This window comes from Atractosteus spatula, chromosome 9 (genome assembly GCF_055471065.1).
Source record: "Atractosteus spatula isolate fAtrSpa1 chromosome 9, fAtrSpa1.hap1, whole genome shotgun sequence".
In the NCBI taxonomy this organism is placed as follows: Eukaryota; Metazoa; Chordata; class Actinopteri; order Semionotiformes; family Lepisosteidae; genus Atractosteus; species Atractosteus spatula.
The window spans coordinates 23,214,048-23,790,763 of record NC_142714.1 but is presented as its reverse complement, the minus strand read 5'-3'; the positions used below and the strand labels follow the sequence as shown (position 1 = coordinate 23,790,763).

General features: G+C 38.8%; 6 protein-coding genes and 1 long non-coding RNA gene across 10 annotated transcripts; 1 reads left to right on the top strand and 6 right to left on the bottom strand.

The window, feature by feature from the left end:
• Positions 1-59,319: 59,319 nt before the first annotated feature.
• On the bottom strand, positions 59,320-70,738 carry mbip (MAP3K12 binding inhibitory protein 1). Its single transcript, XM_088925680.1, has 9 exons — positions 70,549-70,738; positions 67,874-67,993; positions 66,835-67,038; positions 64,912-65,008; positions 63,736-63,801; positions 63,146-63,298; positions 62,452-62,549; positions 59,818-59,856; positions 59,320-59,735 (listed from the first exon to the last, which is right to left on the bottom strand). The coding sequence occupies exons 1-9, from the start codon at positions 70,687-70,689 to the stop codon at positions 59,628-59,630; spliced, it is 1,026 nt and encodes a 341-aa protein (XP_088781806.1). The 5' UTR covers positions 70,690-70,738; the 3' UTR covers positions 59,320-59,627.
• A 44,134-nt stretch (positions 70,739-114,872) lies between these two features.
• On the bottom strand, positions 114,873-117,040 carry nkx2-1 (NK2 homeobox 1). The gene is made up of 2 exons (XM_088925399.1): positions 116,674-117,040; positions 114,873-115,546 (listed from the first exon to the last, which is right to left on the bottom strand). Exons 1-2 carry the CDS (start codon positions 117,038-117,040, stop codon positions 114,873-114,875), a joined length of 1,041 nt encoding a protein of 346 aa, XP_088781525.1.
• Positions 117,041-142,542: 25,502 nt separating this feature from the next.
• Positions 142,543-144,447, bottom strand: nkx2-9 (NK2 homeobox 9). Its single transcript, XM_088925763.1, has 2 exons — positions 144,168-144,447; positions 142,543-143,693 (listed from the first exon to the last, which is right to left on the bottom strand). The coding sequence occupies exons 1-2, from the start codon at positions 144,307-144,309 to the stop codon at positions 143,161-143,163; spliced, it is 675 nt and encodes a 224-aa protein (XP_088781889.1). The 5' UTR covers positions 144,310-144,447; the 3' UTR covers positions 142,543-143,160.
• A 13,956-nt stretch (positions 144,448-158,403) lies between these two features.
• On the bottom strand, positions 158,404-166,611 carry LOC148828435 (uncharacterized). Its single transcript, XR_016091652.1, has 3 exons — positions 166,481-166,611; positions 162,829-162,979; positions 158,404-162,506 (listed from the first exon to the last, which is right to left on the bottom strand). It is a non-coding gene; the product is annotated as an uncharacterized LOC148828435 (long non-coding RNA).
• An 86-nt stretch (positions 166,612-166,697) lies between these two features.
• Positions 166,698-179,267, top strand: pax9 (paired box 9). 2 transcript variants are annotated; one of them, XM_088925062.1, is made up of 4 exons: positions 166,698-166,898; positions 167,494-168,126; positions 170,615-170,754; positions 177,589-179,267. In XM_088925062.1, exons 1-4 carry the CDS (start codon positions 166,751-166,753, stop codon positions 177,841-177,843), a joined length of 1,176 nt encoding a protein of 391 aa, XP_088781188.1. In that variant the 5' UTR covers positions 166,698-166,750; the 3' UTR covers positions 177,844-179,267. The 2 variants fall into 2 exon arrangements, with proteins under 2 accessions (XP_088781188.1, XP_088781189.1); XM_088925063.1 differs by lacking the exon at positions 170,615-170,754 and having other exon boundaries at positions 166,702-166,898.
• A 14,403-nt stretch (positions 179,268-193,670) lies between these two features.
• slc25a21 (solute carrier family 25 member 21) lies at positions 193,671-393,347 on the bottom strand. 2 transcript variants are annotated; one of them, XR_016091634.1, is made up of 12 exons: positions 393,195-393,347; positions 392,886-392,971; positions 271,537-271,585; positions 243,802-243,885; positions 212,964-213,030; positions 211,480-211,539; positions 208,307-208,414; positions 207,419-207,583; positions 204,039-204,220; positions 198,760-198,812; positions 196,822-197,718; positions 193,671-194,400 (listed from the first exon to the last, which is right to left on the bottom strand). XR_016091634.1 is itself a non-coding variant. In XM_088925608.1 (11 exons), exons 2-11 carry the CDS (start codon positions 392,950-392,952, stop codon positions 197,657-197,659), a joined length of 897 nt encoding a protein of 298 aa, XP_088781734.1. In that variant the 5' UTR covers positions 392,953-392,971; positions 393,195-393,347; the 3' UTR covers positions 194,434-197,656. The 2 variants fall into 2 exon arrangements, 1 of the variants encoding a protein (XP_088781734.1); XM_088925608.1 differs by lacking the exon at positions 193,671-194,400 and having other exon boundaries at positions 194,434-197,718.
• Positions 393,348-396,777: 3,430 nt separating this feature from the next.
• On the bottom strand, positions 396,778-469,741 carry plekhh1 (pleckstrin homology, MyTH4 and FERM domain containing H1). Of its 2 annotated transcripts, none has more exons than XM_088925939.1 (30): positions 469,640-469,741; positions 454,985-455,158; positions 435,639-435,701; positions 430,849-430,998; positions 430,389-430,472; positions 429,979-430,060; positions 429,430-429,615; positions 427,592-428,505; positions 426,837-426,915; positions 425,123-425,214; positions 423,894-424,044; positions 423,246-423,382; positions 422,597-422,710; positions 421,432-421,518; positions 420,925-421,083; positions 420,673-420,753; positions 419,611-419,790; positions 418,768-418,879; positions 417,801-417,913; positions 414,457-414,633; positions 412,314-412,411; positions 411,092-411,269; positions 410,066-410,221; positions 409,235-409,332; positions 408,524-408,665; positions 406,707-406,849; positions 404,364-404,493; positions 401,545-401,631; positions 400,626-400,772; positions 396,778-400,009 (listed from the first exon to the last, which is right to left on the bottom strand). In XM_088925939.1, the coding sequence occupies exons 2-30, from the start codon at positions 455,105-455,107 to the stop codon at positions 399,827-399,829; spliced, it is 4,446 nt and encodes a 1,481-aa protein (XP_088782065.1). In that variant the 5' UTR covers positions 455,108-455,158; positions 469,640-469,741; the 3' UTR covers positions 396,778-399,826. The 2 variants fall into 2 exon arrangements, with proteins under 2 accessions (XP_088782065.1, XP_088782066.1); XM_088925940.1 differs by having other exon boundaries at positions 422,597-422,707.
• Positions 469,742-576,716: the final 106,975 nt, after the last annotated feature.

Below are 576,716 nucleotides of genomic sequence, written 5' to 3'. Positions count from 1 at the left end.
TGTTTAGTTAGTTTAACAGTGTTAGTAGATGCAAATGTTAGTCACTGTAGATCAGCAAAATATTATGCAAAAAAATATTAGCATACCAAGAGTTGTCATTTGTTGAGTTTTGCACACAATGTACATGTCTATATGCTGCAGAAATTAATAATAATAATAATTGCTTACACTTATATAGCGCTTTTCTGGACACTCCACTCAAAGCGCTTTACAGGTAATGAAGACTCCCCTCCACCACCACCAATGTGCAGCATCCACTTGGATGATGCGACGGCAGCCATAGTGTGCCAATGCTCTCACCACATACCAGCTATCAGTGGGGAGGAGAGCAGAGTAATGGAGCCAATTCATAGATGGGGATTATTAGGAGGCCATGATTGGTAAGGGCCCATGGGAAATTTGGCCAGGACACAGGGGTTACACCCCTTCTCTTTTTGAGAAACACCCTGGGATTTTTAATGACCACAGAGAGTCAGGACCTCGGTTTTACGTCTCATCCGAAGGATGGCACCTGTTTACAGTATAGTGTCCCCGTCACTATACTGGGGCATTAGGACCCACATGGACCACAGGGTGACCACCCCCTGCTGGCCCCACTAACACCTCTTCCAGCAGAAACCTTAGTTTTTCCCAGGAGGTCTCTCATCCAGGTACTGACCAGGCTCACACCTGCTTAGCTTCAGTGGGTTGCCAGTTGTGAGTTAATAAATAAGTTATTATTCCATTTAAGCTTCTTACAGAAATCCTGTTTTATACTTAAAGAAGGTTTGTATGATGGATTTAGAATATGAAGTTTTCATCAGTTGATTTTCTGCCGATATTGAAGTCCATATTGGCAACTACTGTCCATTTTGATAATGTTTATTTACAATAATAGTAGTTCGACCTGGTCTGCACAACAAATCAAAGTTACAGAAGGAATGGGTGCTCTCAGTGAGATGCAGCACTTAAATCTGATTAGAGAAATGCATTCTCATGTATAACTCAAATTTACAGAATTGTCTTTTAGTGATGTATATATCTTAATCTATGTTGGAGACTGATAAATTACTTTTTCAAATGGAGAAAAATGAGTTTTAAACACCAGAGGTTTGTAGAGAATATTAATAAAAAATAACAATGACACTATATAGAATAGCATGCTGTTTGGTAGTATCAGGTGTATTAAAATATTGTTTGCAATGTAGTAAGAATTTAAGTAAAATCGATAAAAAAAAACTAAATCCTGTGTTATGGCAAGTGAACAGCACATTGAAAATGTATTCATATTTTGTGAAAGGAAAAACATCCCCTGCCTGTGAAATGTATTTATTCATATGAGTGCGTCTTGATTTGTCTTTATAAAATAGTATATAAAACATCAGTAGCAGTGTAATGATAAGTCTGAATTTCTCATTGAAAAAGTATATAACCAGTTTAGGTTTTTCTTCTTCCATTCTATAAAATACAGCCATATTCGATTGCTAAATATTAAGATGTCACACAAACTACAATTAATGTAAATTCCTAAATTTAGGATTGCAATGTCCATCTTAAGGTTGTACATTATATGGATTTATATAACCGTACACTTTCTTAGCTCAATAATTATCCTCACATTGAGAGAATTTCTGAGATGGCCAAAGGTGAATACCTCTCTAACAAATACCTCTTAAATGTTCCTCTCATTGGCTTGGCTTAACATTAAGGATAACTAAGCCTGTCACACTGCTTTTAGCAGAATATAATCAGCAGTAGATGCCTGTCACCTGAACAGAGATGATTAACAAAGTATGAGGGCCCTGTGAATGAGGAAATCTCCTCCTTCACAGTGGTATAGTTTGTCCATTACCTTTTCCCAATTATTTGGAGTATTTCTGGTGGCATTGATATAAAGCAAACCTCCCATTCTAACTGTCTATGACTGTACCATAGCTTGTGGTGGGAGAACTTCTTGCTTAGTGTTCAAAAGCAGCTGTTGTAATCCGTGTCTTTTTCTTTCTTAACACTTAAATCTCCTTACATCTCTATTTTTGTGCATGTTGAGAATGTTCATAATGCCTGGCCAACGTGTTTCTTTTTGTAGAACTGAACAAATGAGCATTTTTTTTCCAAACCCCTTAATCTTGGTTAATTTTGTGGATTTTTCTTCGTGTGCTGCTTGAATCATATTTACAAAACAACAACAACAAAAAGGAACCGTGCTTGAAGAGCCAGGCTACTTCTCTGCTCTCAACTTAGAGGAGGGCTTGAGCTGCTGCTGACTGACAAAGCTGAGACTCTCTTTATATTCTCAGAGTTCAAGAGTGGGTCAGGTAAGTGTTCTTGTTGAAAATTGCATTAAAATGTTCAAATGCAAAATAGTAGGTTGTAGATCTTTGCCCTTTACAAACGGATGATTTTCAACACAGGTCAGTGGAGTCTGCTTTTATTTATTTATTGTATTAAAAAGTTCCCTTTCAGGGAAATGAGCAGAATTCATTTTTTCTTGTGCTGAAATCAAGTAAGACATACTTGGTTCTCTTGGAAGTACTATTTACAGTGTTGTGTTACAGTACCTAGCAGTCACAATTGCTGCAGATTAGATATTCCAGCATGTTCTAAAGTGAGGAAGATGCTAGTACTTAGAAAGTGGTAGAAGGAGATCACAAGGTATTACAAAGTTCAGGGACTCAAATCATCACCTCACTTCATTTCACCCCCAATGAAGAAGAAACTGTAAGAACTACACTCTGCTCTGCTAGCTGAAATGGCTGCTATACTCACACAGTCAATAGAGCAGCAGCCCTTAGTTGTCAAAACTGGGTTGGTGACAGTGTGCTCACAGGTTGCTGGGCTAGATTTTGACTCGAGCTGTCCAGTGGCTGCTGCTCACCAACTGATCTTGAAACTGATTTTGCTTTTGTGTGAACGTAAGGGAATAGGAAAAGGAGCTTAATGCTCAAACAACTGGAGAGTCTGGAATGCAGGGCTGTTGAGCAGGAAGGAACAGCATCTGCTCCAATGGGATTTTTGGAAGAAAAACTATTTCCTGTTTAGTTTCCAGGCGTTTACTTTGAGGCAGGAAATGGAGGTTTCATTAACTATGATAGTTCTTTTTATTGATGGTTGTTTTTGAGAGCTCAAATCGTGACCTTAGTATTGTTCTACATTTACTGATACTGTTCAGATACACATTTTTTACAGGGGCACTGTGTTTGTGATCATTATTATTTTTTTATCTGCTGAGCATACCCTTGATTGTGTGTCACATTTTCTATTTCTGTGGGCAAAGTGGGACTTTACTGTCTTTGCATTGCTTAATCTGGTCTACTAACTTCAAATAGAAGTTTATCTGCGTATGTGACGTTACCTTACTTGGTGGTACATTTTCTGCTTTGATGTTTTGTGACTGAATTGGAAGAGGGACTAACAGTGTTTTGACTTTACTGTATGTACAGTAATGATGGTGCACAATGTGTGACAGATTCTTCAAGAGGAGGGAACTGCATAAGGAAGCAGTAACGTATACTTCAGTCACTAAAGACATTTTTTACTCCTCTTTCACACTAGGTTCGGTCTCTGATACCCATGAATGCTTTTGATCATATGTAGACTAAATTTTCCAAGTGTGTTTAGCTCATTCCTACAGTGTAAAAAACACAAATGCTGCCATGTATTTCTGTATCCTCAGGATACAAGAGTCTGTACAAATATCTGAAAGAAGATATTTGGAGATTTACTCAAAAGTATTACTATTGAGCCGTTTCCTTGCCTGCAGAGAACTACACAAAAGGTGTCTTAATTGTATTACAAGGACATTTATAAATCTCTATATAGGGATTACGAAGTGAGGGACTGGGGAAGCTGGCATACTTGAAAACTAAAATGCCAAGAAAAAGTACCCTTTGCTTCAACCCCTGCAATAATTGTACTTGATTTTTTTTATCTCCTAACTAAATACCTGTGGGAATTTGCCAAAACCGACATGATTCAAATGATGATATAAAAGCTGGCATGGATAAAGTATTTGACAGATCGAAACTAGAGGAGATACTGTAAGTGCCCTGTTTCTAGTACAAGGGAGCCAAGGTATCGGCTTCAACAAGAATCCACCCAGTCATGTTGGTGAAGCCAATACACTGGTTTCTTTCAAGAAGCAGCTGGATGAGGGCCTGCGATCAATAAGCTACTAACTATTAAACGTGCTAGATGGACCTCCTCTTACTTGTAACCAGTTCCTATTTCATGTGTTTACCTGATCCTTCAGAGGTCCATAGTAAATTACATTGATTTAGATCAGGTAACATAGGTGGCCAGTCCATCTCTGTAGGCATCAGGGATCAACAGGTTTATCTTTCAGCACTGGTAAAAGTGTGGAATGGTTGTGCAGTGGTTAGCATTTTTGGAGTCTTTGGTTCAATTCTAGACCTGGGGTGCTCTCTGTGTGGAGTTTGCATGTTCACCATATGTTCGCATGGGCTTCCTCCCACAGTCCAAAGACATACTGGTGTGTTAATTGGCTTCTGGGAAAATGGGCCCAGGCATTAGTGTGTGTGTCACTCTGCCTTTGATGGTCTGGTGTCCCGTCATAGGTATATCCTGTCTTGTTCTTATTGCCTGGTGGGATAGGCTCTGGCTCCCCTGCAACCCTGGGTTGGGAGAAGTGGTTAGAAAATGGATGGATGGGCAGTCTATTGTCTTAATTTTTTCCCTAAAAGAGCAAGTGAAACAGAAAGTGAAACAGTAGAGTATTCTGATAAGTGAACTCTTTTGAATGCATTGCCCATTACTAATACATTATTTCTCTCTTTATGTTTGTTTAAACAAGTCAGAATCAAGAGTTTCTATTTAGAAAATAGAGCCTGAATAATAGGAAGCAGTGCTACAGATAACATTTACACTGTTTGCTGTAACTGAAGTGTTGCACCAGTTTCTCTACAGAATTAATGAGAAGGGTTAATTTGTAGCTTCTACCATCTGTCTTCCTGTCTGGTCGAAAAGCTCTCTGGCTTCAGACCCACAGCATTATATCAAACAATTAAACCAGTAGACTGATCTATATTCACTAATCACAATGAATATGGGTTGTGCTAGCAAAACGCCAGATTTCAAGGTAAAATGACATAGCCAGGCATCATTTGAAGAAATACATTTTAAAATAGTTCTAAATTACATAATCAATTCCAGACCTGGGGTGCTATCTGTATGGAGTTTGCATGTTCTCGTCCAGTTTGCATGGGTTTCCTCTGGGTGCTCTGGTTTCTTCCCGTAGTCAGAAAGACCTACTGGTAAGCTATTTGGCCTCTGGAAAAATTGGCCCTGGTGTTAGCATGTGTTTGCCCTGTGAGGAGTAGCATCCTGGCCAGGGTGTATCCTGCATTGTGCCTGTTGTTTGTCAGGATAGACTCCAGCTTCCCCATGACCCTGAATTGGATGAAGTGGTTAGAAAATTGGTAGATTTTTATTTATTATATATTATTTTCTTATTGATTTTATTATAGTTTTCACAGAATGTGTTCCCGAAATCATTTTTTCCTGACCTCTTTGTTGGTAATGGTTGTGATGTTGTATTGTTTTGTAATTTTGTAAATTTTTGTAAAAAAGTAAATTTTGACTTGAGTACATTTCTGTTGGTCTACAGACAGAAAGAGCTGTGCTAAACTGAAACACTGCCTAGTCAAAATAGCTTGAAAGAAAGTCTTAATAAAGACATAGTGACAGCTGAAGGCTACTCTTGAATTTATGACACACATTAATGTGTATACAGAAAAAGATACCGTAAAGTCTTTTCCTGTTTAACTACAGACACAGCAAATATTAAACCCAAAAAACAAAGCTAAAAAAAATTCAATAAGGGCAATAACATTCAAGAATTTGAATGCTTTGAGAATGTTTGAACTACTTGGTGAGATAAGTTTGACTTAACCCACTTAGTTAATATGCAGCCTCCTGGCATTAGGACAACAAGACTCAAACCCCATTCAGAGTAAGTGAACCAAGGGGTAGCAAGGCAGAGACTAGGCAGAGAAGGGACCCCTGAGACAAATGCGAAAGGAGGCGTTTGAGTTCGGTATATGTAACCAGTTTTGTAATGATGGTGATAAGTTACAGATGTGTGAGATTGACTTATCTTTGGTATTCTTTCAGAACTACAGTTAATAACTAACTGCTAGGTAGCAAAAAGGTAGGGGAAGAACTGTCTCTTAAGTCTTATAAGTATGATATTACATTTAAGAGAGAGTGATAAGACCATGACATGTGTAAAATAGTTGTTCTAAATAAAGAATATGGCCTGCACGCCTATAGACCTCTTAGTTTTTAAATGCATCCACCAATATGTTTTCAATACATTTATGAAAGCACTGGCTGGAGTTATATTACAGCTCCCAATTTACAAAAAGTATTATGTGAAGGAAAACTGGGGATTTGATAAAACATCATATAAAGCTATAAATTACTGGTGTCAAGGAAGCAAGTATCGGAAAATGCTTTTACTGTAAATGACACTGTTGTTCGTGCTCAAAATAAAAACTGTTTTTCGTGCTGCTCGTTTATTGTGTTAATTTAGTACCAGTCTACCTTACCTTTTAAGTTAATAAACCCAGTTTTCAACTACATTTCTCACCGCATCCATATTGAAAAATCGCCACCTTCGGGTTCGGGCTATTATGAAATTTGATTCAGTTTTTAAATTGTTAGTATTGCACACTACACACATCTTCGTTCTAATCAAAGGAATATCGTCTTTTTTATATTCTGATTCAAATCAACACGCAACAATAGAAAACTACCAGGTCTAAACAGAAAAATTGCAGAACTCCGAGTTAAAACGGGTTCTGGGACTGCTGGTCAACGGCACTCTCAAACTATTTTTGGGATATCGATAATCAATGAAAAGCAGTTAATGTTACTTCAAAATTAAATGACTTGTGATACATTTAACTGTGAAACGAAACCAGACCAAGGTTAGTTTGAGGCAGCGAAACGAGATAAATACCAAAAATGCAGAGCACTGTTACAGTTAAAATGGGTGTCAAAGTCTTTATCTTCTCTGTCGACCACATACAGTAGGAGTAAGAACTACAGTACGTAGAAAGTGGAATACTACGTAGAAAACAACGACCTAACATTGTTTATAACATGGCTTAAGTTGTGAATGCAAAATCTACTAAATGAGGTTAAAATTATTTTTGAATTTTAGAAAATGGTACGTACTGTATTTCCAGAAAAGATATCTTGTAACCATGTACTAGGTGGAAAAAAGTTTTTAACGGTACGTACGAATAGGAGAGCTAACGATTTAAAACGCGTCCTGTTTCTTTTATTAGGAACACGCTCTCTCCAGCTATTCTGTTATAAATCTGGGGCTTTTGTTACAAAAATTACTCTTTCATCTATTTTAACCATCTACCTTTGTCTCTCTGATGAGGGCCGGCTACTTGGGCAATTTGCCCTGATTGTGTGTCTACACGAGAGCTCAAGTGGAAAAACTAGTTTACATATCTGAGAATTTCACAAGCTCTCCGTTCATCTGCACACGCACAAGCACGAAGTGAATCTCGGTGAACACAACCTCAGGCCTCGCAATAGCGAGGGACTGTTTTTATTGTTATTAAGCTTTTCTGAAGAGTTATTGCATTTCAATGGTTTAAAAATACAGTACAAGCATTATATATATATATTGCATAAATCAGGTGTAACATTAATTATGAGTTCCTAAGTAGCAGGTTTTATGTGAACCCAATATGTGACATAAAGAATGTATACTAATGGCTTTAAATGTGTACGTGATTTATACTATATATATAAAAAAACTATTACATAAATTATATAAATTTGAATTTGTAATTTAGGCTTTTTAAATATCAATCGCTGATCACTTTCTTTTTCGGATTGATCAATGTGCCTTTAAAATCTTTAAGATATTATGCCGTTAACCAACTGCCATTTGTGTTAATTTAAACAATTAAGGCCATGCATGTCGAGTCCTATTTCCTTTCAGTTCTAGTCAACATTTGTGTGTTCTGTTAATATGTGGAGTGAAAACAAGCAAACAATTCCGACTGAATTATAATACAGACGCGCTGTGGAATATTTGAAAAATAATTTAAATAATTGAAAGACGTTTTTTGTAAGTACACAATACATTTTTAAACCAATCGGATATCGAGAAGCATTACTTAGCTTTCACGAGAAACTACTGTAGAAGCTGTAACAGCTTCCTGGTTTTATCAGATGAACTGTAACGTGCGGATGAGAAAGAGGAGGAAGATACAGAATACAATGTGCTTTTGGTTAGTTAGAACCCACATCAAAGATACACTGCCTGTCTGTTACATGGGTAATTTCATGTTTTAATGTTAGCATTAAGAAGCAAAAAATCGATTTCTAAGTGATTTGGGATGCCAATTAAGCCTGCACTGTACTGAGACACAGTAAATCTAATAAGTGTCAATAGGATGCAGAAATAATTAGCAACTTTCATTTTAATAGAACTGTGGAGCCTTTGGAAATGATTACAGATGGACATCATGATGATTTCATCCAAATCTAGTCTAGTCAAATTTTTGCATTTACCTCTTGGCCAGTGTCCAGATCTAAGGTTTGTATATAGAATGTCCTAGAAAATATAGCAGTAAACGTGTTGATTGATTTATAATTTTTCAATTCTGAAGTTGTTTACCATAGAAATATGTCCTCAATTCAACTTGTTAGACACCTAGGCTGCTTAATTATGGTTTCAAGTTTTTAAGATTATTTTACCCTTTTTAAAGTATGTTAAATTATGATATATTCATGTAAGTAATATACAGTAATTGAATTGTTCTTTATCAGGGGGACAACTTAACAAAGAATAATTTAAATAGTACCAGATATTATTATTTTGTGCACAAGGTCTTATTAACTTCATTGACAATAGTGAAATAAATATTTATAAAGTATAACCATGCATTTCTGTTATGCTCTGTATTTCTAAGGTAATGAGTGAATTTAAGAGATTGTGGTTAATTGGCTTCTGGGAGAACTGGCCCTGATGTGAGTGTGTGCATATCTGTGTTTGTGTGCCCTGCAATGGGCTGACCATGGTGTGTCCTGGTTTGTGCCCTGTGCTTGCCTGTATAGGCTCCAACTCCCATTAACTCTGTAATGGATAAAGTGGTTAGACAATGTTGAGACAAAGGATGGGTATTTGGTGAAAAGACTTGGCCATCTTTGTGTTGATGAGTTTTTAGCTTTGTACTGTACAGAGCTTTTTCATGTGATGTCAATCAATATGTTGAAAACAATAGATTAGTTTTTGATATTTTTATATAATCAGATTAGGATTGAGTACTAGTTTCCTTCCATCTCCCAAAGACAAGCCAATGAGATTAATTGGGGTCTCCTAATTGTTCCTGTGTGCTGTGCTGTGTTATTTTGTGTTGTGTATGAACCCTTGATGGACTGGAATTCCATCAAGGGTGTATGTTTGGTGTATGCTCTGTGCTTCTGAGTTTAGTATCACACTTATCAGAAATGATATTGGATTTACATGGACCACAAACTTACCTTATCTCCTTTGGAGTTCTAGAGCAGTTTTGTTTGCATAATTGATACATTCACAAATTGTAATATCTTTCTGTGTTTGTTTCCGGACATTTCCGGAAGTAGAGGTGTTAAATGCAAAGGAGTAAGTTGATACAAGGTGTCCCATTTATTTCGAATGCAATTATTTTTGTAATTAAACAAAAAAGGCTGTTAAAGAAAACCACATTTTTTAAAAATTACATTGAAGTACAAATATGGGAGTTTTGTTTTACTGTACGCTTAACACATCACATTTTACAGCACAAAACATTTTTGCATCATAATTCCTCTCTAAAATCTGTGAGTAGCAACAACACTACTACAGTATATTTAAAGTAGAGTTTAACCAGTTTAATTCTTGTTGACACATCGTAATGGTCCATCATTCAAATCTTTGTGGGCTCACCTGTAAAAGACAAAAAATAACATGAGTCAATGTTATAACTGTGCTCAAATATGTTAAGTATAAAAGTGTTACATATACATTGGATACCCTCGTACTTTGTCTCTATAGTGCATAAGGTGCATTTATCAGAGGAGATCCATTTTTAATGGGTTTATTGGACTTTGACATGTTAGAGAATTAACATTTCTTTCTTTTATTTGTATTGGTTATGCCACAGTTCTTATTAATTCCATTAACATATTTACTACTATGGTATCTGCAGGATTGTGCAGGAAAGTACCTGACAAAGTACCTGTCAACAAAGATTTCACTCAATCCAAGAAAAACAAAGTTTCAATAAAGTGTTTTTGATTTAAAACATCGTATATACAATATGTTTATTAAATAAGTGTTATGGTCATACATTCACTGAAAAAACCCACTGATTGGCTGTGGAGTGATTTTTGTGGGTATATACAGTAAACATTCTTGTTTATACTGCTCATGAAAACAATCAATGCAATAGATCACTAGTAATGACAGGTGATTGTTCTCTCCAGTGTGCCTCAACTGCTCATTACTTAAACTGGAGCTTGTAAGTGAATGTGATTAGATATTTCTACACTGATGCTGCATTGATCAGATTTTTCTGAGCATATTTAAAGGATCTGTTGTCCAGGAAATTCAAAACATCTTCTGGGCATTAAAACGCCTTTATAAAACACTGTTCAATAGAAAATATTAATATACAAAATAGGGAAAAGTACATAAATGACTTTCTTAGAAATTCATTGTGAATTCAGATTTGTCAGGAAATTTGTTTGTAATAATTATGCTAATAAGTACATCACTTTAAAAAGCATTCAATGCATTTTGGATTTTTTGCTGTTTTGTAAATAAATAACATTTTTCCTGTGAATATAGAAATTAATTAGGCTGGATTAACTAGGCATCTTGCCATTTCTGTTTTCATTTCCAATTCTCCCAAGAAATGATGGTGTATAAGACGTATATTTTGCCAGGTTGTGTCAGTCATTTTTCTATGACTTTGACTTATAAGTAACATGTAAAAGAATTCAAACCTATTATATGGTATTTTTATTGATTATGCTAGCAGTATTCTTATTGTCAGATGTTCAACAAAATGCCTATTTGTTCAATGAAGCCCTTGAGTAATTATTATAGAATGATATAATAACATATAAATCTGAATGGTGTAGAAATCCATGAGAACTTTACTGTAAAACTATGCCACAACTGTTGTTTTTTACTGTTTTAAAAGCAAACCTCCATCCCCTGTATTTAGGGGAATGACTAAGTGTTCCATTTGTACATCTTATATTTTAAGCAGTATAGCATTTTGTTTTTCATTCCAAACTATGCTCACATTTAATATGCATAATGTTAGCCTTTGTGTTAAATTTATTAATACTATTATAAGTAAAAAAAATTGTATTGTAAAACTGATTAGTTAAAAGACATCCATCCAATTGAAGAATCAGTGCTTATATGATATAATGTCATTCCTTTAAACCCTGCACTCATCAAGAAGAGTTTTATTCCCTTAATATAACATAAATTAAGTGTCTATTTGATCTTATTTCTGTTTTGGTTTCAGTGGCCATTTTGTCCACATGTGCAGAATTAATGAAAAAGAAATCTAGCTCTGGGTGGCGCAGTGTGGCCTCACAGCGCTGGGGCCCTGGGTTCAATTCCAGACCTGCAGTGCTGTCTGTGTGGAGTTTGTATGTTCTCTCCTGCGGGTTTCCTTCGGGTGCTTTGGTTTCCTCAGGGAGCTCCGGTTTACTCCCACAGTCCAAAGACATCCTGGTAGGTTAATTTGCTCCTGGGAAAATTGTCCCTGGTGTGAGTGTGTACTTGTCTGTGTTTGCCTGCGTCTACCCTGTGATGGACTGGTGTCCCATCCAGGGTGTATTCTGCCTTGCGCCCATTGCTTGCCAAGGAAGGCTCCGGCTCCCTTGCGACTCGGAATTGGTTAAGGCATTTAGAAGATGGATGAGCACTTAATTAGATGTATTTCAGGTATGTTGATACTTGAAAAATCTTAGTTGAGTGCTTTGTCTGATAAACCACACATACTCTGCTTGCACATTCTGCTTCTCTGCTTGTGCAAGACCAGTGTTCCAGAGACTTTGATATGAATTAATAGACCTTACTTAATTCCTGTGATTTTTTCCATTTCTTTCAATAGCAATTAATTTCCTCCTTAGAGTTGCATACTAACAATGTATTAATGCTCCATTGTATCCTTGTTTTTCAGGTACCTGTCTTGTCACACCTTCAGTGTGTTTCTTGCTGCTGGCTATAGTGACACATCTAACATGGATTTATTTGATCCAAGTTCACATAATGAGTCTGGGAATAATAAGTTTACACAGAGGGAAAAATGAGCTCATATCACTACAGCTCTGTCCTGTTACATAAATTAACTTAAGAGGCATTGATCGACTCATCTGCTATGCTGACATCTGTACAAAATACCAGTGATATATTGCTGTGTCAAGTCAGAGATTAAGACATATATATAGCATTAAAGAGCTAGGTACTGTGTGATATACTATGCTCATAAAAGTATCTGCTAGGAGGAAATTGCACGTACTGTACAAAACTTGGGATAACCACTATTGCTATTTCTGATGCAGGCTTTCTAAAGATAACATAAATGTAACAGAACTACTCTAGGAAACTTGGAAGGCAGCAGGCCTTCTTGGTGCATCGTATTGAAACTTTCATGGTTTTCCCACTCTCTTCTCTTTTACTTCTTGAAGAGATTCCTATTGAGATGCAATACCCTTCAGTTAGAGGGAAAAAAAAGAGGGCAGAAAAGACAATACAATTAAATAATTAGTGCACCATGGGACCGCAGACAATTAAAACAATTATCTAAATTAAAATGACATTATGTCACAGCTGAAAATGATGATACCGGTGTCGCCTTTTAAAGCAATTTTCATAATTCGAATAATTTAAATTACAGCATATTCATTCATTTACGGATGATGAGGGATGAGAGTGGCTACTAATGAAATACAATCATTAGCATCTAAACAAAGTAATTGAAAAGTCCTTTATCCTCCCAGCTAGGTGATAAGATGTCTGAAACATCATCACCCTCCCACATAAAAATGCAAAAACAAGTAATTAAACCATAGACAAAGATTAAACCAGCCCTACGTATCAAGTGATGTACACGTTTGAAAACACCACTGATTGCCTTGATTAGGCTGTGGTGGCTCAGCTGATTTGTTTATGTTGCATTTAGCAAGTTCTTTATAAGAACATGGCAGAATAAACTCAGATAAATGGCATGCTATGCAGGGAATCAAGATATGTAGTAATAATAATAATAATAATAGCAATAGTGCTAATAATACAAAACCTTAAAAAATCAGTGCTTTTGTTTTGGGAGTTGTTTTTTTAATTAATCACAAAAATTCTATGAATATGTATGCCTAATTCCAGGTTGTCTGATTGAATTTGACAAGTTCAGCGTTCATTTTGGGGTGGATTGTCTGGAAATCTACAGAGGGGAGTTCCACAGTGATGCGAAATGATTCCCAATTATGGCTCTTTGAGGGGGGAAAAAGGACTTGTCTCAGCGCAATAAACCATGTTTTTCAAATGTCTGACACATGATGAATTCAGTGGTGCCTAGATTTGACAGGGGATTCAGAGAGTTTCAGGATACCTCAGGAATGAAGTTGTGATAATTTGCTTTAAAAGAAGGCGGATGTACAAAAACTTTCCAACTGGTGTACTGCCAGTGAAGCATATTTTGTCATTTTCCTTCTTGGAGTCTAAGACCAGATTCAAATTAAAACTTTAGCCCTCCTACCAAACCAAATTACAGATCCCAGGTACTTGACAATGGTTTTGTGTTTGCTGCAGGCTTCTTATGTCTATGTGATGGAAGTACCACATGAAGTGCTGAGTTTGTAATTTGCAATTGGTGGGCGAGTTGAAGCCTTCATTGAACACAAGCCTCAGTGTGTTTCACTCTGTTACTTAACATAAAAATCATGGGAGGCATTATTCAGCCAAACAGCTGTGAATAATTCCTGCATATACCTCACTTGATTGAGAAATTATAGAAATATAGAAATTATAGACATGCACACTTTAAGGAAATAGGCCTAATCATCCTAGGAGACATGCAATTTGTTCAACAGAAACTGAGATTTTCAAAACGACTTTTCATTTAAGATTAAAACATTTTCATCCGGTATTGTAAAAGCCGCTAAAAAACGTGCAAAGCGGTGTAAGTTTGGAAAAGAAAAATATATTCCACTGAATTTAACAAAAATAGCAGACCTATTTGGAGTTAGAAGAAACAGGGCTAACTTTGCACTGCAGTGAACAGTTTTGAAAAGTCGATCGAATATTTTTTGGGGAACAAGCTAAACCCCACTGTTAGTTGCTGCCTGGAACTCCTTGGGCCATTAAAGAAGTGATTAAAAGCACATTTAAGCACATGTAATTAGTACCACTGACATTAATATTTCATTTGCCTTTGGACTTACCTGAATGAATTACATTTGTTATGCCAGAAGGGGCAGAAATATTTTATTTTTCATTTCAAATAATTTGGCAGAGTAAAAGGAAAACTGGAACACTGTCCTCATATTTTAGTCTACACTGTAAAAAATCATGGATGCAGTAGCTGTCGCTGTCTCTTAATTAGTAAAATGGTAGGTTGAGCTATTTTCTGTAATGAGATAATAATGGATTTTAAATTAATCTGACACAGAGCAAATCATTCTAGAAGCTATTCAAGTTTTTTTTTATATTGGGCGTCCTATAGTAATTAAAAACAAAATTGCCGTTGATTTTCAACAAGATGCATTTAATGAAAAACAGTGGTTTCGTCCGTGTGTTACTTTTTGGCTTAGTGCTATCTGAACAGACAAAAACCAAAGCAAACTAGCACAGTAGCTTGTTTTTCCTATTTAAGATGATTGTGCAAACACAAATGCTACATTATCTACCTTCCAATAGACCTGTCAGTACTGTAATCCAGTTCTAAATTATTATTTTGCAGCAAAGTAACTATTATTCATTTGTCATTCCTAATGGGAGATTTATTTATTTATTACAGATTTATACTGTAATACCACACCTCACTCACACAGTACATTACTCATGCTGTTGGTACTCTCCTACACTGTGTAATATATTACACTAGGATGTTTGTTTTTTTATTAATTAATTTGGCTGTCACTTTAATCCAAATGAATTTATGACAATTACAATGACCTGTTTGGGTGTCTATATATATATAGTTTGGCAGCCATTAATGCAGTTGTGTTTGCTGGAATAAGGGTCCAGAGGTGTCTCCACTTGGGGTCTGAGCCCAGAATTGTTTATGGAAAAGGGTTTAAGGCCCTAACCACACTGCTGTTGTAACCTTATTATATCGCACTGTAAAGCATTTGCACTCATCTGTGAGTCTTGTAATTCTTATAATTAACTATACAATGCACCAGCCAGATGAATAAATATCAATGACAATTACACACAAATACTTACACAATTATATACCTAAATTATACTGAGGTCTATACATATTAATATGAAATTGAAAGAGCTGTAAGAGATACTGTGTAGAGATCTGGGTGAATGAATTAACTCATGCTAAATGTTTCCCCCTCTTCCCCCTGTATACAGTGTTACTGTGGAGTTTAATTTGGCCATTTCCTAAAGTTGAAATTTCAGCCAAAGTTCTCTCAGGAAGGTGCACTAATGCCCCAGCATGAGGCACGCTTACAGTAGGTGCCAAGCTGATGAGATGTGAAAGCTCGGGATCCATCTGGTTTGCAGATGTTGTTGATTGCATGTTGGCATTGCCCTTCTTAAGTCTGAATTCTAATTCATTTCCCACTCCTTGCATTAAATAGTACCAGATCCCATTTTGAAAAGTGGTGGCGTATCCACTCCAGCAAGCACGCACCTATTTTGTTCGGCAACAGGATGAAGTGTATAAAAAGAAGGAATCCACAATCCCCGGAGAGCTGAATATGAAGTAGCGGTTAACGGTATGCTTTCTGAGTGGCTGCTCTTCAGAATGCTCCTCTCTTGCGCCTCAGCAGAAATCCCTTTTGTTTTTCACCTGTTCCGCGGGAGAAAACTTGCTAATATTCCATCACCCATCTTAACGTGAGGCCGTGTAGTGTGTGCCGGAGGAGGGGGCCAGGAGAGCGAGAGAGAGGCTTCAGACACGGAGAACCTCAAGTCATTACCCAGCCACGCTGACCTCAGCCCCCTTCACCTGGCACCTCTTCCTCCTCCCTGCAGGAGTACGTGGCAGTAATTTGGCACAAGGATGCCTCCTCTCTCTGTGTCACCCCGGCCTCCTCAAAGAAAAGTGTGCCAATCTATTAGAGGCTCCTGGAAGAGTCAAGAAGATAATGTGTGGAGAGCATGAAAAGAAGCTTTCTTCCCATTCATTAACAACCCACACCTAAAGGCTGTTCACTTATTTTATTTTCTGTTTTCCCCCTTTTCTCCCTCTCGGAGGAGGGGATTTGCTGAAAGACTACCCCTGACGTGAAGAAAGGTCTTTTCACTGCCTTGAGATAACAGCCTGGCCCTCTAAAGGTAAATGGGACCTGCAGATGAAACTGCAGAGAAAGTCACACATGCAACAAAAGAAAAGGTGAGAGACCTTCCTTCCTGAAGGAATAGAAAGTGCATCGCCTAGCAGCCCGGCACCCTTATTTTCCAATTCTATATGTACATTAAGTGTTGCCTGTCTTAGAGGTCGACATCTTTTTTTCTGTTTCTTTCATTCTCTTTTTTTTCCCTCCCTGTGGCAAATGGAAATGCTGTCCTTGGATTTCAAAAGCATGAATTCCCATTTGGTGTGCCCTTGATCTGACCCTGCAAAAGGCATTAAGTTTGGCTTATATTTAAGACAGCTGCATACATAGTGTATCCATGGCATAAGCCCTGTTGTTTTCACTGAACGGATTCTGGTACTGACAATGAGTGTGAGAAGAATGACTGCTGTTGTAAAAATATAGGGTCCCCCCCCCCCCAGCTTTATAAGAGAGGTTCTGGCTGAGGATCAAATGATACAGCTTGTAATGGTTTCTGATGAGCTGCATAGACGTTAGCTCTGTATTATGAAATGGAAACCATGCTCTGATTACTGAATCACTCTACAAGATGAGATTAGTAGATCAATAAACTTCTAGCAAACAAATGAACATTTTTCATTTGAACTTGTGCCTATTTCTTTGTGTTCTAACCTTATGTTGTAGGAACTTTGCTTTGTGATTTCACTGTATTTCTGCACACACTCAGCAGGGGTTTGAATCTCAGTTAAAAGGACTCGTTCTTCATCTGAGCCATTGTGATCTACTATTCTGTGTTATTATGTTACAAATGGTAAGTATTGGAAGCCCCTAATTAAAGTAATATCCTTTCAAAACATAACAGTGTTTCCATGTTTGCTGTTTACATTGTTTACTGAAAGTTATCAGTATACTTTGCTTGTGAGTTTATATGAAATTCTCATGGTGCTCATGTTTTAGAAATGCAGAAGTACTTGAATTATTCTAATGAAGCACTGACCTTTTAAAGTTTATGAGTGTGTTTAAAATAGCTGTTTCACTTGTTGATCAAATCATTTGTCAGGCCAGATGCTGGTCTATTTAATGTGAGAACCTTCAATTAAGAATAGCTCCAAATGACTGAAGGCCATTTAGTCCACCTATCTCCTTTGGTAGTTAGTACTGTAGTTAATGAATCTGATGATCCCATCCAGCAGACTGTTTAAAGAAACCTGGGTATCGGCTTCAACTACGTGGCTAGTCTTTTTGTTCCACACTTCCACAACCCTTTGGGTAAGGACATGCCTCCTGTTCTCAGTTTTAAAGTTTCTCACTTTTAAATGCACTTCCATGTAGTCTTCACTAGTGAAATTAGCCATTTATTTTCTCTATGGTGGTTTTAATCCTATCATTATTTTTTTCCCTTCAGAACTCCAGTTTCCTCCCACAGTCTGAGGTCATATTGGTAGGTTAATTGGCCTCTGGGAGAAATGGCCCTGGTGTGAGTGAGGGTCTTTGTGTCTATCTGTTGTCCCGTCCAGGGTGTATCCTTTCTTGTGAATGTTTCTTGCTGTGATAGGCTCCAGCACCACCCTAAATTGGAAGAAGTGTTAGATGGGCGGATTATCAGTGTCAATCATTTTCTGTCAAATTGGCAGACACAAACACTGATGTTGATTTCCTGATGAGCTCCAATGCAACAGTGTTGAAAGTTAATGTGCGATTTAGTGTAATCACATTAGTGTGATTACCAGAACATCAGAAAGGTTACAAATGAGTGGATGCCAGTCTGAGAGGATTCAGGCTGTCTAGCTCATGTGGTTGCTACTAGTTCAGATCAGAATTGATCTGAGGATCTCATCCAGCCATTTCCTGAAAGATTCCCAGGTTATCAGCTTTGACAATCTGGGTGGATAGACTGTTCCAGACTCCTACAACCCTTTGTGTATAGATGTGCCGTAATAATTTGACTGTTCCGTGTGTTGTGTGAATCGGCAATCAATATTTAGGTTTCTCGTGAATCTTATTCCTTAGAACACTTACACCCCAGTAACAGGTGACTGTACAGTGTTTAACAATCAAGGGTAGGAGCCCCAAGATGAAAGTTATGAATGTGGAATGTTGCTGTTTATTGATTTATGACATTTTTCCTGTCAGCCCCTGTGCTTCTACACAGATGTTTTAGTGTGTCCTCAGACACTATAATAGCTCTGCAGTGGGGAGCAGTGGTTAGAGTCCTGGACTTCAAACTGGAAGATTGTAAGGTCAAATCCCAGCTGAGACACTGCTGTTGTACCCTTGAACAAGTTGCTCCACCTGGATTGTCTCAGTAAAATAGCCGGCTGTGTAAATTGGTGCCAGTGTAAGTTGCTTTGAATACAAGCATCAGACAAAAAAGTCAGTAGTCTTAAGTGACAGCATGTGTCAATGTAATGACCTCCCCTTCTTATGCTGGCAGAAAACACCTTCTGTGTCACAGAAACCCATATTGAGAGGCAGTGTGGCATCATTTCTGCGTTGAACAATGTAATGTTTAAGGCGTAGCCCATGTCTTGAGCATGTCTTTTCCCCCCTTCTTAGTCTTTCACTGCTCTTACATGTTCCTGAAGTTTTCATGAATTCGAGAGTCATTCTTATGGGACTGCATGATGGCTGCATGAACACTGCAGGTTGTCACCACTGACTCAGTAGGCTGTCTCCAGCAGTAAAGCATGTATGCTCAGCATCCATCTATTAACCAGATAGTTAAAGGGAAATGAATAATAGTGTACTCACAAGACCTATCTTATGTCTCGCAGTACTGGTAATGTAGCGTTTCCTTCATTTGAAGGCAGACATTCATAAAGCTAACTCTTGGCTCCAGCCCCAGTTATCTATGACCCTTTGGACACACAGAGACCTATTATGCATCCCATATGCCCTAGTGCTGAGCAAACATTCTTACAGCTGCCTTTAACACTTCTTGTAAGCAAACAAACTCTACTCTAAGTATTTACCAATGGGCAGAAACAGTGACATCATCAGAGTTGTTTTTAATTGTGCAATTCATTGTAGAGTAAAACTTTATACGGAAGAAATTGGAATTGTAGATGGGAATTGATCTGAATAAAAATTAATCCAGGGGACCTTATTCCCCATTGCCGTATTTTAAGAATAAATAGCATTAGCATTTTTATGGTTGTTCCATACTTAACGCAAGTTTGTTTCTGTGTACAGCTTTCAAGTTAGGACATGTACAGTACGATGCCTGGCTAGGTTGTGCATTACTTTCTTTTCATGGATACTAGACATTATCGACCTCACATGATTCTGAAAAAATAAATTAATGAAATGAAAACTCTTCTGAATTGAAATAAGATGTTCACAGTCATTGCAGCGAAGAACACATCTTTTGTGGCTTTTGAGATGGCAGTGGGTTATTGTTTTAGAGCGCATAAGGTCGTTATTTAATTAATAAATTGATATGTTCCGAAGTGGAGTGTGCTATAGCGCCTGCCTGATTTATATACTGCTTTTCCCATTTAAAGCACAAGGAAGATACATGGGAGATAATTAACAGGGTCTGAAGCCGTTTACAATCAGTTCGTCGACTCGGTTGCTGGCCGCCTCTTGGACTGCATTGTATCAACTCGGTGTGGGGGGTTGAGGGGGGAGTATCAGAAAAGAAAGAAAATGGAAAAAAAAGTGACAAATGACATTTTTAATCAAACGCGGCAATCAGAACGCTACCAAACAACATTACAGACCATTTCCAGTTCTTTTAATTTATAATCAAAAGCCTCAAAACTACACAGGTCATTTCTTTTCTCCTTAATGTCCTGATGAGTGCAATAAAGAATTAATCAAAGGCCATTAGGCAGAATTTACTACAAGGTGCAAGGTTCTTTTCTTTCAGCCTGCAATTTCTGGTAAAGAGGCGAGCTGAAGACACAATAGCTGAATTTGATACACACATTTACCTTAAACCTTCTCTGAGGTAGGTGCTGCAGCATAGAAAGCCGGGAGGAGGGGAGTGAGGCTAACCATTCATAAATCGCAGCTGCTGAGAGCAGGAGAATAAATCTATTTTTATAGCTAAAAACTCGCAATCACGCTCAGTGAAGGTCGTGGGCATCCTTAGGCGCTGCATGGGGAAAAAGAAAGTCTTGCAAGAGAAAAATGCACAGTGAAAGCAAAATAAACAAAAACCCAACAAAGAAAACTAATCACACTAAGAAATTAAAGCTAGTTCATAACAGCAGGATTTCCACTGTAATTGCCGGCACTCAGAACGTAAACAGGGGCGCTAAACAGAAATTAGGCGATAAGAAGCATTGCTGCAGTCTGATGCCCGTTAGCTCATTTTTTACTGTTTCTTTTCTTATGAAAACTACTCGGACTTCGTGAGAAAGATTTGTAGGATCCACCCTTTTTTAAAGCGGTTGCTATTGTTACAGAAGCGTCCTTTAATCTTGGATTTATAGCCTCAATCTACACTCGAAGGTCTATTAAATAACATAATTAGTTTTAAATCATCACCCTAACAGCCAGTGCAAGTAAAAGATTCTGGTTTATGCATTGCCTTCAGTCTTACTTTAAAGGAAATTACCAGTGTGGTGGCTTTAAAGGAGAACATCATATTCTCAAAGTAGCATCAGAAGTAAAGCGCGTAATACAGTACGACGTTTTGCACGAATACGGTGTTCATTCTCCCCTCGGATCTATGGTGTTCAGTTGGGAACATTAGAGATTGATCCCACTAAATAAAATGAACTAAATGACTACATAGAGAAATAGTTTAGAGCTAATTAGCTGTGCATCAGCGTTCTGCTTTTAATCAGAAAGATACACATATCTGCCAGATGGCAGCATCTTGTGAATGGAAAGAGAGCATTTCTGTTCAAGACTTGGCCCAGAGCAGGTACAGCGGAGAGCAGTTCTGCATGTAATGAACAGACCTAATTAATCCTACACAAAGGCCAGACAAAATCCCCCATTGCATTATTAATGAACAAGAAGGTATTTTTAGCTCAAATGATGGAGAGCTCTTAATTTGCACTGTTACCTGCTTGTGTGTGTAGCTCCAGCTGATGGCTGAAGGTTAATATTTTCCAAAGCAGCTCAGCAACCTGTCCCATATTCATCTTTCTATTGGGTAAAATATGTGTTTTCCCCCCCAAAAAACACTTTAAATTTCTGATAAAGTATAACTTAGCAACAACAACAAAAATGTAGTATGTCTCAACAGTGTAATGTCAGGTTTGTTTTTGAATTTGAGTTCTTGGAGGATGTAGAATCAGGTGTTTGAGCAGGTTTCCATAGACCAACTATCTTGATTTTTGTCGAATGTCAGATTTGAGCCACACTTTTCAGTTCTCTCATTACTGCAAACGGGGTGAAAAATGAAATGTCTTATTTTTATGGCGTTCTGGAAGCTTCTATCTCAGATCATTTTTTCTAGTAGACATTTTTAAACACTGATTCAAAGCTGTAAGATTCAGAGCCGACAAAGCCTCATTGTTGGCAGTGTATTTGTTGGACAGTTTCCACTGCAATACTGCAGAAACAACAGATAAAGGAAGGACAGTATGAAAGATTCTTGAGGCCCGGTCTTAAATCTGTCTCGGACTAATCCCTCGCTGACTGTTCTGGGTGGAAATATTTACCCAGGGTTATAGGCACATCCGGCTTGTCCTCCACACTGTGAGTGTACCCCGTGAGCCTCTGTCAAATATTTCACCCACAAGTCAACAGCGCCTGCCCACTAACAGAGAATGATCCCTCTGGGCCATTTCAGAGAGCTGTCATTAGCCCACTGATTAATTCCCAGCTGTGGCTAATCCACTGTTTGTCTTAGACTGGGCTCCAGCTACTCAGCTGATAAACAGCAGGCTGTGGTCTGCTAACACTAGGAGGATTCTGTAAAACACCAACAGGTGAGCTGAGGTGTGCAAATAATTCTGTGCTGTTATTTCTGAAGGGAACTATACCAGACGAGGAACAATTAATATGAAACTGAAATATTTTGTTTTGGCCTAAAAAAGCATTTTACAGCAAACATTTCATTCTAATGCCACACTCATTGTACGTACAGAAACCTGGGCTTCCACAAAATGGTTTTCATTGGTGACTGAGAAAAAGATCAGTAATGGCCAGCTGTGACAGCTTGAGGACTAAATGATACAGATGGTTAGGAATGTAAGTGGACTTCATTTTGTAATGTGGTGTGTATAGCGAAGGCAATTAAAAAGTTTCTTTGCTACCGTTAGCTAGGTGATGAACACGGTATTCCTTGCTAGCAGGCTATATGCAGATTTCTCATTTTTCTCTTAATATGCAGTTCAGTTCATTTGTCATATGCACAAGAGCAATGAAATGCTTATTTGCGTGTTGATATTAACATGATTGTTAATATGATATAACAGACAATATTCCACTGGGAAATTCAACAGAGGCACGGTGGTGTACTAGTTAGCATTCCTGTTTCAGAGTGCTGGTTCCCTGATTGCTGTCCCTGAGTGCTGGTTCCCTCAATTCCAGACCGGGGGTGCTATCTGTGTGGAGTTTGTACTGTATGTTCTCTCTGTGCTTGCAGGGGTTTCCTCCGGATGCCCGGGTTTCCTCCCACAGTCCAAATACAAACTGGGAGGTGCATTGGATTCTCGGAAAATTGGCCCTGGTGTGAGTTTGTGTGAGTTTGTGTGTGTTTGTATCTGTCTGCCCCGTGATGGGCTGGCGTCTGGTCCTGGGTATGCCCTGCCTCGCGCCAGCTGCTTGTGAGCACAAGATTGCCAGCCCTTCACAAAATGTGGGAGTTATTTACTTCTTGATTAACTGTGGGTAAACTGAACTGAACAAACATTAGATGATTGCCTTCTCCATAGTAAATTGAATGAGAATGGCAGTATATCATGGCTTGATCTCTTTGGAGACTCAGTCTGGGGTATGCATAGTGCAGTCCCTCTCATAAAACACGGGTAAGAGTAGCATGACCTTGCAGATTGATCTTCAAAGATCTCAGCAGCTAGGCAATGTTGGGTATGATCAGTACTGAGATGGGAGATCTAGAAAAGGAGAACTGCTAACCTTGTCAAAATTCCACTTGAGGCTAAATTTACTTCTGAATTCCATAGGTGAAGTACTGTAATTTCTCCTTGGGGTTGCTGGTGCCTGATGGGTTCAGAAAGGGTGAACAATTCACTTCTCCATTGTGTCCTGGGGAAGAAGACAGTAAACAGAGGTCCTGGCTTCCTGTAGTCATTAAAGATTCCCCTGCACTGTTTGTGTCACCAGTGTTCTAGTTAATTTCTAGCTCTATATCTGGCCTGCTTCCATTTTGGCCTTGGGCTGAACTGTTGAAGTAAATTCTCAATGATCCACCCAATGTGGCTGTTGAGCTGCCAGTGCAGCATGGCTGCTGTCCATTCCCCAGGTGGGTGCTTTATTGAGACCTGAATAAAGTTAGACTCCCTTTGCAGGTACAGGAGTAGGGGAAGCTCTGGATGCAAACAACTAGATGAAATGAGATTAAAAACATTCACATCACTTAATTACGGCAGCTTCACTGCCAGAGATTCAGAAGGATCAGTCCCAAGTAACCAACCTAACAGCCCAGCACATCAAAGCTTTGGTAAAAGGGTCTAAGCAATTAAGGCACAATTAGACCCTGTAAACACTGATAAGTGAATGAAAGAAGTCCTTTTTGTGATACCAAATGCAAATAGTTAATGATGTTGACACAGTGTGTCAAGGCCTTTGCACAAGAGTGTTTAAAAGACAGGGAGAGACCTTCACTACAAGCATAACTCACAAAACTATAGTGTGTTTCCAATGGGATGTGGGTGAGAAAGCAGTGGTAGATGTTTTTCTCTTGAAGACAATGTGGATGTTTGTTTTCAGATCTCTCTTGAAAACAAACTATGGAGGACTTGAATTAAACAATCTGTATCATGTTTTTCAGCCTAGAGGGAGAATATTGTACTGTATATGTTTTCTTGAGTGGCATTAATGGTATTAGTTTTTTAATTATGCTATTTTGTAAGTGGAAAAATTGTTTTGTACCAGTGTACTGATAAGCATTAGAACCAGAGACACTTGAATTGATAAGCACGTCTAAAAACTGGCTTGATAAGATCAAAATATGCATCAGTCATTTAAGACATAAGGACACTTCTGACAATTAACCTTTGCAACTAATTAATTAGCAAACTTCAAAGTATGTCTGAGTTATTGTGTCAGTGTGACGTTAACCTCTTAACCCTACTCATTAGTTCTGTAATAATAAGAACAGCGTTAATGTTGGGGTGTTCTGTGGTGTTCTCTAAACTGTTTTGAAAAACGTTTGACGAGAAGGTTCCTTCAGATTCATTTTGTAAAATATTCTTTGCCTTTAAATTCCAACCTAGAGACCCATTTGCACCTGCACATTATTAGTTATACGGTTTACTATAGTGAATAGGTATATTTCTATATTTCATGTGTTGAATTCAAGATCTTCTTTTACACCATTGTTTACCACTATTGTGGGGCTGCTGTACTAAATGCATTGTTCCAGGTACATAGTTCCCACCTCAGTTTGTGACCATTTCTTTCATGTTCTTTCATGTTAGGTGTGGAATTGAGAGATGTGGTGAAGCAATGTACTGTCATGTCAAGCAGCTCTGCAGTAGAATAGTCATGTTCTTTACATTGAATTTAGTTTTTTTAAATACTTGTGTATTTCTGTGGGACATGCGCCCATCTCAGATTTGGTTTTGCACACAGAATAAACACTCCACAGCCATTGTATGCTCTTGTGTACGAAATAAATCAAAGGGGATCCTTCTATCAATAGGTAGGAGAGTAAATATTACCAATTAGGTTCTTAGCAATGGTACTGAAGGGCATTTCTGCCTATTAAGGGCAACACTTCATTTAATTATACTTGTTATAGGTTTGAGCACCCATGGGTGCATCTTGTGATGCTTAAACTTTCAACATTTTCAGAATATGCATTTGTCATGAAAGAGGCCTTTGCTTTGCACCTGTTGCTTGACAGGATAACCACGGCTCCACTGTGACCATGTATTGGATCAAGCGGTTAGAAAATGGGTGGATGTGATTCCTGCATCTTGTATTGTTTTCTTTACTGTACAACCTGAATAACTAATGTGTAATAGAATTAACAACGATAAAGGGCGCTTGAGAAATGATCTTCCACTGTGGGCAGTAGGAGATTATTGGTTGCAGGAGAGCTGGATTCTCATAAATGCAAGTGCTTAGTCAGGAATCAGAATAAATCTGTATGTTATAAAGATTTGTGCATTTACTTCTGTCATGTTTCTGTAAGCCAACATGTACACATTGTATAGTATTTAGGGCTGACCTACAGTTGGTCATTTCAGGATTTGTGAAGCTGTAGCTGTAGCTGAATTGTATTTTTTTGTTTATGTCCTCCTTTTCCTGGCGAAATGATTGCTGCCTAAGTTTCTTAAATCAAATCTGAAGAATATACACCCTAGGTAAGAATGTGTCTAGCTTCTAGCTCAGCCACTGTGACAACTCTGTCGAAGTACTCTTAAACACAGAGAGTAGGAAGAGGCAATTGAATGTGATTACAGGCTGCTTTTAAGAGACTAACATGCTCAACAAATAGCGATTGCACCAGTGAAATGTGTCCATTACAAACCTTTTTCTTTAAACGTTTTGTGTAATAAACTGTAAAGAGTGGCCACGTTAAATATTTACATCCAGTGCCTTTTACGTGAACAACAAGGACACAGGTGATTCCAGGAATGAATGACTACTGACTGCAGCAGAAATATTAATCTGAAACTCATTTCACACCTATTGCAATGCTTTCATAATGAACATTTTTTATCATTTTGAGCACATATACTGTACATGTACACACACTTACTCAATGGCCAGTATAATTAGAATACTCTCAGTCTCAACAGACAATCTATGGTGGGTGGGAGACCATCCTTCCTTCCTTAGACAATGACAGAACTGGGGTCAAAAGAGCAATTAAATTCCACAAATTTCCCGCCCTTTACTGTGGGCAATCCTGCTGGAGGCAGTGCTAAACTCCTGGTACCACGTATGTAAGCAGTCCTTGCTGCACACAAACCTAACATACAGTACTTGTTTGATTTGGTGGTGGGAATCAATGTTTCTGCCTGTGAGAGTGTGTGTATGTATTATGCACACAGACTTCATGACAGACTTCATGTGTGACTCAGTAATGCACATCTGCAACATTATGCAAAACTGATCCCTTCCCTCGCCGTTTTGATCTTGCCTCTCTGAAGGCAGCCCCACAAGAGCTGATTAACGTGGAGTTTCGGGCTCCAAGTGGCTTTTGCATAAGTAGCTCTCAGTTCAATGATCTGCTGTGCTGCAGTGCTGATTCTGTAATGCAGGATACTTTTCCTTCAAAACACTTACCTGTGTTCATGCAGTAAACGCACACTTGTGTATTTCCTCCAGCTGGCTATTTCCCTTTAGGACTAGAGGATACTTAATTGGGAAAGGGCATATTTGTAAAGGATAATCTGAATTGTGCCCACCTACTAAATTACCCAGGGCACATTCAGCAGAAACACTAAGCTGGGTTTGGAGATGTTGATGTAAAGCTGGAGTATGATTCTGTAAGTGGTATGGAAGCCATAGGAAGAAGAAAGGAAATGGTCTTTATACACAATGTAATTATAGCAATGTAACAGTCATGGTATATAAGGCAGAATGGTGGCGCAGTGGTTAGCCATGCAGTCCTGAGGCCCTGGGTTCAATTGCAGACCTGAGGAGCATTCTGCATGGATTTTTATTGTTTTCACTGTGTTCCCATGGGATTCCTCCCACAATCCAAAGTTGACCCTGGTGTGTGTGCATATAAGATCAGATCAAATACAATTTATTGTTTTAGGAATTTGTCTTTTCACATACCCTGCTCTCCATGAGACACATAGACAGGGAGAGAAGCTTGGGGTCAGAGTGCAGGGTCAGCAATTTATACAGTGCCCTTGGAGCAGTTGGGGTTAAGGGCCTTGCTCAAGGACCCAACAGAGTAGGATTCCTCTGCCAGCTGCGGGATACGAACCAGCAACCTTACAGCCAAAGGTGTAGATCCTTAGCCACAGAGCCACCTCTCCACCCCCACTGCTTGGTTCTCGCCATCTTCCTCACTGCTCTTCCGAATCAGCACTAAAAACAATCTGTGTGTGTCTGTCCACCTGCCCTGTGATGGACTGGCATCGTGTACCCTGCCCTGCAGCTGTTCCTTGCCAGGATTGCCTCAGTTTCCCCTGCGATCCTGTACTGCATAAAGCAGTTAGAAAATGGATGGCTTTCCTCATGTTATTCGACTGGGGGGTGGGCATCCGTAGTCAGATGGAAAGGTAGATGGTTTTCAGATAGATAGAAATATGATTTTAATGTTAAATCTGTTGGGTTTTCCCATGTGGTATTTTCGTAATACAGCCAGAAAAAAAGAAGTCTGTCATAAACACTTGGAGGCTTTTTAAGTATTCCAGAAATGAGTTGTGTTTATGAGTTGAGATCATGCCAAAGCAGGTGGAAACTGAGCATTAGTGAGCTATGGGGGAAAAGGCAGGCAATTAGGTATCCTGTAATTCATGCCAGCTCTTAAGTAAAAGGGTAAATATGTATCAGCCCCTTTTCTGAGATTATTTTCAATTAGTATTTTTTTTAAAGGCCAGTCTTGGGACCCTCAAGCAAACACAGAACTAGAATAGAGGTAAAACATATAAGCAAGTCTAGCAAGCTGTAATAGGATAAAAGTGTTCTATACATAGAGTAATGTTCTGCGAAATGACTTTTGGTGGCTTCTCCCCTCCCACCACTATTGTTAATACAGTAATACTTTCACAAGAGTGGGTTTTATGAAGAGGTTCCTAGTTAATGACAACCACAGAGATAGTTAACAAACTTGCTCTTAACATGGCTTCATTTTATTGTATTGCTCTGAAACAAAAGCAAAGGATTTCTCATCCATATGTCTTCCCGTATATGCCTCTGCAAAGGGAAAACTGAGAAAACATGGAGTAAGCATTACAGAACATACAAAAAGAGTTTGCAGAGCCTTGCTTTGTGATTGAATTACTTAGTTCAATTTTATCTTTTGGGTAGGGAAAGTTTATTTTTACTTGTTGCCCAGGTTAAATATGTAATTTTTGAAACTCTACCTTTCTACCCAGAAGACGACAGAAGATCTGGAGTATCCCCCTGATGAGGCAAAGCCTCGTGTTTTAGTTCAAAACACAGAGTGGAACAATGACAGACCACTGCGCTTTTCTCGGCTTCTTGGGAGCTATCGTCATAGCAACTAACAAGTGTAAGGCTCAGATGGTGGTGGCAACGAAGAGGGGGGTGGAGGTTGGGGGGGGGGGGGTTGGCAGGGCACCTTGAGATTGTGGCCAGGGCTAATCAGAAATGGAGCAACATGACAACAATTACACTGATGAGAGTACAGAGGAAGAAAGAGATGGAAACAGACCTCTGTAGTGTTCACAATCCAGCCCCCCCTCCCCCCCAGCCAATCCACCTGCTTTTACCACTTCGTTTGTTTCCTTTCTCTCTCCTCTGTACTGTTTGGGTGCATTCTTCCTTCATTGGTCTACTCTCTCTTCTGTCTGTGTTTGTGCCTTTTTATTCTTGCACTGAGAGAAGGTAAAGAGACAGGAAGAGACTGTGGGGACTGTATGCCGAGCACCGGTTGCATTGAACTCCCCTTTCTCTTGCTGCCTACTTCAGAAGGGTTGAAGAGGGTTCAGGGAAGATGAGTCTTTCATGAGTGAAATGTGTAATGCACACTGCAGAACAGGCTTTGGCAGGAAAGAAGAGAAACCATTAAGGCTCATTGCCAGTTCTTGTTATGTTAATGGTTTACCCATCTTTTCGGGGTTTTTTTTTGGGGGGGGGGGGGGGGAGGGGGGCTTTTGACCAAATATGTTGTTAAATGCCAAGGAGAGGCTAATTTTGTGGCACAGTTGGAAACAAGCATCCCTTTACAGTGTTGTCCATTAATTCAAAAGTTCACAAGTGGTCTCACAAACCCTCATTTTCTCTAATCGGGGACTACCTAATGTTAATTTAGATAAGTGTGTCTGAGATTGTGACTAATCAGGGTCTGTAAAACTACTCCTCACTCATGAAATGTATAGGTGACCTAAAAGTTGCAAGTTAATTGAAATTGTTTTGGCTACTTCAAAGTTTGCTGAATAGGTTGGCAGTTCATCCAAACCTCATTTCTAGAGGTCTTGTGCTGATGCATGAATTTTAAGTGTTAAAATAATTTAGTTAGTAAGCAACTTGAGATTTTCACATATGATATATAAGTGGCATGCATGTTTGCTTGCTAGGTATTTGCTATTTACTTTGGTACTCGCTTGTAGCTCACTGGGGAGCAGTGAGAAAACATGATTATAGTAATAAACATCACCAGCTGCTGTGGTACTACATCACACCATCAACATTCCCTACTGGAAGTGAACAATTTCAGGATCCCCAACTGTGGTCCTCAAGGGGTGTAATTCGGTAGGGTTTGTAGGTCTCTTTAAATAATCAGCAGTTGTAAGCTTTGTTTCCTCTTGATGTTATGTGCATGTCAACACTAGCTTATCTGGAGGAAAGTTTTATTCCGTCGCAGTTCTGCAGCTGAGGTAAACCTGTGGGAAGGAAGGGGCATTTAAAAAAAAATCACAAAATGCCATTGGACCATTAAGAGCTTCTAAAGAAGGAAAATCATTAGAAGGTGCTGTCTAATTCAGACCTTCAGGCTATCTCAACTGCCACATTTTTCTGCTACATGTAGTGCTAAGGAAGGAGAGCATTTGCAGATCATCTCTGAAGGCTGTACACAACATGATCGGAGTGAGGAGAATGCATCAGGTGTAGAATCTTAGTTTTTTTGCATCCCATAATCTAGTCTCAGTATTCCATTTAATATTAATTAGCACTGAGCTAAAGAAAGCAGTGCAGCTGTAGTCCTGGCATCAGGAATTTAAATGTGGAGATCTCTTCAAACTGTGGCTCTGAGATTACACACAGTGGTAGTTTAAGAATTCGCTTGGACAGACAGGAGCATTTTTCTAAAACTGTAGGAGAAAGAGAAAATGGTGTGGAAGGTGCTACATTGTCTGATCCCAGAGGCAAAGGGATTAGGTGCTGTCATGACAGATCCCAGCTGTGCAAATTGCAGTCTTCCTTTTCCTGGCAGAAAACAGAATGCAGATTAGTGCCGATCCAAGTTTGTGAAGCCATTAGTCGACAGCTAAGCTTATTGGAACTACGTAGGAAAAGCAAGAAGTTCTATAATGGAAAAAAAAATCCTGATTCATTGTGAGATTATAATGAACTTAACATACAAGAAATGTATGGTTATATTTTGAGAGTAGCCTCTGGTGCTTATTTATGTGACTAGCTCTAGTACTATGCCTCTTTCATTGTTTGAGTGAAACACCAAGCCCAAGCCATTAGTGTTATTCATGTATGCCTGCTTGCTCCCTGTTGTCATTACATTAGCCATTTGATTCATGGACATTTTTTTGATCAGAAAAGATAATGTGCAGAACACGCTACAGTGCTCTCCCATAGATTCTTTCTGATGCCTGAAAATGAAAAACAACCAGTTGTTGATGCTTATGCTGTTTGTATGTGATATGATTATGCCTCTGCACATCCTAGATCTTGACCTGAAAAAGTGCCAGATGCATGGCTTAGAGTTAAAGGGGCTGTTCTAATATACATGGAGAACAGAACCACAGTGGAAAACCACTAACTACATCATTTCTCATGCCTGTGGTCGCAAAGCCAGAGCTGCACACTACTGAACCTCTTTTCATATGCTTCTCTGATTCCTAAAAATTAGAGAATCAAAGTGTGACTGTAATTCAACAAAACACATTCCTTTTTAAGCATTTTTGTCCTACTGTCATATGATGTTATATCTACTGCCTTCTTAGACACACCCACAATTCACACGGTCAGTAGCACACCCAACCCGCTACACCTGAAACGATCTTTTTCTCCACATGAGGGCAAGTACATTACCCACTGGACATGTGGAATGGACCAGAGAGGAACTTACCACACAGATGATGCAGATTACAGGATTAGTCTATACCTGATTCCACTAAAGGGTCACTGCTGCCCAGGAAAGTGTCCAGCAAGTTGCAGGAGCTCTGTATTGTCAGAACACCAAGAGAACCCTGACTAACTAACACCACCCTACCCTTGACAGTTCTCAGCCAATAGTGCACTACTACTTGTGGAATCCCAGTCACAGTCGGCTGTAGCCATGACTTGAACCCACGATCATAGGGGACAGTCAACGGGGCAGAGCAGTGGCTAAGGATCTGCACCTGTGACTGGAGGGTTGCGGGTTCAAATCCTGTGGCCAGTAGAGGAATCCTACTCCGCTGGGCCCCTGAGCAAAGCCCTTAACCCCAACTGCTCCAGGGACACTGTATAAATGGCTGACCCTGTGCTCTGACCCCAAGCTTCTCTCCCTGCCTGTGTGTCTCATGGAGAGCAAGCTGGGGTATGTGAAAAGACAAATTCCTAATGCACGAAATTGTATATGGCTAATAAAGTGATCATATCTTATCTATAGTGCTCCACCTGCAGTCTGACACAGTGAGTGCCTTTACAGGTAGAGCCACTCAGCAAAGCCTCCTCATTTTGAGACCCATTCCACTTTTCCCATTTAACATACCACAGAAACTCTGTCATCATTCTGCTTGTTCCCAGTTGTGGCACCTGTTTAGTCTCGGCAGCTGCACTCTAGATTTGAACTGCAAAAAGACTCCTGAGCCGCACAATCTAGATAAATGTCCAACTGTCTTGGTCCCCTGACTTGACGTTTGACACTGACTTGACACACACAAAGGGCAAAGGGGATCAATTGAGCAGGGTTTTGGAATGTGACGGATCATCATCAGATTATTATGTCGGTTTTTGGCTCTAGCAAACTGGAATCTAGCTGTACTTGTTTCTATGAGAACAATTTCTGTGCATGAAGACAAAAATAGTGTAATCTAAGTCAATCTCTTAAAATAGATGTTTTTTAGATACAACTAGATCTGCCAGCAAAGGCCTTTGTTTCGGAGAATTGATAACAATTTGGAAGTTGTCCTTGCAAAAGGGCAGTAGAGGGCTCAGCAACTCAGTCACACACAGAAACCACATCCATGTTGCACATTAGCAACATATTTCCTAAAGTGCTCTATTACATGAGTTGTGCTAGGTATTCCAGTGAGCACACTGAGGTTTGTGCAACCCCCATAACATTGCACAGCAGAATTAAGGAGTAGAGTAGTTTATTGCCACATGTACATTGGAATTCTTAATCGCATTGATCTCTCTGGACATACACAGTACAATAGACAACACTACACAATGCAGACAGTTCAAACATAATAAAAAATAACAACAGGAACAATAAATATGTTGTGGAACAATAAATATGTAGTAGTGAGAAAAGAAAACATTGGTAGACCATGCAAAAAGTGTGTAGTGCAGATGTGTATTGAGTCTGAGGCATTGCGCTGTTGAGGATGTGTACTACAGTGGGATAGAAGCAGTTCTTGAGACTACTGGTCCTTGCTTTAATAGTGTGGTACTGTTCGCCAGAGCTCAGGGAGGAGAACAGTTTGTGGGCAGGATGGTTGGAATCCTGAATGATGGAAGAGCTTTATTGTAAATCACATCCTATAATCCTCTGTGCCGTTGCCACAACCCTTTGTAGTAGTTCTCTGTCGTGCATTGTAGTATTGCCGTACCACACAGTGATGCCGCTAGTGAAAACACTTTCTATTGTGCTGCGGTAAAAGTTAATGAGGAACTGATTCCCCATACCGTGTTTCTTTAAGCACCACAGAAAGTGCAAGCGCTGTTGTGCCTTTTTCAGACTAGCTACAGTGTTGGGACACCAAGCCGGGTGGGTGGATATCTGCAGACCGAGGAACATGATGCAGCTGACAGTTTCCACTGTTGTGCCATTGATACTGATTGGGGCGTGACTCCCTCTGGGTCTCCTGAAGTCCGCAATTAGTTCTTTTATCTCATTGACATTCAAGGCCAGATTGCTGTCAAAGCACCAGGGCGGATCCCTGAAGGAATACCTGAAGTAGAAATACCCAAACAAGACCTGAAGAAGGAAAGAGTGGGATGGATTGAGCAATCATGGAACTATCATGGAGAAAACGACCACCTAGAATTCAGAGAGACAGAAGAATGTTGTTGACATGCCCATCCCATGCTGAAGAGAGCCCAAGAAAAGAGAGCTGGCACAAGGTGACCATAAGCCATTGAAGATCACCAATACATGCTTTAGAGGATCATCAGCCCGTTACATGCATTGCTAAGAAGACGTTCTTCACCTTTCACGACAGCTTCTGAGTCATAGCTGCCCAGTCCTCTCCCTCTGCATCTGGCTATTTTTAAGCTCCAGCTGGGCTGTGAATTACTCAATAAAACCCTTTTATCACTTGAAATAATACTTCCCTTAATTAGACCAACCTTTCTTTTCCATTTTTAGCAGATGGAGATTTCAAGTTCAAAGTAGAATTTTAGGAGTTCAAATAAGCGACTTTTTGGGACCTGAAAATAAATTGCTCTTCACTGTGTATCCCCGTGCATTTTCCAGCTGCATGCTTTTGCTCTTTTTCTCCTTGTCACCTCCAGGGTTTTCACCTAAGTGTGCTGCATGGACGCTTTGCATTCCAACAGTGAACAAAGTGCTCATTAACACACCTCACAACAACAGTGTCATTGATGTTCATAAGCTAGTCCCTTCACAGTTTGGGGGTTTATGGTCTTGGACAATTATGGTATTTGTTACACAAGTAAACACTCCGGTTCTGATTCAAGACAAAATAAATCTAAACATCACACAGTATAATTCTTAACAGAGTTAGTTTTTTCTTCCTGAAGCACTGAGTTGTGATCACTTATGTTTTGGAATGTTTAAGGATTCTTCCCCATCCCATCTACTTCATTTACTACTTGATTTTTATAGAGCTTGAAGGCCTTAAAATGCACTTTGTAGAATATCTTGTAGTAACTTGGCAAAAACCCAAAGGAAGCGAGTGATTTCATATGGGCATATCCTAGATATTCAAAAACCCAGAAAATGTAAGAGAGAAGAGTGCCAAAGGCTTTAGACTGTGCTTCGATTGAACTGAACTAAAACCGCAATGGTGATTTTCTCCACAAGCATACATTTTGATTAATTTAGATCAGCTAAATGAGTCCTGTTTCCTCTAAAGGTGAACAGCAGGTAGACAAAATGATAGCAGGTGAATTGATGCTGCTGTTTGTTTATGCAATTATGTGCATATACTGTCTCTTAAATATCTCAAGTATTTACATTTTCTGCTGACACAGGTTCAAGTGAGTGGAAATGTTTTTTTATGGTTTTAATGCACTTTCACTTGCTCCGTCTTGAACTATAATGAACACAGTCACAAATGATTGCTAATGCTGTAAGGCAGGTATAGTTCCGGAGGAACAGTGTAGTATATGTAAAAAGAGATGGTTTTATTCATGACCATATAATTTTCTCATTTTTTTAATTAAAGCGTTGGCTCTTACTAATTAGTTGCTAGAGCATGACCTTAGCATTAATTGCGTAAAAAGATACATAAGGTGATCTTATGTAGAAGCATTCGCATAAGCCTGTAATTAAGGGTACAATTACACTCATCAGATCATTTAAACAGAGTTTATCAGAGTCCTAATACAAAATGACTAATATCTACTAAATTCAGAAACAAATCTGTGCAGATTCAATAAATATAGAATTAATATACATTATATTTTATATACCCCTACTAATGACAACAGTGTTCATACATCATTGATTAAAATGTCAATATATAGTTGCACCTACCAAGGGAAGTAGCATAGTTCTATAGTCAGAATGTCTTCATATGAGATGTTCAAACTCTTTCTTCAGAAGTCTTTGCTATTAAATGTTGTGTGTTGCAAAGAGGCTGAGCCTTTTCTCCAAAAATTAAGAGCTTGAGAGAAAGATTACAATATCAAAAACATGTTAACATGCTCCTTTGCTTATATCTGTTCATTGGAAACAATTTTTGGTGCCTGTGCTCAGTCATTTCTCAGTGTTCCTTCATGAAATGGTTATTTTCAATGTATTTTGAGTCCAAGTCTTTTAGTCCTGCAGCAAAATTGGAATGTTCTAATTGTTGAATATTATTAAAGGAAACAAAGGAAAGAGACAGAATATTCACAACAGAATAAGAGGTTTTGATTAGTCTTTTAACTCCCTTCTTCATCATAATATCATTAACCAAACAGCAAGCTATTGCACAGGATGGATTAAGAATGCTCTGTCAAATGCATACTGAAAACCATACTCAGAGCTGACCAGAGGGGGGCACAGTCATACAGGTCTGCAGCTCTCTGGAAACAGGCAGCACAGGACTTCAAGACATCTTAGAAATGCGCAGCTGCACTCTTGGGCATAAGATCCAGTGAGGACCTGAGACAGTGTCATCACACAATATAGGGAAGCAGCCATGCTTTTACAAAGACATTTAAAAAGCTGCCAATATCCTTTAACAGTGAAGAATCGAATATTTCTAAAAAAAAAAAGACGATGTGAGATGGTTATCCTGATTTGGGAAATAATGTAAAAGAACATGTGTTTGTGTAAGATCTTTAACCTTTTGAAATTAAAAGAAGGGCTTAGCCGAGAACCCCATCAGCAAAATATTGAGGACTGATTGGAATGCATGTTTACCTGATAGGACTTCAGGGCAGGGGAAAGAAGCATTGTGAGTTGCATGGAAATACCAGGAGGTCTAGATACAGAAAACATTTAATGCAATTAAATTAATGCAATTTAATTAATCTTTTTCTGCTGTCTTTGTTAGGCTAAAAATCTACAGGCTTCAAAGTATTGCTGAATATTTTCCAGCGAGGACTATGCAGGATGTTTGTTTTGTATAGTAGAACATTTGAGAGTTTGTGATTCCCTCTCCAAGAAATGAAATATCACTAAATCAAGCCAGGGAAATGAATAAAACTTCCATACCATAGCAGCATAAACCATTGCTTGTTCTCAGAGCAGGCCACTCACATGAGAAAACTTCTTGAATTTAGAAATAATGAGTTCGCTATCTTATCTTGAATCAATTTTTGAAGTCTGATCTGCAAAGTCATAATATATTTATTTTATCTGCTTCACCCTTTGAGTCGACCAGTAGTAAAATCAGCGTTTTATCAAACTGCAATGCAATGGGAATCCGATTTCTTTACAAGAACAAGATGAAGTTGAAAAACCACAGAATTCAACTGTACTGCCTTTAGAAAAAATTTAAACAATATTTAGTGCATTTAAAAATAAAAATTCATTTGCAAATGCTAGCTTAACAGAAGATTTACTGCATTGAGAAGCTGATGTTATTTTAGTATAAAAGACATTTCCACTGAGTATTTCAAAATGCTAGAGAATTGAATATTAGTAGAACATCCAAAAAAACCTGCCCCAAACCTACTCACCAATGAGCAGTAATATTTTTTCCTCACATTTTCAGGGTCACAGCTCTGCAGAGCTCTCTGATCCTGTGGTCTTTGTGGATTTTCCAAGGCTCACAAGTATACAGGTATACATGACCCTTTGGCTTGGTGAGGGTTAAAGGTCCAATGCATGAGAGTTGTATAAATAAAGATGCTTGTGACAGATTCAAAGTGCTGTAAAACTGCCACTTCCATGAGCATTTAACACCCTGAGAACTTTGGATTCCTCACATTTTTTATTTATTTAGTGAATGTAGTGAAATATAAACTCAAAGCCTTCCCTGTCTGAAGATTTAAATGCCTTATTGCGCCAGACAAAATAGAAAATCTCAGATTCTTCCTGCATTATTATCAATTATATTAAGAATGATTTGGTGATTTGCATGTCAGTACAGTATTTGGGTAAGGTATCATTTTGAAAAGGTAGTAAATTTTGTTTTTCCAAATACAAACATTTTATTCTCTGTCTGGCAAGAAAAGATTCACTTTGATCTTTTCAGAACCTGCACTTTTGACCAGGTTGGAGATAACAGCTTTTTTCATTTAATCTTCTTCACCTCAGATGTATCCTAGTTGCACTGGGATCAGCATTGTAGCACATCTACTCCAGGTGGGGCAGCTTAACGAGGGAAGGAGTCATACTTTTCCTGAATGGGGCAATTGCACCGTCAATCAGCCTATTGGACAACATGGTTGGGTGGCAGATAGCATCTGTGGTTGGGGACTGGGCTTGGAGACCTTTTGCGGGGAGCTTCCTTTTGTTTTTGTATACGTTTTTTTTTAAAAACTGAGCTGTGGATTATAGTCTCAATGCATTTAGGCTCTGTCCTGAGTAAGTAGGTCCACATGCAGCACTGCCATTGACTGGAGATGCTGAACACAGACTCCAAGATTGGAGGATACAAGACAGCTCTGCTGGTATAGACCAATAACTTCGGTGACCACTACAAATTGATAAACTACAGCCCACACAGGCCTCAGGAGCTCACACGCCACAGCTCACAAGCCTATAAAGCCTATTTTCAACTATGAAACTTGCCCTAAAATTAGACTGTTCCAGGTTCATTATTGGGTTATTTTAAATTCGGCTGATTTTCTCTAGCTGATGCCTTTATTTCATAAGGTCATAGCAGCAATTACAATAAGTATTGTGTGACGCTCATCTGATTTAGTTTTTAGACTTCATCTGTAATTTTGGCAAATAATTTGTAATTATTTTTTTTAAATTTGTTATTTAGATTTAATTTGGACATTTTGTAATTTTATTTTGTCCAGCGTTGAGAATCAGCTTTGAAGAGCCTGTTTTTGGAAGAGAAGGAATGTGTATTCAATGTATTGGGCATCAAAGTTCAAGGCCAGGAGTCTCCACAGTGTCTCACAGCATGGTGGCCAACTTCATAGACAGCCCAACTGGGCCTGTTGAAAAAAGCATGTTGACACGAATAACCCGCAAGGGCATGTAAAACCAAAAACAGGAGGCTCTTCTTTACACAAAGGGTAGTGGGTGTGGAAAAAGCTATCCAGCCATGTTGTTGAAGGTGATACTTTAGTTTCTTTCAAGAAATGTCTGGATGAGAATCCTAAGATCAATTAACTACTAACTACCACACAAGCTAGATGGGCTGAATGGCATCTTGTCATTTGTATCCCTTCTTATGTTTTTATGAATCACCACTGAATTAGTGGGCTGTTTTTTAATGAGCTCCTTCTGTTATAGTAAGCCACGCAGATTGTTTCCTCGTGGTTAGAAAGTAAAAAAACACAAAGACAGCAAAATAAAAAACAATCTAAAATGATTTATTTAATAAGGAAAGGTTTTTTCATATTAGGGCTGTTATTATTGTTCAGTGAAGTCTAGGCCTCATATTTCATAGTATCCTAAATAAAATATTTAATCTCAAAAGTTGTAACATTTTCTCAAATTAATTTCTAGCTTGGATAATTACTTCCTTTGTTACAACACAATAAAGAAAATATATTTTTGCACTTAAATTTTAAATATTTTAATGTCACAGTGAATTGTGTACAAAAGTAGTATTTTCCGTGATTTAAAGGTACATAGATAATTAGGACGTTGTTTTTTTTTAAAAAAAACATAATACTGAGATTGTGGTTTCTGTAATTTATGCAAAACTGTGCTGGATTCATTTGCTTAATAATATGGAGTGATAAAACCCATAAACAAATCTGTTTTTTAAAATGACCACAAGCATTCTTTGCTATCTGCTACAAGTTGTTACAAATTTGAAACCAAATCATACTAAAATAAAAATTGATTAGCTATACTGTATATTGCTGCAAGGCTTTTAATAAATATGATTACGTGACAAGAAATCCACAGGTTGTTTTAGATAGAATTCTGAAAAAGCCAAAAATACTTGATAGCTTTGTATGTGGTGTAAAAATGACATGGTAGCCCACAGATTTAATGGTTCCATATTCTATTGCCCTGATCACAACTCCAGACTAGTAAGTCCCTTCTTTTCTGTGTTGCACAAGGCAGCTTTTGGCCTCTCCACTTATTGCTAAGAAACCATTCTCTCCCAATAATCAGTCTTCAGCTGCCTATATTTGAGGCCAAGCCACTCATCTTGAGCCTGACTGAAGAGCTGCTTTAATTAACCATCATACCACAGATGTTATCGATTTTTCCCCCCCTTCTCTCCTTCCCTACCCTCTGTCTCTGAAATGCAGTAAGAACATCATTTCTCTGGAAAACAGCCAAGATACAGACTGGCTTGTTTTTTTTTTTGCTTTTTGCTTTCGTTAGCTTCAGACTTTACTCCTATTGCATACCTTATTAGTCTCAGGAACCGCTGAGTGCAATCCTGGATTAAGTCAGAAAATATGAAATTGATTTTTGCCTTGTTGACAGGAACTGGGGTTGACAGAGGGGTGGGTTATCTTGGGGTGGAGACTCCGAATCTGAAATGTAAAACCCATGCAGGCACACTCCTCTGTGTTTTCCAGAATGAATTTATTTGCTGTCACCTGGAATTTTGTGCTTATTAGGTGGCCCCTCGACTTTTGAGTCTCATACATTGTTGGGTTCAGAAGAAAGCTCTCTTGCAAAATCCTCAGCTACCACAACCTTTCATGCAATTGTGAAGAAATTACTGCTGAACAACATGTGTGCCTGCTATTAAATATAATAGCACAGCATTGATTATTCATGCATTCTGCAGCTTTAGAGCAGCATTATGAAGTGGCATTGGAAACATATCTAATTTTGTGAAAGGTCAATAGTTTGCCTTTATTTTCCTGTCCTAATACTTTTAGCAGCAATATAATATGATTCCTTCAAAGATATTTTTGGTTCTCTCTTTGAATTAGTTTTACATTTTAATGTTAAGGTTTTTTCTGTGTTTCTAAGCATCTAAGCATGGCCTGCAAAACTGTTAGGTACTGCGTGATGGCCCCAGGACTTGCTCATATGGTATGACTTGGTAGAAAGAAGGGATAATAATGGCAACATAAAAAAGAACATTTTTGGACAACTCTTTCATTAGACACAATATTTTCCCTTAAATGTTGAATTATTTAATTCTATTTCATTTGTTGGACTATGCTCTGTTTGAAACCTTGTTGTCCAGTGCAAAACTTTAGAAGAAACGTGAAAAAAATCATTAGAAATGTGTGACTCAAGATTTCGTCCACAGCATGCAAAGAAATAGCAGACAACATTTCTGTCTGTTTTAAAATGAGGTTAGCAGTGCATGACCTTAGTAATTTAATGGACATGTTGTTTTTCATTGTTTCCTCTGCCAGTGGCACTGTCTATGCCGTGCAGATGTGCAGTTTGGGTCCTAGGATGTGTGATATGCTTGCCTATAAAAGCAGTGAGAAAGTCATTATGTTGTGTGTGTGTGTGTGTTTTCCTGCTGGAGTGTTTTGTCAAAGTGTGGCTCTTTTGATTGCCTCTTCACTGTCTGTGTCAGGTGGGATGACGCCACGCTGCCCTCCGGAAGAAAGGAGATAGGCTGAACACCGCTCCATTTCTTTTCAAAACAAAAGTGGAATAATTCAACGGAGACGGCCATTATGGAGCTGGGTCCCATCCACTCTGCTGCTGCTAGACAAACTCGAACCAGCCATCTACGTTAATATTCTGAGTGGATTTGAACTCGGAATAGTCCACAGGAGACGGAGCGTGACGGACATAGGAGGGAGGTTGAATTTGGGATGGGATTTATGGCAAATTTTCCTAAATCAAAAGGTTACCATTGGAATTTCAGCAGGTATATACCCATTATAGGAAGAGCTGAAGGCCATTTAAGCTTTATTTCGGCTATTCAGGCCATATTTTGCAGAAAAGGTAAATTCTCATGTCTGTTACATCAGTGGGTATCTTATGGAACAAACTAAAGAACCTCTCTAAAATGTCTACAGATTCAGAGTGAATATCACAGCTCTCCCAAGATAAGATGCCAGTGAACTGCTCAGAGCACAGCTCAAAACAAAACACTATTCTCTTGCCTATGGGATTGGTCATTGTATAACAGCTCCTCTGTTGCAATAAATTGTCTGATACTGTTTATTAATATAGTCACAAGTGGTTTTATTAGAAGAATTTATGTGATATTTCCAAAAAGCAAGCAAGAAATGACACCATATACTGTACCTGTCAAGCTACTTCTCTGCAGAACTTGAAAATTCAACACCCACTTTCTTAATAATGGAGTTGATTGCGTGTGAGTGCTGAAGATGAGGGTTCTGCACATTGCCAATTAATCCTGTGGCTGTAATATAAAGGAAGATTAAATAAAAACCCTTTGTTTTTATTATGAAAGGAAAGATTTGAAAAATATGGTGAAATAAGGGAATTGCTGGGACTGTGATATAACCAATGAACTCCATGGCTTTCTAGTGCTTTTTTTTGTGTTCGTCTTAACATGGTCCTTGTTTGCAAGAGAAATTGGCGTGAGAACAGTATGAGAGTTTCAATGTGCATTTTCTCTGTTCAATTTGATCTGCACAGTAAAACAACGTGCAACTCCACTAGGGGTCAGCATAGAGCTAATGAGATCAGCTGATGTTGAAGCCTTGGAGAGTCCATTAGGCAATGAGCAGGTCACTCCTGGACAAATCAGGACAGTCATCTGAACATATTGAACATTCGACCCTCTCAGATGTGACTGACAAATGTGTAACGTTCTCAGTCTCAGTTCTCAGTTCTCAGTCAGAGGTTATATTTGACTCATTTAACTGATATATTGGGTTCAAAAACAGCAATTCTGTTTGCCTTGGGTACAAATATAAGGATTATATTTGACTGGGGTTCAGGAATTAAATAAACCAACCTGTTCATTTTTTGACATCTCCACCAGTCTTTGACATCTCAAGTAAAGCCAGGAATGATTGTCTATACTAGTCCTCAGTTACCTGATGTTTGTTTAAAGTCAATTAATTAATGATGTTTATTTAAACTATTTGATCATTTATTTAAAGTCATCATCATTCTGCTATTGCTTTTCATTTCAGATTTGAAACTACAACTGCCTAACATAACAGTTGTAGTCAACAAGCTTTGTCTCAGTTAAAAGATTTAATAGGATTTAATAGGAGAAAGAGAGGGATGATATAAATTATTTAGTTAATCGAATTATCTTTTTTATTTTGGTCTAAATGTATATAATTTGCTTTAGGGTCAAATTCTGCTTTTAATGTACTCAAAATTTAATTTTAATGTAATAACTTAGTTGATCTTAGCTGCCATATAACACCAATATTTACCTATATCTCAGATGGAGGCTGAACCACAAGATCAGAGAAGCTGAGACGTGAAATTTAACTACACAGCTGGGAATCAATTCTGTTATGTTGTGATTTTCCAAGGAATGACCCACAAATGAAAATCATCTTAAAACATGGCAAAACAGGGGGCATCATGGGATTGCCATGGCTGAGCTTTAATTACATTCAGCACTTTGCACTGAAAATACCATTTAATTCCTGCCAGCCAGTTTCAACTCTGCCCAATTAGCTCTCTTTGGCTTATTAAAAAACAAAGTTTTCTAATACTAATCCCCTCTACTTTGGCAATTAGGAGAGATTTTCATATTGTTGCTCACCATGTCTGCTACTCTCTGCATACAAGCTAGGTCTGATATTTAAAACAACATCCTGTTTTACACAATACTATGTTTATTGTTTTACATTGACTCTTTTTTTAAACCTCAACAGTGGTCACAGAAACTTTGCCTTTTTTAAATGTTTCTCTGAATTGCATTTGTGAAAAAAGACTTGACATTAGACTTGGTTTTCAAATCCCGTGTGTTCTGAGCTTTTTCACTCTTCCCAGTGTGCCAGATGGAATGGTGTCTGATATCTTTCGTATTGTGGAAGTTTTGTGTTATATAAAAAGCAATATAAGCCTTGCAAAATAGGTTAGGTTGCAATGTCAATACAGACCTGAAGAAACATGCTATCTGAAGAATGCTTGTAAGCTATAAATTCCATACCAGCATGAGGAATACGTCTGCAGTTTTCTTAAAAACCGATTAATTTGCAATGAGAATTGTATCTGGTCTCCTGACCACAAGCGCATTGCTTTGTTTTTTTTGATTTCCCATTAGTTACGTTTCCACAGAATCGCACTGCAAACGAAATTTCGTTCTCCAGCTGTGGAGAAATGCCAGCCCCCCTCTCCTGTGCAGAAATGTCAGGTGAGCAGATGAGAGCCTGTTTGCTTTGAGATGGTCTTAGCCTCTGCTTGTGCAGTGGACGTACTGTAGGGCCCCTTTGTGTGGGATATGTCATGCATGTCCCCCTTTCCATTTGCCCGTTAGGGTCCCAGACAGGGCTACTTGAACTAGATCAACAAAGGCCTACAGTCTGCAGCCCATGCATGTGAGAAAAACAACAAAGCATGCCTCTTGGAAAGGAAAAAAAAACCTCTGGCATTAAGTGCAGTTTTTCAAGCAGCTCTAAAGCAGAAAATAAAATCAGCCGCCAACCAGTTAATTATTAATCATCAGAACAGAGTCCCCCCTCCCCAGTCCCCCCTCTCTTTTCTCTACCCCAAATAGTTACAGTTTCAAGAGAAGGAAAGAAGAAGTAATTTTTGCAGATGGTGACATTCATTGGGAGGGCAATCAGATGCTGAAGAGCGACTTGAAGCCCCTCTGGCAGCACTCATAGTCTCTAGGGGTGAATGATGCCAAGATTAGACCCCAGCAGGAGGGCTGAGAGCTTCAGGTGTGAAGCCTAATGGCTGCGAGGAGCCGAGAAAGATGGCGTGCGTGTTTTTTTTTTAAATTAAAAAAAGGGAACTTGCTTCCAAAGCAGGTGCAGAAGCCTTGTTTAAAAAAAAAAATAAATAAAAAAGTGCCCAAGCTACTGGGTCTCGATGCGAGTGTGCTTCTTGACTTGTGTGCCGCAGTGTCGTGCCCTGTAACACATCCCGGGTCTCATCGATAAGAATCCACAGAGACCCGCACTGTTCTTGGTGGAGTTTATACTGGGATCTTAGTTCCTGTTCCAAGGGCTTAACTTGTCAACCATAAAACTGCTAGTTTGGTTTTTTGTGATGGATCAAATACAGGACTTGAGTATTGGCACCCTTAATCTCTAACACTCTTTTCTATTATAAGTGTAAAAAATCATGTATTAAACTATACATATTCAATGGTGATAAGTCTTGTAAGTTCATATTGACAGTCATTCATCTTAGCCAGTGGTATCTAGTGAAAAAACCTTTTTTGAGAGATCTTTACGTTAAAGCTTTTAACCAAAGTTCATTAGAACTGCCCTCTTAAAGATATCTACTTTTCATCAGTCTTCTTTTCTACAGCTTAGGCTGCTTCTATAACAAACAAATCCTGTCACTTTTTATATTCAGGTTTGTCCTAAAGTTATAGCCTGATAATCAGATGTCCATATGCTGTTGTTACTGTGGAAATGATCAAATATTTATATGGAAGAGTTTGGGATTAATCAGTAACAATGCTTGCTTATCAATAAAAATGTCACATTATAAACATCACATTTATAAATACAGTACTTTTGGTTGTTTCATTGTTCTACATTTGAATCATTTTTCTGTGGAAGAAAATGGGATTTGGTTCCAAGCACATCACTAAATGTGAACTATGTAAAAAACACAACATAAAAGTTAATAGATGTCTGTCTCTTCCTTCACCTAAGATTACGAATGATTTTTGTTTTCTGCTTTTACTTTCATGTAGGAGAGAGGTCAGCATCTGTGAGCTCCCAATGTATCCCTTATCCATCATCTCAGTTGCGGTTGTCCCTGGTGAGATGTTGTGTTTCTCTTCTTCATCTCCTCATAAAGCTCTGATCCTGCTTTGGAAAGAGTTCTTGATCAATGTGTCCTATCCCTTACTTCAGTGGCCGTGTGAATGAAAAGTCTGAAACACCCTTATGCAATACAGTATATGAATAAAATTGCATATAATTGCATATAATTATTAACTGGTTATGTATCTATTGCAGTTTGCATTCCATAACATCTCAGATCACTTTACACATAGGAGGGAGGGGACCCATTTCATTCACCACATATGTGTAATACGCACAAGAGCCATTCTGCAGCAGCAGCACAAAGACCACTTTCACCATACTGGGGTACTGGTTTGGAAATTCTGGACGAAAATAAAGAGCTCTACCTACTGGTCCACCAACACCACTTACAGCAGCTACCTGATTTCCCTTAGTTTTCCATCCTACAGTAATACTGACCAAACCCTACCTTTCTTAACTTCTAACATTTGATAAGAGTGGACTACAAGGTAATGATATTGTTACACCTTTATCTCTGCCAAACTGGCCTCTTATGGAGTGCTGTTTCACTTTGTGGATCACAATGTCACATATTTGACCCCTTAAACAATTTGGCTTCCTGATTTTAGGCTATATTAAACTTGTTCTTCCTGATGTGTGCTGGGGTCAACAACTGCGCCGGTACTTCTTGATAAATGATCTTGCATTGACAGATTTTGAAGCCTGTGTGTAACTTGCTTTCTCTGAGGATTTAGATTTATATCTAATAGTCTGCTCTGCAGTCCTACTAGCCCGCTGTAAAAACAATTGGCTTGGCATTTCTTAATTTGCAGGAAAAAAATCCTACATACTGTATATGCACAGAGTTATATCTTCCTGGTCAAGAGTATTGATGGTTTATGAAGGCTTTGCGGCTCCTGTGTCTCTCTGTGTCTCCACAGCTGACTCAAAACATTCAAAGTGCAAATGCAAAATGTTTAAATGTATTGGTGGGTGCTATTGTGCAAAATGTAAGGATTTTTCACAAAAAAAGCCACAGAGATGATCGGCGAATCCTTTGATACAATTATTCAAAGTTAGCAGTGAACAGCCTATGATTTTCCAGATTCCCACTTTGGTAAGCCTCTCTTAACAGGAGCTGGAATGTTCCTTTTCCTAGAGCTGTGATGTAACAGTTGTTGACAATCTGAAATGCACTAGAAAACTCTCCACTGAGTGGTTTCCTTCAGAGGAAGTCATTTGAATGACAACAGGGCGCTTTCGCCCCTTCCCGGCTTGTAAACATGTCCGGTAATGAGATTTACGAGTGGCTGCAGCATCGTGTCTCAGCAAAGAACATCAATCGTAACATGAAGTTCAGCCCCTGAGCTGAAAAGGCTCCAAGACATTGCGTCAGGCAAAAACGTAATTGAATAATAGGGAGTATTTCTGAGGGACTGGAGGCTGGGGAAGACTTATTTTAATAAGAAGTTTGCTCTTTGCTGACAAAACCAGTTGAGTGTTGCTCCCATTTCACACCAAGTATGTAAAAAACTTCCTTTTAACGGCTTAGATTTACACAGTATGACCATAATCTGCATTATGTCATTTCTACATAAAAATAAAACGAGAATTGTTTTTTTTTAAATTACAAATCATAACATGAAGATACACAAGGAACAGAGATCAAGGCTATAGAAACAATATAGATTTCAGAGCACAGGCAGAGAAAAATAGGAAGACTCCTATTGCCAAGCATGTCCTCGGTTTCAGAGGTGCAGGCTTTTCATAAAGAGATACAAACCATGCACAAAAGCCATAGTAACTTCTCAGATTTCCAAACTTCCAAATTGGAAATATCGGGGGCCTCCCGTTGATTTCTATTGGTCACGGCAGGCGCTGTCAAACTGCTGTGCAATGGGCGTCTTGTGAAAAAGCCTAGCTCTCCCACACTTTGATTCGGCTTTTGACTCGGGCCCAGTTTCAGAACCAAGCCTACTCTCGAGAACAGCGATCAGGGATCCTCTGAATCCCCCAGGGCCTCGCTGCAAGACCTGCTGCGACAACCGCCGGCACTCCCACGGAGGCAGGAGGGGCAGCAGGTCCTCCGAGCGCTCTGCTGCCTGGCGGAATGGGAGTGTGACCACAGGTCAGGGGGGTAGGGGACGGGGGAGGGGGCCTTGGGGAGAGGGGCAAACAGTGCGCAGCGAGCGCGCTGTCGAGGCGGCTAATGCCTCATCGCGGGCGACATGTTGTTGCTGATGAGCGTGGATGATGTGGGGTTTTCTCCTAAGTGCCTCATCAGTATCCTCCTCATGCTCACCCTGCTCCGGCTCGGCATGTGCCCTGACTTGATTGTAATTGCTTGAATCTGCTCCTGCTGTTTCAGGAGCACAGAGCAATCCAGGCAATAAAACAGCCAGGATAGGCAGCCGTGTTAACCCTCCAGGGTCCTGGCTGCTGAAAGGGGGGAGAACACACAGGCGTATTTTGTGATTTTTTTTTCTCCTTTTGGCGAGGGATAGATACGGGAGGGCACTGCCTTGGGGGAGCGGATGTGGAGAGGATTGTAATGGGCTGAACTCAATGTATTTGGGCATGCTTAACAGGCAAAAGGTCCTTGAGATTTCAATTGCATTTTGGGAGAAACTGGCTTGGAAGAATGACAGGGCCTTTTCAAATGTCACATTTGATGGGGGGAAAAAAAAAGAACCATACATGCTGATGAATACCTAAACACATTTAAAAATACCAAAAAAGAGAAATGCAGTTTAAAATAAAATGGAGATGAGTTACCGGTCCCACTTTTTGGTGTTTTTTTTCCTTACCTGTTTGCTTCACTATCTCATGCTGCTGTTCTCTGTCGTGCCATTTTAATGGCATAAAGGTATTTAATAGACTACATTTTGAACATGAACAGCAGTGCCTTTGTACATTTGTACATTTTTTATCTGTGAAGAACAGACTATTTTTAATGGAACAAAATACAATCCGAAAACCAAAATTGCTGCTGTATCTGACTAAAATGTATGGAAGAAACGCAATATGTTTCTTGTAAAAATGCAATATTATCTCGTATAAATGCAAAAATGTTTTTTTTCTCTGTGATGTTAATAAGCTTCCATGAAAATATCTGATATCTGTACTAAATATAAAGGGATGGTTTTCCAAAACTACAGAATCAATCATTTAATGATAATAAAATCAACTTATATGGGTTTAAAGTCATCCTAGCACAGCATATATCATTCCCTATATGAGGCTGAATGTACGCACAGTGTTTCGCTAATGTGCAGTGATATAGTGTCATTATTATGAAAGCTCAAGTGGTTTCTAATTTGAGTGGGTGCCTCACATTACAAAACATTTCTAACATCTAATGGTATACTTCCTTAAACCACAGCACCCTTGGTACAAATGATTGATCACACAATATAATATAACATAATAAATATAATTCTATAATGTAACATTCTATATATGCATGTTTGGTTTTAGCATGATAAAGTGAATGTGTTTCGGATATTGATCACTTGCTTGCGGTGACATTTTGATTACTTGATCACATCTCACCACACCATGTCTTATGTTGCCCATATTTTGAGACCCATTCTTCTTCAGCAGTTACCACAACAGCTGTTTCAGTGAAATTCCCCTGGCTTTCAAGGCGAAAAAGGACTTCTTCAAGTGACAAGAATCGCCAAGACCCTGAGACCTCCTGTGAGTGCTGGCCTCTTGCTTCAACAGGCTTTAACCCAGCCCCTGTGGGATGAGTTGGGAAGATACTGTATATGCAGTACAATAAACTACTACTAAATAATATCCTAATATACTAATCCAGTTGTAGCTTTAAAGACAGCATTTTGACTATGTATTGACATTTTTTATGCCTTAGTTCCAGCTAATGATGCACACAATGAATTGATCTCTTACCATGATGCCTGGTTCCAGTCAGTGCTTCAGCTATGAGAGCCACAGTATTACAGGTTTATTGGCCCTGTGTGATCAGACTCTGGAAAGAAACAGACAAGCAAAACATATATTCATCCATCCATTTTCTAACCAATTTAAACTAATTCAGGGTCAAGGGGAGCCGGAGCCTATCGTGAAAAGCAATGGGCGCACGTCAGGATACACCCTGGACCCAGGACAAGACACCAGTCCATTGCAGGACACAAACAGAAACACAGACTCACACAAAAGGCCAGTTTTCTTAGAAGCCAGTTAACCTACCAGTATAACTTTGGGAGGAAACCCACACAAACATGTGGAATACATACAAACTCCACACAGAAAACATATATCTATATATTAATTATGTCTGGACCAAGACAAATGATAATTATGGTAGAATTGAAAAAAACAATTGAAAAGTTAACATGTACCGCTATGTAAAATAAGTAGTACTGCAGACAAAGATCAAAAGATCTGAAAGCATGGCACTAAAGCAGTATGTATGTTAGTTAAGACGCTCTTTGTGGTAATACACATTCTCATTCAGAATTTCATAAAATGTTATTTGCTTATTGGATGCTTTATTTAAATAAAACTAGTAAAATACCTGCAATGTGTATTAATGGTACATAATGTGACCAGTAACGTCAAGATGAATGTCCCACAAAACAATCTTTAGCAGAGACCTGACGGAGGTTTCTGATCCTTAGGAATCAGAAAATGACAGAAAAAATCCCTTTTCCAAGTCAGACTTTCTTTTGGGACTGCAGAAGACTTTTTAAAGCTAGAAAGATTGGTTTGACATTCAAATCTGTGTGATGCACTACCTCTAATAGCAATAATAATAAGGAGGAACATAGCCTAGGTAACCAACAGGTGGTCTTTTTAGACCGTTGAGCAGTAACACTTGGGACAAAAAGGCCATGTTAAATGTGTCAGAATCTAATGTTCTTCAGAATCAAAAGGCTGTTTGCTTTCTTTTGTCCCTGTGGGAGATTCAGTCTTGTTCCTTATTGTTCAGGTACAAATGAGGAACAGTCTTTTTTGACATGGTGCCATAAATGAATAAGGACTGAGACTGACTAGTCAGCAAGCTTTTGAGGTTGAGCCTATTAAGAGCTCGTAATTATGAATGGATATGAATCTGTTCTCCAAAAAACAATACAGTTGTACAAGACGAAAGCCAGACAAGTAGAAAACTGCCCCATTCAGCACTTGCAAGTAACCTTCAAAGATTAGATGGAAGCTCAAGAATAATTGCAAGGTTCACAATGGACTAAGACCCAGCAGTTCGTGGGGATATATCCACTCTGGGCTTTTATCAAGTCAAGGTAAAGACCGCATTCTGAGCAGCAGTCAGAATCACTGTAAACATGAGACATATAATACTGTTCACGATGGGAGGAATGGGTCACTCAAAATGTAATTACGTTCCACCCTGTGGGAAACATTTCACACAAAAGATTTTTGGCAGCGAAATGGATTTTTTTCCCTTATTCTGGATCGGTCAATAACACAGAGTTTGAAAAGAATTTCGACGCTCCCCTAGCTGAAAGGCAAATGCCAATAGAGAGGTTATTTTTTATTTAAAATATATAAAAATATATAAAATATATATATATAAAAAAGACAAGTAAGGTGATCATTTCTGAAGGCGCACGCAAAATATTTTTCTCAAAAATCTTAATCCTCAGTGGAATGAGAGGTCAGCAGCATTCTAGAAATTCTGCTGGTTTAGCGTATCGATTCCACTTTTAACTGTTCAAAATAACAGTCAGATATTCTGGTTAAATGCATAACCTGTTGTTGTGCTTGCTGCTCAGACAGAATATACAAAGCGTGCTCCTGCAGTGGCTCCACTCTGAGAGAGGGCTTACAATCCTGTACTTCTCTATATATGAATGTACTTCTGCAGCTGATGGGTCACTTGAAATGCAAACTAATGCTTTAGCTGTGGCTGTTGGCTATGCCACTTTTTTCTTCATAAATACATATTATTAAAGAAATGCTGTGATGGACTGGCGTCCTGTCTGAGGTGTATCCTACCTTGTGCTTGTTGCTTGCTGGAATAGGCTTTGACTACGCTGCAAACTTGTATGGGACAAAGACGTTAGAAAATGGATGGATGGATTAAAGAAATGACCAACAACAGTCAATCCTGCTTCAGCAGTGATCTTCGCTCCTGGTGCTCGAGAGGCTCAGGAAAGGCTCCTGGCTTCCATTTCAGCATGAGTTTTTAAAGCCATCATTCACTTCATGGCCATTAATTACCACTGTTTAACAACTGACGGGTTTGGGTTATAAAGCGCGCAAGGCTGTTGCTCTTGAGGAGCAGGAGTGAGGATCACCGTACTGGAGTATGAAAGTTCCCCTCAATGAGGCAATTGACCATGACTCACCACGCTGGCCATGGATGCTTGGTGAATAGGGACAAATGGAGATGCTGTTGAGATTGGTGTTGCAGGGCAGTGTTCTAATTGCTCGTCTTTGTGCATGCATTAGCTTACAACCTTCACTTTTCCTCGATATGCTGATTTCAGAATGCTGTTGCCTTCTTGACAGAATATGTATCTTGTCCCTGAGTGGTGTTACAGCCTCTCCAGCTAATGATGAATGCCATTCTGCCCCTGCTGGGATTTGATCATGGCCACTGAATCACTCGGGTTATTCCCAGAGAGCAGAGAATTCCTCTACTTCCAAAGGCTGCGTCTCCTGTCGTGGGGGAAGTTAGTGTTATCCTTCCAAGGAGGTCTGTAATACTTTAGGCTTTATTATTGTTTTATGCAATTTTGGATAAGGAAGTTAATAATGTTGTCTTCTTTTTTATGTACTGTATAATAGGAGATAAAATAGGAGGTTTTTAATGCTAATTCTAAAGCTAATGAATTGTTTCATCCTTCGAAAGTCATGTAATAACCTCTGAAAGGCAACCTATGAGGGGTTTGTTCTTCAGTGCTATGTGCTATGGCCTTTTTGTACACAGAAACCCAAACCTAAATTAGAAAGAGAAAAAATTAGAAAGAAAAGTATAAATGCTTCGTAATGAAACAAAAAACGACAACATACAGTAGGAATGGGGCGAGTATTAAAGCCAGCTGCTGTATAACTTCAACATCTGTGAGGTCATTGGTGTGTCATTTGTCTTGTTTGAAAAGGATGTCTTCGCTCCTGAACTGACAGGGGACAACTCCAAATTCTCCCAGCGCCCACCCTGTCCTGGACCGGTGACTGCACTGGGATCCCTCCCCCAGACTGGGAGTGACTTTGCAGATAACTGAAACCTCCAGTTCCCCCTAAAAGAACCAAAGGTGACTTTGCTGGACGTTGCCGGTGTTCGTGTAACATTTGTGTGTTGTAGTCAATACCAGACAAAAAAACCCAAATTCATTGCCTGACAAGGGCAGCTGTTGCTGTTAAAGGTTAAGATCGATCTAGGGCTTACTTAGTTTTTGCAGTGTTAAGTGCACTGAGGATTCAAGACCTAAAATGCATGGAACACTTGCAGCCTGCATGGATTGAGATGTCCGTTCGGTATGTGTAAAAAGAAGCTATCATTCCTAACCCACAATGCGGGTTGCAACCACACTGTCCACACCAAGGGCTTGAACCCAGTACCATGCAGTGGCCAGTGGCTAGAATCCTCACTGTTGCTCCATCCTGCCTCCTTGCATCTGTTTGTTATTTAAACATTCACCTTTTTATAATTTAAGCCTTTAGCCTTGGGAACATAAAGTACCAATATTAGGCGAATCAAATGAAGCAAAAAAACGAGCCTGTGGTAAGCAGTACTTCACAGATCAATTAGTACACTGTCACACAAAACCTGGAGATCCAACAGATGTGAACATTAAACAGGCAAGCAAAGTGCTAGGCTGGGAAGCTGGAATGGGAGCATTGTTCACGTTAATAACCCATTTGGAAATTTTAAGCAGGACAATTTATACTCATTAACTGATATCATAGGGCGGTGTTCAGACAATGGGCCTTACAACAATGCTCCTTGTCTGCATTGTGTCTAGCACTGTGGACATATGCTTCTCGCAGTTTTGTGTAAGCAAATGTTTAAAAGGTATGTGAAAGAGAAAATCTCAAAGGGATTGTTTTACTCAATTACGAGAACTTAATTTACTTAATTATCCCAGTATGTCCTAGAAACTACTCCAGAGGACAATGCAGATACATGTAGTATAGTGCTTACAAATTTAAGAACGCTTACATGTCAAAATGTATTGTCTTTAACTGTTAATTTTAAATGAGCTGTTTTCACTCCGTTCGCAATGGGTTGTCTTCTGTACAGTTAAACTACATTTTATATATTAAACTTCAAAATATACTTTTCATGTCAGGTAGGAATCTTCGTCCAGGAGAGTGGCTTTCTCTATCAACCTCTTATTATCTTATTATCTGTCTGCAGGTTAGTTATGCAGCAGGAACCCTTTACTGAATTATTAATGAGTGAACATCAGTTCGATTACATTTCACTACATTACCTGAAATTATTGTCTAATTTTTGTATTTCCGTGCTCTTGGGAAACCACCATAAAGCTGTGTTTAATGTTTATTTCTTCTATCTAAATTATATGGAACAAAAAATGTTTTGTTTTGCTATTTTGCTATTTGTTATTTATTTCGCAGGGCTTTGCAGATACCTTAAACCTGTGGTTTGAACTGTATATAATATACTGTGATGAGTCAGTTGTTCATGTTATTTCCCAGAGTTTCATGCACTCCAGCCACCCCATTTTGTCTTTGGAAATGTGTGGAAGAAATACTTCCCCTCTGGTTTACAGTTTTATAGCAGTAAGAAGTGCATTGCTTATTGGCACCAGTGAAGCATTTTTTTCTTTACATTTATGATAAGAAGTTGATTATGTTTAATAAAATGATACAGGTATAAGAATAGCTTACAATTCCCATTAAATATTTTCTTTCACACAAATACAGCATTCACGGATATGAGCAAAACTGTCTATATTCAATGTTTTAATGTTTAAATGTGTTTTTATGCTGGGGTAGGTGTTCAGCAAGTCTAATAATATGTTGTTGTTCAATGTTCTTTGAGCATGTCTACTTGTAATCTAGACCAGGAGCATTCTTTGTATTGCTGTTTTCTCAAATGTCTAATTAAAAAAACAACAGATTTTTTTCCTCTTCTTCATATAGCATAATGACACCCACAGGGCATACATTTTTCAGCAGAATTAACTTTAACCTTTTCGTATGAGATGAGCTTGTATGGGTTTATCACGGGCAGATTTAGTACTGTATATAACAGTAATACAAATCAAGGAGGGGATGAAAAGTTGACTCTTAAACTATGAAGTAAACTTTTAATAGCCCTTTTCACTTTCTTCCAGGGTTTTATGTAGATGTCTTATGGGTTATAAATGAAAATTAGGAGCTGTACATTTAAAACAATAAAGACTTCAAACATAACTGATTAAATGCTGAATACACAAATGAATACATGAAACATAACTGCTTTATTAGTGGTTTAACAGACTATAAAGCAGAAGCAATGGAAAGCATTTGCATCTGTAATTTCTTGACAATAGCTGTAGTCTTAGAAAACAATTCAGTCTGGATCTGAAGGCCATGATGTGCTGTGATATTTTTACTAGTATTGTTATAATAACAATTTAGCAGATGCCAAAGTGACATCAATCACACCAATTTGTACACAATTTGTACAACGAAGCATTACAATGACTGATATTAAACGTTTCACACTGAGTACAAAATGTGATAAGTGAAGAGCAAGATTTGTCTAAAATGGCCTAAACTTTCACCGTAAAACGTCTGTCAATAATCTTTTTCAGTGCAGTGTGATGATAGATTCTAGGTTATAAGGAAACCAGGAAGTCGCAGATGCAGTTTAAAATGTTTGTAAAAGGTCATAACGGCACTGAATATTTGCCTTTCATAAAAGTCTGCTTGTCACTTTTTCTCGATGCTGCTGTGTTAGGTGGTAGTGATAATTGTATTATAGCATGAACTTCTAATGAAATGCCAGATTTTGTATGAACTGTGTTGCCAAATAGGCTTTCAAACATGTAGTGACCAGGATTCTAGATTACATGGCAGGGTTACTTCATAGTAATGTCTACTGTTTCTCTGAGATCCGTATTTATCATTATTCACACTCTTGTTGGCACAATCATATTTCTAACCTCAGTTCACAATGACAGCGGGGGCTGTTGCTTGCATCAAGAGATTCACAGTCATTCTACAGCTGTGCTTCAGTGAAGGTGGTTTAGGTCACTCTTTTCTAGTGAAAAGTCAGCACTAACATAGATACTATTGACCCCGTTTTTATTAAACTAAACTGTATAGGTCACATTGCATTCCCATCTTATCTGAGTGTGAGAGGTCTCTATCCTACAAAGTCAATTTAACCTTTATGCTCATCTGCCTTGAGAGAAAGCTAATGACTGTAGGCATTTTGTTATGCACACCACTCCTTCTGTGTATTGCATTCATTGAGAGATAACACAAGTCTTTTTTTCTCACAGGTTGTTCAACCGTAATGGCTCCATTGTATCATTCAAGACATCGTCTACAAGAACATCACAAGTGTTTGTCACAATATAGCTGTCTAGCTTTGCAATAAACAAAGAAGACGATCTTTATTTGCACAAACGTCTTGAAAAATTAATTGAAAATGATCCGTGTGAGAGATTAGTGGTACACACACTGAAACAATGCAGTGGGGGGTCTATAATGAAACCTAAGGTAAACAGTATAAGGTAAATACTATAGATATACAACACAATTAAATGCAAGGATTTCAACTGGGTTGTAATGTACTGAGCCTTTTTAAAATCTCAGAATTGCAATATTGTATAACTGTAGCTTATCTTTAGGGGTGGGTATGCAAACATCCATCGAAAAGTGGAGATAAGGTACACACTATTTCCATCTCAGACCACACACCTCACCAGCCATGCGATCATCCACACATTACCAGTCGAATATTTTGCCCTCTATAAAAGGTGTAATTTTCTTAAACTGAAAGTCTATTAGGGCCTTGTTTCAACCTCCAAAAAATCACACAATTGAGTCATTTTAAGTTCCAATAGACTTAACAGCACTCTCTCAAGGTCTCAAGCAGCCTTACCACATCATGTGTTTGGCAGTACCAATAGCAAAGCACAGCATCATTTAGTGTGTACAGTATATAAAATCTACTGAAAAATAGACATATTGCTAGGTGAGCAACACAGTGGTGCAGTAGTTAGCATTGCTGCTTTGCAGTGTTGGGGTCCTGGGGTCAGTTCCTGGAGTGCTATCTGCTTGGAGTTTGTCTGTTCCCCTGTGTTCACATGGGTTTCCTCCCTCAATCCAAAGACATCCTGATAGGCTCATTGGCTTCTGGGAAAACTGGCCCTGGTGCGAGTGTGTGCATATTTGTGTCGGTGTGTACTCTGCGACAGACTAGCATCCTGTTAGCCTTGCACCTTTTGCTCCCCTGCGACCCTGACTTGGATGAATTAGAAAATGGATGGATGGAAGAAGGAAGATCAACCAACCTTGTGAAAGCATTTCCTACAAAACAAAACCTTCAGAGCTGACACAAATCTGCTTTAAAAAGCTGACAAGAATTACACCACCTTCATCTTTTAGGGGGCAGTTGTATTATCCTTAAAATCAGCGTTCGTATTATTCTCCATTTCAATGATTTGGGCAGTTCCTGGTCCACCCTTCCTTCACATCTTAATGTGTTTCATTGATTTTTCTGTTGTTTTGGTCGTAAAACGCTGTTGGTCATATTTCAGTTCGGAGGTGGGAAATGTTGTTCAACTGCTAGCTCTCACAACATGTGCTTTCAGTGTCATTTTTCTGGACTGCAGGTAAAGCTTCATGGGAGAGATCCACACCTTTGTGGGAAGGGATTGCTTTGCTCAAGAGGGACTCTAGAACAATAACCTTGGTATAAGGTTTGCATATCTTTTAAATAAGCAACATCTTTGTACTTTGAACATGATCTGGATCACAGCCTTCTTGAGTCCATCATACCTGTGCTCATTATTACTTATTGAACTTATCATTTGGTAAGAAGTAAGTTCACCTGTGTTTTTAGGACTTAATCATCCACTAACTGGAAAAATACCTGTGAAGCCAATGAAGGGAATTGCTCATCCTTGTTTTAAATGCTAGTCTTTCCAGCTGCTCTGGTATATGGAATCTGCCTTCCTGTCTTTACATATAGTATTAGGCTACATTGAAATGCCAGATACAAAGTCTAAAATCCCAAGTTGCTTTACGTAAAGTGGCAATTAGCATTATGTGCCTCAGGTCAATGAATAAAATCTATAGCTTAAAACAGATACTTCATAGCAGATACTAGAAAAAAAAAACAGTTCTTATCCTTAAATGCAAAACACTATAAAGGTCTTTTTCATTGAGCACTATAGGTTTAACTGTGATATAAGACTGCAAGTCTTCCTGTGCCTTGTTATTGAAAGGTTTTTCACCTACATGCCTGAGGTACATACAGGCACTTTAAGTATTGGTTTCACGGATAAGTCATGTAATAAAATAACGTTCCTATAACAGCTCCCGTTCTGCCAAAAAATATCCTAGTGCCCTTTGAATTTGTAAAATCTAGTTGTAATTACTTCTATAATTTTGACAGTATACCCTAGCAGCATTTTAAATGTATAAAGTTCTTATTTTGCAGTTTGGAAGCTTTTGTTATAATGCCTGGAATTTAAAATACAGTACATTGAACATATTTTCACGTTTACTAATACAGTATAAGAGACCGGTTGCATGCTGTGTTTGGGCTGCTTCCATTGAATAAGAAACACCCTTCCATAAGAAAATAAAACTGAAAAGGGGAAATATCTATTTTTAGTCAGATCATTTTGGCATTCCTGTCAAAATAAGCCTTACCTCAGACATCTTTCACGTGTCACAGTCAGTTACTTACACAGAGCTCCCTTTTCCTCATCTGTGATGCCAGACAGAACACTAGGAACCATTTCAACATGTTGCAGACAAAGAGAAAATAAGGAAGCTCAATTCCATAGAGCAGAAACCAAGGCATGATTGCCTCAACGGTAGACCAGTGAGGTTTAACAATACATGAAAGAAACAGCATCCCACTTCTAAATTCTTCATTTGAAATGAAATAGGAAATCATTGATGTACAAAGATATGTTTTTGGGGTTAATTGAGTTAAAGTCACCACACAGTCAGTCTTCTGTTATACTTGTGAAAAGTATACATTGACAATAAATATGAAATAGATTAGATAACTTATATCCATAGCCTACTAAACATGTTAGTACTCTACAGATCAATGGGAAGAGATATCCTGATCAATTATCTGGGGTGACACAAATGATCATGCTTTTGATCATGCAGGGTGGAGCGGTGGCTCTGTGGCTAAGGATCTGTGTCTGTGGCTGGAAGGGTGCCGGTTCAAATCCCCTTTTAGGCCCCTGAGCAAGGCCCTTAATCCCAGCCGCATAAATGGCTGACCCTGCGCTCTGGCCCCAAGCTTCTCTCTCCCCGCCTGTGTGTCTCATGGAGAGCAAGCTGGGGTATGCAAAAAGACAAATTCCTAATGTAAGAAATTGTATACAGTTACCGATAACAAGGCTGGCAGCTCTACCAATTTGCTTTGAATTTTAACATGACTCTGATTAAGTACAAAACTCATGCCTATAGAGCTTTCTGTGATGTTTTTTTAGGTTATATTGTAATGTTACATAGTGTTGCTGCTTAGCCTTAAGGCATTTTCCTCTACATTGATTGATGTTAATCGCACATCAGAGAAAATTCTAAAAACAGGACACTGCACTCCTAGGTAACCGCTAGTTTAAACAGGATTTTACCACTTTCCTTAACCTATAGTTTTGTGTTTACTGTAAAACTGTATACTATTGTGTCCCAAGGATTCTTCTCTCTATCATTTCAATTATTTTTTTTTCAGGAATTACACTGTTATGATCCAAGGTAAATGGATAAACATTTGTCCCAGCTATGAAAGGTTACAGATGTAGTCACCCAACCTATCGTATAAAAAGGGGAATGAAAAAAAACAGATTTAATATTGACTACCCCTCTTCTGAAAAGCCTTGACCTTTCTATAGTGAAACCTTTGGTCAATAAATACCAGTCAACCATCCATGAACTTTCTAGCTAGAAGAGCTGCCTAAACCACCTTTCTTTGTTCTCCAGGGTCCTAGTCATTGTCCTCACCTCAGGCAGCCATTCCAGCATTTTATTATAACTGTTCTTGAATGTGTATCAAAATAGAGAACTTTCCTTTAACAGAACAGAATACATATGCGACAGCACAGATTGAAAAGAGAGAGAGGGAGAGAGGAAAAAAATCACATTCATTATTACAGTCTGTTCGTTTTTTTTCTCAAGTTATTTTGTTCGAGTGGAGGAGTCAAGCCGCGAAGGTTACAGCCTGTGAATTGGAAATGGCTTCACAAGGAGAACTCGTCAGTCTCCATCGGCAGAGACTCATTTACTTTCTTCAATAGCGTTGCCTTGAGCGCATTAATCTTCCCATCCAGCTCCATCAGGCTGTAGGGCTGGAATAAACACAAGCAATTTAGAGTCAATCACACAGACTGCTGAAGGCTGAAAAGTGAACAGAAGGAATCGCACACTCACCTGAGGTGCTGACACCTTCTGCCTTTTATGTAGATAGCCCTGTTGCAGCAGAACAAAAAAAAACAAGGAAGAGGTTGGTTAAAAAAGGAACTATAAAGCAACTGTTACACAGAAATAAAGATGCAATTAAAAGACATTTCATTTTTTTAATGAAAAAAAAAGTTTAACACCATTTCCTCTGCTATACTGCAACATAATGCGTCTTATTTACCATGTTGTATTTTAACACTTTTAAAAAAAATGTGAGAATAGTCTGGTTCAGTTAACATACACCAGAACTGCTCCAGTCAGTGAGAGCTCCTCTTCAAGCAGTCTGCATAGCAGCTGTATATAAAAGAATGGCAATGACTCTTGTTTTCGTCCTCCTCAGTGTCCTGAGTAGCCAGTGTTTTTCTATTTTATACAGGAATCAGGTGAAAAAAGGCAACAGAATTTGAAGATTGTTTTATTCGAGTAACTTTTTACACATGACAGAGTTACTCTTAATAAAAAAAGTTGTTTTCTGTGGCATTAGCTCTTTGTTCTTTCTTGGGTGTTTCACATTCTGCTGTAAACACCCACTAAGGATATGGCTATTTGGAGCATATTTGCAACTACTGAAAATTTCGAGTTATTAAAATGGCACTGTCTATCTGGAACAGAGTCTGTCAAGTTTTACGTAAAGCACATAAACAGGTCTGCTTTTACTATGCCATAAATATAACTATTAAAACCAACAGTCAAACAGAACAATCAAAAGCAAGCAGAATGTTATAAAACACAATGGAAAATGACTGCTTCTGATGTTTGTCCTACCACAAAATCACAAAACAGTTACAATGAACATTATAGGCATGGTGATTACAGGAGTATTTACAACAATACTAAAATTCCAATAGCCATTTTTAAACAACACAAATGTTGAAAGGGTAGTTTACGGTTTTTTTTTAAAGCTACCTATGTAAGGGAGCAACAGTGTTTTTAACCACGGGACCTGGAATACGATCCATAGAGATGTATTTAAATGAGATATACAGCTGCCTTGAAGAAAATAAAAGTCTGTTTGCTAATAGATTACGTTAACTTAAGACTTCAGGCATGTAAACTGAACTGATGAACTATTTTCCTGCCTGGCAGACTGACCACTTCAAAGTGATCCTTAACCAAACAGAAAAGGCAGCAGCCAGCTTCAACAAAAGAGCCTGCATTGAAAACATTTTTTTCTTCTACAGTAACTAACCTCCCAAAACAATTAAGCTGTACAAATTGAGTCTGACTCCCCAATCGTAGCCAAACTGTTTTAGGTAGGCTGCAAAGAATACAGCACCAGACTGGACAAGCATGCCTGACCACCTCCAACGTCACCTCCCCAGACCACAGAAAAAGTGCCACATATTTCTTGTTTATGCTCTTAATCACTACTCATTGTCAAGCTCATGAGAAGAGAATGTTCTCATTTAACATTGTATCGTGATTATCTTCAAACTCTTCACATGTTTTTTCTATCTGCATTAACAGGGAAATGAATTCAGTGGGCGCAAAACTGCTGTTTATTTAGAGATGCACTTAACTTTCTCGTGAAACATGGAGAAAATGAGAATCCTCTTAACTGTTCTAAAGTGAGGGCTTACCCTTAGCTGTACAAGAGGAGGCTGGAAACTCAAGTAGATTCACTTGCTAAGTTAGATAGCTGAATTCTAACACTGGTATTTTTTGGGGGGAGTCAATAAAAAAGGAAAAAGATAACCACAATTTATGACTAGCAGTTACTAAATATTTTGCAGTCAGGAGTTTACATTTTTAAGAGAGGTGGTACAGGGTATTGTACTGATTATATGCTAATGAAATCCTGTACGTGTGGTTATGATGTAGAAGAAACATTCATTTTATTGCTTTATGTCCTTGAATGCATTTATCTACTGGACTGTTTCACTATATGTGCTGGCTTCCTCAGTTAGAAGCTAGCAAATAAGCCCCGTCAGATAATTTGTATTGTTCCATTCTTTCTTCCTGAATAATTTCATTACTGATGCATACTGATGATTTGGTTAACAATTAGGAAAAAGACATTACATTCTACAAAGGTCATGATTTGTTCTCTTCTGCCTATTGTGAATAATTATTTCAAGGTCTTGCTTTTATTACTTTTACTTAACCACCTTTGCTTTCATATATGGACACATACAGCAGATAACAGTTTTCTGACAGGACTTCTACTGATAAAAAAATTCAACTTGCCGTGCAGTTAACTATCACTATGTCCTTCTCAGTTATTTCACTTTTGCGAATAGCAAAAGGAGTTGTGAAGGTCTACTTTGCCTGTTATGTAGGTCCAGTTTGATAACATATATGAAGTCATCACGGAGAGTCATATGCTTTTAAACAATCAAATGGCTAAAATAAAAAATGAGGGGACTGGCAAAACAATTAGAGAGAAATTATTTTAGATAACTACACAGCCTTATCTGAATTCTACTAGTGCAGGGCCTTTTCACATCATGAAGTGAAAATGATTAGATTTGGCTACAAATAGTGGGTTTCACTTATGATTAAGAAATCACATCGGCTCACGATCAAAGATAAAAAAATGAAGAAAATCTGCAAATCCTGAAGCTTTGTCATTCATTCTTACTCCTTGGAAATCCATGTACATACCATGGATTGAAAATACTCAGGAGAAAGCCCCTCCAGCTCCAGAACTCTGTCTTCCAGCCTCTTCAGTCTTTGATAAATACTTAAAGGGACTGGTCCACCTAAAATGAACACAAAAACTATTTCTCCCAGTTCAACCTGTAAGTTTTATATCAATGGCATACAGTATATGACACTACACAACATTAAGAACATTTTAAAACCGATGTGCTTAACAGCACAAGACATGCTAATGCTACATATTACAAGTGAGAACTAATCTACACTGGGATTGTCGAGGTGGATGCTGTACATTGGTGGTGGTGGAGGGGAGTCTCCGTTACCTGTAAAGCGCTTTGAGTGGAGTGTCCAGAATAGCGCTATATAAGTGTAAGCAATTATTACTTATTATTATTATCGTGATCCTATCGGCTGTATTATGTGCATTCTTCAATAGCTTGTAAATGTGCTCACTGTGTGTAGGTATGTGCACACTACTCACCTGACACTGGTGTTTTAAAAACACCTTATGCTCATGCAGAACTAAATAAAAAATAAATATAATGCAAAAATAAATAAAAAAGGCGTAAATATGGAAAAGCAAGATTAAAGCCACAGAGAGACTGAGCATTTGACAAAGGTGACTGGAAACTCAGAACAAGAAACAGAACACAGGGGGATCAGGCAGGATGAACAGAAGACCGAGTGGCAGATGTACCTGGTAGAAGCTTGAGGTGAGCCTCTATGTTCTGTAGCCTCTCCTCCACGGCAGGGTTTCCACAGTCTGTAAGAACACGGCGCGGTCCATCAGCGGCCTCCCCAGTCGATCCAGGCCTGGTCTGCGGCCCGTAGGTATTCACAACCCTCGTCACTACAACACAGCAACACTGAGTGCCCTGCACTCAAGAGAGCTCAACCAGACATCTCTGATCTTGTTGTACAAATCCAGTCCATTTCACTGAAACTTTTAATTAGCTGAGCTGATAAGGTAACTGTATATCAATCCCCAGATCTAAAATGGGCAAGGATTAGTGGACTGTGGTCTCTGAGGAACAGATTTGAAGAACACAGCTGTATAGGCTTGTTGTCAACCCCCACAGCTAGTTTACCCTAACCTGGTTTTTCATATAAACTGTCAGTATATTTGAATTGCACTAATTACTGTCAGTAACCTACGATACAGCTCTGTCTACGATACCCCTTGTTTTGGAAAGCTTGTGAGCCATAAACAAGCAACTGCATTAAAACAGTTTAAAATAAATGTAAAAGTAAACACAAGACTCTAAAAATTCAGGAAGAAGACATTACCTTTAACATGGCTTTTGAATCCTGGGTATGGCGTAAATACAGCGTCAGTTCTGGCGCAACTGTTTTCTATAAAACAGCAGACATCAAACCTCATAATAAATATATAATAGACTTTGAGTTGTGTTTTCATTAGAATCAGTCACCACCATTTCAATTCATTCTTGTAAAAAAAAAATCTAACTTTATGACCAAAGCTTACTGTAATGTACTGTACATGCAAAATTTGCCTTGTCAGCAAAACTACTGTTCTGAGATCACACAAAAGAGATGCGCCTCACAGAAAGCATCACACATGATCCAAACTGTTCAGGCCATGTCTCAGCACTAGCTGTGTTCTCCTCAAACCTCATTTGTTCACACCACAACTGGCAACTCATCTGCTCATACCTATTGACTGTTACACCGCTTGCTGTCACATATGATTTTCCTTTTTCAGTGTACAGCTGTTATATTTGAGTTACTCTGTATTTACAGCACTTCTGCACTATCTGAATTCCTGTACTGCACTACAGGGGGCAGCATTGAACAGTGGTTAAAGCACTGGACTCCATACCCTATAGCTCTCAGAGTTCAAGTGTCCACTGCAGACAGATCTGCAGTATTCTTGGGTCAGGGACTTTAGTCCAATTATTCCCACTTACTTAGCTATCCAAATTGGTGCCAGCAGTATGGAGGATATCCCTGTGATGGATATCATTTCTATCCAGTAGATAGTAGGCACAAACTACTGCATTACATAAGTACTGAACTCTAATTTTTTATATTGCAATGATTTGGAAGGTTTTCCTTGTATTTAACAGCTGCACCTTTCTCAATGTAATTCAAGCCAAATGTCCTTTGGCTTTAAGCGGTCATGAAAATAATTTCTAATTTCAAGATTAACCTTATTCTTTAACATTTTTCCTTATACTGTAATACATAGCAAAACTGATACATTTGAGGTATTGTAAATATATTTGAGAAATATTTATGGATTTTTTTACCTGTATTACTTTGGGGAAAAAAAACCCAATTTCCACACAATACTGGCAATTGAGGCTTACTCACATCGCAACTATGGTCAGCTATATGTGGTTTTGTGGAAGGCTTAGTTCGACCTGACATTTAAAGAAATTAGCACTCAGACAAACATTGGCAATCTCTGCTATCACAGGCACTTAAAACTACAATTCTTACCTTGATTACAGTCAATCACGTTGCAGAATTCTCGCACATTGTTTTCATTGATCTCCGCTTGCTTGCGTTCAATAAATGCAGATATTCGCCTATCAATCTGTGAAGTGAAATGAGTATAATATTAGCTATAGTTAAAGAAAAAAAATCAATCCAGTTTCAGACAACTGGCAGTTATGAAGATAATACACAATCAGAATCACAATGCCATGTTACCAAACTGCAACAAAAATATTTACTTTTTCGATCAAAGAATACCAAAGTACTGAAAATCTCTCTACGAAGTTTATCCCATTACAATTTTCAAAAGGCTTTCTTTACCACAGACTTGAGAACCATTCAGGATATAAGGACTTCTACTACAGAGAATAAATGTACATCAGTTACATCACTTTTTTTGCCTTCACACTGCACCTGTGAATCTTAAATACATTTATACCAGGTGTGTCCAGCTCTAGGCTCTCATTCCAATAATCTCTTACTCAAACTGAATTTAAACTCAATTACCATCTTAACTAGAGCTGTCTGATTATTTTTTCCTACTTCTTAGGGTGAAGCTTATATACAGAGACCCTTAAGAGAGTCTGGAATTGGGCATCCCTAGATTCTTGCAAACATGTTTCTCTGTAGCAAATTATTCTCATAATGTCCAAGACAAACAGATCCTTGTGTCATGTCTGACACTGCCCATGCAGCATTGAGCAAAATACCAGCAGCCCCACTCAAACAAAAAGGAGCTCTTCCACTCCAAGCCTTTATTCTTGATAATAAAGACAGATTGAAATTATCTTTACTAGATGGGATAATTAAGCAATTAAGGTTCAATTTATTTTCAATGCATTGAAATCATGAAAGTGCAGGACTGTAAAAGCCAAGGTTGATATTACCTGCTTTAAGGATACACACTGTTCTTCCTTAAGGCTGTATACAACATAAATCATGATGATGAATTCTCAAAAAGCTGGTAGATAGCTTCCCTTTTCTCTGTCCAAGATATAACTGCAAGCCCTAGTAGTGTGGTTTTCCCTGACATCTCTCTAGTAGCTTCCTGCTCTTTTCACAAAGTGAAAAGGTAAATGCTAAAAATGACAATATCTGAAAACAAGAATCTGCAAATAAGCAGTGTTTCATGTATTTGCTGATGGAAAGCAAGTGCACCACAAATCAAGCTCTACCTATTTATCTGCTGCAAGGGGTACTAACCACTTTGGTTAGTTAGCCTAAAGCAAGAAAATCTAAATCAATAATCCTAGCCTGCATCCACACACTGCTGTTCATACTATGGAAACAAATGGGAGATCTTAAAATATTCTCAGATGAGGCACAAACTGCTTTTTATATTTACAAGGAATAGCATTACTGTGGTATATTACCCTATATTGTGATCTTTCTTTTCCAATGCATTCAATATGTATGTGTGGAATTACATGTGTGGATTTCTTTTATATTTCAGCGTATTTATTCCAGGCTGGCACAGTGGCACAGTGGCTAGCAGTGTGGGTTCAAGTTCTGGGCTGCTATCTGTGTGGAGCTTGAATGATCTCCCCGGGTTCACATAAGTTTCCTCCAGGTGCTCTGGTTTCCTCCCACAGTCCACAGACATGCTGGTAGCTTCATTGGTTCCTGGGAAAATTGGCCCTGGTGTGAATGCATGCATGCGAGCGCGTCTGTGGTTGTTGGCCCTGCAATGGGCTGGCATCCCATCCAGGGTTTATTCTGCCTTGCGCTTGCCAGGATAGACTCAGCTCCCCTGTGACCCTGAATTTTAAGAGGTGGTTGGAAAATTGATGGATGAATGGATGAGGCAACGCTGTGGCCCCCAGGACTTGAGTTGCCCACCTCATCTCTGATCTACAGCATTTCTGGTAAATATTTACTAAGAAATCTTCCAAATTTCTACACAAGGGAAGAGTAGTGAAATCGTACTTCTGCCTTGCCAGCTTTGATCTGCACTACGCTCTCATCCACATGACCCTTGGCCTCCTCTGGCTCCTTATTCCCACTGTCTCCTGATGAGATGTCACTTGCACTGCGTCCATTGACTTCCGATTTACTGGCTGTACCTTCTGCTGCTGTTTTGCTTTCAGCTGACATCTTACACATTAGCCGCTGGAGTTTTTTGGAAACCAACTGAAAAAAAGGGGAAACAAAAAACAGCTAAATCTAAATAAAAAAATTTAATTATGGACACTTTACAACTATCTTTAACCAACATATAATGTTAAACATGTAACAGCACAGGGGGAAACAGCTGTATTTTGACTATTGAAATATATAACTGGAAGGTTGTAGGTTTAAATCCTAGTCAGTATAAATGGGTGCAAATGTAAGTCATCGGATATAAGCATATCAAAACTCAGTTAGGTTCCGAATAAACCCATCCAAACAAAAAACAGGGTGAATATACACCACAGTGAAATAAATTCATTTTTTAAATACTTTACTCAAATAAGCATGATACGCTTAAACTATAATGCTAACAAAAATAATCTGTAAAAAATTAATTATTCAATCTAATCGAATTCAAGAACTATGAGAAATATAATTTACAATTGAGAACCAGCGACACTTCTTAACCCAAAGGGTTGTATAGGTTTGGTTATGGGTTTTAAAGTCAATAACCAAGCTTCTTTGAAGAATTGGCTGAATAAGATCCTTGGAGCAATTAGCTACGAACTACCAAACTGGCCAGGGAATTGCCATCTATCATTATAACTATCTTTATTTTCTTACCTTCTAATTAAATTACAAATCAGAAGTTTCTTCCAAATACTTTTGAAATCTTTAAACACCCACATGTTTCAAAATGATGTAGTAAACAAAAAAAGACAAAATACAGTTTTAATCATTTGTAGAATGATTTACAAGCGGATGCCTCATTTTTGAGGGGAAAAAAACAGTTTTAAGAGAGTTTACATTATAATTTAACTAGCAACAAAAAATCTTAAATGTGTTGATTTCTTACCTGTAATTTGGAAATGTGACGCTGAATGGAATTGTATAGCTGTGCCGGCTGAGTAGCTGAAGAGAACTGCAGCTTGCTTTGGTCTGCGACAATTTGTAATACATCAGCTCCTAAATTAACCTTGAAAAAGACAGGGAAGTGCATGTGCATCAGTCAATATGCCAGATTGTTGTAGTACTACTCAATGCCTTAGTCCTGATGGAGTTCAGCCTTCTATTTTCCAATTAGCTTTTTTCCCCAAATATACAGAACTGGTGCACTTAGGTAATATATCCTATCATTACAAATATGCTTCCCACAAGTATTATGTGAAACCCATGAAGAAAGATGGGTTTATATCACCACCATGTCTGCCTCATCACCACAACACAAGACAGGATTTTGTTTTGGAAGCTGAAGATGTCTGTTAACTGTTGAAACACTGTTGCTTGTTATGAAGACTTTTAACTAAGACATGGTTTAACCATCCTTCCACCCATCCATTTCTGAATCACTTTATCTGGTACTTGTAAGCGGGTGTGCCAGAGCCGATCCCAATAAGTAACTGGCGCAAGGCAGGATACACCCTAGACGGGATGCTAGTCTATCGCTGGGCACACACAGACACAGACTGACACTAGAGAGAGATAAGATAAGATCACTTTATTAGCCATATACAACTTCTTGCATTAGGAATTAGTCTTTTCGCATACCCCAGCTTGCTCTCCATGAGATGCACAGACAAGGAGAGAGACACTTGGGGTCAGAGCGCAGGGTCAGCCATTGTACAGCGCCCCTGGAGCAGCTGGGGTTAGGGTCTTGCTCAGGGGCCCAACGGAGTAGGATTCCTCTGCCGGCCGTGAGATTTGAACCGGCAACCTTCCAACCACAGGCGCAGATCCTCAGCCACAGAGCCATCCCTCCGCCAGGGGCAATTTTCCCCAGAAGCCAATTAAGCTTATATTATGCCTCTGGACATTGGGAGGAAATCTGAGCGCTCAGAAGATACCCACGCAAACCAGGAGAACACACAAAACCCCAGGTCTGGAATTAAACCCAGGGCCCCAGTGCAGCAAAGCAGCAAGCTAACTATCGTGCCACTGCTGCCCCATTGTTTAGCCTATTTACTCTTTAATTAAAACCAAGAGGACAAAGCCAGTCTGCAGTGAAGCACCCATTAAAAAACATTCAAATTGGCTTGCCATATTACATCAAAGAATAATGAAGGGAAAAAAATCAAAATTGCAGGGAGGCAGATGCCAGAAGGGAGTTGCCTTTTCACGAAATAAACCCTAGCTCGATTATTTAATATAATTAATCTATCCATTATCGGAAAGCCACTTATTCGTGACAAGGGGCACGGCTGCACAGAGCCTATCCTGGAAGCACAGGGTGCAAGACAGAACGTTTCACAGGGCATACACAAGCATGTAGGGACAGCGAAGACACATAAATAGCCTTCCAGTCTCTGGAAGGTGGGAGGAAACCAGGACACCTGGAGAAAACCCACACAGACATTCAAACTCCAAACAGAAGGTGCCCCAGTCCAGAACCTAACCCAAGAGCCAAGACAGCCATGAGGTCTGTCCTGTACTGTCCAACTGTGCCACACTATTCCTTAATCGATTTACCTTCGATTAATTAGAATTAACTGCATATGCTTCCATTTTTGAACTGCTTTATCCAATAAAGGGTCATGGGGGAGCCAGAGCAACAGGAACAAGACACCCTTGACAGGATACTGATCCATCACAGAGCACATACAAGACATGTACACACTCACACCAGGCCCAATTTTTCCAAAAGCCAGTTTTTACTAGTATGTCTTTGGACTGTGGGAGGAAACCAGAGTACCTGGAGGAAAGTTACACGAAAAGAATAAACTCCACATGGACAGTATCACAGGAACGGAACCCAAGGCCACAACGCTGCGAGGCAGCAAAGCGTAGAAGTACACCACCGTGCCATCCCTTAACTGAATACGTGACATATAATTGCAGAAAAAACTAGTTCATTCACATTTTCATTCGAAGTACAGTACTCTTTCATTGATTCATTTTCATTAAAAAAAATAGTTAAGCTCAAAATGGGAGAGAATAGTACCATATAAAATTCGCATAACGAGGCGCTTCGTACTTTTCAGCAAGAGCTTCATATGAGTTCTAACGTTATTGCAAAATATTTTAAAGGCATATTGGATTTTCTAGAAACGGAATAGCAACCAACCTATGATCACGGACAATATATTTTTTTTAAATATTGAAGCAGTTGTACAGGCTTAGTGTGAGCAATTGATTAATGACAGCTGAAGTTTAAACAACGGAGACTTACACGTTATGGAGGCATTTACTGCGGGGCTGCAACTGTTATACACTCGTACGTAGTTCGTTTTACAATATGTACTCTACAGTTTATATGTGCGCACTCAAACTGTTAAAACATGTTTAAAATGAGTAAACAGCAAACTACGTTAAATGTGACACAGTTACAGTAACTGCAAACCTTAATTGTTCTTACTGACAAGATTCCTTCTTATGCAACATTTAAGATTACAGATACCTGTACCGAAGCACAAAACACCTCTTAAAACCCACATTTTATTTTTAACAGAAAGCTAGCTACAAGTCCCAACAATAATTAATAAGTGCAGTACATTTAACTCGTCACATATCTTGTACATATTCTTCTACACTAACCTCTGCGCTAAACTGGGTCAAGGCAGTGAAGATGTCACAAAGACATTCTGTAACAGTGCCTGTAGGAGATGTTCTCGCCTCGTTCGTCTCTTGGTCGCTTCCTTCATAACTCTCTGCACTGGTCTCCACCGAATCAGCCATGACACCCTTGGCTCAGGAGTTGAACGTTGTGCCTGATGATTGGTCGATTAAGTGAAGCGACGTCGCGCTCGAGTGACATCAATCCAGAGTCATCTGCTATTGGTGGAAAGACAGGGAGGGAAGGTTTGGAGGTGAATGCAAAAATAAGTATTACAACATTTATAACATTTACAATTGATTTATAAATCATATGCAAATTTTCATATATTAACTTTATATCCAACTTGCCCTGTAACCAATAATAATTTTGAAGCATATATGGGATTTCTATTCCTATTTGGATTTTCAGATTAGAACTCTTTATGTCCAAAAAAATGAAAAACCTGGCTCAACAGCTACAGCTAGGTAGATTACACACACAGATATCGAGACAAGGGAGTTCAGTATTTTTTAAAGAGTGCTAAAGTACTAATAAGTGAAGTGAAGCGAAGCGATCTACGTTATTTATATTTGTCTCAAGACTTTAGTGGTCAGTTGTTTTAGCATTTACACAAAAAAATCGTCGATTCGTTTTTCACTATTGAAATTCCGACTGTTTTCATCAGATTAATAATGCTTTTATTTTATACCAAGATTTCGATTCTGGATAATGGAATGTCCTAACTTACGTGTTCTTAACTCCAGTCGGCAATCTGACTCATTTTATGAGTGTTGAAGAACTGTTGGATCGATCCAATAAAGTGTTAAAGGAGCAACCCGTTAAATCCCCTGAGCCTTAAGCAGCTGTTAATAATAATAAAAAAGAAATCCTACTGGATTTCAAACCATGGAGTCTGAAAGTTAGGATGCCTTCATCTAGAGAACAATCTGTTTTTGCCTAAAATGTGTATATTCTTTACTTCTCTGAATGCAAACTATTGAAAATATCTAAAAGTCACTTTTGGCATTATGGCCCAATCACTATCTTTTTCTTCATACCCTGAGTTGAACTGCATGGGGTAATAGTCTGCAAAGAATACAGTGACCATAATTTTACCACCGTAAAAAAAAATCAGTTGGCAAAAATTTCATTTGATGTACACATGAAAATGGGGTAAGGAATAGGTCCACCTATTCAAAATGATACTTAGCTAAAAAATAGGAATTCAATATATTATTTTTGTGTAAATATACTGTTATTGAGTGAAACAGCTCACATCTGATCAGATATGAGCCATTTGATTGTAAAGTCCAGAGGTTTTTGGAATTCTTCAGTGGTTCTGTAAGAAAGGTCATATCAGAATGAACAGGCTGGAAGAATAACCAACAATGCAGGCTCCAGTTAGAAACATGAAAGGTTGTACAGCAACATGGCGAGAGGTATCACATAAGAACATAAAGTTTTACAAGGGGGATTCTGGTAGCACTCAACCATGGGGACCCAATGGTTTTTTGTGTGAAAAAAATATTTCCAAGCTTTCAACTTCTTTTCTTTTCCAAAGGTAATTGTATGGACGGCACTGAAAATACCATTAGGGGAGAGAATGGGGGAGAAAAGCTAGAAAAAAAGGAGCTATAATAGTCATTATTCTATTTTGACCATATTTATTAATTCCATGGATTCTTTAAGGCAAATAGTTCCCTAATCTTTACATGTGGGTTACATTTCTTTAAAAATGGGTTACATGATTATTTAAAAAAATGTTTTAGTCAAATATGTTCCTCCTGCTTATACAAGGGAGAGAATGACATTCTTTTATGAGGGTATCATTTGAAGGGCAAATCCACATATTAATGTTGTGTTCTGTTAAAAGGAAAATATGATTAAATTCACAATGTGTGAAAGTGAGTAATACCCCTTTTTCACAGTGTAGCACATTAGTACAGAAGGGAATCCCAGTTTTTGTGCAGCTGTATATGGGGTTAGAATACTTTAGTAAAGGAGGGGGAGCCTTTATTGTATCTGTACAAGAAGAAAAACAATTAGCTTTAATTCCGTTAAATAGCATACCTAATGTTGTGTGGCCTGATATTATAACAGGCTGTTATCACATAATACTCTATTTGGCTGAAGAGACAGACTTACCAGGAACATATTTTATTTAAAATGAAACATTAAACCCATAGTTTCTAAAACAAATTGATTTTAAAGATGAATTAATTTGACTGCTATGCATTTTTTGTAAAACAAATGTTTCCCAAGCTTTCAGTGTAAACGTACTACAAATTTTCCTCTTCAATGGAAAATATCTTCACTTGTGCCAGAAAAGACACAACAAAAGGGTTTTGGCAAGCAAAGGACAGTGCTTCTTCCAGAACACGCCATTACGGCACCAGTTCACAGCTAACAATGAAGAAATTAGGGGAAACGCACCACACTCGGTTCTGTTCCACTTAATTATTGGTGTGAATTTCCACATCTGGCTAAAACTCTGATGTGATGTTAGAACATGGCTCAGGCTGGTAATATGTGTGATGGGAACATTTGTTTGCACAACCAGCGTGGTCTAACGAGAAAGATATCCTAGTATTCTCCAATGAATATATAACAATGTTGCATTTCAAACAATTTGAAGTTATTTTAAGCACACTCATTTTCTTTACTTCAATATTTGAAGACATACATTTTTCAAATACCCGCTGGGGGATTTGTATTTTAAAATGTTATGTTATCGTAGTGGCGTTTTGCAACATTGATAGATCAGATGTCTGCTTTCGTGTTTTAGAAACAAAGAAAAAGGTCAGGATTGTTTTTTGCTTCGCCACCCCCCCCCCCACCCTTCCAGCCCTAATGTAAAGAAAAAAAGCTCAAATCCCAGTAATGTCAAAGCAAACAGAGGGGCTGGAAAAGAAGAAGGAGCAGTGAGTTAAGAAGTGCAGAAAACTACAGGAGCCCTGGGAAAATGTGATACAGTGTCAGTCGCTGAATACATTAAGAAGGCATACTTTTAAAAGGGGGCTTTAATGTTCTGCTGTCAGTACAGTCGAGCTTTGGTGTTCCGCGTCTAATGGTGTCATGCATTGTTTTTTTTATCATTTTGACTTATTGTTCTTGGGCTTTTGTGGAAACAGCTAATTAAAAAAGAGACACTGCTGAGGGCAAAGGGAGGAAAAGGCTTTCTGTTCCTCAGGTCCTTATCTGTGGAAGCCTGCATACAAAGAGAAACCTGGGACTTGGGGGTTCCATTTAATGGTTTTCAGGTTAATAGTAGCACAAGAAAGCTGCTGGCAAGGTTTATTAATGAAAGGCCTGTCAAGGTAGAGGAGTGAGAGAGCCAACTGAAGCACATTCTCTAGGAATATTACAGAATAAAGGAGAGACTTGAATCTGTCCTTCAAACAGCTTGTAGAAATAGAGAAGAATGGAATAAATTAAAAAAATACAGTGTTTTTTTTATGTGGGGGCACAGATGTTAGGTACTGAATTGTTGTACCAACCTCTTTAGCATGCTAGAAGATTATCACCAGACTTAGGCAATGTAGTAAAATTCTCCTCCAGCGCACCTCAGGATGCTGTTTTGGGCTGTAAAAAATGTCCGTTGAGTCATTTTACCAAAATCCTTTTTTTTTTCAAGAAGAATGAATGTAAGAAAAGAGAACAAAAATGAAGTAGTCATTACTGCTGTTTCCATGGTAATTAACTGTCAGTGAGTTTCTATGGCCAACGATGTCAGAAAAAGAGAAAAAGGAATAGATTCCTAATGACCATGGATGTATGCTCTTTGTTGTCCACAACCGAAACATTTTAGATGAAAACTGTGATACAAATTGGAGAAGCTGGAGAGTCAGCTTGTTCACTGAACTGCGACAGCACTACATCCAAAATGCAAATGATTTTGAACACTAAAAATGGGAAAGATGATATTGTCTTAGTAATTTACATGTGGTTATTGACTTAAAAGCCAAGCCGAAAAAGTAAACAGAAAATAATGACGCCATGCTGCTAACAACCTGGATAGAAAAAAAGACAATTCCTTTCATGTTAACTTAGCTGATTTCTGATGTTTAATACTATTCATCTCTTTTTCATCCTAAGGAAAGAAGACAGTCCTTCTTAAATAAGTGTTTATTATTATTCCTTTATTTGTTTGCCAAAAGTTTCCTTAAATGTTAAAATCTGGAAGTAGAAATATTTCCTTACTTGTCATAAAAGGGTTCCTGTTGTAAAAGGGGAATTTCAGACCTGCAGGTGATAAATCTAGTCCAGTTTCTTACTTGATTGAATCCTTACCTGAACTTTTTTTATGTTTATGTGATTGGAACCTCTGAATGTTTTTGTTTTCATTGCAAAAGCTAGAGACCTTCAATTCCTTATGAAACTGAATAAAATAATAATGTCATTTTTTAGATAACGAAACAGTAAAGCAGTCAATATCTAAAGGCATATTTAAAAGCCAGTTGACAATGTGTTTAGGCACATTGAAAACAATGAAAGATTCAAGTTAATCTAATTATTAGTCAATTAAGGGCTCAATTATCAAACTGTGAGCTCAGCTGGAAGGAAAGCCTGCAGGTGTGTGGGTCTCTAAGACCAGGATTGGGAACCCCTGCTGCAGGACATGTAAAATATTTATTATGCAGTTTTAAACTCCAACCAGGAAGCCAGTGTTAATACACTCGTCAAATGCTTCCAGCTGGTGATAAAATCAAGTTTTGTAAACATTACTGGCACACAAATCATATTGTTTTGAGCGGTGTTGTATTTCCATATTGAGTCTAGTTTCCTTTTTCTTGAATCGGGACGAACAAAAGAGTAGTTTGATTATTTTCAGCGCTGTGTATGGCTGGTTATGTCCTTACTGTTGTCCGCTGTGGTGTTTAGCAACCGACAGCAGGGATATAGGTATAAGACAGGCCTCATCGGTCTGTCTGGCATGCTCTTCCTCAGGTATTGCTGCACATGCTTTGCTTCAGTGGGAAAAATGGCTAACTTGGTAGAAGAAAAAAAAAACACCTGTGTTGTGAAGGTCTGAGAGACAGCTGCCAGTGTGAATGCCGAGACTTTTGTGTGTATGTGTGTGTGTTAACATGCATTGTCAGATATTGGCAGAATCTGTCTCTCCCTTTGCCTTTTCTGCAAGAATGCATTGACAGAACAGCTCCCCGTTTATAGAAATGTTGTCCATCAAGCTAGGGAGTACAGAAAACACAATGGTGTGCTTCTGTGGCCAGTGACTGTGGGAAACTTTTTCTTGGCTATTCAGATTTTTTCCCCCTTTTTCATAGAACGAGAAGAGGCTGATGAAGGCAACAACAAAAAAGAACAATTAGGAGAACAAAACCAAACCCTCTTACAATTGAACTCTGGAACGCACTCTGGTGACGTTAATAATTTTTGGAGGAATTAAGAAAAAAATGTGTTTTGTTTTGTTTTTTGAGGGGAGGGGGTAGTAATGTAACACTTGTCCTTTTTCTTCACACTCTGCCTAATTCCTCACCTCCTGGAAAGAATAAACTAGTGTGTCAACACCAACCTGGTGATTAAAGGAAAAAAAGGTAAACCTCTATATTCCCACGCCGTTTTCTGGAATCACTGCAGGTGCTGGGCTCTTTTTTTGGTTTGATTCCTTTCTGTTGCTTGATTCTAAAAGTTACATTTAAGATGCAGAAAAGAACAAAATGAACAGTTTTAAAGAAACGTCTGAAATATCCACATTATCAATAATGTCCATTTTTCCACTGCTCATACAGCGCAAAACATGGCTTTCTTGCGGACTGAGAAATTTCAGTGCTCACAAAGTCTCAAAAATCTTGTCATGCGTCCTTATTTTCTAGTCAAAGGGTGCCAATTTGTGAAACTTCACATTATAGACACGGACATTTTTTTTTCCTTTGCCATGGACGATTTTATTGAGCAAACAAGAAGTGTCAGACAATGTAAGGAGCTTTCCATGAAGTTATTCCAATCTACTCGAGTTATCAGAAATGAGTTCCTACAGATCCTCTCTGGGGAATACGCCTCTGGATTTCAGGAGACGAGTTGATATCTCGGTATGAGCGGAAGGAGATGTAAATGTACAGGCCCACCTCTGCATTTTGTTGTCAGAGCTGAGTACCTTCAGCTCTGGAGTGGATGAAGGGGTTAACTGATGGAGAGCTCACTCACATTTGGCAGATGTCACTGGCTGCTGTTGGCATCTCAGTGCCTGTGAATGCCCTAAAAGACCACCATTTTTCGATGGTCCTCTCACAAAAGCTAATGTAAACTCTGGGTGGGGGGGTGGGGGCAGTGGGATAAAGACTAACAGTGGCTCCCACTCACAGGGTTCAGATCAGCCACCTGCAGAAACCGAAAGGCCTCTCTCATTTCCCCTTCTGTTCTACAGGGTGAAGAAAGGAAACCTAAAAAACAGCACAAAAAAAAGGAAAAAGAACGAGAGACCTCCGGCGTTGAAGTCAATCATTTTGCCTGGATGTGATTGCCTTTTTTTTCCCCCCCATGTTCCTCTGTTACTTAAGGAAAAAAGTTTTCCTCTCCAGCGGTCAATGATTATATGAGTGATTGGTGTGTCTGTTTTTTTTTTCAATCCCTTTTCTCACAAGACGCCCAGCTCAAGCCCACCACCAAAGCTGTGATGAAAGCTGGCGCTTACTAGGGAAAGAAAGCAGGAGCCACCACTAACAGGCACTACCTGATCTGGGGGCATCGCAGCCTGCAGAGATCACAGCCTGTGACTGCTGGAGAGCTGCAGAAGCCCGGGAGAGGAGCAAGCAGTTCCACAGGCCAGATGGCCTCTTCTCGTGTGCAGCTTTTCTTATGTTCTTATGATGATGTACTAATCATAGATCAGATAACTAATTAATCTCCCTCTCTGTGTAAGTCATTTCTTGTGTTCTTATGTTTAATGATCAGCTCTTATGATTATGCGGTAATCACAAAACACATGACTAATTGATCTCCCTCCATTTATTAGTCATGGCCTTTCTTGTGTTCTTCTTCTTATTCAACAGTATTTGACCTCCCTCCATGGCTAAGTCATGTTTTACATGAAGCTGCCAAAGTTGTGCATATGTACTTTTTTAAAGTATGTTTTTTATTTTCATTCTTGATGCGGATTGTTTTTTTTACTGTACCATGGGTATACAAAATTAGTTTTTTTTAATACAATTTTGTCTGCTTGGGTTTTCTTGTGGATTTCTCATAAATTTAAAATAAGCATCCATTCTTTTCTGAGAAGTAGAAAGCCCCCCTTTTAAAACATAAATTTTCACATAAATTTTCTTTCTGTTCCTCGCTATTGTTTTTAATCAGTAAATGAACGCCCGGCTTTCTTTTTAATTCTCCTCAGGAACGTTGCTCAAAATAAAAGGAATGGATCCATGTTTTTTTTTACCAAACCTGGCTTGAAGGTGGAAATGCTGCATAAAAAAATAAGAGTGCTTTGAAATGATTTGGAAACCTAAAAGAAATCTTCCATATATTAAAATGGTAAAAATGCTCATCTGTATTGATGGGAATCCTGCAAAATTCTGAGTTTCCAATAAGGTTTCTAAACCATCTTACACTGCCTCAATTGGATTTCCTTGTATTTTAAGTTTTTGCGAAGACACTTTATGCCTATTTTATGTGTTGTGCACTCTCAGTGGGAATGAAGGTCAGTCATGATGACTGTCTAGTGTTAAAGCACTCTCTGGACACAGCAGGAAAGCTTTGTCAGTGGATAGAGACACCAATTTCCCAATGAGGTGGCAGATTTGAAATCCAATTAAGAAGCTCATTGTGTGTCCTGAAGCTATTTTCCGTGTTATCAGGCAACCGTTAATTACCTTTGCCATTGAGAGTGTTTTGTATCTCTGAATCTACAGAGATCTTTGAATCTCTGTAGATGTCTTTTTGTAATCTTCTGTGTTTCTGAAACCAGCCATTCTGTTGTTGGGGCCTGGTGGATATGTTGAAATGGATCTCCTCAAAAAGAAGCCTCAATGTCAAATGAGAAAGACGACTGAGGACTGTGGCCCTTTTGTCATTTGACCCAGGAGTGGAAAAAAGACTCCAGCTGGAAGGCATTATGGGTTAGATAAGTACGTCTGTAAATGCATCTTTGAATTTCTACTGCATCAGCACAATTCATACAAATGGGTTTACAAACCCAGACAATTACCGAAGTGCTGTGCTGTAGGAAGTCAGATGTCTACGTCTGTGAGACGAAGTAATAAAAATGAACTTTTGTCACATAATGATGAAAAATGGATACAAAATGGTGAACCAACATTTACAAAAGGGAAAGGAACATTCATTCAAAATTGAAAACTCTGGTTTCTGAGAGTCTGAGTGAGTTCAGCTAATAGTAGCAAAATATGCAAGTAGTGATAAATGGCCGCACCCTATCTTTTGTCTTTATGTTTCAATGGTTAAAATAAGAAAAAAGATTAAAAGCCATTCTTGAAATCCATACTTTCAATTAGCACCCTTACCCTATTTATTCACTGAGATTCTAACATTATGACAATTCAAATGAAATATGAAACAAAGACCTGCTTTTATGTCTCTTTCAAATAATCAGGTTCCTTGTTATTTTTTTTAAATCCAGGTGTATTGCCTACTTGTTGTGAGGAACTTGAAGATTATAAAAGCGGAGAAGCATATTTTGACACTGCACAGGCACAAGCACTTTTCCTAAGTGGCAGTAATGTCAATGTGAATTACAGCATTGTGCACTGAAAAGATTGGAGGGTGTCAAATGTTGGTCCATGACAGTAAAAAACCACAGGAGGAGAGCATCACAGGCAACGAGCCTCTTCACAGGGAAATTAGGATACAATGGCAGAGCAGAGCAGGGTTCTGGAGTTGAAGGAGCTGGGCACCACTTAGTAGTGAAAACAGAAATGATGATTTACACTGTGAACATTCGGGGTTCAAGGAAGCCAAAGATTTTCTTGTCAGGTGCACATTGCTGAAGAAATGTTTACCCAGCAGCTTTATAAACATGGAGGCTGAGACCATTTACTGTAGATTCCGCAGAACAGCCCTTCCAGTCAATAAAGGTGAAACACAGAAGCCCGCTTATATATGAGGAGCAGAACCAAGATATAAGGCTTTAGCTAAAGATCAAATAAAATTGTATCTTGTTATTATGAAGGTAAACAAAATGTTGTTGTCTCTTTAATGAAGAAAGAAAGTTGATGTCTGAGCCTGAACTTTATAATTTCTGTAGATTGTGTACCAGTTGAATAAGTCATAGATTCCTGGATATTGGGAAAATGAGTGGAAGGAATGTATTTACCATGGGTTGAACTTGAAGCTTGCAGCTCTATAACTCTGCTCCCTGCATTTTCATATAATAAGATTTTGTGTTACATTCATTCAGGGTGTGTTGACAGAGACCTTTTGTATATACATTTATAATCGCCAATTACTCTTTGTTATACACTTGATTTGGAATTATCAATTGTGTGTTTATTATGTCGGCTCGCAGCCACAGATCTTGAGACCATAACCATAGGAGAATGAAGAACTGTAGACAGACTCCTCTGACTCACCCACATTTGAGCTGCTCATGACACAGGCCTGTACTGAAGATATAGCACTGATTGGAGGGGGGAGTGCTTCCCTTATTGACAGCGGAAGGAAGCAGCAGGGGCACTATGTCAATGAGAGACAAGAGAGCCCTGGCCGGCTTATGCCTCCTTACGTTTGGTGTCAGTCAGTTGTGCACTTTCACTTGGGAAATCCTCACAGTCAGAGTCAGCTAGTGACATCATTTCAAGATTCAGGTTTGAACCTGTGATCATAGAGCAAAGCCTGTGCACCATCACCATTTGAGTCTCTCACAAAGGACAGACATTGTGATGGTAATGGAGACCATTACACTCTGTTATATATTATTTATTTCTATTGCTTTATGATGGGTTCCTTTTACCTGTATGTAAATATTATTCCTTTATTTGTAGCTTCAGTTTCCAGATGCTAACTTTTCAGTGTTAACTGAGTTTAAGCTGTTACTTTGGGTTCCAACAAGTAATCCATCCAACCATTTTCTAGTCCCATGAGAGATGGAGCCTATCCCAGCAAGCAACAGGCGCCGTGTGATTAGAAATGTCATTTTCAAAACAATAGATTACTCCCTCCCCCCCCAAGCCGTAAGTGCTTTTCCTTGCCTTAGCTCTGCTAGAGATTTTTACATCACATGGGACCTAAAAATCCCCTGGTGTCAGTGCACTAAAAGACAACGACTATCTCTAGACACGAGCCTGTTAATCTCCATGTTCTGTCACTCCTGTCAGAAGGGTAGCAGCTTGCAGGGAAAAAAATGTGCTTTGGCATATCGCAAATAGCCCCCTTTTTGGAATATCATTCAATAAGACCTCTTCATGATGCAAAAAGGCAAGCAGCAGATTTGTACAAGTACAACAGGGCTGTCAGTCTGTCCATTTTCACTCTCTCCTGTTAATTGCTTGTTAAAGTCCAGGGTTAGCGGTTGAAATACAAGAGACGTCTTTCTCCCTTTGCTCCTGTGTAATAACCTTGATACTTTTACAGGCTGCTCTACGCATTGATTCCCTCTTACCGCCAGGCTTTCTAATTATTTGTGCCTTTTTCTTCATTTCTCCATTTATTACAGTCCCCCGCTTTTCATGATGGATTAACCTTGTCTTTTTCACAGAACTAAATAAATGACAATAATCCTACAAGAGTTGATCAAAGGCAAAAAAAATCCATCATGTATGTGAACGGTTGTATATGCTTTCATATGCTCTCCATAGATGTATTACCTCGTGGAATACAGAGTTTCATTAAAGCATTAATGAAAACGGTAAGCACGTAATTAACTATGCCTTTATTGTACTTTTCTACAGTCTATTTTTTTTATTGCATACTCTCTGATCTTTCATAGACCTTGTAATGATTTCTGTCCATCTCATAAAGAAGGGTCTGTTTTGGAATACCTTTACGCCGATGATAAGAGAACACTTCCACTGCACACCATTTTCATCTCGTCATGGTTTTTCGTTTTAAGTTGCCGTCTTAAACGAGTCAATATCAGATGGAGGATATTTCCTGTACTTTTTAGATTTGGGAGTTCTCAATTCATTGTCTTATTTATATTCCCTTTTTTGGATCCCTTTGTGGAGTTTATATGTTATTCCTGTGTTTTTTTGTGGGTTTCGTCCAAGAGCTCCAGTTTTCTCCCACAGTTGAAAGACATGCTAGTAGGTTGATTGGCTTCTGGGAAAACTGGCCCTAATGAGAGTGTGTGTGTCTGTGTTTGTACCTGTGTATCCGCCCTGTGATGGACCAGCGACTCGTCCAGGGTGTACCCTGCCTGGTGCCTGTTGGTCCGTCTCCCCTGTGACCCAGAATTGGAAGTAGCGGTTAGAAAATGGATGGATGGATGATTCCGAACCATCAGTCCCTTTCCATCTCATATTCAACACTACACATCACCACAGCCCCTTGTAAAAATATGAGAGAGACGATCATTCACCTCGTGGGCCAACTGGGGAGTAAAGGAAGTCTCACTGACAACATGGCAAACTTGCACGTTCCTAGCAAATCATACATACTGTACACGAGCCTACTTTAACCCACTTCAACCTGGCAGCTCTCAAATAATCCTGTGCTGGTCCTTGCAGATTGCCAGCCACAGCTGATTCCAGGCTGTGGGTATTTCTCTGAGTAACATAGATAGATAAGGTTAGCCCAGGGAACTATTATACAATCAGTAGTTAAATTAGGACATGGGCTCCCAAATGGATACCAAAGGGGAACTCATTTAGGCAGGAGAAAATGAAATGTTTATTTACGCAAAGTGTTGTGGGTGCGTGGAACAGGCTTCCTAGCCAGGTACTTTGGAATCAAGCTTTTTGTTTCACCTAGCTGCTAAACTGCCCAATGAGCAAAGGAGGCCAAAAAGCTCCTCTTGTTTGCTACGTTTCTTATGTTCTGATTTCAAGGTTTTTCCTTTTGTTAGGAATGGTTTTGCATACATGACATGGCCAGAAAGAGTGAAATTGAGTCTGCAGCTTATAAAACCTCAAGCAGGTCAGACTGCCATTTTGTCTACTTGTGCTTGAGGTGATGTAATGTTTCTCAATTCCCTGTGTGAAGTACAACATTTATTAGGGGGGTGGCATGGTAGTGCAGTGGTTAACATTGCTGCCTCACAGAGCTGGAGCTTGATTCCTGGGGTGCTATCTGTGTGGAGTTTGTGTGCTCTCTCCGTGTTTTCCACTGGCAGCTCCAGTTTCCTCCCACAGTCCACAGACATACTGGTAGTTTAATTGGCCCTGGGGTGCGTGCCTGTGTGCCCTGTGAAGGACTAACATCCTGCCCAGCGTGTCTCCTGTCTTGCGCCTGTTGCTTCCGCTTCCCCCAGACCCCAAATTGGATAAACCAGAAAATGGATGGATGGATATATCTATGTCTAACTTTCTCTCTCTACATATAATCCTCTTTATTATTTTGCCTACATAATGTCCCCCCCACACACACATATGAACTCTGAAACCAATTAAAATGCTGACCTTTCATACAAAGTAATGTTTTTAGGATTTACTTCACTCAATTAGCTAAGATCTATTTAAATTCCTAACTGAGCCAACATTTTTTTCATCTCTCCATTTCGACAGTGGACCTTGGTGCCAATCAACTATTAATTGCCTTTTATATTATTAGCTGCGCTGTGCCATTACCGGTGCTTGTCTGGCTAGTCCATTACCCTGTGTTGTGCGAGTAGCAATAATCAGCACAGAACTGGAAGCCTGTAGATGTTCAATAACAGTACTTAATAAAAATCATTTAGTGCTGAAATACAAGTGAGCACTTAACCCTAAAGATATTAAAAACTGATTGTTTGATGTACTGCGACAAATATGCACAAACTTCAGGAATAAAGGGATTCAGCAGACACATCAAAGAGCAGTCTGGACCTACATAGCCCCCTGTGGCTGTGAAGTGACACTGCACTGCCGCAGTGAAGTAGTGAAGTAATACACTTTATGCTTTTAAACCATAAACATGGAGTACTTGAATCAGATCAGTGACAATGCTGAAGAGGGGGGATTTTGGTAGCACATTATTATTATCCTATCCTGCTAGTGTTACACTAATGGCTGCTCGAAACAAGCTGTTTGCCCAAGTTTGAATATCTAATCATGCCTGGTCCTGTTTTATTTAAATCCCGTAGCACTAAAATGTTTGGTTTTCCTGTATTTGTTTCTGTGCTCACCTCTCCAAGAAATTGCCTGTGTCGATCAAAGTCAGGAGGGATTCAGTGAGTGTTGTTGGCTGACAGGACTGAAGAGTTGACTACACTCTCGACCACTTCCATACAAGAGGACTGATGCAAGCAGTGAGGTTTGCATGCATTAAACTAAAAAAACAAGCAAACTCCCAAATGTGAAAGGCACAGTTAACGAGCCTTAAAAATGTGAGCAATACTAGTACTGCACCTGCTTCAGGCACATTTTTGGTCCTTTGGGTGGTACAATCAAATGATTTTACATTAATTTGGGATGAACTCCGGAATCGCTCCAGCCCTGGTGTGGGGTGGTGTGCTGGTGTATAGACATCCTCTGTCTGTGGTTGTGTGTGACATACAGTACATTGACCTGTATCACGCAAAGCAGTTACAGAAGAAATACAACTAAGTGGCAGGACACTACATTTCAGGCATCATCCTCAAATTGAAGTGACCATGAGCTGTATGGCCGCTAGCCAAAATGCAGTATAGCCCCTTACTGCCATGAGTGAGACATTGAAATGTTTTATGTGAGTACAGAACATATTTCTTTCAAGATTTTTGTCATTCTTCCTCTTGGCAGTGCTTATGGGTTTATGGCTAGACACATGAAACAGGTTGGTTTTCATCAAAATTGGAAATCATCAGTTATACCATTATCTTACATAAAGGACTTTTTGGCTTCTGAGCTGGTGCAGGAGCCAGGGTAGTAACATGAAGTTGTACAAATGAATAATTTGCCAGAAAAACAAGTGAGGAGTATGTTGTCCTAGACAGAAAGTAGGAGCAAGCGTTCTTTCTTAAGGCCAGGATTCTGTTATTAGTGACAGATGATTTCTGGTCTCCTTCCACTTCAGTCTTTAATTTCCCATTTGAGCTCAATGTTTGCTTAATTGGAAAGGTTAAATACTCTCCCTGTGCTTGAAAACCTGGAATTTTAAAGAAAGTAGAAAGTAACCTAGAACCTAGAACCTAGAACCTAGAACCTAGAAAGTAACTCTTGAGGACCTGAGTTGGGCTCCAGTGAATTAAAGCGATCAGACATCCATCCATCCAGTCTCTAGCTGCTTCATCCAATTCAGGGTTGCAGGGGAATCGGAGATTATCCTGGCAAGCAACAGGAATAAGGCAGGGTTCAATCCATCATAGGGAAAACACAGACATGCTCACACTAATGCCAGTTTTTCCCGAAGCCAATTAACCTACCACCATGTCTATGGACCATGAGCATCCAAAGGAAACCCACATGAACACAGGGAGAACATGCAAACTCCACACATATAGCATCCCAGGACAGAAATTGAACTTAGGGCCCCGGTGCTGCAAGGCATCGATGCTGATCACTTTGCCACTACTGTATGCCTCCCACAAACAGAAAATAAAATAAAGTCTTTATTTTATGTACGGGTGCGAGAGACACAATTAAACACAATTAAAAGTATACATTCAAAGTATACATTTTAGTCTCTACCAGCTTTGCACACTTGCTTGGTGCAATTCTTAAACATTCTTCTTGGCAAATTTGCTTAAGTTCTCTCAAGCTGCTTAGGAAATTGCATGCAGATAGTGGTCATGGTCATGGTCTTACCGAAAGATGAATTTCTGCTCTAGTTGTAGGTATTCAGCAGAATGCAGCAGATTTTCCTCTAGTATTTGTCTTTGTACTTTGCTCCATCAATTTATCCTTCTGACCTAACAAGCTTTCCAGGCCCTGCTGAGGAGAACCATTCCCACAGCATGATGCTGCCAACTCCATGCCTGACTGTAGGGATGCTGTTGACTGGGAGATGTGCTGTTTTGGGTCTTTGCCACACATAGCACTTGACATTTAGACCAAAATGTCCCAATTTGCTCTCATTTGACCACAAAACCTTTTACCACATTTTTACAGAATCACTTTAGTGATTTGTTGCAATTCTGAAATGGCTTATTTTTTAGTAATGCCTTCCTTTTTGCCGCCCTGCCACAAATGTTTTTTTGTCTGAAGTACCCTGCATCTTGTTGGATGATGCACATTTTTCCCCATCTCAGCCATTGAGGTGTGTAGCAGATCCCTTGACCGGTAGCTCAGATTGATCTAGGCAGTGTCTGGATGATACAATGTAGCTTTCATTTCATAATTATTTAGTAGACTGTGCTCACATGGATATTCAGAGACTCTGATATTTTTTATACTCTTCTTCTAATATGTGCCTCTAATGAGTTTTTCCCCAACTCAGTTTTATGGTTGAGTCTTTGCTTGACATTCAAAACCTGAACAGGTAACCTCAGAGAGACGAGTGTTTTTATTCGGAAATAATAAAACCCACTATTATTGCACACAGACAGAGGCCACACAACTAATTGTGTGGCTTGTTAAGGTAAATTTGTACAACTAAATTAATTTAGGTATGCCACAGCAAACTGTTATACTCATACAATCATAACTTTTTTTTACTTTTCTTTCATTTTAATTGCCTTTTTACTTCTTTCTTTTTGTTTTTTGCTTTAAATCTATGGAGCAGATTGTATTTCTAGCACATATTCATTGTTTCTTCAAAGTGTTATGACTGCAGGCATCAAAGGAACAAAGTGTGAAAATGTATAAGGCTCTGAGCACTTTTGAAAGGCTCTATGCTTCAGAGACATTGTGAAAAGGCTGCTCTAATCTTGAAAAGGGAAGCATGCAATGATCCATAATACATTACTACTGTAATTAATTTTTATTATTTGTAATTGTTGTTACCAATTTACTTGGCAACTTATAATTGTACCCATTTACACAACTGAACATTTTACTACAGAAATACATGAGAAGACCAGGGCTGTGGACTCTTATAGTACATCTTTCAAGGTGAACCCAATAGCCTTTCAGGAGGTTCCTGAGAGGGGGCCGGTCAGAGTTCAGCCACCAGTCGTGACAAATACCCTGCAGGTAAAACGCAAATGCTCCTGTAGAAAATGAAAATAAAATTGGGTCTAATTTGAGATGCACAGGAAGTAAAACCTGTGGGAGGGAAAACAACAGGGGAAACTGATTTACATAATTCATAATGCTTGATTAATAGGAACGCTTGATATAAACAGCTCCTGGCTGCTATTTACTTATTTATATTCACGCAAAATTTGCTTAATTTTCTTCTAGAAATATTATTACTGTCATCATGATAATTAATTATTGTTATTGCTATCAATGTTACTATTGTTATTATTTTATTACTGGCCCAATTAGTTGTACTATCATGTTCATCAAATTTTTATGGGACATTTATGACAGTCAGGGATAAAACATTGTATCTGATATAGAAAGAACACAAGAATATGTATTAATAAATACACTTAAATCTCTTGGGGTTGTCCTGAAAAAAAGTGTCATTAACATCTTCCCTTCCTTGTTCATTTAAACTCACCCATTTAAGGAGTGGGTGTTGATTGGATTTTGAAAGGTAATTTTTGAGTTTATTATAAATATACAGTTCAGGTTGGTCTCTTTCCAAACTTGCCTAGGAAACATTTGTGTTTGTGCTCACTCACTGTAATTGCAGTGCATTGGTAAGGGGCAAAATGTAGGACTGCAATCCCCAACTCATGTCCCAAGAGAGGTTAAGACAGGCACTCTTTTGCATATCTTCAAAACATGCTGAACTGAGTCCATCCATCCATTTTCTAAGTGCTTCCTCCAATTTAGGGTTGTGGGGAAGCTGGAGACTATCCCAGCAAGCAATAGGTGCAAGCTAGAGTGCACAGGACAGAATGGCAGGTCATCGCAGTGTACGGGCCATCTCCACCAGACTCCTCAACAGCTTTTTTCCACAGGCTGTCAGGCTCCTCAACACCCTGGTACCTACTGCACCTACTCCAAATCTGGAAACCTAGTTCTTTTTTGCCTAATGTCAGGCATACTATCTGATGTATTCTTTGCACAATTCTTTGCACAATCCTTTAAAGGAAATTGCACATTGCTCTTTATGTACCCTGTACCCTGTCAGAAATGTCTATGTCTACATTGTCAGTGTCTGTCTGTATTCGCACCGTAGATCTGGAGAATGATATCTCGCTCCTCTGTATACTTGTATAGGGCTGGACTGACAAATAAACTTGAACTTGAACCAGGGCCAATCTTCCCAGAAGCCAATTAACCCACCAGTATGTCTTTGAAGTGTTTGAGGAAAATTGAGGAAACCCACTGCACCTCAAGGAAAACATACAAACTCCATGCAGATAGCACCCCATGCCTGTAATTTAACACAGGACCCCAGAGCTGCTAAGCAGCAATGCTAGTCACTGTGCCACCATGCTGCTGAAATATATCTCAGCCACAAAATATGGGCAAGGTGCACCGTCAAAAATCAGTATTTTAAGAAATGAAAAAAATTAAACTGAAACATTAAATGTGGTACTTATTGCTGTGTTTTGAGGCTGTTTTTAAGGCTTAATTGTTATATAAAAAGGCTTGCCTCTTGTTCTTCCCCATAGTGTCCATAATTGATTTAATTGATTTGTTCCCAATTGAAGCTTTTCTGTGGATGTTCACTGGGTCAAAAAATGAAGAAAAAAAATTGACGCACATTGTTAGGAACATGTTTTTAAATCTTCTTTTTTGCATAACTGCTAGTGTCCCATAGTTGGTGATAACAGATTATTTTTAGAAAATGTAAATGTTTTCAGCTGACGTGGGCTTCTTGACTATACCTGTGCCCATCATGTTTAAACAAGAACCATTAAAATAACAAAAAAACATTAAATTGTTTCCTTCTACATCTGACACAGGACCTTTGGATCAACCCTTCCGCAGGAACATACAGTATTTTTTCATTTTTTCTTCCATCTTGTTCCTAAAGCCATTGACCAAGATGGCCGCCTAAACGAGATTGGTGCACTAGGGCCTGGTAGTTTTAGGACGGTTGCACCTGTCACCTGGGAGCCTGCGCTCTCGCACTCAGGATCAATTTACATAACCTCATTTAATGGTTCACAAATCAGGCCCATTAAGAGCAGCTAACAGGAACCGAGGGTTCTAATTTACTCTGCCTTTCACAGCAGAAAATTGGGAGGCTGGAGTCAGAAAATAAAGGAGCCAGGTCTTGGCTTTGATTGTTGATTGTGATGGTAAATGTATGGATGATTAGAACAGATTTCCCTTTATTGATTTCCTGCCAAAACACAGCATGTTGCAATGCAGAAAAGGGGAGGGGGCCCAGCGCCAGCAGTGGTAAAGTGCCCAAGCTGGAGGATTGCAGCCCCTTGTGTGACATCTGAAGCACTACAGAGTTATTAAATCAGGGAGACACGGCAGGGGGTGAGGATGTTTATTCCGGGTTAAAGGGCACCGTGCCCTCTCTCAGATCACATTGCAACGATGCACGGGCTGGGAGAAAAACAAACTGACAGCCCATCCAAAATCCATCACACAACATGATGGGCAAAAGGGAAGCATTTACCTCAGTGCTGTGCACCACCTTATAGGAAAGGAGATTCAAAGGCTGTAATAATCAAAGGGGGTTTGTTCCATCTATTGCTTGACACAGACTCAAGAAATAATGTTATTACGGAAATCCAGAGAATAAATATCCTGAAAAAGCCACGCTGTGAGAATAATTAGACGGGATCCCTTTTAGAGATAATTACAGCCGTTCATGATGAATTATCGTGGAATATCACAGGAGTCACACCTGAGTAACTCTTGCCGTTCCTTTCATTTAGGAAGGCATTCTCTTCTGTAATGAAGTTGATTAAATGAACAAAAATATCTACTAATTCATAACAAACATGATTTTAAAGTAGGACAAATGTCATATTATTTTAAGAACAATCCCACCCAGCACTATTTTTAAAAATGTCTACCTTATACCTGCAGTAGATACATATGCACGCAAGCTGTAAAAATTATGTTTTGTCCATAACCTCTTCATTAAGTGAGCTGATCTTGAAATAAACCTATGCCACCCATTTCAACACTGTTGCTGGTGCCACAGCGAAATGTCCAGCATGCATCTGGAAATTTCAAGCACAGGGTTGTGATGTACTCCAGAGGGAGAATAGACAACAGAGAATACTGAAGTGACTACAACGAGAAAACTAACATTCTACTGAAACGCAAGGACATATACTACTAATCCTAAACTAAATATTAAAATTTCCATGTGTGATTCATTATCATTTCTTTTTGTGATTCCATTTGCTAGTAAGTACTACTTTGCATTAATTAATAAATTTTTGCTGGTTGTTCCACATTCTCTTTACATTGATTCTTTAAATAGATTTAATAGTTCAGGGAAGCTTGTGAACCAGCAGTAGCTGAAGCAAGCTGGACAGCCAGATGTCAAGATACCAAAGAAACAGAAATATATCACATCACAGACAACCAATTTGCCCAAAATCTAGTAATGACTTGTTATAAAGTCTTGATCGTGACACGGAATATAGAACACAGCTTCGTTTTGTGGAACACACATGTGAGATCAAGAAAATGTGTCAAATTTGAATGCTGAATGTAAAAGCAATTTTAAAAAACTAAAATCACTGATAATGACTTTGAGCTGTGCTCTGGAATCAGAGAATTCAGGAAAACGGGAGGTGAACATTAATGAAATTATGCATCTGATTAACTCTGGTCTTTCTCATTTTAATGATGAATTACTAAGTAGTCTGCCTTTAAGATTCTCCGTATTGTATAAATTACACATGGCTATGAAATATTCCAACCTTTTTAAAAGTAATTCAATTAAAAAACTTTTATGTATGTATGGGATTTAGGATTCACATTGAAACCTTTGAAGTGCACAAGAGCTTTGCTAATTTTAATTTTGAAGTTGTATCTGGGCAGCTGAAGTACTGGAATGACTGACAAACACAGAAACCCGCTGTTCTCACTAAGCAATTTTGGAATACATGACTTGAATCAAAACTGTTCCTGACTTACTCTGTGCCATTATGCAACAGACATACAGTGTTAATTGTAAAAATTTTAAACAATTGATATTATAAATACTATTAAATACCTTACCCATATGCCACACTTCCACGGTACCTTATGGGCATTTTTGAGTGGTAAAATATAATCCCTTAGAATGAAAGAATGATGTTTAGTTACAGCAAAACATATTATTCCACAGTAATTGGATTACCTAAACTGAAGACACAGACATCTGCTAAGAAGTGAGTACCTTATCACAAACCAGTGGTTCCTGAAGCTTGCAATATGAATGCAATCTGATAAGAAACAGAGCATTTATCTACTTCATGCATCTAAACAAGCAAGGCAACTGGGCTACTTTTATGAAAAAAACCTTTCCCCAGAAAACAGCTCTCCTGAAGTCCAGAAAATGTAGTATAGACACAATTCAATCTTATGAATTGAATTGTTTCAATTATTAATTAATCTGCAAAGTTACCATTTTGACCCTTATGTATCTGACTGACATTCATTGATAACAGAAGTGGGATAATAACACACTATCTCTCTGAAGTCACACTGGCCCTGTTGAATGATGCATTAAGCTAGTTTCTCGTTATTGTAAGGTTTACAAATAGCTGTGAAATATTCTAACATTTTTAAAGTTAACTTATATTTTGTATGTTTGTAATGCATGGGTTTAACTTAAACTAACACAGAGAGAAATGCTTTGTAAACCTTACTACCCCTTTTTTCTACTGATATTGTCCTTCAGGTTAATGCATTCAAATAATAGCTTTTTTCATTTAACTCAGAAGAACTGGTTCTACAACAGTTGCGCAAAAACTTATATAAGCCATGCTCATTTAAAAATTACTGAAGGGTATCATTAGACTTTAAACACATTGGTTCATCGACTCTATCCTTAAGCTTGAAGTTGATCATATACAGTATATATAAGTATTATGGATAGATATATAATATTGTTCTACAAGTATAGATATATAATATTGCTCTAAAACAATATTTAATTTTTAAGGAAAACATTAATTGACTTTAAGATGCCATATCAATCTACTCTCATAAAGCAAAATATAGCATGCGATTTGTTTCTTTATTTACCATACTGTTGCATTGTAACACATGATGAATGATTGTTAGAATGTCATCACATAGAGGAAGTCAAGTGCCTTTAAATTATACTCAGTCAGAATTCAATTTGGCAAGGACGGGCTCATAAAATAAAGGGTGATTCAAGTTTCCACTTGCTTGCACTAAACTTGTCACTTGTAGGTGGTAAAGTGCTTGTTGTGTTTGGGCTTAATTAGTCAACAAATCAGGCCCTTCTTGATTGCTTGTCTGATCACATATGTTAACACTTCACGGCTTGATGGAGGTGCTGACAAACCATGGAAGCATCTCTTGGCCTGACAAATCTTGTGCATCACACTCATTGGGCTGTGCCAATATTTATTAGATCACTGAGACTATATACCGCCACACCGCCCTGATATAAAAAAAACTCCCGTGCACGCACACACATGCACACACAGATAACATAAACAAATAAGCACTGGTCTTTGTGAAGTTTCTTGCAAGGTTACAGTCGTCTGGGTCCTATCGGAGGGGTCATGGAGCAGTCGGTGTGAGAGGACTATAAATAAGATAAGTGCCTACTCCTACAGGATGCCTTGAAAATTCATTATTTGATCCAGTTGCTTCAGATACCCCCTTTGAGCTGTTTCACTCAAGGATAATTTATGACAAGAGCAGAGGGGTGCTTGAAAATGCTATAGCAACTGGAAGGGGTGGAAGCCTTTGGCAGCAACAATGTGCCAGAGCACAACCATGATCTGCATTAACGACACAGCACAGGATTGTGCCTTGAGATCAGGAACAACAGCGCACATACGGATGAGAAGAAAGACAGCAAAAAATCATCTTCCAGAGCCCCTGACAAGAATCCAGAGACAAAAGTGGCTTGACGTTCTCATGTGGATTGCTCATGTGGTACAAGACGCTTTTGGCATAGACACTATGTAGACTCACTTATGTCGGTTTGCAATTCACACAAAGCCCTTTTCCTTCCAAGAATGCTGGCCTTTATTTCTCGCCCCGATATTCGGTACATTTAGAAATGTAACAAAATGCACACTATTGGCCGACGATGCTTTTCAACGAGGCTCGGAGTCCAAGACTGTAATTTTAGGGTGGATCTTTAAATAACTTGTTTTTTAGAGAGTGACTCATATTAAGGAGATTCAGAAATGATAGACAGACCCACACATAGAATAGATAGAACGAGATACAATCAGAGAATGAACATCCACTGATAATAAAATATGACGTTGTATGCGAATATATTTTCACATGATAGTACAATATGTAGCATATTTATAAACAATATAAAACCAAAAATCAATATGCACTATATACACAGAAGAAATGGAATAAAACCTGGGTAAGCAAGTCAAAAGTTGAAAGCAGGCAAATATTTATATGCTTCATACCAACAAACAAGACAAACCTATTTGTTCATCATTTTGTCAAAGACAAACTCGCCATATTTGCAGGGACAATTTCAGTGCTGAGAGTTGTGTTTCTGAGCAAAATGTGCCCTCCGTTCTCTAAAAACTCTGATACAATCTTGATAACCAAAAGCCATGAAGAGCCCAGTAGAAACTAAGAAATGTGCAGAACTATTTCTAATTTGTACAAACCTCTAAAAACTTCATTTCTTGTGCAATAAAATCAGTTTGACGATTTTTACAGCCATAAAAATTGGAGAAAGCATTGTATCATAAGTAAAAGATGTCCAAATCCAAAAGACAATTTGACAGTATTCACATAGTAATGATTTAGGAAAACAAGGCTATATTTACAGAAAACTGTAGGTGGATCATGTCCGTGGGCTTGTTTTGGAGACTTCAAAAGGATTTCTGTTTCACTGGTTTAGTGTAGTGACTGAGAAACAAATTCTTCACATGAGTTCTCTTCCCTGAAGGACAATTTGTTCGAACAAGTAAAAAAGTAAAAATTAGCCCCTGATCCTAGGAGGCACAGAATGGCTGACATATTATTTAATTTAAGTCTTACCCAATAAGAAAATTCTTATTGTATAAGAATATTGCTAAAGAGGTTAGGAAACTATCTCCTTGATTGGGTCACTGGTCCACACAGTCATCTAAACCACATCTAGTAGGCACATTTCCCTGAGCTGGTTTTTCTTTAAGTATGTCTGCATGCCAATTAAGTGCATTTTATTCACACGCATACAAAGGGATTTTAAAGGCAATGGCTTTTCAAGCTGTATGGGTTTGTTTCTTTTTCAAAGGAACATGACAAATATGATACCCTTCAAATGCCTGTAACAGTGTGTCACTCTATATACATTTTGAACTAAGGGTCACATGATTTTTTTGTGTAATGTGAAAATCAGTTCTGGCTGTGCAATTGTTTCCTGTTTATCTCCTATTTTATATATCTTTAAATAATTTGGATAAGGAAGTACATTTGCATTTTTATGGATGTATACTGTATTTAGGTAATGAGTGAGCAAAGCTTTAAAAAATGTTTGACATGGACATACTGCGCACACATTGAACACTTAGGTTTTATGACATCTACTTGAAAAGCTAATTAATTAGAGCACAGCAGAATGGCAAATACGTGAAGGATCTTTTAAAACTATCTGAAGCATGTATGACACATAACTGAACATGACACTGAAAACTCTTAAGTCTGTCACACTGTATTAACAGGAGTTGTTTTCTTACCCTTTTTTATTGATTGCTGTGCTTAAAGAAAACCTTTGTGAGGACAAAAACTCTTCAGGTATAAGGGTCTCTAGTCACATTTGGAATGAAATATCCTGGATTCTCAATCCAATCAATGGATTGTTCATAAATCAATTAGATAATTGAGCAATTGGTCTATTTGCATATAACATTTTGATTTAATGAATAAAAATACAGATCATTTCGATGACTCTAAGGACAATGCACAGCATTCCCATGAACAATCCATATTATACAGTATGGACATCAGATTCCAGAGATAAACGGCCCTTTTCAAGAACTGCTAGTCCTTGGAACATTGGGCAGAAAACTCTGACAGAACCACTTTTAAGCAACATGAGACTCTCTACAAGCAGTTGACTGAAAACCTTTTATTTATGAATGTTGGCTTAAACAGCCCGGAAGGCAGGCTGCCAGAAATAACCTGTCAGTCTCAGCTTTTCTGGAACCTGTTCACCAGATACTGGCTGTTGTTGCTAGGGGTAGTGGCGCTGTTAAATTAGGTCTAATGAACTAGTAATTGCTGGAGATAGAGTGAACGGTTTCAAAGAAAACAAGGATTCTAATTGATTTGCAATTTGTTTTGCGCGTCGCATTGTCCAAACCACTATTGATTAGCCCCTCTGTGTTTCATGCCGCATGTGTTTCCCTTCATTAACAGAATAACAGGTTACTGATTACTTTCCTCCCTGGGTTTAATGTTGCAGTTAATGTCTACTTTGTTCTCATGTCATGTCGTGGGGCAGAGGGGAATAATATGCGAGTGGGTGGCCTGGGCGAGGGAAGTTCACTAATGCTCTGAAGCAGAGTGTTCGGGGACTCAGTGAAAGAGGGATCAGTGAAAGGGTTAGAATAGCAGAACCTCTGGATTATGGCCTACTCTCTGCTAGGGCCCAGCATGTGGTTCTCTCTCCACCTCCCCACCCCTGAAATCTCAGCATCTGCTGGGCCACTTTCCACGCATTGCAGCACTCTCGCTGTAAAAAGCCGTTGTTCACTTGCAGAATTGTTTCTTTAGCTTTCTTCCCACAACAAAAAAAACTTTCAAAATATCTACAGCAGGGAGAAAGCTGACCTTCCTCCAAGCCTTCTCCCCATCGTGAGGAGTTTTAATTCTTCCATATGGCACTTTGTTTTTATTGTTCCAGTTCCACAAGGCCTCTGTTACTCTCCCCTAAGCCACATACCTAGGTTATTTAGCAGGAATAGTAACTTTTCCCAAGGTTTGTTTTCCGCATGTATGTAATAGATGAATTTTTAACAGCCTGTCATAAACGTTTGACTGGCTTTTCAGTTCTAATTAAAAGCTGGTAATACAAGCTTGCTGAGGTATTTACGAGGAATTAATAGTGCGGTCTATTCTATAGGTCACTCGGTCTGGAGTTCAAAGACGGAATGAAGGTGGTTCATACACAGCTTTTAAAGCAAATAAGTGCTCCTGTCATGCTATAACAGATTTTTAATTGATTGATTATTTCATTTATTTTATTTCATTGATGAATTAAAAGTGCATCTTTCAGCACCTAGAAATAATGAACACATTGTATTAAGATTTCTAATGTTAAATCCTTATTCAATTCAAGCTTTATTGTCCCCTAGGGGAAATTTGTTTTCCCTATTTTTAGGGAAATTTCCCTATTTATTTGTTTTATACAGTAGCTAGGTGTCTTACACAGGTTTTTTTGGCATTTTTCACAGGACACAAAATCAGCCAGGTGCCATGCTAACAGTTTGATGATAAGAGGTATAGCTTCAGTCTTGGCACCTCTCAGGGCTTTGGTTTCTGCCATGCAGTTTTAAAAAGTGCCTTCCTAGGGAAGTCAGCAAGGTAAAGAATCAGAAGGGCATCCAATATGCTTTATTCGATATGTGATGAAGTCAAAACATAGCTTACAAACTGAATATTGTGAAACAAATTGTTGTCTTGAAATGTTTCTGAATTATAAAGCATGTGTGCTGCCTCTGCAGTGGCCTTAGTGATAAAGGCCTTAGAACTGAGGCTGATATGAACTTAAACTAGTGCTGTCGATGGAGAAAATTTTAAGTCGGATTCGTAAAGCACCAACAAAGTCACGTTGCTACGGCTGTAATACACAGGAAAAGTGGCTGCGCACATTTTCCTCATAAAAGTTAAAGCTGCTGAACAGGATACACAGAGAGCATTTTGCTTGTCGCTGACATGCGGACTGGAAAACAACCAAGAGTGCAAGCGTGACCACAAAGATTTTGTGAAGATTGCCTTTGGTTTAGGGAGCCTGGTGAAAACCGTACAGAAAGCCCTCTGAAAAGTTGCCATATTGGAGCAGAGCAGAGCATTGGCACTCAAGTGGTTAATAGCAACTGCCTGTTGAGTTTTTCTGGGAACTGGGTCCCCCTAAGTCCCCCGCCCCCATGAGAGCGCTGAATTGAATGGACCAAGGAAAATAAAAAATGATAAGCTGTGCCACATAATTGCTGGGGAAATACAAAGACTACACAAAGCAAACTGCTGTGTTGCAAAGGGAGAATTGCATGTTAGCTAATTGTTAATTTCAGCAAATCGCACTGGCTAATTACTGTGGCACACACTTGCTATTTGCATGATGGACCAGCCACCTGCTTCCCTTAGACTTGGTGACTGCCAGAGCAAACTATATAATTACTGACCAACAGTGGGGCAATTTTTTGACTACCGTCCTTTTGTGTCCTATGAATACTCCGTAATGACACATTTTATTAGGGGGCAAATAGCATTTTCTCCCCTCTTTTTTAATGCACCGGGTTTTACAAACTAAAGCATCACAACATAAGGCCTTAGCTATTGTTAGATTGCTATACCCACACACTGCAAGATTTTTTTTTTGGGGGGGTGGTGCTTTTCTGCTTAGATGCTTAGTCAAACATATATTTAGTGCACTTTCTTTAGGCTTTTAAGTTGTTAAAAGCTAAACACAACCAACAGACAGTGGACATTACAGAGGAATGCTAAGATAAAAGTAAATTAGGTTACTGATGGGTTGCTATTTTTGATCACAAAATCATTTTTAGCCTTTCATGTGTTTGATACTTACCCTTGTGGGGTTTGGTGCTACTATTTTGCGTGAACTAATAACAAACAGAAGTTTTTCCTTTTAGTCTTTTAGTTAACACTGCTATAACAGGCAATGGAAGAGCGGTGACTCTGTACATTCATTTCAGGCTGGAACTTCAAGACATCAAGCAGAAGAATGAACATAGTGACCACAATGCAATTCACTCCTGCCTGTACACATACTACTTACAGTACCAACGGGACCATTTAGAGAGTGCTTCTTTTGCTATGAAGTGCTGAACAACTCAAAATGTTGCTTGACGGGGAAGCACAATATTTGTTTGGTTGCTGGATGGGTCCCAAGAAATGTACTTTTCTTAAAACAGCTGGGAATGTGCCTAATCTTGGCCCACCTCATCTCAATGATAATCAGGTTTCGGAGGGTTAATTTCATGAAGAAGAGTAAACAAATCCCTCTTCCCCAGCAGAACTCTCAACCAGCCATACTGTCACATTCTTCACTGCAAGGCAGTAGTGGCATCTCCTTTCCTTGTTTGGTCTATTAATCTGGCATTGAGGTATAATTTGTTTTCTCTCGTAACAGTTGCCTGCCGAATGGGGTTTCATAGCAGTGAGTCTAAATAAATTTATCCAGTTCAGTAAGCCTGTTGTTAAAGCCCACTGAAACCCAGTAGGTGGCTTTAAAGTCCTATAATTAAGCCCATTATATTAAACATGTCATTTGAATTTATGCACGTTCGCCAATCTGGGCAATATGCACCATGCACAATCAATCACCTTTTAGAAAGTAAAGTTTATTAAGGATGTCAAGGGAGCAGGCGATTAACTGGAAGTTTTGAAGGAGACCTCGAGTTAACATGGTTAGTTATGGTTCAGAGCATGACAAAGAACCCCTGCTGGTACTGTACAGTCTCAGGGCTTACTTAAAATCCAACTGAAGCACTGCTCTTGTTTCTGGTACGCTACCCTTGGCTACGTGGGAATTATCTCTTGTGCGTTGCTTGTTTTTTTTACTCGTAAAGACAGGCAGCGAACAATTTTTCTGTCTAAAAGGTTTGTGGTGAAAAGACAAAAACAAAACAACGTCTCAAGCTATTGCTTTAGAACACATGCAGTCTGATGTACAGTAGAAATGTCTAAATAACAACTCAAAACACTTTGCAAAGCCTGTCCACCTGACAATCTTATCTCCACTCAGAATTCTTACCATTGAGAAACTTTGTCGAAGCAGATGACAAACGGTTTCGTTTAAAAAAAATCTGGTTGATTATTGTTCCTTTCTAAAAAAAACTGATTTCTTTTGCATTTACTTTTACGATATCTTAAAAATGATTGAATTCAGAATGTTATTATTGTTTTTTATTTATCAACAATACAGTGCCGCTGAGTGCTAATAGATGGCTGCGTTCATAGACATGTCATTTCAAATGGAAATGGCTATTATGAATTGTTATAATTGAGTAAGCATGACATGATACATGTTTGAATCAGACAAGATTCAAATAAATGTGAAATATAACAATTAATGTTTTAATGCTGACCAATCAATCATTGAGTCATTATTCAATAGAAGCTCTATGGTAGCAAATGTTAAAATATTTGTCTAATTATTTGTCTGTTACATGGGCAAAAACAGTACGTTGCAGAGATTCTGCCATTTGCCTTATTGTGTGGTCTTAAAATATTTATAATGTGCTACAATTTAAAATCTATCCATGCAATAGTGCAAGAATTTGAGTTTAAAGAATTTAAAGATGCATACTTAATATTCTGCATTTTTTAAAATATGATAAAATTTCCTTTCGTATTAAAAAGCTCAGATTCTACATTCTGATTGAAAAGAAAAGCCACATATTTAAAAAATGCACTGTACTGTACATTCCGCCTGTTAATTGACACTAGACTGTACAAATTCTACAGATGGTTGTAGTCTGAAGTATTAGAGAAAACTGCATCTATCTGCTCGCGAGTCTATTAAGCGAATTAAAAAGCAAACACAAATTCAAGTGCCGCAGAAAACCAATCATATCAACCACACACACCATAAAATAGGGCTCTAACAACCATCATCATGCAACGCATTGGCAAAACCTCACTGAAAATAAGAAATTGCAATTTTTGTGTATTTGTAAACCCGCCACCCCCCACCCCAGATGCAGACTAATTGCAGGCATGGCCATTAAAGAGAATAATTTTCGCTCAGGAAACAAAACCAAATAAAGAAATAGAAAGGTATGAAAAGGACATTTTCACGTTTTTGTTCCTTGGGGAAAGCTCTATTCAAGGCGCGCTGAATACACGGCGTTTCATTGCTACAATGATTATACTGAAAGGTCAAGTATTACACAGCATCTTGTATTCCACTTTGCATGTTAAGCATTGCACTTCGCCAATTGACCCTTGGGTGTGCACACCACACAATGGCTTCAAGAACTAGATAAAATGCAGGACAATTAGTGATACTTTTTTGCTACCAGTTGACAATAAGATTTACTAAAGGAGGTGATTGCAGTTACAGTATAATTGTCCTCTTTGTAATGCACATTAAGGTATGCTCACAGTACAGCAGGCTTTATGAGTATGCTGCTATGCACAAAAAAGAGACAGAAAAGGAAATTCACACCTTTCCCTCACTTGCACTGATGCACAAAAGAAACCCAATACTCTGGCCCAAAGAATTTAATCAAATATTTTAATTGTCGTTCACAAACTAAATCACAGAAGATGTGAGCCAAATAGAAATCAAGGAATCACGATGAGGTTTCAGTATGAAATGTGACACAATGGCCAAATTAAAGCATTGAGAAATGTTGTGAGTGTTGACATGATCAGCTTATAGGCAGGACGCTATGAGATGTTTCTCTACTCTTCGTCTCTCTGTAGCTGCAGCCAGCTGGCAATTGATGACATTGGCAGTTCTAAGCTAGCAGTATGGAGGAGTGTCAAGTGTTAGGACTTAGACCTGGGGGTTCCAGGTGAGTCCCTGTGGTTCCACACAAGTACATTGCTTCACTAAAAGCTTCTGTCTTAAGAAGTATATGTGAAAAGGGCTTTGGAGAAGAATCAGTCCAATAATTATCACAATCCTAGCAGTATTGGGCCTAGATGAGGAGAAAAGGCTGGACATGGCAAGACTGAAGCCATGCCACTGTAGTCTTGTAAGCACTGAGTGGTCTTGCATTGTCCTGCTGGAAAATTCACACTTTCAGATTGGCCTGCAGGAAGAGCAAAACTGAGCAGAAAGGTCACCCCCAATCAGAACTAGAGATGTGCTTGAATTAATGGAGATTCCTCCCCACATCATCACTGCCCTTCTAGTTGGGTTGAACAGCACAGCAGTAAGCATGACATCATGGTGAGTGTTTCCAGACCCATTGTCCCCATCAGGTCTGCGAAGGGCATAGTGCCATTATTACTGAATGGAACAGTCAACCTCTCCATCTGCCGCCACCTGAAATGCTCTCTGATCCATAGAAGAGGGTAACTTAATTTCTCTCAATGACCAATGTTGGATGATATCTGAGCATGCAAATCATCTTCCTGCACAAAAGTGAGCTACAGTCATTCTGATGATTTGCAGGTTATCTTTTCTTGGCATTTCTTGTGTGTTTGCCACTGCAGTCTGCAAAAAAATTAAATTTCCATGTTGTTTACAATATCCCTTTACACCACCTTCTGATTATATCATTGCAATAATGCTAACTCAACTCAACCACCAAATTCCAAGCACCTGACATTTTCGTGAAAACTCATATTTTATCTCAAGGAGTGGTACTAGACAAAACATGATGAATCCTGTCTGTTCACCGTATGGAAATATACATAACAGGTTGCATGTGTTCTTTAAAGTATTGAGACAAATCTAAACGGTTACATTTTCATTGGTCATCAGTGCCCTTACAAGAGGATATATTCAAGGCAATTGACAAAGTGAATTCACAGGGGAAAACCAATACTGTTTCATACAGAACTTTAAGTCCATTTGCAAACAAGACTTTACATGTAGTAGATGCAGAGAGTAACCAGAAACACGTGATCAGTGAACCAGTTCCCAGAACACAACAAAATTACATTTCCATACATTCCTATAGGTCTGATATATTAATCTATTCTGCATCATTATGTCCAGTGAGATCAGAAAGGAGAAGAACAGATCCTGATACTGAGTTATTGATCTGGCTGGAATTGAAAACCATGTGAAAAATGAAAACAATAGTGCACACACACCTCTCCCAGCCTTGCCCTCTACTTTCCCCTCTTGCTTAGTACAAACACTGGCGGGACTTGGATAATTAAATAAAGTATTTAGAATTCATCACTGGACAAGAGAAGTGATTAGACTTTATAGGTTTTACAGTAATGCCTTTTTATTATGACGAGGATGGCTGACAATACAAGCCTGGCAGAAACTGAGCAGCAAACGTCCCTCTGTTTTTCCCTGCGCAGTTGTTCATTCTGATGTGGTCAGGAAGGTTCAAGGTGCATTTAACCTCACAAGGACTCTTTCATTTCCTTTCTTTTACACAATTAGGTGTCTTCCCCCACTAAACTATTGTGATTTCATTTAAGATCTTCCAGCACACAGTGAAAGTGCTCATAGCAAATGGGGCATTCTGCTCCACTTCTTTCCAATTAAATTGACAAGAATCTTCAGAATATTGGCAGTCCACTGGGGACAGCTCACCTACGCATTCAACCTACTGCAAGTTGAATAAGTACCACAAGAACAAGCAGTGCTGTGACAATAAAGATCATCCATCACTGTATGTGGTTACAACTTCTTCCGTAACATCCCTATAATTTTCCTTTTTCCTTTTTTACACCATGACAATTATTATTATTAATGTAATTAAGTTATGTCTTCTTACCTCGAGCTGTCACTTCCATTTGGTGCAGCAGAGGTGCCCTTGAGTTTACTGTCAATTATGACATCAACAAGTAGTTGGCATTTCTTGATCTTGAAAGTGATGTCAGAGGAAGGAGCTTGGAGCACACTCTAGGAGCACTGAAAGGAAACTGGCATCTCAAGTGTAATAACACTGGATACATGTTTAAGCCAGTCACATTCACATTATTTAAACAGCTATAGTGTTATATAATGCTAAGTTGCTCTAGGATCAGATAACATCTATAAAAAACTAATAATTTCTTAAATGATGAAACTGAGAGGATGGCACAGTGACTAGCATTGCTGCCTTGCAACCCAGGAGCCCTAGGTTTAATTCCAGACTTGGGGCGGTATGTGTGTGGAGCTTGTATGTTCTCCCTGTGTTCAAGTGTGTTTCTTCCTGTTGCTCCAGTTTCCTCCTTTAGTCCAAAGGCATTCTGGTAGGTTCATTGGCTTCTGGGAAAATTGGCTCTGGTGTGAGAGGGTGTGTGCTTGTATCTGTCTGTGTCTGCCCTGTGATGGACTGGCATTCTGTGCAGGGTGTACAATGCCTTGTGCCTGGTGCTTGCCAAACTAATTGTTGCTTCCCAGTGACCCTGTATTGGATGAGGTGGTTAGAAAATGTATGACTGGATTAATAACTGAGATGAAACAGAAAACAGAAAAGACAGTCTTCTGGGAACATGTTTAGGCTAAAGCTGGAGTAAATGCCATTCACTGCAAGTTTGCATTATGCATGTATATTATATCTCTAGTAAACTCTAACTTGCATCATTCTTTTGCTTCCTCTTCTTATTCTGTGAGGAAAACGTTGGAGTAATTGAAACAAACAAAATACAATGGTTCAAATATGAATATTGGCAAGCAAATAGTTTCCAGGCAAAGAAAAACAAGTCATCATACCCTCACTAAAAACAGCCTAAAATTTACTTACTCTGTGTTGCCTATCACAGTCCCAAGATAAGGCAAAATTAGCAGAAATACATCAAACTACTTTCCCTTATATTAGTACTTTAATAAACATTTTCCTGCAATTTAACAGATAATTCAGTGAGGCTTTAAAAAACGGGGACTGAATGCATCACACATCTAGAAACCAAATGGTACAGTAGTTTTCTTTCCTTCTAGACCATGGCTGTAGATTTACAGTTTATACTGATAATAGGATTTACAAATACTTAGCTTTCTCTGGTAGATTTCATAATGTGGGACAATTGACTAATTCCTATATATGTGTTTATTCAGATTCCCACTGTTTCAGAGCCCTGGTTTGAAACAAAGTTAAACATCTAGCATAAACTGTTGAATCGGGGATTGCAATATTAAAAAATGGCTCTTTTGTAACAAAATGCATTCACTGGTCAGTTTTGATATACAGTAAGTTATTACCCAGAAGTGCCTGATTTTTATCTTGTGATTATCAGTGCATGCAGAGTCATGATATTCACAAGAAAGGCATACGGGTACGTTTATTTAAAAATTACACTGACATACTGGCTGCTCTCCATTCATTTCAGACAACTCTCACGATCTGCTTTCTGCTACACAGAAACAACTTCATGATTAAGTCTTGGAACTAAGAAAGTTTTCTCTGGTGATAAAGATTTCCCTCATCAAGTAAACATAACATTGAGCAGGGATGCCAAACACAGGTAGTAATCTATCTGGAACTGTTAGTTTTCATTGGTACTCCAGTTTTGTCCTTTTCTTCTATTCACATATGTCAGTAAAATTAATTGGTGCTTACCATGAGCCATTGGTAATCAATCACCAGTTCCATGTGAAGGACTCTACTGTCCTGTCAGGAAAAGCTGATGATGGCACTGTTAATGACTTCTTTCATGGCTCCCTGCTCACATCATCCTTGCAAGATGAAGAGTTTTAGACATGAGAGGACAGGTGTCTCTGAACTTTGTGTGAAACTGTTCACCGAGAACACAGTTCAAACCACCACCCTTATTTAATTCATATAAACAAGAGGTGAAAGATTAATTGTTGATCCAATTGAATATCTGATCAAGCTGACAGGCTATTATTCCTGGTTTCCTGGAATTAATTCCTGAGAGAAGGAGGTAATCCATGTATTGTACATGAACCTCCAGTTATAATTTATGATTTTCGTTAAATGGTGGCAAAAGACCAAAAGTCTACTATGACACACCCCCATATTGAAATGATGTCACAGTATTTTAGCTAACTTTTGGTCTTTACAACCACCTCTGAAACAATGTGGGAAACTAAAAATGTGTAGCTAGATTTCAGCACCTTGGACAGTTCTCTTACAGTATCTGTTCTCGAACACATCACAACCCCCTGACAACGTGGGAGACGTGGATTTTCACGAATACGGTAGTTTAGTCAATATATCACAGAAAACGAATTATATGTATTATATTTGTCCACTGTACACTACGTATTTGGGGGATTGAACGGTCATAATGTCTGCCCTGTTCTATTTTGTGTACAGTGCAACCCAGACACGTCTTTTCTGTAAGTATTCAGCTTTTCTTTGGTTTCAGTTATCAAAACCACGTTTGTGATTGTGCGAGGTTGCTCCTATGCATATCTTTGTTCAACACTGAAAATGCATATTTTACCAAATAAAGATAAAAAAATACACGTGTCTTCTCTCAGAAAGAATAGTTTGTCAATACCATTACTTGCATTAACTTCATATAGTCTGTTTTGAACAAGAACATGTCGTATTTAAGAGGTGATAGCTACAGTATTAAATATATACTTACATTTCTTTAAAAATACATGAGAAATGTATAGTATTTGAACATTTACAGACATGTATATACTTGTGTGAAGTACCTATGTTCCTAGGACGATTTGTTTCACTTAAATTACATGCCTCAAAATAAGTTTGACTCGGTCGGTACAAGTGACATTTCGTGATTACGATTTAAGCACATTTTCAACACAATTTCATGTAGAGTGTATTTAGACACGACTTGCCCTCTGATATGTTTTGATCTGTGCAGAGGAGGAATAATCTAACAAAAATAGTAGGAAGATCCACATAGACGAAATCTGGTGAGGGATACATCTCACATCAAGATAATTATTTAAGAAAAAAAAACAATAAACTGTAATCACAAACAGATTAGTTATCTAAAAGCAAAATCCTCAAGGCAACATAACATTAAAATGTTTCGATCCAGCTAGGTGGTCTCTACATTTGGTTTCAGAAATGATCAAGACTTAGTCACACAAATGATTATCCGGAACATATAAAGATTTTAAATCCTATACAGCGCTGGCAATATACCCGCTTTCTCCTTCCACAATAAAACATCGTGCTGCATTTTAAATGGAGATAAACAAAACGCGCAAACCCTAACTCAAATATGATTGCGCTGAGATTAGCCTCTAATTGCCTGGGGTTCATGTGGAATCCGCGGGATAAAGCCGGGAGAATCAGTCTGAGTTTTACAATGTTTCTGTCAAAGGAGAGAGATGAGAGCACACACGCTTCCAACAAGTCATTTTCAACAGTTACAAGCTTCTCACAAAGACCACACAGGGAGCCTAAGAGATGCAAATGTAATCTGCGGTCATTCAGTGGAGTCGAGAACAAAAACCGAGCTAAAACCTAATAGAAATAAAATCAGTTCTCAGTCGCCGGTGTATGTTAGACTACATTAGAAAATGACTGAATCTGTACTAAGTTTAAAGGTAAATGTCGAAGCTTTCCAAGGAGAATAACGAAAAACTAGGCCTGTTTTAACCTGCAGTGGCGGAGCATGTCCGCCCTGTTCCATCCGCAGCTGTAGAGGATGCAGGGGGTGTAGGCTAAAGACTGCGTTCTTCAAGGCGCAAACTCATTGACAGAGGGAGCACTCGACATATCTCGGTCACTGAAATGTAAGGACACGTTTGTTGGCGCTTAAACGTTTGAAGGATCATGCCATAATTATTTCAGATTTTATTTAGGAATGCATTTCTTTCGAAAAACAAATCTACACTGATAAGGCTTTAGTAGTTATGGCTTGTTAAGTACAACATCCATGCACTAAACGTAAGAGTAAGGAATTGTTATTGTATTCGGTTAAGATAAATGGTCCTTACAAATTCCCCAAGCATGTCAAATGAGTAAGAACTACTTCATTAAAATGCCTTCTTAAGTGTCCTGCTGAAACTATGCAAATAAATAATTTATCCTGCATGCTTCTCCTTTTTTAAACCGCTGGTCTATGTGTTTCACTTTGCTTCGTGATTAAAAGTGGAATTTAACATATATTTGCAAACTTAATCAGCCCAAGGTCACCCATACTATGCATCACTTTACTTTGTTAAAAAAAATTACTGTAGGAACACATTGCTTCTGCTGAGAAATCTGTTAGCAAAAAGGTTTATATTTTCAAAAAATTCTTATTTTTGTCGTCGACAATTATTAAAGCCCTAAAATAATAGAACGTAAGTTGACTGGTTACTCTAATTGAACTCTTGATTGTGATAAAGGACTGAATTTGTATTTAACACCGCTTATTATGATGCATAAACAACGGAAATAGATGGATGTTTTCTCCCTATTCCCATTGTATTCCTTAAAATTTTTAACATTGCTGAAGTACTTGGTCGACGAATTCAATTATTTAAAAATATTTACATTTAACGTGAAAATATGATGATATATTAAAATAAAATATATTGTGCAGATATTAATTTGAACTTCATGGCCAGCAAGTCAAAACAGAAGTCTTACGAGCACAAAGCATCGAAGTCGTTTTGAGTTATTAACTTTATCAGTCATTTGTCTTCCTAATGTGGTTAACATCCTTGTTTGTCAAGAGTAAGATATTTCATTAATGGATTTGATTAATTCTGAATATTCTTTGAATTAACGCGTATTGTCTGTTGCTCTGTTTAGATTGAGTTTATGATGTCGTATTTAACACATATTTAACACGTATTTAAAACATGAAAAACAGTTAACTAAAATGAAGCTTCATTTAAAAACATTAGGTTACTGGAATGAAAATAAAACACTTTCGGCTATTATTTTAGCCATCATTAGGGCGCCCTTTTATTTATTTTGAATATCGCTAAGGGACTTCAAGTTGTCAATATACTTTGCCAATCTATTTTGGGGTCTTTCATAGATAAACATAGCTTGAATTAGAAGAAAAACTCTAAAAACTATGTCTTTTGATCTATACCGTGTATCCGACCATAAAGAAGATTTGGAGCACCTCGTCTGTAGCATCGTATTTTGATACTGACATTGTATAACCCAATACATTGCAAGACCTGTGCTCCACAAACACAGGAATGTAAATCTAAATGCGTGTTTTTTTTAATCCTGATATCCTGATCAAAATCGTGACGCAAAGTCTTTACTAAATATTTTCGACTTCGTTTGAAAGGTTGAAGGTTTATGTTGTCTGTGCTTCGTCTTCTTTTCCAACCTGTTAATTCATTACAAACCCGTCACAGGTTTGTAATGAAATTATATTTCGAGCCTGTAAACAATTTTTTGACCTACCAAATTCAGAAATTAAAATATAAGCTCAAGAAAACGCCTTCAGTACAACATTGTATTTAGTTCTTCGAAATGCTGAAAAGGATTTTATGGATACATTCCGTAAATTTGATTTTATTTGGCGAATTATTTACTCAGATAGCGAAATATAGAATCATATGCTCGAACAATGTGTTAAGTAAAGTGAAAAGAATAAAGAGGCTGTTCTTGCCGAGAGCTTAATTTTTACCAATTCTGTAGCGTTTCAATTACAGTTGAATTCCCTCCTCTTCATACGTCATCTTGAGCATAGCTGCGTCTTATTCCACTTGTATCATACCTCAGCAGAGCTGTTTGTGGTGCGATCCAGTCTTTTGCAAAGGCTTCGGCAATAGTAATAACACGAACTTTATCGCTAGTGAGTGAAATCCACACCCCGTTCTCGAAGGTGAAAATCTCGCTGCTTTACGTTTCTGAAAGTGGTCACTGCAGGTAGACACACTAACTCGGTATTCTGGGTCATGGGGTCGTCCTCGGTAGTCAAATGCTTAAATTGCTATTTGTTAAAAAACGGATATAAAGCAAATAAAACTTCCAGTTTCCTAAAATATAAACCTGCATAGATAGATGTTGTTTTATATAAGCTTTTACTGTCTTGCAGAACTTAAAAGAAGCTTCAGACCGCTTTTATTTTTTTTATTCTTGTTATATAATAAAAACAGTTCCCTGAAACAGTTTGCTGCAATTCCAGAAGTTTGAGACACATTTTTGAAGGGAATGCGGTTTACAGATTTCGAAAGGATACACGAGAAAGCATTTCAGCCTTTAAGTTTCCATAAAAATGAATACGCTATGAAAGAAATGAAAAAATAAAAATAAAACAACAGCAATTTGTGTTTAAACGTAAAAACACAACACGGTTGCGTTACTGTGAACGTTGCCTAAAACTACTTGTTGCCTTCTCAGTTTAACACAATTTGTGCAGTTCTATTCCAACAAAGTGTTCTTTCGACATCATTTTGAATACTTAAAAAAACGTGCAAAACAAGGTATACAAATCGACCTTTTTGGGCTCAAATATACTACCGAGAAATGTCATTTGATGCTTTTTCAAAAATACAGTTGTGCATATGTGAAAACGTACCTTTTGTGAACTCCTTTAAGTTTACAGAAGTATATTCTCCAAGAGTCCTAAAGGAGTCTGCTGCATTAAAATATCGGAGAAGCGTATGAGAGTAGCACTACCCTGCTTGAGGTAATGGGAAGGAGATGTAATTATTAATTTAATTTTGATGTTCTCCAAATAACCTTTTTATTGATTTTATGTGTGTTTAATAACCGCTATGCATAGGCTATTTTTAATGTAACCCGGAACGCTTGGAATTTTGAAAATTCCACACTTCGTATTTCTGAAGATCCCTCCATATTGGGAAACAATGTTAACGCTTCGCTTAATTGCCAGATTTACCAGTCCTTACAGTCCCCGAAGTTTTAGTCATTTTCAAATAGTCTGTAACTCCACCTCACCAAAAGCAAGACAATCGCAAAATCAAAAAAATAAATGACTGGCTAATACAACCAGACGTCTGCTTAAAGCAGGATTTTAATAAGACGTCAAAATGGAGGAACACGTGAATTCTGAACTTGTAATTAGCTCTATATCATAATCATGTTATACATACTATATATACCTTACAGACCCATGTATACACACGCAAATACACGTATGTATATTCTTTTTCAATACTGAAACAAACGACGCAATGGCAATGTGCTTTTTAAAGAATAATTTGACAAAGGTAATACTGATTGAACAACTCTTAACCCTAAGACACAGCCATTATAATCAGGGCCCTTATTAAATTCACAGCACTTCACTGTAGGTTATATACCGGAGGAAAGCAACGAATAAGGAGTAGGACTTCAGATGCAGCTAATCGCCACATTTTAATCGTCGTATAAAGGCTGTGAAGGTTACTTCAACGGACACATGTTTTTAATTCAAGATCAAGGTATGTATGTATCTGGATATATGAGACTTTAGGTAAACACGGAAAGCAGTGCAACTCCAGAGCCCGCAGAAACATAATGGTGGGAATGGAAACGGGAGTCTACTTGTGTGCCCTCAATCCCAATGGAAGGCTGCCATGGAGTCACTGAAAAAGGACCGGAGTCTCTGACGTGACCAAGTCCAGTTCACTGGAGCCACTTTCCGATTTGGGACTTTCGTAATTTACATTGTTTGCTAGGTAATCATACCGAAGAAAACGCCAACCGATCGCACGATACCACGGTGACACAAAAGATAAATTAATGAAAAAGTAATTAGTGCCCCATCTCTTTTATCGTCGTTTATGTCTCGCCATTGACAGAATAAAAAAAAAAGAAATCTACTAACATCCAAAGCCATGACGTGCCTCTGTCACCATTACTTGGTATTTAATATACATTAATGTTATACAGTATATATAAACATGGCGTATCGCACTCGTAAATACATAGCAAGCCTTTAGTTATAATGTATTGGACATTTTAAACAAAAAGAGAGCAATTAATGTGGAGATAAAATATTTAGAAAATATTAATTAGTTTTACATCTTAATTACCACTGTTGTACAATGCAGCGCATAGTAACGACATTATCCATGAACAGTCATCTTTAATGATTAATCTTCTTCAGGTTTCTTTAATGTAGTTTGAACTTTAATATCAAAGGACATATGTGACTGGAAATAACACCGACAGGCTCCGTGGGATTAAATAATTACCTGCATTCTGTTGGACATTCTGGCAAAATTAGTTTTTCGACAGAGGACTAAGGACCACATATAATTCAGCGTCCTCATTTGTATCTCAAGTAACTATTTCAAACATCTTGATTTTCAATTCTATAGGAAAGAATTTACAAGACGTTTTATTGACTATTTCTGTACCAATGATAACGTCATGCCAATCCTATCCTGCTCTCTTCCAAAACTAAACATCTATTGAAATGTTCTTAAAATGTTCTTTGGTCTGGCCTGTAATAAGAACAATGATAATTTGGTATGCAATTTGCATCTATATATATATATAAACACATACACTTTTGATAAATCCGGAAAGGGCTGCGAATAATGTGAGCCAATTGAAATTGATACAGAAAGAAAACACTTAGGTCAATAACAACGGAAATGAACCTTAATCTTCATGAACACTTTTGATTCTTGTCTAACATTACCTAATCGGGTATTTCAATAGTTTTACTTTGCTCGGACTTATGACATGATATATGTGGCAGTATTTTAAAATATGTTTTTGTAAAACGAAAGGCTAAATATTACGTTTAAGGAAATACATTGTGTTTCAAATATTGCCTGACAGCTGCCTTATTGTTCTCCAGGTCTACTGCTGGAACAGAATTTTCATATGCGAACCGTAGATGATGCTCCCTGTTTCAAAACAGATGATTATTTATTAAAATACAGCCTAAAAGTAGATGCACGTTTCACAATTAAAATGGTGTATGTTCATAAAATAACTTGTGATAAAGATTTTCTAAACAGTGTTATGTACTTGTGTGTAAAATCATAATTATTTTCTGACAGTTAATCCTAAAAGGACCTTCGGTTGATACATTAAAAACCGTGTTATGAGTTATGGTTAACTTCCGTGATCAATAGTGCACACCGGCATCAGTTTGAACCTTTCCTAAGGTTTCATTTCTTAAACACGTATTGCCTTCTTCTGGAAGGTGCAAAAAAAACCTCAATAAAATCACAATCTAAAAATCATGAGCTACTGTATTTTCTTTAGGTAGATATCGATAAATTTCTACTAAATATGCAGAGTTTCTAGCTGATAAATCAGGCGCTCAACATAAACGACAGAATTTATGGAATTCGTTTCTCGTCTTACATAGAGTTGAGCAGTTAATTCCGCGGACTTGTAAGAACTGAGCTGCCGCACTAGTAACTACGTAGTTGTGTCAAGCAAATATCAGCGTGAAACCCAAATCATAACATTAATAATCTCTTTCACACTTAATTTTAAATGTGCGATTTAGTTTCTCAAGTAGCTCGAACCATTCTCGCATCAATTAAGCTTCGCAGAATTACGCCACACAGTAAGTAAATGATACTTTAACACCATTAGAGAGCTCAAGACCCTAGACACTTTCTAAATAATGCATCGCTGCTGCCTCCGTTTAAACGATTTTCAAGGGCGATTCATCCAGTTAATAATTCCGATTAGCTGAGCTTTTTTTCTCTACATCAAGACCACAAATACGAACTGCTCATATTAAATTAGGAATTGTTAGTACACTATAACGAAGAGGTCGCCTCTACCTTTAAATTTAAGAAATACTTTTTGATTATGATTAAAACCATGAAGATTATTAACAAATAAAAAAAAGTTTGTATTATTGTTAATTTCCAGTGTTTAAATCTTTCTTGGCAGTGGAAGAGTGAAAACGTCATAATTAAAACACAAATAAATGACGTACACAAAATCCATGCTGTACAATTTTACTAATGAATTAAATACATAAATAATTCACACCTATCAATTATAGCTCGTTAAACGCGCGTATACTGTTTGAAATAGTTACAAGCACATTTAAATATTGTTCCACTGCAAACCTGTAATTAAAATGCATTTTTATTACATTTTTTTCTGAAAGCAATACTCTCACTCTCTAAGCGTCAGGGCTTGACCACATAGAAACAGTTCAACCTCACGATCAAAATATCACTGACGGCTTCTTCAGAAATTCGTTTCAGGCAGCCCATTAAACTTCAGATTCTGTAAGTCGTTAGAGGGTTTTTCCTTCTCCTTATCCGTGTTTTGTGGTTTATATGTGCTTAGTTATTTTTGGTTGCTTTTAATCAATTCTTTAAAAACGCGCACACAAAACTGACTGCCCAGAATCGTTGAGCCGATTTAAAGATTATACTTATGCCTCTGTGGATTAGAGACCGAATTAATGTGCAATTATTTTTACAATATTCTCAACCTGCGTGTTGAGATTTAGACTTCTTTCAGTTTCTTAATATATTGAGTGTTTTACCCTTCCACATTTCCGCCAACAAGAGACAACCGATAGCGCACATAAAATAGTTTATGAGGTTGTTTAAGGGCTATACGGCTGTTTGGACAGGGATTTGATTGATATGTAAATGCCTTTTGAATAGTGTTTATTTGATCTCTTCTGCACCAAAGAGCGGTGAACTCACCTTAACTGATTCGCAGGTACGCACACTTAAAGAGATGCCGCCACCACGAAAAAGTCGAGAGAGGAGTTTACCTAACCTAATCTAAAAACTACAAAGATAAGACACTGTGTACACAATAACCTATTAATATTATTATACTGTAGAGGTGGTTTGTACTCGCAAAGAAAAACGGCCAACCTGTAGGAATGTTTCGCGGGTAAAACACGGCGTTCCGAGTCGTTCTGAAAAATAATTAATGATTGTTTTAATGACAGTAATGAGTGAATGATTCACTTTACTGCAGATGCGAAAACACGAAATAAAAGTAAAACCTGGTACTTGATCTCTAACGTCGCCACCAATTTGCATCGAGAAACAATTCAGATCAAGAATACATAATCCAGATGGAGAAAAAAAACCTAAACGTCGGATATATATATAAATAATACGTAGGAATAGCCAAAGAGTTCGTTACACGAGCTGGCACCGGCGGACCGAATTTTTTTCGAGCTAACGATAACCTTTCACAGAATCGAACAAAAGAGCAACTAAAACGCTGCATTCGCAAGAGAGACATTCCCATTGTCATTTACTCGAATCCTCATCATAACATCAACATATTAATAATATCTGAATTCGTGACGAGCCCTACAGCCTGATCCATAATCACTACTGTTTGTGGACTTTGAACAGCCCTAGACGGCAAGCTGTGATAGTAAACCTACGTCTAGCTCTGTTTAACTAACATGAGTATACACTTTTTTTTCTTTTTGCACGTGTACTACAGGGGGACTATTGCACTATTTATTAAATTCATTCCACGGCCGCATTGGGCCCTTTCAAATATTTAGTTTTCCCACACGCGAACACACCTTTGGCAAATGCGTTTTTAAGTCCTATCAGACCAAAGGCCAGTAATTTTATTCCAGAAGTCCACCAATAACCCACAGCTACGCAAAATTTTTTAGCTTTCAATGGTAAAGGCAGCAATTTTTGTATTTCAGCTTGCCAGTTATTATTCGATTTTTGTCACCTGTGCTGTCAAAATAAATGATTATGTTTGTCCAGGATTTTTATTTGAATGAACAGCCAATAAATTGCATTTAATAATAGTGTATTGATGCGGTATCTTTTCCCTGGTGCTCTTGTACGAAAACGGGCATTAATGACATCCATTTTACGCTCAAGTTCAATAAAGGAATATGAATTTTATTTTCATAATTTATTAATAGGTTTGTATGACTATATTTATGCCAAATATCTATATAAGTTACAAGAAAATAAAACGTACGCGGTCAAATAACAGTTAAACTCAAATATAATACAAGCAACCTTCCAATGGCGATAAAAACTTTATACAACATAATATACAGTTTACTAAAAACTATGTATCCAATCCAAACCTTTTACAGAAATATACAGCTACGTTTTACATTAAAATCTATTAGAAATCGGAGCCATGTTATATTACCCCTATAAAAGTCTTTGATAGCCCACACAAAGGACGCGTCTGATTTAGGAATGGACTCGCTCGTTATTTCCCCAACACAAAATTGTATTTAAATGACATCTTCCTCGGCCACGTTGGCTCTAATAGTTAAAACTGGTATAAAAGAATATGGGATTACTTTTCCCAATTCAACGCGATGTGAATACTTCCCAGCTCCACGGGACTTTCTAGTTTGCTGATTGACTCGTTACCCCCTTTTTTGACCCAGTTAGTCGTCTGCAAATCCAACTGAAAGTAAAGAGGATTTACTCTTTTTTAAAAGACTTTGGAACTGCAGCAATGGCTGTCCGAGTTTACACAACAGTCTGCGGCGGGGTTATGTCACCAGGTCCTGCCGTACAACAGAGCGGAGCAAGGCATAGCGGTGCCATATTCAGAACTAGCAGAGTTTAGGTGAGACAAACCGGACACCTGGCTCTGAAGAGACGAGGGGCTGGCGGAATGTTGAACTAAATCTGGAGAGTGGCCGGCGCTGCCTGCTTGTTGGCTCTGATGCTGTCCCATCGCCGTGGTGCTGGTGGAAACCGTCATAACGTTACTCCCTTGCTGATGATGACTCTGGATGGCAGTGGTCGGCGTATTTGTGCCTCCCTGGCAGGGCTTGCCGTCCTTGACTAACACTGGCACAGCTACTCTTCTGGGAGACTGCTGCTGCTGCTGGCACGAGCTGGAGTCTTGTTGCATCTGTTGTTGGCTCACCTTATCTTTGGCTTGTCGTTTCATCTTGTACCGGTGATTCTGGAACCAGATTTTGACCTGAGTCGGCGTGAGGTGGATCATGCTGGCCAAGTGTTCTCTTTCTGGGGCCGAGAGGTATTTCTGTTGCTTGAACCGTCTCTCTAGCTCGTAAACCTGGGCTTGAGAAAACAGCACCCTCCGCTTTCTCCTCGGAGTGCTCTGCAGTGGGCCCATGCTCTTGCCGACGTCTGCCAAAGAACCCAGGCTGCCCATGCCACTCATGTTCATTCCGGAAGATGACCCCATGAAGCGAGAAACTGGAGAGAAGAGAAAGGCGTTAGCAAATAAGAAAACAGAAAAAAAAACGCCATGCCTTTCTCCCAAGACGCCTCACAGTTCAGAAACGTTTTTGAGAATAAAAGTTCGCAACCACTACGGTAACGTTGGTTTCCATAATTAAAAACAAACTAGACCACACAAATAAATTGTTTCAGTCACCCCTTCTGCGTCTGCACTGTTTATATTTTGTGTTTGAAAAATTAGAAAAAAATGTTATGCTTTCTCCTTTGCTGTACTTTACAGAAAGTCCATTGTGCATGATAATAATAAAAAAAAACATTCACATACAAAGAGGTTGGTTATGATAAGTAAAAACGGAATTTGTCAGTAGGGTTATTGCAGCCGCTTTTTCGCTGTGGGCAATACAAAATCTTGTACGGAAGGAATACTTGGAAAATCGGATATAATACAATTATCATAATACAAATGTGAAAAAAACTAATCATTCAAATCAAATTAAGCAGAGTTGACACTGTTTATGTGTTACATATAAGCGTCCTACATATTACTGGCTGACAATTAAACTAAAATGGAAAAACAGTGTATAAGTTATTTTATATTGTGATTCAACGCTGCAATAGGCCTTAGTATACAGGGGAAAAAACTCCAGCAAAAATCTGAGGGATGAAAGCAAGAAAGACGACGGAAAGAACATGCAATAACAAAGAACACTGAAGTACATCAGTGACAGCTCTGTTAATTTAAGTACCTCGATGTAATTTCCATTTGTCGAAAAGACTCACAAACTATAAAATATTGAAATTCCTAAGAGTAACACTGATTCAGTCGTTATATGACTGATAACAAATCGTTCAGTGCTTATTCCTGAGATTCATTTTGAAAACCAAATCTATGTAAACAGCGCAAAATGGTCACATTCAAACCTCCCTGAGAGAAACCCACAATTCCATCTATTTTATTTAGGTCAATTTTTTCGGTTTTGCCATTCCACAGATACAACGAGTTTATCATTTTGATGTTATTATGAGTTGAAATAGTTTTCTTTATACTATTAGCGGTTCCTTCCCGAAAGTTTGACCGGGTGTGCGCTGGGTGCTCTCCATCATCTGCCCATATTAATTAGTCAGACTCGAGTTCCACTTACTTGTAGAAAAGCGCGGATCCGGATTGGCTCCGTACCACCCGGTGGCCGAGGTGCTGTTTCTCATGGTCTCCTGGTAAGGCGGAAGCTCGCTCATGTTGCCCAAGTTGCCGTTGCAGTAGCCCCCCATGGCAGTGTGAGAAAGCTGGGGCACCCCCGCGGCAGCCATGTGGTAGGTAGCGGGCACAGTCCCGTTGTGCCCCATGTGGTGTTGCTGCATAGCCGCCTGAGAGACCTGAGGCTGCCGGTAAGCTGTCAGGGGAGCCCCTAAATTGTTGCCCTCCATACTTACTTTCTTGTAGCTCTCCTCAAGGGGACTCAAGATATCGGAAACAGAGAAAGGAGTCGTATGCTTGGGACTCATCGACATTGTTCTGTGGCTGGAGGGGGAAAAATTAGAAGGCAAGGCAATCTTTTTTTTTGACAAAGCTCTGTTACTGCTGTCTCAGCGTCGATCTTGTTGGATGAACACGTAAGAGAGTGGCTGAAGTCCGCCTTAATTGGATTGAGTGGAGGCTCGGGGCTTTCTTTCGTTTGTTTTAGCTAGGCGCCAGGTTTAAGGCTGCCACCAGAGGCGGGGCGTAAGCAGCCAGGGCAACAATACAAAGAAGCCCTATCCACGTCGCTCCCCGGCATAATTAGCTTACGTGCTGATCACAAGGTAAACACCTTTAAGTTTTCCCCTTGTCAGAAATGTGGTTGTGTTTTCTGTAATGTTAAATGATACGGGCTGCCTAAATGCTCCGTTGCCGATCCTTTGTAAACTTTAGTTTGTGGTAAGTGAAAGTTTGTGCAAATGGCGTTCTTTTAAAACGCAGCTCGTGCATTCAGCACAGATCCGAACACGTGTGAATTGCATTGTCAAGAACATCCAAAACCTGCAGTGTGTTAGGCGAGGAAGACATCGATAGAGAAAAGGTGTCCTCTCTCACCAATTTCTCGGTTTAAGAATAAAATTCGCTTTAATGTATCTGTATACAGCACTATTATTTCCGCTATCTCCAGAACCCAGATTCATAGCCCAAGACTTTTGGTTAGGTATTCTCGTATCAATCTATCAAACTATCTGTTGTATCAATCTGCATACAAGTACACAAACACTATATATATAAATAAAAACAAGTAATGACTTAAGAGTTTAGGGAAACCACTTAATACTGGAAACAATTTCAAAAGCTTCGGTTGAACCCCTGACTTTTAATGGATCTGAGAGCCATCCAGTGATTGCACTTGTAAACCGTGTTTGCATTATGCTTGATCGTACTTAGAAATGCAAAAGTGCACTTGCGACTGTGGAGGAAAAAAAAACCCTAAATATCTCCTGGTAAAGTGGTTGCGTAAATGATTGACCGTATTGTGACTATGTTTGATATTAGGACATAAGGATCACTTTGCTTCAATTCAGAAGTCCTCATTCACCGGCCAAGAAACCCGCTCAGGAGAACGAAGGTTTCGGTATGAGAGTTAACATCAGCGAAGTAAAACCCTCCGGCGGTGATAGCACTTCAGTGCTCCGGGAGAGGTGAGCCTGGCCGCGAGCACACGAAGCGGGAAAAAAATAAAGACAGCTGCGCGGCTTTCTTTAAATCTTTCGGGTCTTGTCTGTGCATTGAAAATGAACAGCAACATTTGTTTCTGTTGGAATCTGAGATGTTTCGAAACCTGTTAATTTTGACGTTAAATCATAGGATACAACATGATTTATGGAAAGAGAGCAACGATCCAGTACATGATCAATTTCAATTACGCATCAGGTATTCCAGTATAAAGAAAATCAGAATTACCGTCATAAATTGGAGGTTGTTTCAACGATGTTTTGATATAGTTAACCACAACGTAGCCAAATGGTATTAAACTTCACCTGATGTGCGACCTGCGGAATCGTTTTAAACAGGTTTACTTTAATGCAGTCATTGTTTAAGAGAGTTTATTATTTTGTTGAAAAGCGCAAAATCGAATTATCCTGCATTTTGTTTTCGCCCGGTTTTACTAATTTATTGATAAGTTAATTGGTTGTCAGGTTCTCAGTTCAGGGAGGGGTAATTTTTATTCTATGGAGCAATCCCTGAAGCTTATGGAGCACGACTTTTACTAGTTCAATCAAGGAACCCCAGAGAGGATATACAGTACATCAGTCACCTGCTCGAGGAAGCTGAAAATGGAAATTTAAAGCGAGATATACAAGTTCCAACACTTCTGTGTAACTTTTCTCCTTTTGCAGGTGTTAAAATCAATACTAATTAAATTAGATACACATTTGAGGATGAACACATATACTGTGTATGGGTGTTTATAAAATACTGGATTATTTAGAATTGCTAGAAAAGAACACAGAGAACAGTACAGAGCAAACGCGATACCTAAACTCATAAACCTATTGAGATAAGTATAACAGTTTTGGGTTGAAATCAGCGAACACTAACCATTTTTATTTTTCTAGGACTTGAACGATTTCTTGAGGCATGGAAGATCTACGTTTAGGAAAAATATACATTACAGTGTTGATTTAACTCAATAGATTATTGTTCCTGTTGCTGTGCCGTTTTCAACACTTTTTGGGTGTATATAGGAAGGGGAATACATTGGTACATAAAAGGGAGTTTAAAATGCTTTAACCTAAACTCTAAACTCACATAGTCAACATGGTGTGTAAATATAGATCTTGGCAAACATTATATAACATAGGCATTTATATGTAATCATTTCAAAGCACTGACAGCTGGAACTACATTGTGTGCGAGCAAATTCAGCAAATTCAGACTCTGCCATTAAAGAAAAAGATTCGTGATAACTTCTGGAGGACCTTTAAAGAAAATATTCTATAAAACAAAAAAAATAACTTTGTATAGAAAATACTGCACCATTTTCATTCCGAATAATTAATTGAATGTTATACTATAAATATATATAAACTTTATATAACATTTAATACGATGCAAGTTATATGTCAGGGTTACCTGAATGACAGTTTTATTATCCAGTTAGTTTTGTCAAATTACACTGAACATTTTCTTCCAGGAAAGATTATTATCAATACCTTTGTGCTGAATTCTTTTCTCACAAAGGAGGGGGCTGGGTTGGAGTTAAGGAGGACCGATGACACCGCTACTGATGACTAGACTGAAATTCTCCAGTGTAACTAGTTATCTTTAAGGTCAACTGATACCCTCGGTCGTCTATGTTAAATGTTATTCGTGCTAGATTACCAAGCATCTCAAAATACAGACAGAAGGGGCTTCAATTGTTTTCGGGTGATTAATAATAGCAATGCTTCGGCTACACACGGGATACAGAAGAATGATTACAAAAACATGAAATCCTGTAAAGTTTTGCAGTAATATAAAATGTGAAACCCATGGCGACAGTGTTTCGCGTTTTTTTCTAGTAAAATAAATCTACACAGAAAATAACCAAGAGCAGCACTCGTGTCGAACTACCAGTGATTCCGCTACGACTACTACCACATTCATCAAAAAGTATAAAACATCTAGGGCTGCTTAAAAGGAAATAAAGGTATCTGCTTTATTACTGCTGGACATTTTGCATGCGCTATATTTAGTTGCTATAAACCTAATACTGGTCAACACTGAAATACGGTATGTGATTTTTGCTAACGAAACAATTTTCATGACTAGGAGAGTATTGTGAAGAAATGTAACTTTCCACAAAATAAGCTTAAGCAGAGAAAAGCATAACTAATTTAACATAAAATGGCCGGTACATCATTGGCTCTTTTTCACTTTGAAGAGAAATGGTGCAGATGAGAAGGAGAGTCTTTATTTAATGCCTGAAAACGCAAAGGGCCTAAGCATCCGAAATTCCCGAAACATATGCACATAAATTTGCATTGCGCTTGTCAGTCGCCAAATTCTAACTATACCAATGAATCTTATTTCTTGCTTGCGCAAACACTCATCACACAATTAAGAGTAATTAAAATATTGTCTTAATGGCTTACATTCATTAAATGCTATTATGCAATTCCTTGTTACCTTCGGGTTTTTTTTTTCCGAAGGCCTAAGACGTCCACATACTGTAAGCAGTAAAGGTGAAAAATTACTTAACACGTCATTCATGAGTCGAATCATACTGTTATACTCTAGAGCATCTTACTTTTCATTATAATCTTTATACATTTTGTAATAGTATCGGTAAGAACAAAATGTTTATGAATACCGGTCAATATTTCGTTATTTTAGTGGTCTTAATTGTATTAGAAGACACTGGTATAACTTTTAAAAGAATATTTAAATTGTAGTTGTTTTTCGTATTTACTGTACAACAGAGCGTATTACGCAAAAACGTCACAGCATTTAAAATTAAATTAATTTTTAATGTAGCTTGTGCATAGTTCCTATGGTGTAATTAACAGATGATAAAACCTCTACATAAGCTCGCAATAAGTAACGATTATGGAACAAGTTTATGTTTAACGGTATATCGGGTACTTAATACAAATGGCATAATGACACAGATCCAGTCTTTCCTATACGATATTTAGAGTATATCATGATTTTAAAAAAAGTAATTGGCTTTTCGATATTTAAACAAACCAAGACAGATATTTAATTGTACTCCATATATGTAACAAAAACGACAGGTAAGTACATACTGTACACAATTATCTCTGGGTAATGAACAAGAGGTGGACACGTGCTTTCATTAGTACTGGACTACTGTTTAGAATTCTGTAGTTTCAGATACTTCCAACAAGCCAGAGAATATCATTCTGAAACAGCAACAGAAAACAGCATTTATTTTATTTAAAATAAGTGGCTAGGCAATTAACCTGGGAAACTGAAGATAATATAAATCAATCTTCAATGTAAAAAAATAGTATTTTAAGAACAATGTTTCCCGCCTTATTTTTGAGGTACAGTTTCAATACTGTTTGTATTAAAAACCGGTATATCTCATATACGAGACCAGCCAATGATTGAAAAGATAGGCGCCGTGTAAAATAAAGATTATTACGAGCCCTGTCTTTAGAACCTTGCTACCTCGCAAGATTCGCAAAATTCTTTATTTAGAACTCCTTCTACTGAAAGAGGTCGTTTTTATTCAGAGTTAAGAATAAGTACGTATTCTAACATTGCAATAGCTAGTGGTTATTTCTGAGAAATCGCAATTGCCCTGCACAGACTGAACGTGGATGATAAATTCGATGGAGTTTAAAACACCGAACTCCAAAAACGGTTTCACTGAAACTATTCCAAACCTTGTGCTTTGGAGAACGTAGCCTTGATGTCGTTAAATTTGGCAGTAACTGGAGTATCTTAAGAATGCTCTTTGCTGCTCACTCTCCCATGCAAACACACAGTGTGTAGATACTATTGCATGAGACTAATGCAATAAAAAGTGATTCTAAGACTCCACTTCTTTGGAGGAGAGAGATTGCCTGATGTCCCTGTACGTAAGTTGTCCGTTCAGCCTCAGCCGCCCACAGCGCAGTTAGTACTGTTGCTAGAAGACGATGAGGTCATTCTGCTTCAACCAGCTTGCGAGATGGATGGAGGGAGGAATTTTTTCATTTTACTTTTTTGTTTAAAGCGTTCGTTTCTTGAACTAAAAAGACAAATGGTCCCGTGCCAGAGGGAAGATGATATTACGTGCGATTATGAAAAACATGCTTACGAACTTTGAAAAAGCATTATTATTGTTGCTGTATAAATTGTTGCCAAACAATTAAAATCCTTAATTAAAATCCAAAGGCTTGGACTATAACACAGAACGTGTCATTCTTACACAGTAACAAAAACATTACTCACGTTTATATAAACGTGTATAAACATTTAAATGATGATGTTTTTGCATACTTTGAAGGATAAATCTCTAATGTCGTTCTCCTCCAATGTGCAGAAGACGTTTAAACATAGCTGCAGAATCATAATCATGCCGCTAAGTTCTTTTCAAAGACATAACTAAGACAGCAAACAAGAAACAAAATTCTCCATAAGGTAACGGAATAGTCATTTATGACGTGACGTCTGGTCGAAGAATCTATCGCACCAAATGATCATGTTTAAAAACATAAAGAAAAAACAAAAAAGCAAGGTTTCATTGGAGGAATGGTTTATTTCAGGTCGATGGTGAATAAAACAATCATCGTTTGAGCAGGTGTTTGTCAATGAAATTGTGGGATTTACAGATATCGTTTATTATAGAAAGACACTTAAGATAATGTGGATCATTGCTTTAACAAAAATATGAAAATGTGTATTTTACTACGGCAGACTGGAATGCTGATCTTTCAATCGTTAACAAGAGCTTTACAGAAAAATAAGTTTTGTAAGTATGGATGATTTTGAAATCCGGGTAAATGGATGCCTAAAAGGATTTTTAAGCTACAGGACAAGGAGTTTAAACAGGGTGAGAGAACGGCTACTTTGATTTTTGGAACTTAAAAAGACCTATAACGACCTCTGCTGGGGACATTTTAATATGCTCTGCGCTGTTTTTTTGCGGAGATGATGATTTTGCGTTTCTGTCAGTGTATTGATAGAATAATGCAATTATTTGGTTCTCTTCAATTCACAAAGTCAACTCAAGTCTGTGCCGTTGTACTATCGTCCATACAATTTCTAACCGCTTCATCCAATTCAGGGTCGCGGAGCATCAGGGCGTATCTCGGCAAGCAAGGGAGGCAGGTTACAACCTGGACGGGACGACCACAGACACGCACAGACTCCCGCCAGGGACAATTTTCCCCGAAAATAGTACGTCGTTAAATTGTGTGTAGAAAACCGATCCGCTCCTGGAGGAAGCGGGCGGAGCGGTGGCTCTGTGGCTAAGGATTATGGAAATGCACGCGAACACGTGGAAAACACACAAATAGCACCCCAGGTCCAAAACTGAACCCAGTGTCGTAGACAGCAATAATAACCACCGTGCTATACAATATACTACCATTCTAGGCACAAATTCACATTTAGTCCTACCCTTTTGTCTCGTCCTTTTGTAATAACACGTATTCTATACATAATCAGAAATATACTTCCATATTAAGTAATAAACATTCTTCCTTATATCCTCCAGGGATCTGAAAGCACATATCTGGGAGTGGTCCACGGGGTCGTCAGTGTATGTACAGTAGCTTAACACAATGGGTCCCAACTTTGGTCCAGGTGTGGGTTTTGCTCAACAGTTAAGTTATTCATCACAGCCTAATCGATTTCAGTTTTCTATTTGGCTCCGATGTATAAAATTGCTTTCAGCTGTTAAAAGAAACGGTCAAATGTGATTTGCAATTGCCATCAGCCCTCTACCAATTTCTGAGTTAAGAGCTGCCCTCGTCCAGGTGTGAGGCCTGAAATATAACCAGCTGGAACTGCGGGAGGAAACTGGCTCACTATAGGTAGACGTCTCTGGTACAATCTCATTCCCGCCTGTGCCTGTCCATCACCTATTGATCATCTAGTAAGAGCTGTTTACAGATATGACACAAATAGAAAACTGAACTAAATTAGCCTGTGATTAACAACTCCGCTGGAGCAAAAACCTGCTGAAGCAGTGCTCGGTGTTGGAAATCTCTGGCCTACATGTCGAAGAAGCATTTGTGCCGTTTATTCGCGTTTTCTACTGTTAACTACTGAGGTTTTAAAGTAAATAGTAACTATAGTTATAATTTACTGTAACTACATTTTACTAATTGTATGTACCTACCGTTTCGACTATACCATTATAATATTGAATTAATACATTTGATCTACTACGGAGCAAGCAACGGTTAATTTACCGCTGAAAAGTATAGGAATACCAACATTTGACCATTGAGCTTTTCTTTACACTGCAGACGAACGACAGAATATGTATGTCTTTCTTTATACTTTTCATCGTGGAATTAAACTCTGCTTATTCCGTTAAATCAGTAGTTATTGTCTTAGGAGACGGTAAGAAGATTTAATATTGCAACGCGCTGATTTAAGCGAATTCATATTAGTCACACGTTACCAGACTACAACTGAGTAACACTCTCAAATAACCGAGATATAGAGCTTCTTCCCTTGGAATGAACATATTGAAGAAAATAATATAAATCTACAGACCAGCCCACTTGTAGTACGTACACTAACAGAGAGGGAAGGGTATATGCCAAATTAATTTCTCAGTGTTCGTTTGCTATAGGTGTGTACCATAGAGCAATAATCAAACCTAATTACAGCATGCAAGGTAAAGGTAATTAGAACTGTGACATGTTTTCGCGGGGATATATTACTCCACTAATTACCGAGTTTCAAAAGCATCTCCTAATTAGATAAATCAGGACCCTTTTCTGTACTGGTACACGGTTATTACGGTCAATTACCTTTAATTAGCGGCGATGTTTTCCGTTAATTCTTCAAAATGAAGCATTTTAAAGACAGACTTTAGGATAATCTAACTCCTAAGGTTATTAACCTTGGTTGTAACTTTCCGACCTAAGTGCCTGCTTTTTCTTTTCTCAGAAAGAAACATTACTATTCAGTTTTCTACCGTAGTCGTTTGCGAAAATGTGATTCAGAACAATAGTACTTTTTACAATGTTAAGCCAGCCTAAACGAACGGACGGCACTGTTCCGGAATGACGTACTAGACGCCGATATTTATGTCGGGCATTGCAGCACAGACTTTACTCCGTAATTCGCGTATTATGTCATTTCGTGAATAATTGTCGTCTCCAGAGCCAATTGACATGGTGCGCCTGCTCTTTAAACCATACGATGCCGTTCCTAACCGGTATTCTGTTTTGGGGAAAAAATACCCGGAAACAGGTAACTGAACTAAATTAGGAATTATATAGGACAAATAGACGGGTTTCATGAGTACGTTTTTATGCGAATTCTGTGCTGTGTTTAGAGTAATGGTAAACGGAGTGTGTAGTCCAGACCATGTTTCTGGGTCATTACTAGTCTTTCACAAACCCTTCATTAGACTGCACTAGCAACTCGACTCGTGGCACGTCATGTCAGCTGAATACGTTGAAGAACGCCCTCGATCTATCTTTTTTTGAACGTTTGATATTAAAACCATAAAAATACCGATTTACAGATTCTTTATTAACAGATAATTACTGGAAGATGGAATTATACTATTATGCGCACTAGGAGTGTTGAAAAAATTACTAAGAGGAAGATGATAATGGTACTGAAGATACTGTACTTCTGAATGATATACCCTACACAATTTCGCATTGAACTGCTGTGTAATATTGCCATCTAGTGGTGTTAATGACAAATTCGCCAGATCTTCAGTCTACTAATTGTATTGCAACATAAAACTGCAAATTGATGTACGTCAATAACAAAATTACTTACACTAGTCCAATGGGTATAGCTGTTACTTTTACTGACCGACTATAATCGGTCAGTTGATTAAATTGCACCATAATCTCCAAAGTTTTCCGAGAAAGAATGGAGTTTTAAAGTTCACCCTTTAAACTGAAACAAAAAACCATTGTCTCACCCGAGCTTAGCTGCCAACGTAAAGTTACTAATCTGTTTCGATTCGCCATATAGTTGAAAAAAGACTTGCCGCTTTTAAATTCAACAGTTATATTCAATTTTGCGGTTTTGACGCTGTAAAAAGACCCAGTTCCTGATAAAAAAAAATTCACATAACATCGATCAATCGGTCTAGTGACAATAGGAATAGTGAAGAGGTAATTAGATATTTCAACAGAGAGTCGGTGGAAATGAAATTACATCATAGGATATTAAATTAAACTGATATTTGTTCCGGTTTGTTCTGGAAGAGCAGTTCTACACGATGCCAAGATACCGGAAATCGTTACCCTCACACTGCAGTTCTTCATGATGCCTGTAGGTGGGGATAGTGGCGAAAGTAAGGGGGGAAATCCAATATGTCCGTGCTAATGTCATTTCACTCTTTGCCGCTTGGGGAAAAAACGTAGCTAAATTCTTAAATGTGCACTTTATTGGAATGTATTTGCTTCCTTATAAAATACAATTCACTAGTTCAAAGTAATAATTCAGGGTTTTTGCAAACAAAAAGGGACGCCATTTAAAGTCCATCCGTCCATTTTCAGTAGCTGCTTTGTTGACTTTGTTGAAACGTTTTCGTAAAGAAATGTTTGCTCTTACAATTACATATCAGGAAGTCTGCTCGAATCTTAGAATTCTGATTAGAACTACTGAGTCTTATTGCCAATGTAAAAAAAACATGAACGTTCTTCAACTTCGCAAACAACATAAAAGGTATATCTGCCAAGAAGCAAGTTATTTGTATTAAAGCACAAGGACAGGATTGTATTACAATGATCAGCTTTAAAGATGACCTGCTTCTTGATGGGGTTTGCCCGCAACTGGCTAAACTTGCTTAAACCATATTTAAGTCCTTTTATATTTTCAGAATAACAGAAAGTCTCGCATCAACGAGGAGCTGGCTATCCCTGCACATACTGTATCTATTACTAATATTTCCACATAAATTGTTGCTCCTGCTTGAAAACACTACAAAGATTTTTCGTTGCAGAAAAATTATCTTTGTAAAATAGTGAGCAAAACATCTCTCGGTATTTTTTGAAGAGCCAAATAATACTTACTGATAACTATTACATGCACACCATTATATGAACATCTGACGTTTAACTTTATTTGAATCAGTTATTTTATGTAGACCTATATTAGAGACATTAAAAATATAGCCATGAAATTGCAATGAAGTGCCTTGAAATTTACTGTCGCTTAAAAACCCATTCTGACACCCTAATTTCCTTTTTAATGCAATGTAACGTTTTGTATTTTTTATCACCACAACACTGTAAAGACGAGATGCTATTGTGTAAATAATTTAACTGAGGGAGACCCTTTTACAAGTCTTTCAATGGACACATTTCCTTTCTTTTCCCTAAAAAGACGTAAAACAGAGGCCTGCAGGTCGTCCGCATTAGGAAAGCGAAAGTATGAAACAGATGCTCACGCCACCGATTAAAACTCATAATTAAAACAATCTAATTTACTTACTTGAAAAACTACAACCGTTTCCATGTAACCGGTCAACAGTTCAAGACATAATAATGACTCTCCCCATATACTGTCAATTGCTATGATATATAGCAACAGTTTAACTCTCGTTTCTAACTGGATTATGTTAATTGACGCGTATTAACGTTTCACATGTGTTCCCAACAGCTGCTGTCTTTCTGTTTGTCAGTGGAACAGAGGCACACCAGAGAAAACGCTCTGGATATGTGGACTTCCAGGTTTCTCCTCAAAATGCCTTTGAAATCAAACCATTCATATGTATTGTTTACCCCGCATGACACGTTGAGATCCTACTGCAAGATTTTCCGGGACTCGTATACTGTGAACTTGGTTGAGTCTGCAACAGGTTTGAAAAAGTTTTTTTTTTCTTTATGCAAAATGTTTTTAACTTGAGCTAGGTGTTACTAATTTCACCATGGATAATGACTTTTTTTAACAACCCCCTTCCTCCATTTGCATTGCTTTTAAAGTCCAATGACTCTAGGAGGCATATCAGAGTAAATTACTCTTCATTGTGGACCTAAGAACAGAAAGACTACAAACGAGATGAGCACACTATCTAGCTTATTTGATTCCTAGTATGTAGTAATGTAATGCCAGGGTATAGGCTTCAATAACATGGCTGGATAGTTGTTTGACTTGCCTCAACTCTAATAGAAAGATCTGCGTAAGGCGGCGGAATGAAGAGGACTCTGGATTTTGAAGGACTTGTGCTTTATAACGTAGAGGAGGCATGTTCACGGAACGGGGATATTTAGCACGCAGGCTTAGTCAGACTGAAAATGGCATACTAGTACCCAGTGCACTGTAATCATAGTATGGAAGTGCCTTGCCAGTCTGATCTAGGAGGGCATCTGTTCTGATATTTTTGGAGGTCTCTTAACAACACAGTTAAAGTAGCTCAGTTAGGGTGTTGATGCTGTGAATCTTATATGGAACTCAAAAGCTACAGTTTGTGCTGCAATAGTTTTTCATCTTCACTTTTCTTCACCTGAGGCCCTGACCCACTTTCCTTCTCCCTGTATTTGTCACCGCAGTTTGGAAATTGTCAGTTGTTTCCTCGATGTTATGGTCGGGCGAATCAGCTCTTGTACTATACAAGGGAGAGTAGACAGACCTCTCTGATCCGTATCTGTCCACTCACTAAGCCAATCATCACTGTGGCACTGTGGTTCCATCACTCAAATCACAACACCATCTTGTGATGTATTGAGACAGGACCAGCAGCTATATCACCCTTCAACCTACAACTGGCATCCCACTGAGCCTGCCCAGTACCTTGATGGGAGACCTCCTGGGGAAGACAAAGGTTGCTGCTGGAAGAGTTATTAGTGGGGCCAGTAGGGGGTGCTCACCCTGCAATGTGTGTGGGTCCCAATTCTCCATATAGTGATGTCGATGCTATACTGTATAAATAGCTAATTTCTTCAGATGAGATGTAAAACCAAGGTCCTGACTCTGTGGTCATTAAAAACCCCAGAGTGTTTCTTGAAAACAGTAGGGGTGTTACCAAACATGGCCTTCTAATAATGCCTGTAGCCTATGACTTGGCTTCATCACTCTGTTCTCCTCCCTACTGATAGCTGGTGTGTGGTGAGTGTACTGGTGCACTATGGCTGCTGTTGCATCATCCAGGTGGGGCTTCACACTGAGGTAGCGGAAGGGAGCCCCCATTACCTGTAAAGCTCTTTGAGTGGAGTGCCCAGAGAAAGTGTATTATTATTGTTGTTATTATTTTATTATTATTATTATTATTATTATTATTATTATTATTATTATTATTATTGACAATTAGCATGAGGTACACTTGAGGTTTCCACAAACATGTCTTTTCCAGTGATTTCATAGATAAGCAGAGTACAGCAAAGACCACCGATCTGAATTTGTTTTGAATGATGAAGGATTTTAAAGTATTTTGGTGGCATTGGGAAATTCTGAAAAAGTTTTGGGAGAAATGTTACATTCCTGTTTCTCAGGACTTAGGGTACTTAGCACAATTTTACTGCTCTTCTGTTAAATTACATGCCCATGTTTTTACTCTGTGTTCGTCTATTTTAGACACTACTGAAAGGAGTTGCCCACTTAATTACTCCTGGATGTGATGCTGATGGCAGAGGAAGGCTGTACTTTGGTCAAACTATGCACTATGGCTGGTATTTGCTAACGTGCCAGGTAGATCACAAGCAGTTGGACCCAGCAATTCATTTCAGTTATCAGCAGTGGGACAGTGAACGGAGCTTCAAAGAAGTCAAGCTTTAACTTCATATACGATATGTTAAACTTTGGAGAACTTTGCCACAGAAAAGCAAAACAGAATAAAATCCACTTTAATTCGTATTAAATGGGGAACTATAAAATTGTCCACTGCATTTCTTTACACTCTTGATCCATCCACTTCCCACTGGTTTATTCAATACAGGGTCACGGGGGAACTGGAGCATAACCCAGCAAGTGTAATGAAAGCGTTCTTTCAGGACCCTATGCAGACAACACAATCCGAGGAAGAGTGAGGAAAACGCAAGGAAAAAAGCATGCAAGGGGGCTGGAAGGAAAACAGGGGGCGTGTCCATGGTGTGCTGGTGTTCTGGGGGGTGAGTCCAAGGCAAACAGTCCAAAGAGTGTCCATACGGAAATCCTTGACGAGGTAAATATCCAGAGCTGGGTGGTCCATCCAAGACGAAGACAAACGGAGCTAAAAACCGGAGCAGGTTCCAGCGGAGGGTCAGGGGGAAAAAAGGGGGAACGGGACCAGGCTCTTCAGGTCCCGGACACAGCTGGTACTGGAAACCAATGTAGAGCCCGGAACAGAGTGAGCGTCTGGCTTAACTAGGGAGGCAGGAACCAGGAGCAGGTGCACAAAATCAACTCAAATGTGAAAGAGCCGGAGCGCCCTTAAGGGGGAGGGGCTACAATCATGACGGCAAGCAATGGGAGCAAAGCAGGACACAACTTGGATGGGATGCCAGTCTATTATTGAGTATACACAGACACAAGCACACAGGGGCATGTGTACCAGCATGTACTGTGGGAGGAAACTGGAGCACTGGAAGAAAACCCATCGTACATGAGGAGAACATACAAACTCTACGCAGATAGCACCCTGAGATTTGAATCCAGACCTCTAGGCAGCAATGCTAAACACTGCACCACCCCTTACACTGTCCAGATGAAACCGAATGATTAAGCAGTTCAAGTAGGGAGCTGCGTCAGCATGTAAAGGCTGCAAAGGAACAAGTAAAGGTTTTTTCCATGCTGAAAAGAGAAGAAATGAAACACAATGGCTGTGGAGCCTTTTTTGGGTGTGACACCAGATGAAGGCTCCACAGCCGAAAACGTTGTGTTTCTTTTCTTCTCTTTTCAGCATGGAAATAAACCTTTACGTGTTCCAAATGATTAAGCCTTGATTAGGTCAAACCCTGGGCCCGCTGATATAAAGACTCTGGCAAACACAATTAACATAAAAGACCAGATTCATTGATAGTGGTTAGGATTACTCTTCATAACTTAAAATCTATTGTTGGCATGAGGTAGATCTTTAATTAAAACATGAACCCTGACTGGGATTCAGCAGAAATGTTCAACCATCTTGACTGCGATGATAATACTGTTGGATTCTTATTTAAACTGGCAGCTTTGGACACCACCAAGGCTGGAAATACCACACACACTGTAACACCATAACAGGCAAAGCTATTGTTTAGTTGAATTCCATGTTCCAACTTAACAACTGAATACAACCCTGCATAGGGAAATCTCCTGTTCTAAATGTAGGTTTTCTGCTGCAGAAATGTTTTTCCCTAGGATATCCAAGGTATGGAACTCTTTTAGATCCCAAAGAGTGGATCTGTTCGGTTGTCATTAATATGCATACAATGGGCCTGATGGAGATCAGTACTTACTGTAAAAAACAAACAAACAAAGGAAGGAACGTTAATTGCTTGCATGACTTAGTATTCCTTATATTTAAATGGAAAATGGACCTTATGTTTACCATACACTGCACCTTTTGCTACAGAAGTACCAACATGAAAGGTTATCTTTCAACACAATAATGCTCTTTCTCACAAAGGAGGGTTCACAGAAGACTTTCTGTATTAGTCTGGCTTCAGCATCATACTGACCATTATTTCATCAGATATTCACCCTATTGAAGACAGACAAGGAGAGACAAGCTGATTAGACTGTATTTTTGGGATGCTCACTTTCAATCTAATGGTGGACAGACCAAGTCTGGGTTAGTTACGTATAATTAGTGGTGCATAGCACAAATGCACAATAATGGGTTCAAATACAGAGCTGCATCAACATGTAGAATGTGATAGAACAAGCATGGGTTAATTTCCTAATGAAAAGTAGAAACAAGGAAGAAAACCCTTCAGTAGTGAAGCCTTTTCAAGGTGTGTGAATGCATTGTATCACATGTGGCTTTTGAACTTTCATGTAAATGTCACAAGTAATATAATTTTCACATGTAGCATAATTAATAATCGTAGTGCTGGAGTGTTATATGTGTGAAGTTTATATTAGCATGTGATTACTCCTGCATACTGGTATGTTGATTGGCCTCTGGGAAAATTGGTCCAGGTTATAGCACATCTTTGTGTTAAATAAAATAACACTTATTATTTCATAATATTAAAATAAACTTAAAATTGGCTGCTTTTTATTTGAAATAATATTTTTAGCATCAAAGGCACAGTGGCATCTTTCAATTCACTATTAAACACTACTGCCTGCAAAAATATTCAGTTACCATGCGCGTCTTAATATCTATCAAAGTAAACGTCATTGTTGCAAAGCAATAATATTTTTAGGCTATTTCTAGCTAGACAGCTTGTACTTTTTCAAAGAAAGGGCCAAAACAAATGTTGATGCAGAAACTGAAATGCAAGTACTTTAGACAGTGTGGGATCTAGCTGAAGAATACTGTTAAATGTGCAAACAAGATAAAAGATGCAATAGTCTATTTACTTCGGATGATGAAAAGACCTTTGGTATAGCTGTAAAGATTCATTTTTGCAGAAAAGATTTACCTTAATTGTATATATACAATACCAAACAACCCAGAATTGCATACTACAAAAACAAAGAAAGATCAATCACAAAGAAAATATACTTGGGGTACGAGACAAATAGAAAATATATTTAAATCTTCCCTCCACAGCTCATACAGCACAATAATTAAGATACTGCTATAAGCTCCCATTCCTCTAATAACAGAAAATTTAGGGAATACCTTGGCAAAATAACCAGTTAAAGCAGTCTTTACCCAGGACAGATTTCAAAGATTCACAGATGAGTGTGTCTTGGTTCTCCACGGAACTCTTCCCCCAGTGGCTGGAGGCCCAGATGGAATCACAAACATCTCAACCTGGTAAACCATCTTGTACTGCAGGAACCCCACCTGCGTTCTGAAGGACATCCACACATTGCAGTGAGCTATCTATCCCATTGAGCTTGTCTGTGCAGCTCTCTAACAACATGGTAAATATGGCCTGACCCAGGAGGAAATTCACAAGCTGCACTTTATTTTTCCTGTCCTCTGAGAATTTAACACCATTCAAAAGATTTAAATTAACGTTACCTATTTGAGGTTTCCTTTTCATTTATAAGATGTCCTTTTATCTCCTCAGTAACTGAGGAGATACTCCTTTTAAGAGTCGGTTGGCTAGGTTTCTCTGTGTCATTCATTTTCATCGGCTGGTTCAAGTCGCTTCTCTGACAAAACTGCTGTCTCATCTTGGAGGAAGGACAAGGCGAGGGGAGAAGGATGGGGGGAAACGGCGACAGGCCTGTTGGTAAACGTAGGGTTCTCGGGAGATTTCTGAGATGGCTAGATCTGTTGGAACAGCGCAAAAAAAAACAAACAATTTGGCCGCGTTTATCTGCTTTTGGGCCTTCGGTTGATTGGTTGATTTTTTTTGTGCATGGAACAACACGACGATTTAGGACTGAATTCTGTAGAAGAAACGTTTGGAATTCAAAATAAACAATCAGCCAAGAGGAGCTCTACAACAACCGAACTCTCTAGCCATCTGGGTCACGCTCATAGCAACACAGACTTTTACGCGGTTTTAGAGGATTTAGAAACCTCTCCTCTAGAGAAATTTTCTCGGGTCAGCTGTAAATCCCTATTGGCCAATTAGCTGTTAAACAATATACTACACAGTCTAGTCCCTTAGATCTCATTCTGAAGTTTTTTTTCCCCAGAAATCCTGGGTTCTTCCCTGTTCCATTGTTATAATTACAATTCCTTACACTTATATAGCGCTTTTCTAGACACTCCACTCAAAGCGCTTTAAAGGTAATGGGGACTCCCCTCCACCACCACCCATGGACAGCCCCCACCTGGATGTAACTATTTACAAGGCCAATGCTAACAACAATTCTAGAAATTAAAAGTGACAATTTTGCTTTCAGAATCTTGATTGATGTAAGTAGATTACTCTAAAAAGTTGATGCTCTAAAGACCTTTCCTAACCTAATTAGCTTCTTTTGTAAAAAAAAAATATAGAACAGAACAATCTAATTTGGGCTGGGATATTCATTAACAAAAATGAAATGTTTTTAGTTCAATGAAAGGAACTCTTTTTGGGTACAAAGAGTAATGTGACTGCATGGTGTGAGTTACGTGACTTGCCCATCACTGTTCACAGGTAAGGTACAGCAAGTCTGCTTGTCCCAGAGAAACCCATTAAAAAAACTACAGTAATGATATTTAAATCTCTGGCGTCTGAACTTGACAGGGATCTGCACAATTGAGTCTGTGTCATAAGACTGCTGTAAGGAGACCTGAGTCAGAACACTCAGTTCTGCCTTCAACAATCTCCTTGCCTGTGTGGAAGTACACTCAGGAGTCTGAGCACTTGATGAAGCCTGTCAAGCAAAGCCAGAGACTTTCTTTCTCATTTGCCCAAAGGGAAAGTGTCCTTATTTCAGTTTATCAAATAAAGCCCACCCAATGAACGGAAAATGCATAGACACCTTCTGCAGGAATGACTATACTGGCAAAGATATCATCAGAGACCACCACTTCAACAGGTTCAACTGACATGTGGAACAGGCAAGACCACTATTAGTGTTCTTGGCTTGTGGAACAGGGGCTGAGTTGGTACTGAGAAGAGAATACCTGAGAAGGAGATATCCTTACAAATCTCTGTCTCGGTGTGAAAGGGAGAGCTCAATCAACCACTGATCATAAGCATGATAAAAAATACTATAGAACAATTCTTATCTTTCAAATAAGAGGAACATAACAGAATGCTCTAACAGCACAAAACAATATTTGTGATCTACATGATCTAATGTTTTCTGTCGATCCAATTAAAATGAACCAAGGCTGTTGTTAAGCCCCAAATTAAGAATTTTACCAAATAGTGAATGTCACTGAAAATGGTATGCTTGCCTGAAGAACACAACACTGGCTGGAAAGTTATATAACCAATTTGCTTGCATTTTTCACAAGATCATATAATCCAAACCCCAGAAATGTTCTGGTTTACATTTTTGTGGGCTATAGAAATCACTCTTTTCGGCAGGAAGATTAACATGTCTACAGCCTCTTTTCCACATCGCTCTCCATGAAAACTTCAGACAAGCCCATACCAACCTGTCACAAGAGCATCTCCTATTATTCCATTGGCAATCCACCAATCCCTGCTGTTGTGAGATTCCCAAATTACTCCACAGACTCGACGAGGGCCTGAAAAGAATGCTGTCCTTCCAGCTGGTCCCTCTTCTCCAGAAACCAGGCTAGACCCTGAGGAAGCTGCTCAGCTCCCTGTCTGTCACCCATGGCTTCTGTCATAAACATGGTGGTGCAGCATCTCAACTCCCAGACCATTGCAGGCTGCCTACATGTGTCTCGCCCAGTACACCGAGAGGGCGCTCTACTTCTCTCCTGTTCCTAGTTCCCTGTGATTATTCATGTCTTTCTGGTGTGTCTTGTTGTGTAGCCTATTTACTTCCTGCTTCTGCTCTGCTCCTCGCTCAGCATTGAGGTTCAGATGTCCTGAGACCCGCGTAGCACCAGGTCACTCCTGTCCATGGCCTAAGGGCATAGGTTTCTATATGGCATTTCCTGAACAGCTGAGCCCGGGCTAACACCCATCTCGCCACTATGCATAGGGTCTATTTTCGCTCTCCTGCCATTCCACGGTTCGTCCTTTCTGACATCCGTGACAACATGCAGGGCCCAATTGGGCCAGCTTCCTCTAAGCAGTTTTTCACTCAAGGATGAAGAAATAGTGTTGGTGCACCCCTCTGAGACAAACAGAGAAACGTAGAGTGCACTAGTAACCTCTATACTTGTATGTCTAATGCATCAACTCTTTTAATGCTTCAGGCCCTGAAAGAGCCTATTTCCTTTGTTGGTTCCCAGAGTTCTGTTGAGCTTTGTAATGTCCTCCTCCAGCGGTGCAGGGACTACACTAATTACACCATGAAACATTCTGTTTACTGCTGACAAGATAATGTAATCTGAAATTCGCCAACATCCCCTCATTGTATTAGAGATACAAAAAGCTTTCCTCATCTTCGCCTTTCCCATAAGTTAGTATTACATTTTAGAGAAGATGAGCCTTCATATTAAATAAACCGTATATTTTACATTAATATCCTTGATTTAAAATACTCCCTCCATCTCATCCTTTGGTGAATATACGTTAATAATACAGTGTCTGTCTCCCTCCCCTCGACACACACCTGTCGGCTTAACAAAAGTCATTTTACCTCCACAAAGGAATTGGGATTTAAAGATTTAGGTAGAGAAAACACTTCTCCTGCACTAAAATAAAGGATAAACATTATTCTCTAGTTGGTGAGCCCAGTCTGATGATTTATTATTCTGATATGTTCATAACATAGCATCGCAGAACGTATTTTTGTATGCACGCGATAGTGAAAAGAACCGCTTTCTTCATCCTTTCCTCCTTTAACGTTTAAGAATAAGTATCTACTTTTCTTTCGATCTTTTCTTCTGACTGTAAGATGCAGTCCTTTAATGTTTTGACTAACAAAATATTTCTGTCTGAGAATGGCGCTTACTTTACCCATGATCAATCTGTATTCATTTTGCATTTCAGGCCCGGAATCAGTCATTTCCACTACCAAAGCTTTACTACAGATCGGAAGGGCCAGCTGTCTGGCTATCCGGCACCACTGCAATCTGATTCCAGCTACTCAAGGTTCAGCTTTCAAACAGCATCATAAAACAGAATTCTATCAATATCCTATAATAATAATTTATCCATACATTTACGTGGCCTCAAGCAAAGAGGAATAAAAAGACCACGGAGGGGAATCGAATACAAATCTATCAAGAGGTTCTAATTTAAACTATGATGCTACAATCAGCAGTTTAACTTGAGACGTAAACTCGGGGCTCCTAAACCTGTATTTTTTTCTAATCCGTTCCTTTACAGTACTTTGACATTATCATTCTGTAATTTGCCTTTTCTTCTACTTTCCTGTTATATAAATGAGGACAGTCAGACAACAAGCGGTGCAGTGTACGCCACGTCAAATTTCAACCAAGAAAAAAACCCCATGCTATACCTATATACTTAACTGGTCTGTCGGTTACGAGATGGGGATGAATTAATCTCGTTAAGTAAATTCAATTCGTGAGCGGAACGAATAGAGATTTACTAAGAATGTCAGCTGAGTTTGCGGGGGGATTCTACTTCGCTCACATCTATTAAAGCGAAGATAATTTTCGCTTTTTCGCCTTAAAAAGATATTTTAAAGACCAGCAAAGAGACTATCACGGAACAGCGACTGTGAAACACTAGTTAGATTCTCTGTTGGTGTCATTGAGGAGCCAGTTCAACTGTATCCGGAAAGAAACGACGTTTCGGATCAGGGGTCCCACTGCCTATACTTGCCAGTGCTTTGCACCAGCTAATCCTTAATTAATGAAGAAATCTTCAGCACCTGGATTAATTAAGAAATTAACAATCAATACAATAAATTACCCTAGTCGAGTGATGTAGGGCTTTGTTTTTTGTCCATGAAAACTCAACTCTGACTAGGAATTATTTTTCCTAAGAACCGAGACAATGGAATTCGGGTTAAAGGGGATCAGAAGGAGGAAACGCTGATACCTCTATCATTAAAACGTTCTTGTACAATTTCGTGTACTGTTTTGCACTTCAAAAGCACAACAGACATATTTCTTTAACTCGTTCAAAACGAACAAGCAAACATACATTTCTAAATAAATCGATCAAGTGGGATAATGATGGTCACGACTGGTGACAGCAGACTGAAATAAACACCTACAGTATAAGATCAAAATAAACTTAACTGTAAACTAACAAAAGGCATTAAAGACAATGTTTTAAAAACGATATAGATCGCGCTCTCGTAGTTCCCGACAAAAAGCTCTCCAAACATTTCTAATGAAAAAAAAGCGACAGACAATTTTTTACTTGGTTTTTTAAATTGCAAACGATCCCTGGTTGTCACCGAGGTTTCCCATCAGTTAGCAGTTCTAGTTTTGTTACTTTGGTTTAACTTCACTGAGGAGGAAATCCTTTTTGTATGGGCGGTGTGATCGTTATAGATAAGCAGCATCAGGGGATGTTGCAGCGGTTAACATTGCTGCTTCTCATTTGCGTCCCATCAAAGCTTAATATCAACGATTAAAAAAAATCCAAGAAAATAACAAATATAGAATTGTTTTGAGAGCTCTACGTATTACTCGACAATGAAATAGCATCAGAGCACAAAAGAGACGTTTAAATGAAGAACACAAAACAGAAATTTTATGTTTTCTTTGTTTTTAAACTAATATTTCACTATATTGTTTTCCTTAATCAACTGAAAATATTTATAAAAGCGAAGTGAAGAGACAGCGCCGACAATCGTAAAAGAGTTAACAGTTATGCATACCATGAGTGGTATTGGATATGTACAGTATTAAAGTTGTGATGTTTCAGTCATTTACAACATGTTATCCTGTATGTAAAAAGACCGAGTAGTTTTAAATTCTGAACCATGATATTAATCAAAAACAGTTACTTAACTTGACATTTATTCTTAAAATTAATAATAATTATGAAGCTATTATGAAACGAATTAGCTGTTAATACAGTAATAATGGAATTCGTTAAGCTAAGCGCTATAATGCAGGCCTGTTGTACACAAAGGTGCAGAGAAACAAGCGGAGCAGATTGGGTGTAGAAATTTACCTTCCATGTGTAAGTTTACTCACGTTTTTTGAGGAAGATTTGCTACCGGGCCTTCTCAAAATACTGAACCGACTCACATAAATCATCCCCACGTGCAGGCCTGCACAGATAAAGCTCTTTTGTGTCTAGTTTTCAAAGTTCCCAGGCTTATCCCTAACGAAATTCTGCAATACAGTTCCCAACACCTTCAACCTCATAGAGTCTTTTTATTTCTTATATAATTCAATTTATACACGTAAAAATGTGTTTTATTGATCATATTTATATTGTCCAAAACATTACGTTAATTAATATTATTTAAGTTTAATAATAGTGGCCTACTAAAAGCTTGCCGTGAAATATTGATGTTATTCCTGACTTTGTGCAGCGTAGCCAATTAACTAACTAAGCTGATTCATTATCACCCCGTCCGTTCCAAAATGTGACATTTAAAGCAAATACATTTGGTTACTAATATAGATTAGCTGTCATCTTTCTGATATTTCAGTATTAAAGGTCGTTAAAATCCATAAGCAAAAAGTACTAAATACAAACCAAGAAGTTGCCTTCTGCGTTTTAAACAGAGTCGCTTAATGGTATTTACAAACTTTAGATGATAAAGTTTAAAACTGTATCTAATAACCCGGTCCAAAAAGCTCAGGTTCATATAACGTTTGAAGACTTCTTTGGCGACAAAGAAATGTTACTCAATTCATCGATAGCGGGGCTCTATTACCACACTTAAGCATATTACGATATTAAAGATACCACAAATGAGTGGTTAAAGGTTTTGTCGTTGGAACGATGTACAACGTTTCTCCAACAAACAGCTTTTTGTGTTAGCGAAATCTGATGTCACTTGTTTACCTGTCCATAAAAAAGTCAGAAAATAACTCATAATTATGAGGAGAAAAGAGAAGCATTAAGCAATTACCATCCTTTTCATTAGACCCGTATTTCTCTCTCGAGTCTAAATAACGACTGGGAACACCCTTAAATGGCCGCTTTTGTCACCTTCAAGACTACAATGTTCTAATATACCATTGTGCTCTTAAAACCCATAAATTTGTCACTGGGGGCTGATTAAACACCAGAGAATTGAAACACTACGGATTTTGTCTTAGTCCCTTTGGGTCACACAATAGTCTTTTCAATACGCGACACAAAAAGGGAGTTTGAGAGGCGAAGCTCCAGGGAGACCATCCTAGTTATAGTCCCCTCCATATGGAATACAAGGTGGCCAGCAGGACAGAACAAAGGGCCAGGTGACAGCGAAGACTCACCACTCCGTCCGGTGGCAAGCAAGCATCGAATTAGGGGCGGAATCCCTGCTTGAAATATTTTCGCTTCTTCCTTTCGCTTTCGTACTCCCGACAGCTTTCTTCCATTAAAGTTTTTAATGCACGTTGCTTACAAATAAATTACTCAACCTCCAAGATTGGTTCAAACGAGAAATTCCGACTGGATAGCCATGCTGAGAAATCGTACCTGGTAACTACTTATATTATAATAATGAGAAGAAAAGAAAAAAATATGCTCCATTTACAGTTAAATACTCAAATAGATGAAAGCATTGTTAGCAGTTTCATCACTATTTCAAAAGGCAAAATATGAACTACCCCGCGAGGGAGTTTCAAAAATCGGCTTTTTAAACTGCGTCGTTTTCAAAATATTATATAAAATGTAATAGTTCAGGTGGGTAGCTGCGTCAGCATACGTAGGCTGCAAAGAAACAAGTAATAGGTTTATTCTGTGCTTTTTTTCAGCATGGAATAAACCTATTACTTATTATATAAAATATCAAGTTATCGACTGGTTGAAACATAAGTCAATATATTCGCTATAATGTGAAATTAGTATTTTTGATGTGTCAGCCGTAGAGACTGTTCGCTGTAAAAATATAAGGAATTATTAGGCAAAACAGCCATCTTCACAAATAACACACGACTTGGAGCTTGGTGCACCTTATTCTAATAAATGCATTTGACATTCTTGTGTCGGAGGATAACTTTTTTATAGAACAACGTCCTACAAATGTTTTTCTCACATGTGAACTTCTCCCATTAAAGAAAACCATTTATGAAAAAAAACTCGGTAAAAATGCCCGAACTACTAGAATTGTTTGGGACATTCCATGTCATAAAGTCATTTTTTTCTCTCTAAAGCATAGAGCGTAAGGTGGCTCTACACCCTGAAAATAACGTCGGAGCATCGCAGAGCGTACACACAGGGTCATTTCAGGAACACAACCTACTTAGCCAGCATGTGTCTGGAATAAGGAAGGAATATACAAAAGGAAGGAATGAGGAAAAGAATCACGTCACAAAGAAAACATGCGAACTCCACATAGACGTCGCCCCAGTCGGGAATTGGATCCAGGTGAAAAGATGAAGCAGAGACAGGGGCCAGTATATGTCCCTTCTAGCAATACGTTGTATACTAAACTAAAACATTTTGCCGATATGCTGTGTATAAGACTGTAAAAGGAATGAGGTTCTAACTTTTTCTCTGAACCATATTCTCGTAACTCTGAAACGCAGCTTTACCATGAAGTCTAAACGAAATGTATTCGTCAACCTCAATAACGATGTTTCAGTATACGTGTTTTGGTTTATTTTGACAAACGAAGGGATATTCATTTTAAACATTTGCTTGTTTTTCGGGTGTGAGGTTTAATTGACTGCACTTACAACTGCACTTAATACATGCTTAAAACTATCTGCTAATGATTTTGCTCTTGACAGTCATTGCTGCTGAGAATCAGAGCATCGAAGGGAGCGGCATCAGTGTGAGGTTGTGTGATTGGAATGGGACGGGTGATACCTGCTGCACCTCCCGGGCGATTGAATGACTCAGTAGTTACCATGCAGCAGGTACCACCCGGCCCATTGGTTGTCATTACATATACAAAACGTACCACCCTCTCCCATTCCATGGTCTGATCATAATCGGATCGGGTGTCATGTCAGGTACCCAGGAGTTTGCAATATTGCTGAGTCAGAAGACCAGTTTTTGTACGCAGTACTGATGCTATTGTCACAATTCCCCCCTTTTGTTGTGTGTTTTTAGCGTTTATCATCTTAATAAAGACACATTTGAAGAATCTCAGAAACTGATGGGTAACAGGCACTGCTAATTGTGTGCAAGTCCATAAAACCATCAACGAAAAGTAATCCAAGGAGGAAACAAATCGATCTGTTTTTTCTTCAAACGAAATGCAGCCATTTCTTTGTCGCTTTTATGTACTAGAAAATACTTAAATAAAAATTAGTTTAGACAATGAAAGTCATACATCTGTTACACAGACTACGACTTCAATTTCGGCTCGTAAACAAATAGCATTTTTTCTTAAAACAATGGTCAACCTGCTGCTATTATTTAGCATTGGTATACACAAAACTCTAAATACAAAATCACAGGCTGCAGACATAGATCTTATTTTCTGAACCTTCAGTAGCACAATGTTTTCTGCTACTGGGGTCTCCTTCGAAAACCGTTTTGATATATAGCTCTGAACGTCAGTGTCAGCTGCAGTCGATTTTGTTTTTTATTCGAAATAGCAAGCAAGAAATATTACAATTTATTCATTTACCCTTTTGAATGATTTATATATATATGACGGTGATGCACAATGATATTTACTGTAACCTAAAAGGTGTTAAAATAATGTTACCAAAGGATATACAATGAATGATACGAAAAAAAAAACTCTTTATTACATTTAACCGAAACATTAAAATGCGTTTAATTTTGGTTGCCATTTTGGTTGTAACTTCAAAGATGTTGTTGAGAATTTTTTTTATCTTACAGCGACATACAAGAAAGACACCGTGCAGCTGCAAAATACTCTATCAAAGATTTAGTGCTTTTCAGAACAATTTAAAAAAAGAAGACCAGGTCTTAGGAATCAGCAGTTATGATTGTACACTGGTGTAGTTTGTAACAGTAATGCTATTGAAATATTTTCATTCATACAGACTATAAAGCAAATGCATATGCAAAATTGTGCTTTTCTTAATGATTCCAAAATATCCAATGACACATTAAAATAAAATCTAACATTGCTATTGCTATTAAGAGTAACCGAACTCCTCGAAAAACATAGCTCTTCAGTAATAAATGAACCTGTGCAAAAAAGTTCATAAATGTCCACATATCAAGCTGAAGTCTTTGTTCCGAGAGGATTTTGCTAACGCGGGTAGTTTAATCCCAACAGACAGGCGACAGTGATTACTAGTTACTGTAAAATTAATCAAATGCAGTTCAAATGCTTTCTTGAGATTATTAGCTGCAATTCAAAAGCTGTACTGCAGTCCAAGACCCGACAGGTACCCCGGTTACCAAGCCCAGTGATGCCTGGACGCTGCAGGGCTAGTTAAGTGCTGATAGCCGGGAATCAATGTCAGGGGAGCGGCGTGATGAAGGGGCTGGTACCCATGGAGAGCAAAGGACGCGGTCGGTGCTGATGTGGAGATGCCGCAGCCAGGTTTGTCCTGAAACTGTGCCGAGTCGATGACGCAGGTGTGGCACGGTTTTCCGTCCCTAACCAGCACCGGTACGACCACCCTACGCAGAAGCGGGGTCTGGCTGAGGTCTGTAGATCCCTCGGTCCTGGCTCGTTTCATTTTGTATCGGTGGTTCTGAAACCAGATTTTCACTTGGGTCGGTGTCAAACTGAGAAGATGGGCGAGCTGCTCGCGTTCCGGGGCGGAGAGGTAACGTTGCTGCCGGAATCGCCTCTCCAGCTCAAAGGTTTGGGCTTTGGAGAAAAGAACCCGTCGCTTCTTCTTTTTTTCGGCTTCTGTCTCTGAACTGGGCTCTGCTTTCTGGGTTGAATCTGGAAATGTCTCTGGACAGCTCTCGTCAGATGCTAGAAGGACACAAAAAGTTTATACGACTCTCTGTAGGCAGTACTGTAAATGCATTTTAAAACAACTTAACCGCATTGGACGTGGTTAAGCGCATCTATTGGATGCACGTCTATTTAAAAAAAACGAATTATGCTAAAATGTCGACGACTAATCTCATTTAATAGAACTATGCTTTAAATGTTTGAGAGGTTTTTAATCTAATGGATTAAGTTACCTACGAAATGTCACCTTGAAGTCTCAGTATCTCCTCGCTTAAAAAAAGTGAACTTACAAATAAATATATCATTCACATAAAATAATCATTCCACAGAAACGTTGGCAAAGTAGAACATTTAATCGAGAAATATTCGTACACAATTGTGTAATAACAAGAAACCATTACAAATATCTAGATCTAATGAAGCTGTTGAATGATTATTCAGACTGGAAAGTGTGTTTTTTTGTGTAAAATTAAAATATCTCCAGATACTTACATAGGCAGTGACTTCGGTCACCTTCCGACCACTCAGAATATGAAGAGGCAGAACAGCTTTCTGGGGAATGACCTGCCTCATGCTCCGGTAAATCCAGAATACTACGAACAGTAAAACTGATTTTTGCAGAAACAGACATCATATAGCGATGCGTTGACGGTGCATACAATCCTTAAAAATAAAAAAACACACACCCAAAAACGATATCCGACGACTCCGCTAAAGGAGTAAACGAACGGAGAATAGGAGGTGTGAGCGCTGTCAAATCGCAAACTCGAATATTCGCGTGGTTTAAGCTGCGGTGTTTATATAAACAGCTCTCCGCACTCCAAACACTGGCGGCTTTCAGATCGTCCCTCTCCGTTGGACACTAAGCACCTGAATGACTCAAATGCTCAAGCCCCTGTGAGGGGAAGGTGTAAGAACCCAGAAGAATAATACAGACACTTCCCAATGGCAGCAGGAAACACGCTTTATCATTACATATTCAGCCTGATTAGCCAAAAGTGGGAAACAGATAATGGTAATTGTTGCGGCTGAACTACTTCTTGGGTGGTAAGTGACAACAACCAACCCCCCTCCCCAACTAACATTACAGCTATTTGCATACAAAGTGAACCATTAGCAGGCTGACTATATCTGATTTTACCAATTCATTACGGATGTTTCAGTTCTTGTTTGCACCAGGTGTATGTATGTATTCCACAGAAAGCCCGCGGAACGATCCAATTGGAATACACCCTAACCTAAAAAACATTCATATTTTACACATTCACATTTTTCAAAGGATATTTGTACAGGCCCTGTACGGTGTTGGGATTTTTAATCTGATTCGGAAAAACAAGTCAGAGTCTAGTGTTTTACTCGCGGGGCCCACAGTAGTTGAAATAATAAATCAATCGAAAGAACGGATTTTTTTAATAGACTCCCATGCAATCGGCTGTTTGAGCAACCAAGTCAAACTGAATTATTCCTAATTTTGGTCCCAAACCGTGTACGAATAAAGACGTTGAAGGTAGTTTCTAAGTAAAATACACGTTTTCTCGACATACAAACTCTTTATGAAATATGATTAATTTACCCGTGTTTTAAACAGCCCCCCCGCCATATTCTTCAAGGCCGGATGTCTATGATATTTCTTAGGGTAGGTATGACGCAGCAAGAATAATTTTTAAAATACATTTCGAGGTCGATATACAGGACTAAGAGGTCTTGGCCAATGTCCTGCATATTTCTTGAAAACGGACGGCCTGCTCTAAGGTTCCCAGGCAGCGCTTATTGCAACCACCTATCACGTGTGCCAGCCGAGAGTAGACTCGTTATCTTCCGTGCTCCGCGATCGGCCTCACAAACATCCTGGGTGGTCGAACTAAAGGGAACACAAATACACGCCAACTGCGAGGCCAGGAACAAAAGCGGGAAATGTAGCCCTAAGTCTTGGACCCGTTGGAAGCATTTGTTCCAGTCAAGATTTTGCATTTGTTCAGTGTCGGAATAATGCGTGATTGACGCCTCCTTACAATGTGCTTTAACTTTCTCGGATAAATCCGAGCTTGTTCCTTGTTGTCATGGTTTTCAATGGGATTCAATGGATTCGGGCCACTATCGACTGCTTCACGTCTACTGCAGCCAAGTCTATACACAGTTATTAGTTATGCGTTTCCAAACTGAATTAAAAGCCTTTTAATTTCTACTATCAAACGAAATCGTTGGCATCAAGGTTTTGACTTTGTGAATAGGAGGATTTAAAAAAATCATGACAACGTTTGAATAGTTTTTTTTATGACAACTGACTTTCACATCACGGGATTATAAATTAGATGTGCTTCACAACAGAAACATAATTCACCGAAATTTATGGTTTATTCATATGCACACGGTAGTTGATGTTTTCCCCTTTTTTTAACACAGATACTAACTTAAAAATGTAATGGTGAGAGTTTTCAAACGACTACAAAGAGAGGGAAAACATCTCCCTTTTTAAGGATGCACACAGTGACTTTATTCATTAGCTACTTAAATTCGTTGACACACAGATTACTGTATGCTAGGTAGGCCCGTCACAAGTGTTGTTAAGTTTACCAAGGACTCTCAATTTAAGTGTAAAACCTCGCAAGGGAAAGAAAAGTCATGTTCAGACGTTGAAATTCCTTACTTCAATGACCTCTCGTAGCCTCTTAATCTATTAAACACCCATAGACAAAAGTGCGCTTCGCGAAAAAAGTAAAGGGTACTTTTAAACTATTAAGGACTCTTCACCATCAAATATTTGCTTTGGTTATTAGAGACCTTTTTGATGTTTCGTGTAATTCAAAACGTAATAACATTCTTATATCAAGTGTCCAGACACACTCAGGGACTTTGAAGAATATCATATCTGATCTCACCAGCAATCAAAATGGCATTTTAGTGTAAAACAAACATGCAAACCTATATTACATTTTTACTAGTTATATTTACCAAGAGCACCCAAAAGGTTGAAACAGAATGCAGAGACAAAGCCAAAGCCCTTTCATTAATTCAATACACACTAAAAACAAACTACAGGACAAACAACAAACACAAAATAAGTTAGCAAACAAATAACATAGTTAATCGGATAGGCGTGTAACTACATTGTGAAATCTGTGACTTAATTTTTGACGTTTGGAAGAATTGTTGAACGAAATTAGAAAATAGACTTCGTTTGCTGTCCATTACAAGCTGTGAAAAGGTGTAAAAATGAGTATAATATAATATTTTCAATACAGCTTGCGCTACAAGATATTGATAATGGTCTAGGAGATAAAAACCACGAATCCAACTTGCTGTTATTAAACCCGAATATTTTGCTTCCATTATCATTTTTGTTCTAATCAAACAATATTTTAATTTTGTAATTAAGACTGAAGATTAAAAGTTTGAAAGACACCACGGTATTGAATCTACAAAGTGTGTGATCCGAAATTTACAAATTGGGCGGATTTAGGCAGATCTTAATACCTCGGACACATTCCTGTATTTTGTTTAAATACAAAGTCATTCTGAGTTATACGTTATTTAAATTTAAATTTATTTACAATATATACCTACACAGGTTATAAAGTGCTTTTTATTTCGAATTTAAATATTGTAGATATCTGGAACGAGAAAAAAAATAAGGTGAATATTTGTGCAATTTGTTTACTAATGATAGGTAGATTATTACAACGCGCTTTTACGTCATAACAATGAACAAGAGAATAGGTTAAAACAACATAATTTGGTATTAAAACAGTGACAATTATTTTATACATTCCATAGTGAAAAACACAGCACAACGAAAACTTGGTACAGTAACACGTTCCGCAAATATCTGTTCATTTTACCGCTAAATTGAGCTGTCCCCGATTATGTTTCCAACATATCTAAGAGCTACCAGTTTTTGAAGGAGGTACCAAATAAAAAAACTCGCTCCTGTCCGAATACAGATACTAAAGTTTAGTATTCCATCTTCATCTAATATCAACTTCATGGCAGGATTAAGCGGAATTGTTTTTAGACCTGGTTTAAATCTCTAACGTGCAAGCTTAGACTCGTGGCTACATCGCGTACTGATGTGTTACTCTGTGAAAATCAAAAGAAACTGACATTATTTTGATAGGACACAACAGAGTGTCACTGTTTTTAAAAGAAGTACTGTAGGCCTACTTCCTGTTATGGAGATTTAATGATCGTAGTATAACCGGGTTTCTGACCGCGCACCTGCATTTCTCCCAAAAAGAGACTGTTCTATTCAAAAGCATCACCTTGGTGACGAGAGAAAAATAGAAACTCCGGGGGCTCACCCCTGACCCCCAGTGGCATTTTTTAAACGAGAGTTGGAGGAGACCAGCAGAGGTCCTAGTGTTGATTTAGTTTGTCGTTAAATCCTTGGAGTGACAACGTACCCATTCACAGAGAACTACTGAGAAAAAAAACACGAATACCGAATGGAATAGTGCCAGATGCATTTATTTTCATTTATTTACTGCACTAGCTGCTGAGCTCTGCCATTATTGCTCTGTAAATTGCAGAGTATGTCGTGCTCATTGGGATCATATTTTTAGAGTTCTCATAGATGAAAAGGCTGTGGCATTGCTAAATGTTTATTCACTTGCTATGTATTGTTTATTGACATGAAACGGTTTCTTATTAAAAACACCTGTAATGCAGACGCCCGATTTTAATTCCTTTACAGCTAGTAAAAAGTGGTCACAGACATATCTAATTTAGCACTTACCCATTAAGAAAGAAACAGGTGACACAGCTCCTATCTGTTTTCATTTCAAATAATTTTCAAATAAGCCGTATTAAATAAAATAAAGATAGCGTACCTCTGCTTGTGTTTTTTCAATAAATCAGAAATGTACGATACTCTCAAAAGTATAATCTGGAAATCAAAAGAGAACAACATCAACACAAATGATTTTTGAAACACAGCGTATCATATCTTTGTTTTAACGAACTTCGGTGATGTGATCACAGACTTATATAGTATGTGTATAAACACGCGTCTTCATTTTAAGTTCATTTTGTTAGTCATGTTTAATTTGCCAACATCGAGAAAAAGGAAAAGGCGAAAGGAGGAGGGAGAGGAAAAGAGGGAGATTACGAGTTAAAATAACCGAAAGTTTATCATTAGGTGCATCTGGGGTGTTATTATTTTGTTAGTACACAATTCAAACAGATATTGTAACCTTGTTTATTTCTGTGGTCCAGAAAACCTAATATACAACGAATAATCTTAAAAATATACATTCCCATTACATCCTAATACTTAATTTTCCCATTGGCCAAAAATTAATCAATTTTATTATCGATATGACTATTTTATCTTAGATCCTACATTTTTTTAAGACAGTGAAATAAACTCTTTGGAGAAAATGAGTTTTTTTTTCAAAAAAAACCCCAAGCTCCTAACTCCGCTGAGAAAACCGCCCGGCGCTGGAACTGTAGACACAGAGCTCCCTCTAGAGGATACTCAGTGCTGCACTCTTCACTCAAAGTCGTTGTTTCAATAAGTAGGCCTACCAGAATATCAATCTTTAACAAGAACTCGGACCTCAATTTAGTCGGTAAAAGTTAACTAATATGTAAAAATAATATAAAAAACGTTTACCAGTTTTCACAGTTTTGCCATTTAAGATGTATAATTGATCTGTTTCTTTTCAAATAATCTATATTTAAGCATATCATTTATTCTTGTATTCTTAAACCCTGATTTTAATCTTAATACCCTTACTTATTAGCAAAGCCTGTGCTTGCTTGTGTGTCATAGTTTGTCACAGGGGAGTAGAATTAAGAATTAAAAGACATTTAAGTATGAATCTAACAAATGGCAAGCTTACACTTCATTCAAGCCCTGATGCCCGGCAGTAGTAGAACGACGTTTATGGGCAAATTGAAAAAATAGGGTGCCATTCAGTCCAACTTTCCTGTTCTTAGCATTTTATGAAACCAAGGATATCATCCCTCTACTTCTCAAACGATCCTAAGGCATGACCTTGAACGCCCACGATTCTTTGTTTAAATAAGATCTTTCTATTTCCAGTCATGGTTTTTTGCTGTCTTCCACTGTTCCTGTTTCATTGGTGAACTTGACGCTGTCCATTGTGTTCAGGACTAAAGAGATTCAGCACCTACATTACCAGAGATTAATGTTTTTTTTTTTTGTCTACAGCAAAGCCCCTCCTTTCTCTGGAATGTGCAGGGTTTTTTATGCCCGTTTTACTCATAACATTTTTAAGAGTCATGATCATGGGATAAATTTGGTTCAAGGTTATTTGTGTGTGTTCTTCACCTCCTCCAGATGTAAAGCAGTTTATAACTAAGAGAAAAACAAGTCTATTGACTTCTGCAGCACAGGGACCAGAATGTCACTGTTTATTCTATATATCATAGAATTGTGGTCCTGTTTTAGAGGACTTCCTTGAATTATCTAGAAGATAACAATGCCAAACGAACAAAAATACCTAAATCACATTTACAGGTTGCTTCTTCAAGGCTACAGCCATATAATATAGAGCATAGATCTCCAACCCTCATCTTGGTTACTCTTATAGGTCACTTGTTTTTAAAGGTTGTCACACCTGTAAGCTGTTGACGAATCAAGCAAGTAATATGTTCAATTAAGTGCTCTCTGGACCTTGAGAGCTGAAGAGCATTTAAATTTTACACCCACTGCACATGATCACTATATGGTGGCATGCTAGCACAGTACTTAGCATGATGCTTGCTGTGCTGGGTTTTTGTCTGGACCTGCATGGAGTATAGATGTTCTTCCTGTGTTTCCTGTGTTACTCTGGATGCTCCATTTTCCTCTCAAAAAATAGTTGTAGATGAATTGGCTTCTGGGAAAATTGACCCTGGTGGGAGTATATATGTGTCTGCATCTGTCTTCCCTGTGATGAACTGGCATCCTGGCCAGGGCGTACCCTGCCTTGTGTCCATTGCTTGCTGGGACAGGCTCCGGCTCCCCCGTGATCCTGAATTGGGAGAAGCAGTTAGAAAATGGATGGATGATCAATAAATTACTAGGTGTCACGATTGTAATCCCTCCCCTTTAAGGGCGCTCCAGCTCATTCACATTTTAGATGATTTTGTGCACCTGCTCCCTGTTCCAGCCTCCCTACAAAAGCCAGACGCTCACTCTGTTCGGTGCTCTGCATTGGAACTCGGATGCCTGGACGCCCGCCTACAACCGAGTCGCCCTACATCCGCGGCTCAGAGGGCATTCGCTTCCTATCAGCGTCCTGAACCAGCCAAGTCTGGGACTTGGAGCTCCTGGTCCCATTCCCCCTTTTTTCCCTGACCCTTCGCCGGATCCCGCTCCAGTTTTTAATTTTGTCTTGTTCGTCTTGGATTGATCACCGGTTCTGGACTTTTGCCTGTACTGGATTTCCCTTTGGACTGCCTTTGGACTGTTTGCCTGGACCATGCCCCCCCGAGCCCCTTCGTCACGCCCCCCCCTGTTTGTCTACCAGCCCAGTTCCTCATCTTCTCCCAGTGTCTGTTCACTCCCTTCCGGCTTGTGCTGTCCGCATAGGGTCCTGAAAGACGCATTGCAACACTAGGAACTGGGATGAAGAGATAGGATCCCAAAGGGGATTTGGTAGACCACTTAAAATGCGGAAAAACTCATATGTAATGCTGGCAGTGATGGGATCAGGGTTATGATGACCTACAAAACCTATTAGATTGGGACTCTAGAAGGATCAGGGTTGGTGACTCCTAATACAGTTTCTCACAAAAGTAACCTCTACTTTCTAATGATGACCCATTGTCTGCTGGATTACAAGTATTAAATACGCTTTTTAAAATAATCACGCTGAATGCTCTTAAGGTTGATAGAAGTGAAATATCAGCAAATGTTTAAAAGAAATCAAAAACACAAAGATGTCAATTGCATAAGTATTCACCCCCTGAGGCAAAAATATGGTGGAAGCACCTTTGGCAGCTCTTGCAACTGCAAGTCTTTTTGGGTTTCTGCATATCTGAGAACAGGTCACCTCTTCAGGCATCCAGCTTGACTTGAGTAGCAACAGTGCAATGTGGAAAACATTGTCTGCTATCCAGGCATAGCACCTCAAAGTATTCTCTGTACCTCTTGCTACTGTGACATCTATCAAGGCCAGAGATACAACACAGATATTGAGATGGGAAAAAAATTGGGTATAACTGAACACTCACATTCTTTGGGAAGTGTTTGCTTGTTAATAGTAAATTGGTGAGTCTTTCAACGCCTTCTTTCAACATAACTCTTGGTTTTAATAACATTGCACATAGATGTCTTCATGAATTTACGACTCTAAAATATTTAATTATGGACATTCTGAAAAATAAATATAGAGTTGTCAGTTGGCTAATATAGTGTCAGTTTGCTAAATTTTATTTTAAAATTACTTTGGCGTTTTGTATAGGATCTACTTTTTCATTGAAATTTGAGACTTGTAATTTGTCTCTCGGTGTTGCACACACTAAATGTAATACGTCGGACAGTCTGGTGCGTCTGTAATGATTTATTAAAAGAGGCAGGTCTTGTTTCTCAGGCCATTCAGCTGGAATCTATGTTCAGTACACACAATATTTAGAGCAAAGACTTTGCAGCTGCAAGCTAAAGTCTTTGTCCTTACTATAAGAAGCCAGTAATGAAACAGAGTTTTAAAACAGCCCACTCTCACAGTGATGATTTGATGGTGTGAGTAAACAGCATCTACCAAGTATTCTGAATCTCATTATAAAACAATAATTTTCTTTGCAGCCTCCTGCTCAAATGAGGGCTGATGAGCCCTATTCTTGGAGATTCACAATCCATTTGCTAAATGCATTATCACACTTAGAGATGTGCAGGAGCCACAGCCAATCACAGCAAGCAATGGGCACAAGGCAGGGTACACCCTGGACAGGATGCCAGTCCATTGCAGGGCAGGGCACACACACACTCACACTTATCTACCTACCAGTATGTCTTTGGACTTTGGGAGGAAACTGAGGCATGCAGAGAAAACATATCCAAACACATGGTTTTATTTTTAAAAACTTGAAACGTGAGTTTTTTTAAGAGATTTGAAGGATTATTTTTTTTTATCAGATTAGAAACTCAGATACAACAGGAAATGCCAACTATGGTTCAATGAGCTACATTGTGTCAGCATTTTCATTAAGTGTAATTTACACTTCTAAATTAATCAAATTAGGTGTCTACAGGACAATGATGAAAGGAAAATCCATAATTCCAGCTGAATTGTGGCTCTCCAAGACCTGGAATGGCAAAACATTCCCTTATATAGCCACACAGCCTCAAGATCTTGGTGAGCTTATCCTGAAGAGGGTAATAATAATAATAATAATAATAATAATAATAATAATAATAATAATTATGATGATGATGATGATATTTACAGTGAAGTGTTCAGTGTCCTGTTTTATTAAGAAAACTTTTTTAATGTTTAAATATTTATCCAAATCCTAGAATTCAGGCAGTTGAAATCTTTCCCAAAATCAGTAGGACAACAAATATGCAGGTCTAGAAATCTAAAATCTTAATTTTCCTCTAAAAACTTAATTTTAGAGGTCTAAAATCTTAATTTTCTACTCCTTTGCTATACTTGAATTGCGTGCGAATGAACCACATTTTAAATTAATCAACTAACCCCACCCAGCAATCGGTGAGAGAGCATATGTTTAAAATTATTCCATAACAAAATCAGAATGTATTGGTTTTAATTTCAAGATTCGCATAATATGCCAATCTCACAATAATTGAACAGCAATTTATGAACGTTCTTTTTCCTTTTTTTGCTCGATTTCTACGTTAATTTCTTTCTGTCCATTTTAGTTTTGGGACCACGTCAAACGTGTTCTGTTTTTGATTGCTGGGGCAATTGTTATTTGATGAAACTGTATGTGCACTGTACACCTCTGATGAACCAATACAAATAATGTAATTCAGCAATAATGGCTTTCAGGTAAAATGTGCAACGACATTTTTTTAAGTAATCCTTATGTCAACATTATAATTGATACTTACCATTTTGACCGAGACCTTCAGAGACAAATGCTTAGTTTTTGTATGTACTGTACCTGAAAACTCCGGAAGTCCGTACACCCCCCCAGAATGCACTGGAATGCAAACCAGTTGTAATTTTAATAGATTTTTAAAGAGCGGACAAAACCCCGAACACTTTGATTTTGATGTTAAATTCGGTTTTGAAAATTACTTACTTTGATTTCCCCTTCTGAAATCTAATTAAATTATTCCGAGGACGAATCACAGTGTTTATAGCTCGATTTTCTGAACGAGCACTGTCGGAGTACAGATACTACATGTATCCAATGGGAAATTTGGCCAGGACACCGGGGTTAAACTCCTGCTCTCATCCGAAGGACGGCTCTTTTTAACAGTATGGTGTCCCCGTCAAGCTACTGGTGCATTAGGACCCACAAAGACTGCAGGGTGAGGGCTCCCTACTGGTCCAACTAAGACCTCTTCCAGCAAGAACCTTAGCTTTCCCAGGAGGCCTCCCCTCCAGGTACTGCCCAGGCTCACACCTAATTAGCAGCAATGGGTTGCCAGTTGTGAGTTGCAACGTGATATACTGTAGCTGCTGGCTATAGCTACAGTATATGGCTAAACATATATATCTATATGTTTTTCTTCGTTAGTCTTCGCAAATCTTATTCTTATTTATATGTGCGTCATTTATGGCATATAGATCCGTTATGCGCGTTACTTCATTTTTACCACGTATGTAACTAGAAAGCAGAAAATGTTTGAAAGATTGGGTTAAAAATAATATTGTGAAATCATATGATGCATCATGTGGAAGGAGATCTCAGCCTTATATTAGTACTGTGTTGCTGTCAAACCCGAATTACCGAGTCAGTTACAAGAAACGGTTAATTCGAAAGGTGGAGTTCAGGCCCAGGTATTTTCAAGTTTAACGTGGATATGAGAAACATTTATTTTTATTTGCTTTGGCAACACTGATTGTACCCATCGGTCATGCTAAAAAACACCTTGAATTGAATTGAACTGAGTTGAACAGCGCTTATTGCCCAACAAATAAGTTCTGTTGTCTGCAAGGGGTATTTTATGAGGTGAGGCTGAACTTGGATGGTGCTTTTATACGGTCTTCACTGCCATTACAAGATTAGAGGACTAATACTACTGTAAAAGCTTATGTTAAACTAAAAATCAACAATTTATAAGAAAGACAACGGAAGAGTGGAGAGGGCTATTTTTCTCAATTGTCGTCTTTCAGAATGCATATTTTGGTTTCACACAGATAACCGTCTTTACTTGGAATTGACAACCATCTCTTCGGAACTAAACAATCCTTAACCGTAATTCCATATCATTTTAAATTAGATCTATATTCTACATGGGTGTTGGTTTTAAAACCTAAAATAAGTAAACGTTGTGTTGGTTTTTTTTTAGTTCAGATAAAAATAGTGAAGCACATCTTCAAAATCCAAAGGGAAGATCCTACAGTATGTGCTGTATATAAGAGGCAACACGTTTTAAACGTTGTTTTAATACTCGTTAACTCAGCAGGTGGCGCTACATTCTAGTACTGTACAGCATCTAAGCGAGTAATCCAATCTTTGCGGCATCGAGCTAGTCTGGGAACCCAACATTTTGCTTCAAAGCATTTTGCTACAAAGTGTTTTTTCTCCCTCTTTCTTCAAGGAGATGACTGGGTTTTTATCATATCAACAAATGCTGTGAATTAAAATCATGGTTAAGAAATCGTTAAGAAATCAAGACGCACAAGTTGGCTTATTAAAAACAGGTGATTCGGTTTGAAAAAAAGGTTCTTACTAACTCAGTGTATCAGTATTATTATTAGCACGTCATTTACATTTGTGTTACTAAGAGGAAACACAATTTCGGACTCACAATACAATAATAATGATTTACATTTCAACACGTTGTCTTTGGTATTAAAAGAAAAAAAATATCGTGTAGATATATTTTTTTAAAATTCTGGTTGCTTTTTCTATGCCCTTTAACCTGTAAGTATAGAACGAGAGCGACAAGGTCACAAAGTTGTGAAATCATACAATATGATTTTGAAGTTACTTAACACTGATACTTAGATTATTTGAAATACTGTAGGTGACAAAAAGTAAATTTCATCCTGGACTAGCAGGAAATGTAATATTTAATGATGATGAAAAACAGCCGACAAGACTCGCAGCTGTAAAAATGATAGATTATTAAAAACATCATAACCTTGTTTTTTGTCCTCTTAAGGAATTTACTCCATTCAACTGAATTTCAGAAAGCGTTTACGTTTATGTTGAAACTGGCAAAAATATTTATGTTAGCCAAAAATCAATTGGAACTTGGTAAGAATACACTGACGTGCTCTAACAGCGCGGTGTCGTTTTATGCTTTGGCGTTTTATATTGTTAACATATAAACATATTAGTAACTGAAGTCCCTGTACCAATGCTTTATAATATACGTGGTAAATATTGGCTCTATTGAAAAGAGAATGTATATCGTATGCGCTTCCCAAAATACGTTAAATATTTAATGCACAATTAAATATTTAATAACAAAATCCGTTGGAAAGAGAATAACATTCTTTTCTGTTTTTGAAGTCGCTTAGGGAAATTTTCGAACCATTCCAAATGACGCTTTTTTGCTGTCACTTCACACGCTGATAGTCTTGCTTCTTTGAAATAAGAATGTTCTATTAATGTAATTTCCTAATGAATTACGTTACGTCTCAGTGAATCATACACAATTAACCGTGCCGCTTTGCATGAAATATATTGAAGACGTGTTGAAAAGGTTCTTGCGCATCTATCACCTACACGACAATGGAATTTGGGATTCAGGTAATTTAGGAAACATTTGTTTAATGTATGTGGCATATGCGTTATATTAATATAAACTAGAGAAAGCATCACCTCTAGTGTTAGGTCCACTAATCCCGTTGCGACGGTAAAAGGGTCCTGAAACTAGCCTCAATTTTGAATGAATGAATTTATAGATGGAGGGTTCAATAAATAAAAAATGTTTGTAAACATGTTGTCAGCTAGTTCATCATTTCACCGATAAAACACCCATTCATTATTTAGTGTGCATTATCTGGTTTCGATAAGCACTTGCTTAAAGTCTGTATTCACTCGTAAACACTTACCTTCTGTCCATTGTGCCAAACCATAGTTTTTTTATTAGAAAAGAGAAATGTTAAATCGATTTCCACTTTCTCAGAAAATAATGCCACTTGAAAAGATATACGCAGTGTGTGCGTGAGTTAAGTCCGCCACCTTTCCTTTTCATTTATTCCTTCTTCTTGGGCAAAACAAAGGCAGCCTATAGAAAAGCGAAGTAATTCATATAAATTGAGAATGAAATGAACTGGTAATTAAAGTTCTTAAAGCAGTAGGTTATCTGAACTGCATGTAGAAATATCCACACTAGAGCTCAGTGGAATTCGTTTTTACTGTTGAATTTAGAATGATTGGAAAACAGGTAAAATAACCATTTTGAAGATTTCGTTGAAATAAGAAAATAGATACACCGTTAGATTAAATGGAACTAAACAACAAACTAAATTGACACAAAAAGAAAAGTTTCGAAAATTAGAAAATGACGGAATAGATAATGTGAACTCAAAGAAATATCTATTATACGATCATATCAACACTAACCTAAGCCTTATGTTAACATTCTTGTTAAGAAATCTCGTGTTAGTAAGTTTATTTCCAATTATTGTTGAATTTGTATAGAAAATGTGTTTAAATCAGCTTAGTGTCCAGACTGTATACTGTATAATCTTCCCATGTAACGTAATTCGAACAGAACAACATCGTTAATAACACATTTTTTCTTCTCAAGAGAAATTTGTTAATTAAACGACTTTATTATGTCTCTGTTCTATTTTTATATATGTGCGAATTTTAATGTTACTTCTAAATTCGCATAAAGGTGGTTTATTTTATTCTGGAAATCTGACATCTGACAAAAATTTGAACAATAGCACAGTTTTTGTTATAGAAGCTTTCTCATATAGCGTGTTTTTCAAAGTTATTCAGAATCACTGATGTATTGAGTTTAGGACTATGCTGTGTACCTAAACTGACGAATGATTCAGGTTACTGAGAAATGCCTTATCACACAAAAAAAATATTTTAGGGACTCTTGTATAACTGGATTCTCGATAAAACTGTTTTTCTGTAGCCTTATAATAGTAAGTTAAACGTGTAGCACGGTTCGTGGTAAATCACAGCAAACCTATATATATATATTTCTATATGTCGTCTTAGCAGTTAGACGCTTGTCAGAGAGATGTGCCATAGGTATTTTAGATAAAGATAAACCTCATTAACAATATTCAAACATAACAAAAACAACGCGGACGATGATGGATGACAGGCTTGACAGTCATTGGCAATGGGATGAAGATGGGATAAAGCATACCTTTAGTGTTCGGCGTCTTGACTTATTCTCCCCAACTGTCTGGTTGTCCAACTGCAGATTTTTTTCCGTTATTACTTTTGAAGGGATATCCTACCTCGGTCAGCAGTACAGACGTTGACTAATGGAAAAGGTACCACTGGCCTGATGGGTTAACATACAAAAGCAGTAACTCTTTAATATGTGCAAAAGGCCTTCAGACCCATGGCGTCCTTCTCGTAGTAAAATTTTATTGATGATCGTTGGAAAGTTATGGCGGCTCTAACGTTGTAAAATTCGTAATAAAACAGAAAGCAGTCATTAGTTCACCAGACATGTCTTTATTTATTTTTCAGCTGAACACTTGCTGCACAAAACAGAAATGGTAATACAATTAGGTTGTTATTGCTTTGTGACGCTTTACACAATTTTGTATTACAAATACGTCTCCAGACAAATTCTGAAATAAAGGAGGCAGACAAAGGAAGCGCGTGCACTGATTAAATTGTTCAGTCACCGAATACAGGAGCGAGGAAGGCTAAGCGTACCTGAGTAAACATATATACCCCTCTTAACTTATTCGTCAAATGAACACTCGCGCATTTCATTTTTTTAGAAGATTTTGGACAACCTGCAAAACTAAAATTCGAAAGCAAATTCCGCCAACGACGTTTGATATGTGGCATTTATGTGGTGCGTGTAAGACCGTGTAAGACCGTGTGTGCCAAACATCATGTTTTGCAATGAAAAGGAGGTTGTTTTAACCCATTAAGGTGAGTCTTTGATGGAAACATTATTTAGAAACAATGTGGAACTTCTTTACCCAAAGGGTTGTGGGAGTCTGGAACAAGCCACCAAGCCACATTGTTGAAGCATGTACTCTGGCTTCTTTCAAGATCAGACCCTCGAATAAAATAACTACTAACCTCCAAAATTCTAGAAATAGATACAGTAATTGTCCTGCGTTTTAATCTGTGTTCTTTTAAGGTGAAACACACCAATTTAAACTACTCCGTGATAATAGGTAAATACCACACGCTTACCGACTGAGATTATTGAAACGATTTTCATCTCAATAAATTGTAGAGGCACACTTTTTCAACTAATAATTCCAAGCACGTTTACAAATCACCTGGCTACAAGATTAATCTTCTTTTCTGAGACTGCGGACAGTTTTCAGTTAACTTCAAACAATACAAATACTGAGCCTAATTATGATGTTATACTATTCCGTATTTACGTAAGGTGGATATGTATAAAGCTTTAATTTGTTTTTGTGACTTTCGAGCTAAAAGGTAAATGTGTATGTAACGTATTCTGTAAACTTATTACGTATCTAAAACAAATTTCAGACCAGAAAACAAAAACTGTAAAATATATTACTTTGTGTTCTTAGAAATGGTTTTATAAATAAAAAAAACATTCCCCAGGAGAAAAAAAATGATTGTTCTAGTACCAATTAGTATAGTTACTAACTATACTATTTGTTCAGCTAATTAGCACCACAGCCTTGACATAAAATTAATTTAAGAAGAATTTCTTTTGAATATTCAACTACTGGACTTCGACTATCTTTATTTTTTTTGCTTACGACGACGGGACACGACGACGACGGGATTTTAAGTGAATATATGACAATTTTATTTCATCTCACTAAAAATCGAAATGCAAAATAAACAGTATTTACGTTTTAGAAGCATTGGGGATTCAACAGACTCAGCAAATGAAAATTCAATTAAATTCAAAATACTATGTATTAACTTGTCTTGGAAGGGCTAATGGCTTTCTATACTGTATATACTGTAGGCTTAGCTGAGCACATGTAAAAATTGCGCACTCTCTCCCTCAGATAAACTGGTTACCGTAATAATACACATTCTATGAAAAAACCCGGAAAATCGATATAGCTGAAAACCTTACTAATACCATTGTAATATAGTCCAACTTGTTCAATAAAATAAAATGACTAAAACAGATTATAAACACACGCATACACCAAGAAACAGCTGAATAATTGAACTTTGGGAAGTATAATGAAACACTTATCTTTATTTTCCTAATGTATATTGTACCTTTAAGCACCCACTTACCAGAATCTGACATTTTTCAATATTTATACATGCGGTCGGATAGCAAAATTCACTTTTTTATCTGGAAAATTTAGTCACTGCCAGAATCTCACATAGCACGGCTCCCTCGTGGGTATGAAAACCATTAATACTATCTTTGGTCAGTTGGCATTTATTCCGATATATTTACCCGTAAGGATTAATAATCAGCATGACAAGAGGCACGGTAATGAGACATTTCTAACTGGCCTTGCGCGACTACATTTGTCATTTATGTCGCTTTTTTCTTTATTTGATTTTGATAGTTATTGTTGTAAATAGTCTAATACAGCTAAAATAATATTCAGAATAACACGAAGGTCAATTTTACTGTGAATTTACAAGATACAAATGTATTGATGCATTTTAGATGAAGACAGTGCTTTGGTCATATATTTGCATAAGCCTATCGTTGAATGTAATTGTAAGGCGATGTAAAATGTATACCTACGTAGATGTACTATAGTATTTATGAACGAATAGTTTACAGGCTGCAGTACCTACATGTTATGACGAGGTCGCCATTTAGTTAAGAAATTATCCTCTCTACGGTAGAAAATAATACAAAAATGACATTTTTTAAATAATTATAAATTTCTTTATGAATGTAAACATTTCCCTTTTTAATATTACATCTGATCATAACTTTATTAATTAATTTTTTAAAAAAAATCTTATTTTATTCAAATGCTACTGGTATATACAACTGACATTTCGTATGTCTATTTAATGTTATTACACGTATTTTAAAGGGGCAGACTGGCAGAAAGAGTTTAGTGGTGTGGATACGATGTTACGTTACGTAGGCCTTACGCATGTGTGTGTCTGTCTTTCAGTTTATGGTGAAAATATAAACCTCCAATGTGCTCTAATCATCCTTATAATCTAAAAATATTATTTTCTTTGCAAAGAGAAAAGAGCAGGGACTTTTCATATGCAAACGCTTTTATAATCTTATGTAACATCAGACTAGTCTACAATGATATATTCATTGTATAATAGCGCAATGCACCATTTGCAAGTGACCTTGTAATATTGAAATATCAGTTCCAAGCTATTTGCCACAAACCACAAAACTGTGGCTTCAGATTAAACCGAACATGTTTTTTTGTTAAAAAAAACGCCTATCGGGAAATGTTAGAGAGGGAAATGCATTTTGTCTTTCAAAATGCATTTTGTAATTCGCATTGGAAACCATCCATTTTGGTTTAAGGTAGTTGTTTTTCCAAGGCAATTGTCTATTCATGCCGTGAACACTTCTTTTATAAGTAACAAGACAGTAAGACTTCTGCGTGCTGAGATAGCATTCATTTTTTATTGTAGGCGGTGGAAAGCCTTCAGAAGTTCACAAATAAGGTCACAAGGAACAAGGCGAATCCTGCCTTCAATTAAAAGAAATGTTATAGCTATGCTGTGTTTTTAAATTGCCTTTTAAAGTGTCTTTTGGCAGCTTGATGAAACCGATCGGACCTTTTTCTGAAACTACACTGATGTATTTTCTATCGACCTACATTTTTTAAAATTGTCAAACATTGTGTCATAGATGACACTCCATTTTTATTCGTGGTCTTATGTTTTTCAAGGCGATTTGCAGATGAAACGACGATAGATTTTCACCAGCTGAAATATATAGATACCTCGTGCCTGAACGAAGTGCCTATACTTTATATATATAACGATGAGGGTTTTAGCTAAATTCTTATTGAATTCTTTTAGAAGTCGAATTGCTGTTTCTAAAATTATTTCTTCTTCTTCTTTCCTTCTTAAAAAGACGACTGTGCTCTTTCACAATTTGTTGTAATCTCTTGTTGTCTCAAGGGAAACCAAGAGCGATTAATTTATTGTGGTTAAACAGAGTAACACCGTCTGGCTAGTTCGCGACTCTTCTGGATTTATCAAATATTTTAAGAGTGGAATATAATCACGGAAGTCTTTATTAAAATATTTCCCGTGTGGTGACTTACAGTATTAATTTAAGACTCGACATAATAAAAGAATACAAATAATATTGATTACAGTCACTCATCCTGTGGTAAAATATTATTTCTATTTAAGTCGAATTATGGTGTCATAGAAAAAAGGGATGTGTTGCTGAAGAATAATTATAGGCATATATAGACTAAATATAACTAATATATATTTTCTTGGGCTTGGGCAGCGTTAAGATTCCATATACATTCCATTGTACATAATTTGTTATTGTGTTCAGCAGACTTGTAGGCTGAATAATTCGATAATAAATCATTTTGCAGTCAGATTCCTTAGCTTTCTTAAACGGCCTTCATTTCAAATTGATAGCTGCGAATTGGTACCATCCTTGTAAATAAAAACAAGAAAGACAAGTATAAGTTAGTTCATTTGCATTGAGATGACAAGTGCAAACCCCCCTAAATCTACTTCAATGCTGAAAATGCCACTCATTTAACGTGGCTGAAAAGCAATGTCAATTTGTACAGAGGACGCCGCTGCTTAAGAGATCTCATTTAGCAAGTTTAAATTTGGTTAAGACATCAGTTTACCCGGCTGTATTTATAATCTTGGGATCATTTGGCTTCTGCGATATATCCCAGACATGCAACTTTTGCACCTAGAATGACACTTTCTTGCATCTGTTCACTGTAAAAGGAATGAAACGCACCTCTCTCTTCTTTCCAGCTACACCAGTAAAGGTGTCTGTGTACTGCTGTCTTTCGACTCCTCTCGAACAAGATCCCGCCCAAGGTAAATGTTTTGGTTGTTGATTCCCGGCAGTTCACACAGCTGTTTCTTTCACGAGTCCGCTTCTGTTGCTGAAAGACAAGGACGGTGGAGTTTCACAGCAAGCAGGACTTGCCCAGGAATATGTACTCGGCTGACAATGGTCCTGCGATAATTTCTGTCCAGACGATCAACCGTTAATATTGTATAGAATTAACTACATCTACCTAAGAAGTACATGAGAAGACCATCATCATCATCATCATTACCAAAACCTTTTTCACATTTTTTTATTCCGTTGTGAGCGAGCCTAATTAATAAGATTCGAATTAAATATTTCTAGATGCTTTCCCATAATTAAGCTTACTAAGTAAATACTTTATGTTATGATTAAAAAGAGAATGGATTCAATAAAATAAGTCACAGAAGTAGAAATGGTCCATTAAATCGCTTTACTTTAGAAATAAATACAAAACATAAGAAAAACAATACTTCTCCACTACTATAAGAACACCTCACGCATAGATTGGCAACATCTTGTTATTTGTTATCTCATACTATTGATACTTAAGGAATGCATGCTTCTTTCTCATTACTAAATAAAGATGGTGTAAATTGTATATATCGCTGACGTGCTGTTTTCTTGCATTTTTTAAAAAAGGTTTTCAATGTATTTCTCATTTTAATCTTGGCATGGATGGAAAGCGATCTTAAGTATATAACCCACAGACGTAAAAACAAAATGACGTGCGAAAACGCATTTTATGACATTAACGGAATCTGTCTATGTTTTATGCCTTGCTTGTATGTAACCAACAAGACAGCCTTATTGTCTTATTCATAATATTAAACCGTAGGCTTTATGGCCAGAGACACTAGATGTTTTGATCCCAGCTGACATACACGTAATGCTGCAGATTTTAAGAATTTAAATATTTCTTAATAATTGCTTTATAATCTATTTTATTTTTTCATTTATTATTTTTGAAGTTAACTGACGTTTATTCATCAATACGTAACTTTTTGTAACAAAAGCCTAATTTCAGCCAAACCAGTTTGGGAAAATGTTAATTGCTCTGTGGTTAAATTGGTATCTCCTGCCTACCCCCTATTCTTAATTTATATAGGGGTTCCCTTGTTTTGTGATGCTCAATTACTCTCCCATATTTATACTCTTCCTTGAAAACATCTCGTAGAAGAAAAAAAAGGAGTGAAAGTGAAAGTAGAATTTGACCTATTAGAATTATAATCGATTCAAAGTATCCCAGGACAGTGCATGCAGTTTTTTTCATGAATCAGCAAACCTGTCTCTCCAACCTCCCGTCGCCACAAGACGAAGGATACGTTCAGTCCAAAAGCGTGGACGAATTAATTGCTCACAACCGCGACCACCAGGAAGACATGAATTAAATAATGTCAAATAAGTCATCCTTGATATCAAACCCTGAGTGTCCGGAATCGTCCGGCTGAGACCCTTACTCTCCTCTGGCTGAAAGTGGATGTGACCTTTGTTATTTCAGCCCACACTAAGCACCTTAATGGAAACAAGTTGAGCACGTTCACTCCTGACAAACATTATCCTTGAGCCACTGGAGACCCAGACACAGAAAACGAGCTCTTCCGACAAGGATACATCAGGAACACACATTGAGAAAGAAAGCGAGAGGGATAACAGAGAAACAGAAATCAGGACTGCAGTCATGTCAAGAGATCAGGTTAGGGAGTCACTAGAATCAAAACATAAGGGGTGAAAGGGTTTGGATGAAAAGACACATTTATAATTGTAAAAATAAAAACTCGGAAGTCACTGCAAGACATTGCTCAGAAATTAAAGCTAGCTACTCAGAAATATATAATATAGAACTAAACGTCATATATGTGTGTATTGTAACTTAACATATAATGTATATAACAGGCCAATATATCGAAACTGCGAAAGATCAGAGAAATATAAACGTCTTCTGTATCCAGACCTAGAAAATGAAAGAAAAATTATATATTCAAGAAATAAAAAAGAAATGTGTTACATTAATCCATGAAGCAAGCGTAAATGTATATTCATATCCAGGCGTACGTTTATTCATATAAATAGCAATCGATGGTGCGTAAAAGGACTGAAGGCAGTTAAAATTCCGAAATTAAAAATTCGACAAAGCTGAGTATTGATTCGTAGTGTGCACAGGAGTCAAACCAGTCCATTAAATTTGGGCTTTTACACTGTTCAAACCAAGGTTTATCGAAAATAGACAGAAAGCCCCTGCAAGATGCATTTTGGAATCTTTCACCTCATTCCTCCAAGCTCCAATTCTTTCTAACCTACACGCCCAGTGGCAGAGAGACAACATACAAAGGTAGTTGTACAATTGACAAAGAGTGTTTAGTTCGGTCAAGTAATGCATAAACGTACACAAATATATCTTACATGCACGATTTAAATAGACCACAATTATCAGGAAAATGTTGCACACATTTCTACCACATTTGTTTTTGATCCCCAAAATGCCTCCTTTTGACCCTCTGTACTGTACCACTTTAACTCACTTTTGTAACTTAAAAGTCCTACATTTTATTTCAAATGAGAAAATATTTCGTTACTTAGAGGCCAGACAGTAAATGTTTCAGTCTGGATCAGGAACGAATATGCAACTCAGTAATCGACGACTATTGAGAAAAAACCAAACGAATATAAACAAAAAAACACGCCATCAAGAGTTAAACAGGTATCTTGACATGAAATTGTATTGCTCACAATATGAAACTGTATTCATCAGATGCATATACCAGCACAAATAAGTTTCCGAATTACTGCACTATTTAAAATATTGCTATTCTATATTTCTGTATTTCACACACGCACCACGAATCTCAACAAGAAAAACAAATAAGACGAAAGCCAAATCTTTATTGCATCTCTTGAGGTGTTTACATAATGGAAATTATATTTTAAAAGTATTCATGCAAAATCTGTTTTTATTCCTTTTCATAGTAAGTACAAGCTCTTTTCTAGCACTGTTAATACTCAGTACTAACTGAAGCATTAGACTAATGCCCACTTTTTAATTAAAATTATGAAACAAAATAATTAAACAGACAAGAAGAAATATGCAGTGCTAATTTTTCAAACGGTCCAATTGCACATTATTTGGCAATAAATCTTTTCGGTTGCCTGCATCTTTGAATTCACCTAACTCAGCTTAGTTTACATTTTATTTTATGACTGCAAACACTGGAGTCTGATGGGTGCCTAGTGTAGCACCGAAAGCACAGTTACCCGCTTTGAAAAATAAAAAAGATCTACTTTAAAATAAATGTAGACGACTCCATAATACAGGCTCACTGTCGTATAAAAGAGCCGAGTCAATACCACATAAGGACATATTGAATTGTTTTGATTTTTCTCAATAAAAATGTATGACACATTTCTCTAGAACGTTTCGTTGAAAATAAACTTTCTCTGACTTTTGCATAAATGAAATACGTCGCCGATGGCTTACGTATCTCCACGATCCAGTATTTTTACGATTTGTTTAGCCAACATGGAATGACAGTTTAAAACAACATTATAACGCGTTTCGTTGTTTGAGTAAACTTACCATCCCTACGTTGTAAAATATGGATTTGAATAGAGGTGGGAGATCTGGCCTGCCAGGTCGAAAAAGATCGAGGAACTCTTGCCACAGAGCTGCGTGTCATGTCAACTTCCCTGGCCAATAGTAACTCGATTGGTGTCGGACTCCGGCTTTTATTGGCTGTCTAGCAATGCCAGGGAAAAAAGTTTTAAAAGTCCGGCCCATCTTTGTATTAGATTGAAATGTAAGCCAGTCGCCTCTCTCGTCAGGAAACAGATTCCGATTTTACCCCTCATGCTACAATCTTTATTGCTCTTCCAGTGGAAAAGCGACTTTGCTCTCTTATCACCAGCGTCCAGGAGAAAGGGATTCCTGGCCCCCTGTCCCATTGAAAAGCGTAATTTACAGAACTCTGTAGTTATTGGTGGACGAAACGCAATGGGTAAGTAAATTCACCGGGAAAGCTTAGCTGTCAAATGGGATCAGAGACGGATTCCAGCTTGCTTCGAACCAGGGGCATTTACAAAATCTCGTGAACCGTGCGCCAATGGTCGTCAACGCCAAGACCGAAATACCTTTCATGAAAGTAACATAATATAGAGGAACTGTATCTGAAATATTTTTTTGTGTTTTTGTATTCCCGTACGACAGATAAAAACGTGCACAATTTTGTTCTGTGATATCACTGTCCATTTTCTCCTATACATATTTGCTTTCGCAGTATGGACACTGTAACTTTGCTTTTTTCCTTTTGTTGTTGTTGTTTTCATCATTTTTTTCCACAGAATAATATCATATATCGCTGAACATTCAATGCAATAATCTGCTTTGAAGACGCTTGCTACATTTTTACATTAAACTAATAACACGTTGTGATGCTAGTTGTGGAATTAAACGTTTTCGAACTGAAAAATGAAATTTCTTTAAGTGCAGTATCTTCACAAGTTTAAATCGTAGCTTTCAGAATACCTAGTAACGGTTGATTTGTTGATTCTAAATGTGGTTTTCTCTTTTTTTGTCTCTCTCCCACAATCCAGAACCTGCCTTTGGGGAGGTAAATCAGTTAGGAGGCGTTTTTGTCAATGGCAGACCACTGCCTAATGCCATCCGCTTGAGAATCGTGGAACTTGCACAGCTGGGTATCAGGCCTTGTGACATCAGTAGACAGCTCCGGGTTTCTCACGGTTGTGTCAGCAAGATTCTGGCCCGATACAACGAAACTGGCTCCATATTACCGGGAGCCATCGGAGGAAGTAAGCCGCGAGTCACTACCCCTACTGTGGTCAAACACATAAGGACCTACAAGCAAAGGGACCCTGGTATTTTCGCATGGGAAATTCGAGACAGACTTCTGGCAGATGGGGTGTGTGACAAATTCAATCTCCCTTCTGTTAGCTCGATCAGCCGGATCCTCCGCAACAAGATTGGGAATCTGTCTCAACAGAACCAGTACGAGTCCAATAAGCAGGCGCCGCACCCTCCTCCACAGCCGACTCTGCCCTATAACCACATCTACTCGTACCCTACTCCAATTGCTGCAACCGGGGCTAAAGTGCCTACTCCGCCCGGAGTTCCAGCCATCCCCGGACACATGGCTATGCACAGGATATGGCCCTCCTCGCATTCCGTCACCGATATTCTGGGCATCAGATCAATCACAGAGCAACAAAGTAAGCCATTCATTGTGTGGTCTAGCATAAACTGCATGCTAAGTACTATCACAATACAAGATAGCCTTGAGTTCTTGGATTCTTCTTATCTCGTATCAGTGAAATGTGTAGTCCAAGTTTTAGTCTTCTGTTTTGGGTTTCTATTTTAGCTACACGAAAGCTTCTAAATTAATTCAGAATTTGTCGTCAACGAACTAATAAATATCCTTAGCAGCTTCTGTAGCAGCTAGAAAATTATGCTGCATAAAATACACGGCTATACAGTACCTTGCACTATTACAAGTACTGGTGCTGTTGTGATGTTACGGGATCCTGAATGGAACAAATTGTGGAAATTAATAGTTTTTACGCTGCGTGTTATTTCAAAGCTAAGCGCTCAAGTAACATAACTATAGTTCAAGCAGTTACATTAAAACAGATGGTTTAGGGCTTGACGTTATAATTAAGGAGCGGATGTAGAATATTAGTACCGGTACAAGGAAGGATAGGCGCATAGAGTAGATTCTCTTTACATTGAAATAAGGTGTTCAAATGTCGCTTGTAGTTGTAGCTGAGATGCAGTTCAAAGTAAACTTAGCCTTCCATTTTTACCCTCCTGAACGCGTGCCTGTTCAGTTATAACAATTATTTTCGTTGTATTATGTGTTTACTAGATTTCTCACGCATTCATCGATGTGTGTGTAGCTGCCTGTGCTTCCCTTTTCCATTTTCTTGCTCATAAAAAGGGAGCACATTTGTTTGGAATTAGGAATGAAAGTATTTTAGACTTTGGCACGCGCTTATGGTCACAGCCATTTCCATAATTTTAAAAATAACCTAAATAAAATAAAACGCCGTAATAGCAGATGGACACTTTTTTGTTGAGGCAGAAGACATTTACAGAAGCAGCAAAACATAAACGCCACGACAACTTTGTTTTTACAGACGAACCAAAATTAAATTCAGGGGGATTTGATAAAGCTGACTTGCCTATGATGTGTATTTCACGTATTCTTTAAGTTGTCATGTATACCTATTGATTGGTAATACTTCTGTTTTAAATGCTGTATGTTGTCAGAAAACATTGACTACATAGTGCTGATAGCTGCCCCATTTTTTAAAGTAATATGAGGCCTCGACTTCAGACTATCTAGCCTAGGCATAGCTGTACTAATTTATTTAAAAGCGACGCAGAGATTCGAACTGAACAAGATATGCGGGAAAATACGTTCTCAAAGGGTGTTTTTACAAACAACTCTTGCATTTCCAAATGATTTGCAGATGTTTGTGGCAGATTTTGAAAGCCGAAATAAACTATACTCTACCTTCAACAAAGCGAACCATTTTTAGCACTTCCGTGAAAGTTCTACGATAGATATGTTTTGATTTTCTAATAAAATTTCAATCTAAATAATAACGATAATTTTTAATGTAGAGATTTCTTATATATCAATTTCTCTATTGATATATAGGGCATTACATTCGTTGATCCAAAATGTCAAGCTTCAGTGCTGTAATGGGCTTTTTAACACTTTTTGATAACACGCCTACATAATTTATAGCTTCAAAATGCATTACTGCTACAGAGGTCTACTGCTTTGTATCAGTTTTAAAATTCCTCATTTATACTAATCTAAGAGGACATACAAAATAAGCCTAACGTCTTAGTACTCTTTTTTGAAGGAAAGCTAATGTAGGCCTTACCTAGGCGACCTTTTTAGAATGAACGAGGAATTCTGTTTTTTTTACACATAGACTAATTTGTGTGTACATATGATGAGACTACCTTGCTCTGTAAATTCATAATTAAGCAATATTTTCCAGTTTCAAACAGGGATACATGAAACTCCAGGTGCTTCCATTTTTACAAAGTTAATTAGAGTTCTAAGAAATATTTTACTGTATACACGCAGGCTAATATAATTTAATGGAATGAAGATGTTCACTGCATGACCATATCCTTTTGACCTGTTGTTTTAAAGCATGTTAGGTGTTTATTTTTATTTTAACCGTTTTAATTCTAGCAGTTCATGTTCGAAATTTGTATCAATAAAATCTCAAATCACTCCTATTTCTGTTATCTCCTTAAAAAATAATTTTGTATATTTTCGTAATTCAAGATAGTCTAAAATAGAAACAGTTTATCTGTTTGTTCAAATAGACGAGTCAAGCGGGTGTCCATTTTTCGTAAACCTATGGCATTAGGAATATATATATCTGCAGGACCTCTCCTGTTGAATTCTCATTGTGAGCGATAATTTTAAATTAAATTGCCAAAGGTACGCGTCTGTTTTTGTAAGACTGAAACTAATTGAAACATTTGTTTAATTGTTACATATGGAAATTAAAACTTAAAAAAGTGTCCTTTTTAGAATATAGACATACATGGACTAAGAATCATACTACTAATCCCTAAATTTGCTGTGTTCAGATTTGATGTGCAAATCTCCTCGGTTCTGGTATTTTACTGATACCCTCTCCTATGTCTCTCCGTGTGCTTTGCCTTCAGTTAGTGACAGTTCCTCCTATCCCAGTGCCAAAGTAGAAGATTGGAACACACTAAACAGGACAAATTTTCAGCCGCCAACCTCGCCTGTACTCAATGGCCTGGATAAAGCTCACTTAGAACAAGAAGCAAAATACACGCAGGTAAAAGCCCACAACTACTCCATTTATATATAAATTACTCTGTATTTATCATCTAGTGAAGTAGCTCCAGAACTCGGATTTGCAGATTCACTTCAGACCAAAGCTTCAAATGTGTGCGTGAAACTGATGAAACTTAAGTTTTTCTTGATAGTCTGTTAAAATGTTTTCAGCTAATACTCAATTTAAAGTAGCACTTGTGTGGTTATATGGTAATCTTATCTATAATGTGAATGTTCATTACGTGAGTACGTTTGTGTGAGTTTGTATGTGTGTAGGCCTCGAAGATAAGTTTTGTTGTCTTGGTGTTTATTTTTTGCTCACAAAAAAGTTAGTAACACAAAAAATAAAGTTACAAATGAGATAGTGATTAGACTCGGATAATTAATTGTTTATATATCTTAAACTATTCATTGTGATCCCAAAATGTCTCGCTCGCTCCGTTAAGGATTACTGAACATTTACTGTATGGAACATGCCAGCTAATAACCTGTCACAGAGGAGTCGTGATTAGTCGAAATGTTTTTTTCCCCCTCAGTATAGGACGGGAAATAACCACTAAAAAACGAGTGTAGCCAACAGGTAAGTGTAAAAGCAGTGGAGCGGTTTTCGAGTGTAGTGAGGTGGTGTAGTGAGGCCTCTAACCTGTTCTGACGATTCTCAGCAACTCAAGAGGAACTGTATCTTACTGCCTTAATAGTGCCGCCGTGTGTAGTCAATCAATAAGAAGGTGAATTTCTGAATCCACATGAAACGCAACGAGATCGCAGTAACAATTGTCTGTGACAAACTGTATTGTCGGTGTGTATGCGTTAATAGCCTAACAGCAGTTCGAGATACCGAGATCCATGCATTTTGTTTGTGGGCGATTAGATTAGAAAATAAAAATAAAATAACATAGTGTGGGCAATACTCCAATTATCACAGAAACGCACACCTTAGCCCACTAAGAGAAAAAAAAAAGAGGATTAAAAAAAACCTTCTGTTTGGAAACACGAAATCACGTAACATTCGATTTTAATTACATTAATATAAGGTAGTTATGGTATTGAACTATTTGTATAATACAGAAAATGTTTATCATAAATAATTAAAAAACAAGTAAAGAAAATATAGACGACTTGAAATCACACATAATTACTCTTGAAACTACTGTATTTACGACGGATGCCATTTTAAGTTCGGAGTGATGAAATTAAAGCTTCCTTTAAATGAGTTTCCTAAAGGATATTGCTTAAATAAAGATCTACACTGCAATTTATGTTATTTAAACAGGTAACAGTAGCAATCAACGGATTAATTCATTCATCAATTACCTTAGCCTACATGTTTATTTGTTTCTAAGATTTTAATAAGATCTTCATTTATTTCGTTAAATGTGTACTACCCTATATTTTTTTAAACTCATAAAATAAACAGTAGGTCATAGTTTCGAAGACGATTCTAAAAAAATAAATTAATAACAAAATCACAATAATACCAATTAAGAATCACTTAACCATTTTTTTTATAGAAATACATTAATCTGATACTCAGTCTTTATTAAAAGGAGACAACGTAAACCTTATATACGCACACTAGGACTGTGAAAGCAATGGAAGACAAATGCGTATATATTTTTAAACATAAAAAGTGTCTTGACATTTAGATATGATTATGGTAAACCAATTAACGGACTTGTTTAAATCCTGTTTTGTGTATTAGGCAAATGCGTCTCTACAAAGACGTTCATAAGATAAGAATCTTTTCAAACAAGGGCAAACTAATGTGCTAAAACACAATAAGGTATTCTTTCGACCTAAGCGTGTTTCAAAAATGAAATGTTTTAGCTACAGAATTGCATATAACACATTTTTTAACTATGACATGTAGTATGTCGTCTAGCCTATATCAACATTAAAACTATCACAGAACAATACACACAATACTCGTGTGTATTACGCACAATACTCGTACGAGGGCTGGTCGTACAACCATTAAAGTCTTTTTAATACAATAATAGACCTTTACTGTTCTAGAATTAGTACATGTCTTTGATGTACCTTATTGATATAAAGTTACAATTGACTGAATAAGAAAAAGCTCATTTTAGGGTATAACCGGGATACCCCAAAATAACGTTCTTTTTATTATCTGCTACTGGTCTATTTGCTGTCCCTCCTGTACTGTGTACAACCTTTAATGTAATTAAAGTTTATTTGATAAAGGTTTTTAGATATCAGGCGTCAGAAATATTCCGTAGCGCATGTACTGACATCTATAATTGGATTGTTTACCCAAATATGTGGTATTCGAGGAAACAGGGTTTGTGTAATCTCGAGAGTTATTAGTTTAAGGTGAAGGAACGTGTTTCGTAGGTGTTACTGAGGACCATGAAGTCTAGACTTAGACTAGGAGGAAATCATCCTGACACCGAACGCAATTGGTTTTTTATCCTTTCAGTTTTGTTCAGCTTTTCCATTGTTTTTAACCGATTCACTTTTGTAGTAAAGTATTATTCTATGTTCCTGTCTGAATTCAGTGTTATGCACAGAAATTGCAATAATCAAAAACACATAATAACAGCGTTTTTTGTAGTGTTTTGAGGCAGAGACATCCATACTTACTGTAAATGTACGGATTCCTGTTAGTTTCTACAATGCAACCATAAATGCGTTACTGTAATATTTCAGTTTTCAATTTATCTACCGTTTAGTTACTTGTTCGTCTATCATAAATGATCAAATGCTAAATATGGCAAATCTCATTAAAAGTTGTCATTTACTATTTACAGACCAATATAGAATTCCCGTGTTGTCGTATTTCAGCCACAGCCACGGTTTAACTCCTTCTCATCTAACTTTCGCGTTATTAGCGTTATTATCTCCCTCACATTACTTAAAAGATTAGGATATAATCATGCACTAACTTCAGTTTTAATGTGTAACACTACCACTTTAAAGTCCTACAATTAAGGTCAATTTACTTCACGTGCTGCAGTTGAATTTCACTGCCAAATGTTTATACATTGTTTGAAATAATAATAACGCTACTTTTCTAATACAATAAAACAATAAACCACTGTAAATCGCAGTACTGAAACCATAGCTCGGAACGTGTCTTTCAACTCCTCAGTTACATTGACAGCTGAGTCACAGTTCTTACTGAAGTGGCATAACTTCCGATACGCAGCAACTGAGATTGATAACATACATGATGGCCAGACTTATCTATACCTTTTGCTCGTTAGTAGACCTTTGGCAGGACTTTGCGAAATCTCCGTTTTTTAACCTTGAAAAATAACAGGAGGGAGACACTAAACATAATAAAACTACATTCACTCTGCTTCAGCTAAATTGAGCTAAAATCCAGTTGATGCATAGGGCCTGGTTTGGCGGTGACGAGGTTTCATTTTTTTCCCTGTTGATGTTTTTTAGGATATCAGCTTCATTCTAATGGCATTTTCTATTAAATTTGTTTTGGAAAATAAATGTATATGCCAGGGACCGAGTAGCTATCGCACAGTCCAAAATTCATACTGCAGACATAAAGCAAGTCGGCTTTTACTTCAATTGTCAATTACATGCTTTTCCAATTCGTGCCTGGTGCTGGTTTCTCATTCAACATGTAGATTACTTATCCCAAGAGACTCCATATGCTTCAGTGATTTATGGGTCCCATTCTGAATTCACAATTAAATCATGGCTGTTAATGAGTTTCCTACCTGGAGTTCACAGTGAGTTGCTTATGTTGCTGGGAGACGCTTTAATTATTTTGCTGTTTTGTTTTTGTTGAAGGCTTCCTGAGCCGGTTCTGAAAAACGAAAATCCAACATGGACAGGAGCATTAGTTATTTTTTTTTCTGAAGCATGTAAGCTATATTGTAAAAGCTGAAGGCATGATGAACAAACCCAGCGCTGTACACAGATTCAAAGCTAAACGCCGGCACTAAAACGCATATTGCTTGCCGTTACGTTAAATGTTTATGAAATTCCAAAACGCGCTAGCTTTTTAAAAAACGTTTTAGGGGCGGTTCAGAGGGTACAAGTTCGCTTTTCTTCGGATGACGAATAGACTAAATAAATCAGCCTGAAACAGGTCAATCTTTCTCTTCAAACCGAACTCAGTAATAATGATACACGGCCCATTAGTTAACATAACATATTAGATTTTAGATACATTTACGGGCGCTTTCGCAACGGTTGGATATTGTTATACCAATAGGGAGTAAGCTAGTGGATAAAGTAAACTATAAAACTGGGTGATGCGCTCGGGTGGACAGTATACCCCCTCCTGTTGCGACTCCAGTACTACCGAAGCTATGCTGAGCGCTTTTTATAAATCAATGAATAGTCACTTGCTGAATACCGTAAACTACACTTTCAAAGTAATCTTAATATTTAAAATTAAGGCACAAACTCAGAAGGGGAAGTAGGCCTAATGTCTACATGGCGTGCAGTTAAACAAGTCTCGAATAAACAACTGCAAGTCATTACGAATAGTTGTACTGATAATAATTGTAATGCCCATGTTTAAACATCTAGATGTAAGTTATTTTTCATCCTTTGTACGACAAATGGTTTAAGGTTTAATCTAATCGAAAACAGGCTTTCAGAAAGATAAAGCCGCGAATGACAAATGACTGAAAACACCTTATTCATAATTTGAGGCAATAAGCAAATCATACAGCAATTCCACATATTTAACGTATTGTAATAGGTAAACACATTTAAATGCCTTTATATATTACATTAGGAAAATACACCAACTATTGTTCAGCTCGTCATTCACCATTATTTACGATACAAATAGGTTTATGGACTATATTTCCCAGAAGATAACGAGGTAATAGTCTAAACATTAAGTCTGACCTTCCATGTCATAGCTGAAAGTCTGGAGCCGGTGATAAACCATCCGTGAGAGTGCACAATTTTAAAGTGTACACAAGGAGTTATACTTCGGATATACAAATATATATATAGCGCAACACACTGCCCTTTTTTAAATATAATCCACTCCAGCGAAAACAGCTTGATCAGTTAATAACAAATATAAAATAAAATAACCGTCAAGATGGCCCAGAACGAATGTCTCGTCAAGAACAATTGCCTGACTTAAACAGAAACTGGGAGCTGTTAGCCAGCTAAGGTCAAATTTTAATTTCACTAAGCAGCAGTGTTACTGTCCGCCAAAAGCGGAAGACTAGGCAAATATCACCAAAGTCTGTAAGACACAAGATGTGTTTTTTTTTTGCTCAAGCTTGGGGCAATTGTAATACTGTTACAATTTTCTAATTATCACGCAAGCAAGCAAAGATTCTTTCATTTAAGTTAATTTAATTTAATTCAATTTCCGACATGATTTGAATACCGCCTACATCTAAAGTTAATAGATTTCCGGTATTGTCTTAGAAGAAGAAAAAGCATAAGAAAAAGATGACTTTGTATAGCCTATGTACAGTATGTGTCTTTAGCAGGTTATCTGATACATAAAAAATCCCAGTCGGTCTTTCATGTTTTAGCAACCTACACATTATAATCAAGTTAACATATGTAGTGAAACGAATGACCATAAAGTGTCTCTTTATTCAAGATAAGCCTACTTCCTATCTGCTTCCTATGGAGTGTTCAATTACATTTATAACAATTGAGAAATACAAAAAGATAATTTAGGAGGGCTTATCAATAGGCCCACATTTTACACAACGGCTCTTCGAGTATAAACAACACCATAGATTTGCCAAAATAAAATACACTAATATATGCAGCATTGTTACTTGTGAAACAAAGTAACATTTACGTCACTAAATTTCAAAGAATGTATTTTAAAAAAAACAGCAATGTAATTTTAATTTGAAGAACTTCAACGATTTGTAAGCTTTTCGGGACTCATAAAACTCTTTTCTGAAAGCCTGTTCTCCTACACTTGAACGCCCTCAAAGTGAAAATAAAAAATGCAGGAATAGGATGGGTTACGATTGTTATCGTAACAGTACAAATCTGTAAATCGATATTATATTTCTGGTGCTCTGAATTATGTTACGCTTCATAAGAAAACAAAGTACTGCGGAGTACTGGGGGGTGCATCTAATCTCTTTTCACAGAATCGAATTAGTATGGAAAAGGAAATTAAAACGAACTTGCAATAAAATTGAATTAAAGAATTGTTTTTATTATTTTTGATTTGTCATACGTAGAAGGGGGCGACGTGGAAGAGATTCAATGCAAATATGGATTAATAGAAATTTGTTTATGGAATTTTTTTCTGCCTCACCATGGAACAGGGCAGTTGGTATCCTGTTCAATCACCAAAAGATGTCTGAGGAAATTGACAAAATGACACTAGATTTTGCATGTTAGTTCCTAATAATAGGACAAATTATTGATTAATCTTCTATTCTAAAAATATAATAATTATAACAGCCAAATTATCTTTTATGTCATTATTGCTTAACTAAACCAGACATATATATGTTAAACATTAGCATGTATTATGTCAAATGTGTATAAATGCTTCTATATTACTGAAAGGGTGCTGGCCTAGCATAATATGGCACAAAGCATTTGGTTTTGCTCCATAAAGTAAAATAAGACTCCATACTTTGATCAATGGAAAACAAAATACAGGCATTATGCCAAAACAGAAGCAACATCCATCCCTTGGAGTATCTATTCCCCAGAAACTGAAGAGTGTCTCTAATAGAAACTATCTTCAATAGCTTCGCTAAGTCATAGGCCACCCAAGATATTTTTTTTGCAGGCAATGTTAAGTTCTTATGCATTGTCACTCTGCCAGAAGTCAGTCTGCACGTCTCACAAGCCCTCTCTCTCTGTCTCTCTCTCTCTCCTTTTCTGTCAGGCGCCGAATGGATTGCCCACAGCGAACAGCTTTGTCTCAGCACCCAGCATGGCTCCCTACCACCCGCCCACCCAAGTGTCACCTTACATGGCGTACAGCGCCACCACGTCGGGCTATGTGACAGGCCACACATGGCAGCACCCCAGTGGCAGTGCCCTCTCTCCCCACAACTGTGACATCCCCGCACCCCTGCCCTTCAAGAGCATGCCCAGTGCCAGGGAGAGCAGCCACCCGGTCACAGCCTCTGTGCTCTAACGCAACGCCCGGCCCGAAAGGCAGAGCTCGGAGTGCACAGGGTGCAGAGAGCGCACAGAAGAGCACACTGCAAGCCCAGTGCTTCCCTTCTCTGCTCTCCGACTGCTCACCCCATGGAACATTTTGGGGGAACTTCCAGAAGCTTCTCATATCTTACATATACCCCATCCAGCTGCATAAGGAACTGCCAAAGGCCAATATCTTTTTTTTTTTAGAAAAGATTTCTGCTCCTCCATTCCTCCCCTTCCTTTCCACAAGAAGGAGAAGCGTGCAGTTTAACATCCTGTGCATTCTAGCACTGACCATTACTGAGCACCTAATGGAACGTGCTAACTCTAGAAGACATGACCCAGGTGGCCAAACAACCCTGCTGTTTTAAAGCATTAATTTATACAAAACACAGCCCATGGGGCTGAAGGCAAAGACATAATTTCCTTCTAATCTAGTTGTTAAGTCATTCAGTATATCTAGGAAAATGCAAGTCCTTTTTTTTTTACTTGTTCATGTGCACTTCTGCCAATTTTGTCAAATGGCCTTCTGCAACCTAAAATAAATAAAACATTTTTATATATTATGGTAATTTCAGTTTGCATACAAACTATTTCAGGGTCTTATTTTTTAACATTATCATTATTGTTTTTTTTTTAATCTTATTCTCCTTGACTATGAAAGCGATTTTCTCCCCACTAAATAATCTTAAGAACGTCTAAAAGAAGATTCTTCAAAGTGGGTTATCAGTTAACATTAATCAATAACAAAATAAGATTTTTTGTAACTTTGGCCAGATCACCTTTATTTATTACAGACAGGAGAGTACGTTGAGCAAAAAGTGTAATTAGGGTTAAGTAACATGAAATGTGTTTTAACTACAGTATGGAAATTCTCTCCATTAAAATGGAAGCAGACCAAATGTTTTTTTCATGATGTGTGTATAATGAATTTTAAAGATTAGCTGTGCAAACTCAAACTTTGCACAAGAAATCTGAATGCATCACAGATAAACAAAGCAGCTCTTTAAGGTAATACGGCCCAATTTTAAGTGTACATGGGTGTCACATATTAATAACACTTCAAAAGTGTGACAAAACCTGTGCCTGAAAGTGAATAATGCATGTTTGATTATAAACACCACTAAAAATGCCATTCTACTGCAATTGTTATCCATACTGTTTTAGAACAACTACTTAAAATTGACCTTGATCAAAAATGTCAGGATATACAGAATTAATCAAAAGTCAAAAACATGTTCTATTTATGTCTGAAAGGAGTGGTGTAATTGTGAAGACTGTTGAGTGGAAGAAACTACAATGGTCCTTTCTGAAATCAAAGCTGTACTTGACTGACGATAAAGCTTTATTATTAGATATATTATTATGTATCTTGTGTTTTTTGTAAATACAAAGAACCAGATTTATTTTTCTAAACTGCTGTTGCGTGTTTGCTTTTGTTTCTCATGCCTTCTCCTTCACCTTTAATTTCTGACACAATGGTGGGCTGACAGGTGGGCTCTCCACCCAACCTTGGCACGTCCGTTTAGATCTTGATCTTCAAAGAAAGTTTTTTTTTTTCACGAGGGCAGGGCAATCAGCAATGGGGCAATTCACTCTCTGTAAAAGAAAGAAGCTTCACATACCCAACATTTCACATCGATTTACACTTATGTCTATATATGTCTGTACGATGAATAAACAAAGCACAACACCCAGGTCTAAAAAAAAAATCAAATATCCTAAGCATAGAAATTAAAACAAAATCAGAGTAGAGAATCAAGATGGATTTTTTAGTATGGAAAGTGCCATACCTGTCCTTAGCACTAACACAATCCTGCGAACACTGATGCAAAGACTTCATCAGATTCATAGGCTGGCCAGATGGGGTTGTCTTATGTTAATGGCGTTGGTGAGGTGGTTTGACAGATGTTCTACTCAGCTGAGATCAGGAGAAAATGCTGCCCGTGGCACAATCTCAACATTGCTTTTGTTAAAGTCTTGCTATTGTGATCCATATTGTGGCACTGTATGGCCTTCTCTTCCTGGAAAAATGGTGTTTCCAGGGTGGCTTGCTTGAACTGAAAAGCGTTGGCTGAAGAAGTTCTGCTAAATAATAAGACTGCCCTCAACGTGCAGCGAAGGAGTTAAAGGAGATTAGAGCTGTTGACTTAAACAGTTCTTCAAGATTTAAGGTTCTGGGTTTGATTTGGACCTTGTGCCTCTCTCTGTATGGAGATAACTTGTATAGAGTGCTCCCTGTGTTCATGTGGGTTTTCACCTAGTGCTTCCATTTCCTCCCACTTCCCCAAAGACATACTGGATAAGTTTGATGGTTTATTCTAAATGCATAATCTGTCATCCATCATATGACATGCATTCAAAGGGCAGAGGAATTCTGTGCTTTCAGTACCACTTGTGCCCTATACGTCTGGGATAAAGCCCCAAATGGCTGTAGTCCTCATCAGGTTAAGCAGCCTTCTGATGATAGATGGCGACTGTGCGTAGGGATTTTTACAAGATTTTAAAATGAGAACACAGGACTCTGACTGATCCCCACAACTTCTACATCCATAATTATCAAGATTTCTCATAGGCTCCTGTGCTCTTTGTTCAGACATGCAGGCTTGATTTTCTGCTGTATATTCTGTGCTTGGTGTTGTGTCCGGTGTAGCTCTGTAAAATCTGAAAAGACTTCACATTTTGATGTGGCAGGGCATGGTCTCTACTGAATTTACAAAAATCTAATGCAGATAAACCAATTAAATTAAATTTCAAGCAAGAACAATCAATTACAAATACATTAAGTCAGTTTAGTTCTTTAAGACATCACTACAGACATTTACTATATACAGTATATATAGTAGATTACTTAATACCACAAAAATGTGTTGCCTAGCGTAAAATTAACCTTGTTACTAATGCTTTTCTGGGTTGTACAAAATACTGAGTCTAAAGGGAATGCAGACAAGTTGATACTCCTCCAACAGCTTACCAGACTATTTTTTTTTCCTTAAAGCACTTAAAGTCTGTGCAGTGCTTAAAATATTTGGTCTCACAAAATGTTTCATAATGTAAAAAGACAATGGGGAACTGCTTTCAGCTTTCCACAGCTCATCATTCTCCCAATAGGACAAAACAGATCCATGACTCAAGATACGCAAAAAAGTTTTGTCACTTCTGTCTTACTTGCTAGTCATTTGATACTTTGTATTCACTGTGGTGATATATGCACACCTTTTGTCTTCTCTGTTCCTCCTTGCAGGTGATTCCTTGTTTTAAAATTGATGTACTTTTGCTGAAGGTTAAATCACATTTAAAAAACAAAAATGTTGGATTACCTGGTGTACATATGCTGAAATATGTTTGGTCCTTTTTTCATAAAGTGAGGTACTTGTACATTCCTGTCTGGGTGTCCATGTACAGTCCAGATGTGCAAGATGTCTATGTGATAGCCTAGGCTAAACATTAGATGTTATAACCAAATAAATATATTCTAGGTGGCTTTTAAAATAACCTACAAAGAAAAAATGATTAAACAATTTGCTTTACATAGAATTTAAACAGGAAACACCTTTCTAATGTTTTGATACTTATGCAAATGCAGATGTTGGGCGTGTGGGACATAACATTATTTAATTGGGCACTATTTTGATATTCCTCACAGGAAACATTTGATAGCTCGATTAGAACCAACTTCTATTATTAAAGGACCAAAAGCAAGCAATATAATTTAAAATGATAAAAGAGGCCCTTCACAATCACTTGATAATCTGAGCTATGGATAAACATTATTATTTCTTTCAGTGAAGCACAATCTGAAGTATATATGCATGGGGATTTGACGTATGTGCTTGGAGTAACTGTATACTCCTAAAATATGTCAGAAATTTAGATTAACTTGAGCATGTAGACAACCTTCACAAATTCATCAAAAGAGAATGAGCAAAACACAACATATATTGACTGTTTCCCATGACTATTTGCCAAAATATGATGCTTGTGAAGACAAAATAGCTTTTCAAATATTAATATTGACACTCAGCTGTATACTTTGTGTAATCTACAAGCTAGAACCTAATCTAACATCTAGTTTATTTTTTATATTGCACTGCATGAAATATTCCTCAGATGCCCAAGTGTCAGGCCTTATAATTTGTGCATGGACAGAAAAACAAAATTTCCTCTGTCTATAGCTTATTTCATTCATTTTTTTAGGCATCTGCTTTTGAGAGAATGATGAAAAAAGGCTTCTGGGACAATCCTCATGAATCTCAAGTAACCGTTTAGTAAAAAACTCTTCAAACCTTTCTTGTGCTTCTTTATCATCTGTTTTGATGATAATAATGTTAAAAAGATTGTACTGAAGTTTATGCTGTTGGTAAAAATGTTATTTTGTATCTAAATAAGCATGATTCCAGTAATAATGGTTGAATCAGTGTTTAAAGATAGTATTTCCTTTGGACTGCATTTCTGAGCTAGATCAGTGTGTCTGTTCTCCTGTTCTCTTTTTCTTTTAACAAAGTAAGGCTTCCACATGACAACTTTGATTGCACCTCAGTCGCATTCTGTGAAAAAAAACAAAACATTTAAAATAAGAGCATTTCTCAACGTTTATTTCCAAAAAAGGAAGCAAACAGTATACTTTCAGCCTGGTTAAAAATACTGTTCCATTTGTGTTTTTAGACCAAACATTTCCATTAATATGATATTCAAAGTCAGCAAAAAGCTGCAGATCTCATGAGTAATCAATTTAACATTTACTTTTTTTGCACTAAACAGTCGGATTTCCTTTTTACAAATTTAGATCCAGAACTTACTGAAATCTGTCTGTAGGGATCATAGAAGGCATACAGACATATAGGCACAGATAAATTAAAACTGATTGCGTCATTACACTGGATGTTAGCTGTAAGGATGTTTTGAACCCCAAAGCAATTCTGAACGTGTGATTTCAACTAGAAGCTAAATCTTCTGTTGTCCATTGGCTTTAATGGTGGGCTTTATTATTTCTGCCAGCTGCAATAATAAAAAACAAAGAGGGTTTCTCAAGACAGAACAGATACAACTAGTGGCAAAATGTATAGCTCTGGAAACTACAATGCAATTCTGAAGGGATAAAACTGTAGTGCAGTATTGTGCAAAGTCTGCTTGACTGTAATGGGATATTGAACTGGACTTGAATCCAAATGTTATTTAACAACTGTGACATCTTTGTAAATGTTACTGAGAGACAGTGTACATGAGAAATCGTTAAGAAGATAATACCAATGTGCCACATCTGATAAATGTACCAGAATGCTACTCTATCATTAATCTCTACAATAGCAGCAAATGGTCAATCAAAGAACAAATATTGCTGTAACTTCAACATAAGAATGTGCATAGGAATTAAACTTATGGTTGACAGACTTTATGAGTGCAGGAAAAATGTGTTGCTGAGGTCATGTTTCTATAGTAAAGACATTTGGCACAGCAGTAATAAGCTTCAGGCGATCTTAATAGAGTCTTAACTGCAGTTTGGGAGGGATGATGACAACCAAGTCAATTTCACTCCAGCTGTTCCTAATCATAATCTTTCTCCATACTTTTTCTTAAAGCTACTCATATCATACACAAACCCCTCTCTTTCCCATCATTCCTCGCACATCCTTGCCCAGCCCACCTGTGCCGCTGTCCCTTGGTTCACTCCTCACTCTGCATGGGGGTCCCCGCCTCCTCGTCCTCTGGCCAGGGGGCTGGCCCTCAGACACCAAAATGAAACCAAACCTCTTTATAGCTAAACACTTAATACACATCCTCAAATGCATCTATTTCTTGAGTGTTGTGCCTCGTGAAATATGTTGAGGATTATTAACATCTTATATCAAAATGATGTCAACTGCTATTGTCTATCAACCGGTTCACAACTCACTGGAGCTGTAAATTCAGATGCTGAAAACGTATCTTAAAAGTCACAAAACAATGGCTGTACTCCATTGCTGTTAATCTAAAAACAGTATAATTAGCAGCTGTAGATATAAAATTAGGATTCATATTCTGTAAGCGATATGTTAACAGAAACCTATTTATTTTCTGATCATAAATGGTGTAATTTAATAGACATTTGGGAGGAACTTTAATGATAATCTTGAACTTCTACTCTCCTACATTCTACATTCCACTTCTATGCTCTCCTGCAACTTACGCACTCTCAACTTAAGAGGTTGGCTCTGGAAAATAAAAAATATTGAAAAAATTGCTGAAAAACACATCAAGCAAGCCTATGAGAGCGAGTTAGAGAGCCTATCCATTTGTCTTATTTACTTTTATTTAATGTTTTCATACCTGTATTTAATATATTGTATTACCATAAAAGGTTAGTAGGGGGTTTTATAAGGGTTATAGGGTAAAATTTGACTACACACAAATTTGGCTTTATGTGCTACTCAAAATCCCTAACCCTTGCATAAGTTGTGAGTCAGCTGTACTCACCAACTGCCCACAACTCTGTGCACATCTTTTCTAGCTCTCTTCCCTCCATCCCAACTTCACTTAAGCAGCGGCCTCCCTGTTTCATTCTTCATAAGCAAGGGAGGCTGTGACAGCTCTTTTTTCCTCAACCAGGCACATTAACACCAGATTATTAAGTATGTTATATTTATATTTGTTTGTTTATATGTGTTGATTCATTCCGTATTAGAATTTGACCAAACTATTTGACCTTAAACTATTAAGTTTAAGGAACTCAAACCCCATTTTGTTATGCCTGGCATACAATTCATGATATAGGGACAGTTATCTGTGTTTTCTTCTTATTATTATTATGTGAGAACACTTGCCTGGATTCTGGGGAAAACAAGACCAAAAGTTACATTCCAGATGAAATGAAGAAAGAAAGGCCTCATTGAGATATTGTGCCCTGTGCCAATTCTAGCAGCACTGTACAGGTTGGTAGCATTACTCCAATGTCTTTTTATTCCATCTTGCTTGTCAGTGTCACCAGAAGACTGCAGAACAAAATTGAAGAAAAGAAAACATCTCAAATGGCCTTCCTGGTTAATTTGAACTAGGTGCTTTGCATTTAAGACAGCTCTTAAAATAAGAAGCATCCATCCATCATCCATTTAACTGCTTTAGGCAATACAGGGTTTTTGGGGACCAGAAGTCTATCCTGGCAAGCAATGGATACGAGGCAGCTACAACCTGGATGGGACACCAGGGCACATGCAGACACAGACACTCATACCTGGGCCAGTTTATCAGAAGCCAATTAACCTACCAGTATGTCTTTGGACTGTGGAAGGAAATCAAAGCACATGGTTAAACCCACCTAAACAAGACGACAACATACTAACTCCATGCAGACAGCACCCCAGGAATTGAACCCAGGGCCCCAGCACTGAGAGGAAGCAATGCTAACAACTGCACTTGTAGTGGAGCTAGTGCTGTGACGTCAGCGCCCTCACTGCACGTAGCAGGGTCCTCAGCTGCCTGGGCTGAGGGAGGTCTCCTTTAGCTCACGCGGTTGGTGCCCTCTTGCGTTACGCTGAAGACCCGGGTTCGCGGCCCAGGTTTGGGGGCCAGAATGGGCGGCGAGGGGCACGACCTCGCGCGGAACTGTGACTATCACATTGGTGCCGTGACCCAGGCGGGAGTGTGGAGTGTCCTTTGTCGAGCCGAAGTTCAGCAGGGGAGGGTGTAGCGGAGCTAGTGCGGTGACGTCAGTGCCCTCACTGCGCGTAGCAGGGTCCTCAGCTGCCTGGGCTGGGGGAGGTCTCCTTTAGCTCATGCGGTTGGTGCCCTGTTGCGTTACGCCGGAGACCTGGGTTCGAGCCCCAGGTATTGGGGACAGAATGGGTGGCGGGGGGGCACGACCCCGTGCGGAACCGTGACTATCACACACTACTGTGCTGCCTGATAAGAAACATAATTAATTAAAAGCAAAAGAAGAAAAGTCAGAAAATAATGATAATATTGAAGCACAGATCATAAATATTCAATATTAGACATTTAAAAAAGTATATCCTTATAGTTTTTAAAACAATAATAAAGTAAAAGCAAAACAGTTATCACAGCTTCAGAAAATTTAGACAATCGTAACACTTACCCTGTCTAGAATTAACTAGAGTATTTAGCAGAAAAGACACACCTATCTATGTGTGTCCCTGATTTGGTCCCTGATTGTCAAATTAACTGGAATAGCAGGTTAAGTCAGTGGTTTCATTTCAGCTGCTGGGATAGTCTATCAGAACAGCAGAGCATACTTTCCTTCATGTCAGTTAACCCTCTGGACCTGAGCCAGGAACTAGCCTCTGCTACAACAGACGTGCATCGCTCTGTGCTGTGGTTAATCCAGTAACAACAGCTGAAAGGGCAGAAACACTTGGCTGTTGTTCTCAACAGCAGGATATGTCCAGCCAGTAGCTGTAGTTTTTCAACCCCAGCCTAGCTCTTCATACATTCTGGTGCTAGGCAAGGTGCTATTGCATTTGTAAACCAGATCAGTGAGATGTGCTTACAGATTTTTGTGCTTTTTGAATACAAACACAAGTACTTTATTCTCTTTTTGCTGATGTGCGTGTTAGCAGTTTAAAGATCCAAGAAAGTCATCATGACTCTTCGTGAATGCTATCAGTTTTGCTGTATTCACAGCCTTGTCTGAGCACGTTTCAACACCCACACACCTTTGTCTCATGTTATAATACTTCTTTTATTAATACAATTTCTAGAATGGAACACAAATTGTGCAGCAGGATGGTGTAGTAGTTAGCATTGCTGTCTCGCAGAGCTGGGGCCCTGGATTCAATTCCAGACCTGGGGTGCTATCTGTGTGGACTTTGTATGTTCTGTCTGTACTCCTCAGGTTTCCTCCAGGTGCCCTGGTTTTCTCCCATAGTCCAAAAATATTCTTGTAGGTTAACTGGCTTCTAAGAAAACTGTCCCTAGGTGTGATTGTGTGTGTCTGTGTGTGCCCTGTTATGGACTGGTGTCCCGTCCATGGTGTACCCTGCCTTGCCTCCATTGCTTGTTGGGATAGACCCCAGATCCCCCCTGAATTAGAAGAAGAGCTTAAAAATGGAAGGCTGGAACACAAATTGAATGTACTTTATAAATGACAATACACCATTTATAGGAATTAAATCAGATAAAATAGCCAAACATGGATGTTGGCTGTATATATGGGTTTGGCATCTATATGGGTTAGCTCAGCCAGATTTCAGATATTCTAAACTGAAAGAATAGTGATTCAGTTAACTATGTTGCTTACCCAGGACAACATTTCATATTAAACCATGTTTTCACTGCAAAATACTTTAAGATAATCAAATCATTAAAACTAAATAACTGTTTTTGCAACATTACTAGTTACATTAAAGTAGAAACAATGGAGAAAATACAGTAAAATATGAACTGAGTATTTGTAAGTACAATAATACAGCAATAAGAATTACTTTTGAAAAATCAGTAAAACCCCCAAACTATCAAGACTTTTTAAGACATTCTTCAGTGTTTACATTTATGCCGACCATGTTGTTAATTATTATAGTGTATTTTGCAGGAAATAAAGTAATCAAATCATTTACTGTATAAAATCTAATTTCTAGGTAAAACCTCAAGAAATTGAACTATTAAAAAAAATCTTCAAGTCTTTGAACACTGCAACCACAGAAATCAAGATTTCAATTTTAAAACTCTTTAAATAAATTTCAAAGATGCTTCATTCCAAAACTCTTTATGAATAGCTCCTCCATTGTGAGGAATGTACTGTAGCTATGTAATTAAAATATTCATATATTTTAAATATACTGTATATATATATTAATATTTTTAATTTAAACATTTTAGGGCAAATTCTCATTGTTCTCAGGACACAAAGTCTTCCTTGAACTCTTAAAACCTTGAGGAAGGGGAGATTTTTGTGGCACACAACTATTAACCAAGGCTTTTACAGAAATCTTGATCTTTTCTGTCCGGTTGTGCCTTTAATTAAATGGTCAAATCATGGTTCAAATGGATGTACACAATAAGACTGTTTTTGGAAGTATGCATAAAGCCTTTCTTATTTTTATAAGCCTTCTTAAATTAAAAGTAATGAAATGTTTTTTAAGCATCTTGTTTTTGTTGTTCTGCTGAAGAGGGACAAAATTCGTTCATATTTTTTTAATATGTGGTACATCTAAATGTCATCTGGCTTTTGTACTTAGTTCATTATTCCTTTCAAGAAGAGTGTCATTCATGCTACAATTGGCAAAGACTGTGAACTTTAAGATACTTGCAGATCATAATTAATCAAGGTCAAGTTTAGCATGTGTTGAATGTCACGTGGCTGTGCTTCATATGACTTCACGAGGAATTGGATCATATATTGACATTATGTGGACAGTTTACCACAACCATTTTCTAATCTTGAGGTATAGGAAAAAAATGACAGACTGTAGCTGGCAACATTACTCCAATATATGGTTTGCATACTACAATAAAATGATACTTTTAAGTCAAAAAATCATATACGTATTTTGGCATTTGCAGCACAGAAGATAGCCTACTAAGACACTAAACTACATTTACATTGAAGCCTAGCGAAAAGCAATGTAGCTAATATGACTGTACCTATTCTAAAAACATAGTTTTACAACCATTAGTTAACTGATGCTTTTAAAAAATGTTATCACATGACAACCTTAAAGGAACTGTTATGCAGTACTATGTTATTGAAATTCTTATATGTCTTTATCAATGCATTGCAGAAAAATCATAAACTATAGTAGAAAGCATACACTTTAAAATATTGGAGATTATGCTAACACAATACAATGCACTAGTCAGAATACATTTTGAATATTGAGTTCAATTTTGGTTAAAAATAGTTTCAGAGACTATCACATTCTATTGAGTGTCAAATATCATTTGTTAAATAATCAACAAGAATGGTGATCTGCTAAGTTATGAAGTGGAGAAAGGAAGGCGATGAGATAATCGTAAATTATAACATTTAATAATTTAATAAGACCAAAGAAATGCAAGATAAAAACATTTGGTTAAATGTATGAGTACACCCAGTCCTCATTAAGGCACACTCATTTGACTGAAATATGTGCAAGTGACCCTCTTGGACAGTTCATAATTCTGCAGTGTGTGGCTCATCACCTCTTACTGTAAGTATGTGTGGAAACAAAGGAACTTTGCACAATCTATAGGATTTTATGAGGTGCCTGGTGTTCTCATAAAGGGAATTTACAATAATAAAACATATTCGTGCTTTTGAGTACATAATGTGTGGAGTTTGCATGTTCTCCTCCATCCACATGGACTTTGTCCCACGTCATGCAGTCCTGGTTAACTGACATCTCTGTGTGCATGCGAGCAAGTACACCCTGCATGGACTGGAAGCCCATCAGGCCTGTAGCCCCACTTTTCTGGCTGTGCTTCCTGGACAGGGTGCACAACTCTAACCAGGAATAAGAGACCTTCTGATAATGAGAAAATCTTCTATTGTTACTATTTAATAATAAAAAAAATAACACACACATAATTGTCAGAACTAGAAGTAACTGTAAATTATTTGAACAAACCCATAAATTCTTCACTGCTGCAAAATAAGAAATGAGTGTGCAATAAACGTAAGCATGTGACTGACGTCTGTCATCAGCAGAGGAAAATCGCTGGTCTATCAAGCCAGTTTTAAGAATGCTGAGTGATGGAATGAACTGAAAACGCAGTTACGTAATAGGAGGGGTTTACTCTCTGATAACAGCACTTGACATTTGCGGAAACACGGCTTCTCGAAAGATTAACCCCTGAAACAACCAGCTCCCACATTCTGAAGCAACTTGTGCCAGAAAAAAAGAACACAAACAGAATTTCTTGCATTTCTGCCACTGTGTCAACCTATTAACGCCGTCACTGATAAACAAAGCTCAATTCCGAAAGCCCCACGGTGAAAGACAATGCTTCCTTTAAATCTTCAAGCAGATATAATAATACCGCTTGGGTTATTTCTATGCATTGCATTGTTGGTGCATGGGTGATGACAGCACAGACCTGTGAATTCATGGAATATGGCAACATCGCACAGTGAACGAACAGCATTCTGACTCACAGTGAAAGTGTGCAAGGAAATAAGTGCGCAGCCAAGGGTGTAGAGGATGTACTCTGTGATTATGCTCCAACTAAAACATATTCAGATCCTTAAATCAGGGAAGCTTTGATCAGTGCATGTAGTGAAAAGGGCTCATATAACACTTTCTTAGAGTAGCTCATTTTTACACTTTAAAGGCCAAATATCAGTACAGAGAGTTTCTCCATGTGGGAAGCTCATTGTGCCTCGTGAAGTCTATGGCACACACCACCAAAAAGGAAACAGATTGATGCTTTTCCCCCCCAAGTTCCTCTTCTCATCAGATTCCCAGTGAGAACTTTGGGATCAAAATACCTGCAGGCACTTAATAGAAGGATTTGGTTAAATCTGCTTCAACTAGGCAGAAGCAGGAAAACTAAAGCCTGCAGAAAGCTTTAGAAGGGATGTCCTACATGGATCACTCTGAAAACACAAGTGAAAGGAGGACAGAGTGGGATCTCAAATAATAACTTCTTATTATTGTCAAATGACTCCTTCTGCTTGGGAAAGATGTTCCGCTCAAGCTTCAGGATTTCTAAAGAATGTCCGCATTGTACTGGACTACCTCTCATTCACTTCTTTGCTTTGTCTCTGTTTTACACAAAGGTCTATTCCACATGATGGAAGCTACAGAGAGCCTTTCAGGGTCATTTGATTTAATCACACAGCTTGTTGTTTCATTTTAGTCCAAATGAAAAAGTTTTAAAGAAGGATAAAGTAATTTACCAGTGTTGTTTAAGCAAGAAATACAGTTGCACTAGCAAATATATATTCTGTACCACATACCCCACAAGTCCATTAATCCATTGAACTCTGCAAAATGATTTACACTTTCAAACCATAATGCAAACCATTATGCTATCAGCATGGTATTCAAGGTTATGAGTAGTTTTTGGCAGAAGAGAAAACCTGATTAGTGATCCCTTGGTATTTTGTGAATTTGAAACATGAGGCTGCGGATTCTTTTGTCTTTAAATAACAAAGAAGGTGACGGTTGCCTAAAAAAAACAGACAACTTCATTCTTAATTCCCATAAGATACCAGAAGTTAAATGTATTGGAAACTCTGACTTAGGAGAAAAAAATGCCTTTCCTTAGAATCAGAAGAAAGAAATCTCAACTACTCTGTAAAATGGCAGGCATTTGATGCCACCTAACTTTAGCTCTTTGGGTATTTGTATTTCTTAGCATTGTTATTTTAGCATTTGCTGAGCTATTTGATACATGAATGACTTTGAGCACAAAAAGGATAAAGGGAGATCATTTTGGCTAAGGCTTTCTTGATAGCAGTTTATTATTTAAAAAACAACTGGTTTAAAATGAGGTATATTAACAGAGAAAGAACTCCTTAAAATACTTATTTTTGTGTAGACAACATTATTTCCCATAATTAGTGAAGGCAAAAGTAATTAGGTTCAAGATTGTTAAGGAAATAGTACCTGCTGTAAATAGACTAGTACTTTGACTGCAGTATAATGCAAGTAACAGAAAATTAATTACTACAGAAAAAAATGCAATTATCATTGTCATATTATTCAACACCCTGAATCTTACGCATGATCTAATTTTCTTGTAGTCAGGAGCAAGAAAATGGTTTAGGCAAGTTATATATAGACAGCATTACAAAGCAGCAATGACAAAAGGACAAACTGCAGTCACAGTCGTGTAGACTGCAATCTCTATCATAATGCACTCAGCTCTCACTACAGGGAGGAGATACTTGTCAATAATATCAGGCAAAACATATTACCCCTATTTCAGAATTCCTAGGAGAGATTTACTCCAATTTTTTGAAAGACAAATGAGGTTATGGCAAATTTGACAGACATTTTGACAAATATTTTACAACTGTGCCAAACAAATACACCGCATAACATGATTTTTTTTTTGCTGCTGTAAGGGAATATCGTGTAAAAAACAGACATCTTATAAATTCCGGGACAGCGTTTTCATTTGCAGGCATTATTTTTATCTAATGTATTACTCACATATCTGTCACCAGACCCTCGCTTGTATGCCTCTTCCATTTGGACCGAGTCAAGCACATCCAAGATGCAGACTTCATCAATTGTAACCTTCTTAGGGACTTGCACATTATATGGTATATTTTACCGCAATACAATTGTAATATTTATTTCTAAGTGCGCACTGTCCTTCACACAAACTTTCCCAAACAGAATTCCACTTCATTAATAAGAAATTATATTTACAGTAAAATAATACTTTATACAGGCCATCATCGACTTATTTTAGAGTTCGAGAGAGTCGCGAATTTACCCGTGTAGTGCTTGCATTTCGAATACCCTCTCATAAATACGTTTTTGACTTGTGTCGTGTTTGGTTTACACACAAATGCAGAGTTGAAATGAGAATTTGTCTGCGGCACAATATTACTTTGAATAATATACTTCTATACCGAAGAAAGGCATGAGGAAAGAGATTTCCGAAGAAACAACGACCAGGTAAAACACCCTGTGGTTCCCAAGTAAACAACTAGGAAAGGAGATGAGCAAAACAATCTCTAGATTTTTAAGTTGTACATTCTCTTCGGCTTTAATTTACTTGACAGTTCTTAAGAGTGAACTCTTAGAAAGACAAAACTCACGAAGGTGTCGAAAGTTCGATTTCGTTTTTCTCTACAACACTACGCTATACACCCTTTAAAATAACGATATAAACTGATTCACTGAAGAAACGTCGATCTTTAATGATGATTTGGTTTACCGTTCAATAACCAGTTACATTGTACACGTTTCTTACCCAGTTGTTTCTTGTGTATCTATAAGGAAATTCTCTTTTCTTAATTGACGCGTTTCTTCATTGCTTATATTTAGTCACAAGTTTCACAAACATAAATACTTGGTTACATTTTTGAACTGTCTGTGATCTACAGGAAGAAATGGGAGAAGTGCTTATAGAAGCTATTGTCCATGCATTTTTTTAAATGCACACGCTCATTAAGTTTACAGGGTGTTAAACACACACAGTTCAGTTGAAAGACTGAGAAGAGAAACTTGAAATATCCCGGCTGGCAGAAAGACTCTTGTCTCTACCCAAATGCAGATCTGCAGTCTGAGAGAAAACGAACAAAAGCAGGTAATGAGCTGCGTCAGCATGCGTAGGCTGCAAAGGAACAAGTAATAGGTTTATTCCATGCTGAAAAACGTTTCGGCTGTGGAGCCTTCTTCCACGGCCGAAACGTTGTATTTTCTTTCTTCTTTTTTTCAGCTTGGAATAAACCTATTACTTGTTCCATAACATTATATAGCCACCTTCTCCCTTCAGGTCATGCCTTTGCCCATTTCTCACGCACGTGACTTGCACCCTTGCAGCAGTTTCCTAGCGAAAGCGAGGAGGGTGAAAGTGGTTGGTTAGACTGCTGTTTAGACTGTTGGTTAGACTGCGCTTCTCTCAGCTAATGGAGTTCCGCAAACTTCTAATACATCTGCCCGTCTTTCGCATTCATTAGGATCTCACAGCACATCTCAAATAACGAATTCATGCTCTCAGGCCAGTTTACCTGCCTGCTGCTCATTGAGCCCTACATAACTTGTGTTTTCCCAGAGAGCTGCTCTTCCTGAGGCCAGTGAGAGGGAGATGATACGAATGATGGAGGTTTTAATGGGAGATCGCTCCAATACTTCCGCCCTACAGTCTAAAGATAGTCTCCACATAATACAGGGCTGTCAAAGTCAATCCATTTCTCCCGAAGACAATTAATCACCAAACGGACTTTGACATTAAATAAAACGAAACGAGACAATGTCTTTTATTTGACAGACTAAATGAAATTGCTGCCAAGCACATCACTGTAATCAGACGTGAAAAGTAAGGAAAAGGCATAAATTGCAAATCATAGAGAGATACATGGTTTGAAGATGGTATTGTCTGTTATTAAAAAACAAAACTAAAGAGCCAAATCAGGCTTCACTGAAATTAACATTATGTTTGAACAAGACTAGGGAATAATTGTTCTATTGACAAAAAATAACGTGATCAGAACAACATTTTTTCAACAACACAAGTTTCCTGAGTTGAACTGGATGTATAACAGTGGAATTAAGACTCAAAGGAATAGACATTATCCATAGGCAGGCCTTTCCTAAAAGTACATTGTTACTCACTGTGAGACATAGTGTACTGGAAATAATTCTGGAAAGAGAGGACAAAGCGGGTATATAATTCAAGCTACATTAAGTAATTATGTGTTAACATAAGTACAAATCATTATTACAGAAAGTATGACAAGGACAAATGAACATCAACATTTGGCTTGTGAGCTTGACATCTTGTTCTCGTATTCTCATACAGTTTATGAATGAACGACTGTGGAATGATGTTCTTAATGTCCTGTAACACTTTCTGCAATTCTTCCACATTGTTTGGTTGCCTTCTGACTTTCTCGGCATTCATGTAACCCAATATGGCTTTGATGGTGTTCATATCAGGTTTTTGGTACAGGCCCCAGCATCTGTAAATAGTGAATAGTTCAGAACAAGTTCAATTCAATTTCAATTCAAGCTTTATTGTCCCCTAGGGGGTATTTGTTTTACGGCACAGTCGAACACAACACAATGACAAATACACATCATCAAAAGGGAAGAGAATACAGAAGTGTTACAGGAGAAAAGAAACAAGAGACAAGGTAGCTACTTTGCACTGTTTAAGAGTGTGATTGCAGTGGGAATGAAAGATTTCCTGAGTCTGTTGGTTTTACACCTGGGGGCACAGAGGCATCTCCCAGATGGGAGAAGTGTGAATATTTACAATGGAGGGGGTGAGACACACACACTCTGTGATGCTTTTGGCTTTTTAGTCATCCTCTGTTTGTAAAGAATGCTTAAGTTGATTTGATTATTCCAGATTATTTTGCCAGTTATATTCACTAATTTACCCAGCCGATTACAATTACCAGTACTTATGTTGCCAAACCAACAACATAACAACAACACAGGCGCTCACCCTGTGGTCCATGTGGGTCCTAATGCCCCAGTATAGAGACGGGGACACTATACTGTAAACAGACGCCATCCTTATGGATTATACGTAAAACTGTGGTCCTGACTCTCTGTGGTCATTAAAAATTCCAGGGCATTTCTCGAAAAGAGTAGGGGTGTAACCCCGGCGTCCTGGCCAAATTTCCCATTGGCCCTTACCAGTCATGGCCTCCTAATAATTCCCATCTATGAATTGGCTTCATTACTCTGCTCTCCTCCCCACTGATAACTGATGCATGGTGAGCGTTCTGGCGCACTATGGCTGCCGTCGCATCATCCAGGTGGATGCTGCAAATTGGTGGTGGTGGAGGGTCCCCGTTACCTGTAAAGCTCTTTGAGTGGAGTGTCCAGAAAAGTGCTATATAAGTATAAGCAATAATTTTATTATTATAAGGTTTGTCACCACAGTGGCAGTATGTGGAAGCTCAGTGAGACACATTAATGGGGGATCAGATTATATCGTTTTTTGGCAGTTTGGGTGCATCCAGTTTCATGCACTCTGGCTTAGATAATGCCCCAACATGTGATTTTCTGCAGTTTGTATGTTCTCCCTGTTTGTGTGAGTTTCCTTTAGGTGCTCTGGTTTCCTCCACCAGTCCAAAGACATACTGGTAGGTTGACTGGCTCTAGGTGTGAGTGTGTGTGTGTCTGTCTGCCCTGTGATGGATTGTTCTCCAGTTCAGGGTGTCCCCTGCCTTGTGCCCATTACTTACCAGGACAGGCTCTGGCTCCACTGTGATCCTGAATTTGTAAAAGTTGTTACAAAATGCGTAGATGGATAGACAATATTATTCTATTGTGCACTTTGCATTATATATCCACTTTGTCCCCTCTTACAAACCTTAATTCCAAAACTGTATAGACATGAGAAAGTGTATGCGTAAATACACATTCATATATCAAGCTTCAATTATTTTTTTAGCAATAAAGTGTTTTCAGTCTTGCTTAAAAAGACATTTAGAACTTTTAATACATTTCTAACAGTACAACTGAACCTTTTAGTTTTATTTTGTACAGCATGAGTAATTCAGGAATTTGTAAATATACTACTCACAAAATGTTCAGGATTTTAACTCATTCACTGCATTTTCAAAAATCTCTCATAAGAGCCAATCACATAAATGTAAAAGATCATTCCCTTGTTACTGCCAACAAAACACAGAAGATGACAATTGTGGAATTTTAAAGTAAAAATAGTGTCTAAAATCATAAACTTCCCCCATAATCATAAAATTCCAGAATGTCAGTATCAGGAAATACCCTTACAAATGTCAATAACAGACTGGCAATGATGTTGTATACTGTTCAGTAGCCTACAAATCTCCTGTTTTTTTGTGGAGAAATATTTACATTCCAAAAATAAAAATAATGATTCTGTGCCCCACATGAACCCCACTTACCCATCCCCATAAGTGGTTTCTCCTACAGGTCTCAACCCTCAAATAGAGTCAACAGCTACAGTGGAACCCCCATGAAACAAGGCTTTGACTGCATTCAGGCCTCCACTATCTCCTCACTGGACCCATGGATCCCAGCACTGATCCCAGTCAAAAGATTCCACATGTAAATGGAATTCCACATACAAAATGTCACCCCATCCAGTCCCAGGCAATCACGTGGTTGAGGGTTGAGATCAGACATTTAAGCCAATTAAACCCTAAACCCAATCAGTCAACGGAAGTGCTAGCTGTCATTTCAGTGCAAGGTGAACTGACCTTCATCACGAAACAGAACAGGTGCCTTGATGATGACAATGACAGATTTGTGATCACCAAATAGGTTATTATAACTAATCATGGCTTGATCTGTCAACAGCAAAGTGTGTTATCTAATGAGGTCTTTTTCTCATCCTTTTGGAAAGATTTTTTATTTTACCAAGACCCAAAATTCCCTACCTTTTTGTGAATAGCATATATATATAGTGGAGGATTCTTGCACGTTGTACTCCTGTTGTAGTTACACTCATATCATTACATCAATCAGCAATTGTCTCCTCTTTTATAACAGACCAGACATTGATGAGGAAGTCGTTTTATTAGCATGATGATGGCCAAAAGTGTTCTGGGAAAATAGGAGTTTATTTGAAATGAGAAAACTTGGGCAGTTCTGGGTATTATCGTGAAAATGTACATATTTCAGGTGCTGCTTAGAATTTGGAAAGAATTACATTTTTACTAGCAGAAAGTAACTATGTTCAGAGAAACCAATATAATCAACATTCTTGTAATTATATTAAATTATATTATACTATATTAATCAAAATTAATCAATTTAAAAACCTGCAGCAACTCAGAAATTTGATTATATTTATTAAATTAATTCAAATGCTTGCGTTCAATATGGTGTTGTACATTGAGAATAGCAATATAACAGGAATTCTGCCGTGACTGTGCAAAGAAAATGGACCAATTCTGTATAAAACCTTCAACATAACTCTCATTATGCAAGAGGTTTATCCACTTTCACCCAAGATGCATCAGGATTTATTGCAGAATGTATTTTCGAATGCAGAGATCAGATTGAAGATGTCATGAAATCTGGCATGACATTTCTTTGTGTAAAGATAATGTGTGTCCAGATGTAGCGCATGTTACTTAGATTACGAAAGACAATGTGAGAATGTGTGAGGGCCAAAAAAAAAACATGCTGTACAAAATTTGGTATCTTCTTAAGTTAAAAGAAATCACTGGTCAGATGGTCTCAGATTCTTCCAAATGGGAGGAGAGTCCTTCACCAATTCTTCTGTAGCCACCCATATGTATACTCATACACTAGAAGCATCACTGCTCCCCCTAGACAAAAAAGAGAAGCTTGTTAAAGTACACCTAAACTAATGAAATGCTTTAATGCTACTGTGATTTGTCAACAGTATAAGAAACCCTTTAAATAGCTTTGCAGCCTAGTGTAAAGCTTCATCAGAAGGTACTCTTAAATCTATAATCCATTGTCTGGGATTCTCCATGTGGCAAAATGGGCATTGAATGAAACTGGTGATGTAGAGACTGGCGATCAAACCCAGAAATAGTTTACTCCAACAAGAAAGCAAATTGCATGGCAGAATTCTTAGAGAAATGGAAAAACATCTATTGTGTGATATTTACACTTTCACCAATGCTCCCTTATAAGACGTGATGTCTGGGTCTTTCTTGATCCAAAAGGACCCTTTAACATCAACCCATACATGGAGCACAATATTAGAAAGAGCATCTTCTTCCACTTTTAGAGTACGTACAAACCATTTAATCCTCAAATGGTTACAAAGAACCATACAGCAACTCAGAAATGAAAGACTTGGTTTAAAGGATTAAAGGATAGTCTTACACCTCTAGGAGTCTGGAATTAAAGCTGGATGCTCCAAAATACACATTAATGTTGTATTATGAAGCCACACTGAATTTTTCTATTTAATCATAAAAGCCACTCACTGTACATGCTCAGTGCACTGAATAATGAGGATGGTCAGAGAGACATAAATGTGCATTTGCAGAGCAAATGAAAAAGTACCTTCATAGTTTGTCCTACAAGTATGCCCAACAGGGTCCTGTGGCACTATTCCTCGCCAAGCAGAAACTACACACTTCCAAGATAAATACATGTGATTGAGCAAACAGATTTCACAGTCAGGACAGACAGTGGCTCAATGAGGGACACTTTTTAAAAGGAATAATCTATCCAGAGAAAATGCCTATGCATATAGACATCTAGCAGTCTTAAAGACACGAGCATTCCAACAGTCTGGTATTAAAAAATGTAAAAAAACTAACCCTGGAGATGCTGTCTCTAGACAGCAACACAACATTAAAGAACAGCATTATACTAAAAGTAAGTATTACCTGGTCCAAGTCGCATTATTTTAGGTATCAAGCCTTTGTATAAAGCTAAATACCTGCAACAGAAAAATAAAGCTTTGTTAGACAGCTGTTTCTTTGGTGAAGTCTGCATTTTAACAAAAACGAGGAGGGAGATCTGAAAAACAGACGGTGCTCTGATACTATTAGGATAATATAAAAACTTTAAGCAGCTTCAGGTCGACTTCAGCATTTTACAGCTATACAAAGAGATTATAATGTTTGCATTTTAACATTAAGATTAGGTTAACATTTGTGTTTAAAAAATTGCGATTGAAAAACGCCATGACAAACAACCCTCAAAATAGCTTAATTCAAGAAAAGACATGAAAAATCAGCTGCAGACAATTCAGGACATTTGTATATACTAGCACTATATATGAACAGGTAGCTATGAATGACAATGTCTTGCAATGCATCACTGATATAAAAAACACCAATAGTATGTCTGATTTTTTCCCATTCTTCATTTCTTCCAGTATTTCCGCAGCTTTTGCTTTTGTCTTTTGCTTGGAAATCAATAGTTAAATTCGCTCAACAAAAGAGCAGGTATGCAGTTATTTGACAACCATGTAGTTTCCTAATGTGTTCAAGCTGATATCATTTCAAGCCATATTGAAAAGCAAAGCTCAGCTCCCTTCCATCTCCGGCTGCTACATAATTTCCCTTCTGATCGTGAGGGCCCTTTAATAAGGCTACCGTCCGGCTTATTAAAAAAAACTGAAATTGAACTGTGCAGCTCATTATGACTTGCAAAATGCTGAGCTCCTATAGGGCACACTAATTAGCTCGGACTGCATTATATTAAACAAGCTCAACTTTTTGATGCTTGGAGATGGTTACCACTAAACCAAATCCAGGCCTAGTGCATTTGATGTCAGAAAACAGCTCATGCATAGAATGAGCCAAAGTTGCTTTTCCACAAATGAGAATAGGAAGAACAATATTTGCTCATGCAGTTAAACATTATGTCTTTAAACACATCAGAAACCTTATAGGAAAGTTGAGTTGTGCAGGAAAGAATTAGTCTCTACACTACAATTTTTTAAATTGTATATTTTCTCACTTTTATTTATATCCCATGTCACTTTTGCAAAATACTATGTGCTGAACCACGATTCAGGATAATTTCTGATTCAACTAGCATCACTTCTGCCAGGCACAGCACATGTAATGGTAATTTCATAACCACAGTTTTATTGAATTTTCAAAACAGAATCTAAAACAAACATGCATATAAAACAAATGGGATGAGGGGTAAAATCTATAGTTTACTACATAGAATTGAATACTGATGTATTGTATGAACTCTAAACAAAGAGTAAAAAGGGTTAATTAAGCCAATTGGTCAAAACCTTAATATTCTTCCCACTTCCTCTTCCACAAATATCTACAGAGCCCACCCCTTTGCGGTCATCATTCTCAACCCTCCTTCCACCCCAACCTCACCCTTGCAGCAGCTCCCTGGTTCATTCCTCGAAGCAAGGAGGGGTTCTGATTGCCTGGTCCCTGTGGTCAGGGTGTTGTTCCGTCAGCTAAGCGAATTAAACCAACAAAGCAGCTGATTCAAATCATGCCCCTCCTTCCTCCTAGACTAGTGTTGGGGCCGAACTGCTGAACACAATGTTAACATGGTTGTACATCTTGCCAGGAGAGAAATATATACAGTATATAAAATACTATAGCCAAGTGTGACTCTAGAGTCCAGGGTATCCGAATCTGCCCAGTCTGGCAAAATAGATGATTAGTGTGTAGTATAGCTTGTCAACACATTGCATGTGGTAAGTGGCAGCAAAGTGAGAATCATCTTTGAGCAGGAGAACTCTGGGACTCACTGGCACAAACCAGTCCAATTTGAAAGTACACCAGTAACATTCCCAAAAGCACCCTATTACAGGGCATTCTCAAACCATTTTCTGGCAAGTCACTCATTCACTGAGTATGTTTAAGATATAGACTACTAAGAAAATTGTAATTTTGAGACAGATACGTTTACATGTTAAGGAAAAAGTAAAAGGTTTATTCCATGCTGAAAGGAGAAGAAGGCTCCACAGCTGAAACATTGTGTTTCCTTTCTTCTCTTTTCAGCATGGATAAAACCTTTTTTTTTCCTTTGCAACCTATGCATGCTGACGCAGCTACCTACTTGAACTACATCGACATGTACAGTATGTACATTTTTCAATATTTGTGATGCAGAAAGCAAGGTTTTTCAGCTTGAACAAATAAGGAATCTTTATTGTTTGTGGGCAGAGCATTTATGTTTATGTCCACACACACTACACTACAACCCCCAGGCTTGGTTTGTGTCCCATCTCATCACAAAATTAGCAGTTCAGCCTCTATCCATTATGCAGCAGATACATTCATAGACTATGACTAGCTTTCAACTCTTTCAGTGTAATGGGTGTCATAGTGTAAGAAGACGCTTGTGGTAATGTCATGGTGGTGGGAGTGGGAATTGTGGGGGCTGGCCTTTTGGCATAGCGGGGTTGCCTGCTGATTTTGAGGGCTATGCATGTGCTAGGAGGTGCCTGACAGACATGGATGATTGAATCTGAAGTCCAATTGCACATGCTAAATCAGCCATATTCTTGCAAAGCAGATCTGGGCAGTAACATCTGTCACTGTGCTGAGCTAAGATCTGCACTTACAGTATCAGGCAGTGGTTTTACAAATAGCCTCTCATCACTGGAATTGAGTCAGCTGAGGAACAGCTCAGTCTGCCAACCAACAGTTTGAACTGCTTTCTCCTATGTCTCCTGCAGGAGAGACACACCTTTTTAGAGCCTAGTTGAGGAGCAACTTTTTTTTTTAACTGGGAATCCAAGGATCACTGAGGACGTTCAAACTCTATACCAGGAGTGCTTTGCACACTGAATCTAGTTGAAAACTGACATTCTCCCTCAGGGGATCTGTTTTGATAGTTCTTATGGTGGATCTACAATAATTTGATAACTAATCAGCATCATTTATAATAATATACACTGTATTCTGACCACAAATCAGGGGTCTTAATTAAGAGTAAATTCTTGAAAACAGGAACCCCGTTTGCCAGTAAAGTTTAAATCTTCCTGACTTATAAGATGAGTGTGTTTCTAGTTCTCCTTGGTCTGTTCAGAGGTCAGTGAGGAACTGGGTTCAACAGCCATTGGAAATACCACAACAAGAGTCAGAACTAGCAATTCCCATTTTTTAAAACAGTCAATGTGGCTGATGATGCCAGTTACATTGTTTTCCAGGGTGATATTGTCCACAGAAACACATGTGTCAAAGGCTTAATGTGTTTTCAGTTATTACTGACTGTGCCAAGAACACCTCACCAGTGAAGGCTTCACTGGAGATGAATACCAGCTCACCAGATTGCAAGCTTGCCATGATGCATGGGGCTTTACAGTTGGAGAGTTTTATGATCTTGTTTGTTTTCCAAAATCAACAAAGCAGACACCTATCAATTATAAAAGAAAGAGTGGGTGGTAAAACACAGACAGCAACAAAATGGCCTGAGGGCCAGGAATTTACTTAACAATGTCTGAAACAGAATGGGAAATATTACTGAATTGAGGTGGAGGTAGGAAAACATTATATTATTTTGGATTTTGGTCAGAAGGATACCAGCAGGTTTAAGATAAGTTTATTAGATCTGAAAGGACTTTTTAGCCAATACTTATAGTTAGTGAGACTATTTAGCTAAATTGTGGCAGAAGCCTGATCTTTGCTGCCCTACACCAGTCATTTGAATAAGCAGCACAGCAGTTAAAGACACTGACTCACCCAATGTCTTTCCATCCATCCATTTTCTAAAGGCTGTATCCAATGCAGGGTTGAGGGGAAGCCAGAGATTATACTGGCAAACAAAGGTCTCCAGGCAGGATATATCCTGGATGGGACACCAGTCCACCACAGGGCACACACAGACACAAACACTCTCAAACTCAAACCAGGGCCAATTTTCCCAGAAGCCAATTAACCTATCAGTATGTTTTGGACTGTGGGAAGAAACTGGAGAACCCAGAGGAAACCCATGCAAACACGGGTAGAACACACAAACTCCACGCAGAGAGCACCCCAAGTCTAGGACAGATACCAATGCTAAGCACTACGCCACCATGTTGCCCCTCACCCAATGTATTTTAGTCAATTTGTTGTCAGTATACCAAGACTAAGGAAAAAGCTTTACTTTCCAAAAACTACACATTGAAAGCAGTATGAATGAGTGGGAAAACACAAATGTACACTTGTGTCTCAGAAGAAAAAGGGTCTAAATCTAGGTCTAAATTCTCTTTTGGAGAAACCACATTGTGTGACCGAAAGAACCCTGCTATAAATTGAGTGAAAAACATTAAATGCATATTATTAATGCAAAAGGAACCATGTCTACTGTTTAATCAGTCTACATGAAAATGCTCTCCTCATGATGCCTGCCTTCCGGGCTTGCAATAAAATAAATTCAATATGCCACAAAATATTCAATTACGTTTCAGATGATTATAAACATGGTTATCAGATCACAGAGCTTTGCCTCTTGGGGCTATGAATGTAATTCAGTCCAGATATTTAAACAGCATCGTGGTATTTCGTTTCCATGCATACTCTCTAGATGAACCTCTGAAAAATGTAAGGACCTGATAAGGCTCACATGTGCTCTTGGAGGCACAGTGCGACATTGGTCCTGCATTTCAGGAACCTATTATTAATCCATTAGGGTCATTTCTGATTAATTTCTGTGATTTCTTAAGCATTGGTTAAGCACTGTTACAGCAAGCGCCTTCTATGAGTGTCCTATGAACTTTAAGCTATTATCATATATCACAAAAATACACCGTATTATTTTTTGCGTACATTAAACAACCACTGATCTATAAAGGGGGGTTTGGAAATAATATTTCATTCTCAATTGTCATTATATATATATGATGCATATTGAAAGCTTTAGGCCAGCTGCTTCATGTAATTTGTGCAGAATAACAGACTTATATGGCAAAACTATAGTGAGAAGGACAGCGGTTAGGTTGTTAAAAAGAATCAGTGCACTGTGAATTGGTTATGGGTGTGGGGATAACACATGTGTTTAGCCCAACATGACAAGATCTGAGCAATAGATAGTAAGTCTGAACCTGGCCCAGGGAAGGGAGTGAGCCAGTCACATTCAAGAAGGGATAGGACTTTTTATGTGCCTAGATGGCCCGATGTCTAAATCCATTCTCAGCTCCGAGACAAGGACAGTGACAAATTTCAACCTGATCTCAGAATACAGTACTCACCCCTCCTCTCTGTAGACAAGAGCCATGGTTTGAAAACAGCTCCGGTATTTGATCTCGCCAGGGACAGGCTGGGGACCCTGGATGCGACTCTTGGCCACGTCGAAGGGAATGTTGACACACGAAGAGATGGTTCCAGAAGCCAGTCCGATTGCAAACTTCCGCAAAAATTCCCAGGTTGGATCCTGTAAGGTGGAGGAGAGGTTGGTGTGATGTGGTTGAATTGAGCTCATTTTCTTTAGTGATTGTCTTGGGCCGACAAGGGAAAACTGCTCAGCTGAAGCAATGAAATTTCAACTTTCAGTGGGGTTTTTGGGCACCTGAGAAAAAAAAAGGGGAATCACATATTGTTAGGAACTGGTTTCTGCGAAGAAAAATCAGAGCCTTTTGAAACATTTTACACTTTAGTTTCCTTAATCCAAAAGAGGGAAGATGTTTAAATGAATTAAATACCCTGGGTGACTTCTGAATGAAAACTTTGCAAATTATCAGCAAAAGTAAACTAAAGGATACTAACCAGTCTTCAACAAACAAAACTTAAGCCACAAAATTGATAAGGTGTGAGTACCACAGACGGTGGGTTCTCTTCTCAGAAGAGCAGATTTCTGATTAGGAGAAGTAATTACACTGAAAGAACAGGAATCAATGCATACAGTTGTCGGGAGGTCAATAAATTAGAGGGTTAGTTTGCCCTTTTAGACTACACTCCTGGCTGCGAGTAATTAACTCAAAGCAGAAATTATTACAAAAGAGGTGGTGTAGCCGACTACTGCACACTGCAATTCTTCACCGTTGGAAAAACCCGGACAAGACGTGTGCAGCTGTGCAAGCTCTCTCCGATGGTGCAGTTTCAATGAAAATGGCCATTTCACTTCCACGCCACCCAGTGCCACGGTAAAAAGAGAGAGAATTAATGGAAAAGCCTGCATGAAAGCCCAGCCATTTTATGGTAGCGAAGCATATTAGTGTTTCCTTCTCTCTTTGACTATCTGATTGGCCTCCTTTTCACACATGGTCTAAATTGCTGAAGTTCACATTTCCTCATGGAGGATTTATAAACACAGTTCATACAGGCAGACTGGCGAGGCATATGGGGATAATTTGTATAATTGGGCTCCACATCGTATAGGGGTATTACTGTATCAAAACAGTTGAGATCCAAAGCACTCTATTAGCTAATTGGCCAGAATATTTTACAAATGACAGGAGCTTCCACCTTGCTGCCTTCCTGAAATGCCTGTTTGTGTACAAGACCCCCAAATGGTAAAATAAATGGAAAGCTAATCCCAGACTGCTGTGTTTTTTGCAGTCCCCCAACACCCTGCCCCCAACCTCTCCCTCCCCCTTCTTTGTAAATTATAGGTCGCTTGCTGCTCTAGTTCAGATCTGCAAGAAATTCCTAGCTTTGCCTTCTTAATGACTGGAACACTGGAACGGCTACAAAACAGACCTTTTCATATCTGGAGATGGGGGTCAGCCAACCTTGAAATTGTCAGAAGATTTTATCAGCACTGTAGCTCCCGACCTCAGATACACTATGCTCCTGCCACCACTGTAATGTCAGTGACAACTTGAGTCACTGTTACGTGCCTCCATACGCAATTGAAGGTTCTCGTCAGGTTTAACTGCAGTTTCTTCACGTTAAAGCGAAGCCCCGTACGGTCAAAATGCAACCTAATATTTTAATGAAATCTGTATGGATTTATACAGAAGCATATGTATACGTTGTCTTTGGAACTTTATAGCCCCCCAAAAATAATTTTCACTCAGCTTTTGACAGGTCTTAACTATAGTGTGCATTATTCATACCTTTGTTACGGACATGATTGTATAAACACATCACTGAATGGTACATTCTTCTGTCAGAGGAGAGAGGCAGTGGTACTAAAATCAATCTGCCAGGTTGAGGGGTTACAGGCATGATTCTCTACTGGTTGATTATTTTGTTTCTTTCATTCTTTTCAATATGCTCTTTAAGCATTCCTTCATATTGAATATAATTCATTATTTCAGTAGAGACAGAAGCTGCTTTTTGATCAAAATTTCTAAACTAATATACTCTAAACCATTGTTTCCTCTGTCAAGATTTTTTCAGTTGCATTAGTGGCAATTAGTTTAGAATAGTATTGCTTGTAGTATTAGTCAAATGTTTGCTTGAGCACTTAATTTTACCAAGTTTTTCAAGAAAGCTAGCTTGAGGGGACATGAGGTTTTGGGCCTGCTTAGTAGATGACAAGTTTGTTAAAGAAAGAAAAAAAAGCAACAGTCTTAGCCATGCCTAAACTGTAATCCCCCTAAACAAAATCGCAGTCTGTTTCCAATTAGTTTATTTAAGTCAATTTAATGCTCTGGTTTATACATATAGAAAAGCGGATGGTAACTTTTCCATTAAACAAAATTAACGTCTGTTTAGAAGTCAGGCTCCTTCAAATCTGTAATGTGAGCCTTTGGTGATATATATAAAGAGCACACAGGAAGGTATTACTGAGCCTTGTGCTTTTATACACTTACGTTGGTTATTTTTCTATAGGAATGTGCTATTTATATTGTCTCCATGATCTGACAACTTACGTCAATAAAGGAGCTTTGTTTGAAGCCAATTTATATATATATATATTCATATATTCACAAACATACTATTAATGGATATTGACATAATTAATAAAGCTTTTTAAAACACTCAGAAATGTGTTCTTTAAAACTTGAATATGCACTTGAAAATACATGTATGCACTTTTATTGTTATGTATGTCCTTATTTTTCATAGTGAAAAGTCAGTTTGTGGTGTTTTTTTAACCAATCACCTAATTTCTACATGGAACCTGCTGTATCTCCACTCAACCTTTCTATATTACAGAGCATGCTCAATTGCCCATTAGAACAAAATGAACAGCTCACATTAGACATTGACATTAGAAATACAAGCCAAGCCATTAACATGAGAAATATTACATATGAAGCCTGTGATACTGGACTGATCTGTACTACTTTAGCAACACATAACCTCTCAACTGATCAGGTAATGCATCATAAGGCTTTCAGACTACAGCCTATTCTGTACTGTGGCTCAGCTCTCTCTCTCTTGCAGAATGGACACTCTACCTGGGTTATTAATAGGCTATCCATGAAGGTGTTCCCATTTGTATTCAATAGGAGCTATTCTGATGATTTTCAGGAGGGTAGATCCCTCAGGATAAATGCTGGATCCTTTTTACTGGTTCCAGGAAATTGTTCAGATGTTCTAGCAGGGTACAAAGTAATATATGTAAACACAGTGTCCCTGCAACTATAATTCTCCTGCTTCAGCAGCGCAGCACAGACCCAGAAATGGGGAACAACAGGACAACTAAAGGGGAAAAAAAGGAAGTCTGGGTGCATGTTACCTGGCTGGCAGGGATCATATCCTTGACGTTGAAGTAGAACCCAAAGTAGATCATGTTAAAGACCCCGTGGCGGCCCAGAGTAGACGTCAGCCCCTTGTTGAGGCCTTTCAACCCAAACCCATTAGCGCTGATGATGTACCGAGCCTGAGCAAAGGTGGATGGTTGCTGCAAAGAGAATGCCGTATTAAATGGACGGCGCCGTCGCTGGCGCTCAGGACAGCGAGTACTGCCACAGGGCAGTATTCAACAGATAAAGGTTCAGTTTCACAGCAAAGACATTCAGATTATCTGACAATTGGACAGAGATCTGAAATGAACTACTACATTATAATAATTTAATAACATTAGGTCCACCATCTTCAGTTATATCGGCATTACAGTTTGCAGGGAGAAAGTAATGATTGCCTTTAAATGAAAAGTAAAATGCTTTTTTTAAGCATATAAACTTTATATACTTATACTTTAGCATAAAAACCACAAACACAAGTAGAAGAAAGCAGTGAAGGTTAAGATACGACTACTAATAATAATAAGTCAAACTACAGTTATTTATAGATGTGTAAAGTAATTTACTCATTTCATTTAATGTAATAGTAAATTATAACAGCATTAAACATAAAATGTAATCATCTTTGCTGAATAAAGTGTGTTACAGTATTTGCAGAATGATTATTATAAATCTTGTACTAATAACCACTGCTTAGGGGTTCTAGAATGAAAGCATTCTCAATGTTAAAAACACAGGATTTTGGAATAGCCTAAACATGATACAGAAATCCAATTGAAGCCTGATGTGTTACAATTCACAGGAACCCGTGTTGCCAGACACTATAAGAGCCCTGTACAGGGGTAAAACCATACGCTCGCACAACAGATCTGGTTAATTACCACTGCGAATGCATCCCGGTTGGCCTGCAGGCTCACTTTGACCACCTCAAAGGGATTGACCACTATAGCCTCAGTCAGGCCCGATCCCAGTCCGGCCACCGACAGGGCCTGAAACAGAACACAGAGCACAGACGCCTTTCACACAGTGCAGACAGTGGAGTGAGTACACTGAGGCAAACTGGAGCTGTATGGAAAGAGACATCTTGCCCGGTATTTCTCCTCTCTGCAAGAGCTAACACTGAATGAGTAAGCAACTGTGGGCTTGAATTCTGACAGTATCAGGTCAGGGTTTTCCACCTGCCACCTCATCCAGCTAAGCTATCAATGTCGTAATTGAACCATTAATTCAAATAATGGAAGCGTGAGCATATGTGAAGCAGGCGCTGTTGTTCAGAAGATAATTCTCTCTGGCACTGCTGTTAGTAATAAACAGCAACCGATTCTCCCGGAAAACAGTTTGTTTTTCTTTACAATGAGGATTTGTATGTTTACTGAACTGAGACCAGGAAAAACCTCACAGGGAACAATATCACAGTTTAATCAAGTTCCCAAGAAACTGTGTTTTAACAGTCATCCTCATTTACAAACAGAAGGCTATTCTGTTTTGTGATCTTTGATAAAGAACAGGGATTATTCTTGTTCTCATCAGGAAGAAGACGAAAAAGGGAAGCAAGGCCAAAAGAAGAAGTAGGAGAAGAAGAAGCAGGAACAACTGGAATGAAGAAGTTGGAACATGAAAGCCAGTTTCCTTAGAAACCATTAATAAAAGTAAATGCTGCTGGCATTTGGCAAAGAAGAGAATACTTTTTCCAAGCAGGAGTGAATTTGTTTAAATCAACTAGATAGGCCTTAAATCAACAAGACAGAGCAGGTTACACTGGAAATTTAAAACAGGCCATCTCACCAGATCTGCTTGGTAAGTATTTGCAATGCACCATATTTGTCATTGTTTTATTTGTAACATTCAGAATACCCTTAATAAACCAGTACCATCCCAAACACGAGCTGTGAAAGGCCGCATCACACCTTATGGGTGGTGAGCCCTTTGGCAAATGAAAAAATTATACTTTTTGGCAACATGTTGAGTATCAAACTGAAGAGATGACAGGGTGCAGACCCAGTGAAAAATAAAAAAGATATATATTTTCAGAAATCGGTGAAATCTATAATTAATAATGTCACAGGTAATGTCACAGTCAGCTGAAGATTCATTGTAATTGAACAATGTTTCAGAACACCACATGGCTGTGCCACACACAGAGCAAACCTGGAAATTATTATCTCTATTTTGTTTTCTCACATAATTTGCTTTGGGAATGGGATGTCAGGAAGCTTTTTTCAGGTCTTTTTCAAGTGCATCGAATGGGCTATATCACAGTCAGAACAGAAAAGGTATTGAGTAGAATGAGAGAAGACATGATAATGTAAGAGGCTGAGTTAAAGTGGGTCTGTTGAACGTCCTACAAAGCAGGATACAGCTGAAAGGCATATACGTAGTTCTCCTATGGTAATTATTTCTAATCCATTTTCTCTGTGCCTTTGTTTTTTGGAGAACTGTAACTTAAGAGCACACTGTGGGGACACAGGTGGAAGGGATCTCTGAGAGGTTGGGCTGGGCCTGTCATTACTAACTTGAGGAAAACTGAGAACTTACAGTTCTCACTAGATCTTTAGTAAATATTTGAAGGCACTTACCATCTCACTGATCCTCTCTTATCTGTTATATTTAAAATATCAACAGCAGATTTAAGCTTCTCTTTAGTTTTTTGTGGTTTAAAACGTATCATACCTTCTTAGTTCAGAGGTGGCTGTAAAACTAGGGGCATTTAAAAAATTTCAGGGAGGTTGTGTCAAATGCAAACTATTTAGATATTTTTCCTCATCCACATAACAAAGGGGAGACTGTCCTGGACTGCAGTGCACTGTGGAAGGATGCTGAATCGTCTTGGGGAAAAAAACATGTATCAAACGGGACTGTTTAAAAAGGAGAGAAAATGCTTATAATCAGGACTTGTTCTCAAATGTACACCTGTCTTTGATAAGAGACCTTCTCTTCATATGTTTCATAGAAGATGAATACTTTCTGTATTTCTGGATGAGGGCAGTTAATATAATGAGATTGTGATAGGTCAGTCGTACTCATTCAGAGCACACTGTTATACTAAATGGCAAACTTTATTATGAGGCACATAACTGTTTACATTGCTTTGTTTTTAATGTCATACCTACTGAGTTCCCTCTGAAATATGCAGCACAGTATTTATAGAGCGATTATTAACTTCTTCTGTTGTTATAAATCATCCTTGTTCTGCCAGTCTACAAACATTGCACACAATACAAACGTCAGGTTATGTGCTTATTAAACATTTTTTCTACTGAACATATATAATGTTGCATAAGAGTAGTATTTCATGCTGAATACTCCACAGGGGGTACAAACATGAATCTTCATTGTTTTATAGAGAAGAAGATGGATATGAAAGGAAAGCATTGCAGCTGGAACAGCATTTCTTACTTGGGAGTATCAACATACTGTAAATATTTGGGAGATCCATAGTTACGTTAAATTATTGTGTCATGTAAACTGAAATAATACAGTTCATCTTTTATTGGAAATTAAGACACGTCCCCAGTTCCCTTTGCTTCCCGAGTCATATGGTGCAACTTTTGCCTTCGAGTTTTAGAAACTGAAATCATACTGTGGCATGCAAAATCTAAACAAATATTTTCTTTTATGTGGTAAATTAAATAAACATCAAGGTCAAAATGCCAATCCAACAATGGTTCTTTGGAGAACAGAGAAATTAAAGCCTCACTGTTTCATTATATATGGAGCTTGATTTGTTATTATGAGAAAATGAGAAAACTGCAATTTTTAGAATGTGAAAAAAAGAAGTTTTAAGCTCTTAGTTTTAAATCCCGGCAGCTGTACAATTGTTTTTTTTGTACAAGATAGCATAGTGTTTAGTGCCTGTGTGTCCATTCTTTTAAAAAGTAAAAAAAACAACCCAGCCAAACCTGGGTCAAGACCTTAGCAGTTAAATACATTCTACTTTGTGCCTCCTGAAACCCCCAGTTGCTGCATTTGAAACTTGCTACTGGACACACACACACAAAACGTCTTGTTTGTGAAGTAAAGAAAAGACAGGGCACCAAGAGTATTTATTACTTACCAATCCAGAGGACAATGGGGTGAAACTCAATAACTTCTTATACTGTTCAAAGGTGAAGAACTGGAAGAGGAAACCAGAATGTGTGATCTGTCAGTTACGGGAAGTGTACTCAGTATCCTATTCTTGCCAACTCCTTCTGCAAACAGGCTTCTCTTAGCCCTGCCGGGTGAGTCCCCAGGATAAAAGTGGCCATCATCTATCAAGAGTGGGGTTTGCCAAATCCTGACCTGGGAGAAGTGGGAATCTGGACAAATTCTTGGAAACCTGCTTCTCGAAGAAACATAATACGCCCTGACAAAAAAAATCACTCCTAGGGAGGCAAATGATATTTGTATTTAGAATCCAACTGTGGTGAATAGTGTATGTTCAGCAGTTGTTGAAACTATAGGGGTTCTGTTCACTCCGCGCATATATAACAAGTATATAATGAAAAATGAAAAGTATATATAAAGGTCTAATCTTATTACACTACTTTTTTTTACACCCAATGTAATATAAAGGAGCAATTCAAGTCTCTTCTTTTTATAAGAATATTTGAATAGCTCTTTTAAAAGTAACCACTGCAAAGTGTTTTGCAAGAAAAAACATTTCACAATAAATATAAATGCACAGCAAAGTATAACAGGTTGGTTCAAAAGTGTTGGGCTCTAAATATTACTTCTGAAATGCTTGAACAAGAAATTAACACCAGGAAATGTATTTAGATTAATGAGCTCCTTTTATATGTAGAGCAGTAGCACATTTGATATTTATTTATTAAAGTTATTTTCATGTTTTAAATTCAAACACAGATGAAATATAGCAGAAATATCAGGCCTGGGAATCTACACTGTCCCTTTCCTCACTCAAAGAGAATATTCAACAATGTGGTTCCCAGCTCTCAATGAAATACTGTACATCTTTCAATCATACTATATGGGAAAATGCATGTGCTCCATGCTCTCAAAACTTTTAAAAAAAAAAACTTAAATACAAAAAAACTTTAACCAGGCCTGAGAGAAATTCTTAGCCACTTCTACTCTCTTCGATTTCTCAAAAAGCACTAAACCTCAAGAAACTGTTATGTCTTTTGATGAAAATTTAGCACTAGCACGACCAGATAGACCAGTCAGAAGTCACTCAGAGTGGGTGCTAAAAAGTTACAGAATCGTTTTAAAATAATTGGCACTCAACTTGCCAAAACTGCAAATTGCTCAATTTTATCCTCATATTAAAGATAATGCCCAGAAGTAATGGTGTAATTTTTTGGGTATTGTTATCCATTATTTCAAGTGTTTGGTTTCAATAAGGTAGATAGAAAATAGTCATTTTGTTTGTGAAAAGGATGTTAGCAAAACGAACACCTTTACTTTAAACGTTTTCTTGTTGGTTTGAAATTATACATGCAATGTAAATGGAACAACTCGCTTTGAAATGCATCACTGAAGAATAGTGTGCTCATCTGTGACGTCATTCTCAAACTATGTAGAAAAAGCAGGTTTTACCTTTACAGCTCTTTTCGGAGTCTCTGCTAGGATCGGAGGCAATATCCCTTTGTAAAATCCCAACAGCCTGTAGAAATAAAGGAAAAAAAACTTTTGTAACTATCTAACACTTTTAGCTCAGGCTGGCATTATAGTTTGTTAAGGACCATCTTCCTCATTCTTTCTTAACTCCAACATATTACAATACTAAATTACATATTACAATAGCTAAAATGAACAAGGCCTGCAATCAATCCACAATCCTTGATGATTATGACAGTTCATGGTCAGTTTATGTTTCTGTGAAAACCCTTGAGTGAACTTAATAACCTCAAAATTAGAACTAATATTGATCCCTAAAGAAATGGTAGATTAATCAACTTTTTCTTTATTACCCAAATATGTGAAAAGGGCAATAAATAGCAACCGAAGTACAACTGTACGATGCTCAAGGAAACAGAGTTTAATTTGAAGGACTGTTGGTTATTTTATAGGAAATGCACGTTAAAGACTAGATGACTTTTCATGTTTAGAGGAGGTTTCAGGGGTTTTGGGGTATGAATGATTCTAACACACAACTCTTTAGTCCAGCCAAACTCTACAGCAGAGAATAAGTATTATTCCTACAGAGAGCTTTATTTATAACACGCCTGGGTAAGGAGAATGACAACCCACTCATAAAGACAGGACTGTCAGACCCCCCTCCTCCCCTCTAATGAAGACTGAGCCAGGAAACTGCAGCGAAGGTGAAGATGAGGGGGAGGAAGGGATATGAAAACATAATGCGTGTGTGAGTCAACAAGAAGCATGAGTGGGTGAGATTAGAGGCTGACCTCCTCCTAATTTTTTTTTAAACTCCATATAGGGTATGTATTATTTATCACTACCAATAAGTAATATTTACCTAGCCAGGCTTCAGATGGAGGCTTCCAATCATTTGCAACATGTTAGTCTGTCATTTGTGAAGAACTAAAATGTGGCTTAGAGGTGATTCCTGAAATAAACTGCTACTGAAGGATCAGGTTGGTGAAAATGTACAAGAAGATGCTATCAATGAAAGCTGGCTATGTGTCTAGCATGAAACCCGAAAAATGCTGCTGCTCAGTTCACTTTCTTCCATTATTTGGAAATTATAAATACATTTATTATAGTAACAGAAACCAACCTTTTTTTTACACCATTTTTTACAGTTGTCAAAACATGAAAAAGAGTTTTTTTCTACCATGTAACAGGCATTATTTCTGAATGTTAATGGTAATTTGCTCACAAAACACAGTAAGAGACATGCACTTAGTTCTGAAATTACAAATAAACAATCTATTCACAGTGAAAACTAAGCATTCACATTGTCATAACTAATTAATTTGTGTATTAGGTGTATTAGGCTGGTACTAATAAAAATATTTGAAAACAAAAAATACATAAAAACAAAATCTATTGTATCATTCCTAAGACCACCCACAGATTTAAAAAATGCTAAAGATTATATTTTGGTGAGTCAAGAAATTCTTTAGAGTAGGACAGAAAACAGTAAACATACAGTATTTATTTCCCTTCTTTAACAAATCTTGCAACTAACAGAACAGGAATAACAGGTAGCTTAGTTTAAACAAACACTACACCCACCTTCTGCAGATAAAACAAACAAAAAGAAAAAAGAAAGCTACTCTATCTTTTTTTTTCCTAGGGATCAAGCTCAAAGATACCAGGTCTTCACAGAGATCAGTATGTCTCTCACAAACAAGAAAAGGAATTTATTTAGGCTTAAGGTACTCTTTTCCTTCTCATTTTCTCACGCCTTTCTCTCAGTCCCTGCATTTTTTGTTTCATATCATTTTGTATAATCACTATCATTCACTACACATTATATCATACCTTTTCAGTAATTATTTTTTTTTGGAACTTCCATTTCATCTATTAATTGTAACAATGTCTGCACTTCGCTGAAGCACCAACCTGGGTGACTTGTGGCTAGATATTTAAGCAAGTGTAGAAACCTTGGATTTCTGTTCAAACCCAATGTACAAAGCCAGGGTTGAGCACAGGGAAATTGTGTTTGCCTTTTGTTGGCAGCAGTTCATATATGACTATTTTAGTGTCAATAGCTTGAATTCCATGTCTATTCTGTGTGATTATGCACCTCTTACAGACCTCAAGCTGTTCCCTCAACTAAATAATATGATTTTGCCCAGCCCCGTTCTGCAGAAACTCTAGGTGAAAGCAAATACCATTCTGACACAAATATGTGACAGCCAGAATCTCTAATAGCTCCTTCTCAGCTTCTTCAATGAGCAAATATCACTAGGACTTGGCTTTTTAAATTTGCTTCTCGAGAGCTTTGAGGAGATATCCTTCATATACATGCTTGCACTTTATCCCACACTGTTCTTATGTAACGGGCGTCATGGGACCGCAGTGGCAGCACTTGGGCCCTGAGTTCAGTTCCTGGGGTGCTATCTGAATGGAGTTTGCATGTTCTCCCCATGTTCATATGGGTGCTTCGGTTTCCTCCCATAGTCCAAACACATACTGGGAGGTTAATTGGCTTCTGTAAAAGTCTGTGTGAGCATCTCTGTCTGTGTGTGCCCTGCAATGGCGATGGAGTGGCATTCCATCTAGGATTTCCTGCCTTGGACCTGTTGCTTACAGGGTTGGGCTCCAGATCCCCCACGACCCAGTTTAGAAAATGGAATGATAGACATTCTCACACAAATTTAAGCTGCATTACCAGTTTTCATTCACCTGCTTTAAAATGAAGACTTTACTGTATCATCTATGTTTCTAGGTACTGTAGGTAACTTCCCTTTTCTTTTTGTTACTATGCAAACTCTTATTTTGTTAAAACAGAAGCCATTCATGAGTAATGGTGGCACACTAGTAAAAGAAACACATTGAATATTATTCAGAAGCAATTTTCTGTAACATTAAATGTCTTTTCATCTTGCAGCATTCCTTAATTTTTTACCAGTGTACAGAACAGGAATTCGATTAGAAAAGCTAACAAAACTTGGGCACAGCAACACAGACGGGACTGATATGCATGGTTTGCATACTGCATGGATGGAGGTGGTAAATGAGGCATGTCAAAATGCAAACACACCTGAAGGGGCATCATGTCAGCCGGCATTACAAATCACGTGCAGGCCATGAGGCCTATGAGACCGGCCTGCTGCAAGGAAACCAAGCTCATAACCACCTGGTGGAAAAACTGTGATGGTAGCGTGATGAAGGTGGCAGCACAGGGTACTGGCCACTAACAACTACACACACACACAGCTTTAATGCACTATTTCCAAGTATGTGCATGCCATTGTTTTGTGTCTGTGCCTGTCAGTCAATGAAACGCGTGGAGACTGTTTTCCTTTCTGCTTTTCACAACCCCAGAGCATGGTTCATGCCATCAGGAAGGCAGAGTTTTGTTTCTGCAGGTGCATATGTAGTATGTGTTGTGGAAATCCATTTAACATCATTGCAAGCACTAGTTAGTTCAGTAGTTCAGCTAGACACTAATTAGGAAAGAGACGTGGTTCAAACAGGGAGTTTTACTGGGGTAACTCGCTTGGCTGAGGTGGTCCACAAAAAGGAGCCAGTCAACAAGAAGTGTGATATTTAAACGTACTGTAGGTGGTTGGAATTGGGCGAGTTTTGGGTATTGTTTTGTTTAAAACTCCATATCATTTGTCTGACATGCTGGAACGGAGTGATTTACTATAACCACATGGAAGCAAGAAGCCCCAAGACACAAAAATATGAAACAATCACAAACACAAAATTGTAGAAATTAATCTATATGTGGTAGTCAGGGTATATACAACATGCTGGCCTAGTGCATACAGTTAGTAACCGATACTTAATTTTACAAGATTTTCAACATGTTGTGCATGCTTTTATATTACTTACATTCACATACACAGTTATTATCATTTTCACGTATTGCCAGTAAGAGTACACATGAAGCTAAGTAAGAGTGTACCTTTCTTTTTCTTCATTGGTAAATAAGGCTATCCTTAAGTCAGTTCTTCCCAAAGACAGACACTGAGAAGCGGCAGCTTGCTGACATCCTTAAAAAGCTAGAAAAAGACTCATTTTCTAAGCTAATAAATCCAAAAATCACAGACTCAAGACTACAGACTACAGCACAGCAATGGAGAAATACAGCACCTTGTCCTGTTTTGTTGTCACAAATAATGAATATACATATATTTAAAGAAAAAAAAAACAAATTAAACCATGAATGCACAAACTGAAACTTTATGGATGATAGACTATAACTGTTAACAAAAGCTGTAAAGACAAATACAAAACAAAAATACGCTGATTTCATCATTATTCACCTTCCCAGTCAATACTGGGTAGAAGCATGTTTGGCAGCAATTACAGCTGTGAGTCTTTCTCTTCCAACTCTGCACACCAGGATGGTGCAGTTTACCTGAATGACTCATTTCCAACCAACCGCATCTTCTAATTCAGGGATGCAGGGAAACCGGAGTCTGTCCAGGCAGGCAAAAGGCACAAGGGGGGTTACACCAGTCCGATGCAGAGCAGACACGCCAACCTGGCACTCACACCTGGGGCCAGTTTACCCAGAAGCCAATCAACCTACCGGTTTGTCTTTGGATTGTGTGAGGAAACTGGAGTACCCAGAGAAAACCCATGCAGTCATGGAGAGAACATACAAACTCCACACAGATAGCACTCCAGGTCCAGAATTGAACCCAGGGTTCTGGGACCTACTGGGACATCATGCAGCTTGAATGGCTCATTTCATCCCAGTTAATACTTGGACAAGATGCTGAAAGGAGGCCAAGTTGCCGACCAGTCAGGATTATACTGGAAACCATATACTGGAGTGTAAGCTCTTTGAGCTGACAGAGCTCAGAGTGAAGCATAAAAGGCCAATACAGGCAAGCAAACAACAAGCTGGTTACTAAAATTAGTTTTTTGTGGGCAGAAGAAAGGAAAACGATAAAAAGTTGGCAATGAATCTTGTCCAAAAAACTGAATCACATGCAATTTTTATATCCATAAAGCTTAAATTTAATGTTTGGCATAAATTCACTATCAGAGGATGCTAGTTCAACACAAAAAATATCACCAGCACTAAGTGCCCAGTTGCAACATTGTGGTAAAGCACGAGTATAAGTGGCTTTTTGAATTGCAGTTTGCTTGCTGATGAATAAGCAAGTTTTATTCTTTATTTCTCTTTTCTAAAACAAGCAAAAAGAAGCAGTTCTCCAGGGATATCCATTTCTTCTGCAAAATTCACTATTGCTTGAGATTGTTCAACAGACAATAATTAAATACAACGTTTTGAAAGAAAAATCATTGGTCACTGGCTTTGTATTCTAATTTTCAAAGTACTGTGTAAGCCACATAAATACAGTATATTCATTTTGTTAGTATAAGAAGTATTGACATAACCATTATTGGCAAATACAATATTAGAAGTAGTTGTCACTCATACGACCCAACATGTTAATTTCTTTTAGCTCACACGAAGTTGTATGGAATGTGTAATTGACATCAACCCTGTTCCAGTTTCTGAATTTCCCTCATTCAGATGTACAATGCGAGCCGAAATGTAGCCAACTGGACCTCAAGGAGAAGGAAAAAAAAAGAAAACACTCATTGTGTAAGTGTTTGATACATTATCATTCCCACCTATGTTTGTTCATCATCTGTTGGTCATCTATGGAAAGCTTTTCAATCAGAAATAAGGGGACAATTTCTTAGTTAAGACACTGCGGAGAGACTTCTTAGAGGTCTGTGTGCTGAAGGTGTTGGAAATAATATAACTTAACTTGGACTTTCATAGGACTATGAAACTAAGGACTAAGTGCAGAAAAAGTCTCAACCAGCAGGGAGATCAATTACATGCATGAATTGCACTGGCGATTTAGAACAAGCAACCAGAAAACACAGGCTTCTTCTGGACTGAGAAACAGTGTCTTATGTTCTTGTAATAGTTGAGCTTTGAAATGGAAAGTAAAATAGTAAAATGGGATAAATATCTTCAAATGTGTAGCTGTGCCTGAGGCTAAACAGGGATATTTGTAACACCTTGACCTACACAGCTAACAGATGTCTCTCAGATGAGTTTATTCAAATGCACCTGTAAATATTCACACAACAGCTGTCTGACTGGAACAAACAGGAACATGTTTTTCAAAGCAAAGCAGAAGAAAAAAGTGATTCAGTGTTTGGTCTTATTTTTTTTCAGTTTAAAGTCCCTATTTAGATTGATGCATTTCACGTTTACCTGTATAATCATACTCCCTGTTTCTACTCTTTAAAATCTGCAATAGAATCAATTTGCAAGCACAATACAACCAACTGGATAAAGCATTCTAAGAATTATTCTAGAAATACCTCCTCTTTCCATTCTGTAGAACACACAGCTGAGTGCATTTAAGAGGCCTGATAAGCAGACCCATTTCAAAACTGCTGTACAGAGTTGAAAATGAGACCTAACGATTGATGTTGCCCTATTTGCAAATTACCAGCCTCCCACAAAACCAGTGTGTTATCTTTCTAAACCTTCCAAAGTAAACACTAAATAGTACATCATACAGGTATTAGAGTACTGTAGGTTTGACATACCTACCATTTTTTGCTTATCAAAACAGGTTTAGACTGAGCAGTAACCAAAGATGTTTTTGTTTCATGCATCAAGTGAAGTAATTGCTTAAGTTACAGTGAAATTAAAATTCTTTAAGTAAATTTTCAATTACCATTGCCGTATGGCAAAAAACAAAATCCATTGTGAATCGAACACACACCTATGCAGCTACAGTAGCTAAATGTTTGTGTTTATGGTGGGGCTGGAACAATCCCATCAGAGTCGAACTTCTGAACTAGGATGTCAGGACTATGATTTTCATAGCTGTCACTGTATTTGGTGCAGCTGATAATCTTGCATCTTAGTTCTTAATGTGGTACTGAGTGTTTTTCCTTTGCATTCATTTTCCGTTAATTCTGAGCAGCAAACAATGTGAATTCCAGATTCTAGAAACTGCTGGAAACTACCAGATGACTAAAAAATTGGATAATTAAATAAACTGCATACATTTTCAATATATTTAGAGGGTACAAATACAATTGCTAAACACCTTGGGGGTTGAAAATGACATTTTATAGATGCACAACAAACAAGTTATTAAAACTAAAAAAATAAAACCTTTCTCTAGGAGAGTAATCATAGTTTTGTTACTCTGTGTTATTAATCATTAGCAGAGGTCATTTATACTTGGTTAACACACTATTCTTGCTCTGATAATGTATTACAGGTGATAAAGAATTTATATCTTATTAATAATGTGTTTTTGCAACCCATAATGTTAAGTGTAAACTACATTTTCACATTGTTTACAGATATATGTGTTTTTCAGGTAAATAATATTGTTTCTCCTATATTTTAGAAAATTCCTGTTAGCCAATTATATTGGTTATCTGTACTTTCCGAAACATTTTTAAGAAGTACCACATTACCTGTTAAAGGTTATTTAAGAAGGTTTATGTCAGCAACACCAGTCTAGTATATTACTTTTGACTGGTACCCCAAATTTTGTATCCAAATAAACAATTGGCTAATTGTGGCTTCTACTGTCATTTGGGAACTTGTTTGTAATTAAGTTTCAAGGTCCTATGCTATGGCTAAAATGGCTTCTGCTTTCAACAGTGTAGTCTCTTTCTCATATGCTGATATTTAACACCATTACAATGTATACAGTGCTGACACTGGTGCATGGCCGTCATCAGTAAACCTTCCCAGTGTTTTTGTGAAAACACACACTGAAGTCAATTCGGGTATTCCAGTCTGATCGGAGTTAGGGGTAAATATTTTGTTTTCAGTGCTGCAAATGACAGAAACAGCAATATGATGATTATGTGTGGTCAGGTTTTACTCTGTTCATCATTTTTCATTTCCTGCATACAGGCTCAGGCATTTGATTCCTTCACAAAATAAACAGAAAAATTAACAAACAGGGCAGCCTTCACACTCAGCAGTGCTATTGTAGGCTGAAATCAATTTAAACGTGTATACACTTTCTCTTTTGAAAATAAAACTTAAAGAGCTCTTTTATTTTCAGCAGCAGCTGTGATGGAAGGACAAAGCACAATACCCAGAGAGTATAACTTTCTCTTCTTGCTTCCTGTGTCAAACATGTAACATTTATTCTAAAATACATCAATATTATATTTAATGTTATAAAATTATTATAATATATTTTATACGATATATGATATTTTAATTCTATGTAAATTAGAAATAACATTATGAAAAATTGTATATTATAATATTATTTCTGATATTGCTTCACATTCTATGCTTACTTCCCAAAATAATGTCTCAAGACTTAACACATTCTAATAACTCCTTTAAAAACAATTAGTACTGAAAATGAACATACATTACCAATGTTTAAACATTAACAAGAGCCGCAGATATTCTCATGTCGATGAGACATCAGTCTCCCTTTTAATACAATAAATTTGTCTTTAAACAAATAATTCCTTTCACCCTCATATTCCTTTGTTTATAAATTCTCCAGATTTCAGCCAGAAACAGGAGTTCCAGGAAATACATATTTAAAAACAAAATAAAACTGAAACCATTCAAGATTGTTCATCTGCGGGGCTACCGAAAAGAAAACATATAATCTTTTTTCTTGGATTCAATTTTCATTTAAAAAATATATAGATATATATGAATGAAGCGATATGTTCTTGAACAGCTGTTTATAGCTGGAATGTATACATTTATAGTATTTTTAGGTTAATCATTTTCATCCTTAGGCTCTCCAATGAGAATGCTTGGTACTAACCAAATTAGGGGTCATTACCATTCTTCATGCTCTTTTGCATTTTATTAATTTGGTTCTTTTGATTACTCTGTTAGCTTTGCTCTCAGATTAACTATCAATAAACTAGGTGTTAAACTGATTTGGTGATTTCTTGCTTCTGAGAAAGACGTTCACAGAATATGAACATATTATTCCTATAAATGAACGCAGATCTTCTGAGGCTATTCCTTTGCATCTTAAAAACAATACAGATGTTGGGATATGTTTCAGTATTCTATTCTTGTCGCTCTGCTTTCAACACTTTCCACTGGGACGTCTTGCTCTATTAGGATGTCCAGAACTTCACAAACACATTGTGATTGTTCAAGTGCATTTTGCAAGTTTACCATTCTATTCACAGGATGGATGACATGGGGATCATTTTTCAATATCATCATCTTCAGCTCATCATGTTACTTTTGTTGCATTTGGAGTGGGTTTATCATTCCATCCAGTCATTTTAGAACTGCTTCTTCCAATTCAGGGCTGCAGGGGAGACACAACCCATCCTGGCAAGCCACGCAGATGTGCTCACAATCACACGTAGGTCTAAATGTCACAAAAGTCAGTTAACCCTGTCTTTTCATCCAGATCGCCCAGAGGAAACCCACGCAAACACAGGGAGAACATACAAACTCCATGCAGATAGCCCCTCTGGTCCAGCATTGAAACCAGTGCCTCAGCTCTGTGAGGCAGTAATGCTAACTACTGTGCCACCATGCAATGGATTTATACCAATGAATATCAGAATATCCCAGTGCCTCACTAGTGGACTTTGTCAAGTGAGACAAGGCATGTGAGGGACAAATGAGGATGTTGACTGTAAACCAATCCACTGCAAATGGGTCTTCGGTGTCAGGCTCTTCTTGTTAAGTGGTGGAACTTGTCAGAAAGGAAAACCCCTTGGTCCCTGATATTCAGACATTTACCTGCTTGAATGTCATAGCAGATCACATACAGTATTTCTGATCTGGAGCAGAGCCTGTTGCTTTATGACTTTACTGTACTTAAAAATTACAGCCTTGTCCAGTTCTATCATTGGTTTCAAAGAACTGAATTTTCAAAGGCAATTAAGCATTTAAAAAAAAAAAAATTAAAAGTGCTCAGGTAACACTGTAGGTGGACTATCTCTAGGGTGTTATCGTTTGTTATTTTTTTAGAGCATTAATCCTGTTCTCATGCTGTACTAATCCCCTTGGGATTAATTCACCCTGGCAATGATAGCCCAAATTCTCTAAATGCAAGAGCTGTTCAAGTCTGAAGCTGTACTACTGCTTAAACACAGGAGCTTCAATCATGACTGGAAAATGTATCCCATATTATAGTAGGCAGCCATCAGGATGCTCACTCTCTCTAGGAAAATGGGAGGCTTACAAAATCACCTGCTTGATTAGTAAACAATCTCTACTTTCCATTGTAAGTCTCTTGATGAAACAGTCCACACTCACATCAAGTGAAATCAATGTCTGACTCCAAAACCCATGACATTCCCTATTAATAGACTGTGAAAGTGACAGCAGTGCATGGTGATGTAAAATCCTATTTAGGAAAAAAGGCTAACACAGATCCAGCTAGAGCAGTATTTACCATCTTTACCGACTGTCTTGTTATGGATTTCACCGGTTTATTTTTCTGCCTGCCTCCCTACCCAGTGCTTTCCTTACTCTGCCATCTCCAATATTTACCACACTGAATGCCTCAGTGGAAGTGACAGGGCACGCTCAATAGCAATTGCAATTAGCCATACAAACAAGCATTTCCTGTTGCAGCCAAGCACAGCTAGTGGTCCTGCGCCCCCAGCAGGTGGAACCGAAAGAGACTGAGATATGGGGGAGAGAGAAGGGTGCCTTCTTCTTGTTTCTGCCTTCACCCAGTTTTAGAATTTCTATCTTGAGCTTCACCCCATCTCTGTTGCTGACTTGCAAACACACTGAAACAAGAGAAATAAAATCTAACCAGCTCCACCTTGCCCGGTATCACACTAAACAGGAAACTGTATGTGAATTAATTAGATATACTTTGATGTCACATACTCTACAGCTTTATCCTGATGTGAGTTCGGCACAGGTAGGATACTTTCTATACACTTTGCTTTTCCACCTAACTTTAAATGGAGTATCTAGTACTGGATGTTAATGTTTTCCTTTATGACTTGTATTTCTGCTACTCAGAATTAAAAAAAAATAAACCAGAATAGACAGTCCAATTCAAAGCATCAACAAGTTTTTACAATGCAAATATTTGTTTTTAATTATTTTTAATGTGTCCCAAATATTTTGAAAACTGGAAAGAGCTTCATATTGACTTTAGGAACAGGTGCACAAACACCCCATAAAGTGTTACACATAAGCACTAGGAAACTCTACACTAATCGATGGCGAACAATTTGAATATATTGAATTTGAATCCTGGTTTGATTTAAATGTAAACTATACACAGATCCACCCAGATTTACAAACCAAATGGGATTAAACCTGATTACAGAAGCTCAGACCCAGCTGTGAGATGAAGGTGTAGCTTAGGTCTTGGATGTTTTGCGTAGTTTGTTTCTTATTTAAATAAAATGATACAGGATTTCATCACAGCAGATACATTTGAACTTGGTTTATCTATTCATTTTTTTCCAAATAGCTGAATAGTGGAAAAAATAGTGAAAATGGCAAAATTTTAATAGTACACAAAAACAACAGCAAAATTTGATTCTTTATCTAAAACACAGAGATCAGGGCACATATTCTTACAGATGAGTTTAATTTCAAAGTTGCAGTGTCTCTGACTATGTTTTATGGATTTTTATGGAAGCGAGAGACAATCCATTTACAAAATAATTTGAATTAATTTTCCTAAAGTTTTTATTAAGGTGAAATGCAAGAATTTTTAGGTAGAGAACTCGAACCAATGCAAAACAATATTTCAGCTATACCATTATATCAAACCCTGTCTTTCGCATGAGACGTTAAACCGAGTTCCTGACTTTCAGTGGTCATTAAAAATCCCTGAGCATTTCTCGATAAGAGTAGGGAGTTATCCCGGTGTCCAGGCCAAATTTCCCCGTGGCCTCCAAATTGTCCCCATGTCTGATTGGTTTGCACTTGCCCTGTGATGGACTGGCACCCCATCCAGGGTGTACCCTGCCTTGTGCTTGTTGCTTGCCGGGCAGGCTCCTGATGTATGGTACTGTATATACCGTATGTTATAAAGCGGTTTGGAAAATGACATGACATGACATTATATCGAACAGTATAACATTTTAGGGCCACATATTCATCAGTCTTCAGTGCTTTGAGTTTCTTGAAAAATGTTCATAAATAAAATTGTAATTATTATTAATAATATTTTTAGAATTATTATAAATGAAATAGTCCAGCCTTTTGATGAACTGTACCCTGCCTGGTGCCTATTGCTCTGGCTCCCTGTGACCCTGAGTTGGAAGAAGTGGTTGGAAAACAGACAGATGGATTATTAGAAACACTAGTGTGAGGCTGCCCAACGAAGTCCAGGCCCTGAGAGCTACAGAAACATAGGTTTTGTTAGTTTACTTAAATCACTACCCAATTTAGACCCACGTGTAAGGTTTAAAGTGATCTAGTTTACCCTTAATTGAGCTATTATAAATCTTCCTTCCTAAAACTGAGCCACTGAAAATGTAAAGAGACCAACTGTTCAAAATAGTTTCTTAGATGTGTTTTCACTAATTCTGAAGTTTTTTAAATGCAATGCTAGCTTTTCTTTTCGAGAAATCCTGCACAGCCAGAGAGCATCATCAACAAAATATGTTTAGTTCAAAGGTAAAATAACTGTCAGTTCATCCAGGAATAATTAATTTCTATCACAATACATAAAAGCTTTTAACAGTTTGGGAACTGTATATTTAGGAAACAAACACAATATATTAAATATCAATGCAGATATACAGTACGGTGGTTTTACTGAAGAATATCTCTTTGATAAAACAGAAAAAAAAAATTAAATACTACTACCAGCAGGACAACACTCAGTTCTGGTTTGACATTGAATTATGTCTTAAGATGCCATTCAGGAAATGGTCTACAATGACAACAAAAGCTCATGTTGCAGATACTACCGCAATTTTATGAAAGCATGATAATTTAAATGTTGTAAATATAACGAATTAGGAAGGTCACTTAGTCATTTCATCCACAGCAACACAACCTCCTCTACAGCTTTCTAACAAATCACAATGGCTTTCTCTTCAGTTGTATAAACTGACACTGAAACGATATGGAGCAACACAGAGGAGTATTATCTGTTATATCAGTAATGCAGGACATAATTTTAAAGAAGTCTTCACCACATTGATCAGGGTAGCATGATCCCATCTCACACTGAACTTCCCTGTTACAAAATACGTCACATGATCTTGCCTAGTTTTACTTGTGGTTTTTGCTTAATACATTTCAAATTCCAGGATGTGTGTATTTCAGCTCAGAAGCATTTTTCATGTTTCTGAGAGATCTCGGTTCATTTTCATTTGCACATGTAATACAGTTTTTTTAACATCGTCTTTGGGAATGTGCGTAAAGTTCTGCCTCCATGCCATTTCATTTACGAGTCGAGACAACTGAAGGGAGGACAGTCACCAGCCTTGAAGCCTAAATCACATGCTCATGTTTTTTTTTTCTTCCAACAATTTGAGACAGCTGCCTTCCTCTCTAAATAGTCTAGATAGGTTTAGGCCCAGTAAAGGCCAGTGAAATGTCATTACATATAATGAACATCCAGTGGCTTGGCTTGGATTAAAGAAGACCTTTTAGGAGACTTCAAAAAGGGATGTAGTTACCCCTGTATAATATTATAGCCTTCCAAATTGGGATCCACACTGAGAACATTTATGACCAGATGTCTATTTGCTTTATTTGAGTTAACAACACACCGCACTCTAGAGTTCACTGGCCTCTTCTGATAAAACAACTTAAATCTATTCACTTTTAAAAGACCATGAAGAAGCAACTGAAAGAGGAATCTAAGTTTAAAGGTCATTAAAAAGGGAAAGGAATGAGTTTGTGGGGAGAAAATGCTTTTAAAATACATGACTAGGAGGGCTTTCTTTTCCTAGAGGCTCTTGGGTAGAAGGAATGACAGGTAGGGCATTTTAAGTTAACATTTCATCTTCATTAGTTCACATAGTCTATCAAGAACAGAAATTCCAATTCATTTCAAAGTTCTGGAAATACCCTTTTTGTATATTACATTTTTGGCTTCACATTTTATGCCAATTTGTCAAACAAGTTTTTGGAATTAAATACACTCAGCTGTCTGTGGGGTTGAATGATGAGAGATTCGCATGTCAGAAATGCATTTAGTCTAGTGATGAGCAACATAAAACGAACAACTGAGGTTTCCCAATTAAAATAACTCAAGTTATCAACAGCAAGAATCAAGAACTGACAAGTGATACATCTCTCGCAATTTATCATAAATAGCCCCGTCTGGCACTGGGTTTTTGCAATGCGTTGTGCCTGAAGGAGAAATGCCTCGAATCAGTTTCAGTACTCCAAAAAACTGTTTTGCAAACCTTTAACGCTCAACAACATACCTTGCTGGAATTTGCCATTGGTTTTCTTGTTGACAGTATCGAGGGATATTTAAACAGTAATATTAAGGTGACTATTAAGGCTACCAAAAAAATGGATAGTCCACAAATGACACAAATGCTACTAGTATTACTTTCCATTCAGTCCTATTCCTTTTTTGCAGGCACATGTACTGTATATGACATCTTACTATAAAAACGTAATAACCACATTGGAGAGCTCTTCTACCATAAAAAAAATATTATTTTTGTCATTATTTTTGAAATAATTTATCCCTGGTGTATATTATCATATTATGCCTCCTGCATAAATTGAAGAAACCTTTAGATGTTTTAAAGTTACTTTAAATAAAAAAAATAAAAGGAAGCTGTCTGTGATCCACCAAAGATTTAGTGAGCAATAAAAAACTGCTACCAAGAAGACTGTAGTCACACGTACAACTAAGTTGTGTGCTGAGTACAGATGTCAAAGTTTGGACTTTTTCAACACTAATTACAATGCTGAAACAAACTCTACATTTTCCCTCTAAGGCCTGGTGCATATCAACTGAGCCCCGGGCCCTACCACTGAAGGCCGTTTATTTTTAATAATAATTTAACAAAAAAGTCCAAATATTATTTGTGTAATATACGGTTAAGTGGTTCAATCTGGTTCTTGTTCATCATGTAGATGCCAGAGGGTGATAATAGTCTTAGCAAAAATATACTATATATGATAATTGTTATGTAAGAATTTGGAGCTTTGCGAAAAAGAAACAATTCCTGTGTGCAATAACAGACAGCTGCACCTTGGTGTGCTGAAAAACATAAGTAAACCCTGTCAGACCAGGATTAACAGCCCCAAATCCAGTTTTTTCTGAGTGGGAAGTTCATATTCTTTCTAAGTAAGAATGAAAGTTTGACAAAGCATGGATTCATTCTATTAAAAAATAGCCTAATTATTCAAAAAATAAACATGATTAAATTAGCATATGCCACAACTGAACAGTAATTTGAATGATTTTCCCATATTTGCACTATATATACAGTATAGAAATGTGATAACTACATTTAAGAATTCTCTGTTACATTTACATTTACATTACATTTAAAATTAAAAACCCTTTAGACTTAGAGAATCAGAGAAGCAGTGCTAAAATTCAATAAAAGCTAAGTGGGTAATCACTGTTATTTGTCTACACTCAATTTCACACAATGTAGCTGAACACAGTTGGGATGCCATGTTGTCCTCAAATCTGCTCGTTAAATTAATGTTGTTGGAATTAAGTGAATAAAGTGATCCATCATATTCATATTTCAGAATTTGTTCAGAAGTACAAAGATGAGGAAACATTTGGAACAAACTGTGGTGGTCAGATGAGATGAAGGTAGACCTTTACCAAGCCATAGAAAGGTTAAAGTGTGATGAAGGAAATTAAATTGCAGATGCTTCAGATAACACCATCTCTCCTGTGAAGACTGGTGGAGGTAGTGTGATGGCTTGGGCTGCATGGCTGCCTCTTGAACTGGCTCACTGGTCTTTATTAATGATGTAACTCATGATGGCAGCAGAATTATTAATTCACAAGTTTACAGAAACATCTTGTCTGCTCAGGTAGAAGAAAAGGCTCAATATTTATTGGGCTGTGATTCACCAGACTGCATGAAAGTGACCCAGAACATACGGCCAGTGCAACCATGGAGGTCAACAGCAGAAAAAAGGGAAAATCCTACCCTGGCCAAGTCAATCTCCAGACCTGAACCCCAGCGTGTGGGTACTTTACATGCTGAAAACTGAAGTTTGAATAAGCAAGAACTCACAGTGGCTGCAGCACAGCACATCAAATGATTCCAAAAAAAGGTTTAAAGGGATATTCACCCATGTACAGACATTTATACTCTGTAATTTACTTTATGTCAATATATCCCAATATGTATGATCATTTAAAAATCAGTGGTATCAACACAAAGTATCTGTTAGAATATGGTCAATCAAACACATACATAGAATTACCTAAAAAGATATAATATACTTGTTTCATTCATATTAATATTAACCAATACCAACAACATGAAACAACAACAGTTTTGACTTTGCTGTTTGTGTACATTTAGAGGGTAATAAAGTATAATGTTTGATCAAAAGATGTGTTGGGTCTTAGCCCTTGGGTGTAAGTAAGTGGTACCACGTCTTCATTATGTATCAATTTATACAAAGCCGACTGTTGTCTATACTTCTGTGACACAACTTTAATTATAATATATCCAAAATAATACATTTAATGAAACAGAATTCAAAGTGACTTTTAAGACTGGATTTGAAAATGCTAAAAGGTCTTATATGGATGACAGAGAGCTTGGTCTTTCAGTGTTTGGAGTCTCTTTTCAGAAACTGAAAGGTCAGAGTGTGAAGAGTGCAAACAAAAAGTAGTTATACAGGGATTAACAGAGGACTGAACTGTCCACGCCCTTAAAAGTGAGCAGAAGTATTTTCATTTAACTTGAATTTAAGGCTAAAACAGGCAATATTTAATCCTGAATTTAAGGTTTGTTTATGATCTGAGCACCTGAGTTCTGAATAGGCTGTAACCTATTTAAGAACGTGTTTGGTAAAACATCCTAAAATGACATTTAAGTAGTGTAATACATCTGTCTGCTGGAGGACATTAATTGAAAATGTTTCATTAATCCAAAAAGTATTACTTTATTTCAAAGTAACGTACACAATATTCTCTTTTCGAATGTAATTATTATGATGCAGTTATTAAGAATCTGAGAAATTGCAAATGCATGCTTGTGGCAAACAGCAGTATGGTAAATTAGTTCAATATCGCTTGTTCTGATCTTATAGCAACAGTATGTGGAATAACTGGCATATAATCTGCTGATCTGGAGACCTGGTGTGAACTAAGCAATTTAGTTGCGAGACCTCCCCTTCATCACGCAGCTAGGCCATTCCTGTTCTGCACAAAGCCATTTATTATCTCTTTATCATGGAAGCTGTCAAACTCGGCAGAGCTAGCCTCAGACAGTTAGGGTAAAAACACAAATAGCACACCAGCAGGTCATACCTATGTTTCTCGTAAACAGATGCACTTCATGATAAGTATGGCTCCATTAACGAACAATACAATTTCTTCAAACTTTCCATGCTCAGAAACAAAAAAAGGTCATGGCACTTTAGAGACAGACGTCCTGACAGTTCACAGCCATCAGAGTACTATCTACATGTACTTATCAGATGTGAAATAAGTAAGATGAGTTTATAACCACCATCCTAAATGTTCAAAGTTGACTGCTGGTATCCAACTGTTCCAAAAACATCAGTGAGACTTTGCATTTTGAGTTAGATTTGGAGCTCAGATTTGGAGTTTGAGGCACATGGATTTTTTTTTAAAAAGAAAAGATTCACAAGCCATTTTCCCAACGTCCCTTTAGTCACTTACTAATTTTGCACTTGACGTTCATTCGGCAATTTGCAGTGAAGAAGCTCACAAATGTAAAAAAGAGAATCATTGTCAGAAAGCCTTTTATTCCTAATAAGGGGCGCCACAGCCTGGAACCTACTGTATCTGAGGGGCATGAGGTGCATTTGGTTGCACATCCCTTTGAGGTGTTAACTTCTGCGACCCATTCAGCTCATCAAACTCTTAATGTGATAATTTGTGCTATTTTGCCTTTACTGCAGCCAGAGGTAGTTCTTATCTGGGAGAAGGTGTGGGTAAATTATTAAATTATACCCGTCATTCATATAAATCTATGAATAAACAAACACAAATTGCAAAAATAACTTTTGTCTTGGCTGTCACAAGACTTTTTGGAGGGGCCTGTATGTCTGCAATGTAGACATTACATCTTGACATTTATACCACATCCAAAAATAGAGAATAATTGCAGCATCTTCATTAGCATGTTAAAATCTGTATATATAATACGTAAGATAAACAGGGTGGCACGGAGGTTAGCATGACTGTTTTGCAGTGCTGGGGCCTTGGGTTCAATTCCAGGCCCATGGTGCTATTGGTGTGGAGTTTGTATGTTCCTACTGTGCTCACATGAGTTTCCTCTTTGTGCTCCGGTTTCCTCCCAAAATACACACTTTTGCTTCTGGTCCCCCACGACCCTGAATTAGACAAAGCCGTTAGAAAATGGATGGATGGATGGATGGATAACATTCTTATGTATTTCATTATTAATATGTCTACTCTGGATCACCCTACATTTGATGGTTTCTTTTTTCTCTCAACTTTCGTTGGCGCCGAAAAACCCTTCTTGTTAATGCTACAGCGAATTAGAGCTCCGCTTCTCATCAGCACCTCCTCTCAACTTTCCTGAGAACTGAAGTCAACACTCCAATATGACATTTAAAAAAAAAGACAAAGGTGTAACAGAAAACCTGGCAAGCAGAACCCATATTCATCACCTTTCAGAAACCTGATACAAGTCAGGCCATACCGGCTTTTAATGGCTGAAGCCCATTAGTGATGGGACCTGCTGACTGCAGATAGGGAGCCTGCCATTGAAGGATTGCTGAGTAAACAGCAACTGAAAAACTTGCACGCAACCTCCTTTCAACAGGCATGTGTGTGTGAGAGAAAGAGAACTGAGCTCACTTCTCACTACCTGGGAAGCCCTTGCTCCTTGCCATTTCGCAGGCCTTGTCATTGCTAGTTAGGCCTCACAATCTCCTTTCCCACCCCCCCACCCCCTCGCTGTGAGCTGCCACTACCCGCCCGTCATGGAAGGCTGACTTGAAGACAGGCCGATGCTGGTCTAACCTCTGTAACTGCCTACTCTTCATGGTTCAGATCAGAGCAGAAGACAAAGCTCTCTGCAGTGGCTGAAAACACGCTGTCTCTCTTTCTCATGACTTCTGAAAACCACCCTCATCTAGTCTTTTAGATTTTACCATCATAATCCCAATTTATGGCAGTGTGACACTTCCTTTACTTTCTCACTTGGTTGCTGTTTTTAGAGCTGTTTTCCGGTTACTCCTCTGGCTCTCAGTGCACGTGTACAGTTCCCAGTGTTCACCTCTCTGTGTGAGAATCAGTTTTTGTTTCGGGTCAAAGAAAGTGAGCTCTCAATCCAGTACCTTCATTTCTGGACGATGGGTACACATAAGTTTCATTTTCAAAACATGCTAACTTGACATTTACACAAATTTAACTGCAGTGCTGTGGTTAGCATTACTGTCCTGCAGTGCTGGAGCGCTGTGTTTGATTCCTGGGGTGCTATCTGCATTTAAAAAAAAATGTTGCTATTTGATGCATGATTTCTTGGATAATCGGTTTTAGTTCAGGCATGTGGTATGGTAATATTTCAGCCTAACCCTGCCTATTCCAGTTTACTATTCAGGAGTTTGTGGTTTTTATTATAAAGTTTAAATGGGATCCAGTCAAAGGTTGTAAGGGACAGATGTGCCTGTAGCTTTTGATACATCAGTCACAGTGTTTCACTACTTCAACCCCTCCAGCTGCTTATTTAGTATTGGAAATAGTGTTTTTTAATGCTGCAGTAACTGGCACAGTAGCACAGTGGTTAGCATTGCTCTATTGCAGTGTTGGGACCCCAGGTTCAGTTCCTGGGGGGCTCTCTGTGTGGTTTTTTTTACTGTATGTTCTTCCTGTGATTACATGGTTTTCCTCCAGGTTCTCCAGTTTCCACCCACAATTAAAAAATGTACTTCTGGGGTAACTGGCTTCTGGGAAAAAGTATACTGTCCCCTGCAAGTGCGGAGGCTGGAGCTCAGTAACGCCAAGGTCCGTCACACATGTCAGCCGTGATTTGAGCCTATTTCTCTAGGCCAGCAGCCAGTGTGCGTTGTCAGACTCAGGTCATTGTTCTCACACCAGGGAGACAGGCTCTCTGTAACTTCCCATACTCCAGCAGACTTGTCTGACAGGTTAGTCCCTCATGAAGAAAAACACTCTTGGTAAAGCAACTCTTACCTAAACGTCACTCCTAAATGATAAATTAACTGTCTACATGAAGTCACCTGGGAGGCCAGGGTAAACAGGTGAATACTGGACGCGTTTTTAATGAGAAGGGACTTTTTTCAACTTGAGTCAGCTCTCACAGTGGTGTCCAGTTCAGAGTGTGCACCTTCAACATGTGTTCTCACTGTGACGGGAAACAGAGAGGGCACAATGAATGTAAATGAATCCTAGCAGGCATGTAAAATCACATCGGCGGTTAACTTTCACATCTGAAAATGTCTGACACGACCATTTGCTAAGGAAATTGAACATTTTGTGTTTGCCATTGCTCATGTTCGTTCCCACCAGACAGAGACTTTGGGTGCTGATGTGCAGTGAAGCAGGCATATAATTCTTGTGCAAGTAATTAATCAAATGTACTAGATTCTGCCAAATTCAGCCAGCAAGGAGACAAGCGACCATGGCAAAGGTGGAAAGCATTATTCAACGGTACAGTGCAGATTAATTTCATTGTACCGGCATAAGCCTGGTCTCAGGATAGATGAATAGCTCCACCGCTTAAGTGGATTTATTTAATGGCTTAATTTAAAGAACCAAAGGGCTAGCTACAGAATCCAGTACATGTATAATGCACTGAAAATAAATAAGGAAAAAGCAAACATGTAATAGTCAACTACCAGATCACAAAGAGAAAAGAAGATCTTAAAAAGGACCTCAACCCATGCAGGTCGTAAACAGTGATGCATTCCATGAGTGCAAAGGTAAATGTTATGATGCTGCAGATGATAAAATCTGAGGTTTTTGGATGAAGCACCACAAATCTCCATCTTTTGTGCACTTAATTCTGTTGTTGAAAAGTGACTGCGTGCTGTCAAGTACTGTATAACCCTTTGAGCTGACAAAAAAGAGTCTTTCTCATACACATGCTGGCCGTTTTATCAGGGCTGGTGCTTCAATAAGCATGTTTACCTGCAGTAACAGCAAAACCCAAGTGACAGCTCTGAGAAATTAATTGCTTTTTAACTGACACCAAGGCAAAAGAGAACACTGACTTAAAACGCTGATTCGAGAAAGTTTCTCACTTAAAGCCATCCCTCCTGTCCTTGACATACCCTTAGGACAGCCATTCTGACAGCCCGTGTCTGAGAGACTTTTCCAACATCTGATGTGTTAGTTGTTATGAATTACTCTTTATCGACCAATCTTGCCTCCAGCCCATTCACACTCATTGGCGTGTGTGTCTCTCAGTATGCGTTTGTAGAGTCTGCAATGTAATTACTGGGCTGTAACATATATTGTATGTCCCCATATTAGATACCCAGAAACTGAATATTATAGAACGTCAGCCATAATTTACGAAAGGATCAGATGTACCAAGACACACTACAGACAAATGAACAGGCTTGGCATAGTAAAAAAATCTATGTAGCCACACCGAGCACAAACTGGGAAAGGCACACACCCAGCAGCAGAGCTACATTCATAGTCAAAGCGATACACACGGAAGACCAGCCAGGAACTGATCAATTCAAATGTTTTCATAAATGTTAATAAATAGCATGATTAAATAAATTACAAAAATGACAGAATCAACAAAAATAAAAAATAAAATGAACTCTCGTGATGATATGTACAGTATACGAATAGATGCTTTCAAACATATCAGAAGTATTTGGAAATTCCGACAGTCTTAGAGACAAGAGTGGAAAATATTGGAGTGAAAAGGAGTGTAGTAGTGTGGATATTAGCTATGCATCAGAAGCTCTCTGTGTTCAGGCAGTGTTCTGCCTGGCTGAGTGCACTCACGAGCATGTCATTTTTCCACTGCTTTGAATCAACACCCCCGTCGAACAGCCAGCAGCTAGAAAAACACCATACAGAAAAGCCCATCTTCACTTTGCATAAAAAAATATTGACAAAATACTGGAGGACTTAACTATTTTTCACCTGTTCAATGAACCGAGAACAAGTGGATGCATATCTGAAGGAGGGAATCTGCTTTCAGGTCGGCAGGTTTTTGTAAGATGAACATTTAAGTAAGCCCCCTAAATCTCTTCAAAGCCTGATTGTCACAGTGGCATTAAAGAACGAGAGCTAAGGGTCTGAAGTGACGTACTTTTACCCTGCAAAAAATTCTGCTGGAAGACAGAGTTAGAAACAGTTTCAATGTGATGTGGAGCACCAGTCCTCTCTCTGCACTTCTGGTGTCCCAGTGAGAGACATAGGCTCAGTTTTTCCAAAAGAGTCAGCAAAAACTAAAAGAGTGTACTGTAGATGTGAAATTTAGTGCTAAACCATTGTCTGATACCAGACTATTCCGTGAACTTTCTGTGTGCAATTTGCCGACACGTGACTTCTGGAACATTACGTATGTCAGTTTGCATGCACTTATATACAGTTGTAGGCATACTTATTGACACTCCTCTTCTTAACAATGCTATGCATGATTTATATAAGGGGGATATATGTTGCTTTTTAAACTGTAGATATTTGAAAATGATCCATCTTTTCTATGAAGATCTATTGTGTATTTATTTATGCTAGGGAGTGATAGTTCAGATGATCTCCAGGCACTGGATATGAATACAAAAGACTATTTTTGCATTTAAGACAAAAAGACATCTAAAATGGTAAATGAATGATTAGATTCCATTGTTAGAATTCTCTAACTCTCTCATTTCCCTTGACAGTTATTTATCTTCCATTAAAAGAGGCCCATTACTCCTGAATGTACTCCACTGTACTGACAAGTGCAGGGTTTAATAAAAGTTTTATTACATGCCCTTAAAACCTAAAAGAGCTTTTCAAGAGGGAGCAGAGACGGACGCGTTTCAAATGTGAGGTGATGTGAGGGGGAGTAAAATGTGGAAGTGGGCCTTCCTCAGACAGCAGCACCTTCCCTGATGAAGGACTCAGGTAAGTGTAATTCGATTTTGGCTGTACAATTCCAATTACCCCAAGAAAAACATCAAAGCAAACATCTGTCAAATGAAAACAATTCCCGATACTTTTCTTTGCTTATATATAGATCATATAACTACTCCTTTCTCTTTGGCTTGTTTGTGTCATTAAAATATTGGTCTAATTCCTTTTTACCTTAATGTTTAGTTAATTTTCTAGAATTCCTCAGCAGACATGTTAATTGCTCAATTATTCTTGAGCAATTAGCTTCACTGGATGGGGTCTCTTTGATAACTTGGCATTCCTAAAGTAAAGGTAGGAAAGTCAGTTCTTTCTTATAACTTCTGAAGGATGGGCTAACAGGTGTGGTGCGATATTTGTTAGCTTTTGAAACAAGCCAAGGGATATCTTTTTTAGAAGCTGTATATGCAGGAACATTTGGTTTGCATGGCAAATAAGAATCTAAGCAGACAGAATATAGCAAAATAACACACACACTGTTAGAAATAAAACAGCAACAAACTGCTGATGGTATTAACCACTTAATTATATATTTTAAGTGTACTTTTATTGGGTGATTTTTCAGACCGGCTACATAGTCTCTCCCAAACACAGTAAAACACATTCTTAATTCAATATAGACTCATCAGATTTCTTCTGCAATTCTGTGTTTTTTTATAGGAAAACACCTCTGTGTGTGATATTGTCTTTCAGTGGAATTTTTGTTGTCAGTTAAATGTGTCAATCAATTAGATTTCCAAAGTGTCTCTGGATTGATAGATAGGGTTTAATCAGAGTTAGAAAGGTCAGATAAGAGGGGAAATAATTTGTAACTGTTGGGTTATTAATCTGGATGAACCACACTCCAAAACATGTTCAGGCAGGATCCAGATTTTCTGGAAAGCTTGATGCTTTCACGGTATTTATTTCAGCACTGTTCCAGTGTTTATGTATTGTTTTAAAAGAAATTCATATTTACCTGACAATACTCTGTTTCTGTTTCTGAGATGGATAAATGGCGTTACAAGCTGTCTTGTGGTCAAGCGTAATTTCCCTTTATAGCTGGGAAAACTATGGGAGTTCTTCCAGCAGTGAGGAAGTGCGGACTGAGAGTTGGAAACTCGCATTGCAACAGGGTGCTGGATAATACACTGAACTGCAATGAGCACTATCTTAAGATGTCACTCTACACATCAGAGCAACATCAGTGTGAGTGAACTACAGCAGACATCACAGTACAATTCAGTTAAGTGAAAGGTGAGCAAACAAAATGCAGCATTTTTAAAACTGAAAAATTAGCTGTTTATTTGCAGAAAAAGGAGATGAGTTTCTGATATGTTATCAGGATTATTTTGTCACCACCAATAACTGTTTTACCCACCACTTTCACATTCTGGAGAATCTGCTTTGGATAGTAAAAAAGGGATCATTCAAAATATTAGAACAATGAAAGTTTTCAACTAGATTAAATACAGTTTCACAATTAGGTCTGTTTAGCAGACTTACAGACTCAGATACAAGGACTTGATGACTTACATACAAGGACTGTTTTTTTACAATGATGAATTTGCTGTTGGACAACAAGGTTGTATTAAGATGTTAATACTAATAAATAAAGTTCGAACAGGACCGATATTAATAGTAACTATGACACATGGACTGCTCTGAGTAGAGCTATGCAAAGGGGAGTTGAGAGGGTGAAAACTAGATATAAACCAATAAATGGATGTTACATTACTTCTTTAAAGAGTGAAATTGAAATATCTCTTTGCACTAAATTTTGGCCCCATAATACAAACATAGCTTTTACGAAGAAGGTAGATAATTTCCACATCCAAGCCACAGAAACTCGTAGCAGGAACGCTGAAGAGCAGGAATAGCTGTTGAGATTTCAATGTTCAGACTTCTTCGGGTGCCAGAACAACAGCTCAAGCTTTTCTTTCTGTTTTTTAGTGTGGGATTAACCTCTGCTTGTTGCTTTTATTGTTGGTCTGCTACTTCTTGTAAGAAGCGACAGAAGCCTCTTTGGGTTCTGCTCAAGAATGGTTCCTTTTCTTTGCTATCTTTTTGCATTTTTTGTTCTTTTGGTACATCCTTGTGCTTGTGTTTTCATTTGCCTTGCCAGACAGACTGCCACACACAATCCCTACAATAATGACATCCATCCACCCCTGTTCTAAACGCTTTATCTAATAAAAGGTCACGGAAGAGCCAAGATGTCAGTTCATTGTACAACACACACAGACACTAATATGCATCGACTCACACCAGGTCAAATTTTCTCAGAAACCATTTAACATACCAGTATGTCTTTGGAGTGTGGGAAGAAACTAAAGCATCTGGAGGAAACCCATGCAAACACGGGGACAACGTACAAACTCCATGCAGAGAGCACCCCAGGAACTGAACCTAGGGCACCAACACTGCAATGGAGCAATGCTAACCACTGTGCTACTGTGCCAATTACTGCAACATTAAAAAAAAACACTACAAAAGCTACAGGGGCATCTGTCCCTTACAACCGAGAAGTCTCTTCGTACATATCAGAAGAGAACCAAAGTTAGACAGGATCCCATTAAAGTTTATAAAAAAACCACAAAGTGCCAAGCTCCTGAAAAGTAAACTGGAATAGGTGGGGTTAGGCTGAAATATTACCAGATGAACTTTGTCAGATGATCACAATACATGCCTGAACCTGGACAGATTATGCAAGACAACATTTAAAAAAAAAATCAACATTTAAAAAAAATCATTTGAGGACTGATTAAGGGATGGCAGGCCATTATGATAAAAAAATATTTGATTGTTCATCTGGGTATGAAAATATGAACTGTGTCACAACTGCTCAGGTTCAGTTTGGACTTCCACCCCTTAAAGTATGGATCACTCTTCAGATCTCGTGAGATTAAAGTGCTTGGCTTAGCAATTACATTGTTGACAGTTAATAACTGTGATAACCTGCTGCCTGTTTTGATGACACAAAATGATAACAGTGTTTCACCTAAGGCCAACAAGACCTGGCCCTTTTCACCATTTACGCCCAATTAATTGTGACAGATTACACATTTTCATATCCAGATGTATCATTTAAGTTTATTTATTACAATGACCTGCAGCACCTTAGCAATTACTCATCTCTGATTGTTTCTTCATCCTGGTATTTTACATGTCAACTTCTGACAAAAAAAAGATTTGTGTTAATTCATCTTCCCAGGTTACTACATGCAGTTTTAAAAGCTGAAAAGCTTCTTCCGTTAGTGATTTCTCATAGCTGTCTTATGTGATCATGTCTTATGTGATCAACGCGTATTGATGAGAGCTATAAAACTGATGAAGCTTACATGCCTGTTTGATTTATGTTTATTATAGTAAATAAAGGAAAAGATAAGTGGACTTGCTTTAATTTGGTGTTTTCAATCTATGAAGATTAAAGATTGCCTGGGCTTTCAGTTTAAAACATTACATGTAATTTTCTGCAGACTCTTTTTCCCTGCATATCAAATTCCTCCCATGAAACAGCTCATCCAGACTGATAGCCTGTATGTCAATGAGTATATTAGGCACATAAGTATGCACAGCAGTTTACTGGTGTGAATTTAAATGAGATTAACATACTCTTGAATGGTGAAAAAATATGATCAATCCAGTATGATTTAAGACACACTTTAGCCACAATATGATGAACAATAAATGCAAGCTTATTTATCATTAGGCCCACTGTATGTTAGTTATTAGCCTGAAAATCTGAAAATTGCAACGCTTACAACTTCGGTTCTACATATTCATAAGGAAACAAGATTCAGCAAAGTAGCATTGAGTCCACAGCATCGAAAGTATGTCAGGTCAGACACTTCGTAGAAGCGAAGCCATCTGTGTTTTACCTGTTCTATTTAATGCACAGGCCCTGCCTTTTTACAGCATAAAAGACATGAGCAGTGAGGCCCATCGATAGTCATGTGCCCCTTGAAATAGTGCATGTGTGAAAGAGAAATTAAAGTTCAGTAAGAATTCCCTACTGTCACGAGCCAGAGTTAACCTGCACTCTTGCCCACTTCACACCAGATCAGTTTTATGTACACTATAAAGCTGTCAGCTCTCAATAAACAGATGTACTCCCAAGTGGTTTAGCTCAGGTCTGCAAACTGTCAATGAAAACAGGGTAAGCTTTCCAGTACAATGTGCTGCTTCCCAAAAAATTTCCTTGCATCCAGATTTTGTACAACTAGAAATCAAAGGACCTAGTTCCATATTCCAGGGTTAACCCTATACTTTGATTATCACTATACTTTAGTAGTTTGCTTTCAGCACATGCAAGAGTTAATGTCAATTAATCAAAATGTTGTTGGCAGCAGAAACCCCAAGGAAAAAAAATCCATATACTGGAAAAGTTTAAAAAGGCAAACAGCAGTCTCTGAGCATAACCATAAAATAAATAAGAGAGAACTTTTTTTCTTCTTTTTCCAAATATGCCTTGGTTTGTATACTGTGCACTGCCCCTGCTGAAATGCCAAGGTCAGCTAAAAAATGCAGCTTTCATGGTTTTACTGCGCACTGATAAATCTTTTGCGGATCCCAACAGACTTGAGGTCTCTAGAAGGAATATTCCATCTATTGTTTGCCAGATACATTGCTAGCATAGATGAAAACAAAATTAACAAGACCAATTGACTTTACTGATTGATATACTGACCAAGAGTTCCTCTGTGGAGACCAAGGCTCCAGTTTACAAGAGCTTCCTGAAACTTGGTACCGTGCATTGCAAATGATCGGCGCAATACTGAGACTTCACAAACAGAAGAACAGTCCAAAGGCCTGGGCATGGAGGATACAGTACTTCTTTGACATAGGAGAATGATATTCTGGGACTTGAAATACAAAAATCAGAAATGGTAGTAGTTTAATTTTATGATTTAACTATCCTTAAAATACTTATTCATCTGTAGGAATACTTTTTTCTGTGTGACTTCAAACTCTTGAGAGAGTGAAGAGTTGTGCAAGGAGTTTGTACTTAATAAGTTGCAAATATTGCGGTATTGCTAGCACACAGCACATAAGAGTATGTGATTGAAATGATATACATTATTTAATCTATACTGTACACTTGTATGTCTATAAACATTATTCATCCAATGTTACTACATTTCTGAACTAAATCAAAAGCATTTCTTAAAAGTAACACTCAATTTACATAATGTAAATTACAGTGCCAGTAACAATAGTAACAGTTGCACTTAATAAGCATTAGATCGTAGAACTAGGAACAAGACATTACTGGAAAGCTGCAATACTTCTTAAGCTGGGGAACACATATACACCTAGGGGACATGATTCAATGCACATGGTAAATGCAAATTAAGAAATACAATTGACATAAAAATTCAATGACTAACAACACAATGCACATGTTGTTTTCGTGATGGAAATGTTCTGTGTTGTATAAACACAGCCCTGTGGCTTCTCTGAATTTCAATTCTTCAAACATTATAGAAATCAAATCCCATACAAGGCAGTCAGCTGTTGCTGGTTTTATGGCCTGCACAGCAATTATAACAGTACAGGTCTACAAAAGCACAGAAAAAGATGCGATATCTAAACTTTCAATGGCAAGTTGCAGTAATATACCTTATGATATAGTATACTATATGCTTTAAATGTTTCAAATTTGTACAGTCTAAATCAGAGAGAAAGACTACTCAAGTCCCATTCTGGTATAATCTGGAGAACTAGTAGTAAAGCACGGATCATTTAAAGTACAGCCAAAGTGCTATCTCTCTTGAATTCGCAGCCAGTGGACTTGTGTGCTGTCACAGTTGTCTTATAATGTAAGAGGAACATTATATCAGGGTGGTGATGCAATAGCTAAGATTTTCCTATAACTACTACTCCTAGTGTCCACATCACTCTCAAGATCTGACACTTTGTGGCAAGAAAACTTTGCAAAGGGTAATCCCTTCAATATTCTACTACACTCACCACAGAAACAGTAGTGATGTTCAAACAAAACCCCTCTGAAACATAATGAAGGCCATAGATACCAGCTTGATGAGAAACAGTTTACAAAAAGGTCTATCAGTTCACTGGCGATTGAGAGCTTGTGCTTATGGTAACAGAGGAAGTGTTGTTATAATGGAACCTTCGATCCATTTCTGTCTGACATGCTAAACAGCTGTCATGGCTGCTGTTGCTCAGGGCATTGACACGTTATAGCCTGACCCTATCCACAAACAGGCAACACAGCCCAGCAGGTGATTTGGAACAAGACGTATGTTGTTTCTTTTGGAAAAAATAAGAAGCCGGTGGTTTTCCAGTGCTGAGTAAACAAGACATTGGGAAAAACAAAAACAAGGATGCTGAAGGGCAGTGATAAGGATCTGAAGGGTAATAACTTTCCCCTCTCACTCCCAAAACTGAGCATGCACTGAGAGATGCATAATGTCAGTTGTTCTCTGTACATAGGAATATCTAAACTACCTGAGCACATTTTACATTTGTCACACCATAGTCATGTGCAATCACCACACTAGCTCTTCAAGGTTTTAGTACTAACCACTAAATGGGCTTGACAGGCCTCCCTGTATGTAACCTTTCTCATGTTCTTACATTTGTCTGTGGCATGATAAACACGACTCAAAGCAATCAGCACTTTCCCCAGCCCTTTTAGATCATTCTAAATAAGAAATGTATTCCCAAGTAATAGAACACCACTTTGGTTTTGATTGAAGTATGCTAGACACCTGTTTATTTATATTGAGAATCTGTAAAAAACAGAAAATAGCCCCAATAAGCACATGACCACATTTTGTGAATTTGAATTTAGTGGTGACATATAAGTGCAAAAAATGAGAATGAGCAGAATACATAACAAGAACAGGAATATAAGATACTGGGAACTGGATCCCAAGAAACCAATACAATCCTGAAGAGCTCCTATAAGGTAACACTATGTTATGTTTAGAGAATGTTTATAAGAGCCAGCTGGATGAGAACACCCAAAGACACAGGCGGGAGAATCTTTGGAAGCTCTTCATCCAGCAGTGGATCGACAGACTCATGACGATATGATTGAAAAGACCTAAATCACAGCAGTCCAGCCCTGGTCCCTGGTTTTGGAGAGCTGGTGTGTCTACAGGTTTTCATTCCACCTCTGCTCTGAATGAGCTAAACTGGCTGGTTACTAGTTTAACTGGACCAGTTTGACAGCTTCTCCCAGTACTTCTGGCACTGCTGGTTTACAGAGACCATGAATACCTGTGGACACACTCCAGGTCCAAAATTGGACACCTCTGATCTGAACTTTTCGAAAAGATCCAAACAAGCAATAATTTCAGGATCCATAATGTTAATGTTCAGCAAATTTAATCTTATTAGCTTTCATTTATTTGGCATGACCTTACATTTGAATTTACTCATCATCAACAATTCTGAAGTGACAATGTGCACCAATCCATTCCCTTCTCTCTCCATAAAAGTGCTTTGCATTTAGAACTGCAATTTCTATTGTTGTCATAATAAAGCCCAAGTAACCTACACTACACAGTGAAATTACAGTTGAATGTTGACTGACTTCACTTTAGGCCGTAACTTAGGCCGTAAATATAAAGTTCATTTCATGATTTAAATCAGACATAAGGTAAAAAGTGTACCCTTCATTCCGGAATATGGTCCTGAAGCAGTCACCAAGACTCTTGTAACTGTTTGGGTCACTTCTCCCTCTCTGGATTTGAAACCTGGAAAAATATGAGACAATAATGAGTGATTACGACAGCATAACAATTCCTCAGTAGGACTGATGAGTGAGAATGTTCTAAGAAAGGATATAAAGAGCTTTTCAGTCCCTAAAATGAGAAAGCAATTTCAAAAGTATAAAAATTAAACAGATTTTTGCTTTCCCCCTTAATTCAGTGGGGGTGGCCTAATGTGGCAGGTAATCTGTCGGTTTTATGATTCCGTTCCCATGCGAATGCTGCTGTAATACCCTTGGATGAGGTTCCCCAGTAGCTACGGCCAGCCCAGCTATAAAAGAGGGGACTAGCGTTGCACCTTGCAATAGACTGGTATCCCCTCCATGGTGGGGGGAGTCACAAGCCCCCTAGTGCGCTTAACTTCACAAAAACTAGGATGGTTTGGCCTGATGATTTGCTATGGTTCCAATGTGGACTTAATTTTCACCTCTTGATTCATTTACCAACAAGCAAGGACTCTTGCCGCAAGTGTAACTGTTTTTTTTATTCAGTGATCATCAAATGACATTTGATAACCACGCCAATTCAATACTGACCGAACAAGAACAAGGCACATGTAAATAAGCTCATTTTTTTTCTTTCTTTCTTTTTTTTAGAGAGCATCCACTCGGCCTGTGCATTAACCGCAGTTGGAAATAATAAATAAGCCAGTATTCCCTGGCTTTCTTTTTATGAAGAAGACCAATGGGGCTCTCCCCCAGTCTAAAACCATACGATGTCAATTACAGCCATGTTATGAAGGCAAAACCTGCTTAAGGCTGGAATTCGGTAACATTGTAACAACCTGCATGCCTTTATGTAAATTTTTACAGGACTCTCTTACAACACATCCCCTGCATTGGAGAACTTGAAACATTTACTTAACCCAAGGTGACCAATTAGTTTAACTTTTTTTACAGCAGGGTTTTGTTGCTGGCTGGTACTAGCGAACACGCTAGTAACACTTCTATGGTTACGTGTAAATTTTTAATATGAAATAGTCCTTCGCAAACCCAGTTAGAGTAGCAGCAGAGCAGGATAGGCCTGGCTAGTTAACAGAAGCTGCTTCACGGTGTTTTACAATGCTGCCTCTGGCATCGGGTCGCTGTCCCGATCATGGCAGTGGGGAGCTGCAAGAAAACTACATAAAACCACATTAAAGACTGACCTCAACCCCTTATAAAGCTCTCTGAGGTTCTACTGAAAAGAAAGAAGTGACAGCTTTGCTACAAAATCAATTAAGAAGACAACAGGCTTTTCATTTACTGTGCTGTAGGACAGAGTCACAGAAACAGTAAACGAGCTAAAATCTCTGGAACACCTTCAGGAAAAGTTCACAACCGATCACACACTGCAGTGAAATATTGTTTTTTACAGTCTTTACCTTAACATGGAGATTGCAATAATGTATTTTATATGATTATTGATATGACATTTATTTATGTGCAAGGTATTTACACATTTGATACTCAATACACCTATCAAAAAATATAATTTCAGATTTTATATCAGATTTTTTAGAGACACTAAACTGATGGTTTGCAATTTTACACATTGTTAAAAGAAAAAGCAGAGACCTCCTGGCAAAACTGGAAGTAAACAATGTATTGTTTTTGTTTTCATTGTTTTGTACTAAGGGTATGTTTGTTTGATTTGCTTGTTTCTCATTAAATTTGTTTCTGAGTGCCAAATGAGCATTAATGATGTGTATGATGTAATGGTAAACAGTTAACACCTATATTTGCCACTTTTTGGACTTACATTAAACTCTATACCAGGTAGCTCTTTTAAAAGGTAATGTAAAAAGTATAATCATTTCTGTTCACCTCTCTCACACACACTCTTTCCTTGGCATATGAAAGCCTGGACTGATTGCGTTTCAGAACGTGGCTAATTAGGAATGCCAGTGAGGGATACAATTAAACCCCAGTCACTTGAATTTCTGTCAGCAGCTTTTTTAAACTGGATTTGTTTTCTGCACTGTTGCACTGATGTGCATAATCTGTGGAGAATGTTCGTTCATTACAGAACCACATTCTGGACCTGAATTAAAGTATGCTTGAAAAGGAAAGAGGAGAAACAAGGTTTTGATTAAAGAAGAACAAGAAATAACTTTTGAAAGTAAATGATAGACCTCCTCCAGCAAAGCAGAGGGTTTTTGGCACTCAGAAGGGAGGAAGGACTACTCTCTTCATGAGGCCACTTCATGGCCGCTGTCTGGTCAAAAGGTCACAAGGTAGCCATCTGACCGGGTCTCAGAGTGCACCATAAAGACGACTGGGTCCGATGTGGAGGCACCTCGCTGGATTTTATAACAAAAAAGATTAACATCCTGGAGGGGCGTCTCATGGAATCCAATTTTGTGGATTCCCAAATAGCTTGTAACCTCTGCTCAAGAAAATAGTTAAAACAGTGTCATAAACGGACTACCAACATGTATAAAGACAGAGCTTGAGAAGATTTAAGACCAGTGGGGCTTGTAAACAAATTTAAATCAGCCTTAATTAAACGCATATGACATCTGGTCAAAGACCGAATCTTTTTTCTGCTTTTTTGGCCCTGTGTTCTCTGCCCTGTTATCCAGAAGACCAGCTTACTTCTCTATTAGCCCTTAGAGCAGGAGACTCTATTTGCACGGTCCCACAACAGCTATTGAGCCCTGCCTTGACCTCCAGGTCAGCTCATTTCCTTGCACCTCTTTCTTACCCTGCCGTAAAATTTGGTTGGGATACAACAGTCAAAGGGAAAGAGATAAGTTACAATGTTCTGATGAATGAAAAAATAGATCATCTGCTGATGCTGTGCTCTCCTTGTACACTGTCTCACAGCCCCAGCAGTGAGGGATTCAGATCCAGAAAGTGAAAAGGGAAGCAAGAAGGTCCAGTCAGCTAAGCGTGAGTAACACTATAGTTTCATGTCAAGGTTTGTTTGAAAGCATCCCTCCACCAACAACACGGCAATCCAAACAAAGCTAATGTATTCGTGTTATTTGACCATTATTTCCATTTGTGTATATATCTCAGCCATACGCAAATCTACTGCCGAATTCAGAGATTATTTGATTCATCTCACCCTCCACATAAGCTACCGCAAATATTTTAAGAAAAATATATTTAAAGATGTGCATGTCTTGAAAGCAAGAATTTGAAACCCAAAATGTTTAATTGAAAATGTTTCTACAAGGCTTAATCTGATATTGTGATACAGTGTGTGTATTCAACACACACAAATGATAATTTTAGTTTTTTTTTAAAACTTATTTTCAAAGCAATGGCAAGGGCTTCAAGGTGCAAATTAAAGAGAGGACACTTGATGCAAAAGATGTACATTTTTATTTTTACTTTAACATTGCATCTGAATTTGTCAGTTACTGAAAAGCAAAGGCATCTATTCCCTCAAGCTGATGTATTCATGGTGACCAAGAAAAGGGGAATACATGACATTGTAAAACGATAGTGTCAGAGACAAATGAAAGATTTCTGAAGCTGGCTGAACAAAACCTATTCTTGTATAGTATCTTGTTGGTTTGTTTCCAGTATTAAGACATTCTCCTGGAATCGCTTTAAGAGTTATGTACATTACCTTCACAATTTACACAGACAATCAAAAGTTGTTATTTTTTCATTAGTATTAATCTTTTGTGATATTTTTACATGAACAGAGAAAACCTACAGCAGACCAATAATTTCAGAAGATTAAATTAATCCTAGAAATTGTGTTCACTGCATCTTCTGTTGAAACACATTTATAACACAATATCACAAATGATACAGTGCAAAACTGAGGACCCCAGTGAAAGCACCACATCCCAAAACCCTCAGAATACACTAAAATATTCCGCAGAACTAGAAGTACTTGAAGGTTAAGTTTGAATGGTATTATTCCAAACCACCAAATGTCACTGCAAAGCAAAGCGCATATTCATCTGACTATCCCCTTCTTTAATTTAAAATATTGGAATATTTAGTTTTATTTCTAATATAAATGTTTCATTTTTTAAAATCTAGAGCTCTGCAGTTCACACTAAATCTAGAGCTTTGATATTTTGCAACCCTTAACTCTTGATTTATAGAAGGAGACGGACACTTGAGTTTTTAAAAAGATGTAGCGCTCCAACCAATCCTGCTGTCTCCTGTGGGTGGATTGAGCAGTAAATCCTGATGGAGAAAGAAAGGCCCTGGAATTTCTTATCACTTCCAACTCTTCCATCGGAAAGTGCACAGACATTCCACATTCTTTAATAAACACAATAAAAAGCACAACCTCTCAACTCCAGATCGCTCTGTATTTAACACTTTACCCTCCCATTGGTACAGCATGAGTGGGCAGAGGTGAGGGCAGAGTGGCAGAGGTGCTTCTGGGGTGAGTGCAGCGCTCTGGGCTAATAAGCTTGGAATCTCGTATAAAGGTCGAACAGTTAGAAGTCTGTAGTGCAGCCTAAATGAGCAGGGACTGCCCCTTTCACACTTTTATAGACACTGCACGGAGTTTAAGAGCAGAAGCAGGGCCCTGTCCTTTGGAGACCTTTAAGGATAATTAGTTTTCACAGGTTTGATAGGGATTTGCCACCAATACGTAATTTTAAGCAGACAGAATAACACACCTATAAAAGCGAAGTACAAAGTGAGTTCTGTGCGTTCTGAGAAAGGCACAGCCAATTCACGTCTAAGAGACAGATACAGTACTTGCTTTCCACATGAGAAAAGATGGTCCAGTTGTTTCAAACTTCATTTGTCTTCTGAAGTCAATGAATGTCTTTCACTACAGAAACATACTATAGTATCACTTCCTCTAAAACTGAGATTGCTCCTGCAACCCAATCCATCACGTTTGGTGATCACATTTACTAACATCATTTGTTGCCGTCTGCACATCCATGAAGCTAAAAATGGTACTTTAATACCAAATACCAAATCTTTCACTGTTAGGTTTTGCCTTAAAATGAAGGGGTTCATTCATTAACTGTTTTTCCATAACAGTAATGGCTGTTACTATTTAATTGTTCTTTTTTCCCCTAATTCATAAACAGGCATGGTAGCTGCATTATGACCAGCAATGCAGGGAGAATGACCATTTTTCTCGTTTGCACAGACAGTTCATTGAGACGTTCAGCGAGGCCAAATGGCTTTGTCTGGCATGGAAAATAACATATACTCAACTGTCAGCGGTAACAGAATAGGATTTCAATGGGACAAGATTAATGCAGTTTTATTGGATTTTAAAGTGAATGATATGTTCCAGTGTTTGCAAAAATGTCCTGTATTTTCTTGCTACAAGAACATTTCAGAGATTCTGTTGCTTTGCATAACTGTGCTTTTCACTACAATTTATCAACCTACTGTATTATTCATCTAGCTGTTAAACTTTGATGTTTCTTCCATATTAAGGATCGATTTCATTATACTGCCTTTACCTTTCATGATAGCAAGTGTCGTGCTTTCTCAAAAGCACACATCTTATTTTTTTCTCTTATTTTGCCCTTTTTTCTATCCTGGTTTATAAAGATTCTGCTGCAGAGATGTATTGGTGAACTATACCCAACCACCTTGCTTACTTCCAGATGTAGTTCTTATGTTGTTGTAAGACTTCCTGAGAATATCCATGTTTGAATGTGGATATTTAACTTATTCTTTCAATTCATTTGAATTGCATAAGCCTTTATGAAAAGATAAACCTTTAATATACCAATAGATTATTAATCATCATTTTGTTTGCGGTGGTTTTATTGAACATAAATATATATGGAATTCCAAATGGCAGCATAAAATAAAATCTTTTTATCCTTCTCTTAATTTCAAAGATTTACAAAAAAACAGGAACACTGCTGGAACTCTGCAATTGGCAGTAACAACATAGCAGAATCCTCAAATAATCAGTAGGCCAAAAGAGTTGAAGAAAGTATTAATTTAATAATAATAATAAGCCTAACCATGGGTTTCATGATTTCTTAGTTTCTTACAAAACTTAAATGGGTGACCATCTTTGTGATTTGGGAGCTTTACATTTTTTCATTTGTTACAGCACTGCCGTTTAAAATTTTCAGTAATTCTGTATGACACCTGGGCCACAAACCTGGATGTTAAAATACAGTAAATATAGTACAGCAGAGATTTCCACTGCAGGTTTGTGGAAACCATGCCAAACCTTCAATCTACAACTACATTTTTATCAGTTCAGCAGAGAACCGATGAAGACTCATGCTTAGATCGAACAGTAGAATAATTTTAATAGTCAACAGATGCCTCTTTTCTTAGGGTTTGTGAAGAGATGTGCATCTTTCTGCAATGCCCTTAGCTGTGTCTTCCAGAACCTGCAGTGCCTCTTGACCAACACATACAGTGCCTTGCAAATGTATTGGACTTTTTCACATTGTATTGTGTTACAACATGGAACCATGATGTATTTAACTGAGAATTTTTGGCACTCATCAACACAAAAGTACTCTATAATGTCAAAGTGAAAAACAAATCCAGACATTTTACTAAATTAATTAAAAATAAAAAAAAACAGAAAATAATTTAATGCACATGTTTTCACCCCCCAGAGGTAATACTTGGTAGGACCACCTTTGGCAGCAATTACAGCTGTGAGTCTCTTTGGGTAAGTCTCTATCAGCGTTGCACATCTTGACACTGGAATTTCTGCCCCAAACTCCCTCTGAACAGGGGTACCAGGACCCACCCCTAGAGCCAGTCTTAGAGATTGAGTTCACTGGTGAGCACCTGAAGGCCAAGTCACCAGTCTTACCTGGCTGACTCAAAAGACGGCTGCCTGGAGCCACCTTAAGAAGGCTCAATACCCACAAAACAAAGGGTGAGGGTCAGGTGCAATCCTGACAGATCATGATAATGATGGACATGACCTTGACAATAGAGACTGTCAAGACTACTGGGCTACTGGGACCTAATAAAGTACTTTCCTGGCTGGGGGAAGAGGCAGAATGCTGTTGATCTCACCCCCACAGATAGCATTGGCTCTGGAACCAAACTTCTCAAATGAGAGAAGGTTGATTCCTATTGTGGAGTAATCCAGAATCACTGCACAGGACCAGAGCTGCCCAGAGAGTATTTCTTCTTCTTGGAGATGTTGGGTTCCATGCTTGAGAGGGAGCCACCTAACAACTGTATAGTTCTACTGGGGACTTACTGTACATGTGCATTATGTGACGCCGGTGGCGCTGTGGGTTAGGTTCCTGACTCCCATGTCACACGGTCTGTGATCGAATCCCACTGGAACTATGACTTCTTTTCATCAATTTCCCTACGGGATTAATAAAGTATTATCTATCTATCTATTATTGCAACAGAACAATGAAGATATCCAGAGGGAGGTGACTGGGCTGAACCTGAGTGGTGATCTGTTTTTGGACTCCTCTGCTAGTCATGGATTATTCATAATAAAAACAATGTTCAAACACGGTCCATAACTGAAACTGGTTCCACTGGAGCTCTACTGGGCACACTCAAATGCATGGAGACCTTGTGGGTGACCCATACTGGAGAGACTATTTCTCTTGGCAGGCATGGAAAAGCTTGTGAATTCCCCAGAAGGAGATGGAATCTCCTGGAATGCACTTGAAAGAAAGTTATGATTCTCTGTACTCTGCATTCTTCTACCACAGTCCTCTCCAGAAGAGGACTGCAATTGGGTGATAATGTTGATTTTACCTGGATGATTGCTATTAAAAATATAATGCATATGTGATTAGTTGGAAATGTAATCTTTCATTAATAGCTATAGTCAATAGTTAAATTACATATTCCCTTTCTTTTCAGAATTTGTCTAAAATACTGTAGAAAAACTTTTTTTCAGTTTTTTACTGTCAAAAACCACATATACTGTAAGCTTTCAGACAGAACAAATTCTTACAGAGGTGAATGTTTTAGAATTAGCTCTGAAAATATAAGGCAGCACAAATGCTGATATTCAGTTATACAAAGACACTTCCTTTTTTCTAATTTCCTGTTGATGTTCTGTGAGCTGTGTTTTTTAAAGCACAGGCATTTCAACTCAATTGTAGCCAAACAACTGACTGAATTCAGGTGGAGGGGAAAGGGGAAATATCAGAACAAAATACACAGACAGAAACGTAGCAGAGGTAGAGGCAGAGGAAGGAGATAACAAAATAAGTGGGCAAAAGAGAAGAGATGAGGAGCAAGGAGAGGCGGGAAGATGATGTGATTGTTAGTATCAGCACCGCCGTGCAGTCTGTAGACTTTGAGGCTTTGGCTCAAGCAACGGGTTGAATTTCACTCTCACCACAGGCTGACTGCTGCCTTGGGGCTCTGCAGATAATGAACCTGCCAAGGGATTAGCAAGGAAACACTTGTGTTTTTATAAAGTTTGTCCACTTCCCTTAAGAACCAAGTTCATCCTACATGACATTTACAAATGACTTTCCCTAGCTCAGCCTAATGGGAGTTTTGCATTTGACCCTGAACCAATAAGACATCAGATACCATCACCCATATGACTAAAATATGACCTCAGATATTGAGGAAAGGGCTTGGCTTGCAAACCCTCATACTAACAGTCAAACTAGCCGAGCGTTGTTCTGACAAGCAAGGTTGGTGCAGCATGGAGCAGTTTAAATGCAAGTTATTGTTTACAAAATAAGCTCCTTAAATATACAGCGACAAATGTACACATTAAACCTGCTGTTACTGTGGACTGCCTATAGAACAACATTGTGATTGGGGAGGGGGTCAGTTATTTTCAAGATCTATTCCAACAAAAAACACTTGCCTTCAATTCTGCCTTGTGTCAGGTCTGTGTAAGGAAACAGCAACAAATCAACTGACTTTAACAAATCAGTTTCAATCCAACGAAGACTGAACAGTTTAATGCCCCAACAGGTTGGTTGCTTGGCATTACCAGCCAGCTGTAAATAACACAAGATTAACCCTCCTTGCTGTTTCAGCTGTTTTATTCTTTGCTGATTTTATAAAGCGATGCATGCAGGAAATGATTATACTCTCGCAGTGAGGGTACTTCATCAATAAGCTTTAGGTGATACCTACAAACAAAGGAGTCTGACCTTGTGGTGGCTTTGTCAGATGTTACTTGTTGTATAAAAAGAACAAGACCAGTACTAATAAGAAATGTTAAAGTGGGTAAAAAGAAAGCAAATTAAGATGAAAAGCAAAAGAAAAGTTTGGGGAATGTCAGTTCCTGGCTGTACTCAAGTGGTAGTAGAAGGTGAGGATGGAATTAACCAGCAAACAGCTACTCCTGGACCCTTGATGGCACCTGCAGGCCTTCAGCAATGTCAGTGAGACTTGTGATGCTACTCCAGGTGGCGCTAGCTCACCCGTCAGTCACTTTGGAGCTGCCAGCAGCAATGATAAATGGCTCTGCCGATGGGCGTGTCAGCATGTCTTCCAGGTTGCTACTGGAGAGCAGTCTTATGTCCACTGGTGATCACAAAGTGGGTGGGTATATAATTAATAAAAGACACCCCAATTGGTCAGTGTGGTGGCTGTCTCACAGGACTGTCTTGGGTCCTGGGTTCAAATCCAAATGGGCACCTTCTGTCTAGAGTTTGCAAGTTCTCCCTGTATTTTCAATTATATTTTTCAGGCTCTCCATTTCCTCCCACTTCCCAAAGACATGTTGGCTAGGTGGATTGGGCTCTCTAAATTGCTCCCGTCTGTTTACCCCACAATGGAGTGGCACTGTGCCCAGGCTGTAGTCCCACTTTACACCGTATGCTTCTGGGATGAGCTCCCAGATTCACTGTCACCCACCAGAAAAAAAAAAAATTGTCTCGCTGATGATGGGTGGATGCACTTTTGTCTTCTAAGTAGATTCAGTTCTTGCTTTCCTTTTTCATTAAATGGTTCCAAAATCTATGTTAATCTATTTCTTCCCCAGAACTTTAAGTGGGTGAGGAACAGTGTTTAAGGTTCTGAACTTATATCTGGAAGGTTGTGTTCAAATCCCCAGTCTTCCTTAAATAGGATATTTTGCTTTAAGTGTGCTAGTGTCATAAAACAAACTGAAACATTTGGTAAGTAGCATGCTGTAAACCAAAAAGGTTTAAAGTCTCTGGACAATCTTCATTTTTAGATGCACAAGAGGGTTAACAAAAATATGGCAACTGTCCCGGTCAGAACATTACAGAGCGCACAGCCCGTTTGATTTCCTGCTCGAATGTGAGAGCTATCACTCACTCTCTGCCCCCTGCCCTGTCGTCTGTTAAAGAAGAGGTGAAAAAATATTGCAGAGAGTGCATGGGCTCAGGCAGAAGAACAAAACAAATGAAGCTTTATCGGGTTCTTAATATGTTTAAAATGGCAGATTTTAACTCCACGGGTTTTTTGTACCATTTCTCTCAACCTTGTAATAAAATCATTTTCCTAGGGCTGCCTTTACTATGCCCTTTATAATACCTGCAAAGGAACAAGTAAAGGTTTATTCTATGCTGAAAAGAGAAGAAAAGAAACACAACGTTTCAGCTTTGGAGCCTGAAGGCTCCACAGCCAAAACTACGCATGCTGACGCAGCTACCTACTTGAACTACTTTATAATACCTGCCCTTAATGTCCCTAATAGGGCAATCTCTCCAGAATTGCCCTATTAGGGCAACCGTTTCATTCAGAATAAAACTAGACCCCACAAAAAACACAAACTCCACCAACAGCTATTGCTTTGAATCCAGGCCACAACTAGATGGATCAGTATATCCTGCTTGCAAAACTGCTGTCGGTCTGGGTTTGATTTTAAATTTCCACACAAACATCATGGGTGATGCTTTAAAAACTAAAAAGTCACCAAAAGGATACTTTGCTTTGTGTTAACAGGTCATGTCACGGCAGTCAGTAAAGATGTAGTATTAAAGGTTACACTTAATGAAAGGAACATGAGTTTCACTCATTTTTACTCAAAATGTATCAACATATATTTAGTCTTTGAGCAAAATGCACTATACTGTAGGTACCTGTCAGACTTCAACAAGAATGCTACCATATTGTCAATATCCACTGTTTTTTTCTATTTTCACTGGGAAAAAAATCATTTTGAATAAAAACAATCTGAGGAAAAAAAATGTTGTGCAACTAATGGGAAGAAGAAAACAAAAAATAGATGAAATACCTATTTAAAATACACTTCACTTCAAATATGTTGATGATTTTATATAAAAAACAAGCTGGAACAGATTTTGTAGGGAAAACAACATTGTTTAACACAAGCATGTTTAATTTGGTACTTACATTGAACTTTACAAAATAAAACTGCGTAGTTCACACAACCTGTAACAGGCTTACATTTTGGTGACGCACATTTTGACTGAAAAGCAGTGACCGTTTAGAAGAGGAATTCAGTAGTTCAGTCTAATTCTCTTCAAACATGCTGTCGCCGTTTAAAGGCATAGTGTATTTAATAGTTTAATACTTAGCATTAACTCGCCTGGCTGAGAAATCCTCCCCCCTCACTTGTAAGGAATGAACTAGGGAGGCTTCTGTAAGAGTGAGGGTGAGGGTGAGGTGGAGGGAGGGGTGCGAGAGAAAAGATAAGCGCACAGGGATTCAGCAAGAAAAAGGGCCCTGGATCAACAAAGTGACAAAAGCTAGTATTCAGGTTTACAGTGACCAATAGAGTTCTGCCCAGAAACATCATGTCATGACTTCTGGAACATTTCTTCCAGGTTTTGGAAACACTGTTCAACATTTTTTTTTGCTTTGATGTAATCCTCTAAATTTAACGTACTGTAGCTAATTCATTGGTGGTTAGGAATAGGTCAAGTTGTTTCTTGACCTGTCCCAGAGAGTCAACTTCAGCAACATAGGTGGGTAGTTTTTATGTCATTACCTACTAGGTTTTGCTTAAAGAACAGATACCTATTTTCAGTTATATGTGCTTTGATAACTGAGTGTTTAAATTAACAGAAGAGAATTTCATCCTCTTTCAATACGGTTTTACAGCACAGCTGAGTTAATATACTCGTTACAGTGGTGATTCTCCTCTTGTTTGTCTCTATTATTCCTTATGAACCATATTCAATAACAGTCCAATAAAATTTGTGATTTGTGTCCTCCCAACTGGTCACAATCATATTACAATCCCTAACCAAAGAATCCCGCTACAGAACAGAAAACTGTGATTTTTCATGGAAAAAAACATTCAAAAAACACTCAATTCCTAGGTTCTATATCTTCAATGGGGTTTTGCATTCCTGCTTCTCAGGATGAAGAGGAGGAGGCTACAGTGCTTGAACTCAGTGTGGTTCTATGGAGGGAGTCAATACTGAGTGCCTGCACTGTTACTAATTACTGTAATGGAATGTTCACTTATGCTGATAATGACTAGACACACACACACAAAATAACTAGAGAGCTTGAAATAATGTGCATAGAACACCTCAGGCAATGAGCAGAGCCGTTGTTTTCTTAACGATGCAAAATGATCTAAACTTAACAAGCTGAAATAATAAAAGACTAAAAAAATAGCTTAATGCAACAAATACACAGCCTGTTCCGCTCTAATCCAAGTCAAGAACAAAACGTCTTTAACTCATAAGGGCTTAATAGCTAAAGTGAAACAAACGGGCCTTTTAGTACAGTACCGCATAATATGAAAAGTATTTTATTTGGCAAAACTCAGAACAAGAAAAGGTCATGCAGTGTTTAAAAGGAAGCAAACAAAAAGTACAGTCTAGTCGTCAACTAAGCAACAAAACAGGTATGAAAGGTTGAATAAAAAACCCTGAGATATTGTGGCAAACAACATAGCAAAAAGCACAAATTGTCTTGTATTTCATCTGTCCTGCTGTTTCTTTTCATAAGCTTCCCTTGAAAACTACAGGGCACACCTGGGGGTAACAGGAATGTGCGCAAGTGATGTGGGAAGATGAAGTTGTCCCGATTGTCTCTCCCACTGTACAGTGAGGATGTCATCAGTCAAAGTCAAGCCTTCATCAAAGTGATTTTCCAAAAGATCGCTTTCAGACAGAATTACCTACTTTCATGCTTGCTGTGATCAAATAGAGCTCATGTTCTCATAGTTACCTTATGGCAGCACCAGATTTTTTTAATCATCAGCTGGTTCAAACAATAGTCCTTTCTCAGCTAAATCAACGTGACCTGGTGCGCCATTTACAATCTCCTACTTGAGACACTAATTTCTAAATGCCCTTAACACAGAGTACAGATTGTTCTGTATCCTATGCTTTATTTATGCTGCTACTTTCCCCCTCTCCCTCACACCTCAAGAAGACACCATAGTTGAAATGTTGTGCTTTTCTTTTCCTTTCAGATTGGAATAAACCTTTCCTGTTCCTTTCCAGATTAATCAGTATGGTTTTTCATGCACAAGCTCTGCTGCACACTGAAATTAAATAAAACCCTAATCTGCCGAGACTTAACCTCTCCTGATTTAAATTTCTTTTATATTTTTATTTACATGTCTTGGGTCATTGACTGTTTGCAAAAAACAATTTAAGCATATTTGCATGGCAAGGGAGAATGCCGAGTCTGTACTTTAGAATATAACATAGTCTACAACTGCAGTACAACAATAAAATGTTGCTGTCTTTCCCCAGCTTTTTTGGAATTTGATAACACTACAGCTCATAAAAACACTGAAAATCTAAAGAGGGTTGCAATGCTGAAATTCCTGTTCAATCCTTCGATGAAGGTCAGTCTGACAGGTAATAAAAATTGTATATAAGAATATCATCAGTTTAGCTCAGCATAATACAAGCACTGAAATCTCCTTTAATCCATGACATTAGTGTCAGTCAAACCCTAATGCAGAATTATTGCAATTATTTCAGTTCAGTATCAGTTCTTATAATGCAGAATCTCTGCCACATGCCCATTCACCTGTCCCTCTTCATAGTCAGTGATGCAGGGAGTGTTGTGCTGTCTATAGACCATGGAGCAGCAGAAAAAAGCCACCCACACTGTTTTAACATACACACAGCACGTGGTCGGTTCTGAGTTGAGTTCTCTCAAAGACACTTAAGATTGTGGGAAAGGAACAAATATGGGGGGAAGTCACCAGGGAAAGGCACACTGATCCCCTTGTCGGCCATACAGAATGTAACAGCTCTCTCAGAAACAGAGGGCATGCTTCTTCAACTCCTTGCAGAAGCTGTTGGACCCAGACAAACAGTCATCATCAGCCACCACAGAAGAATCCTTTGGACAGACTGGCACATATGGTCATCTGGTCCCAAACCCACTCAACTTGTAAAGCTCTTAAAAGATGTGCTGTGCCCCTGATAACACCCTCCTGGTCACTGGGGAGGTGTATCTTGTAGGAATGTACTCTTGTTTGGGAATGATTACTGGGTTTGTGCTAAACATTTGAGACAGAGGTACAGCAATATTATATTGAGTCTTACCGTCGTAAATGACACCGAGAACCTGGTTTTAAAAGGCTGCAAAGAGTTCTTAGAGTAAGATAGAGTAGAGTAAGTGAATGCATTCTGAATAATTTTATTCAGTTTTATCTTTTCAGTAATTACAACAGGTTGAAATTTCTGACATTTCTATAAACTTTGCTGACCATATATACTCTCATCACGCACTGCAATATTGCATGCATTGTGACTCCCTTATTAATATGTATCATAGAACCAACTGTATGTATTGAAAAAGATAACATATCTTCCTTTTTTTAATTCACTCCTAGGTGTCCTAAGGCTCCTCAGTTATTTTATATCTCTTGCTAAATTGCATGTTTTTCCAAATGTAAAGGACTTTTATCAAGTAGGGCAAATCTGTATCTGGCCTCCTTGTAATGTGCCTTTCATCTCCCTGGCATGTGTTACTCTCGCTTGCTGCCGATTTAGTGTGCGCTAAAATTGATCTGTTTATTGGTAGCATTCGGGATTAATGTTGCTGTTATTATGATTTGAGCAGTTCCCTTTTACAGAAAGAGACTGAATTCTTCACAAAATGTTGTGAATTCTTCACAAAATCACCTGGCTAAATAAAAGTAAACAGATAAATTATCTCAATCAGGAACAAAGGCTGGAAGAATTGCCATGTGATGATCTACAAATCTGGTCGCAGGAAAAACTAGCAAAAGTGAAAGTGTTTTTGGAGTTTTTCCAGGTGCTAAACTGGGACCATAATAATCAATTTTCTTGTTTCCTAATTCAGTTTTGAACTCAGCACTTAGAGGTGAAAGACTAGTTTAAAATCCCACTTAGAAGAAAACAAGTTTAGATCAAAGAAACTACATTGTTTATGAACTCACACAAGTAAACAGCATGACAGCTACTTGCACAAACCTAACACCAAGCAGAACAGCATCTCAATTTCTGCAAGCCAAGTAATGAGAAAAAGATCTACCAGGACCCACTGTGATCCAATTAAAACCTCCAGTTACGGGAAGAAAAAAAAGAAAGGAAAAACTTTCACTTTTTAAGAAAAGAAAGGAGACATAAGTGGGATGGAGGAAGCTGCAAAGTATCATGTAAAGGCTAGAAATCAGCCATCAGTGTCTAGCCAGGGGATGCCAATCCTCTGTAATACGATCCCTACATAAACCATAATCTCCTTTTTATTTCCCCTAATGAGGCAGGAGTTAAAACAGTTGACCTGATCAGACTCAGATGGTAGCCCTGGAGGACTGAGCCCCCTGCTGCAAGCTTGGCCCGACACCCTTTGTTACCTCCAAGTGAGCTGCAACCAGCCTGTGAACCATGTAACTAGGTGGTTTCCAGGTTAATGAAAAGCTGTAACTCCATCCCTGGTGTCTCTGTGGAAGTCCAGGGCCCAGAGCACATGTGACAGACAGCCGCATTCCTGCCTCTGTCCACTAACTAGGCTTAATGGATTCTGGTGGTAGCATTGTGGGGGGGGGACGGGGGGACGGGCATAATTCAGGTCTCAATGCAGGACGAGAAAAAGCTGCCTAATTGTTTGGAGCTTGTTTTTGCTTGGACACACTGTAATGCAGTTAAAGACCTTGTACATTACAGAAGTGACAGAAAGTCAGCCATTCTCTGATTCCGAGGGGACATTCAATGATAATACAAGGCAGCCAGTTTAAGCCAAAAAAATGTCCACACCAACAATAACTGTCAAACACTCAAACTTTTTTTTTCATTTTAGTCTGTTAGCTGTTTTCATTTGTTGAAACATAATTATTGATATCCTACAAGCACTATACACAAGACAAATGCTACTTCCTGTGCACATCCTGAGCTTTAGTGTTTCCGATCACCCATATTTGATAACAAGGCATAAAGACTTTTTTTTTATTAGTTCAAAAATGTTTTCACTACAGTTCCATTAAGGGAAAGACTGCTCTGATGATTCCCCTAAATTCCCCTCTAGAGGGGTAAACGTTTAATAAATCTTCCCCACTTCTGCAAGCTAGCTAATATCTCATAATCACTCACTTGATTACTGGGTTCCTGTTAGCTACAGGGCTTTTCTTCCAGCTGTGAAGCCTTCGCTTGAATGATTATAGAGACATTCTTTAAGATCAATGATAAGTATTTGATATTTGTGCACCAACCACCATTGTCATTGTCTGCAAAAATCACAAAAACAATGGCAGAGTTGAGCATTAATTCAACAGGAGCCACAGTAACAGTACACTCGTGATTTGCATGAAATACTTTGGTCTTTTCACCTGCAAAAATAATATTCTTTGAAAAAAGTGCATAATAAAAAGATGGGGAAGCTACAGAGCAGGTGACAGAGGAAATTGTGGGAGAATTGTTTGTTTACCATATGCCCAAGGATGCAAAGCTAAGCTTGTAGTTTTATGTTTGTGAATGAAATCAGTTTCTGTTTATACAAGTAATGTTTCAAAGACAAACAAAACAATAACTAGCTGCAGTGGAAAAATAAAATTGTCCATTTTCCATACGAGCACATTTGTTTTTGGAAGAACTTGAGAAAACATGTGGTTAACTTGGTTAATTGTGCAGTTTGCCTCTCCTTGGTTTTCTAGACTGCCTTACAAATTGTCATGTTAAAATTGAATATCTTTGGAAAACAAGATCTTTTTCCATGACTTTAGTGAAAAAGACAATACAAGATTTTCTCAAATTGTCAGGGATAATAAGATGTGATATCTTGACATACACAACCAGAGAAAATCTGAAAGTTTTACTTTGAAAATGTAATACACATTTCAAAAACATAGAAGTCAAGCAACCTATTGTCTCATTGTCCATTTTTAGGCTAGTGCACATAATGTTGATACATCTTTAATAGTCACTTGAAATTCAAATCACATCATTAAAAAAAATATCTAATGAAAATTACCCAAAAGTCTTTTTATTTGTATTACAAGCCTGGTTGAGATTAGTTACCTTTTTTAAATAAAATCCTACATTCATGTAAAAAGGTCAAGACTGCAAAATGAAGTAAACAACCCAAGCTGCAGTAAAAACAAATCTGAAAAACAGAATAAAACAAAAAAAAAATGTGAGAAGGCTGCCAGCGGTTTGGTATTTCTTCAATTTACCACAATGGAGGAGAGCAGCGTTGACCTTTTGAGAGAAATTCTTTTCTCTTCTTCCAGACAAGGAGAGTTCTAATTGACAAAAGTAGCAAATGTTACAATACTTTGATGGCTTCCCTTCATAAAAAAGGTTCAGATGCTGCTGAAATTCTCTCACTTTTGTGGGAGTCAACCTTAGTCCAGGACATTTACAGTTCATAGCCGTTATAAGAGCCTTTGCTGAATATACTGTACATCCATCGAGTTGTCCTATCAGACCCATACACCAGCCTCCAAACATTTCCTCGCTAGACATCAGCTCCATCCAGTGCATTCCAATTAGTTCTAGTAGCAGTGTGTCTGCAGCTACGGCAGCTTTCTGCTTAGGTTTTGACAAAAAGAGGTAATGGAGTTAGATAACAGTTGAAGTATTTTTTTCAGAAAAGGGACTTTGTAAATACAACATCACTTTCTGAATTCATACTTATTCAACACTCTGGGTTGCAAAGGAGCCGGTTAATCATATTTTACCATACAGGTATGCATGTTTTTAATATGGACTCCTGATATTTGACTGAATTAAGAACAGATTCCTGTACTGCTGTAAGGGAAATACGGTAATGCTTAATTCATTATGCTGAATCAAAAGTACTGCCTTCTGACCTTTCAGAACTTGTAGCTTTTTCTGCACCTAGAAACAGGCAGCTATTTAAGGTGTAAAGAAAGACTATGGTGGCTGCGGTTGATAAACACTGTAGTGGGCTGGCCCTTCAAGCACATTTTATAACGCTGCTGAACATTATACTGGATTTACAAGGACAGTGAACAAATGGTAACTGCTTTCTTGTCCCTCACTGTTCTTGTGTGTATCTTCACATGGGCTATTCCTCTTTGTTCTAGGCACTCAAACCAAAAGGTATTTAAAGCACATTTAAAACCTCCTATTATTGGAAAACCAATAGTCTAGCTTCACTGTGTCAGAATAAAATCACATTAAATTAAAACTTCATGTTTTAACTTTGTATAATGAAGGGAAATGAATTTTGCTCTAGATTTAATGCTTATGAGTGGATGAGTATTTTGTTTCACAAGTTCACTAATTTATGAGTGTATACGGGGAGCACTGCATGACCACAGTACCAAGTTGCCCTGTTGTGGGCAATTGCACAGTGTCAAATTGAATAATTTAACCTTAAAAAACAAAACAATAAGGCTGCTTCGCATTAAGGGAGTATTACAAAGAAAACAGAAAGTGTACTTTTAACCCCCCCGATATGTGGTGAGATTCAGATTTAGGGGTTGTGATCTTATACTGCCCTCACTGTGCGAACTGAATGGACTTCACCTGTAATAAACGTTTACCTTCAGAGCCAGGTCATAAATCCCACTTACATATATGGGTATATGATATCTACTCATGTATATCCCCAGCATCCTGCTTCTTCCTTTTTTTCTTAGCGGGCTCTTTCAAAGAGCTGCTTGCTGACTTTAAAAGGCACGCCAAGAAGTTTATTTACCAAGAAACTGCTGCCGTAAATGACAGACAAGCAGCAAAATTTATTGACATATCCAGGATTTATGGAGGAGGTCAATCCTGAGTCGTGCCCGTGGTCCCCTAGTGGCCTGCCAGAGATCATAAAGCTTTAGTACTGGGCCATGATCTGTTTACTGCACACCGTATGGGTGGGGTGTAAAGTTTTTAATCATTTTTGTTCCACAGCGCCAGTGGAGACACATCCGGCGTTTGCACAAGCCGAGCAGACGGACCAAAGTTCTCAGACTCGAAGTGGCAAGGCTGGTTTGATTTGGAAAAAGAAATGGTTACATAACAGATACAGAGTTTTGTGGCAACACTGAAGAGACAGACTTGAGATTCCAAAGAACTTTACGTTCTTGCGAAGCTGACAGAAAAGTGGAGGTTTTATTTTTTTCCAATTTTATACACCATGTGCAATCACCAAGCTTGTTCCATCTTAGATTTTAGATTTGACTTTTCCCAGCTAATTACAAGTGTGCTGGGTAGGTACTGTAACTCAGTTTAGGATCTTTTTAAGACATTACAAATCCTATAGACAGATGATGTTCAATACTGCTGCCAGTTGTTGCAGAACATTGGAAGGAATAATAATAGTATAGTAATTTACTTTGTGCAGAGATCTTTTATAGACCCTGGCAGGTATATATAGATTATATTTAGTTGCTGTTTGGTATGGGAAGCAAACACCTTCTAAAGCCTGTCTGTGAAGCCCTGTTCAATGCTGAAATATGTCCTCTTCCATTTGCTTCCCATTAAATCTTTTCTCAAATTGTTTTTGTTGGAAGAGTTATTAACACAATAGAATAACACTGACAGAAAGAAAATGCCACAGAAAATCATTAAGATCACTCACAAAAAGACCACAACAATTGAGATATTAAGCTGCCAATGCAAATGTTGTTAAGTAAACAGCCCCGTAAAAAGAAGAATATAACCATAAAAACAGGATTCTTTGTCTCCAAGTCTTTTTTTCTAAAGCCAATACACAAATGGAGAAGCACAGTGGCTGAGGGACTTTCTGTACGGAATTTGATTCCACAGACATGTTGTTCACTTGCTTGTATGATTTGATGTTCGTGTGATCTGCGAGGGACTGGTGCCCCATCCAAGTTATATTCCCACCTTCCTCCCTGTGCTTCTAGGATGAGCTCCATTTTGCTATGGGTCTTTCCTGGCATTAGCAATTTTCCCATAATGGATCCATGGGAATCTATGAATCTATGAATAATCTGGTTTAACATGTGGAGAAGCCTACAGATCCACTCTGTTAATGACTGCTTTGTTTTAATTGTCTGTCTAAAAGCTGTTTCCTTTAACATTCTTCCCCCTGTTTCGGATTATGATGGTGGAACTTCCACAGCTGTTTTTCTTACTGAAAACCAGAAGGACAAACCGGAGTAGCTAAAGGTTTTATATTAGGGAGGAAAATGACCTCACACCTCTGTATCGCAGGATGGAATGAGAATATAAAAATAACTATTTGTTTTCTTTTGCTAATCTGCTGTTGTCACAACGATCATAAGCCATGTGGTCAGAGGTTTATGACAAATGAGGGACAGGAATTCCACTGAAACACAATACAGCGCACAGAATGCTTGAGTGAAAGCAGAGTCTACAAACACTCTTCTTCATCATATAGTTATATGGCATAATCCATCTAAGCTTTTAACATTATTTAAAAAGATACATGGACAGCATGTAGTTATGACTGTCATGAGTTATGACAGTTAGTATTACTTCCATGCTTGAGTCCTGGGCTCAATTTCAGACCAGCACATCTCCACTGTGTGGAGTTCTGTGTGGAGTTTGCATGTTCCCCTGAGAGTGAGTAGGTTCCCTGGTGTCTCTAAATTGTCTCTGTGCGTAGGTTCCCTGGTGTCTCTAAATTGTCTCTGTGTGTGTCAGTGTGTGTGGACTGTGAACTGGCGTTCCACTCCCCTCCCCCTCAATCTGCCCCCAAAACATGGTTCTAAAGAAGGCTGGTATCCTTCTGACTGTGCTGTTCGCTTATTTACAGAAAGCATTTTTTGTTTTCCATTTCTTTTGTGTTATTTGATTTGATTGGACATCAGGTGGAGAAAGCAGGTAGATTCTTGGTAATTTCATACTTTTTCTTAACTCAAGTAAAAACTTACACCCTAATCTAAAATCTATAAAGAAAAAAAAAGTTTTATAAAACACTAAAACTACGAATAGTTATTACTGACACTTATGTACTTTTGCAAATTAAACAGAAATTGCAATGCTTTAGCATACCATTGCTGTGCCCATTTTCAAAGGCAGGCTACTGCACACGTACCAGTTTCACTGACGGCTGCAGTAAGTGGGCTTGGGGGATAAATATAATTGCATAACATGGTTGGAGTGTTGAAAGAAATCGAAACGAAATCTGATGAGAGGGAGGGGGGACTAATCAGCTGTTCATGTGACTAGCCAATACAGAAACAGCTCTCAGTGAGTGAGTGTGTGGGCAGACGTATCCTCACTGGACCATGGAAGAAATTGCTGTTCTGACCTTTCTCAGCAGATGTATGCTTGATTATAGTTGTTCTAGTCAGAGGGATTTGCCTAATTACAAAATAACTTTCAAAACTGCATACTAAAACAGAAATTGTATAAAGGCACCTGAGAAACGGAAATTCAATGTTTAATTATTGAACTTTCCAAGATCACCCTTTGACTTATCACCCTTGCCGTTTCAGCAGCAGCTCAAATTCATTCAAACATCATAGCTTTGGGAGGTGGAAGGAAACACATTTAGAGACAACGCATGTGACCTTGTGTGGGGACATACAAACTCCACACAGAAGGTGCCCTGGGTCAGATTTGAACTCAGTCCCCAAGAGTATTTAGGTAGCTGAACTAATCCCAATGCCATTGTACTGCACATATTCAAAGACTATTTAATGACATTTTAAAAGAATGGCAGTAAAATGTTAACTGCTCCTTTTGAAGATGAGCAATGCTTTCCCAGAAGGGGTATGTTTTTCGAATCGAATTATCATTGCCTGCATTTCTCACAAAGCCGGTTTAAGGAGAACAACAGTTATTCTAGATATTTACAGACATAAATTATACTCCTTCCACAAAAGCTTCTGAGACACCGACTCTGTGGCTGCAGCCACTTATACTGTACAAGATTCCAGAATAAAGAAAATAAAAAATAATAGGTGAAATAAAAGTTTTTGCTCACTGCCAATCTTCAAAAACACTGCTTTCAAATATTCAAATATTTTAAATTATTTGAAAAAATAAATTTGAAGCTGACTTAGGTATCTTTTACCATATTTGTGATTCAAGCATTTTTTCTGTTGAAATGTGTGACGAATGATAATAAATAAATATTTGAAATGTCTATGTGTTTCTCGCATGAAGAAACATGAATCCGTAAAATAACAATTCCCAGGTCCTTAAAATACTCTCTCACTCACGTACACCCACTGAAGGATGAGCAATTCCATTTAACTCAAATCATGAAGACCTATGACCTTCATACCCTAAACCTTCCACTGACGTACAGGAGACTCACACACTCAGTCTTGCATTAATGTGTTTGAGATAAACACCCAAGAGAGTAACAAGACCCGAGTGCATGGATACACAAAGCAAAACCCAGCTCAACTTCTGTTTGGCTAAAGGAAGGAAATGTTCACAGCTGGAGCCAATTCTACACAAATTGATCAGAGTTCCTTTCACCTTTCTTGAAGAGGAACACTGCTCCACACAGGATCTGTTTGGGACACACATTTAATCAGCTCTATTCTTGGCATAAGAGAAAAGAGTAAAGTAAAAAAAAATGTCTCCACTGATTGTGGATCTATCAAAAGGAAAGCTATATGGGGATACAAAGTGCACAGGAATATACCAGGAATATGCAGACCTTTAAACAAAGCTGGCTTCACTTCTCAAAATGGATGGTATATCCAAAAAATTTTGACACACAAACAAAGAAAAATAAATCAAGATGTTGCACAAGTTACAATGTGATTAAAGCCATTGTGCATTAAAGGCACATGAAAAGTAACAGAGAAATGCTGATCATTTTGTTTTGTGGTCATGTACATAAGAAACAACATTATACAGACAAATCCACTGTATGGTAACAAACAGTACTGAGAATACGGAGCTTATAATAAACGAACAGGCAAGCAATCGTACTTTAGTGTGACTCCAAATGAAGATTTGGCAATTTAACAGTAAGAGGAGTAAGCTATTCTCTCTGTACCCCAATTCCAACTGGATCTGATGATATCATATATGTGAAGCTGCAGTGAATATTTTTTCCATCTAGTTTTACTGTTTTGGTACAGTTTGGTACACAGATTGCACAGTTAAGCTAAAATTCACTTAGGAAGCTAATATATTTTTAATTTGTGAATGTTAACATTTGAGTGCATTACTTCTAGGCAAAGCATTTTAATGGTCAAAATATCTTTAACAAAAAACAGAATGCTATTTCTCACATAAAAACATTCATAAGAATAGCCAACAATGTTATTCATATTGTTTTTTGTTTGTGTTGCTGTCTTTTCAAAATTCCCAGAAAAAGCCCAGAATGTTTACTGTCTTTTCTGCAGGAAATCAGGGGAATGCACTGACATGCATGCCAACAAAGACTCTGCAGAATGACCTACTCCTAATCTCCTCCAATCCCTCAGCAAACCCAGGATACTCAAAGGCAGAACCTAGTCCAATCACAAGGCCTACCACAGCTCCAACAAGGAAGAACCATGGAGCACCAGCAGCTCCATAATATCCGTGGTCAAGCTAAATAGGGTCGCCAGCACCCATATCACCCTGCTACTGACAACTGGCATCCCACTGAAGCTAAGCAGGTGTGAGCCTGGTCAGTACCTGGATGGGAGCACCTGGGAAAAACTAAGGTTGCTGCTGGAAGAGGTGTTAGTGGGGCCAGCAGGGGGTGCTCACCCTGTGGTCCGTGTGGGTCTTAATGCCCCAGTATAGTGACGGGGACACTATACTGTAAAATAGGTGCCGTCCTTCAGATGAGACGTAAAACCGAGGTCCTGACTCTCTGTGGTCATTCAAAATCCCAGGGTGTTTCTCAAAATAGTAGGGGTGTTACCCCGGTGTCCTGGCCAAATTTCCCATTGGCCCTTACCAATCATAGCCTCCAGATAATCCCCATCTATGAATTGGCCTCATTACTCTGCTCTCCTCCCCACTAATAGCTGATGTGTGGTGAGCGTTCTGGCACAGTATGGCTGCTGTCGCATCATCTAGGTGGATGCTGCACAATGGTGGTGGTGGAGGGGATCCCCATTACCTGTAAAGTGCTTTGAGTGGAGTGTCCAGAAAAATGCTATATAAGTGTACGCAGTTATTAATTATTATTATAAATGCTTCTCTGTCACAACATGCTGCATATTCCAGCGTACTTTGTGTTCAACAGCTTGGGGCTAACCCAAGTAATGAGAGGTTCAGTATGTGAGCAGTTTGAGACACAGGCATATCATGGTGACTGGAGGATGCCAGAGACACCCTCGCACCTACAAAGACAAATGAGCCAAGAAGTTGCTACAAAGGAGATAATGGAGTGAACGGAGGGAAAGCAAAGCGATAAACACTGGGAAACAGGTGGTCAATAGCAATATCGATGCCAATATACTTATATATCCAATTATATGTTTTACAGTTGGGTTGGCCCTTTGCTCTTAAACTTTGGTTTACAAACTCCACCAAATACAATTTACATGAACATAATACATACAACTCCGAGTGCTTTTCATGAAGGATGATGGATTTTACTGGACATTTATTCAGACATTAGGCATCAACATTTCCATGAATCCAAAACCACACATTGCACAGCTGAGCAATGCTATGCTTTTCACTCAGCACCATGCCTTCATGTCTTATTAGCTGTTCGCTGTCTTGGCATTGGTTGCTGTCTCTGAATTCACTCAGCATTGTCATCAACATACTAAGTCTATCATTCCTCCTTTGGGTAATGCTGAGGGAAAAGCATGAGCAGACTTGCACTGGCAAGAGGTTTATAGGGAGCTAATAATGCACTATCAAAACAGAGCATTTTACAAGTAGATTGCATTACACCAATACAAATTAGACACACCAATAAAACGTATTAGAAAGAATTGAATCCGGCTGTGGATTCCGGTAGAACCTAACAGTATGTCTATGAACAGTACTTGCTGTGCTTTTTGAAGGGGTAAGTGTCTATGTTAGAAACCAATGGACCATACAACCTGCACAGTCACAATGCTCTCCGTTATTTTCAGGAATTCTAACAAGGTTTATTGGAAAAAGCTGAAAATGTAGTTGAGGAAGGTTGAGGATCAGACAGTACAAGCCCCCTCCCCACCTCCAGGGACTCTCTCATATGGATTCAATATCAAGAATAAGCTTTAATGCCAAGGACTACAGAACTGTAAGACACAGACAATGTTATTAATTCACCTTGAAGAATTAGCTGGGGCTTTTAAGAAAAAAAACCCATTAAGGAGGGTTTCTGTAATTCGTTCTTCATCATTCATTTCCCAGCAGATCATATAACTCAGTCAAGCACAATCAAATTCAAGATGTCAGCTTGGATTCCTTGCAGCATGGATGTGCGTTAGGGGTCGCTTCCCATTGGATATCCCACACAGCTCATGGAGAAATGCAATCTACTTCAGGCACATAATGATTAGGCCCTGTGAGGACATAACAGAGAGAAATACCCTTCTTGCACTGAATGCAAGGTGCTATCCCGAAAGAGACTGCTTTCATCTGTTGCAGGGTGGGTGGCATGGTGGCACAGTGCTTAGCATGGCGGCCCTGGGTTCAATGCTAGACCTGAAGTGCTATCTGTGTGGAGTTTGTGTGGTCACCCCATGTTCCCGTGGATTTCCTCTGGGGGCTCTGGTTTCCTCCCATAGTCCAAAGACTGATAGGTTAAACTGGCTCTGATGTGAGTTTGTGTGTCCGTGTGTGTGTGTTTTTGCCTGTGTGTTCTGTGATGGGCTGGCGGCCTATGCAAAGTGTGTCCTGTCTTGTGCCTGTTGCTTGCTAGCATAACTTCAGGCTCCCCCACAGCCCTGAAGAAGTGGTTATAAAATGGATGGCTGAATGAATCATGCAAAACTATGCCAGTACTTGGACAATGAACAAGAAAATCAAGGATATGTTACTTAATTGTATTTGCCTAATTCTTGTAGGTAACATTATTTCAATGTTGTTTTAATTTGCTAGTATAACACCTTCATAGGGGGTACATAATATTATCTTCATTTATTACTATTTATCAGAACTGCTCAGTCCCTGATCACCTTTTACCTTCTCCTCCAGATTTATCTGTAGAAGATAAATCCTCTTTCACTCAAGACAATATCAGTGGACATTTATCTTCAACTGATCATCATTCTTTACTGTACTGAATGGCTCTTACCTACATGTAGCTTACTGCTGGGTGGACATGCACAAGCCTTGCACTTGTAAGAAATACCTGCTTCTTAATTTTGACATTTGTATTTTTTACAATTTGAAAGTAGCCCTGGATAAGGGAGTGTTTTAAGCAAATAATAATAACATTACTGAAGTTCGGAATCTTCTATAATTTTCTTTAGACAAATTTAGACATACGGGATACATTACTATTTATGTTGAGCCAAACATTATGTTAAACCCCAACTCTGAACCTAAACCACACATGTTTTATAGCCTCTGCTATGATTTATATTTGATATCATTAGGAATACTTAAGTACATGTATTGTTTCCTCCTAAATTCAACACAGAAGGAACATGACATCACAACCCTGCTGCAGTTAATAGCTAAAGGGAGTAAACTCTGTCGATAACATTAAAGTTTAAAACTGTATCCATTTTAAAACTTGAAACCTCACCTTATTTTTTTTACATTTGGAGCATCCCACCATAGAGCTTCTGTATCTTTCTAAAGTGAATTTTGTTGCAGGAGCCACCAGTATTGATATCAAAGACATTGTGCCGGGGGGGGGGGGGGTCTGTCAAATTCAGCATTTGAAACTTTGATACTTGGTACTCTAGTATTGTTAATGATATACAGCTCACACTGTAGCACAGTAACACACTGCCATGTCTCCCTCTTGGTTGTATGTTACCAGTCTATGGGATATGATGACATACAGTATAGAGCCAGTGGAATGGCTTACTGTGCAACCAGCGTTAAGCAGGCCTGAGGTCACCGTCACCAACAGGCCAACACAGTGCTGCATTGCTGTTTTGTAAAGTCTATTGATCCAGAACACTGAATACTGTAAGTTCTGTAAAATGTACAGCTATGTCCTTATGTTGCGTCTCTGTGTATTAACTATACAGAAGTCTACGTACTGTATTCTTACAGACAGGCATGATCGTAAGGTTACAGAAAACATCAGGCAAATCTGTTCTGTGTCTATGACGGTGTATCGGAAAGTGCTTATTCTCAGAGCTGGGCTTTGAAAGGAGACAGACCTCAGGGTGAAAATATCCTGATGCTATGATCCCTCATCCAGGACCTTCACTTTAGGAATGTCGAGGGAAGACTGACATTGTTGATTATGGCAAACACAATGACTCAACTCTAAAACTTCAGCACTTCTTATCTTTCAAGCGCTTGATGAATTCCAAAAGTGGCAAGCTCTGACACTGCAAATGGTGAGAAATCAGCTTCTGATTCGGAAGTGTCCCAGGACCAAGAGAGTGTGGCTCCAAAGCACAGAAACTCACCTGGTTTTCACCACATCTAGCGGGTGCATCAGACAGATCTCCACCAGACCTGCAGAAGAGACAGAGAGTGTTACAGTATCTGTAAGGGCCCTGTCATTTTTAAAATGTACAGACTTGACACAGAAATAATCCATCCATCTTCTAACCACAGGGAAGCAGGGAAGCCAGAGCCTATCCCGGAAAGGCAGGATACACCCTGGATGGGATGCCAGTCCACCAAAGGGCACACACAGACATTAACACAGACAAGCACGGGCTGTAGGAGGAAACTGGAGCACCTGACGAAAACTCATGCAAACACAGGGAGAACAAACAAACTCCACACATACAGTGGTGTGAAAAAGTGTTTGCCCCCTTCCTGATCTCTTATTTTTTTGCATGTTTGTCACACTGAAATGTTTCAGATCATCAAACAAATTGAAATATTAGACAAAGATAACACAAGTAAACACAAAACGCAGTTTTTAAATGAAGGTTTTTATTATTAAGAGAAAAAAAAATCCAAACCTACATGGCCCTGTGTGAAAAAGTGATTGCCCCCTAAACCTAATAACTGGTTGGGCCACCCTTAGCAGCAACAACAGCAATCAAGCGTTTGCGATAACTGGCAATGAGTCTTTTACAGCTGTGGAGGAATTTTGGCCCACTCATCTTTGCAGAATTGTTGTAATTCAGCCACATTGGAGGGTTTTCGAGCCTTAACCGCTTTTTTAAGGTCATGCCACAACATCTCTGGCCATGGACTGGATTCAGGTCAGGACTTTGACTAGGCCACTCCAAAGTCTTCATTTTGTTTTTTTTAAGCCATTCAGAGGTGGACTTGCTGGTGTGTTTTGGATCATTGTCCTGCTGCAGAACCCAAGTGCGCTTCAGCTTGAGGTCACGTACAGATTGCCGGACATTCTCCTTCAGGATTTTTTGGTAGACAGCAGAATTCATGGTTCCATTTACCACAGCAAGTCTTCCAGGTCCTGAAGCAGCAAAACAGCCCCAGACCATCACACTACCACCACCATATTTTACTGTTGGTATGATGTTCCTTTTCTGAAATGCTGTGTTACTTTTACGCCAGATGTAATGGGACACACACCTTCCAAAAAGTTCAACTTTTGTCTCGTCAGTCCACAGAGTATTTTCCCAAAAGTCTTGGGGATCATCAAGATGTTTTCTGGCAAAACTGAGACAAGCCTTTATGTTCTTTTTGCTCAGCAGTGGTTTTCGTCTTGGAACTCTGCCATGCAGGCCATTTTTGCCCAGTCTCTTTCTTATGGTGAAGTCATGAACACTGACCTTAACTGAGGCAAGTGAAGCCTGCAGTTCTTTGGATGTTGTTATGGGGCTTTTTCTGACCTCTTGGATGAGTCGTCGCTGTGCTCTTGGGGTAATTTTGGTCGGCCGGCCACTCCTGGGAAGGTTCATCACTGTTCCATGTTTTCGCCATTTGTGGATAATGGCTCTCACTGTGGTTCGCTGGAGTACCAAAGCTTTATAAATGGCTTTATAACCTTTTCCAGACTGATAAATCTCAATTACTCTGTTTCTCATTTGTTCCTGAATTTCTTTGGATCGCAGCATGATGTCTAGCTTTTGAGGATCTTTAGGTCTACTTCACTTTGTCAGGCAGGTCCTATTTAAGTGATTTCTTGATTGAGAACAAGTGTGGCAGTAATCAGGCCTGGGTGTGGCTAGAGAAATTGAACTCAGCTTTCCAAAGATGTGATAAACCACAGTTGATTTATGTTTTAACAGGGGGGGCAATCACTTTTTCACACAGGGCCATGTAGGTTTGGATTTTTTTTTCCCTTAATAATAAAAACCTTCATTTAAAAACTGCATTTTGTATTTACTTGTGTTATCTTTGTCTAATATTTCAATTTGTTTGATGATCTGGAACATTTCAGTGTGACAAACATGCAAAAAAATAAGAAATCAGGAAGGGGGCAAACACTTTTTTACACCACTGTATATTACCTTTAGAATTGCACTGTAACCCAGCAATACTAACCACTGTGTCACCATTAGTTCCCATGGGACTAATATTTTAACTTAATTCTTAAACCAATGACCTTTTGAGATAAAGTTTTACATAGTAAGTACAGCCTTGCAATGCAAAAGTCATCAGCTTTGATAGAGACATGACTGGTCTGATGCGAAACACTAAGCACAAGATGGAGCAGGCACAAACACATCCACGGCTGGTTGCTTGCAATGATACTGATGCTCAGGCTCAACATGTGTACTTATGGCAGAAACGGGCAACTCCCGTCCTCAAGGACAGCCCTTACAGATTCTTTTCAATTAGCAAAACAGATGAAGAACACCTGAGAAAACAGGTCATTTGACTTCTAACCCAAAGAATTACTGTACAACTGAAGAAGTGCTGTGGAAGAACTGAATGATTCCCTCATATTTGACAGTGTCTGTTTAAAAAAAACGTAGCAAAGGATGTGACACACTGAAGAACACTAACCATTTTTAACAATGAACCTTAACAAATCGTTTCAGTCACAAGGCAGCATCAAACTGGCCAGCTACAGATTGAAACCAGTTAGAGTGTGAGAGTCCAGGAATATTCCCCAACCCCTATGGCTCTGCAGTTTGATTTGTGAGTGTTGCAAAGTATTTCTAGTTTAAAAGCAATCTTGTACTTATAGACTGTTGTACTGCTCTGCACTGCAGCCCTTTTCCATATCTATTGTATTGTATTTGTCCTGCACTTTATTGTTTGTATTTGTACAGTTTCCTGTATTGTGTAAATGATACAGAAACTAACCCCTGTACTGAACACGCTTAAGACATGTCTGATTTTTTTTTCTATCAAGCATTTGTAAAGCACTGTATGTTTGTAATGCAAGCCTTATAAAATGGCTTGGATAAAGGCTCCACCCAAAATCCACAATTTACAGAAGCTGCTCCCAAACAAATCTTGCCTCCTTGCATTCACCCAAGATGGATTACGGAGAGCAGAGTTTTCCTTCAGCAGCAGAATGTGCATTAGGAAGTAATCTGCTGTCATAAAGCAGCTCAGAAGCAATGTGGTGACGTGGCCCGGAAGTGTCGTGGTGAGGAACAGGGGCTGGGGAGAGCCAGAAGTGGTTTACCAAGACATGCTTTCTAAGTAAACAGATTACAAATGTACTCTTTGAGGTAAAATAAATTAAATTTAGCACCCTTTCCTGTCATGGAGTTTTCTTTTATCTAGATTTACAGCTCTACTAATTGGGTAGTGGATGGAATGGTATTTGTGACATTGTAACTTGATTATATGTATGTGCACCATGTTATTTTTTAATATAAAAATACCACAAGGTCAGTGGAATTTGGTGCCTGGCGTATGCAGTGTGGACAATCTGGTCTAACCTGCCATCCTTTCAGGCCCCTCTGACCCCCCACCCTGTGTTGCCCCCACAAGCATCAGTCCAGCATAGTGACAAACCCATAGCAGTCTCATCTGAGAGCGCATGCCGTGTCAAATACTGATTCTGTCACATCCACTACTGAAACTCGAAACTCGGCAGTAATCCCTTCCATCGAGCCAGGAGATTTAGCAAGGAAGCAATATTGACTATTACACACTGGCCTCTAATACCACTAATACTAATACCTGGTGCCAGATTTCAACACCTCAGAGTGCCCAATTCACATCCCAACACAAGGATCAGACCCAGTTCAGTGTTGAAGTTCATTCAACAATAACTGCTAGGCATAATCAATCTGACTCATGGGACCAGTGCAGCACATTGTGGTCTCGAGGACTCTAACCACCCTCTCAGGCACACCTTCAAGACCAACCAAGTTGTAGGGTTGCAAGTTCTCCAGACTCCTCCTCTTTCTGAGGCAGCTCTCTCTCTTTCCTAGTGTTAATCCCCCATCAGCAGGGTCCGCTTATCGGCACACCAGTCTCCATTTGGTGGTTTGAACCAAATCTTTGAGCTGACGTTGCCATTAACTGCGACCGAGAAATACTCCAACCGGCGTGTCGCTCCGCTTGCCGTTGGAGTGGGAGGGGGGGAGGGAGAACAAAGTAATGTAGCCAATTCATAAAAAGGGATTATTAGGAGGCATGGGAAATTTGGCCAGGATGCCAGGGTTACACCCCTACTCTTTTTGAGAAACACCCTGGGATTTTTAATGACCACAGAGAGTCAGGACCTCGGTTTTATGTCTCATCCAAAGGATGGCGCTTATTTACAGTATAGTGTCCCCGTCACTATACTGGGGCATTAGGACCCACCTGGACCGCAGGGTGAGCACCCCCTGCTGGCCTCACTAACACCTCTTCCAGCAGCAACCTTAGTTTTTCCCAGGAGGTCTCCCATCCAGGTACTGACCAGGCTCACACCTGCTTAGCTTCAGTGGGTTGCCAGTTGTGAGTTGCAGGGTAATATGGCTGCTGGCTCTTTCTGAGGCAACTGTCTCAGGAAATCTTTAACACCTCTGATACAATTTGATTACATGATTGCAAGGGGTAACCCTATAACCCTACCAGCCTGCACAGGGTATATGACTCACCAATACTCTCCTTGCATATTGCATGTAGATATTTTCAAGATACATACTGAGTGACTGTCACGGTTTCATTGTATACCATTTTGTTTTCTTGAAGCAGTCCCTTTGCTAACTGACTTTCAATCTTCCAGTGCATGTCCACAGGCAGTTCCTAATGCCAGTAGCGGAAGAGTAATCTGCTTGATTTCAGAATTTTCCTACAATCTTAAAGTGGGGGATTTAACATTTTTGCCTTGCATTTCAGTATTGCCCTTAACCACGGCCTCCTCTTGTATTGTTTGACCCTTTAAGAGACATTTTGCGGTAAAAATGAAAATTATTTTAGTTATACTCTACCCTTTTATGATACATTTCTCTTTTCCAGGGCCATAAGAGAGAACAGAGGACCAAACTGAAAAGAGTAAAACTTTCTTTTAATTACTACAGAAGGATTAATACTACAAAGAAAATGTGATAGTAAAAACATTAAGGAACTGTTTGCCTACAGGAGGGAATATCAACCGGTGTCTCTGTAGAGCAGAAGAGATCTGTTTCCCTTGTCTTCTCTCTCAGGCTCAGTGCACAGAAGGGGTTATAAACCCCTGGCTATATGGGAGTCTTATTTGAGGACCCCAATATCTAAACTACTCTTCAGAGTTTTCAAAGATGGGGAATTAAAAAGGGTTTAGTTCTGTCTGGCTTGAAAAGAGGACTACAAAAGCAGAAACAGACCATGGAGACTGAAGCCATAACCATTTAAGAATCCACAATTATTGTTAATATTCCAAAGGTTGTTGTTTTGAAAAAAGCCAAAGCAATATCTTAGGGAGTAGCAGAGGTTAATGCTGAAAGTGTGAAGAAGAGCTGTCATACCTGAAGACAGCTCCACAGAAGAAGCCTTGCAATTTTTTTCTTCTGTTTTACCATTTAATGTGAAATTAGACCTTCTATTTCCTTTGAAGCTTGTTTGCTAGTGTAACGCCCTATCCCTATACAATAGCTTATCTGAAATGTACAAGTTTCAATCATCTGAAAAATAATGAATTCATGATGGGAAAATCAATTTTTACTCACGTGAAGAGTAGTTTTGTTATAATCCTCATAGATACTATTATATGAGCTTTATATATAAACTAAATATTATTAAACATTTCCATGATATGAAAGGCTATTTATAGACAAATAGAGTTCTGTATTTAAATGATGATCTAAAGACCAGACCAAAAGATGATCTAAAGACCAATCACATAAAAATCCTGACTGTGAAAATGAGACTTAATATAATATATATGAATAGTAATGACATTTTATTTTACTTTCAGTGTCAGATAATATCACCTGATACTAGAAAAAGCATCTTGTAAAAAATATCTTCCTTAGAACAGGTTTTGTATTTTAAAGGCCTGGAAAAAGACATCTTTTCTTCCTCATATTTTAAAGTACTGTACAACAAGGGATAGGGTTTTTTCATTGTAGTTTGAGCTTTTTATATATATATAAGAATTTATATATACTGTAAACACACGCATCCAGCACATCCAGATCATCTGGAAAGCCCTTTATAATTCACAAAATGAATGCAGCATTATGTTTTTGTCATCTGACCACGAATACATCACACACTTACCACAGAACGTGGTACACTTATCACAAAATGAGCTAGAATAACTTATTTTCCATTAGCAGATTATTTTGTTTCAATTATTTGTTGAACTGCTTTTTTCTTTTAATATTTAAAGAGCTGTTTTTTTTGCAGAAGTTTAAAAATGCAGGAACACATAAAAAATCATGTTATTTAAGAGACATTTGGGAGGAGGTTTAATAGTAATCTTGCACTTGTACTCTCCTACATACTGTATAAATACTGCCTGGCTGCCCAAAACTCTGTAAACATTTTTTCTATCACTCCTCTCCCCACCCCAACATCACCATTGGAGCTGCCTCCCTGATTCATTCCTCTCAAGTGAGGGGGGCTGTGAGCGGGGTTTCCTCAGCCAGGCGAGTTAACACCAAAGTATTAAGTACACTTTTCCTTTATATTCTTTGTCCCATGTACAGAAGATATTAGAATTAGAATGAAATACTGAAACACAAAACAGAGAAACACAAATGTAGTTCTGTATATGTCGGCCTGGTGTCCAGGCTTCACACACCATAGTGCAGAACGTCATGCAAATGCTTGATGTCTGTACTGCCAGCACAGGATTACTGTGGTTTTGGTTGGTGCTCATTTTAATGTGGCAGGGCTGTGTAGCACACCAGTGGTGCCTTCAGCAGGCAGCGTACCCCCAGGAGTAATTCAGAGCATGCTAAATTAAGACGCATGTGAAGGAAGCCGCAGAAATCTGCCCAGCATCTGCATCAGTTACTGTATGACAGACTGAGCTCCTTCGGTGTTTACTGCCATTCCAGCAGATGCGCGTCACTGACGTTCCATGTGCCTTGACTTTTCATGCTTTAACTGGAATATACAAATGACTTCAAATCATACAGCACATGCTAGTCTTTTCATATAAAGATGCCACCAAAATTAAATTAGGCAAATTAAAACAACAAAGCTTCAAGATTACTGGTGCTGACGGAATATGGCCACATGAATGAAGCTCAAAGACTGAGGATGGCAAATTGACTCCATGTTGCCTCTCAATTGAGAAGAGAGCGCCCTGAGATCCACATTCTGTGGTAAGTGCTTGATGTATTCGTGGTCAGATGACAAGAAATTAATGGTGCATGCATTTTGTGAATTATAAAGGGCTTTCCAGATGATCTGGATGTGCTGGATGTATGTGTTTATATATAAAATTCTTTGCTCAAACTGTGAAGAATTACAATGAGTAAAACCCTCTCCCTTGCTGTACTGTTGTGTTGTCAAGCATAGTACCCTGCTATCCATTAGCAGAGTGTAACAATGACAAATGCCTTCTTAAAGCTTCTGAAATCATGTGCAGCTTACTGACAACTAATGATAGTTGTTGAGGAGATCTGTTTTTGGATCTCCTTGTTTTTCTTGAATGGGCAAGAAGCTCAGTTGTATTTTTAAAATGTAACAGAAATTACTGCTGAACACAGTTCATCCTGGACTTGTTATTTCATTACTACACAGTAAGTACTGCCTCTCCTGTCCTCTTGTTTATTTGGGACCTACAAGTCTACTTATGTTAAGACTTGTTATGTTTCTCTTGCGATTACTTCTTGATTGTTGTAGTTTAGGGCACAATTACCTTTGAGAGTCGTGTCATGTTGTGTTTAACTGTCCCATGACTTTCTTGTGGAAGAGGCTCTAATCTTAGAAGGGTGAATATCCTAGATAGGAGCAAAAATATGAAACCAGGGTTTCTTTTTGTCTGTTGTGTCTTCCTAATCTCCTGGGCTTCACTATTTTGTCTATGTCCTCAAAGACAAATAAATCTACAACTATTTTCTAGAGCCATGTTGAACTAAAATATAAAAATAAAATCTTGTGTACAATTATTTTTACATACCTCTCAAAGAGTTAAATTTGCACAAACTTATCATATCTGTCCTTCGCTGAATAAATTAACATGGACGGACTGCATTATCAAACTACTGATGTCATTAGCAGTTTCATAATTGTCAAAATATACATACTGCATAAAAATAAAAAAATAAAGTGCCATTGTGTTTGTTTATTAAGCCAGATTATATTTAAAAAATGTGGATGGAAACATACACTCCACGGATTGGTAAAATTGATTAATAAGTTCTAAACAATCAAGTTTATCAAGGCTATCATGCTAAACATTCTGACTTGAAGCCTGTCAGTGTTTTACAAATCCCAGTAAACACTCTCTGACTCCAAACATTTAAACCCCCTGACCAAAACTATTTTATTCCAATTCTCAGTGCAGACCTGCTATTTACTTTAATGATTTCCTTCACAAATTCACGATTGTATATACAGCTGTTCCCCAATATGTTTTCATTTTAATTTGGCTTTTTTAAATATATTGACTATAAACAGAATGGCAGGTCCCAGAGGCTTATTCAGGAAAATTCTTTAAAAAAAAAGTTTTTTTGTACATTGTGATAACCAGGGAACTGGAGGGTTAATCTTAGTCCAGAAATCAAGATTTAACATCGCTTACAATGAAGCTTAGAAATTTTGATACCTCAGTTCACCATGTTTGCTTAAAAAACAGTAGGTATATTTGCAGAGGCTTGACGAAGAATAACTTTGTGAAGAAGGGGGTGACATTTTCTAGGTTCACTTCTTCTTTAGCAGGCATTAATTCTAAACCATCTCCCAGGCCGGGATTATGGCCGTGTTTCACTGAAAGCTATCTTTAGTCAAAGCACACAATCTGAAAACAATGTGTTCTGTCAGGCACTTTCTGCCAGCTTTTGTACATTATTTAATTCGCACAACCATCACCATTTCCTCCAGCGAAGTAAAAATGTCATGTTGGCATGCTTAAGACCAGTGCAAAAAATACATCAGAAAAATGAAGGCAACGCATATTTAGAGAAAAATATTTGAAACAGACATTATACTTTAAAGTCTAAGGTGTGCCAGTGGATTGAGGCCCAGAAAAAAATGGGGGATTGGGGTTGAGTTTTGTGCTCCAAAAGTACCTGTACAGAAAATTTGTAGACAAAATGAATAAAGATAAACAAAATATTTTCTTAATCAAAGACCTACAGTATGAGTAATAGATGATTATTTCAATGCAAACATGTAATATGCAAGCTACACTAGGGCATATTTTTGATTGAACAACAGCTGTTCAAATGCAAATTCCACAACAATTTTCTCTCATCTCAGTTTATTGTAATTAAAGACTATGAATACAAGTACTTATGATCCAGTGATTCAAATATATTCTAACATATATAAATACCTCATGTGTTTAAGGTGCACAGGAAATACAGAATGACTCAATGCCAAGTCTTCACAATCTTAAGAAAAGAACACTGATAATAAGCTGCTAGTAAGTTAAGATTTGTCCCTGCTCCTCTGCTTCAGTATATAGTTCAGCATATAGCCTTCAACTATGCTGAAATACTCTGGAGAGGTATGCTGGTAAAAAGGAAAAAATAAAAGGTAAAAAATGTAGCCAGAGCTATCTGCAAACAAGACATCTAGAGATTTGGAATAAATCCAAGAGCAATACATCCATTAATTTTCCGAGCAGTACATTAGGACAATTTGTTAAAATGACATTTCTGAGCACAATCTATTCTCTGGCTTTCACGCGTAAGTCAAGTCACCATAACATTTGCAAAAGGCCGATTAATTAATCATCACCGCCAGCCCTATTCTAAAATTAATCACGCTTTAGTAAAACGTGTTTTCCTTTCTCAGCCTCTGACACAGTGCAGAGGCGAATGATAGTGCAGCAGATGTCTCCACATTACGAGGAGACCCCTCTCCTCATGCCTCAGTCTGGAGGAGGCTTAAGCAACCTGGGCACTCAGTTTCTATTTGGGAACAGCATTTATCCTTTTGAAAGGTACAAAACTGGCTGTGGCGCAAGTAGCAGAAAAAACTTTGTTTGGTAGAGTATGTGTGTTTTGCGCAAACAGGGTCCAGCTCTTGTCCCTGACTGTTACAAACAGGTTTTTCTGGGGGCAACTGGACATTTTCCAGGGAAAACCACCAGGAAATTCTAATCAATAAAACTTAAACATGAACCTTTAACAGGAAAAGACAAAATGTTGTAATTTATATGTTTTAAATAGCATGAAATATGTTTTAAATAGCCCATAGCCTGTGGTCTGGCACATAACACTGAATAAATGGTGGGTTGCAAATTAAAGCTGCTGCATACACTTAAGCAGTACTTAAGGAAGAAAAATAACAAACAAAACATCCTGATTACATGCTCATTTCGTCCTGATATTATCAATGCACATACTCTTATTGCATCGATTCTTGTCTGACATATTTTTATAATATACTGTTTGTGGTTTTCTCTTTGTGTTTTTATGTAGATTCTGTATTTGCATAGATCTCAGTTTTGAAAGAAATTGTTTCGTCTAAGGCTTCGTAAAAACGACTGGGGAGGAAGTGTGCTGAGGAGAAGCAAACTAGTGTTGCCACTGATGAATCATCAGGTGCGACGCTGCAATATTTCTTGTCATTTCATTTCACTCATGCTTAAGAAACCTTTTCAGATTTTTCTCTTCTCAAACAGTTGCCATTTAGGGAAGGTCATTTAGGTACAAACAGTGGCATTCAGTTGCCCAAGAGATATGTAACAGGAAACAGAACATAATGGCTGAACAAAGTTGATTTATTCTTTAAAAGTTGCTACATAAAATCACAGAGACACTAGGCCCACCAAGAGTTTGAGAACGTTGCCTGGAAACTACCAGTAACTGGTTGTCAAATTAAAATTTAATATTTTTAAATCAATACTACATCTGTAACAGGGCTAATCAGCACCAGGAATGAACATTACTAACCGTATAACAATCACTGTGTTATGCCTCCGAGTTATTACAAACCACCACTTGTGTTCTGTGTATCTGTACATCATTTAAGTACGTACTAGGTGACTTATGAGTTTGTCTTCAATCTCAAAAACAATCTTATAAATAATGGAACAACTCCAAACATTTTTAAAAAGCAATAATATGAGCCAGATTAATTATACGCACACACCTTTTTTTGACCCTGTAACAGCAGCCTTCCTGGTTTAAAAGAACACTTCTTGTGAAAGTACTGTATGGATTCTCTTGGATCATTAGAGATTCTTCCACCAGAGGCAAGTGGACAAACCGGTAATTGAATGCAGGACATAAGAATGACAAGGAAGGGTCTATTATTTTTTATTGAAAATTTTGGAAAAACACGTCAGGATGTTTGTAAAGCAGAAATGCAACAAGAGTTGTTCAGCAGGTGGTAAAACATGCCATGATATTACACTAATTTGGAATTTATAGTGACAAGCGATTCAGAGCTGAGATGGCGATGTGTGTCGAATTGGGTACAATCTCGTCCAAGAAACTGATGAAACCCTTCAGGCTCAAGACATTCAAACACTAAACACCATGTATGCGTCTGAAAATAGAAGGAATAATTTGAAAGGAAGTGTGACCAGCTTCACATTGAACACAATAAAATAACTCTGCTCAGAACACTCTGCAAGAGAAGGCCCGTTAAATTGTGTCTGTCCATATCACTCTTAGGTGGAAAGTGTAAAGTATTGGACATGAGCTGATTATACTGAGTACTATGGGTGTGTGCTGAGACTTATTGAGAGAAGTGACTACAAAGAAAATTCAGACCTCTGCTTTCAAATGAAATCATGAAATGAAAAAATGATATGAGGGATATGATGGCATTGAAAATTAGCTTTTAAAATAAAATTTAACAAAAAATACCCTGGACAAAACTACTGATGTTTGCAGCACAGCTATAATATCAGTTTTTGTGACGTGTACTGATGGAATGGGACACTGCTCAAAAAGGTACTTTGTTGCAATGATCCCACAGCAGCACAAAGGCAGACAAGTGGTTCCACTGCCTGGGTGACAACATGATTGAAGAGAGAGAAAACAAGCTGGCGTGCTTACAGAACTTTGTTGTGAAAATGGTCAGCCCCATGAAACCATGAAAAACAACTGTCTGGCTTCCAGGCATTTTGCTGCTTTGTGCGAGAGTAGAGATTCTGATCACTTGCACCATCAGTTTCACAGTAAGGACAGGGGCAGGTGAAAGAGTCAACCTGTTGGACTTCCTTTGTGAAGTAAGGACGGAGGTGCATGCACTTCCTGATCAGAAAAGGTCTCCCTTGGCAGTTAGTTACACAGGCACTGAATTGTTTTGCCAAACATGGCCGACATCTGACTAACTGAGCCAGCCAAATCTTTCAATTTAAACAGCACGAGATGTTTGGTTGCTGACAGAACTGAAGGGTTCTGTAAACTGTTCCCTGATCCAGCTGAAGAAGCCATTGACCAGTATACAGCTTTGGCAACCCAGCTTATGGAACGATCAGATGATGCTTCAGTTTACAAAATGTGACCTTCTTTCTTTTTGGATTTCAGTGGCCAAGGATTACTATATACTGACAGACTGAGCAATGAACATTTCTTTCACCTTTAACTACTATACTTAAGTTCCAATCTTGACTAAGAGTAAAAATAAAATGCAAACAACTTTGAATTCCACTCTTCATTCTATATTTCACTAGGTAGAGAGAGCTAGATGTTTGGACAAAACGTCCTAGTATGTCTTGGAGTCTATGATTTCTCTTAACATAGGCTCCAGATCCAAAGCGACTCCAAAACATAACAGACAGATACAGTATTTCACCTTGAGCATGAGTATTATCACAACATGAGCTTTATCTTTTTTTTATTGCAAACATAACATTCATGAGCCTGTCCAAAAAGCCTTTCATTCCTTCATAAGACAAGGTCCCAATTGTCATACTGATCTAGTCTGGCAAATATGAGTCACTTTTGTGGTTCACTCTCTGAAAAGGTTTCTTCTTTGCAATCTGGCAATGAATGCCACAGGCAGTGTCAACTGGTAATTTCCATGGACATTGTGTCCATGTGTTGGAGATCCTCTGCTGTTTCTTATCGATTTACAGATGCCATACAAACTACTTATCTGACAAGATACTTTTCAGTCTTCTTTCTGACACAGTTGCCTCCATACCAACAATCTTTTAATAATGGATACTACAGTGCAAAATGGAAGATTCAGCTTTTTCCACATTCTTTTATAGCCAGGATGGAGGATGTTCGGTATCGGGCAAGAGCTGATTATACCAAGCGCTGTGGGTGCGTATTGAGAATTATTGGGAGAAGCATTTGATTGCAGTCTATGGAGCACAGCGTCAGCCAAACTTTGACTTGCCAGCATGACAATGATATAAAACATGCATCCAAACTGACAAAGAAAAGGCTTAGTGCACACAATGGGTTGGATTGGCCATCTCTTACTCCAGATGTCCATCTAATCAAACATTTGTGCTTTGAAATAAAAAAGGCAGTTCACAAACTCATCTAGAGCAATTCTGTTTGGAGTACGGATCAGAAATCCTCCCTCTGAAGTGCCATAGGCTCACAGCACATTAGAGGAGTCATCTTGTTAGTGTTGTCTATGCCAGAGGAGGATTTACAAAATATTAACTACAAGGATGTGAATAAATATGATCCTTATAGTTCCTGGAATATACGATTTTGCTCTGTGCAGCACTATAAACATTTTTAGAATTGTTTTAAACAAAGTGGGCACTGTATATTGTAATTATATTTATCTAATGTACCTACCTGCCTTGTGAAGTTTTGCACTAAATGAAACCACTTGCTCTTGGTTGATTAGTACACAACACTGCAGGCATAATCAACCTTTTAGACTACTCTGATAAAGTGTTTTCTCTTATCACTGCAAAAGCTGAGTTATATTTCACATTGATAAGTTCATGTTAAATAACTTTTAAGGTCAAAGCTCTCAGACATCTTGTGCTGGCTGATCTTTTTTGGACTTTCTCCGAGGCTTCTATAAAATGTTTATGATATGGAATACTAAAACTGCGTGAACTTTGCCAGATGCAGTCAAACTAAGGTATTGTCAAGTTTTAGCATAACCTCTCTTGGCTTGTATTTTCTGCTCCCTACTATAAACATTCTATTTGTGTTTTTTATTGCTTCTTTACTCTGCCAAGTAACTGAATCTCTCCACCCATCCATTTAGCCACTCACCCTGGAGAGCCCATTACAGTAAGATGGAGCCCATCCTGGAAAGGAAGGGTGTGAGGTACTGTAGAATGCAGGACACAGGACAAGGGGAATGGGACAATTCAGAACACAAAACCAAATTCAAGCAGCATGTCTGTTAGAGGTGGGAGGAACCCAGACAAAATCCCCACAAATGTGACAAGACCATGCAAACTCCCCACAGACAGGATCAGACTCAAACTCAGGACCCAGGCTGAAACTAGAGAGGAATTCATTGCATCACCCAAATCTCCACATGCACTAACTCTGCACTACCAATGACGTCTGACTTACATGTTGTGTTTTCTTTCTTATCTTTTCAGCATAGAATAAACCTTTACTTGTTCCTTTGCAGTCTACGCATGCTGACGCAGCTACCTACTTGAACTACAATTATTTTCCTTCTGTTCATAACTTGACAGTTCTAAATTTCTTTTCCCATGTCTATTTCTGAGTATTATCTATCACAATTTATACAGTTCTACCTGTATCCCAGGTACAGATATTCTGCATTAGCTGCAGGTGCAGGTATGTAAAATAATTTGGTAATTGCACCTTGCTTTGTTCATTCCTGCATTATTTGTCCAAGAAATTGATTCCCCCAGTTTTAACTTTGTGTCTTTATATTTGAGGCACTAATCATTAATGGAATCAAAATTCATTTCCATCATGTTTTTAGCTTAACCATTTTCAAAAAGGCAGTGATTGCATAAAAACTAGAACACAGCATGGCTTGGAATAAATGTTTGTCCCTAAAAGTTGGCGCAGAGTCCATGCAAATGAAACTACAAATAAAAGGAGGCATGTGGCTCTAAGCCACTTATAGTCTTTTAAAATAATGCAAAACATGACAAACGCAATAAATTAGAACAATAGACCTGTAGGGTCAAGGATGTTAGTTAGGGCACTGAAGCAATTTTAGTTGGAGTCTCCTGCTTCATCTCTACCCACAAGGATGTTAACTGCAAGATACAGAGTGGATTAATTTCATTCAGGACCAAAGCATTTGCATGGGTTACTAAAGCTTTTCCAAGCAGCTTTTAATAAACACAAATACAGATCTTAGAGCTACGGAAGGCTACTTTGCATGAAGTGCTAGCAGATCATTTTACAATCCACAATGACGGCAGAATGCAGTGCAGCTTTTGATGACAGAAATCCAATAAACACAATTTGAAATGATCCATCATTAGTGAGCGCAAGGCTTTCAAAAGACTGCATGTTTAGCTGGGTAAGATCTATCATGAACCTGCAGTCACTGTGCTTTGTGTACTGTCACTCATGGGACTTAACAGCTGTCCTAAATGAAGCCATAGAGCAAACATTTCAAAATTATTTTAGACTAATATAGTGATAACTTTAAATTAAGCCGGGAAGTGGCTGCCATGTAACTGCTTGTGAAGTGTGATAAAAACATAATGAATATTTGAAGGTTCAAAAGACCTCACAAAATTTGAATGCTTCTAATGTCTGAAACACGTTGCCAGTACCCTTCAGTCCTGTTTTGTCAGCCTGCTGCATATCCTGAAGACTGGAAAAAGCCAATTGCTCTCATTTCCCTACAAATGGTATTTTTCCTTAAAGCATCATCATGAACAGTGACAGCCAAGCCATCAGTCTAAGGAAGGCCAATTTCATCATTTAATATAAACATGCTACAACTGAAATTAACATCAGTGTCTAATAAAAAGGTCTTTTGGAAATATGATACACAGGCCTTTAAGTTCTGCTATTTTGCCCGAAAGAAGATGTACTACAATGAAACAGGTATTGCCCTTGCGACAGCCTCCTTAGTATAAATGCTTAAGACTAGAAAATGGCTTTATATCACTGAAACGTGCTCACATTGTCCAATGGCACTAGACTTTGCCTACAGTACATGTAGAACTTGAAACTGCCTCAGTAACAGCAAGTAGACCATGGAGGTCAAATCTAGGTTACTTTGTGAATATGCCATGGCAGCTGCTCCCCATTCATTGCATATTGAACCAATCTCCATTCTAGAAAAATATGTAGACAATGCTCCCTCCCACACATTCTCACACACACATAGGTTGCGATTTCCCTGTACATTCAGAACACACTTTCTCCAAATTAAGAACCAAGCCTACTAAACCATGGACACTGTGTTTCTATAACTCTCTGTGGCTGGTGCTGCTGGAAAGGGACAGACATTGCTCTCCTGCTTTGACATCGTTAACGCTCATCTAATGAATCAGGAGGTAGCGGGGGCCTGCATTTTCCAAGACTGTCACTTCTCGGCTCTCTCTATCCCTCATTTCCCCCAGAGGGCCCTAACAGTTTTAAAACCAGGCCTCCTGGCCCGTATTTAACGGCCTTGTCCGAAAGGGGTCTGAGGTTGGAGCAGATCAAAGGTGTGCCACAGACATAAAGAACAGCTGTCATTCATTTGCCTCTAATTAACCACATCTGACCAATGGCGCTCCAGAGAGGCTCTCCTCACCTATTAGAAGTGACCTGTCTCTGAAAGGTAAGAGCGAGCTTGCTTTTTGTTTACACCTCCAAAAAGCGCTTTCTTTTAATGAAAAGCACATACAGTAGCTCGGATTCTGTTTGATGACTGGCCCGAGAAAACAGTAAAGTCTGGGGAAAATCCCAGCAAAAAAAACAGTAAAATCAATTAAATACACCGGCCTCTGCACGAAAGGTTTAGCTTTCACTCTTCATTAATTTTCTGATACCTCAAGAAGTTTTATAGCAGAGTAAGACTCAATAAAGCTTTTTCTGCAGCATTTTCAGCACTGACTTTTAATTGGCTTTAAATTTCATATGACCTGGGAGTTTTAAACAGCAATGTTGATGCTGATACATAAATAACAAGAACCAAAAACAACATTTTTCAAACAACCTTACAGCAGTCTAAAGCTGAGACAAAACATTTTTTCTTTTTCCAATAATCCATCGTCTTTTAACAACTGCTTAGTAAAATACAGGATTGCAGTGAACGGGAGCTTAATCCGGCAGCAAAAACACAGTACACAGTGGACAGGATGACTTACGCTCCATCACTGAGTACTCCCATGCTTACATATGGGGACAATTTAGAGATGTCAATTAACCTAGACAGCATGTCTTTCAAGTGTGGAAGGAAATAAGAGCACTTGACAAAAAATCCACACTGCCACTGGCAGAACATGCAAACTCCACACAAAAGGAGTCCAGGGCTGGAATTGAATTCGGGAACAAGGAGCTAAGAGGCTGCAGTAGTAGCCTGTAGCAACCACACCCCTGTGCCACCTTTAACAATAATTAATGGAAAATTAAGAAATTATGAATTTGAGGCATTACAGCATTAAACACCACATTGTGTACCAACTGGCTTTAGCAACGAAATGGCACTGTCAGTTTCAATACCTGAAAGAGTGCCTGAACCTGCTTACATGGTATGTTTAATTTAACACTTTAAACACAAATGTGATCTCTAAGTTTATCTACTTAAGATAAGGTAAAATTAACACTTTGCTTCCTCAATTTCATGATCTTCCCATTATGTATGTGCTATGTCAATGGTTTATTTATATAACCTTCAGTTTATAAAGGCAGCCTAATCCTGTTCGCATTTGTCTACAAAAAGCTGGGATGAATAGCACCACATTTCTTCTAGGTGATTAAGCAAGAGAATGCAGTCTCTTTTGTTCTAGTACAAAATGAAAATGCATGTGATCACAAAAACTTGAACAGACATTATTACCCTTAATAATACCACATACCAAAAGAAACAAAAAATATATACACTATTAAACATTGTGGCCATTTTGTACAGACTCCTCAGTGTAGACACATTAGCGTTCAGTGTGTACCTACTATCTGAAAAATCGTTAAGTGTTAAGTGTTTTAGTATTGTGTTGCATTGATGTCACAATTCCTCTAGCCCCAGAAAACCCAAACAGGACTCAAACTGGTTCATCTTACCCAGTCTGACCAAGTGCAATAAAGATGTCGGACAGGGAAATTAGAACATTTACAGTTTTGGCCTTAAAAAGATTTGTGGCTAGACTTTTGGCAGGGCTTTTTCGTAACACAACGATAACTTCAAGAAGCCATTACTTCTAGTCCACTTTACCTAGCTTTTTCCCCACAGAGAGACAAGCCTGCATGGGATGATTATAGTTGTTTAAAAGATCTCATGCTTTCATCAGATTATATTACAACCACAATAAGCCATTCTGTTCCTCATTTTGCGGCACACACATGAAATAAAGACATTGTCACACCATAAATGGCTAATACATTTTCACTTCATATTTTTTAAGGTAACAAGGAAAGGTATTCATGTGATTTTGCAGCATCATAGTTCGTCTCATGTCTCCCAAGTCATCATCTGACAATTCAGAGAATAAAGAAAGAAATTGCTAGTGCCAACATATTGTTTAGGAGGCTAAAATGCCTTATTAAGAGCCTTCTTCTTAAAGCTATTGGGAAGAGCAGATAACCACAGAAAAGCTGAGAGGGAGATTTAGGGGTAAAGCTGACACTGACTAATGAGATGAAAAGGTGATTAGCACATTAATCTTTCAGTCAAACAACTGTCAGAAGTTCCTCTCACACAACTCATTCTTTTATTGTCATCACAGACCTGGTCTCGTGCCTCATTTCTCAGTTTTCTGAATTGTAGTTTCACTATTCTTTACCCTATTTCACAGAACCTCAATCTCCCAAATCTCCCAGAACCTTTTCCAGTAAATCCATCAAAGTATTTTCCACTTCCTGCTGGCCCGCCTAATTATGTTCAGGTCTGTGCTCATTTCGGCTTCACAACACAGCTCATGTTTCTCTGATCTTCAAGAGCCAGATAATAAACCTATTGGCAGCAACAGGCAAGGACAAGAAAAACACAATTGGTCATCAAAACCAGTTTTCATGAAATATATTGCTGTATCTTCTTTTGCTCTCTCATAAAGCACCTTTGTTAATATACCATATTTATTTTCATTTTCTCTAAATGACCAGCGCATGAACTATAACTGCCCAAAGGACAATGTTAACCCTTGCTTCATTCTTTCCTCTTTAAATTTAATTATAGCTAGTGTTAGTTTTACCATTTATGCCAAGAATTTATCAAGTGCAGATACTGGTTTTCCATTTTTTTTGCAGTCTAAGAATAGCTGTTATATAACTCATACAAACCACTTTTAACTGTAGTTGATGAAATACCAGCTCTGTTTGAGAATGCCTCACCTAGTAGCTCAATCACGTATATCTGCAAATAAAAGCAATTTTCAATTGATATTTTTTTTTATTCGGAGAGAATCCATGCAAATGACCTTGTTTTTAGGTTCAGCATACTCAGAAAAAAAAACAAGTTTTACAAAACAAAATAGTTTATATTTTTTAATAAAACAAGAAACCTGGTATGCTTAGATATACAGTATAAAATACCTTTCTGAAATATACCTGATAATATCCCCACAAAACCTGTAACAGAATCCTGAAAAAATACAAAATAACCAACAACTGCTGGTCACATAAATGAAATTACTAAATACTTCAGCTTATACGCTTTGGGCAAATTGTAATGTGAGAGGAATGGTCAAAGCTGGCTGCCTATCCACCACACAGGAAATCAAACACTCCTGTGTGATATCTATTGGGGTTGTAGGCTGAACACACAGAAACAGGGAGATAGACATAAGGACGTATGGGCCTCTTGAAGCACTACAGTGTATGAATTGAAAAGCAAAAACCTGAAAAAGAACTAGCTGGCAGAGCAAAACCTTAAGCTCTTGGTAAACAGAAGGCACTACACAGAATCCACTGCAGCTAAACGAAATGGCAAACATGTCAGGAAAGCAGCTTTATCCTTCCAGCTCCCCTTCTCTCATAAAAATGTTGACAGATTGCACTAAGCACACGGCAGCCCTTACTCGATAATGGGCTCTGACTGTCTGTCAATGACATGGGGTGCCTGAAGAAACCCCCCCCCCTCCCCTTCCCACCCCACCCTTTTCCAAAGGAAGACTAGCAGCCTGTGAAACAGCAGCACTTCTGCACAGTCAACACCGCAGCCAGCTCCAGACACCCCCTTCTTCTGCGCTAATCCATGCACTTGTTGCCGAGTGCTCGTGTAGAAAAAAAGTCATTTATTGAGAAATCTGAATTTTCTGACTTTCATTGTGCACAGCAGGAGCACTGCAGTTATTTGGCTAAGATACCTTATAATTGTCAATTATTTTTCTTTCAATACTCCCCACCCCCCTTCACACCACTACTACTCTCACACTGTGCAAAACTACGACTTCCCTTCTGTCTTATGAGAGAACAACGAGCACACATCCACCGAATTACACACTGATGGCTCATGTCACAAACTGTGAGCCCCACAAAGCCTATAGGGGAGGTACAGTAGCAGCTGACAGAGGACTGGTGCAGCACTCGTGTGTTCATGACTTGTGTGTATGTGTGCCCTGTGCTTAACCATCATCCTGTCCAGGGCACACCCTGCCTTGCACACTTGGCTTGCCGAGATCCCGACTCCCCCATGACTCTGATTTCAATGAAGCAGTTAGAAAATGGATGGTTGGCAGCTGCATACCTGAAACAGTGCGCAGAGGCCAGTGTTCACTCTATAATGGTCTGAGGCTCTATATTGTACTGCTGAGTAATTAACAACTAGTGGGGAGGAGAAAGGGCAGTGAAGACAGCAGTGGCTTACAGCACACTCTGTTGAGCAGTAGCTAATTTACCTGCAGCAATCAATAGCACGACTCTATTCTGTAAGTCATTCTGAAGACAATGGCAAGCCTATCATGACACTATGGAATAATAGATGGATTACAGAGACAGGAGTTCCCTCAGGGTTTGTAGGAGATTAGAACCACTACAGTGACTCTAATTCACAGACAAATGTCACTGAACAGTAAAAAGGGATCTCTATGCCACAACACAGCCTTATCTTTTGATATGAAACAATATTATGAGGGGAGGCAGGGCTGCCATCTGGACCAGCGTCTGTAGCTCGTTCCGCTCTGCCACAGAAAATATTTTACTTTCCATTGTTTCAAAAGGTTACTCGCAAATCGCAGTCATATCGAGCATGTGTCAGGCAGGAGTTTGTCCCAACAGCAGGGCAGCTCGAGAGTGGCACTGGCATGAGGTCTTCCACTAGATCCGCCAAATAAGCCAGGACGAAAACTAGAGAAAATCTTAAGTAAGAGATTGCTGATTACACACACAAAAAGCAACTTAAAGCAAAAAAAGAAAATGAATTTAAAAAGAAATACCTTTCAAGACAATGGAGAAAGTAGTAAAAAATACAGTGTGTGTTATTGGTATAAAATTATTTAGTGTGCAGAATTTCAAACATATATTAACTTAACAAATAATCTATTTTCTGTTCTTATTTTGAAATGGGAATAAATTATATTCCACGTACACAGATTTTTTTGTTTCTAATTTATTTACCTATGACAGATAGTTTCACCCTCTTGCAGTCCATCAGTGTGAAGAAATGCCCTGTTCAATTTTTACTGGAACAGTATATTTCATGGCTTTTTCATTACATAAAAATACGCATCAATGCTTGCGGTACTCCTATTTTAATTAACCAAAGAACATAAAAAGTGTAAGGGGAAGCAAGTTTGTCATGCACAAATCTACAGTGGGTTAGGAGCTTTGGGGCAGTATATTTTCAGTCATGTGTAACACTCAAATACGTCCCCTGTTACCTCATCATAGAGGAACGAGAATTCATTTGAATTTTTTTCCCTATGAGAATAACGAGTTAAAATTTTAAAACATCCATTATCTCTTAATCATTTACTTAATAACAAATAGTAAACTTGACAGAACTGAAAATCATTAATTTATATTTAGATATAATCTGACGTACAGTATATTCACTTGAATTGGATGTTTTTTTAAATTATTTAAACTTGTAACTTCTGTCACTGTCTTCTTAGCCTCACAGTATAATCGCACATTCATAGCACAGTTTGTGATATAAAAATCAATGTTGCTGCTTTATGATATGAATATGAAAATGGTATTTTGATGGCCTTCACCAGACTCCTTGGAAATTGACTTCATATCGGACTGTTTTCTAAAGAATTTAATGTAAACATGAAACATTTACAATGCTTGAAAAAGAAGATGATAAAGAATGAAATATTTTATCCCTATGTTTGAAATCATTTAATCAGTTTCCCGAGCTTTGCTGTTGCAGTTCACGATAGCTCAGAATCTTTAAAATCAGGATATCCCCACACAAGCAACTCATAATACTGAGCCTGACAACCAGAATGGAAATTGTTAGTAATAGAACAGTCTGTAATCATTCTCTACTGGTTCCCTGCTGAATGTGCCTTACAACTTTATTTTAGTGGGATTACAGTGCCAAACTACCACAGTTACATTCACTGTGCTCTTGTGAGATTTCCATCTTCACATTGCCCTCCAGTACTACAGTATGTAATGCTGTAGTAGATATTAAACTTAAGTAGATAAAAATAACGAGACACTGACATACTTTTTCAACTGACAATGTGATCTGAATTGCCTGTTCCTGGTTGCATAAGGGAACTGAAAAAGAGGTGCCTTTCTTTGTTTGCCACATCATTTTCAACTATAACTTATTATTCATGAGTGCAAACAATGACATTTCCTTTCAGATTTCCATACTGTTTAGCACCTGAGGTTCTCCAGTCAGGCATAGTGTCTTATATACTATCACTTGATCATTGAAAATAATTTCTGTGTTTAATACAGACAAGATTCGACTGGAGAACAAATATATCCTATCCCACAGTACACTGCATCCCTGGTATTTCTAACTTTACTTCTAGGATTTAGAAAAATGTGGACATTTTCATACAACATTTTAAAGTGGACTGCTTTTCAGGAGATTAATGAAGGGACAATAGATTATGTATCCTGAGAGCACACGATGCTGAATGCCTAAGCGAACAAATTCTTCTTCAGAATTGTTGGCAAGAATCAATGATCCTAGCTACACTGAACATCCACACATTCTTGTGGAACAACAAGAAAGCTATCTGCATAATTCCTCATGGTTTCTGTAAATACACACAGGGGTTATACTGTACTGGCCTCATCAAGAAAAAATACTCTTGTTTACTCATGTTGCAAAAGGGCATTCCAACAGCGGCTGTTCTTGTTTGATTTTAAACTATTTCAATCTCAATCAAAATCCCGTGATTGAAGATCTATATAAATGGTATATAAATGTGTTTAAATATATGACATGCTGCCATTAGGAGATCACCCCTGATAAGGGTCTGACAGCTGAAACAGAATGAAAAGCTCAGAAGAACAGACACAAACACCTCCACATCTGGTAGCTTGCAAGGCCTTGTGCAGCTTGGAGGAGAAATTGCTGATGGCCACTATAAGTTATAGCACAGGTTTAGAGGTACTGTTGGCAAACTTGATAAGTCTGCTTATTAATGCGCTGTAATGTGTATGCATATACAGTACATACAAAGAGTCATGGTCAGTATTTAAAGATATGAATATACAGTATAGATTTAATTGTTCATTTTGTGTGCTAACAAAAAAAGTAAAAAAAAAACAATAAGACATGGCATATACAGTATTAACATTATTTGTTGTTATGGAAGGCCCTAGATAAAATATTATTAAGGGGGAAAAGGTTTATGTTAGCAGTATTCTTTTTCGATTTTGGAAACTCTTTTCTAAATGACATTAGGAGCAGTTTAAGTTTTTCAAATCTAAAGTAAAAACATACCTGTTTAAACCGACGACGTTTTCTGAGCTGGGCTGAATGACCGGCAACTGTCCGAGTTTATCTGAGTACAAATCATGCCTTACGCCACACTGGCTAGAAAGCAGAATAAACATACTTTTCACAGTTTGTGAGCTCAGGATATGGGATATGGGAACTATCACTGTTAGCACTTATCATTATTGTAGACAGCCACATCATGGTCATTACTGCCCAGACTTGTTTGGAAAATGGAATACTGAGAAGCTGTTACTTTATTTTTAACTTTGAGAAAACATTCACTTTCCAGAAAATGTGTAAGACTTTTACATTTTTCTGGGCGTATTACAGAAAGGCCATGGGCAAGTGAGGTTTTTAACAAACAGATCTAAATTGAATTATGTGGAAGATCCATCCATTTGATTTTCTAAAAAAAAGTGTCGCAAGCCATTTTGCCTTCTAGAAAAAGTAATACTGTACCTGTACTTCATGTGCCCAAACTTTAGCCAAATGAATTGAGGACATTTGTTAGGTTTCCCATTTATACAGCAATTTTTAGATACTGAATACAGTATTCATGTGCCACTAGTTTCTAAAGGACTTTGGCTCTATTTACAACAAAAAAGTAAATAAACTGTACACTCACTTTCAAACAAGGAAATTGTATTTCATAAGAGCTGGAAACATATACTTTTACAGAAAATTCTGTCCTGAAACAACAGGATAATATCACCAAACTGCCCTGGAGCACCTAAGTTTTGCTGAAAACATACAGTACACCTTCAGAAGAATTTGAAACTGAATTGACTGGATGTACATGATATCTCTTTTGCTCTTCACAGAAATACAGAGGCAAAGTCATTTGGCATTCCACTGACACCAAGTGTTGAACAGCATCGAACCGTGCAACTCGGAAATACATGATATTTTATTTAAAGGTAAAACAGCAAAGAAACTACAATACACAGGATACCACTTGTGCAGATATAAAAACTGTTAGATTAATCAATATTTTCACTAAGCATAACAGAAGATGTTTTCTCTATTTTATTTTCTGTATTTGTATGTGAAACTAATTTTGAAGGTGCAAAAACTGTCGTTAATGCATTTAATGGGAATGCACTGAAAATAATAAAGCTAGTCTTCTGCAGGCTGTGAAGAATAAAAGCTTCACCCAAGCCCACAGACTTGTTCATTCTCTAACCCTGGTTGATAAGACCTAGGCCTCTTTTTAGCAATTCATTTGTTTACTCAGTTTTGCCCACAGTTCTCATTAAGAAAGAAGTGGCTGAAACCTGAGTGATGGGAAACGATATCAGGATATAACCTTGCATTTTGTTTATTGCTATTTTTCTTCTCCCCCACCCACCCCTGCCAAAGAAAACACAGCCGGGTTCAGCATGAGGTTGGTTAACACCTGCGCAAGGTATTATGGAAATAAAGCTGACATACGTCAAAACAGAAATGTGCCTGCTCGATATCCAGCTGTGCCAGGCATTGCAGGCTGGTGTAGCTTTAGCTGCAAGTGAATGAGCTTCAAAAATAAACAAGGCGACCTGTGTGCTCTTTTAGACATTAAACATCCGCCAGAAATGTCCATGACACTCTTGGCACAGTAGTGCCTCTGTACTGAAATCCCCCTCTTCAGAATGAATCTCCCCGCCATATCTGCTTCAAAGGGGGCAGGTAGCCTTTTCAGCATTTATTCCCTCTGAAAACTCTTATTTTTAATCAGTTCGCTAATTAACTTCTGTATGTCTTGACGTCTGCTTTGAAATAGTGCATTCTCCAATGTAATGTAGCACAAACAAGAAGCAAACTCCATTGTCTTCTTTTATAAATGGAAACTCAAATCAAGGCTCATGCACTGTAAACCAACTATCAGAAGTTATCCCGCAAAACCCCAGAATCTATTGTTTGCACTCTGTAGGAATGCTTTGTGGCCAAGGGGACCTGTAGGGTTCAATGATTAATCATGTACTGTGTTTTCTATTTCTATATTGTAATTTGAAATATATGATACTTGTAATTTGGAATAAATAAACTGTAGATGTGTAGCATGCCTCATCATAACAAAAAATGCAAGGTTAACTTAAATTATTGATCTCACGGATAAGGTGGTTTTGGACTCCTGCACTACACTATTTAACAGAACCTCTGAAGCTTTATTGGAAAACATTTGTACTATATCATTCAGAAGTGAGTTAAGGATTTGTCATCTCTAAAGAAAAAATTAATATTGTATTGGCAGTTTTGCTCCCAATAGTATTCACTTGTGGGAAATCTTCTTAGGGCTAAGGTGAAAGAAAAATCATTAGATTACCTTACAGGACATAAGACATCAGTGTCACACAACCTCCTGTAATTGGTTTTATTAATCACCAATTTTTAAACACGTGGAACAAGCTGTTTTGAGCACTTACACAGGCAATTTCTTTAATCAAGGCATTGAGAGACTGGTATTGGAAAATACCAACATAATTTAGTTCTTTTGATAGAACTATTGTACAGCTGATCATTCCTGCCTGACAGGAATCCAATCAACTTGGTACCTTCATCAAAACTCACATGAAATAATTCATCATTGTAGGTCAGGAGATTCGGATAACGCTTCTACAATTGAATCCATTTGAGCAACCATGCAAAGGTGTTCCAGCATTCCTTGGTTGAAAGTGATAACCTGAGCGTGAGGGTGAGCTGGTCAGACCCCCAGTATGATACAAGCCCAGGGGTTAGTTTCAACAACATGGCTGTGTCCATCTTGCTCATCTTGTGTGGTGGTGCTGCCTTCTTGCCCAGAGGATATTTTAAACATCGCTGCAGTCTACATCAGGCCTTGAAAAGTAGGCGTTCAAGAACAGCACAGAGCTACAGAAAGCAGTGCTAAGGTTTTACTGTAGTTGTAGTTTAAGGGCAGGGACACTACACTTCAAATAGAGAACTAAGATATGAGAGTCATATGGGAAGCCAGGATCAGAGAATGAGGACAGTTCCCCTATTGGAAAAGTGTCCTAAGGGCAACATTATTCCAGATCCAAACAAGCTGTATGCCTCTCAAAAAAAAAAGAAGTGAATTCATGTATGTGACATCTGTACAGCAAGAAAATAGCATATATGGATCATGCAGCACTGGCTTAACTACTTCCTCCTTCTTCAAAGGCTGTTCTCATTTACATTGAGAGATAATATTTAACCACAGTTCTAGAGCTGCCTTTGGCAGTCACACCTACCATGCAGACACTTCCTATTCTGAAGAACTTTTATTAATCATTTTAACTATGGATTTTTGTCCAGCTATTTTGTTTCATACAGTATTTGTTCCAATGCACAGTCTGAGCGGTCAGCACCTAATGTGTACGGTATATGTCACTTCCTTCCGACTAGCTCTGTTGGTAGAGCATGAGACTCATAATCTCAGGGTAGTGGGTTCATGTCCCACGTCGGGCACCAGGTCCTCCATGTTGGAGGTTGAGCACAAGTCTAACAACCCTGTCCCATAAAAAGCATAACCCGGAAGGCATAATGGGCACACATCCATAATACATTATAGTACTGTATTGGGTTTTGATTGGTGGAATTGGATCACATGATCTGGGGTTTAGAACTCCACTGTGTCTCAGGCATGAGAGAGAAGACAAGGGAAACAGCAGAAGACAACACTACAGCCAGGCATCAATGACAGCAAACCTTGGTAGAAACTCCATGAACCCCTCTTCTGCTCTACAGGGAGAAAGGGCAACAAGACACTAAATGCTTTTTACTTTAACATTTTCCATGTTGCATTAATCCTTCTCAAGTCTGTAGTAATTTAAAGATTCTTTTTCTCATTCCAGTTTGGACTTCAGTTCTCTTGTGAATCAAGAGAAGAGAACTTAATCTTAAAAGGGTAAAGTATAATTAAAACAGTTCAATTTTAACATTACCACAGAGTATGTGGGGACTTGTCAAACCTTTCAGGAGCCTCCATGTATAATGGTAATGAAATTATTTAAGTGACAAAAAAAGAAATCATAACAACTGTATTTTTTTAAAAAGGGTCTGCACCACACAGATTCAGTCATCTCAAACTGTGCACTCTCCAATTCAGCGGTCTTCTTTAAAAATCAATTTCCATCTTTAGAAAATCATTCATATGTTCATATGACCAATACCACTTATAATTATAATACTTCTATCCATTTTCTAACTGCTTTATCCAATACAGGGTTATGGGGAGCTGGAGCCTATCCCACAAGCAACAGAGATGAGGCAGGGACAGTTCTCCCAGAAGCCAATTAACCTACTGGTATGTCTTTGGGCTGTGGAAGGAAACTGGAGTACCTGGACCCATGTGAACACATGGACAACATACAAACTCCTCAAAGGCTTTGAACCCAGGACACCTGTGATGCAAGGCTAACCACTGTGACACCATACATATAATACAAGGCATGCAGAGCACAGCTATCCCCTGTCTTCACTGTAATATTTAACATGTCACTATCCCTGTCTACTGTTCCACTGTGCTTCAAGAGGACTACTGTCGTGTCACTGCCTAAAGCAACCAAGGTGCCATGTCTGAATGATTATCACCCATTGGCACTCACCTCAGTAGTCACGAAGTGCATGGAGAAACTGGTGATGGGACACATCAACAGTATTGTCCTGGACTCCCTGGATGCCCTGCAGTTTGCTAATAGGAATAATAGGTCAGTGAACAATGCTGTCTCACTGGCCCTTCTTACCACTCTTGAGCACCTGGATAAGAGGAACACCTATGCCAGGATATAATTTATTGACTTCAGCTCAGCCTTCAACACAATTGTGCCAGGCAGGCTGGTGGTCACACTCAGGGGTCTGGGCCTCAGCAACTCCATCTGCAACTGGGTCCTGGACTTCCTGACAGGCAGACCCCAAGTGGTGAGGATTGGAAACAAAATCTCATCCCCTCTGATCCTCAACACAGGGGCCCCCCAGGGCTGCTGCCTGAGCCCACGGCTGTGTTCTCTATTTACACATGAGTGTGTGACTAGATTTATCAAGTTTGCTGATGACACCACAGTAATCGATCTTATCAGCAACAATGATGAAACCACCTACAGGAGTGAGGTAGCAGAGCTGGTAGAGTGGTGCCACAACAACAACCTCACACTTAACATCAGCAAAACAAAAGAGATTATTGTGGACTTCAGGAGGCACGGAGGACGTCACACACCATCATTATTCACGGGGCTCCAGTCGAAACTGTCAGCACCTTCAGGTCCCTCTGCCTCCATATCACTGAGAGGCTGAGCTGGTCAGAGAACACTGCTGCCATCCTCACTAAAGCCCACCAGCGCCTTCACTTCCTGAGACAGTTAAGGAAGTGGGGTATGAGCAAGACAACACTCACCAATTTTTACCGTAATCCCATTGAGAGTGTCCTGACCGGTGGTATTACGGTGTGGTATGGTGGAGCCACAGTGCAGGACAGAAAAGCCATACAGAGGGTTGTGAGGTCTGCGCACAAAATCATTGGAACCGAGCTACCCTCCATCGACCGGATATATCTTAACCACTGCCACTACCGGGCTCGAGCTACACTTCGGGACCCAATTTATCCTGGACACAATCTGTTTTCATCCCTGGGTTTCTGGTAGGAGGTATCACATAGACACACTCACACATGGGACAGTTTTCCCAGAGTAATCTAACAGTATGTCTTTGGATGGTGGAAGTAAACCAGAGCCACTTTGTATTCATCAACATTAAATTTAATTTTCAAATTGTTTCCCTAAACTAAGAATTTTTAAAATCCCCTTCCTGCTTCCTCTTTTTGAAGTTACCCATATTTTTACATCATCTGCAAATCTAACTTGCTAACTACAGTATATCCGAATCTAAATGATTAAAATAGATCTTAAAGAGACAGAGCCAAAAATGGATCCCTGTGGCACACCACTGCTTACATCTGCCCAATTAAAAGTTTTAGCCCTTAAAATGACAATGTTTCCACTCCATTATCTGATTCTTAATCCATGTACAGTACATTACCTTGGATTCCCATAACGTTTAATTTGAGAATTTACCTTTCATGAGGGTCCTTACCAAAAGCTTTCAGTAACTCTACATATCATGTATTATGCTTTATTGTTATGAAATGTACTTTTTACTTGTTCAGATAATTCTGATACATTCAACAAAATCTTCCCTTTCCAAATCCTTTCTAAATTCCATCACTCTTATAGAAGTATTCTTCTAGGGCCACTTGCACTATCTGTCCCCCCATCTGCCATTTTCCAATCTGTGGGTACAGTTCTCATTCTTAATGAGAGCTGCAATAGTCTAGTTAGGGGCCATTAAATAACATCCCTCATTTCCTTATGTATGACTGGAAAATACCATCAGACTGCAGCAAATTATTGTTTTTTACTAAGTTTTAGTTCTAGTGAACTAGCTCCTGCAGAACCTCAGTGTGAGTTATGCTAAATATACCCTATACTGTTCTGTTTGAACTCCTTACCGTGGGGCATGTTAATGATCTGTTTTTTATTGTTAAAACATGTGAAATATTATTTTAGCATGTTTATCATTTTTTCATCTTCTGTTATTAATTCCCTATTATAACAATTTTGCAGTTTTTAGTGATTTCATTGTTTATTTTTAATTTATTTGTTTACGAGTTGTTTTATTTACTCATTTCACTGCAATGAGTATTTGACTTTTTTGCCTCTGCTGCAATGTTCTTTTCTGCCATTCTCTCTTGGCAATACACTTCTTTTTTCCTTTTTTAAAATGGACCCTTTAAAAATGAAGTTTTTAATAAACACAATTTAAACAGATTTTACAAAATCACTCTGGCAATACTGAAATTAGAAACGTTCTGAAGCTTTCAATTTTTTTTAGCATCACAACACGAGTTCATCAGAGCTAGTTGGCATTGCTTTCTTTGATTAATACCACCTGTTGGGCCTTTTAATTCCAAATCCAGATGTATTTCATTTCTGTGCTGGTGATTCGGAGGAGACAAAAAATCTAACTTTAAAACCTTAAAACACACATATATTATACAAACAAAGCTCTGGACCTAGGAAGGAACTGACATTAGAAAAGAAGGAGTAGAAACACCCAGATTATGTGACAAGCAGCCGTGAAGAAGCATGTTTTTCAACCAAAAGGCTATGTATCATTCTGATAGGCATGCACATGAACAAACCAATAAATCACTCTCCTCTACAATCAAGCTTCCTGTCTTAAGAGAAACATCCAAGTAACCTCCAAACAGTCTTAATTCTTTTCCGAAAAGCTCAGAGAGCGCTTAGAAAAACATTGGGGGCCAGCTTTGATGACAACAGGATTTTATTACAGCCCCATCAAGTGTGCACTATCTACTTGCTCTGCAAACAAGAAGCATTCCAAAGCTGGCCAAGCTACTGGTATTGTAGCTTTATCTGTTATCACCTCTGTGGTGTCGGTTTCCAGACCGTATTTTCCCTGTTCTCAGGTCACAAGCAATGAATCACAAGAGATGAAAGGAAAGTTTTAGGGTGACCATGGTGGGGAGGAGTGAGGGGGTGTATGGAGGCTAATAAGACAGCAGGAGCACTCAGAAAAAAACAGTCTTTTTTAACTCTTCTTGTAAGCAGAAAGCTGTACACACCAAGATGAGTTACACAAAGCCTCCCATGTTTCTTTTGAATCCTTTTTTAACAGCTTTTCTCTTGGGTATAGCACACTTCCTGGAGAGACACCCAAGTTCTTCACCTGACAGCCTCAGTCTCAGGCAGACCTGCCAGGGAAATAGAAAGGGTTTCTGTCCTTCACCGCCCATCATACATAACCTTCACCTCTCTTATGCTCATTTACAGCCAACCAAAACAGAAAAATGCTAACATTCTCTGTTCTTTGTAAAGAGAAAACTCCCTCATGTCATTTTTGGTGGGAAGAAGATAAAAGCCTAATGACAGTACTTCAGCAGGAAGAGCAAAGTGCACTGGCTACAGCTGAAAATGAGCATGTTCTCGCTGAATGTGCACGCTAACCCTGTGGAAACTCAACCACTGTTAGTAATGTCCCACGGGTCACTTTAGGTAACAGAAAATCTTGTCAGTATAAGATAAATGCACATTGTTAAAAATTTAAAAAATAATTTAATACAAGTTTACTTAGACAGAAAGACAAAAGCAGCTGAGTGCTGGTAAGCTGAACCAAATAGACATTTTGCAATTAGCAATGCAGCAGTTTTAAAGAACAGCTTTTTTATTTACACTCCTTCCACTGAGATCTCTTAGGAAATAGCTGGGAAAAATCCTTGGATTTAGAATCTACTAGCAATGAGATGTGAAAGGTAACCTAAATGGTCTTCTCACATTGTAACCTTTCTTAATTTCTTACTCTGTGAAAATGCAATGGTAAGCTTCCATTTGTAACCAGGAAGGTTATCAGGTTAAAGTGCTTAAACCCGGTGAATTGTACAGACACAAATATTGTACAATACTATTTGAACTGGCTGATGTAAGTATCTTTCTTTCATACAAGCATTTTGCAATTCAGGTGGACAATTCAGAATGTCAAATCAGAAAAGGGTTAATTCTCTGTGTTGGTTTAGTTCATTTTCTAGTCAACCTGAAAAACCCAGCTCAAGTGTCCAGGCCATTTCTGTGGCAACTGATTTTGGCCTAAAAACGTGCTGACTGATAACAAAGCAAATAAAAAACGTCTTTCTGCCTTTTTTTTGATGGGTACAGATAAAATCTCCTGTGATTGCTCAAGGGCATATCACTAGAATCACATACAAGCACACAACATTACAAGGAAGAAAGACTAAGTAACAATAATAGAGAAGAAATACAGGTAAATATAAATTAAGTATGTGTGTAAGAGTGTGTGTATAAACATGTGTGTGTATTTAAGCGTGTGTTTGTATTAACGTATGTGGGTGTTTGTGTGTAAGGTTGCGTGTGTAAACATGTATGTGTGTCAACATGTGTAAGCGTGTGTATACAAATGTGTATGTGGGTTTATGTGTGAAAGATGTATGTGTGTGTAAACATGTACTGTATGTGTGTTGCCTATCTATCCCAGACCTCAGAAGAGGTCGTAAGACAAAGATACAGGGGTAGTCTTCCTCTAGGGGTATGTGATATTTTCCATAAGATTTGTCATCTGAATTCATTGCCATCGATACATTATGTATTAGAGAAGACAGGGTTAATACCATTTGTTTTTATTTTCCTGCCCAGCAGAAACCTCACACCACGATGGCGACGGTTTTTTTAGAGCTTTCCACTTGTTTCCGAATCTCCCAGCCCTTATTTGCATTCTGAAATTTCATTGACTTTCTCGTCCAAAGGGCCTGCCAACTCATTGTCAAGTCAGATGCAAATCACCCAAGGGTCGCCCAATCTTTTACATCTGAGTGGAAGAAAAAAAAAGGATAAAATTATGCAAATTTTGGTGCCAACTATGTAAACAGGATGCATCTCTGCTCAATGTCTTCTGAATCACACTTTCCATATACATAGAAAACTATTATACAAATAGAAAACTATGACAAACAAAGCCAAGTATGAGAGAGAAAAACAGACACGGGGAAGATAAGGCTGCAGACACTGGGCTTAGATATGATTGTGACAACATGGCAGTAGACCTGGGCTCTGAACAGGGGGTCCCAGGTTCGAAGGCCATACTGTACGTGCCACTAAGCACTCAAGCTCATCCAGATTGCTCAGTAAACCCACTGTAGAAATAGGCACCAAAATGAGTTTACAAAATAAAGGAATTGCAATCACAATAGGTTCCTTCTGATAACAACACAGACTACGTATCATAAATTACTGGTAGTGAGAACCGAAAGATATGCAGTATGTATTAAGAATCAAGTCAGTAAGTCAATAAAGGAGATGAAAAGGGCACTGCAGAATGAGATGTAGAAAGCATTCTACTTTGATACTAGCTCTAGTATAGGTGAAAGAGCAGGCAATCACCTGCAGTCACATGCAGAGAATTTATCAAACTGTATTAAGGGTTCGATGTAATTTCTTATTCTTTTAAATTGCATTATGTTCATATTTAAAAAGAAATCTTGTGGCCACTCTAAATCAAAACCTCCCTGAAGTACGGCACAATTTAACTCTAAAGTATACCTCCCACTGAGAGAACTCAATGGGTTCCTCTGAGCAAAGTTGATAGATACGGTACAGACACACACATGGTGATCTGAAAAAGTTACAAAAAAGTTGAGGAAACCACACAGAAGAGGACATTTAAAAAAAACTGATGCTCTAGCATGTTACTGACTGCAATGAAAGTATGCGAAGACATCCATTTTCACATAGACCAAGTTTACAAGAAGCAAATAACATCAAAACCTAATTCTCACTGGATTCCTAGCATGGCAGGCCTAATATTTTTTCTCTTTATGGGACAAGTTAATGAGAAAAAATGATTTAGGAATTCAAAATCCACAAAGGCACTGACAGAGTCAACTCAATAGACTTCTGCAGAACACTGAAATATCAACACCAACTTTCAGAGGGCACATGTGAAAACTAAAGGAAAGTTCTTTTAAAACTGAAAGACGGCATGCTTCCTACACAAAGGACTGGAACAAGCCACAAGTGAACCCAAAACCAATTGGATCAATTAGCAACAAACAACCAAATGAGCTTGATGGGCCAGGATCTTTCCTTTTCACGAAACTCTTTGTATTCCCAAAAAAGCCCCTCTTTTCTCTTCTTTTACCTCTTCCAGATCTCAGAATTTCCAGATTCTGTGTGCCACATTCTTTTATAAGTGAAGCACCTCTAAAGCAGTGCATGGGTGTGTGCCATTAAAACTCTAGATAAGATATTAAAATCCCAGGGTTTGCTGGTAAAAGTAATTCCAGCCCCCTTCTGGAACACCCATGACCTGCTGTACGATTTGAAAAAAAAAAAAGACATTTAGGCTGGAAATAACCTGTTCCAAACACAGGGTCTTAAATGCATTCAACAACACTGCCCTACATTTTGTCACCATGTGATTAATTGATTTTGTCAATTCTTGTCTGGTCAAGCATACTAAATATAGTTGAAGAAAAACAATGATCTTGCAGCTGTAAGATCAGGTGCTGCTTCCAGGCCTCTTGGTGCACATTAAGAACAGTGTCCCTTAGGATGTGCTTTAACTTGCCACCTGCAGATTTCAAATACTGAGCATCACGAGATCTTATCACTTATAATTGCAACTATTTTGCAAAATTATTAGGAGAATTACAAACATTTTATTGAATCATCCCAACACAGGTAAATTAATTATGCTGATTAAAATAGGTTACAAATAGGGCTGATCCATAGGGGATCTACTGTGAAAGCCACATAAGTAGTAAGCAGTTGTGTGGCCACTGCTGGAAACAATACAAACTCTACTGTGACACATGCATTGTGCCAGATTGCTGATGGGAGTCTGTTCCATTCCTGGACAAGCATGTGTATGTTCACTGGTCTCTGAGTCCTAGATGCCATTTGTCATCCTAGCTCATCTCACAACAGTTGAATGGGGCTCAAATCCGGCAATTAGGACATCCATGGCACAACCGTCACATCCTCATCTCACAAGAAAGACATCTTCCAGTTGGATGCAGCACATTGGTGGCAGTGGAGGAGAGTCCCCATTACCTGTAAAGCTCTTTGAGTGGAGTGTCCGGAAAAGCACTATATAAGTGTAAGCAATTATTATTATTATTATTATTATTATTATAATAATTATTATTATTATCATCTTCCACAAGCAGTATGAGGGTGTATGTTGTCCAGCTGGGATGTTGTCATGTCAGGATGAGCCCACAGGAAGGGCAGCAGGTGAGGTTCTGGGATCTGATCAACACAATGCTGTGCAGTCAGGTCATCACACTTGGACCACCCCATCAATCTTGGTCGTGACTTTTTGGCTGCCAGATTGTAGAATCAAATGCTCAGATATTCTGAAAAGTACTTACAGATGAAAACCCTAACAAAATAGTTGGAATAATTGTAAACACCCCTGAATTAGTGCTTGGTGGAAGCACATTTCGATTGAATTACTGTACAGCCAGGCTACTCAAAGCCACCACTAGTGAAAAACATGAAGAAGGCTTAACACATGGCATTTTTCTTTTTTTGCTCATCAAGCAATTAAAATCAGCTTGTTAAATATCAGCTGAACATCTCTACAGAATTGTGTTTCTTTATAAAGAAGGAAAATAACCTTGAGTGAAAAGAGCTGAACAATACAAATACGTTGTATTGTACTTGACACAGGGTTCATATTTTTCCAACAGACAAAACATTACAAAACATAATTCGAATAGAAGAACACGTGAGACGATTTTCCAGCTCCCTATTTTAAAAATCTATCCTCCACATAAAAAGCTGCTCATCAGCAATAGAACATTCATTTTTCTAGCACCATGGTTATATTTATGACAATAGTGTTTATCTTAATTTAATGGCACATTTTACATACAAGAAAAGAAAAAATCAGTAGAAAGCATGCAATTTGGAGTACAAACTGGATTAGGTTAGTGTATCATCAGGCACAGTGGCCAAGATCTTTCAGAAGCTTTTTAATCTGTAGTTGTTTAAATACCCTACTGTAATTACTCACTGTGGCACAGAAATAATTGTTTTTTAAAAGACCGATTTTGTTGTGTGAATCTGACATCCTTATATTTGCTATATTCTAAGTAGGACTAAAAATGACTGCCCAAACAGAACATCAAATTTGTACTTGGGAACTTTATAACTATTAGATTAACCATAAAGAAAACATTCATAATTATGTACATTCCACAGAGAGCACATCAACATGTTTAAAGGAGAGTGATAAAAACAAAAAGCAATGGCCAAAGCATTAATAAACAAAACAGTAACTTGCTGATATGCTCACATTTGTCCTAGTTGTCTTTCTTTCTGATTGCCTATAGATCATCTGGGATTCAGAGAGAAACATTTTACTGAGCCTGGGGTATCTATAATCTGGGACAGTTCATCAAGTTTGTGTCCAGTTACATAAATGTCAAAACTTCAGTCTCAGACTAGCAGAGTCATTTTATGTTACGGCATGATATTATCACATTTACCTTTGGGAATAGTACAGGTTTTTAAAAGATACTTTTAAAACTCTCAGAATTTATCTACCAGTCCTAAACATTTGCAAATGTGGTATTTTCTGTCTGCAGAGATGGAAAATCTAATCTGGCACGTACAGTAGCAAAGATGAACTCTCCTGGTGTGCTTAGAAGTCTAGTGTTTTGTCTTCATGATTTGTGCAATGGAGAGTTCTTAAAGCAGCAGGAAAAGGAAACATTCCTTGTTGCTTCGGTGTATTTGTATTTTTTTCTGTCTCTTTCTCTATGGAAAGTGATTGCAGCTTATGTCCACATTCATACACTCCTGCACTCTGGTCAGGATTAACCTTGCTAACTGAAGACTTCTACAAGTCCTTGTGAAATGGAGGCATTTACTAAGGATAAGCAGTTGTTGTGTTTTAAAATACATAAGTGAAATGGCATCAGCGCCACGCTACAATGGTAAGCTAAACAGATCCGTCTCTGATAAAGAAAAGTGTTCTGAAACCTTTAGCCCGGCTACAGTCCCCCCAGGGGAGACTTCCCTATCCAGAGTGTTTAGAAGACGCACACACTTTCCCCACCAAAGAGCCATTTTAGCTCCTCGCTTAACCACCTTCACTTGAAAAGACCTGCTTTGTGGACTGAAAAGAACCTATCGTGCAAAACTGCAGGCTTGGCAACGACTTCGCAGATGAACCGTGCCACAGCCCCTGACGTCAGCTCCGCTTGTAGGAGGGGTGTGTGCAGCAGCCTGAACGCTCTGGACTTTTTCCACCTCCTTTTGGCTGCACATCTGGGTGGCGGATCAAGGAGGGATATTTAAAGCGTTCAAGCTTCGTCGCCATTCTCTCTTATCAGGGTGAAAAGATTTCCATCAACTCTTATCAAGCTCCCTTATCTGAGGGATCGCACAACAAAGGGAAGAAGAGTTGTGCTGTCACCTAGTGGACAGTGGGAGAGAGAGGAAGAGGCCTATCTGGCATCTAGCAGGATTGCTGCTGTAAACAGCAAAAGGTCCCTTACTCCACAGGAGTCCACAAATCAAAAGGACATAAATTTTCCATCACTTCTATATACAACAACCGATTCAGAGTACATTACACTCAAAGCATGAGTGAGGTGTTTTTGGACAATACTGCATAACACTAACTTTCCTGTTACGAAACTGGACCAATAACTTTCCTAAAAAAGCTGCATACATGCTTCTCAACTATTTATATTTTGAATGGCACGGGTTCCAGTACTCTTTAAGGCTTTGAAATGACTTTAATTCAAAAAGGCTGAAATTAAAAAGGCAAAACACATATTTTCTGCTTCATCCTCCAAAGCTGATCCAATAAAACAAATGTCCTTGGTAGCTCTGATTGACCTTGTGCTAAATTTAATGAAATTATTCAGAATAAAATCGTCAGATGAAAAAATGTTTTACCATCTGCTACAGGGAAAAGGGCTGCACACAAAAGCTTTTTGTTTCAGAAGTAAAAAATATTTTCCTATCGCCTTACCTCAGTTTCCATTTCGAATTTAATTTCTCTATTCCAAGAATTTCTCAAGCATTTTTAAAATAAGATCTGCACCTATCTATATGTACACAAATTGTAAGTTGTTAAAAAAGTAAAAAAAGACAGCAAAATGCGCATTTTAACAAATAGTGAAACACAAACATTTACATATACTGAAGTACAATGATCTTTTCACCACAAAGTTATTCACTATGTCAGTTCAGTTGCAGTCACGTTATACAACTGTCTGTACAGTTATTGCTTACTTACATACTAGAGAAATACCAGTTAACTTAGATTTTTTTGGAAGAAATAAACTCACAAAAAGTGTCTGTACTGTATAGTAGCCAATGTATTAACCAATAATTTTCATAGGCTTTAGGTTTTTTTAACTTCTCACTAATCAAGATTAAAATATCAAGAGAAATGAAATAAGGACAGTTCTGCCAGGGGCACTAAGACTTTAAAGGACTCAGAGTAACAGAATTACCACGTGTTCTTTGTCTAACTTTAATACCATTAGCCATCCAACTACTGTACCTTAGTAGGCAATGTTACAGACATACATTATAACCAAGATATAGACATTTCACATTAAAGCATGTGATTTAATCTGAAATTAAAATGATCTTTTTAAACAATTTGAATTCCAGAAGTCTTTCAAAAAGGAATTCCATATTTTCTAAGCACTTGTCAGCATTTGTCATTGTTTTAGACTACAGCAGTTTCAGGAAAACGTGCTTCGTTATTAGATGATGAAATCTGAAATCGGCACAAACCCTGCCATCCAGCCCCAGTTTAAAGATTCAATTAAACTGAATCTCAACTGCAGGCTGTTGAGTGAGGAAGCCCAGCACACAGTTAAACAGGTACCTGAGTCCATAAAAGGTGATAATGGACTCAATTATTGGCAGGGAACAGCAATAATGAAGTTTTAGTGGGGCAGTAAATGCTTTAATTACTTGTTAACACCAAGTGTCTTTCTGGAGCTTAAGAAGCACTGGTAGCTCCCATGTGGCTCATCCAGGAGAAGGAGCATGAGATTATGTCCTATAGGCTAGAGCTTTCTAGTGCCAAACCCAGTGGTGGGGCAGAACTCACCAAGCAGCATTTCAGTCAGCAACAATGTGAAAGTCAAGTGTACTGACAGTGCCTATTAAAGCACAATATCAGTGAGTTACAAGACTTGTGGGAGCGTCTACTGAGAAATTTCTAGGACCAGCCAACAGCATGCATGAGACAGCAACTGGCAATAGAGTAGATCTTGCATTCTTAACCCATAGTCTCTCAACCTCCACTCTGTCATTTCTCTAGCAGTGCGAAAACAGGTCACTCAAACGTGGCCTAGTATTGCATAGCGACTCAGTCACTCACTGTGGTTGAATCAGTCATGATGCAAAACAATATCACACAAATACTGCTTTTGTACAAAGAAACATCCATATTTAAAGATATCATACATATCAACATGGTTGTTTTTGTGGGTCTGTAATTTTTTTTAAGCAATCAGATATATCAATCTAGATAGCTGTGTCAGTGGATAAGGTCTAAACCTAAATATGAAAGTATGATACTCTTCATTTAGTTTTATGCACTAATTGTTAAGTAAAGTAAGATACAGTAGTTGGTATTGCAGACATGGTAGAAAGAAATAGGCAGTCCTTAATAAGCGATATGTACTGTAGCAATGGTTGAAACTGAGTTGATTAGCACTTAAAAGCACTTAGAAGTTGAATAGCACATACAGTAGAAGGTGATTTCATATTGCAGCGGAATGAGATGAAAGTAGATTCTAGATTTAAGTTCATGAAAGAAACACTCTTCAGAAAAATCACAGTTATACACTCGTGTTGCAATAAGCACGATGTGCTCATAGATCAATCATTATACCCTTGATTGCTGCTTTTTGGAACCTCTGTGGTGACAAAGGCTCTTACATTTTACACTGTTTCACAGTTCATCACTCTCCAGTTACCAAAGCAGTAAAGCTACATTTTCTTTTCTGCCATTACAAAACAACAGCACTGCTGACTGTAATGGAATTCAACATTGCACACGAAAATTAGTTACATAATTACTTCCTAATTTAAGGAGGTCAGTGGATTTAAAAAAAAAACCTGGCAGCACTCCCATGGAATCATTGAATATTTTTAAAAGGCAATTTCCCCCAAAACTCAATGTCAGATGTAAATTATACAACAGTGTTATCCGCAAGACAGAAACAAACAGGAGTAATTGTGCCCTTGTTTAAAAGACAGGACTGATTGAGGAAGACCAATAAAAGAACACACACACTGCCGTAGAGGTTCAGTATGCATTGTGCAGACATTACATCATTTACCAAATACTATCAAATGAATTAATGTACAAATATCAATAATACAGCTCCGGTTGATCCAAGGGAAAAGTGCTGTGTTTGTGCAGGACAAGGAGGCCTGCAGTGCATGGGGGTAAATACCAGCCATGCAGAGAAGGTGTTATTGTTTTGGGCACTGGCTTTGCTATGACAGATGTTTCTTAGTGAACTATTGACACTGAATAGCCCGGTGAGAGGACTTTTCTGTTCAGCATGTGTGTCTGTTAGTGTCTGTTCTCTCCAAGAAAGTGTCTGCCTCAGAATGACTCAATTAAAAAATGATGCCCAGGTGATGAATGTTTTAAACGGACAAAAACGAACAGATAAAAAATGAACTACACTCAATTTAATTTGGATGTCCAAAAGGAATGCAGAGTGTGCATTTATTAAGGAAAAACCATGATAATTTTAACATAATATAATTTAAAGAATTTTTTAAAGAAAAATGACAAAATTAATTATATTAAGACAAGAATAAAAAGGTTATATTAAGACAAGAAAACAAATTATATTTGTACAATATAATGCAAACATAATATAAATAACACAATTTTGTTAAGCTAGTAGTTTCAGATATTGATAAAAAAAAACCCAAACAGAATTTCAAAAACCAAAGTACATTTTATGCTATCCTGCTTTTCGAGATAGACAATCACAGCCACCCAATGTTACTGTCATAGCTTAGGAAGCATAGGAAGGTATGAACTAAAAAGCAATAATTCTATATTTTTACTTAAAGAAAATAGATTTAATAATTAAATAGCTAGGACAAAAAGTATTGATAGGGGAACCAAGTCAGAGCTGTTCACATGAATTAAGTATTTATCTAATATGAAAGCAAGATGTAATGAAAATTGCCTTCAGAAGACAGCTTTGTGTTTGTAACGTTCCTTATGCTGCAGAAGAAAAGCTTTGTTCTTACTACTAGACCCATAATTGCATTCATGGATCACTGAACAAACCTTGCCTATTTTGCACTGTACATTCGACTCATGAAACCCGATTAAGGAATATCGATTATGAGAGCAAAGGCCACACAATCAGATACTGTACATCCTGTCTGTTTTTGAAAGATCTCAGCACTAAAGAACAGCAGTAACCAACATCTGGGCAAAGAGAAAATGTAACAAGCAGTACAGTACACTTCCAAGCTGGGAGGTCTCTTTAATGACACACTGGGGACACTACCACTTTCCTGGCCTTTCGCCGTTTCATCAATGGAAGATCCTGATTTATGGTTCCTCCACTGAATACACATCTGTGACAAGGCTGAGAAACTCCTGTCCCTGTGGAACAGCCATCCACAAGCTGAACAGCAGGCTGTCCACAGACCTTGATTTGTGCAAGGCACTGTTTCAGCTGTGTAGGTAAGCCAGGTTTATATTGGAAAATATAAACACTGCTAACAATGTGGAACCCATGGCCTTTTAAACGGCTTTAAAATATAGATTTAAGAGTCAGGGAAGCTTCTAGTAGAGCCTCAGTGGACATTACATCACATTCCACCATGCCTGTCTAGGTTGATAGGCTGGGATATTCCAGTAAATGCCTTTTTCAACAAAGTAGGGGGTGGTGTTAAGAGTTAGGTATCTTAGCAGACAGCTTTTCTCTACATCTTAAATAATTTTGTGCCTGGATGTATGGCTATTAATACAACATAAGAAAAGAAGCTAATAAAAGGAAACCATTGAGCCCATGTTACTCTTTTGGTAGGTTAGTAGCTGGATGAAATTAAAATTGTGTTCAGTTATTTTATACAAATGCCCAGAGTAAATATTTGTGCAAAGTAACCTTTGTAAGTCATTCTCCATCCTTCAGTTTCTAATTGTGATATGTTGCACTAGTCGCCCTTTGTGTCAGCATTGTCTATTCCTCCTAGGACATCTTACCTTAATTCAATCTCCTCTCAATCTCCTTCTAGGCTCTAAAAGACAACCGCTATATTGAACTTTTACTTTAACTCTCTTACCCTGTCCTTCTATGATTATCCCCTAAGACTTATCTTGTTGAATGTTTGAAATCTAACGTTTTAATATTATTTTTGTGGTATGATGATCAAAATGCAACACACTATGCAATACTGGAAGTCAAATCTTACCTGTGCATTGTAAAGATTATGTCCTGCTCACCCTAGACTCTGCTCTGTGGGTTGAGCTAGCTGTGTTGTGGCTTCCAGCTTCATCATTGTCAACCTGTCTCCCTTTGCTGGCTGCTGAAGAATCCAATCAGCTGGGTACTTGGAGCACCTGGAAGTTAGTTTACAACCACACCCGTTCCAGATGCTCTCCAGTATAAATACTCGGACCTGATGGGCTTGGTCACTGAGCCTGAACACCGAGCTTTGTCAGTCTTTGTTGCTGTATTTCTCGTGCTAGTTTCTCTTGCTTTGCTTACTGTGTGTCTCTCGGCTTTGAACTTGGACTGAACCTCGACCAATCTCCCAGACATTTCCTAGCTCTTTCCTACAGTGCCTGCCTAGTTACAACCCTTGCTTGTTTCAGATTTCAACCCTGGCTGTGTTTAGCTACATCATGCTCTGATGAGCCATGCCACTCTTACCTTGGTGAGGAATACTCAATTCATGTGCATAGATTTCCGTGGACTCCTACTGCTTTTAATTTGAGAATCAACCTTTTATAAAGTAAGTTACTTTCCAAAAAGTTTAGATTAAGCTCAAAGTCATTCCAAATCTATGTTGGTTATTCTATAAAAATTCCCATATCCAAACCTTTTTGCTGTAACAGAAATAAATCTGAGTGTTCTGTAGTTTCTTGGTTCAATTCAATTATAGTTTTTTTTACAAAAGTGAAAGTCACATCTAGAATAACATACACTGAAATACTGACATAACTCAATTTCTTTAGCCTAAACTGGAGCTAACTTTGTAAAACAATTGACAGTAGAAACCCTGAAAATAACTGTGTTCATCTAGACAGGAACTCAAGACACAAAGAGATGTCCTTGCTGCAAGAAAGACTCCATTGCAGCAGCGCAAAATAGTGGTGGTGGTGGTTCTGGACCTCTAACAAGACAATTTGTGGGTTCAAATCCCAGATGAGACACTCTTGTACCCTTAAGCAAGGTACTGAATTGCTCCAGTAAAATACCAAGCTGTATAAATGGGTCTAAATTGAAGCTGCTTTGGATAAAAGCATCACATACTGTAAATAATTGAGTAATTCCATCATCTCTGCTTTTCTGTGAACCAGAAATTTTTAAAAACAAGATTTCAACTTTTTCAGTCCCTTAAAGAAGCACCTGTGCAGCAGTCATTTTGCATCAAATGGAGAGAGACAGCAAAAAGAGAATTTAAGATTTCAGATGTGACTCCGGATTTGATGTGCTAGTGCCACATCTTACAAACTTGCTTAGGAAGTGAAGTACTTGGGCAGCAGTGTGATCATAAGAACACAAGAACAAGCAAAGATCAAAGGCATTTGGCCTATCAAGTGCAGTCTGCCAGATGTTTGCGCAGTCTTGAATTGTTCTTACTTCTCTTTTTTAAATTAATTTGCTGATTCCACAGGTCCAATCCTTTTATTTTGCCATATTAGGAACAGGTAAAGGTTTATTCTATGCTGAATAGAGAAGAAAAGAAACACAACATTTTGGCTGTGGAGCCTTCTTCTTCTTCAAAACATTATGATCGTTTTCTTCTCTTTTCAGCATGGAATAAGCCTTTACTTGTTCCTTTGCAGCCTATGTATGCTGACGCAGCTACCTACTTGAACTACATTTATTGTGCAAACTTTATTACAAGTATTCAACATTTAGATCATTAATATAAATTAGGAAGAACTGTGATCCTAGTACAGACACCTGTGATACCTGATTAACTATATCACCCCATAGTGCCTTCACCCCTTATCTGTACTGTTTTCTATCCCTAAACCACTTCACAATCCACATGCATTTCCCCAGACGTCTACTGCCTATAATTTGAGAATTAATATTTTATAATGAAATTTATCAGATGCTTACTGAAACATCTAAATATACCATATTGTATGCTCACCATGTGTCCATTAAAGTTGTGGCTTGTTCCAAGTCATTTAACAAGTTAGGTAAGCAAGTCTTGCATTTTCTAAGTCTTATTGACTATCGATTCTTTAGGATCCAGTTCCCATAAAGGTGATCATCTACAGTATATTAGTTCATAATTGTTGTTTCCATAACAATCTGAAAAATTACTACAGGTGTATACAGTATTTTGGATCATCAGTTGTGACTACCACACCAATTATTGCATCCATGTAACAAACTTGGGTACAATTACTTTCAGTTTTGTTACTCTTGGAAATTAGCAATTCTCTATTCATGGGTACTACAGTTGTTGTGAGCAACTGTTGGAAGAGTTGTGTGTATTATTATACAGTACATTATACATAATATGTCTTCTTTCCTTAGGTACAATTGGTAGGATATAATCAGGCACCGGACATTTGTCAATCTTGTGTGCTACAGGTAGTCTTCTGTGCTAATGCTGTTTAACACGGAACATTGTGTTTCCACTGTGTGTGGCATGCTGTCAATTTCATCCTTGGCAAACACTTTAGTGAACAGAGTACACTGGCAATTTCCAGCCATTGCATAGATGTTATTTACCTGGATACATTTTATTTTACATTTATTCTCTTGTTGTTGTATTATTTATTTTATTCTCCATTACAATATTATTTTCTATCTCTCTTGGCCATTCTTTTGCACCTGTTTCTGCAATCTGTTACTCCTTTTCTTTACCTACATCCTCTTCTTTTAAAAAATCATTTTAGAAAGTGCATTGTCCCCCCTTATAATTTTTGTAATTGATTTACTAAACCATTTTAGCTACAGCTTTTCAGCCGTTGACTTGATCTTGGGATAAATCTGTTCTGTGCTTCAAACACAATCTTTTAAATCTGTTTTCATCCACTCTCCACTGACTCCATATCTATCCTGTCTCAGTCTTCTTCTTTTCAGCTCTGTCACAATCTTTCAAACTCTGCTTTCCTAACATTGCAAACTCATCTCACAAGCTCCACATCACTGCAGCATAAGACTACTGGAGTCAAACCTTAAACCCTTTTGTAACATAAATCATTTAATACAATTTGGGTGTCTAGTGGTTATTCTTTTTTCTTGTGTTGTGCATACTGTGTTCATTGTATTGCGGCCTAATTTCCATCTGGTCTATCTGCCTTTAAAGTGGAGATCTAGAGACCTTAAACCATTGCTGTGTTTTATTAAATAGCACTGATATGTGCTTACTGCAAAATCAGTTCAATTTGTATTGCTGTATGACAAACATTTGAAATCAATTTCTGCTTTTCTCTGCTGTGTTTGTGTTTCACTGAGGGCATATTGCCAGTTTTATACAATAAAGAAACTTCCTCGTGTTGAAATGATGGAAGACAAGACCCGTAAACAAAATTGGATGTTAGTAGCATTGTTGAATTGGAAAAGAAATCCTGGAAGTACAGTATATCAGTAAGCTTTAATGGGTGGTCATTTAGAATAAACTCAGTCATTCTGGTCAGCCCAAAGTTGCGTCAGTGGTATGTGGAAGAAAGTAGGCCACACAGTTTTAGCAGCTTTTTATTTTGTGTTCATTCAGCCTAGTTATAACTACACTTGAAAAGCAACCATTCTGATGAATATGTTTCTGTAATATGCAACATGGACAACACAGTACCTACACCAAGCATAAAAACAGAGCCTAAACCAAAAACACACTAAGAAGTAAGCAAAGACATTAACAGCCCTAACAAGAGCCCCGAATTCCCACTACTGTGCCAGGTTTCAAGGTATTTGGCGGAAAAATGCAATTTTTCCAAAAAATCACATTAGAACTGTCCAATTTTAAAGAAATAACAGGGGGCCAGGAATTCATTAAACACCTGCTAGAGTCATTAAAAAGTAGAATAAAAAACAAAAACATTATACAGTATGTTAAGTTATAATGTTATCAAGAACACACACATATCCGATGTTTCTGGCAAAACTGTAATGATAAAATTATACCCATCTGAAGCAAGAAAGCTGTGGAGTAAAGTCAGTAAAATAAAGCTGCGGGTTCTCTTTTGGCTCGGTCCAGTTGTTGAATACAGAGGTGCTGAAGCACCAGCTTTTGCATATTTGACAGCCGAGTATGAGAATAAATATTGCGGCAGACAGAAAGAGGAAAAAAAGTATTGTATTTCTAGAAAAAAATCATTACCAAGCAAATAAGTGATTGTAACGAGGTAATGATTAAGAGTTAAGGTAAATAGACTGGAGTTCTTGGCACAACTACAGTGGAGGACCACCTCAGGGGTGCCTGTTTACCCGGGAGACAGATGAGAGAAGTTAAACAATACTGCTGGGCTGGCCAGGGAAGACAGGATTCTGACTGCTGCTGTTCTAGAGATTTCCAGAATCGGGAGCACCTCTTCACTCAAACCAGTTGAGATTCTTACCTATTGGTGCCTTATTGGTGCTCCTGTCCCCCAGATCAGAGGGGGTAACACAACAGAATCCCTGGGCAGTTTTGGGGATGGGCATTCATTCCATTTTTCATGCAGGAGGTGAGAAAAGACACCTTCTATACTGTACACAACTATAAGCAAAGTAAAGGGAGGTCACTGGCATTCCACCTGATTAAGTACTGTAGTTTGCAGGATTCTCGTGGTTTTTCCCTTAATAAAATTAAACTTTATCAATCTGAAACCTGATTACCTTACTTTTGTACTATGCAATTCCAGGACCCTGCTGCATTCTGATAGTGTAAAACAATCTGAGGTGATCATCAACATGAGACATCCAAAATCAAAACTGGCCCTGGCTGTAACGACCGAGGAATTTCTGGCATTAAACAAATACACCTCACATTTTCAGGTCTAACACTGAAGATCCTTTATTGAGGCTGCCTGTGCTCTCTGGGCCAGCTGCTGCAATTGAAAAAGGCAGAAGTGACAACGCAAACTCTCCAATTAAAATGGTACAATTCTTCACTGATATTTCGTGGCAGGAGCCTAGTCTGAAGGGAACGCTAAGTTCCAGGGTCATGAATGAATGCCTGCAGTATGCATACAGCTCAAGCAGATGATGTCATCCCACAAACACAGAAAGTTGTATCTCTATGTCATAGAGAACATTTTGTTTAGATGTAAAGAACTAGTGTAATTTCTAGGAAAGTGTTATTTAAATCAGCACTGCAACAAGTAATTATTTGGAATTGGAGCAAGATTAATTCATTGCGGTTTATTTTCCTCATGCACTTTATTTTCTGCTTTAAACATTCTCATTCATCATGCTCCTCCATCCATTTTCTAACTGCTTTATCCAGTGCAGGGATGTGTGGGATGCCGAGGCCGAACCCAGCAAGTTTCAAAAAGCTCTTATAAATAGAAAATATGGTCAGTTACAGTACTTGAACTGCACGGCTCTCGATGGCTGTTCCACCCAACCATTGAGCTTTTTGTGCTTGGATGATCTAATGAGCACTGATAGGCAGAGGGACTGGTCACAGAGTAATGAAACATGATGTGTAGACGACAGCGTGGGGGGGGGTGAGGGGGAGGCCCACATTGATCCTAACGATTGCCAAGCGGCTGTGCTTCCCCAGGCTGAAAACAGAGAGGAAATGGACAGATCCATTTAACAACATGTCAGCCCATAACAAAACAGCGATTAATCACCGCTAAATTGTAAGCACCTGTAGAAGTGACGGGACCCCACTTGCAGCGTCCTGTTGCAGCAACGTGCTTCGGCGTTCTGGACGGCAGCCGTTGCCATGGAGGTTATCATGCGCTATCCTGACACCCAGACGCCGGCCACAGACCCCTGGGGGCCGTTTCCGCAAAACAAGCTGTCCACACTCCAGGCTTTGTGTTGAGTGGAAAAGGCAAGTGAGGGTGATGGAGGGTGTGCGTGCTTGGGGGGGCACAAGATTTGGGAAACAAAAAAGGTTTGACTCTGCCTAACAGTTCTCTGGAAATTGGTTATTGCTTCTCTCAATCGGCAAAAATTGTGCTTTTTCTCTGCTCTTCTCCATTCTCCATTCTTGTTTAGTGATGCACTAAACTGCCCGTATTCTGAGTTAAATCAGATGCTTTTTACACCCTGTGTAGGACACACTCTGTTTACTATTAAACTGCTGCCGTACTTAAGCCTCAACAATGAGGGATTGTTGAAAGATTTGTAATTCCTTCTATGATGAGCACTGGAGATCCTAAAGTGTTCTGTCTCCATTGCAACTACTTCATTAAATCCAGGCAGAACCACAGAAACATAACCTTTCAGCAGGTCTTAATCAAGGAAGGACAGACTTTATTTCGAATAGAAACATTTTGTGGTGACCATGATGGCTAACACAGGATCCTTAAAGGAAGCACTGATCATTTTACCACATTCACAGAGCTGGGCTAAGAAGTGTGGAGTTGATATCACTGCAACAGTAAAAGGTACATTTTTCTTAGGCTTGGCCATTGTAAGTTTTGATTTTGCAGTGGAGGGTGTATGATAAGAGCACCAAGTGTTAAGGTGAGAAGTTTTACAAATGTTTTTAGTTACTGCTCCCAATACGTGTATGCAGATAGAAAGAAATTATTTTCTTGGATATTTTCTGGCTAACTATCTCACTCACTGACTGACGGACTAAAACCATTACTCAGGAATCTTTTACCACTCTATCTTACAGAACTGCCTTCTTTTACATAGTGGTCCTCAATGATCAAATTCCAGCGACTCATGTCTTGATCCCAGTTCAAGTTTTCCCTAAGTTGCAAAAGGTTAAAACGGCTATTGTAGAGCAGTGTGATCTACAGTATTTCAAGCTTCGCAAGATGCTTAGGAAGGCATGAACTTGAGGCAAGAGAAAAGCAATTCAATTTAGACAATTTAAAGTTCACATACCTGAAAACATTTGAACCTAAACTTAAAATATCCCAGCATTCTGGAAAGCCTGGAGTTTGCAAAACCCGAAATGGATCAGACAGCTACTGTACATAATGGTATCTATTTTCTGGAATCCCTAATACTTATTAGCAGCTAATTTGCCACGCTGTGCCTTCGGGCTTTCTCTCTGCAGGTGAAAATGAATGGAAAGAAAAAACAAACAAAGGAAAGCCAACAGGAAAAATGGCTCGAGGCCAGTGAAAGTTATTCAGAGCTTCTAGGAAATCCACCCGGCAGAAGCTGTGAGCATGAAGGGCAGAGAGCCAGCAGCAGTGAGCGGTGACTATTAATTGCCTATTGGACTTTGAGATGCACCACTTTCCTTTTAAGCAAGAAGGTTTGCTCTGGAAAACAGCAGTCAAATTCAGATCTTGTGCCACCACCTTTTTCTCAATTCCCAGAGCTGAAAATAAATTGTACTAATCTAGGGATCAACTATTTAACCTTTACTGTCTTTGAACACAAAGAGAAAATGTGTTCAATGTCTTACCAAAACACCAGAAGGTAAACAGTATTAACTTTTCCTACCACAGGACAGGGGTTTCTCCTTTCACCTCTTAACCTCCTACTGTAACTAGTCATTACTAGTCGCCTGTGAACCCCTGAGATATATGAAACTCATCTTGAGTTTCGGTGTCTATTTCATCACTTTTATAAGCTGGTGAGTCTTACTGTAAGTCAATCACTTTTTGGTGAGTATGTACGCACTCAGTAGACAAAAACAGCTGAACAGCTGCAAAATATATTTTAACACGGTAACCGGTTACCTTACTGTATTTCCCATTTTCAGTTTCTTTTTGATTGCAAATACATGCTGTTAATCTCCTCCTCCCTGTGTTTTACAGTACACAGCTCTCGACGGTCCGGGTGTCGTCCATGCGAAGTCTCACCTTTATGCACTGAATGATTTCCTCAGGCCCTCTATGGAAGATGCCCACTTCATGTGTGTGAATGAGGGGTGACGACAAAGATTTACAACTGGAGAAGATCAGAAGGCAGATCTTAAGCTATGTTCCCTTAAATTACTTAAAAGACACCATTCGAGCAAACATAATACTATTTCTAAAATAAGACTCTCAGCTACTTGCCTATCAAGCCACTTCAGTTACAAATATGCTAAGAAACCACCTTTGACTTAAATCAATATTGGTGAGCTCATTACTATGGATACAGAAAAAGAAGACACTGCCCTTAAACAATCAATAATTAAATAAAAAATTCCAGTGATTTTACAAATGTTCAAAAAAGAAATATTCCTGTTAAAACAAACTGCCTCTATCCCTCCATCTAGTTTCGCTTTGCCTTATTCAAATGTTCCACAGCTCTGTTTCAGTTTTCCAGTGTGAAATCAGATACAGCAGACTTAGAATAACTGAAAAGCGCTGGGCGATATCTGCTTCTCCATAAGATGAACATAATACTTACAAGGACGCCTTTGTTTGTACTTGTAAAAAGTTTGAAAACACTATCTATATCAAATTCTTTGACAATGTCAACTTATCAGGACTTATTTGCATTCAAAATGCCAACTATGAAAAACATTTTCTGTCTTTGCCTGCACAATTTAGAAGAATTGTGTACATCTAATCAACCACTACTCTCTTCATAGACCTCATAATACATTGATTAGCTGAGGTGGCTGCCTCACCTTTAGAGGAAGTACAGTATGCAACCCACCTGATGAAATAATGTTGCTTTCAAGTATTTTAAATTAACCAAAGAATTCCAGAGTGCAGGATGCTTTCTGTAGCAAATGTAAGAGTGCTTTTTTATTGCTAAGTCAATACAGTCTTTAGCTATTTCATTTGAAAAAAAAAGGTTATTTTCGTGTGCTCTTTCTTTAATCACAAAAACGTTGTTCGTTTTGCAGTGCATGCTCAACTGAAATCATCGCATATTTTTGGAATAATTTAGTTCTGAATAAAACTACTGTTTCTGCATTTACCACAGATCAGTTTGCACTTTTTCCATCCATAAGTATGGTGTGTTAGTGTAGGTGGGACTTACAGAAAAAAAAATTCTTTATAGTTCTATCCTTCTGACTGGAAGTCCAACAGTGGGTTTTACCGGGGATAAACGCCAATAACCATCAATTTGCTTCTTCACAATCTCCTTCCGCTAAATGAAGCGGAGCAATTGACCCCAGAGAGGAATGACTTTGTGCCAGTTTCACACACCCCTCCAACCATTTTAGGTGGAAATGAGCTCACCTTTCATGCCGAACTTCTCTTTTGTGAAGAAATACACACAAAAACACCTTCCTTACTTGTCCCAGACATCTCCCACTAGCCATTAAGATGGTGGCTCTTGACCTGGTGGACAAGAGGCTTCACAATTTTTTTGTCAGATAAAAAAGGGTCAAGGCTTGAACAGCCAACAGCAATATGCCAGTTATGAGAGTGTTCCTTAGTGCCATCTCAAAGCATCTCTACATTTATCAACAAGGAGCTGCCGTATTAAAACAAAGAGCTCTGATGAGCATGTTAGTAACACAAATGTGGCACAAAACATCAAGCACAAAACAGAGCAGACACAAACACATCTGAGGAGCTTTGCCTTGTGAACCACGCATGGCCTGATGCAGAAGCTCTAGCAGAAGACCAGCATTTATCAGGCAAGTGTGAAGAATTATAAACTACACAGTGTTTTGGATGTTCTTTTCACCAACCCAAGCCAACACTGGGAGGTGCAGGGAATATAAAACAGGCTATGTGGGAGAAAAAATAAAAAAGAGAAATGGGCAGGGGAATGGAAATTACCGGTGGAACTGTCGATGTTGTAGGATGTTCTCTCCCCTCACTGCGGAGGGGCTGCCAGGGTTCTGGGCCCCTTCCACCTTGACGAGCTTTAAAGCAAATAGGCGGGCTTTGAAGAGACAGCTGGCCACTGTAAATTTCGCTGACCCTCGGTGGCGCTCAGCGCGATCCCCCCTTCGCCCCCGCTAGCTGCTCGTCTCTGCAGAACTCATAGCACAACCTCGGAATCCAGAGACCAGCGCCTGACCAAATGAAGCGGTCTCGACTATGTGCGAATTTAGAGCCGTCGCTGCTGTTGTCTTTTCCCTACTGCACTGGCAGAGAGGCCTGCCGCCCCACTGCGAGGAAGACATAAAGTGAGTTTCATGTGGTCCCAGGGAGAAAATCAGCGAGACGATTGTTATCCATCCCCGCTGCAAAATCACTTACAGCTACCACACTTGAAACAGGCAGAGGGAGAAATGGGTCTGTAACTCCATGTGGTTTACCCATAGTTTTAAACACTTTCAAAACATATACAGTTCATGTTGACCTTTTTAAGTCAACTGCTTTTTAACAATGCCATGAATAAAACAATAAAAGTGGGCAACAATCTTATTTGCCACTGATTAATATTCCTAGAACTGAATTGTCAAAAACAATCCTATTGTAAGTTAACAAAGTCAATTTCAATGAAATAAAATAAAAGGTTAGCAACAATATATGCTGATCATTACCAGGTGAAGTTTAAACAACTGGGCTTGGTAGATTAAAAAAAAAGCTAAGAATGCTGTCCCGAATGACTAATGCGTTTTTAACGCGCTGCCTTTCATAATTTCTTTGAAAAAGCCCTGCTTTACAGCTTGAGCTAAGTGAGTTATGACCCTTTTTTCTTAGTCTATATATAATATCAATTTAGCGAGGCTGGCCTTGTTTTTAATCACCTAGCCCTCATAAACAACCCAAACCACTGAAGGCCCTCATGCAGGGACCCATCCAGGAAAATACCTAATCCTATAGAAATGCCGGCACTGGTTTATTGATGCATTTTGGATCATCTTAAGAAAACCTTGGCAGTTCCTTGCCTGTAGGGCAGTGTGTCGGCAAGTTTGACACGGAGAGCGAAGGAGAGAGAGAGTGAAAAAAAGAAAAGCATGTCCGACACTGCAAGCAGAGGCCCAGGGTACCTGCCCATGCAATTCCCTCTCTCCAAATGTTTATTTTGGACTAGACTGTCGGCCAACTGGTTGCAATTGACCCTCTACAGGGACGAGTTAGGATATGAACATGAGACTTTTCCTTTTTAAAAAAAAAAAGCATGCACACACACACTTGCACACATTCACCCCTCACCCCCACGCTCCCTCAAAACACACACACCCACACATTATCAGCCTTTAGATCCAGCCTTCCTTTCATTTCCAGCCTCTATGGTTTGGGGCCAAGCAGCTTCTGTCAAAGGGGGCTCAAGGAAAATAACAGGGTGTGGAGAATCGGGTTCAGGGCTGATGCAACACAGAGTGAGAAGAGGTCACACAACTTTCATTTGTGGTCTATAACACAGACCCTTTCTAGACGACGTGACTGTTAAACATAAAATTGTAGTGCCTGCCATGAGTCTCTTGGAATTAAGTGATGAAATGTCATTATGTAATACAGTACATACATCTCAAGCATTTGTCTAATTACAGTCTAGAATGTCAATGCAAAATTAAGGGGGGTCCTTGTGCATATTTTCAAAGCAATACAACAAAAGTGAGAAAGCACAGTAGTACAGATGAAACGGAACTTCCTAATCCCCATAAACTACTCCATATGAGAACACCACACGCATCTGAAATGTTCCACAAATGGAAAAGCATTTTTCTCTTCAAATGTAAGCGATGTGTAGTCTCTCACCAGCGTTAAAGTACAAAATTTGACATTTTCAGATCTCCTGCCTGCTGCTGTACAGCCGCTGCAAGACCAAAGAATTTTATTGACCCTGGCAAGCAATTAAGATACACAAAGACAGTGCTAGTGGCAGTAGTGAAACGAGCAATACAAGTAGGCTTTTGCATAAAAACAAATATGGTGTGCTCAACATGTTAGAAAGGAAGTGCAAACTATTTCATCCAAGAAATCCCAAAATACATTTTGGAAAATACGCTGAGTATCTCTCTAGCCAGCCAAGTAGAGATTTTTGTTCATGTACTGCTTTTTAGTTTTTCATTCTCAAAGCACGCACACACACACATCCTTCTTAAATTATGCTCATTACTAGACAGAGGGTACACCTGAGTCTTAGCATAACAGTTTAGAGCACATGGAATGCCAAGTTGGCATTTTACTGCAGGGCAGTCATTAGTCAATTTGTCATATGGCGCACAAACACAAATTGCTAAATTATAACTACGGATGTGCAAACCTCCAATGGTTCTCTACCTCAGGCAAACAAAGTATTTCCAGGCTCAATAAATTTGCCAACAGAATCTAAGTTGCTGCAGTCTCCATAACTCACAGCGATGTGTTGTGTCAACAGGAGTTAGCGTTTTATTGCAGACTCCTAGCATTAATAAAGATTGATCCACAGTCGCGAAGATAGGAATTTCTGTATCTGCTTTTGGAAAAAAAAAAAGTTGTTGTTTTTTCCCCATGAGGAGAAAGATTTCTGTCACGGAGCACAAACTTTCATTTCAGACCAGCAGTGAAGAAAATTCTGGGCTGGTTTTTGTAACGTTGTGCAGTGACGGATTTGTGAATGATGACGTGGACGTGTACAATTGACCGCATTTATTCATTCTAAAAATGTATTTTCGACCTTATTTTCTAGTCGCTTCATCCTATGGAGGGTTGCAGCAAGCTAAAGCCTTCACATGGGACACATACACACAGAGGAAATTCAGTAATGTCAATATTTTTTGTTATGAACGAATGTCACTATGATCAGTTGTTGCAAAAATCCAATGATGTCGGCACCAAACATTGAATCATTGAATGTCTAAATGCTGTTAAATCTGAAGACAGAATAACAACTCTTCATCCAAACTACTGGATAAAGTTTCGTTAACACCCATCAACAGGGAATCAAGGTATCGCCAGCAGATACTCCTAAGTTACACTCTTCAATAAATACTGGTTCAACATGACAATAACTTGCGTTAAAAGTATGAAATATGACTTACTTCTTACTTCTCTTCAAAGTAAACATCTAACACAATAATGACTGCTGTCCATGAAAAGGTGCTTCTGTTCAACATCAGATAAAAGTAAGAAAGAAGCTTTACTCAAGACAACTCCACACAGCAAAGAACCATTTCTTCTCTATCAAGAAAAATCATGACTTTACTTAACAATATTTATTCTGTTACATCATATAAATACACAACCATCCCACAACCTTTTTTTAAGAACTAAGAGGAATCAAGAGACTGTGGCAAATGGAACAGAATCCCTAGAGGCTCATCTGGGAAAATACCCCATCTCTAATAAAGGACAAACCCTCCCAGAGTTGGGATCAACAGGTCCAGCCACGTTGTGCTGCTCTCCGATTTTTTTAGGGACTAGCACCTGACCCAGACTCTCCTTGGGTAGGAGGTGAACGGTATGGAAGGTGTCTGTCCTCTTAGTAACAGGTAGACCTCTCTTGGATTTTTAAACCAATGTTTGTTTTCAAGTATACTGTAAGTCAACTCTCGGCTCATTCATTATGAATGTTAAGATACCGATGTCAGATATCAAAATATTGGTTTTCATAGGATGTTTTGGCATTGATGCAGATGGTTTTGTTTTTGAGGTGAGTTTGAAGTTTGAGATATGTGCCTTGGACATGGTTTGTCATCAAAGAGGAATTATTGAGCAACTAAACGCAGGGTTATGCCTCACAACTGGCACAAAGCTGGTACAACACATTGCAGATTTACATCATGCTACAGTATTTTGTTAAACTTTACTCATTATAAGGAGCCCGGATTACAATCATTTGACGGTGTTTTGTTACCTCTGTGTCCTGCTATGTAACAAATAAATCCATTATGAATAAATCAATAGTGCCTGTAAGCTGTGCTGCAGTATAGTTTTCACTTATTTGGGAATTGCCAGGACCCTCTTCCAGCCTCTGTTAGTAATAAGCAACAATACAACAGATGTTCATGGACCAGAAAGTAAGGCAATTACTGTAGCAACAGGAATGATCAATTCAGCAAACACTCTTTTAAAGCTATCAGATACTGTTATCCTCCTAGAACTCCAAATACACCAAACCCCTCTGGAAACAGGCAGCGGCTGAATCAGTCTAGATAGATTAAGAGCAAGGCCTGCCATGCAGTGAGTTGATTTGGAAGGCAGCGGTAAAGTCCTCAATTTCATGGTCAATGTAGTGAAGCCTCCCAGAACAGCAGGGCAGGAAGTCACAGTCGCAGAGCAGTGCTACCATACAAACGTACGGTTTTTGCTGCTGTTTGGGATCTACCAGCGAATCTTCCGTAAAGGGGATGTGGTAAAAGCATTGAAAGGGGCCCTATCAAGAGACGCAGGCATTGTGTATTGTACTGAACAAGGAAGACATCTGGGCAAATAAAGCCTGTTGTGACTCTGACGAGAGGTTAGCTCTGTCTGCTGTTCATGACATTTCTTCCAGACAGACCTGCAGCATTCTCTTTAACAAACTGCTTGACAAGCATCGGGGATTCGCAAACACGGGAAAAACAGCAAATGAAATTTGAAATAAAAATGTAAATAAAAAGACGACTACCCAAACACCCGATGGCGTTTAATAATATTTAATGTAGACAAGTGCAGAGATTTGCGTGCAGATAGTAACATTTAAAATTACAAACACAAAATGGGAAATGCTGAGGAAGAAGAAGAAGCTACATCACTTAGGGAAAACTTAAAATTGTAAAATGTACTTGTAAGACCATGTTTAGAATGTTCTGTACACTTGTGGTCACAACATTATAGAAAAGATGTTTTGGAATAAATCCAGAGAAGAGCAACCAGGGCTCTCCATTCCTAGGCTAAAGGAAAGGTCCTACACTGATCAGGACTGATCGTGTATTACAGGACTGAACCTGTATAGCCTTGAACTTAGAATGTTACAAAGGGACCTGATACAAGTATTCAAAATCCTCAAAGGCACTGACAAAATCAACCCAGTGGACTGAAACATGAACTAGAGAACACGTGGCAGTGAATTTCAAAACCAGGAACAGGAACCCAAAGGGTCCTTACCCAAAGGGTTGCGGGAGCATAGAACAAGTTACCCATGTTGCTGAAGCCAATGCTCTGGTTTCTTTTAGCTACTAATTAGCTACTAATTACCAAACAAGCAAGATAGGCTGAATGCTCTTTGTTTGCAATTTTACTTAAGTTCTAATTCATGACAGGACAGTGCTTTTTATTTAAACAACATTTTATTTTTTCCTGTTATTATATGAAAAGACAATATGTTCAATATCCAATATACTGTAGTTTAATTGATCAATGGGAACCTATGACCAGTTAGTTTTCATTTGTAAACCAGCTACCAAAGGCTTTTAAAAACTAAGTTAAAAAATGTTTTCACCTTGCAGCCAACATAGCCCAGTAATTACATTTGACACAGTATTATTTGTTTTTGTAAAAGCTGTGGTATGTTAAATCAAATTAGAAATACAGACAAACAAAAATCCTAAAATATTAACAGTTTTCTGTCTTTAAGAGTGATAAAATGTATTTTGCATTTCTTTTCCAATAAATGAATATCAAATGAATGTACAGGTTTTTTAAAGCACAGTGATTCTCCTTTTTGGAATTAAAAGCCTATTTTGCCATCACAATAAACAAACATGCAGATTTCACATTTTCACCTTGGATTTTGAGTTAAATAATTCAAGGAAATAATTTTGTTGTATTTTTATTTTTTTTTCCATCAGCGGCAGATCACCCTACTTGGCAATCCCAAAACAGTAGTAAAAGTCAAGTGTTTGATTGCCTCACAGAATCAACATGTTACAACTCACTAGCAAGAGAAAATGGCTAAATGACTCTACAATTACAATAACTATGATCTCTGACCCTTGACCCCACCTCGCTATCCCTCTGTTTGTGGTGGGACAGCCCATTTATGAGGCATTAAGCATTTACCAGACATCTGAAGCTCAGTGATGTGCTCTGGGTGTTTACATTCACTGAAAGAATCCTAACCCAATGTATACCATTTAAGAGATTTTTAATAATACTTTTTAAAACCTTCCCCCAGCTCTCGCTCGGCTGTGAAAAAGGTTCTGTTGTTAAATGTCTTTTTTCCAGGAACCAAACCTCTTCCATGGCTAGAAGGCAGTAATTTGTTACAGGCATGAGGGCTGAAAGGCCTGTGTTATCTGGACTGGGATCATGACCAAATCATATCAGAAGAGGCAATGTTTAAATATAGACATAATTACCGCAATCATTTCTTGCTGTCTTTTTTTACCTTTTTTTTAGCCTTTCCTTTTCATATATCCACTTAATCCCATCTCTTAGTGTGGGCAAAAGCCTGACAGTTGCATGACAAGGAATGTTTCCCTTTGTAAAAGCCTACTTCCTCCTTGTGTAGTTTTAGACTAATTGAAATGTTTCCTATTGAGCTCAATCAAGGAGGCAATTGCCTAATTATTCGCTTATGCCTCACCAGCCCCTGAAAAAAGGGAGAAAGGAGAAAAAAAAGAGAACAGGCCAGTAGAGTCAAAGTCCTTCCCTCTACTTTTACTTTTCATTACACAATCATTTTTTTTTGCTGTACTTTTAAAGAGGAGAGTCCACTTCACTGCAAACGTACCAAATCGCAAAAGGTTTTATATTCCTGAAAACCGTTTTCTGTGCTGTTTCTTAGAGTTGGGAGTTTATGTAAAATAAAATCTGTTTTTCTTACAGTAATAGTTATGTGAGTTGAAATCTTAGAAGTGAACCACATCACTCAAATGTTTTTCTATAAAGAGTATTGATACAATCTGACTTTAATACAGTATAATGTAAATCCAGACACTAAAAAGACTTTTGCAGTGAATTTCTACAAAAATCAGAATGCATTAATGCTGTAAACTCCAGACTGAATAAGAACGCCCATCTTCTCTGCAAAGTCTTTAAAACAGCTCCAAGCTTTTAATTTGTTTGGTAAAATGAAATCTGAGAAAGCTCTGTTTCCAAATCTAATTTTTTTTACATTTCTTTTCACACTATTCGCACAAAGTCTCAATAAAAAATTCAAAGCTCTGTTAAAAAGCTGTGGAAATAGCAGAAACAGAAACAAAGCTATGGAGCTAAAAATTTCTGTATCGCCTGCCATATAATCTGAATATATTTTTCTTAGTCACCGAAGTAATGGTGCTGCTGATAAAACCATAGAACATCACCAAGGTGACAGACTGCATTTTCATGGGAAACAAATACATTTTGTGGATCGACAACAGAATTAGTCATGAGCAGCGATGTTGTAGTTTAGCTCAATGTTCAATAGCATAAGCGTGTATTACTGCACATCCAAGGTTAATTTAAGTAAAATTAACTCACTTTATATGGTATTTTAAGCTTATTACATGCTTTGATTATTTATTTCAGAAAGTGATTAATTTTTTGTAACAAATGTACATCTGCAATACAATATAAGAATTGGAGCTTTCTAAGATGATGTTTGAAAAAGCAGTGCACTGCAAATTCAAATCCTCTATTTCACCTAATTTGTTTTAAAAGTTGGACAGATAAATATATCATATGCAAAAAAGATAATAAAATTGCCAGGAAAGCCAGTGGCTCCATGCCTGCTCTGTTCTGGAATCACTCAAGAGAAGAGCAATTCTGGGAGTTATGGAACGTCCTACACTGACAGGCTGAAGGAACTGAACCTTTTTATTCTTGAAGAGAGAAGACTACGCAGGGATCTTGAATATTTGAATACAAGTATTCAAAGCCCTCAAAATGATTTACAAAGTCAACCAAGTGGATTTCCTCTAAATGAACAGTGAAACACAAACCAGAAAAACCTAAATGGAAACTACACAGAACTGCATTTACAACCGAAAACATAAGGTAGTTTTCTACCCCGCGGACTGTAGAAGTGTGGAACTGGATGAGATCGTTGGATCAATTTACTACTAACTGCCAAATGGGCTAGGTGGGCCCTGTTTACTAAAAAATAAAATTCACGTGACAACATAAAGGAAGAGGACAAATGTCTAACATCTCTCAAATTAAATCTAAAATTTGAAGAAAAAAAATACCGGAAACAGAATATTTGTTTTCACAAAAATAAAACTTTACCTTCCTATGCATCAATGCAAGAGATAGCCCTGACAGGTGGGTAGAACATCAGACTGGACAGTCCAGCTCAGGTTAAGTTAACAGACCCACAGCGCTCCCAAATAGAAAAGCTTGTTGTAAAATATTTCAGTCCCCCCAGAAAAAGTAAATAACCTGCGACATGGCTGTTTATTTTCTAATTTCAGCTTTGAACTGGATGTAGTGTTGCTACAGCATTAAATCAATCATTTAAATATATGAATAAATCAGGCCCTGTCTATTCTTAAGAACACATACCATAGCTCTATTCACCCAAGCAAGCGAGGGGGCCATATTTCAAGAAACATGTGCACCACTGTTGTCTAAACAACTCCTGCAAGATACTGGCCACCGCAAGGCCCACAGCTCTGACTTGAGGTCATGGAAAGCAGCAATAATGCTCTCTTTCACAGCGCTGAAAACCGAGGTGCTTCAGGCCCATACACGCCATCCTTTATGACCCTCGGAGGGAGGAAACATGGCGCAGTCCATTCACACGAACTGGGTGGCCAGTCAGCTGAGCGCTAATGGGCCGCTTACCATGGAGGGAATTCTCACTGCATTCTCTTAGCAGATGGTGGATGAATGAAAGTGCAGCAATATAGATTTTTATGAACACACGCAAACCTGAGCAAAAGATGGCTCAGAACAAATGTAAAAGTAATAAAATACTGTAGGTTTGAATGTTTGTTTATGCGGAAGCTCTCTGAATGCTTTGGGGGCCAATCAATCTTTCAGCACAATGAAAGATTTTTGGCATGCTTTTCTGTTTTAAAGCACCATACATACCATTTTAACTATTTTTTACTGCACTTCTTGGGTCAAAATCTTTTGTTTTATTCCTAACTTAACAAACAGAGTCTCGGTCAATACTGTTGACATGTTTTGTTGATGTGATGCAATTACACAATGAGCATTATTGCCTGTTTAGTGCTTTTAAAACTAAGACACTTCTTTACACAAATTGTTGTGAGAGTAGTGAACAAGCTACTTAGCCATGTTGCTGAAATGTATACTCTAGCTGCTTTTAGGAAATGGCTTGCTGCAATTACTTGATCATAACTAATAGCAAACAAACAAGCTAGGTACATCAAATGATCTCTTCTCTTTTGTCATGTTCTTATGCCTTTGTCATACTGTACTGTACCAAGCATTCATTGAAAGAAAGGCTAGAGAAAGTCTGCCAGTTTGGCAAAAGCATGTGTCTCAGAATGCCAGAAAAATAAGACTCTCTACCCTAGTCCTCTTCTCTCGTGAGAGAGGAAAAAGAGAACAAGTAGGAGAAAGAGTAAAGAAAGCACTAACTTCAACCTTTTAACTCAGTCTAGATCACCCAGGTGGCCAGGGTCTCTGCAGCCTGTACAGATTACTCAGCAATAATGTAACACATTGTGGAAAAATTGAAACAAACGCAAATGTGATCAGCCGAGCTATCCCTGATTGGTACCACGCTGTATGATTAAATATAATTACAAAAACTTTTTCCAAATGCTCTAGCGGTTTGAAGGGGAAGGAAGGATTTGCAACTGGCTCTTCTTAGCAAGAGAGAACAAAAAGACAACTTAAAAATAAAATGTGTCTGCATGCTGCGTTCCTCGATGAAGAGTACATCTACGAAGAGAATTCTTCGTAGCCACAGTGCTTTGTTTTCTCCTGTTTAAAACAAAGCACAAGTGGATTTGCCATAAACCTGTGGCCTTCTGCTATGATTATAGGCAGGGGAGGCCCTAGAATACCTGCCGGTCGCTTGTGTCATAGGTGAACCCCCCTTCCATTAGCCAAACTGGTCAGTAAAACTTTATTTATTTACTTTTTTATAAGTCATTTTAAAACCAAGGTTGAATAATTCAGTTAGTTCAACGAATGTTTCTAAGATAAATTAAAATAGAGAACATTTTCAGAAGAGATTTTTACACACCAGCTAGATAACATTACAGGCCTATTTCATGTAAAAAACTTAACATTAAGAATGTTAATTATAAATTTATTACAAATCTAAAGTCATCACAAACTAGTTTGCTTAAACTGCCATTATCATGAAAGTAAAATATATAGAAAGAAATAAGGAACCTCTTCAATGCACTTTAAATGAGTATTTACCAAATACAAAAAATATTCTGTCCTCTTAAAACAATTTTTGTCCCTTATGTTTTGCAAATTTTGCAGATTTGTCTGTTCTTTTAGATACAGTTTTCCAGTGATGTTCAATTGTGTGTTCAAATTGTTCAACACTGTGACAAGTCCGACAATTATGTCTTATACCAAAGCAAGTATATTTTTATTAATTTTAGGTTTGAGAAGCTATGCACCCCAGTATCTACAGAAAGTAGCAAAGTTAAAAGGTTACAAGAACTATGAAAATGTTTTCACAAATATACTTCAGTACTTCTCCAGAAGTGGAATGTCTGAAGACTTCTTGAAACTGTATGAAGCTTACCCACAAATCTGCAGTATCAGCCTTTCCAAGAGTCAGTGTTGACTCCAGTTTTTACACAATTCCCTTATCTGTTTTGTTGTTTTCTTTCACAAGCTGTGGATATCATATAGAAAGTGAAATACTGACAGACAGCAACTTAGGAATTTACTGTAAAACTGTTTTTGATTTTTTGCGGGATTTGAACTGGCAACCTTCCAGCCACAGGTGCAGATCCTTAGCCACAGTGCCACCGCTCCGCAGTTTTAATCCTGAATGTCCAAAAGTGAAAGGGAGCCTGTTCTATAAATCCATCACCTAACCCAAGACCAGAACAAGGTCCACACAGTCCACCCTCGGCTAGGTAAAGAGCTCAGATTCTACCTATTGTTTGTTTTTAATTTTATGACCTCTTAAGCTCAATGTTATCCAATGTATCCTAACAATTAATAATAATAAACCATATTTTATATAGAGCATTTAAAAGCGGCTCCTCAAAGTGCTTTACAATAAGAGAAAAAGAACACAATGAAAGGAGATAACAGAATTACACAATTACTTCGGAATACAGAATGAAAGCAAAGGAAGACACAGGACCAATTACATAAAAGCCCTTCTAAAAACGAGGTTTTAAGTCTTGATTTGAAGGAAAGGTTACTCTCTGATACCCTTAAAGATAGAATTCCAGAGCTTAGGGGCATAGCATGAGAAGGTCCTGTCACCCATAGTATGTAGACAGGTTAGGGGGATAGACAGGAGACCCAAATTTAACAAAGGAAGGTTATGAGGTGAGGAAGGATGACAATAAGTCAGACAGGTACTGAGGTGCCAAGCTATTTAGAGCCTTATAAGTGAGCATGAGGATTTTGAAGATGACATGAAAGCTGACAGGAAGCCAGTGCAGGAGTAATGTGATCATTTGCAATGGTCAGGATTCTGGCTGCTGAATTCTGAACATATTGAAGTTTGTTCAATGTGGATTTAGATTCCCCAGTAAGTGGGGTATTTAAGTTATCAATTTCTGAGAAGACAAAAGTGTGGAACTGGCTTTTTAGACACAGCTAGCGGCAACATAGGATGTGTCAATATTTCTGCGGTAAAAGAATCGTGTTCATTAAATAACAAAAGCATCTTTTAGAGTCTTACATATAAGCCAGTTATTAACTATACAGCATTGTATAGCTAAGATTTAATTAAGCTTAAAAATACCCACATTCTGGATTTATAAATCTGGGAGACGCTAACTTACGATATCACTTGTCTGTGGTAATGACACACAGGGGTGTACCCAGAGAGGTGTCAGTTGCCACCGCTAAATAAGTCTTTGCCACCCCAGCTGCCACCCCATTTTAGGCATCAGCTAAAATGCCATATTGTCTAACAACTACCAACAAAAGAAAATGCAAACATAAGAAACTACAATGCATCTTAACTGTTTTTAAAGAGTGTATACATAGCCTATATTGTAAATGGTTGGTGTTGGCAAAATCACTCCCATGCAGCACGGTGAAAGCTGTTCTGTTACTTTAAATTATAAATACATTATGATGCAGAGAAGAATAGTAGCATACCTTTAAGTTGTACATCCTATTTTAGAAGGCAAATAATGTCATTTTAAAAATGCCACACTATAGGTGTCCCTGTCACCCAAACATGAAATCCTGGCTACACCACTGATAACACAGTAGCACTGCAAAGAACAATGGCAGTGTACCCTTGCAGAGTGCAGTGACGACACAGTGAGACTGAAGTTCAGATTTTACAGACTTGTAAGCATGTTTTATGTATGATAAAATTCTTAGAAATGTACAGAAATGGATTATAATTCATATTCCCTCCTTACACACACATGAATTGAAATAATCACATCTTTTTTCATATTTTAAAATAATTTTAAATACATATTTTAAACTATTTTTTCTATTCAAATTTGGCACCCTGTTTAATTTGGCAACCTAGAGGACTGCCTAGTTGGCTTGAATATATCAGACGGCCCCGATTACAGGAAAAACACATTTCTAAAGACAGAACCGAATCTTATCGAATAAATCTGACCCTCAAGAAAATAGGTGTATTAGAGAACAGAAATGAGACCTTTCTTGTTTGCAGTCCTTGTGTTTATTTTCTCAAATGGCGCATATCAACATGGCCGTATGTGAAGACCTGGTGGTGCTCACCAAAGGCTAGTGTGGGATACAAAGACTGTGACCTCAAGGTCTTCAATCCTAATCCCACACTTCCTGGACTTTACCGATCAATTAGTTTCCCATTAGCAAACTGTGAGGAAGGATTTGGATGGTTAGAGGTCAGTTCACAGCAAGCAGGTGTCCATACTGCAAAACCCCCTGTGTAATAAAACTCCCAAAACTCCACTGTTGCTGAGACTGATCCACATCTTAGCTAGTGTCTTTCTTTCCACTTGCCCATGAGAAGTTTACAGTGTTCATTGACTTAGGAATTCCAAGCCATTAACTTAATCAACTGACTGAATTCTTTTTTGCCACATTGGAGGAACAGGCATTGGAGGAACAGGCATTCTGCACTAGCCAATGATCATTCTCAACTTTACCAAGAACAGGCAGCACTGGTATGGAGATCTGAACTGAAAATCAGAAATTAATCTGTACAGCAATTCAGCAGCAGGCTGAACAGGCTCCAGCACAGGACGGCTTTTAAACTGTTTGAACAAGTTTACAGTTTTGCACTTCAATGTGGGGTTAATTAGGGAAATAGAAACACTATTTTTCATAATGCTATGTACTGTAAATAAAACGATGACAGCATTTGATTATTAAAATCTTGGAAGTGTGTATGTATTCAAGTGCAATTTCATCTTAAATATTCTGCAATCAAGCTATGTGTGTGGAAGGAGAAAGAATGCTTTCTGAAGGGCTTGTCACTGAAGGGGCTTTTCAGATTAGAATCGGGTCGATTTTTTTTTCGTTCTCACAAAGCAATGTAGCAATGGAGGACAATTTGTACTCTGTCCCAGAATGTTTGTGATATTAATAAAGACAGCTTTAAAAATAGGGGGCACTGTGGTGCAGTGGTCCGCATTGCTGCCTCGCAGTGCTGGGGTTCAATTCTGGACCTGGGGTGCTACAGTATCTGTGTAGAGTTTGGACATTTTCCTGTTTTCAAAAGGGTTTCCTCCTACAGTGCAAAAAAAATACTGGTAGGTTAATTGGCTTCTACTGTAGGTGTGAGTGTGTGTTTACGTCTCTGTGTATGCCCTGCAAAGCACTGGTGCCCAATCCAGCTCAATCCAGTTTGAGCTAATGAATTAGAGATCCTGAATTAGAACAAGAGGTTAGAAAATGAATAGATGGACATTAATATTGAAAGAACTGCTATTTACCACTAACTTTTGTCTTTCAATAAATTTAATGAATTCAAAGGAATGTGGACAAAACGTTCAACAATGACAATGGCAAAATTATGCCATTACTTAAGCAATATGTAAGTGATGCTTTTACAATCCATTTAAATATTGCTCTATATACATAAGTGAAACCCAGCTCACTCCAAAACAGGATGATAAAAGCTGTTTAAACCATTTAACAGTCCCTTCTCTGACAGTGACACACAAAAAAACTGTAAGGTCGATATTCCCAGAGAAAAATGCTGGCAGGAACGAGACTAAACTATACATTCTTCCCATGGAGTTCTTGTTTACATAATATAAAATTCAATTTTCTATTTAATTCTTAAATTTGGCCCATCTGCACAGCAACATATAATGTTCTAAATATATACAAAAGCATGGAAATGCCTCACTCAGTCCAAGACTGTATCCTGCGGTACAGGCATTTTCATCAGTGTGTTTGTCTTCCACACAAAATGAATATCAGATGCTCAATTCAGGGAAAGGGCAAGCATAGCACAAGGCCATTTGTGTTCTGAAAAAAAAAGTGTATAAAAGATCTTTATCCCAGATAAATTAGTGCTACAATGTCTAGTTGATTAAGAACATGCTGTATGCCATATCACAGGTTGTTAAGATAAAGTAAAAGACGGAAGAAGTATAATACAGAAATTAAGTGGAACTGAGCACTGGAGGTCTCTACAGTGCAAAACCTAGACACATAATTTGATTTCTAACGTAAAAGTTGCCCGGTTTGTTGTTGGGAGACGGACGTTTACTCGGCTGTTTCCCGTCGACACCGCAACTCAGGGAGACCATATTAAACGGGAAATGTAACGACGCTAACGAAAGGTACCCATTAGAATCCCAGCGCTGAATAATTTGTTCGTCTCATTAAGCATGTAATGTTAATACCACATTCGCCATTAATCTGAAAAGAGGGAGGCAAATGCGTGCATGCGCAGATCATAGTAAACCTGGAAAACAAATGATAATTACGTGCAGCGCAGATACGCAAGGGCAGTGGTGAAATCCGAAGAAGACGGGGGGAAAAAAACTTGATTAGGATGCTAATTAAAACCATGACATCGATTTAAAGAACGGACTGAAATGGAAGTCCTCTGAGACTGATGAGCATAATTTCAAGATCTGGGATGATTTGCTTTGAGGGTCAGGCTTTTGTATTACCATACTTGAGTGGGAGACAAACATGTCCACAAACATTTAGTATTTCTCGTCAAGTGAATGAGATCAGTATCATTACAAGGACTTTGATTCAGTTTTAACTTTTCCAGTTCAGGATTTATTTTCATCATCATCATTCTGCGGGGTCTCCTTAGGGGAACAATTAGTGCAAGCAGAAAAAAATCCAGTCTACTACTCTGAATGTTTTCCCTTAGCACTATTCATCTTATTATTATGACATTAGTTTTTTTGAGTGAGTAATGCCTGCAAGAAAATGTACTGTATAGTGTATGTACTTTCAATATAAGATTTCTTCATCTGCTAAATTTGGGTAATAATGTGTTCCTTCCCTTTGTAAAACAAACTTTAGAAGCTTGCTTCCTGAATTATACAAGCACTCGGAAATATTTATGACATTATATTTGTACTGCAGTGTATTACTCTTTCATGTTCTGTTGTGAATTAAACAATGATATTACTTAATTTATAGACATTCAAACCTTTTTGCTGCAGTAGAAATGGGTAAATAACTCACTGTTTAACCTTAAATGGGCCCCAATGACCCTCATAATCGCATCATAACTGTGCTATAAGAAGTATTTCCTATAACAGAGCCACTGAATTGAAATGACACTCTCACCCATAGTACAGAATGTCTCTGGTAAGGAGCGAAGGCATCTTGCTGGGAGGATCAGCTACATATGTACTATACATATCTGAGCTATCCTGAATTAGTTATTAAACAGAAATCTGCCATTGACCTGCCTTGTGAAAGATCCTGATAGGCCTGAGGCAGGTGCACAAGACAGGTTTATAATCACACGGGTGGAAGCACTGCAGTACCACTGGACAGCGATGCTACTCCTGGAGGTGCTCACTCTAATACTGCTGGATTCTGCTGATATCATTTATCAGATTTGTATAATTTTTTCCATCCTTCAATTTTCTAACAGATTTACCTTAGACAGGGTCACAGGAGTGCTGGAGCCTATCCTGGCAAACAATGTGCGTAAGGCAGAGTACACCCTGGATGGGACGCCAGTCCATCTCAGTGCTAACACACACACACCAGGGCTAATTTGCCCAGAAGCTAATCAACCTTTGAACTGTAGGAGAAACCTGGAGCACACAGAGGAACCCACACAAACGTGACAAAAACATACAGACTAAAACCCAGGGCCTCAACACTGTGAAACAGCAGTGTTAACTACTACACCATAGTGCCACCCGTTGTATCATTTTTATCCCGAAATAATTCCAACTACAAATTCACCTAGAAAGAGGCATGTGATGCTAAATTTGCCTTGAATGGCAGGATGGTGCAGAAGCAGTTAGCAGGTTTTTGGCAGTGCTTAACCTTTGACCTCTGCTGTCATCTGAGTGACATTGCCTAGGAACGGGCACAGCTCGCACACATCCCTGCTGCATTAAGATGACTTAAGTTATTGCAAGGAACAACAGTTTTTGATAAGCCAGGATATTTACTTCAAAGATGGGAGTCAAGTGCAGCAGTGAGTCACAACAGTGGCTTCCGTAGCTAAGCTTTTTAAATGGGACTTAATTCTAGAGAAAAAATGTTTGGAAAATGTTTGCATTCAAAGTTTTGCGCTATTCGCCACATTCTGTACTTCCAAGAGGAATGAAATTTTATCGAAATTGGGTTAAATATAAAATTCCTTAAATTTGGTTCTCACTTGTGTTAATCGCCTCACTTTACTCTCTGAGGATCTTGAAATACGACAGAGCATTGCCGATTCACAGTGATGATTCAAAGCGTGCTAAAGACAGCTTTATTTTACCGGCTCAATACTGTAAATATTCAATAAATGAATAAAGGCTAAAGACCAGTCAGGAACAGCGACAATGAATTTTGTACAGCTCAGGTCAGTAAGGAAAGCACTGGCTGATGTTACGAAACTTCAGTGAAGCTGCTCTTTCCCCGGTAATGAAAGCTGACGAGAGAGTAAATCAAAAGGATTGCAGAAACAAATGAAAGCAGCTGCCTGTCCTCAGTCTGATTGCCCTTGATTTAGGTTAAGTGATTATTGCCCCAGTGTGGTTTGAAGGTTTCTCTGTGTTGCTGAAACAAGATAGCAGACAAAACAGCAACCAACTGCTCCAGCTTCCTCAAATTTACTACCCAACAATACCACTGCAAAGCACTCACTCCAGACACATAATCAACTTTAGAAAAAAACATTTATGATATTGTGCCAGGTTACTTCAACTTGCATGTCATATTTCCTTACAGGTTGGTGAGCAGACTACATGTCCTGTGTGTTTCACAGAGTTGTCGCTTAACTGAATTCAAGTTAATCAATGGCGTTTAGACTTGGAATGAAAAGGCCCTTTTCTGTAAAGTAATGAAATTCATACATGAAGGACTAAATCAGGCATCTGCATGAGAAGACTGGGAACATAACAGATTAAGACCTTATGGGATTTTAGTCAAGACCAGATTGTCACATTAGAGAAGCATTGTCTGACAAATTAGGTAATTGGAAAGGTAAATGAGTCCCAAGATGTGCAGCATTGTGCAGATTAAAGTATAATTTCCAACAGAATAACGATTGCGTTGATATATTAAATGCATTGAATCCGAAAATGCTATAAATTCCAAACCACCTTCACGAGTTGAACTGCAGAATAAGACAACCTAATATTCAAATGTAGTCTTTGCATTTTTTACAAGGTATTCATGCAAAAAAAAAATTAATTCATCCTTTCCACATGTATGTGATTCAGAGTGTGGTATGCAAAAAAACTAAACCTAGGAGCATAAGATACTGCTTAATCACTAACTCCACATTTGACTAACTCCATTTTGGATGGCTCTATTTTAAAATCTTCTCAATAAAAATTATGCTATCATAAATTTGCATTTTTGCAGTGAAATTACAAACTGTCATTGTACGATCCTCTATTAGGTAAAATTCAAATGCCCATATGATACCATATGAATTCTACAAAGGAGCCCTCATGACAGAAAGAACAGAATAACATTGTTATGCTTGTATCTACCATAAGGAATGGCTCTGGAGAGACATCCAAACAGGTCTTTCTTTGCGGGGGATAAAAAGCACCAAAGTAGCAAAACTGTGTATATTCTCCAATGTATATACAAGTTCAAAGTTGTGCTTACAAACTGCAGAGGAACAGCTGGATTACAGTATAAACCATAGAATCATTGCACATCATTGTACTGTATATTGAGGCAAATGTAATGTAGGTTCAAATGCATAATCTCTACCGTTCCTAATTTATAAAGCCCATAGAACTGTGGAGCTTGTCTACTGTTTCTGAATCATGGCATGTAATACATGGCCTATGTAGCACCATTGTGAAGAACAGAGAGAGATAATATTATTGTCATCTCTTTTTCCATTACATGATTTGTAAAACAAGGTAGCAACAACATTATTTGCTACCCAAGTCATGATCACCCATAACACTTGTGAAACAATTTCGAAGTAAAACAAAACTAAAATCAGGTCCTTACTGCAGTGCTGTGTTGGCTTTTTTATGTAACTCAAACATAGTGTCAGCCTTCAATAACAGTATGCATTCCCTGGAGCAACCATCTCAAGTAAATGTTTTCTATAGATGGAAAAGTAAAGAAAACTTCAGCACATGGGAACTTTTTTCTTCTTCATAGTGATGCAGAGAGAAATGTGAATGTCGCCCCTTTAATTTCCTTTTTTTTCTTATAGATTTTTTTTCCCAACCTTGCTTAAGACAAGCTTAAGTAATGGTAAAACACGTTGAAACTAAGAATCAAAAGACTATTCCCTCAAAAAATGAACTAAGGAATTAAGGAATAATGAGCTTCCAGAAAGCTACAGATACTGAAATATTATTCAATGAATGACTGGCAAATGGAAAGTAATAGATCAGGACAGAAGGTGGGTGTTATCACCTGTAGTATGTGGCTCAGAAACATACAAAAGCACCACTGTTTTTATTCGGGATACAGTACATGATCTCTGAGAAACTCACAATGTGATAATTAAGTATCAGTGAAGTCAACTAGTTACCGAGCCAGAGGATTTGACATATGGTATTTTTGCTAGTAATAATAAACACCCTAGACTTTGCTGTCTAAGAAAATAAAAAATCTCATAATATCTGGCCTGTTTTTCCACCATATAAATATACTGTTTGACTAATTTTGCTGAGCAAAGTTAAGAGACTTTTTGGGACATTAACCTTTATTTTGTAGGAATACAACACAATGTCCCGTGTTGTTTTAAGCCAGAAGATCTATTCTTTTGTAGCACATTAATTCTGGGATACAGTCCTGGGATACTATCTTCGGATACAGTCCTGGGATACTATTTTAGGATGTGGGCCAGTTTCCTGGCGTGTGGCTGTGTGTTCACAGCTGCACCTCGTGCTTGAGCGCTTGGCACCAGCCCATCAGGTGTCCTGAGTGTGGCAACAGACGCGTCACAGAACGGTTCCACATGATTCAGCTCACAACATCCCCACCATCGGCACCCTGGTCTGCGGCCTCGTGCCTACCCAATTCAAAACAGATCGGGTTTCGGAAATTATTATTAGCTCTCGGCTTTATGCAGGTTCCTCTTCGGTCCCCGGAGGAAGGTTTTCATTGTTCCCTTGGTGAGATAGAATCACGAGGGCACCCTCTTTTCAGGTCTGAAAGGAATTCAGGCAAGATGACTTTCATACCTGCATTTAGTCCATCTTCCCATTTGGACATGAGCCAAGGAAGGGGAAACACACAAATCTTGCATTTCGATTTCAGGGGTGTTTGTCTGGGTGTCCTGTTGTCGGGCCAAAAAAAATCGGTGTCCATATTTTTAATTCCTTCATGACTCAGACTTAAAACGTGCTTAAGAGAAATTTAAAAAATGGAAACTTTTATTATAATCATTTCCTTTAGACTTAAATGTTTGTGAGTCTCTAGCTTTGGCAAAGCAGTTCCTTTGGGCAAACCACTTTGAGGCCTTACCCTGGTGATGTGCCACAGAAACCGTTTTTGTATTGCATAATAATCCTTACCTAATGTAAGATCACTTTATTAGCCATACACAATTTCTTTCACTAGGAATTTGTCTTTTCGCATACCCCAGCTTGCTCTCCATGAGACACACAGGCACATAGACAGGGGGAGAGAAGCTTGGGGTCAGAGTGCAGGGTCAGCTATTTATATGGCACCCCTGGAGCAGCTGGGGTTAAGGGCCTTGCCCAGGGGCCCAACAGAGTAGGATTCCTCTGCCGGCTGTGGGATTTGAACCAGCAATCTTCCAGCCACAGGCGCAGATCTTTAGCCACAGTGCCACCACTCCGCCCATAGTGTTAACCCAACATAAAGTGAAAATTTTGTCAATATGTGTAGGCGGCAAAGGAACACGTTTTAGCTGTGGCGCCACACCTGAAGAATGCTCCACAGCTAAAACATTGTGTCTCTTTTCTATCCTTTTGAGCATGGAATAAACCTTTACTTGTTTCATATTCAGTACATCTACGTATTAAAGCTTCTCCTGTTGACACATACTTAGTTTAGGTGGAATTTTAACTTCTACTTCTACTTGTTGGTAGGAACCCCTATTTAGTACAATTTGAAAATATGTCCTTAATATAAAAATAATAATAAACATAAACATTAATTAACATTAAATTAATTAATCAGTAACTTTCCAATGAAGAGTGTAATTGCAAAAGTAACAATCTATAGAATTTTACAGTATTAGTAACACCGCAATTATGTAATTACTATAGATTGTACCAACTTACTAACTTAATCTTTTCTCTGACATTCACATTAAATCTATATAACATAAACATTAACTGAATTGAGTGTGATGAAGTAGATAGATTTACAGTGCCAAAACATATATTAACTGCATAATGCAACTGTGACTTTCATAAAGCAAACAATTATCACAATTAATTAAGTGAGCACAGCTTTTTATTCATTCATTTTGTTCACTCTCTGGCTGTTTTCTTGTTTGTATGTTTTTGGTTTGTTAAAAAAATTCAAAACATCATGAATAAAAAGCTTAACAAAAGCCTCCTGTTAAACCGATTCTCCATTTCTTATTTCTGATGCACTTTCCCCATAGTTTAAACACAAAGATCTTATTCACAGGTACAGTAGCTTCTTCAAGATCACAGTTCCTATTTTATATGCGTACTTTGTTTTTTACTACATGCTTGATACACTCTTTACTTGTCTACAAAATCTACAAAATCTCTGCAAGATATTTGCCCGATTAATTTTCTTTTGCTGTGTTTGATGATTCTCCTTTTTACCAGTTTAATAATTATACCATAATCTAGATCACTGATTTAATTAAATGGAGTAGTAGTCCATACACATCCATGTGATACTCCACTGTATCACTGTACATCATCCCTTATTTAAGTGTTGCCTATTAACCATTAACCAGTTCTCCTTCCAAATATATTCCCTGAATGCCTAGCAAACCTTCTATTTAAGGATTAATATTTTATAAGGAACTTTACAAAAAAATAATCTAAGAATTTCTAAAAAAATCCCATCGTACATTTTGCTTGGCAGCACAGTGGTGTGGCGGTTAGCACTGCTGCCTCATTGCTCTGGGGTTCTGGGTTTAATTCTGGCCTGGGGTACCTTGCATATGGCGTTTGCATGGTCTGTTTATGACCAGATGGATGCTGTGCAGGTTAATTGGCAACTAAATTTAAATCCATATGGACTTACATACGATCCCCTATTACAGAACTAATAATTTTTTTCCATAGCCGTGTAATAGACTTAAACAGTATGTAAGAGTTATTGGCCTGTAATTGCTTGGTTCAGTTTTGCCAGTCAATGGGCATTACCTCTGTTTTTAGCCGGTAATTACTTAATCAACATCACTTGTTTAAGCACAACTGGTATGAATGAATACCATCAGACCTGGGAGATTTAAAGTGCTTTTAATATATATTATTCTTCTCCCTCTTCTATCTACGATCACCTGCCTCTTGTATCATCCATGTTAATATTTAGTATATAACATTGAGTGAGAGTCATGGGATACACAAGCCACTTTACTTTCATCATCTAAAACTTTTTCATTATTATTTGAGACACTTCATCCTTTTATGTTCTTTTGCTCTTGTAATAGTGTTGTAGTGCAATCACTCACAGTAAAAACTAAGGAGAGGTCATATCTCAGTTTTAACTTAAATGCATTGTTGTTCCCTGAAACGGTTGAGCAAATCTATAGTCTGTTTTTTACTATTGGAAAACCAGCCTTTAGCAACAGATGGCATATATAAGGCGTCTGGTATTCTTCTGTGGTTACTGCTCACAGTATATTCCACTCTCCAACTGGAATAAAGCAGCACTGTAGCACTGGCTCTTACATCCACTCCAGAAGGAGCAAATAACACTTGAAGATTCAAAACTCAAATTTATAATTACCACTCACCACATTCTCAGACAATAAAATGTCTTGGAGAAAAAAAAAATCCTCAGCATAACATAGACATCATCATCATCATCATCATCATCATCCATGGTCCAACTGCACTTTGAATTTGTTTTTCAAAGGAAAAATTAACTTGGGAATCCACAGCCCACCAACATTACTGTTGGATTATTATTTCTTCAAGGTTTATTTTAAACTTGCAACGGTTTGGGTCTTTTTTTTATCCAGGACTCATCTTTCACTTTTGTCTTCCCCCCTCACACCCCAAAAATGCAGGCGGAAGGGGTTTCCCACAGTCACCCTGGTCAAGCTTCTGGTTGACCTTCTGAGCCTCCCTGTGGCCCCTCAAACTCCCATCCAGCCTGACCCCAGACAATAGGCTGCTTTATAGTTCTGGTCTGGCTCGGCCCCACCTCTGCAGGAAGACCTCAAGCTGGAAAGCACACAGCTTTGACAACTGTGGTCAAGGTGCCTGTGTTCCCGGCACTTAAAGACACTGGGAAATGGATGAGAAAGCTAACTGGGCTCGCATCTGGTCTCCTAATGGGCCACCGATGGTTCCCAGCCTTCAGAGGAATTAGCACTGTTGTTTTATCATCCCCTGTGTTACTTGTGCTGTTTATGTACAGCAATAAATGATTTTTTAAAAACATATTTGGGTCATGATGTCATGTACCACCAGCACTGAGACTCATTTTATAGTGCTTGGAGTCAAAATATACCCTTAAACCCAGATGTGTGAGGTAAGATCACACTCACTCTCTCTCCCTTTCCAGTCTCTGGAGGTTCTCTATTTAGCAAATGGCAGGGGGACGGGACACGTACGTTTTTAAAGGGAAAACGGAGAAATATTTTATGGCCCGTGCTCCCTGCTCTCCAGTAAAATTCACACCCGGATTTTCCTATGCGGCATCTCCGACACCTCAGCCAATGATAACACCAAAAGCTGAAGCAGCAATCCAAACAAATGGTGCTTTTCAGGAAATGCCAGAATTCTACTTTATACATCATCTCCTCCCCCCCCCCCTTGCCAAGAGAGAGGCCTGGATGGTCTACCGCACTCTGCAAAACAAAAAAAGACATTTCTCCAAGACTGCTAAAGGGATCAGCCTGCTGCGAGTGCTGCTTAACATGGAGGGGCTGAGTGATGACAAGGCTTGCTGTGTTGCTCTTGCCTTGTTTAAACGATATTTGCGTTGCATGTTGCTGACCCCCTGTTCACATTGCCTGTCTGATTTCATGAACCATACTTGAAAAGTCTAGTGCCAAGAACCCCACGCTGATATACCTGCTCGTATACGGGCACAAATGTAGACTCACGCTATTGAAAATGTTTGGTTATCATTGGACTGGACACTGGAATTTACTGCCACATATGGTTTGGACTACAGCCCTGTAAATATGGAGCTAATACAGATGGAAGATGTACCGCTTATGGCTTTATTCCTTAAATCACAGCGTACTAGCAATGGAGAAAACAGTAATGGTCTCAGCATATGTGAAGTTTGCATAGAATCCATGCATAGGCCATACATATGCTTGTTTAGGCTAGGGCTATATGTAATCCTATTACAAAATGCAAACAGAAATTATATTCACTGTTCATGATGATCTCGTTAGGCACCTGTTATTAATAAAATTAAAAACATAATATACTGTAAATATTAGTCTAAGTTATTACGTGACACCACGTGACATTTTAAGACATTTTGAATCTCAGCAAGCTCCTTTGCAGGAGATAGCACCAAGAGTAGGACTGATGTGACTGCAAGCCCACAGGCACCCAGGAGGCTACAAGACTTTCTGTTTCACAGAAGGATCCCTGGTGTTGCGCAATCAATTGTACACTACTGAACGAGGAATCCTAGACCGCTGGTGACATGACACAGACTTCTTCTAGCAACATCTGGGTCATTATAGAGTTCTACAGTACAGTAGGTGCTTCTACTGGCGAACAGCTCAGGAACCCTACAAAAAGGCACCTTAGAACTTACTGGCACAGTGGTTAATATTGCAGCCTTGCAGCACTGAGGCCCTGGGTTCAATTCCTGGGATGCTTTCTGCTTGGAGTTTGTATGTTCTCCCCATGTTCAAGTGGGTTTCCTCTGGGTGCTCTGGTCCCATAGTCCAAAAATATACTGGTAGGTTCATTGGATTCTAGAAAAATTGGTCCTGGTGTGACCATGTGCATGTCTGTGTTTGTGTTCGTGTGTGTCCTGTGATGGACTGGCATCCCATCCAGTGTGTATCCGGCCTTGCACCTGTTTCTTGCTGGGATAGGCTCTGGCTCTGCCTTGACCCTAAACTGGAAGAAGCAGTTAGAAAATGGATGGATGGAGCTCACTTAAGCTTAAAAACCTGATGCTAACTGGAAACAAAACAGACATTAACCCTATGAGTTACACTAATACGGGCTAACCAGTAACTTTCTCTTATACAAAAAAACTAAAACACTGACCGCAATGCAATGCTTTATATGCGAAGGAGGAACCTAAGCAAATGTCTGATTTGATAGATTACTTCCAATTGGTCACATGATTATTATTTACTTCTGCCAACTCCTTTGATCAGGATACATCACATGTGCGATCATCATTAGAGTACTCTTAAACCTACAGTAACTCAAAAACATCACTGTTTTACAGCAAAAAATGATTCAGCGTCTTAAGCAGAGAATGGTTTTTCATTGTTATACTTTGTTTTCAAGAAATTATATATTATGACAAATTTACTAAATAGATATGTGGTGTCAAAGCAACATCAAGCAACAGTGGATCTTGAAATTCTACCTTTTTATGAACTTGTGGTCAACTTCTAAAGCAACAAGCTTACTATTACCATTATTGTTATTATCACCATTACTGTAGCAGCAGAATAAAATATTGTCCTATAACATAATGTATTATTATATTGTTATACTGAATATATACTGTATATATTATGGAGTCCCAGTGCAGTACACAAGTCTCCTCTCATTTGTAACCTGAAACCTTTGTGTTCAATGCCTGAAAGGTGCTGTTTCCCTCGATTTTAAAGCAGACAATATCTGCTTTGTGAACTTCAAGCACAGAGAGTTGGAAAGAGCACACATTAACAAAATCACTGGAAAAATTTTTCCTTTTTTACATTTCTAATTTGTTTTAACCCCTCGATGTTCACATGTTTAATTCCAAAAAGAACAGTGTTTTTTTTTTTAGTTTTTTGGGTGCGCAGAGTTGCTTTGTGGTAACAAACCACCATAGAAATGGCCAAACAATGTCTTTGTCATTTTGTTAAGGTGTTAGTAATTCAGAATATTCTCTATCTCTCTCTCTCATCCTAGCGTTAATCCTGCATCAGCAGGGAAGGAGAACAAAGTAATGTAGCCAATTCGTAGAGGGGGATTATTAGGAGGCATGGGAAATTTGGTCAGGACGCCAGGGTTACACCCCTACTCTTTTCGAGAAACACCCTGGGATTTTTAATGACCACAGAGAGTCAGGATCTTAGTTTTACGTCTCATCCGAAAGACGGCGCCTGTTTACAGTATAGTGTCAGTAATTCAGAATATTGTTTTTTGAAAATAATTATTTAATGCAATGCAGAAAATCAAATTCATTCAATCAATCAAAACTAATTAACTTTTCAAAACTGTTCATTTGTTCCATACAGTAGTGTAAAGATTTCTAATATGGTGCTCCAAGGTGTCCCTTATGGATTTTGTTTTTAAATGGACAATTGTAAGTCACAATAAGAAATGAAACAAGGTTTTCACCATGCAGGCAACAGAGTGTTAATTAAACAATCATAGCCACAAGTGGGAAGGTATAGCACAGAATTTTTAAAATCCCTATCTCTCAATATTCACTGGTCATCTCAGCACATGTAGTACAGAAGATTAATCATTTCTATTAAGCAGAAGTGCTCAGAAAGACCTTCTCTCCTCACAATTAAGGCGGCAGTAAAAGTGGAAGAAAGACAGAACCATACTAAGGGCTGCCTTTTAGCTGAATCAATACTTACAAACCCCCCAAAAGTATGCTCTAATTTTCTTCATAAATCTTCATACATCTTTGGTCATGAACATTAATGTAACAGTAGCTAGTCCAACATCCTTATTCAAAGAGTCTATAATGCTTTTGGTAAGGAAGTGTTGAAAGATGGGGAAAGCAAAACTGAGCACTGCTATTACAGCAGAATTTAACCTATGTGTTTCAAAAAGCAGCAGAGAAAGTAGGCAAGACTCGGTTCCCAGTAGAACTGCTTTGTGTGCATTTTTTTCATAGCTCATTGCAGACATTTACACATTGAGTTTTACTGTACAGCCAAATTAAAAACGGAAGTCTGTTATATGTAAGTCTGAGGAAAAAAAAATGTTTTACCAAGCAGAAACGGCGATTAGTTTTTAGTACTATGTAGCTGAAGCAGAGTTTGTAGGATATGCAACAGTGTAAAATGTAAGAGTCCTTCTTATTTAAAATCTGAAATTCGGTTCTTACATTACAGCAAAGAACACTTTTCTCATTCTCCAGACAGAACAACATAGTACAAGTCAAATTCTCTCCCTTTTCAAACAGCAAACTGTATTTTGTACTGAACTTTTTATTGTGAGTCACTGAGCTTCACTGTGTCCATAACTATTTTGGGACTACCCCTGGGTCACTGTATGAACTAACAGAATGCTGGCTTTATTCTGACATTTTATCTGTAGAAAAATTATCTTTGCAGGGCCGATTACACAAATATCAGACTGTAGTGCATTTAATCTCTCCCAGTGAGGCCAGGGAAGATACAATCAAGCAGACAAGCTGCCCGATTCTGACTGTGTGAGCAATTTTAAAGTTTGAGAGCCTCACTGATTTAGTGGAAAAGCTAAACCACACTGAGATATCATTTAGTCTGAAAGTAAAACAAGCATTGATAACTTTTTTGCTCCCCCCTTCGTTTGAAAAGATCCTATCAACCAAACCGACTGGATTTCTTGGATGACTTCAAAGCTTATTTACAAAGTGTTTAGAAAAATGCAATGGAAACAGGAAAATAATGTTCTGATTTTGTAAACTTTACAACATCTGCTTTTACTTAGTGCCATGATACAGCGCAGTTTCCTGATGCTGCCTTTTTTTTTCAAACTGAACTAAAACACTATTCACTGTACATTTTCCCACAGTTTCTAACACTAGAATATACTTCAGGCATCAAAATAATGGAGTACTATAGCCAGCAGCATTTTGTTTATACTGTAAGTGCAAAATGAGAAAACAAATATGTTCAAGACCTCCTGTGATTTTGATATTTTTTCAAAGTTGTCTGACAGCAAACTGATGTAATGAAGCTGACTGTTAAGTCAGATGGCTAGTGGATCAGAAATAGTTTCTAAGTATTTTATAACGTGCCACTTCTGTGTGTTTCACTCTGTGTGATTTATAAATATGCTAAAGAGTCTGTCTTGAGAACAACAGTGATACATGTCATTGCTAAGAGAGAGCCTTAGGCAAATGGTGTCATTGATTAGAATGGGAGTTCTGATCTTATTACATGAAGGCATGTTAAAAGATTAAAGGATCATAATAAACTTGACCCAGAAATGAACTTGCAATATAAACAGACAAAATAACCACATCACCAAAGGATTTATAACTACTGTATAATTTTCAAGATCAACCTAATATTAAAGCAACAATTGTCAACTGATGATGATGAGGGTTATGGAAGCTAGAGACATGGAATCCTTTCCTTTCTTAAAATCAATTGCCAGCACAGAGCAAGAGAGAGTCAATTCTCTCTGCAAGGTCTACCCTAGAGCAGCCTGCGTTCTAATGGTAATACTAACAACCTGACGTTGCCCCTGTGGGCAAGCTGTACCGCTTTGCCACTTAGAACTCAGTTTCAGGATGTACAAATTCCTGTCCAGTTTGTATTCATAGTAATGGAGCTGGAAAGCAAAGAGCAATACAAAGACATGGAGGCTGTCAGTGCTATTATACAATGGGATCATTACAAATCGCTGAGGTACACAGCATCTCATTTCAGCCCGAAAGCTCCCATTTTCACTCCCTAGGTCAATCGCACTCGCATTTCATACTTGACAGCTCTAATTAGAATTCAGACTATGTTCTTCAACTGCCATTCTGACATTGGTACAGTATGATGAAGGATATTGGGAACTGTTTTAGCATATATGCATCTGATATAGGAGTATGGGCTAGATAGGCTGCTAGTATCCCTGGCTTGACAGCTTCTTTGATAGTTAAAAGGAGTATATTGGATGAATCAATGGTGTTTTGGCAGCAAAAATACATGCACAGGTGTGTAAAAAAGGCTAGCAGCTGGTACAGTAGGAGAACACAGTAGACAGAGGTTGCAGAAAGTTTCTTACAGCACACAGAAAATTGGGGATGAAATAATGCTGGCTTGCACCAAAAGTATTTTTCTCCTAGGAGAGAAATGCGATGCAGATCAGGAATTAGCCCGACCTCTGAATCATACAGTAAAGAAGACTTTGATATCAAGCTGTACATTCAACATCAGCTCAGCTCAAAATCAGAACAAACTCTGAATGGGGTTTCCATGGCTGCCGTTTGTTAAATGGGCTCTTTTCAACATTTGTAATGATTTCACGTCTTTAAAGGAGAGGTAATGTAGCCCCATTTGTCTTAGTGAAGTACAAAACTTACTGTATGTTTATCCTATTACAATATTGTAAACTATGACGTTAACGCAATACAGATGAAGTGTTTGCCATTGGGTCCTGTAAAAAAGGTTTAGTAGAGCAGTTGGGTAAGTTTGCCTTGTTTTCAGGTTCAGTGCAATGTTCTAAGCAACAGGTTTAAAAATGAATTTGCTGTTTACTGTATGGCCAAATGTCACATTACTTCAAAATAGCTTAAAGGCATTAACACCTCTTTGTGGTTCATTGCAATGGACTGGTTAATGTCTTGTGATACTTTTTTTAAATGACACTTTTTCTTTCACTGCATCTCAGATTATGTTCACAAAATCATAAGCTAATGATAATTAATAATGATAAGACCTAAGGTATAGTGGCTGGTAAAACCCATATTAGACCCTGAAAGAATGAAAAACTATCAAAACACAGCATCTTATTTTTACTATGCAGGAGTGACACAGCCCATTACCCTGGGCCACATTCTCAAGATAGAAATTTCAGAGCTAGCAGAACCGAAAAATGTAATAAACATACCACAGAAAGGACTAGAGATAAGATAATGGACAGGAACATGTGAAGTTTAGTAGCAATATTGGATGGGTTACAAAGTTTTTATGGTACATTAATTCTGACTCAAACAGACAAAACCAAAAGTATTTGGGAAGTATTTAACTATTTAAACGACAGAAACAGCAATTCTTGGCTTGCATTTTATATAAGGCCTTCTTCAATTCGAATTACAAGTAACAGAATGTAGTTCTAGAAATATTAGGAATAAAAATCTGAAAAACATTTATAAGTGATCCGAGTGCTGCAGAACTTTTCACTGCTATGAATAATACCAAATATATCCTTCATTTAGATTGACTATAAGTATTTGCTTGGGGTTTATGTATATAATTTCTTTCTCTATTATGTTAATGTGGCCTCTAACTTGATGCAGAATTGAGGATACGACAAAGGTACTAAGACACATTACAGTATTAATTTCACAAGACGAACTGTGAAAATAAGACTATTGTAAGACTGATGATGTGTTGTTGCAATAGTAATCCTGCTCAGTACAAGAGTACCCAAGGCATTCGGTGTCAATTCAATCCTTTCCGAAGTCACACAATTAAACTACAAACAAGTGCTTTCTGAAAGGATTCCATTTCGTCCATTTGGGTAGGTTAGTAAAGAACAGAAGAATAAAATATTTGTTTGAATTCAGCTAGACTTGGAAGAAAAAACACAACATGTCGGTTGCTGAAATGGGGGCAAGTAGCCTAATACAACTACTTCAACCAAAAACAGATCTAATCAATAAGAGGGATTTAAAAATTTAAGAGATGTCATTATCTTGCTGTCTTGTTTACAAACAGTAGCAGGGCATAGGCAGCAGGAAGGATGTATCCCAAAATTACTAGTTTCAAACAATTAGATGTACAGTAAATCAGTAAGCATGACAAAGTTATTACCACACAAGACAAATATCCCAACCTCTATAAACTTTGAAAATGCCTCATCACACCAAATCAATGAGCCTAATGAACTAGCTATAGATAACTTTAAACTTTCCATTCAGGCAAATATGACCCTCCTGATTCCCAAAGCAGTCTGAATGTAAGCACGCCTCAAACAGAAGCTCTCTGGCCATCTTACTACTGTTTTTACAAGGTACCAGGAGGAGAAACTGACTGAAAACTGCTTCAATAGCACTGTAAAAACTCCAGAAAAGCTGCAGGGAGTGATGTTTAAATCATAACACCATTGAATAAGTTCCATCTTTCTTTCCTTTTCATTAGGTCTGGCATTTGCAGTTTGTCCAGTACATTTATATAAAATGTCTAATGGATCAACCACATCTTATGAATAAATGAAGCTTGTTAAATGGCCAATACCTGTAACTAAGCTGCCTATTGCTTCAACCTATGTGTATAATAAAGCCATTTGGCTAGACTAAGTAACATCAAGATGTCCATTTCCTCTCTACATGGTACATGCCCTCTCTAGATCAAATTTTAAAATGTTTTGATGCAGACAGATATATGTCTGGTACAGTTTATGGGCTAAATGTTCCAAACTCATTTCCTCAAGTTTTCCAGAGGTTCCTGCGACAGGAAAAATAGCAGACGAAGAAAACAAATCGAAAGACGTTGAAGCCGAAACAAATTAACATGAGTGACACACAACAGAAGGGGAGCTGCCGCGATGCTTTGTTTCTAGATAAACCTCTTCTGGAAATAACTTCATCTGAAATGTGTTTTACAGAACAACAAAAAAGCACACCATACACTTGTATAGTTTACAGTGAATTTCGGAAGTCCTCAAAATGCTATAATTACTCTCAGCAAGAACAAGGCTTTAGTAAAAACAATGCGGTAACAAAATAGCGTGCTAGAATCACTGCAAAAATCAGATGTTTGTTCAAAACTTTGCTTAATTGGGACGACACAAATTAGCTGCATTATAACAGAGAGGCAAGTGGCACAAGTAGCACATTCCTTTGGTCTTTCAGGATTGCATGTTAATTTCTTTAAGCTTTCCGACCAATAAGGCATTATAAAGCGATGGAACCACAATGTTATTTTCAGCGTAGGACTGGGTGATTTTGCTTTCCTGAAATCCAAAGGGATGTGTTTTTAGGAACAGCACTTCCACTTACGAATTTACATCAAATCTTTTCTCTGAAGATCCTAGTCTGTCCCATTTCAGGCATTTCAGACCAGGATTATGGACAGCGAAAAGGACCATATGCCTGTTTTGGGGGTGTTGGTGGTGGTAAGCAGATCAGAGGGTTAAAAGTTGCTAATCTTTAGTTTGCTGGTCTCTGAATAAACACTAATTTCATGCCCCACTGGACTCAGGTTGTGTCTTTCCTAATTGTCCAGTAAAGTGACATCTTCCATCACCCAGACCCCAGCCAGACCAGCCCCCCCCCTCCCCCTACTACCTACCCCCTACCCCTAACCCCTTTCCTCTAGCTTCACCAGTTTATTTCCGCCTTGCCCGAAATGATGATGAATGGTCCAAGCTCCATTCAATTACTGCAAATGTGCAAAGAAACAGAAACAATGCAAACTGGCCGAGTGCGCCGCATTCTTCGGAACAATTTAGGCTAATTAGCATCAACTTCTCCCCCATTCATCATGCTCCTTAAGAAATATAAACAAACTGTCAGCTCTAACGTAACAAACAGATCACCCAGCTACTTAACACAAATTATTCTTACATGAAAAGCTCCTTCTCAGGCAATATTCTCCTTCAGGGCATCTGGGGAACTAAAAGCTATTAAAATTGAAGACATATGTTCCAGTCAACTTCAACTCCCCAGATTGCAAGGGCTGCTGTTGTGACAGTTTTCAGTCAGACTACATGTTGCGAGTGGGCTGACCAAGGGTAGCTCTGCAGGCACAGTGTGCAGCTTCACAAAACCAAGCGGATTTCAAAGCAGACAGCCTCTCATAAAACCCAAGGCCGCTAATTTCAAAGGTGACAAATTCCATGATGCTTTCAGCTATAGATATGTTTGTAAACACATTGGTTCCCCTAACAACCTCACTGAAAGTGCATGTGTGTGAAACGTGCTTTGAAGCAAAAAGTCTTGTATAGCCGTGGACTATGTAGGGAACTTTAGGAGCTGCTGTTTCAAAGGTTAATGCATGGTACAACACAACAAAAACAAAGGGGGAAAATGACTCAAATGGGCAGCTTAAAACACAGATATCAAAGAGTATGTCAGAGTCACTTGTGTTTAATCAATCAAAAATGGGCTTTACTAGTCCATGTGAAAACCATATCTGCATACTGTATAACGATTAGCGTTTGTGATTAATCAAAACATAATAGAATACATTTTTATATTATATTTACAGACATAATTGGCACAACAGATAATTCACTGACTCTACTTAATTCAATAATAATTTAAATTACTTCAACCTTTAACCTGTTTTCTTAATCAAAATAATTCAGATTTGTTTTGATATATTTTAAAATACTCCAGAGAATCTCTAACAGATGCCAGAAAACCTCAGGTAGCAGTGCCCTCAAAAAAAAAACACACACACACACCTTGTGTTCACCTTGAATTCATGGCTAATTTCTACTTTTTCCATTTCCTTTTTGGAAGTTCTGCGCTGAGTGAAACACTCAGCTAATTAACTTAGTGTTTGAACAGGCAACTGTCGTTATTGCAGTTTGACTGCAACACTTTACCCACTGTGCCAAAGAAAAGGTGACGCCATTCAATACCAAGGGGTAAACTAGTGAGGAATGTCACGGTGTACTGGAAACTTTACCTAAATATGCAATATGAAAAAAGACAAAAGGAATGAAGAGATTAATTAAGTTAGCCTGTTTTAATTAAACGGGTTAAATAATCTCAACCTTTCTCATGAGCTGTTCTTGCTGAACAATGCTTGTTCAGGATCACAACTCTGATGTTTTAGGGCCAACGTAAAATAGTGAAAAGGGGAAAATATTAAGCTATTTTCTTGGTTTACACAAACAAAACATTTTTTTCTGCTTAAATTTCAGATCACAGATGACTTTTTTATTTTACTGGTTTTACTGTGTAGGTACTGTATAGTATCCGTACATACAATACCAATTTCGCTCTATTATACCATTCTATGTTCTACTTTATCATAACAAACAAAACAATGTAAAAACATAACAGGGATATGTTGTGAAACAGTACTTTTTTAAGGACTGTTTTTTTGGCAATAAAATGAGTGCCATGACATTGCAGGTAGCCCTCCTGGAATAAGTGTAAGTTACACTGGAAAATGAGGACTGGCGGTTTGAGGCCCTGAATTACATAAGCTCTAGTGACATAGTTACAGTTATAAGGTAATCTAATCAACATACATTTCCATGATATTTCACATTGGCAGTCCAGCAACGGAACAAAAATAACTCTCCCCTGGCAGTCTTTTCCAGGTAGACACAAAAACTGCACTATTCAGCACCACCATTTTTAATGCTAGGCCTCATTCTGCTTAAACAAAATAACCACTGAATGCATCCAGCATGGCATTATGGGGGTTAGCACTGTGACCTCACAATCCTGGTTTGATTCCAGACTTGGGCACCTTCTATGTTGAGTCTGCATGCTCTCCCAGCACTCACATGGGATTTTGCCAGGTGCTCCAGTTTCCTCCCATCTTCCAAAGACATGCTGGCTGGGTAAACTAGTGTTTCTAAACTGTTCTTGTATTAGAACCAGTACACACTGCTGTAGTCCTGGGAGCTTTGGGATTACAGCAGTGCTACTGGGTAACCCCTGTGTCTGCTGCATTTTGCTCTAAACGAGTTCTTAAACAGAAGCTAATTTATTTTCTTTTTGAGGCCTTGTTTTCAAGGAATTAAAAGCTGGACAAGATTTGGAACTACAAGATTTGGAAAAACACTGACTCCCTGCTGAAATTGTCCGATACACTCCTACCTGTGATCACCTATTTAGAACTGTTCAGTCAGAAATGAGGAAACAAGTTCAAGTGGAAGTGTGACTGCATAGGAGTTCTGAGGGTTTTGAAAATAATACACATTGACTAGGATATGTTTGAAACCAGGGACTGCAGAAAAAAGCACCTAACTGTGACCCTAAATTAGCACTAGTGATTAAGGGCTCAGCTGGAACAAAATGCAGCAGACACAGGGGTACGCCAGGACATGGACTGAGAGCCACTGGCTGACAGAAAAGAAGGTGTATTTAAAAATGCAGTAGGTACTGTACATACTGTAGTGTATGTATTGTATGCTTAAAAGATCATATTCTGCCCAGTGATCTAGCAAAAAAGCAGATTTCAAAGTCTGTTGCATACACAGTAGCACTGGTAAGCAAAAGCTTACTGTCATGTACCTGAATAAGGAAAAAAATCTCCTAAAAAGTAATATCAAAGAAGCTCAGCTGCAATGGTGTTTTAGAATGGCACTTGGTGAATATAATTTCTTCTGTCTTTTCCCTTTCATCAGAAATGATTAATCAGTTTCCTGGATTTTTCATTACAAACAGAGGAAAATCTGCTTTGAAAAATAGCCTCTTATCTAAGTGGCAGAAGCTGATCAACTGGAACCCTTAAAGAAGTCATTTGATGAAAGTCTCGAATCAATAGGGTCGACCTAGCAAAGAAGTAAAGTGGGCTGGTTGGTCACCAGTCTGTAGTCTTTCTGCGATCACACTCTTACAACTTGTGGTAGATCATTATGATCTACCTGCCACCAATTTATTCCGCTTCTGTTTGTCAGTTGTGGAATGGACAATCTCATCAGACACAACAAAGGAGTGTTAGAGAAGAATGCAAAAAGACAAAAATGGGAACTGGGGGGAAAAAAATGACAGAAACTAGATGCTATCGAAAGAATTTCTAAAAGTCTCAGGCAATTTATGCACATCTTTGTTTAAGCCTAATTCAATTTTCATAATCAGATTAAAAGAGCTCTTAGATTTAATTCAATTTGTTCGGTGAGACTGTTGCTCTTAATTTTCCTATCCCAGCCTCCTCCCAGGACAACTGGATGGGTTCTGCTCTCTTTTTCTTTACCCCAGGTGAAGAAGAAGCCACAGGTGAAAGGTCCACGCAGGTAAGATAAGTGATGGAAAGAAGGCAGGCTATCCCCCCTCGCTGAATCATTTAATGTGCTTTTCTTTTATTCTCAGTCTTCTCCCACAAACTGTTTGCTTTTTCCTCCACAAACAGTAATGAGCCCTAGGCCTACAATCCCAGTGTGATGACAAGCTCTCCCCCAAGTTTGCATTCCTTTCCTTCCATTGGCATTTGTAAACCAAAGAGATAGATGTAATCAGCCACCCTCATACAAGAGGAGAGTCAAAAAAACTGGCAGAATGTTCTGGCATAAGTCTCAGACCACATTAGGCAGTTCTCAAATGCAGTAATACAAGGAGAGGGAGTGTGTGTGAATTTGTGTGTTAGGGAGTGAGGGGGGCGAGATGAGATTAGGTCTCAGCAGCAGAGAGCTACAGTACAACAAAGCTGAAAATACTAGAGTCCACACCGTAGCTTTGAAAATATATATATATATTTACAGATTAGCTTGATATTTTAACACCCTTCTCCTCCTCACACGTTGTTTTTTTTTAATTTAGGGGATTTACATTGTTGAACTAAGTTTGGTTCGCATTTGCATCAAAAAGAAAAAGTTAACACCACACAAAAATAAAGCAAACTAAGACACTACAAGTCTCCTTGCAGTGTAAAGGACATTGTATGTGGCGTTTGTATAACATTTCAGAAGCATATGATGTCTTACAGTTCTTCAAGCTGTACTCTGCATCTGAAATTATTTTGAGCCAGATTTTTGAATGCCTAAGTGTTTCAATGTATTTCAAGTCTGCACCACAGGCTGCAATTATACCTTTCAAAGGGCAGATTAGAATTAATTATACTGAATTAAGGACTATTACAGTACATGTTACTTGTGGTTTCAGAAATATCTTGTAGACGTAAATTAAGCAGCATTTTTTTTTATTTTCAACTATTTAGGGCAAATGCATGTGTGTACAACAGTATCAGCAGATAAAAAAGATAAAATATTGAAGAAATTTCATACTGCAAGTGTAACTGTATTTAATCCATCTTGCATAACTTAGTCTATACTGCATTTGACAGCATTATAAAATATCTACATTTGCATGACTGTAGTTCGTAACAAAATCGGACAAAATTTCGTTAAGAAGCCATGATACTTCCTTAGTTATGAATGTACCCTGCAGAATTAGTTATAATTAATGACCAAAGGTACATTTGGGAATTCTGATGGCATATTGAGAAAAATCATAAAATTATCCAGCCAAGGAGACAAAAAAAATGCCAGCAGAAAGCTAATTCAAACTCACTGTACTGTTGAGGACCAGCAATGGGACTCATTAAATCTTGGGATTGGATTCAGATGCTTCTAATCTGGGAGTTTTCAGATGCTCTATTTCCAGAATAAAAAAACGACCCTATTCTGCATCCTTGGAACAACTCTACAGGCTATCCTAAACAAACCATTTGCTGAGGACGAGAGTATTTGTGTCAGGGAAGAGTTAGCTGCCTTCCGCTGTTAATTGCCTGCTAATTATCATGCATGTTCAATTCTTCAGGATCGAAAGGTGTTATTATAGTCTTAAATTTAAAAAAAATAAGCTGCCACTGCTGAGAAACACAAAGCACAGCAACAGTTGAAGATAAGATCAAGTCAGGTGATGCCGAGCAAAAGAGAAGAGGCTTTGGCCTCAGTGCCTTTTTTTTGTCATCCGAACTTAAAGCAATCAAAAAGGATGTAATAGAGAATGTACTGTAATACACTGCCATGCTGGATCAAGAGGCACCTTCTGTGAGGCACCATGAAATACGCAGCTGTTCATTAATTTACGTTAAAAAAACAAAGTTAACGGGGTTTGCAAGCGCATATGCTTAAAGACTTCAAACCTTCTGGGAAGGGATCAAAGATGTTGAAATGTCACAACTTACTGGCTCTAGGCTTCGCTGTTTCTGATTAGCCTGGTAGACGTTATCAGGACGCTTTGACTTTTTAAAAATATTAAATTAAATGTGAGGAATTTAAACAATCTGAAGGAGAAAAGGTGAAATCTTTATTAGGAGCAACTTAAAAAGTGCATTAAAAAGTAAACACTTCACAGCTGATTAATGATGAATCAGGATCTGGACTTATTTCAGCTTTAATTAGTTTGGTTAAAACATCATGCATTTAGGAAATTAGGTCATTGGGGACAGTGGTTTTATTCCATAGGTTTGATACCAAAGAGAATAAAAGGAACTAGAGTAAAGCCATGTGACCGGTCTGCATGAAAACCACAAGGTCTGAACATCAGCGTTCCTGCTGCATTCGCGATTCCCTGCTGATGAGCAATCAGGCTCATTAGGGGAGCTCTGTGATGTTCACGAAGATGCTAAGGGAACTTCCTCCCCACATGTGCAGCGGGCAGCGCACATGTCAGAACCGTTTTCCTTCTCTGCAGAGCTTCTGCAGGAACAGATGCAGACAAGACAAGAGAAGGAAACGCAACGAGATCCTTCCCTGAGAGAGGCACTTCTTTCCTTTCATCCCTGCCTGATCAATTTCAAGACGATATTTACAGTACATACCCAGGCTCAGCCACCCACAAATACGCACTCATGTACCGGTAATTGTAAATTGCCTTCCTTCGTCCAACGACCTGTTTATACTCACACACATGGAACATCCAAATATAGGGGGGAGTTATAGTGCGTTCTCGTACAACAGGTGATTAAAAACAAAATTGAAGGAAGGAAGTGATTGCAATCCAGAAGCCACAAAATCCCTCACCAGTGGTTTTTCTTTCCTCCTCAATTCTCTGAGCAGAAAGTACAACACGCATTCGTACATTGTTCTGCAGCCACCGAGCAGGCAGGACTAACACACTGCAAATTGGAGCCAGGATTGTCTTCACAATTTCAGTGTGTTATGGAGAGCATTGAGAGGGTTGGGGAGAATGGACATTTCTCATGAAGATGTTTTATTAAACAAATGACTTGTTTGTATGATCTTGTTTTATAACCCAAATATTAGTGTATTACCACTGTTCTTACCTGTATTGGATTTCCGATGTACTCAGATTGATGTATTGTATTATTATGGTACTTAGCGGGGTTGTAGTCTGGCAGTCTGGGGATAATTAATAATAATTGGTATCATTTCTGTGCATTTCTGTTAATGTGGCAAAAGGTGCTTTATGAATTAGGCCCAAAGCATCTGACAGCCACAGGTACCCATTTACCCTCACATGCATCAGTTGCATTCTGATGTTACAGTACCTTGTGATACTACACAATTGTATCTTTCCATTTAAATTACTAAACCACTCCCTATTCCTAAGCCTACTGTACAGTACCTACTGTATTAATGCCTGCTAAAAAAAGGCTCCTAAAGCGGAACCTGTCACTGAAAAAATGTTAGGGATGAATGTTTCTGATCTTGGGATACAAATAACTTGACCTTGTTTTTGTCTAAAGACACATGACTTGGGTGGGGGGGGGGGTAAAAACTAGTATAATTATCTCTAGAAGGAAAACATGGCAACATTCATGTCAGGTTTTAAAGTAACAGGTTGCAAACTGGGCCTGAATAGAAGACTTTTTTATCAATTCATTTTTTTTTAAAAAGGTGGCAGAATAGGTAAAAAAATAAATAAACGGATTATGCATGAAGCAAAAAGGGGGTCATCTAGAGCTATATTATTAATTTTGACCTCTGTGTCTGTTCACCCGACGGTTCTATAAAATGTACAGACATTATAGGTTTATGTTGCCTTACTCCACAGGAGCTGGGCTACGTTTCTCAACATTTCACTTGAAAAATAAAAATAAGTAGTTGGCTACATGTTATCACCGTGACCCATTCAGCAGCTAAATTTAGCATGCAGTGCATTTTGTGTCTGGCTCACTCTTTAAGCATTGTAATTGAACCTGAATCTGCAAAACACCCAGGCGTTCTGGGAAGACTCACACGGAGATGAGACGTTTTAGCCAAGACGAGGGCTCTCTGGGAAGGCCGAAACAGTGATGGCTGAGGTTTCAAAACAGGCTGTGGCTGCGTTGCCGGCAGTGGCAACGCTGGCCCAGCGGTATTCCTCCTCCCCCACCCCCAAAACAAAATCTTTCGGCATAAAACTGCCATGGCTGCAAATGGCCCAAATCGCTCCCGCTCCTCCAGACTGTAATTTTGCTTCTTCTGTGGGATCTGCTGCCTTATCTAGTAAGCATCTGGACCAAGGGCCTGTCATGTTGTGCCAATGAGAGGTCCTCTGTCAGTGTGCTCATTAGTCAGCCTCAGCAGACCCACCCCTCTCCCCCTGGATACACATCAAAAAAGCAGCCAACTGCCTCAGTCCCTCACTGGGTGGTCTGAGCAAGGCCCAGTGCGGCCCGTGGAGCATGACATTTCGTGCAGATGATTCGTCACAAATACTAGGTATAATTTATTCAAATAATGTGGCAGGACAGCAACTAATGTGGCAGGACAGCAACTTTTTCCGTCATGTCCTTCCAGAAATATACTGTACCAATGGCAGCTTTCTTAAGCTTAAAACCCAAACGTGTGGCTCCAACAACAGTTTTTACACAAAATGCACAGAGAACGTGCTAGAGCTGTTCTGTGTGTACACTTATTTACAAGACATACTATTATACTGATCCATCGATCCAAAAACATTGGTAATTTTGTGCTAGAGCGTTTTTTGTTTTATTTTCATCCTCAACCAAGTTGCTCCAATCACTAGTTATGCTCTAGGCATACAAACATTTACAGAAAATATTGAGTAACTCACTGCACGCTCTATATGTTTTTGAAAACTTTTAGTGGTTTGAGAAGTATAAAGTCTGTGTTTAAATCCAAAATCCAGCAGATTAATTAAAAAATAATACATACCTTTGAAATATGGCAGATACTGTAGGACAGGCCAGCTAACCTTGTTTATAAATAATGGTCATTTGGCCACTTTATTAAGAAACTTAATATTAGAAGTATTAGTCTTAAGATTTTGGATTATATGTAGTGCATTCCTTTACAATTAAGTGCTGATTTGGGTGGTGTACGTTTTGTGAAAACTAGATCACTTCAACCTTGGTGTTAAGTACACTCCATGTCACTGATGCCAATCTGTGATCTGCACCAGAAACTGGTAATTTGTACAAAGCTCTTTATTTTTATAAAATACAACAGCAGTGATGATGACAAGTACTGTATCAATAGACTATTTTAGAATGATTTTGCAAGCCTTTTGCAATTTATACAGTTTTAATTGAACTGCTTGATTCTTTTAACTGGGTGGCATGGTGACACAGTGGTTAGGACAGTTCTGGGGTCCCGGGTTCGATTCTGGACCTGGGGTGCTATCTTTGTGGTGTTTGTATGTTCTTCCAGTATTTGCATGGGCTTCCGTTTCCTCCCACAGTCCAAAGACCTACTGTGCTATAGGTTCATAAGCTCCGGGGGAAATTGGTCCTCGTGTGAAAGCGTGCATCTTTGTATCTACTGTATGTGGGCTTTGCGATGGACTGGCATCCAGTCCAGGGTTTACCCTGCCTTGCACTCGTTGCTTGCTGGGCTAGGTTCCAGCTCCCCGTCACCTGTATTGGATTTAATGGTTAGAAATTGGATGGATAGACTGATCAGAGAAATCTCATGAAAGAAAGAAAAATCTGTTGCACGGACCTCCCAGTCATGTTTAATACTCTACCTGGACAAAAGATGAGGGGAACACAAGTATCACTGCAGACAAAATTATCTCAGTGAAGATGATTAGAAACAGCAGAGCAGTGTGCTGCCTCTACAATAAGGTTTCTTCTTGTTTTAACTTAGTTGTGGTCTCAGGTTGAATGACCTACTCTGTCATTTACTAGCTATGGTGTCACAGGCAGCACAACATTGGACGTCTAGCAACTGCCGGGATGACATAACCTTTTAAAATCACGCTGAGGTTCGGAATGTGAAAAAACCCCTTAAGAACAGAAATACTAAATTAGATAACAAGATGCATTAAAATAAAGTTCAAAATAATTTAATAAGTGACTGTGACCGTTTCAAGGGTTCAAGGTCCATGTCAAGGTTACTTGAATGCCTCCTCTGCAGTGACTCAGCAGCCACAACATGACTGGGGTATTTCTTCCTGACACTTGCAGCCTCTTTGTGTAAAAAAAGCTCTCCTGTCCTCAGTCCTGTAACGAATACACTAAATCTTCACGCTCTAATTAATCAAGGGTAAGGCTATGCAAAATTCATAGATAAATGCAAATGACTAGCTGCACGTTCACTGCAGAACCTGAAGATGTTAATTAATTGAATTTAGCTCAACTAAAGACTTTTTAGAACAAAATATTCTTTGAATGTGGTATTGTCAAAGATCGACTACGATACACATAGAAAATAACATTTTGCATATGTAAATAGTTATATAAGTAAATAATGTTTGCAAATATAACAAATTAAGTCCAGAAAGTGAGGAGTAATTTGACAGACAATTATGTGTATGGGTAAGCATATCCACAAGACCTCCACAGAAAACAGGAAAAAAAACACAAACATTTCTTCAAGACATCAGAGAACAGCAGCATCATAAAATAGTTAACAGTGGAATACAAATAGCGGAGCTCTGGATGCTTTTTCTAGTGTAAAAAAACAACTTCTGGTTTACCCGTCTCTGACAGAGGTATTAACACTGTTGCCCACATACAAGACACTCTTCTGTTCAATCCAGCAGCTGTGTTGGTCCAAAGTCTATTGGATTTAAGGAAAGTAATGGTCAATCTCTCTAGCCAATGTCTTCCTCAGAGATAATGGAATATAAATGAAAGATCAGTCAACAAGAATACCTGATCTCATCCTACTGAATCTTCCGAAGTTGCCATTGGAAGAGGGAAGAGTGGAAGACAATCACCGAGCAATACATTAGCTCCTTCATTGTGAGCGGTTGTTAATGTCATGGGGTTTGGTATTGACCCTTGCCATACAGTTTCATCCTTTTTTGTCCTGATTGCATGTGGGCTCATAATGTAGAAAGACCTCTCCTGTGCTTCCTAAACAGAAGCTGAGAAGAGAAGAAAAAACCCTAAACCATACCTGTCTAATATATAGAAGCCATATACTGTACACAGATGACAACCACGCCTTTCCCAGCATTCATTGCTTCCCTAGCTTCCCAGCATTCATTTCAATCCCTCCTCCCTGGTCACCAATCATGCAATGGCTTCTTACTTCATTCCACCTAATGGGAATTTTTCTTTTCTAGCCTCACACTCAAGGCCAAGCTCTTACTCAAGTAGGTCAAGAACTTTGTGACCCAGCTATAGCAAAGATTCACCAAGAGGGGGAATGCAGTTGGCTAAACATCACCGGGCTCCAATGACCTTGAAGTTCTGTCAGTGAGAGACGCATAGTGACAACTGCATAGTAACAACTAGCTCTGTTGTTAGTGCTATAGACATACACTGTGAACACAAAGGTGTGGTCTGGGAATGCATTAAAATATTAATTTCTCACATGAGGTGTAAGAGATTTCATGGTGGGCCTATGTTCATTAAAAATCAGTGATACCAAGTTGTGGATGGGGCGGTATAAAAAGAACACAGTTATTGCACTACGTTTTAAGAAGAACTAACAACTTTGCATTTCAGAAACTGTGATTTATAGGGCATTTTTTCTCTCCTGTTTCATACATGCAGATCAGCTTTGCAATGAAGGTATTGCCAGAATAACTTCAGATTCAAAATATTGTATTATGCTAAACTGACTTCTTACAGTCAATGAACCTTAAATTATTCTTCTTCCCAGAAGGGCAGATTACACAAAGTGAGTCATTCATGCTGCATGAGGGGCTTTGTTTTGTGGTTTACCATGCTGTAATTTGGGACTGAAGCATGCAGGCCCTTCTTCATTTTCCCTCTGTGCAATATGTGGTCATTATAATCCTGTCCTTCTTTATAAGCCAATGACTCAATGCTTTTCAGTTGTGCTGGTTGTTGGGAGGATGGAGCTGTGGGTCGGTCCCATCGCACACAAATGCGCTTACCTTTCACCTTGAATACGCCGAGCACAAACATTCAAGTGAGAGAGTAAATGAGTTTGACAAGTACTTTATCGCAATCAGGCACGGACAGTAAGAACAGATGACATAGATTGACTCACTCCTTTAACTTGAGAGGGCAGGCTTCAGTTTGGAGCTGTTGCATTGTCTAGTTTTTCATATGTGGCCACCCCTGTTGCTGCCCATCCAATCCTCTCCTTATCATGCTTTGCATCTTGGATTCTACCCAGCACCACCATGCAGCATTCATTCTGCATTATTCACTGTTTTCTGCTCTCAGATTCCCTTCACTGCCTGCCTTTATCCAAACTGCTTGTGCCATTCCTGCACCCTGGGTGCTGACTGATGTGTATGCTGGCGCACACACTATACAAATTCCCAGTCTCTGCTGCTTTTCTTTGTGCACCACCTGGAAGGCTGAGTTCTTGCATGCAAGTCCCTGCGTACTTCACATTTTCATTAAGATTAATCTCGGCCTAATTTCCATTATATCTAAAAAAAGAGCTTAGAGTTTCATCCATCCTTTTTCTAACCGCTTTTCTAACTTCCGGGTCATGGCTGTCGGGTGAGCCGGAGCCTGTCCTGGCAAGCAATGGGAGCAAGGTGGGATATACCCTGGATGAGATGCTAGTCCATCGTGGGGCAGAAAAACACAGACACGAACACATTCACACCAGGGCCGATTCTCCCACAAGCCAATTAACCTGCTCATTTATTTTTGGACTGTGGGAGGAAACTGGAGCACCTGGAGAAATCCCACGCAAACACAGGGAGAACATACAAACTCCACATAGACAGCACCCTAGGTCCGGAATTGAACCCAGAGACCCAGGGCTCCGAGACAGCAATGCTAGCCACTGCACCACCCAGGGCTTGGAGTGGTCAACTTTGATTTTTGATGACGTGACACTACTTTAAAGGGAGTCAATTCAATCTGAAGCTGGAAGCACAGAAATTAGATGATTGTGAAGTGAGCCTGTTTATCCGTGACTAAAACATGTCTAACAGGACACAATGACCATTCATCCCCAAGCTTATGTCTCGCATTTCATCCATACAATAACTTAATTTAGCCTCTTGAAGCTTTGAGTTGTTTCTATCACGTGTTGTATGAAGCATAGATCTGCCAACAAATGCTAGGTAAAAAATATTTGTGCACATTACCGTATTACACACTTTCCTCTTAAATAAGGACAAAGTAGTAATAATCTTCAAAGTAGTAATAAAGAGAGTTTAAAAAGAGGGTAGACGCTTAATAGACACCCTAAAATGAAGCAACAGTGTTAAATAGAAAAGATGCATTGTGACCATGAGCACACTCTGAACTTTGCATTTATCTGTTCGGATCAGTGAAAACAACTCAAATGCAAAACGTTGCACTGTACATTTCACACTGGTCTCAGAGACCCCTACAATCATTGTCCCTAAACAACATGGTTGTTAACTGACCATTCTTTCTTGTTAAGGCCCCTTTACTTCAAGAATTAAGTTTGTGGAACAAATTCCCATTAAAACAGCAACTTCTTTTTCACTATTGTGCTGAAGTATTTGTAGCCAAGAACTGTATAATACATTGGAAAGGATTAGTATTGGCTTTTTAGTGATGTATTGTCTGTGTCCTCATTGATCACGCAAACATATATGTCAGCAACCGGCTTCGAGGCAACAAGAATAATATCCAGTGGAATAAAAATACATAAAAAATAAGAATGACATTTCAAAGCACTTTATATTATTAAAACTGATAAATCCTTGTTTCTTATCATAGCCACTACTACTATTTTTGCAATAGTTTAATTCAAGTGGGTAATGAGACCATTAAAATAGTAATGTGTTTGTAGAAACCTACAGTAATTCCCATGATAAGGCTGATTGTTAAGAAACATCTAAAAGCAGCTCTTTGCTTCCCCCTTGTAGTAAATAGTTGGTACTACATCTTTTGGCACCACTGCCCTGCATCCAGGGGCCAGAACAGCAGAATGAAGTAAACCACAGCATCACTCCTCAATTGATTGACAGCTTGCACACGTTGGCTCTGAGACAGGAGGAGGCAAACACAAGACCTGAGATGAAAGTTGATTCTTCCATAACACAAACTTGGGGTGTCAAAGGTACAAAAACAAATGAATGCACAGACATGCAGTTTTTAGCAGTAATATATGAATTGGACCTGGGGTTAAAGAACACAAGCATGAAGCACTGCGGTAGAAGTCTTTTTGGTATTCAATGCCATCTTCTTTTATAGTCCTACTGACCTTAACCAACACTAAATGCTGATTATTTTGAAATCCCCCACCCCAAGTGAGCAGGAATCATCAAAAGGGAGCTGCAGTGCTAACGTTCCTGTCAGTGCAGAGATATGTGTGCTGCTGACATAGGAAAGGTACTTTTTATAATAAGCTGTGATCATGCAAGTGTAACCACACACAACCTTCTGTCTTGACACCTGCATAGCTCCTTTTTATACTGTGCTCCTGTGCTCCATCTATAAAAGAGGTCATCTTAACACAATTCAATTTGGCAGAGATCTCAGAGTATTTTCCCCAGAAAGTAACAGGCTGATATTTTATACACGTACACTTGTTTTTATTCAAGTTGACTCTTCAATAAGCTTTCTTTTTAGGACACAATCGTTTTGATTCGTTTATTTCACCAGACTAGGTTGAATACTGTTTATGCTCTTACAAAGGCATTTTAAAAATGAAAAAATTCAGAGCACATTTTTACCCAGTTCTCTCCTTTTTATTTGGAGCAGTCTGGTTCCAACAACACATTAACAGAAAACCGTTTTCTGAATCCCATTTCAGTTCTGGATTTCTAAACTTTTGTAACTCGGATTCTGTCCAGAAAGTGACTTTAGTTAGACTTTAGTGTGGTTTGGAAATGGTGCCTTTGAATACATGATCAAATCTCTATAATGGCTCAGTCTAAAATAAACCGATACAAATGGTCTTAAAGAAGCACTGAATGTTCATTTTTTATTCTCTTGTCAACTTTCATAAATTATATCTATAATGTTTTAATCATATTTTTACTTGCCTTTCTTTTCACTAGGAAACCTGCTGTAATAGTCCATCCTTAAAACATTTTTAAAAAATCAAAGCACTTTTAAAAACACTAAAAATTGAGCAGATTATTACCCATGGTTTGGCTGTTCTGTGTTACTGTGATGGACAGGCAGGTAATAACTTCAGCCAAGCAGCTCATCAGACCAGTGTTTATCCAATCTGGCACAGCGCTGAGCAGACAAGAACTCTGAACTCCTTAATTTGGGAGGGATACCAGTCCATCCCAGTGTTACCCCCAAGCAAAGCTACTAACATCTATACAGCTGAGTGGAGCTGAACCTGGACTCTGGAATGTGGGAGTCTGGAACCGAAACCACCTGCCCACTCTGCCTCCTCAGCTGTCCCCCCATTAAATAAAGTTCCTGTAGAGCACTGATGTGCTTATTGATATTACATATTATATATTATGGAACAAGTAATAGGTTTATTCCATGCTGAAAAGAGAAGAAAGAAAGCACAACGTTTCGGCTGTGGAGCCTTCTTCGGGTGTCTTCTTCTTTGGCACCCGAAGAAGGCTCCACAGCCGAAACGTTGCGTCTTCTTTCTTCTCTTTTCAGCATGGAATAAACCTATTACTTGTTCCGTTGCAGCCTATGCATACTGACGCAGCTACCCACCCAAACTATTATATATTATGACTTGTAAGCTTTGAGCAGGAGGTCTCAGTGTGTTTCATTCCGATAAGCTATTTCATAACTCTGCAGTGTTAAAATGTTTACTAATTATACGCTTACAAGCATAACATTTTGAATTTCTGGTAAAATCATATATTTTTTCAGATTGTTCTTCAACATTTGTTTACATACTGTATATGTTTTGGGAGAAATGTGAGCTGCAATGTGTGTGGATTAGAGTATTACGGACCTCTAAAATACTACTTTCCTTCACTTACTGTCTGCAATAGCCCTTTCACAGTACACAAGGGCCAAGATACTTAAATACAGTAAGCATTCAGACCATTGCACAGTTTTTACATTTATTTGTTTTACAATTTGCAAGTCATGTAAGTAGCAATTACTGTGTTATACAGTATATACACTGTACTTCACATATTCAAAGTAAGAATCATAAAAAAATAAACAGAATATGAATGAAAAATTGAAAACTCATGACTGCATAAATATTCAAGTCGTTTGGTGTGGAAAATTAATTGAGGTGTGAAAAATTATCATTATGAGCCACAGAATTAGCTAAGTGGCCTCAAGTCCTTGTGTCCTTGTTTGTGTCTGACATGATTTCCGAATAAATATACTGAGGGATAAAGCTGTATAAAGGCATAACTCAGGTCAAGAGCAAACATTTCGGCAACTCTTAATATCTCTTTGAGCACGGTAAAGTTCATTAAGAAATGGAAGGCACACAGACACTGCCTAGATCAGACTATTCCTCCAAACTGAGCAACAAGGCAAGGAGAACACTGGTTAGGGAAGCCACTGTGAGACTAACAGGGACCTTGAGCTGTGACTTTGAGAATCAGTGGCTGAGATGGGAGAAACCGATGCATCAGTCGACAAAATGCTCTGGTCGCTCTACAAAGGGGAACTGAAAAAAAAACCCATCTCAAATCCTACCAACACCAAAGCACCTAAGTGAGGCTGCGAACATGTGACAAAAGACATGTGAAAATTGTAAATTTCTGGTCTGAATGAAAAGCGTTACATCTGACACAAAGCCATCACAGTGCATCACTTAGCCAGCACCATCCCTACTGTCAAGCATTATGGCTCCAGCATTACATTATAGTTCTGCTTCAGATTTAATGCCGGGACAGAAAATCACCTTTCAGCTGAACAGTAACCCAAAGAACAGGGCCACAGTTACAATGCACTGGTATAACAATAAGAAAGTGAAAGTTTTTGATTGAACTAGTCCAAGTCCTGATTAAAATCCTATTGCGCATCTGTGGAAAGACGTGAACATTGCTGTCCCCAAGGCATCTCCAAGCAACTCGGGAAAGCTTGTGCAAATGTTCCAAGACAAATGGGTAGAAATTACAGCACATCAGTGTGCAAAGTTGGTACAGTAGATACCCAAAAAGGTTTGTGGTTGTAATAGCTGCCAAAGGTGATCTGACCAAATATTGAGTTCACCGGCATGCAGGGCTCCTGCTGTAGCTCTACGTTTCTGGGGGCCCTATGCAAGATCTTGCAAAGGAGGTAATCCAGATAACCATCTCCACATACACTACTGTTATCAGCTCCCAATACAACCTTATTTTACTACTTAGAACAAATAAATAACTAGAAAAATTATTAACCAGTTTTGAAGAACATCTAATAAATACGTTACAAACAAGAACAAGAAGCACAAATTTCACAAAGATAATGTACTTTAATATTGAAAGTAATAAATAGGAACTTTACTAACAATAAACACAGGATCTCGGTTACGTCAAAATTCTAGTAAATCATAACAAGTTACTGCCCTGAAACCTTTGTAGAAAGGAATTGCAGAAATAAATATGTAAATAATAAATAAGTGCACTCAATAACAAGGAAGGCGAGATCAGTAAGGCTGAGCAAATGGGAAACGTTTATAAAAATGTATAAAAATTCCATAATTAAATCGCCTGGATTTTCTGGAGGCAAAACCATTACATCTTCATTCAATAGTAATTGACCAATTGTGTGATTCATGCTCATGATGGCCAGTCCACTGAGACTGTCTTGTGCCAGGGCTGACCTCAAGTATGTTTTAATCAACTTGAGCTCTGAAAAATCTCTCTGCTCCTGCCTCTGGGAGAGTGACTGCAATCCCAAAGGGCTACAGGTTGGGTTTACAAATCCCCCATTTAATGAAATACAGGAGAAACTGCAAGGAAAACATTGTGTTGTGTTGATGAAGTGTAATCAATGAACAGTATTTTGTACTGCACATCTGCTTTACACACTTTTGTTTGGCTGGGCAGTACCAATATTTAGCCAGGAGACCCACACGGCAGGTGTGCAATTGCGGGAAACATGAACCGGTCAACTTCTTGTAAAACACCTGAAAAGATCTATGTGTCTAGCTTGAAAGTGTGGCTTGTCTACCATTCATTAGTTGCGTGGCTCAGACAGACTCAAAAGCAGGTGAAATACAAACACATTACAGCAGTGACTTTATTTGACATACCTGTTTTTCAGATTGCTTGTCCTGCTCTTCTGCGCTTCAGATACAGACTTGCAGTACGTACTCGATTCTGATTGGTCATTTTTTGACAGGGCTTCCATTGGGATAATCCACAGCAGCAATAGAAAGAGCTACTACAGGGAATGTTTTGCTCACATTTGAATGAATTGGAAATATGTTGTGTTGCAAATTGAGGGGTCCCCTGGCAGCCTCGGGACCCTAGGCAGTCACCTAATTCGCCTAGGCCAAAGTCCTGTCATTTCCTGCGACTCATTATAGAAGTGGTTCAGTTTGAGCATTCAGGTACAAAATAAAATATTAAACTTAAAAATGTGTATGCATCATTTTGTAATTTCACAAAATTGGACATCATAGGAAGGCCTGCATACAGTATTTTTGCAAGTCACTGTATTTCTTAACTGACACACACCAGGTCAATATACATAGTGTGAAAAGAAGAAGACCAATCTAGTAACGTTCTCCCTTTTTCCATGAGTCAACATTTATCTTTATTTCTTTCCACTTGTATAATTGTTCTAATTTCAAACATTATTAAGAAACCCACTCTTTTTCTCTTTAAATATGGAATTTGTGGCTTTCCTGATGTTACTGCCAGGCCTTCCTTTGAAGGGATAATAATGTTGTAAACAATTTCAAAACAAGTCTTTCTTTTGGTTTTCTTCACATTATTGAATTCAGTTTTATCCTGCCAGGTTTTTTTCAAATGTCATCTTCTCCTACATTTGAAATAATCAAAGTGACTATAAATCTGATCCCTCAAATTAGGCTCTGTCTTAAACCACACTAACTCCAAGACTGCGCTAAAGATTTTTCCCTCCATAAAGTCAGAATTGGCCCTGATGCTCAACAAATCACATTATGATTACTGTAGTGGCATAACAATATGGATCTTGATACAGTTAACAACAGAAAATGCTTGCTTCCCAGATACTAGATTGTGGTTTGATTGGGGGGAAAAGACACAATTACAGTCTGGCAACATTACAGTGCACTCCTGCATTCTGTCATTTGGTTATTCTGTAAATTGTGCAGCAAGGACAAATTTACCATCTTAATTTTGAAGAAACTGTTTATTCTTTTAAACTTTTTGAACATGTGGTGGTGAACAATTAAGATGCAATTAACCCTGGTTTGCACACATTTATTTTATAGCTCATGCTCTCTGGCAAATTCTCATATCAGAACCTGGGATCTTTCTCTGCAGTCATTAAAATTACCATCTAATACTACTTTTAATTTGGCTCATTATTAAGATAATGTATCCCATATGAAATGGCTTACTAATCTTTAACAGTCATAACAATCTAATAAGGATAGGGAGTTAGGGAAAACCAGTCTCACTCTTCTTACTGGAGAAAATCTTCAGCTTTAAGAAATACTATGTAATAATTTAATAATTGCAATGGAGTAACAATTAATTCATAAAGAATAGGTGAAAGGTATGCTTTTAAAATGAGTTTAGAATATTTGATTAGAATAAAATAAAGCAAGTGCAAAATAAGTGGTGGTATTACAGTGTAATACTGTAGGTTGTACTACTGCCTTGTAGCACTGAGGCCATGAGTTCTGGACCTGGGGCGCTATCTGTGTGGAGTCTGTATGCTCTCCCAGTGTGTTTATGCGTTTCCTCTGGGCACTCCGGTTTTCTGCCACAGTCCAAAGACATGCTGGCTCCCTTGCAACCCTGATTTAGATCAAGTGTTTAGAAAACAGATGGATGAAAATGCAAAATAATTTGAAAACAAAAAAGAGCCAGCATTATTTAGCCCCTCCTAATAGATCCACATGCTTTCATTGCATTTTTCTTAAATGGAGAATTAAAAGCCAGTTGGAGTGAGGAAATTCATATTTCTAAATGGCTTGAACTCTTTAGGACATTTTTTCTAGATGCCGAGCTGTTGCTTTGATCCACAAGGCAGAAACCCTCAGAGGCTTCATGTCCTGTTTGAAAGCAGACATCGGTAATTTCTCTGTGCATTCTGTAACATGGTGAGCCAGGGTGTAAGTTAAACTAGGATATTTGTGAGGGATCCTTTGGTGCTTGCGATGTCAGCATTGTAGTTTGGTAGGGTCAGTCTGGTTTTTTTAATGCCCTGATCTTCAGTACAGGGTGAGTCAACATGTACTGGTGGCGGTTTTTACAAACACCTTCTTTAATTTTCAAGCCTTATTTAAATGCTGTAAACAACTACTTTGGCTGAATTTAAGTATGAAGTGCTGTTTGTCAGTTTTGCCTTTCCCAGATGTTAGCTTTATTCACCATATATGTGTGTGTCTGAAGCAGCAATACAAGTCAAGAGGTAAAGTAAAAGGTTTCGAGGCTTGTAATGTGAAATTATTAATTCAAAGGGTTTTCCCAAATGATGAGAAAAAAGTTAACCTGATTATATTTCCAAATTGCATCAATGAATTTGGTTAATGAAACAATTGTTTTTTAAATACTGCTTTGCATATTCTCAAGTTCTCTAGCCATGTACAGTAACATTTTTCAAGGGGCCATAATCACAATGCAGGATTCACCCCACATCATTCTTGGTTCCATTTATTCCACGTGAAATAACAGCATGAGAGAAGGCACACTTGGGGAAATCGGATCAAATTATGGGGGACACCCCACCTATCCCCTGTTCTTGACAATGTGTGGGTTTCCATCCTGTTTCTTTTTTCCACAGTTACAACCATGCTTTCAAACGTTTGGCTTCTTTCTCATAAAACATTTAACAAAGAAGTGCTTTGTGAGTTTAGACATGTTGTTTTCATGTGGTTACACAAACTATATACAGTAAATCTGCACTGGTTCATTAGAATACTCTGCTTAACTGCTCGCAAAAAACATGTTGACTGTATTTTTATTGCTTTCAGTATGGAACAAAAAAAGTAATTCAATTGTTTTTTTTTTTCTCCCAGAATAATTTCCTCTAAATCAGCTGTCTTGTCAGTGCTAACCCACACATTAGCTAGGAGGGCAGAATCCCTGTGGTTATCCCCAAGATCCTGCAATTATGCCAGTCAGGTGTTTGCTCCAGAGGATAAATGGTGAATGGAAATGTTTGCAATCAAAGCTAGTAGAATATTTCTCTTTTCTTCTCCTTACACTCAGATTAGTAGGAGGAGATCAGCTTTATAGGAAATGACTCCTGTACAGACAACCCTATGTTACCACAGTCACCCAGTCCTTAATTTTACCCTTATGGGTTCCAAACAAACCAGGCAAGCAAACGGCATCTTATTTTTAGAGATGAATCCAATCCAAATGCCAGTCGATTCAAAGCTTTGCGGGAAACAAATCGGAAAATTACGGATTACTCTAGCCGGTGACTGCTCTCCACTGCAATGGAATTAGGGAGAAGGGCACAGAACACGAAGTCCCACAAAACTAACACACTGCATGAAAACATCCAACTGTACACTTGTGTTTGCTGACAGGGTCATTCAGATTTTGCCCCCGACTACTTAGTCTAAGTGCTCAATTAAGCGTGGCTTGTTTAGCTGATTTCCACGTCCCAAGTCTTATTGCTGCCATGTGGAGCATGTTTTTTTTTTTTCGGGAATGCTGAAAGGGTCCTGAAACGCTCCTGGGTTTCGGGTAGGCTTGTTTATCTTGCCCAAGTGCCCCGATTCTCTCTTGTGCCTTTCAAAGCCACAAAAGTCCACCTCTTCCCTTTTGACGCGCCTGATGTTGATAAATTTAATATCCGAGCCTGGCCCCTAGGACTGGTAAGAATATTGTTGGGATTTTGTACAATGGAACTATCATGTGCGTGGTACTGTGTGTTATATCTTACTACAACAAAGAAAATAAACCTTTGGTCATAAAATAGTAGAAATCACACTGACAGATAAATGCTGCACTGCAAAAGCAGGCATATTCCACATCATATCACTCTGGGTTTGTGACATTTGCAGCAGTAAAAGTATGGTACCTTGCTACTAGTACTTTTCTAATAATAATTGTTATTTCAATAGCTGCACACAGTGAAATGTGCTGTATACAGCACAAATACTATACTGCTGCCTTACTGGAACTTGAATGATGAAGGCTCTGAAAACATTTAATTTTTATTTTATCTAACCAACCTTCAAACTCTATTTTGTACATTTTCTTGGGGTTATTATTTAAGAATTAAGCACAAGTACCCCTGATGTAATTTGACTAACAGAATCAGCCTCTAATTCATTCTTATAGTGTATAAAAGAATACTGAGAAATTTAAGGTTTTTTTCCAAATCTGAAAAACACATTTGCTGACATCATCAAATGTTATGATGGCATCAATCTTTATACCAATATCCCCTCCAGCTCTAGACAAAGATAACTACATTGTATTAAGCCTAGGAAAATTGTAATAAGCAAAATGAAAACATACTATTAAAGTATTCATATGGGAAGCAGCAGTCATGACTGATGTTTTTCATGCAGTCATAAATAATAAAAAAAATAATTTCTTATTAAATATAAAACGATGCACGCTTTCAGGGGCTCCAGAAATCTTACTGTGTGCCTTGAAGAACATTCACCTAATTAGAGTTACAGCTGAGTAACAACCATATGAATACTTTAATAATATGTTTTCATTTTGCTTACTTCTTTCTTGACCAAAAGAATACAGCATCATCTTCTTAATGTGCTGCTGAGCCCCAGCTGTAAAAATTTCCTATGATACTCAAAAATTGCGCTCTAGGGAATTCGACTGTGCTCTTTTCCGAAACTTGCTCATTCCAGTGGAGTGGCCTTTAATAAATCTGTCTGCACACCGGCATTGTGTGTCACTAACTAGCATTTTAGCATAAAGCGCTTATGACATCACCTGAATTTAAATGATGGTATTGTTACGCAAAGTGTATATACAGATGATACCTAGATACTGTACAAATCAGATGGCCAAGTAGCTTACACTACTAGAAAACGTCCTTTACTTATCAATTTCTGTTCAGTAGTACTGATGAGAGAGACAAGGGCCAAATACATGTGACTAACTGTAATGTAACCAAGAAGGACTTTAATTCATCACATCCTGGATCTGTCCCAAATTCAGAAACAACAAAGATCTGTTTATCAAGGCCAATTCGGATCCACTGTGCCACTTTTTTTAATGCTACAATTGACTAATTTTAATAATTGCCCCACGAAAATGAAAGATTGCCATGGACCATCGAATAGCCTCCCATGTTGAACAATCATAATTATCCAGTAATTCTGCTCTTATGGTAACAGGATAATTATCGTTATTGCTTACAGCAACCAAACATAGATGATAAATGGCCTTTTCTTATGGGAAGGTTTTTTTCTTTTCGTCCTTAAATAAAAGCAGCCGATGTTCTGTTTAAAGCCTCCCTCAAGTACGTTTTAAAAGTTCCTGGGAAAACTGCGCACTTTTTAATTTCCTTTGAATACCTTTCGCTTTTTGTTTCGAGGTCGCTCAGTCAATTAATTGATCGGCATGGTTATAAATCACTGATTAAGATAATGTCACCAGCCCGCTTTTGAGCAATACATTAAGACCTACCAGAATAAATCTTTCTGAAAGCTTGTATAGGGATATAACAAACAATGTCATGCAGTCGTTTTGCTACAGCATTGGATGGGTGCAATCTGGACTTCCACTTCAAGTGTGCAATGCATTGCTTATTATTACGTTATTGTTTTAAACAAGTACAATTATTCATTCTCAGAGAGCAGGAGACTAAGTTGTATGGGATGTGAATGGTGCAAATTTCTTCAATACAAATCAAGCTAAAGCAAACAAAGGCTTAACTCAGGTTCTGTTGTGACCAAGAACATGAGCCGTTTAATTAACTATTAAGTTAGAAGACAGGCCCCGGCCTCAACTCTATACAGGTTTGTCTTCCTTTTCACTGCAAAGCTGCAAAGTAAATCCTAAATCAGGGCTTTCATTAATCTTTTAGGAAGGTGCTCACGATGACATCCAAACAACTGGATTGTTTGTTCTCTTTGCTTGAAAAGGTTGTATGGAAGGAGAGTTTTCAAAAGAGAAGACACAGAGCTCCTAACTTTGCAAAAATTATTAACAGACAGGCCCTTTTGCGTAGAAATACCAATACATGTCTAAGCCATTAAATCCAGGTCTGAACCAACAAGTAAAACTCAAAACCTTCCTTAAAACCAAGCACATTCAATAATCATCAAAAGGCATCTGCCGACTAGTTTACGTAGAACTCTGTTATTTCTCCATCAAGACATTACAGATTAGTTATGGGGAAGAATGAGTCTACAGTTCACTTGATAACAGGTACCCACATCAATACCTGTATGCATTGTCTCCAAAAACACCTGGGCGTTACTGTACGTGTCAAATTTGCTGCATCTATTCACTCCTACATGAGACGCAAAGTCTAGCATATAAGGAAAGATTTAAAGAAACGCTAGAGCACCCTTCCAAAAACAACATTACTTCAAACATGAGGTCATCTAAACATCTGTCTACAACATGTCCACCGGGAGTTCAATCAAAGCCTACTAAACCAGTACAATTGTTTCTGGAAATAAATATTAGGACACAGTCTGGCTCGACTGTGGAGGCCGATCAGACATTTGAAAGGAAACATTTATTGCACACATCTATGTCAGTGAATAATCTTAATAAAATTCTTAGTTTATTTTAAACAATCTATATTCATTTATTTAAGTTTGAGGAATTATTTATTCACAGCAGCCTAATCTTAGGCTCAGGGTCCTAGTGCATTATATTAAGGAAGGCTGCAAACTCACTTTAAATAAACTTTAGTCTTTTGGTGCATGGAGAGAAGTCATTTAAATAACAGGAGAATAATGCTCGCCATCTCTGAAGACTGCACTTAATACAGTGCTTAGCTGAACCTGGTAATCAGTTTCAGCTTTCCAAACAGCTATGTCTGCTCACAGTTTATGAAATCTCATTTCATCATGAGTAATGATGAAACGTGTCTGTAGGAAAAAAATGGGTAAAATTCTCCTCTGGTTGAATTTTATTGGATACAGAGAACAGCAAAACTGCTAATGACAGTACTCCATGTTAGTGTGTCCCTAACGTTACACAGATTACAGGGGTTCAGGTTGCAGATTGGGTGTCTCAGTGTCACAATCAAATTTTGACATTTCTAATCTAACAGAACTGGGCTTTCCTTTTTTACTGCTTCAATCAAGTACATAAAAGTTTCCACGTTTTATAAGTAGAGGCTGTGTGGGGCTATTTGAACTAGTATCAAAAGGACAATTTCGCCAACCATAAATCTGCCGTGGTAAACGGATATCAAAATCAAATTCGCCTTAAAGCTTAAGTCAACACAGAAAATGAGCTTGATACAGCAGATGTAAAGGAAGAACCTTTATCTTTATTCACCAAAGAGACAGGGAGATACAGCGCCAAAGATTCCCTTCATGACTGTGTGCCTAGCAAGACTGTACAAGTTAAGCCGGTGTACCTCAGTCTAATCTAATGTTTACTACCAAGCTGCAATTCATCATCAATACCCTGTTTAAATATTATTCTTTCATTCTGTTTGTCTTTTCTAAAAGTTTGTACATTTTCTCTTGACAGTTGCGGCTTCGACTTGAAAGACGTAGTTGGCTCAAAAATCCCAAACGATAAAATGGAAAACCCCCTTTTTCCCCCCATTTTCACTGTCCTTACAACTCGGATATAAGGAAATTCTACTGTTCAATGGGAATATGATGATAAAAAGCGGGATTTAGGCCTTCATTGATACATGAGTTTTGAGTGTGCTTTTCCTTTTTCCAGAGCCAGCTTTTCTTCAAGAAAAATAAAGCATTCTGTCTTGATATGAGTCAATGTGGTTTAAATATTGTAAACACACTGAATACTAACCCACTAGCCCAACCAGTATGGGAAACATGCTTATTCCTGGTAAGGGTCATGGCCACCCAGACTCTATTTGGGAAACACGGGGCACCAGGCAGGACTGCACCCTGGACAGGATGAACAGCCCATCATGGCGTGCACACGGACATACACAAGCACACTGGGACAAGGCCGACACCAACCGAGCAAGCAAGTCGCTGAAGGAAATTAGAAAGAAATAGCACCTGGAAAGAGACCACTCAAAACACAGAGCAAACCCACTAACACCACCCAGAATCGAACCAAGGACCCAAGAACTGTGAGGCTGCACCTTTAACAGCCAGGATACTATCACACCTGTAGACGTATTTTAATCATATTTTGTTTCCTACGTTTTGCATTACCACGGGTTTGGAAGGCTCCAGCTTTCCCACCGCACTGCGAGTCTGTTAAACCGTTACTAGATTTCCATGTCTTTAAGATGTGGTTAGCATTCCTGCCTGACAGATCCAGTATTCCAGGTTCGAACCCGGCCTTGGGCGTCTGTCTGCGTAGTGTTTATTTTTCCTCCTCATGCTTGTGCGGGTTTTTTGCCAGGTGCTTCAGCTTCCTCCTCTATTAAATTAAATTGCCCCCTCCACTCCCCAGGAGGAATGCAGCAGGTCTCCTCACTTCAGTACCTGACCATGAGAAAAGTAGCTTTGCTTCCAAATAAATCAATACATATAGTCCTCATAATTAATATTATTTGTGCAGTGGGCGATACAGAGGGTAGTTGCCTCACAGCCTTGGGACCTTTGGTTCAATTGCAGACCTGGGGTGCTATCAGAATGTGTTTGGGTGAGTTTCCTCCAGGTGCACTGGATTCCTCCCACAGTACAAAGACATACTGGCAGATTAAATGGCTTCTAGGAAAAATGGCCCTGGTGAGTATGTGTGTGTTTGTGTCCATGTGCAGTACAATGGACTGACATCCCATCCAGGGTGTACCCTGCCTTGCATCCGTTGCTTGCCGAGATCAGCTCCAGCTCCACAGCAACCCTGTATTGGATAAAGCAGTTAGAAAATGGACAGAAGTACATTTTCCTAATAAATATATTCTTGTTTGATCCCTGAAGAATATAGTCTGAATAAGAAATATTTCCCCACATGCTTCCTAATAATCCATGTCATTAAAGTCAGAAATAATACACAAACACAGCATGTATATTTACAGTACATCCAGACATCAAACACGGCGGACCAGGCAAACATAGACTAGACACATATACTGTATGCATTTCCAAAGGGCAATGTTTTCACATACGGACAAGTGAAATGATCTGCGGTTTAATTTGTGAAGTCTCTGCTTCAACCACAGAATGAAGAGTAATGTCAGACAAGACACAACATAACATCTTCACCGTGGCAAACACAACTATACATTAACACAAACTGATACCCATTCTGACAGGCTCTGGATTCCTGAAATCACTGGTAATGACGTTTCTAACAGTGCAAGAACAAACAAGAGAACAAGCGAAAATTAGGGAGTTTTTTTTTTTCTACAAGGGTAAAAGTGTAGCAATTACAGCTATTTCAAAAACATACCAAGTAATTGTCACGCTTCCTAGTGTTAACTCTTTCAAGCCGGGCAAAGCATCGAAAAATAACCTTCAATTCTGAACTTTGGGGAACACTTAATTTGAAGATTATATGTACGCCCCATCACATCACCATGCACAGGTGGTTAAAGAAAAACAAAAATTAAAAAAAATAATAAAGTTATATGGGCGTATTTAATATGTCATCTGAAAAAGCTGAAAATGTTTAAAATTCTCTACTGACTGTAGACCGTATGGATCAAAAATGCTTTTTGAGTAAGTTTAAGTTATCTATTTTGTACATTAGTGTTTTAATCAGTTTCTTCTTACTAAAGCAAAACGGGGAGCAATGTAGCAGGTAAGGCTCTGGAAACTCCTAGGGTTGTAGGTTCGAGCCCCTGCTGCTGACACTGCTGTTGTTCCCTTGAACGAGATACTCTACCCCAGTTGGTCCAGTTCACCCAGTTGTATACTGTAAGTGGGGACCACCAACGCTGGGAGTTGGCTCTGTGATAGACTGGCGTCCAGTTTGAGTGTTACGATAGGCTCTTGCTCCCTCATCCTCCTAACACGGAAACCAGGATAAGACCTGGCCCGATGAGTCGCTAGGGAAATTACCTCATCGTTATATGAAACTACACAGACAGGCAGGATTCTGTCGTTTTGCTTAGTAGTATCAAAACTGATTTTTAAAAATCACTTTCATGTATAGATTCACTGAACGAAACAGAGCCACTCAGTGTTGCACTAGTTAAGCACATCACCTCAGTGTCAGGCAGTTAACAGAATATTGTCATCTACTGTATCACGGAACCCAGCAGCAGTTTCTTTAGCTTGGGCAAGAATATACTGTAGCAGTGAAGTAAAAGACAAATATACTGCTGCTACCTGCCAGCTGTGGACTAGACCTCTACTAGAATTATCCGTCTGTAGCTGAGAAAAGGGTGTTCCTTTTTTCTTCTCTCTTTATTCATTTTAACTTATGTTAAAATACGAGTCCTGAGATTTTCTTTGTAATTCATTTTAGGTAGTTGTGCCGACAGGAAAAATAAGGACCTTATTAAATGCAAATTAATTTCTATCGGCGCAACTTTCCGTTGTAAGCAAATTAAAATATCTGACATTCGTTCCAAATGTGCTTGACTGCATTTGAAATGTTTCAGTTCCTGATTCTTTTATTCATTTGTATTCAAAAGAGAGTTAATTTTTAATTCAAGGAGAACTTTTGTTCTTTCCAGTGTTTGAAGTTTAACCTACTTTTAGAAGGGATAAAGAACAACAGCGCCACCTTCTGGGTCACCTGGGATTTAAGGATAACTTGGGGAACAAAAGTTACAAATAACTTCAACTAAAGAAAATAGTAATTATTCTATTAGCATGAAAATAGTAATGATTTCATTTGTAAACGCACATTCTTCATTATACATATCTACAGCTGACTTGCCTGCCTATTCTTGGGTTATGAAAATGTGTGAGCTCATTGTAAATGTTGCAAATACAGTACTTCCGAGAACACCATTAAGCTCCAGGGAATTCTGTCCACTATCTTTAATAATAACAACTAAACTTTGCTAGTCATCTAATTAAAATTTAAGTTCCCTTTCCCTGCTGCTAATCAAATGAGTAAACAGTTGATTACTGTTACTGATTTCAAAGTATGTAAAGTAGAACAATGAATAAAGAAAAAATATTAAAACATTTTATTTCTTCAGTTTTAATATGGACTACACAATTATGAAGCCTGCTAGCAATAGACACAACCAATATTATTTTGACAAATTTAAAGGCTTTAAGTTAAATTATTTTACTTTTTAGGAGGATCGTTCAGTCGCTATGCCATCACAGCGACACACAGGGTGTGCTACAATTACAGCTCTCGGTGCCAGTCCCAGTGCCACACACAGTACGAATACTGGCAGAATGGAGTGATGAATGGGGCATTGAACTTGTAACTGACAGGTTGTGGATTCAAACCAAGGAGGAACACTGGTGCTGTACCCTTTACTCAGACTGTTCCAATAAAACATGCTTCTGTATAAGAAAGCATTCTACTGTACATGGACTGTAAATGAAAATTTATTTTCAATTCACCTACTTAAAGGAGAATTCCTATTAGAGTCATTACCATGTGATGATGATTACTATGAGGTGTTAGCCATGTGCAGTAGGCCACTCTTAGCACCAGTCACTTAATGCAGGTGTGTCCAATGTTGGTCCTGGAGGGCTCCTGTGTCTCTGGGTTCTCTGGATTAGCTGGTCTCATTTTGTAGCTTCTCCCAGATCTTCGGGTGCTGCTGCTTTAGAGAGATCTAGAAAACCTGTAGTCACACCAAATCGTCAGGTTTGCCCACATCTGATTTAAAAGTGACATCAGCAAATGTAAACTGATATAAAAATAAATCTGCAACAGATGTGCCTTGTAATAGAATAAATCTTCAGACTGCATTCTACCCTAAGCTACCAAGCTCTGGACCCAACAATGAAAAGCAGTTTTTACTGGACAAACCATTAGGGGACACCGATTTATTTTCGATTTTCTCTTTTGGCTCAGAGGGGGCTCTTGAGACATGAGCATATTGACAAACCACGATGGAAAGAAGATATTGTGCAAGGAGTCTATTTTGCCAAAGTTCTTCCAGATACACAAAAGAAAACCTACTCTCGACAAACCAACACCAGTTTTCCCCATAGATTCCTTTATAATTCAAACTATTGTAAATCAAACCCATGTGAGAATGTGAGTCTCAGGTCTTCCCAAATTATCTGATCAACCAGTTCACCACATGTGAACCTATTTACAAATAGAGGCCTGAGTGCGCTCTAGTGGCAGATTAGATGAAACTAAGGAAAGTGAACATTACTCTACTCTCCATGTGTCAGTAGTAGAGATAAGAGATAAGACCACTTTATTAGCCATATACAGTTTCTTGCATTAGGAATTTTTCTTTTCGCATACCCCAGTTTGCTCTCCATTAGACACACAGGCACATAGACGGGGAGAGAGAAGCTTGGGGTCAGCCATCTACACAGCGCCCCTGGAGCAGCTGGGGTTAAGGGCCTTGCTCAGGGGCCCAACACAGTACGATTCCTCTGCCGGCCACAGGATTTGAACCGGCAACCTTCCAGCCACAGAATCAGATCCTTAGCCATAGAGCCACCGCTCCGCCCCTAAAGTATACAGTATATCCTATTGACTGATTGCTCATAAATGCTAGTTTATTAATATCAGAAAGAAGCCGTTTTAACAATTCAGCCTTGCCAATGGTGAAATGGCACAGAATGCCAACACCAGAACCTCGGTAAGATGTGGTGTTGGACAACTGATTTTGGAAAATGCTTACAGTGGCCTCACTGTATCTGGCCGGTTTCTGTTAGACAGGGAAACAAATAAATCTTCCATTTCATAGAAGCATATTTACTTTCATTTTTTAATGTCCCATCTTTTTTAGGTCAACAAAAGAAGTGGGATATTTCAAGCTTATCTTATTTTTAACTTATTTGTTTGGAGACCAACATTATTTTAAAATAGATCGTTTATTTAGCCTATTCAGCCTAATTACTGCTTGCCTGCCACAACCATATTTCAGGGGTTCAAAAATCTACGGTGACCAATCACACTTTGATAGCACATTACCCAAATCTCACCCCATTCAATTTACACCTCTGGCACTTGGTCACCTACTGTACCTGCTTATTTACTTTTTGGAACACTACTATAGAAACAGGGTATCACATAGTCCAAGTGCAAAAACTAAGACAGAAGTGCAACAGAAGCACAGAGTGTTCAGCTTTGAGAAAATCACTTGAGCAAAGCCAAAAGCCCTCCTAATTAAACTGCATCTGAACAAATGTCTCCTTGAGCATCCGAAATCCCTCCCCCCATTGTTCCTCCATGAAAAGAAATTTAGAACCAGTCTGTTCTGTAGTTTTCAACAAACAAGCAGGAATACACCTGTCGGCTTGGTCCACCAACAAAACCAGTTTTACTTGCGGATCAAGAAAATAACCATGTCCTGCAAGAATAGAAAAAAAGCCTTCTGTAATGTAATCTGTAGGTTACTCTAAATACAGTTTTAATCACAGACAAAATAATGATGTGCTGGCATGCAAGACACTGTCCTTCCAATGGAAGCACAGGATAGCTAAGGCAAATTAAAGTCCTCTCCACTCTTGCCTCCCGCCTTTAAACATGATCTTATGAAAGCTCTACCGCACGATTAAGGCCTGCTGAAGGAGCATGGTGCTAGATTCCAGCTGCTTCACGATTCTCAGCAGTTTGGGCCTGTCCTGGTTTAAACTAAGACAAGCTTAAGAATGTAAATGAACAAGAACAACCACTGATAAAGACCTCTCAGCAAGGATGAAGGAAAAGAAGGAGGAGAAAGTCAACAGCCTAGTGCTCTTTTTTCCACGATCAACACAAATGACCTAAAACGCTTACAAAAGCTCAATACCCCATTCTGTTTAGGATTTGCTGAAAACATTCAAAGGACAATTCTAGCTGTTATGTTAGGGTTTAAAATAACCTTACTTTTCCAGAAAGAAAGCAGCAGTGATATTTAGTGTTACACACTGCAGAAATATTTTTGGGGAGACTGAAGATCTTCTGCAGACTCACACTTTATATATTTGTTGACTAAATGTCTTATTAAAGCTTGTCTTCACTTTCACCTCACCTTTATAATTGGTTTGAAGAAATCAATAATATAATAAACACCATCACCCACCACCCCAGAAAAACATGTTAACCACCATGAAAATGTAAGATAAATGTGCTTCCTTCCTTGGTGTTGATGTAGTTTGAGAGCTTCACAGAATATCCCTTTCTAACTGCTTCCCCACAAGACTTGTGAACAGCCTGGCGTTGCTATAGTCACACACTTTGTGGATCAGGTGTTAATGATTTCCCCAAAATTGAACTAGCATTTGACAAGAGGACATTCTTGCTCCTGTCAGGATACTTTTTCTATTAAATGAATGCAGTGTAAAAAGGAGCAAAAAACAACTGCAGTGCTCATTGTAATTTGTTTCTTTTTACTAAGGCTGAAATTGATTTTTATCTGCAGAAAGATTTTAAACCCACAGTATCCATTAATTTCCATTTGTTTCACAGTTTGATTTAAACCTGTCAACAACGTCTCAGGATTTTTAACACTTGCGTAACCCCACACCTGTAGCATTCCTTGTTTGAGACCTGTGTACAACATACCTATTAGACCGGGAATCAATCCAGTTAATCGCAGTGAGGATGGTACAGGTTCAGCAATAAGCAGCCAATACACTCTGAACACATGAACACTTCAGCTTCTGTTCACAGTGCAGCTCAATCCCCCAGACAGTACTTCTTAGAAACATACTGTAGGTCACGATGAACCAACAGAGATTAACCCTCCACTGCCTGCTAAAGGTGATGAAGCACTAATGCAGGAACAATCACACAAGACCAAACATCTCATCTTCTGGCCTGTAAAGAAACAGACAGACAGCCAGGTCCTTGTTCTGGGCTTTTGGAATAAATCTGAGAACTTGCTATGAATTTTAAATCTGTGGTAGATCAAACCCATTGTCTAGCAACTACCATCTACCTGTCTTGCATGGAAAGACACTTCTTAGGTCTCTGTGAACCTCGAGGTTTAAGTGTTTATTGTTGCAATGAAGAGGGCATCACGGTGGCACAGTAGTTAGCATTGCTGGCTTGCAGTGTTGGGGCCCTGGGTTGAGTTCTGGAGCTGGGGTGCTATTTGTGTGGAGTTTTTTTTATGTTCTGCCTGTGTTCGGTTTCCTCTGGGTGCCCCATTTTCCATCCACAGTACAAATACATATAGTATTGGCAGTAATTGGCTTCTGCAAAAAATGGCTCTGGTGTGAGAGCATTGTGAGTGCAAGCATGTCTGTACTGTAGATGTGTGTCTGCCTTGTGATGGATTGGAATCCCGTCCAGGGTGTACCCCCATCTTGTACCTGTTGTCCAGCCAGCTGCTTGCTGGGATAGACTCCAGTTCCCTCGTAACCCCCAATTCAGGATGAAGCAGTTAGAAAATGGATGGGTGGAAGTTGGAATGATAACAGCCAGAAAGGCCACAAAATATTTAGCATACTTTCATAGTTTCAGAGTGCACCAATAAGATTCCACTGCACACTGTATGTTCCAACAGCAGTAATTCTTCTTGATTCTTTTTTATTTATAAAAGGTCTCAGCTCCAGTCCTTAGTCCATCTAAATTTCATTCCTGATCCAATTTCTGTGGAAAGTTATTTTGTAAGGCACAATACTCATTAACTATTGACGTTATCACCATTTGCAAACATTTTAGTTTTGGAAAAAAAACATTTTTTCCCTGCCTTAAGCATTTTAAACTTTAGCTGTGCAAAGCAAACTATGAGACAGCATTGTTATGGAAAATATTTTAAATCGAATTTCATTTTCTGAAGTCTGAAGCTGGCATTTAACTAGAGTTACAATAACAATACTGGAAGGAGATGATTGCACTACAGCAAAAAGTCACAAAAAGTCCAACATCATCTTATAAATGAATATAGGAAACAGTCACTCATTGACTTAGTAACTCTCCAAAAGAAGCATCTAGATAATTCACTTGGAAATGTCTGCCTGCAACTAACATCTAGTCACCACTTGTTTTAACATGTACATTGTGCATGTAACACTTGCACATCATGCTTTTAGAACTGAGTCCCCTGTTGTTTTCTGAAACACTCTAAAAAGCTACATAACTCCTGAGAAAAATCCAAGATTAATGGAGAACATTTAAAAATAAGAAGGTGACTTAAAACCCCCACTGGCTTGCTGGTTTGTCAAGGAGTTTTCTCTTAACATGTAGTTCTATTACATTTCTGTTTTCAATCTTCAAAATGCTTTGGAAATGGGATTCATACAAGTTCTATGTTTTTAACTTCATGTGAAATATCTGTGGGAAAAAATAGTTTTATACTACTTTATTCCTGCAGCCCACACGTCTCCTTCTATAGTTATTCATACTGTAGCTACCTACTGTGTCTACAGTATAAAACAGTCTACCTGCCTAACACTAAAAGCTATACCTTAGTCCTTTTAAGATTGTGTAGTGGTAGCACTCTATATAAGGGTCAAGCAAACGTTGAAAGGGGACTGCTTGTGCTTTCTGGACTTTAAACAACTACATTTTGTTTCATGACGCTGACCTGTGTCCCCTGACGTGGAGTGTTTACAGTAATGACCTTGACTCTTCACCGTAGGACAGTATTTCTCCAATTTGTGTCCAAAGGGACCTTGTTTATCCAGGTGCCTTTCCCAAGCCTGAAACCTCTGTCAAAGTCCCTCTATGTCATTCGGTACAAAGAGAGGACAACAACAAACAGCACATTTCGAAATGTTCTAGTCAAGCCCTCTTCTATCACTAATGTTAGCTCTTAATAATACAGCTCTGAAGTTTATATAGTCCTTAATATTTGGCTAAGGTAACTCATCCATCCATCAATTTTGTTACTGTTTCATCCAATTCTGGGTAACCAGGCTTTCTGGAGCCTATCCCAGCAATCAACAGGAGCAGGGCAGGGTACACCCTGGATGGGATACCAATGTATCGCAGAGAACACACATACAGTACACAAACACAGACACGGACTCACACCCATCAATTTTCCCAAAAGACAATTAACCTACCAGTATGTCTTTGGACTGTGGGAGGAAACCGGAGCACCCAGAGGAAACCCACACTAACACAGGGAGAGCATACAAACTCCACACAGATAGCACCCAAGGTCCAGAATTGAACCCAGGGCCTCAGTAGCACGAGGCAGCAATGCTAACCACTGTGCCACCATGCTGTCCAGGCAACTTATGTTCAAGACAATCCATTAACTATAAAAATAATATCGTTTTTGCAGTGTAGAACAAGGTGAATAAAAACACTTAAACTCCAAAACTAGAATATTAAATGGATAATTATTTATATTCCTTACTATGGCAAAAGTTCAAGTGCACAAAATTACTTTCACAAGTCACAAGTACTTGTACTGTGTGCAATAATAGTGGTCCACGTATGATTTCAACAATAAATCCACAGGTTTCTCAGTCAGGCAGTGAATTTAAACCTGATTCCACTATGAAAATCAAGAAGCTTTCAAAACAACTTTTAAGAGTGCACATTGTCATGTCTCATTCAACAAAACAGGACATTAATGGAAAGAACTGACTGCTTTCGCAAGGCAGTGTGAGTCTAGATTTACTGCAAAGAGTTACACTTCCCACCCTTGCAAAGCATCATTGCCACATTTCCTCAAAGAAAATGGCATGCAAATATTGCTCTCAGGGATCTCTTAAAACAGGAAGGGCGATTTTGGTAATAGATATTGATAATCATACCTTCAAAGTTCGTACCGAGATTGTAAAGTACGGACACAAAATCCCTTTAACACTTTAAGAAACTGAAAACAAACCTCTAGTAATGTAAAAAGAAAATGCTAGTTAAATTTAGCAGCTCACATTAGCGCTTAACATTTTTGTCTTTAATTAGAAAGACTTTTTTTGGCTTTCTAGGTTAAATCATCAGGGTTATTAGAAAACTTTATTTGTGGTTTTACACATCAAAGCAATCTACATTATTTTAGAAGCGTCAGTGGTCTCCGATCACTGTACTGAATTTTGGTACAATAAATTTTGTATTTGAAGGGAAAAAATGAAATTCTACACTTTACACACAAATATGCCCCGTAAATATGCGGGGAAAAAATCAGCCAGGCGCCCGTGCATTGTTTCTACCCAAAGCAGACCAATTCAGTTGACAAAATATCTACCTGTTACAGTTACACAATTCCTGTTGGAACCTATAGCCGAAGGCTGTATTAGTTCAGTCCATTAGAGTACTCTACACATTACTCGATGACACACATAATAAGAATTAGCATATGCTAAAAGCATTTAAAAACTTTGAGAACCGTCATTTTACATCTCAACAACATAATGTGCATGGTAGACCAAGCAAACACATTCTTGGCTTCAGAGTTATCTTACGTTTTGTCATCATATACCACATAATATTTTTTTTTTTGCGTGAGAAACACTATCACTGTGTTATTTTCTTGACTTTACATATATACTAATGATAAAACGTTTTTTAGTTTCTAGGCTTATTTTTCAAACGCTCCGCCTTCCGCCCAACAAGCGAAGGAACTGAAATGTTACGCGGAACCCAAATGTTGAAGCTGTAGTGCTAAGAAGTCTCCAGTTTGTCAACACGTCCATCCGGTAGTCTACTGGATTGCTTTTGTTATGAATTAAATCGTTGTGTCATATTCAGACACATTACGTGTTTCTTTTTTTTTGCTCGAGTTCGGAAAATGCTTTGGACTATCGCCGGAGTCGAAGAAACAGACACATATAACGAAGCTACAATGCTCTGTCATTTCTATTACAAAAGCATTTCAGGCTAAAGTCACAGTATTAAGTAAAAGTAGTTTTTTTTAAAGACTTACCCGCAGAACCGCCAGCCATGATTTGGTGAGACGCTTCCCTTAATAAAGTCTGCTTCTTACCAGACATTTTTCCAACGTTGTCAAAACTGCAGGAGGGAAAATAAAGGTCCGTGTAAAAAAGCCAGCCACCATAAAACTTTGAAAGGAGCCGGACTTCAAACCTTGCCAACCACGTTAACGCCTAGTGGATTGTAGTCACGGGGGAAATTTAATGTAATAATTGTGATATATAACAACGTGTTTGTTGTAACACATGCAAAGGCGGGATGACAGCGAGTTTCTAGAGATCCGTGTGTGAATTTTCGTTACCTGTGCGTCTTCGCTGTTGGAAATAAAAAAAGTTTCAAGTGAGACGGAAGACCTCTGTTAAGTATAATAGTTTGAGATGGACACACTGCAGTGTTACGTCTTCGCTACTTTCGAGCTGTTGAGTGTAGTGGTGGCCTTTTAAGCGTGCAATAAACAGCTTAAGCAACAAAAGTTACTTATAGCCCTCTGCTGTCAAAGAACAGTACAGCCTCGGAGCACGAATTTCCCACTGCTGCTGTAGATAGCTAAAGCAATGAAATAGGATATTAGCAATTTGATTTCATACAAGAACTATCTCCGTGTATGTACACATTTCATATCTCAGTGAATTGTAAAGGACTTCCAAAATACCTAAAGTAGAACATTTTGCATTGTGAAGAGTTCTAGAGTTTCCCTTTTCTTTGTTCTGACATATTCTGCTACACGAATAAACAGTCACAGTCTGCTGATTTGATGGTTTTATTTTGTTTTATGGCTTCTACAGAAAGCTTCTAGATATACAGTGGGACAAATGATATTAATAATTCTTTATTGCCCAAGAACATAAAAAATCTCATAAATGATGTGATGTAATTTGGCCCATCTAGCTCTGTTGTTTTCGCTAGTAGAAAAATGATCTAAGGATGTCAAACAGCCCATTCTTGAAGAAAGTTAGGGTACCAGCTTAGGCAACATGACTGGACAGCTTGTTCCAGACTCCCACAACCCTTTGTGTAAAGCAGGTCTCTGTTTTGTAAACACTTCCTCTTATTGTTTGGTTTGTGTTTCACCATTGATTCTGGATAACACATGGAACTGACTTGGGAAGAAAAAAATAGCTAATATTGTAGATCGATTAAGCATTGAGATCTGGATTTAAGGGTCACTATCCTAACTGACCAATGTTAGAGAGTGGAGTGGAAACCATATGGAACGTATGGAAACCACAACTCCTGTGACTTTTGAGGATAAGATCTTGGTAAAGTCACAGGGGTTTAGGTTTCTATATCTTGTGTTTTTTCAGAACCAACTGATGGATTTGTGTTTTTGTAAATCTATCTAGCTACACACAACTAGAAAACCAGCAGGAGTGGAGCTCCAGGACTGGGCTAAACCACCAGCGATCACTTAAAGTATTGGTAGAAAATTTGTAATAACACAAATATATTGGCTTTTTACCATCTTTTGGCTGATGGCCAGAGGAATACTATGTAATTCCCCTCACATCTCAGTTTTTCTTTCTGCAGGAAAAAGAGCTCTCCATGGTCTCCAGGACTCTGAGCAGGCCATGAAAATCTTTTCAATGCTGTTCTCCACAAAGCGCTGTGTTACGCTCCCTGCAGAGAGAAGTTTTTCCAAATGCACTGGTAATTCAGTCTGTGCGTTTCAAGAAGGAAAGCAGGTCTTGAAATGTTTGAAAAGATTTTTAAAGTTGGAATTGCTTATGGGCGGGCGGCACGATGCAGCAGTGCTTAGCTTTGCTGCCTTGCAGCGCTGGGGCCCTGGGTTGTCTCTGTTTCTCCCCGTGTTAGTGTGGGTTTGCTCTGTGTGCTCCGATTTCCTCCCACAGTCCACAGACATACTGGTAGATTAACTGGCTTCTGGGAGATTTGGCCCTGCTGTGAGTGTCGGTGTGCCCTCTGTCCCATCCATGGTGTATCCTGTCTTGCACCTGTTGCTTGCAGTGTTAGGCTCCATGTACCCTCTGACACAGTATTGGATAAAACAGTTAGAAAATGGAAGAATGGATAGATTTATTGTGGTCAATAAAACAGAAGCTGATTTACAGCTTTAAAAACTTGGTTACAGCACCAAACATGCTGCAAGGCATTGGCTTTCCTTTAACAGAAGTGTACCACCTTTGTTTCAAGTTTGAAATGGATGTATATCAGATGAGCAGTGAATTAAATAAGAGCTACAGTAATTGTTCATTTGGGACTTAAGGTTGTTAATTTTATTTTTAAATAAATCTAATTTACAGCTTGCTATTGGCAGGAAAATATCATTATTACTGTGACCTGCTTATACTCTTGAGTGCTCAGGGAATGACTCAGCCTGTCATTTGGTCCCAGTTCCTGCGCTATGCAGCAGATGTACATTAATGGATTGACTTGGCTAATAAAAGTCCATTAATCACAAAAATCATGTTTTGCTCATTAACAATTTCGTGATTTTCCCTTTGGTTTGAAGTCCAACGTACACATGGTATTTCAGACCGATTTCTTTATAAACCAGTGTGCACTGTACTACTTTTTAAAATAATTTTGTAAAATGATTCTCATTTACAACGGTACAAGAACATTGTTTTGAAACACAAAATACAAGTCTGAAAAAGCAGCTTACTATGCCAAAAAAAATCTCCACTTTTAATTACATCTAAAAATTAAATCTGTACAAAATGAGCAATTGTTCAAAAAGATGTAAGGAAAACACTCAAAAACTCTATGCCTGTTTTAGTCCTGATTATAAGAATTACTTTGCATTTATATGGTATTTTAATATCCCAGAGGATACAAAACGTGTTTTACGTAAGGGGGAACTCACCATTATCCACTACTCAAGTGTACCTGGGTGACACATGGCACCCATTATGCACCAGTAGCCCCATTATACTGTGGATCAGATGTTGAAGTGAGAAATTGCTCCTCTAATAAAAAGGATGCCAGGAATTTAGCTAGTGGACCAGGGATAACACCACTACTCTTTCAAATAGCGTCAAAGGAATCTTCAAAGACCAAGTAGATCATGATCTCAATTTCTCACCCCTGAAGTACAGCACCTCTTATAGGACAGAGATCCCTGTCACCATAGTGGCATGGGAATCCTGCTCCCGTGGCAAGAGCTCCTCCTACTAGTCCATCAACTTCACTGCAACAACCTGGGTTTTTCTGAATGTCTCCAACCCCAGTACTGACCAGGCTCAGCTTTCCTTAGCATCTAAGATCTGACAAGATCCAGCTACAAGATGGTAATACTGCTGCTATGCTATTGTCTGTCACCAGGATTCTTCAAGAGAAGGTGCGTTTCTGGTATTGCATGGGCTTGATCTGGCTGCAAACTACTCATCCTGAGAGCTCCCACTCTTCCAGTTGAAGCAGGTCCTATGTGCTTGCCATATACAAATTGACAGACGATCCTGTGAAAGGTGTGTTTTGGAAGAAAGCATGCCCTCTCCTACCCATGCTATCTTGCAATGTACGACTCTGTAAACCTGAGCCAATTAACTCCTGCTTCCATCCATTTTCTAACCGATTTATTCAATTCAGGGTTCCAGGGAAGTCGGAGCCTATCCCAGCAAGCAATGGGAGCAAAGCAGGACACACTCTGTGATGGACAGGTGTCCCATCCAGAACATACATAAACACACAGACTTTTCCAGGCAGCAATACTAACCACTGTGCCACTATGCCGCCCCCAGTTGGCACATCACAGTGGCAAACTGGATTGGAGAAGCATACGGTAACTAAAACCAAACCTCTACATCACATGGCCATTTTTGACATGATCTGAAGACTTAATAATTATAATTACTGTTTGTGACTTTGTGTGATGATCAGTGCTTTCTGTACACAGGTAAACAGAAAAATTGTCAACACAAAGAAAATGGTGCACAAAATCATTTATTCCATCACATTCAGTTGCATGCACAGCATCTATTGCATCCCTGACTTAACACGTCCTCATTTTACAGAATATGATACAGCTGTTTTTAGCGTCAAGTCATGTTAATAAATTCTATTGCTATATTAAAAAAATCCAGCACCTCATGAGACCAAAATGCTCTAGTAAACTTACACTAATTATTACATTGTGCAACAGAACTAAACATTTTCACTACAACACAGCAAAACAATAATTAAAAATTGCAAATAAATAGGGCCATTTGCCACATTACAAAAGACAGTGGTTTGATCCAAACAAGATTCAAGTATTCCACACAAATAGGATTTGGACAGACCTTGGAGCTTCTTTATAGGTAGGAAACTAAACTAATTTGAATTTTAGTAAGCATCTGCATTAAGGAGATGAGATCCTTATTTCTTCCATTAATTCAGGTCACAGCACAGCCATTACAGATTTTCTCTGTTAAAGAGATGAGATCCTATTCAACCTATTTTTCAGAAAAGCCTTGGTGCATTATTGCAGGTATTTTAATAGAACTATAGTCTATTTTATCTAATCATGTACAGTACATGGCCGACTGTTAATGCATTTTCATTGTAGACAACATACTGATGCTCCACACGGTCTACAGAAAAATATATAATTCTACATCTGAAAAATCATATTTCTATTTTACTGCTGCTAAAACACCAGAACTGTTTTATTAATTTCTGTAGGAATTGTTCTCATGTTATGAGACGTCACAGGTGGCCAGGATGAATTGACAAGAGTATAGCCAGTCTAAGCTGTGCATAGTAGATAAACATCCACATCTTTACTGTGTGGCTATACAGTATAACATTACAGTATAACTGGGACTATCTGAAATAAAAGATGCCCTTCTGGCAACTGCAAAACAAAATACAATATAAAACCTTTCTGTTTGGGAAGAACTCAAGCATGTCTGTAAAATAATAGCCTTAAGCTATCAATACTGTCTAGTAACTAAAGGATCTGCAGTTAGTTTTACTTCAAGTTTGAACCAGAGTCGTGTGAAATGAGCAACCTGGTTTTTAAATTTTGATTTGTACCATATAGAAAAAAAAACCTGTTCATTATATTTAGAACATGGAAATTATTTTGTGCAAACAGCATGAACGCACTATAAATTTAAGGTCTTAAAAGGTGAATGTCTTTTTGCAATATGTTTTTCAGCGTAACACCAGATTTGGCTCAGGCACATAGCAATTTTAACATAACTGTGATAAATAAAAACTATCATATCAGAAGAGTGACAAGAATGTAGTCTTCTCAAAATCACTCTTTTACAAATGTACACATTAAACAATTTTGTGGATAACATCATCACTACCTGATACCTGTGCAAAGTGGAGAGCACTGCAATGATGGACAGGTGTCCCAACCAGGACCGACATAAACACACAGACTTTTCCAGGCAGCAATGATCGCACTTAGTTAAATCTCGCATAACAAATCTTTTAGTTGGTTACAGTAACAGCCACAAATCTCCCCAAGGCTTTTACATCAAACCTAGTGGTTTTTCATGTGACCACAAAGATGAAAATTAACTGCAAAGTAAAGGCCTCTGCTTTCATTGGCTGAGGTCAGCACTAATGTCAAAGCGCCTTAAACTCACACAAGGAATTCCTTCTCTGTTACTTTTATATATGAAGGCGGTTTTATATATCTTTAAAAGTTCCACTGCAGAACTTGCTTACCTAAACAAGACCTTCCGCTAATACAGCAATGGTCACCTTATGATGCATATTTCCACACTATACAGGTTGAACTCGCAGAAATGTCATAACAGAAGTTTACCCCAGGTGTGGAGCGTCTCTAGTGGTTAAACAATTTGGTGTTCGAGGTGCTTGGCAGTCACCTGAGATGACTGAAGTCAGTGGTTTTAAACAGTCAGTGGTTTTTCAGCGAACGCTGACGTTTCGGTTGTCCACGTTTGAGAATCCCCAGCAAAGTCACTCCAGTGTAACAGAATTTCAAGCAAAAAATATATACAGAACATGCAACCAATTAATGATGATTTATCAGCTTGTCTTCTACACTGGTTGTACTTCAAAATGAACTGTTTTTCTATCAGGCAGGTCTACAACTTTTGTTTTACAAAACAAAAAGAATGAAGAAAAAAGAAACAGACCCCAATAAAGACTCCAGTCTGGGATTTGCTCAGAAGCAAGTGGGTTCAATGGAGTAAATGTACTGGATAGTGTCTAGCGATGCAGCTACTACAGAACCTATTCATCTCAATGGCATTGATGGAAATTCTCCATAAGTCTTTATTTCAGGAAGACAAAGTGATTCAATACAAGGACCTTGTAACAAACTAGGATTGCTCCCTTTCTACATTTTACATTTATTCCCTACAAACAAATATCAGTGATGGGCATGTGACAGTGGACAACTGTCGTTCAGACCCTTTCAGCTTAATTTTTCAGGAAATGCAGGTATCAAGGTAGTATTAGAAGTCACAGTATTAAAGGTCATTTGGTCATGGCTTCTCATGTTGATGCCCCACAACAAGTCTCCTGATTAACACTGTTGATGTTAATAGACTGGTAGAACCCCCTATCTTTGTAGGTGTGAATCCTCCCCCCTAAACCCCCCAAATTAGAAACAAGGCAGAGGAATTGATCTCTAGATTTGCCCAGAAGTGACAAACATACAATTCTCCTTCCCCCCAAAAAAAATTATCCAAAAAACACCCCACTAAATGCAAAACATGTCAAGAGAGTGGGGTCAATCTTGTTACGACCTTTAATGTAACAAGATTGTTAGGGCCCATGTAAACATAGCACTGGCTCCGATTAGAAATCTATTCGAAGAATCACTTCTCAACAACTGCAAACCTTCAAGAGCCCTCCCTTCTTGGTCCTGACATGTCTCGTGTGGCCCACTACATCTTGAGTTCCTTTGGCTGCACGACATAGATGAAATTTGCTCTCCCTATGTTGTTACCACTGAATCATAACTGACTTCCTGCTATGTCAGACGTGGTTGCTCTGGCAACCAGCTCTTTACAACAGCGTGGGTCCCTTGGTAGTGCGAGGCACAGAGGGGAAGTGTCTGTTGTCAATGTCCCAGAGCCTCTTCTCTGCTTTGGTCCCGTGGGCAGGAGTGGGAGAATGAGGGGAGGAGGACAGCAGATTGGAGGTCCAGTAGTTGATGTAACTGGCGATCAGAAGAGTTAACTCCAGGATCTGAAGGAAGACAAAAAAGTTTCTCAAAGAGGAACTTGCAACACCCTTTCTGCTGATAACTGACTCTCGTGAAATAAATACAAAACGAAAGCCTATAGACTAAATGCCTAATTGTCATTAAAACATTAAGAAAAAAATGAACAGAACACGCCAGTAAAAGTTAAAAACATTAATAGTTGTTAATAGCTAAGGATTCTTAACTAATTTTAAAGTTAATCAACAAATGGAATTAAGAAAAGATTCCCTCTGTGGTTTACAGAACGTCTACCTGAAATTGTTTTAGCCGAGTTTTATGCTCTCTTGCAAAATAAGATTGGAAGGAACCGTTAATGTAATGGCAGCACGAACACCAGTACAAGTCTAAAAATATAAAATAAGAAGGTTCAGAATATGTTTATTTTATAGCTCCAGTACAGGTAACTTAGAACAGCTATGGGAAAAATCTACATGTTCAATAAAGTACATTGATATGTGTAATTAATGAAAACTGATCTAGATTTAAAACAGAACAAAAACATGGACTATTTGAGGAACAATAACAATAACAATGTATTTTGTAGAGATTCTGAGACTTCTGCTAAATGTTTTCTTTGCTCTAGTGGTGAACCACACTTACCTTAGGCTTTGCCATTGCAAACACTAGTTTCTCAAGGGTCTTCTTTCCAGAGTTTCGGTCTTTAGCTTGGCTGACCACTATCATAAAATCGTCATGGCAACCTCCAAAGGTGACCACAGACTGATATGAATAGGTCACCACCAGGTGCTGGAGCAGAAAGAGAAGGATTGTTTTAAAGATGCATTGCAGTGAAGAAGTTCAGATGTGTAAGCACTAACTTAAATGTCATTCTGGTGAACTAATTAAGATTTAATTAAGACCTATTAAAATAATAACTTCTTTTTTCAAGTTCAGCTTATTAAAATAAACTTTGTTACTGATTCAGATTTTGTATTCTGGTTATTTTTTTAAAAGCATGCAATGCCAAACCTATGTAACTCAAAAGTTCACAGCTCCTGCAGTTGTGGTGCAAGACTTAATATTTATTATTCCTCAGCTATTTAAATTCTCTTTAAGGAAGCATCAATCAAATCCAAGTCTGTCAGTTCCTTCTTCTGTTTTTGCTTGTTTTAGGAAAAGAGGTCCAATTTTTTTAAACCCACATGGATAAAAACAAACTCAGTTGCTCAAAATGTCATGCCAAGATTTTATTCCTACAACAAACAGTGGCTGTGGTCTAATTCATCTGCCTATGATGAGATACATGGATGTGTAAAGCATAAAAGTGGAAAATAAAAAAAGTCTAAACATTTCTGAACGTTTTACAATTGACTAAAAGGTTGAGACTGGCTGTACCCAGACTCACCTGACGAAACCGAAAGGTGCTTAAAGTAAATTAAGTATGAAGACTATTAGTAAAGAGAAGCTGCTGGATTTAAACTATGTTGTTTCGCTACTTTAATGACACCTAAGCTGCCCAGTCAGAAACAAATAAGACAAAATGTAAAAAGCAGCTTATAAATAGACGTCTTTCCCACACCATGGTGTTATACTCCAGCACGCTGAGTCCGTCCTCACTCACGGCCAGCCAGAGTGGAGCCTCCTCTAAGGGGGACGGGGGGACAGGCTGTGGAGGCAAGGACAGGCTTAATTAGAGAGAATCATTCATTCTGTGTGTTCAGCTGGGCCTTGTGAGGATTAAAGAGGGACAATCTGAGCGTGGGGGACCCAGGGATGAGGTCATTGTGAGGTCCAGTTTTGTTGCTGTGGGTTACATCTGGGAAAGGTTTTCTCACACAGCTTTCTTAGCTGTGATAGATGCTAGCCTGCTGCAAATAAAGGAACATACAAACCCAGAGTGGTTGATTAATACTTCCAGTTTACTGAAGAAGTGGAAATTGTAGCCCCATGTGAGATTGTAATAATAAAGAGTTATCTGACAGTATGTATGAAATAGGTTTATGTTCTAAAATGTTATGTACTATTACTGCATGTGTGTTAATAGTGAATCTAAGCTAAAATACTCTAAGAGTCGGACAAGAATTTGTGGGTTAAAACATTGTGGTAGAAAACATTGCTGCCCCTTAAATGGACTACTTAACTTTTGATATTTGTTGCAAAGAACACAAGGAATCTTACAAATAAGAGGAGGCCATTTGAACCTCTGTCAAGCCCTCTGCAGCCAGTGGGCGCTCCTACTCTGTCCTGTCCCTAGTTTCCTGTGCTTTGCTGTCCTTGAGGTGTCTCTCTCTCTGGGGCTATATATTTCCAGGTCTCTCATACACCTTCACTCAGCATTGACATTCGGATGTCCTGAGACCTGCCTAGCATCCAGGTCGCCCCACGTCCGCTGCTTGAGGGCATTGGTTTCTATACGACTCCTGAACTGCTGAGCCCGGGCTAATCCCTAGTTCCGCCGCTACGCATATGGGTCTTTTTCCACTCTCCTGCCTCTCCACGGTTCGTCCCTTCCGACATCCGTGACAGAATACTGAGCCTCCTACTGACCCCGCGAGCGGCGCTTTTTGTTTTTCCGCAGTATTTTTTCTCTGGGCTTTTTTTTCTCCTCTCAGCTCTCCTATGCTAATCGCGGGATGCTTTTTCCGACTCCTGTGCCTGTGAGCGGGCTGCGGCCTGGCTTTCCTCGGGTTGTCATTCCGGTATCCGTGATTGAATGTTGAGCTGGCCCTCCTGTCCTCATCGCTGGATATCACTCCGGTCATCCGTGCCTGTGAGCGGGCCGTGTGCCTGGCTTTCCTCGGGTTGTCCACTCCGATATCAGCGATAGGGTGGTGAGCCTTTTTTCCCTCTCCTATTCTAATTGCTGCATATCACCTTCCTGACATCTGTGACTATGAACGGGCTGCGGCCTGGCTTTCCTCGGGTTGTCTTCTGCCGATATCAGCATTAGTCTGGTGAGCCTTTTTTGCCATTCCTCCATTCTTATTGCTGGATATCACTCCGGTCATCCATGTCTGTGAGCGGGCCGTGTGCCTGGCTTTCCTCGGGTAGTCCACTCCAATATCAGTGATAGAATGTGAACGTGCCCTTTGCCCAGTCTGTGGTATTTTTTCCCGGGTTTCTGTGTTTTTATTCTTGTGTTTTGATTTTTCACTTCCTGGTTTCCCCTTCTCTATGGTCCCTCTGTCCCGTGTGTCTTGGAACTTTTGGTTCCTATCTGTTTTTTGTGGTTTGTTTCCCTGGTCTCCCAGGTTAAGTTTGTGCTTGTGTACTTGTCTTTTTTGTTTTAAGCCTCCAGAGCTCTACCTGACCCCCCTTCCTCTACCCAATAAAGGTTTATACCCTGGAGGAGGGGGCAGCTCTCAGTCGTGGACTCCCGGAGGTTTCCTTTCAGTTAAATGAGGTTTTTCCTCCCCCCAGTGCTGTGCAGCTCACTTATTTGTATGGGCGTCAGGAGCCACCCATGAAGGGGGGGGTACTGTCATGCACTCTGCAGCCAAAGGGCATTCCTACTCTGTCCTGTCCCTAGTTTCCTGTGCTTTGCTGTCCTTGAGGTGTCTCTCTCTCTGGGGCTATATATTTCCGGGTCTCTCATTCACCTTTACTCAGCATTGATATTCCGATGTCCTGAGACCTGCCTAGCATCCAGGTCGTCCCACGTCCGCTGCCTGAGGGCATTGGTTTCTATACGACTCCTGAACTGCTGAGCCCAGGCTAATCCCCCGTTCCACCGCTACGCATATGGGTCTTTTTCCACTCTCCTGCCTCTCCACGGTTCGTCCCTTCTGACATACGTGACAACCTCTAGCTCATTTGGTTGCTCTTAGCTAAATGACCCAAGAATATCATCTAGCTGTTTCTTCCAAGAAGCCAGGGTATCGGCTTCAACAACATGGGTGGATAACATCTTCCAGATTCCCATACCCCTTTGGGTAAAGTACAGTAGGACCTTTTGTTCTCTGTTTTAAATGAACTTCCCTGTAGTTTCCACTTGTGTACGTAAAATCCAGTGCCAGAATTCTGTGTGGTGTTTTCAGTCTAGCTTCAGCCTGGAATTGACATGCCATTTCACATTGCCTCTGCATAAGGACTCAACTGATCAAAGCAGGTGATAACACACTCCTCTCGTTCCTTAATAACCAGCGATAATAACCACACAACAGAAAGAAATGAAAAGAAAGCACTGTTTTTTATGTAACTTGCATTCACTACAAATTTGCCTTGTCTGTCTGAGGCTGTGAGAAAACAGGATCCTGGCAGGAGTAAAAACAGGAGTGCACAGGGCCGCATTCTCAACAGCCACATTAACGACCTTTTGTCCTAATTGATAAGGCTAGGAAATTAAAAGTGGGGAAAATGAAACTGATTTCTGTCTTTTCTGTCTGTGCTGGCATTTACCTTTGCAGTGAAGAGCTTGGCTCCAAACAGAGACCACTTGCGGGCCACCGTCAGGTAGATCCGCACGCATTCCGACGCACTGCAGCCCCGCAGGACCATCCACTTGGTGGCCAGTCTGTCAGCCAGCCGCCTACCAACCAAATCCAAAAGCACATTCCCTCAGCTCCAAACTTTTCAAAGCTAAAAGCACATTTAACATAGTGTTCACACCCACCCACTGCAAACCTGATCTGCACCTATTTCTTTAACAGTTCTCACTGGTGTTCCCCACGATACGTGATTTATCACCGTCTGCTGCTGCCTAAAGAGGATCTACCCAAAAAACAACTCCCCTGTGAAGATGACACACTGTTTCCATCGCGGGAACAAGCAACTGTCTGGCAGGCTGCAGTGATGTTAACAAGCACTGTGCAGCTAACGCCAATCTGTCTCAAACTCAGTACAATAACAGAGGCTCGGGCCAGGTGTGCAATGGCACTGTGTTCCTTCAGATTTCCAGGGCACTTTGGAAACTGATCCTTGTTCTGCATGATCTCACTATTCCCGATTGTCTTGTAGGGCTAATCTCCCCTCTGGCTGAACCTGCTGTTTCACACATGTCTTCCCCTCCAGCTGGCTGCACTGACATCGCTTCCAAGCAGAACCTGTCTGCCAAAACTCAGATATTTAAACATTTTAAACTATCATTTTAAAGGCTTCTTTTCTGTTTTGTCATTAATCATCTACAAGACACAGCCTCCGGCCCCTGCTTTTCACACCAGTAGCATCACGGTTTTACAATGTGTGTAAAGAGAGTGCACAGTGAAGTGTCCGTCTACAAAACCAATTCCACAGCAAAGCGGTCAATGCAAAAAAAAAAAAGAAAAGAAACAAACTACTGCCAACTCTAAAGAAAAACATGTGATTCCGCTGAGGATGCACCTCGCTCAAATTACTTTTTCTCTCTTAACTGGAAGTATAAATACTGTGGGATGCCAAGACACATTTATGCTCCTAATCCTGGATTAACAGGAACACAGTGTCTACTGATTTTCATTCAAGCTGAGCTCTACATCTCCAGTACTAGCTGATAACTTATGTTAACCTCTTGCAGATTTAGACTGTCATTGCACTTATTTCCGTAACCAGTCAGTGTCAGATACTGTATATCCTACTTCAAGGGCGCTGTTTCTAAGACCTTCAGCACACAAAGCTTTACACAGCCTCTCCTTAACTTACTGAGACTTCTGACTGATCTGACACAGGTGGGAATGACACTGGGACATAAGTAAGCAGCTATATCACCTTGCAGCTCACAAGTGGCAACCCATTAAAACTAAGGGGGTGTGAGCCTGGCCAGTACTTGGATGGGAGACCTTCTGGGAAAGCTAAGGTTGCTGCTGGAAGAGGTGTTAGTGGGGCCAGTAGGGGATACTCACCCTGCGGTCTGTGTGGGTCCTAATGCCCCAGTATAGTGATGGGGACACTATACTGTAAAAGTTGATGTTGTTATTATTATGTGCACTAGCCAAGTTCTCAACCTCTGCATGAAAAGTTTTCTTTGTGCAATTGCAGAACAATTCCCACTCTGTTCATTTTTCACAATGAAAAGTTTTTTAATGATAATAATAATTGCACTTTTCTGGACACTCTACTCAAAGCGCTACACAGGTAATGGGGACTCCCCTTCATCACCACCAATGTGCAGTATGCACCTAGATGATGCGACGGCAGCCATAGTGCACCAGTACGCTCACCACACACCAGCTATCAGTGGGGAGGAGAGCAGAGTAAAGAAGCCAATTCATAGATGAGGATTATTAGGAGGCCATGATTGGTAAAGGCAAAAGGGAAATTTGGCCAGGATGCCAGGGTTACACCCCTACTGTTTTTGAGAAATGCCCTGGGATTTTTAATGACCACAGAGAGTCAGGACCTCGGTTTTACATCTCATCCGAAGGATGGTGCCTTTTTACAGTATAGTGTCCCCTTCACTATACTGGGGCATAAGGACCCACAGGGACCACAGGGAGAATGCCTCCTGCTGGCCCAACTAACACCACTTCCAGCAGCAACATTAGTTTTTCCCAGGAGTTCTTCCATCCAGGTACCGACCAGGCTCCCACCTGCTTAGCTTCAGTGGGCTGCCAGCTGTGAGTTGCACGGTGATTTTAGCATCTGTTACACAGGTTGCTACAGACCTTTGAAGACTTCATTTTTCATCTATTTTTTTTTAGCTTCAAAAAAGAAAAGTGCTCACTCCTCTGTAGACACCAATGTTTTGAGTGCTTATGATGACTGGGTAGACATCTAGAATTCTCCTGAAAATCAGACAGATCCACTGTGGGTTCTGAGCTTGGGTACCTGAGCTGTTCTGGGGTGCAGTCCTGTCTATAGCGCCGGGGATAGAACCGGTCCAGAACCTGCAGAAGGAGCTGCTGCATCTTGGCCTGTGAGGAACCCCCAGGGCTAGAAGGTACAGGCCGGTCCAGGTCTCCATGTTCCACCTGGGGAGAGATATGGCCACCCCTTTAATGAACTTGGAAGAATCTTAATAGAGAAGCCCAGTGAAAGAATGGACAAACCCATTCAAGCAAAAACACTAACACAGTGAAACCCAGCAGAGCATTATGACAGTAAGCCAACAGTTTGAGAAAAATGTCAAATGTACTGAAACTATCCTAGATAGACAAGTTCCTCAGAGAAACATCTGTAAGCGATATTTACATGTAATTCATGATCAACTACAGTCAGTGTCACTTTTAAAAGGTTTGTTTCATTCTAAACACAGGTGCAACTTTGCCAGCACATGCAGAGTACCACCATAAAACCTGAGCTTTAGATCTCTGGTCTGTTATGCAGCCAGTGATGATGGTGTGCCACTTGGCAGTATGCTTCCCTTTGAACTGACATTCCAAACTAACGCCGATGGGAAACGTTTGTAGAAGGTGTTATATTTCAGATGAGGACTTAACTGGAGTTCCCGTCCATGCTGTGGACTTCTTTTGAAGGTGTAAACCCTATTGCCAAACTCTGTTTGGCCTAATCCCAAAAAGGCTGGTCATTAGATCCGTAAAAGGGCTCGATGCTCACAGCATGTTACAAAAGTGACATTACACCCCTTGAAGTCATTGTTCAATTCCCCGAAGTTAGATGTCTTTTGGTACAGTGGCAACTTTCAACTTTCTTGGGAGCTGCATTGTGTGTGCTCAGACTGTCGTCATTGAATCACAGCAGGGCCAGACCAGAGCTGCACGCAGTACATATAGTGCCACTATCTTAACTATCAAGACAAATCTAAGCTGATGGGGTAGAAAAGATGCAAACATAGCTGGTCTTTTTGGTGAAATGGTGGCCTTATTTTAGTGTGAAACTGTTGGTTCAATTAAGCTTGCAGTGTAAAACACACCAGGGATTCTGATTGCAATGCAAGGCATTATGGTAGCACAATAATTGTTGCAGTGCTAGTGTACTATTGATTTCTCATATTTATAAACCAATCCAAACCAAAACCAACCCATTTGAGCTTTCTAATGAAACTGAAAATCATCTAATGTCAAAATATTAAATCATAATCTTTGATGGCTTAAACATACCAAGAATGCAATCAAGTACAAGCAGTAAACTTTTTTTACAGAGGATTAATTGCTGTTCTGTTTAAAACAGAAAACAAATCAAAGATCACAATGAGTACTACAGCATCTTAACAAATTTAGATGTTCCTTCCTAGAAAAAAAAAACTAGACTGAGGTTAATTTTTCACAAAACATGTCTCAATATCCTTGAAAGAAACATCACATTATACTGTAGCAAGTCATAACAGAGGATCTCACAAGAAGAGTGGACAAAAATTTAGAATGCCTACAGTAAGTTAATATATTTTAATATTTACAAAGCTTACTCCTGTATCACAAGTTGCGTTGCATATGAATTGCACACTACTGTATATCAGGTTATTTTTAAACTACACATCCATATTCCTGGATCTTGAAGGCCCAGTGTGGCTGCAGGTTTTTATTTCTTCTCAGTTCTTAATGAACTGAAACAGATAGTTACTGGCTTAATTGGAGCTTCGCCCTTTTCTTTGGTTGCTGTTTTAAAGGGCCCCAAAAAGCCTGCAGACATAGCAGTTCTCCAGGACCAGGACTGGGCAGTCCTGTCATACACAAACCACCCCACACCTGGGACATGAGGGCAGCCATTTCCAGAGCCAGCTCCTTGTTGACAGGGAACCTGCCGTGCACCACTTCATCATTGACCTGATACGCCAGCAGGAGGCGCTCTCGCTCCATCTCCCCTTTGGCCTGGGCACGGAAACACATCCTGTGCAGAGCAAATGAATCACACTCAATAGTGTGCTGTCTTGTCCCAGTAAACAATACAGTGAGAGCTTTCTTCAAGTTCATCCCGATTTTCCCTCTTATGTAAAATATAACAATCTAAAATGGAAATATGAGTATTGAAATAATAATAATGCAGTATTGTACAAAGCAGTGTGTCATTTCTCAACATAATGTACAATTAAATAAACAAAAACAGCTAAGACAACATATGACTCTTAATAAGCTTTTGATCTTTTTTACATTTTGATATATCCTACCTATACATTATGATAATGTACATGAACAGCAAAATGCTGTTTTTTTTCTTATTGGAAATCCATTTTTGCTATGTAGTTTTAAACCAAAGTGGAATGATGTCTTTCAGCATTCCAAAATAGCAGTTTCAAACTGGCATTGATCAGATTTATAATATATTATAAATATATTAATTTATTTAAATAAAGTTCTTCACAATTATTTTTTCACTAACATTCTGCTTAGTAGAAACAGGCAATGCATTATTAAGGCAAACAAGACGGTCTGTGAATGAGAACCACCAAATAAGTGTACCTGCTCTTATAGGTCAGCCGAACAATCCTGGTTCCTTCATATTTTCCTGGGTGAAGTTCCTTCAATGCCTGCTCCCACTTTGAAATCACATCACAGATCTACAGCATGGATCAAAAGAAAATCTAACCACTTTGGCATAACACACAATGTACGGACACACCAACGAACTGAGCCAGCAGGTTTGCAGAAGGAAGGACAAAACCCAGTAAACACCCATGTGAACACGCACAAGAGCTGCGAGGCAGCAGTACTAACTGCCACACTGTCTGTTTAGAGTATTTGGTCAAACATTATTAATTATAAGGATATAATAATAATTGCTTACACTTATATAACGCTTTTCTGGACACTCCACTCAAAGCGCTTTACATGTAATGGGGATCCCCTCCACCACCACAAGTGTGCAGCATCCACCTGGATGATGCAGCCATAGTGTGCCAGAACGCTCACCACACATCAGCTATCAGTGAGGAGGAGAGTAGAGTGATGAAGCCAACTCATAGATGGGGATTATTAGGAGGCCATGATTGGTAAGGGCCAATGGGAAATTTGGCCAGGACGCCGGGGTTACACCCCTACTCTTTTCGAGAAACGCCATTTCGAGATATAATATACAAAATAAATTTGACCATTGACCATTGTGTTTTATAACTCAGGCCGAACATCTGCCATTGATCAATGCCTTTTAGTTGTAAACCCAGGGTTTCACACTGGGTTTGTGCAGATTACAGCCACAGCAAACCCGTGTTGTTGAAGGAGGCTTGGTGGGAAGCACGGGGGTTCCTGCCTGCAGTGGTCAGATGAGGAGACGGAGAGGCGCCGTGTCTGTACCTTGACGTTCCCTTGCAGGCAGTGCTCCAGGTCCTTCCCGGAGGGGTCGTCCGTGAACAGCGCGAATCCCGAGAGTGCCGGCTTCCTCATCCCTGCCTCCTGGTTCAGAGTGTTCAGGAACTCATCTACTGTGGTGGAGCCGTCAAAGCCCACAACCTGAAGAGACATGGTGGGGTTGCAGGGGAATCATTGTACAACCTCCGCCCATCAATTTTCTAACTTCGTCATCCAACTCCGGGTCGAGGGGGAGCTGTAGCGCCTATCCCGGGAAGCCATGATTGTAAGGCAGGATACACCCTGGATGGGACGCAATCCATCGCAGGACACACAGAAATGCAAACACACACACTCAAACTACGGCCAATTTTCCCAGAAGGCAATTAACTTATCAACATTTCTTTGGACTGTGGGAGAAAACAGGAGCACCCACTGGAAACCCACGTGCTCATGGGGAGAACATACAAACTCCACACACATAGTGCCTCAGACCCAGAACTGAACTCAAGGCGCTGGTGCTAAGAGGCTGTGCCACCATACCATATGTTTTTTTGCTCAACAGAGGACAGCAAAAGACATTTTGATCTTGAGATCAAAGCTGGTGGTTTTCATTTATGGAACTTTAATACAATGATTTCTGACAAGAAAAGGCCCTCCAACCTAACAAATTTCCATTACTGTGTGCATTCCAGTCCTGGCACTTGTGCTGAGTTTTGTGGGTAACTTTTTAAATTCCTCATAAAATTTGAAAGGTTTCTATGAAGTCTTTTGTAGCCTAGTCTAAAAAAAATATTTTATTCTTCAGTCTTATCTGATAAATCAAAATCCTCAAAGGCACTGACAAAGTCAACCCACTGGGTTTCTTCTGAAAGAACCGTGAAACATGAGACAGGGGGCACAAGAAGAAACTACATGGAGGTGCATTTAAAACTGAAAGCAGAAGACACATCTGTACACAAAGGGTTGTGGGAGTACAGAACAAACCGATGCTAGCTCTTGCTCTACTGCCTTCTGCCAACTGTACTGTACCTGGTAGGTGGAGTTCATGAAGTGGACAGGGATGCTGAAAGGCAGCGAGTGGTGATAAGGGTTCCTCAGAAGGATGGACATGATCTCCAAGCGGGACGGCTTGGCTTCACGGTCTCCGTTCTGAAGCGTACGTTCCACAGACCTCTGACAGTAGATGGCGTACTTGCCAACTTCATTCCTAACATGGCAGAAGAGCAAAGAGAGACTGCTTGTCACCAGGAGCTGCCAGTCAGACAGTTCATACAACTGTTTTCAACTCAGCTTGGTCACTAGTTATTCTTTGTTATTGGGCTGACACTAAAGTGTGGATATGCAATTGTACTCAGAAGGTCAGAAGGCTTTGGAAAACAGGTTGCTGTGGCTTTTGGTCCTGACATTTTGTTTAAAATTAAAATGCATTCTACAAACACACAACTCTTCGATTTCCATTTTAATTTTGATTCCTCTTTCCGCAGCAAACCATCCTCAGGCAATACCTTTTTTTCTCCTGTTACTGCCTCAATGAAATCCCCAATGTTAAAAGCACAAAAGGAAAACATTCACTCAATATATATTTCAAGTGTTTTAATAAAAATGTGTAAGAGGAATATAGAACAAAAAAACTTAAAGTACTTGTCCTACACAAACAGGCTGAAGGATCTGAACCTTTTTAATCTTGAACAAAAAAGACTATGAAGTGACATGATGCAAATATTCAAAATCCTCAAAGGCACTGACATAGTCAACCCAGTGGATGTCTTCAGAATCAATAGTGAAACATTAACCAGAGGACATAAGTGGAAGTGCATTTAAAAGTGAGACATGAGGTACGTCTTTACCCAAAGGGTTGTGGGAGTCTGGAACAAGCTACACAACCATGTTGTTGAAACCGATACCCTGGCTTACTTCAAGAAAAGGCTACATGAGATCTCTGAATCAGTTACTGACTTCCAAAGGGGTTAGATGAGCCAAACTGCCTTTTGTTTTGCCTTTTGTTTTCCTTAGTTCTAAAGGAAATTGGGTTTTCAAAATCCAGATCTGACAACCCGAAAAAAATATTTTCTTCTGCACAATAATTCGAATCCTGAGACCCTTTAGGAAAATTGAATTAAGGAGTCCTACTGCCCCTGACAAAGTAGCTGTATTTGTGAATTTCCAGTGCTGTGTATCCTGAGCTCCCTAGAATTGTTCTCATAGCAAAAAAACAGGCGGGAGAGAGTCTGCCACCCCCTTGTCAGCGCACCTTGGGTCAGCGTGGCGTTGCAGATACACTCTCAAATACCAGAGGAAGTGATGCTGAGGCAGAAAGAGAGCAACACACACAGACAGCAGCTGCCAAACCTGGAAAAATAACACACAGTGTGGGCATGATAAACAAGAGAAGGCTTTGGTATCAAATCACGACACAGTAAAATGCAACAGTACTGAATGCCCTGCTTGTACAAGGACATACTAATGAGGCAGCTGTGTGTGGCCTCCATGGAGACATTGACTGGTGGGCCAGCACAAGAATAAAGAGATGCCCCTGTGTCCTCAATATCTGGTCAATCAGTCAAGCAGACACCACCTGCCTGGTGGCTGCTTGACTGTCAGTCTGTTTTTATTCCAGCCCAGCTCACAGTTAGATAGATACTTTACTGTCCACTGCTGTGGAAATTTGTCTTTGGCTGCTCTCACAGAAGAACAAAACACACAATCAAAACATAAGAGTCCCATAAAATCACACAAAATCACAATAACAGTATGTGACATAAATAGATGGATAAAAAAATACAGAAGGTGGTGGGGAGAATACATTTCCATACCTTCATTGAGTAGTTTTATTGCAGAGGGGACAAAGGACTTCATATAAATGTTTTTATTCGAATTTGGTATCCTTACCATCTTCCTGATGCGAGTATTATGAACTGAGAATGGAGTGGGTGTGTGGAGTCAGCTGTAATGTTCTTTGCTGTACTATGATATAAGTCACAGAGCTGAGGCTGCTGTTTCCCAATTATTTTTCCTGCCATTTTCACAATCCTGCACAGTTTGGTTTTGCTTTTCAACCCCAGGTTTCCATGCCAAACTGTCTTGTTAAATGCCAGGATGCTCTCAACAAGGCGATTACACAATTGAACTTAATAATAGGATTAAATCAAACTGTTTTTTCAACAGTTGTCAGCGCTTAAACACATTTGGAGGTCAACTTTAAAGCTATTGCTTAACAGCTAAAATATCATCGCAAACCTCTGGGTAGAAACATACTTACAAACATTTCAATAAAACAGCTTGTTAGCTCAGTTAAGGTTTTAATTAGGTAATTAAGCTCAGCTGGATTGAAAGCCAGCAGGTGTCTGGGCCTCCAGCACCAGGATTTGGAACTCTTGTTCTAGAAATTATCATTTTCTTTCGTAAAGATTCTTTTATAAAAAATAACAACAAAATGCTAGAAGTATGAACCCAAACTGACCCTCCCGGAACCCGCTCAGGACCAACCCTGTTCATGGCATCTACTTTGATGTTCCAAAAACACATGCAAACCTATATTCAAACAGATCGCCACTTCCCACATTACCCATCGGTCATTAAGAAGCATGTTTGCATTCACTGTTGTAGCGTTTTGAGATGCAAAACAGAAAACAGCAGCATATTTTTAGCGGCGTATTATCTTTTTATCCAAATCAAGTATTTTTTTACTTTACCCCCCACTTTGAAATCATCAATTGCTAATCAACTTTGCTTTACTGCTACAGTACATCCGCAGCAGTGCGGTGGGTCAGCTTGGTCCTGCTGCTTTGGGGAAATCCCGATTAAAGTTGGCTTGTGACAGAGCTCAGGCCACAACTGCCAACTTCTAGACTATTGGGCTCAATCTGCAGGTAGCGATAGGTTTTAATGGAAGAGGTGCTAAAGGGAATTCACAAAGCTCGCAGCCAAAGAAAGATTTGTTAAGTTACGTAAAGTAGGGATCACAACTCGAGCCCTGGAGGACTAGAGGGTTTGTGGTTTTCCTTTCACTTAAGCCCATAATTGCCTAATTGAGCTCATTATTTGTTTAAGTGGAGAAACTGCAGCTTTTCCTTGTTCTTGAGAAACTGGAGATATAAATAGAATTAGACAACCTGCTGGACAGAGCCCTTGCATTGGACTCTGCTTACGTACAGTATATTATAATAACTTTAAATTTAAATAATTTTCTATTGAATTACACTCCAATATTATTTCATTTATCAGTGTGGGAAAATGCCTTTGTCTTTGACTGCATACAGTATGCCTCTTGGCTCAATTTACATTTAAGAAAATTCCTTCTTCTAAAGCAGCCATTTACAGCAAGTTTCCGGAAAGAAAGGGAGGATGCTGGTTTCGAGAGGAGCTTCTACTCTTCCAGTTAATCCTGTACCCACCTGGATGAGAGAGTAGTTCTGGGGCTGCCGGTGGCTGGTCTGTTTGATGAGCTGACAGTAGATCTCATTCTGTAACTCTGGGTGTGTCAGGCATACTTGCAAAGCATTCTGGGCCAGGGACATGTGATAGTCAATGGAGGGTGACTCCACTAGCACGTTGATGAAGAGCTGACAAGACTGTAAGAGAAAAGGTCATTTTTGCTATTGGCAAATGAGTATTCCACAATGGAGGAACCTATGCAACTTTTATTCTTCCCTGCATCTGTCTCTGAATGGGGAGAGAGACTAGTATTTGTTTGAAACTGGATTCCGGAGGTCCTTGAGAAAAAGCTGGATATGACATTTGGAATGATCAATACGGTATGGTATTAAAAACAAAATGGCAAAGAAAAAGAAAACAACCTCTACCCTTCTTGTAGATTCTCTTGAAATTTGAATCTCTCACTCTTAGAGTGCTTTAACAGTTTGGGACAGCAGGGGTCAGCCCATCCTCACTGACACTTCATATTTCGAACATTACCCTGTCTTTCCTAGCATAAAGCAGATTTTAATAGCACAAAGACATGTGAAGACTGAGCGATGTATTTAGATATCCATGTTTTGGCATAAAGTTTAATTCAATTCTGGATTACAAACATTAGTAAAAAATGTATCCTTTAATAATTTCTCTTGCCCTTTAAAAGAGTTTCAGAAATCCCTGAAATTCAAAACAATACCTCATGTTAAGTTTTTAAAAGTAAATGTTTGGCTAAATCAAAAGATTGAGAGGCAAATTAATCTCTGAGGCTTTGCAATACTATTTCCATGCAATATTTTCCACTGAAAAACAATAAACTCACTTTCTTCCCCAGCATTCATGCGCTGGTAAGAAAATCTGGTTAGATTTTTTTTTTTAGCACATTGGTCCAATATTGCATAAAGCCAGCAGCCATATCACCCTGCAACTCACAACTGGCAACCCACTGAAGCCAAGCAGGTGTGAGCCTGGTCAGTACCTGGATGGGAGACCTCCTGGGAAAAACTAAGGTTGCTGCTGGAAGAGGTGATTGTGAGGCCAGCAGGGGGCGCTCACCCTGCGGTCCAGGTGGGTCCTAATGCCCCAGTATAGTGACGGGGACACTATACTGTAAATAAGTGCCATCCTTCAGATGAGATGCAAAACCGAGGTCCTGACTCTCTGTGGTCATTAAAAATCCCAGGGTGTTTCCTCCTCCCCAACCCCCCCCCCCCCCACTGACACGCCGGTTGGAGTATTTCTCGGTCGCAGTTAATGGCAACGTCAGCTCAAAGATTTGGTTCAAACCAACAAATGGAGACTAGGGTGCCGACAAGCAGACCCTGCTGATGCGGGATTAACGCTAGGAAAGAGAGAGGTCCAATATTGCATAACTGAACAATCTTGCAAACACACAACTCTAACCACTGTAGGTTTAACACTACTACACTATAGGAAATGCACTGAATTGCAAACATAATCACAACGAACAGCAATCGCATTATGCAGTGGCTGAGAACATGAAGAAAAGCACAACTCATTGGAGTAACAGACACTGCTGTAATCTCCTGCTGCCTGGCTGACTGTCAACACTGTCTGTGAATGATATCTGTGGGGTGGTTTCTGGGACAAGTTCAAGGTTCTGAGATACCCATTCAAGTTTTTGGTCTGTCAGATGTCTCAGGAAGGAGGAAAAAAGGCACCCTTTACCCATCTTTTCCCATCCAACAGTTAGGACTTAAGGCCCGGACTCACAGCCACAAAAGTGCCCTGCCCTGAACAAATAATACGAATACATTCATGTGGCGTAAGAAACAGAACAGAACCATTTTCAGAAGAAAAGATAGTGGAAACATTTGTAATGCAGGTAAATTGGACTGCCAAAATCAGGCATGTTTTTTTTCATATTTTTTATACAACATGAACATAAGACTGAAACAGTGCATTTATAGAGCAGACAAGACAACTGCTTTCTTGAAATACAGTTACCTTCAATAAAGGGCAATTGTAAACCACATCTGAACAGCATGTTTATAGATCATTGGCCTTTTTGAGAGAGAGGAGTTTATTTGCCAAATGTACATGTACATTGAGGTTCTAATTCATGCTGTTCTCTCAGAGCATGCACAGTACAACAGACAATACAACAAAATGCAGAATACATTACAAAACAGTAAATAAGAAACAATTCCAGTCGTAGCCAACTATCATGCACACCAGAGCACAACAATATACAATGGTAGTACAGAACAGAGTGCAGAGGTGCAGTGAATTCTGAGGCATTGCGCAGTTAGCTGTTAATCATGCACACTGCCGTATGGTAGAACTTATGCTTAAGCCAGTCCATGCTTTAATGGTGCGGCACCATTGTCAATGCGTACAGGGGAGAACAGTTTGCAGGCATCTTGAATAATGACTTGGGCTTTATTGCAACAACAGGTGGGGTGGATCTAGCACGGTAGCCACAGCGCGCCAGTGCGCTCACCACACACTATCAGTGGGGAGGAGAGCAGAGTGATGAAGCCAGTTCACAAATGAAGATTATTAGGAGGCCATGATTAGTAAAGGTCAGGGGGAAATTTGGCAAGGACTCCCGGGTAACACCCCTACTCTTTTCGAGAAACGTCCTGGGATTTTTATTGACCTAAGAGAGTTAGGACTCTCATCTGAAGAATGGTGCCTTTTTACAGTACAATGTCCCTGCCACCATACTGGGGCATTAGGATCCACACAGACTGCAGAGTAAGCACCTCCTACTGGTCCCTCTAATACCTCTTCCAGCAGCAACCTTTGCCTTCCCAGGAGGTCTCCCATTGATGTACTGACCAAGCTCACACCTGCTTAACTTCAGTGGTCTACAGTTTTGAGATGCACAGTGATATGGCTGCTGGCTACTAGTGATACCACTACTTAGGACTCTTTTTATGGTTGTTCTATAATGCAGTAAAGGAACCTGACTAACATGCTGGGATTCGTTCAGCAAGTTCTGAAAACCAGTTATGTTTCGAATGTGACATCCTTCCAGAACCTGCTGTCATTTTTGCCTTCCTAATTCATTTTATATTAGTAATAAAAATAAATGTGAAATAAATAAAAAAAGGTTTAGTACCCGATGTCCTCCACACAGACTAAGGAAACGGATTCTTCTCTGTGGGAAGAAACGGCATGCATGTAAATCGGTAATGACAACGTACATGACCTTCCCTCAAGCACTGTGGAGGGAAATTGGGGTAAGCTTGTAAACTTGTCCAGATAAGTGCCTGCCCTACTGTTTCTACATGCCCTGAAGGAGTTTTCCCAAGTCTCAGTCAAAACAGAGAGCAGGACTGTTGTGAGAAAGCGACCTCACCTTGAACAGCTTCAGGGCCTCTGTCTGCAGCGCCTCTGAGGGCAGTGTGGTGAGTGGGGACAGCAGACCCTCCTTACTGTAGCACAACACAGGGTGCTTCCACATTGGGGAGTCTGGGGGGCACACAGAACAGTATTACACTCTTCACAGGGCCTGAGCTGGATAAGAAATCACTGAACCTCTTACCACAGTTTATCCACCACACAACACATTTCCCCTGCTCTGGCACGTATAGAGTTACACTGATCTAATGTCACACCAGACTAAATGTGATCTACAGACACGCAACCATGTTTATTGTTTATTTGGTGAAGTTAAAACATTTTAAAATTGCAAACTTCAGCATCAAATTAAGGAAAACAGACAGATGGGGCTGTCATATTATTGGGTATAATGTATCTACTGCGATTCATCTCTATCAGGTCAATTGCTTCTTAAGTTTTATCACACAAATCAGACCATTTCTGGACTTTTCAGAACCGATTTTTACTCCTGGTCTTGTAAGGCTGCTGTGTCACCTGGGTTTCATTCCACACTGGAAGTTTAATGACTTTTTTGAATCACCTGCTCACTTACAATGTTCATGATAACCTTACAATATCGCCATGTCTTTACTCACTCGGGGTCACAGGTTTATTTTTATATTTCAAGTCACTATACTGGAGCTTTGGGTTAGAAATTCTGGTCCAGAAGGAAAGAGCTACCAACAGGACCATCAATAACCCTCACCAGGCCCAGCCTTGCTTAGCATCTGAGAGCTCACCCAGTCAGGCTACAGGACGGTGGAGCTACACCTGACGGTTCAGGCACACAAGACGATCACAGACAGTCAATCACATCAGAAAGTGGCCCATATGGGCCATGGGCTTGTGTTCCAGTCAAGCCCCTTTAATGACTGAGTCACACAAAAAGTATTAGGCCTTTTGTCAGAGGACGAAGACCGAAGTACAAAAGGCGGTTTGCTTACCAGGGTCCCCATCTCGGTCGAGCAGTTTCCCAATAAGCTGCTCATATTCGGTGCCAACCTTCAAGTTGCCACTGCTTCCTGCCGCCACAGTCAGGTGGTAGAGCCAGGCATCCTGGACGAGAGGAGAGAAACACCTTGAACACCCATCTGTTCACCGTGTGTACATATTGTATGACCTAAAGAGGAGCCATTTTGTCCACTTCTGGGTGATATATTGGAACATAAGAACAGTTATAAATGAGTGGAACCCATCCAACCCCTTTGGTACTGTAGTTAGTAATTACTCTAATCAATCCCAAGATCTTGAAAGAAGCCAGGGCATCAGCTTCAGCAACATGGCTGAGCAGCTTGAAAAGAAGTATGTTTGTAGTGTTCTAATCTTCGTTAGGCTTCCATTCAGATAATGATTCAAATCAGTCACTATTATGCGCTTTGAGAGGTCAAGGTCAATTTCAAGTAAATAACAAAATTGCATGAAATATAAGGGATGTTATTGTTAAAAAACATTTGTACAGGTTGTATTAATTAGTATTGTTATTTTTTTTTGTTAAGGCACCAATAAAATCTACCCATTTTACTTCTTCAGAATGGACAGTGAAACATAAATCTGGGGATGCAATTGAAGACTACTGAGATGAGCATTTAAAACCAACAGCAGAAGAAGCACTTTAGTTGAGTTCAATTAAGTAAAGATCTTTCAGAGCAATAATCAGAATAACCTTCAGCCCTAAAGATTCCAACTTAACTTAGTTGATCCATAACTCCTATCTCCACAGGGGCTCCCCCAGCCCATGGCAGGAGACCCCTACTCCAACAGAAAGGAACAGTTGCTGGGGCACCCACCTTCTCCTGCTTGGTGCCGATCAGCAGGTAGGTGGGGCTTTGCTCCTTGGGGTAAATGACCAGGGTGTAGTGAGAGGAGAGGAACCCCCGCCCCCCCGCCTCATAGTCCTCGTCAGAGTCACAGGATCGATCCACTTCCTCCACCCGCGCCTCCCTCACGCGCAGCTTTCCCAGGGGGAACTGATCCAGGACACACGGGGGACGTTAGAGCACAGGGCGCAAATCAAAGACTAGACTGCAGGTCGGATTTGGAGTGAGGTGCAGTTAACACGAAGTCTGCAAGCTCAGAAGGAAAGTAAATGAAGACTAATGTATAAGAGTTTATTCAGGACAAAAAACAATAGGCAGTACGTGCCTCTTTACACACAGAGATGCAGATGTTTGGAACAAATTACCTAGGTACTGTATGTTTCGCAAGCTGATTCTTGCTCTTTTTTTCTGCAAGACTGTACTGAGCTTTGAGTTTCATGATAAATGATCTGGAACACAATTTTATTGGAGTCTTTCAGATGCTATGAAGACATATGTTTGGATGTTATCCAGTTTGGAGTGTTTAATAAAATGAGCACTAAATAATTAGCGATTTTGTTCCAATCACATTCTTTGTGAAGCCATTTTCACAACATTGATGGGATTTTCATGATGAACTGCCTCCCCTGCAGAATTAACATCACAGTTTGGCTGTTTTTCGGGTAACAAATATTTGTTTTTTCAAAATCCAACTCAAATCAATAGGGATTGAATCACATAACTAATTGAGAAATCTTGAAATATCAAACAGGCAAATAATTAGTCATGGCGTGATACAAATGGTTGCAAAGAACCTAAACGAAGCAAAGCAATTAAAATTCCAATAATCATGCTAAAAAAATGAAAGTAGCTCATAACAAATTCTACAGGAGACAGTTTGGATCCAGGGAACAAACAGAAAAGGTAATGGCACAGGTGATCACAGAAAAACATGATCACAGATTATGCCTTTGTCTTTGGACAAACTTTAGTAGTGCACGTCAAACTAATTTATCCAATTCAATAACTGTAGCCAGTAAAGAGACCTCCCACCTTATCATCCTGATTGCGGTAGTAGTAAAACACTTTCCCAATCAGAGAACACCACACTAGTTTAGAGTGGCCATGTTTCACCTGGTGAAGAACAATAAACAATAACAGATTTTTTAGAACAGTTCAGAGTTTTGTCACATCATCAACTCTACATTCAAGCAAAGAAAAGCAGAGCTCATTATATGGCCAGATGAAACTAGTGAGATTCTTGATTTCGTAAATCTACAAAAAAGACTTTTTGAAATCTCTTACCTTGGTGAGCCAGCCTCTGACAGTGGGCTTGGCGGTAGTCTCCATGACGACAGGACTAGCGGCCTGCACCTTGAGGATGTTCTGTAGAACCCGAATCCACTCCTCCAAAATATTGGGAGAATCTGCTGTCAGGTAGTATGTCTTCTTCTCAGTGATGAGCTTAGGAGAAAACAAAGGAGTGTAACAAAAAGAAGAATAGTTCCCGTTTTTCCCATTTCTGTTTTTTTGTTGATCTTTTCAACCTTATTGTAAATTGTTCATACGATATGCCCACTTTAAAGTTGATAAACATTGGCATGCTGACAGCTCCAATGTGCCTTACTGGAGAGTTAGCAATGACTGGAGGAGTGATGTATCTCTCTCAGAGAGCACAGTTAGATCTAGGCAATAAAGCAAAGAAGAAAGCAAATGGCTCATCCTGTGACAATTCTTTAGATTTAAATTCATTCATTACAGTCATTAAGATTCCATTTTTCTTGGGCACCGTACGGTCAGAACAGATCTCACCTGGAATGTCTGTGCCCCCTCCCCTCGAGCAATCCTGCACGAAGAATTCAGTTCAATCTGCCCCTGAGGTTTCCGGATGACATCGCTCTGAAAACATTAACACAAACAGAGAAAAATGAACATGCCCTCCTGAGCAGCCATCTTAAACTTCATCCTTATCTGGACACTCATTGCTAAAGTATAGCCCTCACCTTGGCAAAGAGTGGCAACCAGATCTAGCACATTCCCCTCATACATACTCCACATCAGGTGGAGAAGTGAAAACTTGCTTCACCCGTTGAATTCTTGGGAAATTTAGACCAGATTTCTCTAGCCCGGAGTGGAATTTAACAGGACTCCAGGATTAACGCCTCTAGTCTTAGGGGTCAGTGCCTTGGGATTGTAGTGATTTGGTTAGGGCCTTCATTTAACTTCCCAACCAAATGATATTTTATGCACTTCTGTAATGCTCTCTGTAGCTTTTAAGAAGTTATTGGATAAAACCAGGAAAAAAATACAGAAAGCCTTAAGTTCTAAAATCAAAACAAACAAATTTCCAGCTTTCCCAGAGCAAAATTATACTGCTGTGTTTTGAAAGCATAAGATGTAAATGTAGCTTTATGAAAAAACAACTTTGCTTTTTACATTTAGGCAGTTTTAGGAAATCATCCATCCATCAATTTTCTAACCACTTTATCCAATTCGGTGTTGTGGTGGAGCCAGAGACCACCTCAGCAAGCAACAGGTGCAAGGCAGGGTACGTCCTGGACACAACACCACTCCATCACTGGGCAGACACAAACACAGACAAGTACACACTCACACCAGGGCCAATTTTCCCAGAAGCCAATTAACCCACCAGTATGTCTTTGGACTGTGGGATGACACATGGAGAACATGCAAACTCCATGCAGATAGCACCACCCAGGACCCCAGCACTGCGAGATAGCAATGCTAACCACTGCACCACCGTGCAGCCCATAGTTTTAGAAAATCATCTGGTATTTTTTTTCAGTCAAAAATCCAAAGCAAATAATAACCCAGAGCAAAAACTTTTGTAAGTTTCCTTTCATAACTTTAACCTGGTAATAAACTGTTTGCAATTTATTTTTCATGCATAACAATAATTTCCAGACTTGGAAATTAAAAAAATGTAATGTAAAACACAAATTGCTGGTTTACTCACAGGGGACTTGTAATATAAGATTTCACCATTCCTCAAAACAAACCAGCGTCGTTTCCATGCTTTCACCTGGCTCCCCATTTTCAGTAAGTACCCGGACTTCTCCAAAGGCTCCTGCTGGATACGGAAAGGGATGCAGGTCAGAAATCCTCACAACAGTGTTCTTATAATCCTGTTTTATAGCAGTACAAGACATGTTAAAATTGTGTAACACACTAGTTAGGCTTCATTTAGAAGTTTGGTCCCCATGATAAATAAAAAGATAACTGTTCTGGACATAACCAGCTACATTCTGGGGCTTAAGGGAATGTCCTACACTGACAGGCTGGAGGAAATGAGTCTTTTCAGTCTACAAGGGCACCTGATAGAACTTTTCAAAATCTTAAACGTTATCAGAAACGCGAAACACGAACCGGTGGGCACAATTGGAAACGACATAAGAGCATATATAAGTGTGAACCAGAGGAATTTCTTTGCCCAGAGAGTGTAGAAGAAGCTGCCTGGCTGAAGCGATAACCTAGTTTCTTTCACAAAACAGCTGGATGAGATCCTTGGATCAACTAGTTACGAACTAACAAACAGGCCAGATGGACTGGATGGATTATTTTCTCTCTTAAACAGAGGGAAACAGTGCTCAGCTCAGCACACTCACAGCACAAGCACTCTCGCAGGAGTAGGTGGACGTCCGCAGTAGCTTGTGCTCTGGCTCGGAGCAGTCGCTGTCGATGGAATAGGCATCTGGCGGGATGGCGTAGTCACTCTCCGAGCTCACCGACGACATTGACACACCTAAACGAAGTACAGTACGCAGAGAGTCTGTCTGGCTCCTTTCCTCTGTTTTGTCACACTTTCGCAACGAGTCACAAGACTTATTTTTTGAGTTTTAAAACTGCTTGCTGAATGTTTTTTGATCATGTAAGGAATCTTTAAAGATATGAAAAATGGAAAAGGTGCAACAGTGTCTAAAACCAGCCAAATCATTATTTTATCTATACTGTTGTAGCGGCAACATGCATCTTAATTGATGAGACGAAAGAGTGTTCAATCAACCAAAAGGTAGAACTGCTAGCAAACAAGATCAGCTCATTCATAATTTATTACATTTAATAAATATGCACATAACTGCTTCAGAAACAGTATATCTTCAATTACTATATATACGGAACTATTTTCTACTTGTAAAGTGGATTTTCCTGAAGTGCTCTCTTCTCAGAATCTTAAGTTTTTGCAGCTTTCTTCCGACGCGTGTCTGAAATGAAAACGGAGTTGTGTCGGGACAGTGGCCTCGGGAGACACGCACCCCTCTTAACGGCGCGCGGGCTGCCCGGAGCGCTGTTTTTCTTGGCCTCGGGGCCCAGGGCCGATGTGCGGAGGCTGGCGAGCGAGCTGGTGTCGTCCTCCGATCCGGAGGACTCATCCAGGAAGGGGATGCTGCTGATCTGAGTGGCTGTCTGGAAAAGAACGTAGCTAGAGTCAGGCACACAGGCACTCCCACCTGCAGGAATGCTTTTTTAAAAAGCCAGGCTGCAGGAGAAACCAAACAGATGCAAATGTTTCTGCTTCACTGACGTGGATCCAGAAGCAAGTGAATCCACAGAAACTATTTATCTTAGAGCTGTTTCACCAAAACTAAGGCTCTGCTTCCAAACTATTGCTCTTTAAATGCAGATACAACCTTGCTATTGCCTGGTAAAGAACCAGACAGCACAAGCAGAAATGATACGGAAGTGCATTTAAACTGAGAAAAGGAGACATTTCTTTACCCCAAGGGCTGCGAAACTGAATATGAACCAAGCTATCAAACCTTGCTGTTGAAGACGATACCCTGCTTCTTTCAAAAAACTCCTGGATAAGATCTTTGGATCAATTAACTACTAACTACCACACAAGCTAGATGGGCCAAATGTCCTCCTCTCATTTGTAACCTTTCTTGTGTTCTTATACATGCAGTAATAAAGACCTGTGATATCCCTTGTCAGAAGAACTAATACAAGTCTACTTTATAATTTCACTTTGACTAACTACTTCTGGAGCAGGTCTAAAAAATCAATGTCAGTTTCTGATTACCAGTCTTAAAACTGGAGTGCCACAAGTCTTCCCTTTATTCCTCCTTTGGCTTGTTGCACAGCCTAGAATACACCTTCTACAGTATATTGCTCTTTCTGTTCATAAGGTCATCATTCTAACACTTTTGTCAGAAAGCTCTTGAAATCCTGGCAAAATCCAGGATCTGTCTTCTGAGAAGACTTCACAGATCACAGTGGGTTCAAAAAGTCCTGTTGCCCAAATTTTCTATCCTGGGAAGGAAGAAGTTTCTAAGGAAGAATGAGGATGATCTGCCAGGGATGCATTTAATTCCTGTCAAGCAAACCCACGTTACAGAGAATGTTACAAAGATCAGTAGTGATAGGTTTGTGAAAGAAATAGCAGAAGATGAATTATCATTGTTCTGTGTTTCAGCTGGTGGTAATTGCATTTCCTAAACCACTGTTGTTTTCCCACTGCCCCCACATTGCCCCCCGGTCTTACCCCTTTGAGAGTGGTATACACCGGCACACTGATGTTCTTGTAAATGAGGTGTGTGAACGGGCCAGCAGCTGCATACAACGGCAAATGGGAAACTAAAACAATTAAGGGAGAAAAACACTCACATTCTCATCTTAACCAGGCTGTGTCCAGGGATATAGAGGTGCAGTTTACGTCTATTAAGGCATTTAAAACACCACATACAGTATATAAAAGATACTTGCACATGAAGCAATTGCACTGTGCCTACTCTCCAGACGTGCCTCTACTTTTAAACAACACAATAATTATAAAAAGGCCTCCAACTGGCAAAACGGGATTCTGAAAGAATAAAGGTCAACCCCCATCCTGTGTGAGCAGAGGCGTCTTTTGCAGTTAGCCTGCGTTTACAGATTCCACCCCCCTCCTTTTGGAAACCAATTTAAAGCAGCTGAGAGATAATAGCACAGTTCTGCCCCTAATTACAACTCTGGCACATCCTTTCATCAGCCACAGATTAAAAGGCTAAGCCACCACCCCCCATACACACACACAAACACACACACTCCACCCCCCATCTTGTAGTTTTAAAGCTCTAAGGGTTCGTAAAGCCCTGTGACTGGGAAGGGCCTCTGTGAACGGATCACACCTGCTCAGGTGCCCACCCACCTGGGGAGTGGAAACTTAAACAAAGCCTCCTGTCATCAGAGCTGCTGCAGCTCCTGCCTTCAGGCTAGGAAAACTGCCTGTGCAGAATGAGAGATCGCTGACAAACACCCCAGTCAGAAGGAAATGGCCTGAGGCCTTTCTCCCCTCATATCCTCAACACCGTACTTAAGCCTTTGCCTAACGCTGTGGGAAGAACTCCCACAGCTTTGTAGACGGTGGCATTTCTAACAAACACCGTTTTTATTTTTCACCTTCTGCAAAACCCTGTTGAAACAAATTGCTTTCTAAAGCTATCCCCGAGTCTAAACAGCTGAAGGACACTTTGGTTATTTAGGTCTTTATTTTGCATTTTATATAACTCTAATAAAAATGCATTATATATGAAGCTGAATTATTTTTGGTGAGAAGAAGTGCTTTGGCGAAAATAAGTCTTAAACTGCCCTGATTACTACAGTACTTTAACGGTCTTTAAAAGCTTTGGAAAACAGTACTGATAATATTTGGAGCACAAAATTGAAACTACTTCCAGTCCTCACAACACTTGTTACCTGATGTCAAGTAACATTATTATTCTTTAGAAATAAAATCTTGTTTTGCTTTAAAACCATGTACATATAAAATGAGTTTAAATGATAACACAAATCCAGGTACCAAAGAACAAATTCACCAGCACGGCTGAAGAAAGCAGAAATCTAAAATCTAAAAATTAGAATGCATAAATCAATGAAAAGATTGTATTTTCATTTTATTGTGATTCAAACTCATACATATTTAGTTATTAAAAATGTGTTAACTTTTATATCCATCCTCCATAACAGACAGTGTGCAAAACAGTACACAGCTCTTTGTACAGGCAATAAGTGTAAAAAAACTGTCCAGAACTCTTACAGCAGCTTCCATTGTACTTTCAACTGCCTTTTGCTTAAAATGCTCTTTGGTAGCACTTTTACTTATAGCTTCAAAGCTTTCACACTACAAAGTTATGTACTGTACATGTGTCTGGAATAATCGGAATGGTTTCCTTTCGTTTGTTACCTCTCTTATTGTAAGCCAGAAGTAATATAGTTACCTCGGCTAGGGGACCAGTTTCCCAGAGTCACCTCTGACAGCCGCATCCCTGATTTGGCCACAGCATAGATCCGACCTTCCTACAAGAAACACAGGAATCATGTTTCTCCAGATCCCATCCTCTAGCTTCCTCTGCAAATTTCCGGTGTTTAGTGGGTTAAATAATCATTCTACAATTCCTGAAAATGGGAAGTCATATACCAGACTTTCGAACCATTCCAAAGCAAACATCAAGCTTCATCGTGATGCTTACCATGTCACATAATGAAAAACATACACTAGGATCTCAATTCAACTTCTTGATGAAACTTATTTCACTGCAAGATACTGGATATACCACATCCTCAGTCTTAACAGTCTTGGTGTTGTTATTATTAGTCAGTTGGTTAATAATCAGAAGAATTATTCAGCAGTTTTTGTGATGAAGACATACAACAGATCTGATTCCATTGCTTAGGTAGATATTTTACAGATTTGAGCCTAATGAGCCAGAACTCATCCTGGTTTCTAGTAAGAAAAAGAAATATCCTGGTGTTCTTGCTTGTTACTAAAAGCATGACAGTTTTGTATGGTCTCCAAAGTTTCTCACACCAAAAAACAAGCATGTGGACTAGAGAGATTTCTAAACTGCTACCTCTGTCCTCACTCTTCATTTAAACAGATCTGTGTACACATCTGTACCACATTCAAAAACCGAAACCAGGATAAAGTACGGAGCCAGCATGCACATCCCCGGACATCATCTCCAACACTCACCCAAGATGGGAACCTGTGCAGGGGAGGAGTGGGAGGCTTCAGAGAGTCAGTATCAAAGAGCTCCAGCTCCTCCGAGAGAGGAATGAAGGAGACCCTCTCCTCAGCTGGTTCACTTTCGTGCTCCTCAATGTCCATCTTGTCAGGAACCTCATCGATGTCAGTTTCCTCTGGGCCCTGAGCAGCTGGAGCCACAGGCTTAAAGCAGCTGATGTCAATGCTCACGTTGATGTGATGTAGCTTATCAGTCCCTGGCTGAGGCTGGCTGTAGTGTTTCTTGGCCAGCTGGATGCTATCTCTGGGCGTCAGGGGAGTTCGCACCTTAGGCAGAGTCATGCTGGTCCCAAATGGGGCTGCGGGGCAGAAGGAGACGAGCTGGAGGGAAGAGGCCAAGGAAGGGGTGGAATGTTTAGGGGAGTGGACTGGGGTGTTGAGGGGGCTTGGGACGTTGGTTTCACCAGATGAGGAGGAGGAGTGCAGGCGCTGGGAACGGAACTTGCTGTTCAGCTCATCGGAAGAATGGTCCCTCTCCGAGCCCCGCGACGGCCCTCTCTTCTCCACTGGGCTGTGGGCTTCCTTTCCGACCTCCAAGGGATGCTGTTTCTCAGTCAATGACCCTTCCGGCAGCTCTGGCCCACAGATTCCAGCAGCTGTGTCAATAGGAGTGTGCGGGCTGCATGTGCATGGAGGCTGTGGGCAAGGGCTGGCTGGAGGATTCGTTGTGACCTGGCTGTCAGTCTTGACCAAGGCAAAGGGACTGTGGACCCTCTCTCCTACTTCCTGGGTAGTCTGCTTCCGCGCAGAGCAGGGAGAGCGGGGCAGGAGATCAGCTTTCTCATGGGAGCCCAGCAGGGGAGGAGAAGGAGAGGAGCAGTTCTGAAGGGATTCAAGCCCATCAAGCCCCTTCTTTTTTAAATCTGTATAACCAGCAAACAAAAAAAGCATCTTCTTTTAGCGCTGGACTACATGCCCATACTTTTCATGCGATTTATTTTGAGCACAAAGAATGAGACAGTGAAACAAGCTTTATTTTAATGAAACTCCTGCTCTAAATTCTGCAGAAGTAGAGTCTTTGTGCCATCCTGAAAATGGGCAAATCTCAACCAGATGGTTGGATCAAAATTCAAAGGCCCATTCTAAATGATTTTGCCAAATGGACAGATCAGTTCTGTTTATGCTTTGAAAAAAAGAACTAATCATTGATTCTTGGAAAAATGCAACACCCCAAATCACAGGGGATATCAGATCAATCGAAATGCCCTCAATAAACAGACGATGGTAAAGAATGCTAAGAACATTACGCAGTGTGAGGCTCACCCTCTCCACTGTGGATTTAAACTACTCCCATCTGGGAGACGTCTCTGTGTCCCCAGGTGTAATGGTTATAGACTCAGGAAATCATCCATCTCCTCTGCAATCACACTCTCAGACAACGTAAAACAACTCTTAACTCCTGAAACACCGCTATATTGTCTTCTTTCTGGGTGATGTCTGTCTGTTTTTATTTTATTGTTGTGCTGGATTCTCCAGTAAAACAAATTTTCCCCTGGAGGATAATGAAAAACGTGAAATTACTGAATTTCTTTGTCACACCTTAAACATCAGGCTTTCCAATATTTCCCCTTTGATCAAGCAATTAATGAAAATCCCTACTCTGGGTGCAAATGTTTTGACAAGAGCAGATTATATTTCAAATTGTAAAGCTCCCAAGATGCAGTTACGGATTACGGAAGAAAGTGTTCTCAAACTGTTTGAGAGACATGAAGGCACCCCACTTGTTCCATAGCAAGGTGGCTTAATTGTCTCAGTCTTTTCGAATGGGACTCTGTACAGTACTGTACCTTGTGTATTGAGCGTTGGAGAAGGCAGGAAATGAGAGGGTGAATGTTTTCGACCTTCCTCGAATGCCAGGGGACTAGAAGGGCTGCTGGATGCAAAGAGGGGGCTGGAGTGGCTGAGGAGCCCAGACTGAGTCTCTGGAGTTGGGGAGCCAGGACCAACAGGGGACCCCGGACCTTCTAAAAGTGCTGTGCAGAAAGAAGCAGAGGTATTTTCTAATCCATATTCATAAAACTACACATTACCACAAGCTATTACAATTTTTTTTAATGCAATGAAAATGCCACAGAGATTTAAGATATTAGAAGCCCCATATAAACAGTTCTGACATTGTAAAACTAAGAGCTTGTTTTTCCTTTGTAAAGAAAGTGTAACAGAAACAACAGTATGCATCAGATGACAACTACACACTAAAAGAAAAGTCTCTATATAAGCTAAAGGCTATGATTAGTTTTTGCTCACCTTAAAACAGTACAAATCCTTGTTTGTACTGGTAGCTTGAACTTAAAATAAAAAAAACAATAAAAGATTTTCTTAAACAATTTATTTACCCTGAAGCTTGTCTTGAAGAACCAAAATCTGCTCGGCCTGCTTTAGGTTCGCAATCCTTAACTGGTGATTGTCAATTTCCAGCTGTAAGGACACATGTAATCTCAATTTAATGAAAGTAAAACACAAATCTTAACAAAATGATGCATTTGGATCATTTTCATCAAAGTGCCAAATGACACTTCATCCAGAACGACTTGTATTTGTACCTATACAAATACAACAGGATATTTAACTCGAACAATTCCAGTGAAGTAGTTTGTCCAAGGGTACAACAGCAGTGTGTCACCTGGGATTTGAATCCACAACCTTCCAGTTACAAGCAAAGGACCCTAGCCTTATTTAGGAAGGGAATTTGATATTTCCACTCACAGTATTTCCTTTGTGTAACTGATCAGGATAAGTCCCTTACCTCACGCAATTTGAATGTCACCCATTCCTTAATTTTTGCTGCCTTTTCCTCAATGATCTTCGCCTCTTGAGCTCTCAGCACATTCTGAAATAAAAACAAAACATAAATCAGTGTGTGTTTTTCTCATTACAGCAGCTCTTGATTACTTCGGACAAAGAAAAACATATAAATAAAGTTAAACAGATGAAAAAGTCAATAAGTATAAATCACAGCATTTAAAAGGAATTGGGATAGCAACATTAAGATTGTAAGCACCAAAACTGAAACTTTCAAAAAGCTTTAAAAATGTAAATGTACAGTACATAATATTTCTTCACTTGCCTTTGGGGTTTTAAACATTAATACAGTCTCATTTTTTTTTAATATTTAACATAGTTGTTAAAAGTCACATAGAAAACAACTCCTAGTTTTCCACTATCCTCAAAATTAGCAAAAACAATTCAGATAGAATTGTTCTTACCTGCTTCTCCAACTGTAACTCCAGTCTCTTGATCATCGTGTCCTTTTCTTGAATTTGATTAGTCAGTTCTTGGCATCTCCTGTACAAGGAGTTCTCTGATTCGCTGGGCTGTACATTTGCCAATTTGAGCTTTTCTTCCATTACTTGAACCTACAACAGTAAGCCACATCTTCACTTTAGGAGCTTTGCTAAAGCTGAAAAGTGATTTATTAAGCGTTCAGAGAGGTTTCCATTTAACACAGGGTAGTGTAAAAGAACATTGGAGCAGTACAGTACAGTACCATATCACTACAAACTGCACCAACAACAAAATTCTTATTCTATATAACCTCAGGATATTGCATTTGATCTGTGAAGACTTGATTACCCTCTTCAGATTTTGTTTTATGCTGAACACTACACATCACATCACTTTCAATAACGGCTTATCCAATTCAGTGTCAATGTCGCACAGAGCCTATCCCAGGAAGCACTGGGCGCAAGGGATACATTCTGGTTGGGACAGCAGTCCATCACAGGACACACATACTGTATAGGTAGGGATCCGCTTCATCCACCACTGGGTGCACATACAGTACAATATGCATCAACGGCCCTGTGACACATCAAATCGGGTACAGAAAGAAAAAAAAATGCTTCACCAAATGAATTTGGGGGGGAATTGTAAGGATACCAAATTGAGAAAACTCAAAAGTGGAGCTCAGTCGGGTTTAGCTTGTGTTTTATTATCCGTGTCACGTGATCTTTTATTACCAAGCGGTGAGGAGCTCATTTTAAGGCATCATGCAAAGGAAGGCACATCAGCCATGTGTAGCTGATGAGATCAAACTACAAAGATTTAACACTGGTGATGAATGAGGGTTACCAAAAGACAGGTAATACTAGGAGCGTTCCTTCTCTGTTCAGCAAGGAGTGCCTACTACAAAACACAGCTACAACAAAACACTGCAGAAACTGAGCTCTTTCAGGAGTTGTGAATGTTGCCTCATCCAGCAGCAGGCATGGCAGAAAACCTCTCCCTTTGCCTTCAAGATATTTGCATAAACAAGGAGTTGCAAGTGTTCACCATTAGCTGTGAATTTAATTCTCCAGCTGGGATCAGGTGCTTTACTGTAATTAACTGTTCACCCTATACTCCTGTAGAAGAAATTAACACGATGCCTCAAAGGGGGGGAATAAAGTGTTGAGTTTTAAAAGCTGGCAAATTCCACAAATTATGTTGTTCTAATTTTTTTATAGGCAACAGTTGACCACGTTTCTGTGCCAGTTCTTCACTTGCAGATTTTTTTCCCCCCCAGTAATAGTTTAAATATGTTAGAAATATTTGACTAGGCCTCTGAAATGCAGCCACTCCCTCCTGGAATATGTAAGAAAAAGATTAAACCCCTTGGGTTGTTTCTTCTCGCCATCAGGACAAGGCTGGAGGCACGCCCCTCAAAGGCACTCAAACTGTTCCATCCAAAACCAAGAACAATGAAGCATTTCAAAGAAACTTCTTTCCCCCAATCTTGTCCACTTTGCAGGGGACTGTATATTTCTAAACTTAAAAACAAGAAAAACATTACATGGACTAAAGTCAGTTTTAATCTTCAAATTCTGGCTGCAAAATGGTTTCATCACAAGATAAAATGCCATTCTTGGCATGTGTTGCATGAGAATTTACAGTCATACAGATCTTTGTGATCCAAATTCATGGCCCCCTGTATAAGTGATCACTGCGGTGTCCCTTATTCGCTTGCACATTAACATTCAAATGGTGAGGTGCAGACAGGCAGGGATGTCAGGCAGCTGCTGTATGGTTTTGGAGGAACCATCCTTCTGCTCCAAGTATCAATTCGTACTTACAATAGGGGTGCACAGTTATGAACCTGGGGGGCCTGTGTTTCTACAGGTTTTTATTCCTTCTTAGATCTTAACAACTTAAATCAGCTCACTATTGTCTTAATGGGAGCAATTGAACAGCTTCTTCCAGCTCATCAGATGCTGGTGCTTCAAAGAGACCTAGAAAAGCTCCAGACACCCTGGCCCTCCGGAACTAAGATAAGATAAGATTCACTTTATTAGCCATATACAATTTCTTGCATTAGGAATTTGTCTTTTCGCATACCCCAGCTTGCTTTCCATGAGACACACAAGCACACAGACAGGGAGAGAAGCTTGGGGTCAGAGCACAGGGTCAGCCATTTATATGGCGCCCCTGGAGCAGCTGGAGTTAAGGGCCTTGCTCAGGGGCCCAACGGAATAGGATTCTTCTGCCGGCCGCAGGATTTGAACTGGCAACCTTCCAGCTACAGATCTTTAGCCACAGTGCCAGAAACTCCTAGAAACTAGGATTGCCCACTCCTGCGTTCAAGCAATTGGTGGTCCCATTGGATGTCAATCTGACTGGGACGTACCGTGTGACTCACACCGTACATAAAGCTAAAAACATCCGGTCTTAAACACATTTACAACCACAGACTTTATTTCTCAGCCAGCATTTCCAAGAATACAGCTAACGTTTTCCCAATTTAAGGCAGGCCTAAAAATGTAAATTGCAGGTCTAAAACTCCACAGCTTGCAAATCTCTCACTCCACCCAATTTTTCAAAGAGCTGAAAATGTTTTTTTTTAAGTGTAAATAGGACAGTAGTTACAGGTTTGTATGCAATCAAGAGATCGGTTATAGCAGGGGTTTCCAAGAGAGCACTAGAGAGCACCAATCCAGCTGGTCTCACAGGTCATCTGTTCGTCAAGACTGGTAACAACTATAAGCTACAGTACTGATGAATCAAGTAAGTTATCTATTCAATTGAGAGAATTATGGTCATTGAGGACTGAAGAGTATATTTTAGTCCTAAATGATCCCTCAATTACTTAATTTGACATACAGTATCACCTGTTTAATTAATCAGAATAGAATTGCTCCATATCTTTAGAAACCAGTATATTATATAGTTATTGGTCAAACAAAGCCTTCTGGACTGGGGCTCTCCAAGACCAGAGGTGAAGACCTCCCATTTAGAGCTAAAAGTCATACAGAACATTTCTCAGGATAGAGTTAGATAATGCACAGTTCAGGAAATCTTCATGAATTAAAGCCATTGTTCTGCATTTGAGGCTATGCATTTCTGTTATCAAAACAGCATCTCAAAACTTTTCTCTACAGTTATTTCCCAACTTTTAGCCTTCAGGCATTAAAAAAACTTTGTGAATACAAATCTAGCAACAAACAATGCAGAAAATGTAGTTGGATGTCATCGAAAGATCAAAATATGCAAGAAAAATATAGTTAATGAATGTCCCAGCACTTGTTCTTCATCAAATGTGAAATTGGATTAAGATGCAAAGTTTAGCTTTTTCATCTCACCTCATTTAGATAACAAAAAAGGGTCAGCTGAAAAACAGTATCTCGCACTCAAATCAAAACCAAGGGGCTTTTTCCAGATTTGTAAAAACACAAACGTACTGTATGAATCAAGACTGACAGCTGGAAAGATGATCTTAAACGCGATTTGCAAGCAGCAAGGTTGTTATTTTTTCTAATTTACACCATCTGGTTCTGAAGAGGAGGGAGGACGTCAAACCCAAAAGTCTGCTGTCGCCACTGTGAAAGCTGTAGTCGGCACAAGATCAGACCCTTAAACAGATGACTGCTTGTAAATAATATATAATATGCTGTTGCTTACAACAGACAGAAACATGTACAAACAGATATCAGCCTTCTCAAGACCAAATTAGATCCTTTTTTTTCAGTGTATTTGAAGCATCAAGGCTTTACGTTCAGCTTCAAACGACACAGCTCTTTAACTGCCAAAGGCCTCCACTGCAGAAATAGAGATCCTTGATCCACTTCCAGGTCATGGTTTCAGGCAAATTAAGAGTCTATATTCTATTATACCTTGTGGACCTTCTTATTACAGTACTTCTTATTATTATCCATGTTTTATTATTATTTTCCATCCATTTCCTAACCACTTTATCCAATTCAGGGTCCCGGAGCCTATGCCAGCAAGTAACAGGCGCTAGGACTGGATGCCAGTCCATTGAATGGCACGCACTAACACCTGGGCCAATTTTCCCAGAAGCCAATTAGACTACCAGTGTGTTTCTGGGCTGTGGAAGGAAACTGGAGCTCCTGGAGGACAACCTGTGGAACCTGTGAACATGTGGAGAACATACAAATTCCACATAGATAGCACCCACCGTCCTGAATTGAACCCATGACCCCAATGATGTGTGAGGAAGCACTTCTAACCACTGCGCCAACATGCTGTTCTCTCATTCTTAGTCTTATACTTAGTATTAGCCTTAGTCTTAGTCTTATTCTTATTCTTATAGTGCTGAATACCATTCCCTAGAAATAAAAACTCATTATACTTGGAAACAATCAAATGAAAATGCGGCCGCTAGACGTCATTGTGAACGATAATGTTTTGCCTGGGCTTTTGGGCTTTTGAGCTGTATACAGAGGCACCAAACCTGTGTGTTACACAAACTGTGAAACAAGCTTTGTAGGACCTGGGTGCATAAGAAGGATGACTTTTCCAGTTTTCAGATATTATTTGGATTTTTTGCATCCTGCAATTAAGTTTTCCACAGCAGCTATGTTCTTTGGGACCACTATATAATGTATCAAAATAAACAAATGATGAAGGTGTTTAAAGTTTAGTTTGCCGGGGGACATGTTTGACGGCTTAGATTTAAATACGCGTTTTCTAATTCAGGTACAAATGGTGGCTCTGAAATGAGTTCTAATACAGTCATACAAAGTTTGGACAGGGCCCTTGTGGCCTGGGGACGAAAATCTACCTGTTTCTCTGCACTCTCTGCACGCTGGTCCGCCTCCGTAACTCTCTGCTCCAGCTCCTGCATCTGTGGAGAGAGGACAAAGCAGAGCTCAGAGGAGCAGCGAGACAAGCAGAAAAGCAGAGGATGCCTTCCTTTATCTTCGCATATCCAGCATTGTGAGGTTTGCTCTCAAGATGACTCAATCATAGACTGTACAGTTTTGTGTGGGGGGCTGTCAGCATGCGTTGGCTGCAAGGGAACAAGAAAAACTTAAAAAGCAGAAAGAAGAAACACATTAGCTGTTGCGCTTTCTTCAGGTGTGAGGGAGAGAGAGGAAGGTATACTGCAGTAGCAGGACAGAGAAGGTGCAAATGGGCAGAAGGGTGAGAAAGAGTCTCCACCTGAAGATGGATCTGGGAGAGAGGTGCAAAAAAAGCTGAAATCTTCAAATGAATGCAAAGTTTCTAAAAAATAATTTGTCATTGAGAGAAGGGGGATAGTGTAATCCAAGTTTAAGGAGAATCTCGGCTCCTGATGTCTTCCTGGAATAAGAGTCCTCAAATCCTTGCGAAATGAAAGGTCAGTGCGATCAAGGCCAGGCGAGAAATGATCATACTGACTACACTACACTGAGTCTGCCAAATCTCATTTACTATCTCTAGTAACTATCAAGATATTCTGTTCTAATACATAAATTGTATACAAATATCAATGTAAATACAGGATTTTTATAACCCCCTGCTTATGTAGGACAGAATACCTGCTCAGAATATGGGGCATTCCAAACACAAGTGAAATCCTATCGCACTTGTATGCAAATAAAGCGACTCACTTGGAATGTAGGTCAGAAGAAAGGTGTCAGTAGGTGTATTGCAGTTACTGCAGCAAATCCGTCATTAGCTGGGACTTCTCCTGGTTGGGCCATGTAAGACTTGACATATGTAAATGTGACTTTATATGAAAACCTCCCATAGTGACCTTCAGGCTTCAGGGAGGTTTTGGGGTTAGATACAAAACAAGCGAGTAGCAGATGAACAACGCAGAGTGAGCATAATGTGGACACCACCAGTTTTACACTTCAGTCTCACTTTGCTTTCACACATGTGTTGTAACCTCTGTATGTCATCTCACACCTTTTCTGTGAAAATTGTAAATAGCTCTTACTGCAGTCAAATACCATGTGTTTAATTACTGAGCATTACACTGTAAGATAATGAAATGTATAGTACAGTATTTATAAATTCATTAAAAGGTACTGCCTCACCATATGAACAATCACCATATGAGTTTTAGGTTAAACAAGATGTAGTATTTCCAATCTGTTTTTTTCATGTAATGTTTTTCCAATCTTAGGAGCTAGGCTCTCATAAATCATTGAATAGAATCTTCTTTACTCTCATCCTCTGAAATGAAGAACTGACTTTATATTTTATTATTACATTTAAATTTTAAGTTTTTTATAATAAAGGCTTTACATTTTTAGTGCATATAGTACAGGATAGTACCTAATGTTTATGCATTGCCTAACACCTGTTACAATGTACAGTAACTACTGTAACTGTACTGTAAATGAGCAGGAGTATAATGGTTAATCCTCTTCTTTATGCAGTTGCTAATGACTTGAAGCATGTTACTTGAATAATTAACCAGGAATGTAATTTTTCTCATACTTCCTTACTATTCTGTGCTGTATTAAGGGGAGGTATGGGTGTTTGATGGACATTTCGAGGTCTGGAACCAGTTGAAGATTGCATGACACATAATGGGAATAATTTCCGTTATATGAGTATTCACTTTATGAGCAGTTTACAGGGAATGGATGAAGCTTGTATAAAGTTTGCTGTAATTCTCTTTCTCTCCAAAGTTCCATTTATTACTTACTATAAAAAAAACGTATATTTTGTCACGTATGCTATATTTGTTTTTTAATTCTTCAAATTAAAGAGTTTTAAAACATTTTTTCTTTAAGCAAAATATTTTCATTTATATAGAAAAAATCATGAATAGTAATACTCTATGGTATTAAGGCAATGGCTGAAAGTGTGTCACTTCCGACTTAGGTAAAATTCAGGCTACGTAAAAACCTGCGAAATGGAACCTTGATGTACAGTAGGTCAGGAGTGGGTGTACCTGCAAGCCAAAGCACGTCATTAACAAGTCACAAACATCTGGCTGGAAGGAAGTGAGGCTCTCTTTTCCAAAAGAGACAGCCTGACAGCCTGTTTCAGAGTGATCTGTGCACAATGAAAAGAATACTCAAGGTAAATGTGGTTAAAAAGATACTCTTTGTAGAGACAAAATGCCGGCAAGTAGGCAAACATAAGAAAAAAATCCTCCCCTGCTTCCATAGTTTCTGGTTACCAAGCATTCCTGACGATTTCACAGGTCACCGGGCAGATGCCCATATGCCCGCACTCTGAAAGTGGGATAAGCAAACACGATCCTCCTCCTCTGTCTCTGACCCCTGCCCTGGTTCTATGCCCACATCCAAGAATAGCTGACCTCTGAGAATCTCCCAAAATACACAGTGATTTCTGTAAGGTATTGTCTCCCTCTCTCTCAGCAGAAGTCCTTGGATTCAAATGTCTAGTCACTGATGAGTCTTATACATAAGTTAAACATAAGTTCTGTTAAACATATCAGTTCTGTTGTATTTTGCAAGCCATTCTACTACAGTGCATTTGCTCCTTTTATTTACTCAGTACAACCACATTACCAGTTACAGTGTCAGAAATCTTCCGTTCAAGTGCAATCGCATGAATCTCTTGGTTTACAGAATATTTTAGGCATACCTGTGGGCAGGTACTGTATAGTTGGAAAGTGCTTCAGATAATTCAAAGCTCCAGAGCACATTGTGACACTGTATTGTGTCCTTCCTGACCATACCTCCAGTCTAGGGTGCTGAAATGGTGGTTCTGTGTAAAATTAGAGAAGAAATCCTCCATACACCATACAGTGAGTGTTACAGCAAAACACGACTGTGACTAAAAAAATCTAATTCACTCAGTTTCACTAATGAGGGACCATGGTTCCAGAAGGTGCAATGTTATTAATCCTTTATTAGAAGATTAATGATCTTTATGGAATGTTCAATGCAAAATGTTTAAGCACTGCTGGTTGGCAGTTAGCAAAATTTGCCATTAAATAGTTTAGATCTAGTCAAGGATGCACTGAGGTGCATGGAAAAGGGTCAATGGAAATTGTAGCTTACTGCTAATTTTAGTTTGTTTTCATTTTATTGTGCCTTAGTCTAGTTTTACTGGTTAAGTACCTTGAGATGATGCATCATGAAACCTAGTTTATGAAATGGTTCTTATTATTATCAAGGTGATATAAAGAGCAGAGCTTTGATCGATTCAAGTTTTGAGAGCCATGGGCTCTTCTACAAATCACACTCATGACGCAATTGAATTTACATTCTCTTTTTTCTTCATTCACATTGAGGAATATAAAAAACCGGCAGAGGTGTTGTTCTGGTGATCTGCACAGTTCGGGAGATGGCAGAGCTCATATTCCTCCAGTAGGAGGGAGTAGTAGTGGTTTCTTCACTACTGGCGAGAGGATGGGGAAATAAAAACTAAAGGAAATGTGCCGGCTCTATAATATGTAAAGTGGTTCCCAGCCTAAGTACCAGTCTGCGGTGAGATGGCTTTTCCTCTCAAGCCAGCCACAGGTATCTCTCCACAGTTCTCCTGCTTTTATTTGAAACAGATGCAGAGCTGAGTCTCCAATGTGAAACTACTGAACCTGTTTTGAGTTAAATTCCCATATGTGGAGGACTGGTTTCAGCACTTCAGTAATGACAGTCAACTGCGCTTTGTGTTCCATTTAAACCATTTACAACATTTACACAGAAGAAAATGCTAATTGTCTTGCATGTAGGCATTGACAACTTCCTATTGCCATTTAATACAGTCGGGTTACAAGAGCCAGCGGCCATATCACCCTGCAGCTCTCAACTGGCTACCCACTGAAGCTAAGCAGGGTTGAGCCTGGTCAGTTTCTCAATTTCCCTTCGGGATCAATAAAGTCTTATCTATCTAACTGGATGAGAGACCTCCTGAGGAGCTATGGTTGCTTCTGGAAATGGTGTTAGTGAGACCAGCAAGGTCGCCCACCTTGCGGTCTGTGTGGGTCCTAATGCTCCAGTATAGTGGCGGGGACACTATACTGTAGTGGGCACCGTCTTTCGGATGCGACGTTAAACCAAGGTCCTGACTCTCAGTTGTCATTAAGGATCCCTGGGCATTTTCTCGATAAGAGTAGGGAGTTATTATGGGCCAAATTTCCCCCCTCGGCCTTTATCGTGACCTCCAAATTATCCCCATGTACGATTGGCTTGCACTTGCCCTGCGATGGACTGGTGCCTCGTCCAGGGTGTATCCTGCCTTGTGCTCGTTGCTTGACGGGTAGGCTCCGGCTTCCCGCAACACCGTATGGTATAAAGCAGTTTGGCGAATGATATGACATGACATTCATGTACAGAAGAATAAGTAGATAGGGATTTTGAAGAAGGAGTCTAAATGAATTGTCATTCCATTCATTTGAGGCATTTTAATTTATGATTAGCCGTCTGGGACACTGCTATTAGAATACCATTCTGTAAAAATGCCTAACAGGATTTCAGAACCCCCTGCTTATGCCAAACAGAATACCTGTTCAGAATATGGGGTATTCCAAACGCAAGTGAAATCCTATCATACTTGAATACAAATGTAGTGACTCACTTGGAATGTAGGTCTGAACAAACATGTCACTAGGTGTATTGCATGATTTGAAGTACTTTAAAATGGTTGTTAAAAATTACTTTACACTAACAAGGGATGAAAAAACACTCGTAAAACAGAACAGGACCAGAGTTGGGCAGCCCTGTTTTACAGATTGTATGAGCCCATCTCCCAAGTGTTAGATATCATTGTTAGTGTGAAAAATAAATATGGAGGCAGACGTCAGGACTAAGGTATCACAAAGTCAAATACTGAATAATCCTGAACAAATAAAAACAAAAAAATAACTTCTGGTCTAAAGCTCCTTAGAGCCCTCCCACTCCACCATCCTGAAGCAGATAAAAACCGGTTCACTAAAAGTCACTCTCAACGAATAACCTGAAACCAGTAAGGATGTATTAAGAACTTGGTATTACCCAGACAAATTTCTTAGGGAGGAAAGAGTATTACCAGCTAGGTAATGAACCCACTCTCCCAGCAGAAGGGCTAATAAACCACCAGGGCTATTAGCAAAAATGTAAATTTAAACAAAAACAAAAAAAAAATTATATAAACCATAAAACACACATAATCTTTACATACAGATGTTATGTACAGTAACAGGACAGCAGGTGCCTTTAGCTTATTTCATCTTGTGTTGCCGTCTTCAACAAAACTCTTGAAACAATTTGAAAACAGCAGTATCTTTCTTGGATACAGTCTAAAGTTTATTTCCCCTTTCACTTATAGGAACATATTCAAGAACACAAAAACATTTGCTTTGGTGTTTCCTGGCTTGAAATGCAGCCCATTTTAAATATCCAAATTATTTTTACGTGACTAACATCTTCGTACTTGTTCAATAACCTTCAGAAAACTGAGAAAGAAAATGTGATCTGGAGCAAAAATGAAAAAAAAAAGCTTTGAAAGTCTTCCTGGCCTGGCCAAAAGCTTATGCTTAACAAGCAAAATCTACCTCCCATTTCCTTCATTCCAGCTCCCAAGTTTTGCAATAAAACCACACTGGACCACCGTGTATGAGTCCAGCTCACGTTATTATATAATCTTGAACATATATCTTTAAAGTCTTCAGTAACAGCCACCCCCCCAAAAAAAGAACAGAAAGAAAGGGGGCCTGTTTTAAAGTGGAGGACAGCCCTGTATTCTCCAAAGGAATAGGACTGTGCTTCCCCACTTTCCAGGAGTTTTTCCTTCTCTTTCAATGGAATTCTGCCTGCAGGCCAAGATTTTTAACTTCCTTCACCTCAGAGGCTGTCTGTCAAGGGCTCTGCGTTCTGTCATAAGAACTTAAAGAAAGGTTACAAAAGAGCTTGTTTGATCGCTGGTAGCTAGTTGATCCAAGGAGTTTATTCAGCCCTTTCTTGAAAGAAGCCCAGGATATCAGCTTTGATCTACTTCCTACCATTGGGTATATAGTTCTAGAATAATTTTTTTATTTAAAAAAGTGCCTCCTGATCATCTAAATGTGTTATGTTATTTTGCTGTGTCTATCTGCTAATACATGAGAAAGGAAAGACTTTGTCTTCCTTCTGGATGCTTAAAGTATGTGTTCCTCCTTTTATAGACAACAAGTTTGTGTCACACACAGAACCAGAAATATCCATAACCAGTCAATAGTCATGGCAGAGGGAATGAAAGACACCCTATTTAGAGTCCAAAAAGACATTGACAAGTGCTAAGCTCCACACAATTAAAGAACACCTTTATACACACACAGTGGAGCAGTGATCTTCCATATGTGCTCCATTTTTATACACTGCTTGTTCAGGTTCAAGTTTTTGAGAAGGGAATATGCTCTTTCCAGAAACTCTATACTGGGTTGACGTAGGTATGAAGCATATCAGAGGACTGACATTTAGTGTCAGTACTGCACAAATAACAGTCATTCTTACAGAACTCAAAAGGAAAAGAAATAAGCCCGCCCAATGCTATCAGAACACTTTTCATCTGTATGGTTCTGTATCTTTCACCAATGACCCTCAGCAAGCACTGCATAAGCCAATACTTCAATTGAAAATACTATATGTGAACACACTGAGAGACATTGTGTATTTTGATTTATTGGGCAAAGCAAAAAATGACCATGGGCTAAGTAAAACTAGATTGATTAAGGTTTTCCCTGTATACTAAAACATAGAAGCAATCATACAAACACTTTGATCTGATAATTAAACTTCCAAACAACAATTTTAATACAAATACCCACTTTACAATAAAAGCTTTTCCCAATTCAAAAAAGTGTTTTTTTATAAAGAACAGCTAATATGCATTTTTTATTCTGGGGAGAACAATATTGAATAATTTTTGTTTGCAATAATATTCTGTCAGAAAAAAAAACTGACCAGTAATTATGGTAAAAAAATATAATATTGACATGTTCAGTGACTGACTTCACATTTTAACAAGATCACTTTGTTCATGTTTTGATGTATTAATAAATTAATTTTAATTATTAATTTATTAATTAATTTTTAATGCCACTAATTGTATAATTCCATTACCAGGCTTGTAATGTGTTTACAACTGATATCTTTGTTTCACCAGCACAGAAATCTTCCAACTCAGATAAATAATAGGATTTATTAATTTGTTACTGTTTACAGAAAAACAATATTAAAAATTCATAGAATCATAGATATTTTCAAGAAGTCACAGATCTTAACCATTAGCTAAACCACCATAGAAATGTTACTACTATGCATCATTTTCTATATACAATATTTTATAAAATAAACAATATCTTCAAAGGTCAACTTATATGTAATCCCCACTACAAGACCATAAAATGATGAAGGATCTTATCTTTTCCTGTAAAATGCTACATGTTTTATTATGTTCTACATACAGTATTTACAGCTTTACAAGGGCAGTGACTTTTCCACAGTAAAGTGTGGTGAGTTACTAGCTCCCCTCCAAACATGGCTCATGTTTGCTGCCAGGTTAATAATAGGAAACAGTATAGCTACTAGGCAGTTTATAGTTAACTCATTAATAATACAACTTTTATTTTCCCTCATTTATGAGTGGTTTAAAAGAAAACTTCCAGCTAGAAAGTCACCACCGCTTCTTTTGAAGACCACAGTTTCTGAACCCAAAAGGTCTTTAGGGCTCAGCTGTCCTGAATACAACTTCAGGCCTACAAGCAGGCCTGCTTTTACCCCAATGCTGGAACTGGGGGCCACACACCTGCTGTTTGTGATCCAGCCAAGCTCTCAGCTCCACAACTGAATCGTCAATTGACTTAATAAGATTAATATGACCATTTCAACTTTTCAGAGTAACTTAAATATGTCAGAGGTCATCTATTAACTTCTGAATTTCATAAGTTAAATAAAATCTCAGGTTTTGAAGTTGAACAAAAACACTGGCAAATATTTCAATCAACCAGCTAGTTAATTCATTTAATGCTTCCATGAAGTAATTTATGCAGCAGGAATGAAAAGCAGCAGGTGTGTGGTCACTTAGGATTGAGAACCCCTGGTCGAGAGGTCAGGATCTGACTTCAATGTGAGAAAGGACAGAGCAGCTGGAATCAGGAGCTGTAAAGATTACCTCTTTGTCCAGTACCGCTCCAGGCCATACTCTTCATCTGCCTTACAGCAGCAGATCCCCGTGGGGACTGGTTTATTGACGTTTCCATTTCTGTGGTGATACATAAAGGCTGCCAATAGCTGCATGCTTAAAGGTAAAATAAACAACTAAACGGATAACATAGTAGTTCAGGTGGGTAGCTGCGTCAGCATGCGTAGGCTGCAAAGGAACAAGTAATAGGTTTATTCCATGCTGAAAAAAAGAAAGAGAACACAACGTTTCGGCCGTGGAGCCTTCTTCAGGTGTAACGGATAACTACAGGACAAGCTCACCTAGGAAAGTACAACTCAACAGCATATTATCCTACAGAAGAATAGGTTAATTTCTAAAAACTGTAAGAGGATATACGACTAATTCTTGAGAGTTAAAGCTGAAGTGAATGTCCAGATTGCAGCCATGCGGTTAATTATTTGGATTCACTTGAGTGGAACTCAAGGAAAATAATAGATTGGGTTTATGCATTGGTTACCCTGTGTAGAACAACTCAGGTTCTTCCACTAAAAGCAGTTCAGTGAAATTGAGTTTTTCAATTAAAAATATTGACAGAGGAGGTGTGGAAAGAGGTCTAGGAGAATGCTAAAAATAACTTTCTATATCAGGATGAAAGCTATTCAATGTAAGATAACACATATAGTACATACAGTTTATTTCCCAGTACTCAAAGCATATTCTGAACAGGTTTATTTGCACTCTGTCCCAAGTGCAAAAAGGACTCAGTATGGCTGTATTAGGCTACTAAAATACTGGTGGGATATCTCTCAAGAAGTCCAGAAAATTTTAGGTATTGAGGTCAGAAAGGATTCAGTGTCTGTCTTACTTAGCCTTCCAAGTAGCCATAACTAATAACATTAAGAAATGCTCTACAATATGTTAACATTCTGTGCATTCTGTGCTGTGGATCTCAGATGAGATACTATAGCAAGTTGGCATAGGAGCATAACAGAGTATGTCCCTTTAGATCGCTTAACTTGTGCCTTACACTCAAACCTTCATATCTTTTATAACGTGTAGGAGCCCTTCTTGGCACACATTGATCTAGACCTCACAGCCATACTGACAAGAGAAGTTACATAATGTAATAAAGCTCGCCAATTTATGACACGTACTGTATGTCCTGAGGCCATGTATACTGTATCTGTAAAATAAACACATCTACTTAAGATGAGCCCCCTTTTCTCTTTTTCTCTGTTCCTTTTCATCTCTTTTTATTTTATATATCTGTAGTCATGGAAGAAGAAAAGTTAATAAACATAGTTTCAATAAATTTTCAATCAAAGATAATAATGGGAACCTTTTAGATGACAATGGGGAATAAATAAATATATAATTCAGATGCTTACCTAGAAAAAAAATCATATTATTTCCCAGGAAAAGTTTATAGTAAAAATATCAGCATAGAAGAAGCAGACATATTGCTGGTAAGGTATTAACAGAATTTATTATAAACAAACTCCAAGGCCTCTAAACTCCAAGAACAAGAAATGTCATTCATAGACCATTAACAAACCTTTTCCTGAGGTTGAATTGACTGAGAAAGTACTGATGCAACACTTATGAATAATTGCCAGCTTGTAAATGAGTTTTTTTAAAACATTTTATTCATCAACTTTATTTTACTCATTATAAATTTATATGCTTACATTCCTCTTGTTAAATGTGCTGTATACGTACAGTACTTAACAATCAAGGACAGGAGGCGCAAGATGAAAGTTATGAATGTGGAATATTACTGCCTATTGATCTATGACGTTTTTCCTGTCAGTCCCTGTGCTTCTACACAGATGTGTTAGTGTGTCCTCAGACACTATAATAGCTCTGCAGTGGGGAGCAGTGGTTAGAGTCCTGGACTTCAAACTGGAAGATCGTAAGGTCAAATCCCAGCTAAGACACTGCTGTTGTACCTTTGAGCAAGGTATTTCACCTGAATTGTCTCAGTAAAATAGCTGGCTGTATAAATGGGTACCAGTATAATTTGCTTTGGATAAAAGTATCAGACAAATAAGTCAGTAGTCTGAAGTGACAGAATGTATCATTGCAATGGCCTCTCCTTCTTCCACTGGCAGAAGACTGTGTTAAGAGACAGTGTGGCATGATAGAGACATTATGGAGTTTATGTCCATTATACAATGACATACTGTAATGTGTTCAGTACAGCAGTTTGGTATGGTTAATGTCGGATTTTTGTGTAATATCATTTGTGGAGTTAGTTAACTGTTCAATGTCCTGAAAAAACAATATTTCTAGCTAGTGTACCCTGAATTATTTAAAACTGAACATAAGAAGACCCTGAAAAATAACAAATATATCTAGCTGAGGCAATAATTGCATCTATTAAGTTAATTAAGAGCTAGAGTTCTGGTTAGGCAGGAAACCAGAAGCCTCTACATCTGACCAAGACCTCAGTTTGATTTCCCTAGTGTAACAGATCAGGCAAAGGGGATGCCCTAGAATAATAATAGTCATCTATAGTCATAATAGAATAATAACTGTCATTTTATACCACTGCACGTTTGCTTAACTTAAAAATAAAGTCAAGTTGTTTTAAGGCTAATGAAGTCTATCCCCCCTAAAATACACTACGTGCACATTTTTTATAAAAGATATTTTGAATAAGATCTAATGTGCCATGTTTTAATGACTGTAAAGCAAAGCTTCTGATATAGCTTTTGCGAAAAGAAATATTGAAAAATAGCAATTAATATGAACTGAGTGTTGTACTGTGTAATGTCCATTAAGCTGCTATTTTTTAATGAAGAGAATGTCTTATACTGACAGGCTGAAGGAACATTTGAGTCTTGAAAAGAGAAGACTGCAAGGGACCCAGTTCGAGTTTTCAAAATGACAAAGCAAACCCAGCGGATCTCTTCAGAATGAGATAAAAGACGAGCCAGAGAGAACAAGTGGAAACTAAGTGAAAGAGCATTTTAAACCAAGAAGAGGAGGCACTTCTTTACCCAAAGGATTGTGGAAGTCTAGAACAAACTAAAACTTTGGCTACTTTCAAGAAACAGCTGGATTAGATTCTTGGATCAATACGCTATTAACAACCAAACAGGCTAAAAGTGCCAAATGTCCACTTCTTGTTGGTAAACTTTCTAATCTTCTTATTCTTCTTAGATAGGTCAAAAAAGTCTCCTCTCATTACCAATAGTTTTTACATTCTTAAATAAATACAAAGGCTTTGCATCAGAAGTGAACCAAACTGTCATTAACAGTGAACCACTGGCAGTTGAGGGTTTATGTGTATAAATACTCTCTCAGTAGTAAAGGATTAGTGTATATTTATGAGTCCATGGATTTTTTCCAAGGCTCTGTTACTTCATTGCTAAACCTATAAAACACCCATAGGCCTAATCACACCACACTGTAGTACGGTAGTAATAATAAACAATGTGTCCTTTTAGAATGTCACCGCAATTGAGTGAATAATTTTTCGAGGAAGAATGATTTCCTTTTCCACTTATGAAACAGGTTTTAATGAAAACAAGTTCACACCATGGTGTGTAAAAGTTAATGTTTGTTCCCAAAAGACATTTTACCATTTCCATTCAGATGACAGGAATGTGTGCCACCGTTAAGATTTGTGCATTCTTCATAAATGAGAAAATCAATTATTTAGATACACAATTGGGTGTTTGTGAAAGCAAAGAGATTTAATTTAAAAATATTCTGTAACATTTAAAATGTTTAAATTTTATAGTATATGCTTATGAGACCACAGGATATATCCTAGACTCTGTTATTTCACTGCAAAGCTTATAAAAGTTTCATAAGCCTAATAACACTATACCACTGCAGTAATAATAAACAATGCGTCCCATTATAATGTTACCACAATAAAGCAAAAGATTCTTTGAGGAAGATTGACTTCCTTTTCCATTTATGAAATTAAAAAGTAAACAGTCGGACCCTCAACTTGAACATTATGCAACAGCGTATTCTCCAGGCTCCTGTCTGTCTGACATTACTCAAAGCCCTAGAGAAGAACTGTTTTCTCCAAATCTTGATGTGATGCAAGAGTGTGTAACTGGTGTTTCTCCAGTAGCAAAAGAGACATCAGACAGACAGCAGTCTCCATAAGAGTCCTGCAGATCACCTTTAGTCTTGAGTCTTGAAAATGAGCCTGGTGGCATTAATGTTTAAAAATGTGACTGGTCTAATGCGGATGACATTTCTCTGCCACTAAAAACCAAGCACAACAGCTAATCTTCTTTACATTGACACCTAGGCTACTTGCTGCAACATCATACAGGCTGTTGCAGATAAGGTTTGCTTCCAGTCCTCTGTCAAATAATTATTCAGACTAGTTAGTGGCTAACTACAGTACATGTTTAAGGAGCCCAGAACACATTAGAAAATGTGTGTATAATATGCAAGGGCCTCCAACTGTCTTTCTCAAAAACCATTAGCAAATTGCTGTCCATATTCACCCAGAAACAGGCTGAGATTTAAAAAAAATTAAGATTACCCTTAATTTTTACTTGATTGCCTTCACACAAATTGTGCTTATGGAAAGAAATGTAGTAATTGTGACATCTTGGGCAGTAATTGTGACAGCACATTCCGATTCTTTGTTCTTTTTTCAATGTTTAACGTACTGTATGAGCTCCTGATGTCACTGTAGTATTGTGAAGAATAATTGTTCAAAATAAACTTGACCAGTATGTGAACAATGAAAAAGACACTTTAGATATTGAAAACAACTGTAATGATATGGAAACAACTGTAATGTACTGATACACTAATATATTTTGGAGTTCTGCTACAATACTTTCTTTTTCAAACTTACAATTCAGTAACAAAATTGGTGCTGGTATGCTTTTTCAAATTTTCTGCTTCTTCACCTTTATAGAAGTGTAAGGCATGAACAACATAATGTAACTTTTCCTTTAACTGGTACAGCGTGATTGTCACCTGCAGTAAAAACAAATTGCACTATTGGACATACAGTATACAGAACATAACAGGCATTAAAAAATGTCTTCACCAAAAAACCTCCCGTGAGCAATACTGTCAAAATTAGCCAAGACGCAAACACACAAACAGTTTTCCAGCGCACTGTACTGTAGTTAACATCAGTCACTCACCTACACAGACTTACAGCAGACAAACATAACACCATCTCATCAAATTACACTATACATGGCAAAGCACATGTTTATTATGGATTACCAGAGCTGGTGCTGGAGACTGAAATATACAGTGGCTGTGATCAAGTTTTCTTGTGGGAAATCCCTACTTGTTTGGAAACGGACATCTGAATGAGGGCATGTGCTCGCTACCCTTCTTTTGTGGGAGAACCTTATATGTTATTTATTAAAATACAAGATAAACTTCGAAACTGAGATATGCTGCATTTTATCTGTGGCCTGAATCACCCACTTCGAAGACCAACGTTTTGTTAAATTCAAACACAAAATCATCTGTGCCTCAACTGTTTAAGCTACCCAAAAGAGGGTGGGAAAAGGTTTTATTTATCACAATCTTGGTTTATAAAAAGAATTAAGGTTTCACAGCTGAAAGCCAGTACCCCCTTAAGTGCAGTAATTATGTACAGCATAAAAAGGACCAAATGTCAAAAGTATATGAATGTTTCTGCATGAAAACCAGAAAATGTATTTAATACTTTTGGTGCCAACTAAAATGTGGCCCAGGTGTAGTCTCTAAGGCATATTTCCAGCTGTCAATACATTGTAAGAATGCTTTTAAATCTTTCTGCTAACATCAGGCATTATGGAAAATTGCTTTATTTTTTTTTAACCTATTGCTAGTTATTTTTGACAGAACAGGTATTCTGTATTTAAAATATATGCAGTCACACTAAGGAGGTGTTAATTAATTTGGCTAGTTTGGCTAACAAACCTTCTTTGCATATTTGAGAGATAGAATAGATAGTTTGAAGAACTCTTCCTCTCTCTGCATACACTGAAGGCCCATATTTGTCACATTCGCTCGCTGGGATATTCTCCAAGAGCCCGACAGAAATGGACATCGCTCTGCGCAGGTCAGGAGCTGTAGTGGGGGGTTGGGATTGCACTTTTCACACATGTTTTACAGGCAGCAAATGTGGAAGAAGGGCTCCTCTTGGAATTACTGCTGACAAAAGGAAACTACAAGGAAACAAAACATAGCAAACATACCGAGATACCACAGGGCAAGGGGGAAGAAACAAAGTGTGTGGAAAGTTAAGTACAGAAATCTTTAAAAGCTTCTGTAATTAGAGTACTGGGCTTGAAATACACAAATAGGAGATATGCAGCTATCTAGGGCATGATAAGATGTCTTGGCAAGTGTTCGCAATTCTCCTTATTGTTCAAAACTGGAAAAAGGTTGCACCAACCTCTCTGAGGCACACTGGGTAAGAAAAACATGGTGCGCTTTCTGTGCAATGAAAAACAAGGAGGCTCCAGTGACAAATGCCATGCAACCTGGAAACCTGTCTAAAACCACCTCTGGCCAGCTGAAATTCTCATCAGCTTCCTGAATCTCCTTCACCTGCATTAAGGATCTCATTAGAGGAATCTCCATTCTTTTTATAAGAATTCCCTATCCTGATCCTGGAGGCCCACACATCCTCTGGTTTCCACAAGTTGTTTGATGAGAACATTTGCAAGTTGTTTTTTTCTTACTAAAACGTTTTAGGTTATAGAATTCATGGCATTTTGTGGTACTTATGAATTCAATTTATCCTATTTTTTAGGTTGATTAAGGGTTGAATTTGGTCATCGAGAGCCTGGCTGGAACAAAACCCAGAAGCGGTTTGGGCCAGGACTAGGACTGTGAACTCCTGGGTTAGATGACACCACAGGGAGGCTAGCTGGTACCTGACACTGGGTGTTCCTTGGAAAACAGCAGTCAAGTGGCTGAAAGTGAAAAACAGCCAGGTCTGATCACTAGTTGTGTGATGGAAAAGTGAGGTGACCACTTACACAAAGGGAGACCCCATGGTTTTCTCAAGGTTCAAGAAGCCTTCTGAGTGTGCTATTACTCACTGCCAAAAATCATCAATACAATCTGTAGCAAAGGCCGCAGCTCATAATGTCCATAAAGTTAATGGTCTTCCTATTTAGGGAGGTACAGTATACTCATTCTTTAGTATAAACTATGAGAAAGCTGATTATTTCTGCTCATTGCCTTGTGTGATATAGTGTTAGAAATCTCAAAAATGTTGTTAGGCTAAGCACATACCCCAGGGTAATCCAACTATGGTCCTTAAATTCCCCTGTCAAGGTTTTATAGGTCTCTTAAAAACTTCAGCTACTAAACAACAAGAAAAAGTGTCAACTTGTTCAATTAACCAAATAATGAAGTCTGCGTGGTGAAGGTACCCTTGAAATTGGGTGTACTTGACACTCAAGACTGCCTTAAGAAATGAGTCAAATAAAAGTATAAACAAGCTAAAAGATCAATTAAATCCTTAATTAGCACTTGAGATGTTCAGCACAGAAAAAAAAACAGCTGGAGTTCAGCTGGGAAAAAAATAACAGACAGCTTCCAGGATCAGCATTGAGAACCACTGTTCTAACCAACAGCAGAACCACTTGAATAACAAGCAACTCTGCCAGATTACCTCTGAAAGTGTTGCTTAATCTTTCTGGTCTGCAAAACTAACATCACTGCCCCCACTCCCATGCCACGACCTGCTTCTCCCCATAATTATTAACAGCCCCTCATCTGCCTACTAATGGTAACCTGAGGCAGGAGTTGAATCATTAATTGGCAACTGCAAAGGCTGAGATAAAGAAAAGACATTGGTATGTAAAAAAAATCACTGTGTATATTAGATTAACAGGACAAATGCCTTTTAATTTTAAGAAGACTCAATCATCCAAACACCTTGCAGAACGATACAGATATTCAAACAAAATATTTAGGGTTGAGTTTGCACCATAGATATATTTTTTTTTCTAGAAGAAACATTTGACAAAGTGAAACTAAAACACTTAAGTTGAAAAATGAAAGGAGAAAAATATCCAATGGCCAAAAGCAAACCAGAAAAGAACGCATAAAACTGGTTGTGGAGATCTGAATCGATGCACTCCAGGCTGTGAGCTCAAACCTTCAACGACTAGGAACGCAAACTATTCCAGTACATCATCCCAAGAAGCAGTTTCTCAATAGTCCTGTATATAGCCAGTCCAGAAGAATATATTCTAACATTCAGAAGGATTCAACTATAGTGTGAAAGAGTGAGTGGCTTCCTGAGACACAGGTGTAGAGATGATTCTCTAAGTAGTAGCAGTTTTCTCTTTCAGCGGTGGCTTAAAGATATGGTTGATGTTGTGCCGAATGATGAACCTGATACCTCTTCCCACTAAATTCCTCCCTTGAAAGCATGCAGGAAGAGGCCTCCCAATGGAAACCCATACCACAAAAGAACAGCCAAACATGAACCCAACCCTCCTACACCCAGTTGACGAGTCACTCCAGTCCAGGCCTGGCTAACGACTTTTCGGTCTGTATGGTTTAAAAACCCGACTAGACCACAGCCTGTTCAGCCACAGTGCTCTTCAAAAGCATGGAATTCCTTCTCTGAGCCACCAAATCGAGACACAGGCAAGGACAAGACAGAAACTGAAATCTGCAGTCAAATGGACAGTGGTAGAGCTCTCTCAAAATAAACACGATACACACTTCCTCCTCCACATTCTCCACAAAATCTCAAATTCATCTTCTGGGGAAATGAACCATCATTCGTCATCATATGAAAGTTGCTTTTCTTTTAAATCTGTTTTTTTTAACTTTTAGTAGTATTAATGTGCTCTCAGATTCATCTTCTGGGGAAATGAACCATCATTCGTCATCATATGAAAGTTGCTTTTCTTTAAAATCTTAAAATACGTTTTCTTAATTTATGTAGAATTAAATGATTGTGTATTGTGCAAGTTGGAGTAGCAAAATAAAATCTCAATTTAAAAAAAAATGCCAGCTCAAGTGATTTCTCTACCAAATTTCATCGGTTTTGTGCTCTGCTGATCTCTGTTCTATAAACTGTGCAAGAAGAAGTGGCAGTCAGAACAGATTTCAAGAACCAATCCACTGCAGTAACAGCTATTTGCAGTTTTACCATCTTTTAACTACTGCCATGACAGGGCGTTCAACTAAAACATAACAACAGATCAGAGAAAGTGCACAAAAGCATTGAAATGGATGTCTCTAGGCTTTCTTTATGATCAGGGTCAGTTTGGGTGAGCGTAACACATCTGGACATGCAACAGCTAGCTTTCACAAACTGTGTTAAAGAGGAAAAAAAACCTCAGCATATCATTGCCTCTTAAGTGCAAAGCCCAGTAATTATTCTCCCAACCAGTCAAAGGTTCTGAGTTTTCTTCCTCCCTCTGCTTGACTAAAGGTGGTTAATGTGTACGTTACTCAAACCCTAGCAACCAAATCTTAACCTGCCTGAGCAAAATAAAAAAAAAGGTTTGTAATCCTTAATCTTCCAAACCTGGCTCAAACCCGGCTCAGAACAGATCCCCTGGCTATAGTTTAATCTCAAAATGCAGTTTTCTGTCAGGGCAAAAAAAAAGTCAATGATCCTGAGAAGGGAAAATCCAAGGCAGGCTTGGATCCGCTGCAATTGACAGGAGAAACAAGCAAAATAAATGCTTTCTGCATCCATCACCAGACACCAGTATTATCTAGGACTTATATTTAGACTGTAAACATCCTGCTAACAAGACAAGAGTCTGCATTTCTTGTTTAGAATGGACTGCAGAACACCTCTTTAAAAAAGGGCAGCACTTGCCTGCTGTATTTTTTTACCACTTTGTCCTTCATGGTGAAATGCACAGTTAGCACAAGCAGACTGCTTCTCCCAGTCACGCTTGCAATCTTAGCTTGGCCTGGCTGGTATTTTGTTTCAGTTTCATTTCACGTCAAACTTTATTATCCCTCTGGGAGACACTTGTTATACAGCAGGGACCAAAAAAAAACAATCCAACAAGAAATAGATAAATATCACTGACAAAAGGATGCAATACAACAGTGTTTCAGGAGATAAGAGAGTTGCTTTACTTTGTTTGAGAGTGAGATTGCAGCAGGGATTCCCTGGGTCTATTACCATTACACCTGGAGTCACAGAGGCGTGTACCAAATGGGAGTAGTTTAGCTATACAAGTTTAATATTTATAAAGACTTTATATAAAAACTGCAGTCTTGACCTGCAAAAAATAGTGCAGCCTTTATCCTGATGTCAGGTCTTACACATATCTCAGCTTGTATCTCAACTACAGGACAAGGAACCACGTCTGAGGAATGTGAAGGAAAAAAAAGACAGGAAACTACAAAGGCTATCTGACTCTCCAGCCACTCCAATGTGAATCCAGGAGGAAAACAAAGCTGATGATCAGAAAGGGAGGATTACAGGCAAATCGCTCATGTTCTGTTCCACTGTCTTTCAGCTGCTCAAAGGCCAGAGTTTCCAGATCTTTTTTTTTTGCTTCCGAAGACAAAGCTGCATACATTTCATGACTATTCTTTTCCTCACATTTGTGAGTATCTATATATGTAATAAGATTACAGTTGGCTCAGAACCTAAAAACAGATGATGTAATCACCCATCCATCCGTTTTCGATCCGTTTTATCAAATTCAGGGTTGTGGGGCAGCCGGAGCGTGTGCCAGCAAGCAACGGGAACAAGGCAGGGCACACCCTGGAGGAGACGCTACTCCATGACAGGACAGACACACACATGCACACGCTCACACCAGGGCCAGTTTTCCCAGAAGCCAACTAACCTACCAGTAGGTCTTTGGGCTGTGGGAGGAAACCCACACAAACATGCGGAGAACATCCAAACTCCAAACAGATAGCACCCCAGGAACTGGACTCAGGGCTCCAGTGCAGCAAGGCAGTGATGCTATCCACTGTGCCACCTGGCCGCCCATGATGTAATCAAACAATTAGAATTCTTCTTGCTCACACTAGAAGAACGAAACCTGGAGGATACAGCTGGCTTATTGTAAAAGCACTAACTTCCAAGCATCTAGAAAGGAACAGCTTTCTGACACTGTGCAACGGATGTCAGCAGACAGCAGATCACCTCACCTTCTCTGCCAGCAGCTCGCGGATCTTGCCAGCCTGCAGCCGGAACTTGAGCAGCTGGGTCTCCAGGGCAACGCAGCGCTTCTGCCAGTCCACAGGGCCGCCGTTCTCCAGAACATCCGCCATCCTGCCTCGCCTTCTCAGCTCGCCACCAGCTAGGCTCCCTGTCCTGCAGCCCTGGGAAAGAGACTCTCCATTACATAACGTACAGCTGTTCCCCGACGTGTCTGGGAGGCAAGGCCAGTGAGGAAACCCCAACAAAGACAGATTTCAATTCTTACCACTTGCCTCACCTCTCTCTCCTTCTAAACATCACTTTCCATTTCCTCACTTATTCGTTTCATGTATTTGTTTGCTTTAACGAACAAAGGGTTGTGTGTTTAAATAAATACTTACATATCTAAACATTTTCAACAACTATACAGACACAGCAGCAAGGTTGCCTGATAAACTGTAGTAGGCTGTTCAGCGTCACTAATCTGTTCAAGTAGGGAGCTGTGTCAGCATGCAGAGGAAGCAAAGAAACAGGTAAAGGTTTATTCCCTGCTGAAAAGAGACACAACGTTTCAGAAATGAAGCCTTCTTCACACACCTGAAGAAGGCTCCACAGCCAAAATATTGTGTCTCCTTTCCTTTCGTCATGGAATAAACCTTTAACTGTCACTCCTCTGTTCCTTGCTGAGCCAGTGCAGCACAGGAGTGATTTCATCAGATACACAGCTGAGATACTTTATGCCCTTTGAGTTTTCCCATTGTTATGGCTTTTGTAGCGTCTGGAACTGAAATCCAGGACATCCATTTTTCAAAAGAGAGAGTTTTTCTTTTTTTGACAGACTTAACACTCTAGTCTAGAAGATCTCCACATCTTACTTAACCTCTGGATTCTCCATTTTCTAACCTCTTTATCCAACACAGAGTAGCAGGAGAGCTTGGGTCTATTCCTGTAAGAAACAGGCACAAGGCAGGATACACCCTGGACAGGACGCCAGTCCATCACAGACAAAGACACACACACACTCAACCAGGGACAATTTTCCCAGAAGTCAATTAACTTAACAGCATGTCTTTATTCTGTGGGAGGAAACCCACGGGCATATGGGGAGAACATACAAAGTCCACACAGACTACACCCCAAGAATAGAACCCAGAGCCCCAGCACTACAAGGCAGCAATGACAATCACTATGCCATCATGCTGCCCGCTATTTAATAAGGTGTTTATAAGAGGTGATCATGTGAGTGAAACAACCTGCAAGTTGACACGTAGACACTGTGGGACTTGGCCCTGCAGACAGCCCACATTGCATTGATACTATAGACTGGAAAAGAAATGCAGGCCTAAGAGATACAGTGGTGTGAAAAAGTGTTTGCCCCCTTCCTGATTTCTTATTTTTTTGCATGTTTGTCACACTGAAATGTTTCAGATCAAACAAATTGGAATTTTGGCCCACTCATCTTTGCAGAATTGTTGTAATTCAGCCACATTGGAGGGTTTTCGAGCCTTAACTGCTTTTTTAAGGTCATGCCACAACATCTCAATCAGATTCAGGTCAGGACTTTGACTAGGCCACTCCAAAGTCTTCATTTTGTTTTTCTTAAGCCATTCAGAGGTGGACTTGCTGGTGTGTTTTGGATCATTGTCCTGCTGCAGAACCCAAGTGCGCTTCAGCTTGAGGTCATGTACAGATGGCCGGACATTCTCCTTCAGGATTTTTTGGTAGACAGCAGAATTCATGGTTCCATTTACCACAGCAAGTCTTCCAGGTCCTGAAGCAGCAAAACAGCCATAGACCATCACACTACCACCACCATATTTTACTGTTGGTATGATGTTCCTTTTCTGAAATGCTGTGTTACTTTTACGCCAGATGTAATGGGACACACACCTTCCAAAAAGTTCAACTTTTGTCTCGTCAGTCCACAGAGTATTTTCCCAAAAGTCTTGGGGATCATCAAGATGTTTTCTGGCAAAACTGAGATAAGCCTTTATGTTCTTTTTGCTCAGCAGTGGTTTTCGTCTTGGAACTCTGCCATGCAGGCCATTTTTGCCCAGTCTCTTTCTTATGGTGGAGTCATGAACACTGACCTTAACTGAGGCAAGTGAAGCCTGCAGTTCTTTGGATGTTGTTGTGGGGTTTTTTCTGACCTCTTGGATGAGTCGTCGCCGCGCTCTTGGGGTAATTTTGGTCGGCCGGCCACTCCTGGGAAGGTTCACCACTGTTCCATGTTTTCGCCATTTGTGGATAATGGCTCTCACTGTGGTTCGCTGGAGTCCCAAAGCTTTATAAATGGCTTTATAACCTTTTCCAGACTGATAAATCTCAATTACTCTGTTTCTCATTTGTACCTGAATTTCTTTGGATCGCAGCAAGATGTCTAGCTTTTGAGGATCTTTTGGTCTACTTCACTTTGTCAGGCAGGTCCTATTTAAGTGATTTCTTGATTGAGAACAGGTGTGGCAGTAATCAGGCCTGGGTGTGGCTAGAGAAATTGAACTCAGCTTTCCAAAGATGTGATAAACCACAGTTGATTTATGTTTTAACAGGGGGGGCAATCACTTTTTCACACAGGGCCATGTAGGTTTGGATTTTTTTTTTCCCTTAATAATAAAAACCTTCATTTAAAAACTGCGTTTTGTGTTTACTTGTGTTATCTTTGTCTAATATTTCAATTTGTTTGATGATCTGAAACATTTCAGTGTGACAAACATGCAAAAAAATAAGAAATCAGGAAGGGGGAAAATACTTTTTCACACCAATGTATATGGAAAACCTGTGTTCTAAAGTATCTATAAAACCTTTGACAATGGTAGACAAAATTAGTCGAAACAAAACTTGAACTTCATTTTTTCAATGGGACTAAAACCTAGGGGCTTATTCTTAAATCACTTTAAGCTAACATTTGCTGTAGGCCCACTTTTAATCTCCGTGGTAACCTTCTACTGTATCAGGCAGCTACTCTCTGAAAAGAAAACCTTGCCACTTTCCAAATAATTCTCCAGCCTTCAGGCATGGAAGTCTGGGAATTTGTTACCTGCATGATCCAAAGTAAGCGCTTTCTGGGAGCTTGGTTATTTTTTTATGCAAACTTTCCACCTGACCTGAAAGACACTGGTGTGAATTAGCACCGTCAGGCAGCAAAAACTAGCTGAGTTATGCGAGCACAGGGATTAAGCAAAGGCTAACAGAGAGAGAGAAAAAAGTGAAAAGCTAAGCTCCTTTTTTATAGGGGATATGGCTTTGAGGTATGGTTGAGCCAGGAAGCTCTCGTTATGCTCCATCTTCACACAATAAGCCCTCCTAGCGCTTCCTAATTACAGGGCATGAGTAAATTGAAGTGAGCAGGCCACAATAGGCCGAGTGTCCTTCTGCATGACAGTCTCATTACAGTGGAAACAAAAGCAAAGTGATCCAAAAGAACGAGTGTTTGGAAAAGGTGGGTGGCGTCTGGGGCCTCGTTACCTGTGAATGACTGAGCAGCAACTATTTGACGAAGTGAAAACACACATCGAATGGGGATCTTAGACAGTCTTATTGGGTTTCCAGGATGCAGAAGGCAATTCAAAAGCCAGGCCCAGAGGTTGACAACCAACAGGATGTCTTGTCTTTGCTTTCTTGTTCCCAGTTTGAGGACACAAACTCATCTGTGGTCAGTAAAAGCCTTGCACGATCTTTCCACCCTTCTGAGAGAAAACAAGTCAGCGGTGCCCAGTGAGCAGTAATAAATACGTTACGGCAGCAAAAAGATGACGCAAACCCAGGACTTCCATAGTCTATAATCACTTCTCCCTGGGACTTACAAGCAATTTGTGGTAGTGTGAGAGAGCTCTAGTAAAATGGTCATCATTATAGCCCTTTTAGACAAGTCCCACTTGAGATATTTTTAGAATAACTCTGACAGAAAAAAATGTAAGAACCAAAGCACTGACTTTGGGCAAGTCATTAATGGTTGTGGTGATATAAAGGTTAAAGGGTCTTTAAATTGTGTTAAAAACAGATAAGGGCATTATACTGAGAACTACAAACAATATAAACGTAATGCATATTATGTACTATAATGTACAATAGAAAAACAAACTGTGACAAGATTTTAGCGTGATTTGGCAATCGGTGAAATCAGATGTCCATAAGCCAAATACTCTTGAAAGGGGGAGTTTATCCTGGCACGTGCAAACAAATAATGTCAACCACGGTTCCACACCCCTTTAAGACTCCCCTTCTGATCTGACTGGGGAATACAGGGAGGGAAGAGAAAAATTAAACAGCAGGCAATCCTGTTTGAAGACTGGACTAATCTGTAACTGAACTTTACAACAAGAAACCGCAAAGCGCAAACACAGATTTGTGAATCCACAGCATTCAGAATTCATTTAATGCAAGAGTCATGAAGACAGACGATTTTTTGTTGAATCAAAAGTTGTCTTCTGATCCAAAAACAGTCAATTAATTTCTGAAAGTTTAAGGAATCAAAAACAGTACAAGATGACATAAGTATGGTGATCCAATTTTTTATATTTGAAAATAAAGATATCTGAATAACATTTGCAGTTTCAATACTCTTATATATTTTAAAGAATAAACTGTTTTTTTATTTTTATTTGAATTTGAAGAAAGTAGAGCACACTTAAGAAGTCAGTAAAATTTTAAAAGTCAGCTTCTTAACTGCAGCATATACTGCATGCTTTGTATAAAATTAGCTAAAAGACTTCAGAAAGTTTAAATGAAATTTAAAAGCTACATTCAGGGGACATGTCTATTCAGGCCTTGTTTTTTTCTTTATGTTATAATTACAGCCCATTATCCCCTTGTTAAGCTCAATTCCACCACTGTGATAATTAAAAACCAGGCTTTAGACACGCAGTCAGAACAACAGTTCACAGCTAAAAGAACTCTTACATTTAAACTCCAAATGACTTTCAACTAATTTCATAAAACTTAATCTATGGGAGGAAAACAGAAACAGCTTTTTCTTGGTTGTCACTTATTAAACATAGACTTATTTCTTTACAAAACTGGGAAGCAAAACTGGCTCCTAACAAAATACTCAAAATGGGAGATGTGGATGCTGGAAACCACAAGATTACCTTGGGTTCGTTAAGCATATCGATTGCGGTAGGCTTTAACTGTGATATCGGGGCATGACTAAAGAAAGATAAGAAAAGGAAAAAAGACTCAGTCAAAGATTATTATTGTTTTTCTAGAGCAAAAGTGACCCGAGGCACTGATTCTGCCAGAGGGGGCAGAAACAGAGGTGCAGAGCAGCAGAGACAGGCTACAGAAGACAGACCTCTGAACAGTCTCTGACAGCTGAGCACAAACAGACCATTTGCTAGTTAAACACAGTTTGCAGGGATGTGCTAATTCCAACTCCTCCAGTTCCCGTAAGCTTTGTAACACCAGGGAATGAACTGCATCTCATCACAAACTCCAATTCCCCCACCCCCCTCCTATGGTATACTAGCCCAGGACTTAACAGAGCTTGCTTTAGAGTGCATGGAAACGACCTGATTCAAAATCCACGAACAGCATGACTCACAGCCTGTGGCAGCGAAACAAAATGAGCTCCGCTTTCTCTCAAACATCACAGTTTAAAGCCATGTTTAAGTGGCAACACATTCTCTTCCGTCTCTTTTTTTTTCCAGGACTGTTGCATTTTCCCACTAGATTTGCGGCATCACATATTCACGATCTCATTTCAGCTGACATGAAGAGAAATTCTGATGTCACTGTTCTTATTATGAAGTGGCACAGACGTGCCTTTAAAAGTAAAGATACAAAAATAAATTAGTTTAGTCATAAAATGTCAGCATTTTGTAAAGAAACTGAACAAAACAATGTAAATTACCATGCAATTGTTTTACTTCAGTTAATCTATACACCATCTTACTTTGCTTTTTGTGAGGATCACCATTCAAATTACTTGCATCACCTTTTATAGGTTTTAGTGTGGATCTGATCCTGTATTTAATAATCTCATGAAAGGTAAAAGACCAAATTATTGTACTGCATTACCAGTGAGTGAGGTAAGAAATTGCTGTTCGAGCTGTGGGGATTCAAGCATGAGTCCTTAAGTACATGAAAGATGATTTTTTACAGACAAATACTGCAATTGATACAATTAAGTAACAGACAGCTGAGATGGAGAGGAAAACAGTCTGTTCTGCTCAAGGCCAGAGTTGGCCATAACTCTGTGCTATTTATTCATTTGACTAAATTTCAGTACTTTTACTCTGATCTTTATTTTGCCTTTTTGTCCTGATTTGAGACAACAACCCTCTTGAAGCATTTTACAGCATTTTGCCAATACTGGGCTACGAAGTCGCACAATGCACAGTCGAAAGAATCTGTTTTTCCAAAACACTATTCACTTGTAAAGCACTTCAAAAGTAGCAGCAGGTCAAAAGAAAACAGTCAAAAGGCTAAACCTCACTCCACAGCACAAAGTCAATTGCATCCTGCACAACCCTACATTTACATTGAGAGGAAGGCTGTGCCGACTTAGATTGCTAGTTGAAAAACCAAGCTGGCATGAAGTCCTTTCATCTCCAGAAGTGGCTAAACGTCTGCCACTCACTGTGCCAGCAAAACAGCCCATGAGCTCCACACTATCCTCACAAAACAGTAGCACAATCTTATCCTATCATTATAATAATTTGCCAGCCTGACAGCTAACTTGGTATACTTAAAATGTCTAAAATTAAAAAAGCACACAACTAGGGTGCTCAAAGAGGACTTGTCTGTTTTGGAAGCTTAAAGCTCTATGGAAAAATTAACTTTGATACAAGTTGTTTGCCCTCACTACTTTAAGACGAAGTGTCTCTAAGTAACAGGGACTTGGCCACAATGCCAAAACTCATTTGCCTTGTAAAGAGAGCCGTGGATGTTTTAGTCCTTTTACTTTCTGAAGTTGACCTCAATAAACACCTTCTAATGTCAGTCACCCCAAAGGAGGAGTCGACTCATTATCATAAGAGACGGGACTTGTTTGTCTTTTCAACAGCTGAAACCTGTAAGTCACTGCAGAGATGGCAGCATCCACCCACAGGATTGTTTGTTACAAAGAGGGCAATTTAGAAATCCCCCTGAAATGACCTCAGCTGCAATCAGTTCTGGACTTGGTCAGGAAACCTGTGAGACAAAAACAGAAATAGCACACAAATCCTCCTGATGCTAAAATTTACAGTGATTTAAAATAATAGCAGAGGTCAATAAGAAAATATAACACTAATTTGTTAATATAATACTTTTTGTCTATGCAACCCTCACAGATAGGACATATCATCACTATTCACCTCTCTTGTCCATTGGACAAATGTCCATTGGAGCCTGCTTAAGAATGCAAGTAGATTTTGGGTTAAAACAATAAAACTACCATGTGGGTTATATCTGAAGTGGGAATTGACACTTCCAAGCCCAGATATTGGTACAGCTGACCCAGCAGGTCTTAAATGCCTTTCATGCCCCAGAGAGCTGGAGAGAGATGCTTGAGGTACACAGACTAAGCTCTGCTAAACCGTTTACTTCCCAAGACTAACTCTGTGTCTGGAGAGAATCATTTGCAAAAATGTACTTTTTCCCCAAATCAGCTGGATTCGAACCCTGGATATGAAAATATATGAGATACCCGTTACTTCAGGAAGGATAACTACTGGGAACAGGTAATGGTTGATTCCATGCTGAAAAGAAAAAAGACACAACGTTTCGGCTGTGGAGTGGGCTTCAGGTGTCACTTTAAGTGCCATATGATAACTACTGCACTATTATATTTGGACCTCCAGAATGTACAGAGCATGCCGAGAGTGAAAGAAAGCATTTCAGGCTAGATCCAGGGGTATATTTTGGCGAAGTTAAGGTGACTAGAGGGGAGTGCAGAAGTTGATAACTGAATCTAAAAACAAGAAATTCCCATTCACTATGTCCAACTGGCTACAGCATGACATTACAGGTTTTGAAGATCTCCCACCTTTGAGCTACACAGTGTCTCCTCAGACTGTGGTGAATTCTGAGGAGTCACTGTGGTAAACTCCTGTTACATCCTAATATCAGGCTGAAAGATTGAGAGAAGTTATTACACAGCCAGCCCAAATAATTATTCTTCACTGGAGTAGTTAGACCAAAACTAACATGAACCAAGCCACAGATATGTGGGATTTAGAATCACTCTTTGAAATTAGAACTGTACCTGATAATTAAGTACCTTAGGAAGCTATGTATATATGTTTTAAACTTTAAATCCAAATTAAAGCTTCTGGCTTTCCAGGTTTTAACTTATAAAGACAAGAGGCTGCTCATTATACAATGAGCATTTTGCACAAAAGTTGAATTCTTAATCTTCCCAAAGTATTTTGGAAGATGCACACCAGACACTAAGGCACAGTTCCTCTGGCCAAAGATTTGTTTCAAAAAGGTCACATCATACAAAATGCTTCCATGTGTATTACCTCATCATTAAAGTGTTTCACAGGCAATAAGAATTTTATTTCACTTTCACATGCAACATAGGAAAAACTTTGCCTTCTCAAGCATACCAGACCTGCCATTTCTATGTTTCATGTGGACAAACATCTCTGGAAACAGCCACTGAAAAATAAAACTATCCGATGACTAAATTCACTCAATTAAACATTGACAATTATTTACACTAGCTGTCCTACTGCCACGTACAAAGGGGGAATTCTGCATCAACCAATGGAATAAATGTAGAACAACAACATTATCCTAATAAAAAACAAACCTTAGTACAATAAAAATGTCACCTTCAAGCTCCAAAATATTTTGGAGATTTTGCTAGTTGAACAATTAACTAAAATCAAAATGAGCACTATTGCTGAAGCCCTATTGCTGAGCACAAAAATGAGCAATATTGCAGAAGAAGCAGGAGCTATGGATATTTAACCATGTGCATTTTCTAACATCAAGTATTGCTTTCGCTAAAATGTCTTAAAAATATTGCTTTGTCAAAATAATTGAATATTCATGAAAACACTAGCAGCAGACATGCACTGGCAATAAACTTAAAAATATATAGACTATAAACATGGAAGTTGAGACTATGTATTAGAAATACTGAAATGTGTATAAACATGGAAATGCATGGCTGGTAATAACTAAAGGCCAGCACTGCTTTCAACAACAGTCAAGTGCAAACTGGCCCCTATCTGCTGCGAATTTTCACTTGGCAGGTAACCTTTATATCCAAGAACATCTTGAAAATAAAACATAAATACCATCTTGTGTGTGATGTGGGTGTCAGAGAGAGTAGAACAGATTAGCATGCAGGAGGTTAATTACATAAACTTACATTAGAAAAGAATTTTGCACTCCCTCAACTTCCATCCATCACATTGCAGATCCCTGTACCTGACACAGTGACCAGTGCTTTACAGATTTTCACAACTACTACAACATCAAAATCAAAATTTTACACTCCAAAAGTAACAGAACATTCTAAAAGAGGACCTTTGTATTTTTAAAGTTTCAAACTAATTTAAATTAAAAACATTTTTAAAGGTTTAAGGAAATTTTTATTTTAGACAATGTTGAACTGAGCATGGACTCCTATGAAAAAGTTGTTTTTTTTAATCCATGGTTTGCGAGCTAAAAAAAGTGGAGAGCTGTTGAAACCAAAGGAGCTGTTACTTATTAACTCCCATTCTCCTGCCCTTTCTAAAGCGACAGCAAGTACACAACACTAAAGAGCTGAAGCAAATGCTGTACTTTTGCACAGACATTTCAGTATGAAGCTGTTCTGACAACCTGTTCAGCTCACCCCCTAGGCGTGAGCCCTGTTTTTGGAGATGCATTGACCCACAGGGAGAGCAGAGCTATCTCATCGACTCATCAGCTCACTCGACTAATGCCCAGAGAGTCTTTCGTGGGATTTCTGAGCACAGAGCTGTAAGCGGTGATGTCAGGGATTAGAGCTGCTATGATGTCACCCCGCGAGACATTTCAATTTTATGTTGCTATGTTGCTGTTTTTCTCTGCAAGATCCGGATCAGCTTCCTGAGGATTTGGCTTTCATGGCAGAAATCAGCAGTCTGGATCTCAAGCTAATGCGTGTTAAATCTGCTTCAGTTATAGAGCATGCTGGGGATTGTGTTTTAATCATCCAGGATCAATATTCAGCTCGCAGGCACATGGTCCTCATCTTGATTAGATGTTTTTCTTTACTTCCTTTAGTGGTTATTGCAAAAAGGACCATACAGTACCTTTATAAAGTCTCAGAGTGATAAAGCCAGAGTTATTATAGCGCAGCACAGTGAAATCACAGCAATAGCTAGTCCAATCATCAAGAGCCTTGTTTAAGTCTGATGCAAGCTGTGGAGAAGAAGGTAAAGAAAAGCACCTGCTAAGCAGAAAGTTCTAAAATTATTTTGTAAAATTTAACTTGGGAATCTTTCATGGGGCCCTGTGTGTTGAAGTTTCTAGTGGTCAAGAAGCTCAGAAGGTACAGAGGTACCTTTCTGGAGCACATCCAGCTGAGTAGCACTAGAATCAGGTGAGTCCTGGCTTCCTACAGAAAGGTTTGGTTTCCAGTTAGGGCTCTGGACTCTGAACTAGAAGGTTGTGGGTTCAAATCCTGTGCAGGGGGGCTCTAGAGTACTCCTCTCTGATATCTTCAGTGAAATGCCCAACTGTACAAATGGAAGCTGTTTTGGATAAAAACATCAGCCGAATAATAACAGCAGCCTTCGGATTTGTAGACATTTAATTCCATGTTGAAAAGTCAAAAGACAGAAGTAAAAAAACAATGTTTTGGTTGTTGAGTTTTCTTCGGAGTACGTGAAAAGTCTCCCAGGCATTGGTCAATGAAAGCCTGAAGTATTCAATATAGCACACAGCTAGGCAGTGATCAGCTGGGGTAAGGGGTGATTGACTTATCAACTGGAATCACCAAAGGAACCAAACTTTTCCTTTCTTCTCATTCACGTACACAAACATAACTCTTTAAATAACTCTAGTTATTTAAATCCAGCATTGCAGCATCAGCACTGAATGCTTTCTATAATCACGTAACCCTAACAATAAACTAAAAACAGAAACCTGTACATCTTTAAATGGCTGAATGCATAACCTGTTTGAGCAGGACATCAACTGTGCATGTTTTCCATCAACAGAAATGCGAAAGCAATAGAAATTGGGGGGATTGGCACAAGATATACTCTTTGAATGTGAATTACAAGCAATTCCAGATGCACACAAAACTCTCTGAATAGATTAACTAGATAATAGAAAACAGATAAAATAGATAAACTTTTATCTATTAGGTAAAGTGTTTTCAAAGAGTTTAGAAATTGCAAGCCCTCTGTTTAGGTGATCATCAAACAACAACAACCACCACAGAAGGATTAAGGATTATAACTTTTAAAAATATTGCTGAAGTCTCTCTGAAATCCAAACCCTTATCTAGAATTGTGACTCAATATGAACTAAAGAAAAAGAAACTGATGTTCAGGTAACAAGAATATTAAATTGTGAGATATTTTCCTTAATAACTAAGAAATTTGATTTTTAAGTTTCTGTAAAAAGGACAAATTTGAAAAAATTATGATGCTAGATCTTTGCCAAAACTATACTGGTTTGTGTGCCACAAGTAAAAAAAAAAAACAGTATTCTCAGATTATTACAAAGTTGACTAAGATTTAGTTAGAAAGTAAGTGAAGACCAGACAGATAAGTTTGGCCAAGTGAATCAAACGTCAGTCTACGTATTTTAATATCCAACAAAAGACTGAACTCTTTTGAACGCTACAATGCCTCCTCCATTAGAGGTGAATTATCCAATTTTTCAATACTAGCTCTACACCAATCTTCTGGAGGACTGTTTGTCACAATGCACAATGATGCACAGTCCTAGTACAGTAGTGTGAAGCAGCCCGGCAGAGGCCAGCACTATCTACAGAAGGATGAGACAGCAGACTGCACCACACACTCCACTTAATCAACAACCTCCAGGGGCTGTGAGGATTGGAAGCCCAGTCTGGTGATCAATGCACCAGCACAGCAAACACTTTGCATTGTTTAATGTAAAGAAAACAACAGCCATCACCTGGTTCATGTCACATGCCGCATTAGTCTTAGAAATGTAGTCAGCACTTAAAAATGTACTGTAATCTTCTTCTCTCAACCACCCCTTCAAAATGATTATTTTGAACAGAACCTGAGAAATCCGACTAATGGTGGGAAAACGTCCTAAACTTTTGTCTTCTCCTTCCCTGTTTCAGTATCTTGCTAATGCATTCAGAAACTCTGGCCAAACACCTTTTTACACTGTATGCATACTGTTATACGACCCTACAAAAAGGTAACTGTCCCACATATCTCATGCAATAAATATGAACATGACGTCTAATCGTAATGCCCCATATGACATACAAAAGATGGATGCCGGTGCAGCTGGGTGTTGCAGTGGCTCTGTGGCTAGGGATCTGCACATTTGGCTGGAAGGTTGCTGGTTTGTATCCAGCAGCTGGCAGTGGAATCCTACTCTGTTGGGCCCCGGAGAAAGGCCCTTAACCCCAACTGCTCCAGGGCCACCGTATAAATGGCTGACCCCAAGCTTCTCTCCCTGTCTGTGTGTCTCATGGAGAGCAAGTTGGGGTACGCAAAAAGACAAATTCCTAATACAAGAAATTGTATATGGCCAATAAAGTGATCTTATCTGATGTCTGTAACATTGTGGCTGTCACAGTTCCCTGATCAGACAGTCCATCAGGGCAGCTTAACTTTATTATTCCTTGCTGTGTACCATCATAGTCCTTAAAATGACAACAGAAAAATAGGCAGGCCAAACACGTTCAACATGCACCTGGTGAGAAACAAAATAATGAGCAAGTACAAACCATACTCCTTTAAATCTGTTTCTTTCATCTCAATTACAAATGCTGTCTCTTAACAGTTGTATTGTTAGACCTGCTGGTAATGAAATTCCTGTCAATGAGTCTCCCACCTTTCTGAGGAAGCAGAGTACAGTAATAACAGGCTTTCTGTAAACTGCCCACAGTTATTATCAGTGTCAGAACCAGCCTGCAGCAAATATAGCTCAAGACATTCCACAGCACTGAGGTGTAAACATCTTCAGCACCAGCTCTCAAAAAGCAGTCAAGAGAAAACACTGATTCACACATACTTGTAACTAAAAATATGAAGAAAGCATCAATGTATTTGTTCAAAACCCATGGGCAGGAAATTATAGTGTGCTATTGTTTGAGCTACTACAATAACACAATTACAACTTCCATTTAATATAAGCTTTATCAGAGACAAAGATGTAGCTGTGTGTGTTTGTCAATAATTGAAATGGTTATTACAGTGTCATAACATCCAGGCTTCAGTCTTCGATTTTCTCATAAAAGCTCTTCGGCACTCTGACAATCTGTCCAGCCAAGGAAAAGTCTCTAATGAATCCTACAAGTAAAGGAACACTATTTTGGGGAGGTGGTTACTGACCTTAACTTGGATCGTTGACCTACTCAGTAAATAAACAGAACAAAATAATAGAACTAGCTGAGCTTGGTAAATATAATTAAATTAGACCATACTGCATGATGTTAAATTAGTACTGTGTAATTAAATGTTGAAGGAAAGGAAAATACTTTGTATTAAGGAAAGAGAACAAATCTTATTGTGAATAGTAGCCTGTACACCTGATACAGAGGCTAAACCATTGTCCCAAGAGCTGATAAAGAAATCTTGTACTGTGACTATACAGGAATTGCAGATCAGTCAATCAGTTGACTGATATTGGATGTAGCTGTTTTATCTGGGTAAAAAACGCAACGGAGGCAATCACTATATTCTCAAAAGGGCGGACTGACAAAATTAATTTTAGAAAATGTCATGGATCAGACCCAAAGCACAAAGCTATTTAACATGCAAATTAGATAATGTAATATACATTCCTGCGATAATTTAAAAGCAGAATTTAATCTTAATGGCGATACGAACCAATTAGGCTACTTAAAACCAGGTTCTAAGCAAACAAGACAAAAATATCGAACAGGCACCTGTATGTATATTTTAAATGGCTATCTATATTTTTATGTTTTTTAAATATTATTAATGATTTGGTCTAAAAACAAAAATATAATCCCATTTTAAAACTACTGTACCTATTTATATTACAGGATTAAAAGTAGTAAACATAAATACCAACAGATAAGAATAGAAGAAAGTTTTGTTCAGGTAGAGATTTACATGGAGACATGAACACCACGAGTCTCTTTTTTACAACTTTGTAAAACAAAGTGTTGGCAAATTGTAATTCGTGTACTCCCCGAACACAGGAGAATTAATGGTCATTTACAAGCTTCTAACAATGAGCAGGTGAATCAGAAAAATGTACCATCTCAAGTACATAAAATTGCTTACTGTTCCTTTTAAAATCGTCCAGATTTGCGAATTAGCTCAATTCACCACTAGAAATCTGAACGGGGATTTGGCTCGATCAGCACTCATCTCAAAACTCGACGTCTATAGTTTCATTGGATTTGCTGCAAAAACAGAGTTCACAATGTAATCCCAGTTCCCCAGCCTCTCACGTACGAGTACAAACCACGACACTCCGTGCACCTCCCCAGCATAACAAAACTTTTAGGATCCGCATTCTGCTATGCAACAGTATGAAACCTCAGCAGTTTATGAGAACAATTGTATTACCTTGAGGTTGTTTTTTATCCGCCGGATTGTCACATCAACACCTTCATGCAATCACATCACTGTACCCCCAGTCCCTTCGCCAGCTGGGACTCGCTCTGGTGTGAGTGTCGCTCACCGGCGTGTAGACTTCAGAGCAAGGTACCGCAGCGCCGCTGTCCTCATTCAACAGAATCATCCCCGATCCTTAAAAGGGGGAGATGTGGTATCAAGTTACTCTCAAACCCAACCCCTCACTTTGTATAAACACCACAGGAAGTTGCATCATAGCTCAGGTTTATTCAGTATTTACTACAGTGAGATGTTTTGCGCTTGTACATCCCACTTCCACATATACCTCCTTAATAAAAACTAAAACAAACCCATAAATGATGTTACCGCTGAGTATACAATACCAAACTGCGTCTCCCAAAACGTCAAGTAATCTATTGTTTAAACCAGGGAATGAACGGTGATGCGTTTCCATCATGTTAAGTTTCTTGCGAACCCCCACTCACCTCACACGGAATTTGTATTTTCCTCTTCACGAGTTGATTGATTTTTATCCTCATTGCTAAATATTTTATCTTCATCCCGGTAAGATCTGTGTCGCAGCCACTTAGCAGTAAGATCTTCAATTTCTGTGAAGTCCGTTATAATGTACCGCACTTGCCACTAATACAGATGGTAAATCTGGGGTTAACATAAAACTGTTTTGGGAAATACATTTAATTTAACATATGCATACCCACAAGTATCACACAGGCACTAATTAAAGGAAATTAAAAAAGACCAAAAAAAAGATCTTTGTGGCTGAAGAAGAAATTTCTAAAAATGGTTGAATATTAATGTGTTTTTTAAAACCTTATAAACCTTATTAATGAGCTAGCAATACTTTTTGAATATTTGCTAGACATAGATTAGTGACAGAAAAGAACTCAGTGGGACTGAGTGAAACATTTCCTGATCTCCCACAACCAGAGCACTGATGGGTCTCTCCTACACTGCAAGGCATCTGATTGATGGTAATGTCTGCCACACATGACACTTGATTGCTGTCTTTCAAAACAGAGATTTCGTACGGAACAGCCTACCTGATCTCCTGAAAACCACAGACTTAGGATCCAGTAAACCAGTACCAGGACTTATATAGTCTCTAAATCTGTGACATCAAAGAAACAAATGCGTTATGCATTTATTGAATATTTAAGTATACTGTAATTATTAAGTATTACGTTTTGGTTTAACCCACTTGTCTGAGGCCCAGCCCCCCGGCCAGAGGACGAGGAGGCTGGGACCCCAATGCAGAACAAGTAGTGAACCAAGGGACAGCGGCGCTGGCAGAGACAGAGTAGAGGCGGGATGCTGGAGGCAAAATTTGAAAAAGCGGTGTTTTGCGTGAGATATGTATATATAGCAAATATCAGAAATGCTTATGATTGAAACAGCAGGGTGAAATTGTCTTGCTTGTCCTCATCCCTCCTGAACTGCAGGGAAGGACTTCCATTTTGTGAAAACAGGTGCCTTTTTCAGCAGGTAGTGTAACAGGTGGGACAAACTGCTCGGTTTATAGAACAACCAGTTCAGCGTTCAATCAAATCTAGATTTACAGACAACTGCAGACATGAACCCTATTAAAATGTGCCTTCATGCTGTTAGCATCCATCCACTTTCTAAGCTGCATTATTCGACAGAGGGATACACAAGAAGCCGGGGCCAAACTTGGCTGGTAAAGGGCATTAAGAAATCTGGACACTCTGGACGTGGCTCCAGTCCTTTGCAGGGCACATATAGACACAAACATGCATTCAGACCAGGACCACTTTTACAGCAGTCACTTAACCTACCAGTCTGTCTTTGGACTGTGGGAGGAAACTGGAGCACCAGGAGGAAACGTGCTCACGTGAACACAGGAAGAACATACAAACTCAACACAGATAGCACCCCAGGCACTAATCCCATGGCACCAGCCCTGCGAGGCAGCAACTCTAACAACTGTTTCACTGAGCTACTCCACGCTTTTAACATTTAGAATGTATGCATTCTCAGTGATTGTTGAGCAGAAAGGCCTTTGAATTTTTATCCAAGGTCGTTTCTGAGCAAAGCCCAAATGTGGTAGCTGAATCAATAAGTGAAACCAAATCTTTGTCATAAACGTGGTCATATAATCTAGGATTAGACTGGTGATCAAGTAGAGCAGAGATCAAACAGCTGCGTATTAATTGTGCTCCAAATACATATTTTATGTGCATTTTGTACTTTCTATTTGCTTATATACTGTATACATGTCTGGGTTTGATCAACTGTACTGACTACAAAACAGGTTTCTGAGAGATTTATAACTGTGTGCCCAATTTAAATACACAACTGTTATGCACAGTTTGACTTGTTCTCTCCTGCCTCCTGTAGTCTGTCAGAACGTTACACTTAGTGTGGCACTATATAATCTTTTTTAGGGGACATTTTATTTCCATTGTATGCGAACATTAATTGTCGATGAGATTATATGCGCATCAGTTCCTAAAAAATGGAACCCTGTTTATTTTTTCTTGGAGAGCTGAAGATAAAACTACAGGAATACCAAAAGAAACTACAATCACACCATAATTGACTGAGCCACAACCAAAACATTTGAACTGTTTTACTGCCCCCTGCTCCTGAAATCAGAGATCTTACAGCTGCAGTTTACAGGGTGTACCCAAAATCAAACCCAAGACTCTAAAGCTGTGAGGCAGTCATGGTAACTACCCTGCAACTGATTCCTGAACTGTATGCTGCAATTGCACAGTTACGCATTTCTGTTTTTTAACTTGTTTGGATTTGCCGTTTTTAAACTTTAAAGTCGTTTGTAGCAGCTTGAAGAAGTGAATACTTTTAAACGGCACAAACATCATCTGGAACTTCTTATGGTATTTGTGTATTTATGCTACAATCTTCATGGTGTGTAAATAAATACATAAAAAGGTTTTTATGGCTTTTATGCCATAACTGAAAAAGAACACAGAAGTTTTATGGCTTGCAAACATTTAATTAAAAACGAAGCCTTTTTTTCTGCTGTGACAATTCCCTGACAATTTTATGACTCTGCTCTACTGTGTACAGCTCAAGCGGTCAGTTGAGTTCCTACCACACCCTCTGCAGAGACAATTTTAAAGGCCTGTACACCAGCCAGCAGACGTCTGGGGTTCTGCGCCTGGGCTTTCTGCAAAACGTTCCAAAGACTAATGGTCTGAGGGACAGTTAAGAAGCAAAACACGCATTTGCTGTTTTCCCCTTGTAAACTTTCTCCACAGAAAAGGGGACATTTTCTTTTAAATGCCTTTAAAATTCTCCCCTGTGACTTACCATTACTGGAATATATATATTTTTAAAATACAGTATATAAATATAAAAAAATGCTCCTCCCTATATAAAAGGAGTTTACAACAGATTAATCTCATCTCACCCACTTCCTTTCTTCTACATTCATATATCTATCTTTCCTTCTGAACACACTCCTCCAGCCACCCCATCTACACCCTTGCAGCAGCTCCCTGACTCATTCCTCGCAAAAGTGTGTGTGTGTCTGTGTGGGGTAGGGGGGTTCCTTCACCATCTGCAGGACAAGTAAATTGAAAATGGTTGTATGAATGGGTTTGTTCCACACACCAGCTTCTTTGTCCTAAAAGCAATGGAACATCTTAATCCCTCCGACATAAGAGGCAGAAAATTTTTTTCTTTTGTTTTGGGACTCCAATTACATTCCCTCCCATATTTGTTAGGATGTGCTTTCCTCTGTGAAGCCTAGCAGATTCTTCTCTCCAAGTTCTTCCTGGCTCAGTTTTTTACAACACGCTACAGTTTATAATGCTGACCTTGAACTCAAAGCTTGTGGTGTGAGCTGTTCGCTGAAGTTGCGTTTCTGCCTCAAACTTCGGAGTCGGTTTGAGCTCATGCAAGGTAAGCAGGGACTGTTGAGGAATGAGTCAGTGCTCTCAGTCAAAACAGTCTGTAAGGTCAGAGTGCTGTTTACAATCTGTGTGCGCTGTTGCAGTATCCGCTTGCTTGAAAATATCCTTTCTTTAACAGCTTTCTGATACCCTCTACAGGAACATTTCCTCAATGGGATATCATAGCCGAATTGAATATAGTAAGGCCTCAGGTATAACATTGTGTAGACATTTGGTCATCATGTTCTAGAACAGATGTTGCTGCTCTGGGTTCAGTCTAGAGAAGAGGAGTCAGATATATTATGGGACTTAAGGGGCATCTTTACACTCACAGATCAAAGCAACTGAACCTTTTTAGAGCAGAACAGAGAGGAATAAGAAGAAATCCCATAACGAAGTATTCTGAAGTATTCAAAATCCTCAAAGGCACTGACAAAGACATTCCAGAAAATTTATTCAGAATGAACAGTGAAATACTGGGGCACCAGTGAATGTTATGTGAAAGTGCATTTCAAGTGAGAGCAGCAGGCACCTTTTTACCTAAAAGGTTGTAAGAGTCTGTTAACCCAGTCATGTTGTTTTAGACTGGATGGCTAAAAAATGGCTGGATGAGGTCTTTAGATCAAGTAACTACAACTATCAAATAGGTTAGACAGGCTGAATGGCCTCCTCTTAGTTGTTACCATTAGTATGCCTTTTTTATGCCTAAACTTTTCATGGTTTGGTTGTATACTCTTGGTACAGCTCAATCCTAGTTCAGTGCTTTCTCAAATAACTTCTCTGTCCTCATTGGTGGATTAAGTATTTCTCTCACATGTTATTTCTGTAATTAAATATTAAAAATTTCCTTTGATTTCCTGTCAACCAATCTACAGTATCAGATATCCATTTGTGCCATTGTTGACACCAAGCCACCACATTCAATATAAAACAAGGTCTTTTGGTCAGACAAGTTGCTATAAAAGCTCCACTCTGAAGTACTGTAAGTCTCCCAAGAGCTGAAAAGTAAATTTTGTATGAATCTCAACTAGACAAATAACCTGCTGCCACATTTTAGAAAATAAATTTGGTTGTTTACATCTGTAACATTTTTATTTTGTCAAAAAAAACAAAGGCTGTTAATTTATTTTTCAAAAAACAGCATTTCAATACAGAAGTGTCTTTATTAGGGTAATACAGCTGTTGTACTTGCTGTTATGTAATAAGAAAAAGAATCTTGACATTTGTGATAGAAGTTTCAACTTTCATTTTCGTTACTGAGCAAGAAATGAGGGAAATGAAAAAAGTATTAAGTGTGCTGAGTTTAACATATGTACTCCTAATGTTCCAATCTTTTATGAATGGCTGATGGTTTCTAGATATATTTTAAGGCTTAAGGATACGCATAATTATTAAACATAAACCAACTCTGAAAACAATATTGTGGCTCAATTTCTCTCCGGTATAAAATGTCTCACTTCACAAAAGCTCTCATTTCTCAAAGTCTCATGAATAGCACTCGCACACTCAGTAGTCGTGCTGCAGATAACTTTCTCCTCAGTTTTTCTTCACGGATTTGCTTGCTACTCCTTATCTTTAAAACAGATGTCCCAGGTCCAAGTGGAATCTGCCAGCACTGCTCTGCAGTAACAGCCTGAGTGTGTGGCGGGCTCTAAGCGTAGTGACTCAAACCCCCTCTGCATTTTGACTGCTAAACACAGCGATCAACGGCTTTTAAAATTTGGGTACAATATGCCTTTTTCTAATGTCCTTTAAGCATTTTATTATCTTTGGCCAGTCAGGCTGGAACCACGTAGCCGCCAATGAAAATTTTACACACAGGAGTTTCTCTAGAACAATGGGAGAAATGCCCAAGGAAGAAAGAATTATGGGAAGAACATACAGTACATCTTATCAAACTTTTTTTTTGTTACAAATAACACAACAATCTAGCTTCTGCTTATCAAACATCAGTACTGCTCCTTTACTTGCCAGAGTTCTCAGTTCCTCTACATCATTTCTTTGAAAAAGCATCACAGCTATCAGTTAGTGTTTATTCATATTTAGTGTTTTCTCACCTAGGGGGGTTTGGGTTACAATTCAGCTGGGGTCAGTATATGTTGTAAATTTCAGGCAGCATATTTGTCTGAAATTTACCTTCCACTGCATATCCATCTAAATGTGAACATCTACTGTAGTTCACAAACCCAACACAGGATTGAGGGTGGCTCTGGAACATTTTGTCAACTTCGTATGACACGACAGCTTTCTAAATCATGAAAGACCATTAACTTTACACAAAGAAGTTTAATTCAGACAAAAATCACAGAGAATTTGAACTGATGCAGTGATAACTGAAACAAGGGCAGCAAGGTGACAGCCTTGGGGCCCTGAGGTATTATTTGCATGGGGTTAGTATGCTGTCTCTGCTTTTACATCGGTTTCCTCCAGGTACTCCAGTTTTCCTACCAGATCCAAAGACATACTGGTAGGTTCATTGGCCCTGGTAAGTGTGTGGAACCTGTAGTGACATCCAGGAGCGTTAAGAATCCACTGTCTGAAAAAAAGGCAGCTGAGTTAAGCTGCGCAGTACTGAGACAGGAGGGAACGGGAAATGAGCACTCTGGGAATGAGCCAAGTAGCCACGCACACAGGCAGATGTGGCTACATGTAGCTAGAGAACCAGAGTGTGGTACAGGCAGTGCAGCAAAGCACAAGGGAATGTCCTGAAGACAGGCTGAGGTTCAATCCAAGTTCCTGAATCAGGGCTTGGACTCTGGCTTTGAACACAGTCAGGAGACAAAGCAGGAGGTCAAAAAACAGCTAACAAGGCAAAGCAAGCGAAACTAAATGAAACTCAAAGACAGAGGTGGGCATTAAGCAACTTCAGGTGCTCCGAGTCTCCAGGTGATTAGATTCTGCTACAGTTGGCAAAGGGAGACAGGTTGTCGATGTCACCAGCTACTGTGACACAGCTAGCTCCCCCTCACAGGGCAGCAGCCTGGGCGATGTTTGTGCGTGCCCTGCGAGGGACTGGTGTCCCGTCCAGTGTGTATCCTGCCTTGCACCTGTTGTTTGCCAGGATAGGCACCCCTGACCTTGATTTGGATAAAGCAGTTAGAAAATGAATGGATGGATAACTGAAACAACAGAATTTTGGGGCTAATATAGTTCAACGGATGGTATTGAGAGAGTACCATGTTCATGAGAATAAGTTCAACTTGGCTTGGGAACTTATGGGGGAATCCACCTCCTTTTCTAAGGCCTGAAGTGTTCACGGTTAAACAGAATTTATAAAAAAAGTGAGAATAAGAGGAAGGGATAGAGAAGGTAAACACAAGGAGAAGGGCTTCACCCAGAAGTGAAGGAAAGGACTGAAACTCATGTGACACATTGTCACGACATAAAAACAATAGTTTGCTACTCTTATAGTAATTCTCCATTTGCGTAGCACCAACACCTAACTGGGTTTGGGGAATGTTTTGAGGCCTTCCTGTGTTAGATATGGACACTTATTACTTACAGAGGTTAGAAAACAATTCTTCAAACTTCAGTTTCTGAACTGCCTGATTGAAAACTGTGTCCTCTGTGAAAAAAATAGAAGAGACATCAGATGAAAAAGCAAAAGAAGAGAGTATTGTGTAAGATTTTATGTCAATAAATTTAGGTGACATTTAAGACAAATTTATTAAAAATATTTTTTTGCTGTTTGCTCAGTGTCTTAGCTATTCTTTAATTTCTTTCACTGTTCTGTACTCTAGTGCTGTAACACTAGTCTAATTATGAGATAGAATGTAAATTACAGAACAATTCCCACAATGTTTCCTTTTTTTAAGTACATAAAATATTTGGCAAAGACTTTTGGTTGTCAGCCTGCCACACCCTAGTTACAGTCTCTGCTAGTTCGAAGTTCTGCCTCTACTCCTCTTTTTAAATAACACTCTGTCTAGAACAGAGGCCCCTAGGAAGAGCTGTCCAAGATGGCCAAATATCCTGGTTTCCAAAAAGGCTGTAAGCCAACACTCCCTCAGTCACCTAGTATAATCTGAAGATCATTTTAGTTCTTCTCAAGAATTCATTAAAAAAGATGAATATTTATCAGCCTTGCCCTTGAAGTGGATTAATTGTACTTCAGAACAGCAGCTTTTATGCTAAGAGCGGTCCTCTAAAAAATTATTGACTCTCCCTTTTCAACATCCCCAGCATCAGCAGCTCAGAAGCTTCAATGTGTCAAACATTTTGTGGGAAGGTCAAACAAATCCACCCAAACTCAGGAGAGAACCCCAAATTTCCTGAACCGGTAACAGTATCAAACTGTGATTCATTTTCCTGGCCTGCATGGGATGGAACAGAGTCATTCTAGAACATGCAACCCTAAATTGACCTCAGGTTGATCTTTAAGGACTTCATGTACAAATCTACAGTGCCCAGGGATAATACACAGGGATATTGGTACTAACACCTTATGTACATTTACATACTGTATTATGTAAAATGTGCAAATGTGGCAATGATGTTATCTACATCAGGGAGAGTCTATAATTGTGTCCTTCCAATGTACAGTAGGTTTCAGACAGAAATTCTGACTATTGTAACCTAAGGGATCTGGCACACCGCTGGTTCAGGGTCACTGAGCAATGGTTGTGAAACAATGCTGAGTAAATATCATTGACCCAGATGACTAACAGTGTTGGTTTATCATGGCAACTGTAAACTGTAGGTAAATACAGGCTAAACATACAGAAGTTAGTTTTGAGGGCGCTACAACCCAATAATATAAAATTCCCAATGTCCCCAATGGCATGTACATGATACTTGCGTCCACACATACATAAGGTTTGTTTCGTTCTGTTGAATAATGTTGCATAAAGTTTAGGATAGACTGAAAATAATATTCAATATATTCCCTTTTCTATTTCATAAGTACATGTGTGGATGGTGTGGTGGTGCAGTGGTCAGCAGTGCTGGGCCTGGAGTCCAGCCCTGGACCTGGGGTGCTATCTGTGTGGAGTTTGTATGTTCACCCCGTGTTTCTTTGCTTCCTCTGGGTGCTTTAGTTTCCTCCCAAAAATCCAATCCAATCCAAAACGTTGCTTGCCAGGACAGTTTCAAAATTCCTTCAACCCTGAATTGGATTAAGCCAATAGAAAATGCACTGATGGATGGATAGTACAATACAATAATCTGAATTTTCTAAAATTTAGAATTGATCACATGGCTATTATATTTTAACAACATATTTTAGGTTGGCTAAAATAAGTGTATTATAGTATAGCACTTTTCTAAAGTAAGCTTCCCCATGTTTTCAGTCGGCTCCACCAGCTCTTCACAAAGAGAAAGTCTAGGATTTCTCTGACAGAGAATAACTCATTGTTTATATCAGGGAGAATATGTTGTTTGCTATCTAACATGCAGCACTTTAGGAAACTCCCCACTATTTTTGTAAATTAAGACTTCTGACCTGTCAAATCAGATAAAAGTTTTCACTATACTGTAGCACAAAGCCTCCTTTTATCAATAATTTGAGGTAGACACAACAACACGACCTCGTAGTAAACTGAAGATTATTCACCTTCGATTTCTTGGTGTCAGCGGCAGCACTGTTTGTTTTGTGAAATGCCAAGATTAAATTACCTGTGCTTGCTCTATCCTGGATTGCACCCAGCCTCAGTGGCAAGATTAGCTGAGTGCAAGATGGAGAGCAGCCCCACTCCAAAAGCGACTGTTAACAAAAGACAGGGCCATCCAGCCACAAAGTTTTTTTGGTGGTGTGGAAGGGAAAGCTACAGTGTGCAACCATAATTATATAGGTGCTGCGCTGATGCCAAATTTAGCCTTTAAAACAGACAACAAAATGCACACTAAGAGCTTAGTCACACAAGGCCCGGTAGCCTCTTAGACAAGAACTGTATTGGCTTTGATGTTCCCACACTGAAACATAGAATAGGCTGCTTTAAATAGATACAAACACCAACACAATACCTACAGTATGTATGTAGCATCCTTCTTACAGTCCCAAAGGACATTGCAATAAGAGAATTTAATTTGGGGCATCCATTGGATATATTAGCATATATATAATTGTCTTCCACCATTCCACAAGGTTTGGAAACATTTGTAGCCCAAAGTAATCAGGAGCTGCAAGGAAAAAAGACTACATTTATAGTAAGTTGAACATTTTTTTCATCTTTTTGAAAGCAACAAAAACAAAATAAACTGAAAAGGGTTCACCCTGTGACATCCTTATTTGGTTATAGTAATGTCATATTTTACTGCTTCCACTAGGTGTGCATTCCATTCTTCATTAAATAATTATGCAAACATCAAATCTAAAATGCAGCTAAAGCAAAGCCCTTTCAACCCACTGACAAATGAAGTTAATACACAAGAGATAAGTGAAGGAAATCAGAGATGAAACTCAGCGCAGATGGATAGCTACAGTATTGTGACTCTGGGAACAATGTGGGGCTTTGATTTGGTATTAACTTGCCTCGGGTCCATGAATGAACCCAATCTATTATGAGACCCTGGAAAGGTTAGGAAATAATGCCTGCTTTGCAAGGCAGTAAATTTAGAATTCAAAAGAATCAAACAATGGTGAATAAACCCTGCTTGTTAAGAGAGCAAAGGCCTAGAAGCCTTTAGGCCTGCCTGGCCAAAACTGGCACTGAGGCACTGCAGGTTTAAATTCTTACATGGCCAACAGCCCAAAGTCCTGAAGGCCACAGAGAGAATTCTGTTCCTGTCTGGCACAACCCTGACCTCAACCATTAAACAATACAGAATTTAGAGCTCAAATGTATTAAAACTGGCAGCCCAAAAATAGTAATATAGTTCAGCTTATTGCTTGTTACGTTAGTATCATGCAATAGCATGCAAGGCCAAGTACAAGTTGCTGTTGTGTTGGAGTCCGCTCTTTTGTGTGCTCAGTGTTATGCCACTGTGATAAAGCTATCTTGTTATTAATAGAGAAAACCAGAGTAAGGCTTTGTGCCATTGTCCGTATCCCTTGTCACTGCTTTTATCACTGTCGAAAAAAATAAAACTCACCTGTATGTACGTCAGTACGATGCTTTCCTGTCGGAGAACGGCAGGCTGTTTGTGACCACTAGAGTCAAAAACCAGGTTTGTCTGATTAAATTTATTTCTGTGAGTGTTAAATCACATAGTGAGACCAAATCAAAGCACTCCAGTGTGTATAGCCCCCTGCCACAGTGTCTACAACCCTGTCTTGCTTGGCAGGAGATGAATTAAATTAGCTGAAACTGGTTTCATTTGTTTAATGCAAACCAATGCCAAGCAGCAATTCTTTCAGATAGTGTAATGGTCTGATAATGTAAATGCCACAGGACAGTGAGGAAAGACCAGAAAGGGCTTTTAAAGCCAACTCTTTGAGGACACTGCCAGCCACTTCAGTCATTCAGATACATGTCGGAGGACTACACTGCTACAGGTTTCAAGTTGCACGATGGATACTGTTCCCTTAAAGACAGAAATTTCCTTTCTGTTTTAAATTGTAACTCCACAGTCAACACAAACAGTTACACAGAAGTATCGAAGGATAAAGCATTATACAGCTTCATATGTTGACTCCTTCTCATATCAAAAGGAGTCAACATACGAAGCTGTATAATGCTTTTTCCCACAATACTTCTATGTAACTGTTTGCCTTCTGCATGACAGGCTTATCAGGACCGGCTTGAGTCACAATGTAAGACATTAGTACAGATGTCACTGTGTCTGTTCCATTTTGTGTTTGTTATTGTTAAACACATCGACATAGTTAACCTATGGGACATCTTCAGAATTTCTGTATCATTGAAACACGAACTGGGGGAAACAAGTCGAAACTATGCGGAAGTAAAAAAGGCATGATTTTACTCAGAGGCTTGTGGGAATCTGGAATAACGCACCTAGCCATATCTTCAAAGTAGATACCCTGCCTTCCTTCAAGAAACAGATGAAATCCTTGGTTCAATTCGTGTTTAGCAAGTAAACAGGCTAGATGGGCTGAAAGGCCTGCTCTTGATTCTAACCTTGTGCCATTCTGATTATCATGTTAAGATTTTCCAGGAACCTTCCAATAAATTCATTGTATCATTCTCCAAATGATAGTTTGAAAATGTTGATTCATTTTTCTTTCATGAGCCTTTCTTTGACATGTAAATGAACTTAGTTTACCACTGAAATGCAACAGGGGTCACTCTTGCACATAAAGACAAGGAAATCCTGGTTTACTTAATGTTTATTCAATTCAGAGGTGAAATGCATTTATTATCCAACATCTCAGAAACCCCCCCCATCAAAAGAATAAACTCTTTATTTGGAGAGGAAGGAGAAACTGGCTTGAGGAACATGAGACAGATTTCCATCACCTTCCTTGGCCAGAGCAATTCCCAAGATCTCAATCCTTTGGAAAACTGGTGGAGTTGTTTGGAGCATCCACTTTAATCCCACATATCATTACCCTCAACAAAAATTGATCAGAAGGTGATCTTGCTATAAGAATGGAATGGGTTTGAACTGAAAATGCTTCAAAATCCAGCATGTTTTTGGTGGAGGTATTTGTGCTCAGTGTTTTCTATTATGTGTTAAATTATATCAGCTGATGAATGACACATAAGTAAGTAAGATCTGGGCTTTAGGACTTGGTCTGTGCTCTGAGCAGGGTGAATTTTTAATCAGGTTAGACACTCAAGAGGCCACAAAAGAAGAGCTTTGTTAGAATAATAGCATTGGTTTGAAAAAAATAACACATAACATATTTTCATCATTCAGGAGGCCCCTACTATATGACTTTTGCTCAGACTCCCAATATTATTTAACATTTATAGTATCCTTTATTCTCACAGCATGCACACATTTTTCTACAGCTCACTTTTACAGGCTAAGTTCTAAGCCTTCACCTGGTGAGATGTGATCAGCTTCCTGTGCACGAAGGAATACCTTGAGAACATGAGACTTGCACAGAATTAATTTACACAGAGCTCCCTGATCTCAGCTCCTTCAACTGTTCCGACAGTTGTGAATTCTGAAGCCTTATGAGATTTATGGCAGGGTTAGCTCATAGCTTGGCACTGGATGCTTTCATGAGCAAGAAGTAACTTGCAGGCAGCTTGATCTGATTTTCCAAAGCAGAGTTACAAGGCACTGTTATATAAATTACAGCAGACCTCGGCATAAACTGTTCTTGCTCCAGGGCAGTCGATAAGATTGTATGCCTCATCGTGTAGTACAAAGGAATACCTACTGCTTTATCTTACTAGCATTATGACATTGAGAACCATACATGTGACATGTCCACTGTATCACAGAGATCATCCCCCAACACAATTAATAATATTCACAAGTAATAGGTTTATTTCATGCTGAAAAAAAGAAGAAAGAAAACACAACGTTTCGGCCATGGAGCCTTCATAATATTCACGCCTGAGTAAGCATGCTCTTTTTTGACATTTTACAAGTGCACAAATTACATTAACAAAGAATTCACCTTTTGAAGTTAATTGTGCAGCTTAAAGTGATGTTAATGCCTGTTAATTGCAGTCTCAGTCCAGTGGGGCCAGGAGGGAGAAAGGGTCTTATCCATTGAAGGCGATCATTTTCCATGAACCTGCTACTTGTGAAATCCATCTGTGTTAAATAGTTTTAATCCTAAAACGGAACCTGTGTTTCGCTGCTTTGTTAAGTTACAAAGGTGGGAAATTGACTGTAGCTGTGGGCATCACGGCGCCTTCACAGTTAGTGTTGTTAGCTTTCGAATCATGGGTTTGAATCTAATCTGGGGGTTGTTCTGTGAGGAGTCTGTATGCTATCTTCAGGTCTGCATGTGTTTCCTCCAGGTGCTCCTGTTTCCTCCCACCTTCCACAGACATACTGGCCAAGTTAAGTCTAAGGTATCTCTAAAGTGTTGTTGTGCATTCGCGTGTGATAGACTGGAGTCCTGTCCGTGGTGTAGCCCCACCTCAAACCCTGTGCTTTCTGCATAAGCGTCAGGTTGCTGTGATCCTTTCCAGGAAGACGCAGATTACTGATATTGGATAGATGGTCTGCAGGTGTGTTGCTATCCTTGTACAAAGAAGTGCATGCTTAAAAAGAGAGGTTAATTAGAGAAGAGATGATCTTAGTTTCTATGGCATTAAGCAGACTGAGAATGTAAGACTATCACTAGGGTGGAATATCGGAAAACCCCCAGCTGCTTCTCGTCTACACAGCTGGGTAGGCTGGTACAACTGGAATCAAGCACCATGCTCAAGTGTACAACAGCAGCATACAGCGCTTGATCCCACAGCCTTTCCAGTTGGGAGTCTGGAGCTCTAACCAGGTCTCTTTACTTTCTACAGAAGGGAGATTCTTCAGGAGGTGTGCATTGTGTGAATGAAATTCAAAATTGAAGAGGCCTTTAATGGATGTGGTTTACAGTTTTTCTCAATTACTTAAATGCAATTCCTGAAACAGTACTGACAATGTCAGAATAGTGAAAACATATCCCCTAGCTCTATTTCACTTTGCAAAACAACACATCACCAGTGCAAAATGCCCTAAGACACCATTTAACACTGGCGCAAAATCAAGTAAGTCTACCAAAAACAGTACAACAGTGTTGGTGAATGGGAATCTCTCTTTCTTCAGTGTTTAAACACTGTCAAACAAAATACTAAGTATCAACATCAATATGACCATGAGTTCACATTCCTTGGCCTAACAGCCCAACTGATACTGGATATCATTGAAAATGTAATTACTGCATCCGTAGTGCTGCTGTACATACGGATGTTCCCACACACAAATATAACAAATAATAAAAAATATACCCAGGAACAGTGTCCTGACAGTTTTCATTCAGTAAAATGAAACTAATGCACATACATAAAGCAAAACAACGCGATATTGGAAATAGAGTTGCAGTGCATAAATCCTGTAAATTATCAAGGACAAGCGGTCCAACTAAATGAAAATCAAATGAAAGTGTAAAAGGGATGCAAATACAGTAATCAATTGTAATCATCCTGTTATCGAGTCTCTCCTCACAGTTAGGCCACAGATTTTCATCCATGGGTTCCCTCACAGAACCAGAACAATGAGGTAAAGCCATCTTGCATGCTACACCCATCTCCTGCAATACATCTTTTCAGCAGTTATGTCCTCGCAACCAGCATTCGTTGCATCCAGCAGAAGCCTCTGAATGTGATGCCTGCAGTCATAAACCTTCCACCCCCCATGCAGAGACAAACTTTGCAATGGGATTGAGGAAGGGAGAAGAGGGTGGGCCATAATGGGCAGCAAACCATTCCCTGACTGAAGCAGAGCACTGAGAGCTGACATTACCCCACATGACTACAGAGCTGGGTAAATCAGCTCTCACAAGCTTTCTCTTGCCAACGGGAACAAGACTGTTGTACAGAGCATACAAGAAACAGATCTGTGTTGTACGGCCCAATGGTGGGGATGTGGGCAGTGACACCATCATCTGTTATGACAATGAACACAGTTAAAATTACCTCTGAGCTGTACTAGCACATTCAGTGTGGCTCTGTGTTCAATGAGGTTTTATGACATGTTTCACTGTGGTGGCCATTATTTCATTAGAGATATTTCTGTGCCTTTGCCCTCCTCTTCCCTGTGCCCTGCCTCCAGTGCTACCATTCAGACCCCTCTTCCTCTTTCTCATCCTCTCCCTCTTCCAATTGCTTGTTCCAATCCTGCTCCATCTTTCAGCAACACTAACGCACAGGTAACCTACTATACAGTATGTGTGCTTAAGTATCAATTGATCATTGAACAATTAAGGTAGCTAGACTTTACGCCTGAGAGGTAAGATTGAACACACAAGGGACTGGTTGCTTTCAGCTGTGTCTAACTCGATTGGTTTGTGGGTCAACTGCAGAGATTTGCGTTCATTTTGTTTGCACAAATATGGTTGACATCTGCATCTTGTGTGAACATAATCATACATGATTTAGTGTTTCTCAAATCACTATTTCTGTTATGGGGCTTGCGTTAACTGTTTCGAAAATGTAGATAGCCTTTCAGGAATTGTGTGTAAGCAGTTGAGAAAAACTGTGTTTCATCCTCAGAAGAACAAGGTAGTAAACAGGTTTAGACAAGCAATTTAACAGAATCTCTTTAGACCGCAAGGACAGTATTCTGTTTAAAGGTTTTTGAGCACATCCAAAATACAAACTTAAAACAGGAGCAAGTTTACTTAAAGGAACAATACCCATCTGCAATCCCATGTTGAGTAATTTGGATACCCTGTGCTGGGTCACTTCATTGATTTCCCACTCTGTAAATGCCCACATTAGTAAGAAAAGAGGGGTGTCTTTAATCCAAAGGCATCACACACTCTGAATGAGCTGGGGTTGGTGTATCATCCCAGGTGGTAGGGAATTTTGGCTGGAGATTTAGGGATTGGGGGCGAGCTCTGGGAAAATGAATCACCCCCACTGCTGCTCAGAAAAGCCCGGCTCTGCTCACACTGACACATTTTTCCACTCACGCTGCTTTTGCCTCCAACCTTGCCTCTTTTCAGCCATTGGCAAGGCAAGCTCTTTTTAACTCTCCCCCTTTGTCTCGACAGCAAACAGTTCAAAAGAAGGAGAAAGACAATTAATTCACAAGACGCGGAGCTGGAAAATTCCTGTTCTTTCAGGTGGGTTTGGCTGCAGCTCAAGCTAAGGGACCTTGTGAGATGGAAGCTGTTTCTCTTGCGTGGCTCTGTTCTCTGTCAATGCCAGCTGGGCTCAGGCAGGAGTTGTGGAGTGTGTGTGAGTGTGTGTGTTTGTGTGTGTGCGACACCGACTCGTCTATTATAGAGGGAAAATCTCTCTCTCTTCAAAATATCTCTCCACCGAGGTCACAATTTATAGGCCCATTGAATTTAGAAATGTTCGCTAACCAGCATAAGAGCAGTGCGGCACTAGGTTTATACAGTATAATTAGAAACCTAAACCTATTCTTAGCTGATCCATTCATCCATCCGTTTTCTAACCCCTTCATCCCATTCACGGTCGCGGGGGAGCTGGAGCCTGTCCCTACAAGCAACAGGCGCAAAGCAGGATCCTTAGTTTACATAAGTAGGAACTTATACAGTTTCCTTTTGCACCATAGTATATTTTAGGTTTTGTAACAGTTTAGACAGTAACAGTTTTGGTTATTGGGAAAAAACAGATTCAAGAACTGTCCTGGTAGTTTCGTAATCTTATGAGAATTTATGTTTGTTGTTTGTGCACTCTACAGTGACTGTCCAGGATGTCTATTTTAAATGGCCAATTCTAACCACAGTCCATAGAAGTGTGTTCACTGACATATTCTTTTAAAAATTACTCAGTATGAGACTTGGAAGGGTGAAATAGGATTATAGAAGTCTGAATCTGAAAGCTACTCCTTCTTTGATTTCTCTGGATAAAATCTGACCAAACTGCCCACAAAAACAATTCAGTCAGTCTGTCCGAGTTTTTTAACGTTTTGTTGTGCAGTTATTTAATAATGTAAATACAAAATGTAAAACAGGTAAGAATAAAATGACTGCTGGCACATTAAACCACAGGAAAGAGGTTATGTTTTTAATTGTATTTTGTTTTCCCAGGGTCTACATTATTTTTGTGAAACGCTCTCTCAGTTGTAATTGTGGACTGGACATTATAAAGGATTCCTTTTTCATTAATATCAGGTATCGCCTTTGTCTGAAAAGGCCATTCATATTGTGTGAAGGAGGAAAAGAAAGATGAACCAATTTACTCAGATGTCACTAGGAGTGAAAATTACTGGACAGCTGACAACTGTTAACCTGTTAAGAGCTCTGTCTATATAAACATGATAGTTGAAGGTGACCCTTGGAGCTAAGAAAAAAAAGTCTATAAAATCTGAGCTTTTGCACACTAAGCCCAGGGAGTCTGGCACAGTAATGGCTTTAACAGACGCCAGGAGGAGACATGATACCTGTAACTCCTCCGAAATCTGTGGCTGTCCCTTCTGAGAAAGGCTCACAGTCATCCCTTTCGGTTTACAACACAAATAAAGTCTAGACAGTATTTCTTTCTGTCATGCGCCACTCTGCCTTCAAAATGTGCTTTAATCCCAGTTTGACCAGTCCAGAGGTCTAGCTAGCATAGCTGCTGTCTAAGGTCAGAGGTGAAGGAGCGATGACGTCACGAATCCAAACATCATCTGTACTCCTACAGCCTCTGGTGGATGTGTGGACATATGGAGGACTCTGGAGGACTGATGTACAGTATGGCGTGAGGCGAGTGTGTGTGTGTTTGTGTGTGCTCCGCCTAGGTGTATCCTGTCTTATAATTCTGTATTAGATACAGTGGTTAGAAAATGAAAGACGTTTTGTGGGTTGTTATACACTGAGATGGAGCAAGAGAAAGAGTCCTGGATTAAATTGTGCCTGGCTGTTGAGTATTTTTGACCGTGGGACTACCCTCCTTGGAGAAAGTGCAGGTAGGATCTGTCACATGATGGCAGGGCTCCAGGTCAATTTATGTTTATCCAGGATGACAGGTATACCCTCTTCAGCAAACAAATATGTTTACCTTCCAAACTACGAGAGTTTAACTGCTCAGTTTGTTCATGCTTGTATTTTCTGCAATACACACACACATCTTAAAATACCAGCAGTAAGGGTTAAAAAGATCCAGCAACTTACAGTACCTCTAGAAACCCCAAGAGTGGCATGAGTATGTGTACCTGTGATGCATGAGTAACATTTGCAATAAAACCACACCAAAGCAATCCTCGGCTGCATTTATTCATGTGGAGCTCAATACGTTTGCTTTTGTATTAATCCAAAGATTTAAGAGGTTAAGAGACTTAAAACCCACAATTGAGAGCAGAGAGATCTCCTCTCCCTTTCATTCTACATGTGATCTTAATGAATTAAGTCAACTAATTTTGCAGATCCAAAATCAAAAGCCATCTGCCTTCGCAATGGCCTCTTAGTTAAAAGTACTCGCTCAGAGAGCAGGTGAGGCTCTGCGGTCCCCTGGTGTCGCTATCTGATACCGGGGGCACGTCACTAGCCTAGTGAGGCCAAGGTCTCCAGAGCAGTGACTCTGGATTCGTGTGTAGGTTTGGGATTAGTTGGCTACAGTTCCCTTGGTTCTTGGGGAAACAGCGCCTCCTCTGACTCCGCAGGTGCCTGTGGGATTCCAGTGGCATCTGTGAGACGAACATCATTCTGCCTATTAGCAATAACCTGTTGTCAGAGTCGCATAAAAAAGGAAAGGTGAGGTGAGAGGCCTGTCCTGCAGTGCCAGCATCGTTGCTGTGATCCAAAAGCCAAGAATCCGTTGGCCATCCCATCTGTCCGTTTATAACCGCTTCATCCAGAGCCAGAGCCTATTCCAGGCAAGTATTGGACGCATGGCAGGATACACCCTGGAAGGGACACCGATCTATCACAGGGCACACACTCACACCAAGAACAATTTCCCTCGAAGCCAATTAACCTACCAGCATGTCTTTGGACTGTGAGAGGAAACTGGAGCTCCCAGAGGAAATCCCAGAGAACATGGGGTGAACATAAAGTTGGCTGTTCCTAACTAGGTAAAATGTACAAATGTCCATCCATCTGCTTTTTAACGGCTTCTTCCGATTCAGGGTCATGGGAAAATGTACAAATTCTTAAATAAACCAAATCAAGAGTCTTTTATTTTAAAAAGCCTTTAAACATCTGCCAACTGAAAAATACCTGTTAAACCTGCTGGACTCCAGCCCTCAGGCCTGGAGTAACCCATCCCCCTTGCCAAGCCTGGTTTTGGAAAGCAGGTCACACACAGAATAAGTCTGTGTGTTGCGGCACGTTTCACTTATGCTGTCTTCTGTGGGGCTGTTCAGCACAGACAGAGAGGTGAAAATGGAGCTCAAAAGGTGTGCAAATCAAGCCTTGTGTGTAACCAGGGGAAATTCCTGAATCCTTTCAAAAATGCTTTCCACATTGCTATAGGTCCTAACCGCAAGCAGGCAATAACACAAGAGTCATAACATATGCATGTTTAAATCTTCATTCAACACTGCAGAAAAAATATTTGCATTCCTTTAGAACTTAATTTAAAAGACAGAATATCTGAGTTCGTACTTTTATATTTTTTCTGGATGTTTTTCTTCATAAATTTCTCAGCAAATGTCTTAGACTGTTTATACATAATGGCTCAGATACATTAATGCATCAATTTCAATTCAATCATTAAAAAGAAAAAAAATATTTCTACATCTCTATTGCTGGCTAGGCAGCAGTTTTCCAGCATTTTTTACTTCTGTCTCCAACAACCATAAACAGCTGTACAGATAGACTTCTGGTTTCACAAATTACCGATTTTGACGGAACACAGTATTTGGTGCAAAGGAACAAGTACACCTGGAGAATGCTCCACAGCCGAAACGTTGTGTTTTCTTTCTTTTCAGCAAGGAATAAACCTGTTACTTGTTCCTTTACAGCCTACGCATGCTGACACACCTACCCACCTGAACTACAGTATTTTGGTTGTCTGCAACACTGTTCACTCACACTGTTGTGCATGGATCTGGCAAACCATTTTATTATTATTAGACAGAAAATGAGCCACCACTACAATGACTACTTATCTCGTTCTAAATCAGTAGACATTAGATCTTAGTGCTATTCACAGGACTGATGCAGACCGTCTCTTTCGTCATAGATCTGCTGCCATCTACTGGCTATACTATTTATAACACTTCAGAACTACAGTACCATCGAGCAGAGGAAATCAGCCTACAGTATGTAACACTGGGCTTTATAACGGGGTTTCTCCGTTCTGAGTCTTCAAATGAACAGCATCCTCCGTTTTGCTTATTAACTGAGCTCTTAAATACGCAGGCTACAGGTATCCAGTAATTGAAGCACCTGCTTGATTACACCCTATTTTTTAAAAAGTATTTGTATCTCTTAAAATAAATGGGCAAGGTTAGTAATTACCATTAATCTTATATAACGTGCTTGGTTACAGAGCTTCCCTCATTAAATTATATTGATTCAATGACAATATAGAGTCTGGAGTTTAAGACACCGATCCAATTTGGAACAAATTGGTTATTGTGGAAGCATTTTATACCTATTTATTATTTCAATGTGTGAGTGTGCACACCATTTAGTTGTTGAGACAGCCATATATAGACAATCAACATATTAAAAAAGCTGAACAGTTCTGATTACTGCATTTCTTAGCAACACTACTTTAAAAACAGGGTATTTACAAAATCAAAGAGTAAGAGCAGAAAGCAGTTTAGAAGATATGATTTAATTTTACTTATAAAGTCATCTCGAATATAAATTAGAGGAGTATGATAATGATCAAGTCTGAAAAACACAACCTTAAGGAAAGCAAAGGTAGATATAGATATCCCAATTCAAAAAGTTTTGAAGCCAGTTTCAAGTTTTATACAAACCCATTACTGCAAAAACTGCATTTTTTATATATTGTGTTCAGTTTTGCTCTCCACCTTAAAAATACATTTCTTCTTAGAATCAGCCCAAGGAAGAGCAGCAGAATATATTCCATGGCTAAGAGGAATGATTTCACTGACAGGCTACAGTAAATGAGTCTCTTTAGTTCTGAACATAGAAAACTACAAGTGAATGTGTTTCAAGTGTTTAAAAGTACTCTGAAAGAAGCATCTTCTTCAGGATCAGAATTTGTCAGGATCAACAAGTTGACATAAACTGAGGACACAAGTGGAAAATAGTGGGAGATGCATTTTAGAACAACAGGAACGTCTTTGCACAAAGGGTTGTGGGAGCCTGGAACAAGTCAGTGCCTCTGCTTCCTTCAAAAATTAGCTGTAGGAGACCCTTGGGGAAATCAGCTACTAGCAACAAATGACTAATTTAATTAATATATTTGAACACAGAAAGCATATAGGAAGACAGAAGCAATTGCAAATTGTAAAAACCTTTTCTAACTTCATTGAGTTATAACCCAAGGATTTTATCCGATTTAAAATACAAGATGACCTCACCTTTTTTTATTATTTTATCGTTTGAAGACCCCACTTTTGAAAATTTTAATTATGTAATCTAAGCAAACGTGGGAGAAGAGCTTGTCGTATGTGGCTTTTAGGAGTGAAAGCAAACTGACACACCTTTCACTAGTTTCTTATTAATACATTCAACAAGCCTGGTACTTTTAAGAACATAGGAAATGCTAATGATTTAAGCCATGCAGCCCATCAGTGCTTATAGGCAACCCTTTTGTTTGTGCTTTAAACTTTTGAAGACCACAAGTCTCAAGTCTCTTTTTATTAGTTTTAAGACTGAAAATGTCCTTGTCATGAGTTTTTCTGATGCCTTTTGATCCTTGTTGTAAAATGTTGTAAAATATGATGCATTACAAATGTGGTCTGAATATCTCTTAGGTCCAGCACAGCCAATCTGGTTTTGTTTTGTAGTCTACAGTCTTTGCTATCTACTCAAATTTGCCATTTTATTGAATCGGTACAGTACATTACCTAGATGCTGAGAGAACCAAATCTGTCACAACCCTTAAGTCTCTTTCCTGTTGTGCACTTTCTCATTCAGTGCCTTCCATAACATAATGACACAGTTTCTACCTACAGTATATGTATTTACTACACAGGCAATATGTACAGTGCCTATAGAAAGTCTACACCCCCCCCTTGGACTTTTTCACATTTTATTGTGTTACAGCATGGAACCATGCTTTTTTTTCCCCCCAATAAAGGCTTTTCTTGCCACCCTTCCATACAAGCCAGATTCATGAAGTGTGTGTGCTATTGTTATCTCATGAACAGTTTCTCCCATCTCTGTCATGGAGGACTGTAACTCCTTTAGAGTTGCCTTGGGCCTCTTGGTTGCCTCCCTTTAAGGCTCTTCTTGCCCAGACATTCAGTTTTGAAGGACGGACAGTTCTGGGCAGATTCACAGTTGTTCCATATTTTCTCACCTTTTTAATGATGGACTTCACTGTGCTTCGAGGTATATTCAATGCCTTGGAAATTTTCCTATATCCTTTCCCTGACTGGTATTTTTCAAGAACCTCAGATCGGCTTGGAATGTTCCTTGGTCTTCATAGTGCAGTGTTTTGTTGGAAATGCATTAACTAACTGGAGAAGCTCCCAGACACAGGTGTATTTATTCTGAAATCATGTGAAACACCTCAACTGCACACAGGCGGACTCCAGTCAAGTAATTATGTGACTTGGAGAAGAGAGTTGGTTACTTCAGAGGTAATTTAGGTGTGTCAAAGCAAGGGGGTGAATACTTTTGCATTCAATTATTTTCTGTTTTTTATTTTTAATTCATTTAGTAAAATGTCTGTTTTTTTTACTTTGACATTATAGAGTACTTTGTGTTGATGAGTGGCAAATGTTCTCAGTTAAATACAGCATGGTTCCATGCTGTAACACTCTGTGGCTAACGATCTGCACCTGGAAGGTTGCCGGTTTGTATCCCACGGTCGGCAGAGGAATCCTACTGAGCAAGGCCCTTAACCCCAAACTGCTCCAGGGGCGCCTTATAAATGGCTGACCCTACACTCTGTCCCCAAGCTTCTCTCCCTGTCCGTGTGTCTCATAAAGAGCTAGTTGGGATATGCGAAACAACAAATTCCTAGAAATTGTATATGGCCAATAAAGTGATCTTATCTTATAAAATGTGAAAACGTCCAAGGGCATTGTGGACTTTCTATAAGCACTGTAGATCCTGCAGCTATAATAATGAACACAAATGTGAGAAGGGGCCTCACAAGAGTAAGGAATGCTTCTTCCCAGCTGTGGGATAGTGATTCCATCACTACAGTGACTGTGCTTGTGAGTCTGAATGGGCTTTTCAACCCTGCAGCATTGATCTTCAGTTGATCTTGTGTATTCTTTTGTGGAACAGTCAACACTGGGACTAATCCATAATTCATTTAGCTGAGCCATACATCTAAGGGCAAAAAATAGAGCTGCTAAGGTATTTTTTAAAGTATTTTGTAAGGTTCTCCCCCTGGAGTCCATAGTACCCTCCATCAATCAATCAAGCAATCAACAAAACAACCAATCAGTCCTTTGTTTGCTATAGTGCCTTTCACAGCAGTTGGCTCTACAGATTAATATGGCAGCTCACAATATAAAAACAGTTGTCAGTTGGGCACAGAGGAGAGAAAAATGCCCAGCTCTAGAGAAGAAAGCCAGGCTGCCCCCCTCCGCAGGTGCTACATTAATAATAATTCCTTACACTTTACACATAGCAATTTTCTGGGAACTCCACTCAAAACACTCTACAGGCAATAAGGACTCCCCACCACCACCAATGTGTACAACCCACCTGGATGATGCAGCAGCAGCCATAGTGCACCAGTACACTCACCACACGTCACAGGCTGTCAGGATGTACGAGGTGGTGTCGGATCCTGGTGCAGGGATCCAGGCACTGTGACAATAAAGCCATTGAGAATGCATTCCTTCCTACTGACCTTTTTAAACACATTTTTGTTTTGTTTTTCAAAAAGTGTGTTGATTTTCATTGCCTATTTTTGTATTAATTGCTGTAAGCTCAATGGTTAGAAAGCTACTGGTTATTTTTTTAATTTAGCAGGTTCACCTGTTCTCGCATGTGTCTATCCTATGTTTCTTCAATCCGGTGCCTGAACATGTGTCAAGTATATTTTACACATCACCCTAATCTATTTTTGAAATGGAGAACACGCGTATATTATTTATCATTTAAGCAAACAATTTGATGAATTAAGGGGATTATGTTTTTGGAAGGCTGAAGAGTATTTGGGTATTTATCCCAAATGATCTCTAAGTAATGTCATATAACAGATTTCTTGCTTAATTGATTACAATTATGTTAATCCAAGTCCATATAAATTGATACATTTTGCTGAATCAATATTCTCCATTACTGCAGTTGCTTACCAGCACAAAGTTCCAGAGATTCCAGCAGTGTTTAGTGCATTAAAATCCAACACTGAAAGGCTGAAGGAATTGAATATTTTAGTCTTGAACAGAGAAGACTACAAGGGAACCTAAAACAAGTATCCAAAATCCATAGAGGCTCTAACTCAATACATCAGATTTCTTCAGAATGAACACGGAAACAGGAGACAAGTCTTTAACCTTAAGAGCGGTGGAAGTCTACTGTAGAACAAGCTGCTGTTGAAGCCGATACCCTAGTTTCTTTCAGGAAACTGCTGAATGAGCTCCTTGGATGAATTATCTACTGTACTATCTACCACATGGGCTAGATGGGATGAAAGGGTCCTCTCATTTACAACCTTTCTTATGTTCTTAAAAAATGTGCACATTTAACATGGAGTCACATTACTACTTTGAAACACTGATACACTTAGCATCACAAATGTGCTGGCACTCTCACTAAGGCTTGGCAGGGGACTTCAAAAATGACATTAAGAGCACTACCGATGTTTGTTAGAGGTAAAACATAAAAAGACTGCTCTCACAACAGAAACGGTGACACTTTTTTGTATCATATTAAATTAAACTATGTCTGAGAACATGGTATTTATTCCAGAGCCACGTGAGATATGTAAACAAGAAAACTGGGACACGAGTAATGGTATTTTATGTATTTATTCTGTTAGGGGAAGCAATAAGACAAAACATAATCACTACATTTATTCATATTGAGTTGATAACTTGGATGGCAGTAATGGGTTCCCTTGACTTCTCACCTACTACAGTAGGTTTCTGTTATGGCTAGATTACATATTTTGCATTTACATTATTTTACATTTAATTTAAATTAAGCTCATTTGCAAATGAAATAATAAAATAATCTTGTTAGGCAGTACAGTGGGCAATGCGCATTGAAGTTTGAATATTCTCCCTGTATTTGTGTGGGTTTCCTCTGGGTACTCAGGTTTTCTTCCATAGTCCCACAAGGACATACTGGTAGGTTAATTGGCTTCTGGGGAAATTTGTACTGGTGTGAGTTTGTGTCTGTGTGTGCCCTGTGATAGGCTGGTGTACTGTCCAGGGTGTATCCCACCTTGTGCCTGTTGCATGCGGGGATAGCCTCTGGATATGCTGTGACCTTGAATTGGATGAAGTGGTTAGAAAATGAAAGGATGGATGGAATAGCCTTGATTTGGGCTGTCTGTGCTTTGTGATATTCCTTTACTAATTTTCCAATGAAACAAAGATGAAGTAAACATACTGATGAAATCAGTTATTACAACATAATTGCAGCTCTCTGAGAGGTCTTGGCGCAATTTGAATAAAGAGGATGTTTGCTTTCGGCAGAAAAGTTCTGACATGAAACATACTTTTTTCCTCAGATTTGGGAAGCAGCAGCTAGGAGGGACATTAATATGTTTATTTCACTACGGCGTTTGAATCCAGCAGCCACCTGATTGGAGTCTTTGTAACACTGTAATGTTTAAGAAACTGGACAGATAAAAGACAAAAGACTGGAAAGCTACAGTCCTGTAAATTAAATCCCTTCCCCGGAAAAAGAGTGGAACTTTTCAGTTTTTTTCCTGTACATCCTGGACATCTTCATAAATATACACTTTACAACCTTCTGCTTCAGGACCTGTAAATGCAGAAGACTAAGTAACCAGAAGAGTATTTTATTCATTTCATTGTTCTATGGGTTTGCTCACAGGTCTTCTTTGTGTGTAAAGGCTGTGTTTTTTAACATTGTAATATTCTTTAAAAAGGTGAGTATTTTTGAGGTGGTATTTCTCATCTGAGCTGTCTTAAGAAAGCAAGGGTATTTTCACTACTAGTTCCCATTGATCTTTTGTCTATTAGGGGGGTTAAAGCAGGTGGAAGCAAAGAAAAGGTTCATTTTTCTTTTCCTGTTTAGAAACCCCACCACTTCATTAAGTCTGCTGTTCATAAAAGGACTTTCTTTCATTAAAAAAAAGCTACTGTTTTCCCGAAACAGACAGTTAAAGAGCTTTTTTCAACACAAAAACACAACCAAGCAAGTGACCCAAGCACAAGAGCAGTTAATAAGGCCATTGTCATCTTTCAAGTGTGTGCTTGCAAACTGCACTGATAATTACAGGGGTTAATGGATACAACCTTTATGTTGACCTTGGAAGGATTTTCACATCCTCCCCCTGCTACCCAACTCCCACCCATTATCAGAAAACCGCTTGTCCTGTTGAAGGTTAAAAACTGCCTACCCCTCCCCCTTCCAAAAAAAAATTCTGTGAAGAAAAAGAAATCCACAAAGAACGCACTCAACAAGACACCAAGCTACCCTCACTAGGTAACAGAGACTTTGGTCAAACAAGTTCAAGTCTTTTGGAAAAAATGGCATTATGATCACGCTGTTTTCTTCACAAAGAGATGTTTACATGGTCAACTTTGATGTGACCTGACAACAGGTGGTGCAAACATACAGCATTTCAACTTAAGTGTTATCCCTGGACCTGACACAGCAAGGTACACCCTATTGAGCGCGGCAGCTCTGGGGAAGGCAGATTAAATCCAGTTTTAACTTCATGATTACTGGATTAGCTCTATCTGAGTTGTATAATAAGTAACAGCATTTCTTTAAAAAAAAAGGTGTGTGATTCCGTGCTACAAAGTATCAAGGCTGTGTTTTGATTCAATTGTTTTACCTCTGTCGGGAAATTCAAGCTGATGTTGCTAAAACGTTCCTACACAGATACCAAAAGAGCATTGCTGGGGAGTTACTATGTTAAAACACATACCACAGAATCTGTGCACCCCACCAGAGTCAGTTACTGGTCGGTTGTGTCTGGTCATTATAGTGAAAAACTCTGATAAAGAGAAGAAACTTGAGGAAGACTCATAACTCATGACCCAACTGGTTTTTCATTTGTAATCTCGGGCATTGGAATAGTGTTGAAACAAGGGCACAGAATGCATTTTACTGCTATTATTGACATCTGGCTTGCAGCTGGAAGCGTTTGATATGTCCTAGTGTTCAGTATCCAGGATCAACCCATTTTGTCAGTCACAGTCCAAATAAGTGTCACAGTAAATTAGGTGAACATTTAAGAATCTGTAGCCTAACACAATGCACTTGAAGATGATCATACCATAAATCACAGCCCCAGCTAGAAATCTGATAATTACAGCCTATGGTTGTGATCAGGCATGACAGTGTAGTTTTACTGGCATTTTGTGGTAATAAAATACAGGTTGAGGAGAACATTGAATGAGTTCCTGTCATTTTAACAAATGACTGAATAAATATAAACTCATTGGTAGAACTGCTCAAAATACTGGACAACAATGGCAATGACATGGTACTGTATGTGCATTTGTAATCTATGAATACTATTTGTGCTCTGTTGATGTTATTCTGGAGAGTTGTTTTTTTTATTTTTTGGACTGAGCATGAGGAAAATACTCTGAACACAGCTACACAGCTAAAGTAGCACGTCTTCCCCACTACATGTATTACTGTACACACTGGCATTTCAAACCTTTCGGCTATAGCAATATGTTTCCTGCAGGTGGAGCTTGTGGTCTGTGCAGAGAAAGGCTCCACTGAGCAATGTACACATATACTGTAGGTGCTCGAGACAAATTGTTCAATACTAATAAGAGTAATAGATCCCAAAATCATTTGTGCAGCAAAAACACTGCTTTCACCTGCCAGGATAATACGGATAGCAGATACCTGTTCACTCTGACTCTTGATTTTCTATAGTTCACTCAGGACTGCACTTGCAGAGGGGTTGTCACAACATGACACACACTCACTCTGCCTGCCTGATGATTTTGAGTTTTAATATGAATTAGAAAGCTTTACCTTACCAAAAGCACATCTGTCGGTCTGAGCCTTGACCTTTGGAAGTGCTCTTTCCCAGCCCTGCTGATGTTTTGTGTTTTGATGCTTTTGTAGTGGGAATGGGCTAATCCAAAATGTGTCCCACAGTTCCTGAGGGCTGTACAATATCTAGCAAACCATAATTGTTTTTCTTCAATGTGCTATGTTATGGGACTTGCTGGACATGACTTTTGGTATCACTGAAGGCATGAACAGAGCTGGCTGGCTGAAATGTAAATTCAGACAGCCTCAGTATTTAACATACTGCAGAACTAAAAGCTAAACTCCATTAATGATATATCGAATGGTAATATGAAGAATGTTCCAGATGCAGATTAATGTTGCTCATGTCTCAAACTGAGACAAGACAGATATTTCAAATTTCTCAGGGGCAATATACAAACATCTAGGGATTGATGTTTTGCAGCTCTGATTGCAATCGAAGGTAGACCAATCTGCTATTAAACATGTTCTTAATTCTTTTGGTGGGGCTTTACATGATAACTCTAAATGCTTGCAATTCAGATCCCTCATTTATTTTGCTTGGAGTTTTCTGTGATTCAGTTTTAAAATCCCAACACTCACTTCATAATAATTTCTACACCAATTTTCTGTTACCACACCAATCCATGTTACCACATGTACTGTGTGGTAACATGGATCTTTCTCGGGTACTTGAGGAGCTGATGGCTGGTGAAACTCTTCATGATTTGTATCAGTAGGTACCTGAGCCCCGACAACTTAAGATTCCTTTACTGGGTTACATCTGCAAGTGACAGAAAGAAACACAGGAAATGTCAGAACAGGAAAACATCAGTCACTGGGACATTCAGACAACATTTACCACCACACTGAGGTTATGATTGTGTGTCTACTAAGAAAACAATCCAATACAGTCCTGAAGGAGAAAACAAACCTTTCAGGGTGCTAACTAAAGAGTCCGGTAAGACCTTTATACTGTACATTGAGTTTTGATTTTTTGTAACATTAGATTATAACTTTTGCTTTGTGTCTGTATCTCATAGGAATGTGATAGAAATGTTGGCATGGATTGTACAGAAGGCAGAGACCTGAAACTAGATTAATAGGTGGTGAAGACAGGGGAGCAAAATGGTAAAAAAGGGAGCTGAAGAAGTGACATATAGAAGCTGGACATTTTATTTTTGCTTTGCAGCTCCTTGTGATACATTTTTTTGAGACTTCAGTCTGCCATAACTCTCTCCACGATTTCAGACTCGAAAGTCAAAGATTTAACTGCAGGAGGCTACTATCTGCTAATGATATCATGGACATTCCTATGAGTGAGTGGTGTGTTCTGTAAATAGAAATGGACTTCCTCAACAGTGCACTAGAGAAGCTTGTGGCTTGAGGGTAAACACTCGAGCATTCACTGTGTAGAAAACAGTAAGATGTATTATCTTTCAGAACTTTAATTAAAGGCTTGTTGGAAGCATCTTTGTTTTTTTAAAAAGCCACAACATGAATGAATGCATTCCTGGTAATTTTGCCCTATATCTCTGTATCCTTCAAGTGATTTCACACCGACAGTCTTAAAACACACATGTATCTGGGCTTCACAGCACAGGGCAACACTAGGAATAGTGGTTTCTCCATGGAAGAGATGGCTTTCTCTATTTGTCATACCACTGCTATGTGCTGAGTTAAAACAGCTTTATAGTCATTGCAGTCTCTCAAGTATAGTGGTAAACATGAGGAGGTTATGTAATCTTAATGGCAGTAACCTTGGGTTGCAACAACCCAATAAACTGAACAACCCAGATGACAGCAATATTTATGGTGGAGATTAAGAGTGCAGTTCAGATAAAGTCTACAGAGTCCTTCCTCCTCTCAATTAGGGTTTTGTCCAACTGGACCAGTTCCTGGGTAGCTGAAGTACTTAATCTTTAACAATTTTTATAATAAAGATTTTCTTTATTATAATCTTCTGTCTGTTAAAAAATGTATACTGGTATATCAAAATGTCCACAAAAACATTGCAGTGATCATGTCTAATAGAGTCGTAATGAGTATGTGAAACACATATTGAGGAAGACACAGAAGGTAACACAACAACTCTTGTTCTAAACATCTGACCACTTCTGTGCATGGCCTGATGTAGACTCTAAAGGTTGAAGTGAGATGAATTCACCAAATGCTTAGAATTATGTGAAAATATTTTTTTAAACAAATATGATACTACTCTCTTTTCAGAAAGCAAACCATGTACTCACAATACAGTATGTGCCTTTGTAAATGTTGCCTACTTTGTAAATGTTTCAGGTTTGCTGGATCTGCTCTTTTCATTCTCAGAACCCAGGAAATCACAGTAAATTTAATTTTTTTTGCATTTTTGTCTAATACAAATTGTTGTGATTACCTTTCAGATGAACCTGTAAGTAACGAATAGATTTTAACAGGTAGACACTGTTTTTTCATGTTACTTGTGTCATAGCCGTTAGAATAAAAAAAGTAGTAAGAATTACAGGAAGTCTATAATTACAGACCAAGATGTTGACAATACCTTTTAAAACTGCAACTCCAGATGACAGTGATGTTATGTAAACTTATATTTATTACAGTATTGCTTGTAAACAGTGTAATGTGGTGTAAATACCTCATTGGTAGAAGTTTGTGGTCCAGTTTCCATAAAAATTCCTCTGGTAAGCTATGATTATTTTTGTTCCTGGGCAGAGCTTTTGAGCTTTTAAATGTGGTGGAGGAGGTTTACAAACAAACTAGGGTATGGTTGGATTGGCGCGGACTAAAAGGAATTGGTTATTTACCTCTTGAAAAATACCAAGCATTTGGTTTGAAGCAAAACTAAAACGTAGATCCAAAATAGTGAAAGAAACATAAAATAATTTACCTTACATTGCTTTTTTTTTAGAAAGCTTATTTCAGTAACATTGTAACATTGAAACCTGAAAAAGGCTTACATCTAGAACTATTTACAACATATGACTGTTAGTGATACCATACAAACAACAAGTAACCTGTGACACATGTCATACCATAAGCGGATTTTTAAATAGGTGGGCCTAGGCAAAACCGAAAACAACTTAGCCAAAAGGTACAAAACCAGAGCTCTTTTATTTTTGGTGCAAGTAAATAAAATAAAATGCAAAACAAAATATCTTCTTTCAGCTCTTACTAAATTGTTCAGACTCTATGAATAACCAGGCGTCTAAGCTGCTTCGAAACTTCACACTACACACTCTCTTGTTAAGGTTTTAATGCAAAATAAACTGTTCCCAGGACTCGGTCTCTCTCCAAGTCTCTTTAAAAAAGCTCAGTCATACTCTTCATGTTCTGTTCCCAATGAGTACAGGTCAACAGCACCTGAAACTCTCTGCTTTCTGGTTTTAAATGCCACCAGATCAATTGTATTCAATTAAATGCCGCTCAATTGGGTCAGGTGACTGACAAAGGCAGGACATTGTCTGGGAAATGTCGTATGACAAGAACCACCATCTTGTTTCCTCCTACCATCCTCAAAACTAAAATTTATGAAAGATTGAAAGCTTTTGTGTGTGTTGTTTTCAGGACCAAGAAGCACGGATCTAGGATGTGCTTTATGATGTATAATGTGTTAAGTCAGTGTGAGACAGATGCACACCATCTGTCCATAGTTCTCAGATTTTATTTCTCATGCCTAATGTGTATTGAGCAGCACAGAAATGAAAATATCTGCATCCCAAAACGACCGGGCTATAGAAATACAAACATAATGTGCCCTACACAAGTGATGCCAAGAGCTGGCATAGATGCACATGTGTTGGCCTTTCCTCAGATTGTCCAATGACAGAGTAGTAAAACGGGCCAGAGAGCTAGTATCAGTCTTGATAGGGTAAGCTCAGAAAAGTGTGTCACAAACTAGGTTCCACTTCTATTAAGCTTTTAAAGAAAGTCTATCTCAAGTGGGCTTCACTACCACTCTCTGAGCTCAAAGTTTCCACACTGTACATGGAAATATCAGACCAGAATGCAAATATTTGACTACAGTCACCTAGCAAAGAAGAGGCTCAAATCTGAAAGTATTCCCTTCATGCAGGTAGTCAAACTGATAGTGCTTTACTGGTTCTCCCATAAGTCATAATCTAGGACAAGATGCCAATGAATGTATAAATCTAGCAAAGAATCACTTGGAAAAAATGAGCTGATGAGACAGTCCAGGATAAGAGGACCCACTGAAGCTTATGGGTTCTTTAGATGAACAAATAATGAAAAGAATGAGGTAAAGTCAGGGACAGATTAGACGAGGGACCTAGAGATAACCTGTAGAGTATGTATGCGATTACAGTGTTGGAGAAAAGTACTAGAGTGTTTCATGTGGCAAGAGGGGGTTATCATCATTCAATGTTGTAAAAAAACCTCTTAAATGTAAATCAATGTACTATACTGTAGTATGAAAAAGAAAGGTAGCCAATATGAGGGCATGGTAAATATAACCAGTATGATTAGTTCAGATCAGCAGTTTAAAGTCACAGTACTGTATGATATACAGTATAAACAGGAAAATGGTTTAGAGGTTGGTAGACTCGGGTTTTGACCCCAGTTACTGAGTGGGCAATAAATCCAAAAACTCTCACCCAGAAACTGGGGATCGTGAGTGTTCGAGGCAATGTGACCCATTACCCGCTGACTTGGGTTTCTTTTAAAACACAACACCGAGTTCATTAATGTGTTGGTAGGAGAGGCACCCTAACTGCCACATTCCATAACAATTAGCAAAGATTACCCTGCATTTGCATATTTGCTGGCAGGCATGGTGTCAAGAAGACAGATGTCTATAGAATGCTGTAAAAAAAACTCTGCTTTCGAATGTTTTGGAAAAACAACAAGTGTTTCCCTCACTTATGATTGAGTTTATTAATGGAATGAGCGGCCCATGAGATGGAGTATGTGTAGTTGCTAGTCTAAAGATCAGGAAAACACGTTGGCAAAGCAGGGCAGAGAAAAGGGAATGGTGTCCAGTTAAGGTTGGTCAGGCCAGGCAAGTCAGAGGCTTTACAAGAGATTTGGCATGCTGCATACTCGCCATGCAGAAGTCTTTCTGATCCCACTAGAACCACCAAATATGGAACATCCGTGCTTGTTGCAGTGTGGCTCTAGAAAGCTGCACATGAAGTGCTTTGAATTCCAACAGAAATTATAGTTCTCCCTCTCCATGATCAACAAGCACTTGGAGATCGTTACTTTCTCTTCAGGAAGTGGTCTGGGGAATCGACAGCAGCCCCAGTGGATTTAGCAAACATCAACCAAAGGTGGCTGGAACAAATCAGAATTTATTTGAAGGAACTACCAAATTATATATGCATGCAGATGGCTGATACACACATTTGCCACTTGGTGAAAACCACCTGGAGGAGTCCACCTTGTCAAGGGTCCCACATTTAAAAGAGTACAGCTACTGTGATTAAACATCTCAACCAGACATCTCTCAATGATAGCATGATTCATATGAGTGCCCTGCTAACTGTAACTAACATGTGAATGTTTAGTTTTCCAGGCTTTAACAGTAGAACACATCAATCATAGTTACTCATATAGTATACCCTCTCAAACTGGAACACTTACTGTGAGCATGAATGTCACTGAGCAGGCTTGCAGGCACACCAGGAAAACAGCAATAGAGAAGATTTATCTCACATACCTTGAATTTTGAACTACCAGACAGGAAATGCCCATGGTAATTCCATTCTTACATGGAAACCCCAGTTAAAAATAGAAAAATAATGTTCATCTTGTGATGATGATTCTTTATATAAATGCATATTGCGTAGAAAAAATAAAACACTGTAGTCTTTACTTGCCAATTTTCCTTTTGCTATGCATTGGAAATCAATCCCTAGAGTTTTTATGAAAGGGGTTTGTAGACTTCGATCCCAAAACAAGAATATAACCATTGTCCCCAATTTAGACAGTCTTGATATGTAGAAGGAACTCTCTAGAAAGTTCACATCATAGTTTTCGTAATTTCTTAACAAGTTAAGTGGTAACATTTTCCAGTACCTTCCTAATAATCTTATTACACCAAAGCTTTAAAAAGCAACAAGAGTTAAAGCATAACTATTAAACAATCAGGCAACTAAACATCGTGCTTTAGACAGTCAAGCTCAGACAAGATGTCAGCAGGGCCGTCATCAGTTTCCTGCTGAGATTCTCTTGTGTAAATGTTTTTGTTGCATGGGAACCACAGTTCCAGGACTCTTCTGCATGAACAGCATGAAAACTTGTGTATTTGGCCCTTACTCTTTCATTATGTCATCGGGAAGGAAAAACGTGCTCTTCGTGATGAAAAAGCCTTACTGTGGAAACTCGAGAAGGACAACTGTGAATCTTTATTTGGCTCAAGCGAAACAACTTATTAAAGCAACCAAGGAAACCATTATCACTAAACTAGTTGTAACATATTTGCATGAAATTTGTGTGGTAGAATGACCCTAATGCCTGTGTAATTATGGTGTGATGAAAAGTGAGAGTCAAAATCATTTTGCATACTTGTGAAGTTTGTTTTGTAAAGGGGCTGTAAGAAAAATATTTTTAAATTTACACACTGACGTGGACATCTACACTGCACAAAGACTTTGTGGACCAGCTTCTGTATCAGGTGTTATGTCTCAGCTGCATAGCCCAGTGTTATTGATTAAGGAAAGTATATTCCAGCAAGCAACTGCAAGGTGCAAGTACAAGTTAAAGGATATTATTCTGCAAGGCAATGAGAAAGAACGTAATTCATATTATCATGTGAAATCATATGTTAAATATATTAGGACTGCTACACTTCAAAGTACTGTATTAAAGATTGATATTTTATAGTGCATGGGACACTGTTCAGTTGCATTTTTAGTACACTTGTACTGTTGTACTGAGAAATGTGGAACACATTTCTAAAAAGTTTTAAATAAAAGCACAAGGTACCGTACATAATCACAGTGGTGCAGACCACCTGTGGTGTCTTTGAATCTGATGCACAACGTTGAGTTCAAGAGGGGCTCTATTGTTGTGGTTTTGATGAGGTGAAAACTCTCATCTACAGTATTTTAAAATCTGGTTAAACCTCAAAGAAAACTGCAGTCTCCAAAATTTTTATTCAAGGGAACATACAAAGATTTCCATTCAAATACAGGGTGAAATCTTTCCCAAATAAATAAAGACCTCAAATATTTATAGTTTTTCTTCTGTAAACCCAGCTGCGAACATTCAATCTCTCTAAGAATATCTCCTACTATATAGCAAATGAATTGTAACACAAAAACCCACAGCAAAAAGCTAATGGCTGCTTAATTATAAGCTTGATATTCTTCAGCTTGTTTTGCCATTATTAGAATCCAACCAGACAACTGAATTTTTGTTCATTTTTAGTCAATAAATTAAAGAAGTCAAATACATAATGTGTGCAGTCCAACATATCTGTTTGACTGCAAATGCATTTATTGCTCTTAGACCATTAAACCTGAAAAGGCATTTATGGGCAGAAGAAAGGTTCTTTTCTGAAAGGTCAAGCCCCACTTCAGGGCTAAATACAGTATATCCTGGAGGCTCCTGATCCAGGATTTGGCATAATTGATTTGAGGCCGGGATGACCCAAGTTGCATCATCCCCTAATAACCTAGCAGCTATTTGATCAATCTCGGAGGTCAGTCATTCTGGTGTTGCAGGTTGATCGGGTTATTAAACTCATGAGCTGGCTGGCTAACCTTTCATGGTCAGACCTTCTGTGCATTGTAAAATCCTAACAGTTCAGGGTGGATATTTATCATGACCAGCATCTCTGAATTAATCTAACTGTGGCACATGACCAAACAGCTCTCAGAAGTTGGTTTGTGAACCGCAGCTGTGACAGTGATGTCCCAACATGCTTAATTAATCTGTGAGGCAAGCTAATCTGCTCATTGAGTAACGTTTGGATAGCAGAGATGCAGGATAAACAAGCTGAGTGAACTTTCCTCCCTTTGCATTGCATGGGAGTTGTCGGAATTTACAAGAAAACCCATCCATTTGGCACCGAAAGGTGCCTGTTTTTGCCATTTGTAAGTGAAATATGAAACATGTTGCGAGCCACAGAAAGTATTTGCTGGAAAAGAAGAAAAAAAGTCCCACAGCACAGAATATGAGACAGTTTTGGGTCCAGCCACTTTTCTCTAATTGTTTTTTGCTTGCTCTGAACTTCCTCAGTGTTCACTGCCTATTAACAGTCAAAGGGAATGTGCACTCAAGAATCAAAAACATGGCTCTCACAAGATGTGTTGTATTCTAAACTTCAGAACAGTTGCCATGATTTAAATAAGTGCAGCAGAAAGAAAATTATGTGAGAATACAGGGCTGGGTCTGTGACCAATTTGGCAAATATACAGTATTGTATAACTAAATTACACTGTTGCCCTGAATCAATCCTACATCATCTGGACAAATTATGAGATGTGCACATTTTTATGGCTTTGTTAGAGCTTTTCCAGAAACCCTGTGTTTCAGAGAAGAGCACGTGTTTGTACACTGCTAGGGAAATCTGGCAAGGAGTATCAGCTTCAGACTGGCGCAGGTTGTTTGATTTGCCTTAAAGGTTTGGATTGTGGCTAGAGTGAATGTTTGAGGAGAAGGAGGAGTGTGTGTTTGTGTGCGTTTGTATCAAGGCTAATTTTAGAGCTCTGACTCAACAAATCATGAGGAAACAGTCAGTTCTGAATGACATCTTCACAACAGGCTCAGCGAAGCGAGAGTGTTCGTTCTCATTCAACTGCAGTGAGAAATTGCCTTAATTGCTACCTGCCATGATGGAGCCTCTCAGCTAGTTACCTGAGGAAAGCATGTGAAAAACAGCAAGTATAATCTGCTGTTTGCATCTGACTGATGGGTGTTCGAAGGATTAGAGAGAGAGGGATGTCCTCTGAGCATTGTGTGCTGCTTATGTCTTCTGGCAGGTGTTGCTGAACCAGTAACAAGCAAGAAACAAATTAACCCATTTCCTAGAATGCCGTGTAGTTTACATTCAGGTTCTAAGACTTTTTGCCCAAATATTCCAGTTTTTTAATGGACAGTTCTGTAAAACACAAAACAAATCTCTGTTCTATGCCACAACCACTAGTGCATGTATTATTACAAAACGCATTGTAAGACAAACAAGTAGAAATCATAGGTAGGACTGAAAATGGGTTGCACTAGTATTTGCAGAGTCATAGATGCCAGGATCCCAATGTCAAGATAACTCTGTAAGGACTTGAAAGAAATGGCTGCATGCAATTCTTGAATCAGTAAACTATTCACAATAAAATAAGGTAGATATGGAAAACGCAATGTACAAGTTCAACAACTGCACTGAAAAGCTGCGCGCTCTGGTTTATAAAAAACACCACACAGATTCTTTTTGACCCCTGATGGAGACTGTTGGACCAGTGTGCATGACATTCTTGAACAGAACAGTGCTCCACTGTCTATGATGCACCAGCACGCACGCATCCACAAAACCTGGAATACTTTTCAAGTGAGAGATATCAATATCAACATCTGATTTATGAAGATTTATTAAGACACTGAGCAACATATTGAGAAAACACCTCAGATTTGCACTAAACCCAAAACCTTGAGTGTCATCAGATAATGAAAGTTATAGGCATATTTTCCTTTCTTGCACACTTCATCTCATGGTACAGTACTTAAGTAACACCATAGTATGATTAGGTAAGCACATTACAGCAATAATGGTTTTCCTATGTTGTCATATGGGGTTGTTCAAAGTCTGTGCATTTTACTGTACTGCATTCATGCAACCTGTGCTGTGTCAGAGGACAAGAAATAGATTTGTGTAAAAAAAGGAGAAAAATCTCTAACTTAAGAGACACCGACTATAATAGAGAATTTACAAGATGCTGTGAAACCAATTCATTATTACAAAATGATAGTTTTACCTTGAGAATGGAGAAAAGAAACTGTAAGACAAATAGGTGAAGTGCCTGTCAAGGCCTTCAGAATGGAACTGTTGGCGTAAATCACTGACATATTTCTAACATGATCCTTGCCCTTGTTGCCTTTGTTACTTCCTAATAAGAAATACAGGAAAATACAGAAAATATAGTGAAGTGTCACATGCGTGTTTCAGGATCACAAATTAAAGACAAGTTAAGCATTGCTTTCACAAATTAGTGGTTTATGTTAGGATCTCATAGATGCTGGACACCTGCCAGTTGACTAGACACAGCCCGCAACCTCTGCTTGGACAACTGCATTTGAACTCTTTAGGGTATAACTCTTTCCTCTGTTATATGAAATGAACTGACTCCTAGCCAGCCCCCACTCACTCTCATGACTGGAGCCTGGAGGGGGGCCAAAACATTAGGCCTCAGTCCCTTGGAGATTTACTTTTCCCCTTTGGGAGTTGTTTGTTATTATTTCCTCTGTGCCTAATGGTTGTTCTGTCAATTGATGTACTTGTGCCGATTAACGATTTGCACAAGGCCTCTGTGGCAATTAATTCCTTAAAGGTGCTGTGCTGCTTTTAAAATTACTTTTGGAAGCTGTGAGAGAATAACTTTTCATAGTTATTTTAGAATTTAGAAGAGTCAAGACTCCATTGAAAATTTAAAGGGAGATGCAGTACATGGAGAACTCTTGATGCTGCCTCTTATACCAGGCGTAGTAGGTCAGCATCTGTTAGAAGAGCTCAAGTAGAAAGGGCTACACTTTGAAGCTTTTTCCCCCCAAGAAGTTTTTTTTGCAAAAGAGCTGAAACCAGAGATGTAGGCGTCTATGCCTGGAGACAAGATGCATGTGGTCCTTTGTTTTAATTAGGCTGGCAATTTTAATGCTTTAAATGCTTTCGGGAATGTCTAATGTTCTGCCTCCCAACAAAAAGAAACTTGTCAAACAGCTTGATGGTAAAGAGAAAAGTAATTTTGCAGTCTAACAATGCAGTTATCCAGAGCTCCAAATTACATGCACACTTTATTACATTACTTGGTATTACACTAGCATTATACATCTACTGAAACATGTACTGAAACTACAATGAGTACTGAAACGTATGAATTGTTGTGTCCACCTCATTCACTGTTAAAATGGCAGCTTGTATTAAGTCCATGTTTTGGACTTACTGTAATTTCTGCTGTTTCCATTTATAACATATGGCATATCTGAGCCTAGGCTTCTTAAGTAGCCTGTGACCAGAAATCTCCAAGTAATAGTATGCAATTTGCTAAGCACAGCTAGTATTGCATAGGTTTAAGATGGTCAAGATTCTCTCAGCCTGTTGTGCAATAGCAACCCCTGGGAACCAACAAGTGTTATGTCAAGATGATGAACAGTTGTTCATTTCAAATTGGTAGAGTCTAAAATAGAAAATTACAGTTAAGGACGACAGATTTTAACACATTAGAAATAGTGGTTACATAGCTAAGCTGAGAGATGTACAAAATGTTTCCATGATGCAATCCATTTCTCTGCTTAAGCTAAAGCTGCAAAGGCACAAGTAAAGATTTATTCCATGCAGAAAAGAGAAGAACAGGAAACACAACGTTTCGGCTGTGGAGCCTTCTTCTGCCACCTGGAGAAGGCTCCACAGCCGAAACATTATGTTTCCTTTCTTCTCTTTTCAGCATGGAATAAACCTCTACTTGTTCCTTTGTAGTCTACACATGCTGACGCAGCTACCTACATGAACTACTTAAGCTAAATCTGTTCATTATTATGCACAGTGTAGTAAAAATGTTCTCATTTGGTAAAGACAGCCTGTCCTCCAACGAGTTTTAGGAGGAAAGTACTTGCATGTCACAATAATATCATTATCGTACATCCATCATTCACCCATTTTCATTAACTGATTTAACCTTAGAGAATAATGGTGAGCTGGAGCTTCGCTGAAAAGAAATTGGATGGCAGGGTAACTTCAATCTGGACAAGTCAGTGGTCTATTGCCACATCAATTAATCTGGTCTGCATACCTTAGGATTTTGTGAGAAAACAGGAGAGCCCAGGGAAGTCTCAAAGTGAGAACATGCAAACATGCAAACTCCAGACTGAAGAACTGTAAGGCAGCAGCATTAACCACTATGCTGACTAAAATGAATATGAATAAAAACAGTAAACAACATAGCGAGCACATATACTTAATGATAAAAAAAGTATTTAGTATAACTGAAGGCTTTCAAATGAATGTTAAATTTACCATTGTTCTCTGCAATCTAGGAAAGCAAGAGGATGAGCAGTTGTTGAAAGATTAGAGTTTAGTATTTGAAATACATGACGAAAGGCTGAAGGAGTACTGTATATGGTCAAAGAATCTCCCAAGTATTGCCTCTTATGAACACATTCAGAACCTTAAGTGTTAGAAGCAGGTTTTTAATTTAACTGCATGGGGAGCGAATGCAGAAATGATGAGGGACAGGTGTTTTCACAATGAACCCCTCTAACTCTGAGAATTTATTTTTCATACAGTGTACCCTGCTGTTAAGCAAAATTTGTTTTTGATTTCCTGTTTTCTGTTACGCTGTTTTACCAAACTCTCTACCACCAAGACAAACCGGTTCATCACACAGCTCTCGGAGGCGTGAGTCATTTTAACATACTGATTCTGAAGTGCCTTCCCGGGAAGCTTTTTTCCTCATACCTGTAATTTCACACGTATACATTCCTCTTGTAACAGCACTTTAATTGCCTGGCCTGTGGGGCTGGCACTCTAATCTCTGCTTTGATGATAACTTCAGATGTTTGAGGGTAAATACCAGCAGCACTGCAAACTGGAAACTCTGGCTATGTTTAACTCCTAAAAAAAAAATCTTTCTTCCAGGGTGATTGTGTTTTTCTGTGTTGAGTAGGTTTTCCAGAAGGAGAAATAAACCTGGAGGATGTTATGAATATCCATGTGAATATTAAGCCTTCAGCATTTTTCCCTCACAGTACTCTTGCTGGCTACAATATGAGGAACAGCCAGCCACATTTTTAACCACTGTGGAAAGCAGGATCTGCTTGTGTAAGACGTGGCATGTATTCCACTGGGCTCTGAATTATTCAAGGCTATAAGGAGGGCTATAAACCAAAGGAGGCCATTCTGTTCTTCTAGTCCATTTGATATTTAGAGGATTAGAGGGTCCAAGGATCTCATCCAGCTGTTTCTTGAAAGAAACCAGGGCGTCAGCCTCAGGAACATGGTTGGGTAGCTTGTTCCATATTCTTCTTTGTATAAAAAGTGCAGTTTTAATGTGTGACATCTGGTTTTTGTTTCTTTGCTCACATGGACAATTCTTGCTAGGCTGCATTTGTGAAGGCCTTTGAGGATTTTGAAATCTTGTATCATGTCTCCTCATGCTGTTCTCTGCATGAGACTAAAAGGGCTCAGTTATTTTTGCTTGTCAGTTTATGACATTATCTAAAGCCCCAGAACGTATCTGGTTGCTATTCTCTGGACACATTCCAGAACAGCAATATCTTTCTCATAATGTTGTGACCAAATCTGTACACAATATTTTAAATGTATCTTCATAACATATCGTACAATTTTAACATAACATCCCTTGATTTAAATTCTACACTTTTCAATATATATCTGCGAGGTAGGGAGAGATGGCTTTGAGACACAGTCTTCTGTAATTTTAAAAAAACCTGCTGGTCTAAATGTGTAATTAGCACTCTGAGGTAGAGAGGGAAAGGAGCTGTCAGGGTAGGCTCTGTGTGAATTAGCCACTCCTCTGGGCTAATTAAGAGGCTAATAAGGTCTTTTGGGAGGAAAAAGCTTTCTATCTGCATCTAGGGTTCAGTCTAGAATGAGAACTCCAGGAGACGATTTGTGGTTTCAGGGTATGAGAAGTGAGAGAGACAAAACAACAAAAGGACTGCTGCTGTGTCATGTCAGGGACACCAGTTGATTACAGTGATGTATCCATGGCCAAACAGGATCAGCTGGGATAGTCAGTGATGGTGGAAGATTAAGGAGGGGAGTGAAGACTATGTGCGAGAATCTGGGCCTCACAGAGCCAACATGAATGCTCTACTGCCTAGTGATTAATGAATGTGAGAAGATGTGAGTGTGAGCCGTGAGTGAAGTGTAAAAGAGAGGACCAGCAGAAGGACGAAAATACAACGAAAGAGCTGACACTGGCTGTGTTGGAATTTGGATGCCAGGTGTGCTGTTACAGTATCCTAACATTTTGCCTTTTTAGTTGCTTACATTACCTTGACAATATAAATGATGTAAACATTTATAGCCTTTTACAGACGTAACCTCTTTGAACTCAGTGTTTCCCCATCTATTCCTCATCTTTTGTATCTATGGTTTGTTTTAGCTACTTGCAAATGCTCTGCACTTGTCTCCCCAAATGTCTTGAATTTTGTCTAAATCTTTTTTATTTCTTCTGCTACTTCTCCAATTGGCCCATTCTCCTATTTAAATATTGTCTGCAAACATGTTTAATTCACTCACTATGCCAGAATCTAGATTATTGTACACTGGGAGCAGTGGTCCTAGTACTTTAGTGCTCCACTACTTACATCATCCCAATATGAGCATTAACCCCTTATCTGTACTGTGTTTTTTATTAACCAGTTCATAATCCAAACATATACCTGTACACCTCACTGAATGTATACTGAATGAAATTTGTGAATTAATCTATTGTGTGATACTTTAGCAAAAGCCTTCTAAAAATCTCAGTGCACCATAAAGTTCTGGATCGGTTTATTACTGATATTGCTTGTTCAAAGAGCTCTTTCAAGTTAGTTAATACCTTTTTTCTGACTATCCCTTCAGATCCTATTTCCATCTACTGTAGGTGATCCTCTGATTTAGTTCTCAGAATTGTTACGTGTAACCTTACGTGTAATATACAGTATGTTGGTGTTATTGGTCAATAATTACTTGGTTCAGTTTTCTCTCCCTTCTTTTCTACTGCTTCAGTACTTCCCCAGTCTGTGGTTATTAGCTCTGTCAACTGTTTGGTGGAATTGGTGAGATACCATTGGGACCTGGAGATTTATTAATCTCACCCAAAACACTTCTGCCTCTTTTATACTGAAAATACTAAGTATAGAACTTCAAACTTCCGCTACCTTATTATTGTTCTGTAACTACTGGGGTCAGTTTTTTTATCGTTTTATGGATGGAGAATATATTAGTAATCCTCCAGTCCCCGGGTGCTACCACTAAACTAATGGCACGTGCAGGTATCAAACCCAACACCTTTGGTGGTATTACCAACTTGCACTAAATAACTCAGCTAACCAACTATGTAACAAACATCAGTCTTATAATATATAAGATGCTATAAATACTTGGTACAGTTTTGGCACCTTTCTGGATTGACAGAGGTGAGACATTAGGCTACATTACATTCTGTTAGTGCAAAATCTGTAATAGCATCATCAGTTAACTCCCCTTTTTGTCTGCTTGGTGTATGGGTTGTAGTTTCTTGATTTTCTTTCTGAACTAATTGAATTCAAAAGAATTGTTAAAACAGGCCCTCTTTGTAGACTGCTTAGCAAGGAAAATAACAACAAAGGACTGGCATCGGAGCCGAAAAAAATGTTAAAACTCATGCTCTTTTAAATTAAGAAATACAAACCTCATCATTTATGGCAATTAAGTGACAGAATAGAAAAAAAATAATCATCTGGCACAGAATCAGTAAAGCAAGAGCGCCTATTGTGCGTGTAATATAAACAGATCAGAGCTCCAGAACAATGCAGGTACTGTTGAGGATGTCAATTTCCATAAACCACAAAGGGAAGTGAGTGATGAGAAAGTTTTTTTTTCCTTCTCGTCCTTTTTTGGTTGTTTTGAGTTTAAAGAAGAAAAAGGAGCAGCCTGTAATTGATTGACCATTTTTCGGCTGGTGTTTCCTTCTTTTGTGTGTGTGTAATCTCTCTGCCTGCACTCCCACAGCTATGCGGGATGTTTCTGAAAGACGATCTCTCTGTTTGTGTGAACAGACGTCACAAAAGTGGATGCTGGTTCATGTTCTTTAACCAGGGGTGCCTTTGAAGTGTGCCTCCTTCATGTAAACTGGTCCCTCCGACCAAAAAAAATTCCTAACTGTTTACATCTCAGCATAACTTTTTGCAAGTTTTCAAATAAAGACCCCCTCCCCCCACAGACACACGTCTCCTTCCCAGATCCTTTGCTTTACTGGATATATTTCTGAGCTGGGAATATGTTTACTGTTGCCTGCTCGAAGAAAAAGCCCAGCATACAGTGGTCAGTTACAGCTGCATTTTGTCACACATTTTTATTAATTCAACACACATTAATCTCCCCACACTATAACATCACAAACTGCCTGAGTGCATGTTTCTTTTGAGCTCACCACATAATATAAAGGTACATACCTTAAACTTAAAAAGAAATTACTCTGTGTAACACTTCAAACAAATCAAGTCCAAAACAAACAAAACAAGTCCAGTTTAATTTATAGCAGCAAAATAAAAAACATTTTGCTGTGAACCTCTTCCTTTGTTTATTCAAATCCAGCAGAAACATACAATCACTTTTACTCTCTTTTGGTGAACATAACTCACTTTGTACTGTCAGAAACTAAAATATCATCAAATTCCAATCATTTCATATCTTCACCAAACTAAAGACCATATAACATCACACTATTGTATGCCATATTTTGCCTTAGAACTCCATACAACTCCATACAGCACCATAGCACATGAGTCTAAAGTATTGTTTTTGTCATGATCGTCATCCCGCCTTCTAGAGGGCGCTGCTACCTTTTTCATTGTGTTCCCCAGTCTTATTTATCTCACCTGTTTCATATTCCCATTTCCCTATTTCAGCCCGGCGTCACCGTAGTTTGGGGCTCAGCTTTGGAAGACGGACGTCTGAAGGCCCACCTATCCACCGGACTCAGGAGTAGGCCGAGGGCAAGGCCTTTTCCCCAGACGTCCTGACCTACTGAGTCCGGGGCTCGGACAACTTGTCCTGTTATGGTTTTAACCCTTCCTGTTCCTGGTCCCAGTTCCCTGTTCCTGTTTTTAATCATCTTCGTCTCTGATGGAGCTCCCAGCACCTGGACCTTGGACTGCGCCCTGATTTCCCCCATTGGACTTCCTTTCAGACTTGTTCGCCTGCGCTCCCCCCCCACAGTCTTCAGCGTCCCCCTGTCCGTCCTCCTGTCCATTCCTCGCCGTGTCTTCCCTGATGTCCTTCTCCAGTCACTTCCCGATTCTACCGTCCCAGAAAGGGTCTTTACTACACATTACACGGGAGTCTGGACCAGCTCCCGTGACAGTATTGTACTACACTAAGGCATGATAAAACAGCATACAAAAGACAATACCACACCATACAACACTAAAACACATTGTACCATACCACACCATACTGAAATAAAATGTACCATACCACACCGTACCTCAACTCAATGTACCATAACACAATGTACCTCGATTTATTTCAACAAACCACACTCTGCCACAACTTATTGCACCATAACACAGTGTACCTCAGCTTACTCTGCCAAACCTAACTCTCCCAAAACTTATTGAACCATATCACACTGTACCTCAACATATTATACCAAACTACACTGCATCTCAACATCTTGAACCATACAAAGCTATTCTAAAAGAGCTGAAAAGAAACAACCAATTATGACTTATTGTGAGGTTGTGATTTGCCTGCAGAAAATTCAGAACTTACTGTAACATTATCTATTTGAAGTCCTTGTTATTTACTGAGAACGAACAAACAACATGCATGATAAAATATACAGTACATGCTAAGGGACATGTGCAAAGTTTACATACATAAAAGCTAACATGTTGAATGGATTTTAATGGTATAATGTCTTAGATAGTGTGACAGAGAAGAGGAACATGCTCTTTGAATATCGCGAAGTGAAGTCGCTAGTACATTCAGGGTCAATCTAACCACTATCTTTAGAGTGCAGCAACACTGCCACCTTATAGGAATCATTCTTAACTCAGACCAGGTCAACCACAGGAAATGAGTAGACCAGAAACCGTTATGTTTTTTTCTTTAATGGGGGGTCAATAGAGCTCAGAAATACGAGCAACTCTTTGCTTCACTGCTTAGAAAATAAGAACTGAGGAGAGAGATGTGAATTATTTCATCTCATTTCTCCATGTCTCCCAGGAGGCCTGCAGCAAGTTCTTTTCTGATTAAATCACCTCGGGGGAGTCCTCTATATTTTCCAGTCTTGTTTTCAAATAACTTAATGCAGGTTTCTGCAGCACTATATTTATGGATAGAATTACTGTGGAAAACTGCTACCATGGTGACAAGATTACCGAAAAATCCCAGCACAAGCATCGTGGGGAGTCAAATACAGGCAGTTTTGTCAGAAAGTCAGATTGGCTAATGTGCTAGTTTATATCATCTGCTTTCCCTGTTACCTCATTTCACATCCTGAAAGTCAGCGTTCTCAGTGATTATCTGTTTCTTTTCTCGTTTATGTCCTTACACGCCTTTATAATCTACTGATCTTGCAAAAACTACCTTCAAAGAGATTCCTTCTGCTTGATCGGAGTTGCATTAAGCAAAGGACTGTACCTATGTTGTGCAGGCCCCACTTCATATTACTCATCAAGTTTTTATGTTTTATAGAAGAAGGAGGCAGAAAAAAGAGCAACTGTAATGTGATCAGTGCCACACATCTTTACAAACAGCCTTGCCTCATCTTCTGTCTATTTTCCATCTGAAAAAGTTAGATGCATTAACACCAATCTAAATATTGCCAGCAGAAAACAGTGCAGAGAACACATGCTGCTGTTAAAGTTTGCAGAAAATAAAGAACTAACTGCAGAAAAGGACATAACTTTTGAGGTCATGAAGTACAATGTTTCTGAATGAAGGCCTTTCTTCTGGGAACATTCTAACAGAGTACAAGGCTGCACGCTGAGTCATCATTGACTATAAACCACATAGAGCTACACTCTACACTACATGTGTGTATGCATATCTCATATGGGAAGCTTATCATTATGAGAAATCAGCCAATCACTGAGCAGAATTTCAATAAGTAGTCATGCTAAGAAATCAGTCACAAAACATTTAAGAAAATACGTGCTCTGTGTACATGTCATTTGCTGTGTAGTATTTGTATTGTTTAAAAAGCATTGTTTACAGTATTGTTTAAAAAGAGACTAGAATGTCCTGCTCTGTTTATTACTGTAGTTTTTAGATACTGAGACCAAATAAGCATTACTGTAAAAACTGTGGTTGGCCACACCAATTGAGATCCAAGTCTTCAACATTACATAAGAGAATCACAAAATACAGTACAGTAAGTGTTTTTAAAATGATTACATTTTAGAATTATTTAATTATTTATAGTTTTTAATTATGTCATATAATAGCAGAGCAGGATCCCAGAGCCCGAAACTAGCAGCTTTCTCCTCTAATCCAGAATATCACTCATTTCCTGTTGCCAAATTAGTGACATTGAAGTTGGTAGGCCTCCAGTTTTCCTTAAAATTTCTAATTTGATAAGTATGCTAAATAACAAGACTCTAGTCCAACTACATAAATCCTTAGACTTTTCAAAGAATCAATATTGAAGGAGGAAAAATATTATTAGATCTCTAAAAAGGCACACAAGATGATGCTACAAAGCAATAGATTTAGATTTCCACAACATTTTTTACAAGACCCCTAAAGAATGTCTGTTATGGAAACAGACTGGAAAGAAATTAATCTGACTGTTTATGTGTCTAAGCTTCGATCTTCGTTAAGCAAGGGAAGTAATAAAATATGCAAACGTAATAAAAAGTGTGGGATTTAAAATAAGGGAAGTTTAAGTGTATAATACAGTAGTGCGGCTTAACCACCTGACAGTTAAGTCTAGAGGTAATCAGAAAAGTCAGAAAAATAGAGAGCAACTGGGGTAAAGTACTTCTCTCAATGGTACACCATCAGAGACTACAGCACTGACTCAAACCCACAGCCTACCCGTTATGAGACCAGAGGCCTTACCGATTATGTTACTCTTCCCCCGTGTATGTACAGGAGTTATAGTAAGTGGGTCATCTCTGACCTGTTTTCCATGGGATGGTGTTCCTCAAGGTCCCATTTCTGCTTCACGATGCACGCGCAGTTCAAAATACAATTACAGTGTCTTGCAAAATTGCTCACCTCCTCCAGTATTACAATTGAGTTGAATGAGCAAAACAAGTTAAAAATGTCAGCATAAACTGAAAAGAAAAACAACTGAAATATGTGAATTGCATACGAATTCACCTGCCTTGGTTACTTGGTTGAGGAACCTTTGGCATCAATTACACCCGTTCTTCAAGCTTAGTTAAGTTGGTTGGGGATCAATGACTGGCAGGAATTTTCAAGTCTTGCCAACTGTTTGATTCAAGTCCTGACATTGACTGGATCATTCAAGGATACTCCTTGTTAAGACCAACAAGACAAGGCTACAAAGCAGTAACACTGTCCCTTTAAGGATGTCATGCTGCTTCAGTCTACACAGGGTGTTTGGAGGAGTTCAAAATGAACATTCAAATTTGAGGGGAGTGCTAAGCACAATTTGCATGGCAGATAACATGGCATTGCCTGACATAAATGCAGCTACCTTACTGAATTCTATTATATACTTGAACAACTTTACTATAGCCTGTGCTACCAATGAAAATGAAGTCTCCAGCTGTACCGACCTTCAGGTAATTTTCTTTCCAAACACTGGGTCCAAATAAAGTGTGTAGAACATATGGGCCCAGAGTGTTTTTGGCCTGGCTGATCCCATTCAATATGGAATTACTGTACATGCTTTAAGAGAAACAATGTGTGAAGCAATCTATGTTTGGTAGTTTTTAAACTTGTCTCAGTTTAAATTGTTAATTCGAAACTACCAAAACAAATAAGAATTTGAAAATAAAACCAACACTTTTGGAATGATTTTTGCTCATATACCCATAGTCTTGGGTTGTAAGTGTTCTCTACTGGCATGTCTGCAGCAGTGCGTTCAAATGTTTCTTCTCTTCTAGAAAAGGTTCATGCTGATAATTTGAACACTGTTGCTATTGTGACTTGCCTTTAGGGTGGACTGCCTGAAGCCTTTGCTGTTGTCTTCCATTTGATTTATGAATCTGAAGACATAGGGCACTCAGGAGTGTTTTTCTTATGAAATACCGAGTCACATTGCAGGGTGTACAAAACAGTTCATTGCCATGTAAGATTCTTGAAGGCAGTTGAAATGTGCTCTTTTCTCTATATCCACCTCTTTATTGTGAAAATGCACATGATGTGTAACAAGTTGATATGGTCAAAATCATATTTTCCCCATAATAAGGAGTGTTGCCTTTAATTCGTTTTCTGCCTTAATTATGAGGATATTACAGATAAATTACATTAAAACACAGTAATATTACAGCATTAACCATACATAAAAAGTGGGTATGCTGTACTACAATCTGAATATTGGATAAACCAAATCTTTACGTTTTCTACAGTATTCAGATTCCATCACTGTACAGGCAAAGAACAGCATTCTCCACAGGATGGACACTATATACTCCATGAGTAGCAATTATGAAAAACTGGGAAACATACCAATATGGTATATTTGGAAAGCTCCTTCTGTTGCTGATAACAAAAAAATAAAATAAAACAGCAAACAGTGCAACTGAGAAAAAGAAAGAACAACATATCTGCTATTTTGATAAATCTGACATTTTAATGATATCCACCATATGTGAGTTAGAGAGTGCTGAGAGGATCACTGGATATTTTCTGATAAATGCAAAAGGAAGGAATACTGTATGTCAAATCTCCTTCGACAAATTGATTTAGGCAGATAAACTTGGAACATAATTAAAAAGGAGTAATTTTGTTATTGTACCAAGAAGTATTATAACTGCAGCAAATGCATTTATATGTAGTTTCCTTACTTATTTACCCTATTTTTCATATCTGTCAGTATGGTTCTGACCTACTGTAAGTAAGGGCTTCACAGACATGTTTACTATTCACTATTGAACTCATATTAAAAAATGTAAAAGTTAAAGAATGCAAGGATTTTCTCTTTAAAATGTTTTTTCTTCACTTTACTGAGAAATATCTTTGTATTTGGAAATAAATGTGTCTTTTTTCCACAGTTCATAAATCTGAGCTATTATTATACTGTTTGGAATGATTCTGATAGTAAATGCAGAGGACAAGGCAGGATGATTTGAACACAGCTTACAAATTCATTAAATATGTTATGAAGAACATACCACATTACTTCTATAGAGATGGACAACTTTTAACACTCATGGGGATTAAATCAAAGGTTTAGGAGGAAGTCAACCCCTAATCTCACCCACTTCCACTTACCTACAGTATGTACTGTATAAATATCACACTTCTTGTTGACTCATTCATGCACAGTGTTTACATATCCCTTCCTCCCCCTCATCTTCACCTTCGCTGCAGCTCCCTGGATCATCCTGGAGGAGGAGGAGGGGGTCTGACAGTCCTATCTTTATGGATGGGTTGTCATTCTCCTTACCCAGGTGTGTTACCCCAATAAAGCCCTACACACGAATTACACATCGTCTTCTCAATAATTAGGGATTTACTGAATTACTGAATTGACACTAATGGCCTCATTAATTCAATAAACAAAAAAAATAAATGTTCGTTAATTGGGTGGCATAGTGGCACAGTGGTTAACATTGCTGCCTCACAGTGCTGGGAAATCTTTATTTTCTATTCCACACCAGGGTTGCCGACTGTGTGGAGTTTCTTTGCTCCTGTGAGTTTCGCAGAAAGCAACCACAGTCCAAAGACATACTGGTAGGATTCTGGAAAAATTGTCCATGGTGTGAGGGCATGCTTGTGTCTGTGTGTGCCCTGTGATGGACTCACATCCCATCCATAGTGTATCCTGCCTCAAGCCTGTTGCTTGCTGGGATAGGCTCCTGCTCTCCTGTGACCCTAAATTGGATGAAGAGGTTAGAATATGGATGAATTTCCATCAATTTCCCTCCTTAGCATTTTGCTTCCTCCTGGATATTGTGGAGACCAGCACTATGTATGCTATGTTATGACATTTGTGACAGAAAAACTGTATTTGTTTTTTCTAAGATATCACTTAATGATTAGTCCAACAATGACTTCATCTGGTACTTTAAATTGACTTAGTCTCACTCTGAGTCACAGACACTTTTTAAATCATGCCCAAAATACTCTTCTTATGGTACTTAAATAGCGGATCAAAGATTATTGTGTACTAGTGTTGCTAAATTCCAGGCCCAATGAAGTCTTGTGAAACATAAGCTGGTTTTGTTATGGTGCCACTGCTTCTGATCAGGCAAGCCTTATCTGATCCTACAACACAGGTTTATCACATCAAAAGGCAGGAAACACAATCCTGAGGCAGGGCATAAATGGGAGCTGTTTGTTCATATTTAATTAATGTTCATTCATATAATTGCAGGGTTTTACATGATTGTATGAGGCATTATAATTTTCTCTATGCACCCCAATCCCAGAGGAAATCCCAGCCTCAACTCACTGTAGGCCATACCAATTTTGTGGCTCAGCTTTTCCCACAATGCCATTTCAGGTGAATTTACTGTTTAACTCCAGGAATTTGTGATCACAGTGAGCCATGTTCATAAAACCGTTTACCACCATGCTAAATGTACACCTTAACTCATATAATAACATGTTTAAAAATGTCACAAAGCTCCCTGTGGATGCTAATTTAAGAGTCCCTGTGTGTAGTTTAAATATTTTCTTTTGATTTCCTGACATTATGGGTTTTCATGTTTTTTTTCTTGGAAAAAGGGCACTAAGAGAAGCATGGTTAAAAAATACTTCATGAATAAGGCCTAGCATTGTGCAACAGTTAAAAACAATCCCGTGATTCACTGGATTCAGGGAAATCATTCACTGAGGTTTGAGGTGGGTATTACACCAAATCCACAGGATGAACTCACACTTTCACCAAAGCAGGAGTAACCTTATATCTAGAGCACAACTCATTTGTCATTTGAAACACAAACCCTTGAGGCTACCCTGTTAGTTACTCAAGAGTCCTTCCTTCTCTGCTTGAAATTACTAATTTCACGAGTACTATCTATTTCTGATGCCCTCTCTGATTCAAATTCTTCAGTAGAATTTTCAAACAGACACTAAGCGTATGAATAACAGAATAATAAGCAAATAAATACAGGATACCAGTTTACCTCACTGTAAGAATGTTGCAAATAGTCATATTTCACTCCTAGAATACAATAACGCTAATTGTAAGATCATAATCTTTGGAACGAAATTAGATGCAGCTGCAATTAAGATGCAATTAAAGATCTTTAAATGTCTTCAATTGAGACATTTGTCTTCATAATCTCATGATTTATAATACAATAAATTGCATATTTCACAAAAAAAGAGCTCTGTTCTTGAAGCGTGAATAACTCCTTTTCTTTTTTTAAATTTTGTCAGTACACTGACCCTTTGGTCAGCTATAATGCTGCCTGGATAGCCCAGGGTGTTTCTGCACTCAGTCTTGGTTCCAGTGATGTAACCCCCAGCCGCCCAGGAAAAATGCTTGTATCATGGGAATGAAGAGGAGGTCTGTTCTCAGCTGGCGTGAGGGAGTGAGCGGAGGCAACATTTCTGTGACCCAAAAGCAATGAGGACTTTACCCTAGGGTTCTTTAGGAAACAAACTGCAGGAAGAAAAGGCTCCATGTCACTGCTGGACACTGAAACTTCCAGCAGTGCAATAAACTGACTGAAAATCCACATATTTCAAGGGTGTCCTCAAATAATTTTTTTCAAAGGGTGTCTGCTGTTGTCCCAGGGACTGGCTCTTCAACATGTCCATCCATTCATTTTCTAACCACTTCTTCCTATGGTCATGGTGTTGCTGGGGCCTATCCTGGCAAGCAAATGGAAGCAAAGCAGGGCACACCCTGGAGAGGATGCCAGTCCATTGCAGGGCAGACACAGACAGGCACACACTAACACAAGGACCAAATTTGCTTACCTACCAATAGGGTTTTGGACTGTGACAGGAAACTGGAGCACCCAGAGGAAACCCAGGGAAAACATTCAAAGTCCACTCAAATAGCACCCCAGGTCTGGAATTGACCACCAGTACTGCATGGCAGGAATGGAAGACACTACGCCGATGTGCCTCCCTTACATGTATCATAAAAACCCTCAATGTGGAAGGGCTGATCTGTACTGTATCACCTCCTGTTACCTGCTCACTGCAGACCTGAAGTTGCGTGCAATGATATAACATGGCATTTAAAAGGGGTCCGGAGGTGTACAGCTACCTTTCAAGAAGTGAGGTCACGCATTTGTCACTTCTATGAACATTGGGCCTGGATGAGCCACCATTTTATGATGTTTATAAAACAAAACAGAACTGTTACAGTTTGGAATTCTTTGAATTTTTCTTATTGTATGATGTGGTAAAATGTTTTCCACGATTAGAAAAGTCAATGCACAGAGTAGTATCTGGTGTGACGATTGAAATTTAAATATTTCACACTGCTCTCTGGTATTCAGTGATGCCATATGGTCGCCCAGGCATTTACAGGCATGCATTGCTGTTAGCAACAGGCACACCTCTCCTCCAATCTGCACTGATACTCTGGTATTAGGCAGTGTTGCCAGTGACGGGTTCAAAGACAATTGACTGGAGGGTTGGTGGATCAGAGGAGACCCACATATCCCCCTGTGTGCAGACAAAGGGTTCACAACTGTTACATTGGAAGCACAGACAAGAAAATACAGTTGCTAATTATGAGACTGGTGTGTTTGACAAAAAGAATTGGAATTTCAGATTTAAAAAAAAGAAAATTTGTTAACATATCATTTGCCATTGCTGGCTTGAAATATGTTTGTCTTGAGAAGCCTCCATATTTTATTAGTTTAGTATTCTACCGCAATTAACAAATGTCTGTTAACAAAACCTAACACTCAGATACATAACTGTATAAACAATTATTAATAGGATATATATATAATATACAATATGTAACTAAAAAGTATTTAAGTTGCATTTTTAAGCCGTAGTGTGATATTGTGAAACACCTATTTTGGAATAGAGCTAATTTTATAGTAAGAAACTCTTGGAACACTTGTGCCAAAGTGAAAGTGTGGAAAAATAAGAAAAGAAATCCTGAATGTTTTCATCAAATATCCCAAAGGGCTTTCTTCATGGGTACAAAAATAAGGACTGCTGAATCTTGGAAGATATTTGAAGAAATCCATTAGAATTTTGACCCTAAATTTCCACCAGAGCTTTCACAAGAATAAAGAAGGATTTCTTTTTTTTTTGACAGTTTCATCACACATTTCAGTTTGATAATTTGTTCGCATACAAAAGGTTTAGAATGTTTTAACGCTGTCTTGTTCGAAGAAAGATTGGGCAGATTAGCTGCAATATAAAAGACGACTGTTGCTGAAAATTAAAGAGCTTAATATTTCAAAATAAACAATTAAAGCAGGCTATCTCATTTTAAGGGAACAGGAAGCCACGAAATTGAGGGTCAGGTAAAAGTTCAGTTTCTGACCGCTAGAAACCAGACACAATTCCCCCTACACAATAAAATTCACTGAAACTTGGAAAGCTGCAACAAGAGGATAAATACAATGTAAAACTGTAGTTCAAGTTCAGGTCAGCCAAACCCCAGTACCCATTCTTATGTCTTACTTTTGTAACATAATACTTATGTGCATATAAGTTAGATACATACTGTATATGTCATGCTGTAATCTTAATAGCATATTGTACAAAGCAAATCCATATTTGCCATAAATAATTCAGTCAAGAAAGCACAAGGGACACATCTATTCACACCCTGTAGTGAGTATTTTGTAAATCTTCCTCTGGTATAGATTACATTGAAAAGTCACCTCCTGTAGTGAGCTGTGAGGGTGTGACACTTATGATGGGTGATTCCTGACCATTCCTCCAGGCAGAATTGCTCTAGGTCTTTCAGTCTCTTGGGTTTCCATTTGTGAACTACCTGAATTCAAACCACAAATGTTTGATTGGATTGAAATTTGGAGTTTGAGATAGCAAGTCTAGAACATTTTTGTATGCCATTTGTTGATTTGGCTGTATGCTTTGGATCAGTGTCATGCACTGTCATAGGATCTGTGTCCATTTTCAGCCAAGCTTAAGCTTCTTGGCAAAAAGAACCAGGTGTCTGGCTAAAATCTCTTGGTATGTTTTGAAGTTCATGATCTGCCCTGTCTTGACAACGGCTCCAGAACTTGTAAATACAAAGCAACCCCCAAAACATAATAGACTCCATACAATATTTCACAGTGCTCACAACTGTTTTCTCAACATGAGTTTTTGTGCCCCACATAATACCAATGAGCATACTCGAACAACAAAATGTGCATTTCATCATCAAATATGGTACCAGTTGTCATTCAAATGTAATTTAGAGTCTTTCTTTTTCTGTGGATTGCCCTGAGAAAGGGACTCTTCTTTTCACTCCAGATAGGAAGGCCAATGTCAAATTGAAGTTTTTAAAAATGGGTTTCTTGATATTGACAGTTTGTTTTGGAGATCTCCAACTTGTTGCCAATTAATTTACAGTTGTCAGGAGAACCTCAGCCCATGGTGCAGGGTAGACAATATATCGGTCACCCTAAATGTCTGAATAAGAGGCACCAAGGTGGAAAGTGTTAGATTTGGGTTTTTGTGGGTTCTTTATTAACCCTCCTCTAACTTGTAAAGATCAATGACCACTTCCCTGCAGTCTTCAAAGAACTCGCTGACCTAAGCCATGATGATGGATGCTACTATTAAATCTATGTGTTTTCTGTGTTACCTCCTTTTATACCCTAGAAAAAAAGGAAAACTTCAGGGCTGTTCTGTATAGTAGCTTCCATTGCATTTCAAAAGAAGAGAATGTGACTGTAAATTTGTTTCGTTTGGATTTGACTTAAAGGAATGCTTAAATGTGAATAAATATGAACCCTTTTTTTCTGGAATTTAATTTTTATGACTTTGTTCAACAGATATGATTTTCCTCTGTGTAATGCTTTTATAATTACAGTACAACACCAGTAGAATTTAATACATCAGACACATTATCCAATCTGTAATTCATTCTGTACCTAATTTATCAAGGATAGAAATACATTTGGGGGGCACTATCTATACCCATACACTAAGATATAGTGAAGTATTGCTAACCCTAAGAAACGATTCTTAGTGGAGCATTGTCTAAAATAACTCTTTCCCAAGTCCCAGACACAACATTATGTAAAATATATCATCTTTCCTCATTGTTTAGTTAGCTTAATGCATGGAGCCAGATAATAAATGAAATGCTTTAACCAACCAAACCAGTCAGTTTGGAGCACAATCTCATTTACAATGACAACCTGACTGAAAGCTGACTCTACTGTTGCAGGTGAGAAGCACACACTCTGAAACACTAAAATAAATATACAGTAAACCAGCGTGCAATGAATTGCCATTTTTTGCTGGGGAAAGAGAAAAAGGTGGATTTAAATTTGACATTTTAAAACATTAAATTTTTAATGTTTTAAAAACATCTGCCATGCACTGAAGTTTACTTTGGACTATACGCAAAACAACCCATTTTAATTAGAGAAAATAAAAATAAATTCCTTCATTTATCTATGGTCTCTGTTTTATATATATAGTTCCTGTGACTTCCCTTGTACTTTCAAAGAGCTGAATATTATTGTAGTTTAAACTTTGATTCACCACCACCCAGTACTGACTAGGCCTGGCCCTGATGAGCTGTAGAGATCTGATGAGATCGAACTAATGTACATGGTGGCCACACTGCACTGCAAAAACACAGCAATGTCAAGATCCGTTGTCAATTGTCAGTTTACCTTTTAATTAAGTAGAATGCTTAAAGTGACAGGAGTGCTACAGATGTTTACATGTCAAGGCATCTCTACTGCTGAATGATATGGGAAAGGTAATTTCAGGCATTTCATTAAATGCTTAGTTCAATTTTATTACTTAAGACCTCAGGTGGAGCAGAAACAGGTGACAATGTGATCCTTCAGTAGCTCTGAAACAAGTGGAATATGTTTATATGTTTATATCGCATTTACTTTCTATGCCATGGTTTTGCAGCATTTGCATTGTGGTTTGATTTGGCATGATTTTGCAATGACTTTAATAAGCTTTACTATACTTTGCTTTTATCAGGCTACAGTTCCTATCTAAAGGTGATTTTTGGAAAAGGGGGTGATTACAGATGAATTAATACAATCAGAATATCACAACTGTGCTCAAAAGAATATATTAATATAATGTCCAAACTTACCAATAACTTGATAACATATTTTCAAGAAAAAAGCCCAGATTGGCTTTACAGTCTGTGTGGAAATGAGACATTGAATTAGAGTCAAGGGGAAACACAAAATTTCAGCCTGTCGAAAATCGTTTGAAATATTGCTGCTAATTTCGAAATGAGATAAGATATTAATTGAAATCACTTCGTAATGGACAGTGATAAAAACAAGAGGACTCCTCCATGTTGTTGTAGAACACTTGTTGCTATAGATACCTTTTTATGTACAAGACAGTACAAATACTGTTTGTTGAGGTAATACTACATAGTCCAATGGAAAAATACACTTCTGAAAGAATTTTATTAGGGTAAATAACAAAACCACACTTTCAAAACAAACTTTCAGTTACCAGACTTTTCTCGGGATGGAGAAGGAGCCTTGAGTGGTTCCGCTGAAACTTCTGTTAAGTGAGTTTATGCTGCTCAAGCAGAAAAGAGCACCCTTTTCAGTGCATGGCCATAAACTCTCAGGCCTCCTCTAATCCTTGACAAATGAATGGAAAGATGAGCCTCCATGAGTCACAGTTAATACAAGGGGGTATTCAGTTACCCAGAACCGGTAATTAAAAAGGGCCTTCAGCCAAGTACATGCCTTGGAAATAGAAGGATGTCTTAGGACACTAAATCCTCCAATTATGAGCTTAAAACTTCATACTACCCCAATTTCCACAATGCTTTGGGTGTTAGCCCCGTGAAGAACAAAATTCACAAAAAGTTTATGCATTATCTTCAGCTTTTGCAGATCTATGGCTTGAAGAAGCGTCTTGCGAGGATTTTTCCAATAACGCATGTGTTTGGAGGTTTGCTTCTGAGAATGCCTTGACTCTATCTCGCTACCCTGCAGGAGGTCTCCTTTATTTGTATATAATTAATCAAAGTTATGTGCTTACTTTGAATAGTGCTGCCCTATGTGTCTTGATCTCCTTCATAAACTAAGACAATGTATCCTCTAATTAAAATAATACAAGCCTTACAAAATAGCATGTTTCACTGTAACACTGTGTTTATAATAGAGCAAGTCTGGCACAACATACCTATGTTTTTTTGGATGATTATGACCACACAGGAATCTCAAAGTTTTTCAAGTTTTGCACACTACATAAAAGTGTTTACTAATTGTTCAGGGTCATAGAACACAAACAAAGAAAACAATTCTGAAATCCACAAAGACTAAAGAGACCTTTGTTTTATTTTTACAAATTATTATTTCTTTTTTCTATACAACTTTGGCACCCATTTATTCCATTTACAGCATCAAACAACACTGATGACAAAATTGAGCCAGTGACAAAATGTTTTGCAAAATAGTTTCATACCGTGTGACGTTCTACACATGATTTTGCACTTCATGAAAGGATAAAGATTGTCATAGTTCCTAGGAAACTGTGTGCTAACTGCATACAGGACAGTTTTTTTCATGTTCTAGTTGGGAATTACCTTGGGAATTAGTTCATTTTTCAAAATTCCATTTTAGTGTGAAACATTTTTATTTATATATCTGTTAAAGCCAATTTGTTGCTGAAAGTGTTGATTCGTGTCTGTGAATTCCCTAACCATGGTACAGGAGAAAACTCCCAACATTAGGATTTGTAGCACTACTAAACTCTATGTTTGTAAAACTGTATTTCCAAGAATTGCTTTTCTATAGCCTGCTATCAGTATGCTTTGCAAGTTTGTTAGAATGTTATCAAACAAATTGAGGTCTCGAATGAACAAGGTTAAGAATGAAGATACTTTAAATGAGAGCTCTACCAAAGAGGTAAGGGCTGAATAGACTTTTTTAGAGCACAGAACCCATCAATCAACACATCTCTATACATTTAATATGATTAATCTGACCTAATGTTACATGGAGAACAGATTCTCTTCTTTTCAATGCAATTGGGTCAGTTTATAGTTTAAAGTGCTCTCCAACTCTTCTTACAGAACTTATTTTTTTCAGACAATAACAAAGTATGTGTTATGCTCCTACCTTTAAATTGCCTCACACTTATCCTCCCCCCCCCCACAAAAAAAACGTATGTACTCTAATTTTATGAACCTTCATCAGCTAATTTTGTGCGGATCAATGACATTGATGATATTAGTTAAGCCTGGCTTAGAGCGAATGGAGGCAGAACAAAATAGCTCTTTCATGATAACTTAGAACAAATAACCAAAGGACAAAGGTCGGAGGGCATGACCCTCTGGGTAGCAAGGGGTTCTTTGGCCATGGCCGGTGGCTAGGAGATGAGAGGGAGCTTTGAGTCTTCAGCCACCCAGGAGAGGAGGAACAGCTGAATAAACAGCAAGGCAAAGGACTGGAGAACAAGTCAGCGCTTCTTTAAGCAAAGAGCACAAGCCCGCTTTCTTCGTGTGCCCGGACACCGGCTCGCTGGGGAGAAGGACGCAGAGTCACGCCTTGCTTCCATCTGTCCATGGAAAACCTCCAGCTTCACATCGGCAGACTCAACCAAAGTCACAGGAAACTCCTACAATATAGCCATTTAGGATATTCCGCACAAAGAGACACAACTATAGAAAATAGATTGAAAGCATTTCAATCTGGCTTTTTTTAAAACAAAAATTGGGTTTACAAACCAGATTTTGTAAGAAGATGCGGCAAGCTGAGTTTACATTTATTGTTGTCCTTGTGCTACTCTGTCACTTGCTGTTTATTTATTTTATTTGCTTAGGATGCACATATCCAGGGTACAGAAATCAATAGTTGGTTTTTCCACATTGAATCCATTGAAAAGTGAATTTGTAGTTTTAACTCGCAGACTTTTTGCCTGTGCAGAAAGGAAATTCAAAGCAATGACAAAAAATAACCTCATATATAAATCTGGCAGATGGCCTGAATGATCCCTACCTGGTGTCACTCAACACCTGACAGGTAAGGGGGAGTGGTTCAGACATTAAAAATGATTTTCTCATTGTGCAGTTCCTTAGCCTATATACCACTTGGGTTTTACATGCCAGGACTAGTATTCTTAAAGCAACAACATTTTATTGCATTTTAATAATAAGCTCTTCCAATGTTTTAAATGATCTTCATTTCATGTGCAACAGGTGAACAGAAAAGAGGCTCTGCTCAGTTCCATACTCTAATTACAAAAACTGATAGATACTGTAGCAAAGCTGACCTGTTGATTAGCAATGGTAATTAGAAGATTTCCACACTAATATTATTACACTGAAAGAATCATCCTCCTGGCTATGGCACCTTTTAAAATCTGACTTTAAGGCAATCATTTTCTTCTGTGAGAGTGCAGTGTTGTGTGTAGAGATGGATATGATAAATCAAGCTTTCATGGTTCCATTAACTCCAGGGATTAATCTTTCCCCGAAATGTCCATGTAGAAACAGCAGGTGGAGTGCTTGCTCATTATGGAGATGTGATTCAATCAGCAAGAGACAACAGGCAGTATTCTGCTGACATTTATCTGTAGTGTTAATGGCATTTGCAGCACACTGAAAAAAACTCTCATCCCAGTGCTATTAGGAAATGCTCCACCTCATAACTTCCTCATGAAAACACTTAGCCAAACCGTAAAACACTGAAGTTTACCATCATTAACCCTTAACCTTACCACAACCCTTTCATTGCTTAATGTCCAGTGGCTTACCACTGCTGACACCCCATCAGTCATTCTCGAAAATAATGGTTTGACAGGAAATCAAAGCAGCCCTCCCCCACTAGTTTCTGAAGACTGATTCATAATCAGTTTTATACCAGTTGCTTTTTTTTTCTCTCTCTTTAATAAGACATTTCTAAAAATTGAAATGCGTAGAAACAAGATAATCAGGGAGGCTGTTGGAAGTGTACTGTATTTGGATAAGAATGGCTGCATATTCCACATGGGGCTGTAAAATACCCTTTTTGTCTCCAAGTATGTGCACTGAGTTCCAGTGCTGTGGAGAGAGTTTTTGAATATTGATATACTGTAAATATAATCCTGTGACTTTAGATATTTAGAAAATCAGATATCAAATACTGAAACCGACTAACACCATGGTGTAGAATAGCCAACTCTGCAGTCCATGGACTTGGAAAAAAATTATTGTGGCAGACTTACTCACAATGAAGGTCAGTGTGCAAACTGTCCCTTTTGCCATTTTCAAGAATTTGCCATAATTACAAAATCATGGCTACCACCAGATCTGATGTGTCGAGGACTGATGTGTATCCTTGCACGTAAATTCTTCAATAGGTCTGTTTTTTAAGAAGCTGGAACGTACAGAACTTTATTTGCTTATTTACATTATTGTGGTACAATAAAGCACAGTAAACACTGTGTGAATTTTAACACAAAAAACATAATGAATGCAAGGAAACTGTGTAAGCATGGACAAAGGGGGCACTGCAAATTCAAATATCTTTAAGAGGGCCTCCAAAGAGCTTTCCTGAGAGCTGTTTCAATTATGCACCAGCTTTTTAGAACAAGAACTTTATAGGGTTCCTTGCTCTTTGTGAGGGGTTCAGACTGTCGTGTACTGAATTTCACAGGGCAGTATTTGAGACAGCATTGACAACTCAACACAGAACATGCCTGATCTGTAGGTACAAGGCACATGCTGTAAGACACATTATATTCCTGTAAAATCAAGAGTTGAAACCAAGCCAAAACAATTTCCTAATGTAAGACATTAAGGAATACCTTAGCAGAAATCAGACAATGCCTTCACTAGAGGCACAGTAATGCACATAAGTATGATCTCTGGGTTTTCCCCTGCTTAGTTCCACATATCTCCAGATCTGAAGAAAGAAAAAAACACCTAGTTGTAAAAGGAGAATCATTTTTCAAATAGCAGTGAATATCACAGGATAGCACTGCAGAATATATTTCAAAGGAAATGGAACAATCTTGTAATTTCAAGGCATGAACCTCAACACAAATATTTTGTTTTAAGTACAGGAGGAATCAACATAGATGATAGCATGCTCGTATGATCTCCAAGACAAAACATAATGTTTTTTAGGATGTCAGACGTTGCCCACCATATTCTTATTACTAAATTTTCAGTCTGCACATGGAAGGAGTTAAATGCAAAAACCTCAATTAAATGAAGTTAATTATTTTGTTGTGTTTTAGTACATGTACTTATAGATATTGATTCTTTAAAATGTGTAAAAAGTACAGTATATAAACAAAGCACTCACCACTTAAGAACAGTGTCATCATGTGTGATTCCCTAAAATAATAAAATAATAAGAAAATATTTTATCTTTTAACAATTGTTATTTAAACTTATTTTATGCCAGCAACCATATCACCCTGCAACTCACGACTGGCAACACACTGAAGTTAAACAGGTGTGAGCCTGGTCAGTACCTGGATGGGAGACCTCCTGGGAAAAATTAAGGTTGCTGCTAGAAGAGGAGTTGGTGGGGCCAGCAGGGGGCGCTCACCCTGCGGTCCATGTGGTTCCTAATGTCCCAGTATAGTGACGGGGACACTATACTGTAAAACAGGCGCTGTCCTTCGGATGAGACGTAAAACTTAGGTCCTGACTTTCTGTGGTCATTAAAAATCCCAGGGTGTTTCTTGAAAAGAGTAGGGGTGTAACCCCAGCTTCCTGGCCAAATTTCCCATTGGCTCTTACCAATCTAAGTCTACTAATAATCCCCATCTATGAATTGGCTTCATTACTTTGTTCTCCTCCCCACTGATAGCTGGTGTGTGGTGAGAGTACTGGTACACTATGGCTGCCGTCACATCATCCAGGTGGGGGCTGCACATTGGTGGTGATGGAGGGGAGTCCTCATTATCTGAGTGGAGTGTCCAGAAAACAGCTATATAAGTGTAAGCAATTATTATTATTTAAATTTGTATTGTTTCACATGCACTGTACTGTAAGGAATGTCTGGCTCAGTCAAGTATCAACCTTTCAGTGAAAACGATGAAGCTTACTTCTTTCACAAAACTTCCTACAAGAATTTAAGCAATAATAAATCATTTGCTTTCAATCAAAGGAACAAGATGACTCAGTGTGAATGACAGCCTATAGGTTTTCTTACGTTCGTAGACATAAAAATAAATTGGTGTAACATAGTGGCTGAAAAATATTAAAAGCTGTTTTTTTTCCAGAGATACAGTATACTAAATAAACACAAGAATTTCCACTAATAAGTGCAGTATTAGGGGGTGGGTGTTGTTTTGATTTTCATTTTTCAGGGTTATGAGCTGTCTGGCTTTTCCTGGGACATCCTCAGCTGTCCTTTGTGGACCCTTGAGGTCCATATAACCCCATTTGGAAAAGCATGCTCTAACACAGTGAAATAATAAAACTTTATGTGCATGCAAGTATAGTCAGCAGCCACCAACCAACATAAGCACAGCTGCCACAGTTTTACACTTCTCTGAATTCTACGGTATCCTATCCAAGCTGACATGACACATGTTTCTTAAACAGAAGACAGAATCTAAGGATGTGGCCTTTTAGAGAACACTCACCATAAGCTGTCAGCAGCCACTTTGTCTCCAGGTGTATTGCAATGCATGTTCAATCTTTATTTCACCTGTAGCCTAGAAAACAATGGAAGAGGAATCCAGTTTCTGCAGCTATTTCCCTGTGGTTGTCCAAGCATGAAAAAGCATTACAATGGTTGTGGTCCTCTGTCACACGTGAAAGCACTGCCCAAGCAGGTTAGGTTTCCCTAAAGAAGGCCAAACAGCTCACAGACGAAAGAGTTCATGTCTGATCATGGTGAGAGTAATACTGTATTTCATCACTAACAATAACACAGTTTATACTAGCACTACAGAGCGCAGGAATTCTGTGAAGATCTCAGATATTTTGTCTTCATTTTTATTTTTGCTAGTAAAATGTGAAGGAATGAGAAAATTCAATCAAATCAACCTTTTGTTACATTTCTCCTGTTTATTTAGTATAACATAGTATTGATTACCTCCCAAGAAGTTTCAGATTCAGTGTGTTGGATTGTGTCTTGGTTATGAAAAATATACATTTTTTGCTAGGCCCACTGTGAAGTTCTGTTCGCAGAACGATGAAGGGCAAGATCTCTGTCGTCCTGGGGGTCCAAAGTCTGATGTACCCTCACCACAAACAAGGAAAATAATATAAAAAGTTAACAAAATGCCTAGAGACTATTTGACCCATAATTCTTATTTGGTTGCTACAGTATGCGCTCACTGATACAGAAAAAGGTAGACAGGTGAATTCAAACACCTACAGGTCATTTGGAAAATAGTCACCTCTTGTATTCTCTGCTAATTAGACTTGCACTTGACTTCAATTCATATGCTTTGGGTTTGTGTTTTGGGTGTACAGTTTATATTTGATTAATATGTTTTTAGATGTACCAAGCTGTTTAAGATCATCAGCACAGCAAGTTAAGTTTTTGCATCTATGAAGAGATGATTCCCTTGTTGAATGTGTGTCCGATTTATAAGAAAGTCTGATGCCCTTTTGATGAGTCGATTTTTTTTCAGGAGAGAGGCAGAGAAACATGTCAAGACTACCAGGATAACATGCTTTCCAGTTGTTTCTGGAACAAATCTTACAGTACATATCTGCAGGGGCATTCTGCTTTATTGTCATGTAACAGCAAGTTAAGGTTGTGTAGAGTAGCCATAGAACTCAGTGTACACCAGGACACTTTGGGATAAGAGAAGATGTATTTAAAATTGCTCTGAAATAGTATCACAGTACACTTTCAGAAAAACGGTGACAGAACTGTCTGCTTTTTAAGTGCAGGACCTTAAAGAAACATCCAGTTAGAAATCAACCCATAGAAAGAGAGTCTTGGAGGTTTTTGCCAGCCTCCAACTATAAACTGCTGTCTTGTACTAGACCTCATTACTCGTACATAAGGGCAAAAAGACAGGTGAAGGCAAGGACCGATCAAACAACTGTTTAACATTAACCTTGTTTACTTTGAGGTTCAAATCAAATGCATTAGTCACCACCTGTCTGCACATTGGCAGTACAGTACATGTGAAGGAATGTCAGGCTCAGCCAATTACTAGCCCTTCAGCAAAAAGGAAGTTTAAAATACCAAAATAACAACTGAGCTGAATATCTGATACAACTCACAACGTGTTTATGTGTGCGTCACTGAAAGGAGTTGGCAAAAAGTAACACTAGGATTGCACAGTCTCATTTTCTCTGCCACTTCGCTTCCTTTTCTGTTAAATACTGCAAACAAAGCACCATTAAGATTCTAGGACTGATTCTGGCATTTAGCTGCAGGTCAGTACTTCCTATTATACAGTATACTATATGGTATAAATATAGATTATTTTCATATTTTAAAGTTTGATATGTAATTTCGGAATGTATACAGGTTGGTTTTAAATTACATACAAAAATTGTTTGTGCATGAAAGGCCCTGCACGTTTTTTTTCATGTTCATTATTGTTGTTTATTAATCCATCGTTGAGTGTGCTTTTCAGCTTAGGAAACCTGTGGGCATCAGCCTCTCAGGTCTGGACCAAGAAGCATTAAGAGACACAAAAGAAGAACAAGGCAAATGTGATACTCAGATTAATGGTAAAGAAAGCAGCACAAAATCACAGGTGGCTAAGAATACACTTCACACTGGCTTAGTTAGACAGCCACCGGGATACTACATATCATTTTCAATGTTGTTTTGTAAACAGATATATGTCAAAGGGTACAATAACTGTAGCCCACCTGGGATTTGAACCCACAAACTTTGTGTTAGTGCAGAACATTAATGTAATTAATTTCAATGCGCAAATTCCATGAAAAATCCAATGAATACATACAATATTTGAATAAACATCTGTGCATGGAATTACCCCAGATTAAAAAGTATATTGCACTGTACTTATCATTCATATTGATCTCATGATCATAAATACAAATTGCTTGACTGTAAAACAAAAAGTAACAGTTTTGACTGTGCTGTCCCAATACTTGTGAAAGGCACTGTGCAATTGTTGTAGGTATAAAACCTAGCAATGAAGCAATACACAGTGTACATAATTGGAAATTAGGAGTAGAGGAGTAGTGGTTAGCATTACAGGTTTGCAGGGCTTGGACCAAGGACTCAATTACTGTGGTGCTCTCTGTGTGAAGTTAATATGTTCTCCCTGTGTTTGCATGGGTTTCCTTTCACAGGCCGAGATATACTGGTGGGTTAATTGGCTTCTGGAGAAAATTGGCCCACACAAAACCTGGTTTGAGTGCGGTATGAGTGTCTCGGCTCTCCCAGAACCTGTGTTGGGAAAAAGCAATTAGATAATGGATTGATGGATTTTCTGTTTTTGTAACTGAATCTCGCTTTAAGAAATGGCTGGATGGGACTGATAATCTACTAAAAACCATTTTAGATTGGTGAGTCAATCCGGGCTCTTCTCAGCTTGTAACCTGTCCTATGAGAACTGAGGGAAAAAGGTGGTGAGAAATTTCAAGAAACTCAGTGTGACAGTAGCTTGAAAACATTTATTGCCAGAACACACAAAAACTGAATGAGTCAGAGCACATCATAGGAGGAAATGAAATAACAGGAAGTTTAGGATACACACCCCACTTCTAAAACACAAAGTTCCATAAACATTTATCATTTTTTTTTCAAAGACTGACTCATTCACATAGAAATGACAGAAACGTCCTCGTGTTTCTTTCTACATGCTTCTTATTGCAACACATCTGCCTTAAAACACTGAAACAGGAATCCCTGAATTTATGACTTGCAGAATAAGACTTAGGAATTAAATATAATTCACTGAAGAAATAAACATTGAACCTCTTTCCCAGTTACATTTGTGGCTAGCCCAGAAAATTTATAGATAACTTCCTCTTCTTCTTCAATGCAGTAGACCTTATAGAATGGATTAATTGAATATTAACTGCCAAAATGTAATCATAATAATGATATTTTTGTACTGTGTCTTCCAAAACTCAAACCGCAGGCACTTTTTTTAAAGAAAAGTAGAAAACCACTAGATAAACCATAATAGTATAAACAGTATCTTCTTTTAGATTTACAGGTGTCTGAAATCATAACAACTGCCTGGACTGCAATAACTGCATAAAGTTATCTTTTCAATGAAAATTACATTCATCATGAATATTTTACATTGGAACATACTGTAGCACTCAGGCAGGTAATCTACATGAGGAAAGCCTATATAAAATTTATTAATTTGGCTGTTAACAGTTCACCAATACATTAAAATAAAATGAGAGATCTCATCACTGCTGCAAAAGCAACAGACAACATTTTTCTGTTTTAATTTAAAATAAAGTCCACATTACATGACTAAATTTACCCTGGTTACCTACAGTAAATGTTGTAAATTAAAGTAGATAGAACATATTTTGTTTCAGTAACAAAGAGGTTTGAACCATATAATTAAAAATCAATCCCAATAAATCACAAGGCTACATGATGAATTCACAGTGAACAAAAACACATGGGAGAACTTCATTCATTCTGTTTCACACTATGTAAATTACCTTTCAGTTTTTGAAGTGCTTTAAATAAACAGAAGAATGACTTGGCATTTGAATGAATGTTATGCTGAAAATGCCCAAAGTGAAAATACAGAGGTGAAAGAGATTATCACTGTCATAGTGATATGGAATCCCATGTTTTCCTGAAAGAAAAGAAGATGTTGAGGAAGAAATAGGTGAAGGAGGAGAATCATCCCTTACCTACAACTGTACAGTACGTGCCATTTCACAACACACTTTTAAAAAATCAATACTGAGTGTCCCTGTCCTTTAAGAATACAAAATCATGCACTCGCTGCAGTCAGGAGTATGTGGCTTTCCAATATTTTCCATTTATGGGCTCTCATCCAGCAGAGGAAAAAAAAACACTGGCCAATTAAATATTTGTGGTTTTCCTTTTAAGTGAAGAATTAAATGTTTATTAAGTGAATATACTTGTACTCTCTCACTCCTGAAAACTGAAACGCCTGCAAAAGCTCCAGGGAGGCCATAATGTTTACTCGCTCTTTTCAACAGCATTATTTTGTCCTCAATTAAATTCCCAGCTGATTAGAAACAGGAAACCATTGCACTATCTGTTTATGAGCTACTGTTGGGACTGTCTATTTTATATACACATTAATTGTGTAGGAAGGCGTGGTTGCTAAGGGAACATGGCCAAGTGACGGACACAGCGAACACTTCCTGTGGGCATGTTTTGCTTTGACCTCATTAAAAAAAACAATAAAATAACCCTAAATCCAGGTTTTAGGGAGAGAGCAGACTTTTTGCTCAGCCCTGTGTTTGCAATTCAATTTACTCATTAATGCAGGATGTTGCTGAGGTCTATAGGTAACTTAAATAAATATTACTGTTTTTTGTGCAATATATGCCAGGGACTTGTGCAATATACTGTATTTATATTTATAATGTGCAATACAACTTTTTGTGTACTGTTCTGTTTTGTTCTTTGTGAATGGTCAGTGGAACAAGAAGACAAGGTCGCCAAAGAACGCGGTGGGTCGACGCCATCAAAACGGACACTGGCTTAGGCATAGAACAGCTGAAAGGGAAAGTCCAAGACCGGAAAGCGTGGCGAGAGATGGCCTATAGAATCGCCGAGAATTGGATCCGACTGACCGGATAACATCATCATCATCATATTCTGGACTGTGAACAACTCTTCTTAGTGCACTTCTCACTGATTGTATTGTATTCTTGTATTATTGTATCATTTCGTTACACTGTTGCTGTGTTGACTGTGTTAAGCTGCTGTTGCACAGCAATTTCCCTCACGGGATCAATAAAGTATCTATCTATTTGCCATAGGGTTATAACTTGTTTTATAACCCCTGAGTTATAATACAAAAGAATACACTTTCATACATCTGTCAAAAAAGGGCTTGCAATATTTTGCAATAATTAAAGACATTAGTAAGTTAGAAAATAACATTTCCATGTAGTATGTAGCATTTCTTTGTATTAATCATGCATACTGTACATCAGTGCTCAGATTATTATTATTGAAAACACTGTTGATCATTACAGATAAAGTAAGTGTACTTGAGAATGTCTTTACTGCTGCTTTGTTGGGCATTAAATATGGCTTCTGCAGAGCAGGAGGTTGTGCATTTCTGGCTCATCCCAGATGCAGAGATGGAGTTTCTTAGGCTTCCGTTACATTTTGAAAAGGACATTTTTACATAAACATACTGGAAAGCTGAAAGGTTTTCGGAAGTGATCTTGGCAAACCTTACTCCTTTCTCTAATAATATGTGCATTATGAGTAATCCCGTCTAATATATCATCAATTCCTACCAAAACTACATGCTTCGAAATATCTCATTAGAAATAGTCAAAACAAACAATTATAAAGCAAGAACAAGCTTAGTTTTTTATGTGTTTTTTTTTCAGTACAGCTTCAACTCTTGGAGTTTTTCATTGCTTCATATTGTTAATAACTGGGCAATTATCACCTGGTTACAATTTAAATATGATCTAACCAAAACACATAAACATCCATTTTTATGCAGTTTGTGACTGTTTTTTAGAAGAGATTGGAAAGTATTAAGTGTCTTAAAAAAACTATGTTCCCATGACAGTATTCAGTACACAGTTTTCTGGACAGCTTTCTTTTCAGACAATGTACCACTAAAAAAAAATATTTGAAATGTCATTGTTCACAGACATCCATGACTTGATCAAGAAACAGATATGATTTAATAATGTAAATTTCAAGTCAGAAACACACTGAAAACGGCAAACTTAAGTACACCGAATATTTTTTGTGGTTTGATTCATGGCACAATTGCACATGTAAAATTAAGTGAAGGTTTTGCCAAATGTGATTTCGTAAGGCAAAATATGATTTCTCATGCTTCCCTTTGTATTGGCAAACCACTCTCTCAGAGGCTGTTTAAGGACTCTTCTCATTAACAGCTTCACGGAACCCAGAGGAGGAAGATATTCCTCCCTGGCTTGTAAAAAAAAAAACATCTTGGCTCATAAAACCTGACAAGTCGAAGCTGCAGCAGAGCTTGTCGTCATGTTGTGGCCGGTAATTCATCCCCGGCCCCTGCTGGAATGTGCTTGGCGTTTCACAAGCCCAGAGAATCACATTTTCCACGACGAAACCAGATGGTCCTCCATCCCTCCAATCCGTGTTTTGATTGGGACCATAAAACATGCAGGTGGCTCTGGCTGAAGGCGCTGGAAGAATGACAGCGCTCAGAGACAACAGCGGAAACGCCATGCTCTTCAACAACATCCCCTCCCTCCTGCCCTCCCTCCAGACATCTATCAGCTCAACTCCGAAACAGAGTACACCCTCCCTCCACAACATTCCTAATGAGCAGGATAAGATTTCCATTTCATACTGTCCAGCACACACCAGTAAAAGGCATTAATTGGTTCTATGGTTTCTCCATCACTTGCGTTAAGATTCTCCACCTGTACAATGCATTGAGAATAACAATATGGTACTTGTGCTTTATTATAATGAGGTTTGAAGAGGCCATGGCCACCGAAAAAACAATTGAGAATCCATGAGTGTTTTGTTTCTTGGGAGAAACTTCTTAAATTAACCAAATACTGCAACCCTCATCAGACTTTAAGCATTATAATACCTACTTCTTCTATGTACTGTTTTCGACTTTTCTTGTCATAGAATTTTGAATTAAATTTACTAACAAGTTTGGTTATTTACATGTTACAGGACAGAAGAAAATCATATGAAGTGTTAAACCGATAGCTGTGGATATAAACATTTGTAGATGCAGATTAGAAACAACAAGGGAATGGTGAACGAGATTTTTTTCTGTCACCAGCTTCCTTTTAAACTAAACACCTTTCAAACAAAAGATATTGAAACTTCTAACTGCAGAATCACTACACAATTCTAGAAGATCACAGTCAGAACTGACAACCCCCCACAATCGTGAATTGAGGATGTTGTTTCAAAAGGGGTGAAGAAAAAACTAAAAGAAAACAACCACATACCCTGTAGATGATAAATGATCCCATTACAGAAAGATGAGTCATGTCATAATACCTAGGCAAGGCTATTTAAAGAAAACAGTGGAACACTACCTTAAGTGTTCATGCTGCAAGGCAAAATGGTACGTGTTTGTTTTAGATGAATCAAGTTTGAAACGCCAACCAGAATAGCTAGTGTCTTTCTGAGTTAACCTTTTTGAAAAATAATAATTTCTGGTGACAGTAGAGGGACCAAAATCCCGCCCTTGTGATTTTACTGGCAAACACACTATGTTCCCTGTTGCTGATGTCTGACAGCTCCCTGACTACACTGAACAGGCACAGTTCACCTGGAAGATGGCCAGGTCAAATCATGCGCTCAACTTGCCATTCTCCAAAAAAATCAAGACGAGAAAAGTACAGTACCCAGAAACCATGACCTGACTGATTTTAAAAAAGGATAAAAAATTCTAGGATTTCACATTTCTCTGTTGGACAAATTATACTGTGCTTTATGAGAGAGCTAAATATTTAGAAACATACTGTAGCTGTAGCAATTCATTACAAATGGAAGTTCCTAACTGAAATTTGTGAAGGATGATGACAACCAAGCCATGTTTGTCCCAGCTGTTTTATATCATAGTCATTCTGTACGTCATTTCTCAAATTTCAAAAGAAATGGTAAGAAAATGGATGGATAGATATTAGATAGAGTAACTAATTTCCTTACCCATAGCCACAAATATGCATTCCTATAATGCAAAGAAAATACAGACAAGCTTTAAAATATTGTTCATCCTTTCTCAGGGTTAAATGAAGAGAATGTTCACTGCATTTAATCAATTTGCCAAATGCGTCTCAGATATATTTAAACATAAGAACAGTGACAAATGAGAGTAAGCCATTCAACCCACACAAAGCTCATTTCTTTCAGTAAATAATAAACCCAAGGATTTCAACCAACTATTTCTTAAATGATGCCAGGAAAACATAATCCACAACATGGCTGGGTAGCTTGCTCCATACTCTCACAATCCTCAGTAAAAAGTGCTTCCTTTTTAAATGTACTTCCATATGGTTTCCACTTGTGTTATCTGGTTCATGTTTCACTGTTGATTCCGAAGAAGTCCATAGGATTGACTTTGTCAATGTCTCTGAGGTTTTGTAATGATTCAGTCGGGTTCTCTTGTAGTGTTCTTTGTTTCAGACTAAGACGGTGGAATTATTTGAGTCTCTCGAATTAATACATTACTGTAAGTGCAATAATGTGTCTGGTGGATCTTCTCTGAACTCAATCCAGAACAGCATTAGTTTCTTGTACTGTAGCTTGGTAACTAAAACTGTACAGTACTTAACATTCTAAAAGACATCTAAAACAAACCATTCCTTGATTTGATATCCACACATTTAAAAAATATCCTAACATTCTGTTTGCCTTTTTATTGTTTCACCAACAATGGTGGATGATGGAAAGTATATCTCAGTATATACAGTATCTCTATCACAAAAGTAGTCTCTTCAAGCTTAATGTTTTTAATTTCATATTTTTAGTATGTTTTTGCTACCTGCAAGTAGTTATCTATATTTAATGTCATCTGCCAGGTGATTGCCCAGTTCTGAATTTTGATTTTCTCTTGCAGCTTCTATATTGTTTTATAATCTTTGTTTAGTAAAATCTGAAAAGTTATTTATATATTTATATTTACAAACTATAGCAGAATCTACTTCATTGATAAATGTTAATTGGGAAGAGCAGTGCTCCTATTACAGATCCCTGTGGTACTCCCCCTCTTTTATCTCTATCTGTCACGACAGAACACTACATGCAGCTACATGGACCCACTAATGCTGTATTCACAACCTGCCCACTCCAGTAGCTGTGTTTCCGTCAATCCAATTGTTACGAAGCGTCTTTCAGGACCCTATGCAGACGGCATAATCTGGAGGGGAGTGAGAAGCACGGGGAAAAAAGGACTGGAAGGGGCTGGAAGAGGTACAGGGGGGCGTGTCCAAGGTGCAGCGGTGCTCAGGGAGGCGTGGTCCAAGGCACACAAGTCCAAGGGGTGTTCATGGAGATCCAGGGGATGCAAATTAGTATATATTTTACTAATTTATTTTTTTATGAAATGGAATCAGAAATTCAATATTCAAAAAAATATAATCAGAGGAGCAGGGGGTAACTGTGCTTTGAAAACTATATTATACTGGGGTTTTTACTCAAATAATGCATATTTAATTAAAGAAACCAGTCAGGTCAGTTTAAAGCTTATTAAAATGTAACAAATATTTAATAATGATAATGTTTCTTTATTAGCCCAGTACAATTTCTTGCATTGGGAATTCATCTTTTCACCTAGCCCAGCTTTTCTCCATGAGACACAGACAGGGAGAGAAGCTTGGGGTCAGAGCACAGGGTCAGCCATTGTATAGCACCCCTGGAGCAGTTGGGGTTAAGAGCCTTGCTCAAGGGCTCAACAGAGTAGGATTCCTCTGCCAGCTATGGGATTTGAACCAGCAACCTTCCAATCACAGGCACAGCTCCTTAGCCAGAGAGCCACCACTTTTCAGTGGGCTGTTCATTTAGACAGATAGAAGGAATCTGGTCAGGGATCACTGGGCTAAAAAGCGAAAGGCCCATTGAAGTTACAAACAATGCCAAAAAATCCCTGCATTCTCTTATGTGGAGAAGCTACAAAGTCTAAGAGATCCACGGAAGTTTGAATCAGTTCGAAGCAAGAAAACTAGCGCGGGTTTGGTTTTGCTTTCTGTCCATGACGAGTTTGATCAGAATCACATGGTGATGTACAGTACTCACACTCACTCACTCATATGACTCAGCAGCACTGCAACACTGACCCAGCCAAAGGTGACAGTAACAGGAAGTTCAGGAAGGAAATGAGCCAAGGATTTGATTTCCCTGTTAAATATCATGTAGCTGGGTTGTGCCTGTTAAACTGTTTTCTTTCATTAAATATGCATTATTTGAGTACAAAACCCCAGTATAATATGGTTTTCAGAGCACAATTACCCCCTGCTCCTCTGATTATATATTTTTTGAATATTGAATTTCTGATTCCATTACATAAAAAAATAAATTAGTAAAATATATAAAACATTCAAAATAGGAAATGTTTCAAAACCATGAAATGTTATTCCAGGTGTCACTTAAAAACTAATTGTACTAACAAAATTAAATTTAAATTTAATTGTATTTCTGCCTCTAATACTTACTGAAGGTAGATATTATGATATGATTTTCATGGTGATATAATCATTACTCAATATTAATATATGTATTTTGAAATTATTCTCTTCCTGAAGCTATTATTCAAACACATCTCCTATTTTTTTACACTGACACCTGTTCTGGAAATTCCAGACTTCACCTTATTATTCTTGAATAATGTGGCAGGAAGAGTCACTACTTTTAATGAGCAAAGTATTATCTGTCAGCAGTTACTGTAAATGGCTGAGAGGCACGACAATACAACCATCAATCAGGCAATGAGCCATAAGGAACATACATCACTACCTATATAAAGCAAGCAAAGGTCTGGGCTATACCTGGAAAAGGAGAAGTAAGATCTTATACTGGAAGGAAGTTACCAAATTGGTTAATCAAGATGTCCCCCCAAAAAAATGATGTCTCCAAGACTATCATTTGATAATGACTAAATTAATCTGTTGATTATGTCTGAGATCCATGGAGGAAGTCGCTTCAGAACAACAAGCTTATCTGCTTACTCACTTTAAACAATGTTGGTAGCTCTGATTGCCTGGAGCTCCTTTTTTGTTCCACATTTTAATGGAAACACCTTTTAGAAACCTGAAAAGCAGAGTCATATGCTTGTCTCTTACTGTGCACGTGTCCTTAATGAAGTAAAGGGACTACAGCACGTGATTTCAAGGTCTGCAAGTCTTGAACTGAAAAACAACAAAAAAGGTCTTTCTCATGCCTAATAAGAAAAAAACAAATGGCTCTGAAAAGCCAAAGGTCAGGCAACACTGTCGTTCAGTGTTGTGCCAGTTGGTGCTGCGGTGTTGTAGCTCCAATGTGTGATTCTGGCCTCGGCTGCCTGTTTGCGTGGAGCTAGCATGTGCCACTAATGTTCAACAGGGTTTCTCCAGGCTTTCCAGTTCCAGTTGCCTGTCCCATCCAGCCACTGGCTCAGCTGCAACCCTCACCAGGTGTTGTCAGGGGCCTAATTAGCTTCCTGTCTGCAGCTGCTTTTGTGGAAATGGTTTTATTACCTGGTCTGGTTCACACTTACTGAAATTTCACTGCATTCTGGGGAACATATAATCTGTGAAAGACAAAAAAAATGGTAGAGAATAATATAAAAATAAAAATGTTAGGTTAAAGTTGAATAAACTGTTTACTTCACCACATTGTTACGCTGTGTGTGTGCGTTACTAAAGGGGGGAAAATACATACAGCAGTTTGTAAAAGTTTTGAAATAGAAAGAGTTAAAACCAGAAAACTTCTGGCCCTGGGAAGAGAATGTTGCAGGTAAAAAAAATCCCCATGACTGTCAATGTCACTTATTGCAGGACTGCCCAGTCGCTGAAAGTCCTCTGAAAGACGGATCTCTCCCTCCCTGACTGAGCTTTGAAAAACTTGAACCACATTTCTCATGTGTCCCATGGGGTTCTAAGCACTGAATCCCAGAGCAAATGCCCTTTCAAAGCGCGGCCACTCCATTCTTCTAAAACACTTCAGCATTCTAAATACAACTCTTTGACTCTCGCGCTCCCTATTAACTAGCACAAAAAACTTTTTTTCTTCCGTCTGTATCGCTAAAATGTGTGCCAATTTAAGAGACAGAAAATGGAAGCCTCGAAGAGTTTTACAACTTTGTAATGTCAAAGTCTGGCTCTTTGCCACTCTGAAGACAATAATGCACTATACAAGTCGGCACTCTGCCTTTTGCTGTGCAGTAGACCATTGGGTATTGAAGGGGGGTGGAAGGGGGGGGGGGTAGGGAGAGGCAGCTGGAGTCCAAAGTCTTTTACATCTTTGTAAAGGGAGGAAGGGAAATCAACAATTGGAACGCTGGGGACGACTCCGAGAACTGTCCACTGCCAAGGCCTATTCAGGTCCCAGGCGACCCATGAAATTGTCAACATCCCTCCAGTCTGTCTGGCTTCACCAAGACCCTGAGCTCTAGAGCAGCCCCCCCCCCCCCCTCCACACACACACACCTCAAACCCCCCAACACCTGCTCTCTCCTGGCCATCTAGTGGCGTGTGCATGTGCTCCCAGACTGGGAAGAAGCAAAATGGGAGATCGGGAATAGGGAGCGCAGACATAGGAATGCATTCTGTGCAGCAAGGGCTAAAAAGAAGATATGGCACACTTGCTTTTGGAAATTCTGCTTTGCCCATTCCCACTCTCCTTTCCTTGTCTTTCTTTTTCTGTTTTCCTCTTTCCAAAGGGATGCCATAAGAAGGAGGTCAAGGTGTCATTTGTCAAACATAAAGAGGGAAGGGGGGGGGGGGGGAGGGGAGGGCGCTGTTTCAAAAACAAGGCTCACCATCATTCAGTCTCTTTTTTTCTCTTGGCCCACAGATCAAAGGCAGGGCCCATTGTGAAAGGAGGACAATGAAGCAATTGCACAGTCAGGCGTGAGGAGGGGGGTGTCTACCTCAAAGGCGTTAATGACCCACCCACCCCTCCGCCCCCATACTGGCTTGATGACAGCTTGACGGGGGGTCTCGTCTTATTAATTGGAGAAATGAAGGAATTTCTTTTTTCCCCAATCAGAAAGGGTGGTGGTTGAGTACACTCCTGGGCAAATGGGCAAACTGCAGTCTGCCCCACTTTCCCGTCTTAAGGTACAACACCATGATGAAAAATAATCCCACGACTAGTAACAAAGAGTGTCAGTAAATAACAAATGACATGGCAGGCATCTGTGCAGAACAATAAAACATTATGGATTTTCTGCCAAGTGTAATTAACTTTTTTTCTCTTTTCAGTGCACAAATCAGCAATTCATTGTAGACTGGTTTATTTTTAAATGAGAATTTTAGATTATATGCTTCACACTTGCAGCAGTAGCATCATCTCTAAGTCAAGTGTCATTGTCAATGAGATTGACCTCTGGGCTTGGTTAAATAAAAAATAATAATTCCTTATCTGGTTCCATATGTCAAATTAACCAAACCACGATGAAAGGTTATATAGATTACATAATGTTGTGTCTGAGATTTGCATAAGAGTTTTATACATTTCTTCACTAAGAATCTTTCGATAGGATGAACAGTTGTAAAATTCTGCACTATATCTGCTCTATATTTAAGTTTATGGGTATATACATACCCCTGAAGATATAGGAACAAAAAACATCATATAATAGCAGTGCACGGAGAAAAGTTATTTGTTCATATAAAGTCATAAAAATTTAATTCCAGAAAGCAAGAGGATCATAGTTACATTTGTAAGTATTCTCTTACATACAGTACATGTATAATTCAACAAAAACAAATGTCCAGTAACATTCTGTTTCTTGGACGTGCAACGGTAACCCGGAACTATATAAAACTCCTAGAAGGTTTCCCGTTTCCCTGTGGAATTATAGAGAGTAACACATAGCAGACATGCAATAGCAGCATCCGTCATCATGGTTAAGGTCAGAGAGCTCATTGAAGACAGCAGGCAAGTGGTCATTGACCTTCACAAGTTGAGGCATGGCTATAAAAGAATCCACAAAAAGCTGAATCTACCACTTTCTACCTTAGTGTCTATTATTAAGACATTTAAGGTACAGTGAAGTATAATAAAAGTATACTGTAGACCCTGCCAGAAAGTGATGCAAAAACATCTTGCCACCACATGCTGTGAAATAAGTAATGTGGGAGGCAACCATAGATTCAAAGGTGACAGCTGGAGATCTCCAATGCACTCTAGCATCCTCAGGATACAAATTGTTGAAAACTACCTTTCAAGGTCTCCTGCTTGCATGACGCATTCACAAGCAAACCACACAAAGAAGTGACTCAGATTTGCCAAATTTCGTATGACAATTGGAACCATTTCTTATGATAAAATGAAAATTGAGCATTGTAAGCATTACTGTATGTACAGTAGGGAATAGACTAGACAAAGCTTGTGTTGAGAAAACACTCATGTCCAAAGTGTAATTTGTGGGGTCTATTAAATTTTAGGGTTGTTTTGCATCTACCGGCCCTGGAACACTTGCCAAAATAGGGGGAATTGTGAACTCTGACTTATACCAGGATATATACTCAGGCAATGCACAATAAATAAATGTTCCCAACAATCTCAATCTCCAGACCTCAGTCCAATTGAACAGTTGTGATTCTAACTCAAGATGACAGTTCACTAACAGAAACCAACGGGTCTGAATGACTTAGTGAAACTCTACGTGGAGCAATGAGTGTACATTTCCCCTCTGAAGTTCCAGAACCTCATGGCACAGACGATGTCTAGTCAGTGTAATCCTTGCCAGATGAGGATTTCCGAAACTGCAAGTATAAGGCTGTGAACAAATGTGTCCCTATTGTGTCTTGACTTTTATTAATTAGGACAAACCCTGTGCTAAGATTACAAGATATCATTTCTACATGTTTTAAAAATAAAACGTAATCCAATCCGTAAATAGTCACTTGATGCTTATTGTCCCTATTTCATCAGAGGTATGAATACATCTGGAGGTCACATTTTACTCCTCCATCTGGATTCTAACCCAGCCAGCAACAGGTGCAAGGCAGGGCTTACCTTGGGCTGGATCCCAGTCCATCGCAGGGCACACAGTCAGTTTTTCCTACCAGTACATCTTTGGACCAGAAACCATGGTAGCTCAGATGGCAAGGCCATCTAGCTCCTGACTGGAAGGTTCAATCCCAGGTAGGGGAGAGTGATGTAGCTTGGTTGAATTCCTTCCAGACGGCTCCCAGGTCCACTCAGCCTGCTTTCCAAATGAGGACTGGGGGTTAATCCTTCCGGGGGTAATAAGCTGGCCGGGGCATGACGCTGACCGGATCACCTCCACCTCCAGTGTCGGATGGTTGAGAAAAATGGTGGCCCTTTCTCCCATGGGCCTTTATGGCCTGAAAAGGGGACCTAACCTACCTACCTACATCTTTGGACTGCGTAAGGAAACAGGAGCACCCAGAGGAAACCTGTGCAAACTAGGGGGAGCATGCAAACTCCACACAGACAGCACCCCAAGTCCAGAACGCAACCCATGTGAGGCAGCAATGTTACTTTATACATAATACAGTAATAGTAGTTTTACCCCATATCAGATGTTACATGTTATAAGGCAGTCATCTCATCTCATTTATTATTGTAATTTGAATAAAGCTGACACATTTGTTTTATTGTACGATTGTAGTGTATTGTACTGATGTATGAAACAGCGAGCAGGTCTGTTCATTCCTTTAATAATATTGATCTCGAGGATAACAAAATACTGAGTTCAAGTTATGCAAAAAGCTCCTGTCACAACCAGAATGAACCAGATTCCATCGCGGAAAGTTTCCTCACTCTCATCGCACTCCAGCCCTGAGCACTTCTTGCAAACAACATCGTTCTGACCAATCAACCAACCATGGCACTTCACTAATCACCGCACCTTCCTTTGCGTAATACTTAAACCCGTCCCTCATTACCCTCTGCTCACTGCCCAGTTATTGGTCTCTCCTTTAGGAGTGCCTTACCTCGCCCTCTCGTCCAAGTTAGTTCTCTAGTCTTTGAACCTCAGAACACCTGTTCGACCATGTCCAGAGCCAAACCCCTTTTCGGATAAGAGACTTCCTAGCCTTCTCCTCCTACCTTTTACCCACTTGTCTTCAACAACTGAGACACCGCACAGGGTCCAATGACTCGGTTGGCCTGCTGGCCTGTGACAGCTCCTTTGAGGCTGGAAGTGTGAGAGCAGAGTAACATTCAGTTAAGGATAGACATGATGTGAAAAACACAATTGACAGTTTCAAAGTCAGATTCTGAATTTTCTATATATATGTCTTTGACTTAATTATACCTGATCATTACACTTCTTTCGTATAATGTTCTACAATGACATTAGGCACCATGTATAATAATGTGTAGTGTTAATTTTAAACATCTTACAGAAGATCATTAACCAGCTTTGTACTTTCTACATCTAAGAGTTTATACATTCATACTTAAACTGCATTTTAAGCATCTGGCTCTTTTGTAATCATTTGGAAAAATTAAATAATTTAGAACATTCACATTACATTACAGTCCCTGTGCTTGATAAAAAGCCTGTGAAAGCTGAACATTGAATTTTGGATATGGCCATGTACCACAACACTGGGCATCTGAGCGCTGTGATCGTAAATGTTACATAACCAGCAATTCTATATGGTTTGTCTTCAATGCATCTAATTTTGTGAAGGCTTTGGTTTTGTGGTTTAGTTTTTCAAAAGTCATGAGTATCCGGTCAGGGTCATAGTTAAAAATGAAGCTGGTGTTCATGTTTTTTTGTTAAATATAGTAGGGCTACACAAAGGTCAGTGCCCTTGCTTTACAATACACTGAGAGAAACTAATCCATTCGCAAGTGACATCACACATATGTTCAAAGGCAGTTCTTCTCAAGTGTTCTATAGTTCTATTGAATAGTGAATTGCTCACAAACTAATCGACAGATAAATTGTTAATTAAACTAATTAATAGTTTAGTACTTAAATAGTTTAATACTATTAAACTATTTACACCTATACATTTAAAATACCTATAAAGTTTTAAATTAACCTTTAATAGTTTAATACTATTAAACCTACAACACCTATAAAATCCCAGAATTTGTTAGCATTAGACTACATATTCTGATGAAAATCATGATAAGCCCTAACCTATTCCAGCAGCACAAGTTGCAAAAACTCTCCCCTGCTACCCTGAACTATATGCTAGAACCACCATAGAATTTGCTGTAATTTATCAAATCTGATCTACCAAGCCTGTCTTTGGGAGGTAGGATGAAACCAAAGAAAACCAATGCTAACAGCGAGATAACATGCAGACTCCTCACAGACACATTGATGCTGTAATTGAGCCTGGGACCTTTGATCTCCGAAGGAGCAGCTCCAACCAACAGGAGTGATACCACCTATTCCTTGTAGCTCATGATACTAATGTGTTTTAATCCCATTTTACAACAACCAATTGAATACTTTTAACCTACTTTTAGGTCCTAGTCATCAGTTATTGACAGGTGATTGACAGCACTCGGGTTTGATATTTGAATATTTGAGGCCTTCCAAGCAATCTTGTAGTTTGACATTTTCAATTTAACGTGCAGCATAAAGTCTGGATTACGCCTCTATCACAGGAGAACAAGATTAAATTCATTGTATTTTCGCTATCATTAACTTGGTTGGATGACTCTATAGAAAAACAGCAAAATAGTTTGTAGTTTCAAATATGAAAACCCAAAATAATTTATTTTAAAGTGTAGTGAAGAGATTGCTAATCAGGACACTGGTTTCAGGAGGAAATAAATTATCCAAATTCAATTATGTTAATTAGGGACGCCAACAATTGCCTTCTGAAGGCTTAGTTGATGAAAGAGCATGACTGGGCTGAAGAAATGGATGGAGCAAAGAAGCCAAAATGCCTCTAATCCAGTAAAGGCTGAAGTCATTTCTGTTTGCTGTTCTTAAGTTAGTGACCTGAGAAGGAAGGTTTCTGCTTATTTTCTTTGCAAAAGAGTTCAGATTTTGTTCCTGTGATGTTTGACATATTTTTGCAAAAATCAACAATATGATTGCTGGTAATGCTGGCAACCAAAAATAAAGTTTTTGTTTTTAATTAAGTATGTCACCTGCATGTTAAAAAGTACTGCATATGTGAGGTCACACTTTGATGGGAGAGCTTTTAAAAAAATTATCTACCCAGCAGAGCAGCATGGTGGCATGGCTACCCAGATGGAGGGTCCTGGGTTTGATTCTAATTGATCGAATTGATTCAAATTTGATCAGTTAGGGGCCAAGGCAGTGAGCAAGGCCCTTAACCCCAACTGTTCCAGGGGCACTATATAAATGGCTGACCCTGCGCTCTGACCCCAAACTTTTCTCCCTGTCTGTGTGTATGCGAAAAGACAAATTCCTAATGCAAGAAATTGTACACGGTCAATAAAGTGATCTTATCAATTAAATATCAAATGATTCTATGGGGGATATTCTGTGTGGTATTTGTATGTTCTCCCCACATTTGTGTGGCATATTGCTGGGCACTCTGGTGTCCTCCCAACTCACAAATTCTTGGAGGCTAGATTTGATTCGAACACCTATTCTTGTATCTTAGCTGACGAAACATGGCATGATATGCAATTTCCTGGTCACACATGACATACAGTATGTAATAAAAAATAAAAGAATGCTAAAACAAGTTGACTAATTGATTCCTTGAATTGCAATAATATTAACAGACATTTAGAATATTAAGTACATCTATCTAGAGATAGGGTATGAAGTGAGAACTTGCTGGTAACAAGACATTTACCTTGATTGTGCAATTGGCCCCCATCTTTCTTAAAAACATTTCTTTCTGGAAGACAGATCTCCCTTTTTTGTAACATTGGCCTTCATCCATCAGGGGAGACAGGTCAACACCAGCAGAATCACAGGTCCCCACCCAGCTAAGCCAGACTCACACAACGCTCGATGGATTGCAGGCGGAATGCTCGAATCAGTGAGATAAGGTTGCACGTGCATGTTGAATAAAAGTTAATGAATGCGCAGAAAGGGGAGAGAAGCCCAAACGCCGTAGGAATTTGGATTGCAAGACAGCTGAAACCTCCAACTGACTAGACAAGTATTAACAGCTTTTCTAATCCACAGAAGAAGAAGAAGGCAAACACTTTATAGCATCAGATAAGAGAAAATATACTATGTTTTATAAGGAAGAGGCCATGACATTTTTTCTTGTCCACACTGGCCTGCTGGAAACGTCCTGTAAGAAATATTCTTTAACGGCAGTGCCTTTTTACATTCTTTTTACATTCATGACACTGAAACCAACGAACGGGTTGATTTTCAAAACAGCACAATGGGCTCCATGTCTTTCGAAATCCAGAGGAACTCCTTCCGGTTTTCTTAACCCGTGTTTATATAAATAAAAAATAACCCTCTCTCTTTCCATTGGTTTCCTCCTTTACTATTACTTTCAGACAACCAGGAGGAAATGTTTTTCCAGAACAAAATGCCTGTGACTAACCCTTGACTCATTCCTATTCAGCTGTTGATGGCTCAACTGTGAAGTACAACCTCATGTCAAAGCTTCAAATACCGGGGGAAGGAAAGGAGTGAATTAAACAAACTGTCAAGAAAGCTGAGCTGATAAGAAGACAGATGCATTTTGGTTTCACAAGCTAGAGAGCTCTTCCTAAACAGAGATACCCTGCATTACCAGTGAACAATGCTCAACCACACTGCGTCTGTAACCTCAGATGCCTCTCTCCCTTTTAGTGATAAAGGGCTTATTTTAGCGAGAGCAAAAAAAAAAGAAATGCTTACAGACACTTTTAAGGTCTGTAACAGAACAATTAGGGTCCCCTCTGCATTAATCTACTGTGACAACTTCAGTGTTTACTAAATCCATAAAAGAACCCACAAGATGAATGGACAGGCTGAAACGATCCTTCCATTAACCTCTGACCGAAATCAACATGGCATTGGAGCCAGCAATCTGACTAAGTGGACACCTGTCCTGGGACAGCTTCCCAGTCACCAACTCTTCCCCCTTCCCCCTTCCCATATTCTCTCTTCAACAGTCCAGCCACTAAATGTACCATGCTCCTATTGTGAAGGCAGTTTCTTCCTTTTAAAAACAACAGTCTATAGGGGTGCAAGTGAGAGGCAGCCACATGTTACAAGCACTTTGTGATGTTCGGAATGTTTTATTGTTTTCTGAGGTTAAATCACATTGTCTCATCCATCCAGCTGTTTGACATAAAAAGGTGAGCCCCCCATTCTCCTATTTTGTGAAATCAATTCAAGACCCTTTAGCTTTCTTTCAGAAAAAAAATGAAATGGGCCAAAATGTGTCGTGTTTCCCTTCTCTGACCCATTTTCTGAAGTTTATATAAACAGTTTAAAACAATCAATACGAACCAAAGTTGGCAATTTGTTCTGATTTGTGCTTTGCACAAAAATAAGTACAGTATATCAAGGCATTAGATCAAAATATTTGAAAATAAAGGTTGTCAGAAGTACCGTGCATGTGCCACTTCTGGGTTGTGACAACGTAGGGAGCTCCCATTAACACAATGCTCAAAGCAAGATATCCATGTAACACAATTACTTACACACACGCTCATATGCTGCCCATGAAGAAAATGAATGACTTTCTAGCAGCTGGACCAATGCTGAAATCATTTAAGCCAAATTAAAACAGCATGTTGCTCTCTATGAACAATCATAAAATTCTTATCAAATATTTTCAATGGGAATGTTTTAACAAAAAAGAGGACACAGGTGTTACAAGTTCTTGGGACAGTGATGCAGAGGCACAGTTCAAGGAGATGCAATTCTACAGATCTGCCAGCAGCAGGCAGATCTGTAGTTTATTTCAATCTGAAGTACAGTTAAGAGCTGCACATCAGAATTCATGCTGCTCTTCCCTGAAAAGCTATAATACCACGAAACATAGGGATGAATTGAAAGGTGCTGTTAAGTTTTACACCAACCACGGTTTAGTTTTTCGTGCCATGTAAACCCATTAATTGAGGTCATCTCCAGTACCTCTGAGAGCTGTGGGTTCTCTTGTGTTTGGAATGGAAACTTTGCACGTTCAGGTGTTTGTTTTCCTGACAGACATCACTACAGCATGACCAAAGCAAGCTACATACTCACCCCTTTAACTACCAGACCTCTAACCACATTTCAGCTGAATTAAATGTGGAAATTGCAGCAATCAAGGCATGAATTTTATCAGTTTTTCTGTTATTCTTTTTGTTTTAATAATAATTAATAATTGCACACACTTATATAGCGCTTTTCTGGAAGCCAATTCATAGATGGGGATTATTAGGAGGCCATGATTGGGAAATTTGGCCAGGACACCAGGGTTACACCCCTACTCTTTTTGAGAAACACCCTGGGATTTTTAATGACCACAGAGAGTCAGGACCTCGGTTTTACGTCTCATCCGAAGGACGGCGCCTGTTTACGGTACAGTGTCCCCATCGCTATACTGGGGCATTAGGACCCACATAGACCACAGGGTGAGCGCCCCCTGCTGGCCCCGCTAGCACCTCTTCCACCAGCAACCTTAGTTTTTCCCAGGAGGTCTCCATCCAGGTACTGACCAGGCTCATACCTGCTTAGCTCCAGTGGGTTGCCAGTTGTGAGTTCCAGGGTGGTATGGCTGCTGTTTTGAATGATCCCTTTCATTTCCTGCACATCCAAATTAGGGGTTATTAACTCTTTCGTTACAATCAGCTCCTGCACTGCACATTGAGGAAGAAGAGGGGTCAACAAGCGGCTCCAACCTTGTCACCCATTGAGCCAGTCGCCTTTTGAAATGCTGAAGGCTTCACAGCGCTTGATAGGAAAGTTACAAAAACCTGCAGGTCCCTGTGAAATTACAGGATTCCCTGTTTCCTCAAAGTGGCCTTGACTGACCAGTCCCAACACTCCCTCCCAGTTCATCTGCCAGTGGTGTGCCAGCACAACGAGCAGCATGGCCAGATCTCAGACTCACAGTGTCTGGGCCATGAATGTCAACTGCCATTCAGGGCAATTGCCTTTACTGATTGAACCCTTTAGGAGATCCAAATAAGGGATTAATGAGACAGATGTGTGCAGGAGAGACCCATCCATCCACTATTTTCTTATCTGCTTATCCAGTACAGGGTCACGAGAGAGGGAGGGTGGCCGAGAAGCCTAACCTGGCAACGGGTGCCAGGCGAGATACACCTTGACTGGGGTGCCAGTCCATCACATGGCACACAGATAGAAACAGGCACAAATTCACACCAGGGCCAATTAACCTACTGTACCAGAGTATGTTTGGACTGCGAGAGGAAACAGGAGTATCTGGAGGAAACCCATGCAAACCAGGGGAGAATGTGCACACTCCACACAGATAGCACTCCAGGAATTGATTCCAGAGCCCCAGCTCTGTGAGGCAGCAGTGCTAACCAGTGTGCTGCCATCTTTACAGAGATGAGCAAAACAAATCTGAATAAGCAACAGAGAATCTACAGCAGCAGGGTGGTAATAACAACAAGAGAAGGACAAGTCAGGTGCTGTGCTCCTACTTCAATTTCAAAGACCAAAAATAATGAACATGCAGGAAAAGATGCCCTCACATATTAGTCCAAAACATAGAGCTGCTGAGCTGTAAGAACTTTCTCACAGCATGCATAGCATGATGTATCACTGAGAAGACCGCACCACAGTTACAGTATATTTTATTAACATGGTGATATGAAATAAGTATTATTTACTCATTTAACCTCTCTAGACATTGACACAAACTTGAAATAATTTGTCGCTGTGGGAAATGTTCTTAACACCCCCGGGGATGTTGCGAATGGTGCCATCTTTAAGCTGTTGAAAGAGTGGCTCCAGGTAATTGACAACATGAGCCTGTTTAAGGCCATCAATGAGCAGTATCTTATAGCATCTACGACAGTAAAGAGTCATTGATGTTGAAAGATGGATAAACACAATAGACCACCATGTCATCTTCTGAAAGCCACTTTGGTACATTGTTGTGCTCAAAAAAGCCAGCCATTGAACAGAAAACATAGACATGAGGATCAGTTTTATATATATAGTTTATAGTTTATATTGGTACTATAGTTTTTTACGTTGTTATAGACATTAATGGCTTTCACCTTTTGTCGTTATGTATTTTATGTGCTAAATTAGTACAAAATGAATGAGTGCTCAATAAATGTAGAAGAATATTTTCAAATGAGTATATAGTTTAAAAAAACATACTCAGGGCTCTCAATTATAAGAATATTGGAGGTCATCCATACTATTATTAGAAAATACAAATATGAATCCATCTATCCATTATCCAACCACTTTTGTCCCATACATGGTAGTAAGGGAGTATGGTTGCAGGAATGTGTGCATCCCAGGGCACACACAGACACAAATACACACACTCACACCAGCACCGGTTTTCCCAGAAGCCAGTTAACCTACCAGTACCTACCATGTCTTTGGAGTGTGGGAGGAAATAGGAGTGCTCAGAGGAAACCCATGGAGAACACGAGAGAACATATAAACATGCAGATGGTACTGCAGTAATTGAACCCAGGCCCCAGTGCTGCAAGACAGCAATACTAACCACTGCACCACCATGTTGCCCCACATACTCTATATGAATACTATTGTGAATATAGCATGCACAACTGTGATGTTATAATATGATGCTATAATAATGCTCATATGCAAAGTGTCAACAAACTTCCCCCTTAATCCTTCACGTTTCTTAGTGCTTCACACAACTAGTGTTGCCAGATTGCAGAATTTCATTACTTTTTTTAAAATACAACAAAAATACATACTGTACTGTATATAGCTTATTTAAAGTACTTATTTAATTAAAACTGCCTAAGCTAAACAAAGAAAGTAAAAAAGATGCATAAAAGTGTGTAATATGATCAGCGCTCCTCAAATAGCACATTACTCATCCCACCTTAGGAAAATATGCCCATTTTCAATCATACTTGCCAGACTTATAGGGACTTAGGTTCATGAAACTTTGCTGTGTTTTCCAAAACAACTGCATGTGAATGCATGCGTCGCATGAGAAATTCACCCAGGATAACTGTGGCCATGCCCCAGCTGGTAGCCTGTTTCAATCAATCGTGACCTGTGAGGTAGAGTCCAGCTCTCAGGTCCGTGACAGCTCCTCTCCCCTCACTCTATTGAGATTGAGGACAAACACTTGGTCAGGAGACACACTCGGCTGCCTTCACATTGACCTCTGACCTTTTAAGTACACAATACTGTGGCTATTACTATTCACTTAAGTAAACAGCAGGGTCAAGTACCTCAGAAGAAAGAGTTCCCCGAGTTGGGCGAGGCAGCTGTTTCTTCTCTTTGTGTATGTGTGTGTGTAAACTCAACCCCTGAAGATAACAGCACAGCATGGTCTCCCTCAATGGCTGGGCTGTGCAGGGAAAAAAGACACAAGACGTTTACACAAGCGGACTGACGACTTCTGGAACACAAGAGGCGAAATGTTGACCCTCAGAGGGATGTGACAGCAAAAAGAAAAATCTCTGAGAGATTTATTATTAATCTTGGAATGCTTTCTGCAGACTCTTTCCATCATCTCCAAAGACAGCTGTGTTTAAGGTGTTGTAAAACATCCAACAACTGGCTTTCATCTTCTGGTATGGTCCATATTATATGCAAGTTTTGGCCTTATTTAACAAAAAAATACATCTGACAGAAGCAGTTTTTTGGAGATGTCCACATCCAGGTGGAGGCTGCACATTGGTGGTGGTGGAGAAGGGTCTCTATTACCTGTTAAGTGCTTTGAGTGGAGTGTCCAGAAAAGCCATACATAATTGTAAGCAATTATTATTATGATTATTAATTTTAATATTATTAATTATTATTAATTATTTAGTACAGTGTCAACAGTCTTTTGCCGTTACCTAAGAAGCAGAAAATGCAACAAAGTTAATAATACAAGGTTCAGCACTCATCAAGTAAACCCAGTGGTGAAAATGTGCACACTCATAGATTCAATAAATAAAATGGAGTAACACAACACTTGCTCATCCATTTCCTGAAGCTATATACACACTATATATACACCTATACACTGGTGTAGAGATGTTTCATAGTGTGATTTTCATTTAATTCCGAGCAATAATATTCCAAGAAAATGACAAATCTAAAGATTCTCATGGGAAATCCATGTAGGACATGCATGGGAACAAATAAGAAGCAAGAAGTGGAAAATAAGAACTGGAAAGGGCTTGAAGTATCAGATCAACTTACAACAATGAAAATATGAAAGGGAATAAAATGAAGGAAAACCTCTTCCCAACACAGAGACAGGTTTTCTCTGATCATCATTAGGTGATGTTGTTTGGATTTTGTATCTGTAACTTGTTATTTTGCAAGACTGCAGAAGCAGATAATCAGGAGTTCCACACCATTGGCTTGGATGAGGACCAGGATAAAGGCAACTGTTCTCATTGGCTTTGTGATCATTAACATAGGAAATTATGGAAAGCTGTGTGACAAAAATACATAGGGAATACATATAGAGGGAATCCATCTCAGTACATTTGAGTTCCCATATAATATACTTTAAACATCTGTTTATAAAATACTGTGATATTTACAGATCTTAAGTTTAGGTATTACTTTCTTGAGCATCTTCCTGTATGTAATCATCCATCATCAGGATATTTACATTCTTATCTAAGAGTTATGTTTATCACCACCAAACAAGCTGAAATATTTTTAACCTGATTACTTTAGCAATATCCGTTTAACTCTTTTTCTTTGCTTGATTGATAAATAAAATGGGGGCAGGCAGAGGCTAGTATTACTGCCTGGCAGTGCTAGGGCCCCGGGTTCAAATCCAAACCTGGGGTGCTATCTCAGTGGAGTTTGCATGTTCTCCCTATGCTCATGTGGGTTTCCTCCGGGTTCTCTAGTTTCCTCCCACAGTCCAAAGACATGGTAGGTTAATTGGCTTCTAGGAAAATTAATCCCTGTGTGTGTGTGTGTGTGTGTGTGTGTGTGTGTGTGTGTGTGTGTGTGTGTGTGTGTGTGAACCCTGCAATGGAATGGTGTCCCATCCAAGGTTTATTGTGCCTTGTGCCCAATGCTTGCAGAGATGGGTTCTGGCTCCTCCACATACTGGAACTGGATAAAGCAGTTACAAAATGGACAGATGAATAAATATGTGACACGATAAGATAGAGATTCCTGCACGTCAGTCTGATTAAAATGAAGTTTATTTAAAGCTTACAGAGGCTGGAAAATGAAACAGTTGTGTGGGCTGTTTTGAAAATGAGCACTATTGCTTTGCTGACATTAGAATCAAATGACTTTTTTGTGCACAATCATCATGACATCAAGGTTGCTTTGCACAACTGAACGTTTCAATGATTTAATTGCTTTAGTCTACATCTGAACTTGAAGAAATTTTAAAAATACCATGTATTATAATCAAGAAATGGGTTATAAGTTCTTCAAAGCAAAATAGATGACCTTTTGTTTTCTCAATGAGGTGTCTCACATACAATTTTCCATGTAACCATGACCATGATAATTCTCTGAAAGAACAAATGGCAACACTTAAATACTTTTTTTTCGGATTCCCCAAGTGTAATTTCCCATCCTCCCTTTCAAAGACTTATGATATGACTACGCAATATGATAATCAATGATAATCTTCAGAGTTTTCTTTAGTATTAAACAATGCTTTTCTTAGTTTGATTAAAAAAATGCAATGCATGATGGTCAGGGTATAGATTTCACACCATGAAATGCAAACTCCATACTGGAGCCTGGAGGCTCACCAGACCGAAGCTTCTGGTTTCTGTAGTACTATTCAGACTGTACAACACATGCCTGACCTGGATGGGACAGAGGACTGTTTCAAGGTCATTCCAAGCAATGCTGGAACCCAACTGCAAAGCAGGCTGGACTGGACCAAGTGGAGTAAACTACCTTGTTCAAGGCTACAACAGCAGTGTCTATAGCAAGGTACTTGAACCCATGACCTCATAACCCAAGCTATGAGTCCATAGCTAAAACTCTGTACTGCCTGCTATAGCTTATTTCTGCTCCAAAACCAGTTGGAGCTGGAGCTAGGCTGTTTTTCACAAGGATTTGATACAGTGCAACAAAACTGGGATGAAGAAATCAAACTTTCTGAGAAGGAAAATAAGAAATCTCCAAAGAACAAAAAGAGAAATAAAGTAACATATAAATAAAGTAAAAGAGTAACATACATCATTAAAGTTTTCAAACTCGGAAGGAAACTGACAAGGGTCAACATGAAAATGTGAACAAGGAAATGCACATGTATGGGGTCAGGTATTAGTACCTAACTAACTAGAACTATCCTGGTTTGAAATTTTGTTGTTCTTCATAGTTTTCTTGTTCAGTGGAATTTCTTTAAGAAGCTTGAAAAAGATCAGTGAGCTTTGAGCAATATTACAGGATGCTTTCCAAGCCTCTGTTGCTTGTTACCTTTCTTAGGCTACAGATTTAGTGTAAAATCCTGGGTTCGGTATAGGGTTTTAGGCATTCATGTGAAGGAAAACAGAGCTTTCACTGGCCGATTACGAAACTTTGACAAAAACAAAACAAAACTAGCAGACCAAGCAAGAAGAAGAAAAAAGAAGAACAGACACAGCGCAAGCCTTCATTCTCTCCTCAACCGTCCACACCACACTTTTCCCTGGGTCAGAGATTAAATAAAACTTCACTCGCACCAAGCAAATTATCACACACAAAACACTGAACATGTTAACCCAAATATGTCTCACAGTAGTTTCTCCAAAACTGGAGTATTAAAGAAAACATCCTGCATCCTCTCTTCACACCTGGTGTCAGCCCTACTCTTCACTCAAATCCTTTAGGTGTCAATCTTTTTGTCATGATTGTAATCCCTCCTCTTAAGGGCACTCTATCCCTTTCGTATTTTAGTTGATTACTTACACCTGCCCCCTGTTATGTCTCATTATTTAAGCCTGGCGCTCTCGCTATTCCTGGCACAGCATTGGAAGATGGATGCCCAGAAGCCCACCTACTAGTGGGTCCAGGAGAGACCTGACAGCATAGGCTTCCTCACGGCGTCCTGACCAGCTGAATCCAGGGTTCGGTGCGTCTGGCCTCATTACTTTGGTTTTATTCCCTGTCCCTGTTCTGGATCCCCTTCCGGATTTTAACCGTGTTTGTCTTGTCTTGGATGGATCCCCCAGTTTTGGACTGGGCCCCAGATTTTCCCCTTGGACTGTCTGAACTTGTTTTTCAAAACCACGCCCCCCGAGCACCAGATCACCGTCGTCACGCCCCCCTGTCTGTCTACCTGTCCAATCATGCTGTACCTTCCTCTGATGTCCTTCTCCACCTACTTCCAGATTATACCGTCTGCATAGGGGCCTGAACTACGCTTTGCTGGAGCCTGGACAGCTCCCATTACACTTTTAGCAACATTGGCTTGACAACTCATATAGCTCATATGGTTCCTGTTGCAGAAATCTGACACCAAGGAACTGGTGACCTGTGAGTCATTATTTTATGAAGCAGATACGGTTAAGAGGGCAGCACCCTGGTGCAGTTGTTTAAATTGCTGCCTCAATGCGCTTGGGCCCTGGGTTCAATTCCTGGTGTGTACGTTGTTCCTATATCCGCATGGGTCTCCTCCAGGTGCTCTGGTTTCCTCCTACAGTCCAAAGAGATATTGGCTTCTGGGAAACACTGGCCCTGGCAGAAATGTGTGCACATTTGTGTTTGTGTTTGTGTCTGTCTGCCAGACGATAGACTGGCGTCCACAGTGTACCCTGCCTTACACCGGCTGCTTGCTGTTATAGGTTTCGGCTCCCCCATAACCTGTTAAGGAGCTGTTAGAAAATGGATGGATAAAGGTGAGACCTAAAAGCCAGCACAGACAGAAGACATAGCCCTCCTTATGATGAAAGAAGGGACAGGATACTGTTGCCAGGGCTATAGAAACTCAGCTTGTAGAGACTATACACAGGGCCCTCTTTTTCATCCACCCATCTCTGGCCCTCCTTACTCCACCAGCATTTTAACATTCCTAATTCTGATTAAAAAAAAAACATAGGTTATTGTCTGTTTCAATGACCGGTTTTAAACCCAAACAGAAAGCCACGAGAAAAATACAGCACAAGTTGAAAAGTATAAGTAAACGTATCCCCTGTAACACTTGACCACAAAGACAAGACTCTACAGGCTGTGAATGAGAGAATGCAGAGTCCCCAAGGAAAGGAGGGTTAATCATTGCTTGTCCTGTTTCACTTAATGAAATCCAGTTGTGCAATCCATAATAAGAGTCACAAACTTTTAATATCAAAGTTCCCCTCCTCCTCTTCAGCCACTTGAATCTTTGCTGAATTTTCACAAAAAAAGACAGTTTGCTGCCAAAAGACAACTATTTACCCCACAAGCTGACGCAAGTTCTGGCCCTTCTCTGACCTGCTGTGGGCTATATATAGTTTAACACTTCACCACAAAGACTTGAGCACTCGTCTCCCTGCGCAGTCAAGAGGCCCTCTCCCTTCCAAAAAGCACAACCTCCGGACAGTTTATTTTCCACAAATCATACACAAATGTTTATAGCTTTTTCCACAAATTAAACAAAAATGGAAGGGGAAAAAAAATAAGGCTGAACACGCTACAAAAAGGCGGGGTGCCAGTAAACACTCTGTGCTCGCATTCTAAACTCGAAAAGTATTCAGATGGAAAACGTTGCAAGGAGACTATTATGTTACACATATATGAATGTATGTAATACATGCTGTATGCACGTGGAGAATGAATGCCGTAATGAACGGAGCAAAGATTTAGTCTGTATTTGTCATCATTTCATCTGTCTTTAGACGATGTACTAGCTTGGTGTGGAAACTCTTGCAAGCAGGACACAAAAATGTGCCTGTTCAAATTGCCTCTTGCTCTTGGTCCTTGGTGAGAGAATACCGCATTAGATCCCAAATCTCTCTGTATTTTGATTGTGCTTCATCCAGATAGGGCTGAAGAAACCTTGTTTAAATTAGCTTTATTTATGTTTTCTTTCTCAATCTGGGCATAAAATACAAATCTCTGCTAGTGAAGATACTGTATATGTATTCAATTACTTTCCTTTTGTTACAAATTAGAACGCACCCTTGAGGTGCTTAAGAAACACTTTATATGCTATTTAAATAACGGGGCTTTCACTTTTTTACAAGTGAACTCTTTCCACTTCAGCTTAATTCAACTTGCCTTACAGCAAAAACAAGTACAGCCTCCCTGCCAAACGAAAAACTGAAGCCACAGTGGGGTGTGCAACTCACTCCCGCTCTCTGTCGCCTTATTTTTATCAGGGCGGTCAGGACCTCTGCCTGATTATTATCTGCTCTTTTTTTTCTGAAATGGCAGCTTCCATACAAATTCTGGACGCTGAACGAAGTACCTATCAACACCCTGGGCACACTCCCTTCTCTGCCATGTTGACAGAAGCCAGTCGTGAGGAAAAAGTAAAAGTTGTCATTGCAACATCAAGACCTGGTACAGGGCTCAATTTTTTCTCTTTCAACTTTGCTCTGTTATACCCATGCAAAGCATTTCCCCAAACCGCACTTCACTAGATTTTAAGATCCCTGCTTAGATTTTTTTTTTAAATCCTGAACTAGATAAATCAGTTGAGGGCAAAGTCTCTTTGTGTCAACAGTGGGATCTGAATCCTTTAGTTGAAAGTTCCACAGTTTTACCCCAAGACATCCTTGATCTTCCTTGATCACATTCTAAACACTTACCAATACCATCTTATGTTTCGATAGACCAAGGCCTCTGTGTTCGTCTAGAATAAATGCACTCTTTCAAAAATGTTAAATTTACTTTCCAAAAACACTTCACCTTACACATGTTTCTGGGTTTTATATTTCCAAAACACAGAGGCAGCCCAGAACTCAAGAGCTTTAAATCATTTGTGTGACTCTCTGTTTCTGGCTTGTTTAGCACAGATAAAATAAAAAGAGAAGGATCACTAATTTTATTGCAATCACGAGCTGATTGCCAGCATTCAAGATTATGGTCAGGCTACAGCTGCTGTAGAACATACAGTACTCTGTGCAGGTTTCACACTTCCTCTGTCTGAATTCCAGACCGCACCCAGAGGTCTGCAGAGTCTGGTACTGTGAGGTACTGTGGGAGATAAATGCATTGCAGCTGGCTGACTGACCAGACCTACGGCTTTACACAGCAAAGTGGGTCTCAACCAGAGGAAATCAAATTCGCCCATTAAGATAAGACTCAAGTCGAATGTACTGCATGCCTTCCCTTGATGTTGAAATATCTCTTTCTGGAGTTAAACCTTGGCTCCATTTCAAACTTCGTATCAACTGTTATCCTCATACCCTGATGAAAAAAGGAGTCAGGATTAAAATATGCACTCTAATTTGTTGGTTAAAGTACTGTAGATGTTTCAATGGACTTTATAAAAGGTTATGTCCCCAAAGTGTTGGGGAAGGTTATGTTTAAGAGGTAAGCAATTATAGTTACAAGTTGCACAACATTTTCTAGCTGTTTTTGTTTCATTTTAAAAATTCAGAATTACCAGTAAGTTTTTGTTCTACCCGCAAGATGTGGAATTGTCCGTTGTGTGTTCATACCTCTGCTCGAAGGTGTGAAGCCTGTGTTCACACAAGGGGAGAATGAGGAAGTGTAAGCAGACTACTCCTGCCTGCCCACCTTTGAGCCTGTGACTTGGCACCCATACTTGGGGATTCAGCACAATCAGCATGTCACTGTATCACTGAAAGCCCAAATAACCCTGGCAGACTTTTCCGACCTCATCCTTGGTGGCACTCAGCCCATTGTGTGTCACTGCTGGAGGAATCACAGTCATAGTCAACTAGCGACTCAGACTTGAACCTGTGCTTTTGTTGGCCTTTTTGTGTGGGACTACATATACGTGTGCCATTCTAGATGTGACAAGGCCCAGAGCTCTAACACACTAACTTACACTCGTTAAGAAGTACATCGGATTTGCTTTATATTATGAAGTGGAGTGAAGCGGAATCTTACGTTTTATTCTCATATTTTACACGTCTGGGGCAGTGTGTTGGCAAGAAAAATCAACCACAAAAGACTAACTGAAAAACACAAGGTGGAAATAAGAAATGCAAAAAATGTACAAAATGGCCGCTTGAAAAGACCATGATGATCAGGATAGTGGGTTGAAGCTATTTGGCTATGCAGGATTAAATAACACCTTGAGAACAGCAGTGCAGGAGGTGGTTTGGAGTCTTTGAATCTTTTATTGAATCCCCTTTCACATTGATACTGTATATGTTTGTTTAAAGTAAGACAACCTCCAAAATGATTGAATCCCTAGTTTTGGAAGAGCTGTAAAAGGTATTGAATGTCTGCAATTAAAATGCTTCACTTCATCTTTGCTTTAAAAGCATCAAGAGGGTATAATTTTCAAGAAACCAAAGTGGAGTCTGTTGGGTCTTTATGATAACACTTTTCTGTCATCTCAATTTAATTTTTAAACTTCTACCAGATAATAAATTGGGTGGAACCTATTGTTTTTTTAATCCTGCCATTTCATACTTCTGAAAAAGTATGGATGACTTAAGTAAGAAGCAGTCATGTTGAAGAGCAATTCAATTTGAATGTCAGGATTAGTTTTCATACGCAGACAAAACCTTTTTTTTTCAATTGCCAATAACCACATTGTTGTGTTTGAAGAGATCTTAGCCTGTGAAAGAGTAAGTACAATATTTCAAGGGTGTAGTTGTTATTTTTGATTCCATGGATAATAAATGTCTGAATAATTTACATGCCAGTCACAATATTCAATTAATACTGGAAGACCAGTCAGAAAAATGAGATGAGGTTTCTTATAAAGCATCTGTATTACACCGCTTTGTCTCAACAAGACAGGGGTATTAATGATGTATTGTATTAATACAACAGGATTAATGTTGAAGATGACAAGGCAACACAAATAAATTGAAACACGAGAGTTAAAACTTCATCTAACCTGATTTTTAAACTTTTACTAAAGTAATTGAAGTAAATGAGTAAGTGAATGGTATTTTGGAGGAATATAAATACTCAAAGAAAATACATTTAAGAAAAGGAAAATATTTGCTGAGTAAAACGCTGTAACACAAATCGCTGAAAAAACACTGCAAAGCAGCCCATGAGTCTAACTCCAAGTCAGTGTCTGAACATGTTCATTGAGCTTGTTAAGGCAAGGAGAGTTTAGAAAATGTCTCAATCCATCTCAATGTTCTACCACAGGAATTAAAATCCTATTTATAAATGTCAACCTTTTCATGTTACTTCCCTTAAAGATTAATCCCTGGATAGTTGATGCACTGAAATGCATTTCCTTCCCCCAAATATGGAAACCATTATAGGCCAATGATTCCAGTTTCTAATCAAGAATGGATAAAACTTGGGATGGTCTAGCAGTTGAATCAGTATTTTGTCTTGAAAAACTACGGGTTTTGGGGAATGACAAACATCCCGCAAGGATTTTATACTACTCAAAAAGGCAAATTGTACATGGCAGACGCTGCCACAAAAGCTTTCACTGCATCACAGATATCTGACAAACATTCAGAATTTATAGGGCCTTTATTGTCAAAACAATGTTTAGCATTGTTTCAAAATACAGGAGGTGAGGACATCAACATCTATGTAAAGAATTTTACTGACTGAGGTCACATAAATGGCCTGCTCTCTGCAGCAGCTGAAGTTTTGGTCCATTCATAATCACGCACATCACCATTCCTAACGTGTAGTGATTGTTCCTTTCTGTCAAAAAAACAAAAAGGTAACTAACATTTTATTAACATTCAATAAAACATGCAATTGATGCATTCAAAAATCACCTTCTTTTTGAATTCACCAAAAAAGAAGGAAGACTCTTAAAAAGGATGCAGAATGTTGATGAAAATTCCTGTTAGGCAAGGTTAGCCATTAACATGTTCTTTAAAACCATGAAGAGCACATAAAATATGCCACACCATCTGTCAATCGGTGATAGCTCAAAGAGACACTCCTATTTCTTTGCTGTATGCCACCTAAATTCGTGAAGCCTTGTATCAATCATTTGGTGGCAGTACAATCTTTGCCCTTGCATTCAGATATGCACTCATCTTTCCTACAGCCCTTCCCAAGTCCTCTCACATCTGCCTTGGCCAATGAGAACCAAAATATTAGCATGACTTCTCACCTGAGATAACCTTGCCTGTGTGCAAAAATATTTTTAGACCTTCTTCTAGAGATCTTGGAGTATGAATTGTTAGAGTGCTTATGGTAATTTTCTCTCTGTTTAAAAGCACAGCTCATTCACTTTAAACTCTAGGCAGTGGTCAGTCAAACCGAGAATTATAAATATTCCAGTCATTGAGTGCGTGTTTATATATTTTGGTCTGTTTCGCTAAAAGAGCTCTTGACAGTCTTCTGTCAGCTCACATTCTTCACTAATCCCCAACCCTATTTCACTTCGACAGGGAGAGCACAGATTAATTCATGGCTTCCAGACAACAAGATATTAAAGGACAGGACCACCCCTGTTATTCACCGCTTCCTGAGTAAGCTCATAAATCCAAGAGTCCATACTTCATCAATCAGAGAGGCTGCTTAATAACAGGCAAAAGCCCCTCCAGCGAATAAATGCAAGCTCTCAGACCTGTTCTGCAGTCTCATGTTTCCCTCCTTCGGATCAAAGCAGGGTGTCCCAGGCGCCAGATTCACCTGGAACTACAGGCGTGTACCTGCCAGTAATAACCAACTGGAAAGCACACCCCCCCCTAAAAACAAGCCTCCCCCCAACACACATGCCCACTTTCTGCCAACCCTCAACACTTTTCTTGTTGTGTTACTATCAACCACCAGTGGAAATCCTAGTGTACTTCTAATCCAAATATCTTTAGCTGTACTTTTTAATGTAAATAAGCTGTAATTGATAAGATCATAGCAAGTGTGCTTTAGGGAATGCAAGATCTGGGATTTTTAAAGCCATTGGATTAGTCCATTAACAGGGATTGTCCGTCATTTTTTATAACAAGAATTACTAATACTGATAGCAGCTGCAGATTTTCAGATGTGTTGCAGTAAGAGTTAACGCTGGGCTTTAGGTTAATGAAGGCAGACGAAATGCAGGAGACTTTCTTTGTTTATCCCCATGCTGTTCAGTCAGAATTCATTATGAATTTGGCATGCTGATTCTTGAGTTACCAAAAATAGTATAGTATATATTACAAGCAGGACAACATCCATCCATTATCTAACCGCATCTTCCAATTCGGGGTTGTGGGTGAGCCAGAGCCGATCCCGGCAAGCAACACCCTAGACGGGACACCATGCCATCGCAGGGCAAGCGCAGACAGATCCACACATACTAACAACAGTTCCAGTTTTCCCAGAAGCCAATTAACCTACCAGCATGTCTTTGGAATGTGGGAGAATACACGAGCACCTGGTGGAAACCCATGTGAACACAAAGAGAACATGCAAGCTCCATGCAGATAGCACCTCAGTTCACCTCTGAATTGATCTCAATGCCCCAGTTCTGTGAGGCAGTAATGCTAACTTCTGCACCACCGTGGCACCATAGGACAAACTGATCCCTCTCATAAAAGCTTTGTTCATTCGGCACTGATTGCTTGCCATAATTTGTCAATAGGCACAGTTAGCACAGTTAACACTTTTTCATGCATTTGTCAAACTGGATAATTATTTCTTTTCACTTCCCGTTTCTGTCTTTACCCTGCAGACCTAGTCATGTCTGACTTTTTAACAACTATTGTACATGCGACAAGAAATGTTTTATATATAACAGCTCTGTTTGTTTTTCTTCTATAATGCACAGAAACCCAGATGGGGAGGCCAAAGTTTCAAAGTGCACTTGTGGGGTCAAAGAGGGTGCCTGTGGCAGACGGCTGGAAGACAAACTCAGGATTTGCTATCTCTTCTATCTCTGCTGCATCCTAACCACTCACACCGCAAGTGAGCTCTGAAACATAAAATGTGGGTTCCTTGAAAGAAGCCTCTCTGGCTCTCCATTTTTTATGATTGCTCATTTGGGATGTGGGTGGAATTTTCCCAGGCTAAAGTCAGATCCAAAATCTGGTCCTAGTTTGCAATGAAACATGGCTTCATTAGAGCATTATCAAGGGCACTTCTGCTGGCTTGCTTTGTGTCTAAATTGACCTTTAGTAGGTGTCAAAATTGCAGCCGACAAAATGTTGGACATCACTTTGCACCACATGTGGGACACATGAGTGAGTTTAAAATACTGTATTGAAAAACAAACAAAACTTGCTGCGCCACCTGCCTAGAAGAACACATATTGTTTGGTTAAATTTCTGAGAAATGGCTGCATATTCATTCCGCATTCTAACTGAAAATCAAAGCAACCTTGTCATCTATGCCTTACAGAACGCATTTCCAAGTCTCCTGTTGTTACATGTGCAAAGCTGATCAGGTCTGGTTTTTAATTTAGAATATATACACATGAGTAATCTGTTCCGGCTGATTTTTTAAATCAGACACCTCTATCAATACATTCCCAAATGTCTCTCCCAAATTAAAGAATAAACCTCAATGTTCTAATAAATAAAGCATTGGCATTGGTTATATTATAGTGGTTGTATGCAATTAAATGAATTGTTGCTTTTAAGATACCAGATAACTTTTGGAGCAGCAGGAGTTTGTCCTAGAAAGCAATGCTTTCTGTCCATTCTCTTTCTCATAGTCTCCTTTCTTAAAAAAATCAAGCTTCCATTTATTTGATTAAATTAGTCTCAGCAAGCACCTAATTGCACACTATCCAGTTCAGAGGCAACAATTTGAGTTTAACATCACAGACTCCAAAAGATGAGTAAAATATTCAGTACGACATTACTAGAGCTGGACTGGTGAAGTAATATACTGTATTTGAACTAGCTATCACACATTTGCCATCTAATGATGTGCTACTTCTTAAAGGTACATTTTTTCTGCAGTTTTAAAGAGGCTTTTAGAGGACATGATCATAAGTAACAGCTTTGAATAGCTGTAGTGGAAAAGGGCAGGATCTCACAAGTGACACAGCTGCAGTCATAATAGCCATTGACTTGCACTGTCAGTGCACAGTGCCAGAAAACTGGGACTTATAAAGACAAAATCTAAAAGAGCCAAATGTGTGTGGTCTGTTTAAAATATGGTGTCTACTGAGGCTGCTATCGAAGGCAGCAATTATAGGCAGGAGACACCTGCATGACAGGAACTGGGATCTTTTGACCGATCATTTTAAACCAGCTTCAGAAAGCCAACGACTGTCCATTTCTATCTGAAAGCCAAAAGGCCAGATGTGAAAAACACCAAAAGCTGACCAATAGAACACTGTGATACTAAAACGATCCTCTGAAACAAAGTGATAGGGTCAAGTGTATCCATACCATTCCACAACAGGGTTTTCTGACTCCTGCATGAACATCTTAATCAGGCCCTGAACGATGCACAGTTTTGAGCTGGTGTTATATTGCATATACAGTATAGAAAGAGGCATTAATAAGAAACAAATAAGTTCTAATGCCTCATTATACAGTACATAATCCCCTGCTGCACACATAGCAGATCCATGCAGATGCATAATAAAATTATATATTTCAGAAGTAACCTACAACACTGTAAACAAGACAAAGATCTACAGATTCATTCAAACAATATTACATTTTAAGTATAAACCTTCCTCTCTAAGCATGAGTTGCCTACACAATTAAATGGTGTTCAGTACTGGTTCGTACCCCCTTGACCATATTGAATTAATGATCATTGAGAAATGAAACTCATCAAATGATGATGCTTTGATGATGGTTGATGAGCATCATCGAATGATGCTTTGATGAGCAAAAACTCATCTCAGTCTGAGGCCACCATCAGTGTGAGTGAACTAGACAATCAGTTGTCAGATCAATATGTTTTCCAGTCTTAATGACCTTGAGAGCTATATGTGGCTGACAAGGGCATGTCACGCACCTTCCAGACTACTCTAAGTCAGACAGTCTTCCAACTCTACACAAACTTCCAAAACATTTGAAATTGAACCCCCAATAATGGAGCTCTTACAACTTACACACCTGTAATAAAAAAGTAATACAACCTCAGCTGTAGGAAGACAGAATAATGGGAGTGACAGTACATTCATCTTGATTGAATGATTTGATCTGGGAAAATGCTCAAACACAGTTATTTAAAATGAAGTATTAAAAACACATGCATGTCTCTGAGTACAGTTAAGTCTACTGGAGAATAACAATTTTAAAACTCTTTCCCTGACACTTAACACCTTGATGACAGAAGCGTTTGTTAGGGTCATCTTTTATTGGTGAGGTAAGCAACCATAGAAATAAAAGGTAGTAGCTGACACAGAACAGCGGTTCTCCATTGTGTTATTTGTATATATTTAAGAAAATGAAAAAATATATCACCACCAACTATCTCCCTCCTGAGAAGCCTTCCTTTCATGAGTAAGCAATGCTTATTCTTAGGTGTGCTTACCTACAGTAGCTAGATCATTGCTTTTATCTAGCTAGATTATGCTTTCAACATGCTTTTTGCCTCCAGGCTGACTCTGCACAGTTTCATTTGGAGTGAAGGATCTGGATATAAATTCACATACCTTCTTTAAGTATCTTAAAATGAGAGCAGAATACAATATTTATGCCTGTATTATCCTCAATTGCTCTCTGTAAACTAAGCTGTCTAAATTGAAAAATGATTTTTCAGTCATTTAAGGAGTTACAGTAAAAGGACCCAGTTGATTTGTTTATAAAGCAGCATAGAGAAATAAATACTTCTGTCTTATAATAATAAAATTGTCAATTGCTATGATTTCCCCAGATGGTTTTGTTGCTAAGGACTAAGCACTTGAGCTTATCCTTCCTTAATTGAAAACAGACACTAGATATTGCATTATTAGGGAAACACTTCTGATTCCTCAAATCATAATAAGAACATAAACACTGTTTTCCTGTGGCTTGAGTTCACTAATTTCCATTTTTATTGTTCTTTAAAGCACTTTTCAGACACTTTATGCATAAAGAAAAGAACATACAGTCATGGCAGAACTTCCCTTTTGTGTCATTGAATACTGTTTTTCAATTATTATTCCTGAGACTAGCCAGACAGAATGCATTTCCTTCTGTAAATCAATAACTATATACTGTATATACTGTATGATATTTTATTATGTTTTTAATGTTGATTTATTTTGCTGACATCTTTATCAAAAGCAACTTTCAGATCCAAGGCAAAGTGCATTAAAATATACAGAATCCAATATCTGTTGTGAGGCATGCTTATTTTGGATAATGCTGTATATTTAAAACCTTTTTGTTAGTTGGATTTTGAAGTCTGTCTGCATTTGAACTGTGATTAACTTTAAAAACTCTTTGCAGTGTAACGCCCAAATAAGATTTAGGTTTCACAAACTTAAACATGTTTACTTCTAGCCCAAAACAATGGAATTAAGTTAGAGAAATTTCTGGCGCAGTCTCCCAAAAACAGTACATCACTATGCAACTTAGTTACAGCTGATTGAAATCTGCATTCCTGTTGTATAATTGCAATTATTTCAAATCACCTTGGACAAAGGCATAGGCTAAACAATTCATTAATATGCTAGCATATTTTTAATGGTAGTGGATTGGGATAGTTGCAAAGTACATTGTTAAAATATTTTAGGGAAGAAAGCTTCTTCCTACCCAGTCAACCAGAATAAACAATCACATGTCCTAAAATGTGAATGGAGATTCTGTGGTGTTTACTACCCATTGAAGAGCTCCAAGAGGATATTACTTCTTTTTAAATTAGGCTGCACTGGAATGAAGCAAGTCACCCACAGGGGGAAAAGAGTCAATATTTTAGAGTTCTCTCCTATTCTTTCAGTGTGATCCTCCCAGCTTCCTAACTTCAGAAAGGATGTTCGGTTTTAATCGTTGAGCTGTTTTCCAGAAGACGCCGTGGTGACTCACCTCCCAACCTCTGCTGCAACCTCTTGCCAAGCTGTCAGATTGCCCCCCCTTTCCCCCAAACCAGACCTGGGGCTGAGGGCAGAGGGGAGGAGGGAGGCTGGAGTGTGGTGCAGCTGGTTTGTGGTGACATGTTTATAGGGTGATAAGGCAGAACAGTCCCTTCTGGCTCCTTTCAGATGGGAGGGTGGAGTTTGAACTCCAGAGAAGAAATGTCTTACAGAGCTCATCCTCAAACAGCCCAATCAGAAAGAGGAGGGAGCGGGAAGGCCTAGCAATATTGTGAGTACATATTGTAAAAACAAACAAGAAACAGGAGCCTTCCAAATTACAAACGAAAACTAGAGCAATGAACCATTTTTTCCTGGTTTTTCTACAGTGGTGGGCTAGATGCAAAGTATATCCAAGTTGCCAAGTCAGGAGGCTTGAGGCTACTACACATTTGTGCTTAGCTTTTAATTTCAGGTGGATTATCTCACTGTCAAAGCAAAACAGTTTCTGTATGGCAGTTTTGTGTATCAACAAACATGGGTTCTGTGAATCCAGTCCTGTTTTTCATCTCTCCCCTTCTCTGTAAGATGGTTACAAAATAACACACATATACAGAACCATATTAATTTGTAAAAGCCATCAATAACTTGTTATTATTAACAAACCAGGGCCTATCCTGGAAGCATAATGCACAAAGTGGGACAACATCCTGAATGGAATACAGATCTATCACGAAGCAGACAAGCATGTAGACACCCTATAACTTAGCCTGCATCTTTTTGAAAAATGGGAGGAATAGAACTGACATGAACGTTGGGCTACCATACAAACTCTACACAGCAGGTATTCTAGTCTGGAATTGAACCTAGGACCTAAAAGGTTGTGATGTAGTGATGATGATTGTTTGTACAAAAATCAAGGTTCCAATTCAGAATGGTTTCTCAGTGCTGCATTGCTCTTATTTTGAAAAGCATTAATTTTTATCGTAGAAATTAGTCATAGTCAGTGCACTAATGTAGTACATGATGTTTCCATTCTGAATTGGACACGCCAGAAATGTATTTTTGTCAAGCAAATGCTAACTCCAAGTACGCATTAAGGATTCCTGCTGTCATAGAGAAAAATAAAAATGAAGCTTAGTGAACTCAAGCCACCAGAAAAGAGTGTGATAGTACCCAAAGAATCATCCTTACAACAGTTAGGGTTTGTCAAAATCAAAAGAGTAGCTCTGGTGTGTGGAATCTTCTGTGGTAAAGGTCAGAGCACTGGAGAGAGTGTAAATCTGTCTGCCTCTTTCTCACATCCTCTCTCTTTCCTGCATCCTCTGAGGAACATAAACACACAGGAGGCCTTGAAGAATTCTGCTGGTTTTAAGGACTGCAGCCTGAATACCTCATGCCTAAACAAGACTTAAACTGGTGGTGAACCTGAGGCAGCAATCCTGATTTCTAGTTTCCTAGACTTTAAAGTCATTTAAAGTCATTTTCTTTAAAGAAACATAATCCTCTGTCATTAATCTCAATGGCTAGTTCTAGACCTTCCAACAGATTCTGCAGTACTTTGCTATATTTTGATTCCAGCATTTAATTGGACTTTAGAGCTCATAGCTGTATTTCTCAAAAGCAATGTCCTTTAGCCCTTCTGCCAAGTTCCGCCTTTTCCCAGAAAAGAGCTAAAAAACCAGGATGCTGTTGGAGGCATAGTGTTCCTGAATGTACTGCTGACACCCCATCTTTTTCATTCACTGACAAACTGTCATGATCATTTAACTTGCAGGAAAGCATTCACAGTGTAAGTACAGGAGACAAAGGAGATCAAACACTGTGATTATTTACAGTGTGATGATCTCTGATCAGTTTGCCAAAACTACTGATTTATATTTATCTAAATTGTAGCCTAAAAACATTCTGGGTACTGTCTTATGGATGTTTTTTTTACTTATTCTTCCATCTCTGATAATATGCAACCGGGAAATTTTTGGATTTAAAACTAAATAGGCTATATTCCTAGTGAGGACATCTCTGATATATGAATGTAATAACATTCCTCAATGGTAGGCCTATTTTCCTATTAAAATAAATCATACATAGATGTATACTTAACTTCCTTCCATTGACAACTGATTTTATTTAGCAAATAAAGTCATCTGTCTTTATTTTACCGGTTCTGAATTCAAAATCAGCTATAGAATGCAGTGAAGCCCATTAAAACCATCATAACTTTAAACCACGATCCATTAAACCACTAAGACAGTTTAAAGCTAACCATTGCTATCTTGTAAAGAAATACTGTTTAGCAATGGAAATTTCCTGGCACATTGAATAATGTAGTTGTATGAGTCATTAATCAAAATCTGCCAGACTCTCTGACTTAAAACTATTGTCACTTCAAAAAGTCCTTAAAAAGAATTCTGGGACTCTCCCTTTACCTATAAAATGGCCACTATCATTTCCTCTGCAGCAAACCACACACAAAACAAGAAATTTATCTTCGCACTTTAACATAAAAACTTCCTCTGGCATTTAATAATTACTTCAATAATCAGATTGCACTTAAAAACCTAGATTTTTTTTTTAAAAAGCATAAACCACAAGGGAAGATACACATTGAGAAGATA

Bases quoted from the DNA above. Each gene is read 5' to 3' on its own strand.
- mbip (XM_088925680.1), bottom strand. From the start codon at position 70,689: ATGGCTGATTCGGTGGAGACCAGTGCAGAGAGTTATGAAGGAAGCGAC. The intron at 67,039-67,873 runs GTAAGAAATCAA...CCTTTTTTTCAG, and splicing joins GTCACATTTCCAAATTACAG to TTGGTTTCCAAAAAACTCCA. The intron at 59,857-62,451 runs GTATGTACATGG...CTGCTGCAACAG, and splicing joins CTGAGTATTTTCAATCCATG to GGCTATCTACATAAAAGGCA.
- nkx2-1 (XM_088925399.1), bottom strand. From the start codon at position 117,040: ATGTCGATGAGTCCCAAGCATACGACTCCTTTCTCTGTTTCCGATATC. The intron at 115,547-116,673 runs GTAAGTGGAACT...TCTTCTCTCCAG, and splicing joins GGATCCGCGCTTTTCTACAA to TTTCTCGCTTCATGGGGTCA.
- nkx2-9 (XM_088925763.1), bottom strand. From the start codon at position 144,309: ATGATGTCTGTTTCTGCAAAAATCAGTTTTACTGTTCGTAGTATTCTG. The intron at 143,694-144,167 runs GTAAGTATCTGG...GTGTCCTTCTAG, and splicing joins TGACCGAAGTCACTGCCTAT to CATCTGACGAGAGCTGTCCA.
- pax9 (XM_088925062.1), top strand. From the start codon at position 166,751: ATGCTACAATCTTTATTGCTCTTCCAGTGGAAAAGCGACTTTGCTCTC. The intron at 166,899-167,493 runs GTAAGTAAATTC...CCCACAATCCAG, and splicing joins TGGTGGACGAAACGCAATGG to AACCTGCCTTTGGGGAGGTA. The intron at 168,127-170,614 runs GTAAGCCATTCA...CTTTGCCTTCAG, and splicing joins ATCAATCACAGAGCAACAAA to TTAGTGACAGTTCCTCCTAT.
- slc25a21 (XM_088925608.1), bottom strand. From the start codon at position 392,952: ATGTCTGGTAAGAAGCAGACTTTATTAAGGGAAGCGTCTCACCAAATC. The intron at 243,886-271,536 runs GTGAGTTTCTGT...ATATTTTTCCAG, and splicing joins CTAGATGTGGTGAAAACCAG to GTTTCAAATCCAGAGAGGGA. The intron at 198,813-204,038 runs GTGAGTACTGTA...TTTCTGTTGCAG, and splicing joins CTTGTCTACAGAGAGGAGGG to GTATTTAGCTTTATACAAAG.
- plekhh1 (XM_088925939.1), bottom strand. From the start codon at position 455,107: ATGGCGGATGTTCTGGAGAACGGCGGCCCTGTGGACTGGCAGAAGCGC. The intron at 435,702-454,984 runs GTGAGGTGATCT...CTCTCTCCACAG, and splicing joins GCGAGCTGCTGGCAGAGAAG to ATGCAGGAGCTGGAGCAGAG. The intron at 422,711-423,245 runs GTGAGTGTGCTG...TTCCGTATCCAG, and splicing joins CCTGCGAGAGTGCTTGTGCT to CAGGAGCCTTTGGAGAAGTC.